Raw genomic sequence first — 569,177 nt, 5'->3', positions numbered from 1 at the left:
TTCAAATACACTCCCACCCCTCTCCACCGCAGAAAACTGATGCGCGCGGCAGAGGCGCACTGATCGGAGAACTGCAGGCAGACAGCTCGGAAATTCGGGCACATCAATGAATACGGTAGTCAGCCATAGGAGGGGACCTCCCTTCGCAGGAGAGAGGGACGAGGGCTCCTAGCAGTTTCACCTCCCCTAGGGGTTTCTAACTGCTCAGTTCAAGTGCATTCAGGTCAGTTAACTGCAGTAATGATCAGCTATGTAAGAATCCCAGTTTGCAGGGTAATATGCTCTACTGCATAGAGCCCTGAACCAACCACGTGTTAATGCAACAAACTTACATTTTGCTATTTTGAAATTTTACGCATCAAATTTTGCAAATCAGGGATGCAGGTGCAAAAGTGAAATAAGAGGAGCTTGCATGCAGTGCTTGCAAAACTTAAAAACATCTGTCTTGTTATAGTTCCTTTTATGGGTTCTGGGAAGGTAAAACAGCTATTTTAAATCATTCCTTAGTGTGTGGCTGGTTTGGAGCTGTTTTGTTTTTCAACCTAATTTGAAAAGTAATGCCATGCGAAGACTTAAAATTTATTCCTGTGTCACACATTATTTCGCTTATTTGTATCCTAAGAGAAAGCAGAGCTTCTGCTATACTGTAGGTTAGAACCAATTTTATACAGAATATCTTTTTAGAGCTTGACGGCTGGTATTTTAGATTTTGGTTGTAAACCCCTTTATATTACTGATAGAGGAAAACGTAATTCCTCAGAGAATACAACATTGCAAATACATTTAAATCATTTATAAAAAGACACAATGGAATTGAAGTGGCTTGAGTCATTTAATACACATACGCATATGTATCATAACCTGAGAGTTGGATTTTTTTGGTCAAACATTAAACAAAATAATATTTATCCAGAGTATATAAAGTACTCTCATAATGAGTAAAAAAAAATTAAAAACTAGACAAAAGATTAGAACAGAATCTTCTCCAAGAAATATACAAATGGCAAATAGGTCTCATGAAAAGATGCTCCACATCATTAATCATTAGAGAAGTGCAAATTAATACCACAATGAAACACTATTAACACGTCTATTAAAATGAGAAAAAAATACTGACTATATAAGTCTTCGTGAAGATGAAGATGCTGACCAAATACAACTTCCAGAAATTGCTGATAGAAATATACATGGTACAGCCATTTTGAAAATAAATGTTAATAGTGCCTTTATTTGTAATTACCAGAAACTGAAGACACTTAAAGGAACATTCTCACACATTTACTTTTCAACTTCCAAGAGTCTGTTTTGAATTGTTTATTAAGCCTTTGCAAGTTTTTCCACTGAAATATAGAGAACTGAATACCAAGACAAAATGGGATTTAGGAATATGTTGAAAATTTATTTTAAAAATATTTTATCTTTAAGAACTCATGCGGGGCCTCCCCCGGTGGCGCAGCGGTTGAGCGCTGGGTTGCAAGGCTTCCCGCAGCCTCTGCAGGCCCAGTTCCATCCCCGGCTGCTCCCAGGCCACCAGAGGAGGGTCCCACATGGCGCGCAGACCTCTCCTGCCGACCGCTGCTCCCCTCAGCAGTGTGCTTCGGTCCTTCTGCCTGCTCTGCTCCCGCTCTGGCTCTGGTGAATTCTCTCACCCTCCCGCGCTTCTGACTGTACCCAGTGCTTGTATAAATAAATAAAAATAAATCTTTAAAAATTTAAAAAAGGAAAAAAAAAACTCATGTAAAGTTTTTTCTACTCCATGGCAGATAGATTTGTATTTTTATTATTAAAATAATAGAAAATTATATACTAATTTACTTTCTTGTTCTAAATGTTTTAATAACTTCATTATTATTAAATAAACAAGCAGGAAGTTGCCCCCTATTCATCCATCATATGGCTGCAACTACTTTTCCTCCTCCTGAAATCAAAGACCAAATACTAAAAAGGTTTGCTTATGTTAGTTAGAAAAGCTTATGCTAATTTACTATTGTACCTAAAAGATTATTCCTTTTTTTTTTAATTGTAGCTTTTTTTGAAATGAAATTTAAAAGTATTTGCCAGTCATTTATAAAACCCCAATTTGGGGAGCACTACTTAATACCTCAATGTGTGCACATGTTCACTTGCCCTCTACGGAACCTTCAGTGCCAATACACTATCCATTCTCCCATCTATATTCTCCCCTCCCCTCTAGTAACCATCATAGTTTTCACAGAGCCTAAGAGTTATTTTTTGTGTGTTTTTTTCAATTTGTTTTCTTCAGTTATTTCTATTTCACAAATGAGTGAAACCATAAGGTAATTGTAAAAAACTGTATTTTTTAAGAGTTGAGTCAACCATTCCCCTAAAGGGATTTTTGTCTATTTCATTTATTGATACCTAGTCTTTAGAATAATGATATCCCCAGATGCTCAGTAAATGAAAAACCATAGATTGAAGGGGAAAAGGCAAATAAATACAATAAATACACTCACAAAGATGCAAAAAGTACCCACTAAAGCAGATTTGGAATACCATTTTATGACTAAGGTAGCAAAATTTTTCTAAATCCTGCCAGTAAGGTTTAAATAATTCCTGGATGTTATTTTTGAAACTGGTATTTCTGTTAAAAGCAATACTGAGCAAAAGCCACAAATATGTGCATAACCGTTGACAAATTTTATCTTAAGAATATATAATTAAATACATGGGAGTGCAAACTGGTCCAACCACTATGGAGAGCTGTGTGGAGATTTCTGGACCTACTAAACATAGAGCTTCCATATGATCCAGCAATTCCACTCCTAGGTATTTACCCAAAGGACACAGAAACATCAATTCCAAAGAACACCTGCACCCCTATGTTTATAGCAGCACTATTTACAATAGCTAAGCTTTGGAAACAGCCCAAATGCCCAAAAATAGATGACTGGATCAAGAAGATGTGGTACATATATACCATGGAATATTACTCAGCATTCAAAAAAAGATAAACACATGCAATTTGCAGCAACATGGATGGCGCTGGAAGGGATCATGCTCAGCGAAATAAGCCAAAAAGAAAAAGAAAAATACCGGATGGTCTCACTCATAGCAGAAATCTAGAAAACTTAAATAAGGGACCAGGAAAATGAATAACTATAAGAAAGTGAAAATCAAAATCAACAAAAAACTATGAACCAGAGACACTTTTTGGGGGGTGGGGGCCGGGAGGGGAGGGATTGGGGTCAGAATGGGGCATTTGCAATTGTATGGGGGAGTATAAAAATAAAATTTATTATTTAAAAAATAAATAAATAAAATATACAGAGAGCCTAAAAAAATATATATATATATAATTAAATACAAGCTAAAAAGATGAGCTTGGATACTTAGAGTAGTATATTTCATGAGAACCCAGTTTGTAAACATTTATATTTTAAGACTATTTTAAAAGGATTCATTAGCAGAAAACAATTATACAGCTTGTATAAATCATAAAATTTTGAGGTAATGCCATTAAATAGTGATTACATTACTTTCTAGGTTCTTTGTATGAGTTCATCATAGGTAATATTCACAACTTCTATAATTCTAATGGCCCTGTTAGGCACGTGCTATTCATTTTGGGCATTTCATAAATGAGAAAAAGCAGGCATCAAAAAATTAACTTGTTCAAGGCTATACAGTGGCAGAACTAAGATTGGAATTATTGATAGAACCCAAGCTCCCATTCACTCTACTCCCTTAATATCTATGGGCATTCAGCAGTAAGCATAGTACAGAAGTAATATAGAGGTAGTAGGGTGTAATGCAAAAGATCTAGTACAGAACTACATGATTAGTAAGATATTAGTATGATTTCCAAAACAGGGTGGTAGACTATTGATGATTGATGATGGGAGAACTATGGTGACCACACCTGAAGGGAGAAATCATGTATTGTCCAAAATTTAACAAAATGTAAGAAAAAAGTACTAAAAATGGAATAAAATGAGCTAACAACTATGCTTTCCAAAAAAAAATTTTTTTTCCAATGGTGAAAAAAACAGGTGTTTGTGTTTGTGGGTGTCTAATATTCTAGAAAATTTATGGAAGACACATCAAACTGTTTAATAGTGTTTTAATATGAAGAAATGAATGAGATGGATGCAGGATAGGCTTTAGCTTTTTATCCTATGTACTTTTCTATTACTTGACTTTTCTTAAAACAAATCATGTTTTTTAATTTTTTTAAAATGTTTTACATCATTGTTCATTTTTAAACAATATTTGCTTCCCCCTACCCCCTCAGATGTAGTCCCCATAGTTTCCTTCATCAGTGCACCCGTGCACCATCACCTCAGTCCCCTGTGCTCCTCCATAAATATTTTTTAATTAAATGAGTTTGTGCTAAACCCTAAAAATTGTTGAAAATCATAGAAGAAAATAGGAAGAGAAAGGTATCTAAAACTTTTCCAACACTGATAATACTAAATAAATGTTTTGGCAGAAATGAAACCATATATTATTTTCTCTGGAAACAAAAATCAGATTTAGAACTATGTCTTAGATGCCTAAATATTTGTTCCAACCACTCTCTCCCACCACCAATATATTATGCTAATCTCTACAATTGAGGATGTTATTTTAAATTTGGTGGAAATTAGAAATCATACCGCCTATCATAAGCAACTATAGAATTCTTAGCTGGCTTTTAAGGGTAAAAATAAGACTGGTTGTACTGCAAGAAAAAAAAGTCTATAACAGAAAATGAAGTTTTAAAGTAATCCTGTTTCGGGCCTCCCCGGTGGCGCAGCAGTTGAGCGCTGGGTTGCGAAGCTGCCCGCGGCCTCTGCGGCGCCGGTTCTATCCCCGGCTGCTCACCGGCCACCTGAGGAGGGTCCCACATGGCGCGCAGACCTCTCCTGCCGCCCGCTGCTCCCCTCAGCAGTGTACTTCGGTCCTTCTGCCTGCTCTGCTCCCCACTCTGGCTCTGGTGAATTCTCTCGCCCTCCCGCGCTTCTGACTGTACCCAGTGCATGTATAAACAAAACGAACAAATAAATAAATAAATAAAACATGCCTCTATTAAAAAATAAATAAAAATAAAAATAAAGTAATCCTGTTTCAACAATATATTCCCTGCTCTACCCTTTCATGGTAGAGAGAATAATGACCTCCCAAAGGTGTCCATAGCTTATTCCTCAGAATTTGTGAGTATATTGTCTTAATGGCAAAAAGGACATCGCAGATGTGATTAAATTAGGGATCTTGATATGGGGAGAATAGTTAGGATATCCAGGTGAACCCAAAGTTATCACAAGGATATTTAAGAGCAGAAAGGGAAGCAGGAAAGAGTCAGAGAGATTAGAGGATGCTATGCTATTTCATTTGAAATGGAGGAAGGGGTCACGAGCCAAGGAATACAGGCCACTTTTAGTAGCAATATAAGTCAAGAAAATGGATGGTCCTCTAGAATCGCCAGAAAGGAACACATCCCTACTGATACCTTGAGTTTAGCCCAGGGAGATCCTTCTTGGACTTCTACCCTCCAGGACCTTAGGATAAATTTGTGGTAATTTGTAATCCACTACATTTGTGGTCATTTGTTCCTGCAGTAATAAGAAATTAATATGCCTTTTCTGAAATGTTTAACATTTTTGGCCTGCAATAATAAAAGTAGAGTACTTTCTCTTCAAAAAGTGATCTTTCAGAGTTTTCAAATTTTAACCCTTATTTATAGCAAATGAGCCCAGTTCAAATGGAAGGCTAGCCCTCCAAGTTAGGAAAGAAGATAGTCAGGGCATTAAAAAAGAGAAATAATTTACCAGCATATACCACAAAATCTTTAAAGCAAGATTGTAACTCATCTGTAGGAAACATGGTATCTGCCGGGATATGAATCTCCAATTATAAGCTTTCTGTCTCTACTTTGAATTTTATCACCTTCACTTTATTAAGGGACAATAATCTTTTTTTTCCAGCCTCCCATCTTTTAGCCTAGTATATTCAGGCACACCCAAAGAGAACACTATTGGAAACTTTTGGGGAGAATTATGGTTATGAAAGCTTATAATGGCATTTTGTGTGGTGGGACTAAGAATGTAAGTGTTGAAATATTTGAGACAGTCTTACACAAAAAAATTATCCAAAGTGCCATTCAACATTTAACCAGACAGTAACATAAGTGAAAAGTCTGATTATGATTATTTAAGCCTAGAACCGACTGCTTTTTACATATAAACACAAGTACACAGTATTGGGAGTTTTTTGCACTGTTGTAAATACACTTAATATTTATAGAAATGCAACTACTATGTAAACCAAAAGAATACTTTGTTCTGTTCAGACTTGGAACCAAGAGCTGTTTTCCCATTTTATTTTTTTAAAAGATTTATTTACTTATGCATACAAGAACTGGGGTATAGGCCAGAGGTGCAGGGGGGCGGGCAGGGTTGAGAAGATTCATCAGAAACAGAGTGGGGGACAGATCAGGCAGATTGACTGAAATACACTGCTGAGGGGAGCAGTGGGTGAGACAGGAGAGGTCTGCTGCGCCATGTGGGTTAGCTCCCTGGTTGGGGATCCAACTCATGCTGAGGTGGCTGTCGATAGCTTCATAGTGCTGCAACTTAACCCCTTGCGCCACAAGGGAGGCCCCCTGCTTTCCCATTTAGAAGATCTCATCACTGTAGCTAACACAGTCAAGATTTTAAGACATTAATATGGCCCACCAATACCTGTCTATTTTTTTTGTAGATATTGAGTCCATAGTAAGTCTTAATGTATCACCTGGATTAATTGTGCTTGTGAGAGATTTTATTATAAAGATCTCTGATTTTCCTTCACATTATTGCTAAGGCATTAAATTGATTTTTTTTACTGCATGTCAGTTATTATGAACTTCATTCTGGTACGATACAAGGAGTAGAATATGTTGGCAAAAGTCACCAAAACTTGCTAAATCCAATGGACACTGAAACCAATCTGTATTTTGCCTGAACTTTCTATATAGCATTTGACTCCATTACTCACTTTTTTCTTTATTTTTTTAAAGATTTATTTATTTATATGAGAACTGGGGTACAGGTCAGAGGCGCAGGAGGGTGAGAGAATTCACCAGAGACAGAGCGGGGAGCAGAACAGGAAGAAGGACCAAAGACACTGCTGAGGGGAGCAGTGTGCAAGGCAGGAGAGGTCTGCCACGCCATGTGGGTTTCTCCCTGGCCAGCCAGGAATCGAACCCATGCTGCAGAGGCTGTGGACAGCTTCACAGTGCAGTGCTCAACTTGCTGCACCACTGGGGAGGCCCTCACTTTTTTCTCTGAAGATTTATTTTATTTATGCATCCAGTAACTGGGGTATAGTCCAGAAGCGTGGGAGTGGCGGGGGGTGAGAGGATTCACCAAAGACAAAGTGGGGAGCAGAACAGGCAGATCCACTGAAATACATTGCTGAGAAGAGCAGTGGGCGAGTCAGTAGAGGTCTGCTGTGCCAAGTGAGTTAGCTCCCTGGCTGGGGATCGAACTCATGCTGCAGTGGCTGCTAATGGCTTCATTGTGCCAAAACAACCCCTTGCGCCACCAGGGAGCCCCCATTACTCACTTTTAATTGAAATTTTCACCCCTTGCTTTCTATGACATCACCTCCAGATTTCCACCTCTCAGCTCCTTTGCAAATCTGTGCTCTGCCTGCTTCTTAAATATTGGCATTCCCTAATTAACTCTCTTCTCACTCTACACTCTCCTCCTAGGCAATTCCTATGATTTCAGTCATACCGTATGATTCACAAATCTTTACTTCCAATCTCAACTGAGCCTCTCCTGAACTCCATCTCTCCTCCATCTGGAAGCACCAAATACCTACATGTCAGTGTACAAAAATGGAACTCACTTTTTACCCATCAACCTATAATTACTTCTGCATCTTTTTAAAGATTTATTTATTTATTTGTACAAGAACTGGGATATAGGTCAGATCCACGGGAGGGTGAGAGGATTCACCAGACAGAGCGGAGAGCAGAACAGGCAGACTAATGAAATATACTGCTGAGGGGAGCAGTGAGGCGAGACAGGAGAGGTCTGCTGCGCCATGTGGGACCCTTGCCGGCTAGCTGGAATCGAACCAGCACTGCAGAGGCTGTGGACAGCTTCACAGCGCTGCGCTCAACCACCTGCACCACAAGGGGAAGCCCTACTTCTGAATTTTATCCCAAATTAGTAGTGCTATTATCCAGCCTATGAAGTAAGCACCTGAGAGTCTGGATTAACTTTTTTTACTGTCTCTCCCTTATCCTCTTCACTGCTCCATCACCACTGCCAGTGGATCAGTTCAAGCTTTCATTTCTCACCCAATTATAGCAAGTCTTTTAGCTAATCTCTCATTCTCTAGTCTTCTCCAATCTGAGTTTTCATAATCGTGTGTTCCTTATACAGTACACACACACACCTACACACCTATCCTTTTGGTTCTTTTTCTCTGCAGAACCCTCACTAATATAGTAATGTCAGCCAGTAATACAATGAAGACAACATGTGTCTAGTATTACAGTTCATAAAAAAATGGCCAACAGGTGTATGAAAAAATGTTCAACATCACTTGTAATCAGGGAAATGCAAGTCAAAACTACATTGAGATACCATCTTACACCAGTGAGAATGGCACATATTAAAAAAAACTAGCAACAACAAATGTTGGCGAGGTTGTGGAGAAAAAGGAACTCTCCTGCACTGCTGGTGGGAGTGCAAACCCATCCAACCACTATGGAAAGCTGGGTGGAAATGCCTCAACCTACTAAAGATAGAGCTTCCATATGATCCAGCAATTCCACCCCTAGGTATTTACCCAAAGGACACAGAAACATTAATTCCAAAGGACACCTGCACCCCTATGTTTATAGCAGCACTATTTACAATAGCTAAGCTATGGAAAAAACCCAAATGCCCAAAAATAGATGACTGGATCAAGAAGATGTGGTACATATACACAATGGAATATTACTCAGCATTCAAAAAAGATAAACACATGCAGTTTGCAGCAACATGGGTGGAGCTAGAAGGGATCACGCTCAGCAAAATAAGTCAGAAAGAAAAAGAAAAATACTGGATGGTCTCACTCATAGCAGGAATTTAGAAAACCTAAATAAGAGACCAGGAAAAAGACTAATCAATACAAAGTAAAAATCAAAATCAACAAGCAACTATAAACCAGAGACACACTATGGGGGCGGGGGAGGACAGGGAGGGGCAGGGAGAAGAAGGACTAGAGTCAAAATAAGGGGGGGTGCAATTGTATGGGGAATATAACCAAAATGAAAATGCATACATTTTGTAAAGATGAAAAATGATGTAAGAATTATATAAAATAAAATATTTTTTAAAATGTTTATTCTGACACTAAAACATTCAAATTTTAATTTTCATAGAGTTTACCTTTTTATCAAATAAGCAAAAAGGAACTATTCACAAAGTCAGAAAGGATCGGCATTAAGTATGAATACTTTCAAAGCCTCTGGAGCTCCATGCCAATAAAATAGCTAAAGCAATGAGAGAAGGGTGCTGATGGCAATCCTCAACCAAAGACATAAATTATTTTTACGATCAAAGTTAGGAATTGAACAAAAATTTACTTCATGGAAATTTAAATTTCATAAGGACAGCTACCCAGGTTATAAAACATCTTGAGTGTCCCAGTATGACATTCTAATTGAGTAGCTGTCAGGTTTGATATTTTATTTCACCCTACTTACAAGCTAAGTTAGTCTGTTACAGGTTCACAAATGTTGGCCAACACACCAGATATTTCACTCAGAGACAAAGTATTATTATTACTATGGAAAAGAAATATGAACATCAGCATATTTGTGTCAATTCCTCTTGCTCCCAAGTTCTATAGGACAATATAATGGGCCGAAGTGGGTGTAATGCCGTGGTTTTGTGCTGCAACTGAGAAAAAGTGAGCTTAGGAAATCCACTGCTTTTAGAGTAAGCAATAGGCAAACCTACTTCTTGAGGCCAGGGAGGTGTTACCGCATCTCAAGGTTACTAGCTACAAAGCAACTCTTAGAAAAGGCCTGCTTAGAAATTCAGAGGATAATTAGAGACTACTATGAACATTTATACACTAACAATTTTAATAATCTAGGAGAGATGGACATATTCTTAGAACTATACAAACATCTGAGACTGAATAGGGAAGAAATAGAACCCTGAACAAACCAATCATATGCAAGGAAATTGAAACAGTAATGAAAACTCCCAAAAAACAAGATACCTGGACTAGATGCCTTTGCAGTGAATTCTATTAAACCTTCAAAAATGTACTAATGCCTGTATTGTTCAAACTCTTCCAAAAAATAGAAAAAGAAGGAATACTCCCAAATACTTTTTATAAGGTCAACATTCAAATACTTTTTATAAGGTTAACATTACTCTATTACCAAAGACACTAAAAGAAAATTACAGACCAATCTCCCTAATGAACACCATTGCAAAAATCCTTAATAAAGTCCTAGCAAACTAATCAAAATATACATCAAAAGTACCATACACCATAAACAAATGGGATTCATATCAGGGATACAAAAATGGTTCAACATGCAAAAATCAACGAACATAATTCACCTCATCAAACAAAAAGAAAGTAAAGCCATATGCTCATATCAATAGATGCTGAGAAAGCATTTAATAAGATCCAACATTCATTTATAATGAAAACCCACAAAAAAATAGGTTTACTTGAATATACCTTAACACAATAAAAACCATTTACAACAAACCCATAGCTAAAATCATTCTGAAAGCTTTTCCACCAAGATCTGGTATAAGACAATAATATCCATTCTAATCACTACTATTCAACATGGTATTGGAAGTTCTAGCTAGCGCAATTAGACAAGAAAGATACAAAAGGAATTCAAATTGGGACAGAAGTAAAGCTATCACTAGTTGCAGATGACATGATAATATACATAGAGAATCCTTAAGACTCCATGGAGAACTAATTTAAACAATAAGTTCAGCAAAGTGGCAAGGTATATATCAACACACATAAATCAGTTGCTTTCTTATATACAAACAAGATAGAAGAGGTTGAAATTAAGAAAATTATCCCATTGACAATTACATCCAAAAAAATTAAGTATCTCTAGGAATAAACCTAACAATGAAGGTAAAATACCTATACAAAGTCAACTATAAGACACTGTTGAAAGGAACAGAAGAAGACAAAAAGAAATGGAAAACTATTCTCTGATCATGGATTGGAAGAATCAACATAGTCAAAATGATAATCCTACCCAAACCAATATACAAATTCAGTGCAATCCCGGTAAAAATATCAATGGTATTTTTCAAAGAACTGGAACAAACACTACTGAATTTCATATGAACCACAAAAGACCACAAATAGCAAAATAAATCCTGACAAAGAAAGAGAATGGAGGTATCACACTTCCAGTCCACAAATTATATTATAAAACCATAATTAAAACAGCCTGATACTGGAAGAAAAACATACACACAGACTAATGGAATAGAATTGAAAGCTCCAAAATAAATCCATATGTATGGACAGTTAATCTATGACAAAGGAGCCAACATATACTGAGAAAAAGATAGCCTCTTCAATAAATGGTGTTGGCAAAACTGGACAGCTGCGTGCAGAAGAATGAAACTAGACCACTAGCTCACAACACACACAAAAATCACTTTAAAATAGATAAAAGACATGGTTGTAAAATCTGAAGCCACAAAAGACACAGAAGAAAACATAGCAAAACATTTCATGACATAAACTTTAGGAATTCATCCCCAACAGCAAGGAAAACAAAAAGAACAAAACAACTGGGAGTACGTCAAATGAAAAAACTACTGCACATCTAAAGAAACCAAAACTAAAATGAATACACCCTAATGAATGGGAGAAAATTTTTGCACACCATACCTCTGACAAAGGACTGATATTAAAGATATACAAAGAACTCATTAAACTTTACAAAAACAAAACAAAATAACCTAGTCCAAAAAAGTGGGTGGAAGAACTAAACAGACACATTTCCAAGGAAGACATTCAGACTGCAAACAGGCGCATGAAAAAATGTTCAGCATCATTTATTATTAGACAAATGCAAATCAAGACCACCATGAAATACTATCTCACACCTGTGAAAATGGTCGATATTGGGAGGGAAAAAAATTAGGAACAAGTACTGATGAGGATGTGAAGAAAAGGAAACTCTCCTACACTGTTAGTGGTGATGCAAATTGTACCAGCTCTTCTGGAAAGCATTATGGTGTCTCAAAACATTAAAAATGGACTTGCCACTTGACTGATAATTCCACTCCTAGGCATTCTACCCAAAAAATTGAAAAACATTAACTTGAAAGGAAACTTGTACTCCTATGTTTACTGCAGCACTATTTACTATAGCTAAATCATGGAAACAACCTAAGTGCCCCCAAACAGATGAGTAGATCAAGATATGGTGTATATATATACACAATGGAATATTCTCAGTGATCAAAAAAGATACCCTCATTCCATCTGCAGCAATATGGATGGAGCGCGAAGGGATAATATTCAGTGAAATGAGTCAGAAGGAGAAAGTTAAATACTGGATGGTGTCACTAATTTCTGGAATATAAAGTAACTAAATTGAGTCAGATAAAGACAAGCTTAAAAACTAACTCTTAAAGCTGACTATAGAACTGAAGTGCCAAGGTAGGGAGGAAAAGAGGGGTAAAAAAGGTTAAGAAAGGGGTCTTCCCGGTGGCACAGTGGTTGAGGGCTGGGTTGCGAGGCTGCCCACAGCCTCAGTAGCACCAGTTCGATCCCAGGCCGCCGGGCAAGGGTCCCACATGGCGCGCAGACCTCTCCTGCCGCCCACTGTTCCCCTCAGCAGTGTACCTCATCAGTCTGCCTGCTCTGCTCTCTGCTCTGTCTCTGGTGAATTCTCTCACCCTCCCACACTTCTGACTGTACCCAGTGCTTGTATAAATAAATAAATCTTTTAAAAAAAAAAAACAGGTTAAGAACAAAGGGAAGAAAGCACAGTGGTCTATGGTGGTGGACTAAAGGTGATTTGGTTGTGGGTGCACTGTGGTAGAAATACCTGATGGAGGTATCCAAATATTACTTCAATTAAAATAAAAAAATAAAATTCCCAATCTAAAAACAAACAAACAAAAAAACCCCACCAAGACATAAGAAATAAACTGCTTAAGGGCCTCCCTGGTGGCACAGCGGATTGAGCGCCATGCTGTGAAGCTGACCGCAGCCTCTGCAGCTCAGGTTCGATTCCCCGCCAGCCAGGGAGAAACCCATATGGCGCTTGGCAGACCTCTCCTGTCTCGCCCGCTGCTCCCCTCAGCAATGTCTTCGGTCTGTCTGCCTGTTTTGCTCCCTACTCTGTCTCTGGTGAATTCTCTCGCCCTCCCGTCCCTCTGACCTGTACCCCAGTTCTTGTATAAATAAATCTTTAAAATAGACAAACAAAAAAAATGAACTGCTTAAGAGTAATCAGGGTCTTGTGAGTTTGGCACACTCAGCAAGATGGGTGTAGGAGTGCAAGAGGCCCAATAAAGGCTCTTTCTCCAAGTAGTAGCCACACCAGCATCTCTAAATAGTCCTGAAGTCATTTCTTTAAATGTCTTCTTCCTTTTTAATTTGCCTTTTGGTTTTACACATTGGAATAAAATGGATGAAAGATAAAGAGTGGTTATTATATCTTTAGCATTACTTTCTTGATAAAAGAGTTAACATGCTCCCTTTGAAGTCAAAATGTCTTCAGTTTACAAATGATGGAATTACCTGAAGAAGACAAAAGCCAACCACTGAAATTATCCTGTGCAATTTAATAACAAGCTCAATAACTTGAGAAAAAACAAAAAATTACTTCATTTAAGACCTGGGCTTTGCTTCAAGTTGGGTAGTTGAATATATGCTATTACCTTTTCTCCATCACAAATTCATTTGCCATTACAATAAACCATAAAGGGGTATTAACCAAAAATACTTGAGTACCAGGAAGAATATATGTGAACACAATTATTAATATATTCCTCAAAGACAGGAAACAGGAACACGCATAAAACTTACTAAAGGCAATCAAACCTCAGAGTCTATAAACAGGACAGCAGAAGTAAGAGTTGAGTTTCCCAGCAGAATCTAGAGTTCAAATAGGAAGCAAAGGTATAGTAAGCAAGAGAACTAGACCTGACATAAAACAAAATGATGATTGAACTGTCTGTGGGACATCTGTGCTAATCAATCTCCTCCATTATCTATTACACTTTCCTCTTGTGTAGTAACTGCCATTGCTTTTATTTTTATTTATTTAATTTATTTATTTATTTGTTTGTTTGTTTATACATGCACTGGGTACAGTCAGAAGTGAGGGAGGGTGAGAGAATTCACCAGAGCAAGAGCGGGGAGCACAGCAGGCAGAAGGACCGAAGTACACTGCTGAGGGGAGCAGCGGGCGGCAGGAGAGGTCTGAGCGCCATGTGGGACCCTCCTCCCGTGGCCGGGGAGCAGCCGGGGAGCAGCCGGGGATCTAATCGGCGCCGCAGAGGCCGCGGGCAGCTTCGCAACCCAGCACTCAACTGCTGCGCCACCGGGGAGGCCCTGCCATTGCTTTTATACCTAAACAAAAAGAAGAAAATCGTTCTCGAAAAACATTGAAGTACGCTATTTACTTTGGGAAAAATTCCAGCTTCTAGTTGGTGTCTCAGGAAAAAAAAAAGTTTCACTTTTGGGAACACCTCAGCTATTAGCTTAGTCAAACTACAGATTTCTTTTAAAGGCTTTAAAGCCATTATGGTTACAGAACATATTTTGAATACCATAAACTTGACATTGTAAAAGCAACAGTATAGATACTAAGAGTTAGGAAATAGGACTTGAAGAGATATTAGAAGTGTAGAAATGCTAATTTCCGCATGTTTATATACTGCAGTTAGGAGATGTCCAAAATTGATAATAAACAGATAAATATATACAATTATGAAGATAACCTAAAAAGGGACAAGGGAATTCATGGAGTAATCAAATACTGTCTAAAGTTAATATACCAAGAGATTAGATACGGTTGTATCTTTTTTAAGTTATGGAGGTTGTAACTACCAAAAAAGAAACAGTTGATTAAGCAACTGAGATACGTATATTTCTAAAGTTTTGCATTCCTGGGTTTTAGAACTAAAATTGCTGGTTTTGAATGTTTTTAAATCATGTTTATACATTGCATAAAAGGAAAACAAGGCCTAGTTGAATGAAAAATTTTATAGATTATTTTATGATTTAATTTTTCTAATCACTTCATTGCACCAAAAAGCTTAGTAACTGTAAAGTTTACTGAAGAAAAATCAAAATCATTTGCATGAAATCACAAATGATATCTTAACTTGAAAAGCAATTTTGTAAGTAGAACTTAAAATATACATTTGGTTTCCAGCTACTTAGGCAGTATTACTGCTTAATGGAAGCAGAATGTGACAGACATTGGATTATGACCATGAGAAGCTGAAAGAAAAAATGAAATTAATCTTCCTTTAATCCTGGTAATATTGAAAAGAGATCAGAATAACTGAGGGCATCTAGCTCCTAGTTTGATTCTTGTCTTACTATTTTGCTTATACTTTTGTTATCTATCTATGCATCTAACTTACATTGACCATACTCAGTAGCATACACCTTTTAGTTTCAATGAATGAGCTCATGTCTGAAGTTGGCTTTATACACTGAATGTTGAATCTCATTCTCTATTACAGTTTGTTTCCCTTTCCCTAGAAAACCTATTTGTGTAAGCTTTCTGGAACTTCTTTATCCTTATTCATTCAACTGGATCACCATCCTCTTACAGATAAGATTCAGGGTCTACCATGTTGCAAACATAAGCATCCCACTTAATTTTGCTTGATGGACTGGCCTAATAAAATATTTTTGGAGGTGCTGAATTTTGCCAGCTTGACTTTTAAACATCCTATTCATTATTTCTATCTCAGTTAATATATCCCCTCTTGGAAAGCCTTATGTAACCCCAATAAATGAGGTAAGTTCCTCCTGTATTGTAATCCAACACTACCTAATAGCTATATTAGAATTATGTATACTAGTAACAGTAATTACCCAGTAATAATCCCTCTAGATCCTCATGTCATTTGAGTGTTTTTAAGATAAAGAACGATGTGGTATAACAAACAGACCAGAAAGGTTTAGCTGCAATGAGGAAAGGGTAGACTTTTGAAGTCTTAAGTTTTTCAACTCGGTATATATCATATTCTCTCTAGAAAATCAATCAAAGACTTACTTCAGCTTTTCTCTATATATTTTTAAAAATTATAAGTAATAAGTGTGCAGTCAGAATTGCAGTTCTAAAGTCTGAAAAAGCCATTCAATAAAAATAAAATCCATACTGAACTGTCATGTTTACATCTTATTCACTGAAGTTTTGAAAACTTAAAACTATATGGTATGTGACTAGTGGCATGCATGTACACAAGACCTTAAGTCCAAGTTTGGGATATGTATAGCCAAATAAAAAGCAAAGCCAATTATGTTTAGTCTAGTTAGGACTCATACCTATGCCACTTGTCCCACCAGCACCATGTTGTCCAAGTGAGACTACAATGACAGGGTCAGCAAAACATGAGAGAATAAATGGCTGTAGAATCAGTTATAAGAAAAATGGAGACTTTGAAAGGGTTTATGACTTGCCTTGACACACTGTCAGTTCAGATAATCAGTATTGCATGTGGCTATAAAATTCTTGCATAAATATTTGAACAGCCATTCAGTTTTTAGCTGATTATACACCACAAATAAAGTTTTAATATAATGAAACATTATTTAAATAAAGCATTCCATATATGAGAATCTATCCCACTTAAATGGTAACAGAACTCTACTGAATTACTTTCATAGATAAAAATGGTAGCAAACATTTGAGTGTCAGGCACTGTTTAAAACCATCTGATATTAATTCATTTAATATTCAAAACCACCCCAGGACAAGATGTTGTTATCATCCTTCCAGAGTGGAAACTGAAGTACAGAGAGGACACAGAGTTGACAGTTTGCCAGGACTCAGATCTAGGAAGTCTAGTGTCTGAAGCTCTGTTTTAACTACTAAGTTAAAAGTCTAATAAAAGTTAATATTAAACATATATACTAAAACTTAAAAGTAAATGCAAGTTATGTTGATTGTTAAACAATACCAATATAATTTAGTACTATTTTCTGTATTTCCCTTCATTTCTTCATTATCCAACTAGCATTTTTCTAGAAACCAGCAAAATCAGTTATTAGAACATACCTGTTTTGTCTTTAAATATTCATAAGCATTACATGACCCAATTATGTAATATGTCTAAAGAAATTTTGCTTATTCTTTTCTAATTGGGCCCACTTCACCTAGCATTGAAATCTACATTTAGGACAGAAATTACTATCCTTATATGAGATATCTTGAAAGATTAAAATAAAAACCCTTTTATTAGAATTTCTTTATAAAACTGCACTGTATTTTCTACACTATAATATTAAGATATAATTACAAGAGCCCAAAGAATAAAAATTATTTTAAAAACCTAAAGTGGATCTTCGGCTCCCTTGCCCCTCCCTGGCCTGGTTCCACTGGTCTGGGAGTCCCACTTTATTTCTATTCCTTTTCTCCACAATAAACTTTTTCTTTCTCAAAAAAAAAAAAAAAAAACACCTAAAGTGGAGAAGAGGAAAATTAGTGTATATTAACTTATAGTTTTACAATTGATATAAAAGGAAACTTCAAATACTGTACAATAAGGTATGTTATAGAACACTATATTGTTATAATACACTATTCCAGTTATTTATTACTCATTAGTAATATATACAGCAATCACAAAATCAGAAAATAATGGGTAACAGTCAGTGCTTCGGGATGACATAATATCTATGTTATTTTAAGCAGTTCAAAGCACTTGGTACTTAGTTTTTTCCTAAATTTTGCACTATTACCACTTACTTTTACATATTCTAAATAGCATTTTCCTCCAAAAAGTAGACTCTTCAGCTCTTGGTACTAATTCTTAAAAGTCAATAAACCTGAAAATATAGATAACCTTTTCAGTTTTTTATTGCTCTACCACAGGCATAAAAGCTCAAGGAACGTGTGCATTCTAAAGAAAATTATGCAATACCTTAAAACTTAAAATATTAAGTAAGTGATACTCACAAGCAGGTAACATCAACTAGAACTTTTTTTTTTACTAGTTTTCCTTTTCTTTTACAAGAGAATAATCATTATATTATACTACAAAAGCATGTAGACTCCATAATTTAAAAAATTAAATGTCAGATATACAATGGCATTTTTCTCCAATAATTCACAATTTTTACAATATCTACTATTTTGGAACACATGTTAAAATTCTCACAATTTAAGTATCATTAAATATGAACTGAAACACTTAGCATCTCAAAGAACTGTTAAGAATGGCAGAACTTAAAATTATAGTATTAACTATAAACCTTACATTGGTGATATAGCTTCCCTGTGTTATATTATTTCTTAGGTAAACATTCTACTATTGTGTTTTCAAGTGAATAGTTGTGGTCTGAAAATTAACTTGTTACATTGTGAAAAGACTTGAGGTTGTACAATTTTGTTACATAGATACCTTGAAATGTAAGCTATGTCTACCCAACTTAGAATGTGTATCTACTGTTATTACAAAAGGCCATTTTAAATTCATATTCACATGAATTTTATAAGTGGAGCTTAATTCAATTTTGCAAAGGTTTTTATGAAAATCTAATTTGGAAATCTTGCCTTAAGACCCATGAAACTTTCAAAATCTGCTCTGCAGTATTAAGTATGAACCAATTAAAAGTAACTGTTGGAAAATCAATACAAAACTATTGATATTTTGAAATAAACATTACATAATACTGTTATTATATTTACTAACACATAATTGATGATAGGAGTTACAAGTTTATTTCATACCTAAAGGCTAGTTATTAGTGAGGTCTAAATTTTTAGTGAAATGTTCACTAGCAGCCAGTATTAGTAGGCAACTACATAGAATAATACTGCTATAAATTTTGCATTTAATAGCCAACATGTGATATCAGCACAATTCTCAAAACCTGTCATTAGTAGTATATGAATTGCTAGCAAGTGATCTTCCCTGAGGTAAGAGACCATATGCAAATATCTGCTCATTTCCAATCAAGTTTAGATACTTAAAAATAATGGCAATATGGAACTATGGCTGGGAGCCACAGATGTACTACAGATTAATATTTTAATTGCAAACAGTAGTCTTGATTGTAAAATCGAACTAAAAATCATCAAAAGATATAAAGCAAATCTCACAGCCAATAGTATTAGCTAAAATTTTCAGGTCTTTATCCTAGCATTTTCCAATAAAATACCTGAAACTAAGTAAAAGGGGGGAAATGGGCTTTAGGTTGCTCTTTTACTAGTTCCCAAGTAACCATTTTCTTACAGTTAATAATTTTCTAGCTCATATTTGGCAATATCTTATTTTCTTCAAATTCAGCATTTCTCATTACCAGTATTCTAGACATAGACCATCTTCAACCCTACCTGAACTTTGAGCCGTCAATTTAAACTTCCTAAGATTAACTATAGAATGGATTACAGAATAATTAATTTATAACTGAAACACTGCAAATAGATTTTAACACAATTATAAAGTGTTACATCTATGGCTAAAAAATATTTTAACTGATTTAAAATTCTCTAGTTTGGATTCTTGCAGTGATTACAAACTGTAGTACTAAAAATTATCAGTCTATATTCATATATTTGATTATGATAACAATATGGAAGGACAAAGAAGGTTATTTAACAACCTAAATTCTGTCCTAAAACTTCTTTGTGAAAATGTTACCTGGCCCATTTCTCAAAAACCATTAATTAACCCAACCAAATTTCAGTTGCTTTAAAATAATTTCAAAAGATTTGAACATTTCTTAAAATCAATCTTTTATTATTCATCAAGGTGAACCCAACTATTATTGTAATATTATAATATTCATACTTAACTGGCTTCTAAGTAGCATTGCTGTGGCAAGGGAAATTAATAGCACTGTCAGGGACTAAGCCCATATTCTAATGTTCACCGATGCATTCTTATTTGACTAAATGCAAGTATTTAATACTATAGGAAAATAAAATGATTGATATTTTTATTTTATGCAGTGAGAATATATCTGTTAATTATTAACTAAACATATCAAGCCACAGGTGATGAAAATATTTGTTTTTAAAAAGGTGATTATATAATTTATCTGGAAGCAGTGCATTTGCTTATTAACATTTTTATTTAAATTAAGGAAAAAAAGGAGGTGAGGGAGTATGTTTCAATGGCTGAAAAAGCCAAAAATAATTATAGTGGTTAGTGACATTTGTAGTTTTTAGACTAATACACGGAAACCACCTATATAAACTATTGGGAAATATCATTTGTAGCTGTATTTCTAAATTTTCCTGCTATTTTGAGATAAAGATACTTGAAAGGAAATTTGGTAGAAAAAAATATGACTTTAAAATGTGGTAATGTGACAAGACTAATTCGAATAGTATTTTGCTCAGATATCACTTGCAAAATGTCTATATTCTCTACTCTTTCCTTATTCAAAATGTAGTTAATTTATAAGTGGATTTTAGAAACACTTTCATAGAAAGAAAACCAAAACCTCCCTCATTTGGAAACACAGTTAAATTACTGTCTATATTCCTTCTGTAGCAAGACACCTGATAATATACTTTCTGGTGTACATTTTCTGAGAATGCAAACACAGTTCTGTATCTTGTTGCATGTGTAATCAGACAACCAGGCTTTGAATGCGCTAAGATAAGAGATTGTATTAACATACATTTTGTCTTTCATCCATTCAAATTCAACTTAATTTCAGTGAACAGAGGAAAAAGATGAATTGAAATATACATTTCAGGTTACAGATTTGCAAAATAGGATATAATAGTGCAATACCAATCTCAGGATAAACATTCTTTGTCTTTAGGGAATAAGCACAAAAGCTGCTTCTTGAAGAAACTGGCACTAAAAATTGGATGAATACACCATTTAAGCAAATACCCAGCTGATCAAGGTATGATGCAGTAAAATTTGCATCCAAATCCAAGTGAAGCCAACAAAGAAAACCTTATGAGTCCATAAGAAAAAAAAGGAAACATTTTTGGTTCAAAGGGGCTCAAAGACACTTAGCATATACAAGCTTAAATACCATTGATCAAAATTGTATAACAATGTAACTCATTCATAAAGATAAATTCTTATTTATAAATTCTCTGTGAATCTGACAAACTGAAAATTAGAGATTAACTACTGCTACCATTATTTTTATAGTTTCTACCACACTTTGCAATCAACTTTTCTGCAAGATTAAAGAAAAAAAAATTCGGTGGTACGTTTAACCAGCCCAGGATTCAAAAATAATGGTAACATATTATCAACAATAGAGCACACAATTGGCTGTGTTGGCTCAGACAGCAACAGTAACTGAATCACCTTGACTTTATCATTCTGGAACACATATTTTCCCCCTAACCTTGCTCAAATCAGAAAATCTTGTATCATTACAAACTATTCTCAAGATATTTTCGCCAAGAGTACGTATCTCTAAGAATGTGTTTACTTTCACAAAAATGTCAGGATCCCAGTGTCTAAGAAGTCATTTTATGAATTCTAAGATACAATTTAGTTCAGATAACCTTCAAATTTACATAAATCTTAGACACTAATAAATACGTGGGATGGTTACCTTGATGACATGAACATTAGCAAAATCTCATTTCTTCCTTATTCCTTGTTCTTTTAGCCTTTTTTTGAAATCAAACCTATTTTTTAAGAGAATTTTCATGTTTGAAACGTGAAAAGACTTTCATAGAATTAAAATTACAAAGAACTTCCAATAAGCCACATATGGAAGAAATTCATCTCAACCGATCTAATAACTAATTTATAGGAATTCAGAGCCAGCCTGGGCAGCAGTATATTAAAAGCTATTTGCCAATCACACACTTGCTATCATGCACTGAATAACAAGATATAATCTTAGAATTACATACGTACAAGATTTTTAATGACTAATCAAGTTATGTGGCCCAGCCAACAAATATTACATATTCACAATAAACATCCTGCCTTTATTAACCTCTAATTAAATCAAGAGTGATCCATTGGCTCGGTTGTGTTTGTCATCTCAGCATCTTGACTATCCATCTCTTCAGGCTCCTCCACTGAATTTCCCTTGTGTGCTTTTGACCTTGTGGCAAATGCTGCTCCCAGTGCCTCTGCCACACAGCTATCAGTTGTTTCTGTATTCAAATTTTCAGTGCCACCAGTTAAAGAAAAAGATTCAGGTAAACCAGTCTGAAGACTTCCAGACTTCACAGAAGAACTCACAACTTCTACTTTTCTTTGAGGAAGATCAGATGGTGACTGCTCTGTACTTTGATCCCGCAAATGCTTGTCCATTGAAGCCTGAATAGAAGAAACCATTTCCTGCAATTTTTTTCTCTGTGCCTCAACCAAATCAGGATCAAGCTGCCTACTGTCTCTCATTGTTACTACTCCAGGAGCTATTCGAATAAGCTCACTGTTACTAGGAGCAGTTGTGAATACAGAAGGCTCTGTTTTAATGGAACTATTACTAAAGTCTGTCCCTGTGTTATGCTTTCTTACAACAGAAGTTTCCCTAGCTCTTGGATCAAGATGTGGGCTACTGGATGCAGTTCCTAAAGAATGCCCCTTTCCCTGAAAGGCAGTTACATTATGAAGCTGCTCAGATTTCTTTTTCACTACTCCACCACTACCTAGTTTTAACAGCCCATGTGAGGGACTTGATTCCCTACTTCTTGTAGTAGCCTCTGCTCGAACCTGACTTACAGCCTCTTTAACTAAATCTTCAACATCAGGACCAATGGGGAAATGTCCTGCAGCATCCACACACAACTCCAGTCTATCTTCAGAAGCATTATAGACAAATGTTTTGCCAGGTAGATGTGGAAAAGTACAATGCTTGCCATCAGCCATACCTAGAGAAAGAAAAGGATATTTAACATTAAAATCTTACTTTACAAGTATGATAAGATAGTTATTGTTGAAATAGTTAATTTTCAATAGCAATTTATAAATAACAGCTTTCAAAACAAAATTAACTAGAAAATTAATTATATTTACTAATAGAATTTGATAATACTACAAAAAAGAAACATCAACATAGTTCTTAAATTAGTTTCCCAGGAAATGTTTTTAGAAATATGTCATTTGCCTATTACAAAATAAGGAAAGGGCTTGAAAAACCCTTCTGAGAACCAGAAGGAAAACACAATGTAAAGCAATAAGAAAATATACTTTAGTTAATAAAACTCTTAAGGATAAACTTAGCAAAAATACCTGTAATGGAAAAGTGTTGCACAGTGTGTTGAATTAAAAGTCATAAGTAATTCTATTGAATTATAGAACACAACAATGAAAGTTGTTTTTTCAGTGTGGTTTGGTGTATCTTTTTTCATAAATATTTAAAAAAAAATCCTTTCAAAATAAAATACTTCATAGTTAATGTAGCACTATGAGGGCACATATAGCAAAGCTAAGATTAATACACTGTGACTTCAGTATAATTGCCAGAATTGACAATTGGTCACAGTAAATTAAAAAGAGCATTATTCCATTCAATTTCTTGAAATAGTTGTGTTTCAAGCCAGCACTCTTCTCCTCTCCAGTAGGTTAAAACCATTTAAAGTAGACCTGAATTATGGATGTTCCTCAAATGGTCCACAGCAAGTTACTGCTCATAATCAACTACCATAGCAGTAGAGTATAAGAACTGAAAAGCAAGCTTCTCTTTATTTTCTAGATAGGGAATTTGATTTCACTGTGTGGTATTCCAAAAGTCTATACTTGTTCCACTCTGGAAATCAAAGTTGAGTGTATGTTTTAAACTATCCAATAATCTTACATTTTAAATTTGTGAATATACTCTAAATACATGTATGTGAATAAAAAGATCTTCAAATTTAAGAAACCATAGATTTCCTATACTAAAAGCACAATGAATTAGAGTACTTTTAATAACTTTAATAGCATAAAGTGCATAATGGATGTTTTCACAAAATATAAAAGCAGAAGCAAACTAGTTAGAAATGAACGATAATGTTAATAAGTACTACAGAAACTCAGGGGTGATGAATGACGAGTGAACTCTGGAATGCTTTGTAGGCATTAGGAAACATACAAAGAGTCATTATAATACAGTGAATAAGTATATGCTATTCATTTCACTCCATTATTTGGGGAGTAAATGAGAAAAGCACACACCAGAGTGACTAAAATAAATCAGGCAGTCAATAGTTTTAATTCCTCTATTAGATAAAAAGAGTTTTGCAACTGTTTCCAAGCTGCTACTGTGATGCTTCCCCTTGGCTATCCCTGGAGAGACTCATAGTCCCACACAAGTTCATCATAGTATTATTTAGAGCAAAATACTGGAAATAATCTAAGCTTCCAACAGGAAGTGAATGGTTAAAAAAATTATGATCTGGGCCTCCCTGGTGGCACAAGGGGTTGAGACGCAACCTATGAAGCTATCCACAGCCACTGCAGCATGAGTTCGATCCGTGGCCAGGTGCAGCACAGCTCTCCTGACTCGCCCGCTGCTCCCCTCAGCAGTGTATTTCAGTCAGTCTGCCTGTTCTGCTCCCCACTCTGTCTCTGGAGAATCCTCTCACCCCCCCACACCTCTGGCCTGTACCCCAGTTTTTGTATGCATACATAAATAAATCTTTAAAAAAATTATGATCTATCTACTTGATAGAAGGATTATGCCACAATTGATACTGATATAAACAAGAAACTTATGCCTTATATGTACAGTAAAATGTGTATGATGATAAAATAGTTGGAAGCAAATCTAACTGCTATAATTATGTCAAAAACTTGTTATATATGACAAATATTTTTAAATTATAGGTGATTTTCAATACTTTTAATACTTCTGAAACTTTTCACATTATTAAATAAAACTTTAAAAATATATTTTAAAAATCAATGCAAATAATTTAAGTGTTGTACTTCCTTTAAGCACAATTACTTAGGTTTTATAAATCCCCAGAATTTTGAGAAGCAAGGTACTTAAAAATTTCTCTATTATCACATGGATGGAGCTAGAAGAGATTATGCTCAGTGAAATAACTCAGAAAGGAAAAAGAAAAATATCGGATGGTTTCACTTATAGGAAGAATATAGAGGGGACTAAATAAGGGGATCAGGGAAAAATAGAAACAAAAAAAACTAGCAGGCAACTATAAATCAGAGACATTTTGCAGGGGAGGGGGATCAAACAGGGAAGGGAAGAGCACAAGGGGCTACACCTGAGAGGAGAAAGCAAACATTGTACAAAAATGAACAATGATGAAAAAAATATATAAATATTTAAAAAAATTCTTTATCACCTATCAACAATTCATTACACATACACACCAAAAGACAAATATACTAATAGAGCTACATTCTTCCTTTGATCAAAAAACCAGAAACTACCCAAAAATTTATCAGGAGAACAAAAGATGAATTGTGTTAATACAATAAAATACTATGCAGCAGTGAAAACAAATGAACTATAGTTGAACCCATCAACATGAATAGATCTAAAAAAGAGTTCCACAAAAGAAGCAAGTCACAAAGTATACAGCAGAATTTCATTTTTATAAAGTTCAAACACAAGCAAAACCTAACACTATAATGTTAAAGGATCTCTAAGTGTTAAAACTAAATTTGTCATTTATGTCTGTAAGCCAATTAACTTTAAAATCTCTCCAAATATTATGAATAGGAATATTAATAGTTTATCAGACAATATTTCTGTTCAAATGTATATATAACCATCTATCTGTTTGGGTAGATTTGAATAAAGAGAAGCATGTTCCTTCTAATTTTTGAAAGGTATCTGTGTAGGGTTGGGGATGAGGAGGACTTGATACACTTTGATTCTCTGACCACATGATACTAACAATAAATTGTCACACAAATCTGTCCTTAAAAGAAATGATAATTTTACAAGTATTCAAAGAAGTTGTATTTTGTTGCTTTTTAAAGCTTTTTAAAAATTCATTTATGCATACAAGAACTGGGGTGTAGACTAAGGGTGCAGGGGTGAGAGGATTCACCAGAGACAGGTGGGAGCAGAACAGGCAAATCTACTGAAATACACTGCTGAAGGGAGCAGTGGGCGAGACAAGAGAGGTCTGCTGCACTCTGTGGGTTAGTTTCCTGGCCTGGGATCAAACTAATGCCATAATGGCTGATGACAGCATGATAGCACTGAGACTTTAACCCCTTTGCCACTAGGGAGGCCCCAAAGAAGTTGTATTTTGAAAGGCAAAGTAACTTTCTGACAATGACCCATCTCAAAAGGCTATTATAGCAAAAGAATTATAAAAACTTCTGCAACAGCTGCAGTTCTAATAATAAGTATCAGCTAAGTATTTTTTATTTTTTTAATTTATTTAAATATTTATTTAATTTATGCATACAAGAACTGGGGGTACAGGCCAGAGGTGCAGGGGGTTGAGAGGATTCACCAGAGACAGAGTGGGGAACAGAACAGGCAGGCTGACTGAAACACACTGCTGAGGGGAGCAGTGGGTGAGATAGGAGAGGTCTGCTTTGCCATGTGGGTTTCTCCCTGGCCGGCCGGGGATCAAATTCATGCTGTAGAGGCTGCAGATTGCTTCATAGTGCTGTTCTTAACCCCTTGCACCCCCAGGGAGGCCTGGAGGCCCTATCAGCTAAGTATTTATTGGGGACCAAATGCCCTTTGCTAACTGCTTTATATGCATGATTTCATTTGATCCTCACAACCCTGGAATTGTCATTGTCAGAAAAATACAACTTCCTGGGGCCTCCCTATTGGCACAGCAGTTAAATAAAGAAACTGAGACTTAGAAGTCATCATCCCAGATATTCTTTCTCCATAACTCTAAATTGCCTCCTAATAATGACGATGTCTTTTTATATATAATTCAAATACAAGTCACCCATTTTAAATAAAGCTGAATTGTTTTTAGTATATTCAAGATTATGAAACCATCACCACAATCGATTTAAGAACATTTTCAACACTCCCAAAAGAAACCCTGATCAATTGGCAGACACTTTCATTTTCTCTCCCCTCACCCAATGATTTACTCTCTGTGTTTCTAGGCAGGCCAATTCTGTGACACGTCATGTTAATGGATTAATCCAAAATATGGCTGTTGTGACTGCCTTCTTTATGGAGCGTCTTTTCAAGGTTTATCCAGGATGGAGCATGTATCAGTACTTCATTTCTTTTTATTGCTAAATAACATTCCATTTTATGAATACACCTCATCTTACTTATCCAGTCATCAGCTGATGGATATTTGTGTTGCTGTTCACTTTTGACTGTTATACTAATGCTGCAGCATTTGTGTACAAGTTGTATGTGTTCATGTTCTCATTTCTCTTGGGTAAATACCTAAGAGTGGAATTGCTGGTTGGTAAAGTAACTCTATGTTAAATCTTTTCACAAACTGCGAGACTGTTTTCCCAATTGGTTGTGCTATTTTACATTCCTACAAGCAGTATATGATAGTTCCAATATTTCTACAGTCTTGCCAACAATCATTCTGTCTTTTTGATTATAGTTAACCTGGTGAGTATGAAGTACTATTTCATTGTGGTTTTGATGTGTAGTTCCCTCATGGTTAATGATGTTGAATATTGGTTCATATGCTTATTGGCCATTTATATATTTTCTTTGAAGAAATACATATCCGATCCTCTGCCTATTTTTAATTAGATTATTTGCCTTTTCATTGCCGAATTCTTTATATTCTACATACAAATCTATTACCAGATATATGTAATTTGTAAAATTTTTCTCCATTTTGTGGTTGTCTTTCACTTTGTTTTGGTATCCTTTGCAGCATAAAAGTTTGCTTTTTAGTCATCTACTTTTTTCTTTTGTTACTTGTACTTTTGGTGTCATATCCAAAAAAGGTTTTGCCTAATCCAAAGTCAAACAGTGTATGCCTTTGTTTTCTTCTAAGAGTTTTCTAGCTTTTAGCCCTTATACTTAGGTTTTTGATATATGTATTGAGTTAATTTTGTATTTAGTGTGAGGCAGAGCTCAAACTTCATTTTTCTGCATGTTGATATCCAGTTTTCCTAGCACCATTTGTTGAAAAATTCTTTCTCCTGTTGAATTAATGTCACAGCTAACATGTGAAAAACAATTCAAAATACAAAACTAACAGAAAATAATCAAGAGAACCACACTTACATTACACACATACTCTGAAGAAGGTTATCTTCAGTTGCATGCAAGTACATACTTCCTAAATGATTGGGATCCTCATAATCGATCCTAATTACACACTAACATTTACAAACCATCAATTAGTATTACTACAGCTCAGAAATAGAATGAAGTGAAAGAAGAAAAGCTAAGAAGAAACAAAAACCAAAGGGGAGGATGCTCAGAAAGAAATTTATAACTTTAAATGCCTTATTAGAAAACAAAAATTTATAATCAATAATCTTAAGTGTCTGTCTACTTGAAGAAACTAGAAGGTACAATTTAAACCCAAGACAAGCATTAGAAAGAAAAAAAAAAGAACAAAAGTGAAAGTGATAATCAGAAAAATAACCAGTAAAAACCTCTGAAACTAAAAGCTGTTAGTTTGAAAGATAAATAAAATTGCTAAACCGTTAGCTTTGGACTGGTTGGCAAAATAAGAGAGGCATAAATTGCCAATATCAGAAAGAGCTCTAGACCTCACAGATATTAAAAGGACAGTAAGGGAGTACTACAACAAATAATTTTATGCCAATAAAATTATAACTTGGACTAAATTGACAGATTTCTTGAAAGACAAACTAATAAGCTTATTCAAGAAAGAGATAAACTTAAGAACACTATTAAAGAAATTAAATTTTTACCTAAAAGCTGTCCAACATAGAAAACCTCAAGCGCAGATGGCTTCTTTGATGAATTCTAGCAAACATTTAAGAATATAAAAACTATCACAAAATCTAACAGAAAACAGAAAATGAGTATTTCCCAACTCTATTTTATAAATCAACATTTCCCTGATTAAAGTCATTCCAAGAAAACTACATATCATTAACCTTCATGAACATGGTCACAAAGACACTTAGCAAAATATTAGCATGCAAGTTGGTTCAAAATTTAAAAATTAATGCAATTCACCCTATCAACAAACTAAACAGAAAAGCCATAAGATCATGTAACTAGATGTATGAAAAGAACTGACAAAATACAACATCCATTCAGAATATAAACTTTCAGTAAACTAAGTTAGGACAGAAGGGAATGTCCTCAACCTGATAAATGGCATTTTTGAAAAATCTACAGAAATGCTCTCTCCCCCTAAGATCAAGAACTAGGCAAAGACGTTCACCCTCGCCACTCCCAATCACCACTGAATGGTGCACTAAGACAAGAGAAAGAAACAAAATACAGATTGAAAGGGAAAAAATAAAAGTCTTTTATTTGCAAAAGACATGATGATCTACATAGAAAATCCCGGAGTATCTGCTAAAAAGGTACTAGAATATAAGAGTTTAGCAAGGCCACAGGACACAAGGTCAACTCATAAAATCTAATCTTGCTTCCAACAATATTCTGAACAACAGAATATTTCAAAATTATCTTTTACAATGGCATCCTCCAAACATGAAATATTTAGTATAAATCTAACAAAGTAGGTGCAAGAATTGTATGCTAATGTTTTTCATTTTGATGAAATTAAATAGAAAGACATTTTCATAAATCAGTAGACTCAACGTTGCCAAGATATTACCTATCCTCAATTATATTTATATGTTCAACACAATCACAATAGAAGTCCCAGACTTTTTTGGTAGACATTGACAAGCTGATTCTAAAATTTATATAAGAAATTTATCTAAAATATTCAAAACAATTTTCAGAAAGAATGGAGATAGGGCCTCCCTGATGTTGCAAGGGGTTAAACACAGCACTGTGAAGCTATCCACAGTCTCTGCAGCATGAGTTCGATCCCCAGCTTGCTAGCGAGCTACCCACACGGCACAGCAGACCTCTCCTGTCTGCCTGCTGCTCCCCTCAGCAGTGTATTTCAATCAGTCTGCCTGTTCTGCTCCCCACTCTGTCTCTGGTGAATCCTCTCAACCCCCTGCACCTCTGGCTGTACTTCAGTTCTTATATGCATAAATAAATAAATCTTAAAAAAAAAAAAAGTATGGAGATAGAGGGCTCATACTAACTGATTTCAAGATTATAAAGGTATTATAATTAAGACTGTGGTACTGGTGAGAGATCTACAGACCAACAAAACAGAAAAGAAATTGTAGAAACAGACCTACATATATATGGTCAATTGATTTTTAAAAAATTACTTGTGTTTATTTTGCATATATTCACCCTTTTCAAATGCACAACTGACAACTGATTTTTGACAGTGCTTATATGTATAGAAAGACAAGTTACAAACTAGAAGAAAATATTTTGTAAACTCTTATTTGATAAATGAAGTGTGCTCAGTATACATAAAGAACTTTCAAAACTCAAAGATAAAAAGATAAAAAAATCTTTTTCAAACCATTTTAAAAATAAGGAAGAATAAAGATAAAGACAGCATATAAAAAAAAGATGCTTAAGGGAAATTACTTATTAGGGAAATTCAAATAAAACCCTTTATAAGGTAGTACTAAAAACCTACCAGGGTGGCTTTAAAAACAAAAATTGATACAACCACTGTGAACACAGGGCAATTAGAACTCAAACAATGCTACAAAGAAAACAAAATGGTAGTGCCACTTCAGAAAATGGTTTGGAAACTTTTTATAAATATATAAGTACTACATGACTCAGCAATCCTATTCCCATATATTAACCAAAGGGAAGTAAGAACATATGTCCATACAAAGACCTGTAAACAAATATTTATAGTGGCCCTATTCATGGCAGATAAAAACTTAAAACAACTCAAATGTTCTTCAGTTGGTATGCGTTTTTTAAAATGTGATGCATCCATATAATTGAATACTACTCAGTAATAAAATGAATGAACTATTAATACAAAGAGACATGAATCTCAAAATCATATGCTAAAACAAAAATAATCAATTTTTTTTTCTGCAAAGGGGAAACATGGTAAATATTTTAGGTTTTGCAGACTCTGTCACAGCTATTCAACTCTGCCATTATAGTGCAAAGGCAGCCACAGACAATATGTAAACAGCAGGCCGGATATGGCTCACAGGCAGTAGTCTGCCAAGCCCTGTGCTAAATCAAAGCCAGACACAAAAGGCTATGATACCATTTATATTTTGATATGAAAAGGGCAAACATAGAGAGACAGAAATCAAATCGGAGGTTGCCAGGACCTAAAAGTAAGGGTCAGGGATTAATTACAAAGGGGCACTAGCTAACTTTTTTGAATGACATTCTATATTTTGACTGTGCTTACACTTGTTTACATGACTGTATGTGTTTGAGAAAATTCATATCCCTGTGTGACTAGAAACAGCAAATTTTACTGTATGCAATTTATGCCCAATAATCTTGGTTTTAAAAAGAAGGAAAGAAAGGAGGGGAGGGAAGGGCAGGACAGAAGAGAAGAGAGGCAGTCATTTTCTGATCCTCAATTCAAATATAACAACCCCTATTTTTGAAACACTCAAATTAAACAAGTCAAAGAAACTTAAACACTTACTGGATATTTGGGGACCCTTAAAAATTACTATATTCATAATTTTTAAATGGGATAATGGTGTTATAGTTATTTCTTAAAAAGAAAGGAGTTCTTATTTTTAAAAATACATATTGAAGTTCTTACCCATGAAATTATATTATGTCTGGAATTTATTTCAAAATAGTTCAGGTGAGAAGGGGGATAGAAATGTATTAATAATTGTTAAAGTTGGGAGGTGGGTAAGTAGGAATTCATGATATTATTCTTGTTACTTTTATATAAGTTTGAATATTTCTATAACAGCCAAGTTGGAGGGTGATTAAGAAGAAATATAAGTGTAAGGAAGAGCTAAAAACCATAAAATAGAGGTGATGCACTTAATGTCTACAGAAGTCAAGTTAAGTGAAGATGCAAGATAAGCCAGAGTGATAAAGACTCAGGCAAAAAGCATTCACCTCAAGTTACTCAAAAAAAATGTGAGGTCCAAACACATATATTAACCACTTCTCTTAAGATCTTAAAACTCTACAAATAATGCACATACAATGTGAACAGAGGTTAAATGTAAAATGGGTTGTCTCCTAAAATCCAGAAAGCATCAAGGTATTTAATAATCATAGCTAAAACATAAGAACAAAAATACTTTATCAGCTGTTTCTGGGATACTCCCAGTATTATAATCAAATTTGCTTTCATATGTTAATAGTCACATACATAATTTAAATGAGCAAACAGGAAAAAGAAAGTGATGAGATTCTCAGTAATATAACAGAAAACATAGTTAGCAATTTCAAGATAATCATGTTATAAATATTCTGCTAACAAAGAATATATCCCTAAAATTAACACTGGAAATACAATCTGAACTTTCTTGATCTTATAATATCGGTAGCTTAAGCAAAGATGTTATTTAAGAAAAAACCCAGAGGCCTCCCTGGTGGCGCAGGGGTTAACACACAACCTATGAAGCTGTCCGCAGTCTCTGCAGCACAAGTTTGATCCCCAGCTTGCCAGGGAGCTACTCACATGGCGCAGCAGACCTCTCCTCACTCGCCCGCTGCTCCCCTAGCAATATACTTCTGTCAATATGCCTGTTCTGTTCCCCACTCTGTCTCTGGTGAGTCCTCTCACCCCCCACACCCCTGGCCTGTACCTCAGCTCTTGTATACATAAATAAACAAATCTTTAAAAAAAAGAAAAAGAAAAAACCCAGAAATTAACTATACCCATGGTTTTCTTCATAATGTTATAGAATACGCCTCCCTGCTGGAACATATGAGGCAGTCCCTTGGCATAAGACCATACATCTTCTCCTGTAAGATAAAAACAGAAACAGTATTAGCAACAAACAAAATAATTCAATCCTGGCTTGCTCGGTTGATTTAATATGAATGAGTCTTGAATATAAATTGCATGGCAGATCTAAGTGAGTGAAGCAGCCCAGTATAATAAATATACAGGGAGATGATAGGGAATGATGGAACTATGGCACACTAGAAAATGCATCAGCCATCAGGAGGTGATAGCTTCTGCCAAATTTACCACAGAAGGGTGCAGGTTCAATTTTTTAAAATCATATGGTTTTTCAAGTGATGGCAGAAATTTGAATTTTCAACGTAAATTCTTCCAATTTTAAAATGTAGGAACTAATTCAAAAAAACTCTTTAAAGCTGCATGAGTCAAAAAAATTAAATTAAAAACCCAACAGAGTATTCCAAGTTAAAGAAAAACAACAACCGCATGAGTCTATACTGGGCATATAAACCAAAATATACCTAAAGACTCAATTCAGCTCAAAGAAAAATAGTTTGCAACCTTGGACTAAACACAAAAGGTTCTATAGAAAGATATTCATTTTTAAAAAGTAGGATATAACATATATTCTGTAAGTTAAAAACAAAAAGAAGTGGAAGGAGCTACTGAGAAAAAAACTTAAGAAAATATATTTTGTTGTTTCAAACTTAACTTTTTAAAATAGAAATTTGGGGGCTGGGGGGCGGGTGGGTGGAGTGGAATGACTTGTTGAAGAGAGCGATTCAGAATAATCTTTTGAAGTCCAAAACTTATCAACAGGCAAATCAATACTTCACAAAAACATTTTTTCAAAAGTATCATTTAACAACCTTATTGATCCCTATTTCAGTAAAAAGCTGAAAAAGATAAAGCTAAGACTGATAAACACTATTTAAGAAGTTAATAAAGAATGGAGGAAACACTGGCTTGTGGAATATGATTGTTTAATTTCTCCAACATTTTTATTTTTTTCTAATATGATACTGCATATGCACTACTTTTTTAATCAGAACACTTATTAGTTGATTTTTTTTAAAGATTTATTTATTTATACAAGCACTGGGTACAGTCAAAAGTGCGGGAGGGTGAGAGGATTCACCAGAGCGAGAGCTGGGAACAGAACAGGCAGACTAACAAAATACACTGCTGAGGGGAGCAGCAGGCATGGCAGGAGAGGTCTGCGAGCCATGTGGGACCCTCTCTGGTGGCCGGGTATCGAACCTGCACTGCAGAGGCTGAGGGCAGCTTTGCAGCCCAGCGCTCAACCGCTGTGCCACCAGGGGAGGCCCTTTAGTTGATTTTTAACAAAGGTTAACTTTCATCTTTCCTATCAGAAGAGCGTAATGTTGGATTTGAACTTTGAATAGAGAATACTGATGTTGTGAATATGCAATCTCTGAGAGCGTTAACCTTTCCCCAGATTCATAAACAAGAATATAAATTTGCAGGGCAATTGGATAAAGCTATGCTCAATGTATCAATTTAAAGTATACACATTTTAAAAGTCTTGGCACTTGTTTCAGTCAACAGAACATTTACTTACACAAAAACACCTCATTCCCTAGTGAGACAACATTACTAGTGTATGGCTAAATTTAAGGTTGAACACACAGAAGCTTGATTTTAATTTCTGAATATTAATAAGAGTCACAAAATAGAATGTTAAATAACCTCCGGTAGAAGTTCTGATTGTTGAACTTTCATTTCATAATACTATGATATTATTTCCACGGTGAAAACCTTTTAATTACTATCAATGTTACTTATTAGTATTTTATAAAATACTGTAGGATCGCACTTATTTGGACAATATATCAAATAATTACATGGTAGTATTTAGATTTTTTTGGTAAAAATTTATAGGTGCCAAAACAATGAACTCCCCTGAACTGACCACATAAATATTAATAAGAAAAATGATATTTCTTAATACTTTACATACCCAAACATTCCTTATTTAAGAAAATCTTTAAGAAGAAAGAACTCTATTGGAGTATTATCAACCTTGTTTTCATTATCTCCCCCTAACAATCCTTTTTAATCATTATTTTCCTAATAGGCCTCTCCCACGACATCTGAAAACAGATATAGTTTCATATGCATCTGAGCTTTGTTGATTAAATACTTTTTCCCTATCTCTCTGTCCCCAAAACCAATTTTTACTCCTTTCAGAGTAATATGGTCCTATTGAGCATGCATGCTCTATTGTTCTAAGAGAAGGAGAAGTACCATCTAAACTTCTACTGTCCACCCAGCTAAGTGGATACTTCACATAGTTTTATTTTAGCAACACAACTAAGCCCTATTTCACAGACAAGGAAACAAGTTTAGAGAACAAAAGCAAACAGGTAAGTGGCAGAGTCAGGGTTTGAATACTGTGTATCATTACAAAGCTTATACCCTCTCTGATAAGGGCTGGGGAGAAAGGAAAGGGCACCAAACCTAGCATAGGGATTTGCCATCTACACAACATAGGCTACATGCAAACACCACGTGATTAAAAATCTGTTTTCTTTGAACTGAAACTCTTGTTTTGGACTGAAAGTTCTGCCCCAGTGATGCCATCAGATAGAGCTGGACATTGATGCCATCAGGAAAACAGGATCCTTTTCCCAAGCCCAAGAAAACAGCATCTACTGGAGTCAAGATGAGGAGGAGGTGACGACAAATTTTGGGGCCATGACAAAGACCAGAGCACCAACTGTGATAGGCTGTTGTGGTGGGGGGTACACTTATGGCTATAATTCTCTTTAGTTCATTAGAAAAACACCAGCTTGGGCCTCCCCTGGTGGCGCAGGCGTTGAGTGCAGCACTGTGAAGCTGTCCGCAGCCTCTGCAGCATTGGTTCCATCCAGGGTGGCAAGGGTCCCACATGGTGCGGCAGACCTCTCCTGTCTCACCTGCTGCTCCCCTCAGCAGTGTATTTCTATCAGTCTGCCTGTTCTGTTCCCCACTCTGTCTCTGGTAAATCCTCTCACCCTCCTATGAATCTGGTCTGTGCCCTGGGTTCTTGTGTAAATAAATAAATAAAAATCTTAAAAAAAAAAAAGAAAGAAAGAAAAGAAAAACACCAGCTTGAGATGAGATGTCAGAATGGGTTTTTGAGGTAAAATACCCCCGCTCTCTCAGATCACTGGTTTTCTGAAAATAAAGTGTATATATAGAAATTCAATTTCTGTGTCTGTTCAGTTGGTTTCTGGCAGCAACAGGTAGGCCCACCCCGGTATTTTCCGGTTACACTTCCACTGATACTAAACCTCTACTAGAGGTCAACCTGTGTTACAACAAATTTGACAGAACTATTCATAGTCTTATAGGAACCCATGGCATCAACAACCAGTTGGGAGAAAAAAACAGGCAAATTATTTCCTTTGCCGGGCCTCCCTGGTGGCACAAGGGGTTAAGCACCACACTATGAAGCAATACACAGCCTCTGCAGCACGAATTCGATCCCTGGCTGGCCAGGGAGCAACACACATGGCTCAGCAGACCTCTCCTGTCTCGCCCGCTGCTCCCCTCAGCAGTGTATTGCAGTCAATCTGCCTGTTCTGTTTCCCACTCTGTCTTGGTGAATCCTCTCACGCCCTGCATCTCTGGCCTGTACCCCAGCTCTTGTATGCATAAATAAATAAATCTTTAAAAAAAAATTATTTCCTTTGCCATATAAGAAATTCCACTGAAGTCATGTTTGTTGGTAAGAAGCAAGAAAGCAGGGACTGACATTTTGCACAAGTCCCACTCAGTCTCCTATAGTCCTCCGGTCATTTCCCGTCATCCCTTCTACTACTGCCATGATTCAGGCCCATCTCTTGCCAGAATTATTGCCAATGCCTTAAAACTGGTTTTCTCTCTGATCTTGTTCTCCACAAATCCCTCTTCCACACAGCCTCCTGAGCTAATAGATCCCCAATAAACCCTAATAGATCCCCCAAATCATAAGTTGAAGTCCAAGCTCCTTTTTCATGGCCTATAAGACACTAAGATTAAGTCCTTGTCCTCTCCTACCTCTCATCATTCCCTGCCTTAATTTTTACAAAGCAACAACATCAAACTGCTCTAGGTCAATAATTGTTATATTCTTTAAAAATCAATTTAGGTGTTACTTCCTCTAGGATTCTTCAGAGTGGTAGTTAGTAGCTTCCACTGCTGATCCTATGCATATGAATACCATAGCTCTCAATACACTGCAGGTTAATTTAGTTTATTTTTGTTTCCCCTTCTAGACTAGAAGCTTCTCAGATTCAGGAAAAGGTCTGCAACCCGACTTTCTATTCCCAGGGCCTGGCACAGTGCTCAATAGAAAGCTGTACTCTTAGCATTCGTTGAATGTACATGAATGAATAATATAAATGAGGTTTTTCCTTTTAAAAGGTGTCTGAAAACAGCCCAGAAACAAACCTGATTGAAGCAGCATAACTGTGTTTCGATGTTATACCTATATAACTATTGGTACTTTCTGTACTCTTTTCATGAAACTAAAAAACCAAAATCACAACAAAACCAAAGGGAAACAATTACTTTTTTACCATTTCATTAGAAAACAAGCTCTTAGAGAAAAGGAGGCATTTGGTAAAGCATCTAGCAAATATTATATTAATCCATAGTTGGTTTTTTTTTTTTTTTTACTTTATAATTCAACTGCTTCTTTAAAAGGGGCCTCCCTGGTGGTACAGGGTGTTAAAGACAGTGCTATCAAGCTGTGGCCAGCCACTTGCTGCATGAGTTCGATCCCTGGCCAGCCAGGGAGCAACCCACATGGTGCTGCAGACCTCTCCCACCTCACGCATTGCTCCCCTCAGCAGTGTATTTCAGTAGATGTGCCTGTTCTGCTCCCCACTCTGTCTCTGGTGAATCCTCTCACCCCCCACACCTCTGGCTTACACCCCAGTTCCTGTATGCATAAATAAATGAATCTTTAAAAATAATACTAAAAAATCTATATTGTATGTATAAACAGTCTATGCCATCATCATAGATAAGCCCTCTTCACACCTTTTCTTCCTCATTCCTCAAATCCTTTCTCCTCAGTCTTCCATTCTATTAAACAATAGTTATGTCAAAGATGGTATCAAAAATGGTTTTCTTTTGGTTTATCTGATTTTTTTTCTCTTTAATAAAAGAGAAATTTTAAAACTATTATTATTTTTATAACTTTTAATAATAATAATAAAAACCTGGCGTTTTTAAAAGTGAGTTTAAAAGGCCCGCACTCTACCTTTGAAATTTATGAAAGTGAGTAAATTTTTAATTTATCTTCTATGTAAAAGGTGTTTTTAAAGTGCCATAAAAATACCTAAAATCAATTCTAAACTCAAAGTATCGATGACCATAAAATAAACTGACAAAAATGTACATTTAAACTAGGAACATGGAACTGTTTCTATTAGAAAGAAACCCAAAGGTATTCAACAAGCTGAAAGAATCCTTCCTGTGGGTCCTCCCATAAAAAATTGTTATCTATCTTATCAATAGCATTTCTAAGAAAGACATGCCCATTTCTCTTCTATACTCAAGTCCCTTAAATGTATCAAGCCCAGATACATTTGTGTCATCAAGGCCATACAGCTTTTAGTCTCACCATAAACATTAAAGAATATATTTATCATATACATACACCTACACAAACCCAACTGTAAATGTGTGCATACACACATGGTCTAAAAGGACAGAGCTCAGTCCATTAATATTCTATCTGTGGAATGCAAATGCCACAGGGAATTACAGTTTATACATACTTAAATTGAGAAAATAAAATATCAAAGTACGTGAGCGTAGAAAGGAATAGAATCAATGTTTAATCTTCTAAGTATCACCATTTACAACCTATGTATTTATTTTAACAAATATCTATATGCACTTTTTTAAATTTAGCTTTATGACTGCTCCCCCATTAGAAATATGCTATACATAAATCAATGAGGGCTATCAGATGGTATGTAAAAACTAAGAATATACAGGGCCACCCTGGTGGCGCAGCTGGTAAGAGTGCCGCTGTGAAGCTGTCTGCAGCCTCTGCAGTGCTGGTTCAATTCCTGGCAACCAGGGAGATGCCCACATGGCGCCGCAGACCTCTCCTATCTCGCCCACTGCTCCCCTCAGCAGTGCTTTCGGTCAGGCTGCCTGTTCTGTTCCCCACTCTGTCTCTGGTGAATCCTCTCACTCCCCATGCCTCTGGCCTGTACCCTAGCTCTTGTATAAATAAATAATTTCTTAAAAAACAGTAAGAATATACAATAAGTACTATTTGATTTGGAACTATTTCAACATTTGAAGAAAAAAAATCAAGATGCAATGATGATATCCAGAACCAATATTACCTAAAACATAAACTGCTTGATTCATAACTGTGTAATTCTGTAACATCCTAAAGCAGTTACAACATCAAATGGTACTATGAAATTACAAAATATTGTGCACTTTTAAAATGTAAATTAAAAATTTATATACTTCTTTCAAGAAGATAAAAGATATATAAATAAAAAAAGTTCCTCGATCCCTGAAAGGTTGCTAACCTTTGTAGTGAAGCAGGTTAAATATCATGAATAGTCTAGCTCTATTAAAGTAACTCCAAATTGACAAATTCTGTTTTTCATTAATCTGCCTTTATCTCTTGAAAAAAGAAAATTGAAAAACTCAGAAAAATACAACACTAAGAAAAGAGAAATGAGCCTAGTATTTATGGGGGATGATGTGCCATCTAGCATATCTATCACAAAAAAAACCCCACAAAAAACTAGTCTACAGGAAACTTTAACAACATATTGTACAGTATAGGGTTAGTTACTCACATACAATGCAGATGATGATACAGGAAAAAAAAATTTCAATAGGCTCTAATTGCTCTAGATAAAGCAGATTAAAATGTGAACTATTACAGGTATAACAATGTCATTTCATTTTAAACTATCATGTGATTCAAACTGACTAGTTTATTTTAAACTGTCATCATGTGGGGCCTCCCTGGTGGCGTAAGGAGTTAAGACGCAACCTATGAAGCTGTCCGCAGCCACTGCAGCATGAGTTCGATCCCCACCCAGGGAGCAATCCAGAGGTGCAGGACACCTCTCCTGACTCACCCGCTGCTCCCCTCAGGAGCGTATTTCAGTCAATCTGCCTGTAATGTTCCCCACTCTGTCTCTAGTGAATCCTCTCACCCCCCACACCTCTGGCCTATACCTCAATTCGTGTATGCATAAATAAATCTTTAAAAAAAAAGAAACTGTCATCATGTGCTTCAAAGTGACCAGCAAAAGACTGATGCAGTTGTCTTATAGATATAAATGAAAAACAAATACAAATTCTATTTAATAAATATTCTAAAAACAAAGGAAAGGAAAAACACTTCCCTGGCTAGCAGTGAGCCCATGTAAGGAAAACAATCATATAGAGATGTGTGTAAAGAAAGGAAAACTGGAGATCTGTTGATGAAAACTGTAAAAGCATGGAATGTCTAAAGTTGAGATCCTGCAGGTTAGGTTTATGAAAGACAGGGACTGTGTCTTGTTCACCTTTGTACCTCTAGCTCAATCTATGTTCATACGAGATGAATATCCATTTTGCTGGAACAGTCTGCATTCATTCATTAAAAAAATATTTACTTGACAGGTACTAAGTGCCACATACTTTACCAGGTGAAAGGGCACTCATCAGTGAATAAAAATGGCTAGCAGCTCTGCCTTCATAGAGCCTATAAAATCGCAGGGGAGGAACATGAATAAGTAAGCCAACAAGTAAGATAATGAAAACCTGCAACAGATGCTATGAGGTAACGAACAGAATGAAGATAGTAGGAAGGCAAAGGGAACATTCTTCGAGTGGTTGGCAAAGGTCTCTCAAGTTCTTAGATAAGGAGAAAGTTACTCTATAAGGTGGTGATATTTAGGGCCTCCCTGGTGGAGCAAGGGTAGTTAAGCATAAGCACCACACTATGAAGCAATCCCCAGCCTCTGCAGCACAAGTTTGATCCCCTGCCGGCCAGGGAGCAATCCACATGGCTCAGCAGACCTCTCCTGTCTGCCCACTGCTCCCCTCAGCAGTGTATTTCAGTCAGTCTGTCTGTTCTGTTCCCCACTCTGTCACTAGTGAATCCTCTCACCCCCTGCACCTCAGGCCTTCACCTCACCTCTTGTATGCATTAATAAATAAATCTTAAAAAAAAAAAAAGGTGCTATTTAAGCATGAACCTAAATGAGAATGAGCCAGTTATATTCAATAGCATAAATCTTGATGAGTTATTTTCTAAGCTAATTTATCAGCCATTTAGTTCGTATGTGGTAATTCACAAAGTAATTTCTGTACTTTGAAATTTGCAATTTTCCAAATAAGCCCTGTCATCTTCCAGCCCTTGGCAATCTAATCAATAGTTCCCCAGCATTCTTTACATAAAGTTGTGTATATATTATTTTTCTGAAATTGACACTTTTGTTAAGAATACCTTTTTTTAAAAAAAGAATTTATCTTTGACATAATTCAAATATAACTACAAGAGAATTAGAGGGAGAAAACTAAATTACAAAGAGAGATCAATACACACCAGTTACTGTCTTAATATTTTACAGCAGAGGATGGGTCTATCAAATGCTACCACTGTAATTACCAAAATACTCTTTTATGCTTAAATTTTGACTTGAGAGTGGAACTAAAATATTTTAAGGAACTTGTGGATTTATAGGGGTAGCAGCACAAATGTAGAAGCTGAAGAAGGAAAACATTATCTTGGTAACTCATTGCAATGCAGTCTAGTATTCAAATATTCATGTCCAGAACCCTTGAACCAAACTCAGAAAGTGACTATAAACCAGAATTATATTTTACTAATTTTTATTATGAAGTAAATTATCATGCTGACCGGATACTGATCAAAATCTTACTCATGCCAATTTATTAATCTGCAATGGAGAACACAGCCTTCTGAGTGAACATACTCCTCATCTGCACTCTCACCTGTATATCAATACTCTTATTAGGAAACCTAAATAAGTGACCAGAATAGATGCTTGATGAATATGAAATCAATAAAGGAATACAGATCTTTTAGCCAGGTGATGATTAAGGGTTGATCAAATATTACTTCCCATCAACAGAAATACTTCTACCTACCAGAATTTTCATGAACTGGCAATGATCTACCTGTTCCCTTTGTACAGCAGTATATAATCACCGCCAAAGTCTGATTTTCACTTCTTTTTCAAGCTTCTATGCTGACCATGAATTTCTGCCCTTTCCATTTAAGCCTTTCTTTAAACAAGTTAACATCACTTATTTAATTCAATCAACAAAAAAACTATTTCACAGTGCCCACTACCCGATGGGCCTATACCAGGTACTGAGCATGAAGGTTAGATATGAGCCACATCCTCAAGAGTTCATTTTCTACTGAGGAAAACATGTTTCCTGGTTTTGACCTGGAAAATTTTGAGTTTTTTAAAGTGTCTTCTGCACATGCCTAATTTTATCCATTCTATGTTGTTTTAATTTTCAGAGTTCTAGGAATGCTTTACTGTTACCCTGTGTACCAACAAGGGCTATTTTGTATTAGAGGAGGCAACTAGAGCACTGGGGAGTTAAGAAGTTTGCTTGAAATCACTGAAGTTAATAAGTAGTGAAGCCAAGATTCAAATTCTAGGCCTTTCTGACTCCAAAGATCACACAATCTTTCCTTTATTTCCTGCAGTCTCTAAGCAACTTAAAAACTCTGATGGAAATACATAAAGTGCCTAGTACATTTTTTTATATAACTCCCAATTCAATGACTATTTCAGTCAAAATAAAATGAGCAATATCAAGTTATAAATTTGTACAGGGCTTTTAGATGTCCTATTAACTACTAGGTCCCCAATCTTAATAAGCCAGGAATAAATAAGCTTCATTTTGGGAGGTCAAGGCTCAATTTACTGATATTTAGTATCTCAGAAAACACAATCAAAACCCACATCACTTTTTTCATCAAAAGCTCTAACCTCAGCAAAAATAAAGTCCTTCTAACATGTAATATGTTAAATTTTACTTCTACTTGAAGTCTTAGAAAGTAATAACAGTTTTAAAAACAAAGATAAAGCAAATAAAAATAATATAAATAGTGCACCACTGCATGATATCCCAAATCATCTAAAACTGTATATATCTGGCCAGCAATGTATTTTCCTTTATTTATGTTGAATTATTAAAAAGAAATACTTCTTAAGAAACCACGTTTATTTCCTAGGTTTCATATATGTTATTTCATTGCAATAGATGGCAAAAAGTCACTGAGCAATTACTTAAACACAAACTCTAATTTACAAATAAGAAGAATGTGATGAACTGGGAAAGGGAGAACAGGAAACAGAGGAGAGAGACTATTAGCTGGGAGTGCAGTGAAAACATAAACACCAGAAACTGCAATTCATCAAACAGGAAGTCCTGAAATCACATGACATGCAGGAAAATAAACTGTAAAAATACATGAAAAGAGGGTGGGGAGGCACAAATGAGCCAATAGGTGTGAGAATAGGGTGAATGAAAAGGCTTAAATGGATACAAGTCTGTTTTGGAGGGGGAGAGGGTGGAGAGTTAGTTATAGCTAATAATCCAGTTAAGAAACTAGTTTCACTTTCCAGTTATGTTTTCCTAATATTTACTCAATACAGAATCACATTAACATCTATCCATTAACTGTCAAGAAACTAAAGAAAATAATTTCTATGTTAACCAGAGATTTTTTTCCCCCAGAGAAAATGTATTATATTCATAATTAAGTTAATAAATGTCATCTGAATTAAATTGATCTTACCCATTAATGTTGCTAAAAGACACAAGGAGTACATTTCTTTGTCAGCTTGCTCCTGAAGTTCCTTAGATGAAAGTTTACCAGTAACAGCAATTTCTTCTTGTTTCACAGTGTGAGCTGAGTGTGCTGCAGCAAACTGACCACCTTCTGCTTTACTTTTCAGAATCTCTATTGTAATTCTGTCACCATGCTGCAAAGGAACTGGCTCCTTTTCCATTCCTGCCTGGGGCGGCATTAACTCTTTAGGTGGAAAGCCATATCGAATACACTGTAAATATGGAGGAATGTTGAATTCTCTGGCTATGCTTTCCTGAAGTTCAAAAAATGTTGTGGAAGACTTAAGTGTAACCATGGACTGTCGCCCATCGTTAGTTGTTATTCTGATCTTCTTCTCCTTAGAAGTTGTTGGTGAATAGGGAGCCTTGGTAGGGGTAACAGGTGCAGAAGATGGACCATCACGAATGGTACTGGGAGAAACAGTCCTAGACTGGCCTTTTTGTTCTTGTTTTAACTTCTCTGTTTTCCGTTTCTGCATTACAGAAGCTTGTTCTGTAATATTCTGTTGAATAGTTCTTTCAGTTTTACTCATGTTTAACTCCTCCTTGTGCAAAGTTTTTGTTTTCTGTCCAGTAATAATAATTTTAGTTGGGAGCTGTGACTCTGGCTCTTGTCCTTGCACATCTCCAACTCTCTGAGCATGAGCACCATCTATATTTACAGGAGTATAATCATCAGGATTCTTTTTGGCAGTTTGATGCAATATAGTGTGGACAACTTTCTGAACTAGGATTTCACTTCCAAATTCACCTGGAAAGTGCTTGGTAACGAGTTTCATGGCAACATCATAAACATTACTATTCAAAGATGAATTACTTTCATACTGGAACCAATAAACTGTTTCTCTGACCACTCTTCCACCCCATTCCAAAGTAATAGGAAAAGCTTCTGGTAGATTGTCATACTCTTTACCATCCCAAAAATGTTTGAATCCACAACCACATTTGCCACCAGTGGATCTAGAATTAGTTCTGTCCCCATCCAAATACACAATAGACCCATCTCCTCTGACCCTTCGCACAGATGTGCCATGGCACCAATTGCAAGCTGTCAGGTTACTCAATCCGTAGTCTGGTACCAGAACATCTTTCACTGAATCATATGAGCAAACCAAATTGTTCAAGGGAAAGCTGTAATTTTTGTCAGGCCTCAGCTGTCCGTGAGTACTTTTTGCCAGGTTATACAGTTTCCCTCCTGGAGCCAACCACTCTGGAGGAACATGAAGTTCAGAAAGGGCACCACAGAGCAAACACTTGTGAAGGCGATTATCCATTACTGCTTTCTTAGCAGCTGCTGTGACTTCTTCAGGCTGAACTCCTATCACTCCAGTCCTCCTGTAGAAATACTGATGGACATCAGCAACCAAACTAGGATGGATACCGTGTTTGTCCATAAAAACTTCTTCCATAGCAGCAACAAGCCTAAGTAAGTATTTATCTTGCAAACTTCTGTCTCCTCCAATAACACAACCACCATCCTCCTCAAGTTTGATGTACTTTTTAATAAGGTCCTGAGGCACACCCCATGCTTTAGGAAGCAAATTCATAGGCAGTTTGGGCAAAGCAGCCCCTTTTATGCCTACCAAGGGGATATAGTGGTTTCTACCAGAGCTACTCCATGCAATACAGATTGGTTTGTTCAAATGACCATCTCTCCCAGTGCACTTCTCTGCAGGAATGAGCCCTGGCAGAAAGGTAGCTGAATAATCACCGGAGCTTCTCATGCCACTGAGAGAATCTAACAGAATAATAGGGCGATGTAACACATTGGCAAGACCAAATATGTGGATGTTCCGCAGGCCCAAAGGAACACCTTCAGGTGGTACGAACAGAGGGTCACACTCATTGATAATGTCCTCCCACTCAGCGGCATCAATGAAGTCATGGAACAGGGCTTGATATCGAGCCAGGTGCTGCTGAAAGTGCTGTTTAAGATTCTCTCTCAAGGCATGCCAGAAGAGCTCCCGGCCTACCAGAGCCCTGGACACAGCATGCACCAGGCAATGTCCATCCCCGTCCACATGTACTGGAATGAGGCATTCCTGACTTTTATTGGCCCGTTTGATGTCTTCAAGAGTGTCATGCAAATACAGAAGGCTTCCGGAGCGGTCCTTGCCATAGCCCACCGTGTTAACATGCTCTGGTTCGATGAGGAAGGCGCGGTCACCCAGTAAAGCACAATCGAACAGCTCGCCCTGGTTCATGTCCCGGAGAAGCTTAGCCCGGCCTGTCTGTTTGTCCATTCCATACCGAGCTAATATGGGCGACAACAATTTGCAGTGGTAGTTGGAAAGGCCCATCACCTTCACCAGTTCCGTGTTCTTCTTGGGTGCCCCCGTCACCCCGAGCAGCGCGTTCCGCAGTAGGTTGTGCAGCACTACGTCCGGGTCGGTCACCTCCTCCACCCCCAGCAGCTGTTGCTGCTCGTGCCGCTGCCCGCACTCCGTACACTCGATGCTGACAGAACCGGAGGCCGGGAAGAACAGACGCGCCTGGCACTTCGGATCCGGGCAGCTCCCGGAGAGGATTCTCCGGTCTCGCCGCTTCGAGAGTCCCCCCGGAGCAGCCCCGGCCGCGGCCGCCAGAGGCGGCGGAGTCTGTGGAGCCTGGGGGGGAGGAGGCGGTGGCGGCAGCGGAGGCGGCGGCGGCGGCTGAGACATAGCTCTCGGCTCTCGCGTCTCGCTCCGCGTCCCAAGCGACCCTCAAAGGCTCATAGCCCAGACCCCCACCGGCCCGTCTCGGTCTAGTCCAGGCCCAGAGCGAATCACTTTCCTTTCGCTACCAGCTCCTCCTCCTCCTTAGCGAAGGCGGAAGCGCCGGACGTTGTTTCTCTTCTTACTTCTTCACAGCCGTAGCCGTTGCCCCGAACGTAACGGCCACCACCCTACCCCGCACTCACACTCACTCACTCTCGCTCTCTCTCCCTCAGACACACAGACACACACGCCCTCGCTGAGAGTGCGCAGGCGCAACTTCCGCTCTGCCCTCTGGGAATTAGAGTCGGTCAGTCGCTCTCCTGGCCGTCCGGTGCTAGGAGCTTGGGGCCACAAGGAACTACAAATACCGGGAGGCCTAGCGGTACAGCGGCCCGGGAGAGGAGGAAGAGGAAGGCAATAGGAAGCGGGGTAGAAAGGCGGGTAGTCGCTCATGTGGCCTGCCGGGAGTTGTAGTTTTAATTGGATCGCCTTTATCAACTTCCCCACTCTGGGGCCCAAGCAAAGCGGTGTGAAAGACCACATTTCCTAGGATTCCCTGCGGTGCGTCCAGATTCACTTCCGCCGGTAGGCGGAGGGAAGGATACAGGAAAGCTTGGTACAGACAGAGCTCAAGGTAATGGGTATCGGAAGCAGAGGGCCTGAAGTTCAGGACTCCTAGAAAGGGAGGGGAATGAAAGGTTTTCTGTGAAGAAGGTACAGTAAATAAATGTCTAGCGATGTAGCGGGCTGGGAAGTTGAACTAAAGGGTCTAATCTAGGCTGAAGATCTTAAAAAAAAAAAAAAAGGTTCACGGAGTGTTCATTAAGGTCTTTTTCTCGGCGACCCATCTCTATTCTCGTTTTTACTGCTCTTCTAAGTCTCTGAGGCTCCGGAGCCCCCCCTTTTTCTGTCTTCTCCCTCTCTCTACTGGTCATCGTTGAGGCGCCATTTGTTTTCTCGTTTCCTATATTGTGTTTGCAGTTTACAGCACAAATAACAGTGCCGTGGGTGTGTTTAGAGTTTATTATCATATACAAGGCCTATTAACTATATTATAGTTTGCTCTTTACAGATCTTCCCCCAGAGAGTAAGCAGTTCTCAATGTCTGTCTATCACAGTATTTTCACACATGATATCATTTAATCTTCGTAGGAAACAGGTCCGGAAACGAAATGACTTGCTCAAGTTCCCACAGCCAGTGACTAGATAACCATTCAGATCTAGATCTAGCTGTACCTGTTCTACAGACAGGGAGACAGGCGGAAAAATTTAAGCCATTATTATATAAAATAGTAACTAACTTCTGGTTACTATTGTTTTCTAGGTTACATAATGGTTCCCACTTCTCATCCTTACACCAGTACTGTAACACCTTCATCGAGAATTGGTGACTCTAATTACAGTTATGGAAATGGAAACTAGAAGAAATTAAGTGGTTTATGAAAGGTCAAATCGTCAGTGTATCTCAGACCCAGAGAATGCTTTTTACACTACTTCCTACAAAAAAAAAGGAAGAGCTGTTATTCTTAAACCTTTTCTTACTGATTGGAGGGGTAGTAAACATGTTTACCCTTAAGGCGGGAGTAGGGCTTTATTACCTGCATGAGGGATAGGAAACTGCTTCTTTGTGCAAAGCACATTCATATGTTCGTTGAAAGTCATTTACTACTTTATTATTGTATGGTCAGACCCTTTCACTTGTCATTCTGGAAGTTACTGCTTTCTGAAGCCTTAGATAATTGAACTGTCTCAAAATTTGTGAAGCATTTGGCACAAAATAGAGACATCAGTGCTGTCCATGAGGTCCTTTGTAGCTGCCAAGGAAATTATTTTAGGGTTTTTTTTGTAAATAGAATGTGATGCTTTTAAATGAACAGTCTGTAACATAGACACTCTAAAAGGTATTCGTACTGATTTTCTGTGAATAATTGTCTACAGTTTTCTTCAAAGGAAATAAATGGTAAGTTTGAAAGAGATCCTTCGTGCTAATATTTTCTCTCTCAAATCTCTCTGGCCCATGCAAATATGTTACCTTCATATTGAGATGAGTAATGATACTTATCTTGAAAGGGTAATTTTCAATAAAATTTTTCTCAAATAATTAATTCATACAGGAAAAATTACTCATTTCTGACAGTAGCTTGCTGGTAACCATGCAAGTGATCTTGGAACTGCATTTTCATCGAGTGCTTATAAGTTGAGAAATTGGATATGCCCTTTAGATGGAAATTATTTTCTACTCTGAGAAGTTACACCTGCAGTGAAATTTTGTTTTTCTCATGCAGAACCCAAATAATTGAAGTATGAAACCTTCAGAGCACTTGAAAAAATGGCAACATCTGCAATTCTAATGCTGTCATGCACGTCTATGTTTCAACATCACAATCCAAATTTTCCTTATTGATGATATATGTGAACAATGAGGGTTTTTTTAATTGCATCTGAATATGGCATTCCGAATCATATCTTCACATGATAACCACTTCCCACCCTACTCAAGAAATGGGCAGCCTTTTTCTGTTTTTCAGCCATCAGTCCATTTGACTGATCCAGTTTATTTCTCCTGTGGAACCTTGATTACTTGGAAATATTTTTCCCATACTAAATTTGATACTTAAACTCCTTTGTTATTATAGTTCTCTTAATTTTAAGGGCTATACTTTTGAAGGGAGTAGTAGAAATACCTTGGTGTACAGCACAGTTAATGAGGGGAGGGTGAAGAGGTTAGTTTTCAGGCAGTTGTAGAATTAGGTTATATAACCTGGAAGTCACTTATTTAATGAGTTTGTAGATGCACTTAAAGTTTAGAAAGCAAGAAAGTTAACATAAATAAGGGTCAATGATATTAACCAAGCCAAGTTCAATATATGAATTAATTCTTTACAGGCACTTAGAAGGCACGGGTACCTACAAAGCAAGGAAAAGAAAATTTTGTTAGGGCAAAATATGACAATATTTCTTTTTAAAAATTATTTACATATATTTTACATCATTGTTCTTTTTTTTTTTTTTAATTACAATGTTTGCTTTCTTTTCTCAAGGGTAGTCCCCACAAAATTTACACCACCAATTCACCCGTGTATCATCACCATAGTCCCTTGTGCTCTTCTTGTCCTCATTTTGATCCCTTTCTTCCCCCTCCCCTGTAGAATGTCTCCGATTTATAGTTGTGTGTTTATTACTGTTTTGTTGTGTTCTTTATTGTTGTTATTTTTTCCTTGATCCCTTATGTGGTTCCCCTAGATTCCTCCTATAAGTGAAACCATCCGATATTTTTCTTTTTCCTTCTGGCTTATTTCACTGAGCATAATCTCGTCTAGCTACATCCATGTTGCTACAAATGGCATTAGCATATCTTTTTTGATTGCTGAATAGTACTAGACAGAATATTTCCTCTAAGGCAGTAGAAATGCAGAAAGCCTCTACTCTGCTTACATAAGATACATAGGCTTCCTTCTTCAAGTTCTATGAGCTTAATTGCGTAATAACTTTCACAAGATATTTGTGGGGTAGACAATAGTTGTTCTTTTTTTTTTTATTATTTATTTATTTGTTTGTTTTATTTATACAAGCACTGGGTATAGTCAGAAGCGCGGGAGGGTGAGAGAATCCACCAGAGCCAGAGCGGGGAGCAGAGCAGGCAGAAGGACTGAAGTACACTGCTGAGGGGAGAAGCGGGCGGCAGGAGAGGTCTGCGCGCCATGTGGGACCCTCCTCCGGTGGCCGGGGAGCAGCCGGGGATCGAACCGGCGCCGCAGAGGCCGCGGGCAGCTTCGCAACCCAGCGCTCAACCGCTGCGCCACAGGGGAGGCCCGACAATAGTTGTTCTTATCTCAGTATTCCAGATGTGAAAAATAAACTGGACACCTAATGTTAGCTGCTCTGGTACATACCTCTTCTAGCACCATCAGCCTGGTAGCACTTGTATCTGAATTGTCAAAATTCAGTTAAAACTGAAATATATTTTTTTCATAATTTCTAATGTGACACTTCTACCTTCCTGTATTGCTTTTAACAAACCTTGTAAATGTAAAAGCAAGAGACATCCACTTAACAGAGTAATCATCATTTTTTTTCTCTCTCTAGTATTGGAAAAGGTAGGGGAACTTTGTGGATTTTGTGTTAGCCACATACTTTCTTATATAGGATGTACATCTGTACTAAAAGTTAACTGTTACTTTAGATACCTATCCCAGATAAACAAACTTTGAATCACAAGCTTTTGTTAAAGCTTAGGATAGCATCAGAGAGACTTAATTACTGAAGTAGGTATTGTAGGAACCTAAAGGGATGCAGAGGCCATCCCTGTCTCAAAGAAATTTAAAATCTAATAGAAGACATATACCAACTAATTGTTCATAAACACAAATAGAATAAAGCATATAATCAGTGTTGGAAAATTGTCCAAATGCTATGAAAAATGTATTGAGGACTTAATGTAAGGCAGATGTTTTAAAGTATATTAATCCTTAAAGCAACCCTAGGAGACTGGAGATATTGTTCTCATGATTTAACACTGAAAGGTTATCATTATTAGTTTGACCACCCAACTAGCAAATAGCAGAGCTATGCTTCAAATCTCTTTCATCCACGTTCAGCACTCACCCTCTCTTCTACATGATAGTTGATTTGAAAAAGAATTAACCAAGAAGTGAATGCAAACAAGTGGACATTGGCTCAACCTGGCTTACATGTGTTTTTGTTTGACCTGTAGCAATTTTAACTTTTTTTTTTTTTTAATGTAAACATCTTTGGGCAATGGTCAGCACTTCACTCTTGAAGGTCGTACACCACGCCCTTTGAGACAGATCATATGCCTGGCTCTTGAAAGCATTTGCTCTTGCTGTATTGAGCAGTAACTCGGAACAGAGTGGAGCTATTCTCAAGAGGCTCACAGAGAAGGTATGTGCAAGTGTGGAGAGGGATTTTGTGAACAAGACTTGCAGAGGGTATTCAAGAACAGTCATTTACAGAGTCATGTGCTGAGTGAAGACATTACTATCATCATCAATAGTGATATGACAGTGGTCTCCATATAGTGTACTAGGCTATCCCATCAAGGTTTGTGTAATTACACGCTGATGTTCACACAAGGTTGAAATTGAATAATGATGCATTTCTCAAGATGTGTCATTGTTAAAGGAATGCATTACTAAATGGTGAGAGTTCAAGTACAGAGCTACAAGTTATGCCTCAGCACAGTAGTTCTAAACTTTAGTGAGCATTAAAATGAAATGGAAAGCTAAAACAGATTACTGGGCTCCAGCCCAGATTGAGTGTATCCGGGGTAGAGCCCAAGAATTTGCACTTCTAGCAAGTTTTCTGGTATTGCTGATGCTGCTGATCCAAGGATCAACCTTTGAAAAATCACTGCTTACCAGATTGGGGACACTTTTGGGAAGGGCTGAAAACTAAGATTTTGTTTCTGTTGTTTTAAGTACAAATGGAATTGCTTGATTTAGAATATTTAGAATATAAGTAAAAAAAGAAGAAAATAAAAAATACCTGTTTCAAGTTAAAGTTACAACTATTAACATATTGATGGGTTATTTAGGGGAGTTGTTTATTTTTTTTAAGAAACCAAACTATATCATCAACATAATAACTATTATTTCTTTTTTTTTTTTTTAAATTTTTTTAAGATTATTTATTTATTTATACAAGCACTGGGTACAGTCAGAAGCGCGGGAGGGTGAGAGAATTCACCAGAGCCAGAGCGGGGAGCAGAGCAGGCAGAAGGACCGAAGTACACTGCTGAGGGGAGCAGCGGGCGGCAGGAGAGGTCTGCGTGCCATGTGGGACCCTCCTCCGGTGGCCAGGGAGCAGCCGGGGATCGAACCGGCGCCGCAGAGGCTGCGGGCAGCTTCGCAACCCAGCGCTCAACTGCTGCGCCACTGGGGAGGCCCAATAACTATTATTTCTTGAGCAGCTACTATGCACCAGGGTTTTAATGTGTGTTTATTTAGTCCTTATAGTATTCTTATTTTACAGATAAGGAAACTGAAACACAGAGACGTTAAGTAACTTGCTCAGTGTCTGAATGCTAGTAGTAATCTGTAATTGTGATTAAAACCCAAGCAGTCTGGCTCTAACCTTTATCCTATACTGATTCTTAGGCTATACTGACTATTATGCTACTGTTTTTAATTTGTATTGTTTAATCATATCATGAACAATAAGTACTCTTTCCAGCATTTTATTTATTTTTTTTTAAAGATTTATTCATTTATTTATACAAGCCCTGGGTACATTCAGAAGTGCGGGAGGGTGAAAGAATTCACCAAAGCTAGAGCGAGGAACAGAAACAGGCAGACAGACGAAGTACACTACTGAGGGGAGCAGCGGGCACAGCAGGAGAGGTCTGCACGCCATGTGGGACCCTCTCCTGGTGGCTGGGGATCGAACCAGCGCTGCAGAGGCTGCGGGCAGCTTCGCAACCCAGTGCTCCACCGCTGAGCCACCAGGGGAGGCCCTTTCCAGCATTTTAAATGAAAGTTTACTTTTTTCTTTAAAAACATTTCAAGCATTCAAAACTATACAAAAAAAAAAATCTGAAAAATACTCATGTACCCACAAGTCAGTTTAATAAATGTTAATATTTCAGTATATATGTTTCATCCAGAAAAATCACTTAATAGATTAGTAAGACTAAGATTTTGAGGTTTGATTTTACATAAAGCAAAATTGCACCTTCTGAGTTAAAAGGGAAACTGCCATCTCCTATAATAAAAATAGGCTATCCTTTCAATTTAGTAATAAGGAAGAATTCCTATGTAATGAACAACTCAATAATTATTGTTAACATTATCATGTAATCCTCCTTCAACACTTTAGCTCAAGCATGGACTTTATTAATTACTGGGTGATAAAGATAACAAACACGATAGTAACATAAACCTAGGTAATGTGACTTGTATAGCTTACTTGTTTTGGCTGCCTGACCTATCTTCATTTAGTGAAGGTCACATTTCACTGGGTTGACATCTCAGTATTGCTCAATACATCTTTTTATGATGATGGGGAAGTTCTATGCCTGTCCTGTCCAATATGGTAGCCACTGTTCACATGTGGCTACTTGACACTTGAGATATAGCTAGTGTGAGTAACTGAGTTGTAAATTTAAGTAGCCACATATTGCTAATACCTCCTGTATTGGCACAGATCTAGGTCCTCAAAGACAACATTAAAAATGAGTTCCGAAATTGCAGTGAGTCGCTGGCTCTGGTGGGGGTCAGAGAATGAAAATAAAGAGGGAGGTTTTGGGGTACAATGGAAATATTTCTTATCTTGATGATAGTGATGGTGATAAGTATATATATATATATATTTGCTAAAAGTCATCCAAATTTGTAGTCTTAATGGGTGCATTTTTGTTGTATGTAAATTATCACTCAATAAAAAAAGTTACAGAGACACGAGTTTCTCTCTAGTCTATCTAAAATATACCTTCCCCAATCCCATTTTTCCCCTGGAACCACTAAAATCATTACTACAACATTACAGGATGTGATGTGGTCCCTGTGTGATGTGGGCTCTGGCCATTTCTATGTCACTATTTTCCTGACTCTTGCTTCAGCCACACTGGCATCCTTGTTAGTTCTCAAACTCTTGAAGTGCATCCTGTATTTCTTTTACCTGGCAAACTCTTTACCCAGGTATGGAAAATAGATATCTGCTCAAGTGTCCCTTGATAAAAGCTACTCCTAACTAACCTCTCTGAAACAGTATCTTCATCTTTTTCATTCTTCATTCTCTTTATCCTGCTCTCTTTATAGCATGATCACTATCTGAAATTGTGTAACTACTCCTACATTAAACTGTAAGGCAGTTCATAAGAGCAGTTATTGATTGTTGGAGTCCCTGTGCCAGGCATACAGTATCCTCAATAAATACTGTTGAATGAGTCAATGGCCATCATCCATGGCAGTGTTTCTCAGCCTGAGATCCAGATAAATGTTCAATGAAAATACACAACTTCTTCAAGAGTTGTCATTTTGATACTAATCTAAAACAAAATATTATTTATGACTTTCCAAATGCGCACCTTAAGACTAAGTTTTGAGTTCATGAGTTCACATTGAGTTATGATTTTGTGTCAAAACCAAAGGATATCATGACAAGTGTATGGATAAAGATTTCAAGGTAATTCTGATAGCAGTGGTAATGTGCCACACAGTAGCCTAGGTATGCCAAAAGGAATCAGCACTTTACCTGTCAGTGCCACATTCCTATTAGAAATGGAAATTACACAGAGCACACATACATATACTTAAATTCACAATTTAGTAGCATAAGTGACATAGTAAATATACAGCAAATACACTGTGAGGAATTGTTTTTTTTGATTCCCAACAATAGTTAAACTTGATATTATTTAATTTGGATTTCTGTACTCAAAAGTACAAAACCCAATTTAAAGTTAATAAGACTGGTCTCACTCATAGCGGGAATTTAGAAAACCTAAATAAGAGGCCAGGAAAAAGACTAATCAATACAAAGTATAAATCAAAATCAACAAGCAACTATAAACACTATGGAGGGGGTGGGGAGAGGGAGCGGTGAGGAAAGGAAGGACTAGAGTCAGAATAAGGGGGGAAGTGCAATTGTATGGGGAACATAACCAAAATGAAAATGCATATATTGTGCATAGATGAAAAAAGATGTAAGAATTATATAAAAAAAATTTAATTAAAAAATTTAAAAATAAAGTTAATAAGACTAACAGTTATCAAGTGATACTCAATTAAAATTGACCTACCAGGATTTTGTAGAACCAAAATTTTATTAAAATATGAGATCTAGGGCCTCCCCGGTGGCGCAGCGGTTGAGCGCCGGATTGCGAAGCTGCCTGCGCCTCTGCAGCGCCGGTTCGATCCCTGGCTGCTCCCCGGCCACCAGAGGAGGGTCCCACATGGCGCGCAGACCTCTCCTGCTGCCCGCTGCTCCCCTCAGCAGTGTACTTCGGTCCTTCTGCCTGTTCTGCTCCCCGCTCTGGCTCTGGTGAATTCTCTCACCCTCCCGGGCTTCTGACTGTACCCAGTGCTTATATAAATAAATAAATAAATCTTAAAAAAAAAAAAAAACTTTAAAAAAAAATTAAAAAAAAAATATGAGATCTAATTTTCTTTTTTTAAAGATTTATTTATTTATGCATACAAGAGCTGGGGTACAGGCCCAGAGTTGTAGGGGGTGAGAGGATTCACCAGAGACAGAATAGGGAACAGAATAGGCAGATGTACTGAAATACACTGTTGAGGGGAGCAACGGGCCAATCAGGAGAGATCTGCTGTACCATGTGGGTAGCTCCCTGGCCAGGGATCGAACTCGTGCTGCGGTGGCTGCCTATAGCTACAGCCATACCACCCTGAAGGCACCCAATCTTGTCTGATCTCAGAGATCTAATTTTCTTGAACTAGGAACAAAAAAACATTTATTGGAAAGTATGTGCAAGTAGGCATCATTCACACTGACATTATTAAAGTAAACATGCAGAGATAAAGAAATTGGTCAGACTTTGACTCTTAATTCTCATACACTTAACAATTTACAATGCAAATTAACACATTATAAATGACTGAACCAAATAACCACTGTCATTGGAACAGGAGAATGCAGTTGTAGTACCATTTCCTCTATTATTTTTTTCCCTTTATTTGTAAGGCAGAGAGTAATTATGGAGCAAAAGAAAAATAAAGGTCAAGGGTTTACTAAGAGAACGGTGTATCATCTTCATTCTTCATTTTTTGTAAAATAATATGATCCTTCTCTCTGATCCTTCCATATCTTTCCCCTAAACATAGTCTAATTCACTACCTTTCATCAGTATGAGATTAAATGTCAGAACAAGAAGTATTTAACACATTTTTCATATGTATAGTTTCATGAGACATTTTAATAGGTTAGGGAAAAAAGCAAAAATTTAGCACATTTTTTTAACCCTGTGAATCATTTACATATATCCTATTATAGTTTTCTAAGTTACAAATGCACCATGATAATGATATCCAAGAATTTGAATCCAAGTCATTGAATACTTGTGTTTTATTTAGGAGGACAGAAATACATCATAGGAAATTGTGTGTGTGTACCAAATTAAAGCATCAGCACTAGGTGTCAGCAGATTACAAAATCAGAGAGCACCTCAAATTAAGCATTGGTAAAAGGGCAATAAATGGACAGTACATCCTTTAGTGGGACACCTCTCACACAGTATTTTCCCATTGAAATACTAATTTTTCCATAAGCTGGTATTTGTGATGATGTACTCCAAGAATTTTATGGTATAATGGTGATGGAAGGGTTCTATAGTCAAATAACTTTAGAAAATGATGAGTAAACTAAGTTAGTGTTTTTTTTCCACTGTAGGTCTTTTCAGAGCCTTTCTATGTTGATAACATCGTGACTCCAGAGAACAGCAGTCATGGCTCCAGAATGTCTACACAGGGAGAAAACAGCCTAGCGTCAAGAGTTTACTTGAAGCATAAGATACTAGGTTATGTGCTTCAGTTACATTTGTTTTGCACATTATTTAGAGTGTGTATTTTGGGAATGCTGATAGAGATAATGGGAGTGTCAGTGCTCTAAGCCATCCCTTGGTGCTGTTACTGGTATGTAGAATTTTCATTGTTTATTTGCTATAAAATCATTTTGAATCTGGGTTAGAGACACATTTAGGAAAAACCAACACAGTCAATTAGTGCCCTTCATTATCATCTCCACTTATATGAGTGTGCTTGAAAAGGAGTTGATGCTTGGCCATATTTCTGGTAGTTTATGGAAATATTTTCCCATTTGCTGTTTTAATTCAGCTGATAATGTATTTTTGTATGTGATATGTGGGAGAGATCCAACTCATTTTATCTGTCCATCTCTATCTATTGCAAAACACCAGTTGTCTCAAAACCTGACAATAAATGTGCTTTTGGTTTTGTTTTCAGGTACAGAACTCTTCAGATGAACTTAGTAATAAAAAGTTCAATATGTAAAACAGATAGATGTGCTTGCTGTAGGAAAGGATGAAAGTTATTCCAACCTGCTAGCAACATTTACCCCATTGTAACTATTCCCACAGGGGAGGCTCCAGGGAGTACTTTGAAAACCATTGAAAAAATTCATCTTTTCATAAATGACTTTAAATCCTATGTCTAAATTATAGATCAGAGACATACTGCAGGGGAAGAGGAAAGGGAGAGATCAGAGGGAGGGAGGAGCACAGGGGACTGAGGTGATGATGCACAGGTGCATTGGTGAAGGAAATTCTATGGAGACTACCCCTGAGGGGGTGAGGGGACGCAAATATTGTTTAAAAATGAACAATGAAGTAAAAAAATTTAAAAATTAAAATTCTAAAAGAAAATAAACCCTATATCTATAATATGCTACATTAAAATGTTTAACTGCTTTAATTCTTGTTCTGTTTTTGTTTTTTTTTTTTTTTTTTTTTTTTAATACAAGCACTGAGTATAGTCAGAAGCGTGGGAGGGTGAGAGAATTCACCAGAGCCAGAGCGGGGAGCAGAGCAGGCAGAAGGACCGAAGTACACTGCTGAGGGGAGCAGGGGGCAGCAGGAGAGGTCTGCACCGCATTGCTGGACCCTCCTCCAGTGGCCGGGGAGCAGCCTGGGATCGAACCGGCGGCACAGAGGCTGCAGGCAGCCTTGCAACCCAGCACTCAACCGCTGCGCCACTGGGGAGGCCCTCTTGTTCTATTTCTTGACCAAACTCATAATTCAAGTTACAGAGTTTAATAGCTTTCTAATATGACAAAAGAAAAAGTTGAAACCTCTTATTAGTAAAATAACAATATGGGGGTTTTGGATGCCTGTAACATTGCCATTTTTTTTTTTTAAGATTTATTTATTTATTTATACAAGCACTGGGTACAGCCAGAAGCACAGGAAGTTGAGAGAATTCACCAGAGCCAGAGCAGGGGACAGAACAGGCAGACCGATGAAATACACTGCTGAGGGGAGCAGCAGGCACAGCAGGAAAGGTCTGCGTGCCATGTGGGACCCTCGCAGGTGGCTGATCAGGGGCTCGAACCGGTGCTGCAGAGGCTGCGGGCAGCTTTTCAGCCCAGCGCTCAACTGCTGCGCCACCAGGGGAGGCCCAACATTGCCATATTTTTAAAGTAATATCTATTATTGGCAAAATAACTTCAATTTAGAGATTTAACTTGTCATTGTTATATTGGTAGATCGTTTGATAGTGTGTGTCATAAATTTACAATTGATATCTTTTGATCCACCAAATCACATCTAGGATGTAATCCTGTTTGGAAATATGGTCCAAATACTTAAATGAATCATAGCTCAGTCATGAAATGGCATGTTCTGCAGTCATTACAGTGATGTAAGAAGAAAATTTTGAATACCATACCAAGCACTTTAATTATTTTCTTACATAAGCCTAACAATATCCCCATATGATAAGTATCATTATTCCCATTTATAGATGAGAAGACATAAAGGCAAAGTTCAAACAACTAGTAAATTAATGTTGCTGAAACTCCACCCATATCTGCTCATAACTCTTGTTCTTAATCATGTCCTAATGACAAGGGAAAATATTAACTATTTACTGTTAAGTTACTATTTTAAAACAGTTTAACTGACACTAAAATAAAGAAACAAAAAACTTGCTCCTATGTGTAATCCCTTCTTCCTTTGCAAAGTTACTTACGCTTAGTAATATTACCAGAAATGAATCTAACTTTATACATGTTCTTAATTGTTTTTTGAACTCTAAGAACTCTAATACTGATAATTATAAAATAGCTGCATCTTTCACTGTAAGTTATATCTCAGTGTATGATCAGAAATGCTTGTAGGCTCTTTGTATGTTCTTTAATTCTATCTCTTTTTGCTGTAGTGTCATCTTAGTAGGCCTTGGTTAGGATTGTAGATGAATCAAAATGCAAACTTAGTGGAGGGATCTGTGTAAGTCTGGTGGTTACAAGTGTTAGTTTTGGAGCCTGGCTGGTTAGATTGAGTCCCAGCTTTTGAATTTGGGCAACTTGTTTCCTCTTGGTGCCTCAATGTCTTCAGTAGCTAAATGAAGATTGTGGTGGATTGAATTGGTGAAACATCTAGAACAGTGCCTAGGATATAGGAAATGCTCAACCATTCGCTATAGTTGTTATTGTTGTCATTATTAGTATTATTAATTACAGGTGCAGGGATGGGAAAAAAGAAGAAAAATAAGTTGTAATTGCTTATTATGTGCCATATTCTTCTATAGTCTCTCTATTTGATCTTATGAGTTAAATGATTTTATTATTCCCTTTTTATATATTGTTGAGTAAACTAAAATTCAAGGAGGTTATACATGAAAGTAGAATTTAGAGGCTTTTCTAAGATTGAAGACAAATAAATACTGATAGCCACCTAGAGAGAGCAATATGTTGAGGAATGAATGGGAAATAAGCCTGCAGAATCATATCACCCTTAGGACTAAAGGCAGTGTTTTGAGATTCAGCACTGGTTGGCTTACCAACCTGATCACCAGAAACTGTACTTTAGAAATTTGACTTTTCATACTGGTTGTATTTTCAGTAAATATTTCATGTTTTCCCTCCGTGTTTACTAAACTTTTTTCTTTTTTAATTATCAATGCGTCATTTGTGCTTCGAGGGAGCAAAATGGAAAAAAGGGATCTTTGGTCATCTTCTGCTGGATATTTTAGGGAGCACATATCACTTAGACACCAGGTATGCTGGGTTTCAAATGCCAGAAGCCCAAAAGGGAAAACAAATGCAGAGAGGAAAGCTTCTTCTCCAGAGGCTTCTGAAGTCTCTGTTCTAACCTTAGAAGGTTTTGAACATTTCCTAGAGGCTGGCCTTTCACTTACTCATCTGCCCAGCATGATTCATCCCCAAGAGTGTTGAGTAAGTGAAATTTTACAGAATTTATGATTTTATGCTTTTTATAAGCATGGTGATGTGGAAAGAGCTTAGACTGGAGTCAGAGAGACCTGAGATAAACTCCTGACTTTGTTACTTAGTAGTTATATGATTTGGTACTAGTTAATAACTTCTCTGGTCTTCTTCATTAATAAAACAGATCTGTGTATTTTTGGATGAATTCTGCCAGTTTTCAATCCCTGACATGGGAGTGAGTTCCTGGTTGGTTATCTGGAACCTATCCCTGATCCGTCCTATTAGCCAGGGTTCTGCTTCACTAGCACAGAACTAGGATGGAAGTCAGGGTGCTAACTGTGCAGAAACAGCATTACAGGGACATGGAAGCTCGTGAAATCCCATACACCAAGAATCCACGGTGGCATCAACCTCTCCCCTTTGTAATGTTTTGCTCTGTAGCCTAGTTGTCACTACACTCTGATATTTCTCCTCTCAAATGTCCCCTGGTCTCTCTACCCTAACTTCAAATTTCTCTGAAGTTTAATCCAACTTTTTAGATAATATTCACCAAAGTCCCTTATTCTAATATTTCAAAGGTAAATTTCAATAAGTCATGATATTTATGGGACTAGAAGCTTGGTAGGAAATGTCTTATAACTGATTCAGTATACACTGAATGAATATTGGCTATACAATGGTAGACAGTATACATGGTGAAGTGAGAAATATAAATGTGAAACAAACTCAAATAACGTGTGAAAAGACAAAAGAACTCTTTCTGTAAGGGAGAAAACAATGTGTAGGGGAGTATTTTGTGAAGTGTTGGGAAAGGATGTTCCATGAAGAGGAACAGTTCTGGGAAAGTGATTGGCCAGGACAGCAGACCTTTGCCACTGGAGGGCTAAAAGAAGCCAAAAAGGCAAGAGCACAGTGAATGCTGATAGTGGCTGAGAAGCAGCAGAAGATATATATAAGGAGTAGTTCACATAGGACTATATAAACACATAGTTTTTTATTTTATCCAGGAATTAGAATCCATTGAAAGTTTTTTTGTGGGGGGGGGTTAATTTTGTATATTTTTTACATCATTTTTCATTTTTGTAAATGTATGCATTTTCATCTTGGTTATAGTTCCCATACAATTCCCACCCCCCTTGTTTTGATCATACTCCCTCCTCCCCCGCCCCCAGTGTGTCTCTGGTTATAGTTGCTTGTTGATTTTGATTTTTACTTTATTATAATTAGTTTTTTTCCTGATCCCTTATTTAGGTTTTCTAAATCCCTGCTATGAGTGAGACCATCCGGTATTTTTCATTGAAGGGTTTTAAGCAGAAAATGAGATGAGTGGATTTATGGTTTTAAATATAACTTGATGTAGTAAGTGGAGAATCACCAGGAAGGTCAAGAGTGGAAGCAGGGATATCCTCAGCAACACTGGGGAATGGGGGGTTTTGGTAGCTCTGGTCAGAGTTCACTAAAACCACAAAGGCAAATAAAACAGACAAACTAACCTAACCTAATCCACAAAGAATTATTCATACAGTTTGTGGTGACCATCATAGACTCTTCACAGGTCCGAAAAGGCCAGAGTTACTGTAGTTACATAACACTCAGTTTAAATTGTGTGGGTATTTTGTAAAACCTTTTTATTTTGAAAATTTTAGGCTTCCATAAAAAGAAAACAATAACTTCCCATTACCCTGAAAATTATTCAGTTTCTCAATGATTATTAACCCTTTGCACTCCGCTGTCCCCTCTCAGGGTACATCGGAATTCTAGCATATCACTCGGATGTCCCCTCTCAGGGGACATTGCAATTTATTAGTGATTACGGGGAACTGAGGTTATTTCAACGCAACTTTTTGAGACATGCATGTTTCCCTGAAGTTTTATCTTGAAATGGCACAAGAAATTAAATAAAAATATCGTAAAATGGTTCGGAGTGCAAAGGGTTAAGTAATGATGTTTACTTAATCTGTCACTTGTTTTTCTTACTTTCCTGAAATATTTAAAAGCAAATCCCAAATCTGTAATTTTGTCTCTTCATAGGATCCAGCTCTAAAATATGAACATTTTCTTATGTATATAGCATAGGCCATATTCCAATTGGGCCAAATCCCCAATTTGTTGCTAACATTTAATCAGCTTTCCACAAGATTATATATAATTATAGCCAATTCCATAACCAAATTTCCTTGCTGCCTCAAAAATATCATTTTATTCTTGGTTTGTTCAGATCAGAATCTAAATAAGATAATACAATGCATTTGTTTGTTCGTTTTTTTTTAGGTCTGCTTTAATCCAGGGCACTGCTTTTTTAATTTTTATTTTTTCAGAATTTATGTCATTGACTTGTTCTAGAAACTGGATTTGTTATCTTGTAAAATGTCTAAATATTTCCTAAATTTAAAAAGCAAGGATATATGTGGTTAGAGCCTTAACTTCCAGTAAGTCAGATCATCTCTCTGGAATGTTCTTTGAAGTGTCTGGCATAGAGTACAGTGGAGTGAACCATAAACACTCACCACATTTGGCACGCATAGGCAAGCTACTAAATAAGAGTGCTCCTGCTTAATGCTTTAATTTTATTATTCAGTCTTCTCAGCTTCTTGACCTGCTTACTCATTTTCATTCCTCTACTGTGTTATTAAATTAACAGAATCTGAAAATAGCACAGTTTCTGAAACATTTCAAAAACAATTAAGATAATGTTTCTATTTGCTAAGCTCAGCTTTCACTTCAGGAATTTGAAAATTGAGAATAGTTGAACTGAAGGTAGCATCAATAAAAGCCAAATTTGATTCTTCTTTAAGTATGCGCAGAAGAAGCAATGACCAAACAATACATGTTTTTTTTCATCTCAATGTCTTCACAAAAGGATGACTGTATTTCTTTGCTCTAATTTGGCTCTGTTTCTAATGAAGTTGTGTCTTATTTCCTATAAGTAACTATAATTAGATCACTAGTTCTTTTGACCTTTTTGTTTCAACAGGTGGTTATGTATATAATTGCAGATTTTAAAATATCTATTAAATGTTGATCATTTTGAATTATTTACTAGTTTGATAATTCAAAACAAGGGCATAGTTACAAATAAGCAAAAACCATACTTGCAAAGAACTGAATATTTAATGTTACTTCATTTCTATAAAACAAAAGACATTACCATTGAACCTGTGCCCATTCATTCTGACTTCATCCTGGTTCTACTATTTACAAACTGTACGGCACTCGAGAAGTCATTTTACTTTTCTGAGCCATAGTTTTCTCATGTGAAATGGACATGGTCTATTTAATTTATAGGGATTTAAGGATAATAAATGAGAGAGTGAATATAAAGGACAGCTTGGGTAATTCTGGATATGTCTGTTGGATCAAGCCTTAAACTAGGAAGCATTTGACAGACGTACACATTAGATACTCACAGATGAAAGAGTTTTGAACCAGGTTTCTCGAATCCTCAACCACCTAATGGGGCACCTGTGACAGATAAGTCTATAGAGGATCAAGCCAGACAGACACTAGCCATTGATAAGGGCTGGAGGCTTAAGGTAACGTCTGGGATGTATTGGGTGGTTATAGATGGTATTTCCCATCCTCCACTGTTTTAAATTAGTCAATCTAGGCTCCCATTGCTCATTGGATTTATCACATCCTGCCTTGTGTTATTTTTATTTGTATGCAAATCTATACGTTTCACTAAGATAAAAGTATCTTAAGAGCAGGGAAAGGGCGTTGCGTGGGGGAGTCGCGCTTGCGCAGTCATCGCGCAGAAGTAGGAAGTAGACCTGGGGTACCGCCGCAGTCGGGGTTCTTGGTCCAGCCACCACCGCCACCGCGGTAGGAGTGCAGGTAGAGACCATTTCCCCTGAGACCGGTCCGCCTTCCAGAGGCGCGTCCAGACCTGCAGGGTTCCCTACACCGGGTTGCTTGAAGATGGAAAGAAATTTGATTTCTTCGGGCACAGATGCAAGACTTTAAGATTATGTATGCTAAGCAAGCAGGAGGTAATCCGAGGCTAGGAAGAAGGGGTTGCCCAGATGAGTGTGGGTCAGACTATATCCACCGCGTCACTGGAAGAACACCCAGGCATCATGTAATCATCAACCAAATAACACTCTTTGACTGGGACCTTCTAAACTGGAATAACAGGAATGGCCTCCTCGTTAGCTCCCTGTTCTCGGATGTGCCTCGGAAAGATCTAACACCTCCAGATTTGTGCACAAGAATCCTTAAGGATTTTCTTTATGTTCCACTATATTCTTTGTATAAACCTCTACCTTTACTGTGTTATAGAACCCAACTTTGCTCTTCCCTTTTCTCCTTGTATGTATGTTGACCAAAACTATATGCTGTAAACCTTGTTTACAGCATTTTATTTTATTTTATTTTTATCTGAGGATGGAGGATGTAGCTTCAGTTTTTTGGATATAGGTGTCAAATTAAATATTAACAGCACAAGTAATGGGTTAACTATAGAATAGGAATTGGTGGGGGAGTGTACAAGAATATTTTATTTTATTTTGGATGAATTTTGATTTATTATATATTAAACATTCTTTTTTTTAAAGATTTATTTATGCATACAAGAGCTGGGGTACAGGCCAGAGGTGTGGGGGGAGGGGTGAGAGGATTCACCAGACAGAGTGGGGAAGAGAACTGGCAGATTGACCAAGGTTCACTGCTGAGGGGAGCAGCGTGCGAGTCAGGGGAGGTCTGCTGCGGCATGTGGGTTGCTCCCTGACTGGCAGCGGGATCGAACTGGTGCTGCAGAGGCTGTGGACCTACAGCTTCCGTCTTAACCCCTTGCGCCATCAAGGAGGTCACTACCTATTAAACATTCTTGCTACTGTGTTGCAAAGCCATACCAGATTGGAGGCAAGATTTAAGGCTGAATTTTGATCTTGAGAGAGTACTCTGGTGGAATTAAAAGCCCTTTAAAAACTGAAGTGGGGAGGGAAGAAAGAACTTTTGTCTCCACTGCTCTGCCCCATCCTCCCCTTAAATCTTCTGCCTTTTGAAAGCAAATCATTTTTCACTGTGATGTTGGACGGATCTGTCCCCAGGCCAGCAGGGACCTCTGAAGCCTTCTTTGTGGCCTGAACTTCCCACCATCTCATCCCATCTGTGGTTTTTCTAATGGATATCCAGCACTTTTATAATCTCATAGTTATCCAAACTTCTTCCTAAATTTTAAGAACTTTAACAAAAATTTAAATTGAAGGTGCTGCTTTTAGACACTTAACACACGATGAAAGCCCAGTCATCTTAACAAATCCTTCAGCATTCTCTTAAGAAAATAATGCTGGTTATCACAGCTTCATCATCTGTTTTTGATGCTAAATTTCCCCTGCTGATCTCAGAGTTTCCTGACTTTTCCTTCCCCTTTCTCACCCCTTTGTTGTCCTGTGTAGTGATTTGATGACAGAAAGTATTGCAGCTTGCCCCTCAACCTCCCATACTACATGTGAGTTTCAAGTTTTATTATTGCAATAAAAGTGTGTTATGCTGGTTTTTCACAAAAGAAAAAAAAAGGGGGATCATATCTTATACATCTTTCTAACTTCTTGTGCATAGCATAGAACTTTTCAATGTTGTAGGAACACAATGTTTATTTATCAAATTGGCACTTAGTAGTCAAAAAAAAAATTGACTACAGTCTTCAGTTAGGAAAGATTTAGTGCTCTAAAGTAGAAAAAGCACATTAAACTAAGCCATGCCAACAACAAGTTTAACACTGGTAGATAATATTTTAGGAGTTGTAATGGAACAAGGAACTGAATCAGGTGTTGGTTGGTCCATTATATGGACCAACCTTTATAAAGATTCCATTCATTTAGCTTTATAAAGATTCTGTTCATTTAGCTATTTTTTTTTTAATTTTTTGTGTGGAGGAACTGAGGTGTAGGCCAGAGGTGCATGGGGGTGGGGGGGTTTAGAGGATTCACCAGAGAGTTAGGAGCAGAAAAGGTAGATTATTGAAATACACTGCTAAGGGTAGCAGCAAGGAAGACAGAAGAGGTCTGCTATGCCATATGTGGATTAGCTCCTTGGCCGGTGGTGATAGTACTGAGACTTAACACCTATGCCACCAGGGAGGTCCCTCATTTAACAAGTCTTTATTGAGCATTTGCAGTATGTCAGACACTGTGCTTGGTGACCAGGAAGCAAAGGTGAAAAGACATTGTCTCTGTACTCATGGAGTTTATAGTTTTAGGTATTTGAACAGTAACTAACAAAATAATTTTTGTCCTACAAGAATTGTTCACTAAAAAAAATTATAAAACTATATAGTTAATAAATGGTGTGGTACCCATCAGGAAAAGACAACTAGATCAATGGAGTGGAACAGACTCCAGAAAATAATCCAGGTTCATATGTGTAGGATTTCACACATGATGAGGGTGGCATTTCACATCAGTGGGAGAAAACTAGATTACTAAGTATAACCAGCACAAATATAACTGACTATCCATAAATTACTTATGGTTTATAAATATACTATATATGAAATACCTTTACAAACTTTGTGTAGGGAAGAACTTCCTTAGCCTGACAGAAAGCCTCCTTTGCAAAAAAAAAAAAAAAGGAAAAAAGCTTTTATTATGCTAAGAAAAATAATGTCCATACCAATTTCTTAAAGTATTTAAATTGGAGGGTTTGTTTTTTTTTTAATCTTAGCAAACATTTTCTTAGCATTTACAAAAAACTTGACATCTTCTTTACTCTGGCTTGTACTTCTTGGGGTCTCTAGGTATTGCCACTTTGGCCTCCAGGGGACACTGTTTCCCTTTAATATTGTGACTCAAGCTTTTGACTCTTAATTCCCAGGAGTCCAGATGAGACCATAAAACTTTAATAAAACTTTACAAAGGACTCTGGATGAATACAGGGAGTAATATACAACTAGATTATTTGGTTTGCTAAATGTAGACTATACAGCATTTGATGTTATAAAAGGATTTCTTCCTATTTTACATTCCACTGCATGCACTTAGCAAAAGTCAGTTTTTTTCTACCCTGCGTTATGTCCTCAAGCAAGCAAAATTCTTCAAAAAATAGCTCCAGCTAAGGGCTTCTTTTCAACTTCTGGTCTCCATTCTCAGTATCTGCCTCTTCCTTAGATACTAAACACTAACATTTTCCCTTCTGGAAAAATGGCGCCTACTCCTCGGTTGTAGCTTAATACCGTGTTGTAGGGAACTAGTTATCTGTGTCTCTCAGGCCCCTGCATGTCTTAGTTGCCAAGAAGCAAGGTCCTGACCACCTGTATAACTTATTTATTGGCACAATAGATACCCCAAAACATAGAGACCAAAAGCAAATATCTATTTTCTGACATTTTCTGGTATAGCTTTCATCTGGGTGTCCCTGGCTTTCAGTACAGTCAAGACGCTGGCTGGGATTGCAATCATCTCCAGGCTTGTATAAGGGAAAGTTGACTTCCAAGCTCACTTACAGGGGTATGGGGTGGGCTTCAGGTTCTTGCTGACTACTAGTCAAAGACATCCTTTCTTGGGCCTCCCTGGTGGCGCAAGGGGTTAAGACACAACCTATGAAGCCACTGCAGCACAAGTTCGATCCCCTGGACAGGGAGCTACCCACATGGCACAGCAGACCTCTCCTGGCTCTCCCACTGCTCCCCTCAGCAGTGTATTTCAGTACATCTGCCTGTTCTCTTCCCCACTCCGTCTCTGGTGAATCCTCTCACCCCCCACAACTCTGGTCTGCCCCAAGTCTTATATGTATAAATAAATAAATAAATAAATCTTTAAAGGGCCTCCCCAGTGGCACAGCGGTTGAGCGCTGGGTTGCAAAGCTGCCCGCAGCCTCTGCAGCACCGGTTCCATCCCCAGCTGCTCCCCGGCCACGAGAGGAGGGTCCCACATGGCGCACAGGCCTCTCCTGCTGCCTGCTGCTCCCCTCAGCAGTGTACTTCGGTCCTTCTGCCTGCTCTGCTCCCGCTCTGGCTCTGGTGAATTCTCTCACCCTCCTGCACTTCTGACTGTACCCAGTGCTTCTATAAATAAATAAATAAATCTTTTTTTAAAAAAAGGACATCCTTTCTTTACCATGTAGGTCTCCCTAATAAAGTGTGTGAAAACATGACATCTAATTTCCTTCAGAGGGAGCCAGTGAGAGAACATGATAAGGAGCCCAAGACAAAAGTCTTTTTTTCAATGATACATTGTAATTTAATATTCTATTTAAATATTAAATGTAAGTTTAACATTTTTTCTTTTTCCCCCACCACCATCCATTATAGCCTTTGATCCTTTCACCCTATTTCCTTCCTCTTTATATCAGAGATGGCACTTCATTTATTATTGTCCACTAGTTTTTAATTAGTATTTTGCAGTGTTGAATTATCTACCATGTAACACCAATATTTGTTTTTGTCATTCTGAATTGTTTAACTCCTTCCATTTTGCTGTAAATAGCAACATTTTCTCTAACCTTGTGGCTGAGTAGTATTCCATTTGTGTGGCTATGCCACATCTTCTTGAGCACTTCTTCTATTGGTGGGCACTTAGGTTGTTTCCATGACCTGGCTATTGTCATGTTTCCATGACCTGGCTATTGTAGTAAACATCTTAGAGCATATAATTTTTTTGGTTTATGATTTCATGTTCTTTGGATAGTTGCTCAAAGATGGGATTGTGGGGTGATACTGTGTTTACATTTTTAGCTTTTTAAGGAAAATCCAGATCACTTTCCAAAATGGCTGTACCAGTTTATATTTCCATAGTAGTGTAATAGGACTCCTCTTTCTCCACATCCTGTCTAGCACTTGTTGAAAGTCTTTAAAATACATGCCATTCTCATGAGGGTTAGATATCTCATTGAGGTTTGGACCTGCATCTCCCTTATTAAAGACGATGATGAACATTTTTCCATGTATCTGTTGGCCTTCTTGAGATCCTCTTTGGTGGATTGTCTGTTCAGATCAGCTGCCCATTTATTAATTGCATTGTTTGTTTTTTTCATTGTCAAGTTGTATGATTTTTTAAATTTATCTTGGATATTAACCCCTTGTCACTTGTGTATTGTGTAAATATCTTCTCCCACTCAATGAGATATCTTTTAATCTACTTATATTTTCTTTCACTGTGGAAAAATTTTTTTTCAAAGATTTATTTATTTATGCATACAAGAACTGGGGTACAGGCCAGTACTGGTTTTGCTGAAGTATACTGCTGAGGGGAGCAGCAGGCAAGTCAGGAGAGGTCTGCTGTGCCATGTGGGTAGCTCCCTGGCCGGGGATTGAACTCCTGCTGCAGTGGCTGTGAATAGCTTCATAGGTTGCATCTTAACCCCTTGTGCCACCAGGGAGGCCCTGGAAAAACTATTTAATTTGAGGTAATCCCAGTTGTTTATTTTTGCTTTTATTTCCTTTGCCATAGTGATCAAGCCTCCAAAAACATCCCTAACACTGATGTCATGGAACATATTGCCAATGTTTACTTCTGTATCTATATCTTTTATGTTGCAGATCTGATCTCTACATCTGTAATCCATTTTGTATTATTTTTTGTGCTGGAGTTAGAGAGTGATCCAACTTCATTCTGTGTGAATCCAACTACATGACAATCTGCAAAGGCAAAACTATGGCAACAGTAAAAATATCAATAGTTGCCAGGGCCTAGAGGTAAGGGAGGGATGAACCAGCAAAACACAAAGAATTTTTAGGACAATGAAGCTATTCTTTATGATTCTATTATGGTGGATACATGTCATTATACATTTGTCCAAACCCATAGAATATACAACACCAAAAGTGAGTCCTAACAAACTATGGACTTTGGGTAATAATGATGCATCAATATAGGTTCATCGATCTTGTATACCTTCTACTCACTTTTGCTGTAAACCGAAAAGCTGCTATAGGGGCCTCCCTGGTGGCCTGGGGTTAAGTCTCAGTGCTATCACCTCTTACGGCCTAAGTTTGATCCCCTGTCAGTGAGCAAACCTACATATGGTGCAGCAGACCTCTCCTGTCTCACCTGCTGCTCTTCTTAGCAGTGTATTTCAGTAAAACTACCTGTTCTGCTTCCAACTCTGTCTCTGGTAAATCCTCTCACCCCCCTGAATCTCTGGCCTACAAAAAAAAAATAGAAAATAAAAAAATAAAAATAAAAGCTTTTATTTTTCTTCTTCTACACAAAAATCTTCTACACAAAAATAAAAAAAAAACTAAAAACTGCTGTAAAATATTTTTTAAAATCCTTTGAAAATGATCATTTAGTGACTTGGTATACTTTAAAATAAAAATAGTATTCATTGTGTAAATGTGTGATAAGTTGTTGTTAACCTCACTCTGTATCTAAGTCCCCCATACCTGTGGCCTTGCTTTTCTGCCTGTCATCTCCTTTAGTTAGCAAATATAAATTCATGGTCCACTGTGGGTCCATTCCCTCTGTTCCATTATCCTTCTCTTGAAATTTTCCAACCCAGGTTCAATCCTGTTGTCTGCCTCCCCCAGAACTATAAAAGGACTGCAGAGAAAAATCACAATCATGAAGATAATGTCTACCACACTAGCAATCTCCTGCATCAGTTTGCCCCTTAGTGTTTCTTGCAGCTACTTCGGTGTTCCTAAAATCACAGCTTTCTACTTCAAATGTGTATCACTAAGTTTTAACTGTTCTCTTTTTTTTTTTTTATATTGTACTATTTTGAATAAATATTTCTAGTCTTATACCACTTCTTTCTGCTCTACAGGTATTATGTCAACATTTGATTGCATATGTATAAAATTGGGTTCATGTTATTAAGCTGTTTGCTATTACAATTATTAATATAATCTGGTTACTAATGTTCACATGTAGAAATATGGTAAATAAGCATAATCTATCAATGAAGATTTGCACAAATTTAGAGTTGCTTTAATTATTGGTTAGACAGATCTTTAAGAAGATTTTGAAGGAAAGTTGAGTCATATTCCCCTCTGATGTGCCTCATTACCCAAGAATAAGTCTCTTGTTAGAGCACTTACTTCACTCAAGCTCATTGAAGACCTAATGCAATCTTTTCCACATCTTTTAAGTTAGCATGACGACAGAGTGCTCCTTAGATCAGTATTGATACCTAGGGTCTATACTAGTGGTCTCAAATTACAGCCCTTGAAGTCAATTTTCTTGATAGATGTGTTTATTTAGCCTGAGCAGTGTCTTCATAAAATCTGGATTATTTCCCAATATTTTTGAAATAATGCCATTTGATATTTGTACATTCACAATGTATTTTGCTAGCTTTTATTGAAAAGTTTATTGATCTGACAATATTGAACCTATGCTCTCACATAGAAACAATCAACTGTCAGCTGTTCCCTTTAAAGGGGGCCATGTCTTTTCATTTTTATACAGTCCCCATCATCCTTGATTGCCACTCTCTGAGACTAGTTGTCAATTGCCATTTATTGTCTCACTTTCACCTCTTCTGACATTTAGCATATGTGGTGCTTCCCATGCAGTTTAGGTGTTTGCACTTGTAAACTCTTCTACACCCAGTCCTTGATGCCTTTCCCTCAGCACTACTCAGTGACATTGGAGGTTCTGAGGTGCTCTAGAAAGATAATGGGTTTTGGGCCTCCCCAGGTGGCATAAGGGGTTAAGACGCAATCTAGGAGACTTGCTGCAGCCACTGCAGCAGGTGTTCGATCCCCAGCCAGGGAGCTATCCACATGGCACAGCAGACCTCTCCTGACTCACCCACTGCTCCCCTCAGCAGTGTATTTCAGTCAACCTGCTATTCTGTTCCCCACTCTGTCTCTGGTGAATCCTATCACCCCCTGCATCTCTGGCCTGTACCCCAGTTCTTGTATATATAAATAAATCTTTAAAAAAAGAGAGAAAGAAAGATAATGGGCTTCTAATCACATGGACTTAGCTCTGCCAACGTTCCTGCTGTGTGACCTGGGAATGGTCTTTTCATCTCTTTAAATTCCTATCTCTTTATCTGTAAAATGGGGTTAATGATGGCATGGTAATGAGGATTACAGGTAATAATGTACTTAGTGTGATTCTGACAGAGCTGAGAACACATCGGATGCATGTGGTGAGTGTGGCCTGTGACCTTTGGCCACGTCTGTCCTTGGCTGTCAGGTTGGCCACAGGGCCACTCCTCTTAGTCACAGATTTTGTCAGTCAGCTGAATTTTATGTTTCTCTCAGGTGTCTAGAGACAAACAAACGCTCATAAGAAACTGAATACTACTTAAGTAAAATTTATTTCCTATAATTGTCAGCTGCCATCATCAAGGAATGTAAAGGTGGGCCTCCCCGGTAGCATAGCGGGTTGAACGCAGCTCTGTGAAGCTGTCTGCAGCCTCTGCAGCACCAGTTCTGATTCCTGGCCGGCCAGGGAGATACCCACATGGCACGGCAGATCTCTCCTGTCTCTCCTGCTGCTCCCCTCAGCAGTGATTTCGGTCCATCAACCTGTTCTGCTGCCCACTCCTCTGGTGAATTCTCTCACCCTCTCGCACCTCTGGCCTGTACCCAAGCTATTGTATAAATAAAATAAATCTTTAAAAAAAAAAGGAATATAAAAGTTAAACTGTTAGCCAATAGCACTTCCATTCCCTTCCTTAGAGGATGTTCTTCTAACATTGTAAATCAAACTCTTGCAAACTTATATAAAGAAAAAAGAAATGAAAAAATTTATGAATTAGCATGGATTTCAAAGCTGGAGAAAAAAGACAACTCTCTATTATCCCACTTGTTCACACACTACACCTCTTATAGGGCTCCTTCTGTCTTTCTGTCTAATTTGTTTTCTATCTGCTGCTATAACAAAGTACCATAGACATAGAAACTAAAAACAACGCAAATCTATTCTAATTCTATAGGCTAGAAGTCTAACATTGGTGTCACTGGGATAAAATTAATGTATTGGAAAGTATTACTCTTTTGGGGGAGATTGGAAGTGAATCCATTTCTTTGCCTTTTCCTATAGAAGCAATCTATAGTCCTTGACCGGTGACTCCTTTTTCCACCTTCAAAGGCAGCAACATTGCATTTCCCTGACCTTTCATCTATAGTCAGTAACATGCTTATCGCTGACTCTCTTCTCTGACACCCTATTCCATTTGTAAGGGGACTTGTGCTTACCTTGGGCCCAGAATATCCAGAAAATTCAGGATGTTCTCCCTCTGTTAAAGTCAACTCAATAGTAATCTTAATTCCATTGCAAACTTTTAAGTCTTTGCCATGTAATATAACATATTTCAAGGTTCCAGAACTAGGATGTAGATGTCTTTGGGAGGCCATCATTATGCATATAATAATGGGACATGTACTCTATAAATGTAATTATATATGTAATTTATTTGTTTATATGTGTCTATATGCTGATATATAATAAAATTTTACCATATATTTTGTTCTTACTTAAATGTGATTATTTCATTTGATCCTCACAACAACTCTATGAAATGGGAACTGCTTTTTGGAATGAAAAAACTGAGACTGGAATTAAGAAATGTTCCTGGATCCAGGGCTGGTAAGCAGCAGAGCGAAATTATAATGCCGAGCTGTTAAGCAGCAGAGCAAAATTATAATGCCAAGCTGTTTTCTTCTAAAGCTATGTTCTGAATCACTGCACTTTACTAAAAATTTGTTCAGATTGTATTTTTCTTTCTATTTTCTGAGGAAATTATTATAGTGAAAACTAGATTTTTTGTAGGAGGGCTAACCCAACCAGTATGCAACAGTTGAAATTCAAGTGAAGATATTGCCAGTTGTTTTAATTTGTTACTTATATTTTTCTAAATTGAATTTTATATTATCACAGATTTCTGTAACTAATTTAAACTCTTCATCCCACTTCTATAGTTTTTGAATTGTTAATACCATTTGCTTTAAAAAAAAGTTAAATGTGTATAGGTTCCTCCAAAGGCTTTGTGCTTTAACTTTGCTTATTTGCAGAATTTGAAAGTGAAAAGAGACCTCAGGAAGTCATGTGATTCAGTTTCTTGCCTTGAATACCACAACCACCACATTTACTTGTTATTTTAGAGAATTGGTATAGGATTCTATCTTAGACATATAGGGAACTTTAATTTCTATGATTTTTCGTAAGTTGGGCACCTTTATTTAATTTAATTTATTTTTTTTTTATGTAGAAGATCTGGGGTGTAGGCCAGATGTTCAAGGGAGGTGGATGGTGAAAGGATTCACCAGAGAGAGATTAGGGAGCAGAACAGGTAGATTATTGAAATATACTTTTTTAAAAAAAAAGATTTATTTATTTATGCATACAAGAACTGGGGTACAGGCCAGAGGTATGGGAGGTGAGAGGATTCACCAGATACAGAGTGGGGAACACAACAGGCAGACTGACTGAAGTACACTGCTAAGGGGAGCAGTGGGCAAGTCAGGAGAGATCTGATGCACCATGTGGCCAACTCCAGGCTGGCAGAGTATGGAATTTGTGCTGCAGAGGCTGTAGACAGCTTTGCAGCGCTGAGGTTAACCCCTTGTGCCATCAGGGAGGCCCCTGAAATACACTCTTAAAGGGAGCAGTGGGCGAGACAGGAGAGGTCTGCTGCACCATATGTGGATTAGCTCCCTGGCAGGGAATCCCTGTCAGGCCATAGAGGTGATAGTGCTGAGACTTAACCCCTAGGTCACCACGGAGACTCCAGGTGTTCTGCTTTAACCTCAAGTCTCTTGAATACTTTGATAGAAAAAGAATTTCCATGATTACCCCCTATCTCAGTATAAGTTTGGCATATAGATTCATTGAAAGGATTTGTTTTCACAAAACCACCATATCAGTCACCTCTTATGCTACACAAAACTGCAATACAGCATGGTGAGTGAGTGAGAGCTTCCTTTTACATGGAAAGCCCACCCTTCTTAGTATACCTCAGAGAGCATACATATAACTAGCTGACAAAGGCCTGTGTGAGCATGTCAATGACAATATGTATGTAAATAATAAAGCTTGATTTCTTTCTTGTCAGATGAAACAAATAGACACTGATATATTTCTTTTCTGAACTGTAGTGGATTGTCTTGAGTGCCCCCAGTATAGGCACCCTCCACTTTGGAGGTCTTTTGCCTTAATAAATATAATGAGAAATAAAATCACCCAGGAAAACTATAATTTTGGTAAAATAGGTACAGAGGAGTTCAACAGAACAATCAAAACAACCTCTTAAAAAATTTGAAAAATAAAAGTAGGTCAAGAAAGTACTTACAGTTCATATATTAAAATGTGATTATGATGAACTGTAATCTAAAATGTAAGAATTGTTGGTTGCATTATAGGAATGTGGCAAGCATATGCTCTCACTATATTAAGGACTTACCCAATCCTTTATAGCTGTCCATTTCTCATCCTGGGCATCTCATCTAAAGAAGAATGTGGAGAATTTGGAAAGAATTTGTATGAGTGTCATAAACATTTAAAAAAAAAAAAGAGGTGTGAGGAAAAAGTTAAAGGAACTAGGGTTGTTTATTCTAGTAAACCTAGGGAGGGAGTTTAAGGGTCTTCCGGTATATGAAGAGTTATAATCCCTTAAGGTCTCTTTAAGTCTTTCACACATCTAGTTGAGCCAGACACAGATTCCTTAGAGAATTAGTTGAGGAAATAACAGCAAGGCACCTCTTTAAGCTGGAGACTATTAAGCCTTTGCATTTGAAATTGGTTCAATCATTAATTGCACATGATTGCAGTAAATAACTGAGTCACCAAATGAACAGTATTTAAGAAAAACTATTATTCCCTACTGATAAGCAACTAAAATAATTATTATCTTCAAGGTCCACCTAGTAGGTATAAGCTCAAAGGCCTAATATGATTCTCTAAGGAACAAAGTAACTGCTGACACAACTTAGGTAAATAAGTTATTGCTAACTATTAACAGACATAGTTTATGTACATAATAGACTACCCAAAGGAGAGACAGGAAAAGAGAGAAAATGAGAGAGGAAAAAACCAGCAATTTGTGTTTTGTTTCTGATACTCATAATAACTAGATTGGAAGATACAAGATTTCCCTCGTAAGCAAGGATAATTGTTTTGTGTCACATAATTAGTGGTCTGAGCAAGATTTTAAAGTAATTTCTGCAACTTTTTATCAAAAAGCTGATGCTAAGAGTTTAAAGACACAATCTCCTAACACTTCCTCATGGGTTTTCTCATGAGTCTAATATAGAAAGTGAGAAAGTTCTCTGATCTGAGTAGCCTTATATTTGCCCCTAATGTAATCTTGCTTTAGAATAGAATTTTCCCTTTATTGCAAAACACGATTGCACTTCAGGCATTTTTGTTTTTGAGTCTGAATATGGCTAATTTGGTTCAAGAAAGATGTTGAACTTTGAGCTACTCGCACCCCCAACACACAAAATGAGCATGCTCTGAACCATTTTCCAGATCAAGGAAATGAGATAGTTCTGTTCTATGCTAAGTCTGTGTAAATTGGTCTCAGTTACAGTTCCTGTATCTAACTTATTCCAACTATGCTTTGGGTTGCTTTGTGTCTTATTAATTTGTTTTGCTCAGAAAATTAAATAAATTGGTCACTTTGTTTCTCATACTCCTATTTACTTTTACAGTAGGCTTTTCCTGTTAATTATTTTTTGAATCACAACATGGCCAGGATTATACCTTAAACTACCTTCCCAATGGAAAAAAAAATTTTTTTAAGTTGTGAGCTGCTGCCCTTGGTGTATTAATGGCTAAACATAGCTGGCTAATATGGCAATTCTCATGTCTGACCCACTTTAGTAGATGAGTTTGTAGAATGAAAGAAAAGACGCTGTAAAAGCAATGCAAATAACATAAATAAAAAAACACCTTTGCTTTTGTAATCATGCAGTTGTTGGCATTATTTTTACCTGTCTAATCTTGGTGATTAGCTGCAATAAGGTAAATATTCTAATGAATACTGACCTTTACTTCCATTACTGGTTGACTTGTGAAAGTAGTCATTCAAATCATTTGATTGCCAGTTTAATTTTTCTCCCAAAGGGAAGTGATATTTCATATATTGTTGTGCTCCTCAACTCTTCCAAAGTTACAATCAAAGAACTATCAATAATAGGGGAATTGAGTATAAGAAGTCATGATGGTTCCACACAAGACAACAGCTTAGAGAAAAGGTTTCCATTTTATTTTTTTTAAAGATTTTTTATTTATTTATACAAGAGCTAGGGTACAAGCCAGAGGCATGGGAGGGTGAGAGGATTCACCAGAGACAGAGCTGGGATCAGAACAGGCAGACATACCAAAAGCATTGCTAAGGGGAACAGCGGGCAAGACAGGAGAGGTCTGCCTTGCTGTGTGGGTATCTCCCTGGCCAGCTGGGAATCAAACCCGCGCTGCAGAGGCTGCAGACAGACTCACAATGCTGTGCTCAACCTGCTGCGCCACCAGGGAGGCCCAGATTTCTATTTTAAAAAGTGGAGGATGAAAACCAAACACTCATCTTACGGGAGTATATTATTGGAAAAAAAAACAACTGTATAACCTGGTTAGGTAGTTTTTTTTTTTTTTTTACGTTTAACTCAACATTTATAGTATTACCAGTCTAAACTTCTAAAATTCTGAACATAACTATCTTAGTATTTTTAATGATTTTTTCTTGTTAATTTTAGCATTTTTTAAAAAAAGTCTAAAGCTCTAAAATTTGACCATCCTACTAGTACAAATGACATCTAAAACATTGACTTTTTAATATCTGCCTTAGAGTTTACTAACAATAATGGTAATAATATCATTTGATGCTATGTTCTAGACATTTTTCTAAGTTCATTTTATTTTCATCACAATTGCATAAGATAAGCACTATTACTATCTCTGTTTTACTGAGGAGGAAAAAGTACTATTATGATCCTTACATTATTGATTAAGCTGTTTTAAAAAGTGAAATAATTTGCCAAAAGTAGAAAATGGTGAACTAGAACTTAAACCTGGGTGTGTCTGCTTCCAATGTTTGTGCTGATGATTTCATAAGACAGATGAACAAAATATTCTACCTATCTGCTTGAGCAGTATCACATCTCCAAACTAACTATTGGGACCCAAGGTCTATCAAAAAAGTTCCTTTATTTTAAAATTTTATTTACATGGAAGCATTTTTTGTTTAGTTTTGTCAGCACATGGCAAGTTTATTAAGAAAAAGAGAAGGGTTAAGGGAGACACCGGCATAGACACAGGTAGGCAATCAGCTGCTTTACATGAACACTTTTATAAAGGTATAAATATCAGTTTGACATTTAGCTGAACACCCAACAACTTTTTTTTTTACAGTATAAACTTAAAAGAAACTGGAAACAATGGAAAATAGGGATACGAACTATGTTTATAGGTGAATGATTAATCTAAGTGATTAAAGTGTGACCTTAGAATTAATTTTAAGTGAAAAGACCCTTTAATAGTTTGTGCATATGTGTAAGTCCTCTAGTATTCTGAGAAATCAAGCTATTACATTGCAGCCCTCAGAATATAAAGGCAAAACATTCTTTTGAGTTGAATGCGTTGAATATGGCTCATCTACCTCATTCAATGTGTGTGGGAGGTGGTCTGTATGTGTGTGTGGTTTACAGCAGGAGGACAAATTTGTCCAGGAAATATAATGGTTCCCAGATGTTTGTTTTTTTTACAAAAGAAAGAAAACATAGTTGAAATGTGGTAATAGGCAGGTATTTATCTCTAAAGTGAGAATGAAGTCATTCCACTTGCAGTTTATTGACATACAACTTCCTTTTGTCTAAGAAATTTTTCAGCACTGTGAATATGGCTTTAATTAAGAGATGCACTGATCACTTGTTGATTTTGTTACCAGGGAGGAACTTCTCCAGCTTCTCTGTGCCTTATTGTGTGAATTGCTTTGTGTGTGGATCACAGAGAAAAATGTATGAAAGAACCATTGGCAATGTGTGGATTTGCATCTACTCTAATTTATATCTATTTCCATATGCCAGTTAAAACCATTTTTTTAGGGCCTCCCTGGTGGCGCAAGGGGTTAAGCACTACATTATGAAGCCATCTGCAGCCTCTGCAGCACAAGTTCCATCCCTAGCTCGCCAGAGAGAAACCCACATGTCGAAGAAGGCCTCTCCTGTTTCGCCCGCTGCTCCCCTCAGCAGTGTATTTCAGTTAGTCTGCCTTTTCTGCTCCCCACTCTGTCTCTGGTGAATCCTCTCACCCCCCCCCCCCCCACATCTCTGGCCTGTACCCCAGCTCTTGTCTACATAAATAAATCAATCTTTAAAAAAAAAAAACCATTTTTTCAATTGATTAAACTTTATTTTCTTACATTGTTACTCATATTTGTACAATATTTGATTTCTCCCCTCAGGGGTTGTCCCTATAAGTCTCCCCCCACCACATCACCTGAGAACCTTCACCACAGTCCCTTATGTTCTTCCCTCCCATTCCCCTGCTGTATGCTTCAGATCTATAGTTTGTCTGCAAGTTTTGCCTTTTTTCCCACCCCTTGCTCTGTTTCACTATATTCCTACTATAAGTGAATGAAAACCATTATTTAGGAAGTTCTGTAAAATAGTATGTAGTTTTAATGTATGAAAGTTTTGACTTTATAATCCATTTTCTTTTAGAAGGAACGGTTATATTGATATTAAAAATGAATATTCTTACCTTTACTTGTGTGACTATTTTTTTTTGCATTTTAAAATATAAGGAAATGACTACTGAATTTAAGGAAGCTACATATAAATCCCAGTTCCTCTAATTACCATTGCAAGTTTATTCATAAATTTGTGCCATTTTTTTCTGTAATCTTAAGTGTAAGTTTTTCATGTGATCTTAAGTGTAGATTATTGCCTCAAAATCTCAAGCATAATAGGCACATGGGAATCTTTAAATAGTTGTTTGAGTTTTATCTTTAAGTGATATCTGATAAAACCTAAATTACTGTAGTGTTGCAGGGGGACAACATATTTCAAAATTTGAACCATTTTACTCCACACTCATTGAATCATAATTCTTATTTCTACATTTACCTTCTGTAGCTCCCTTTATCTTATCTAGAAAGAGATAAAAATGAGTCTAAAATGCAATTTCTATGTTTAAAGAATAAGAAAGAAATACTCTAAAATGTGCACTCGGCTGACTTGGAGACTAATGGGAATGCAAAAATAAATTAGATCTGTAAAGAAAGCGTGTGCAAAGGAAATTTCTCTCTACACAGGATCTGCCATTTGCGATACTCTCTCTCTCCTATCTACAAACCCAGAGGCCAAAACTCGGCTGATGAAAAAAAGTAGAAAACTTCAAATAATGCTGAATGAGGCATCGCTACTTGGATACTTATTTTTACTTCTTTAACTTTCCAATATACAGCAAGCCACAAACCCACTAACTAGTTCATCCCCGGGGTAGCTTATCCCTCTGGCGGTCCAGCTCCTTCCACACAAGACGGTCCTTTGCACCAGCGGTGCCCGGGCGCGCTGCCCACGTGGCTCCTGGGGCCCCAGGCAGCGGTCACGATCATCCGAGCAACGGGAAACACCGCGGAATATTAGCCTCTAGACAGGACGCACCAGTCTCCGTGTCCCCGAACTTTGCGCGCCCGGCGAGGTGGGCGCAGCGGCCGAAGCTCTCTCTGGCATCGTCGGGGGAGAGAGAGGAGGGCTGCTTGCCCGCGGGCGCGCCGGGCCCAGGCCGGGGCCGGTCAGCCCGAGGCTCCAGTCCCGCGCGGGCGGCCCTTCGGCTCCAAGCGGGCGCCGTCCCGGCGCGCAGCCGGCCGCCCGGCTCTACCCCACCGCCCCGCGCGCTCCGCGGGAGGAGCCGCCGGCCGCCGTGACGCGTCAGGGAGGAAACGCCGGCGCCCGGCGGCGCTGCCGGGAAGGAGGAAGCGCGAGTGCGCTCGGCGCCGCGCCCGCGCGCGGGGAGACAGCGCTGCGCCGCGCGGTAGGTGCGGGGCCGCCGGGACCCAGCGCGGGTGGGCGGGAGGCAGGCACCGCGCGTCCGGGCCGCGGTCGGAGACCCGGGGCCGGACGAGGGGTGCGCGGGCCGGGACGGCTGCCTTTCCTCCGAGCAGGAGTCACTTTCCTGGGTTCCCTGGCAGTTCCTTCCACCCTCTGCCCGGAAACTCCCAGTTGGTCGGAAGGGGGAAAGCGGTCTCCCTGCCCAGCCCCAGACTCGGAGAGTTTTTGAGTGGTCTTTGTTTCCCTGAGGGCCTTTCAGATTTTGCTTTTTGATCCCCAAACGCCCCGGTGGTTTTGATGGTCTGACATTGCTGAGCCGTGCGCAGAGAAGCGCAGAGGAGCTGGGAACCGGGCGGGTGGGAGACCCCCCACCTGAGGTCGAAAGTGGGTGCGCGTCACCGGCGAGGATCCGGGATAGAGGAGGCCTCGGAAGGGGAGAACAAGGGAATCATTAACCTGTTGTCAACAGACCAGGAGTCTGAGACTTGAATGCTTTGCCACCCTTTGAGTTCTCTGTGATTAGAACCCGTTCCCTCTTGCAGTGAATATGATTACCCCGGCTTTAGCTTTAGCAGTGATGTGTACCACCTACAAGTGCTTGCAGACTTCTTGCTTTTGTCATTTTTAGTGGTGGTTTTTTGAAAGAGAAAAACGGAAGAATTCATCTCGTGAAATTAAATACTTTCATTATTTAATTTTGCACCATGATTTCTGAATCATGAATGGATTTTTAGTCCTGCACAAGAGACTACCTATGTTACACTTGAGATGCAGGAATGAATACAGAGCACTGGAATTTCTAAATCTTTTTCAAGGTAAAAATTTTATACAGTTGTATATTTTGATATATACACTAGGTTGTCACTAGATTCAGAATTCACCATCCAATCTGGGAAGTGTCTTATTTAACAAACACATGGTGCTTACTATGTGCTGGGCTCTTTCTAAGTGCTTTATAAATATTAACTCAAAATATTAAATTATAGCGGCACTATCAATGAAGAGGCTATGCATACTTTAGTTTCCCTGCTGTCATCGCAAGAGCTAGAAATATTAGAGGAAGTTTCTGGCATATTTTAGGACTGGGTGTGCCCTCTGGGCCGGCTTGGCTACCACTCCAGTAAGAGGAGACCCCACCCCTCCACTCCCTAGGGAAAAGGAGTCTGGAGTTAATGAATGAGCTCTGTTCTTGAAGATCTCAGCCAGATACTTATAACTGGTCTCTTCCATCCACCATAGTGCTGTTTCACCACTATCTTACTCTGAACTAGAACTTCCCCATTTCTTCAACTGCCACAGCACTGAGTCCAATTTTTTTTTATCTTTTTCTTTTATACATTTTTTACATCATTTTTCAGTTTTGCACAATGTATGCATTTTCATCTTGGTTATAGTGAGAACTGGTATGAGGTAGTTTAGATTTGAGGGTCAGATGGAACTTGAAATGCACTGTACAATAAATAGAACACAACAAATAATGCTTGCTGATTTACTGTTATTTGTTCTTGGTGACATAGAGGTGATGGTCAATCTTACAGATGTCTATTTTGTGACTTGCAGATATATAGAGAGAATATTTTTCCAGCATAAAGTTCCTTCTTGGAATGGGTGCCTTGACCTGCCAGATTGGTAGATATGGGAAATGGTGGACAAAATAGACAAGGTTCTAGCGTTTTCTCTCTCCCCATCATTTAAATTTCCAGGGAGATGTTTAAGTGAAACTATAGGCCTTATTTAATGGGATTGTGACATGTCTCCTGGAAGCAGGAGGCTTATTTTCCTTTGATGTCATTTATGGTGCATGTGCATTAGACATTTGTAGCATTCTGAATTCAGTTAGCCAATACAACACCTAACACTTTATTTTTTTTTTTAAAGACTTTATTTATTAATTTATTTACACAAGCAGTGGGTACAGTCAGAAGTGCGGGAGGGTGAGAGAATTCACCAGAGTCAGAGCAGGGAGCAGAACAGGCAGAGGGATGAAGTACACTGCTGAGGGGAGCAGCAGGCAGCAGGGAGGTCTGCGTGGCATGTGGGACCCTCGCCTGGTGGCCAGGGATCAAACCGGTGATGCAGAGGCTGCGGGCAGCTTTGCAACCCAGAGCTCAACCGCTGCACCACCAGGGAGGTCCACACCAAACACTTTAATGCTTCTAGGTAGACTGTACTTATTTGTTCTTCAGACAGACCATGTGAGGTTGATAGCCATTTATTATTCCTGTTTTCACAGATAAGGAAACTGAGACATAGAGATATTAAAGTGCACTAGCTAGCATTGCACAGTTAGTAAGAAGTAGAATGGAGAGTGCAGGTATGTGGACAGTGCCTGGCATGTGCCTGTCTATAATAAACATTTGTGGAATGAATAATTCCAAATGACTTCGGGTTTCTTGCTCTTTCAAAACATTATAAATATCTCAGTAACTCAAATATCATAACTGATTTGTGTGTAAGAGATTTCCGGTCTAATCCAATCTCTCTTCTTTCCAACAGTGTCTGATATAATATATTGTCTACAAAAGAGATGACAATGCCTTGTGAGCTGCTTTCTTAAGATTTATCATATCTGGTTCTTGAAAAAGCAGATAGGTGGTTGTTTTTCTTAAACACCCTAATTTCCCCCTAAGATTTGGGGCACTTTTAGATTAGACAAATGCTTTTAGTGTCTGTATTGACATCTTTCTTGTCTCCTCCTGGTTCTTTAAGGTCCGTCTTCAGTACTGAAAATTGTTGTAGATTTTCAATGTTAGTGAACTCAATTAAACTACTTAGATTTAAGATCAAGGATCTGGGTAATGTAATTTTTTTTGAAATGCCTCACATTAGTACTGTGTGTTTTTCAAATATTGCAATAGTCTTTTTTATTTTTCATTTTATATATCTATATTTTAGATTTATTTATTTATTTATCCAAGCACTGGGTACAGTCAGAAGTGCGGGAGGGTGAGAGGATTCACAAAAGCCAGAGCGGGGAACAGAACAGGCAGACTGACGAAATACACTGCTGAAGGGAGCAGTGGGTGCGGCAGGAGAGGTCTGTGCGCCAGGTTGGACCCTCGCTGGTGGCCGGGAATCAAACTGGCGCTGCAGAGGCTGTGGGCAGCTTCACAGCCCAGCGCTCAACCACTGCACCACCAGGGGAGGCCCGCAATAGTCTTTTTTAAACAAACAAAAAACCCTCAACTATTTATATCTTTCAAGAATAACCCTCTATATTCTAAAGTATGTGACCTCCAGATGGAGAACCTTCAATTAGAGAGTAAAATATGGTCATTTCCTAGTGGGAGGAATTGAGAAGGGCTATAAGGAAAAATGAGAGATGGGGTGGCCTTTCCCATGATATTAGGGATATTAGGTGGTAAGAAACCCTTAATGAAGCCAGACTGAGTCATCTGCCTGTCAACGCTTTTCTGTGTGTGTGTGGGTGGAATAAAATACTTATAAAATACTTTTGAAACCTGCCTTGTTTCAGAAACCAATTCACCTTTTCCATTCCCCATGTTTTCTCTCGTTTTTAAATTCATGTAAATTACTGATTAAACCTCTGATTCATGAAATTCAAATTATGTAACATGTATTCTTGACAGACAGGGCTGCCATATAATCTTAAGGTACTCTTTGTTTCTGTTTTCCTCTTTTTTTTTTAAAGATTTATGTATTCATGCATACAAGAACTGGGGTGCAGGCCAGAGGTGTGGGGGGGTGAGAGGATTCACCAGAGAGAGAGTGGGGAACAAAACAGGCAGACTGACTGAAATACACTGCTGAGGGGAGCAATGGGTGAGATAGGAGAGGTCTGCTGCATCATGTGGGTAGCTCCCTGGTGGGTCGAGGATTGAACTTGTATTGCAAAGGCTGAGGATAGCTTCACAGTACTGTGCTTAACCCCTTGTGCCACCTGGGAGGCACCTGTTTCTGTTTTCCTTTACCTATTCCATTCCTTGTGGTAGCATCTTTGTTCTCATTTTACTTATTTTTTTCTATGTCATGGAGAAAAGTGTTAAATTTAAGAGGTGTTGACGCCACATTGTATGGTTCATGTCAAAACAATTTTATCTCAATACTAACTTTAAGTTAAGCATCCTAGCCAAGGGAGACAGCATGGAAATCAGATAGTGAAGGCCGATTCAGAGCATCAATGAGTAAAATTTTACTGCCTGTCTAAAGCCGAGCCAGGGAGTTTTCAAAGGGAATTATGGCAATATATACTACCTTTGCCCTTGTCCAGTTTCTCAGGGCCTTCACTATTCCCTACATCTATTCCCTACATCTAAAAACCTGTCTTATTTATCTCCTTGTAGCCTTTATTTCTCCTATTATTCAAAACCAGTATTTGTTTTCCTTGGGTTGGGGGCAGAGATGAATGAAAGAGGGTGATTATAGAACTGTGGGGTAAGAAATTGACAATACCCAAGATGAGAAAAAGGAAGATTCATACAGAATGCTGCCTTACCTCTCCCAATGGGGTCATAAATATAGGGGAGACCAACCTGGGACCAAAGAAATTCTGGGGAGGATTGGAAACATGTATTGGCATATGATATTGGTGGGTGTAATTCCTTTGGTTCCCTTGTACCACTAAAGGCAGAAGTATCATCATAGGTAGCTCTTCAGGCTGTGAAATGAGTTTTTTGGTTTTTTTTTTTTTTTTTTTTTTTGCAGATAATTAAAAGGTAGAGAGCTGGTTTAGTGGCTTTTACCTTGAGAGTAGGGGTGATCTGACAGGCTGCTGGTTGAGTACAGGCTTATATTTTGTGCCTTTGTAAAGGCTTACTTGTTTCTGAGAATACCTATAATGTTGAAATAATTATGTCATCACTGTTTTGTGATTTTAATGAAATGACTTTGTATTCCCATAGTACACAGTGATGAAATACAATTCAGGTTAGTTGCTTCCATTCAGGTTCCTGATATATTTGCTAGGTCAGCCAAGACCAAATTTTTTTTTCTAAAGGTAACATTAATTTCACAAATAGTATATTTACAAAATTGGACTCACTGGTGGACTAGCCAGGGTATTGAATGTCCTCCATTACGGTGAACCTTCACTAGGACTTAACTATTTTATTGTTTGAGTTAAAAAATGAGAAGGAGGCCTCCCTAGTGGCGCAAGGGGTTAAGCACAGCACTGTGAAGCTATTGGCAGCCTCTGCAGCACAAGTTCAATCCCTGACCCACCAGGGAGCTACCCACATGGCACAGCAGACTTCTCCTGTCCCTCACTGCTCCCTCAGCAGTGTTTTTCAGTCAGCCTGTCTGTTCTGTTCCCCACTCTGTCTCTGGTGAATCCTCTCACCCCCCGCACCTCTGGCCTGTACCCCAGTTCTTGTATGCATAAATAAATAAATCTTTAACAAAATAAAAAAAATTAGAAGGGACATTATTACTCTTGTTATTTCCTGCCCTGTCTTTAATATTAAAATAAATTAAATTTAACGTAAAATGGTCTTGTTTCCTACTTAGCATTCAGATGTGCAAACATTGAAGGCATGTATATAAGGCTATGTAATGTGATAATTATTGTGTATATGTGTATATAGTATATCTATACATAGCTAAAAGGGAATATAGATATCATATTTTTAGTTTCCCAAGAAAACACTATACATACATCTTTTCCCCCACTTTTTAGTTTTGTCTCATATTTTCTAAACATTTTAAATTGCAAAGGTATGCTTGCCCCTAAATTCAAGCTGTTGAGAAGTGTGTGAAATAAGAAATCTTCTCCGCTTTAATGTTACTTGTGAAGTGGTTACAATTCTAAGTTTTTATATCCTTCTAGACTTTTTCTTATATAAGCTTGTGTGTCTGTATATGTACATAGAGTCTTTAAAAAATGGGAATCATTTTACACAGCTTGTTCTCTTTTCATGTAATCCTTTATCATGGATATCTGTAGAGCTACATCATAGTTTTCATAGTTGCATAGTATTCCAATTTATAATTAATAATGTATTCACTTTCCTTTACTTCTATATTCACTTTTTAACTTTTAAAATATATTTAAATTACCACAGCAATACATTTTAAAGAAAGGAGAAAATAAGAATTATCAGGTAAACCTGCCACTTATTAATAACCCCTATTGACATGGTAGACTATATCTTTCTAGACTTTTATTTGTGTGCATATACATATTTTCAATGCCATTAATTTTTTTTTCTTATACAGGCTTGCTTTGTTGTGTAGGGAATCATGTTTATGTAGCCAACCAGAATCATAGATTCCATGCACTTTTGAATCAGTAATTTTACTGTGTTTCCTGGCCACATGCCATATCCCAAATCTGGCTAACACTCTTGGAAATTTACACTACTGCTCATAGAAGGGATGAGATGAGGGTGTGTAGATGGACTGACAAATCCATCCAAATCAGCATTATGTGTAAATCCATCTAATGGAGTTCAGTCAATATTTGTTTTTTAAGTACATCTAAGATACAAGATATTTGAGAAATGATAGAATATTAACATATTAATGATTGTGATGACTAAAAGGTGAAACGGTAATGTATTTCAACCAAGGAAAATTTGTGGAGTCCAGATAAAAATTAGAACAACTGAACTTTAGATGTTTTGGAGTAGCCTCCTAATGATAAGTAGTTCATTTTAAAAAATTGATTTAACAAAACTCCCACCAATGGTAGGAACAGGTGACTTTGAATTTCTTGTGATCCTGTTATAGTCTGTCTCTGAGTTAGCAACACTTAGTATTGTTTCATGCATACAACCCCCTATTTCCACACTAATGCCACCAGGTGTTCCAGTCTGCATCTGTCTGGGTTTATATCTCTCCATTCCCTTTTCTTCTCCCACTGAGCTTGTGCACAAACTGTGGCCTACACTCTCCTCTTATTGTGTGCTTTCTGTCTTTCTAAAAATTTAATCTCCCTTTTTACATTGTTCTTTTTTACTTCTTTTTCCAACTTTTGCTTCAAGAGTATTTCTTTCTGTCTTTCTCCCCTCCACTCTCATTTTGGTCTTGAGCAAAAAAGATACTAATCATCATAACACAGTTAAGAACAGTTTAAGAAGGAAAAAGCAAGCTTTCAGTCCAGGAGGAAAGGTAGACATTATAAAGGAGTAGTGGTTTACAACCTTCAAAGTGGTTACAACCTTGGGAATACCTAGTAATTCCTTTCAAAATTTCCACGGAGGTTTTCCACCCACCTTTTCTAAATAAGCTGTTTTTTCTTAAGCATTAACGTGTATGATAAAAGTTTAAGTTATTTATCATTTCCGGAGTGGTTCATGTTATTGCAGTAGCATGCTTTTATGCTTTTTTTCCTCTATTGAAGATATTAGCTATGTTGTGGATTAAATAGAGTGTTTTGATCTTGAAAACTGACTCCTAGAAACAACCGAAATGCCCCAAATAGATGACTGGATCAAGAAGATGTGGTATATATACACAATGAACATTACTCAGCAATTAAAAAAGATAAACTCAGGACACTTGCAGCAGCATGAATGGAGCTGGAAGGGATTATGCTCAGTGAAATAAGCCAGAAACAAAAAGAAAAATATCGGATGGTTAGGAATGTAGGGGAACCAAATAAGGGATCAGAAAAAAAAATTATAATAAATTAAAAAACAAAATTAACAGGCAATTATAAATCAGAGATATTGTGCAGGGGAGGGAGGAAGAACACAAGGGACTATGGTGATGGTGCATGGGTGAATTGGTGGTGAGAATTTTTTGGAGACTGCACCTGAGAGGAGAAAGCATACATTGTACAAAAAGGAAGAATGATATAAAATATAAAAAAAAAAAATTAAAAAAAAGAAAGCTGACTCCTAGATCAGACTACTGTTCCCTTCAGAAAATATATCCAAAATTCTAGGTGGCTATTTAAAGATAATCCCTTTGTTTTTAACTAAGTTGAAAACTAAGAATGTTAGACCAAAGGTTCCAGTCTTTGAGAAGTGGTATGTCAAGATTACAGACCCTTTCCTTTCAGATTTATCAGCAGAGATCTACACTGGTGAGAAGTATGGCTCACCTCTTGATCTAGGGAATGAGATGAGACGCAAAAATAGTTGCAGGAATTTTAAGTTGCTGCTGGAGACTCTAATATCAGGTAGATGTAGGGGAATCAGGTCCAGCTCGCTGACTTCATACCAACTTCAGCTCACTTATAAATATGCTCATGCTAGACACTGTAAGGATCTTTACACTACACCAAGACAATAGCTACCTAAAGCAGCAATCAGAGTAAAGATCTGTTTTCCCATAAACATTAATGAAAATGATTTTTTTGAAAAGCCACTTTTATGCAGACTCTAAATAGCATGGTGCTAGAAGTGTCAGTGGCTTAAACGTGAAAGTACCGTGTTGTTTAATGAAATGGCATTATTGTTAAAAATAATTCAGAAGTTAGGACTAACTTTTTGAAATGGCTCTTGTTTTTGTATTTCTATGTGTAGGTAGTTTAGTCAATAGTATAATCTATAGTTTAGTCTTTTCCAACACAAGTACCTTACTCTCTTTTCTAATTGATCTCTTTTTATTCTGTTACTCCCTTCTCATGAATATATGGGTATTTTTTTTTGTCTATAAGAGAATTTCTTTTTATTTATGAAAGATAAGACACTCAAATGTTTTAGAAGAGTTTTTAAGAGTTTCAGTAGTCTCATATGCCTCTTTTCCCCCTTTGGATTTACCTCTGCCTTTGGAGACACTAACATTAACATTTATTTCTGTTCCTTCTTTTAAAAATTCAGTCAGAAATTTTTGAAAGGAATTACTAGTTATTCTCAAGGACTTTGAAGATTAAAACCACAAGTCCTTTATAATGTCTACCTTTCCTTCTAAACTAAAAACTCTCCTTTTCCTTATTATAGGCCTGTTCTTAACTATATCACCATGATTAGTATCTTCTTTGCTCAAGACCAAAATAAAGAGAGTGGGATGGAGAAAAGCAGAGAAAAATTTTCTTTAGGCAAAAACTGTAAGAAGAAAGAAAACAAGCCCTTGTCCCATTGAATTTATGTGTTGCATTTATTGGCCATTTTAGGATTAAAAAATTGCCTTTGGGGCTACCCTCTGTGCAGGAAACAAAAAGGAAAAAGTAATATGTTTTTCTTCCTATGTCTAAGAATAAAGAACCTCTGGAAAGATACATAAGAAATTAACAATGTTTATCTATTTGGGATTGGGTGATAAGAACTGGGTGGATAGGGTCATGGATGGGAAGCAGACTTTACACAGGGTATCATAGTTTCTTGGATTTTGAATCATGTGAACATGTAACTCATTGTAAAAATAATTTAAGAAATCATGTGTGGGTTCCCTGACTTTTAAAAAATATACCTACATATTTCTGTTGTCATTTTCAAATGTTTTTAGTAAAATGTTATTTTAAATTACTTTTGAAGAATGCTTATGGTGTTTAGTCTCAAAGGACCAGCCATGTTTTGCAGGCATCTTCACCTGGCTTTGTTCTTCTTCAGTGCTCTTGAGTGCCTCATGATTCATCATGAAGCCTTCCCTTAGGAAGTTCTGAGACTGCAAATACTTAAGGCCAAACCTTAAGTTATTGTTGGCTTATTTGAAGAACTATTTAACTGAAATTATCTGCAATATTCTGCCAACTGGATACTCTATTGTTTCCCAGTAAAACTAGACAATACAAACATATTAGTGTAAAGTTAATTTCTTTTCTTCTTCCATAATACTGTGCATCATGGTTATAATTTGTCTACTTAAGATTGTTAGTCCTTTCAGAAAGTAAAGCTTGTGTTACTTTTACTATTTAGATAATTCTGTTGTTTTCAGTTACATATGTTAAATCAAATGCTTTCTTTTATCAGGGTTTTGGCAGTTTTTATCATTTGTGACCTGTATTTTATTGTATGATAGGAACTAATATTTATTGATTACCTGGCATTTGCTGGAGCTTTAGTGACATTATTTCATTAAATGCTCGTTATAAGACTGAGGAGGATATGGATAGTTTTATTTTATTTTACAGCTTACTGAGCAGCTGAGGCTCAGTAAGGTTTCACAGCTATGTGGCCTATAATACGGCAGAGCTGATGTGAACCTGGTTTGTCTTTGAGGAAGGTGGTAAAGGCTGACTTCTTACAAAGCCCCTCATCAGAAGGAACAGATGGAATTAGTAACTCAGATTACCATCTGCTGATGAGGCAGTGGTTAGATGTGTTTCAAAACTGATTTTCGCTTTTTCTTTATAATTCTGAGATATTAATATCTTCCTCTAGGAACTGGGGCTGGGCTTCAAGGAGAAGCAGATTGAAAATATTTTCAATATCATATATATCTTACCTAATTGAAAAGGACTTAAAATTCTAAATTTAAATGCTGACTGTGTTAAATGCTGAACCTACAAAATTTGAATGTCTTATGTTGTTATCTGCAGAGCTGTCAGATTCCTAATGTTAGCTACCAGTGTGCAATGAACATTGTCAACTCTCACAAATGCCGTTGTCATAGTCTAAAACCTCTTAACATGATAACCAGCACTATTTATAGTACTCCTTGGAAACAGAATAATCAGCAGGTACAATCTGTTGTTTTGTTGATTTTTGTTGGATGTTAGCTTATGCGGGTATGTCATGTATCTTGATAGGTGTTGGGATGATCTGTTAACCAAGTGAGAATGACAGAACACTTTAGATTTAAATTCGTATGATTCTGCTATCTAGTAAAATGGGCATAGGTGGTAAGAAAAACTGATGAAATTCAGATCATTACCAAAATTTTAAAAGGTCACAGATTATAAAGGCGGAACACAAAGTAATGTTTCCTAGAGTCTCTAAATACTTAAAAAATAGTAACTTTATGGAGATTTAATTTACTGTCATTTAGAAAGCCATTTTGCCTTAGATAAAGTGTATATGGGTCAGACTGTAGAGGAGAAATTCTGCATTCCTTCTGGATTATCTAGATTTCTAGATTATCAGAGGGGATTGCTGTTCATGAGAAAGCATAGACTGGAGAACAAACAGAAGCTACAGAAGAATCAGGAAGTGATAGTAAGAAAAGTATAGAAATGAAAGGAGGAAGAAGTAGCTGCAGAAGTCTTTAGGTGCTTGCCAAAGAAACCAGTTCCCAGAGAAATGCATTTTTTTAAAGATTTATTTATTTATGCATACAAGAACTGGGATACAGGCCAGAGGTGCGGGGGGTGAGAGGATTCACCAGAGACAGAGTGGGGAACAGAACAGGCAGGCTGACTGAAAAACATTGCTGAGGGGAGCAGCAGGAGAGTCAGGAGAGGTCTGCTGCGCCATGTGGGTAGCTCCCTGGCTGGGGCTCTAACTCGTGCTTTAGTGGCTGTGAATAGCTTCATAGGTTGCATCTTAACCCCTTGCACCACAGGGAGGCCCAAGAAATGTATTTTGGGGCATTATAAATCTTTATCTTCGTCTAGGAAGGAAATTTCTGAGTGAAGTATGTTGTTGAAACAAAACCTGTTCGGTAGTATAGTTATTGCAATCATTGTATTATCTCTTCCCATTTAGATCATGTGACAGTATTATCTATCGGCAAAACTGCTTGTCCCAAAGAGTGAATGTAGTTGTTGTATTAAGTATTAAAAAATCTTATAAACTGAATTAGGAAAGATAAGATATGAAAATGCTTGGCATGGTGAAGGGCACAAAGAATGCACTTGATAATTATAGTCTGATATCAGCTTGTCCATAATGTTGTATTACAGTTAATGTCTTGGATTGGGAATTTGAGAGGCTCAGCTCTCAGATTTGCCACTTTTTAAGTGGTTCTTAGCAAGTGACAAAATCAAGAAAGGTAAATTACTCAAAGTTGCTTCCTCCTCTAAAATTCTCTGGTTCTATTCATTTAGAAAAAAGGCTTTAAATACAAAGTATTCTTTTAATATATGTGGAAGTTTTTGTTGTTTTCAACTTCTACAATTTTAACGAGAGTACACTACTTGAATAAGAGTCTTTATTGCATTATCTAAAGCCAACCACTGATTTATTTGAAAACAAAGAGTTTCTTTACAATGTCATTTAGTCTGGCGTTGCCATGAATCCAGGAATTATTCTACATTAATCAGAGAACAGTAATGCAGTTGTACTTAAATTTAGAGTTCCACATAGCCATTCATTAGAGCTGAATTGAGGTGAACAAGTACTTCCAATTAAATTTGCAAAAGTTCTAAAATGTACTGGTGAAGTTCACTGTAGAAATAGCGGAAAGCAGGTTGGAAGTATGACTGAGCTCATGCAAAGTTCCTGGAGAAACCATCACTGCCTTTTGTTGAATTTGTTTTCTGGGTCTATGTGACCTAGTAAAAAGTTAATGATAATGTAAATTTTAGGAGCATTTTTACCATTTTGAAATATTTATGTATGGTGTGACTGTTAGAGAATGACTCAATATTGTAGGTCATCTTTGTTTTTAAAGGACGTCAGTGCCATTTCAAATAACGCTGTGTGGAATCTTAGTCATGTAGTTGTAAAGGAAAAAACTTGTTTTCCTTTATATTACACAGAATGTGTGATAGTTTTTTTCCCACACCAGATAATGCTGGGACATGACAATGGGTGCCCAACAATTTAACTCAATTCTGACACTGTCTACCTGGTGATGTTGTCAGGTTCCACAGGCTCCACAGGTTATGAGCTCAGTTCCAAAAGGCACACATACCACCACCCCCCCCCATTTTTTTAGATACCTCTTCTTTTGAATGACAGGATGGTAATTGCAGATTCCCACAACCCCCTTCTTGAATTTGATTAATATGCTAGAGTGTTTCACAGAACTCAGGAAAATAGTTTACTTGCTAGATTACCAGTTTATTATAGAAGGATATAATTTAGGAACAGTCAAATAAAAAAGATATGTAGAGCAAGGTATGTAGGAAGAAGCCCTGAGCTTCCATACCCTTTCTGGGTATGCTACTCTTCCCATCCTCCATGCCTTCAACAACTGGGAAGACCTTGGAACTTTGTCCTTTTGGATTTTAAGGGAGGTTTCATTACTCAGGCGTGATTGACTTTTTTATTTTCCCCAAAGATTTATTTATTTATACAAGCACTGGGTACAGTCAGAAGCGGGGGAGAATTCACCAGAGCCAGAGTGGAGAGCAGAACAGGCAGACCGACGAAATACACTGCTGAGGGGAGCAGCGGGCGGCAGGAGAGGTCTGCGCACCATGTGGGTCCCTTGCCTGGTGGCCGGGATTCGAACCAGTGCTGCAGAGGCTGCAGGCAGCCTCACAACCCAGCGCTTAACTGCTGCACCACCGGGGAGGCCCTGACTTTTTTTTTTTTAAGATTTATTTATTTATACAAGAACTGGGGTACAGGTCAGAAGCACGGGAGGGTGAGAGAATTCACCAGAGAGAGCAGGGAGCAGAACAGGAAGACGGACCGAAGACACTGCTGAGGGGAGCAGCGGGCGAGGCAGGAGAGGTTGTGCCACGCCATGTGGGTTTCTCCCTGGCCAGCGGGAATCGAACCTGCACTGCAGAGGGTGCGGACAGCTTCACAGCCCAGCGCTCAACCCGCTGTGCCACAAGGGAGGCAATTGACAATTTTTTTTTAAAGATTTATTTATTTATGCATACAAGAGCTGGGGTACAGGCCAGAGGCGTGGGGGCTGAGAGGATTCACCAGAGACAGAGTGGGGAACAGAACAGGCAGACTTACTGAGATACACTGATGAGGGGAGCAGTGGGCAAGTCAGGAGAGGTCTGCTGCGCCTTGTGGGTTGCTGCCTGGCTGGCTGGGAATCGAACTCGTGCTGCAGTGGCTGAGGATAGCTTCACAGATTGTGTCTTAAGCCTGTGCCACCAGGGAGGCCCTGATTCACATTGTTGTTTGTATTTTAGAAGTACAGGGTTTCCCCCTTCAGGTGTTGTTACCATAGCACACCCTCCACCTAAACCACCATAGTCCGCCACCATAGTCCATTGTGCTCCCTCACCACCTTGTTTTCACTGATGACTCATTTTTTGTTTTTATCTCCTGTGAGAGATTATTATTAACAGTGGGAATTCTGAATCAAATATAATTACATTTCCTCATTAAAAAAAGAATGGGGATTCTGGACTTACCCAGTTCAAATAGCAGTTTGTCCATCACTTATCAATTAATTTCTTCACCTGTAGCATAGATGTAATAATGGGCCACGCCTCATAGGGTTGTAATTAAGTTTTTTTTTTTAAAGATTTATTTATTTATTTATACAAACACTGGGTACAGTCAGAAGCGTGGGAGGGTGAGAGAATTCACCAGAGCCAGAGCGGGGAACAGAACAGGCAGACTGACGGAATACACTGCTGAGGGGAGCAGCGGGTGTGGCAGGAGAGTTCTGTCACGCCATGTGGGACCCTCGCCGCCGCCAGCCAGGGATCGAACTGGGGCTGCCGAGGCTACGGGCAGCTTCTCAGCCTAGCATTCAACTGCTGCGCCACCAGGGGAGGCTCTGCAATTAAGTTTAAAATAAAGCGTACTTAAAACACTTAACACATTGTTTGCAATATAGTAGGTGTTCAATAAATGTAAGTAATTAATAAGAGTAAATAAAATTTGTGGTGCTAAGTTTTTCTCTTTTGCTTCAAAGGAGACATAACACACCTTTTCCTTCCTTAAGTCTTAGAAGTTGTAAAGAAGGAAATCTGGAGAATAGCAAAGAAAGGTTTCTTTAGAGGGATTCCTGACCTAAGCATTAAGGTGATAAACCTATTTCTCCTAATATTGTATCCCCAGGTGTCTGACTTTAGCTCATTGCCTTTTTTGTGCTACACTAGTTCTATGGATGATTAAAGCTACCCTTCCTGGTTCACATGCATCTTGTGATGATGACTCCAAATCCATGGTTCCTATCCTAATCTTTGCCGTTGAGACTGATATGTCCAGTTGCCTGCTACCAGATGACTAGCTTCACATGGTGTTACCTTAACAGTAGTTGAAATTCATTATGTATAAAACAAAATAGATCTTCTCTATCTTCCTCCTGATGCCCCCATCCCACTTTCCACCAGTTTCATCTTACATTTATTGTCCCAGTATAATTTATGTTATCATTTTATACCCAGAAACCTGAGAAGCATTTTAGATGTTGTTCTGAGTGTGTTGATGACTATGTAATTGTTGGGTAATTTCATACTACCCTGAACAGTATTTGCTCTTATACCTTTCCAGAACCCACCAGATCTGGCACTATTGTAAAGGACAGTATTAACTTTTAGACTTATTATTTTTTTTTTTTAAGTGTCAGTCTTTTTTTTATTTATTTATTTGTTTGTTTTGTTTATACAAGCACTGGGTACAGTCAGAAGCGCGGGAGGGTGAGAGAATCCACCAGAGCCAGAGCGGGGAGCAAAACAGGCAGAAGGACCGAAGTACACTGCTGAGGGGAGCAGCGGGCGGCAGGAGAGGTCTGCTCGCCATGTGGGACCCTCCTCCGGTGGCCGGGAAGCAGCCAGGGATCGAACTGGCGCCGCAGAGGCCGCGGGCAGCTTCGCAACCCAGCGCTCAACCGCTGCGCCACCGGGGAGGCCCTAGACTTATTTTTATAGATGAAGTGCTTTCCCATTTTACCTGAGGTGGTTAGGTACAGACTTAATATTTTATAGTTGACTCCCGTCCTGCCTGCATCTATTATCTACAAAGACCTCCTGATTTCACCTCTGAATATTTCTCTAGTCTATTCCCTCTGTTCTATGTCTCCTATAGCCTCTTGAGGACCTCAGGATCTTCTTTCATTAGAGGAGAAATCTTTTTTTTGTGTGTGTATGTGGGCCCTCGCCGGTGACCAGGGATCGAACTGGCGCTGCAGAGGCTGCTGGCAGCCCCACAACCCAGCGTTCAACTGCTGCCCTGGAGGAAAAATCTTAAGAGATTTCTTTACTTTTCTCTTTCCTGCCTCTATCCATTTCCATATTCAAAGTGATCCAAAGCAAAGGTCATTTCTATGAACACATACATACCTTTTTCATTTTATGTACTATCAAGTCCAAAGTCCTCAGTATGACTTGTCAGGTACTTGTATTTCCAGGTTCATGCTCTCAGCTCCAATAATAGTAATTACTTTAACACACACTATGTTAATTTACTCTTGTGTTCTTGGAATACTGTCCTTCTGTTGTTCACTAACTTGTTTATTATCAGTACTGATTTCAAGAGTCACCTCCTTTAGGATATTGTCCCTAACCTTCATTTTTATTCCTACATGCCTCCCCAAACCAAACCACTTACCTCTCTCTGTTGTAGAGCAACCCCGATACAAAACGGGGTGCCTGACTGTGGGTCCTCACCCGCGCGCTTAAAAGGACTTATCAATGCTCTACTGCAGGCACACGTGAAAGGTTAATAAAAGGTTTATTTACAAGGGAAGGGGAAAATGAGGAAATGTACAGCTCTGGGAGAAAAGTGGGAGACAAAGTTTTAAATGAGTCCTACCCAATCCGCCGATCAGGAATCCCAAAATGGCGCTCTCAGAGTTGGCCGCCAGCCAGGAGCGGTGAAGCCAGGAGGCGAGCGATCACGAGCCAGCGAGAGAGCCCAAGGCCCACGTGTTTGGTTTTTATATCCAACCTGGCTACCCAACTCCACCCTCAGGTCCCAGCCACCCTCCCTTGGTGGTGATGGGATTTGTCTTTCCCAATGTCTTGATGGCTTTAGTCTGGAGTGGGGGTGGGGTCCACAAAGCCTGTATGGGATTAACTCAGGACATCATTTCCCCCTAACATCTCCAGGACTTCCACTGTAAATTCTGGATATTTCTATCCTAGCATACTATTGTATTAGTATTATCTCTTGCAGCCCATGAGGAAGTCCTGGATGCCCCGGGTCACCTTTAGCAGGGCTTCTGCTTATTTCCAGAGATGGAAGTCATAGTTGTCATTAAAATTACTTATCAATACAGAAGCACTAAATAAGAGAAGAATAAAAAAATGTGATTTGGTTCTGTGAAAATAGTAAGTTCAGTCATTGTATGTTGAAAATTTCCCAGATATTCATAAGCACCATAGACTCCCCCACTGCACAGAAAGCTAATGTTACTGTGACTCAACTCTCAACAGTTTTTATCTGTTTCATTAAATGTCAGGTTATAGTATATGAAGTTTTTTGATTATAATATAACAGCATGGAGAACATAGTCAACCCTGGAAAAATGTTCGTTGAGTTAATGGATACTAACTCTATCTATGCAAACTAAGCTTTAGAGGTTCATTGCTCATGTTAGTAGAGTCATCTGCTCATACTTTTAAAAACAAGCTAAAAAAAATAGAAGGAAAAATTCCCCCCATTCTACCCTGCATACCAGAGGAGACTAATCTTCTTAAAGCCCTATTTTAATTGCATACCTACCTTTCTTAACCTTCAACAGCTCTTTATTAGTTCAAGTCCAAACTCCTCACCACATGTTACTTATTCAACCTAACTTGGGGCAGCATGTCCACAGAATCAGCCTGTACATTTACATCAGGTTATTCAGTAGACAAAGTAGGTGGGATGTTGGTTGTTTTTACTTGGAACAGATTTTAACTTTTCAAATCTAGACTTTAACATCAGAGTATTAACTTTAAAGTATATGTTGCTACAACAAACAAAACACTCATCAAATATTTGTTGACTACTCATAGTGGGCTAGGCAGTGTAACAGTGGATGGATTTTCATGATAAAATCAATGTAACCTCTTCCCTCATGCAGATTATGGTGTAATTGTAAAGACAAATACACAATTATAAATCAGGGTTAAAAGTGTTAGGGTGGGGAAAGTGCCCCAGGAGCCCACAGCAAGGACACAACCCAGAGGTAGAACCAGGGAAGGCTTATCAGGTTTCATCACATCTGGCTGAATGGCAGTTGTGAGACTGTGTATTAGAGTTTGAAGGAACAGCAAGTGCAAAAGTCTAGTGGAAAAAGAGCCTCAAAGTGAGGGAAGTTTCTTAAGTCTGGATCACTGGTACAAGGAGCTATCTGTGTTACTGCATAGATCATGAAAGAAAAGACAAGATCTTGGTTCTACTTTTTTCATGGTCTAAATTGTTTAAATCCATTCCTTCCTTCATGGAAATTTTAAGAGGAAAAAAATCAGAGTGAATAAAATAAGCTGCTGCTGTTTTACTGACTGCTCAGGTTCCAGTCAAATTGTTGTAGAGCAACCCCGATACAAAACGGGGTGCCACATCATTTCCCCCTAACAAAATGTTACGTTGTTTTTAATATGTAATTTTTATGCCTATAAAATTAATAAGTCATACTGAGATGGTATAGACATCACTGCAGTTTAACAACATTCTCCCTTGCCCCTCCCTCTCATCCGCTTGGAGTATTACCTGGGATCCACTCCATGGATCTCCATTGTTGTTAGAATCACAGCATGCTACTTAATAATTGTTAAGCTTTTTGTGGTTAGTCTCCAACCTACCACTTTAGCTCTATTTTCTTTTCTCTTTCATCCAGACTTAGCTTTTTCTCTACCGTACCTTTAGTGTACCTTACGTTTTCTTGCCTTTTTTTTTTTTTAACTTGAAATGGCCGTTTCCTTTCACTGACTGTCAGGCTATGATCCTTTCTTGAATGCTCAGTTCAGACATTTTATCTGGACTCTGATTTTCTTGCTTTCTTCTTGCCTCTTCCAATTTTGTACTCCAGAAGTGCTTTCTTTTTCAATAAAACATACCTTAGTCTTTTGTAGTGTTTTTAAAGGTGTAGGTCGCAACCCATTAGTGACTTGTGAAATCAGTTAATGGATTGTGACTAGCATTTAAAAACCTGGAATAAGATATGCAGAATAGGAAATACTAAAATGTGTTGTACATAAAAAGAGGTAATTATTGTTACATATTTTGTTGCAATTATATATATGTGTGTGTGTATGTGCTCATCATGTAAGAAATATTTCTTACTGCAAGTCTTAATCAAAAAAGTTTGAAGAACACTGGTTTACATAATATCTATGGATTAACTCTCCAATTAAGTTAAATGTTACATCAGGACAGGGACTTCTCACTGAGGATCTAATAAATATTCCACCCATTTCATATAGTACCTAGTGTGTTTTCTTCATCGTGTTGATTTTCTTACTACTTGTCTCTGATTCTTCCTAAACCCTGTAACAACCTCCCCATAAAATTTCCCAAACAGTTTAATCTAGCAGATTGGCATCTCTTAGTTCCATTTCCAGAGGAAAGTGCCTGTATTTCACCTTCACGTGATAGTTTCCCTTGCTATGGAACTCTGGTTTAAGATTGTTTTTTCTTCTTGGGCCTCCCTGGTGGCACAAGGGGTTAAGACGCAGTCTATGGAGCTGTCTGCAGCCAAATCCTGAGTCTTTTCACCAAACTGGCAGAGTAGCTCGACTTGTTTCTCTCTAGTACCCCTCTGTAGACACTTCGGTCTTAGCTTCTACTACTGATCATTTCTTACTCCTCCACAGGCTTGCTATTGCCATATAATATGGAGTTTGTGCTGTTTTTTGTGCTTTCCCTCTTATTCTGAGGGTTAAAACATCGTTATACCAACATTTAAAAGTGAGACTTTTTCCCTGAACTTTTCTCCATATACATCATTAAAAATGGAGGTAAATGCTAATGTTTCTCCATACAGGGCTGCTGAGATATAATAAAATTATGTTAATGCATTTATAAAGATGAAATCTTTATGAATCTTTTTTATTTGCATTAACAGTAGTTTACAAAGTTGTAAACAATTTTGGCATACTGTTTTTTGGCATACTGAGAGAATAGAAATAGAATAGAGAATAGAATAGAAACAGTGCCATGTAGATTTGAACAGTGAGAATAGAAACAGTGCCATATAGATTTAAAATTACCTTTTGTGGTTTCCCAATTCAAAAAAATAAAGTTTTTTTTCCCCCTTGTAACTTTGGATTTTAACAGGTCAGGGTTTATTGGTCTCTCATGGCCAATTCAAATATCTAAAGTATGACATCAGGAGACGATTCATAATATGAAGAATGCTGAATGTGGCTTTGAGAAAGTTGTTAGTTCTCAGGATGTTAAGGTGTGAAGTTATTTTTAAAAAAGGCTATTTTATCCCCTAACCTCATTTTAATGTTCTTTTTCTTTTTGAGCATATGACCATGGCTTTTTCAATTACATTAACGTCAGTAAAATTTCTTACAGACTAGTTGTCTACAAATAAAAGACTATCTTCAAGTTATTTAGAGCCATTCAGTTTTTGGTTTTTTTGTTTGTTTGTTTATTTGTTGTTGAGTAAATAGTAAAGAACGCATGTTTTACAAAATCCAGGTCTAGATTATAAGATAACTGGAGGGGGTTGTGACTGGTCTGGTATCATGTTTTGGAAGAGTGATATTACATGTTATTTTAAAATTCTTAGATGTGAGCAATTTTAATGTAAAGCTAAAACATCTCTTTTAAACCTTTAACCACATAGCAATTCAGTTTTTAAAAATATGTTTGATTTGCTAAGTCTTTATCAAAAATTAATATAATGTGCTTTTATAGCATAGCGTGGCAGGTAGAACGTAAGGTTTAAAACTGGACAGGCCTGGGATTGAATCGCAGCACTGCTAATTGCCATGCAAATTTGAACAACTTACTTAATATTTCATTTTCAATATCTGTAAAATGGAGTTAATAAGCTTTCCTTAAAGGGATTATATGAGCGGATGCATGTGAAGTCTTAGCACAGGGCTCAGCTCCTTAAATGTTAGCTCATTCTATTGAGGTATGTAAAGCATCTAGCACAGTGCCTTTTCCTCCTACTTTCCTCCTACTTCCTCAGGATGTTCTGCTGAGTCAAAGCTACCAGTAGGAAGTTATATAATACAGATCATTTCTTCTAATTCTTAGATTTAATTTGGAGATAGTTTTGGTACATTTTAAAAAATACTGCTACTAAAGTAGTATTTACTTATGCTCAAAGCTTTTTGAAGAGTTGATCCCATCTGCTGAATTAGCAAGCTATATAAAAACAAGTTACTGAAGAAAACCCCAAATTTTAAAAATAATTTATTTGCCAAGCTACTCATGCTTTGGGACCTACCTAGGAGAATTTATAAATATGTCAAGCCTTTATAGAGTCTTCCTTTTCATGTTAATATACTATAAATATGCTGGGCTCATCTTGCCTGTGGGACATGTTTTGTGCAGACTTACTGCCATCACAGCATTGTGATACTCCTGGACCTGACTTAATGCCCACTCACATCAGGGACCCACAGGACGTTGCCCTGACTCAAATTTCCCTCTAACATTACTGATTTTCAGATCAATAAATTCTTCACTCTGACAAGTAGAGAAAGCAGGCTCATCAATTTTAATTTTGAAAATTGCCTGTATACTGTTGTCACCAATTTGTATGGGTTACTTTTACAAAGATGGTGAACTCATCAATTTGAAACCCTTCATGTCAGAGTTTGCCACTAGGGACTTCTGACTTTGCCATGAAATTATTTCCTGTGAAACTTGCACTGGATATTGTAGGGTATGAATGCTTACGTGTGAGAGAATGATGAATAAAATACGGTGTAGAGAATTAATTACTTTTGTATTATTCAGAAAATATTATTATTCTCTAATAAAATTTCTGAAGCTTATCTTTGATTAACCTGGCAAAATATGCAAAACTTGATTTGTTTCATTTGATAGAAATATTATTTTATTATTAGACTGTTTCTTGCATTTGAAAGATTTAATTTAAATCTTGAAAGTTAATATTGTATAGCTCTGTGGATATATTTTTTATTAAACCTAAAGTCTCCACCTACACATTTTTATTTAAAAGGTAAAACGTTTAGCATTACAGGAATATAGTGGACTGAGATTTGAATTATTTTTTAATTTTAATGTTTTGTGGGTTATGCTTTTGCTGTTCCATATATGCACACATTCCTCACTGTCCACCAAACCGTTATGCCAATACTGCCTCCCTCCCTGATTCCTTCCTTTCCTGTTTCCTTTCCTATTATAAGATTTGAAATATTTAAAATATTTAAAATATTTTTTGTGAACTAGCCAGTCTTTTTAAAAACATAATATTAAAATCATAACAGAATGTTAATAGCACCTATGCATAGTATAAAGAATAGCAATAAACACATGCTTACACACAGTTTAAGAAATACATAGAATAGTACATTAGATTCTGGGCCTCCCCAGTGGCGCAGTGGGTTGAGCACAGCACTGTGAAGCTGTCCACAGCCTCTACAGTGTGGGTTGGATTCCCAGCTGGCCAGGGAGATACCCACATGACGCGGCAGACCTCTCCTGTTGCAGCAGACCTCTCCTGTCTTGCCCACTGCTCCCCCACAGCAGTGCTTTCAGTCTGTCTGCCTATTTTGTTCCCCTCTCTGTCTCTGGTGAATCCTCTCACCTTCCTGCAACTCTGGCCTGTACCCCAGCTATTGTATAAATAAAAAATAAATCTTTTTAAAAAAGTACATTAGATTCTCCATGTCTCCTCCTCTTTTCATTTCACCTCCCTCCATCCTTCAAGTAACCATGATAAAGCTTTGTTATTATTCTATTGACTTTATATAAAACTAGTTTTTATAATATTTGTATTTATCCCAAAACAAAAAAAATGTTGAATTTTTTTTGAAACATGCAAATAATAATATCTCCTGATAACTTATTTTAACATAGTGTGGGAAACATTCATCCATGTTAAAGTGGGTTGGTGTTGTCCACTTATTTTTATTTCTGTATAATATTCCATTGTATGACAACCCCACAGTTTAGTTACCTGTTTTTTTCTTAAGTCTTTCAAATGTTAAATGGACATTGGGTCATTGCTGGCTTTTTGGCATATGAGTATAAACATGGACTCTTGTATGTGTCTCTTGTTGCACACGAGTGAAAATGGAATAGCTAGACCAATTACTTAATTTCTAAATTGGATGACAAATGCAATTTGCTTTTCTTTGAATTTAGGGAGGATTTGAGATTGATATAATTTAGGTGAAATCAGTTTGATAATTTTAGCAATTTTTAAATTTTCTAGAAAAAATAGTTCATCTTTGAAATTGTTGGTAACTAAAAAGGAAGTAAGGAATTCCAGAATATTATATAAGTTTATGTATAGGTAGAAAGGTATAGATACAATAGTTATTAGTCAATTTCAAGAATCAGAATATAAAAATAATAATGGCTAACTTTCATTGGCTATGTAAAACAGAATGACATTCCTGCTACATGCCAACTGAGTAATTGATTATCAGCCACTGTCTGGAAGTAGCTTTTAGGCTGTGTGTGTGTGTGTGTGTGTGTATAAATCTCTGAATATGGGAACTTAAAATATGCCTTCAGATTTGGACAAAAAGGAATTTGGGGGCAAAAAATGAATTTTTTGTTCAATCACACTGTTTGATTCCCAGTGCATCTTCTGTTTGGAAGTAAGATGAACTGTAAGATACTGAATTCATTTTTCACTATGATATTAAAAATAGAACAAATTCAAGAAAAGATGTGTCAGTAATGGCTATTGTAATTGCCAAGATTACAATTAGTGTTTATTGGCAATGCTTCACTTTGTATATATCTGGAAATATTTTTACAAATCAAATTTATGTGCATTTCAGACATAATGTCCTCTTTTCTTAAAAATCCTTCATTTGCATCTAAACTTTGCTTGATTTTAGGTTTTCTCCCTTCTTTCCTACTTAAGACATTTATATTTGCTTCTGGCTGGGCCAGTCATCTACTGACCTAACTGCAAGAAGCACAATCCAGCCCTGCCCTCAAAGAACTTTGTGCTCATTGGGACAGAGTGATGGGCAAACAGGCAGTTTCCAGGATTTTTTTTCCCCTTATTTCTGATAAGGGTTAGTTCATATTTAGTTTTAAGAAAGGGTGAGGGAAAGCTCCACTTTTTTTCTTTTTTTTTTGTCTTGGTAAATCACTACATTCCACACAAGGCATTTAATTTGGGGTCAGGCAAACATCTGGACAACTTTCTCAGGGTTTGCGAACCACTCCCATCAGAAGCATAGGAACCCAATGTTTTGTTGTTGTTGTTGTTCCTTTTTATCATGTCACCAACAGGGGCCAAAGTCAGTGAAAAAAGTCTGTAGTTATTCTTGAGGACTCTAGCATACTAAGGCAATAGGTGATAGCCAAGTGTGACTCCAGCCTCCATGAAAGCTCCATTTTAAAGAAACTTTTAAAAACCTGTTCTTTGATTAGAAATACTGAATAAATTTAAGTATATGTTTATATATTCATTGTTACAGGTCATTCGAATGCATCTATTTTTAAAGTTTTTTAAAAAACTGTTTATTATGAGTACCCTACAAACATTTTCTTGTTTGGAATTCATAATAAGGAGAACTGCTTTTCTCATTACTGTGAATATATTTTTTTAATACCATGAGTCATGACTTTTGGAAACTTCCTATTAAGAAAACATTTAGCAGCCATTGATCACATCTTGTGATTATTTTAATGAAATCATAATACTGTATGACATTTAGAACTGTGCAAATAACACTTGGGGTGGTGCCTTGAATCCATGTATATTCATACACTTAATAAATGTGATTATTTTAGTACTGACTTTTTCCACTCTTTAAAAAAAAGGTATAACATATGAATGATCTTTAGCTATTAAATATAATTTATTGAGAAGTGAATCTAAGAGAGACTATAAAGTAGCTACTAGATTTGGCCATGAACAGAGCACTATGTGTCAAAGCATTTTGGGAAGATCGAGGTGGAAGCTAATGACATTGAGTGGAAGAGTGAACAGTAGAGGAGGAAGTGAGGACAGTGAATGTGGACTCTGTTTTTTCAGTGAAACATACCAAGTGTGTGGTAGTGTGATCAATTGCTGAGGACTGCAGGGTTTCCTGGGATGCAAGATTTCAGTGTTAAAATCAGGACCGTCCTAGGCAAACAGAAGTAATTGCTCTTTGTGCTAGGTTCTGAGGTTAAAAAACAGACATGCAAAAATAGAGTTATTTTATAATATGATAATATAAGATTGAAGTAAATTTAAGGGTCCATAGGAATACTAAAGGGGACAATCCCCACTTTGCAGAAGAAAGAAGTTGTCAAGGAGAAGTTGAATTTAATACAGAGAAAGAGCAGGAATTAACCCCAACAAAAACTGAGGGCACAGGGCAATTTAGGCAGAGAAAACATGAAGCATTTGGTTTTCAGAGAAACACAAGCTGTTTTTTACAGAAAGAGAAGGGGAATTTGCTGAAGGAGCTGAGGACCAGGTGCTTGTACCGCAGTGGTTTGGGGATGTGGGAAATGTTGAGAGATCAAATCTGGTGGCCTCTATGTTTTCAGTGAGACTAAACTACTGAGAGAGAAAGAGGAAAGGGATAGGGAGTTTGAGGTCAGTGGGGAAATCTCAAGTTTCTGAGATGATCAAATATGATCATATTAAATGGAGAAGCTCTTTTAATTACAAAATATTAACAGAATTAGGTGCTATGTGGGTATAACAAGATCCCTAGCCAAAGTGCAGGGTCAAAAAAATTTCCCCCAGGAAGTACAATTGAGGCTGAGTCCCAACTGGGCATGAGTAGAGTCAACTAAGTGTTATATGGACTGAATTATGTATCCCCTCAAATTCATATGCTAACATCCTAACTCCAGTACCTAGAAGGTGACTGTAGTGGAAAAGAGGGTGTTTAAAGAGGTAATTAAGGTCTAAATGAGATCACTAGGGTGTATCCTAACCCAATACAATTGGTGTCCTTATAAGAAATTAGGACACAGACCCACATAGAGGACCATGTGAAGACACTGGGAGAAGTTGGTCAGCTTAGAAGCCAAGAAGAGAGAAGAGAGGCCTTAGGAGAAACCAACCGTATAGATATCTTGATCTCAAGTTGTTTAGAGCCTCTAGAATTGTACGAAAATAAACTGTTATTTCAACCACCCAGTCTTTGGTACTTTGTTATGGCAGACTTCCTTGACACCTAAGCCAAAAATGAGGTAAAAGTGTTTCAGGAAGAGTGAATGTATGAAGACTCAGAGTGAGGTTGCGTTCAACTAGATTAATATTTAAAAAGTATTCCATCAATTTGGAGCACAAGGAATAAGGAAAAAACTAGCATGTTATCCACATATACAAAGCCAAAATCCTTTCAAGTTAATGGATTTCCAAAAACTTAAGAGTCCGAATATTGAGTCATGCACCTGCTGTTTCAAAACGATAATAATCTGGAGATATAAAATTATATGTTTTTGTATTTATTGATGATCCAGTCTCCCCTGGTGTTACATTTAGGCTTGCTTCTAAGTACATTATAGGCTCGTGGGGTTCTTTTACCTGGAAGGACCTTTTTCTGTCTTCTTCCCCTGAAAATCCAATGCACAGTTCAAAATAGCTAAAATCTTATGTACTTGATACCTTTCTGACCAAGACCCCAATCTGTCTTTTACTGATTATATATAGCAGTGGTTTTTAAACTTTTTGGTGTCAACTGCTTACACACTTAAAAATTATTGAAGATTCCGAAGAATTTATATTCATGTGGATTATTACTATTTACTGAAGTTAAAACTGAGAAATTTTTAAATATTTAATTAAAAAGATTGCATGTTAACATAAAACATTTTTATTAAAAGCAACTTTTTCCCAAAACAAAAAAAAAGTAAGGATAGCATTATTTTACATATTCCAGATCTCTTTAATATCGGATATAATAGGAGATATCTGGATCCTTACTCCTGAATTCTGCATTCAAATTGTTATCATATGTTGTTTTTATTGATATATATTAAAAAATCAGGCCTCACAAAGATATGTAGTGGGAAAATGGTGGGGTGCTTTAATAGCCTTTTCAGGAAACTGTAGAACTTCTTCTCAATACTATTGTAAGATTTGCTAAGTGGTAGTTTCTTGAAGATTAGATGCAATGCAGACTCCCAATCCATATCAATAATCTTTTGTCCTCAATCATATTAAAATATTTTTGTCATTGTATTAGTTCCTCAGAGCTGCATTAACAAATCAACACAAACTGGTTAACTTAAAATCATAGAAATGTATTCTCTCGTAATTCTGGAGACTAGAGATCTAAAATTAAGACATCAACAGGCCTGCATTCTCTCCAAAGAATTTACGGGACTCACTTTGCTTACCTCTTCCAACTTCTCGTGGGTGTTTCCCTCCATTTTTTCCTCCAAATGCCTCTGTGTCTTCTCCTCCTGACTGTCTCCTATAAGGACACTTGCTACTACATTTAGGGCTCACCTGGATAATCCAGATGATCTTATTTTGTGATCCTTTTACGGGGAGACCATTGAACCACTATAGTCATCTTCCATTTTGATGGCTCTTTGATACAGGCATGGTTTTGTAAGTTTATGCTTTAGTCATTTGGAAAATAAGGGCTCACTGGTTTATGCCGATTTTCCAAATGTTGACACATTTAATTTAATAATGTTTTTAAAAATCACATTTGTTAATATCACCAACTGAGTGCATCAGAAAAATCTTTCAGTGGAGGGAAGCAGCCAAGCTCATGGTGACAGAAACAAATTTTCCAAAACTATAAATTTCACTTGAGAGCTTGAATTTTATCATTGCCAACAAATACATTAAGTTGTTTTCCTTGATGTGACAGGCCTACTTTGTTCATTTTCAAGAAAATGTCTGCCAAGTACCCAAGTTTGGCAGATAGCATCATTTGTCAATCGCCCTTCTGAGTAAAAATGGTGTTTTATGTAAAAGCAGCTAGTTCAGCAGCTTAATCATACAAGGAAAAACTTTCTCCAGACAATCATTGACTTTTATACATCAGAAAATACTTTATGCATACTTCCCATTTTTTCACACAGGTTATTAAAATGAAATGTACTCAAAGGTCGAGGTTTAATAGTTAATGTTTATTGCTTTATGTGGACTTTTTTTATTATTTTTTAAAATATTATTTATTTATTTTTATTTATATCTTTTACATTATTGTGTATTCCCTATAAAATTCCCACCACCAGTTCACCCATAAACCATCACCAGAGTCCCTTCTGCTCTTCTCTCCCTTGTTTTAAATCCCTTTCCTCTCCCTCCCTTGCAGAATGTCTCTTATTTATGGTTGCCTGCTAGTTTTGTAGTTTTATCATTATTATTATTTTTTTCCCTGATCCCTAATTTGGTTCCCCTATATTCTTCCTATAAGTGAAACCATTTGATATTTTTTTTCACTGAGCATGGACATTCTTAAGTAAATTCAACTTTCTTTTCTCTTTTTCAATTGCAAGTGAATGACAGTAGAGTACAGTGAGTACTAGTACAGCATGTGACTGTCTTGATTCATGCTGGGCACCAGTAGTTCTAGCCACTGTTGCTTTTGCATCATCAGAGCATATGTCAACACAGTGAAAAAAACAACATCTTAGTGTTTTTACAGAAATAGTTTGACCTCACAGATCCCCGGAAAGGGAATGGTTTCCAGGGTCCGTGGACTGTGTTTTGAAAAATGCTGGTGTATACTGTTCAGTTTAGAATTATATCATCACAGAGTGATCAAAATTTTTAATATATGTGTATTATCTTATAAATAGCACTGTTTCCTCAGAAGTGTATTTATGTGTCTAAACTTAAAAACCAAGTGTACAGGAGGGTGTCTAATGAAAAGCAACAGTCTCCCACCTTCCCATTCTTCTGAAACACCCTGTTTTAAGAGGAAAAAACCTTTTTAGTATAGAAATTTTCAAATATATAACACAAAAGTCTGAATAATATAATTCACCTCCATAAAGATGTTGCTCAGTTTCAACAGTTATTTATGACTAAATCTTATTTCAGCTAAACACCCCTTGTTCCCACCATACAACACAATTTTAAAGCAAACTTGAGAAATAAGGGCTGGCGGCACAAGGGGGTAAGACAACCTATGAAGCTATCTGCAGCCACTGCAACACAAGTTCGATCCCCAGCTGGCCAGGGAGCAACCCACATGTTGTACCAGACCTCTCCTGTCTCGTCCACTGCTACCCTCAGCAGTGTATTTCAGTCAATCTGCCTGTTCTGTTCCCCACTCTGCCTCTGGTGAATCCTCTCACCACCCCCACCCCCACACACACCTCTGGCCTGTATCCCAGTTCTTGTATGCATAAATAAATAAATTAAAAAAAAAAAGATTCTTTAAAAAAAAAACACAATAATTTCATAACTCCTGAAAGGAAAACAATTTCTTACTGTCATCAAATGCCCAGTCATGTTTTAATTTCCCTAATTACCTCATAATTTTGTCAGTTTGCTTAATCCAATCAAGAGCTGAATAATATCCATATGTTATAATTCCATGTATTATATTTCCATGTATTATAATTCCATATATTGTAATTACATGTAATATCCATGTATTGCAGTTCACATATCTTTTTATGTCTTTCAGTGTTTTCTGCCTTTCTTTTTGTCCTGTTTTTTACCTTTCTTTTCATTTCCCTTATGAAATGAAGAAGCATGGTAAACATTTCTCTTACAGAATTTCCCACTAAATTTTGCTGATCACACCCCTGTAGTATCATCATGTATGATAACCCTACTTTTTCCTATAAATCAAATATTAGAGTTAGAATTTTGATGAGATTTGGGTTTTTTGGTTTTTTTTGGTTAAGAATACTTAATGAGTAATGGCAGCATGAAGTGTTTCATCTGCTCTCCTTATGATATGCGCAACTTTTTTTTTTTAAAGATTTATTTTTTTATTTATTTATACAAGCACTGGGTACAGTCAGAAGCGCAGGAGGGTGAGAGAATTCACCAGAGCCACAGTGGGGAACAGAACAGGCAGACTGACGAAATACACTGCTGAGGGGAGCAGCGGGCGGCAGGAGAGGTCTGCGCACCATGTGGGACCCTCGCTCGGCGGCTGAACTGGTGCTGCCGAGGCTGCGGGCAGCTTCGCAACCCAGAGCTCAACCGCTGCACCACTGGGGAGGCCCCATATTTTTCAGTGTCTTTGTGTACTCTTAGATTTAACATTCAATGTGTTTCAATGCATAATAGTCATTACCGTCTTTTATGTTCATTTTTTATTTCTTTGGTTAACATTTTGAATTAGCTTCTGAGATTTTTGACATGACTTTAGTATCATACAGTAAGGAAAGTTAAAGTATTCCTGGCTCATGTTGAATATGTCCTGTCCCAGAACTGCAATCGACCAAGTTTATAAAGATGCCTGACTTACTTTACTGGGAACTATTTAGAGACCACTAGCTGGATGGGTCGTTGATTTTAGGGCTTTTCTGTGCTAGAGGATACACAGAAAATAGGAAATGCATATACTTTAAAAGTAAAATACAAAGCATATTCAGAATGCTACTTCCAATTGAAAGTCTGTATGACAGATTTATTTTTCTTTTTAAACTTAACCTCATCTATATCTCCTTACTCCCACATCAAAATTCTTTTTTTTTTTTTTGAGATTTATTTATTTATGCATACAAGAGCTGGGGTGCAGGCCAGAGATGCAGGGGGCATGACAGGATTCACCAGAGACAGAGTGGGGAACAGAACAGGCAGACTTACTGAAATACACTGCTGAGGGGAGCAGTGGTCGAGACAGGAGAGGTCCGCTGCGCCATGTAGGTTGCTCCCTGGCCAGCAGGGGATCGACCTTGTGCTGCAGAGGCTGCTGATTGCTTCATAGTGCAGTGCTTAACCCTTTGTGCCACCAGGGAGGCTCAAAATTCTTGGTTCTTAAAGACAAGAATTACTTTATCCTATAACACAAACATGGTCTCAAAATAATACTGTCAACAATATGATTACTTGAATGGAGTTTAAGATTTTTCTACAGTTATTTTTGTCTTTGCAGCTTATTCTGATAGGGATATACTTTGTTTTTGAAACCACTTGAAATAATTCCTAATCAGTTTAGATAGGTTGATTTATTTGATTTTGAGAAGCCATTTTTAATCTTTTCTGCTTTCAATTCCTATATTTCCATTCATATCTCAAATAATAAACTTACATCTTTCTTCTTTGATTTTTTTCATCCGTGTGCATTATCTTTGAATATAGTTATAATGCACGAGACTTAAGCTCACTTAGCTCTCCCTCACTGTAGTAAATAACCATTTTATTTTTTTTAAAGATTTATTTATTTATGCATACAAGAATTGGGGTAAGGGCCAGAGGTACTGGGGGGTGGCGTGGGTTGAGAGGATTCATCAGAGACAGAGTGGAGAACATAACAGGTGGATTGACTGAAATACAGTGCTGAGGGGAGCAGCAGGCAAGACAGGAGAGGTCTGTGGCACCATGTGGGTCACCTCCCTGGCAGGGGATGGAACCCTTGTTGCAGTGGCAGCTGATAGCTTCATATTGCTGCGACTTAACCCCTTGTGCCACTAGGGAGGCCAGCGTCACAATTTTAAACAACTTTATTGGTCACTATGTAATTTCTACACTAACCACTTTATTTCTTGTTCTGTCAAAAATAGATAATGGGATTGAAAACTTTTTATAAATTTTATACAATTAATGTACTGTGCTTAGTAGTGAGTGGTATATATGTATATTAGGTAATTAATAGTTGCTGAATTAAATGGAATTTTTATTTTACTCTTTGCCAAAAAACCAGTAGTATTCAATTAACAGAGCCTTGGCTAAATCAATAATTAGTAATTTACAAATCATAATATTAGATTGAGGGTTTAGAATTAGGAATAGTCATCATTTTCTTTTTTTTTTTTTAAAGTTTTATTTATTTATTTGTTTGTTTGTTTGTTTGTTTTGTTTATACATGCACTGGGTACAGTCAGAAGCGCGGGAGGGTGAGAGAATTCACCAGAGCCAGAGCGGGGAGCAGAGCAAGCAGAAGGACTGAAGTACACTGCTGAGGGGAGCAGCGGGCGGCAGGAGAGGTCTGCAGGCCATGTGGGACCCTCCTCCGGTGGCCGGGGAGCAGCCGGGGATGGAACCAGCACCACAGAGGCCGCGGGCAGCTTCGCAACCCAGCGCTCAACCGCTGCGCCACCGGGGAGGCCCGGAATAGTCATCATTTTCTTCTTCCCTTTCCCCCTCATTCTTTGTGACTTTGGATCTTATAGCATCTTTATATTTCTCTTACTCTATTATTAAAAGATAAGTCATTGAGATGCATGTTTGGCATGAATGGAGGAAAATTACAAAGGAAGAGAGCATGAGAGTGTTTTAATTAAGAAGTGAACCTACAATAAAATCTTAGAAAGTAAATTTATATGAATGAAGCTGAGATAGGGACCCACATGGAAAAAAAATGCTTATTTATAACATATTCTATTAACCATGAAAATATGAGAAAAAATTGTTCCCCTTAGCATATAATAGAATGCATAAAATGTCCTTGTAATCTCTGTCTCCATTAATGGAATCTGAATTAGCTAACATTTTAAAATAAATATGGGTAATTAATCATGGATTAAAAGTTACCATATCAAATAAATCATTTTAAACAAATTTAAACACAAATGCCTATTCCAAATTCCAGTGTCAAAATTACTCAACACATCATTAATAAGATGATTTTCTCTTTGCAAAATCAATAGAAAAGAACTGACTTTTGGGAGTTGAGAAAAATGATTCAATTAGATGTCAAGTTCAAAGATTTTTGTTTCCTCTCTAAGATGAACAACCTTTAATTGTTGTATATTAAATTTTATTTTCTCTGGCCCACTGCTGTATAGGACTTGAATTATATCATAGATCATTAGTTCTCTTTCATAGGGTTAGGTCCCTTCACTGTAACATATTTATGTAAACCAACATACATTTAAGCAAAAGTACATAAGCACTATTTTATGGAAGAGTTATATTAGAATTTGCGATACAGAAAATCACATTAAAATTATTAGAATTTTTTATGAAAGTTTTAAGTTTCTTTCAATAGTAAGCAATACCATTGTGCACTTAATATACTTAATGAATATATTTATTGTGTTCATATGTTATTTAGCCATTACATCTTAAATTGTGCGTAAATTTTGTTGTGTTCTGTGTTCTTGCTTCAATTTTCTTCATCAACATATCTGTCTAGCAATACAAGGAAATCAGTTTCTAAAAGTTAACCATCTCAAAACTTCAGAACATAGTCTAAGAAAACAATGTTTCACATTAATCTGCACTAGAATGTTAGGATTTTTTTTTTTCTTAGAAACTCATTGGCCTTTCAAAGACATGTTACAGAAATGACACAGGTGGTAGTTAACCATATGGATTCTGGAGTCGAAGTACCTGTTTTCTAATCCTAACCCTAACTGAATGACACAAACAGGGGAACATTAGAGGAATAAATAGCAAACTGTGATCAATGTCATGAAGAAAATGAATATATTGTTGTGATAAAGATAACAGAGAGGAACCTGTCTTTGAGTCCTGTCTTAGAACAGAATGAAGATGACTTAACCTTTGAGGGATGGGAGGGTTAAAAGAGGAAAGGTTTCTAGCCTGAGAAAACAAAGTATCTGACAACCTATATTGGAAATGGTGAGAAGGCCTAGAGAGAAGAATCCAAGGTTTGGAACTTGTGTGACTGGGTAAGTGGTGGTGCTATTAACAGAACATGCTTGAAGGAAAAACTGAATTCATTCATTTTCAAGAGGAAAAACATTAATCCGGTAGTTGGAAATTTGGAGCTGGAGCTTGATTGAGACCAGACTTCAGGTATATTGTAGCCAGTTGTTTGGAGATATAAATCAAAGACGTGCGCTTGAATGAGAAAGCCATTTACAGTGAACAGTCAGGGCTTAAAGTTGAGACCTTGGTATGAGTTCTCTGTTATTTGATGGTTATAATACTTGGGACAATTTGTCTGAAGTCAGAAATCTCTACTTTATTATATGTTTTAATTATCTATTTGTCTATCTTTATGACAATACCATTGATCAATATAGCTTTATAATAAGTCTTGAAGGTCATATAGATTACATCTTTCAACATTTTCCTTTTTTAAAAAAATTTATTGTTTAATGATCAACATATATAAGTTTCAGATGTACAGCTTTATATTTTGCCATACTGCTTTTTAATCACCACTGGAAGTCAGGTTTCTATCTCCCACCCATTTTACCCAACTCCTATGCCCCTTCCCCTCTGGTAACCACTATTCTGTTGTCAGAATCTAAGTGTTTGTTTGGTTTCATTTGTTTGGTTTCATTATCTTCCACATATAATTGAACATATGGTGTTTGTCTTTGTCTGAATTATGTCAGTTAGCATAATGCCCTCAAATAGCATGGGTTGTCACAAATAGCAGGGTTTCATCTTTTTTATAGCTGAGTGGTAGTCAACAATGTGTATATACCACATTTTCTTTATACACTCATTTGTCAGTGGGCATTTAGGTTGTTTCCTCATCTTGGCTGGCTATTGTGAATAATGCTGCATTGCACATAGGGGTGCATGTATCTTTTAGAGTGAGTGTTTTCATATTCTTCAGATCAATACTCTGAAGTGGAATAGCTGGATCATATGGCAGCTCTAGTCTTAATTTTTGAAGAAATCTCCATATAGTTTTCCATAGTACTTGTACCAATTTACATGCCCACTAACATTTCTTACTTGTGTTCTGACTATCGTAAGGTGATATCTCATTGGGGTTTTGATTTGCATTTCCACAATGATAAGTGATATTGAATATCTTTTCATGTGTCTGTTGGCAATTTGTATATCTCCTTTGGTGAAATATCTACTTAGATCCTCTGCCTACTTTATAATCATTTTTTTTAATTTATGAGTTTGTATATTTTTTGGTATTAAAATCTTGTCAGATATATAATTTGCATGTATCTTCTCCTATTTGGTAGGTTGCCTTTTCATTTTTTTTTAAGATTTATTTATTTGTTTGTTTGTTTGTTTATTTATTTATTTATACAAGCACTGGGTACAGTCAGAAGCGCAGGAGAGTGAGAGAATTCACCAGAGCCAGAGCAGGGAGCAGAGCAGGCAGAAGGACCTAAGTACACTGCTGAGGGGAGCAGTGGGTGGCAGGAGAGCTCTGCGCGCCATGTGGGACCCTCCTCCGGTGGCCTGGGAGCAGCCGGGGAGCAACCGGGGAGCAGCCGGGGATTAAACCAGTGCTGCAGAGGCTGTGGGCAGCTTTGCAACCCAGCACTCAACCGCTGCGCCACCGGGGAGGCCCTGCCTTTTCATTTTGATGATGGTTTATTTTACTGCGCAGAAGCTGTTTAGTTTGATATAGTCCCATTTGTTTATTGTTGCTTGTGTTTCCCTAGACATGAATGAATCCACAAAGGCAGCAGTTTGATGTTAAAGAATTTACTGCCTTTGTTTCTTCTGTATATGTTATGGTTTGGGGCCTTATATTCTTCTTTATTCATTTTTAAATATTGTTTTGACCATTCAAAGTGCTATGCATTTCCATATGCATTCATTTCTATTGCCGCTAAAACAAATGGCCGCAAACTTAGTGGCTTAAAAAGATAGTTTTATTATCTTATAGTTCTGTCTGTAGAAGTCCAGCATGGCCCCTACAAGAGTTCTCTTGGTTGATTGTTTTTCAGCTTCTAGAGGCTCCCTGCAGTCTTTGCCTTATAATCCCCTTCCTTAGTCTTCAAAACCAGCAATACAATATCTCCTTAACATTACACTTTATTGATCCTTGTGATTACAGTTGGTTTACCCAGATAATCCAAGATAGCTTCTCTATTTTTAAGTTAACTGATTTCCAAACTTAATTACATGTGCAACTTTAATTCTTTTTGTCATGTCTTGTTACAAATTTATAGATTTTGGGGGACTGGGACATCTCTACAAGACTATGGTAAAGCTTACTGAACCATATGAATTTTATTTTATTTTATTTTTTTAAATAATAAATTTTATTTTTATATTCCCCATACAATTGCAATCCCCCCATTCTGACCCCAATCCCTCCCCTCCCGCCCCCCCACCCCCAAAAAGTGTCTCTGGTTCATAGTTTTTTGTTGATTTTGATTTTCACTTTCTTATAGTTATTCATTTTCTTGGTCCCTTATTTAAGTTTTCTAGATTCCTGCTATGAGTGAGACCATCCGGTATTTTTCTTTTTCTTTTTGGCTTATTTCGCTGAGCATGATCCCTTCCAGCGCCATCCATGTTGCTGCAAATTGCATGTGTTTATCTTTTTTGAATGCTGAGTAATATTCCATGGTATATATGTACCACATCTTCTTGATCCAGTCATCTATTTTTGGGCATTTGGGCTGTTTCCAAAGCTTAGCTATTATAAGCTGCTATAAACATTATAAATAGTGCTGCTATAAACATAGGGGTGCAGGTGCTCTTGGGAGTTGATGTTTCTGTGTCCTTTGGGTAAATACCTAGGAGTGGAATTGCTGGATCATATGGAAGCTCTATGTTTAGTAGGTCCAGAAATCTCCACACAGCTCTCCATAGTGGCTGGACCAGTTTGCACTCCCACCAACAGTGCAGGAGAGTTCCTTTTTCTCCACATCCTCGCCAGCATTTGTTGTTGCTAGTTTTTTTAATATGTGCCATTCTCACTGGTGTAAGATGGTATCTCATGGTAGTTTTAATTTGCATTTCCCTGATTACAAGTGATGTTGAACATTTTTTCATATGCCTGTTGGCCATTCGCATTTCCTCTTCAGAGAAGTTTCTTTTTAGCTCTTCTGCCCATTTTTTGACTGGATTATTTTCTTTGTTGTTGTTGAGTCTCATCAGCTCTTTGCAGATTTTTGTGATCAGTCCTTTATCATTAGTGTTGTGTGCAAAAATCGAACCATATGAATTTTAAAATCAGTTTGTCATTTTCTACACAAGAGCCTGATAATATTTTGATTGGAATTATGGTGAATTTTATTTTTTAAAATTATTCTCTTTTATTTTATTTTGCGTAGAAGAACTGGGATGTAGACGAGAGGTGTGTGAGTGAGAGGATTCACCAGAAACAGAGTGGGGAGCAGAACAGGTGGATTTACTGAGATACACTGCTAGGGGGAGCGGCAGGCGTAACAGGTAAGTCTGCTGCGCCATATGTAGATTAGGTCCGTGGCTGGGGATCAAACTCAGGCCATAGCAGTTGATATGGCTGAGATGTAACCTCTGGGCCACCAGGGAGGCCTTATGGTGAATTTTAATTTGGGGAGAATGACAAGTTAACAGTCTGAGTCTTCATCCATGGGAGGTATACATTCTCCTTTTTTTTTTTAACATTTTTTTAAAAAGATTTATTTATTTATATAAGAACTGGGGTACAGGCCAGATGCGCGGAAGGGTGAGAGGCTTCACCAGAGACAGAGTGGGGAGCAGAACAGGCAGACCAACCGAAAGCACTGCTGAGGGGAGCAGCGGCGCAACAGGAGAGGTCTGCTCAGCCATGTGGGTATCTCCCTGGCCAGTCAGGAATCAAACCGGCACTGTAGAGGTTGCGGACAGCTTCACAGTGCTGCGCTCAGCCCGCTGCGCTACTGGGGAGGCCCCATTCTCCATTTTTTAATTTATCTATTAACTAGTACTGTTATAAAAGAGATATCTTTTAGGACACATTGAAAAGACAAAAAAGATGGGGTCTTCTGTGATCCAGGAAACAAATTCTCACTAGACACCTGTTTGGTGGGCATATGTATCTTGGACGGACTTCCTAGCTTCCAGAACTATGAGAAGTAAATTTCTGTTGTTTATAAGCTATTCAGTCTATGACATTTTTATTATGCTGCCCAAACTGACTATGGCACTAGTATATAAAAAAAAGTTGTGTGTTGATGTTGTATCCAAATTCATAAAACTTTTTTTTTAGTTTTGTCAGCTTTTTTTTTGTAGATTCCATCAGATTTTCTTTATAAACAAATATGTAAAATTTGAGTAAAAATAATTTTACTTCTTCCTTTCCACTTTGAATTCTTTTACTTACTTTTCTTGACTGATATTCCTGGTGAGAACCTCCAGAACAATGTTGACTGGAAATAATGAGATATCCTTGTCTTTTTTCCTGATCTTAGAGGAAAACTGTTCAGTCATTCAACATTCGGTATGTTAGTGGTAGGAGTTTCGTAGATGTCCTTTATTAGGTTGAGAAAGTTCCCTTCAGTTTGCCAAGAGTTTTTAATCAAGAGTGGAAGTTGTATTTTGTCAAGTGCTATTTACATGCCGATTGAGATAATGTTATGAATTATATGAACTTTTTAATGTTAAACCAAATTTGCCTCTTTGGGGTAAACTACATTTGGTCATGATATAGTATGTCTTAAATATGTTTTTGGATGCCCCTTGTTAAAATTTTATTTAGAATTTTTGCATCTATGTTTTGGTTATTGGTTAGGTTTGGAATTTTCTTTTCTTTTTTTTTTTAAAGATTTATTTATTTATGCATACAAGAGCTAGGGTACAGGCCAGAGGTGTGGGGAGTGAGAGGATTCACCAGAGACAGAGTGGGAAACAGAACAGACAGATTGACTGAAGTACACTGCTGAGGGGAGCAGCAGGTGAGTTAGGAGAGGTCTGCTGCGCCATGTGGGTAGCTCCCTGGCCAGGGATCGAATTCATGCTGCAGTGGCTGTGGATAGCTTCATAGGTTGCGTCTTAACCCCTTGTGCCACCAGGCAAGGCCCAGGTTTGGAATTTTCTTGTAATAACTTTTTTAAAATTAGAGTAATGCTGACCTCATAGAATGAATTGGGAAGTATTCCTTCCTCCACAGTTTTTTTTGAAAATTTGTATCAAGATCATTGATTTGAAACCTTCCTTCTTGTTTTTCACATGGTAACTACTGCCTAAATACTGCTTTAGTGTCATCCATAAATTTTGGCATGTTGTGTTTTCATTCTCATTTAGTGCACAATATTTTCCAGTTTCCTTTTCATTTCTTCTTTGCCACATGTGTTATTTAAAACTGTATATTTTGATTCTAAATATTTGGAGAGTTTCCAAATGTCTTGCTGTTATTGATTTCTAATTTAATTTCATTGGAGTTGGAGAACATACTTGGATGACTTAAATCCGTATACATTTTTTTAAACTTGTTTTATGGCCCATATAGTTTATCTTGGTAAACATCTTGTGTGCACTTAAGGAATGAATAGTCACCTGCCTTGTAGTGAGCTGTAAATTTCAGTTAGGTTAAGGTGGTTGGTAGTATTGTTTAGATGTCTTCCGTATCTGCCTTGGTCTGAATATTTGTATTACCCTTCCCTCCAAGTCATATATTGAAATCCTAACCCTGAAATATGATGGTATTAGTAGGTGGTGGTCTTTGGAGGGTGATTGAATGATATTAGTACTCTTATAAATGAGGTCCCACTGAACTCCCTTATCCCTCTTACCATATGAGAACATAAGAGTGAAGATGCTGGTTATGAGCCAGGAAGAGGGTGCTTGCTGAATCTTTTCGGCACCCTGATCTCAGACATCCAGTGTCCAGAACTGTGAGAAACAGATTTCTATTGTTCTATAAGCTATCTAATCTCTGGTATTTTATTATAGCGACCTGATGGACTAAGACAGTGTCCTTGATGATTTTTTCCCTACTTGTGCTATTACGAGAGGGTTTTTGAAACCTCTGACAGTAACTGTGGATGTGTCTATTTTTCCTTGAGTTTGTTTCAGTTTCTGCTTGTGTGTTTGAAAGCTCTGTTACTAGATATAAATGTTTAGGATTTTTTAATGTCATATTTGACCCCTTCATAATTATGGAATGATCTTCTCTTTTCCTGGTAATATGATTTGCTCTGAAATTTGCTTTATATGATATTAAGATAGCTGTTCCAATTTTCTTTTGACCAGTATTAGTACAGTATATATTTTTCCTATCCTTTTTCCCCTTGTGTCTTCATTTTTGAAGTGTAGTTTTTTTGTAGGCAACATATAGTTGGGTCTGGTTTTATTTATCAAATACGACACATTTTAATTGGGGTGTTTTTATTGTTACATTTAATATTATTGATATGTGTGAAGTTTGTCATTTGCTATTTGTTTCCTTTTTTTTAAGATATATTTTTATTTATGCATAAAAGAACTGGAGTATAGGCCAGACATTCAGGGGATGAGAGGATTCACCAGAGACAGAGTGGGGCACAGGAGGAACTATTGTAATATACTGCTAAGGGGAGCAGCAGATGAGACCTGAGAGGTCTGCTGTGCCATGTGTGGGTTAGCTCCCAGACCTGGGATCGAACTCAGGTCATTGTGGTGATAGCACTGAAACTTAATCCCTTATTACAATCTGTTGTGAATTGAATTATACCACATCCCTTATAGTATAGTTATACCTAATTATAGGATTATAGGATATAACTTACAATAGAATATTTACATGTCTTTCATTAAGTAGCCCTAATAATATTGTTGTCATACATCTTACTTATAGATAGGGTACAAAACCCACAGTAAATTATTACTGTTATTGCTTAAACACTTATCTTTTAAAGATTTAAATGATAAGGAATACAGCATTTACCTTTGTTGTTACTATTACCAATTTCTTTTTCCTTATGTACATCTATATTTCCAGAAATACGGTGTTATTTTCCTTCCATCTAATACATTAACTTTAACATTTCTTAGGATGTGAATGTCCTCATTATTCTCTCATCTTTTGTACACATGAAGAAAATTGTCTTTAGTTTTGAAAGATATCTTTGCTGTGTATAGACTCCTAGGTTTGCATTTTTTTTTGTTCGGTATTTTAAAGATGTTCTATTCTATCTGCTTGCACTATTTCTGCTATAAAATGTGGTGTCATCTTTACTTTTTACCCTCCATGTTTGTTTTCTTTTCTCTGTTAGCTATGAAGATTTCCTCTTCCTCACTGGTTTAGTAATTTCATTATGAAATGTCTTTATGTAATTTTTTTCATATTCCTAGTGTTTGGGTTCATTGAGCTTGTCATATTTATGAGTTTATATCAAACTTTGAAGACTATCAGCACTATTTTTTTAAATTTTTTTTAGATTTTTATTTATTTATGTATTTTTAAGTATTTCAAAAAAATTTTTATTTTTATATTCCCCATACAATTGCACCCCCCTTATTTTGACCCCAGTCTCTCCTTTCCCCGCCCCCACCCCCATAATGTGTCTCTGGTTTATAGTTGTTTGTTGATTTTGATTTTTTCTTTCTTATAGTTATTCTTTTTCCTGGTCCCTTATTTAGGCTTTCTAGATTCCTGCTATGAGTGAGACCATCCGGTATTTTTCTTTATCTTTCTGGCTTTTTTCACTGAGCATGATCCCTTCCAGCTCCATCCATGTTGCTGCAAATTGCATGAGTTTATCTTTTTTGATTGCTGAGTAATATTCCATTGTGTATATGTACCACATCTTCTTGATCCAGTCATCTATTTTTGGGCATTTGGGTTGTTTCCAAAGCTTAGCAATTGTAAATAGTGCTGCTATAAATATAGGGGTGTAGGTCCTCTTTGGAATGAATGTTTCTGTGTCTTTGATTTTTACTTATTTTTGTGTAGAAGAGTTGGGGTGTAGGCCAAAGGTGTGTGTGGTGGGCAGGATGATATGAGAGGATTCACCAGAGACAGAATGGATCCACCGGATCCACCGGAGCAGAGCAGGCAGATTTACTGAAATACACTGCTAAGGAGAGTGGTGGGCAAGACAGGACAGTCTGCCTGCGCCATATATGGGTTAGCTCCCTGGCCACAGATTGAACTCAGGCCATTGTGGTAGGCCATTGTGTGGCCAGCGGTAATAGCACTGAGACTTAACTCCTAGGCCACCAGGGAGGCCCCAGCACTATTTCTTTAAATGTCTTGTTTTTTAACTCCTTTTTCTCTATATAGTGTTTTGGAAAGCTTATACTGCTATATCTTTAGGTTCACTGATCCTTTTTTTTTTTTTTTTTAAGATTTATTCTAGTTATACAAGAGCCAGGGTTCAGTGCAGATGTGTGGGAGGGTGAGAGGATTCACCAGACACAGAGTGGGGAACAGAACAGGCAGACTGATGATATAGACTGCTGAGGGGAACAGCGGGCGAGACAGGAGAGGTCTGCTAGTCATGTGGGTTGCTCTGAGGCCGGCGGGCATTGAACTGGCACTGCAGAGGCTGCGGACAGCCTCACAGCACTGTGCTCAACTGCCTGCGCCACCAGGGAGGCCCCTGATCCTTTCTTATGTAACCTCTATACTTCAGTCAATATCATTCAATGTAATCCTTCACCTTAGTGATTGTTTTCATCTCTAGAAGTTAGATTTAGAAATATTTTATACTTTCCTTGTCTCTACTTAATTTTTTGAGGATCTTACCTTTATAAACATTTTAATGTCCTTGTCTGTTATAACATCTGCATCAGTTGTGGGTCAGTTTTAGTGATTTATTATTCCCCTCATTTTGGGTCATATTTTTCTACTTTGCTATGTCTTGCAGTATTTAATTGAATGGGAGACATTATGGATTTTATCTTGTTTGGTGCTGAATATTTTTGTATTCCTATAAATATGTTTGCATTTTGAAATGCAGTTAAATAACTTCTACATAGTTTGATCCTTTAGAGTCTTACTTTTTTTTGTAGCACAAAGCAACATTTACTCTAGGGTAATTATTCTGTATTACCATGGCAAGACAATTTTGAGTACTGTACTTCATTGAGTTGAGTCAGCCCGGGGGAAGCACAGTTCTTGGCCCTCACTAAGTGTCCAGTAGTATTCCTTCTAATGCTTTCAGATGGCTTATTCTTTCCTGACCTTGGGTAGTTTGGTAGTTTCCTCACATTCATGCACTGATCCTCACTATTGAATTCTCCATGAGGACCCTGTGCAGATCTGTAGGATTCTCTATATTACCATCTTTTCTCCTGTACTCTATCTTGTGAACTCTAGCCATCTTGTTCTTCCTGAATTTACAGCTCCATTTCAATTCAAGAAATCTGGTGGATTCTTTCACAATCTCCACTTCCTAGGCCGTATCTGTAGGTTCTCTGAAGTTAATAAGCTGAGGTAAGTCTTGTTTAATTACTCTCTTTGAGGCATCCCTCTCCTTCAGTGCCTAACTTCCAGTATCTTAAAAACTGTTTTATATATTTTGTGTGGCTCCTTTTTGGGGGGATGGAGGGGAATATTGGTTTAGGTGGGATGGTAAATATGGTCCTTGTTACTCTATCTTGGCTGGATTCAGAAGTTCCCACAAGGCTCTACTTTTAAAAGTCATCTCACATTTTGAGGAGAGGGAGAAAAAAGTTCCAAGAGTCTATAACCAATTGCTTCTGGTATAACTGCTCTGTAAAATGAAGTGTGACTGTTGTTTAGTCTGCTTATTTAATACTTCTTAAGACTCCAGAATATTATAAAGGTTTGCTGTAAATGGTGGTTTATAGATTTTTTGGGCCAGACTTCAGAGCTGTGGGACTTCTCTTAAATGTGCCAGTAACATTTTCAAAACACAGGAGGCCATTGATAGATTGCAAATCAGTTTTCACTGTTACTTGGTAGTCAGTCTGCAAACGTTTTTCTGCTTCTACTTGTGTCATCTGGGTAAGGTTGCAGTAAAGGAAAATTTACTCTCTAAAGATCTGAGTAGTAAATATACAGAGAGCCCCCTACCATAGGTAGTTTACTGTGATTCAAGAACTTATTTCTGGAACACTAAAACCTCCTTGTCCAACTCCAAGAAGTGTTGTGTGACTTGTTTATCTTATTCTTGAGAATTCATTTGAAATTAGACGGAGAAACTCCTACTATCTTATTTGCATGAAAAAGAAAAGACCAGTATTTTAATTACAGCAAGGGAGAGAGAGGGCTTAAGGAAAGTTGAAAATAATCATAATCATAGACTGATGAATATATTTTTAAGTACTTATCATGGAAAACTGGGTGGACAAAGAATGGGTAGACTGTTTTTTAGTTTTATATCTCAAAGATTTAGTCTTCAAAACAAATTTAATAATTTATTTTCTTGGTTTTTTTTTTTGAATCAGACATATATAACTGTCCAGCAAAGCTTTGATTAGCATTAAATAACTATTATTAATTCAGTGTCATATAATTTCAGACACAAATAGAATCTTGTGGCTATAGGTCACCTGAATAGTCTAATTGTATATAAATGTGCAATATTTTTAGGCTTTTATGGATATTAAAAATAGCCTTTTCTTCCTGGATTGTCTGGGGTCTAGGGACATCCAATAAGTAGCTTACAGTTCCCAAGTATTACAGCATTTCATTGCATTCTCTTAATTGAATTATTATAGTCAGGACATGTCGCTAGGATGGAGAAGAGATACTCTGATTAGGAAGCAGTGGGTGTAAATGTACAGTGACATCCGTGTAGACTATAAGTTGCTAACACTGTATAGTGAGAAGGCCGTCAGACAGATGTGTAAATGGAGAGTAGTTGAAGATTAGGTACAAGTAGGTTAGGTCAAATCGAAAATCCTGCATTCTTTGACTCTGTCCTCTATACAGGGATGTCAGTGAAAATGAGAAGGAACATTGAGAAGACTATAAGGAGAAAGCCCAGAACTTGGCAATTAAATGTCAGGGTTGAGAGGAATTGGAAGATTTTCAGTGAGGAATCAAGTGTTATTATTACTAATAGGAAATTCAGAAAGAAGAGCTTGAATTAAGCAATGCGAGATTCCCTGAAACTTTCTAAAATCTCCCAAATTCTCAGTGTGACTCCTGACTGGGCGGTACTTTCCCTGTAGTCCTCCTTTGATTGTTGGGCCTGGCAGGATGAAATCAAATGTGGAAGGGCATTAGAGATCATGAGGTCAGGGGGCTAAATCTCTTCATTTTACAGATAAGGAAATGGTAACTTCCCTTAAGGCCACATAACTAGGCTGACCTATTGGCACTATTTTCTGAAATTCTTCTAGCAAGGTTACTGTGTTTCAGTCTTGCCTGTAAGCAAAGAGAGCCTTGGGTTCCTCTCCCTGCCCCAACATAATAATTCAATCTATTATAGACTTCATTCCTCAAACTGCTTTACACATCCCAAACTCAAATAACTAAAATGATTCCTTCTAGGTGATCTGTTTTCCTGTCTGCATAGATGTAGTCAAAAATCTTGTAGTAGTACATTATGGGCATTAGTGCCAAACTCGGCCTGGGTGTAATGGATCTGCTCTCTTGAAAATGCCTAAACTGTTTGAGGGGAGAGGAAATGATTAACATTAATTGAAACCTGGGATGAGGATTCTTACTGGGAGTAATTTCCACAATTGTTATCGAGGATGTATAATGGCAGTCAGTAAAGGAACTGCTTCCTTTGCCCCTTTAAACCCAGTTCCCTATGACTTCTCATGCATGGATCCTGAATTCATGTGGGACTCCTACTTTGTCCTAGGAGAATGAGATTGTGCCAATGCCTTTATTAAATTAACTCTGTTCCAAGCTGTTATCCATTTTTTAAAAAAGATTTATCTATTTATGCATACAAGAACTGGAGTATAGGCCAGAGGTGTGTGGGGGGGAGGGGGATGGGGTGAGACGATCCACCAGAGACAGAGTGCAGAGCAGAACAGGCAGACTGACTGAAACACACTGCTGAGGGGAGCAACAGGCAAGTCAGGAGAGGTCTGCTGCACCATGTGGGTAGCTCCCTGGTCGGGGATCGAACTCGTGCTGCAGTGGCTGCGGATAGCTTCATAGGCTGCGCCTTAACCCCCTGCGCCACCAGGGAGGCCTGATGTTACCCATTTCTTTTCTTTTTTTCTTTATTTGATATATTTTTTACATCATTTTTCATTTTTGCACAATGTATGCATTTTCATCTTGGTTATAGTCCCCATACAATTCCAACCCCCCTTATTTTGACCCTAAACCCTTCCCTCCTCCCCTCCGTGGTGTGTCTCTGGTTTATAGTTGCTTGTTGATTTTGATTTTTACTTCATTATAATTAGTCTTTTTCCTGGTCCCTTATTTAGGTTTTCTAAATTCCTGCTATGAGTGAGACCAACGATGTTACCAATGTCTACACCTTAGTTAGAATCCAAGAATCTTAGAGTGCCTTCTTTTTCCTTTCCCAAGCCCTTTTCCTCATTTTATCCCAAAGTGGCCCGGCTCCCTTTCCCTTTACACCCACACTAGCCTCACCTTTACCTATCTTGGGCCTCCGGGGGCCACACCTAGCCCGCTTCAACTCTCCAGTCTCGCGCCCCCTAGCGTGCCGGGGGCGGGGCCGAATGAGCATAAGCCCCACCCTTCTGTTTGGGCGGGGCCCGCGGAGACAGGGCGCCATTGATTGGTTAAGGCGCAGCCTGTTGCGGGGGCAGGGCCCGGAGTTCGGGCCGGGGCTCCGAGCGCGGCGGGCGCCGCTGGGGGCGGGAGGCGTGGCGCGTGGCGCGGGTCCCAGCCGAGTGTGGCGCAGCTGAAGCTGGGTTTCCCGCTCGCCACGCGCCGGGCGTGGGTCGGGGTAGGTAAGTGTGGGAGGGGTCCCGGAGCCGTGCGGGGTCAGGTGAAGGGCTCCCTGGGGTTCACCGCAGGCAGGTGTACATTGGAAAGGCAGGCCCCGGTGCAACTTAGCGAGGAAGGCGCTTGGGGCGCCGAGGGCGGCCCCCTGGCGAGAAACCCCAGCGGGAGGGAGACACCAGGTCGGATTCCAGCTTTGCAGCACTCTTTTACGGCTTTAGCTCGCGGAGAGAAAACATGTACGTTGCTTTACACACCTCCTCCTTAAATCTCAAGAAATCTCAGGTACTGTAGAGATTTTATATTCTTTAACATTTATTTCTAGTTTGTGACTCAGAATTGGAGGAGAAACCGGATAGTGACTTGCGGTAAGGCTTTATTTTGACTTAGTGTTATTACTTTTGCAGGAAGGGTGCGACTAGTAATGGGACTGTTATTTAAACAAGGACACCAGGGTTTACATAGGCAGTGTGTCATGGGGATAAAACCAGCAGAGTGCTTGGTTTTGGCTGTTTTTATTAACTGTGAAAACTTGGTCAATTTGCTTGCTTTCTTTATGCTTTTGTTTCCTCGTATTTAAAATGGGAATAATGATAGTTCAAAGCTTTCAGGATTGTTGCAAGGATTAGATGAGTTAGTATTTAGTGCCCGGCACATTGTCTTTAATAATGTTGGCTATTTTTATTATTATTATTGTGCACTCACGTGAGCATTATTCTTAAGTGTTGTCACTAAGGGAAAACCTTTCTGCAGAGCTGTTGCTTAAATAGTTTTGAAGGACTTGGTCTCACTCGATAAGGTCTCATTACTTTCTGTAGTACTAAAGGTATTATCTATTGTGATCTCGTTCCATATCAAATCCCCTCTAAAATAATAGAGAAACTTAAGTACCTTGAAGGTTGTTCTAAAAAAGAGATTAAAGAGGCATTGCCTTTGGAGTATGTAGCCTCATTGTAAGCACCACGTAGGTTTAAAATAAGTTCATTTGACTTTACACAGAAGTTAGAAGTTGTGCTATTTGGGATGGTGCTTATCTGTACTATTATTGGAAAACTAGATAAGCCTGGTACCCAAATATATAAATAAGCTAGGTCTTATAGGAACCATAACTTGTCACATAAAATCTCAGAATTGAAAGGAATCTGAAAAATTAAACCAGCTGCCCTTCACAGGTAAGGTTGAGGCCCAAAGACTCATAACCGATAAATGGCAAAGCTCCTCTAGAATTCAGCTCTGATGAACAAGTTATAAAATCGAAGGATGATGTTGCTTTTCTGCTTTTTATTATAGTACTATTTTTATTTTTGACAGTTTTATGGTGCGGTGAATGGTTTTTCTCTCAGCAACATCCTGCTTGGTAGCTTAATTGTATGATTCATAATCATTCTCAGCACCTTTGATTTAAATCACAAGTCTTAAAGTTGCTACATCAATGATTGCTTTGAGAAGAAGATGATTGTCTTGGTAAGCTTTGTGCAAACATGTTCTAACAGTGCTTTGGTTTTAAAGTGCAGCCCTTTCTCCCATGTAGGGAATATAAACAGCCAGAATAAACAAAGTGACACACTAGGTAGTTGGTTATCACTTTGTTATTGGTGAAGTGTTCTTAATTGGGAAGAAAACAATCAGGAAGTGTAACACTGAATGCTAGCCCAAGGATATAGGACTGGGTCACTTAAGAGATACGTTGCAATTGCTGCTCACTTCAAAAGCATCATGGAGTGAAATTATTTGTAGATACTGGTATGTTAGTTGCTGACTGTACCCTGGCTCCTTGTATAGCTCACTCCCTTACCTCCAAGTATTTGTTCAGATGTTAGCATCTCAGTCTGGGCCTTCTAATTAAAATTCCATACAACCTCAATTCTTCCTGTAATACATGTTTGTTTATTTAATTGTTCAATATCTGTTGCCTGCCAGTGAAGGGTGAGTTCCATGAAGGCAAATTTGCTTGTTAGTTGTGTTCACTGCTCTATCATAAATGCCTAGGAATAATATACGACACTGTTTGGTTTCAAATTCATAGAGCTGATGTGGACGTTTCCAGTTAGGGTAGTAATTACTAAAGTCAAATCACTGTCTTTTCAGCTTGCTTTTTCCCCCTCACCCCTCTAGTTGTATCTCCTGGTTACCCAGGAATAAAACCTTGAGGCAAAGTTAATTCCTCCTTCTACCTTGTGTTCCACATGCAAATAACTACTAACTTATTTTTCTTGTTAATTTTTTCCAAACCTGTCATTCCTATTGTCAAGCTTCTGTTTCTTTAAACCCTCCTTCATTTTATTCTCTAACACCTACAACCCTGCAAGTTACATTTTCAAATGCCTTCACATCATCATCTGCAAAATGAAATCCGAAATGAGAAGCCTTGCATTCGAATATTTCTACATGATCTCACATTCCCTCTTCCAGCCTCTATTTCCTATTTGTAAGAAGAGTGATTCCTACTTTTGCTTATAAATGCAGAAGCAAAATTAGACATTAATGATAATACCCTATAAAATTCCATGGTAAGTATTGCTTCCTGACAGTTTCTTCTTCAGTTTTTATTATTAATGAGTGGGTCTTTCCCCCATGTGGGCAGGAATTCAGGAAAACTGGACTGGTGGTCATTACCTGTTTGTACTGAGGATTTTGGCTTCTCTTTTTGAGAACCCAGCCTTCAAAACCTCCCTCACATGTCACTACCATCCCAAATACTGAGTTAAGTTCAGTTGAAAGTGTTTTTCTTCTGAATTTTAGTAACTCTTCATACCATTCTTAGAGAATTTGTCATAATCTACTTTTAACTGTAATTCTTTGGGCATTTATCTTTTCTTTGCTGCTGAAGGACAAGAAACACATAGATTCCAGCTACTTTTTAAGGAAAAATAAGATGACTTCTACTTAACTTTTTTAAATAAAAGTGATTTTAACAGATCTTTAAATTATTAACTATTGAGCTTCAACAGTGAAATCTGCCATAGACAGTTTAAGAAGGCGGGGGGAAAGTTGTAAGTGAAGATATTGAGATCTGGATTCATAGAAGGGAGTAGGTGTAGATAGGAGAGCAACATATTCAACACCCCCATTGATGGACAGGCAGAAAGTTAAAACAAAATAACACAGTGAACTCACTCAGGAAACCACTAGGACACAACACACTATGGAGTAACATCTGCAGCTTTGAGTTTTCTTGTGAGGTATTATTCATAAACATTGTTTTGTTTTTACATCTCTAGGCACAAATGTCTCCCTGCTTTGTTTTCTAAGCTGGATAGGACTGAATGTTCTCTTCCTCTTTCTGTTCTGCAGAAAGTAATTTACCTTTTTTCTTTGTTGTTTAAAAAAAAAAGTTCATATTGCTTAAATTATTTTCCTAGCTATACTGAGATACACATCAGAGCTTTTAGTTCTTCAGAGAAGGTGGTGGCTATAAGATAATTGAGTTTATGTTAAAGCTTCCAGTTTTATTAAGTTTGATGTCAGCATTTGATTTACTGTATTGTTTTGATGTTTTATAAACATATCTTTGTATGTATTCCATCCAATTGAGCGAATGTTTTTATTTTTCTTGAAATTTTTTCCTGGTTGATTAACTATTACATGTTTCTAGAACTTGTGTAGACATTTTTTTCCATTTAATTTCATGTTTTCTTCTTTCCTACTGCCTTCCAATTCTCAGCTGAAGTTTTCCCATTCTAGGGCATTCTAACCTAACTTACTTTACTTTGTCCTTGACTTTTAGTACTTACAGGTATAGTCTTAACCATTGCTGGGTAAGAAACTTCAGTGATGAAGCTGTAGTTTCTCTCAATAGGAAAGAGTTGTTGGGGGAAAAAAATACATATATACTGATTTTTGAAATGTTAAAACTTTAAGGTGAAATTGTACAGGTTAACTGTACTAATAATGTAGGTATGGCATAGAGTTAAAGCTTATGTACTATAATTTATTTTTGTACTATGATTTAAATATGTAATTGGTTATAATTTTTGTCCTTTGGGAAATTTCTTTTAATGTGCTTACCAATAAAGTTTCATTCTTAAAAGAAGAATATTGAAAACAAATATTTGCTTTGGAGTAGTTTCCTTTATCACACTGTATACGCAACTGTGTTTACTAAGTTCTTGTTTTTAAAAACCTTAGCTAAGGATGTTTAACAGATAGTATCATTCATACAAATAATAAAAGTTAGGGCACAGACTGATTCCATATCTCTAGCACTGGGTAATCGCTATAGATAAGTATCTGTAAAGTAAATATATATTTTTAGGGGAGATTTTTGTTAATATACTGCAGCATATTAGTTTGTATAATAATGGGATTAATCTAGTAAAGAGGGATAAATTGATGATTCACGGGACTGTTAAAAGAATGAAGAGCCAGGGGTACCTTTGCACACTTTGGCAAATTGAAATTTCTAAGTGTGCGTCTCCTCCTGTTCGTAGAACTAATAAATTAAACAAACACATATGGGGCCTACTAAGTGCATGACAGTGAGTAAAGCACAGTTACTGTGCTGTAGTCAGGGAGTTCTCAGTGAACAAGCAAAATGCACTCCTAGTTGATAATTGTTAAAAGGGAAAATACCAGGATGATGACAGAAGATTAATTTGTGGAAGAAGCACTTTAGTTAAGGTGATTATGAAGACTTGGAAAAAGTGGCATTTGTACAAAGGCCACTGGTGGAATGCAGCTGGAGAGATACAAAGAGATTAGACCATGTAGGTGGTTGTAGAAAGTTAGCAATAATTTAGAATTTGGATTTTGTTCTAGGGGCAGTAGGAAGCCATGGAAAAGGTTGAAGTAAAGGAGTGAAATGATCATATTTACAGTGATTTAAAAAAGTACTCTCGGTCTTAGATTGTAGAGATACTAACCTAGAGGTTCTCTCAAGAGACATGATGTGAAAATGTGTTGGTGATTGTTTTCTCTTGGGGGGTGGGGGTCGGTTGGTTTGATGCTCCTCAATCTGAATTATCCCAGTTTTCCAGTCACTACCAGCTTTTCCTCTGCTTCCTAGGGCCTGCAGTATTTTATCACTGCTAGTTCAGTGTAAATTCCCCCTTCACCCTTCTCTTGCCCATCCACCCATCACTCTGCCAGTGATCACAGTCCTCTAGAAATCATCCTTGGGAGTACGCTGTGGTCATATGTATCTAGAAGATACCTTCAAATGTGCCTCCCAGTGGAAAAGATTGGGAAGCTGGAATTACAACAGGCTTTCTGGTGATAGGGATACCAAGAGTGTGATGTTGGGAGGCTCAGAAGGATAGAACAGAATATGGCTGCTCCAGTGCTCATTCCTACATGATCAGTTTTGGAACCAGCAGAGGGACACGTTATCAGTTGGAGCAAATTGGGACCTTCCTCCTTATCCTGGCAGTTTTGACTCTATTATTGGAAAACAAATAAATGTCAGCATTTCTACCTCATCACTCAGTCCCCTCCTTAATTGTCTATAATTAGGGTGTAGCCAGCCTGTTTTAGGGAACCAACAGACTTACATATAGCTTTTGTGGAGGTTCTTGGGCACTCCTGTGAAGCTATTGGTTGCAAACTCTTCTATACTGTGTCTCATCATTTAACATTGTGCACATTTTATTTTAAATTCTCATAGAACTTTATCAAGAATCAGGATGAATAAAAAGCACCTCAAATAAGAGCTGTGATAAACCTAGGGAAAAGTAGTACTTTCGTGATTACAGAATAATGAAAAATCAGGGAGGGTGGAGTGGGAATTAGAGGAAGGATATATTATTAAGGAAGGAAAACAGGAAAAGTTGTAACTGATTTATGTGATGTGTGTGGGGAGAAGGTTGCTGTGTATCTTCCCTTGGCAGAGCCTGGTAGTTTTTTGGGGGGTGGTTTTTTTTTAATCTCTAAAAAATGCAATGCAGTGAACTTAATTTACAGATGGGACAAAGATGTGCTTTGTTTCTATTGAAACATTTTGGATATTTTTGGAATTAGTGTTCTGAGAGGCGGAAATAGCTACAGATTACATATTATTACAGTAGACTTTCATGAAGTAACCAGTTAGTTTAGGGTAAGAATATCCTGGGAAGGTACTTTTAATGTAGTTTTAAATACAACCAACCCATTGGGTTTGTTCCCTCCTCTGGAATAAGAATAATTCCTGTCCCCACCTTGACTTTTCTACCAGATTCCTTTTCTTATTTTCTGGGTCATTCACCATTTCCCAAACCAGTTCCCATATCAGAGCCCAAGGTCATAGTATCAGTTGTCTTTTGTCTCTCCCTTTACTAGATCTGTCAGTTCCTTCCTTTGGAACCTTTGTTCCCAAACACCCAGCACCCTATCTTTTTGGAATAAACTTGTTCTTAATTTCCCTTTATGATTTGGCTTGTATGACTGACCCCCTCTCTGTAGTAGTAGTTAAGAGTCTACTTATGAATATATCTACCTTATGATTTGGGTAGGGTTCACTAGCCAATAAATACTAAACAATCTTTATGATGTGTGAAGGAAATGAATTCAGAACCTCTCTGCTTATATTTTCGAGATAAAAGCAGAAAAGTCTTTTGGGCTGCTTATAAAATGTTTTGGGCTGTCTAAAAGAAGATGTACAATATCAAGAAAATAATTGCATCCAATGGACAAAAATTTGGGCACCATAAAGACTAAAAGCTTCAAAAATACCTTAGCGTTCATTTACTTAAAGCAGTATTGTAGCGACAGGAACAGGGCACTGAGCAGGATCTCTGATCCAGCAGACTGGGTAAAGGAGGAATCAGAGTCCTCAGTGGTTTTTTGCAGGTCTTTTATTTAGATTTACCAGGCATATGGCAGGCAGGGGTGCTGAGGGGCCGGGAGGCTGGCATTCCTCCCAGCCCCCAGCAAATCTTCACTCTATCTGGGCGCTCTCTGGCATTCTCTCTGCTTCTCTTCTTCTTTTGGTTTCAGTTCGTTCTTGGCTTCTGCTGGCGTCCCCACGACGCCGCCCTTAAAAGCCCAGTGTCAGCCCAGGTGAATCCACTTCAGGTGCCCACCATCAGGCATGCATTCAGGACCACAGGGTTCCCTCATCTATCCTGATGGCGGGAGGGCAGAAAAGCCTGACATTTTTTCCTTACCCTACAAGTATCTATCATCAAAAGTTTAACATCAGTTTCGACAATTTTCTATCATGTAGTTTTACCAAATAAATTTTTACAGCCCCCAAATAAATTTAAATCTATTAATGCTTCTTTAAAAATGATAAACTCTACTCTTCTTTTTAAAGTCCATAGCTGGTGATAGTATTCTTTCATGTGTCCTCTTTATTCCATGATTTAGTCCTTGATTGTCCCTGTCATGGGACCAAAGCTCAGAGCTTTTACCAGGCTTTTGGTTAGATAGTGACTTGTGACATTTCAAGAAGATGTTCCACTCCTGACATAGTGCTACACAAACCTGACCCTCCTGGTAGCAGACTCAGAAGGCTGCTTTTCCTCTTCCTATAACTGGATTGCTGTGGACATTTGGAGCTCTCTCTCTTCAACTCTCTATCTCCATAGTTAAGGGATAGTGTGTATGAGCTGGGTTCTTGGGTTAGAACTGAGTTCATGTCACAGTGCTGGCACCCAAACCTCTGTGACCATATGGAATTACTCCATCATCTGTAAAATGGGAATAATGATACTTCATGGGTGTTGCTATGAGCAAGAGTTAGAGAGTGCTTAATATCTGGCATTAGTGCTAAATAACTGTTAGTTTCTCAGCTGCAACACTATTGACATTTTGAGCCAGATAATTTTCTGTTGTGGGGCTGTCCTTTGCATTGTAGGGTATTTAGCATCATCCTTAACACGTTGCCACTAACAACCCCTCCCCCCAAGTTTTTTTGTTTTTTTTTTTAAGATTTATTTATTTATTTATAGAAGCACTGGGTACAGTCAGAAGTGCAGGAGGGTGAGAGAATTCACCAGAGCCAGAGCGGGGAGCAGAACAGGCAGAAAGACTGAAGTGCACTGCTGAGGGGAGCAGCAGGCAGCAGGAGAGGTCTGCGCGCCATGTGGGACCCTCGCTGGTGGCTGGGGATCGATCAGGCGCTGCAGAGGCTGCAGGCAGCTTCGCAACTCAGCGCTCAACCGCTGCGCCACTGGGGAGGCCCTCCCCCCAAGTTTTTACAACCATCAATGTCTTCAGACATGCCAAATGTCCCCCTGAAAAAAAGCTCTATAAATGTAGTAATTACTAGCTATTTTATCACTCTTGCAAATCACTGTCCTTCTTGTTCTGTTCTGTTCTCTCATCTACTACTGTCTTGTTGAACTTGTCTGTGTTGATTCACTAACTGGATGTTAAGGTTAGTTCTTCCATTCAGGGATAGTATCTGAATTTGGTCTGATTAGAACCATGTGATCTACCCCTCTGCAAGCCAGCTGGCCCTGGGAACCAATATACAAGATTATTCTGTGACTCTCCTTCAGAGTGAAAACAAATTCTTTTCCTGTTCCTCTTTTGAAAAATCCTACATGCCTGTGAACCTTTCTGACAGTCCCAACTTTCGTTCTCATGTGGCCATAGCTTTTTGTTCTTTTCTTTCTTTAGTGATGGGTGTTCTTAGATAAGTACTCTTCTTTGGTTTTATTTGACTGCCTGTCCATAAGATTATTTTGCAGAATTTAAATTGCTTCAGTTTTACAGGATAAACATGCATTACATTTACAGTAATAGCAGGGTTGCTTTTTCACAGTTTACTTCTGTCCACTTAAAAGTATTTGTGAAACTTCTTCATTGCTTCCCAGAGGACTCTTAGAGCATATATTTATAGTAGAGGTAATGTGGTATAATGGGTAAACAGTCTCAAGTCAGGCCACCTGGGTTCGAATCCTAAGTTCACCACTTAGGGCAGATCTCACTTCACATAAACCGAGGTATCTCTTGATTTCCTCTCAGTTGGGTTGTTATGAGGAAAAACCAGATTAACACACATAAAGTACATTCGACTTATACTAACCTTAGCACTAAATGATAAGTACTACTAGGCTGCCAGTTTGATTTAGTTTGAAGAAAAGGAAAATGTTACTAAAGAGAGACAGGGTTGTATAGTAAACAAGTGCATAGATTTCAGAGTCAAATTTGAATTTGAATTCTAGCTCTGTTTCCTATTTGCTAGATATTAACTTGTGCAAGTGATTTAACCTCTTGGTTTTTGTTTTTCATAGCAACATCCTCATTTCCAACATATGATTCCTTCTTTAAAAGGAAATTGAGGCAAACAAGTGTGTGATCACTTTCAAATTTCTCTTTCCATACTGCCAGCCTTTATTTTTAGCTTGGTTGAGAATGTATGACAATCTGCATAAGTGTTTAGAAACACTAATACTATTAAATTATATGAAAGGGGTATATGCAATCCTATATTCATTACTTTACTTAGAATAGCCATGTTGTGGAAACAACTTAAATGCTCATTGACAGAGCAATGAATTACGAAGATGTGGTGTACAGATACCCAGTGGAATGCTCCTCAGCTATGAAAAAGGTGAACACTTACCATTTGCAAAAATATCAGCATCTTTTTGTTTTAATGACAGTTTCTTTCATTGTACAGGAATCTTTTAGTTTTATGTAGTCCCATTCATTTATTTTTGCTTCTGTTTTCCTTGACTCCATGAAGATGTCAGTGAAACCAGTGTTGGGGACTATTTGGCCTCTTTTCTTCAATGTGTTTTTAGTTTCTGGTCTTACATACAAGTCTTTAATCCATTTTGAGTTAATTTTTGTGTATGTTGCTGTCTAGTTTCATTTTTCTGCATGTGGCTGTCCAGTTTTCCTAGCACCATTTGTTGAAGAGATTTTCCTTTCTCCATTATATACTCTTGGTGCCTTTGTTGAAGATTAACTGTCCATATAAATGTGGTTTTTGGTTGTTTGTTTTTTATGGACTCACAGTTCTATTCCTTTATTCTGTGTGTCTGTTTTTATTCCAATACCATACTGTATGGATAACTATAGCTTTCTGGTATAGTTTGAAGTCTGCAGGCATGATACCTCCATTCTTCTTTTTTGTCAAGATTGCTTTGACTATTGGGGTCTTTTGTGGTTTCATATAATTTCAATAATATTTGTTTTATATATCTTAGAGGAAAAACTTTCAGTTTCTCATCATTGAGTATTATGCTAACTGTGGGTTTGGTATATATAGTTTCATTATGTTGAGGTAAGGAGCATTCTACTTTTGAATAGTGGGGAAAACCTGTATTGTTTTGGGTGGCATGATGAGCCACAAATGGCTTGTGGGTGGTCTTAAGCTTCTAATTTAATAGAACTAGACTGTTCCTTAATATAAGCATTCTTTTACCAAATCCAAGGTTGTAGTGGAAAGCAAAAATTCCTTTAGGGATTATTTAGAGATATGGCTTAGATGAACCATTTTTGGCTCCTGGCCCACCTATTCCTGCACTTTGCTTGTGCCTTTTATACCTGCTGAGGCCCAGTCTTGATAGTTACCACATCAACTAGTATGCTTCTTTATTGTCCAGTTTCATGATTCAGTGGATCAAATAATAGTGTGTGAGAGAGTTACTCTATTTTGGCTGTTAGGATAAGCACACACATTATATCTTACATTCCAGTTCTCAGTATTACAAGGTGTTATTGTTATTTCCTAGCAGTTATCAAAGCTGCACTTTCCTTAACAGTTCCACTGTTCTGTCAAGCAGCTGTTTTTAGGTAAATAGATACAGGATGAAGCTAGCAAATTTTGTGGTTATAAGCCACACTTCTTTGCCTTAGTCTAATGTTATGTTTAAGAATTCTGTGACAATGAATGAAATATGCTGTAGCCAATAATGATTGTTCTAGTGGAAGCATTTCAGGCAGGGAAGGCAAATCTCACTTCTGTGAGGACAGATGCTACCCCAGGTGATTGTTTAGTCCTTGCTGTGGCACGCTGCCAATGTGCTGTGCAGTATTGGTCTTTGCTGTTGAGCAAAGCACTCAGCACTAGCAATATCTAAATTTGTCTCAATAAGGCCTGTTTGCCTATATATCCTCTTACGGCTTGGCCACTTTGTCATGGGTCCATTGAGCAAGCAGTGGGTAATTGGAAAAGAGGTTGATTTGCTTCCATAGGACAGATCATCTTCATCACCTGATAATTGAGAACCTTTCTTCAGTGGTTGATCTCTAGTGAGCATTCATGTGGAATACAAATATTTTTGCAATCTGTGCTATATTGACAGGTACCTCCACATTCATCTACAAAACTCTCCCCCACCCAGCTTTGTTTAAATTAATTTTCCAATCTTGTTCTTTCCAAGTTCCTGGCGAGCAGTTCTCCATTGGCCACAACCCATGAATCAGCAGAGATAATACCTTTGCTATGTATTTCTCCTGATGCACAGGCAGACCAGCAGGTATATTGTTTAGAATTCTGCCCATTAGGAATATTTCCCGTTAGTACTCTCTTCAGGACTATCCCTACGTAGGGCTACATTCTCTTAACTTCTGGCCACTGCCAGCACACTATGCATGTCATTCTATTAAACAGGCATGTCTTTTCTCTCCTCCACTAACTGGTCGTAGCAACCTCCTCAGGAGTGTGGCTTTAGAAAGAGCTGACAAGGAAGGAGGGACAAGTACCAGGGAGTCACCTATTCCTGCACTTTGCTTGTGCCTTTTATACCTGCTGAGGCCCAGTCTTGATAGTTACCACATCAACTAGTATGCTTCTTTATTGTCCAGTTTCATGATTCAGTGGATCAAATAATACTCTGTTCATGATAAGCTTTTTCTATTACATATTCTCTTGGTTTCCCATGGGGCAGGTATCTAATCTTTTCCTGTGCTGAGTTGCAAAGACAGGAACCAAATGAACAAGTTATTGGCAGAACCCTAAGAAGATTCCAACACTTACTTTTTCTCTTGGTGCTCATCAGAGTCTCCTTATCCCATGTCTCTGCCTTGTCTTTCCACTGGCGCTGGGTGTGCTGAGGCAGAGGTTCAAGAGTTAGGGCTTTCATTGTTGCAGAAGCATCTCCTTGGATCAGGCCCTTGTCAGTAAAAACTGACAGCCGGGCCTCCCTGGTGGCGCAGTGGGTTAAGATGCAACCTATGAAGCTACCCGCAGCCACCGCAGCACAAGTTCGATCCCCAGCCAGGGAGCAACCCACATGGCATAGCAGACCTCTCCTGTCTTGCCTGCTTCTCCCCTCAGCAGTGTATTTCAGTAGATCTGCCTGTTCTGTTCCCCGCTCTGTCTCTGGTGAATCCTCTCACCCTCCATACCTCTGGCTTATAACCCTGTTGTGGTATGCATAAATAACTAAATATTAAAAAAAAAAAAAACTACTGACAGCCTCATGGGTTACCTGGTAAATGAGCCAGAGCAGCTACCACACAAGTGAAGTTCACCAATTGTTTTGCCTCTTTGTTAGTGTACTATTTTTCTCACTTTAGGTGAAAGAGCCTGCCTCCGACCTCTGGTACCATAAAAACCTTCAGTTGGTGGATCCCTGAACTTCCATGGATTTTATCCCCCACCATCTGTCTTATGTGTATGCATTACAAAGTTTGCCTGGATACAAGCAAATTCTCTTTCACCAGGTCCAGTTAGCATAATGCCATCAATGTGAAGCATCACTGTGGTTTTCTGTGAAATATTGAAATGATCAAGGTCCTTCCAGACCATATTATATACTATTATGACTGTGCAGATATATAGCCCTCAAATGAGACTATAAAGACATATTGCTGTTTCTGCCAGTTGATGGCAAACTGCATCTTTTTCCCCTTACTGCTGACTGTAGAGAAGAAAGCATTTGCCAGGTCAGTGGGAGGTCCCTAGATATCAGGGGTTATGTTAATTTTCTCCAGGAAAAAAAAAATCTAGAATCACAGCTGTGGTTTTCATCACCATCTGATTTAATTTGTGTAATCCATAGTCATGTTCCAAGTTCTTTCTGGCTTTGGTCCCAGTAAACAGACAAGTTAAATGGGAATATAATGGGAATTAACACCCCTGTATCTTTCAGATTTTTAGTGGTAGTACTGATTTGTTCTAGGGATGTGGTATAGGTTCTGGTTTACTTTCTTAGTGGGGAGAGGATGAGAATTTTAGGGGATTCTTTGTGGCCCTTCTGTAATGGCTTTTATGATATGGGTCAGTGAGCCAGTATTGAGTTCTGGCTCCTTACTAAGTATGTCTATTGCCACTAGAATTCTGGACTAGGGAGATAACCACAGGATGGGCTTGTGGTACCATTGGGCCCACCATGAGACACCAGAGCTGATTGCATCTCTCATCTCCTCTTAGAATGAGATGGACACTCTCATATGTGGGTCACTTTTGGATCTCCAGGGATAGTGTCAGTTCAGAGGTAGTGTCCAGTAACCCTTGGAAAGGCTGCATTTTTTGTTCACCAGTGAATTATCACCCTGGTAAGTGGCTTCAGGTTCCCCTTGGAAAAATTGGAGAAAGATTGATGGGATACACTGTGGCCATAAAAAGGGTTATCAATATTAAATTTGGTCCTCCTTGTGCTAATAGCCTTTGGATGTACTCCTCTATGTACTTTCCAAATTCCTCCTGGTAAAAGTTGTCAAGATTCTGAAGATTTTTCAGTATAAAGTCAGTCTCGGAGTAGACTTTGAACTTCCTTCTGGGCTTTTTTGGATCTAACTCCTATTATGAGGTAGTCAGGGGTTGTGGGAGGGAGTAGTGAAGAGAATTGGCACCCTTATGTGAAACAACTGGAAAGGATTTATGGAGGATTAAGAGATTGTCTCTGCCAAGGGGTCTAGGTGCTGCTTTCAGCAGGGACATTCCGTGAATTTGGAGGTCAGCATTCTTAGGCTCATTAGTGTTTACCCAAATGCCTGCATCATTGACTCAGGATTATTATTCTTTTCAACCAATGCCCTTAAGTTAGCTTTAGAGATTTTGCAGGGTTGCATATTTAATTGGTTCTACAATCTTTACCATCAGACTCTAAGCTTGATCCTTAGTCCTGTCAGCTTAGTAGCTTAAGAGGAAAAGAACTCCTTACAGTAAATAGATTTTCCAACCCATCTATTTGGGAATTCACAACTTTTAATTTGTGGTTGGCTTTGTGCTCATTCTCAGAGACAATCAGAAGCAACCCAGCCCACATCAAAAATCTTTGAAATCCTCATTTTCATCATCCTCTAGGACTTAAAGCATTTTGCCCCCTATCTGTACTCCAGCCTGTGGCACTGTGAGAGGGAATTTGAGTGATATATAACATGCCAGGTTATCAGTTTCCTATCAGCTCCCTCCAAGAGTAGTTAACAGGGCATTCATCAAATACGTGTCTCATTTCTGAGAGTCTGTTTCTGGGGGGTCATTCTTGGTGCCAGTTACTGCATCAATCACATGATACATGCAAAAGTAATTGAAGGGAATCTAACGAAGGGACTATTTGCTAAATTGTTATGGGTGGGGTAAAAGAACTAGCAGAGCATGGGAAGCACCTCATATAACAATGTTTGGAAGCTGTTACTACTCTAAGACCTTCAATGTTTCTGTCGAAGAAGAGCCACCTTGCAGGTAGAGAAACCACTGCATGTTAGAAAGGAAGCAGGGAAATAAATAACCTTAGCATTTCACTTTTCCTGCCCTTCTATCTCCTGCTAATGCCTTGCATTAGCTGAGCCCCACCAGATGTCTGTGGGCAAGGACAGGGGGCAGGCTGTGTCATTGTGAGGTCAGTCCATAGAGGTCAGCCTTCCTGGCCTTTGGGAAGGTATTGAAAGAGTGGTGTTAGATCTGGTAGCTGTCTGGTACACCTGCTAAATCGGGATCTTTAACCTAGATTTGAGTGCCTCTGCATGCTTGGCTTCTACACTAACCACCAGCTGTGCCTGAATGCTTAGATGTTCCCTGGGTACATGTGAAACAACATCCTGGGCCTCCCCGGTGGCACAGCAGTTGAGCACTGGGCTGAGAAGCAGCCCGCAGCTTCCGCAGCCCCGGCTCGATCCCCGGCCACCAGCGAGGGTCCCACATGGCGCAACAGACCTCTCTTGCCGCGCCTGCTGCTCCCCTCAGCATTGTATTTCTTCGTCAGTCTGCCTGTTCTGTTCCCTGCTCTGGCTCTGGTGAATTCTCTCACCTTCCCGAGCTTCTGACTGTACCCAGTGCTTGTATAAATAAATCAATCAATCTTAAAAAAACAAACAAACAAACCAAAAAAACACAACATCCTGCCCCCTGCTGCTTTCTTCCTCCTCTAAGCCTGATGCTAGTTAATGTCATACCATCTTGTCCCTTGCAAAAGGTAGACCTCAGGCCTAATATTCTGTAGTTCTGTTGTTGTGGACCATGCATAGTGAGCTACAAACATTCCAGCTCATACATAATATAGTACTGCAGGACCTCCCACCTCCTGGGTTCAACATTGTTAAGGGATAGACCTCCAAAGGGCAACACCATAACCATCATCCTCTCATCATTTCTGTTGCAGTGGGAAAAGGTAGCTAATGTTAAGTCCTGGGGCTCTCAAAGAAGGCTAATCTACCTTAGCAGAGCTATGGGTTCTACCTGTCATAATTCTTCATCAGTAGAGCTCTGATTACAGGGCAAGGCTTTGCTCAGGTGGCTGTTCTGGTCTAAAAGGCAGCCAAATGCTGGAAGGGTCCAGAGTTTAGGAGGGGGCCAGTTACATTTCCATTTTTTTTTAAAGATTTATTTATCTATACAAGAACGGGGGTACAGGCCAGATGTGTGGGAGGGTGAGAGGATTTACCAGAGACAGAGCAGGGAAAAGAACAGGCAGACCAATCGAAATATACTGCTGAGGGGAGCAGCGGGTGAGACAGGAGAAGTCTGCCATGCCATGTGGGTTGTTCCCCAGCTGGCGGGGATTGAACCGGCACTGCAGAGACTGTGGACAGCCTCACAGCGCTGCACTCATTCTCCTGTGCCACCAGGAAGGCCCCACATTTCCATGTTTTTTTTTTTTTTTTTTAAGAAGATAGGTAAATTTTTTTTTTAAGATTTATTCATTTATTTATACAAGCGCTGGGTACAGTCAGAAGTGCGGGAGAGTGAGAAAATTCACCAGAGCCAGAGCGGGGAGCAGAGCAGGCAGATTTACTGACATACACTGCTGAGGGGAGCAGTGGGCGCAGCAGGAGAGGTCTGCTGTGCCATGTGGGAATCTCCCTGGCCGGGATCGAACCCGCATTGCAGAGGCTGCAGACAGCTTCACAGTGCAGCGCTCTGCAACCAGGGAGGCCTGTGCCGCCAGGGAGGCCCGTTTCCATATTTTTAAACAACTAATTCAGATACATATAAATCCTCCCTGACACTATTTCCAGCAGCAAATTCAACAAAGTACATTTTGAATCACCTCAAAGGAAGCACTCCCCCACCCCACCCCCAAATTATGTTTATTGAGGTAGTTTACATCTTTGTATCTGCTCTGGGGGTTATAGGTTCAAAACTCATTATACCTGTATATTCCATGCATACTGATATTTAAAATCACTACTTGGATATATAATTTACTTAGAATTACTAGATCGGTCAGCCAACTTCCTGAAATTAATTATCTAGGGAAACTGGCAAACTGACCTTTCCCTGGATTTCATTTGTTATTTGGTGTTAATTCAAACGCAGAGTTTGGGTTACTGTGTGCAGCAAAATTGTCATCAGTGTCTCATCTGGAGCCCTTGGTTCATGGATTAAGTGATAGTAATAATGTATTACATTTGTTCTATATAGAGATCTAGCCAGGGATCCAGTGCATATAAAATGTTAAAATGCAACATAGCAAAGTGGTTAAGTGGTAGGACTCTGGAGCCAGGTAGTCTGGGTCCAAATCCTAGGTGGGCAAATCATTTAACTTTTCTGTGTCTCATTTGCCTCATTTGTAAAATGCGGGTAAATACCTACTGTGTAGTATCCTAATCTGAAGCAGGTGCCAGCTGGTCATCTTCATACACAAAGTCTGAAAACCACTCTTAGAACACTACCCTGACTCCATTGCACTTGAGCCTTTACTCTCACTTTGTGTCAGCTGTGGTGTATAAGCTTCCGGAATTTCTTAGTAGTAAGAAAGTAGATGGGATGTAAATGTTTGATTGTGGCTTAGCTATTGTAGAGACATAATAGAAGCTAAATTTCTAACCTGGGCTGAGACGTGTAGCCAAAAGTTAATTCCTGCCAGAATAAGCATAAACTGGGTCCTGTGAGCCAGGAATGACAGACAAATCATGGTATTTTTAAATTGTTTTGCTAATTCTTTTTTTTTTTTTTCCTGTTGGTTAAGGTGCATGATGGAATTTGAACATTGCCACAAGACATTTTATGTTTTGGAATAGCTAATCGTATTTGTCCTCTGCTGACCATTTGAACTCATTTTTTGGCATCCTTTTGAGGCAGTTCACCCAAAAAATATAATACCATGGATTACAAGGAAAGCTGCCCCAGTGTAAGCATTCCCAGCTCTGATGAACACAGAGAGAAAAAGAAGAGGTTTACTGTAAGTATGTAACTTATAGCAAATGGGAAAAAATTGAATGCAGAGACTATTTCCATTTCTGTTTCTATTCTTTCATAATTTAGAACATCCCTTTCACACCCCACCCCCGTGTACACATATCCAGATTTTGCTTATCTTTCAAATGATACATCTCCACAGTCTTCCCTATGTACTGGAATGAAGTGAAATTTTCTTCTCAGTGCAGATTTTTATCTAGTCCCTTGAAGAAGTTTATGAAACTAGCTGATAAACCCTCTGACCAGAAAATGTGCATATACATGGATCTATGACACATCATATAATTTTGTGTGTATTGTTGGGGTTAATGACATAGGAAGTCTTGATCCCATGTTAAGTACCACTTCTTGAAATTTCTGCAGTGTCTTTCTTAGGACAGTTATCGTGCATTTTAAAAATATTTTATCAAATATTACTTCTTTATTTTCCACCTTAAAGGCGATACCCATTTCTAATTTTACTTAACACTGCGGTATCTACTATAGGACCTTATAAAGAATATGCACAATGAATATTTGCTGAACCAGTACATGAATGGCTATGATTGGAGAGCAATCACCTCTAATTAGTGTAGTGAAACATATATTTCAAGTAGTCCTGTTAGTATATACAGAGAATTTCTTGCCCTATATTCCCTGGAAAAAAGTCATCTGTTTATAGCTGGTCTGTTTTCTTCTAAGCTCCCATCTACAAGTAGTATGAAGAAAATCATTTAACCCAATTCTGCTCATTGCTTAGTTTGAACTAAAATTGAAGCAGTTCTTTTAAGTAAAAATGACTAAACTGTCATAATTCTGCTCTCCTAATACACATTCTTTCTCCAATTTGGCATCGATGTTTTTAGGAGTGGAAGTGTCCCGTTTCAATGTTTCTGAGTGTATAATCTCATGGCATCCTGGTAAAGGCTCTTGCATTCTTGTGATCCTGCTACATCTTTGCTATTCCATGTAGAATGACTGGTCTGACAGGTCTCAGGCCGTGGTTCACCTGATCCAACCCTGGACATTTTGCTGCCATCCGATATCAGCATTAGTAGTTGAATAAATCACTAATTTGTGATTTATTTTTTGTTGGCTTTACTAAAGCAGTGATGACTCACTGCTGACTCAGTTTCCCCCTGACTCTTAATGGCCAAGAGCCCACTGAGGTTCTCACATGTCCTTCACCTGCTCTAACTTGAGTTATCTATCCTGCCATTGACCAGGGGTCACTTTGCCCCTGGCAGTTGAGCCGATAACTGGTGACTTTCAACTCAGAGTCCATATCACATGGCAGTTGAAGAAAGTGTGAGGAGTTAAACTAAGTGCTTTTCTGACCATCCAGTCTATTAACTTGATGGCGCTCGTCCACAATGGCGGTTTTCCCTCAAAGTCCCAGATACATTGCTGAAAACAGCCCTTCTAGTTTCCCTTCCTAAACACACACCTCCACACCCTGCACAAAGCTCAGAGCAGAGATAATGTATTTTGTGTCTTGCCATTTGCCTCTCCTCAGTCTCTGTGTTGCAGCAATAGCTTAATTAGTTTTTCCACTTATTCCACATTCGTATAAGCACATTTTAGAAACATCACATTGATGGTAAATACACCCACATTGTGGTCAGGAAAATTTTCCTCCCTTCCCTCTCTTTATTTTTACCTTTGGGCTAGCCTCTCCTGCTGGGGCAAAATGTCCTGCTAAGTTTGATGCAGTTCATCCACAGCAAATATAGACAGTAGGTTATGTTGGGTATCCTTTTATTTTTCAGGGTAGAGGTATTTCCATATTGTTTGTGAAAGGGTGAAGGAGGCCTATAGCTTCTCTATTACCCAGATGTTCCCAGAGCTGTCCTGAGTTCACAGAGGCCCTCTGCAAATGGCCGTGTTTATTTCCTTTCTTCAAATTCTCAAACATTACCTTATTAGAGAGACTTTTTTTGACCATCCTATATAAGATAGCATGTTCACATCCTACCCTACCCCTTTGACTCTTTGACCCACTAACCGTACTTAGTATTTTTATGTAGCATAGTTTGTATTTATTTCCTACTAGAATGCATGTCCTTTGAAACAAGAACTTCCCTCATTGCTTCACCAACACCTAGAACACAGGTAGATGTTCAGTAAGTATTTATTGAATTGATGTTGAATGAAAAATTGTACTAAGTTCACTTGTTAGTTGCTGATCATTACATTGCAGTTTTTAGTCCTCAGGAAATTCAGCTATAGTCAGCACAGGTAGACCCCACCACACTCATATTCTGTGTCCAGCTTCAAGAGGCCCAGATGCCTATGTTATATTTAGGAATAAAAAATTAACCTTGTCTTACTGAATAGTCAGTGAAGTTTTTATATCTCATGTCCTTTATGTAGCTCTGCACTCTGACAGAGAAATAATAATGCATCCTAGGATGCTTTGTCTTAAACCAAGCTTAAATTATGCTTTCATTTATCCACTTAAAAATTGGCAGTTTCTGTATTCCAGGCACTCACAAAGGGATGTGGGATCCCTTATACTGGGATCCCTTATACTGTGAGCATATTAATGGGGCCATATCATTCATACTGTATAACACATACAGTATAAGGGAATCTTTACCACAGTATTACCTAACTATGAACTTATGAGTTAAGTTTACCTATTTTTCATGAAAAAGGATAGTTTGTACATTTATCTGCATCCCCTTTTACAATAAAGCTGTTTTATACTAAATTGTCCAACAGACTGTGGGCAAACTGTAAATACCAAACCAACTTGTATTTTTTTTTTTTTAAAGATTTATTATTTTATTTATTTATTTTTTATTTATTTATTCATACAGCACTGGGTACAGTCAGAAGCACGGGAGGGTGAGAGAATTCACTAGAGCCAGAACGGGGAGCAGAGCAGGCAGAAGGACCGAAGTACACTGCTGAGGGGAGCAGGGGGCGGCAGGAGAGGTCTGCGCACCATGTGGGACCCTCCTCTGGTGGCCGGGGAGCGCCGGGAATCGAACCGGCGCTGCAGAGGCTACGGGCAACTTCGCAACCCAGCGCTCAACTGCTGCACCACCGGGGAGGCCCCAAAGCAACTTGTATTCTTACCCCTGATGGGGAAAATGTAAAATAATGAGATTGATCATCAAATTATATATTAGTGGATCTTTCCTCATATTCTTTTCAGAAATGACAAAAGATCCATGGGGTCCCAGTTTTCTCTACAGGGGTATGTTAAATTATGCTCAGAGTAACCGTGGGATGAGTTATGATAGCTAATTCTGTATTATACTAGTTAATGATTTGATTCTGGTTCTGGTGCATGAAGTATTAGAAGATTTAGATTTTAGTCTCACTGTCATGTTTTAAGTCTGAAAATGGGCAAGTTGCTTAATTCTTTTGGGTCATGATTCCCTCATGTTGTTGGGGGGTAACCACAGTTACATGAAATTAGGTATATATGAAAATATTAAACATATGTAAGTTGGTAGTAATAAATCTGAGGAGAAATTCTTAGAAAATTATGATGTAAAGGATAACCTTTTCTCTCTGGAAAGAGGACTAAAAATTGTTTCCTCTGTGCCAGCTATCACTTTCAAAAATACTTTATAATTTCAAGACTAATGGTTACTATGGAGAAAAAGAGAGAATAGCATTGATTGAATCTGTAATGTTTTATTCTAGGGTGGGAAATTCAGAAGTAAGAATGATATATTTCAGAAAAGCTAAATAATGATTATACAGGTGTTTATTCTCTAAAAATTGCAGAAATACTTCATAACATTAAAAAAATTTACTGCCTTTTAACAAGCTAAATGAGTATTTCAGTTGGTATGCTTGTGTCTTAGAATCATACATAAACATTAACATCTAGTATCAGTTTATGAGTAGGTAAATAGATTTTCACATATTTAATTAGCTAGTTTTTTGCAATCAAATTTTGTTATTTTTTATTTTCACAGGTTTATAAAGTTCTGGTCTCAGTGGGCAGAAGTGAGTGGTTTGTCTTCAGGAGATATGCAGAGTTTGACAAGCTTTACAATACTGTAAGTAATAGTCAGTGTACAAGATTATTATTTAAAACAAAACACCTAAGAAAAATTCATAATATAGGTGATTTATTTAAATGATTAAATTAATACTCGTATGTACCAGACAAGCAGAACAGGGTAAGAGATTCTTCAAAAGCACCCTAACTTTGGAAGTCTTCCTCAGAAGAGTAGAAGAAAACTTTTTGACAGTTCCAAATAAACTGTTGAAGATAAAAAAAAAACAAGATGTGCTTAAACTATATTTTAATGTCATAGAACATTGGAAATATCCACCTACATCTCTAATAATGTTAATCCATTATCTTATTTCTGGTTAAATTGCCCAACTATTAGCTTTAGTTCTGAAAAGCTATCATGAATCCTCCTTCCATAGTTTCATTCTTAATTTTAGAGATAAATCTTAGGTTCCAAATTTTAAGTAGCTTGAACCCAAATGAAATGAAATGAATGTAACATAATCTGGGGATGAGAACTAAGAGATCATTATTTATTTATTTATTTATTTATTTTTAAAGATTTATTTGTATATGCATACAAGAGCTGGGGTACAGGCCAAAGATGTGGAGGGTGAGAGGATTCACCAGAGACAGAGTAGGGAACAGAATAGGCAGACTGACTGAAATACACTGCTGAGAGCAGTGGGCGAGACAGGAGAGGTCTGCTGCACCATGTGGGTTGCTCTCTGGCCGGCCAGGGATCAAACTTGTGCTGCAGAGGCTGCGGATTGCTTCATAGTGCATTGCTTAACCCCTTGCACCACCAGGGAGGCCCTCATTATTTATTTAAATAACTAAAACTTGTTTCGAAACTGAACCATCTCCTGAGTTTGTTGTTACAGACTACAGGGTAAGACATTTCTTTGTTCCAAGCTTTGCTTCAGTTAAGGAAAAAAGCAATCATGCCTCAAATCCAAATTTAAATTGCTTTTGTTCTGATAAATAGGACTCTCCTTCGTGTCATTAATGAATTGTTATTAGGTATTCTACCCCCAATTTTTATATCTAAAAATGTAATATTTTTTCAGTTTTTCTTAAACCTGTGTCTTTTTTTTTTTTTTTAAATATTAAATTTTATTTTTATATTCCCCCATACAATTGCAAACGCCCCATTCTGACCCCAATCCTTCCCCTCCCGCCCCCCACCCCCAAAAAAGTGTCTCTGGTTCATAGTTTTTTTGTTGATTTTGATTTTCACTTTCTTATATTCATTTTCCTGGTCCCTTATTTAAGTTTTCTAGATTCCTGCTATGAGTGAGACCATCCGGTATTTTTCTTTTTCTTTTTGGCTTATTTCGCTGAGCATGATCCCTTCCAGTGCCATCCATGTTGCTGCAAATTGCATGTGTTTATCTTTTTTGAATGCTGAGTAATATTCCATGGTATATATGTACCACATCTTCTTGATCCAGTCATCTATTTTTGGGCATTTGGGTTGTTTCCAAAGCTTAGCTATTGTAAACAGTGCTGCTATAAACATAGGAGTGCAGGTGCTCTTTGGAATTGATGTTTCTGTGTCCTTTGGGTAAATACCTAGGAGTGGAATTGCTGGATCATATGGAAGCTCTATGTTTAGTAGGTCCAGAAATCTCCACACAGCTCTCCATAGTGGTTGGACCAGTTTGCACTCCCACCAACAGTGCACAAGAGTTCCTTTTTCTCCACATCCTCGCCAACATTTGTTGTTGCTAGTTTTTTTAATATGTGCCATTCTCACTGGTGTGAGATGGTATCTCATGGTAGTTTTGATTTGCATTTCCCTGATTACAAGTGATGTTGAACATTTTTTCATATGTCTGTTGGCCATTTTCATTTCCTCTTCAGAGAAGTTTCTTTTTAGCTCTTCTGCCCATTTTTTGACTGGATGATTTTCTTTGTTGTTGCTGAGTCTCATCAGCTCTTTGCAGATTTTTGTGATCAGTCCTTTATCATTAGTGTTGGGTGCAAAAATGTTCTCCCAGTTGGTGGGGTTTCTCTTTGTTTTTGTTATTGTCTCTTTTGCTGTGCAGAAGCTCTTTAATTTGATGTAGTCCCAGCTGTTTATCTTTCTCTTCACTATCACTGCTTTGGGTGATGTGTCTGTAAAGATGTCTTTGATGTGCAAATCACGTAGTGTTAAACCTGTGTCTTGAGTTTAAAAAATAGCTAGCTGATATATACATCTGTGATTTATCATTGGTAATATATAAATATGGAAGAAGGTAAGCATGTCAATTAAAGGATAAATTACTTCTTAAGTGGGCCAGAATGAATTAGACATTGTCTAGCTATATAATTTCTTGTGTTTTGTTAAGTCATGAAAGTTAGTTTTCTGATTCATCATAATTTAGCATTTCAGTGTATCTATATTTGTTCCAAATAATATTCAGATACTTTGCTAATTGAAGTTGAACTTTAAAAAAAAATTATAATTTTAAATGCATTTTTTCTACATAAAATTAATGCATTCTAGAAACTGAAAAATAAAAAGAAGTAAAACTATTAATAGATTAAGCTTAAAAATTACCTGTATTAGTTGTTTTTCAGAAATAGTTATTATTTTTACTATTTTCTTCTTTTCCTTAGTTTTTCTTCAGTGCAACACATGCAACTGAATTTACTATATATAGGTTTAAATATAGCCTAATCAAGGAATAGAGGTGATCTTTTTTGTCTGTAAGTGGTCTCATTTTTTAAACAGAATAATGGTCAGTAAAATTTATAGATGATTAAATCTTCTGGTTTTTAAAAAATTCAAAAATGGCAATTATTGGACACTTGAACTGTTAGCTCTATTTGAAATTCTTGGCTATCATTATATACATAATCAACATTTTTTTGAGTATTGTACAAATCTGAGTGTATTGCTTAACCCCTTGGGTTTTACTCAGGTGAAAAACCTGGGTTTTACTCAGTTAAAAATCATGTGATGATATAACACACATATACACAATGAAGTTTTATATGCCATCTCCCTCATTTTTTGTGAATTTTGCTTCCTTTTTCTTATTTCACCCATTTCTGTGTCCCCCTCACTTCATTTAAGTCCTCCCAATTCTGCACTCTATGGTGAGGAGTAAGGAAAACAATGAAAATTGTATCAATTGTATTTTTTGAAACTACAGAAGTAAGGTTAACCCCAACTTGGAATTCTCTAGGTTTGAAAACAAAAATTCTTTCCCTGCTTTCCTGTAAAAGTCAAAAAGTAAAATGTCCAATCAGTATTTATAATTGCCAGTTTAAATATATTTTTATGACCATAGTTTGCATTTTCGAACATCTTATCATGGAAATTGTTGAACACACAGAGGTAGAGAGACTGGTACAAACAGAAAATTATATAACATATCATCCAGCATCAACAATTACTGATACATGTCTGTGCTTGTTTTATTTCTATTCCTAGCTAGCCCACTGGAATTTTGAAACAGATTTCACACATATCATTTCACTGTAAATATTTTAATATACATTTCTTAAAAAGATAAAGAGCCTTAACATACACACACACACACACACACACACACACACGATACCATATATCAAGTAATAAATTAACAAGAATGTCATAATATCACATATTCAGTTAGTATTTACATGACTGATTGATAAACTGATTTAAGTGTCTTTTAATCATTAAGTTTCCCCACCACCTTGCTTTTCTTTCTTTTTACAGTTTTTGTGTAAAAACAGGGTCATTGTCTACAGAGTTTTCAATCTGGAATTTGCTGGCAGCTTGTGCATGATATAGCATGATTAGTACTTTCTCCTAGTCTTTGTATTTCCTGTCATTTGGTAGTTAGATATGTAGTTTGTATGTGGATATTTTTGATACAAACTTATAATAAAAATAACCTGTTGTAATAACTACTGCCCCAAATTTAATTTCTTCAGGCCATGTTTTTGATTGGCTGGGGATAAGCAAATCTGATAAACAAATGTATTTGAATTATTAATGGGGGAAGGCTAGTGTAACAGTTATTGAAAACAAAATTCTTTAGCTTTTTAAGAGAGCTATTGTCAATCTATTCATATAAAAAAATCCAAAGACCACTCTTCTCCCTGGGGTAATAAATGGTGAGTAGCATGAATTCAAAACTTTCACTCCAGGTTCTAGTTGAGTCAGTTAACGTAAGATTTCCTTTATACCTCACAACAGATTTGTAAGATAAGTGCTAAAAGTGTCTTGTATGAACAACTAAGGCACAGAGATATTAAGTAATTTCAGGACACAAAAATACTAAGTGTTTTAGTAGAACAAATGTGGCATTTTATTGGGATCATCAAATACTGTACTTTTGATCATAATAATATTTTAAAGTATTTGTTAAATGTGTTTTAAAATTCAGATTAAACTTCGTTTTATAAATGCATCACTGGAAGATTTATAAAATTAAATTAATACGATTTTTCTTTAATTCTAGCTGAAAAAACAGTTTCCTGCTATGGCTCTTAAGATTCCAGCCAAGAGAATATTTGGTGATAATTTTGATCCAGGTAAGCAATAACTTCATAGACCAACCCTGCAGACTGAAATTTGAACATGTCATTGCACTATATGGTAGTGCAGACTTTAGAAAACTACTTGATCTCCTAAAAATACCTCAGGAACATATATGCTGTGTGTCAGGCATTGTTTTAAGCACTTTACATGTTTCAGTTTACTCAGTCCTCACAGCAACCCTGTAGGATAGCAGCAGCAGCACCATTTTATAGATTAAGAAACTGAGTCACAACTAGGTTAATTAATTTGCCTAGCATCACACATAGCTAGTAAATCACAGATTTAGAAATTAAATTAGGTGTGCCTAATTAGATGAAGTCAATTGTTTAAATTTGTCTCCTATAAGAATCTGATCTTATTGAGGATAGATACCATGTCTTACTTAAACCTTTTTTTGTACTTTCAGTATGAAGTGTATAATAGATAATTAGTGAACTAATAATGAATGTAAACATGTCATTTTCAGCTTAGTCATTTATTTTGCAAAGACTACTTAATATGAAGTTAAAGGTTTTAAATATCATTTACATAACTTAAAAATTTTACAGAGTTGAGGTTTCTGAATTTAATACATTAATTTTGTTAACTGGTCTTACTTTATAGATATCTAATCCTATACCCTACTTGAAAAATGAAAGAAAAGAGTTTATAAAGCCATCCAGTGGTATAGGCGATACTGATAATTACATCTTAGACTCTAACTCCACTGATATTTCACTGTAGCAGCCTGGTATTTTGTTGTATTTTAATATTGCTATTGTTAATATTATAATACCATTGTACTATTATTATTATGTACTATAATTATTGTTACAATAATAATAGCAATTATAGTAACTTTGCTATTTGAGTTCATAATTTGAATGTAGCTTCTTTTTACCTCTATTTTCATACATGTGAAAAGTAGGGACTTAGCAAGGCTAAGTCACTCTCCCAAGTCACACAGCTGTATGTGGCAGGATCTCCAGGTTTGTTTGTCTCTAAAGTTCATTCTCTTAGCTCTTTACCATCTGACTTGTGTGTGGTATCTTAAAAAAATCATCCTTCACGTGCATTTTATTTTAAAATTACTTTTTTGGAACAGTAAAAAAAAAAAACCTTTATCCTATTTCCTAATCTAAAATATGGGTTAAAACTAAAGGATCTCTATAGGCGAAACACTGTGTGATATGCACATCAAAGACATCTTTACAGACACATCACCCAAAGCAGTGATAGTGAAAGCAAAGATAAACAGCTGGGACTACATTAAAGAGCTTCTGCACAGCAAAAGAGACAATAACAAAAACAAAGAGAAACCCCACCAACTGGGAGAACATTTTTGCACACAACACTAATGATAAAGGACTGATCACAAAAATCTGCAAAGAGCTGATGAGACTCAACAAAAACAAAGAAAATAATCCAGTCAAAAAATGGGCAGAAGAGCTAAAAAGAAACTTCTCTGAAGAGGAAATGCAAATGGCCAACAGGCATATGAAAAAATGTTCAACATCGCTTATAATCAGGGAAATGCAAATCAAAACTACAATGAGGTACCATCTTACACCAGTGAGAATGGCACATATTAAAAAAACTAGCAACAAATATTGGTGAGGTTGTAGAAAAAAAGGAACTCTCCTGCACTGCTGGTGGGAGTGCAAATTGGTCCAACCACTATGGAGAGCTGTGTGATTTCTTGACCTACTAAACATAGAGCTTCCATATGATCCAGCAATTCCACTCGTAGGTATTTACCCAAAGGACACAGAAACATCAATTCCAAAGAGCACCTGCACCCCTATGTTTATAGCAGCACTATTTACAATAGCTAAGCTTTGGAAACAGCCCAAATGCCCAAAAATAGATGACTGGATCAAGAAGATGTGGTACATATACACCATGGAATATTACTCAGCATTCAAAAAAGATAAACACACGCAATTTGCAGCAACATGGATGGAGCTAGAAGGGATCATGCTCGGCAAAATAAGCCAGAAAGAAAAAGAAAAATACCGGATGGTCTCACTCATAGCAGGAATCTAGAAAACTTAAATAAGGGACCAGGAAAAAGAATAACTATAAGAAAGAAAATAACAAAATCAACAAACAGCTATGAACTAGAGACACTCTATGGCGGGTGGGGGGTGGCGAAAGGAGGGCTTGGGGTCAAAATAAGGGGGTTGTAATTGTATGGGGAATATAAAAAATAAAATTTAAAAAAGAAATAAAAAAAAAAGACACTAAGGGATCTCTGATCCCTGCAGGCTCTAAATGCCCCTTGATTATTATTATAATTGGGATGTTCTGATTATAGTAACAGTGTAAGGTCTAAAACCCACATCTCCCTAAGTCAGAGTGTGGTGATTTTTTTCTCCTAGCCCACAATATGAAGGTTGTTTCCTTTTGGGATTTTTCTTGAAGCAGTGAAATAGAATAATTTATTTAGGTTAGTTTAATACTTTTACTGGAGACTAGAGCTTTCATTTTGTTACCTAGTAAGCATTCTTTTGAATCTCTAATTGAAATTGCTTTTGAATTACGACAGTTATATTCAGATTAAGTTCTTCATTGAGGAAATTTTAAAAATATGTATCTCCAACTATAGGTCTTAAAGATACTATGTCAACCTTGTATAAGTTCTTAGAACTTTAATAGAGTGATACGCATTTTGGTCTTACCTGGAATTTTTCCCAGATATTTGATGGCTTAATATTTTTCAAAAAATTAAGCTTGGAATTGTTCCAAAATTCCAACTACTTCTTGTTTTATTCTCACCTTTCTTTCTTATATAGGAGTTTCCATTGGACTTTCAAAACTGTTTAAAGTCAGTAATGAAATGGAAAGTCTAGTAGCTTTTAAAGCAGCACAGGCTGTATCTCTCTGGGGAAAGGAAATTATGCTCTTTTCACAGTCGATCTCTCAGTATAAAATGTACCTTCAGTAAGTATCCACAGGACAATTTAAAGCATCCATGTAATTGTTAGATTTTCTTTAAATATCCCAAATGCAACCCTTCATTTTAGTTCCCTCTCCTATATTACTTAATAAATACAGTTCTTAAACTATAACTGCTAAGTATAGTTATTAGTAATGTAAACCCCATGTATGGTTTACTCTCTGGTGACATAGACCAGATATAACTTACATTTGTTCATTTATAGCTATATCTTACACTTAAGAAATAGAAATAAAAAACTCACATTTTGGTTAAAAAAAAAAACAAACCACTATACATTAAAATTGTTACTGAACAGAAATAATTTCACTAACCAAAACTCAAAGTTAGATAAACTACTTAATCTTATTGTTTATAGGTTTCTCTGGAGACAATGACCGTTTTATGAGATGTTTTCTATAATCTTTGATTTCTCCACTTTTGAAAGAATATTGCTTATGAGTTAGGGTTTAGGATAATGGTTTTTTGACCCAACAAGTACAAGTCATATTAATAGCAACAAAAATAGTAACAGCTAAGGGTTGTGCGTTTTCTACCAGGTATTATATAAACTTACATGCATTATTTCATTTATACTACAGTAGCATAATGAGGCATAGGTATTGTTACTATTCCCATTTTGCAAGTAACAATTTAAATCTTGGAAAAATTCAAGATCACTTTTGTAGTAACAGAGATAAGACATTTGTATGAAGTTTTGTAATTCTTAGAAACCTTCGTGCTTAACCTTTTGCTAAACTGCTCTTATTTGAACCTCAAGTATCAACACTCAAAACACGTTGAACATGGGGAAATTGTTAGGGAATGTGTTCCATGACCTTTTTCAAGGGGTTGTTAAACAGAGGGAGTTTTTCAGCAGGAGAGTGTTGGTGATTAGACAGCCAGTTATTCACCATTCTCCAGTTGCAAGAATTTCTAATAATTATTTTTTTTAATTAGTCTGATTTCCAGTGTCATAGTGTAAGTTTTTATTCATTACCTGGCAGTATATGAGGATTGGAAAAAAACAAATACCTCTCCAAGTTTTGTGATTCGTCTATTTAGGACCTAAAATAGGCTTATAGTTTTTTTTTTAAGAATTTTCTTTTGAGTAGTATGTTATCAGCTTTATTCTTTTTTTTTTTATTACTGCATTTATAGATTTTAAAATATATATCTGAGTATTACTTATTGTATGTCAGATATGAATTAGGAAATAACTCCTTCTATTCTTACATAGCTATTGATATTCACATAGTCTGACAAATAAATCTAATAGCTTATGTCTCTCAACAGATTTTATTAAACAAAGAAGAGCAGGACTGAATGAGTTCATTCAGAATTTAGTTAGACATCCAGAGCTTTATAACCAGTAAGTAATTTTCTTTATGTTCTAAAGAGGCACTGAAACCAAACTTAGTGTACTGAATAAGCTGTTGATACAGATCGTTTATCTTCTGTGGAATGTTACTGTTTGTCAAAATTTGTGATGTTTATAAAATTTTCTTCTTTAAATTCTTCTTTAAATTTTCTTCTTTTCTTCTTTAAATTTCTTCTTTAATTTCTTTAAATTCTGCCTTCTAGAGGTATAAGTCTAGTGGGCCTTCCAGAGGTCTCCAGACATTTTAACTAGCAATTGAAAACAGGAAAGTTTTTATAATAGAGATGCTAAGAGAGAACAAAGAAAAATGTGGCCTGCTTTTCTTGGGGAGATCAAGGAAGGCTTCCTGGGACTTAGAGACTGTGTAGTTGTTTGAGAATAAGAAAGGTAGGAAGGGCATTCCAGGCAAAGGGTACAGTACATGTAACAGGCTACAGAAAGCCAGAAATATTCAGGACACTTAACAGCCTTTCATGGTGACTGCAACACAGTAGGCTTTCAGAAGGGAGACAGGGCTGAAGGAGTTGGCAAGGATCTGGCATGTGCACCACTACTTCTGGTTCCACATGGGGCATCAACCCAGACAAGCACTGTCCTTCTCTTCACAGCATTTTTCTAGATAGCCGCTTATAAAGGCACTTTTCAAGTCCTATGTGTGTCTTGTGCTGATGAGTTTAAATGAACATCCTTCTGTAGGCCAACAGCTGCCAGTGAAGGCAGAAAGGTGGGTCATTTTCACAAATATTTAAGAACATACAGGTTGATCCCTGGCTTGGGATGTGTTTTCATTTTTGAGACTGGTATTTGGTACATGAAAAATAATCTTTTTTATTGTGATTTTTGTATATGTTGCTTACATTGTTTTATATGTTTAAGTATTATGTTCTAAGAAGAAATGAAGAAATAAAGTATCTGGGGAGCTTTCCATAGCTCACCTATCTATGTAAATATAAAGGTTGCCTTATGGACAGTGATGCAAACATTTTATTTTATTTTTTTAAAGATTTATTTATTTACATACAAGAACTGGGGTACAGGCAAGAGGTATGGGGGGGGGGTGAGAGGATTCACCAGAAACAGAGTGGGGAACAGAACAGGTAGATTGACTGCTGAGGGGCGCAGCGGGCAAGTCAGGAGCGGTCTGCTGCGCCATGTGGGTTGCTCCCCGGCTGGCCCGGGGATTGAATTCTTGCTACATTGGCTGTGGATAGCTTCATAGGTTGTGTCTTAACCCCTGTGCCACCAGGGAGGCCTGCAAACATGACATTTTAGTAGTCTTTTTCAGATCATAAAACTGAAAAACTATTTTTAGCGTTTGTCCTAAACAAGGATTCCTATTGTGTAAGTTTTTACCAGGTCTTCTACTGTTCTGAGCAGACTTTTTTAAAATTTTCTTGATTTACTAAATCACTAAAATACTGGAATTGGACTTTCTCTGACCTTGTTCTTCTGCTCAGTGCATTGGATTTCCCCTGATGTGCATTGATTATGGCACCGGGAGATCCAGCACCTGGGATCAGCCACTGAGGGAGGGTGGGTGTTGTGATCATTTCACAACAGATACAAATATCAAAACGTTACACACTTAATTTATAATATTATATGTTTATTATGTTTCCGTTTTTAAAAGAAGGGAAAAAGTGATTTGGGTAGGAGGTAGCTTCCTCAGGATTGTCATTCCTCTCTGCAAGACTACTCTTTTGTTTTAACCCATTTTTATCTCCATCTTCAATCACATGTTCATTTCTCCTTACCCATTTCATGAAGATCACTTTAGCATGTTTGTTATATGTTGGTGGATATTGTTTGACGGTTGCTTTGTGTAATGGTACTGTGCTATAATCCCTCTTTCAGGCTGCTAACTGTAATTCTCTGGAGACAGTTACTATAGCTTCCTTGCTCACCTCGCTCGTGATAAATGACTCTTTTGCTTTTGATTAACCTACTCTACAGAACGTTGCAATGAATATCCTAGTTACATGTGCTTCACTGAACCTGTACAGAATTTCCTTATGTGGCTTATTCCTAAAGCTGGAATTTCTGGGCCCAGGGAGAATGCATATACAGTTGTACAAGTATTGTCAGATTGCTTTTCAGAAAAGTTGACTCATTTTACATTCTCATCAACAATATATGAGGATCAATCTCCCTGTGTCTCTACCAATATTTTGTACCAATTTTTGCCAGCTAGTAGACATAAAATGATATCTTATTGTTTTGTGCTTTTCTGATTTATTAGCCATCTTTATATAAATTTCCTTACTATTTGGGTTTTCTTTTCTGTGAACTGCCTGTTTAGAGCATTGCCCATCTGTCTGTTGGATTCCCTATATATAAAAATTAATTTGCATATTCCTGTTATAATCATAAATATTAAGGGTTTGGTTAGACTTTCTTGCTATAAGTGTTACCATAGTTACTTTTATTTTAGTTTTACAAGGGAGAAAAGCTGTAGAAATGCAAAGTCATAATAAAGTTAATTTTTGTTTTTAGTCCAGATGTCAGAGCATTCCTTCAAATGGACAGTCCAAAACATCAGTCAGATCCATCTGAAGATGAGGATGAAAGAAATACTCAGAAGGTAGCAGGATTGTGGTTTTTTAACAGAAAATACCATTCCCCAAAGATGAAATTATAGGACTTTTACTTAAAATGGAGTAATTTCATCCATTGTAAATTTTCTGCCCTGTAGAATATATAAAAACAAATGTGTTCACCTCTTACAGATCACTATTCTTCTAAAGTTTATAGAATGATGCTTTTATAAGTTGCACATGTTGATTAAAATTCTGAAAGTACTATTACCCATAGTTAATCACTAATCAGGCATATTAAATTTTATCATCTTACTGATTTTCTTTCTAATCTTCTCTTAATATACAAGAATATTTTAATTATCTAATTTTAATGTTATAGTGTATACAGTTTTATATTTTGCTTTCTTCACTTTATATCTTATTTTTTGATCCTTATAAATCTTTATCATGACCATACTTGAAACCATGGTTTGAATTTTGGCCAGCTGGGAGGAAGGCCTTTTCAAATTACATACCTCTTCCCTTCTTTGTTAGGTTTTTATGTGTAGTGCAATCCATACACATGCCAGTTGGCATCAGCTAACTTTTATTGCTATAGATACGTGCACATAATTAATTTGGATTCCAAGTAAACTTAGGATTTGCTTATTTTTTTTTATTAATTGTGATAACATTAATATAGTAAGCTTATGTCTTATGAGGCTATTTTCAGCATTTACTTTAGAAAGTTATGTGGAATTGGTAAATTAGAATAATTTAACTCAGGATTATTATGTAACAATTATAACTATAAATGTCATTTAAATATGATAATACCGTTACTATTTAAATTTGATTGTAACTCTTGTTAATGTATGCATAACAATCAAGAATGTTTGTCTGAAGAATATCACATACTCTTTATAATGTCTTTCAATTTTTGTGACTGAAAAGATAATTTTATGAGTTGGAATGCTTATGTCCCGTAGCTAAAATCTTCATGTGGAAAATAGGCATGTTCCTTTTCCCTGACTACTAAAAAGTAGTAGTTTCTTTCTCTGACATTCCAAGAGCATTCTCAGTTAAGAGAACAGATTTATCTTCTGCATCTCTGACATGATTGCTCCTAGGACAATGTAAAAGGATATTTTAATTTTATATCTGTGCAATTGGCCAGTCAACCAAAAAAAATATAACAAATACAGCATAAGAAGGAATAACATCTGTGTAAAAAGCTTATACAGTTTTTGAAAAGAATATTTAGATCTTAATAAATAAATGGAAAGGGGCACAAGAAAATACTCCTATTAAACAGATATATAGGAAAGTGTTCAACCTTGATGCCAATAGAAAATGAAATTTTAAGTGAGTTTTTGCCCTCTACCAAATTAACAAAAGTGTAAAGTAAATAAAATACTGCAGGACTCATAAGGGTAAGGAACAGTGAGAATCCTTTGACATTACTTGTGGTGGTACAATTTAAGTGTGCAACTCTTTTGGAAAGCAATTTGGCAACATGTATCAGACATGAAAATATTTGTGTCCCTTAAGGAGTTGATACAAATGAAATTAATCCTTCAGATGAAAAAAATCCAAAGATATTCATTTTAGTATGATTTTTAATGAAAAATTAGAATCAGATATTCCTCAATCAAATTGTATTTGTCTGCACATATTGTGAATTTCAAAACATTTTAAAGATGATAATATTCTATGTTTTGACATATTACTAGATGAAATCAGGGTATAAAATTTTATATATGTATTTGTACAATGTGGTTAGAGTCCATTTTTAAAAGTTATGCAAAAATCATATCAAGTTAGTGTAATTATTTTTTAAATCATCTGTTGGCAGATGATTTTATGTATTTTACTTAAAATATTTTTTTTTTTTTTTTAAATTTTTTTTTTTTTTTTTTATAGAGGCATGTTTTATTTATTTATTATTTGTTTGTTTGTTTTATTTATACATGCACTGGGTACAGTCAGAAGCGTGGGAGGGTGAGAGAATTCACCAGAGCCAGAGCGGGGAGCAGAGCAGGCAGAAGGACTGAAGTACACTGCTGAGGGGAGCAGCGGGCGGCAGGAGAGGTCTGCGCGCCATGTGGGACCCTCCTCCGGTGGCCGGGGAGCAGCCGGGGATTGAACCGGCGCTGCAGAGGCTGCGGGCAGCTTCGCAACCCAGCGCTCAACCGCTGCGCCACCGGGGAGGCCCCTTAAAATATTTTTAAGTATTCTTTAAGTATTCTTAATCTTTTCATATTTTAGTTGTAAAAGATGAAACTATTAAAATTTTTACTTTTTTCTCAAACTATTGATTTGCCAGTACATTTACATATTCAAAAACAAGTTAGAAGAATAAAATCTACAAACTCATGATTCTACATGTTTTGCTTGCTAATCAAGAGTATGTCGAGAGTATGTAGATTTAGGTCATTTACACACTATCTTGACTTGCTATAGGAAGGAAACAGCTGGTTTTGAAGAGAGAACTAAACTGAGAGGGATTCCTAAATTCTGGCTCCTATTCTACCACTGTTGGCTTTAAATCTGAATTTTATTCCTCTTTCCTTTTTTCATCCATAAAATCTGGAACTTGAATTAGGCTCACTTGTAGTTTTAGAATAATGATGAAAAGATTATCTTCAAAACAAGCAGAGAACACCAATTATTTCATCATATATTGTAACTATTTATTAAGGACTTTTATGTGGATAACTGAGGTTAATAGCCAGAAAATACCGTAGATGGCATCTGGACCTATCCCCATATTTATAGAGAAGAAAAATAAAGGCCATGAGATGTCATGAAACAGACACCCTTGATTAGCATTCATTCTGTTAATAAATTGTAGCTCACCCTCAGTTTAGTGATTAGATGTAATCTTTTTAAAAATAGTAGGTGGAGTAAAAAGTTACCTAATTATATATCCCAGTAATTTTCATTATTTTTTCAGAAATGTGCCCATAGGAAAATCATTGCTGAGTAATAGAAACTTACTATACATTAATTAAAGGCACAAGTTGTCTTTATTGTGTAATCTATGCTTGTTTAATTGTCTTCCCTCATCTATATAAGAAAAGTTCCCTGAAGGGAAAGCTACTCTACTTTTCCACACATTCATTAAAAGAGTATTATAGAAATTATAGCTTAATGATTTACATTATCAGATCCAAAGAGCACTGTAATATTTTAAGAGTATTCCATGTTATGGTTATGCTACAACAGGACACCTCATTTAATAAATCAGCATTTATATGTTTTTAAGTATCAGATAAGTTTAAGGCATATGTCTCTAATAAGAAATGACTTTGATAAAAATTTTTATCCTGTTTAACTGTTGGAGGAGAAAAATCTCAAATTTTATTGCCACAGTGCTGGAATTAGAACAGAAACTCTTTTGTCTGTATGTTTTAGTTTTAGAAATATGTTTACCTACTATCACATTAACACTCTTGGTCTAATATTTGCAGTCTTCCTCATTATGATTAATTTCTTTTCTTAATAAGCTATTTGAAAATAAGAAAAAAATTTAACAAATATTTTAAATTTTAGTTTCAATATCCACCTCTTTCAAGGAGCCTTCCCAATTTGCTTTGTTCATTTGTCAACTTTGAGCTACATTTCTGCATTATTACCATTTTCCTTACAACTGTTCTTGAAACTTGTAAGAATGATTGTCTCATATTTACTATGTATTTTCCCAAGTAAGCATATACATTTAAGAATTTGGATTTTAGGTTTCTTTAACATGGCAAAATATCTACAATAAAATTATGTATTACTTGTTTCAAAAACATTCATTGACTGATAACCTTTGAAGTTCCAATAAGATTACTGCTTTTTTTTTTTTCCCAATCCCAACAGTTACACTCTACCTCACAGAACATCAACCTGGGACCATCTGGAAATCCTCAGTAGGTTTAATTTGTCTCAAACAGTCTCTAACTAAACTTAGAAAGATCCTTTTTTGAAATTTGCAGTTATATATAATTAAACCAATTTAACTGAACAGCTATGAAATATAACCATAGTTACAGTGACTACGGTACTGTCGTATGCTTACCTAAATTACTGCTCTAGCTTCTCTTTAGTGAAGCTCTGAGGATCTTTTAATCCATGGATTATTACCTGGGTTCTATTATTTTGCCATTGTCACTTTTCTAGGATGTGCATGTATGTATGTGTTTGTGATGTAAGTAGACCATGCTTCCCCGAGGACCATAGGTCCTGGGAGATACTCTGACAACAGCATCTGTGCAGGTCTTATTGATAAATTCTCCTGGGTACTCAGTATCACTGTACAACTCTAACCCTTAAGTCAGCTTGTTCCAGAGTAGTCACAGTGTACATTAGCATGTTAGAAGCTTTAAACTTTCTTTATTCAATCTTTCCCATAGTCCCTTATTTATTTGAACACAGGGAAACTTTTTAAGGAACACCTGGAGTAGTAAATACAGACTTTGTGCACACTCTGACTGCAAACTCTGGCAAGTCATTAGAAGTGAATTCCTAGAATACTAACTACAAAGAAAGATTCCAAGTCTACTTCTTGGATTAGTTTAACAATTGCCCTTTACAGATAGTGAAGTTTGCCATGGATTGAAGGAGGAGAAGTATGTTGGTTATCCCTACTTTTAATTATCCTTACAGTCTTTTCCATTTAATTCTAAAATAGTCTATCATTTATCCCAGGACCCTATGCTTCCCTCATCCTTTTAGACCAGTTAGAGAATGATTATAGGTAGCTAAGAGTTGGTCCAAGGATTGTATCTTCAGATACTTCAGCATTATAATAAGTTCAGGGAGGACCAATAATGGAGACATAAGAAGAGTAATTAGTATGAGAAGAGGAAAACTAGAAATATGATGTCATGAAATCAGATGAAGAAAATAGATGGAGAGTAATTAACATTCTTAAGTTGCGAATAGGGCAAGTAAGATGAAGATTGAAATTGACCATAACTTTGAGAAGTGATTGGTGATCTTTACGAACATTTTCAATGATGTGGTGGGAACAAGACCCTGATAGAAAAGGATTCAAGAGAGAATTGTCGATAGAAGAGAAAGCAACAGGCATAGACAGTAAATTTAGATAACTTACTTGAGTTTCACTCCAAAGGAAGGCACAGAATTGGATAGTAGCTGGAAGAGGAAATTGATTTTGAATTCTCTTTTTGGTCTTCTTAGCATTAAGTTGGTCAGGCAGCTCAAAAACTGAAACGTACTTTCAGTTAGAGTTCATCACCAATAGTTCACGGTAAAGCCTTGGGTATGCCTTGGTTAGCCCATTTACTGTGTTTGAGAAATTTGCATCTTTTTTCATGATTATATTTGTTTAAAAAATTATTTCAGTATCTTAACATACCATTAGAGAAAAAAATAATCCAAAGACCAGGGTATTGAAAAAGCAAAACATCTATGCTTAGTTAAGTATTTATCTGCCTAATCTTTAACTGTTACATTTTAACCAGACTTGTGTTACTCTCAAGTTTGAATTGACTGTTTCTTTTGATAATGAATTGAAGGAAATTAAAATCTAACTGGGGTTATTCCCTTTTCCTTGTAAAATTTAGGAATACACACTATATTGAGGAAAATATCTCTTATGACTGCTTAAACAAAGTTTTCTGTTGCTTGTGCTTTTGTATATATACAGCTAATGTTTTTATTGGATAGGTTAATATAAAAAGATAATCTGACTATTCTTTTTGGCTTCTTTACTCCTGCCTTTCCCACATCACCAGCTATTAGAATCAGCAAAGAGGTCTTTTGTCTGTAATTTCCAATAAATGATACGTATGCAAAACTCTGTGATGACTTTTCTCCATCAGGAGTTTCTCTTAGTGACTTTATTACATGTTCCAGCCAGTAACTGTCTCTTCACATGAATAGCCAAAGTAGATAATCCTTGGAATAGATCACTAATTAATATAGTTATGCAGTTCCTCATTAACAACAGTAGTGAGGGTTTGGGTTGATACAGTTGGTTTAGATGGAATCTCCATTGAATTCAAAGAAGTACATACATACACATGTATGTGTGCGTGTGTGCTTGTATATGTATATATACTTTTCTCACAGATGCTTTATTGAAGTCCCTCTGAGCAGAATTTAATGAGGTGTACATAACCATGTATCTCAGCTAATCAGAAAGTAGGTATTATTACTATTCACTATTACCTATTTCATATTAAAGATGAGGTATTGCCAGCTGAAGTCATCATGCTAACGTGTTTTGTACCCAACTTTTATTTATTAAAGAGTGAGATGCTTAGAACTGTTTAGAAGTTAACATCTTTCTAATTTCTAAGAGGTTAATTCTTACCATTGTTAATTTATTTCAGTGCTAAACCAACAGACTTTGATTTCTTAAAAGTTATTGGGAAAGGCAGCTTTGGCAAGGTAAGAGTGTTTATATTTTCTCATTTAGTAAATAAGTAAATATATGTGAGGTTACAGGGCTTGCTGGTATCAGGATATAGAGTTGAGATGGTTTCTGTATGTTTAGAATTCTAACAAAATAAGGAGATAAAGCATCTACTTAAATTCTAATATAAAATTCATTTATTCAGCAAGTATTTGTTGAGCCCCTACAATGTGCCAAGCACTGTTCTAGGCCCTTGTTAGATTAGTAGTGAACAAAACTGAATGGTTACTGTCTTTGAGATGCTTACAACCTAGGGATGAAGTAGTTTATTGAAAATATTCAGTCAGGGGCCTCCCTGGTGGTGCAGGCAGTTGAGCGCAGTGCTGTGAAGCTGTCTGCAGCCTCTGCAGCGCCGGGTCAATCCCCGCTGGCCTCGGAGCAACCCACATGGTGAGCAGACCTCTCCTGTCATGCCCTCTGCTCCCCTCAGCAGTGTGTTTCGTCAGTCTGACAGAGCTCCCCGCTCTGTCTCTGGTGAATCCTCTCACCCTCCCGCGCATCTGGCCTGTGCCCCAGCTCTTGTATAAATAAAATAAATCTTTAAAAAAAATAAAAATAAAATATTCAGTCAGATAAATAATTACAAGTAGTAATGGGGCTGTGAATGAAAAGAACATAGGGTGAATGACAGAGGATAATAGGCAATGGGGGGCACAATCTTTAAATGCATTCATCAAGAGTGGCTTATTTAAAGAGATGCTGTTAAGCTGAGCTAAAAAGACAAAAAATGAGCAGCTGTTGGGGAAGGAAAGAAATGTAATGACTGTGCTTCTCATATGTTGGTTGTCAAGTGATTCACATAACTTTACCCTGTGACTGTACCAAGGAATAATCACTGAAGGCTTCAAGCTTCATAGATAGTATTTTCAGAATCATTAAATATATGTAAGTCCACTTTCATATAATACATCAAAACAACAGTAAAAATATGTGTGTTTAATTGTAATTTGCTATTTCCGTAGCTTTTGATGTCTCTGGTTTTTTTCTGAGTTTCCTAGAGACCCCAAACTGTCCAAATACTTAAATCCATGTGTGTTTATTAATCTAGCAAATACAAATTGACTATCTGTTCCCTGGGGAGCATGGTGTTAATATAAGCAATAGGAAGTTAGAATTGGATCTTGTTCTCAAAATGCTTATAGTTTGTTGGAATATTAGAAATAGCTTATTACTTAAAAAAAAAAGTTATCTTTTGGAAATTTCATGCTTAGAATAGGGTCCACTAGGAATATACAGATCTTCCTAAACTTAGAAAGAGAGGATGCATACCAGTAAATCCATTATAAATTCCAGCTATCCTAAGTTGAAAATGCAGCTAACCTAACAAACATCATATAGCCTGTCATGCCTTTAACATGCTCAGAGTGCTTGCATTAACATACAGAGATGGAATCACCATGTATAGCTTAGCTAACAAAGCCTATTTTATAATAAAATATTGACTGTCTCATGTATTGCATGTGTATTGCTTTCACACCATCATAAAGTCAAAAAATTTTAAGTTCAACTATGATAAATTGGGAACTGCACATAATGTGAGGTATAGATAAGGTGATAGTTCATTTTCCCCCCAGTGATTATGTAACTAGTCTCACACAATTAATGGCAAAGACTACTCTTGCCCCAGAGATCTAAATTTTACATTTTGTTTCAGAAGTCTGTCTCCTTGTACCAAAACAACACAAGTGTATTCAAGAAGGGTTGCTTGTCCACAATACCGCATCACATTTAGTTGTCATGTTTCCTTAAGCTACTTGTGACTGTGACAGTTTCTTAGACTTTGCTTGCTTTTTAGGATCTTGATGGTTTGGGGGAATGCTGGTTAGGTGTACTGTAAGATACCCCTCTGTTGGAATTTGTCTGATATTTTTCTCATCATAAAACTGGTGTTATAGATCTTGCGAGGGAAGCCACACATGTTCTGGAAAGTAAGGCCCAGCAGTGTCACTATTGCTGTGTCATGTTATCTCAAGAAGCTTTATATCATTTTATAGTTATTACAACTTGTGGGGCATCTTGAATCCCTTAAAATTATTTGCAAAACCTTGAGCGTGTATACCTTTTTCTGGAGCAAGATCCTCTAAGTTTCTTCAGATGCTTGAAAATGCCACCCAGTCTGTAATAGAAATTCAGCTAAGCTATACATGGTGCTTCCATCTCTGAACTCTGAAATTGAAACTTGAATAGAAACTTAAATGTTAAAACAGAATACATTTTGATCACCTAGAAACCATTTCTTTTTCTTTTTTTTGTAGCATGAAGTATATAGCCTCAGTATTTTCTAAGGACACTCTTCAGGATTCATGAACACGCATGAACACACCTATACACACACATGTGCACACAATGTTTCTATGCCATGTAGATTTTGGCACTTAAATTGGGTAATTACCTCAGAACATGATCACATTAAGTGACAAAAAACTGCTGCCTGGCTATTCAAATGATCAATATACTTTTTTGTTCTGTAAAAATATCTAAGGAAAAGTGGAGTTACCGAAATAAATTCAATAGTTTAACATTTCAAGACAAATATATATCATCTAGTCCCTTTTGGGCTTTATTTTCACATAACTTAAGTTTTGATTTACTGACAATGATTCTTATCAAAAGAATGAAATTTCTAACAGCATGCACAATCTATATAACAGGTTCTTCTTGCAAAACGGAAACTGGATGGAAAATTTTATGCTGTTAAAGTGTTACAGAAAAAAATAGTTCTCAACAGAAAAGAGGTAAAATAAAATCGCTTCATTTCTCCTAATTCTGCTTTCTTAACAGTGTTGTTGTTTACTATATAATACAAGTTGATCCTTTACCTTTTTTTTAAACAGCAAAAACATATTATGGCTGAACGTAATGTGCTCTTGAAAAATGTGAAACATCCATTTTTGGTTGGATTACATTATTCTTTCCAAACAACTGAAAAACTTTATTTTGTTCTGGATTTTGTTAATGGAGGGGAGGTGAGTTTTATAATTAATTTTCTAATACTGATAATGTTTTTAAAAAGTAAAATAAGGTTAAAATGATTCCTTTCCTTGTAAGTTTTAGAATTACAGCCAGCATCAACAGCTATTGTTGAGTAGCAAGAACCAAGGGCTGGTAAAGCACAATGCAAGATATGGAGAAGTATAATCACACAAAGTTCTCAGGCAGGTTATGATGTAGGTGGGAAGGTTCATACAGACTCCATGGGGAGCTTTGTCATTGAACTATATAGCAAAAATAATACACAGAAACATTTGAAGGAAATGTGATTTGTAATTTAGATAATTACTGTTTCAATAGTTGCATATAAATACTACACTAGCCTGTGATCTTCTAAAGTGTGCAAGCTATTAATCAGATGAGATAATCCTCTAATAAAGGGTTATGTGGTGATGTCAGTTTGGAAAATGTTTCATGTTGTATCCCCTTGGTGATTAACAGTGTTTCTCTGTGAGTTGTGGTATGTTCCGGCATGTTAAAGACTTTGAGAAATTCTGCCCTAAACAAAGCTAAGATTTCTTTTAAAATACATTTTTTAACCACATGGTTTCCTTTTTTGTTTGAACCAAATCTATTAATAATAATCTGAAATCAGGAGGCATATCTTGGAATACTTTTTAGAAAATGTTGCTATTCTAATAATTACAGTAATAACTAACATATATTGAATGATTACCCTTATGTGCCCAGCCTTTTGGCTTTTTGTACTTTATATTTCATTTTTACTTTTTGTATTTACAACAGTCCTATTACATAAAACAAACTGAGGCAGAGAGAAGCTCAGTAACTTGTTCAGGTCATGTTGTTAGTAACTATTGGAGCCAGAAATTGAACTCAAGAATTCTGATTGCATGATCTACACTACTGATCATCCTTATTCATAACTCTGCTTCTCAGTCCTCATACCATTCTAATTTGTTTAATCTCTGATCTGTGAATGTCTTCAAAAATTATTTCAGTTGTTAGATATTGTCATATGTTTACAGAGAACTTTACATCCCCAAATCCAGAGCAAAGATAGAAAAAGAACATTTTAACCTCACTATAGTCGACCTATCTGTAGAATAAGGGAACTAGAAGGGAAAACAAAATCTATTCTGCAAACCTAAAAGATGGTGATGGGAAAGGGCATAAAAAGAATCATTATTCAATACCCTGTATCTGTGACAAAAATGCTTTCAAACTCCTTACTGCAGAAGCAATAGGATGAATCCCCTAGATTTCAGAATGTAGAATACCCCACATTGTACCAACCTTGAAAGTCATCATTTTATTTTGTGTGTGTGTGAATGCTAACATATGAGAGTTTATTAACACTTAGCAGTTTATAACTATTTAACATGCATTATTTCAATTAATCATTACAATTCTCTGAAATAAACACCCATTTTATAAATAAGGAAATTAAGACTCCAAGAGGTCTAGTAATTTTTTCATGTCAGCATTCTAGTGTCAGGCCCTGTGGGTTTAACCTAGACATAGTAGCACTTTTTATCTTTGAAATGTCATGTGAGGGCCTCCCTGGTGGCGCAAGGGGTTAAGACGCAACCTGTGAAGCTATCCACAGCTACTGCAGCACGAGTTTGATCCCCTGTGGGCCAGGGAGCAACCCACATGGCGCAGTAGACCTCTCCTGACTTGCCTGCTGCTCCCCTCAACAGTGTACTTTGGTGAATCTGCCTGTTCTGTTCCCCACTGTGCCTCTGGTGAATCCTCTCACACCTCTGGCCTGTACCCCATTTCTTGTATGCATAAATAAATAAATCTTTAAAAAAAAATGTCATGTGGGGCATCTAACTGCAGATGAGATCCTACTGCAAGTTTCCTGCTTTATCTGTGGTTTCTTCATGCTGTTTTAGGACTTTGCTTCTGAGCCCTTTTTACACAGTGACCGCTCATAAACTGAGTGGAAGGTGAAAAGAGGTAGACTTGTCTTCCCAAAGATACACTTGGCCAAGATAATAGAAAAAAAGGGAATGAAATAAAATGTTGGAGTGGGTGGAGGAGGAGATGAATGGAGCAATAGGTAGAAGAGGAATAATGAGGGGGAAGAGACAGAAAGGGAGAGAAAGGAGGGGTGTAACTTCATTATGCATTGTGTGTTTCCTATTGTGTGTTTCTCATTATTACTATGACTTCCCCCCTTATCCATATTTCTACTTCAACCTCTCTTGTGAGATTTATTTTGGTATACTACAAATTTGTTTTGTAGCCAGGTAGAGTATAAATAATAAGGTTTACGATACTGGGCATATAAATAAGCCTTTCTGAACCTCAGATTCCTCATTAAATTTCCTATCTCCAACTAGTGTGGCTGGGTTAAATAATATAAGCATATAAAGTCCTTAGCATTAGTACCTTTGATTCAATAAACAGTTAATGTTAAGGTTTCAATATTGGGTAGTTTCCATTAATAATACTGGATGTGATTAGGAGATTAAATAGAATTAGAAATGTGATTAGATGTGATTAGAAGATTAAATAGAATATTTCAACAGTACATGTTACATTTAGGAAAAGCAGTGGTAGGACCAAAAAGGAGTGACTATTCCAGAAATAATTAAAAGATAACAACAGAACAATTTGTTCATTGATTGACTATAGGGCCTAAGGGTAAAGGAGCAGTAAAGATGAATCCCCTGTGTCAGCCCCGATTTATTTACTCTCAACAGGATGTATTATAACTGAGCTTCACCATAACTTTTCAGAAGAGGTAAAGGAAAATATTTTTGGACAGTTTTTAAAATCGGAGAAATTAAATTGCACACAAAAAGAGAAGAAACAGAATTTGAATGAAAAGTCTAATCAGCTTTTAATCCTGACACTTTCCACTGTACCTATAAGCCACATGCCTTATAGAACGTGGAACTGAGTGGGCAGAAAGTCAGTCTTATTAAAGGAGAGATACAGGGCCTCCCCCGTGGTGCAGCGGTTGAGCGCTGGGTTGCGAAGCTGCCCGCGGCCTCTGCGGCGCCGGTTCGATCCCTGGCTGCTCCCCGGCCACCTGAGGAGGGTCCCACATGGCGCGCAGACCTCTCCTGCCGCCCACTGCTCCCCTCAGCAGTGTACTTTGGTCCTTCTGCCTGCTCTGCTCCCCGCTCTGGCTCTGGTGAATTCTCTCACCCTCCCGCGCTTCTGACTGTACCCAGTGCATGTATAAACAAAACAAACAAATAAATAAATAAATAAAACATGCCTCTATATTAAAAAAAATAAAGGAGAGATACAGCAGCAGCAGTAAGTGTGTTGGAGAAAATAAGGAGCTCTGTTTTAGATGAATTGAATTTGTTGACTTGTGAAATACTCAAAAAAAGTAGCAGATAAAAGAGCAAGTCTTGCAGTAGAAGCTTCAAGTATTGGTGTGGGCTGGAGATGTTCACTTAAGAGACATCGACATAGAAGTAGTGGTTAAAAATCCCTGGAATAGATTGGGTCACCTGGGCAGGGTATCCAGAGGAAGGATAGCAGTGGAGAAACAAAGGGCAGAAAAACGTGTAACTCCCTGAAGTATAAGGGACCAGAGAGGCCTGGAATTGGAACTCTCCAAAGTAGAAGGAAACTCAAGGAGAGATGGTCCTCTTAAAAGCCATGGGACCGGGCCTCTCCTGTAGCGCAGCAGTTGAACGCTGGGTTGCGAAGCTGCCCGCAGCCTCTGCAGTGCCGGTTCAATCCCCGGCTGCTCCCCGGAGGGTCCCACATGGCGCGCAGACCTCCCCTGCCGCCCGCTGCTCCCCTCAGTAGTGTACTTCCGTACTTCTGCCTGCTCTGCTCCTCTCTCTGGCTCTGGTGAATTCTCTCACCCTCCCGCGCTTCTGACTGTACTCAGTACTTGTATAAATAAATAAATAATCTTTAAAAAAAAAAAAAAAAAGCCATGTGACCTAGAATGAGAACCTAGAGCAAACTTCACCCAGTGAGTAACCTAATGACTAGAGGATTTGTTGTGCAAAGTTAAGAATTAGAAAGTATAAGAAATGAACAGGAGTCTAGCTATTGCTCAGCTCCTGCCAGTTGCTTCCACATTGACATTTAAGCTTCAGGTATATTTAAGCTTTTTTACCTAAGGGAAAAAAAAACAATTTTTGCCCAAAAAAAAATCCAGTTTTTAAGTGTAACTGATTAAGTTTTTATGAAAACATATTTGGCACAAATCATGTCTATAGACTATATTTGGTCTGCCAATCTCTAGTTCCTAATTTCTGAATAGTATTTAGTTTTTCTCAAATGAAAGAACAGCCCAAAAAGTCCAGTAAATAAATTATATAGCAACGTCAAAATCATTGGTCTTTATTGATAATCTTTTCCAGAATGGTTGCCTAGAGTAGTAAGAACTGCCACATTGAGGAGAAGACTTCATGGGAATTGAATAAGTTAGCAAGGATAAAGAAAGGATATGTGATTGAAAAGAGAATGATTTGCTAGGTGGGGAACACAGACAAGAGTCAATCACAGTTCTTTGGTACATTTTTTACCTCACCTTTAAAGTAAGGAAAACAAATCCTATTTTTGTATTTATAGACTATATTTGTTTCATTCTATGTGTGAGTGATCTTAATAATTCCTTTCTCTCCCACCCCCACCCCCCATTATACAGCTATTTTTTCACCTACAAAGAGAACGGTCCTTTCCTGAACACAGAGCTAGATTTTATGCTGCTGAAATTGCCAGTGCATTGGGTTACTTGCACTCCATCAAAATAGTATATAGGTAAAGTTTTAAAATATTACTTGTAAAAATGTCTTTTTATTATTTTTACTTCAACTAATACTCTGTTTTGCTTTTCTTTTAATATGATAGAGACTTGAAACCAGAAAATATTCTTTTGGATTCAGTAGTAAGTATTATCTTTTTAAAAATCTATTAGTTCTCAATTTTGTCATAATTAGTGGTAAGAAGTCAATTTCAAAGATTCCACATCGCATGATTGCATTAATAAAACACTCATGAAATAACAAAACTTTATATGTGGAGAACAGATTGGTAGTTGCCAGCTAAGTAGTGCAAGGGAGTTCCTTTGTTTATTTGCGGCCATGGAGAGTTCTCGATCTTGATTGTGCTCTGAGTTACACAATCTGTACATCTCTGTTGCATAGAACTACACACCACACTCAAATACAAATGCGTGCATGTAAAAATGATGAAGACTAAGATTATACAATATATGGTAAGATTATGCAATAGTTAACAGTATTGTACCAATGTCAGATTCCTGATAATGATATTGTACAGCTATACAGGATACCAGCAATGGAGTGAGATGGGGGGAGAGGAGTTTGGTGAGGGGACTTGTAACTTTGTGTACTATTTTTGCAATTTCCTGTGGGTCTATAATTATTTTAAAATAAAATGCTTTATAAAATTGTGAACGTATGACCATGCTTTGTTTTATCTTACTGACCCTGTATTGTCAGGGACATGTTGTCTTAACAGATTTTGGGCTTTGTAAAGAAGGAATTGCTATTTCTGATACCACAACAACATTTTGTGGGACACCAGAGGTAAGAAATATGTGTCATTGTCATTCATATAAACATATATAAAATGCAGATATGAATCACAAATTACAAATCACAGATCCAAAATTTGAAATAAAAAATGTAAACACTGTCATTTTTATTTCTAGCCAGTTGGAAATATCTGATAATCATCATTTTTGAACATTTAGAGTTTGTTGATAGTTGTTTTTAACTCTGAGATATCACAGATGCTTTTGAATAACCCAACCTGGGTAAATTATGCTTATTTTTTTTTCTGGTAAAGCTTACCTTTGATTTCTTTCAGTATTTGGTTAAATTTCTAATACCTTTTTTTTTTTAAATCACAAACCAGAGATTAAAATGTCCTAAAATTAATTGTGGTGATATTTGCATTACTCTGTGGCTATGCTAATAGCTATAGACATGTATGAATTGCATGGTATATGAATATCCTAATAATGATTGTTTTAAATCCTATAAACTAGCAAAAGCATATCTTTCTATTTGAGACAATAATGATAATCCTGCTCCTTACAATTTCTGTAAAAGCACTATTATTCTCACTTCACACACACAAGTTTAATTTACCCTGTTTTGATTTCAGTGTGTTTATAATGATCTTAAGTGATATTTATAATGATCTTAAGTGATCTTAGGTGATATTTCATCATGCAAATATAATGTAGAAAATATATCATAAAAATGGCTCAGATGATACTTCTTAATTATTTTTTTTTATTTTTTACATCATTGTTCATTTTTAAACAATATTTGCTTGCCCCCACCCCCTCAGGTGTAGTCCCCATAGAATTTCCTTTACCAGTGCACCCATGCACCATCACCTCAGTCCCCTGTGCTCCTCCCTTCCTCCCTCCCTCTGATCCCTCCCCCTCCTCCTCCCCTGCAGTATATCTCTGATTTATAATTGTCCGTTTTTGCTTTGTTGTGTTTTGTATTGTTATTATTTTTTTACACTGATGTCTTATTTGGTTCCCCTATATTCCTGCTATAAGTGAAACCATGAGATATTTTTCTTCTTTCTTCTTATTTCACTGAGCATAATTGCTTCTAGTTCCATCCAGGTTGCTGCGCATGGCATGAGTTTATCTTTTTGATTGCTGAATAATATTCCATCGTGTATATATGCCACATCTTCTTGATTCAGTCATCAGATGATACTTTTAATCAACATCAGAAACTTAATTAAAAGTATAATTTAAGTTATTTACTTTGAAGTGAATTTTTTGCCTTCCTTTGTTTCATCTCACCATAACCCTTGAATATACTTATAACCATTCTATTGTTTGGTTTATGTATGAAGTAACATTTGTTTGTGATAGTGTATTGATTTCATAATTAATAAAGTCTCTAAGTCCTGTAGTTTTTTAGAAAGGAAGCACACAGTTTTTTGGTACTCTAAATCTTATAGGGATAAAATTATTAAACCCCTTTTTTCAATTTACCATTTTTTTGGATCACTTAAAAAAAAGCTTAAAAAGAAATTGTTTCCTGGGTCTCCCTGGTGGCGCAGCGGTTGAGCGCTGGGTTGCGAAGCTGCCCGCAGCCTCTGCGGCGCCGGTTCGATCCCTGGCTGCTCCCCGGCCACCAGAGGAGGGTCCCACATGGCGCGCAGACCTCTCCTGCCGCCCGCTGCTCCCCTCAGCAGTGTACTTCGGTCCTTCTGCCTGCTCTGCTCCCCGCTCTGGCTCTGGTGAATTCTCTCACCCTCCCGTGCTTCTGACTGTACCCAGTGCATGTATAAACAAAACAAACAAACAAATAAATAAATAAATAAAGCATGCCTCTATTAAAAAAAAAAAAGAAATTGTTTCCTAACATATAGTTCATGTATGAAGAGCGAGTATATATTTTGGAACTGGAAGTCCAAATTCACCCACTTTTATATGTGAAATTTTGAAGTTTTTAAAATACCCATTTAATAGCCTACAGCTTTTCTAAATAATATGTTAGAGAACTGCTGTTGTAATTCTCAAGAATGTGATTCATTTTTTTTCCTTTTACTGAAAAGGAAAAAGAATTATTAGTTGCCACATTAACACTTCTTTCTGCAAGAGTTGCAATTACAGGGCCTCCCCTGGTGGTGCAAGCGGTTGAGCACTGCACTGTGAAGCTGTCCACAGCCTCTGCAGCGCTAGTTCGATCCCGGCTGGCGGCAAGGGTCCCACATGGCATGGCAGACCTCTCCTGTCTCGCCCGTTTTCCCCTCAGCAGTGTATTTTGTCAGTCTGCCTGTTCTGTTCCCCACTCTGTCTCTGGTGAATCCCCTCACCCTCCCACACATCTGGCCTGTACCCCGATTTTTGTATAAATAAATAAATAAATAAATCTTTTAAAAAAAAAAGAGTTGTAATTACAAATATGACCAGAGAATTTCTAAAATAAGTTAATCTTGTGTAGGATTTCCCCCGAATACCAGCTTTACCTACTTAGTACTACAGATTTGACATTTGCTATCCTATTTGTCTTAATTGCTTCACAGTTCTGGGAGAAATGTTTAAATGTGTGTGTTTTGAAAAATACCTCAATTTATTCTGAAGAATTCCCCTGCCTCAGGGTATGGGGTGAGAATCCCTAACCAATTAAAAGTCTAGATCATGCTGTTTTTTCTTTTAAAGATTTTATTTTCTTTATACAAGAGCCGGGCTACAGGCCAGATGTGCAGGAGGGTGAGAGGATTCACCAAAGGCAGAGCGGGGAACAGAACAGGCAGACTGATGAAATACACTGCTGAGGGGAGCAGCAGGCGAGACAGGAGAGGTTTGCTGTGCCATATGGGTTGCTCCAAGGCCAGTGGGGATCAAACCGGTGCTGCAGAGGCTGCGGACAGCTTCACAGCGCTGCACTCATCATGCTTTTAGTGTGATAGTGACACTTAAAATTTATTAAGTTTCTTATTACTCCTAAATTTTATCTTGAGCTGCTCTAATATGTAATCTTTTCTGTAGTACCTTGCACCTGAAGTAATCAAAAAACAGCCCTATGACAACACTGTGGATTGGTGGTGCCTTGGTGCTGTTCTATATGAAATGCTTTATGGACTGGTATGTATTTCTACATTTTCATTATTATTCCAATATATTATCATTTATCTGAGTTTTCGCTCTTCCCTCCTTCCTCACCTTTCTTCATTTACTCTCTCTTCCCCACCCTCTACTACTCCCTCCCCTACCCTTTTAATAATCTTGTGGACATTAGATAATGCCAAGAGAGCAGTAGTAACTGGGTTAAATGAATCCAAAACTACAATAGGGATCCACACAAAAAGAAAAGCTTTTCATTTTGTTACCATTTATTAAATATAATTATATCTCTGTCATGCTAATCACTACTTCAGGTATTCTCATCCCACTTGCATTTTCTTAGAAATAGAAACTTAGTTTTAACATTAAAATTATCTACTTAATTGTCTTTACCCCAGTAATCATTCTGCCTAATTTTGAGAAATGGAAAGAAAAAAGATTTTCATTTTTTTTTCTCAAGAGAATGCCTTTTGAATTTTTGCCTTTTATTTTATAGGATTTAATTAATACTCTGCTGCTCCAGTTTTTCATTACTGGGAATCCTCTGTTCCCTTCATCATAAATACCATGTCTTGAAGATTTCATTGAAAAAATAATGTTTAGAATGTGATAGGTTTCCTGCCTTTATTAATTAAAGACACATATGGCTAGTCCGAGCTGATTTAACATAAGTAAAGTTGTTTTACTATATTGAGTTAATAACATTCCAACCAAAAGCAGCAATTATTGAGATTTTAGTTAGTTTACTTATCCTTATAGGAATAATGTATGTTTTTCCTCATGATTTTTTTTAAATATTTGGAATAGTTTCTAGACTCCCTCTGTGGTCCTTGAGTATCCAGCTGCATCTTGGGAGCCATCTGCTCACCTCCCATGTAGCTTACCTGGCTAAGCTAACTACCTTCTTCAACTGAGACCTGAATTGGGGCTTGGTTGTTTTGTGGAATTTGTCCTCCCTGGAAACTGAGGAGCACAGGAGGTACATTATAGAATATTGGTCTCATGTCACTAATTGTGACTGATGGATTCCTATGACAGCTTACCCTCTTTCTCTTGTTTGGCCTTGACTATGATCAGCTTGTTAAAAGACCTAGTTTTCTTATTATCCTAGTAACTTAGAACAGCTGATAGCCATTTTATATCTTACTTCCTTCAAGTGCTATCCTGATATTTCCAAATCCTTTCAGTTTTCTTAGGGACTTTGAAAGTATAAAGTATTATCATTGTATATGAAGTGGATTGATTCAAAAGGAACATTTGAAACTTAGACTTCACTGATGAGACCTTATTTAAAATTTAACGTTAAAGAGCAAAAAATAAAGTTTTACTTTCCTATAAAATGAAAGAAAAAATAACCAGCCTATAACTCCCTTGAGAAATTATTTTTAGTTTAAAACTTAACTAGATGATGCTAATCCTCATGTTGAAGTGGTACCTCAGTTCTTTAAACTGTGACAGTAGAATTTTAATTCTAGAGAAGGTACCATGTGCTGTCACTGTTACCAGTATTTAGGAAGGGACACCATGTTCAGGTCTCCATCTGTACTAGAAATGTCTGTTTTAATTAGTTTATTCCCAAGTCTCAAAAAATTATTTAATGTTTGGACTCACTTGAATTTCTGTTTCTGATAATTCTGTCATTAAACATATTGTGAGGTTGGTGGTTGTTTTCTATAAATCAGATAGTATTACAAGTTTTGTGTAGTTTCCACCTGTCTACTACAAGGTATTAATTGAACATTTAGTGACTGTGTGTTAAACTTTATTAACAGTGAACCTGGATTTAAAAATCTCTTCATGTCAGAGGCTATACTGCGGATATACACAGATCCAAAGAAGTCTGCGAATTTCTGTAACTGTCCAGACCTAGACTGCTGCCTGTTAATTAAAGCTAAATCCAACCGTTTCAATTCCATGTTGTCATAGTTCAATTCATACTAGTTTCATTTTGCTTTTTTTTTCCAGCCTCCTTTTTATTGCCGAGATGTTGCTGAAATGTATGACAATATTCTGCACAAGCCCTTAAGTTTGAGACCCGGAGTGAGCCTTACAGCATGGTCCATTCTGGAAGAACTCCTAGAAAAAGACAGGCAGAATCGACTTGGTGCCAAAGAAGACTTTGTATGTACATCCCCCCAAGTACCCAGTTTATTTAATCTTATTTATCTTATTTGAAGATAAAGCCTCCTTTCTTTCTGGTATTTAATGAGTACAGCCCTTAAACACCAGCACCATGAAAAAGAAGTTACTTTTCCCAGTAATTTTCATCAGTGTGTCAGTGTTTCATAGAACTGTAGTGGTTTCTCTATTTTAATTGGGCCTGCATGGTTTACAACACTGTGTGTGATTCAGAGGCATAGGATCATACCTTCTAAGATTCATGTCAGCATACCGTACCCACTGCTAAAGCACCCGTACTTCTCCACCATAGTCCATTGTGGCTCTTCCCACTTTGCTTTTCTCTACCCTTCTCTGGAAATCTCAATTCTATAGTCAGATTTCTAGGGTTTGCTACTGCTTTGGTTTTGTCTGATTGTTTGTTTTGTCTCTCTATATTCCACATACAAGGAAAATCATCTATTATTTCTCACTCCCCTTCTGATATAGTTCACTTAGCATAATACCCTCCAGTTCCATCCATGTTGTCACAAATGTCAACAATTCATCTATCGTTTTTTTTTTCCTTCTTTTTTCACATTTTTTTTTTTTAAAGACTTATTTATTTATGCAAGAACTGGGGTACAGGCCAGACGTACGAAAGGGTGAGAGGATTCACCAGAGACAGAACAGGGAACAGAACAGGCAGAATGACTGAAATACACTGCTGAGGGGAGCAGTGGGCTAGATAGGAGAGGTCTGCTCGCCATGTGGGTTGCTCCGAGGCCAGTGGGGATCAAACTGGCACTTCAGAGGCTGTGGATAGCTTCACAGCGCTGCGCTCAGCTGCCTGTGCCACCAGGGAGGCCCCAACAATTCACCTATTGTTTCCTTTTGTTTGTTTTTTTGTATCTGCGCAGTATTCCATAGACCACATATTTTGTCTCTATAGTCCACATCTCGATAATCTACTCATCTGTACTTGGGCACTTTGTTGTTTCCACAATTTGGCTATTGTCAGTAGTGCTACAATGAACACAGGAATGCATATATCCCTTCAAAGTGTTGTTTTTACATTCTTCAGGTACCTAGGAGTGGAACTGCTAGATAACCTGTTAGATCCATTTTTAGTATTTTGAAACACCTCCATACTGTTTTCCATTGGGGTGAACCAGCCTATATTCCCACCAATAGTGTACAAAGATTCCTTCTTCTCTACATCCTTGTCACCACTTGTGACCATTGTGAAACCAATGTGGTTTTGATTTGCATTTCCCTGATGATAAACAACAAGCATTTTTTCATGGGCCCGTTGGCCATCTGTATGTCATCTTTGGAGAAATGTCTATTCATCTCTTCTGCCCATTTTTTGATAGGGTTGTTTTCTTTTTGTTGTGTTAGATGAGTTCTTCATAGATACTGGAAATCAGCCCCTTGCAGATGTATTCTCCCTTTCAGTAGGGTATCACTTTTTTAAATGATAGCTTCTTTCACTACAGAAGCTTTTTAGTTTGATTTTGTCCCATTTGTTTATGTTTACTTTTATTTCTCTTCTCAAATGGACACAAATCCACAAAAACATCACTGAAGCTAGTGCCATGGAGTGTTTTGCCTGTTTTCTTCCATGTAGTTCATGGTTTTGGGTTTTACCCATGTCTTTATTCCATTTTGAGTTAATTTTTATGTAAAATATGAAATGATGGTAGTTTTTTTTGCATGTGGCTGTCCAGTTGTCTCAGCACCACTTATTGAAGAGACTTTACTTTCTTCACTGTACATCTTGGATCCTTTGTCCTAGATTAACTGTCCATGTATGTGCAGGTTTATATCTGGACTTTCAGTTGTATTTCATTCATCTGTGCGTCTGTTTTTGGTCCATAAATCATACAGTTTTAAAGCCACTTGCACACCATTTTTTCATGTTATCTTCATAAAAATTTCATCCTCTCCTCTTCATCTCCCACATCATATTATTTATTTGATCTATATTTGTAAGAATGTCTTCTGTCCCTTTTTTAAAAATGTGTGGCATGTTTTTTCACTACCTATAATTTTATTTCCTCTAATTTCCTCCAAGTTGACTTTTATTTTAAATTAATTTTTAAATGAAGTATTTTTTATTATATCTTTATTCATTTTTAGGCAGTGTATGATTTCTCTTCTCAATTTGGTCACTGTAGTTCCTCTACCACCAAAGTACCCATAGTCCATCACCACAGTCCCTTTTGCTCTTCCCCACCTCCTGTTCTACCCCTCCCCCCCATGCCTCTCATCTATGATCAGCTTTCAAGATTTGTCAGGCTTACCCTTTGTTTTGTTTCTCTGTAGTCCACATATAAGTGACACCATCTGATAAAGGAAAAAGATGTTCTTTTTCCTCCTGCCTTATTTCACTTAGCATAATCCTTCCATGTTACCACAAACCACTGAGTAGTATTCCATTGTGTATATATCCTTGATCACATCTTGATCCATTTATCTGTTTTGGGGCATTTAGGTTGTTTCCATATCTTGGCCATTATAAATAGTGTTATCATAAGCATAGGGGTACATGTTTCCTTTCAAATTAGTGTTTTTGTGTTCTTTGGGTAAATTCCTAGGAATGGAATAGCTGCCTCGTGTAGTAGATCTGTTTTTAGTGTTGTAAGGAATCTCTACACAGCTTTCCATAGTGGCTAGACCAGTTTACATTCCACCAGCAGTCTAAGAGGGCTCCTTTCTAGTTTTGTTTTTGTTTTTGTTTTTAAATGTCCCATTCTCACAGATATGAGATGATATCTATTGTGATTTTGATTTGCATTTCCCTGATAATAAGTGATTATGAACATTTTTTCATATACCTGTGGCCATTTGCATTTCTTCTTTGGAGAAGTGTCTATTTAGTTCTTCTGGCCATTTTTTGATTGGGTTGTTAGCTTTGTTTTTGTTGCATTGTGGGAGCTCTATAGATATCTGTATATCAGTCCTTTATCAGGTATATGATATGCAGATACTTTCTCCCATTAACTAGAGTGTTTCTTCATTTTGTCTTTCTAATTTTTTTTTAAAGATTTATTTATTTACGCATACAAGAGCTGGGGTACAAGACAGAGGTGTGGGGGTGAGAGGATTCACCAGAGACAGAGTGGGGAACAGAACAGGCAGATCTACTGAAGTACACTGCTGAGGGGAGCAGTGGGCGAGTCAGGAGAGGTCTGCTGTGCCATGTGTGTTGCTCCCTGGCTGATCGTGGATCTAACTTGTGTTGTAGAGGCTTTGGACAGCTTCATAGGTTGCTTGCGTCTTAACCCCTTGTACCACCAGGGAGGCCCCTCATTTTGTCTCTTTTGCTTTTATAGTCTCCTTTTTCCCTTGCTTCTGGTGATGGATGAATCCTCAAAGCTGTTTCTGAATTTTATGTAATGAAGTTTTGCCTATGTTTTCTTGTATATATTTTATGATTTTTAGGTCTTACATCCAAGTCTTTAATCCATTTTGAGGTAATTTTTGTGTATGGTGTGAGATAGTATTGACTACCTAAAATTTTAAATCATTTTATTAAGAATTTGTTGTCCCTTTGCTTCACTGCTGCCTGCTGATGCTCCTGTATTCCTCTCTTTACCTTACTTTCCTACTGTCTGTATTAAGTATTTCAGACTTCTCTCCAAATTTTCAGATTCTATTCCTTCTTCACTGTTAGCAGATAGTCTTGCCTTTCTATTTTATAGGGTAAATAGAACCACCAGAGTGGAATTGTCAGTTCTTGCTATCAAATTTGCAGGTATGTATGCATCTGCTCTAGTTTCCTTCCTATTATAGTTGGAAAGGACAGTTTCTACTCATGTATTGGATTCTGACCCCTTGCGGGGAGCTCCATACATTCTTTTTTCTGAACAGGTAACTACTCCCTTTTGTTCTGCTTCCTTCCAATTAATCATTAAACATTTTCAAGTCTCCTGTTTAAAAAAACAAAACAAAACACCTAAACCCTACTGCCCTGCACAGTAATAGTCATTCTCCCATCACAGCCAAATATGTTGATGATTTCTATATTCATTCTACCCGTCTCAGTTCCCTCACTTCTCAATCTGTCTCAACTAGAAACACTGAACATTTCTACCCCTCATCTTGCATTGTCAATAGCTTTGGAACTTCCATCAGTCTCTTGTTCCTAGTTTTCTGCAGTTGCACACACTTACCTCATGCTTTCCTTTCTGTACTTCTGGGCCCACCTCCATGATCCCCTACATAGGCTCCCCTTCTTCTACCCGATTTTTATATGTTGCTATGCCTTGTGGTTTTACCAAAACCCTCTTTTCTTCTGCTTTCCTCTCTTTCTGGACAGTTTGAACTGGCTTTATGGCTTTGGTATTTTCAGTCTTCACATTACGCATTTACATCTTCCTCTCTTCTGAACTAGAGACTCAAATAATATCTGTCTACTCAGCAACAGCACTTGGACTTCTTAGAGTTCTTCAGACACAGTATATTCAAAATTGAACTCCTGCAGTCTTCCTTCTGTGCTCACTTTCTTATTAAATAACATCACTGTCTGTGTAGTTGTTAGGTCCTAAGTCTGAACTGTTCTTGACTCCTCTTTTCCTTACTTCCACATTCAATAAAGAGCAGTTGCACTTGCCTTCTCAATATTCCCATATGCAGAAACTCCTTCGACTCCCACTGCTCTTTCCTAACATTGTCAACTTTTGTTTAACTTTATCTGGTCACAACTCTCCTGTCCATTCTCCCTTACAGTCATAGTGCTCTTAAAAGGCAAACCAGAAATCTACCACATTTCTCACATCACCTCCCCAAAACTATTTGATGGTTTTCCAAAACTAGAAAAATAAAAAAAATTTCAATATAGTCCCAGTATAATATGACCCATTTTACCTCTTGAGCTTCACCTGTGTGACAATCTCCATCCTTCCCTTTACTGTATCCATATTCATCTTATTTTCTTAATTAACAATCTCTTTGTCACATCAGGACTTCATGCTCTGTCTGGACTTTTCTGCCCTCATTATTTTGTCTGACTAATTGATCTTTGAGACCTCTGCTCTGACATCACTTTCTGTAAGAAGTTTTCTTTTTTTTTTTTTTTTTAAATTTATTTATGCATACAAGAACTGGGGTACAGGCCAGAGATGTGAGGGTGAGAGAATCCACCAGAGAGAGCGTGGGGAACAGAGCAGTTGGATCTGTGAAATACACTGCTGAGGGGAGTGGTGGGCGAGACAGGAGAGATCTGCTGTGCCTGTAAGAAGTTTTCTTTTAATACATCAAACTAGGCTGGATCCTCCTTTATAAATTTTCATGGCATTCTGCAGTAAAAAAAACAAAAAAAAAAAACCACCTAGAATTGGTACTATGCAAACTTTTAATAATACAAACCTGGAGTAGAATATTTTTTGGTAGTACAGCTCATCATCTTGATCTTATATCTGCCCCACTGTAAAACTGTCTTGACTAATGTATTTCTTCATCTCCCCCATTCATATAATAATTCTTGCTCCTGTAGTGCTTTATTCTTTTCTTATCACTTTTATTTCTATGTATTCCACTGATCCTTAAAACAATCTGTGAAGTAGGATATGTGATCCTAAAAACAATCTAGGATAGAAATGTTAACCCCATTTTATCTATGCTGAAGCTATGACTGAAGCAAATGTAACTTAAGTCTCTCATTCTATGTAACTGTTTTTCATGTCTCTGGTAGTCTCAGTGTGGCAGTGTTTTCACCACTCTAGGTAACCACTCTGGAAAAGATTATCAATAAAGACCAATGATTTTGATGTTTCTATACAATCATGGATTAAATAAACATGTACCCACAAAAAATTATTTAGGGACAAAGTGGTAATGATTTGGCTGTATAAAGTTCTTAAGTGAGTACTTAATAGAGTCTTCATCATAAATAAAAAGTTTTTTCCTTAATTTTCTAGCTTGAAATTCAGAATCATCCTTTTTTTGAATCACTCAGCTGGACTGATCTTGTACAAAAGAAAATTCCACCACCATTTAATCCTAATGTGGTAAGTATATATTCAAACTTTCAAGTAGAAAGTTCATGAGGAACTATAGTGCCCCATAATTTAGCCATAGATCGCAAAATCTAAGCTGAATGAAATTGAATCAGTACCTAAATAATGGTGAAATATGTCACTCATTGTTGTCTAGAACAATAACTTCTGAATGACCATTGAGATTATATTAAATTTATAAAAATATCTTCCATCACAGTAATTGTGGATATTTCTCTTAAGATTGATTTATTTATGCATACAAGAGCTGGGGCACAGGCCAGAGGAACCGGGGGGCGGGGGGGTAAAGAGGATTCACCAGAGACAGAGTGGGGAACAGAACAGGCAGATTGACTGAAATACACTGCTGAGGGGAGCAGGAGAGATCTCCTGCACCATGTGGGTTAGCTCCCTGGCTGGCCAGGAATCAAGCTCATGCTCTGTCATGCTGCAGTGGCTGCGGATAGCTTTATAGTGCTGCAACTTAACGCCTTGCGTCACCAGGGAGGCCCCTAATTGTGGTTATTTCTTTGGAGCAGTGTAGGAAAGGGATGAGTTCAACAGATTTGAAAAGATATGTAAGTTAAAGAAATTAACTAAAAGGTATCATTTTGATACCTACCAAGCCAGCAAACATTTTAACATTAATCTAAGGTTTTTCCTAGATTGATGTAAAACCAGGTATATACAAACATTATTAATGGAAAGGTAAATTGTTATATCCTTCTGGAAAACATTATTTTTAAAATATTTCCTGTTATCATCACTTGTTAAATCTACAGATGGAAACATTTAATCTAAATATAACTTTTTTTTTAAGAAGAAAGCCCCAACAAAGACATGCCTTAAAGTATTAATAAGGTTAAAAATTTGGGAAATACATATATAATAATAGGGAAGTTGATAAAAATCATCAGTAAGCCAATAATGATGTTGTTATTAATAGTGTCTCATATACAGGTATATATATATTTTATGCATTGTAACATATAATTTTTCCCTCAAATAAGTTACCAAGTTGTTAGTATTACCATTGTCATTATTATACATGCTTTACAAATGAAGAAATGTAAACTCAGATGCCACATAACTAGATTAAAAAAGAATGGAAGGAGGATTGAAATCTGCCTAATTCCCAAGTCATTATTCTTTCTTTATGCAATCTTATGCGCTGTTGCATTTTTATACTAAGTAAATTATAATAATAACAATAAATACAAAAGTGAGCAGAGACTTGAAAAATCTTCATAACCTTAAATGGAAATGTAATTAGAATTTTTGTGACTTATGATTATAACAGTAAAAGAAAAGGATAGGACTGAAAACAGAGAAACCACGATTGAGTTTTAGGTTGCAAGATCATAGGTGAATTTATTTTTCTTTTATGTAAAGTTTTTTGCATTGCTATGAAACAAATATTTTTTCAGTAAATTAGAGTAGGATATAGAAATCATCTCAAGAAAATATTTAGTCTACTCAGGTTTTGTTAAAGGTTTCAGTGCATAATTCATAGCTCATTAATAGGTGTGATATTGTACATATATAGCAATATTTGTAGATTGATTTGTTTCCTGTAGCTCATCCATATGTGACTCCACTCGGGACAATGTCTAGCACTGATTTGTAGAGTTTGCATTAGGAAATTAGGACCATTAAGAATTATATTTTAGAGCCTCCCTGGTGGCGCAGTGGTTGAGTGCTGGGTTGCAAAGCTGCTGGCAGCCTCCGCAGCGCGGGTTTGATCCCCGGCTACTCCCGGGCCCCTGGAGGAGGGTCCCACATGGCGCGCAGACCTGTCCTGCCGCCCGCTGCTCCCCTCAGCAGTGTACTTTGGTCCTTCTGCCTGCTCTGCTCCCCTCTCTGGCTCTGGTGAATTCTCTCACCCTCCCGTGCTTCTGACTGTACCCAGTGCTTGTATAAATAAATAAACAAATAAAACTTTAAAAAAAAACAACAAAAAACCTTTAAAAAAAAAGAATTATATTTTATTTTTATATCGAGAGTTGTACTGCATTTGGTTACTTTTAAATAATGGTGTCATCAGGCTCTTAAAGAGGTAGAGACTCCTTCTAAGCAAAGTTGGAAATGGAAACCGTATTGAGATGTCAGAGTCAGATACCTGGAGGTTTGGTTCACTGCTTTTCCTATAACTAGTTAATTAAACTTTTGGAAGCAAAACCCACAATGGAGAAATCTTGAGGAGAAAAGTTGGTAAATTTGGCCACATAAAACTTAGAGATGTATGCATGAAAAAATACTACAAATTACAGAATGTAGAAAATTCCTTAATATCTAAAGCAATAAGAGAAAAGACCAATCAATGACTGGTAGAAACACAAACAAGACATAAAACATGGAATTCCAGAAAGATAAATACAAATGGTTTTCAAATATAAAATTCATTGTTCAAACTCACAGACATGTCAAAAATACAAACTAAAACCCTAACGGGTTACCAGTTTTCACCTAGCAGGTTAACAATGATCAAAAAATTAGCTACGGTAGGTTAGAGGATTTATTCTCAAATACTATTCTCAGTAATTTTATCCTTTTACTTAATGGTGAAAACAAGCCTATGAATTTTTTCACATGTTACAGATGAGTTAACTGAACCACAAAAAATGTTAAATAAGTTGCCAGTTACAAAACTAGAATTTGGGCCACCCTGGTGGCACAAGTGGTTAAAACGCAACCCGTGAAGCTATCCGCAGCCACTGAAGCAGGAGTTCAATCCCTGCTGGCCAGGGAGCTACCAACGTGACAGGAGAGACCTCTCCTGACTTGCCCACTGCTCGCTTTGTCAGTTTATTTCAGTCAATCTGCCTGTTCTGCTTCCCACTCTGTCTCTGGTGAATCCTCTCACCCCCCCTCACCTCTGGCCTGTACCCCAGTTCTTGTATGCATAAATAAATAAATCTTTTTAAAAAAAAAAACTAGAATTTGACCTTGGGCATTTTAAAGCTCTCACTTGCTCTTTTTATGATAATGCAGTATTTTATTTATTCTGTCTATTAATGACTAATATTTGGTTACAATATTAATGGAACCTTATCTAAGAGAGGTTAAACTTCTGTTTTTTTTTCTTTTTGTATTTCAATACTGGGTTATTAATGAACAAGTGTCAAAATAAATCTCATTATTATGTCAAAAACATAAGTGGTTGGTGTTAGTCTACATAAAATTCAATTTTTGGTAAACAGTTCTTTGGCTGCAAGAAAGATCATTTGTTTTGCTTCACTAATAGGAGTATCTCTTAATGCTGGGATGGCCTCTTCTTGGTATTCTGCTTTTGATTTTTAGCATAATTATCTGTTATTATATGATTGGCATGAGTGGGGAAACATTCATCATATTTACTCCAAATAGGAGTATATAACTGATTAAACATTAAGAAGTACATAGGCAGTGCAGTTGCCCAGTATTTTTGAGGCCATTAGGTTAAGCTTAAGGAGTTTAGCCAAGATTCAGGAATAAAAGCCCACATGAGAAAAGAGTATGAAGTGTTCATTTATTGAACACTTTCTACACATATGATTCTTAGACTTTAATGTATTTGCACCTGAAGTTCTCCCAATAACCTGAAGAGGTAGGTGGTAGCATCTTATTTTACAGAAGAGTAAATAAGCTCACAGAGATAGTTTATATAAAGAATTATAGCTAGCAGGTTTCACAACTAGAATTCAAATCTTAGTTTTACTCCAGAACTCATGCTTCTAGGGTTATGTGTAAGAATTTGATGACATTATATGTATACACACACATACACAAAAATATAATTTTCTCATTCTTCCTCAGATAGAAGGCTCTAGCATTCTAGGCTTCCCTGGTCTCTACTGTGCTGTTTGTAGCCCTACCAGGCTAAGTGTATCCTTGGCTTATATATAATGCATGCGCTGAATCCCTGTTTGTTTACCTCTGGTTAAACTTGATGACTTGAACATTTTAAGGATTCCCTTAAATCCTGAGAGCGAAAAATAACCTAGAACTCCAGGAATGAACTTGTATTCCAGTTTTTGTCTATACTTACAATGGAAAGGGAGAGACTACATTAGCTTGTATCAGCCTAGGCTGCCACTATGGTTCAGTTCCCAATTTCCTAGGCTGCTAGAACTAATGGTGTCCTAGTCAAAGGCTTCATAACCAGTGTGCTATTGCACAAGGAGAGTTAACCTTTCACTATTGTACTTGATGACCCCTTCATCCTGTATTCCTTCATTCTTCATCAAGGCTTCAGTGTACCCAGAATTGAGAACTGGATGGGCAAGCATTTTATGGAAACTCAAAAGCAAATGCTATCCTGAAAAGCTGCCTGAGCCCCTTTTCTGAACTTAGAGTAGTGATGTGTAGAGAGAAAGGAATTTCACTTTAGGGTCTCGAAATTAGCATAGTTGAAGAAGGACTCTTATGCTACTCTTCCTCACCTTTCTCTTCTCTCCACCTAACAAGTAGAGGACAAGCAACCTCACCTCAGTAATTAAAATCAAGAAAGGAAAAGTAGAAAATGTTTTAAAGAAATGATGGTGTAGGGAAACATTTAAACTTGCCAAGGATAAATACACAAATTCATAAAGGGGTTTTATGAAGAACTAAATTAATGGGGAAAAAAGCTACGGTGAATAATAGTATGCTTTTGATGTTTTAGGCAGGACCAGATGATATCAGGAACTTTGATGCAGCATTTACAGACGAAACAGTTCCATATTCTGTGTGTGTGTCTTCTGACTATTCTATAGTGAACGCCAGTGTGCTGGAGGCAGATGACGCATTCCTTGGTTTCTCTTACGCGCCTCCTTCAGAAGACTTATTTTTGTGAACAGTTTACCATCCAGAACTCACTGAGCAAATATAAATCCATGGATGAGACTGAAACTCCTGTTTGTGTGAATATATTCAGATATGTTTAACTAGTGCCTCATTTTTACATGTAATGTTGAAGACTATGAAAAATGTATTTTCTGCTGTATGCAAGAAAATAGGGCATTTCAAGAGCTAAGTTTTGAATTAAAATTTGTATTCTTGTTTATTAAGCTTATTTTTAAACAGAAATTTTAAAGCTATTGTTCTTAGCATTAACCTATTTTTAAAGAAAACTTTTTTGCTATTGACTGTTTTTTCCCTCTGAGTTTACACTAATGACTACCCAGGGTAGACTGTTTTCAACAGTCTACTTCAGTTCAGTTAATATATATTAATGCCTTTGTAACTATCTACTTTGAACTTTGTTCTCAGATCAGAACTATGCAATTGGTACAAGATTGTTTAAGAAGAAACCATGTCTTTCCATAATAAATAAATCACTATTTGATATAATCATTTCTTGGTAGAATTAAAATGTACAAGCACCGTAAATACATTAGCTGCTCATTAACACTGAATAACCATTTATTCTGCAGATCAAATTAAGAAATAACAAAAAAATTCTTTGCTTTTGAAATACCAGTTCAAATTTGTGAATTATTTTTCCTCTGTAAGAAGGGAAAAAGCTTAATAGGTAGAAATTTTAATTCCCAAATTTGTGAATTATTTTTCCTCTGGAGGAAGTATAAAGTTTAATAGCTAGAAATTTTAATTCCCAATGATTTGAAGGGTAATAAAATATTGCTGGACTTTTTTTAGGTGGTGCCAAAAATGAATGTGTCTGTGTCATGTATTTATGTTATAAATACAGTCTATTTATGTGCTTGGTTGTTTTTAATGTTTAGTGTACTGTTACATAAGTCTAAATCTTGGTATTTGCTTTTGCAAATAACTATTGTAAGCTGTCTTCCTAATTGGTTGGTAAGTAGCAGATACTGAGCTTTCTAGAGTATATTCCTAATTGAGAATTAAAAAGTAGAATAGCAAATTCTGGGTCAGTATAAATGTATATAGTTTTACTATAATATAACAAGAGCTAAAAATAATTCAAGCAAGATGCATAGTCAGTATCTTATTTATCTTAGAAAAAGTACAGGAAACTGACCTTAAAATTATACTAAGAACCAACTAACTTGTTACTTGTAATTTGTAAAAGAGAACTATAGAAAAATGTAAAATGAATGCCTTTTTTGGAATTCTGATTTTTAGCAACACTTTATATTATGTAGGAAACATTGTGAAAGTTCAATGACCAGTTTAGGTGTTCCAAGAACAAACATTCTTTCCATGTATTTTCTTTTGAGAAAGAAATTATAAACACATTTTACACCAGTACCTTTTGGCTTAAAAATGATCAGTAAAGTCGGGGGAGAGGAGTGTGTTTTCATTGGTTTAATAACATTTGCATCCAGTACACTGAATTTTCATTTACAGGTAAGACTTTAATAACTACACTGTAAATATTTGGTTCATTTGGCACTTCTGTAATTTCTGCTTTTATAGAAGTTTTTTACTTATTGTAAAGCAAAATAAAAATAGTTTCTTGTAATATTTTTTTTTAGTCAGCCACTCCTTAATTGAACTGCCAAAAACTAAAGTGCAATATTTCATAATTTTAAGAACAAATTTAAAATAGAATATCAATGTTTCATGGATCACAAAAAATACAAATCTTATATAGTACAATAAAACTAGCAAAAAGAGTACTAATCATCTAATGTTTGTCATTATTTTAAATCAAAATTGGTCGTGGTTACAATAGTCATTTCTAAATGAGTGATTCATATGTACAAGAGAGGAAAAACAAAATTTTGACAAAATCTTTGAACACATAAGAATTACCAGATTATCATATGCTGACATGTTTATTATTCAGGGAACAAAATCCCTTCCAAGGTTATCTTTTCTTTCATAGCATCCAAGTCTTTGAAAAAATGTATGCCCTTTGAAAGGACGAACCATTTTATGATTATTGCCAAAATGAAAGTTTAAAGGAAAACTTAACATTATTCATATTACCTGTACCTTTCATTTCATTGATTTAGTACAGTGTTGCACTTCCCAACCACTGTCACATTATAGCATACACTGAAAATTACAAATTTTTTTTCATCTGGAGAGAAGTGCTAGGTGAGGTAGATACTAATAATGTGCTCTGTTCAAAATTTTAATATGCCAAGATTTCTGAACTTGAGATATTTACAAAGGGAATCAACAAACGCTATAATTTTTTTAGCAATGGTGGACGTTTGAAGTGTTTGGAGGTACTAAATATTTTACTATAAAATTTTATCACTTATCACTATAAAATTCTATCACTATAAAAATTTATCATTACCACTCTTATTTAGCGTACCTGTCACTAGTATGATTATCCATGGACTTTAGTAATATAAAAAACTTTATATGAAGATTATGAGTCATTCTTTTGTATGTTATATACTATGTGAAAATGGGAATGGGTATGTAAAAACATTTTTAGTAATACTGGAATGACTTTTTCAATGAATCATGTTATTGATAATTCCTTAAATAAGCAGTTTGAAAGTTAGCTGTTTTTGAAGTGAGATATTCTGTCATTTACCTTTAAAGGTAGTTTACAATTTAGTTGGTTTTTACAGATTATTCCATATCCCAAGGTGGTTGGTTATTTATATAAAGTGTACATAAACACATCCCAGGTGACTTGAGCACCTTAAAATGATATGCCAAGTTTTATGTATAAATGAAATTGCCTTAAGGTGGGGAGTGCTACATAACTTTATACAGATGCTCAAAAGTTCACTTGGGTTTCTTCTCTGCCACTTCTCCTTTACTCACCTAGTCTTAAAAGTAATTTATCTCTAACTTTCTGAGATCATAAACATTTGAGGTTGTATATCACTTCTTTAGCATTTTTAGTCTTAATAATACTGTATAATCATTCTTCTGTGATCCTTCAAACATTCCTTAATAGTTAAAAGAACTACACAAGTATCTTTTCATTATGTCTTTATATTAAATCCATACAAGACAGTCTCACTTACAGCAGGAATCTAGAAAACCTAGTAAGGGACCAGGAAAAAGAATAACTATAGGAAAGAAAAAAATCAAAATCAAGAAGTGTGAACCAGAGACACACACTATGGGGGGGGGGGAGGAGGGATTGGGGTCAAAATAAGGGGGTTGCATTTGTATGGGGAATAGAAAAATAAAATTTAAAAAATTTACATAAAAACAAAAAAATCCATACAAGGCATTTTTCCCATTTATATAGAGGTAATTAAATCAGAAAGAAACATAACTGTCTCCAAATGTAACTATAAAAGGCAGAAAAAAGACAAGAAAGATTGAGGCAAGGGAAGTCCACAGATAGTGGTAACGAGTGTAACATTCATCCAACTGTGTCATTCTGAAACATGGTCTATATACATCAGTTAAAAGATAAGATTGTTAGTGGCTTAATAAGCTCCAACTATGTTATTCACAGAAGTCCACTTTATTTTTTTTTAAAGATTTATTGATTGATTGATACATACATACATACAAGCACTGGGTACAGTCAGAAGCGCGGGAGGGTGAGAGAATTCACCAGAGCCAGAGCGGGGAGCAGAGCAGGCAGAAGGACCGAAGTACACTGCTGAGGGGAGCAGCGGGCGGCAGGAGAGGTCTGCGTGCCATGTGGGACCCTCCTCCTGTGGCTGGGGAGCAGCCAGGGATCAAACTGGCGCTGCAGAGGCTGCGGGCAGCTTCGCAACCCAGCACTCTATCGCTGCACCACCGGGGAGGCCCACGCAGAAGTCCACTTTAACTAAATGTCAAGACATTATACATTTGTGCTCTGCATAATTACTTTAAAATTTGTATTGCCTAGTAAAGTATAGCACACCCTACCAGTATGCTACAGGAACAATAAGAAGTCGTGAATGACCCAGCTCCTCTTCCAAGGTAGACTACTTAATTGCTATGCCAAGGAAATGAAGTACTGTTTGGAGAACAACATACATTCTAAAACATACACACAATTATGAAAATGCCTGAACAATGTATTTCTTAAAATACCTGGTAAGCAGTAGATGACTATAGGTCAAAATAAATGACTGGATTGAAAACAGACCATGCTAATACTAATCAAAAGAAAGGAGGAGTAGCAATATTAATTTCAGAGAGGAATGTCAGAGTAAGGAAGTTGTCAAGGATAGAGAAGGACATTACTTAATGCTAAAGGGATCAATTTTCTAAGAAGATATAACCATCCTTAATGCCTGTGCGCCTCACAACAGTGTCATAGGTCTATAGACTTTCATCCATGAAATAGTCACCGACAGACCAAATTCTGGTTTATAAAAGACACCTTAACAAGTTTAGAAGAGAAGAAATAAAATATTCTAAAACAAAAGTGGTTTTAGGATTTAAGTTAATAAAATAAGCAGAAATCAATGAAATTACAAACAGGAAATCAATAGGAAAAAAAAAGTGAAGCCAAATGCTTAAATTATTAGTATCAGAGGGGCCACCCTGGTGGCGCAAGGGGTTAAGACGCAACCTATGACACTCGCTGCAGCCACTGCAGTATGAGTTCGATCCCCGGGCAGGGAGCAACACACATGGTGCAGCATACCTCTCCTGAGTCGCCCACTGCTCTTCTCAGCAGTGTATTTCAGTCCATCTGCCTGTTCTGTACCCTACTCTGCCTGTGGTGAGCCCTCTCATCCTCCCCACAACTCTGGCCTGTACCCCAGTTCTTGTATGTATAAATAAATCTTAAAAAAAAATTACTAGTATCAGAAATGAAATTACTAGTTTCATTTACTAGTAATGATGGAGGAAGAATAGAAAAGCTAAAGAAGGCATCACAAGATGCCTGACTAGAACCTGACTCACACAAGGAGGAAGGGGTAGAAGGGACTAACATGACAGTTAACTCACCTATGGAAATCAAGATCCTTAGGCACCAATGCCTTGTCACAAGGCATAAGACCCAAGCAGGTATCATATTGCTGTAGGGAGTGTCGGGAGCACAGACCTGAGGGTGAAGATAGGGAGGTTGGGCCATTATGGAATCTCGGGTCTCTTTATGATTCTGCATAGCTGTCCAAAATCAGCAACAATCTAACCACTCACAAAGATGAGCCCCTCCCTGCCAAAAGAAGAGGATAAAACCTAACGCTTGCCCCACAAAGGGGCAGCTCTTTCTGCCCACTTGTGTCTATGCAAGTGTCCTTTATTCTCTGTCCCCTTTCCCTAATAAATGTGCACTTTAAATTTAACTAACACCTCTGTCTGGTGGAGAAACTCTCCTGGGAAACTCGCTGCGTGCCACTGAAAGGGGAAGTTCTGGTGAAACCTTTCCCAGAGTGAACCCAAGGACCCTGCTCTCTAAACCCATCAACTCCATAACTACATCAGTATCAGAAATGAAATTTCTAGTTTCAATTACTAGTATCGGAAATGAAAGGAGACATCACTATATATTCCATAAAAAATAAAAGGATGATAAATACTATGAACAATTCTATGTCCATAAGTTTGATAACTTAGATAAAATGGGCTAACTCCTTGAAAGACAATCTGCCAAAACTCACACAAGAAGAGATATATGCTCTGAATAGGCCTATAAATATATTAAAAGGTGAATCAATAATAACCTTCCAAAATAGATGGATTCACTGGTGAATTCTACTAAACATTTAAGGAAAAAAATAAACCAATTCTCTACAAACTCAGAAAACAGAAGCAGAGGGAATATTTCCTGATTGCTTTCTGAGGTCAAGATTACCCTAATAACAAAACCAGACAGGCATTACAAGAAAAAACTGCAGAGCAGTATCCCTCATGAACACATATGCAAAAACCCTCTGAAGAAAAATTAGTAAATTGAATACAACAATGTATGAAGAGTTATACCCTATAGCCAGATGGAATTTACTCCAGGAATCTAAGAACAGCTCAACATTTGAAAACCAGTTAATGTAATTCATCATAGCATATAATCATATCAAGAGATGCAGATGAAAAGCAGCACCCTTCATGATAAAAACTCAGTAAACTGGCAATAGAAGGAAACTTCCTCACTTTGATTTTAAAAAATATCTACAAAAGACCAACAATTGGCAAACTTAATGGTGAGAAACAGAAGTTTTCCCATTAAGATTAGGAATAAAGAAAGAATGGCCCCCCTCATCACTCTTTTTCAACTTTGTACTCAATGTGTTACAGAGCAAGGAGAAGGGCACCTCAGACCCTGCAAACCTGCCTGCTCTAAATATGTTCTGCCATCTGCTGCATCAACACAAAACAAATGAGACTTTAGTGGGGAGGAACTTTAATACAATTAATAAACAATACAGGAAAGGCAAAGAATATAGTTTCTAAATCAAGCACCCAAAGTTACCCATCCCCTCATGGGTAAAAGTCCACCCAAATGGAATTGGCCCAGAGAAAGGCCCGAAAGCCTGCCACAAGTCTAAAGCATCTTTCAGTGGGAACCCACAGAAAAGGATCAGAAACAACCAGATAAGTCTGGGAGGAAAAGAGCAAAATCAAAATCAAGGTGAAAGCTGCCGTGGTTATCCTCCCCATGGGTCTCACCAACATCTGTTTCAACCAGTCCACGACCAAAAGGCAAGCACAGTTTCTTCACATGTCTCTCAGCTCCATGTGTCTCCTCCAGGTCTCCTTCTGGCTCTACATCCTGCTTCCTTCCTTCCTCAGTCTCTTCGGCAGCTTCTTCTCCCTGCTCAGTTCCACCCTCCTTTGGGTGGGGCAGGAAACCTGGAACCTCCCCCCTTCCTGAGGACCACCCTGTTACAAATGTACTACCTATAAGGAAAGATATACAGATTGGAAAAAATAAAGGAAGGAAAAAATAAAATTCTTTGTTTGCAGATGACATCATTTATATGGAAAATCTAATTGTATCAACAAAGTCCTGGAAGAAGTGATTGTAGCAAAATTACAGGCTACTAGGATAAATATATTAAAGTCAATCACTTTCTTATATTGCAACAATGAACAAGTGAATTGAAATTAAAAACTACCATTTACATCAGTATCAAAAAAAAAAACTTAGGTATGAATCTAGCAATATTGTATAAGATCTATATGAGGAAAACTATAACTGATGAAAGAAATCAAGTATGAAAGGATACTACATATTCATGGATAGGAAGAAAGTATTGTCCAATTTTATCTATATATTTAATGCAATTCCAATCAAAAACTCAGCAAATTATTTTGTGGATATCAACAAAATGATTCTAAAGATTATATGTAAAGACTAAAGACCCAGAATAACCAACATAGAAAAAACAAAGTTGTAGGACTGATACTATGTAACTCGACTTACTGTAAAGTTACAGTAGTTAAGATAATGTGGTATTTGCAAAAGAATAGACAAATAGATCAAAGGAACAGAATGGAAATCTCTATGCAATACAGCAGGATTGATAACTGTACTGAGTAATGCTAATGGAGGACGAGCCACCACAGGTTTTAAGTTCAGTGATTTTTTTTCTCCCCAGGGGGGATTTGGGGGAATTATTGGGCTTTATTGAGATTTAATTCGCATATCATACAATTTTTACTCACTTAAAGAGTACAGTTCACTGGCTCTTTTAGTTTATTCAAAGTTGTGCAATTATCATCACAATCAATTTTAGAACACACTCATCATCTCAGAAACAAACCCTGTATAAATGATAAAATGTGGGGTATGCATACAATGGAATATTATTCAGCCTTAAAAGAGAAGAAAATTTTGACACACTAAACACGGATGAAACTTGAAGACTTTTTTTTTTAAGTGAAAAGCGCCAGTCACAAAAGGACTAATAATGTATGATTGCAATTATATAAGGTAATATAAGTTACCTAGAGTAGTCCGATTCCTGGAGACAGAAACTAGAACTATGATTGCTAGGTTCTAATAGTAGGGGAGGAATAGACAGGGGAGAAAGGGTAGTTAAGTTCATGGATGGTGGTGAATTGCACAATTTGAATGTACTTATCCCACTGAACTATACACAAAAATGATTAAAATGCGGTATATTTTATCACAGTTTTTTTTTTTTTTTTAAGCAAAAGAAACTCATACCTGGGCTTCCCCGGTGGCGCAGCGGTTGAGCGCTGGGTTGCGAAGCTGCCCGCGGCCTCTGCCGCGCCGGTTCGATCCCCGGCTGCTCCCCGGTCACCAGAGGAGGGTCCCACATGGCGCGCAGACCTCTCCTGCCGCCCGCCACTCCCCTCAGCAGTGTACTTCGGTCCTTCTGCCTGCTCTGCTCCCCGCTCTGGCTCTGGTGAATTCTCTCACCCTCCCGCGCTTCTGACTGTACCCAGTGCTTGTATAAACAAACAAACAAATAAATAAATAAAACATGCCTCTATTAAAAAAAACATTTAAAAAAAAAAAAAGAAAAGAAACTCATACCTGTTAGTGGTCACTCTCATTTCCCCTAAACCCCTAGGCAACCACGGATGTATTTTCTCTCTATATGGATGGATGTGCCTGTTACAGACATTTCATGTAAATAAAAGCATACACCTTTTGCCTTTCTGAGTCTGTGTGTTCAAGATTAACCCATGTGATAGTATACGTTGGTACTTCATCTTTTTTAGAATCAAGTCATATTCCATTGTATGGAAAAATATAGCACATTTTATTTATCATTTATCAATTTCCACTTTTTGAATATGTTCTAAATTCTCTCAATTAGCGATGTATATTAGATAATGTGGAGCTGGAATTGTTGGGTCATAACTTTATTTTGTCCTTTGAGGTAGTCCCAGAATGATGTACAAAATAGACGACCACGTTTCCATTCCCACTAGAAGAATTTTTAGTAAGTTTTTAACAACCATGGACACCGTTGGCTTATGATAACAATGAAAATCAAAGGTTTCTATCTTCCCATCTCCTCTTTTCCTCGCAGGGCGGGAGGGAGCAATAGTGAATAAATTACAGGGAGTGGAGGACTAGTTGCTATGGCGACTGGGTTGCCCCTGAATCCCAGCAGCCCCCTCGGCAGTGAAGCCAGGGCTGCTGTAGCGCCGCCGAAGGAGCCCTCGTTGGTTCCCCACCTCAAGGTACTTCCATGTGGCTGGCCAAGCTGGTGGGGTCAGGCGTGGGTGTAACGTTCACCTGGGCTGGGGTTCTGGGTGTCTGGAGGTTCCTGCTGGGGTGGGAGAGCCCCTGGGCGCGTGGGTGTGAGGCAGGCTCTACTTTCATCTGCTTCAGTGTGAGGCGTCTTCCTGCCGAGGCCGCAAGGAGGAAGACGACACGCGCCTGTTCAAGTGAACCAACACTTGGGTTCTTTAGATTGTGGAAAGACTTATAGAACTTTATCCCCATTCGCTTATTTATTGCTTATACACAGACTTCCATAACTTTTTATCCTCACTGCCCTCCTTGAAAAAATGCCTCAGCTCCCTCTGCTTTACACAGATGATACCCTGAGCTTTTTCTGTCATTTCTTACTACTGAAACCCGAGCTCTGGTTTACGTCAGCGTAGTGTTTATGTCTGTCAGTGGCCCAAGAGCCCGTCAAACTTAGAATATCACACATGAACTTTTCCTTATAATTTCCTTACTCTTCCCTCTGTGTTCCATATTTCCATTAGTGCAGTATCAGCCGCCCATACCCACACTGAAAACCCACTTTCTTTTTTTTTTTTGCCTTTTTATTTTTTAATTTTTAAAATTTTGTGTATTTTTTGCATCAGTTTTCATTTTTGCACAATGTATGCATTTTCATCTTGGTTATATTCTCCACACAATTCTCACCCCCCTTATTTTGACACTGATCCCTCCTCCCTCCCCTCCCCCCAGTGTGTTTCTGTTTTATAGTTGCTTCTTGATTTTGATTTTTACTTTATTATAATTAGTCTTTTTCCTGGTCAAAAACCAACTCAAATGGATTAAAGAACTAGACATAAGACCTGAAACCATAAAATATATAGAAGGAAATACAGGTGAAACACTACATGACATACACCTCAAAGACATCTTTGTGGACACATCATCCAAAGCAGTAATAGTGAAGGCAAAGATAAACAGCTGGGACAACATCAAATTAAAGAGCTTCTGCACAGCAAAAGAGACAGTAAATAAGAGACCGCTTATCCTTTTGACCACTCTCTTCCCGGTAATAACATGCTTTACATCAAGTCCAGGGGGGAAACCTTGAATTGTCTAGAATCCATCTCATCCATTTCATTCCATCCTAATGCTCTAGACTGGGCTATTCATCTCTTAGCACTATTCCAACAGCTAGAAACTGATTATTGACTGACTATTCCTCTATTCTAACCGGTTTTCCACACTGATGAGAGGTATTGCTTTCCAAAATAAAAATGTGATCATTTTCTTCCCCTGTTAAAAACAACTTTGATCACTTTCCTTTGACTATAAGATCACCATCAACTTCATAATCTGGCTGAATCTCACCCAACCATTTCATTGTTAATAGTTCCTCCCCCCACTATTCTCCCACCTTTCCGCAAACCTTATGTTCTAATGAAATACAGACGTTATTTTCCAAATCCAACACATACTTTAAGATCATTGTGGTTATGGCCACAGAGAAACTCTGAAGCATCCCCCATAAATAATAGAGAAAAGGACAAACTCAATGACTTTTCTTTGGAAAGTTATCTGAACTCTAAGTAGTAGGGTTATGGGTGCATTAGTGTAGGTCTGAAAATTGGGAAATGGAGAATTCCCCTATGTTTGGAAAACTATCTCCTCTTCACCTCTCCTCCTGTTAGTGAAATCTTAACTATTAAATGTAACTTTTAAAGTAGAATTTACCACTTCTCTATCAAAATATCTAAAAAGCAATAGAAAATAATGTCACTTCTACACAAAGATGACCCCAATAGTGAGTTATGTTATATATAGTGTTCCTTCTGTGCTCCTTAGTACATTAGTGTTCTTTACATAGCACCTTAATTTGTATTGTAATTTTTAATATATCTTTCATCCCTCACTATATTCTTTCTGAGCAATAGACACTATATTATCCTGAATATTCAAACCAAAAAAATAGGCCTTCAACCCCTTCAATTTTTACAGATGAAAATGACTAATGTAAAAGGATTATAGGTATATAAATGAATACAGAAGTACTAAGAAAGTACCAAGGAGAGGTCAAGTAATTTCCCTATAGCAATTAGAAAATGGGTATAGAACTAAATTCTCAGATTTTTCAGGTTAGTTAACTTTGTTACTTACACTGAATTTATGAAACAATTTTAAGTTTCAGGTTTTCTTTTTTAAATTTTTTTTTTCACTTTCAGTTTTTAAACACCTCCTGCCTCATCATCCAATATATATTTCAACAAGCCTTTTTTGGAATACTTACTCTTTAGGGAGATACTTGAAGCTCCTCTTCTTAAATTTGCAGTCATATGGAGATTCTCGAAACCTATGTTAATAAAAAATGTTATTTAAAAAGAAAAAGAAAAATTTTGTTTCCCTTTGGGTAGAAAGTTTTAAAAACATTTTGCCTCATTTTGTTTACTCTCAATTTTAAGTTATGAGCTTGTAAAATTTTTTGGAGGTATTCAATTGTAAATTTATTTTATTTCTAGGTTTTCTCATCTTTTCCATGAATTTCACCATCTGTGAAATTTTACCTGCAACTGTGGTTTAATTAATTAGTGATAGAGAAGAAGCTTTAACTCAGAGAAAATGTCAAATCTGAAAATGAAAGAGGCAGCTCTTATCTATCTTGACAGAAGTGGAGGCCTCCAAAAATTTATAGATGATTGCAAGTACTACAATGGTATGTTCAGCAAAGGTGACTTCTAGAAACTTTAAAATAAATCCCTGTATGTAACTATCATCATTTTATATTTGTTTATTTTAACAGATTCAAAACAAAGTTTTGCTGTCTATCGATTCAGTATTTTAATAAGTCCTTCTGATGTTGTTGAATTAGATGCTGAACTTGGAAATCATATTTTACACCAGCCTTTAAAAGCTGCTCAAGTTTTTCAATCAGTAAGTTAAAGAAAGAAATAATTTTATGCCAAATGGACTTTTCTGGTAACTTTTTGGTTCGTTTAAAATTACAGGTCTGTTTTATTGCTGTTAAGACTCTCTCATTAATTGGACAATTACAGACCGAAACTCAAGTAAGTTCTTATTAAATTTAACAAATTTGATGTATAACACTTTAAAGGTCACTTGTAAATAGATATTTTTATATTCATAAGCTTTTTGTTTATTAAAAAATTATTGCATTTTTTCTAAGTTCAGTGAAATTCTTACACATACATCTTTACTTTGTGTATTACTGTAACATTAAATATTTTTATAATAAATCATTTCAAATTGCCACCAAATAAAGAGAATTATATAATGAATCTCCATAGAGCTAGCATAAATTCTTGGAAAGTAATGAGTGAAAAATTAGCAGACTTCAGTGATGATCCATATTTTCTTTTTGGTTTTTATTTTCCTTTTTTTTTTTTTAAGATTTCTTTATTTATGCATACAAGAACTGAGGTGTAAGCCAGAGATGCAGAGGGTGAGAGGATTCACCAAAGGAAGTAGGGAGCAGAACAGGCAGGTCTACTGAAATACACTGCTGAGGGGAGGAGCCAGCAAACCTGGAGTGGTCTGCTGCACCTTGTGGGTTAGCTTCTGCTGCAATGGCTGGCGATAGCTTGGTAATGCTGTCTTTAACCCCTGCACCACCAGGGAGGCCCCTTTCTTTACTTTAATAATGAAGAACTCATGATTTTTTAAATGTTTCTAATATGGATCAATGAATCTGTCATTCTTTTTGATGCTTCTAGTATTGTCCTATTTTTGGTCTTTGGGAGTCCCTTAAATTGTGCTCATTTGTTCTTTTGACATATCTCATTAGTTTTTCATAGCTCCCTTGGTTTAAGGCACATTGAAATGCACCAGGTCCATCTGGTATTTTTTCTGCCCCAGAACTGTAGTCACCTATCTCCCCTAAGCAGTCTTGGATTCTTTTAGTGAGAAATTATATTTCAACATCATAATCTGGATGCTTTAAGTATTCATTGCTATTGTGCTGTCATTGTTCTGTAAGTCTTTCAGTGGTGTAACCAGTAAACGTGTATTTTTAAGGAAAAATAATGAATTCATAAAGATATTTTTAATTGGAAGGTTATAAAAGTTTTGCTTCTTTAATTTTGAACTTAAATCTCTCCTATGTTTAAATTCTTAGTTGCTAATAACTTTAACAAATTGTGTACTTTTTATTTACTGTATTATAATACAACTCCAGTTGGATCTGCAATTTTTCTAATACCATTTTTATGTTCTTATTAGATTAATATAGTACTGAAGTTAACACATTTACCTCCTCTGCCAAGTTATAGTCTTGATCTTTGTGAGTTTCCACTTGATTATACATCTCAAAGATTTTATATGATGCAAGGAATTGTGATTGCAATGACAACTGTAACCAAGTATACACAAGGTGCAAGATTTCTTTGTTCAGATGAAGCATGCCCTCTTTCAAAAGGTAACTACTAAAATGTAAAAATCAAAATATCATGCAATTTACTGCTTAATCCTAAATCATATTTACAATTAGTTATGAAACATTCACCAAATCTAGAAGGAGGAAAATAAAATTTGTACCCCTTAATGTGTCTAAATTTACTTAGCATAATTTTGAAACATATTCTTTCTCCCTATCTTCTCCCCTTCAACATGACAAGTGCTCTTGTTTTGTTGAAGTACTTGCTTCTCACATATTGTTTAATGGCTATTCACCTGTTTTCCTTCCATATAATTTCCTTTCTCAACCCTTTGACTTAATTTTGGTTCAGTCCTTCTCCAGGATATCTTTTTCATTCATCTCCACCTCTCATTCAATTGGATGCCTCTCTCTTCTCTCAAAACATGCTATGAGTGAAACTGCTTATTGAAATCATCTGTTTCTTATTGCTACCTATTGAAATTATGTGTTTAATCATGTATATTACCAGTGCTTTAGTACAGTGCCTGGCAAGAAATAGCCATGCAATAATACTTAATTGAACTAGTCTGAACACACATGCAAAATTGAATTAATTATCCTTTGAATTAAGTTAGTTTAAAGTATTGGAAATGGACAGCTAAATCTGAAAGCGAACATAGCTCACCTCTTTTCTTTCAGGATTTCAGTATATAAGAGTGCATGTGCCTGGTGCTACAGAATCTGCAACAATAAGAAATGACTTTTTGTGTGATCTTTGTGCATCTTCACTTCAGGAAGACAGGAAATTTAGAGTACTTGGTGGTAAAAAATGCATTTACATTTTATAATTATAATTTTTTTCTAAAGATTTATTTATTGGGCCTCCCCGGTGGCACATAGGTTGAGCGCTGGGCTGCGAAGCTGCCCGCAGACTCTGCAGCACCAGTTCGATCCCCAGCCACTGGCGAGGGTCCCACATGGCGCACAGACCTCTCCTGCTGTGCCCGCTGCTCCCCTCAGCAGTGTATTTCGTCAGTCTGCCTGTTCTGTTTCCCACTCTGGCTCTGGTGAATTCTCTCACCTTCCTGCTCTTCTGACTGTACCCAGTGCTTGTATAAATAAAAAATAAATAAATAAATCTTTAAGAAAAAAAAGATTTATTTATTTATGCATACAAGAACTGGGGTACAGGCCAGAGGTGCAGAGGGTGAGAGGATTCACCAGAGACAGAGTGGGGAGCAGAACGGGTGGATCTACTGAAATACACTGCTAAGGAGAGTAGTGGGCGAGACAGGAGAGGTCTGCTGCGCCATGTGGGTCACCTCCCTGGCCTGGGATTGAACTCCTGCTTCAGTAGCTATGGATTACTTCATAGTGCTGACACTTAACCCCTTGCGCCACCAGGGAGACCCCTATAATTGTAATTTTTAAAGTGATATTCAGCATTTTAATGTAGAAATTAAATTGAATATATATTCTAATAACAATTATTTTTCACTCTTTGTTTTAAGATAAACAGATAGTTGAAGTAATTGCCACAAATGCACTTCATGCTTTTCAGGGATATTCTAACAACCAGCCATTTAGGTTTCAATCTCTTACAATTTTCCTAAGAGGTAAGTAAATTTTGTTTAAACTCAAAGCAAATTGCTATAAGCTATGTAATTAATATGTTTGTACTTATATATTATAAATGATACTTTTATAGCTTAAGTATCATAAATCTTATTCTTGAGTATCTTAAGAGTCATATTAGCTAATGTATCAATTATTCATCTGGTCATACAACCTTCTTCTCTTAAAAAGATATTAGAACCTGCTTTGTTCCAAGCACTGCTAATTCCCTGGGTCACAGTTATTTGTAATAATGATCTCCCATTATTCTATGTGTGTATCTTATGTAAAGTTTGGAGTTATCATTTTAGAATATAAGATTTATGAGGGTGGGGACTTCATTTTTGTTGCACTTAGTAATAACTCAATAATATTTGTTACATAAATGAGCGAACATCGACTGTGATTACTGTCGAGAACTGCTGGGTAATGGCCTATCAGTAGGTGCCAGGAAGAAATTATTAGGAAGGAATTTGAGTCTTCCTTCAGAAGGCTCATTATGAAAATGAGAATGTGGCTTAGTGTTTATTCTTGGGCTAAAAATGGAGAAATCAAACTGTTCAGAGAGAGAGATCTTTGGTGTCAATCATATATAGAAAACTCAAGAGTTAGGAAAATAGAGATTCAAACAAGAATACTCTTCATCCTGGCACCACAAAGATGAGGCATGCTGGTAAGCCCAAAGGATAAAAGTTATTTTTATATATCAAAAACTATATACCAGGCATTGTTACATACACTAACTCATTTTGTCACAACAACCCTATAGGTTCTAATATTATATATATTTTACAATGTGGAAAATGAGACAGAGAAGTTAAGTAACTTGTCCAAGGTTATACAGCTAGTAAGTGAAAAAGCCTGAATTCAAACCAAGGTAATCTAGGTTCAGAGTCTATGCTTTTAACTACTTCATTATATAATATACTATATACAAAACATATATTACAATATAGAAATAGAAGTGGCTATCCAACTTATATTTTAGTAGAAAACAATTTATTTTAATAAACTTTTACATAGAACTCAACTAAATTTTTAAAATTTAAATGAATGAAAGTAGATCTTTTGAGGTTGACATCAGAAAAGATACCCAGATTTCCCAGTCTCATTGCCTACCTTTTGGCTGTTCCTTGCCCTCAGGACACATCAGCCAAACTCTGAGATCCCATAAGCAGCTGAAAAACTTTCGTGTGTGTGTGTGTGTGTGTGTGTGTGTGTGTGTTTGTATGTGAAGGAGCTGGGGTGTAGGCCAGAGGTGCGGAGGTGGGGGTGGTGAAAGGATTCACCAGAGACAGAGTCGAGAGCAGAACAGGAGAAATTACTGAAATACACTGCTAAAGGGAGCAGCGGATATTACAGGTGAGGTCTGCTGTGCCACATGTGGGTTAGACCCCTGGCCGGGGGATCAAACTCAGGCCATCGTGATAATAGCGCTGAGACTTAGCCCTAAGGCCACCAGGAAGGCCCACAATTGAAAAACTGTTTAAAGAGATAATAGTTTCTGTTTTTATTTTCCCCTTGTCGTTCATTCTGTATCTTTGAGTTGCTTTTTGTTATTTAGTTGGTTGGTTGTTGTTGTTTTATAATAGTTGAAACAGGCAAGGCTTTTGAGAGAGACGTATGCATGAGAGAACCAGTTCTACAAAGGAGAATTTATCCTGGATTCTTGGCTTTGGGTTTTTATATTTGTTTTTATTTTTTTAATTCTTGAGCTTAATTCTTCCCTTTCAGATGTGTAGGGTCATCAGTATGCTCTCTGGCTTTAAAAAAAAAAAAAAAAAAAAAAGAAAGCCAGTGAGAGAGAGAGACAAAAACAGTGGCAATCACTGTGATCTTCACAGAGAGAAGTTAATCCATGTTCTTGTAAACCTTTCATAGCTTTACAACCACCCAACTTCTGTGTAGTGAAGGATCAAGAATTTCTATGTATGTTTTAAAATAAACTTTGAACTTGAGCAAAAACTTTATCCAGTCTGTGGGTGAGAGGGAACCTAGTTATAGTGTAAGAAGGTAGACTTTTGAGATACGCAGGTCTAGATGTGAATTTGAATTCTGCTCTTTACCATTTAGATTTGTACAAGTCATTTAACTTCTTGATGTCTTCATATATACAAGTGGGGATAGCAATATTTGTCTTAAAATTTATGATTAAATTATGTGTGTAAAAGTACATAGTCTTGGGGGCCTCCCTGGTGGTGCAGTGGGTTGAGCACAGCACTGTGAAGCTGTCCGCCTCTGCAGCACGGTACGATTCGCAGCAGGCCAGGGAGATACCCACATGGTGTGGCAGACCTCTCTTGTCGCTCCCACTGCTCCCTTCAGTAGTGTTTTCGGTCCGTCTGCCTGTTCTGCTCCCTGCTCTGTCTCTGGTGAATTCTCTTACCCTCCCACACCTCTGGCCTGTACCCCAGTTCTTGTATAAATAAATCTTTTTTTAAAAAAAGTACATAGTCTTTATCGTAGACAATGAATAATACCTTTACAAATTGTTTTCTTCCCGACTAAAATTATTACTTTATAAGGTAATTTTTATTATTAACACTTCTTGTCATTTAATGCAAAGGTATTTCAACTTCTATAAAATGGTTTTATTTTTCTTTTAGTTATAGTATGGGAGATTATCTGCTTGTTATGTCACATGCTTCTTGAAGTTAACTTATTACATATAAGTATCAAATTTTAACAGCAATAAAATTGCCTCAATTTATATAATAGTTCCAGTCTATGTGGATCTTATACTAAAAAAAGTAAATATTTTATTACTAACTCAACTACTGTTTCTTCTGTGTGTAATAATTTAGATGAATCAGTGAATAAAATGGATATAGGAAATGAGTATAAAATCATTGGAATTCCAACCTATGTGAAAACCTCACAAACTGCTATCTGTATAGAAGCAAACAGTATCACTTTTTGCAATCCAAAGGGTAAGGAAATATTAGTATCATATATTAGCTAATATTTAAATTTAAATACATGTGTTTAGAAAATAAGTGTTAGTTACCTATGTGCTTAGCACTCTTCTAAGAAGTTGTACGATTGTAATCAGGAGAGCAAAGTTCCTATTCTTAAGTCCCATATTAACTAATCAATTTCAGATAATACTTACCTTGCCCACAGGAGGGATTCCTTTATTTTGACTAAACTCTACTTTGATTTTCTGTAATTAGCAATGAGGAAAATGTTTTAGGATGCTAAGAGTTAGAGATTAGCCAACAGGTCTTTCCATACTACTGTTTATTTTCTAGCTAAAACAATCTGAAAACTGTTGTGACTTGAGAAGGAGAACCCAATAAAATGACATTGTTTTCCTCATCTGAGTTCTGAACCAATGAAGAAATAAGAGAAAAGAGAAAGGTAGATAGTGCCAAAATATTATCTGTTTCGCAATTTCCTTTAACAATTCCAATATGATTAAGCATCAATAAACTAAAGTAAAGAGCAGACTTTTTCTTTTAACTTGGCTCATAAATATCTAAATATCGGAAAGGCTAGTTAAATCTTTAATAGATTTAGATTTGTTGGATTCCCTAGATAACCATCTGCAAAAATAGAAGACCAGGTTGAATTTAATTATTTATCAAGACTTGGGTAAATGGGCCTCCCTGGTGGCACAGGCGGTTGAGCGCAGCGCTGTGAAGCTGTCCACAGCCTCTTCAGTGCCGGTTTGATCCCCGCCAGCCTCGGAGCAACCCACATGACGTGGAGACCTCTCCTGTCTTGCCCGCTGCTCCCCTCAGCAGTGTATTTCAGTCAGTCTGCCTGTTCTGTTTCCCACTCTGTCTCTGGTGAATCCGCTCACCCTCCTGCGCGTCTGGCCTGTACCCCGGTTCTTGTATAAATAAAATAAATCTTTAAAAAAAAAAAGACTTGGGTCAAATACCATACATTCAGATGTAATATTTTATCAAGAAAGACCAAAAAATGTATGGTTATAGAAAAACTTGCAAGCTTTTTTATTACTTGGTTCTAGTTTCACATTGTGGTATGATGGTTTAGCAACAGCAGCTCAGTTAGTGTCAGATAATTCTTGATACCTCAAAACCCTATCCCCGCCACCACCACCAAGATTCTAGATACCTCTGCTTACCTTGAAGAGAAAAAATTCTTGTAAAAATTAAAATGTTGAAGAAAGCACTAATGGACAAAGACATTTTAGTGATCTTTTAAATATTTTCTGCTGTGAAGTATTTCAAGATGTGTTGATTTGGTAACAGAACATGAGTAGATGGATAAGTGTGCTTTCTCATGCTGAATTCCAAAATTAAGCAGATTAAACCACTCAAATGGGGCAAGAACTACACTGCAATTAAAGTGGCCTCCCTTACCATTCCTGGATGAGTGGAAGTCCTTGATCTCTGAGAGCAGCATAAGAGAAAGAAGAACGGGACTAGCTAACACATACATATTTGTTTAAACTGATCAGTTGGATTAAATCAGCCATCACTTGCAGGAATTGAAGAAAGGGTAAGAGTAGAGAAGGGTGGGGAAGATCTAGAATTTTCCAGTATAGAACAGTACAGAGTTTTCAAAGTAGTATATTATTAATATTTTGTTAATAGCAACATTCAAACATTTCCCATTTGGCATTTCAGTCCTCACTAAAGGTGATATTGTTTCAAACACAAAAATATACAAGTAAACACTGAAACACAGGAGTCCCATGATTTGACTTTCTTCGCCTAGGTGTCAAAAGGAGAATAATGAAGGATTTGCCTATAATTCACAACTAATCTATGTGGTTACATGGGGTGACTGTTCCTTTTTATTACATTTGCTGGTATAGAATGATATAACAGAGTAACTTCCAATTATAATTTACTATCATTATAAGAATTTGAATATGGCATCATTGAGAGAACTATAATTTGATAATATTTTAGATAAATGGAATTGAATATAATGTAATTTTCTTGTTGTAATATCTGTGTTAAAATTTCTTTTCAGTTCCTTCAGGAATTAGTGACAATTTCAGATGTCTCCTCTCTTTGACATCCAGCTCTTGCTGGAAATTTACAGCAATACTTGCCAATATCTTTGCATCACAAATTGTTCCTCCTGGGACTTACAATTTGCTCAAGCTCTGTTTGCTGATGAGTCTAGTACAGACAAGTGACCGTAACAAAGAACTGGAAAATTGCCTGGATATTTTGATTATAACAAGTGATACTCTACTTGTGGAAAGGTAAAATATGTGACATGAAATTTTAGAATTATAAATTGGTCACAGATTTGCATAAACTCTCTCTATGATTATTATCACAAGATGAATATTTAGAATTTACCTGAGCATTATAATATATAACAAATAAACTTATCATTTGAGTTTAAAACTTTTTAAGGCATTAATTGAAAAATGGAATATTTTGCTTTCAGTATTTTGAGAATCTGGCTACTTAAAGTTTCATCCTATTTCACCACTCAGATCTTTTCAAATAATTGCATCCTTTTCAGGCTTCCTTTTCCCCATTTCCTGGCTCAGCATTCTGCTTTTGTACTGTTTTCATTTTTAAATAACCCTCCCTCTCCACCCCTATGCAAAAGCCACAAGCCATTTTCTTATTTTTCTTCAAAATTGATCAATTCAATATTGACTCACTGTACCCAAATAAGGCAAAGTTTCAAATTGCATTTTGGGGGGTTGTCACCTTAACCTTGGAATGAACCTCTTTTTAGCATTTTGGAGCTCCCCACTAGCAGGTACCTTTATTTATTTATTTGAAAGTACTTTAGTAGGATTAGTGTATATAGAAAGAGAAGAAGAGAAAGAATGATATTTTCCCAATGAAACAACCAAAATTATCCATCCCCTTGTGGGTAAATGCCCAGCCAAAGAGGGTTGGCCCAAATTAGAGCCACTGAGGTTCAAAAACATGCCACAAATCTAAGGTACCGTTTTGTAGGGAACCATAAGAAGAGGGAAAAGGGGCCGGGCAAGTCTGGGACAAAATTAACAAAATCAAAGTCCAACTCAAGATAATGGCTGCCATTGTCAGCCTCCCCATATGTCTCTCACCCACATCTCTTCTAAATGTCTCTATAGGACTAGACTCCAGAGAACTTCTCCAAGTCTCCTATGTCCAAAGCTGAGAAGCAATTGTGACCTTTTTCTTCACATGTCTCCCTACATTGTCTCTCCCATGTGTACCTTTTTTTAAACAGTTCCTTAAATGTTCACAAAATTAGGTTTAAGATTCTTATGTAAATATCTTGTATGCAATTCTAAAGCCAAAACAAATTTATAGAATGAATTTAAAATTGAAAAATTCAGGGCCTCCCTGGTGGTGCAAGGGGTTAAGACGCAACCTATTAAGCTGTCCACAGCCTCTGCAGCACGAGTTTGATCCCCAGCCTGACAGGGAGCAACCCACATGGCACAGCAGACGTCTCCTGACTCGCCTGCTGCTCCCCGCAGCAGTGTACTTCTGTCAATCTGCCTGTTCTGTTCCCCACTCTGTCTCTGGTGAATCCTCTCACCCCCCGCATCTCTGGCCTGTACCCCAGCTCTTGTATGCATAAATAAATAAATCTTAAAAATAAAATTGAAAAATTCAAATTCAAATTAACTTAATTGGACAGATGTTTTTACCAAAATTAAATTGCAATGTAAAGATGGTGCTAACTGCTCCAGATTGCACAAATTTATTCTTCCACTAATAAGCATAAGAGTATTTATTTCCTCGCAGCCTCACAGACACTAGGTATCATAAAAACTTCGAAATTTTGCCATTTGATGGGTGGAAAATAATATTTTAATTTACATTTCTTTAATTGGAAGTGAGTTTTAGCATAATTTGAGCTTTTTAAGCTCTTGTTATTTTTCTTATGAACCTCCTATTCTTGACTGTTGTCCATTTTTCTGTTGTTCATTTCTTTTTTTAAAAAATTTTATTTTTATAGTCCCCAAACAATTGCAACCCCCTTATTTTGACCCCAAGCCCTCCTTTCCCCATTCCACCCCCACACACACAGTGTGTCTCTGGTTCATAGTTGTTTGTTGATTTTGATTTTTTTCTTTCTTATAGTTATTCTTTTTCCTGGTCCCTTATTTAGGTTTTCTAGATTCCTGCTATGAGTGAGACCATCCATTATTTTTATTTTTCTTCCTGGCTTATTTCGCTGAGCATGATCCCTTCCAGCGCCATCCATGTTGCTGCAAATTGCATGTGTTTATCTTTTTTGAATGCTGAGTAATATTCCATGGTGTATATGTACCACATCTTCTTGATCCAGTCATCTATTTTTGGGCATTTGGGTTGTTTCCAAGGCTTAGCTATTGTAAATAGTGCTGCTATAAACATAGGGATGCAGGTGCTCTTTGGAATTAATGTTTCTGTGTCCTTTGGGTAAATACCTAGGAGTGGAATTGCTGGTTCATATGGAAGCTCCATCTTTAGCAGACTGAGGAATCTCCACACAGCTCTCCATAGTGGTTGGACGGGTTTGCACTCCCACCAGCAGTGCAGGAGAGTTCCTTTTTCTCCACATCCTTGCCAACATTTGTTGTTGCTAGTTTTTTCGTTTTTTTAAATAAAGATTCATTTATTTATTTATACAAGCACTGGGCACAGTCAGAAGCGCGGGAGGGTGAGAGAACTCACCAGAGTCAGAGCGGAGAGCAGAGCAGGCAGACTGACGAAATACACTGCTAAGGGAGCAGTGGGCGGCAGGAGAGGTCTGTGTGCCATGTGGAACCCTCACCTGGTGGCCGGGGATTGAACCGGCTCTGCAGAGGCTGCGGGCAGCTTCGCAACCCAGTGCTCAACCGCTGCGCCACTGGGGAGGCCCTGTTGCTAGTTTTTTAAATATGTGCCATTCTCACTAGTGTGAGATGGTATCTCATTGTAGTTTTGATTTGCATTTCCCTGATTGCAAGTGATGTTGAACATTTTTTCATATGTCTGTTGGCCATTTGTATTTCCTCTTTGGAGAAGTTTCTTTTTAGCTCTTCTGCCCATTTTGTGACTGGATTATTTTCTTTGTTTTTGTTAAGTCTCATCAGCTCTTTGTAGATTTTGTGATCAGTCCTTTATCATTAGTGTTGTGTGCAAAAATTTTCTCCCTCTATTGTTCATTTCTTATTGATTTAAGGACTTTGTCTCTTCTTGTTTTTGAAGAACCTTTGACTTTTCCTATGGTTTATGTATGTATGAAAGATTTAGCTTGTTTTATTTTGTTTTTAAGGTAAAAGTTGCATATGGTGAAATAATCAGATCTTAAGTTATAATTTAATGAGTTTGATAGATACAGAACATTTCCATCATTCCAGAAAGTTATTTCAGTCCTCCTTCCAATCCATTCCTGTCTCCTCCAGGTGATTTCTGTCACTATAGATTAATTTTCATGTTTTTGAACTTCATATAAGTGGAATCATGTACTGTATACAATTTTGTTTTTTGAAATTGGCTTGGTTATGTGCATCAGTAGTTCATTGTTTTTATTGATGAGCAGCATTCCATTATAGGAATAGACCGTAATTTCTTTATCTTCTCTCCTATTCAAATTTTGTATGTTTTGACTATTATGAATCAGGCTACTGTAAATATTCTTGTACAATAGTGGAATTGCTATGTCATAAGGTAAATGTGTATTTAACTTTATAGATAACTACCAGTTTTCCAAGTGGTTGTACCATTTTACATTCCTACCAATGGTGTAAGAGTTCCAATTGTTTCTATACTTATCAACATCTGGTGTGGTCAGTCTTTCCCAATTTATCCATTCTAGTATGTATGAAGTATAATCTCTTTATAGTTCTAATTTGCATCTCCCTGATGACTAAGTGGTTTGGGCTCTTTTTCAAGTGCTTATTGACTACTTATATTTCTTTTATGAAGTATCTATACAAGTCCTCTGCTCACTTTTAAATTGGATTTTTCTGGATCTATGTCCTTCATCACATATATGTATCATGAAAGTTATCTCCCAGCCTAAAGTTTATATTTTTCTTTTCTTATGGGTATCTTTGATGACCAAACTCATTAGCTTTGATGAAATTCAATTTATTATTTTCTTTCTTCTATAGTGTTTTCTGGGTTTGATTTAAAAATCTTTGTAATCCTCAGAGTCACAGATATTACTCTTTTATGTTTTCATTTTAATGCATTTTTTTAACTTTTGTCTTATTGAAGTTAATTTTTGTATGTGGTATGAGTTAAGAGTCAAAGTTAATACTTTTCCTTTGCACTTGTCTGATTTTTCCATATCATTTGTTGAAAGTACTTTTCTTTGTCCATTATATTGCTTGCTACCATTGCTGAAAAATTAATTACCGAGATATAAACTTGTTATAAAATTGAACTGGGTGTAAATATAGTTGAACTCTCTTTTCAGTTATATTGGCTATTTGTTTACAATTATGCCACATGACACTTTCTTGATTATTGTTAAGTTTTGAATCAGGTGGTACAACTTTTTCATTTTCAAGATTTTTTTCACTATTTTAGGCCCTTTGCATTTTCTTAATAAAGCTTACAATCCACATATTTAATGCCACCCTTTCCTACCCCCTCAAAAAAAATAAGAAAAAGCCTTTATTTTTTTTTTTTTTAAGATTTGTTTATTTATTTATACAAGCACTGGGTACAGTCAGAAGCGCGGGAGGGTGAGAGAATTCACCAGAGTCAGAGCAGGGAGCAGAGCAGGCAGAAGGACCGAAGTACACTGCTGAGGGGAGCAGCGGGCGGCAGGAGAGGTCTGCGCACCATGTGGGACCCTCCTCCGGTGGCTGGGGAGCAGCCGGGAATCGAACCAGTGCTGTAGAGGCTGCGGGCAACTTCCCACTTAACCAGCACTCAAACACTGTGCCACTGGGGAGGCCCAAGAAAAAGTCTTTAAGGATTTTGATTTGAAGTGCATTTAACTTCTGTGCATTTAAGTCATTGCATTTAAGTTGCATTTAAGTCAATTTAGGGAATTTGCATTTTACCATATTGAATCTTCCAAACTGTGAATTTGATGTTTATCTCCATTTGTTTAGAAGTTCCTTAGTTTCTCAGCAGTGTTTTGTTAACATTATGCATATATTTTATGTTGATTTTTATTTTCTACTTTTGATGCTATAAAAATGATAGCATTTTATTTCTCACAAATTTGCTGTGAGCGGGGCCTGTGGCACAGGGGTTGTCTCAGCACTATCACCACTGTGGCCTGAATTCAATCCACAGCCAGGGAGCTAACCCACATGTTGCAGCAGACCTCTCCTGTCTCTCCCTGCTCCCGTCAGCTGTGTATTTCAGTGGCTCCACCTGTTCTTCTCCCCACTCTGTCTCTGGTGAATGTCCTCACTCCCCACACCTCTGGCCTATACTCCAGTTCTTGTATGCAGAAATAAATAAAAATAAATCTTAAAAAAAATTAAAAAAAAGAAATTTGCTGTGAATACATAAAAGTAAAATTGATTTTCATATTTTTACCTTGTATTTTATGACCTTGTAATAGTTTTCAAAATTCCTTAGCTGATTTCAATATGAAGCCAAGCTTGAGCACCATTGTTCTGTATAACTAGATTCTTAATCTGACTGCATGCTAGAATCACCTGAAATAATTAAAAAAATATATTTATCACTGTGTCCTACCCCCAAAGATTCTAATTTACATGATTTGACATTGGGCTTGGCATTGGAAGTATTAAAAATTCCTCAGATGATCTTAATTTAGGCTACAATTAAGAGACAATGTACTATAGGCTTACAAACATTTCTCTCAAAATATCACTCCTCCCTTTTATTTATCTTCAAAGCAACATTAAAATCCTTGGAACAGCACATACACTATACATTTTATAGCATCTTCCTATCCACATGGCCTATCTACCTCTGCACTTACTTTTGTACTGCATATCTCCATCTGCTTGTCATAGTTGATTGCACCAGCAAGCCATGATTTCTGTGGCAAGGATTTGAAAGCTAAGCTAAGAAAATCATATTCCCTTTTGAAAATTTAAAGTTGAGAAATGAAGAGTCGGGAGGTAATTGGTGAAGGGATTAGAAAGCAAAAGGATATATTGGGATTTACCATGATACATAGGCAATAAAGGTAGTTATGATGGGCCTCTGGTAAGAATAAATGCAAAATTTCTGAATAAACGAAAGAAAGCATTCCATGAAAAAAAAGGGAACAGCCCAATTCATATGTCATCTCTTTGTAGTTTTCTCTGGCTTCTTTCCAGGAGGAACTAATATCCTTATCAAGGTTTTCAGGACATTATTTTAGTACTTAAGCATTGTGTGTTAGTTTCTTGTCTATGTCTCACTTTCTAGGCTTTGAGCTTTTCATTTTAAGGCAAAATCTCATGTATGTGCTTATCAGCCTAGCGCAGGTGCTCATTAAACATGGAATCAAATTAAGTTGTTTAGCTGTTACAAATTATAGCTTCTGAAAATCAAATATTAGGTAATAGTAATGAATAATTTATTTTCTCCCTAGGCTTTTGAATTTTAGTATAAACCTTATTCCCCGTGGCATACGTCATCCTGTCTCCTCTGAAATTTTTCCTACTTTGTCCAGGAATAAGTATGGAACTGGAACAGGTAGCATTCAAGCTGGCAGTGCTTTGCTCGCTAAAGGTGGTATCTGTTTTATAGGAGATTTGACCTCACACAAAAAAGATAAACTTGATCAGCTCCAATCAGGTAAACAATATTTTTTTGAAATTAATTTTCACCTATTTAACTTACAGTCACATCAGTATAAAGTAGTTATTTAACAGTTAGGATCATACTGCACATATTTTAAGAATTGAGAAATTACATTAAATGACAATTCTCATTTTACCTTTATATATATATAAAGGAATTTAATATATAAATGCATCATCTTAGTCTTTACTTTCAGTTGTGCTAATACATGAGTTTGTATTGGACCAGATTTGTTTCCTTTTCTTATTTTATTGTATTAGCAGGGCCTTCCAAAATGATATTGTGAAACAGTGGTGGGAGGGGATATTTTTGATCTTAGCTGTAAAGCTTTGAGTTTCTCATCATTAAATATAGTGTAGGTTTTTTTTGTAGATGTTCTTTTTCAAGTTGAAAGAGCTCCCCTTTATTTCTAACCTATTGAGAGGTTTTTTTTTTTTTTCAGTCAATGGATGTTAGATTTTATCAAATGTATCTACTAATACGTGATTTTTTCTTTGGTAGTCTGTGTATTATAAATTGCAATAACTGATTTTCAAATGTTGAGTAGGCCTTGTATACCTACAATAAATCCCAGCTAGATGTGCTATATAGCTCTCTTCATACATTGTTGGACTCTATTTGCTAATTTTTTTAATTGAGGATGTTTGTATTTATGTTCACACTAGATACTGAACTGGAGTTTTCTTGTAACATCATTGTTTGGTTTGGTATTTGGGTAATGCTGATTTAGGACCAGATTTAAAACTAACAAGTATATCCACCATATGTATTTGGCAAAGAGCAGTCAGGGCCTTGTATTCTGGGCATGCCAGCAAGAATATGCAGCAATGCTCAGAGATATGGACTATTACCTCTTCTGCAACAGACTGCAGATGTAGGCTCACTGTGATGATTTAAGTTGGTATTGTGCAGTATTAAGATAAATGATAAAATCCATGTCAATAATTATAAATTTTAGTTTTAAAATGGCAAATGCTTCTGTTACATTTTTTGGGTAACAGTTTAATTGAGATATAATTTGCATACTACACAATTCACCCACTTAAAATTATACAGTCTAAAATTGTAACAACTGATTTTTGACAACGGTACCAAAGCAATTAAATGTGGAAAAGAAAGTTTTTTCATCAAATGATGGTGGAATATCTGACTATGTATGTGGAAAGAAGTTAATGTCAGCTTATATCTCACAACTATATACAATAAAAGATGAATTATAAACCTAAATATAAAGACTAGAACTACAAACCTACTAGAAGAAAATGTAGGAGAATGCCTTCATGGTCTTAGGGTAGGCAAAGATTTTTTTAGGCAGAATCCAGAAAACAATAAACACACACAAAAAATTTATAAATTCAACTTCATCAAATCTAAAAAGTTACATACATCAAAACGCCCTGCTTTAAAGTAAATAAGCTAGCAAAGAAAAAGAACATAATTGTACATACATCTGACATAGGACCTATGCTCGCTACAGGTGGTATCTAGAATACAGAAATAATTCCTGTAAGTCAGTAATAAAAAAACAAAGAATCCAGAAAAAAAAAATGGGTGAAAAGACTTGAATAGTGACTTCACAAAGAAATATCTATCAAATAATCAATAAGCAAAGAATGTTACTATCATGTGTCACCAGTAATAAAAGCCACAGCTACCAATACTCACATCCTAGCAAGGCCTGCTTTATAGATCTAGAACAAGAACAATTGCACCAAGCACTGCCCTCCCTCTGGCCACTAGAAGAGCCTGACACTTGATTAAAAACTCTGTTGTCCTCATCTTCAAATTTTTAATAATTTTATCTTTGAATTTGTGTTTAATGAGAAAGTCAAGTAAGACAGTGGAGCTTGAATGTGAGAAAAGGACATATGTGTACAAGTGTCTACTACAGCTTGCTATGTTATTTCTTAGAGCATTTGAAGTCACTCTGGCATCTATAATACAATTTATAATCAATTTTATTCTGCTACACTCCCATGCATCATGAGTACACTACAAATCAGGGTTCATGTTCCATATCAAAACATCTTCAATTGAGTAAGAAAAGAAGCTAATTGCTCCACAAGGCATGCTTTCTATTTGAAACAGACTTGTTTTTAATATAGAAAGAAGGCAGTGGCATTTTAAGGAACACAAATGACCAAGGAAACCCATCATGTCTTTCTTTACTTGGTTTTTTCAAGTGCTTATATTGAAAATGATGATATAGAAGGAAAGGGAAAGATAAGTTAACCCATAGTTCCTTTTCCTTTCAGTCATTCCTTACTCATGATCAGTAAACTGAAATGTGTGCAGAAATGTGTGCAGAAGTAAAATAGACAGTTTACTAGAGATTTCCACAGTAAGAACAAAACATGCGTGTATGTACTAGCTACACATCATTAGCCATTTCACCCCCAAGTTAAATGCTCATATATTTGTATTAAAGACTGGTGACTTTTGTTTGTTTGTGATTGAGGTAACATTAGTTTAAAAACATTGTATAGGTTCCAAGATTACATTTTGTTACCACATCCACCACCTTGTGCTCATTTACCATCCACCACCAACCAATCTGCCCCTTATACCCATTCCATCACCCCTTCCTCCCTTCTGGTTACCACCATTCTTTTGTTAGAATCTAAGGTTACCACCATTCTTTTGTTAGAATCTAAGGTTTTGTTTTTGCTTTTGTTTTCTTTGTATTCCACAAATGAGTGAAATCATAGGTATTTGCCTTTCTCATTCAGACTTATTTCATTTAGCATAATTCCCTCAAGGTCCAGAATTACAAATTATAATTATAAAAAGAGAAAATGAAATAGTGATAAATGCTACAACATGGATAAACTTCAAAATCATTATGTGAAAGAAATCAATAGTGAAAGAAACCATCTTTTTTTATGGATAAGTAGTTTTCTGTTGTGTATATATACCATACCTTCTTCAGCCATCCATACCTCACCAGGCATGTGTTATTTCCATGTCTTGGCTATTGTGAACGGTGCTGTCATATCATAGCAATGAATTAAGGTGTGCATATGTCTTTTTTAGTTAATGTTTTCATATTCTTCAAGGAAATAATAAATATCCTTCAAGTGAGGTTACTAGATTATGGTAATTCTGGTTTTAATTTTTGAGGAACTTCCATTCTATTTTCCATAGTGACTCCATCAGTTTACATTCTCACCAACAAGGATTGAGAGTTCCTTTTTTCTCCACATCCTCATCACCATTTATTAATTTTTGACTTTTTGATAATAGCTGTAGTAACCAATTTGAGGTTAAACCTCATTGTGGTTTTGATTTGCATTTCTCTAATGATAAGCCATGTGGAACATCTTTCCATGTGTCTGTTCGACATCTGTATGTCTTCTTTGTGAAATGTCTGTTTTAGATCCTCTGCCCATTTTTTATTCTGGTTGCATGTTTTTTGTTGTTGAATTGTACAAGTTGTTTATATATTTTGGATATTAACCCCTTATCTGAAATATAGTTTAAAAATAATCTTTTTCCATTCGAGTGTCTGCTTTTCTTTTAATGATGGTTTCTTTCACTGTGCAGAAGCTTTTCAGAATAATATAGTTCCATTTGTTTATATTCTCTTTTGTTTCTCTTGCCAGTGGAGATGAATCAACAAAGATATTGCTAAGACTGATGGTTTAAGATTGGCATTGTGCAATATAAAGAAAAATTATAAAATCCATGCCCATAATTTAAAATTTTAGTTTTAAAAATGGCAATTACTTCCGTTACATTTTTTGGATGACAGTTTTATTGAAATATAATTTGCACACTATACAATTCACCCACTTAAAATTATACAGTTTAGTGGATTTTATAATACTCAGAGTTGTACAACCATCACTAGCTACTTTTGGAACATTTCTGCACCCTGAAAGGAAACCCCCATACACATTAGCAGTCACTTTCCAAACCCCTACCATGCAACAGTCTCTGGCAATATGCCTTCTACTTCATGGATTTACCCATTCTGAACACTTCATATAAATGAAGTCATACAAAATGTAGTCTGGTGACTGGCCGCTTTCACTTTCCATAATGATTTTGAAGTTTGTCCATGTTGTAGCATTTATCACTATTTCATTCTCTTTTTTATAATTATTTATAATTCTGGTAAAATACACATTAAATTTACCCAATTAAACAATTTTTAAATAGAAAATTCAGTGGCATTAAGTACATTCACAATGTTGTGGAACCATCACCACTACCCATTTCCATAACATCTTTTGTAACCCTGTAGGGGCAGGATGGTCACTGAGCAGGTTTTCTAATCCAGCAGACGGATAAAGGAGTATCCTCGAGCCCTCGGTGGGTTTCTCAGGCTTTTATTGAGCTTTACATGTAGTGTGGCAAACAGGTACATGGCAGGCAAGGGTGCTGGGGGGCCAGGAGGCCATGGCCTCCAAGACCCCAGCAAGTCTTCACTCTGGGCTTCTCTGGCCTTCTTTCTCCCCCTTCTCTCTCCTGCTGCTTCTCCTGCTTCAGCTTCTCTTGGTGGCTATCTCAATACTCCTCCCATGGCCCACAGAAGTGAACAAGTCAGCTTACAACACTGTAACAACTGCAGGTGCCCCATCAGGCAGGGCAATCCTAATGGTGGAAGGACAGAAAAGCCTGAAAACCATTTACCCTACGAAACCTTAACTGAAACTGTACCCATCAGCGATAACTTTGATACCACCAATCCCTAGACCTTGGTAACCTCTATTCTGCTTTCTGTCTCTATGAATTTATCTAGAGAAATCTCATTCCTTTTTATGGTTAAATAGTGTTTCATTGCATGCATATACCACATTTAAAATATTTTATTCATCTGTTGATGGACACTTAGGTTGTTTCTAAACTATTGTGAATAGTGCTGCTCTGAACGTTAGTTTACAAATATTTGTTTCATCCTCATTTTCAACTCTTTGGGGGTATATACCTGTAAGTGGAATTGCTGTATTAGATAGCAATTCTATGTTTAGCTTTTTGAGGAACTACTAAACTGTTTTCCACAGTGGATGCACCATTTTATATTCCCACCAGTAATGCACAAGACTTCAAATTTTTGCACATCACCCTCTAACATTTTAAAAGTAAAAAAATATTTTAAAGGAAATGTTTTATATATCAGTGCTCTTAATAACAGGTTATTTTCCCCCTGAATTTTGAATAAGTGACTCAATTTTTAATTTTACACAGTGTTTCACAAATTACATAACTGACTCTGCCAATAGAATGACAACAGTTAACAAGATTGACAACAACAAATGTTGCTGAGAATGTGGAGAAACTGGGATTCTTGTATGTTGACAGGAGTATAAAATGGCACAACCATTTTGCATACTGCTCAGGCAGTTTCTATAGTTACATATATATTTACCTTAGGAACTAAAAAGAAAATAACATGGATACAAAAGATTCTTATCATGGAATCTATGATTAGAAGACTAATTTGAGAGATATTTGGGAGATAGACTGCTAAGAATAAGATTGAATCCTAGATTGAATGGTTATGGGGGATGGGAAGAATTAAAATGAGAATAGGATATTTCCACATGTTTTAGTTTGGTTTTCAAGTGGGTGGACAGCGATGCCTCTAATTGTGACTAGTGCATACAGAGTCTTCTGAGGTGGAGAAATGATGTGTTTGGCTTTGCACACGTTGAATTTGAGATACATTTTGCACTAGTCATTGTAATTTATATTCCCTATCAATATTTTCTTCTTTCACTGCCACATAGATGACCTGCTTTCTGTTATTTTTTTCTACATAATAGAAAATTTCTTAATTTCAGCCTCACTTGTAAATTTGAACTGTTTGACTGGTCTCCTAACCCTCTGCCTATTCTACCCAGATATTGAGTACAGTTCTGCTATGTAGGGGCAGGAGAGGCACAGGGTAGGATATCTAGGATCAGAGCAGACTGGGTAAAGGAGAGTCTTGGAGCGCTGGGTGGGTTTCTCAGGCTTTTATTTAGTTATGGCAGGCAAGGGTGCTGGGGGGCCAGCAGGCCGGGAGGCCGCCAAGCCCCCAGAAAGTCTTCACTCTGGGCTTCTCAGGCCTTCTTTCTCCCCTTCTCTCTCCTGCCTCTCTCTCTTCTGCTTCTCTTGGTTTGCTCCTCTTGGTAACTATCTCAATACACCTCCCATGGCCCACAGAAGCCCCATCAGGCAGGGCAATCCTAATGGTGGGAGGGCAGAAAAGCCTGAAAAACCGTTTACCCTGCATGCTACCTGTTTTATTCTGGTGGTTCTCATCAAGTCATAGACACCTGACCATTCAAATATTTCTCTCGCTTTGTTGTTTTTGTAACAGATTATCTAATTTACTCATATATTACAAAATAATCAAATTTACTTGTGTCTTTACTATCAAAGGTTAGATATAAAATTCTATATAATATTTGTTATTAATTTGTAGATATATAGGCCAAAAATGTTTTTAAATAACAAATGGATATTATCTTCTGATGTAGTTGTGGAAACCAGAAGTATCACAGTGTACATTCCAGGAAAGAAGTTTGGGGATGATATAGATCAACAAATGACTTTTCCAGTTCAGTGCAGCTTTTGGTCTTTTGTTGATATGGATTCACCTTCAAGGAGAAATACACAAAAAGCCAACACTTTAATAGGTCAGATGGTAAGCTATATGTATATTTTATTGTTAGACTGTTCCTCAGCAATTTCAGTCACAGATTTTAGTGTAATGTTTTTATTATTCTTAATGTTTTGTTATTTACCTATTTCTGTACTTAATCAAGTGCTAAAAGTAAATAATGATACAGTTGTTTAGGTTTTTTTCATGTGTATTAGTCATGTAATGCAGACTGCTCACTAGAAATTGGCATTTGAATAGGCTAGTAGGAAAGGCTTTAATAAAAATATGTAGAGAATAGTCAAAGAGAATTTAAAAAACTGTCACCACAAATTCCCATGTTATTCAGGAATAGCTTTAAGTAATTCATAATAGTAAATAACATAATAATATAATGTAATATAATCAAATACTTTAATAATTATATTAATAAGTTAAATAATAGTTATAATTATTACTTATAATTGTTTCCAAAATGTTTGTGAAATGCCACAGTTTAATGTTTGCCTTTTACCTTTTGTTTTGATGTAGGATTGTAGTTTGATTCCAGCTAACCTTGTCGAGGCATTTGGATTATTGATTAACTGCAATGAATCATCTCCTTGCTACTCATTTCTTCCAACTGTGCAGCATACTTTAAAAAAATCCATTGATCCTGAAGGGCTGCTTTACATAGATTCTAAACAGTTTACAAGTGAAGATTTTGAAAAGGTAAAGGTAGATAAAATGATTACCAAGAATACTTAAGCTAATATTTCTCAGTTTAAGTAGAATTTCCTTTGAACATCCAATTTTCTTCATTTAGGATTTTTTTTGTTTCCAGCTTTTAAATACTCAAAGGATAGTGTATGGAAAATATTTAGAATTATAGTGAAATAAACAACTGTATATAGACATAGATATTAAAATGCTGAGTTTGTTCTTTGCACCACCTTTCAAATCACTGTAATTCAAAAAAATCTGAATATTAAAAAAACAAGATATTCTTATAGAAAAAGTTATAATACGCTGTTTTATATGAATGCCTTCAGAATTTTCACTTTTGGGAATATATATCATGACTCACTAACCTATTTTATTAACCTGACATGTAAACTTGTGTGGCATTTTCAGAGTGCCTGACAATAGATGATGTAAATTCAGTAATGGTTCTTATAGCTATTAAATATGCTCAGGTACTTACAAGTGAAATTCTTTTGGTATTAGTTCTTCAGAAATCTGTCCACAGTACAGTTAAAGTGTCTGAGTAGGACAGATAAAAGGCAGGGGATATTGGAAAGTGAGAATTCATGAGTCAATTTTTTTCATACTTGCCTTCCTTATAGACATATTGTATGGGTAGAAGGGTAAAAATGAGGTTGATTTAAAATGAAACATAAACTTTTTTATTCATATGGGTTAGACTAGAAAAAACAACATAATACAGTGAATTTTTTTCCTAATTGAGATTAAAAACAAGATATATGAAACAAGGGAAAATTTATGTACTAACATGGGTGATGTTGATATAAATATTGCAGGAATTCAGAAGAGCAGATATCAAGTAGTATGAAAGTAGTAAGAGTTGAAAGACTTCAAGGACAAGATGAAATTTTAGTTGGGCTTAAAAGAAGTTAACATTAGATGGCAGGAAGAATAGGCATTCAGGATAGATATGATAGTGAGATCAAAGATATAAAAATAGAAATGAGTATACTACATGGAAAACTATGAGAAGACCTGACTGGAGCAAAAATTTTATTATGGATCCATTGCTATTAAAATTTGACAAATTTATAATAAGCCTTGAAACTCAGGCACAAGGTTTATGGTTGATTCATCAGACTGCAGAGAACAGCTGTCTACTTTACTAGGCTTGGTTAGTGAAAAATGATTTCTTCAGAAGATAAATCTGTGCATCATACATAACCAATTAGATGGAATATGTTGCAACCTGGGCTTTCCAAGAGGCAGACTGAAATGGAATTTCATGTGCCAGTGTTTATCAGGGAGTGGTATTATAGCAAAACGAGTGGAAGGGAGAAGGAAGCACTATTGGCCAGAGGAAGGAGTTAAGCTGTAATGCAGACCCAAAAATGACCTCTAATACCCTGTAGTGAGTTCTGGAGCTACAGAAGATCCCTCACAGTTGTCTTGCTTTGAATGGAAATAGATGATTTGAATAGAAATAGAGATCTAAAATACCTTCTTCCCCACCCTTCACTTCAGTCTTTTGATGTGGACTGTCCTAAGGCATTCTCTAAAGAAGAGAAGCACTGGAGGCCATTGCTAACATTTCCAGTAGTTGGACAGCCTACTCCTGAAGAGGCATTTAAGTAGAACATCACTGTGCCTTCATAGGATTAAACTTAGAGAGGGCTACTAATGCTATCGGTAGTAGTATCATTTAGTTCTGAGTATCATTTGGTTCTGATCATTTAGTATCATCACAATTCTGAAGAGAATTGTGGAATATTAAATGAATAAAAAAGACAGGATATATCCAGATCCTTAAAAAAAAAGTTTTACTTAATATATAAACATTGCAGGTTAATAACAAGTCTATAATGTTTAATTTTTCCTTTTAGTTCTGTGAGTTGAAAAAGAAAAGTAGACTGGTGAAATGTCTGGGAATAGTATCATACAGTAAGGATTTAAGGAACTGGGAGTCACTCAGAAAGAAAACACAAGCCTCACAGAAAACTATGATAAACATTACATTAAAGACTTATTCTCGGGCCTCCCCGGTGGCGCAGCGGTTGAGCGCTGGGTTGCAAAGCTGCCCGCAGCCTCTACGGCGCCAGTTCAATCCCCGGCTGCTCCCAGGCCTCTGGAGGAGGGTCCCACCTGGTGCGCAGACCCCTCCTGCCACCCGCTGCTCCCCTCAGCAGTGTACTTCGGTCCTTCTGCCTGCTCTGCTCCCCGCTCTGGCTCTGGTGAATTCTGTCACCCTCCCGCGCTTCTGACTATACCCAGTGCTTGTATAAATAAATAAATAAATCTTTAAAAAAAAAATTGTCTACCAAAAATCTTACTGAATCTCCAATGCCCATTTTCATAATAGTTAACATAGTGCCTCCTACATTGTGATCAGGTGTATTCTTTAAAATGAAGGAAAATAAGGAGGACAAGTAGCTTTAAGACCAATGAGAGAAAGTTCTAAGGAAATAAACTGCCGAAGAATAAAAAGTATTCAAAGAGAAATGAGCGCTTAAAGAAAACTTCTCTCCCATTGAAATGATTCAAGTGAGTCTTTATTCCACTGGAAGCAAAGACTTGATAGTCATTCAAATAAATACATTACACAGAACATTTCTGTGCTAAGAGGGGAGAAGAGATTATTCTGGGTAAACTTTAATTTTCTTAGAAGTATAAATTTCTGATTTAAGTATTCAATGGCTTTGAGATGACTCCAAATATTTAATCAATTTTACGTAAATGAAATATTCTAACTTTTTTAAAAATAAAATGACAATATACTTTGTTTTTTTGTAATATAGATTTGATAATGCTTGTGTCTCAAAATTTTCACTCTTAATATAGCTGCTGGCTTTTGCAAAGAATTTGAATGTAGAATTCAGCATGGAGGCAGAGAGAATGATTCATGGCTATTATCTAGCGAGTCGCAGAATCAGAACAGATTCTATAAGTGGATCAAAACTGACAGCATCTGCATTAAAATATTTGTAGGTATTCGATGCAAAATTTAAAAGTCAGCATTGACCTAAATGAGGTGTTTAACTTACTTATTTCTCTGTTTCACTTGTTTGTATATTTGATTGCTGTTTGGTTAGTTTATAATTTGTTCCAAAATAATTTAAGGAAACTTAATTCCTTTTGTTATATTGTTACATAATTTTAACTTCTAATAATTACTAAAAATTAATTTTTATTGGATCCCTTGTATGAGATATGTCTGAGAACAGTGCATTGTTTGCTAATGCAAATTATTTTTAAAAACATGACTGTTTAATCATTCCAGGTATTTTGTAGTTGAATCTAGAAAAAATTCTTTAAGTTTTAAAAAATAATTGTTCTTGTATTTTGAAATTCTTTGTTTTTTTTTAAAGATATGTTTGTTTATGCATACAAGAACTGGGGTATAGGCCAGAGGTGTGGGGGTGAGAAGATTCACCAGAGACAGAGTGGGGAACAGAAAAGGCAGACCGACTGAAATATACTGCTGAGGGGAGTAGTAGGCGAGACAGGACAGGTCTGCTGTGCCATGTGGGTTAGCTCCCTGGCTGGGGATCAAACTCATGCTGCAGTGGCTGCTGATACCTTGATAGTGCTGAGACTTAACCCCTTGTGCCACCAGGGACACCCTATTTTGAAATTCTGTAATTGACTCACCTATTACTGTTCCTTAGAAACTTTTTTAAACTAACTTTTATTATAAAAGTGAAATATGGACATAGAAAAAGAGCCTTAAATGATGTATAAAGTACACTGCTATCTCGAGCCAATTCCTATTCCACTTCCCAGAATAATCACTATTAACAATTTTGTTTGTATTCTCCTAGACATACTAGCTTATACATATATGTAATTTGTATATGATGCATATTAAATACATGTTTATTTAAATTTTACATATTTTAAATGATTGATATTTAAATATATTACACATAAGTATACATATTCATATGGATACTCTCTTTTTTTCCAAATGGAATCATATGTGTTGTACATATCATACTGTCAGCATTTAAAGAATTACCTGATTGTTTTTAATAGCTGCATCACAATTTTACTGTGTTGTGATTGCTGTTCCATTATTTAAACAGTCCCTTAATGATAGACCATTATTTCATTTGATATACATTAATGTATAATCTCAAACAAATTATAAAGTAGGACCAGGATTAAGATAATCCATTAAATTAATAAGTATCTTGTTATAATTGCAATATAAAGTAAGACAAGTGAAGGACTGGCAGGCAGGAAATGTCAAATACAGTTCTAAAAGAAATATTTAGTTCATTTCTCCAATTGTATATTTATCTTCATAGGGTTGGGAAAAAATGCTGTAGATAAGCCAAAGAGAAATCAGGTGTGATGTCTTAAAATGATAAAATTATATAATGCTGTCCATTTTGTGAAGTCATTTGTAAAATAGTTATATCAATATTCAAATACTTAATACTCAAATCTTAAAAACATTAAGGTTCCTATTTCCTTATAATGTATTTTCTCTGTAATAAAGATATTTTTATTTGAACACATATAGCTTAGGTTTATGTGACTATATTGACCCCAAAATAAGGCAGAGTAAATTTTAATATAACTATTTTTTGCCATTGTGAAAAACAAATACTATGACTGGAGGTGAGGTTTATGAGATAGCAAATTAAATAAACCACTACTCAGGGAGTCATAAACCTTGCATTTTCCCACCTACTACTATACATAGGTACCTAATAATACCATCTTTGCTTTTCTATAAAATGGAGCTGAATAATATGCTATTTTCTTCTGAAAGACTATATATACATAGTCTGTCAATATTATTAGAAGGAATTTAGGTAAGGACATCAGGAAAATTATAATCAAACTGTAAATAAATAACACTGGAACGTCTTCATAGATCTAAATGATAATCTTAGTCTAACAGGAAGAAAATTAGTAGGATAAATGAAGTAAGATAATGTCCTCAATTAGGTCCCAGCCTTCCTATGCAAGCATAAATGAATGAAAAAAGGGTGATATGGCCTAATACGAAAAGGACTTAAGATTTCATTCTTTCTATGTTTAATATGTGCAAACAATATAATCTTCCTGTTAATAATGTGCTTTGGGGTTGTATTAATATAGTATTAAGAGTAAGAATATAATGGTTCTGCCTTACCTCTAATCTGCTGGCTAAAGTACCTGTAAATTCTATACTGAAAAAGAATTTTAACCAAATCTGGCTTAAAAAGGTTAGTTATGGAGCCTCCCCTGGTGGCGTAGCGGTTGCGCGCTGGGCTGCGAGGCTGCCCGCAGCCTCTGCAGGGCCAGTTGGTTCCCTGGCCACCGGCGAGGGTCCCACAAAAAAAAAAAAAAAAAAGAAAGTTAGCTAGGATGGTAAAGGGTCTGAAAATTACCTCTTATGATGTATTAAAGGACCAGGAATATCTTGGAGAAAAAAGAAAACATGGGACAACTATGAAAGTTGCTTTTGAATATTTGAAGAGCTGTCACAAAATTTAGAAGTAGTAGGCTTGTTCTGTAGTCTCTGAATTCAGAACCAGGGACTAGTGGGTGGAAATTACAGTGAAACCAATTTCAATTTACTCTTACATAATCTTGTGGGTGAGTCACAAAACTTTCAAATACCTTATTTGAAACCACAATAACCCTATGAATTATTATTATCCCCATTTTGTAGTCGTGCTTCACAAAAATCTCAGAAATTGAGAGATTGATACAAACTCACCCAGCTAGTAAATTCTAGAAACTTTGCCTATCTTTTCTGTTTCCCTAGTCCAGCAATCATTCAAGTATGTCACATGTGCCTAATAAGAGGTTTTCAGGTAATCAGTGGTAGTTAAAAAATTAAAATAAAGAATGGATTGCCTCATGAGTCCCAGTGAATCCTAGGAAAGTTTCAAGAGACTGAACAATAGTAGCTTGGGAGGGATATTGTAGAGAAAATTCAATTATCTGATGGAAGTTTGGATTTTGAACTCTAAGATCTCTTCTAACACTATTTCAAGATTCTATCAGGACTTCATAGCCATGAAGAATTTGGAAGAAAACACCAAGCAAGAATATGTCTGTAAGAGATATTTAATTAGGTTAATTTTTCCAAGAGTGTATTTATCTGAACAGAATTTGGGTAGAAGAGGTGTAGAATAGAATTGGGCCTCCCCAGTGGCACAGAGGGTTGAGCACAGCTCGGTGAAGCTGTCCCCGGCCAGGCAGGGAGATTCCCACATGGCGAGGCAGACCTCTCTTATCCTGAGTCCACTGCACCCCTCAGCAGTGCTTTCGGTCTGTCTGCCTATTCTGCCCCCCTCCCTGCCTCTGGTGAATCCTCTTACCCTCCTGTGCCTCTGGCCTGCACCCCATCTATTGTATAAATAACAAATAAAAAAAATCTTTAAAAATTAAAAATAGTTAAAAATAAAAAAAAGAAGAGGTGTAGAATAATAAAGATATACCAGGGTGGAAACCAAATCCTTAGATAAGAAGTCAGGATACTCATTTTTTCTGGAATATTCTAATGAAGTTGGGAGGAAAAGAATACTTTGAAAGAAATTAAATTTTGGAGAATAATGTTCATGTGTTGCTATGAGACTGCACTTTACAAATTTCCTTTTTATTATTGTTTTCAAATAAACCCATTTGTTGATGAAAAAAAGTGATTTTTAAAAAAAGAATATGCTGATGTTTAAGGTGTGACTTATATTCACACATCTTTGAACTTGCCAAAATATATATAATCTTTACCATAGAAATATATTTTGATTGGTATCAATTTTATTTCTTAGAGTTTCCCTGTCTGAAGCCCATGCTCGACTGAACTTAAGGAATAAAGTGCTTAAGGAAGATGTACTAATTGCAGCCATATTATTTGAAATATCTCTCACATTGAAATATGGTAATCTATTAAGTCATTAGTAATCACAAGTAATTATATTAAACAAATGTTCTGTCAAAATGTTAGATATATTTTAAAAATTATTTTAGAGAATCATAAATTTCTATCAGGTAAGCCTTGTTTGAATTTGAAGAATTAGTAATTGTTTATAGGTAGTATCATTATCTGATATTGTTATTGTACATAATTGTTTCTGTAATTGAATTTTTGCATTGCTTGAATTCAGGGGGAAAATGTCTAATACAACACAAGAAATGATTTAAAATTTACCTTCTTTTTAAAGTGCAACATTTAATTATCTAATAATCCTCTACCGTGGAGTGAGGCATGTAAACAAACAAAATGTGATTTTTTTTTTATCACCGCCTTTCCTGAATTGCTGCTTGTAATATTAAGACTATAGCATTTAATTATTTGAAGATTTTATTTATTCATTCATTCATTCATTCAAGCACTGGGTACAGTCAGAAGTGCGGGAGGGTGAGAGAATTCACCAGTCAGAGCAGGGAGCAGAGCAGGCAGAGGAACCGAGGTACACTACTGAGGGGAGCGGTGGGCGGCAGGAGGGTCTGCGCGCCATGTGGGACCCTCCTCCGGTGGCCGGGGAGCAGCTGGGGATCGAACCGGTGCTGCAGAGGCTGTGGGCAGCTTGGCAACCCAGCGCTCAACCGCTGCGCCACCGGGGAGGCCCCATTTAATTATTTGAAATGAAAGGAACTTACGGTAATAAAAACATAAGAGCTAAGGTAAGAGTAAAGAGAGTTAGTCTTAAAAAGTTCTTTGTTGAATTAGATGAAACATTAATTTGGTGAGAGGTAACTACTTCAAATCAAACTTTGGCTCTAACCCCGGGACCCAAAGAATGTATCAACACTGACTTTCTATGTTCAGTGCTTAAATTTGTTTTAAATTTAATTTTTACTTGTAGGGGCAGGAAAGGGCACTGAGCAGGTTTTCTATGATGGTATGCAGACGGGGTAAAGGAGGAGAGAGTCCTGGAGCCCTCAGGGGCTTTTGCAGGCTTTTTTTGGATTTACCAGGTACACAGCAGGTAGGGGTGCTGGGGGCCTGGGAGGCTGGAGGCCTACCAGCCTCCCAGGACCCCAGCCAGTCTTCACTCTTTCTGGGCTCTCTGGTGGTCTCTGCTGCTCTCGTGGTTCTGCTTTTCTCGGCTTTTCTGTTCTTGTGGTTCACTCTGCTTCTCCTTCTGCTCTCTTGGCTTACTCCTGGCGTCCCTGTGATGCTGCCCTTAAAAGCCCAGTCTTAGCCCAGGTGAATCTCATCTACATAGGCCCATACCCCACTCCGGGTGCCCGCCATCAGGCATGCATTCAGGACTTCAGGGTTATGTCATCTATCCTAATGGCTGGAGGGCAGAAAAGTCTGATACTTTTTTCTTTACCCTACATACTGTAATAATTTTTCATAAAGATCTGTGTTCTATTATCTAAATTATCTACAAATATCTATCTGTGTTCAATTATCTAAATCAAGCATTCTTAATATGATGCAGGGACCCATAGTCTTTTTTTTTTTTTTAATTTTCTTAATTTGTGGGTCATCTTTCTATAGTTACTGTTCCCTTTAGGTGTGGCTCTCCCACCAATAATCCACCCTCGGTACCACCACCCAGCTCCCCTGTGTCTCTCTGCTCCTATCACTTTCACTCCTCCACTGCTGCCAGATGTAGATTGTTGGTCGGCCCACCAGCCTTGTCTTTTTCCTAGAACTTTGGACTTTTCTTGGGCAAGGACCTAGGCTTCTGAGCCGCAGCACACTATACTGCTCTAATCCCAAGGTGCAACTATGAGGTAGGTAGCCAGCCAGAGTCGTTTAGGAGCCTCTTGTATCTCAGGTGTGTGGTGTGGTTCTCGGACTCCTTGATTTTGGAGCTCCCTGTGGTATTGGAGGCTGTCTTGTTTTGTCCAGTCCAGCGTGGTGTCTGGGCTCCCTGCCTCCTCAGCCACACAGGTTGTACCACCCATTCCGGTGACTGTCATGTGATGCTGCTTCTGAGTCATATAATTCTGGCATTGAGAACCCTGCTCCCCGCCAATGTCAGTGGCTAAGTTCCCCGGTGGGGACAGACTCCAATAGATGGTTAGTCCAGCTCCTCTCATCTCCTTTTGTGGTTTCCAGTCCTGCGTTGGGTCCCCAGTCACAGCTCTGATGTTTTCCTCCCCCAGTTGGAAAAGGAGGAAGCCTCAGTCACCTGGCTTGCATCTCTGGACCAGGGTTTGGTTCTTCAGCTCCCAGAGATGTTGTAGGTGGGTCTCATGTGATAGGTCACCACATCAGTTGTCTCATCTGATTGAGCAGTTTGGGTCAGCCCCAGGCAATGACTGTCTAAGGTTTTGATTTGTCCTTCTGATAAAAGTCTGCAGAAAGGGTGCCTGAATTACAAATGTCTTCACCAACCCAGTTGATGCCGGAGTCAGAAAGGAGAGCTCCCTAAATGTTACTTTGAACATAGTCAGAAAATAATCCCTACTCAGGTCTAGTTTTCTTGAATACAGAAAACAACACAAACTAGAGATGTGGGTGGGTTGTTGAGGGAATAAAAAACAAAAATGCCCAGGTTTGTCTTGAGCAAATGATTGTATCATGGTACCATTTACCAAGATTTGGAAGAAAAGGATTTGGTTAAAAGATCAAATTATAGATATAAGTGAGATATTTTACCAGAGATCAAGCAACAGATGTTAAGAATCTGGATAATTTTAACCAAGACGCAATTTAAAATCACTAATTTCCTAATTAATCATGTCATCTTTTCATGTGCTTATTGACTGTTACCTTCGTTGGAGAAATGTCTATTCAAGTCCTTTGTTCATTTTTTAAATCTGGTTTTCTTGTAGACCCCCTATCAGGTATGATTTGCAAATATTTCCTTCCATCCAATGGGTTGTCTTTCCATTATTAATTGTATCTTTTGATGCAGTTTTAAATTTTGATACGATCTAATGTTTTTCTTCTGTTGCATGTGTGTAGGGTAAGTATCAGACTTTTCTGCCCTCCTGCTATTAGGGTTGATGACGGATCCCTGTGGATCCATCCTGAATGTGTGCCTGATAGTGGGCACCTGGAGTAGGGTGTGGGCATGCTTAAGTGGGTACACTTGGGCTAAGACTGTGCTTAAAAGGGCGGCATTACGGGGACGCCAGCAGAGCAAAAGATCAGACCAAAGCAGAAGAGAGCAGGAGAGCCCAGAAAGAGTGACCCGGCCTCCTGGCCTCCCAGCACCCCTGCCTGCTATGTACCTGGTAAACTCAATAAAAGCCTGAAAAAGCCACTGAGGGCTCTGAGGACTCTCCTTTAACTAGTCTGCTCAGATCAGAGAGAACTTGCTCTGTGCCCTTCCTGCCGCTACAATGTGCTTTTGGTGTTATAGCCAGGAAACCATTGCTAAGTCCAATGTCATGAAACTTTTTTTTTTCCACCAAGTTTAGTTCTTTTGCTTAGATCTCAAATCCATTTTTTGTTTTCCATGTAAGGGACTGTAGTGGCAAGAATGGGCACAGGGCAGGTTCTCTATGATTCGAGCAGATGGGGTAAGGAGGAGTCGTGGAGCCCTCGGTGACTTTTGCAGGCTTTTATTGGGATTTACCAAGTACACGGCAGGCAGGGATGCAATGAGGGTGGGGTGGTGGGGGCTCTCCAGCGTTCTCTCGTGGCCTCTGCTGCTCTCTCACTCTGTTCCGTTCTTTTTGCTCCTTTGATGGCATCCCCGTGACGCCACCCTTATAAGCCCAGTCCCTCAGCCTAGGTGAATCCCATCTATATATGCCCACACCCTACTCCAAGTGCCCGCCATCAAGCATGCATTCATGTGGATCCATCATCAATCCTAATGGCGGGAGGGCAGAAAAGCCTGACACTTTTTTTACCTTACCCTACAGGGACCAAGCATAATTCTTTTGCATGTGGCATTTCCCAGTACCCACATGTTAATACCATCCTTTCCCAATGAATGATCTTGGCATCCTTGTTTATGAGGATTTCCAGGCTATCTCCTGTTTGTTTTTCAGAGAAATGTATCACATCTTTATTCTTGACCACCCACTTAACCTTATCAATGCTATTTCTCCCACCTTATATAACTTTAAAACTATAATGTCTGCTTTAGTAGATAAATGTTTCAAGATCACATTGAACATCACTATTTCTGCTGTTGACCGGATAGCAGTTAGCATTTACTTAATGTTTCTGGGACCTCAAAAAGCCACCTAAATGATTACTGAAATATTATTAAATGTCAAGGTTTAATATGAAATTTCATTATTGAAAATGGAATCCCAAAATTAGCATTTAATTCTTTCACTTTTTCTTTTCTTAGGGGCCGCCGTGTTTTGTGTTGCACCAAATGCACTATTTCCATTTGAACTGTACAGTGAAGAATATTTAGAGCAAAGAGATATTTATCTGACTCAATGCCAACAACAGCTTCAACAGTTCATTGCCACATATGGACCTGGGACAGCTGTTTTCACTAGTGATGAATAGGCAAATCAAGGAAAATGTCCTTTTTTCCTAAGGAGAAAAACCTGGTTCTGAAGTAATGCTTCAGGTAATGCTGTCTTACAGAAGTACACTAGAAAGCCATTTTAAAAATGTTGCAGGGTAAGCAATGGAAAAAGTTTTCATGTAGTTCTTTGTCACAAGACAGCAATAACGCTTTAAATGAAAATACCTGCAATATTTTTAACTATTTCTTTGATTGAAAGCTTAACAAATAGTATCATAATCTGAAACCCCAAATTTAAGAACTCATATTTTACTAGATTGATATTTAATCTATGGTTTGGGAATCCCTTGTCAGAAATGGTCTTTTAAATTTTCCTCTCATGTAAACTAAAACAGTAATTCACATTTTATCAAAGAACATTATAAACTGCCTAGTTACAGAAAGGAACTAAATTGCAAGCCCAGTTATCTTTGGAGGAAAAATCTCTAAATTTTTTTAAACGAAGGATGCCATGTTTCCAGAAATCTTTTTTAAAGCTCTAAAAATTCTCACTGAAAGAAATCAAAGTTGCCACTTTATTAGCCAAGATACCATTAAGGTGGATAGCTCTCCCACTCTTTATAGGCTTCAACAGATCATATCATTACGCTCATTCAACAAATTTTAACTATTCACTGGAACTAAAACTAGCTTTTAAGGATTTATTTATTTATACAAGCACTGGGTACAGTCAGAAGCGCGGGAGGGTGAGAATACACTAGAGCCAGAGCGGGGAGCAGAATAGGCAGACTGACGAAATACACTGCTGAGGGGAGCAGCAGGTGCTGCAGGAGAGGTCTGCGCGCCATGTGGGACCCTTGCCAGTGGCCGGGGATTGAACTGGCACTGCAGAAGCTGAGGGCAGCTTCACAGCCCAGTGCTCAACCACTGAGCCACCGGGGAGGCCCCTAAAACTAGCTTTTAAAAAATGAACCGAGGCCTCCCTGGTGGTGCAGTGGGTTGAGTGCAGTACTGTGAAGCTGTCTGCAGCCCCAGTTCAATTCCCACATGGCAGGGCAGACCTCTCCAGTCTCCACTGCTCCTCCCCTCAGCAGTATACTTGGGACCATCTGCCTGTTCTGCTCCCTGCTGTCTCTGGTGAATCCTCTCACCCCATCCCTGCACCTCTGGCCTGTACCCAAGAGTCTTGTAGAAAAATAAATCTTAAAAAAAAAAAAAAAAAAAAACCTCTATTGTTAGGAACTTATTTTCTGGCTTATGTAATTAATACTTTACTAATGTACAAAACAACCTCCACTTTTGCACTTGGTGGTGTTGATGAAACAAGGGGACTATCAAATGCTGGGTGAAAAGGTTTTCAAATGTTGTCTCCGGTGGGAGGTGAATTAGTGATGTTGCTGTACGTTGCATACTGTTTTGACTCACATATTGAAATTATAACGTTAATAAAAGCAAAGAAACTATGTACTAGGACTAAACAGGAGAAAAGATTTAACTAAGTCTTCTTTTAATTCAAGCCCTGGATATCCAGAATTATTACTATGATGTGTTTTGTCCAAAGAAAATTTTCAAAAAATGATTAATATTTAAATTTTCAACAAAATATGTAGGTCACTAGTGAAATTTAACTACCAAGTTTCAGTTGTTTAGCATTAAATTTGGAATCACTACCCACACAAATAGAACAATGACATTCTATTTCTAAAGAAAGTTAAAAATGAGCGATGGCTAAATATGGGAATGTTGTTTTAAAGATTTAATGTATTTTAAAAGGACTATTACCCAGCAATTAAAAGTACTGAAACATGTATTTTTCTACATAATTTATTGTGAGATGATCAATGTCAATAAAACATTAATTTTGGTCATTTGCTTCATGTCTTCTTGACTGATTCTTCACTTTCCTTCCAAAATGTCAAATGCCACACTTCTAAGGGATTAGAAATCAGAAACCAACAGTGAGAATCAGTCCACATTCAAAATCAAAACTAACATTGAAAAAGGAAATCATACTCCTGATAGAAAACAGGCAATGATCCCAGCCCTTTGGAATTTATAAATACTTTTGAATTATCAAAAGATGTGGTTGTTTGACATATACTTACTTGAGGAGATGAAGAATTTTTAAACACCACAGTTGAAGATTAGAACTTTCATTGGCAGGCAGTTACCTGTATGCAGAAAAGAACATTACATCCATTTTAATAAGAACTGCATTCTATGAGTAATTTACATAATCATTATAGATTACTGGCATCTCAGTCTTAAAATTTTCTTCAAAGAAACCCTCAGCTGGGTAAACGGCAAAATGTAATTTGAGTCATCACTGTGCCAGTCGTTTAATAACTATCATGCTGAAAATGTATCAAACATTAACCTGCTTTTCAGGAACAATACTATGTAACAAAATTAATTTTCTTTGGTACCTCATTACATGCAGTTGTTTTCCCACTGTGTTTCAGTCATCCTCGTTGACAAGATTTATTACAAACATTCATCCTCAAAACTCATGTCTCCGCTGTACCTGTAAATTATTTCATTTGTGAATTCTATTTGTTCCATCTGTTCAGCATCTCATATGTAGAACTGGTTCTTTTTTCCCATTCTTATCCAGAATCATAATTCTATCATACTTGAAATCTTGAGTCCTGACCAAGTTTTTATTAAAAATTTTCAGTATTGTTAACACCAACACTCAAAACATTCTTATGAAACTATAAAGAATGTATTTTAAGCTTAATTCTACTTTTTTGGTAATTAAAATAGATAACCTTAAACGTTAACTGCTAGTCCTTCTAAGCTGATTAGGACTTAAGCCCATAAATGATCTTCCAAGACGGAACTATATTAGCATGGGCAGGAAAAAAGGATAGATCTTTGCTTTGGTCATACTGATTTTAAGACAGGATGGTCCTAATGAGTACCAGTAATTGCTTTTCTGCTTCAGATTTGACAAGGAGGAAGAGAGTCAGGTTAAAGGTTAGCTATATAAAAATAATTGTGCAGATCTCCAACTAAAAGCATTGCAATGGCAAACTTGAAATCTAGTTTTAGAGTAGATACATTATGGTGGCATCGTTATTGGACTATTTTTAATAGAATAAGTCCAAGTTGCCTGAAAGCTTTTAGGTAGTCAAGGGACATGACCAGGGCCACAAATGAGGTTCTACAGCACCCCATGAATATAAATCAATAAACCAGACAGCTATTGCAAATGATTTATGAAGAGGTATCAAATGTTCAATTGCAAAACAATTTATCATTTTCAGATTTAGAAATGGTGAAATATTCCATATAATCAGTATCAGCAAACTATTGGTTATAAATAAATCCAATTTGTAAAATTTCAATTTAACGAGTCTTCACAACAAGTATAATCCCACTTGTGTGTGATGCCTTAAAGTAGTAATTTTTAAGCCTATCTTATATATAATGAAGCCCTTATCCATCCCCCACAAAAATCAAGAGTCTAAACACAAAATTTCAGGTAACTGGATGGTAAACGGGGGATGCCATAGGAAAGCTGTTGCTATGGCACTGGCAATATTCTAGTTCTTAAATGGATTGGTGGGCTCTCTGGCATTTAGCTTCAGGACTTAGTGCATTACTAACATTTTTATGAAACATTGTTTGACAAACAACCCAACATTTAGAAATGAAACAGGATTCAAGCAACTTATACCTTAAAAATGAGTATGACTAAACACTAAATACAAATTAATCCATGACATTTGCACCCTTGTCAGTTAACTCGTTTTTGATAAACGGAAGCATCTGAAGATATACCAATAGCCCAACGACGTAAGAACCTTCTATATCTACATACTGGTTTCCAACTTCAAGGCCTCGTCTGATTTGCAGACAAAGGAGGAGCCAGGAAATGCCAAGCCGGTCTACCGAGTGATAGCCGATTAAACCATGCCGTTTATTTAAAAATCAATCACCTACTACAGTGAAGGGTTGTCTGAAAATCTAAACGCTCACTTCCCATAATAAAACGCTCCCTTACTCGGGATAATCAGTCGCCTATTTACGGGCCCGTGACCCCATTTAGGCCGCAAATCCCCGCGAAGGCCGAGGCGGGGCGCGAAGCCGCCGGCTGATCCTTCGGGCGCTCGGGGTGATCTTAAGTTTCTGGCTCAAAGTCGAAACGGGAGTTTGCTGAGGCAGGGGTCGGCTAGCACCGCAGGTGGCGTCTCATAAAATCCGACTCAACCTAAGACGAGGACAGGTCGCGGCCGCGTCCCTTGGGGCTCGGGGGAGGGAGGGAAGGTGCCGCCCAGGCCGACCGCGCGGGGACCCCGGGAATGGAGGCCCCGGGCTCGGGCCAGGGCGGCGGGGAGCCTCGCGGCGGGCAAAGCCCCGGCACGGGGGGCGGGTTTCGGCCGAGGAGGAAGCACCGGGACTCTCACCTCTAAGAGCTCGGCGACGGGGCCGCCCGCCGCGCCGCCCTCGCCGCATGGCCAGCGACGTCCCGGACTCCTCGCTCGCTCAGCGGCCAGGCGGGAAAGGAAATGCCCCGGGCGCGGGCGGCTCTTGGGCGCGCGGACGCGGCCCCGCCCCTTCCGGGTCTGGCCCCGCCCCTCCCTGCGGGCTTAGCGCGCCCGAGCCCGCGTGGGTAAGCGCCGGGGACCGGGTGTGCCAAGGTAGGACTTAAAAGTTTGTAAAATACGGGCCTCCCTGGTGGCGCAAGGGGTTAGGCACCGCACTATGACGCAACCGGCAGCCTCCGCGACCCCCGGCCGGCCAGGGAGCAGCCCACATGGCGCAGAGACCTTCCTGTCACGCCCGCTGCTCCCCTCAGCTGTGTATTTCGTCAGTCTGCCTGTTCTGTTCCCCACTCTGGTGAATCCCTTCTCCCCCACATCTGGCCTGTATCTCAGCTCTTGTATGCATAAATAAGTAAATCTTAAGGAAAAAAAAAGTTTGTAAAATACCTGAGCAATGCTGTTTAAAAAAAAAAGTCTCCTATACCTAGTTTGTTTTTGTTTGGTCTTACACGCCCTCACATAGGCAAGTGCTTAAAAAACTGGCGGATTGGACAGCCTGATTTAGGGTTAGGCTATGTGGAATCGACCCTTCACACACTCACACACACAAGCACTGCACAAGAAAAAAAATGGGGAACTGTTATATTTTCCCTAGACTGTAACAATAGCTTACCGTTATTATTTTTGTTGATAATAACAGCGGGTTTTTTATTTTTTAAAAGCATTCATAAAGCAGTCGCCTGCCTTGTTTATAAACACGTTATTTGCTATTATTGATCTTAATGATTTTATTACTCTTTTTTTCTTTCAATTGTTATATACTGAGTCCTGACTGCAGAGCACAAGTGTTAGTGCTGGAGGAGACAGAATTATTTTGTTGGCAGAAACAATATGCATGAAAACATTTAACAATTGAGTCAGTAAGATGCATTCTCACTCCTCTAAAAACTGAGTCCAAGAAATTCTTAGAAAATCCAGCGCAAAATTTACTTGCCTCAGAAAAATATGTTATAAGTCACCAGCCACTGTAGCATGAGTTCCATTCCCAGCCTGGGAGCTGACCCATATGGCACAGCAGAACTCACCTATCTCACCACTGCAACCCTCAGCAGTGTATTTCAGTAAAACTGCCTGTTCTGCTCCCCACTCTGTCTCTGGTGAATCCTTTTACCTCCTGAAACTGGCCCGCACCCCAGTTCTTATATGCAGAAATAAAAAAAAAAAATCTTAAAAAAAAAAGAAAAACTAAACAAAGGGTATTTAGTAAATTCACGATTTTGGTTAAATAAAAGCATACATATTTATGATTGTTTTTGCACAGAGTATTTTTGAGAGGCTACAAATGGAACTTTTAATAAATGCCTCTAGAGAATGAAACTTGGGGTTTGTGGGAAGAGTGATGTGTTCATTTTTTATTGTATACCGTTCTCTGTTGTTTAGATTTTTACCATGTGTATACAACTTTACAATCACATTACATTTTTTATTTTTTATTTTAATTTTTTTAAAGATTTATTTATTTATACAAGAACCGGGGTATAGGCCAGATGTGTGGAATGGTGAGAGGCCCCACTAGAGACAGAGTGGGGAATAGAACAGGCAGATTGACGAAATACACTGCCCAGAGGAGCAGTGGGCGAGACAGGAGAGGTCTGTGCACCATGTGGGCTTCCTGCCAGAGGCTGAGGACAGCTTCACAGCGCTGCGCTCAACCGCCTGCACCACCAGGGGAGGCCCACATTACATTTTTTAAAGAATAATTAAAGTAGCACACTTCTCTTCTGACAGCAAAAACAGATCATTTCTAAAATTTGTCCCTTTAGTTCATCATTCTCTCCTTTACCCCTGACTGGCATTATGAAAAGTATTTGATGTTCTTCAGTAATGAGTGTATCACTTGAAGTTTCTCGTCTCCAAGTTTCAAATAGAGTTAAAATCACTTCAAGGAAGTTTCACAGTTTATTTTATTTATTTATTTTAAAGATTTATTTATTTGTTTATTTATACAGGCACTGGGTATAGTCAGAAACATGGGTGGGTGAGAGGATTCACCAGAGCCAGAGCTGGGAACAGAACAGGCAGACTGACGAAATACACTGCTGAGGGGAGCAGCGGGCGCAGTAGGAGAGGTCATGTGGGAGCCCCGCCGGTGGCAGGGGATCAAACCAGTGCTGCAGAGGCTGTGGGCAGCTTTGCAGCCCAGCGCTCAACCACTGCGCCACCAGGGGAGGCCCTAGTGTCACAGTTTAAATCTGATATAGTAGCTTATCAAAAACAACTTTTTAAAAATATTCATTAATAATAATATAGACAGGATTACTTTAAAAAGTTCGCATTTTCTAATAGATATATATGTGAACTCAGGGCACATAGGATATTATTTTCTTATAAGCTATCAGAATCTATTGTCTACACTTACACATGTAAATCTCATTAGTAAATTAATACACTTGGCCTTCAGTCCTTTTTTATTTAGTGAATGGTTTGGAAAACCTCTTACTTCCCTAGATTTTTGCAGCAAAAAAATGAGGTAGAACTGCCAGTTAGCTATAATATCCATATGCTTGTATTTTCCCTTGCTTACTACTAAGTATGTCAAAATAGAGTTAATAGAGGAGAAAAGTAAATGACCCTAGTCATAAATGCATGACTTTCATAAGGTCTCTTCACCTCAGGCAAGATTATTTTAAAACATAATATTGACATTAAGATAATCATAGTGTTTATGCCTCTCATCAAGATTGAAGTTCCAAATCTGTGAAAAATATGTTAAATTGTCAGAAAATAGAGCACTGATCTGAATGAAAGTTGATCCTCAAACACTTGAAGTACATGAACTTTACGGAGATAATTTTGGTGAAAATTACCTAAATAACTTATGATATCTGCCCAGATCTACAATAATGAGCAGCTTTAATGTCCATGTGCAGCATTAGGCTTCTCCTTTTCTGTTTAAAAATGTAACTTTCATATTAAGCAAATGACTGTTTAAGTCCTGTGACAAATTCTAAATGAAATGGAAAGTTATTGAAAAGATTTGAACTGAGCAATGGGACCTAAGAGAAATTATTTGAGCTGACCAATGGGACCTAAAGAGAAGTCAGCTAGGGTATTTCAGCAAATATTTTCCTCTGACAAAAAGATAGAGATAGGAAGAAACAGATATTCTTCACAGAATTGCTGCAGTCTCCTTGCTACCCAAGGAGGGCTTGCACTTAATGTTTCTTCCACAAAGTCAAAAGAAACCAAGTAACTTAAAGTTACCAAATAGGCACTGAATTAACCAATCAGGAGTCAGTCTAGCTTAAGCTTCTTGTTATATGAAATAATACTTTTTTTTTTTTTTGCTGTTCAAAAAGTTATTCAAGAATAAAGATTGAGAATGTGGAGGTAGTTGAAAAATTAAAACTAAGGTTAAATTATGATGTCATTCATACCTCAATTATGTCCTGAAACTAACACCCCATTAAATTTAGAGCATACTCTAAATTTAGAATTTTGAATGGTTTTGAGTGATTCTTCTACAATATCTTCCTGTACACGTGCATGAGAAGTTCTATGTCAAATGGTATTCTGGTAAATAGGCTCTTTAAAAAGATCCCTAATTTGCAATACTTGCAAATTTTTATAATACAAATACTCTCATCATGGCTTATTTCAAGCTACTAGTTATTTAACAACTGACTCACGAAATACCTAAACGCTTGAATACTTAACAGTTGACTCTCATAGCAAGCCATTGTTCCTAGAAGCTAAATTGCGGAATTGAAGTATAACTCCGCCTTCATACTTAATAAAATCCAATTATTGTCCAAGTGGTTGTAGCATAACCTTGTCATAATTTGCTCTTTTCAGAATTTAAACATGTTTGCCAATCTGATAAATATGAAATGGCATTCCTTATTATTTCAGTTTGCATTTGCCATTAAAAAGATAATTTACATATGCTTTGTTTTTTCCTTAAAATTTTTTTCCTTGCCGTTATGGGCATTGACCTCAGGCTAATTATTTCAATTGCCTGCCTCCCCTGCTTCTTGTGGCATCCTGTGATAGTCAGGACAGGCTCACCCAGAGCTATTCCTGCCCCTTTTTGTCTTCATTTCTGCACTTCAGAGGTTGAAAGCTGAAGTATTATATGTTCTAAAACTCATTTGCAGATAGGATTTTGGGTGTGAGGTAGCTCCTGCCAATCAAATGCATTTGGGCAAAACCTAAATTCTAAATTGAGATGTTGGGGAAGAAAAGCAGGTTACCAGGTATCCATTTTGCTGACTTACATGCAAAAAAGCCAGCGTGCTCCTGGAGTCAGTCACTGTGGGGCAGCTTTCCATCTGGCAGAGTCTGGATCTGGGAAGAGCATTCAGCTGCTTTGACAACCCTATTCCATGGAAGGACTTTAGAAATCGTTACTATAAACCCAGCCTGGGTTTGTTTCATCCCAATGATTCTGGTAGTTATTCATACCCTGCAATAACCCTCTTTCTTTTCAAACTATCTGGATCAGCTACCTTAACCAAAAACAGAGTGATGTACCTTCCATACACCTATGGGTGTCCATGTGATCCAGTTCCAATCAGTGAGAAATAAGTAGAAACCTTGGATCCTGATAAATTTATGAAGCTATCTACTAGTTCTAGGCTGCCTACTTGTGGATTTCTTTCACATGAGAAGAAATTTAATTTATTTAAGCCACTGTGATTGAATCTTTTTTTCTGTCAACTGAATGACATTCCTAACTCATAGTAAGCAATGAACAATGAATGCCATCGTGTATCAGTGTGTGTGTGTGAATGTTTTCTACAAATTAAAGAGTAAACTATGTAGTAAAGGATAAAGGCAGTGATAGGCTTTTTAAATTTATATTATTTAAATGAATTTAGGTATCTTTTTGTAAAGATATTGATTATTGGATTTGTTATGAACTGCTTATTCATACCACTTGTGGAACTTTCTGTCAAATTCCTGGTCTTTTTTTTTTTTTTTTTGCTAAGATTTATTCATTTATGCATACAAGAACTGGGGCATAGGCCAGAGGTGCAGGGGGTGAGGATATTCACCAGAGACAGAGTGGGGAGCAGAATAGGCAGATCGACTGAAATACACTGCTGAGGGAAGCAGCTGGAGAGACAGGAGAAGTCTGCTGCGCCATGTGGGTAGCTCCCTGGCAGGGGGATGGAACTCATGCTACAGTGGCTGTGGATAGCTTCAAAGTGCTGCGACTTAATCCCTTGTGCCACCAGGGAGGCCCCCCAACTGGACTTTTAAACTCTGAATACCACAGGCCTGGCTCTCTTGCATTTTCAACTCCGACTTGCACACTGGTACTCCTGGGAAGACAGATGGCATGTAGTTTATGTGCTGGACATTAGTCACTCTCCTTTCTATTTTGACTCCTCTTATAAATAAGCCTTCCTTTTATTTACTTCCTTCAGCCTCTCTGCTTCTGGGTCTTGTTCTGAGTTCTTAAGCACATGGCTGAGGACTCACAAACACCCCCCTTTGTTATTTCTGGGATTCCCCATTAACAACTGCTGAGAATCTGCTTGCTACTTACAACCTCCCATTTCAGGGCGGCCTATTCTCCCTGATACCTGACATCTTTACAGTAGTGCATGACAAAGTTGTACTCAGGGATCCCAAACTGTTAAGTGGGTCTAATGGTTCCTGAGACCCAGTGTGGCTGTCCTGTCAAGCTGGTGTGGTCTAGCCTTAGCAACATTGTTCTGGTCTTGTCCTGAAATCAAGTCTTCTTTCAAGACAAACTCTCCTGTATGTCTCAGAACATTGCACTTATCACTTGACTGGACACTGGTGGAACTGGTTTCCTGTTTCTGAAAGGAGAATCTGGAAATGGCTTCCCATTTCCCACCTAACTTCCTTCTCTTGACTCTGTTTCTGCAACTGCACAGCACTTTTTTCACTTGGTTATAGTTCACGTTCAAGATGACTCCAACATAGGGGAACATATGTGCTACACACAGAATAGAAGCAATAGATAGATTATTTTAAAAGTTTTCACCCCATGATACATCCAATTAAGATGCTATAATAGCACACTTTTAAAATTATTTGAGTGATTTCAGAACTTATTTGAAAATAAGAATGTTTAAAATCAATTCTTATTTAGACCTCACATTGTTTTCAATGGCTTCCAGTTTTCAATGACCATAAAAATGGAGACAAGTGATTTAGTCCATCTGCAGAGCTCCCCACAGACATATTTCTTGGTTCTGAGAGGGCAGGAATGCATGAATTTCTTCAGTAACATTCATGTGCACAGGAAATGACTATTGACATAATCTTTAAGTCCAATAGTTAAAATTATTCTTCAGTTTATAATTTAAAAGCTTTTGACAGCTAAATGCTATGGTATAATTTATAATGAAAGCGTTTGAGTGATTGAGATATATTTTACTGAGCTGGTTTCTCTTATGAGTTGAAACTAAGACTTATGTAAACATAGAAAGGGAAACCCTTCCCGGGTTTGTATAGTTAGGCAAGAATACTTAATGTCCCTCATTCCCAAATGTGCTGCAATACCATCTGTGCCATACTCAAAGTTAATAGGAAGCAAATCTATAGAATTTAAGGGTAATTTTTTCCCCAAGTAAAATAGTTGCATATAAGACCACCAACTATCAGCTTGTAAAGTACATATAATTTTCTTTGAGATATACAATTTTATATTTCCTTAGTACTCTTTTTTAAAAGTTTGGGAATATTAGTATTTGGAATTACAGTAACAACAAATGCAGAATTAAAACAAAATCAGAAGTATGTACCATTGAGAAAGACACTACAAGTTGCAAATTATCAGGGAAACTAGATATTACATCCTGTAGCAATGATTAAATATAGTAATAATCTGTCACCTGATTAAGATGGAATCGCCAATGCTGGAAGATTTGAATTTTATAACTTCATATTTTCAAAGAAAATAAGAGATCGATTTGATTTCCAATAATACATACTTTAGTCATGAAGACCATTTAAATCAAGTCATGTTCTCAAAATACTTAATATATAAATTTGGGTCAGAAGCAATCTTCTTGAGATATTTAGGGGCCCGTCAAGGCCCTACCAGTTGAGTGGTGGGACACACTGGCTTTATTGGAGGCGCCAGCAGTGGAGCCCCTTGGCTCCTGGCTTGGGGCCTCAGGGATGAGCAGTGGGCCCTGTTAAGGCAGCTGCACACTGCAGTTCCCCGGAGCCACAGGCAGTGAGGCCTGCAAGGTGTGCCAGGCCAATATGGCAGGTTCGCAGCAGCAGCACACCCTGCAGTCGCTGGGATCTATGTCCCAGCACTGCTGCAAGGCCCTTGAGATTGTCAAACCTGGCCTTGTGGAGGAGCCCCAGGTGCAGTGTACCTCTGGTCTCACTGAGACCAACTCCAGCTGTGGTTCCTCAGTGCCCTCAGGCACATGAGCTTACTCTGACCTGAGTGTAGGCTTATCTAGGCAAGGGCTGGGCTTTTCCTTTTTGTATCTGGCTCCAAGATCATATATGAAAAAACAGATTCAAACTCTCCAGCTGTCATTCAAACCTTAAGTTAATTATGTGAATTGAAAATGGAAGCAAGATGACTGGTGCTAACAATTACCAATAACACATGCTTAATACTGAATAATGGTCCTATGAGCCTGGAAGGGTGGTGGACCCAGAAGGGCATAAAAGGCAGAGCAAGAGCCAACTCAACTCACTTGGCATCCAGCCTCTAAACAGAGAGGAAGCACTCAGCAGCCAGCCTCTGCAGAATGAAGAAGTGTTCAGCAGATGACCTCTGTGGGATTCAGCAGAATTTTGCATTGTAGACTTCCAGACCTCAGGTCTCTGTAGACCTTCACAGAGATGTGGCTGCTGCACCTGCCTCCAGCCTTGCCTTCTACATTGCTTGAGAGGAGCGCCACTAGCTTTGGCCTGGTGTCTCAAAGAGCTCTTGGCTGTTGGTTCATACTAACAGCTCATAAAAAGCTGTAGCACTAGTGTCTTTGACATCACCTCCCAGTGATTGGTGCTGACCAGCACTATTTTTTTTTTTTTAAGATTTATTTATTTATGTATACAAGCACTGGGTACAGTCAGAAGCGCAGGAGGGTGAGAGAATTCATCAGAGCCAGAGCACGGAACAGAACAGACAGACTGACAAAATACACTGCTGAGGGGAGCAGCGGGCCAGACAGGAGAGGTCTGTTGTGCCATGTGGGACCCTCGCCGGTGGTCAGGGATCGAACCGGTGCTGCAGAGGCCGCGGGCAGCTTCGCAGCCCAGCGCTCAACCGCTGCGCCACCAGGGGAGGCCCCCCAGCACTATTTTTTTTTTAAAGATTTATTTATTTATACAAGAACGGGGGGTACAGGCTAGATATGCGGAAGGGTGAGAGGATTCGCCAGAGACAGCGGGGAACAGAACAGACAGACTGACGAAATACACTGCTGAGGGGAGTAGCGGACGAGACAGGAGAGGTCTGCCACGCCATGTGGGACGCTCGCAGGCTGCCAGCGATCCAACCGGCGCTGCAGAGGCTGTGGACAGCCTCACAGCGCAGTGCTCAACCGCCTGAGCCACCAGGGGAGGCCCAAGCACTATTAAGAGACTGGCACTCTATCTGGCCAACTTTGAGATCTCTCCACCACCTCTCATTCTCTGGCACAGTTTCCTGATGATGTTGGAAGAAAACAACTTTTATAAAATTTTGGCATCAAATTTAGTGTACACCGTTCATTTTCAGGTAATTTTAAAGAGTGTCTATTTCATTCCTTTAGATAAAAGATTGTTCTTAGCATGTTTTATGCCAGTAACTTATAAGTGAATGGCTGAATCATTTCATTTTACTTTTTATTCCTTTCAGTGTTTATATGAGTGGGTAAATATATTCACACATATTTAAATATACAAACATTTTTCTACATATTAATAGTAGAAATCTTTCATTATATGCCTTTTATTTATTTTATTGTAAAACCATGCTTTGGTCACATTACAAGGAATACATTCACATTAAAGTAATAAAAATTACCAATTACCAGACAGGAGCCAAAACATGATCATGTTCAGCTGGATTAACTGAATGATAGTTTTTGCCTTCAAATAGTCTTTTATTTCATTTCACTGCAAAAACTGGAAGAAAACCAAAGCAAGGAGAAAACAAAACGGTAGTTTAATAGCTACATTAATTCAACCAAATCCATTAATATTCCTTTTTTTTTTTTTAAGATTTATTTATTTATACAAGAACTGGGTACAGGCCAGATGTGTGGGAGGGTGAGAGGATTCACCAGAGACAGAGCAGGAAACAGAACAGGCAGACTGAAGAAATACACTGCTGAGGGGAGCAGCGGGCAAGACAGGAGAGGTCTGCCTCACCATGTGGGCATCTCCTTGGCTGGCGGGGATCAAACCAGCACTGCAGAGGCTGCGGACAGCTTCAAAGCGCTGCGCTCAACTGCCTGCGCCACCAGGGAGGCCCTAATATTCATTTTTATTTGCTAATCTTGAATCAAAGTTAGCAACTTTAAACTGGGATATTGAGAAATAAATGAACATTATAGTGGGAAAATGGAATAAAGATTGAGAAGGAAAATGAGAAAAGGATATGTATTATAGAATCTAAATCAGCAACAAAAGAGACTGATGATTTTTAAGGTGTCTCTATTGTATGTTGTTGTTTTGAGAATCAGTGTGTTCCTGATAAATATCTCTATTTCTCAGCTCTTATCGCCAGGCTCCTGTTGAAAATTTGAAGCCATTGGCACAATCAGGCAGACCAGAGACTCCCCAGTATTTGACGTGCAGTGTAGTAGGAAAGGCCCATAGGAGAAAGATTTACCTTCTAGGTCAAAATGGGGTTGCAGGTCCAAATGGAGGCAGATTCAAGGAGGTTGGCTTTTGCCTGATTTATCTCAGGGTAGGTATTCTGCTTCTTCTGACCCCATCATAATGCAGATAGGTATCACAATTCTCAAATCAGAAAGGCTTTCTCCAATTTCATAATTGTCAGGTAGGTATACTGTGAATAGCAACTGAGAAGGGGAGGAGTCATCTAGCCAAGGTTGTAACTGTGAGGGTGAGTAACTAGAGCTTACTCAAGTCCCTCAGAAGGCATGAATATGCCCCTTTCTTTAGGGTGGCAGTAGCTGCACCTGCTTACTTATCCATTAATAAGTTGAGAAAAGGTGTGGGGTAGATGTGAAGAGATCAGGGAGGAAGTGACAAACCCTGTGCCCAGTGAACCCAACTCCTGTGAAAGCAGGCTTTGGGGATATCTAATGCCTTCTACAATTTGGAAATATAAGATATTTACTAAATGTCTACGAAAGTAGTCAAGCCCTGTCCATGAAGGAAGCCACTTTTAATACTCCTTACAAGTTTGTGAAGAGGGACAAATAATTATAGAAGTGACTGCATCTTCATATTACTTTTCCACACATAGTCAGCTAAAATTGAACCAGTGATCTCACCTTCCAACTGAAATGGCTTTTGAGGGCAACACTATGCACAAACTTCTTCACAAAAATGGAATGTTGGTATATTATAAACACAGCTTTTATCTTTACCTGGGAGGGTTATATTGACAGACTTCAGCTCTTCAGTTTGTAAAAGATGCACTACAGAAACTGTTTGTATTCTTTATATAGATACATATACACATACATACACACAATTTGCTTTAGTGTGTCTTCTGCTCTTTTTTGACAGTGTCTGTTGCACTATACAGTAGTGACTATCTCTCACACTTAGTAGATAAGCTATGAATTTTATATAAGAGTGATTATTTTATTCTACATTTATTTAGGTTTGACGGATAAATCTAAACATCCAACTATGGATTAATATGTAATTTTCAGAAATGTTTCTTATGTCTGATGTAATAAATATAGAATTATTTCATACCATTTTAAAACAATAAACACCACTTTCTACCAGTTCCTATCAAAGGAAAGCCTAAGGTTGGGAGTCTGAAGGAGTACTGCCATGATTTGGTTTTTCTCCAGAGACAGAGTGCTTCAGAAATTGACCAGTAGCACCAATATATAATCTTGATCTCATGGGCCATTTCTGAAAAAGAATTATTTAAACAAAAACCCAAAGTTAGTATCTATGATAGATATCACAGTCTATAATAGTAAAATTAAATATTCCAAATACTTCTGCAAATGCAATATAATGAAGCTAGTAACAATTGTGATTATCGATATGAAGTCTAAAGGATAACATGAAAAAATTTTTATTAACAAAATTAATAATCAAAACATTATTACTAAGAAAATTATTATTAATAAAAAATACGCAGACTTTGACTTATAATTGTTTTTGTGCATGTGAACAAGAATGGCAAGAACTATGGAGACTAAATAAAGTGTAAGGAAATATAACTTCTGATAATATTTTAATTTCAAATTAAACTTGAAACAAAATTAAGCATAAAACAAGATCCATGGCTTTAAAAGTATTTAAAAAATTATACATGCTAAATATCATATGTCTACACTTCTTAAAGAATTACAGTGAAAAGTAACTAATTCAAAAGCTCTAAGTATTTTATCTGAATAAAATTAACATCTGGAAGTTGCAATTATTAGAATGTTTGGTGCTACATAGATTGAACATCAGATTAAATGTCTAGATGTAGTGGCATCACACAGCTCCAATTTTTCAGTTAATCATCACATATGTATTACGATTATGACTTTTCTAAACTCACCTTTAAAATGAACAACCTCGGATCTCACTGGTGGTGCAGGGATTAAGTCTCAGAGCTATCAAGCTATAGTCAGGCACTGGATCTGCCTGTTCTGCTTCCCACTCTGTCTCTGGTGAATCCTCTCACTCCCCCACCCTCTCCCACCTCTGGCCTACACTACAGTTCTTGTATGCATAAATAAATAAAATCAATCTTAAAATCTTAAAAACCACAACACCTCAAACAATATAATTGATTGCCATGGTGATGAAAAAACATCACATTGGGTAGATAAAAGAGGTCTATCTCTGAATGGACCTCCTTTTTTTTTTTTTTGGAGCGGGGGTCATAGAATCGGCTTAGTTCTATAGTCTTTGTAATACTAACCAAAGAATTACTACTTCTGCTATACAAAAATAAGTTTTTAGACTAAAAAGTACAACTCCCAAAAGCTTTCATGTGCAGCACACTGTCTTCATAATGGACATTCATGGGCAGACAGTACAACTCCCAAATGCTTTCATGTGCAGGACACTGTCTTCATAATGGACATTCATGGGCAGTGTGTTGGGTACAACCATGTAATGTTCTTAAATGCCTCATAAATAATCCGCAAAGCTCACAGATAGAAGTATTAATAGGCCAAAGACTATAGGATCTGTATTCTTATCCCATGCTGTATTAAAATCCCATGGGGAGTTTTTAAAAAATACTGATGATCAAGTCATAATCCAGACCAGTCCTATCAGAATGGACCTCTTCTGCAGAAGTAAAGAGTAAGGTAGAAAAAAAAAAAAAAAAGAGTAAGGTAGAGTCAGATATTATCTGGAACAATATATAGACCTATATTGTCCTTCTAAATCCGTTTACTGTAACTGAAATGGGATACCAGATGTAAAATATAGCTGTAAAGAATAGTAATGTGGTATTATCTGAAAAGTTTCTTTTCTCAGCAACCAATAAAAATCCCATATTTATGCCTTCAGATGTGCTAGATGAACTTGTTCCCATGTACCCAGGTCACTTAAGAATTCTAAATTTAGATTATTCTAACTGGGAAGCTATACTTTAAACATAGATAAAACAAAGTTTGTGTTACTTAAAATTTAAAATGGTCCACTAATAATCTTCTAATAAACAACCCTGTGGTTTACATATGATAAGTAATAAGACTGATAGTGTGCTACTTATTTATGCAAACCCATTTCATGTTGTTGTTTTTTAATTCACAGATATGCATTCTTATATATTCTGGGTGTATCACTCTCACTGGTGGTGCCCTTGGAAGTCCTGCTACAGGTTTGTTATTTGAAGTATTTTAGATATTGGCCTTGGTGCTCAGAATAATGCAGAATTTAATTTGTGTTCTCTTATTCACATGTTGATGTTTTAAACCTCAATGTCATGGTATGAGCTCCTCATGATATGATTAGAGACTTTAAAAAGGAAAAGAGAGCTCTTTTTTTTTTTTTTGGAGAAAGAGAAGTTGGTAAGAGAGCCCTCACCAGGAATCAAATTGGAAATTGGTCAGCACTTGAACTTTCCAGATCTTGAGAACAGTAAGAAAATAAATTTCTGTTGTTTTAGTCACCCAGTCTTTGTTATTTTGTTATTGAAGCCTGAGTAGACTAATACATGTAGTGTATATGTGGGGAGAGATCGTCTATTTCAAGTGCAGACTTGTTTGTAATATCAAACAAACACAGTGCTTTGCACATAATAAAAGCATAGTAAATGGTTTTAAAACAGACAAGTCACTTGTTTAACCATCATCAATTTCACTGTTAAGAGTTGATGTTTTGGGGCCTCCCCGGTGGCGCAGCAGTTGAGCGCTGGGTTGCGAAGCTGCCCACAGCCTCTGCAGCGCCGGTTCGATCCCTGGCTGCTCCCTGGCCACCAGAGGAGGGTCCCACATGGCGCGACAGACCTCTCCTGCCACACCCGCTCTTCCCCTCAGAAGTGTACTTTGGTCCTTCTGCCTGCTCTGCTCCCCGCTCTGGCTCTGGTGAATTCTCTCACCCTCCCACGCTTCTGACTGTACCCAGTGCTTGTATAAATAAATAAATAAATCTTTAAAAAAAAAAAAAAGAGTTGATGTTTTGGCTTTATTTATTTTAAAACAAAAATAGCTGGTTCTGAAGACAAATGAAATTTATTTTTCTTAAAGGAGTTATATCAAAAATATTTTGCATCTGAAATCAAGTGAAAAAAAAAACACTTGTTAAGGATATTGTTACATGAAAATTGTGGGTTTAACATTACTTATTTAAAAAAAAAACGTAAGAAACAACTTGGTGAAAAACAACTTGATTTCAACATGGTAAAAAACAACTTGATTTCTCATCTGAATTATATAATCCATATAAAGGCATATAACGGATGCTTTTGTATTAAAGTCAACTTGATGTTAAGATAAACTTTCTTAGTGTTTATGAGAAATGTCAAATTGAAATAAATCTAATATTAATGATATATTTGAATAGCAATCAAATGAACACTGTAATACAAGACCCCTTAATTAATAATGAATGACACTTCAGCTGAGATTATATTATATAATTCAGGAATGGGATCAATCATAATTACAAATGAATGATACAGTATTTTATGTTCTTATATTTAGTATCTGAAGGAGTTTGAGTCTACCATGTTGATTATATCTGTAAATTTTGTTAAAATTGACAGAACTTTAAGTTCAGTTAATATTAGAGAGAATGCTTTACCACATTTCAATAATGATTATTCAAAAATTCATGCAACACCAATTTATTGTACTTAAGGCTAAATCTTAATTTTGTATTTGTGTGTGTTTTGGCAAAATGCTTCAGAATGGTGGGACCAAAAAACTGAAAATAGAGAAGATGATGCATTTTGAGCAGAAAGCCGGGTTAAATTACACAAAATAATTGTTAAGCATTCCCAGACCCAAAAAATAATTGCCAAATCATACAGACTTGGCATACTTCAGATATGGGGAAAATCTGTATCACATTAAACAAAATCCCTGACCATTCTATCAATATATAATGTAAAAAAAAAGTATTCAAGATGCATTCTCTAGGCTAATTTTGTACATTACAGAATTTGGATATAGTATTTAATTGGCTCATTCAACATAGATGCCAATCTGTTATGAAAATTACAAAAATACAATATAGTTTTTCTAATATTCTTGGTGTCTAATTTATGATAACTTTTATTAGAAGGGATGGAACAGTTACTTCTTGAAATGCAAAATAGTCTTATTTCCTTCTTACCAATTTCACAAAAAAATTCTCAGCAATGCATTGGTGAAGGAAACTCTATGGGGACTACACCTGAGGGGGGGGGGGAGCAAATATTGTTTAAAAATGAACAATGATGTAAAAAATGAAAAAAAATTAAAAAGGCAAGAATTGGCCAGCGACTTTGAATACACACACACGCACACACACACGCACACACACAGACACACACACACTCTCTCAGCAGTGCTTTCCTGGATTACTTAGGGATGGATAATTCCATGACCCCAATTAATTCTTGCAATTTTTCAAGCATTTGATAAAAACCACGTGAATTAAAAACAATCACAAACTCTCAGAGGCCTATAGATGTTAACTAGACACTAAAAATTACCAGGAAGGGCAACCAAGCATCCCACCAGGCACCTTGAGAAACATCTCACTTAGGAAGGACATCCAGCAGCTTGTACTAGAAAGGGCATGAGGCACCCCTCCCTAAATCGCCTCAAGTTTAAATCCACTACCTGCGAACTGTTAAGGACTAGCTTCTTGCAACGGGTACCTCGCTACCAGCACCCTCTACGGTCAAGGTGTCTCTGTTGATGTTTCATCCTGAGAGTGGGATGAGAGCTTGGTGGCACCCGCCCAGGTGGTGGCGAACCCAGCAGATCAAGGTGCCTCTCCCCCTGGCCATCTCCGTGGCGCTCCCTGTCGGCCTACCTTCACCGGGTGCAGGTACCCATCTCCGCGAAGGGCGCCTAGCCCGGGTTCCGCCGCGGCCTCGGCGTCGTCCTGCAGACTGCGGGTGAGGTGCGCGATGTAGGTGGTGGCCAGCAGCAGCACGTCGAGCTTGGACAGCTTGGTGTCAGGGGGCACGGACGGCAGCGTGCGCTGCAGCTCCAGGAAGGCGTGACGCAGGGTCTGCACGCGGCTGCGCTCCCGCGCCGCGTTGGCGGCGGCAGGTCGCCCCGCGCCGGAGCGCGGACAGGCGCCGGAGCCTGCGAGACCCGGACCGGCCCCCCGGGGCTCGTGTCGCCGGAGGCGGCGGCCGGGGGCACGGACTCGCGGCTGGCGGTCAGAGGGCTGCCGGCAGAGCCGTCGCGGTTCATTGCCGCTGCCCGCGCCGCGCGCGCTGCGAAGGACCGACGCGCGGTGGGGTCCGGGCGCCGCCGGAGCTTAACTCAGCAGAGGCGCAGCCCTCTCGCTCCCTCCGCGCGCGGTGCCCGGCCACCCGACGTGGTTCCCGGGGTTCTCTGATCTGAGTCGATTCTGACTGAGGCGTGTTTGCTCCCGGCGTCTGGGGAGAATGGGGGAGGCTGAGAGTTAGTTCCTGGGCTCCTGGAAGGCTGAGGAGCACGCAGCGCGCGCTTTACTTTGTACTGGCAAATGCAGCGAAAGGGCTGCCCTGCTGGGCAAAGAAGATTAACGAAGCACAACGCCGTTTCTAGTTGGTGCTTCTGGAGCGTTAGGCGGCTATCCCATGGCTGGTGCGGATCATTCTCGCCCAGCGCAGCGGGAAGCCTTGGGTTCCCCAACGCGCGGTGCCAACGCCAGCCTCCCTCACCCTTCGTTCCCAAGGCCCGGGACTTCAGGAGCCACCCCAGGGTAATTTCTGAAGGAGTTTTAGGGGACCGGGCTCTCACCTCCCACTAAGGCACCCGCTACATGAGGACGCGTGGCGCGACAGGGCTCAGACCCGGGTCCTCACCTTTCCTGGGGTGATCGTGCGGGGTTCGCCTCCGCTGCGTGAGCCCGGGTCTGCGTGGCCAGGGCCGCATCGGTCATTCCATGGTCGTCTAGCTGAAATCGACAGCAGCTGCCAGTCCTCGCTAGACGCTCCTTTTATGCGGGCTCCCCAGCTGCCAAGAGTGTGTGCGCACCGTGCGCGGCGTTGGGCCCCGACAGCAGGTCGGTGGAGATGTGCGCCCACCTGAGGGACTCTGCCGTGGGCCGTCCCTTCTGCAGCCGGAGAGTCATCAATCAAACCGTCGGACGGGGCGGGGCGTCCTCCCGCCCCCCTTCCCACTCGCCCCCACGCGCGCCCCTCACACCCTCCCACCCCACCCACCGGTCCAAGGTGGGACTTGGCGCGCGACACCTCGGACTCCCGCGAGGTCGGTGGCCCGAGGCGCCGGAGCCGCGGGCTCAAGGACCCCGGCGCGGCCCGGCTGGTTGCCTCGTCTTTCCTCCTCGGTCCCTGTCTGGGGCCCGGCGCCTTCCAGGCAGGCGCTGAGTGAGTCGGGAATACTGCGGTTTTGTGAAGTGTGACTTTTCATTTCTGTGAGGAAATGTGGCGTGTGCGGCATCGAGGCGCTAACCTTTTAACCTCCCTGCCCCAAGGTAAATGTTTCCTCTGTCCTGACTGCTTAAAGCAGGAGTCCCTCCTCCTCGGTACTCTGCAACTGGATGGAGCCTCTCAAAGATAAACTACACTTACCTCGAACGTTCCCTGCCCGCGATTCTCCAGGAAGTTCACCAAACCAGAGTAAACGGCCCTGGGGTCGCGGTGGCTTCCTCCCAAGGGCGCGGATTCTGGCCGGTCCCTAGGCATCTCCCCCTTTCACTCCCGTCCCTCTTCCTCCTCCCAGCCCTGTTAATTGGACCTGCAATTCGTCTTCTGTCCCGCCTCTGGGAATCGTCTGAGCAATTCTGCGCGGTGGAGGGGCGAGCGGCGAGCGGAGGCGCTTTAGAAAGCGGGCCCTCAGCCCCAGGGCGCGATCAAAACCGCGGAACTAGAGCTGGGCTGGGGGAAGAGCTGGGCTTGGGACACCTCCAACCCCCCCAGGCTTCTGCTCGCCTTCAGAGGTGAAGTCTGAGTCTATATTTTCTAGTCACGCAGTTCGTAGAGCAGGCTGTTTAACAATCTTTGGGGTCAAACGGACTATCAAATATACAATATTATAGAAACTGCGACATAATTTTCAATTTAGAGTTTCAAAATTGGGATTACTACGTAGTAAAGAGTAAAGGTGACGTTTGTTGTATTTGAGTATATCAGTATATCTTTCTACACTTAAATAAGTTAGTGAATCAGAATAAGCCTCAGGCTTTCTCGTCTCAGTTGCCAGTGACAGTAATCAGATTACATTTTAGAAAGAAACACACCAAAATGCGATCGATTCCAAAGAGGATTTTTTTCTTTTGATGAATGAGAAAGCACATCTTTATCTTCCCAGTTAAGTGTATGAAGTAAGGAAAAAGGCATTTAGTGTTTCAGATTTTATAAAGAAGCAAATCAAACAAGAAACTAAGTTTTTCTTATATGATGACATACCATAAAACTATGAACCCTAAAAAATGATGTTGTGTACAACAAAGGTTAAAAAAAAATCAAATGTTTCAGGTCATTTCAGATTGAATTTGCTTGATTTTACAGGCTGTCTTCCACATTTGGGTTTTGGAGAAGGTAAGGTTCATGTACATAATTTTTTTGTCAGCAAGCTTTCAGACTCCTTCAAAGAGAGATTCCTGTATTAATAAAGAAAGAACAGCAGAAATTATTTTAAAAAGTGAAAGTTACCCAAAATGAATAGTAAATATAGAATCTAGGACACAATAACAATAATAAAAGCTAGTGATTAGTCAGTAAATTGTGAATCTTCTTAGGCATTAAAGGAAGCAAATACATAAGCACTTCCTCCTTGGGATTTGGAAAATCTGTGAGTTGTGAAGAGTGTGGAAATAAGATTGGAGGGAAGGTAGGCCAGGACTACTAGGGTGAGGTAAATCAGGTGGTGAGGGCTTCTTGGATTTTGCACCTTGGCATCTCACAAACCTCACCCTACCTAATATAACCTGCTGCAGTCAGTCTAGTATCACTGAAGGGGTTGGGTGAGAGTAAGGACAAAACAGAGGCTCTCTTCAACTGCTAATAATGGCTGACCAATAGCTAGTTGTGTTACCAGGATGTAAAGAAAGGACTGATATAACCCCACTGATGTAGGCCACCCCCTTGTCCTATCTGCTGCCCCTTTAAGTAGCTTCTCTGTTGATTCTAGAACAGTCCTAGTTCCTGCAAGAAACCTGTATTTGTAGTTAAATTCAAAATAGATGAAACTCTTCAAATCTTCAACATTATATAAGTTTGTAGCAGGTACCTTATTTAACTCTTTATATGTGCTAAGTGCTTCACAAAAAGCACTTTATTAATTTAGTCTTTACAAAAACACTTTGAGGATTTTACAGTTGTGAAAATAAAGCTTGGAGGGATTAAGTAACTCACCCAAAGCTCTATGGTAGAGACAGGATTTAAGGAGCCAGACTGACCTAACGCTTGTGTACTTTACCCTGCTGTTCTATTTCGTATTTGTAGAGTTTTTCATATTTTGTAAAATATTTTTGTAACTATTTTCTCAACCACATTGCTTGACTCCCTATTAGCAATATAAATACATCTTCATAGAATAGTATATATTTCTTTGAAATTCTTGTCTAGTCTTCCAGAAAGTATGAGCTTTAGAGTGATATAGATTTTATTTGACTAAGTCATAAAATTATACTTGCCTTTTTTCTAAATACATTAAATAATTTGTCATCAACTCATTATCTTTGTGATGTAATTATACATGTCAGTAAGAAAATATATTGCTTTCACACAAACAATACACGAGATGCCAAGGGTGCAAAATCTACTTTCAACTAGTTCCCTCATTGTTTAGTCAGTTGTAATTTACGTAGTTAAATTCACACGTTTGAGTGCTAGTTCCGCAAGTTTGATAAAGATGATAGTCATGTAACCACTACCACAATAAAGATATGTAACATTTCATCTCTTCCCCAAATTCTCTTGTGCTGACCCTCTGTAGTCAACTCCCTAATCTTTGGCAAATACTGATTCAATTTCTGTCTCTAGTTTTGTCTTTGCTGGAATGTCATAGAATCATATAGGATATGGCCTGTTAAGTCTGGCTTATTTTGCTTAACATGTTTTTGAGATCTGTCCACCTTGTTTTTCATATCAGTAGTTCATATTGTTTTTCATATCAGTAGTTCATCAGTAGTTCTGTAGTTACTGCTGAGTAGTATCCATTGAATGGTTGTACAACAATCTTTGTATCCATTCCCCAAAGGACAGACCTTTGGGTTTCCAGTTTATAAAAACTGGAAGGTTTTCATTTTATCTGAGAAAATAACTAGGAATGGGACTGCTAGATGTGGTATGTTTAACTTTATAAAAATGTGTTCAACTATTTTTCCAAGTGGCTGTACTTTTTTTGCATTCCTGATGTTGCTGATCTGGTGGGTTCTTGTGTTCAAGTGATCGAGGAATAATCACCCACACACTGGACTAGAGATTAGCAAGCTCAGATTTATTGCAAGAGAGACTCCTGACAGTAGGAGGGGATCCAGCCCATGGGAAATACCACCAGTAGGCCATGAGAGTTGGATTTATTTATGCATACAAGAACTGATATGTAGGCCAGAGGTGTGAGGGGTGAGAAGATTCACCAGAGAGAGCAGGGAGCAGAACAGGCAGATCTACTGAAATATACTGCTGAGGGGAGCAGTGGGTGAGACAGGAGAGGTCTGCTGCGCCATGGCTGCAGTAGCTGGTGATAGTGCAGTAGCTGGTGATAGCTTGATAGCACTGTCTCTTTAACCCCTGCAACACCAGAGAGGCCCCAGGCCATGACAGTTCTAATTGTTCCATATTTTCCTTAGCATGACCAGATTGTTTCTTTGTGTTTTTTTATATATATATATATATATATATATATATGAACATATCTATACACACACACATATAGATAATATTTTCTGTTTTCTTTCTTTTTTAAATTAAATTTTTTACATCACTGTCATCCCCATAGTTCTCCTGCTACCATGTCACCCGTGATCCATCATTATATATATAATTTTTTATCCAATACTTTTAAATCCGATGATCTCACAATCTAGCTCTCTTACTTGCTAACTAGTCTTATCTCTCCAGCTCAGCATGCCTGCTTGGCTATCCTGTTTTGGAACTGAGTAGCTGCAGTTGTCTTCAGTTAGGCTTGTGCTGTCCAATTCACCTAAGTCCAATTACCTGCTTCCCTCACTTTACCTTTCTGTACCTGCATTTGAGCATCCCTCTCTCACTCCCCATAGAGTAGTTGAGAGCTTGGCTTTTGGAATCAATGACCTAGATTCAAGTCCTAATTCTGCTTCACACAGCTGTGAACTTTGGGCTCCTCCGATTGTACCTGTCTGTTCCTTATTTTCTCTATCTAAATAAAATGGAACTTACAGTTTTCTAGTCTTAAAAGAGTCTATTGGTTTTTTTCTTTCATTTGGTTAATAAAAATTCAGCTTTCAAAATAGATGTTTTAAATAGAAAAATAAGCAATAATTCTTTTAAATTAGGTCTTTTGTAGCTTTTGTTCACAGAGTAAACAATTGATGGAGTTGTGACTAGAAGTCTCAAAAGCTAGTTTAGATTGCTCTAAAAAATTATGTTGCTGATCATTGATTTCTTTTTGAAGGGGGTGATCTAATTTCATGAGTTCATTGAGAACTGCAAATCAAAATCTTAACATTATACCTATATAACTAAAGCATATAATTTATTTTCATATAAAATTATTTAGTTTGAGGTTAGGTTCAACAACCAAAATGAAAGGCATTTAGAGCTTTGCATGTGAGTTTATTAAGACCTTCCCAGAGCTTTGTGACGAGTATCTAAGTTTTATATTTACAATAGCCAAAATATGGAAACAACCTAAATGCCCCCAAACAGATGAATTGATAAAGAAGATGTATATATACACAACGGAATACTATTCAGGTATCAAAAAAGATAAACTCATGTGGTAACATGGATGGTGTTGGAAGGAATTAAAGTACGCAACGTAAGTCAGAGGAAAAAGATAGATATTGGATGGTTTCATTTATATGTGGAATATAGAGAAACTAGGGCCTCCCCGGTGGCACAATGGGTTGAGTGCAGTGCTGTGAAGCTGTCTGCAGCCTCTGCAGGGCAGGTTTGATTCCCGGCTTGCCAGGGAGATTCCCACATGGCATTGCAGACTTCTCCTGTCATGCCAGTGTATTTCCCCTCAGCAGTGTATTTCAGTAAGTCTGCCTGTTCTGCTCCCTGCTCTGTCTCTGGTGAATTCTCTCACCTTCCCATGCCTCTGACCTGTACCCCAGTTCTTATATAAATAAATAAAATCTTTTAAAAAATTGAATATTTAAAAAACAAACAAAAAATATAGAGAAACCAGGGCCTCCCCGTGGCACAGCGGTTGAGCGCTGGGTTGCGAAGCTGCCCGCAGCCTCTGCAGCGCCGGTTCGATCCCTGGCTGATCCCCGGCTGCTCCCCGGCCACCAGAGGAGGGTCCCACATGGCGCACAGACCTCTCCTGCCGCCCGCTGCTCCCCTCAGCAGTGTACTTCGGTCCTTCTGCCTGCTCTGCTCCCCGCTCTGGCTCTGGTGAATTCTCTCACCCTCCCGTGCTTCTGACTGTACCCAGTGCTTGTATAAATAAATAAATAAATAAATAAATAAATAAATAAATAAATAAATCTTTAAAAAAAAAAAAAAACTTTAAAAAAAAAATATAGAGAAACCAAATAAAGATCAGGACAAAGACAAAACTTGCAAGCTGACCACAGAACTGAGGCTGACAGCAGGGATAAGGTCAAAATAGGGGAGTCAAAAGAGGGGAGGGAAGAGCACAAGAACTAAGATGGTGGGTCACAGGTGTATGGTGGTGGGAGAACTATAGGGACTACACCTGAAGGCAGAAATCCAATACTTTCCAAAAAATTAACAACAGTGTAAGAAAACAAATAAAAAAAATTTTAAAAATCTAAGTTTTAAAAATTCTACTTGAAGCACATAAAAGATCTGTTGTTACAATTGTTCAAACAACTGTAACGGTGGTGAAAGCAAGTTATTTTTACTTTTATTAAAGTTCACTTTATAACTCAAAGAAAACTTATGTTTTTATAGTCTAACTAAAGATACTAGGTGTTTTATAAATAGTTACATGACATACAGTGAATATTCCCTGTGAATTATGGGTCCTGGTATTCACATTCCTTAAAGGTATATGAAACTAAGGGGATTTTAACCCAGCTAGCAAGCTGTAGTTTTTATATTAACAAAAGAGATGGATTGACTCTATTAACATTGCTGAGGCTTAAAAGATAGTCAAATCAAGTAACGAATTTGTTTTATTCATTACACAGTGCATTTAATGTGCATTTATTCATTCTCGGTGCATTTAATGTTTATTTTTAAATTACTAAGGCACAAGCGCCTCCTAGCATGTTTGAAAAGAGAGGAAACATCTGTCAGAAATATTTACTATGACAAACACAGAAAGAAGCAATAATGTGTATATTTGTTGTTTAATACTATATATTATTTTTAATTGGAGTGAAAGCATTTGTTCAGAATCAACTTTTAAATAAAAAAATAGTTTTGAGCTAATCTTTAATTAACATGTACATTGATAGTATCAATTTCAGGATGAGGGTCAAAAACAACTTAAGTGAGTCTGACTTTTTCCTCCCTGTAGGGAAAGCAGCGCTGTGTAAATATACATGAACAAAGACTGCAGGCATTTATAGAGGCAGTGCAAAACATTCCTCTGTCTTTGGACAGATGTTGCTTCACTGTGTTGCACATAGGATAAGCCCAGCTCCCATGTGTAGAACCTTAAAGGAGTGTGGGGCAAAAGCAGTTTGGAAGAAGCATTCTAAGCTCCTTTTCACTTCTAAGCAGTCTTCCAACTTCAAATATTAAATTGTAGACAGTAGGAGACATGTTTTCTGATGCCAGCTCATTCTCCCTCCTTAAAATAATTAAGGGAAGGCTTTGGTTTAATCAGCTATTTAGAAATTAAAAATCTGTCTTGTGTTTGGGTATTTTGATTTAAACATTTTACTGACCTAGCTTTATTTTCATTTACCTTTACCCTAAACTAATAACACATTAGCAATAGGTGCACCCTAAAAATCTATATCAAGAACTTAATGAAATTCCATAATGTATTTGGTTACCTCTTACTAGAGAGAGGTAGAACTGATATTCCCATCTTTTGTGATATCAAAACAATATTTTGGCATGTTGTTAGTAAAAGTGTTACCTGCAAAAATAATAAAAATTCAAAAGAAAATATTGTTGGAATTTTTTTCATAATATAACACTGAAGGCTAAGGGTTGAACATAACTGATTTCACTGAAAGTGGCAGAAGCAGACCATTTTTTATGTTCTTCCAGGAGAACTCTATTCTTCCAGAGTAGCCAGTCTTTGTAGAACATAGTAGTTAAAAGTGCTTTGAGCTTTGTATTCTGTACTTCTACTTAGGAAAATTAGGGAAGAATGATTTATTTGCTCTTTCATCAGTGCAGTTCTGAGTTTTGCTTAGGGCTATAAATATGTGGTATATGCCACCTAGAGTTCACAGCTGAACTAGACAGTATGTGTGACAATATATAGAATTTACCAACATTTTATTCTGAAGCTGTGGACATTTTTAATTTCTTTACTACCTTCATGATATACTAGCAAGAATTTTCAAAATGCTTAGCAAAGAAACAAAACTCAAGGTCACTGTTATGGAATTGATGGAATTGACATTAGTTATGTAAATCTTTAAGAAATGGTTGAAATATTGTGGACAAAGTGGCTAAGGTTTTGATGGTAATGATTATGGATGTAAGCTGTAAAGCAAATTCTCACGCATCTTCCTTTTTTTAAGAAAATTTTTTTGGCAAATGGAGAGGAGGCAAGGCAAAAATTTAACTCCCTGCATATCCCTTTTTCCTCTCTCCAAATAAAGCATTTGTCAGGCACACAGGATCTTCTCTCCTGTAAGCCTCCATCACCACAAGCCTGAGCCACTCTGCTGGGAAGGGACAGAACCGCGCAGCAGTGCTGTTTGTGTTTCCTTTCCTTGGACTTCATTAAGGAATGCTAAGTCACCACCTCTTGATTAGACCCTACAATGAAGATTACATGAGAAATCCATCTGACCTTTTATCAGGCAGCTCTGGAAAAAGTAAAGCTCCATGAAATATGCTATTGCCCTTCTTATAGTGTAATGACGATGATATGATTAGAAAGATCAGTAGATAAATCATTGTATTGATTTGATATGGACAGTTAAACTGAATCAATAAGGATATATTATGATCTAGTTTATAATGCCCATAGCATGTATGACACTGTACAGTAATTATAGCCCATTGACTCTGTAACTACCTTGTTGCAAGATCTTTCAGATTATATTTTGAATTTTTATATTCAGTATTGCCTGGCATATAGTGAGTACCTATTAGTTTTATGAACAATGAAGTTATTTTATTTTTTTAAGTTTTATATATATATGTACACATATAGATATACATATTACACTATTATTCATTTTTGTACAATGTATACTTTCTCCTTTCAGGTGTAATCCTGGTACAATTCCCACCACCAATTCACCAGTGTTCCATAACTATAGTCCCTTGTGTTCTTCCCTCCGTTTTTGATCCCTCTGCCTCCCCCTCCCTTGCAAAATAAAGTTATTGTCTGATGTTTTGTTGTTAGTTCTTTTGAAGCAATGTCATCTATTAAAACCAAAAATTGCCATTTTCTTCTCGTCAAATTTAGACTTAATTTAGTTTTTTGGATAATAAAACCCCATTGAGAGTCTAAGGAAAATAATGTCTCCTCCAGTAACACCAGATTAAGAACCTTTGGTTTGGCGAAGTGGTGAAAGTAGCATACCCTCTGTCATCCTCCGGGATCCTCTTCCTTTCTGCCACCCAATACCCTTGCTGTAGTTGTCCACTCATTAGTGGAATGTCCAGTGTCAACTAACTTCGGATTTCATTGACGCGATCCTGCTCATTCAAACATGTTCACCTATTGCTTCTGAGATGTTCATGAGACACCTGTCTCACTTCTGTGGATGTATGTAATCTGTGACTCCAAACTCTTCCTGAACCAATATTTCTATCAGCTTTATGATTGTTTAGGCAGACCAACAGCGAACTATGTGTACATAAAGACACATAAGTTTGACCAGGAAGGATTAGAACAGATAACTAGGAAACAGATGGAGGGTCTCTCCTCTTGCATTGTTGACAGAAGGATATCCCACCCTTTCCCACATGAGAAACAGCACAAATATTTGAAAGAACATACACCCTATCTTCAATAATTTTAGTACTATCTTCTTGAGAGGTTTCTGGAGATGTATTTCCATTTTCAGGGTATCTCTGTATATCACAGAAAATGACTAATTTTGGTTTACCCTCCTTATTACCTGTGGGTAATAAACAGGAACTATGTGACTCTTGTTTCAAAGTTACCTGTAGCATACAAAGAATTAAAAGTATTCTTCTTTGAAACTAATAACTATACTGTAAAAATGCCATATACTATATCAGGATATTAGAACATTATTTTTATGAATTATAAATTATATTTTATGAAATGAATTAAATAAAGTTAAATAGTTCTGTGGTCAAAGCAATGAAAAATTAATATCCAAGACAATACATCACACTTTCATACATAAAACCTGAGGGGAGCAGTGGGCAAGACAGGAGAGGTCTACTGCACCATGTGGGTAGCTCCCTGGCAGGCCGGGGATCGAACTGGTGCTGCAGAGGCTGCGGATAGCTTCATAGTGCTGTACTTAACACCTTGTGCCACCAGGGAGACCCACAAACACATTATAGTGAAGGGATATATGCATCTTTGTGTTCATTGAAGCACTATTTATAATAGCTAATTTATGGAGACAACGTAAGTGCCCAATGACAGATGAATGGACTAGGAAGATGTGGTATATATACACAATGGAATACTACTTGGATATAAAAAAGATGAACATTTTCAATTTATTAAGTGAAATAAATCAGAAGGAGAAGGACATTACTGGATAGTTTCGTTTATGTGTGGAATATAGAGAAATGAATCAAAGGGTCAGACAGAACCAAACCAATAACTACCCCTAGAAGTCTAACTGTAGAATTGAGGCTACCAGAGGGGTATAGGGGGAAAGTGGAGAACAGTCTGTGATGGGGGTAGAATGGACTATGGTGGAGAACTCTTGGTGCCTTTGTGGTGGGTGTGATATGGCAATATACATCTGAGCAGTGTGATCCTATACCTCTGCATCATAGGCAGTGTTATAAACCAGTATCACCTCAATTTAAAAAAGTTACTTCATTTTCTAAAGCTCAGCTTTCTGTAAAATGGATGAAATAATCAAATGCCCCACAGGTTATCATGATTAAATAAAATAATGTGTATAAATATCTATAAGTTGGCACAGTAAATGTCAGCTCTTGTTTCTTCTCTTGCCCCTATACTGGAATGCTTTGCATTTTAAATTATTACTCATTATCATAATAGCAACAACAACAATCCATCTGTCATCTTCAAGTATGAAGTTATGAGGTAGCTTTGTGTATATGTGTGGTAAGAACACTTAACATAGTATCTGCCCTGTTAACAAATTTCTAAGTGTGCAATACATATTGTAAATTACAGGGACAACTTTGTACAGCAGCTTTCTCAAGCTTATTCAATTTCATTGGGAAATTAATTCCTCCATGTTCAACCAGCAATTCCACTGTTTGATTTTGTTAATTTGTTTTCAGTTTCTCAGGTAAGTTTCTCTTGCTGTATTTGTCTTTCTGGTGAGTGGTCTATCTCATTTACCGTAATGTCTCAGGGTTCATTCACGTCACATTCAGAATTCCCTGAATTTTAAGGTTGAATGGTATTCTGGTACATGTACATGTACATGTATTCATTCAGTGACATTACTCACACCAGTATACATTTAGGTTTCCATATCTTGGCTATTGTGACTAGTACTGCAGTGAGTACAGTAATACTCATATCTCATTGAGATCCTGAATTCAATTTTTGGGTAAATATCTAGAAGTATGTTTACTGCCTGAATCAAATTAAAAATCATATTTAATTTGAGGCACTGTCATACTGTTTTCCATAGTGATTTCACTATTTTGTATCTCTGCCAGTAGTATGCAAGGGTTCCAGTTCCTCTGCATCCTCACCAATATGATAGATGATATGAGGTATCATCTATGTGAAATCATTGCTAACAGCAATGTCTTGAAACTTTTCTTCAGTGTTTTCTTCTAGGAGTTTTGGACTTTTGTTTCTATAATTATGTCTTTAATCCATTTTGAGTTGACTTTTGTAAATTTTAGGTTGTGTTTTATATATGTATACATATTTTGTGTATTATTTTGCATGTGGATATGCAAATTTCCAATAACATTTGCTAAAGACATTTACCCATTATGTATTTTTGTAACTCTTGTTGTAGAACAGCTGGTTGTTTATTCATGGATTTATTTTTAGCTCTCTATTCTGTTCCATTGATCTGTGAGTCTCACTTTGCTAGTACAATACTATTTTGATTACTGTGGCTTTGTGGTATATTTTGAAATCAGGATGTGTGATACCTCCAGCATTGTTCCTCTTCTCAAGGTTGATTATTTGTTGTATTTTGTGGTTCTATATGAATTTTAGAAATTTTTTTTCTATTTTTGTAAAAAAGTACTAATGGGATTGCTTTGTATCTGTAGATTGCTTTAGGCAGCAAGAATATTTTAACTATTACATCTTCTGGTTCATGAACATAGGAGGTCTTTTCTTTCTTTCACATCTTAATTTCTTTGATTAGTGTTTGGTAGTTCTCAGTGTATATTTCTTTTAACTCCTTAGTTAAATTTACTCCTAGGCTTTTTATTCTTTTTAATGCTATTGTTTTCATAATTTGATTTTTGTCATAATTTCCTTTTCAAATAATTTATTGTTTGTTTATCTTTATGGCTTTAAGGATTGTTTTTGTTAATTAGTTGGAGGTCACACTACATCATAAAGAGATTAATAAAGATTTGATTAAAAAAATTAAATAAATAATTGAAAACTTTAAGGCATATTATAATTACTATTTTGTTGAATTTCATTAGAGGATAATAATAATTATACCTAAATTAGGAAGTTTTTTGAAATCTATTATAATGAAGGAAACTATGTTATTTTTAGAATAGGTTTTAGAATAGGGGAGGGCTGGTGGTAAATTCTATGAGTATGTCAATATTTATAAGGTTCTTTGTCATTTTGGGCGTAATACTAATGTAAACCACTGAACTCCTTATGCTAGGTCTGGTTTTAACCAGCCTTTCACAGCCAACCAGGGATAAACAGAGGAGGAGAAATGCTTCCTATCTATTTTATAGATTTCAGATGTTGACTAATTAACATTGCTATCACAGATCACTCTTGCCAACTAAGTAAGTCCCACTCTTTGAAATGATTTTCCAAAGTTCCTATTCAGTGGACATGATATAGCACAATCTCATACTTCAATGGGCCTTTTCACCTCTGCTGCTCCTCACCTCAGCCTCCTAGAGCAACAGTTCTGCAGAGAGCTTCATTACACCATTCCAGTTTCCCTTTCTCTATTCCTTTGGCCTAGCCCCTTAATGTGCCCCCATCCATTAAGCATGCAAACACTGTCATGGAATGGAGGAAGGGCTTTACCCCAGTGTTGCGTACTACAGAATCTGTAAACAGTTAGGATGCTGCCTCATATGCTAAAAGTAATTGTTACACTTTACATTTAGCTATATTTAGTTACAATATATTTAGGTAAGGGAGGTTGTCCTGTTCTTTGGAACACAATGCTATTATAATCAAAATACTCAGGTATGTATGTAAAAAGGCCACAGAGTATAAGCCACAGATGTAATTATGATACATTTTTATTTTCTATCCTGATGAAAAATGTGATTTTTATACTGTTACTAAATTAATATACTAGTAGTTTAAGTTTCTCCATTTTTACATAGCTGATAGTTATTTTACCATTTACATAATTAATATTATGCACTTTTATCAGATATAAAATGGTGCATTTACCCCCCACCTTCATTACCCTATGTTTACATAACTGATGTGGTCATACTCAGTGTAAACCAAACACAGCTTTTGTTGACAGTGTTTGCCGTTTTCATACATAAATAATACAGGTAAAATTTCCTAGGAATTACAATTATATTTTATGTATAAATAAGTAAAAAAAAGTCAAACAAAATAATCTAAACAAAAGCCCTTATTTCTTGTTATCTTTGTTGAGTAGAAGAGGTCAACTAATGAACTTGCTTACTTATGTATGAGCTACTTCCATCTTCATTTTTAATGTTTCTTTTCTTGTTGATTTTTTTGGCAACTTTGGATGCTTTCCAGTTCATAAGGAATTGTCTTTCCATATTTTTTATTTCTTTTCCATCCAGAAATTCTAGAGAAAAATCCATATATTAAAAACATAATATATAAATGTAAACATGCAGATAAAAATATATAATTCTGGTTTAGGGTACACAAACTTAAGTACATGACAGGGTTAATAAAATTATTTAGGGTACACAAACTTAAGTACATGACAGGGTTAATAAAATCTTATTTACACAATTTCTGTATATTTATTTTTTAAATATTTTTTTCTGATTTCAGAAAGAATTTACGCATTAAAAACAACTGAAACATGATAGAAAAAAAACAAAAATATTCTGCAATTACTATCCATAACTGTCCTTCCCATCATTGCCAAAAATAATCACTGTAAAGAGTCTGATATATGGGTCCCCTTTTAGGGTGATATGTAAATTATAGTGTTATTTTAAAAAACAAAATGTTATGTTAAAAAATTCAATGTTATCTATTCATTTAGATATAAACAGATTATGATTATTATAAATTATGATTGTTATTCTTAGGAAAAGGATCTGTGAATATTTTTTCCACGTTCCTTAGCATTATCTACAAGAAAAATATGTATTAATTTTATAATCATAAAATGTTATAAAAATAAGATATATTAAAAAGAAACTTTGAATGAGCCCTCTTAATTTGTATACTTATCTTCATGTCTTATAGTGCTATATCATGAGAAATGTGTTCAGAAACAGTTCTGTGAGCACCCGGAAATTCTTAGTCACCCAACATTTTATCTATTTTACTCTGCTTCCAAAGGAAAATAGACTAATACAATTCAGAGGGCAGGAGATGGAGAGTTGTAGGGTTGGTGCATAGCAGAATCCCCTGTAGAGCTTTTAAAAAATAGACAACATCTCTGTTCTCTGTTTGTATACCCAAGTACAGCATGTCACAGGAGTTCTAATAGGTAATACTGTCAAGAATCTTGATCTCCTTTGTAAAAAGGCAGTGCTTGTCTACTCTTGGCTGTATAACTTTGTCTCTGTTGAAGTGCTTTGGTTCATTTCCCCCAGAACAGAGCATATTTAGGAATAATATTATTTGTAAGGATCTTGTAAAAGGACTCACCACCCATCTCCCCTCTTAAATGAAAGAGGCTCCTAGGAGTATGTTCATAGGGTATCATTTGGCAAGTGTCAAGTCATGAAAACCTTGATCAATTTTATCTATAGAACCAAGAGCTAAAGAGTCTCCTGGGATCTTCAGAGGATTTGTGCCAATGAAAATTTGGCAAAAGGTCAGCGAATTCTACACATTTATGACGAGTCATTTTTGTTGATAACAGCCAACTCTCAAAGCGTGTTTGGTGCCTTTATTATTTCTCAACAGCAGGTATTTTTCATGCTTAAATTCTCAATTTTAACTTTTGCTCTTACTCAAAATACCAAATTTAAAGTTGGCAATAGATCCTGATGTCATATTTAGGTTTCTAAAAGCTTGCAGATAAATTAAGTAAAAAGATAGGTCTCTTTCTCAAAGAAAATTACATTAATATAACACAAATGTATACCTAGTGATTTGGACATCAGTATAAGTCTGTCTCTATATTTTGGTTTGAGACAAACAGGATTTCCATTGAGATCCATTTTCCACAGCTTCAACAACTTTCCCAGTAAAAACTCCAAATCCTGTCATTAGAAGAAAAAACAAGATGCCAGTATTTGATAATTAGCAGTATTTAGTTAACCATTATTATTTTTTTTTTCGTGGAATTCTAGCTCAGTGCCAGGTATTCAGAAAATGCACAGTAAATCTCTTTTGGGATAAAATTGTGTATAGTAATAATAGAGGAGGCTAAAGATGAGGCAAAAAATGAGGTCCTGATTAGGGAGCCACAGAACTATTCTTTGTTATGCTCCCCGCCTAAATAGATCAAACATATAGCTCAGAAAGTACTTTTGTCCCTCTGGCCATTCTTGTCGCAGAAGATTTTTTTCAGTGGAGCTTATGAAAGTTTACAGATTAAGGCACTTTAGTAAGCAGTGAGTAAACAGTCCACTGGCATGGCAAAGAATTTATGTTTTTGCTTTTTATTTTCTAAAGAATGTATTTTCACTAAAAAAAATGATTAAATCAAAGGGGAAAAGGAGAAAAAAATCACTTCTATGTTTATCATCCAAAGATCACTTTAAATATGATGTTCTATAGTCTAGTCTTTTTCTTTTTTTAAAAAAAGATTTAGTTATTTATACAAGAACTGGGGTACAGGTCAGAGGCACGGGAGGATGAGAGAATTCACCAGAGAGAGCGGGGAGCAGAGCAGGCAGATGGACGGAGGACACTGCTGAGGGGAGCAGCGGGCGAGGCAGGAGAGGTCTGCAGCGCCATGTGGGTTTCTCCCTGGCCGGCTAGGAATCGATCCTGCGCTGCGGAGGCTGTGGATAGCTTCACAGCGCAGCGTGCAACTGCTGTACCACGGGGAGGCCCCCTAGCCTAGTCTTTATTTAAGCATAAGGTTTTTTTTTTTTTAATTGTCATCATACTGTAGTCACAATTTTATTTTATATCTATCACAATCATTTGTATTTTTTTATAGCTTATAAGAAAATCAGATAATTGATATTAAAAAGAATAATTAAGTTAGTCCATGGTCTACAGGCCAAATGAATGTGAGCAAAACAGATTTATGACATCAGAGTACCAGCTTTCTCAATTTGCCCTCTATCTCCTCTTTCTCTAATTTGGGTTTCTATTTCCATTAGGCATCACTCTTTCTCCAGTGGCATGTGTTTCTGTCATTCCTTTCGTTGCTTTCTCCCCTTGCTCATTTTTAAAATATGAATTTTTTTTGTCCTTATCCATTTTATTGGGCATTTACTAACCATTTACTTTTTTTAAATAAATTTTATTTTTATATTCCCCATACAATTGCAACCCCCTTATTTTGACCCCAATCCCTCCCATCCCTGCCCCCCCCCCCCACACTCTATAGTGTTTCTGGTTAAAAATATGAATATTTTAAGTACTATTAACTGGAACCAGTATATATTTTGGGCATTTCTTATATATGTGCCAACATTTTGTTCTTTATATTGAAGACCAAATTTAATTTGTAATGAATTAAGACAAGCAATATAAAAAAATGTTGTTCTACTTTGTAAACTTCAAATAATTTTAAAAAATTCAATAGCCATAGGCAAAATGAAAAAAAGAAAAAAGAAAAATGATCTTCAGTAGGGAAAAACCATTATTTTTTAAAATTTTATTTAAAAAGATTCATTTATTCATGCACACAAGAGCTGGGGTACAAGCCAGAGGCGGAGGGGGGGGGTGTGAGAGAGGATTCACCAGAGACAGAGTGGGGAGCTGAACAGGCAGACTGACTGAAATACACTGTTTTTTGTTTTTTTAAGATTTATTTATTTATTTATACAAGCTGGGTAAAGTCAGAAGCGCAGGAGGGTGAGAGAATTCACCAGAGCCAGAGGGAAGAGTAGAGCAGGCAGACTGATGCAGTACACTGCTGAGGGGAGCAGCGGGCGGTAGGAGAGGTCTGCGCGCCATGTGGGACCCTTGCCCGGCGGCCGGGGATAGCACTGGTGCTGCAGAGACTGCGGGCAGCTTCGCAACCCAGCGCTCAACCGCTGCGCCACCGGGGAGGCCCTGAAATACACTGTTGAGGGGAGCAGCGGGCGAGCCAGGAGAGATCTGGTGTGCCATGTGGGTTACTCCCTGGCCAGCTGGGGATCGAACTCACGCTGCAGAGGCTACGGATAGCTGCAGAGGCTGCGGATAGCTTTATAGGTTGCTTCTTAACCCATTGCGCCACCAGGGAGGCCCCAAAACCATGATTTGAAGGCAAATGTTTTCCTCTTAATAGTTCTGTGGAGAACTTTCTGGTTGTCATAAGCTCTGTACGTGAAACTGTACATATCTAGGGGAATTGCTATTCTTTAGACTATGGGGAGAGGGTAGAGAATTTAAAAATTAATGAAAATTCCAGCAGCAGGCAGACACCTACGATTCTTTCATTTGTTTTCCTCGAGCCAAGACCAAAATTGTCATAGGGTGTGAGGGAAAAGGAGGAAATACAAATGGACTAATTTATATATGTTCTTAATTACAAAACTGAAAGCAACTGACAATGTATTATTTGATATTTTTATTCCCCATGTCATTTCTCACCTGAAAAATTTGTTATTGCTCTTATATATCTGCTTAACCTAACTGTGTACCTCCTATCTTACTCTGTTTGAGCCATGTTTACTGTTGCTTGGAGATCTAATTTTTCCATTTGGGGAAAATTTCTTATAATCAGATTGCATTTATTGTTTAGAAAAATAATGAAGATTTTCTCTCACAAAATCTTTTTTTTTTTTTTTTTTTGCTGTGCTGCTTTGACAGTATTCCCTTCTACATATTGAAAATCTTTATAAAACTCTGTCATATCATAAAGGTAACAGATTTGGAACATCTAGATATGTGCCTGCATCTTTATGAAGAAATATATCTTTGGGGAATAATTACAAGAAATGGATGACCTCACTGTAAAGCACCTGGTAGGTCTCTTAATCTTCCTGAGACCACTGTCTTCTTCTAGAAAGTGGCAAAAGTATTTTAAGATCTGCCTACTTCATTGTTCAACAAAATACTTAGTGAATCATGGACTAATTTCTGTACTAGACTAAGGTATCCAAGAAAATAATATTGATGTATGTGAAAAATATAAGGAAAAATACAGGCAACCCAAATCATGGAATCATGGTGTTACTTCTTGTTTGCGCTTAGACAAGTCTGTGACCTCATTTGTAAAGTGAGGATAAACTAGTTCTTGTGCATATAAAGTGCCTATAGTAAGACAGGTAAGTAATAACTATGTTAATTTTCTGCTTCTTTGCTTGCCTTGCCACCCATCTGCTAATTCCCTTTATCTTAATTTTGGTCAGCAGAGAGCAAAAATTGTTGTAAGGAAGAATAACCGTCTGATCCACTGACTTGACTTTTTATAAGAAAGCTTTCTTCAAAAGTTATAACTTCATGCAAATGCAAAAAATTTTTCTACTCTGTAGTCTTTCAATTCATTTTGCCCTCTGCAAAATTTGTTAAGCAGTCCTCACAGCATGTGATAGTCATAATGTGGGAGTTACACTGTATTTCTCTTAGTCTAAAACCTCTAACAGAAAGGAATTGTGCATTGCATTTTGTAATGGTGACTATGATGTCCAGCATCTTAAAGTTAGTAATAAGAGAACTTTAAATTTATGTAAGTAAAAAAGTCCTGCAGTTTTGTTAATTGTTCCTCACTTGATAAATGACCCTCGACATACTCCCTCCAGTGTATGTTTATTTAAGACAAACTGATCCTGTGCTGAAATATGATTACCCTTTGGATACGCTCTAGTTGTTCATTGCCTTCCTGTCTTTAATAAAATGCTTTCACTTTCCTGCCCTTCAATAAGTTACTAAAGGGAGCAGACACTTTTCTGGACAGTCTCTGTTTGATAAATGATCATGTCATGCTATCACTTAGAGGAATGCTGCAAATACCGAGGAGCCAATTCTATTTCCCATGCAGAGCTGGTGTCTAGGCCCCTGCAGCACTGGCAATGCTCTCTACAGTTAATGACGGTCGCTGACGAACCTGTATTTGACCAGCATGCTCCAATCTTTATTGGAAATGTCTGGTCCAACTGTCCTAACTAAATCTAAAGATGGCCATTTGTCATCCCCCTGACTGCCTGTCATCATATGCCTGGGAAAATCTATAATTTTTGGCTTGTTCCTGACTAAACTGAGGAGTGAATAAATTTATCTTTGGGCCACTCTGCTTGTCAGGATCAATATTGAGCAGAGGTTGAATACATTAGAAACCAGAAAAACATGACAGGCCATAGTGGTTTGTTCATTTGTGTCTTATAAATCAAATATTTAGTTTATATAAGAGGCAAGCATGTCAAACTTTTGATTTCTACATTCATTCTGAAGATGCTTTACTTCATGATAAATGGTCATCAAAAAACCAATGAAGTAAATCACTAATATATCTGATTGTGAGATGAACTTTTCAGATCATTTTATTGATTTAGCAAACTTTGCAAACATAAAAACTATAGGTAAAGATTTAAATTTTTTTTTTTGTTCTTTAAAGTTTTTTTTTTTAAAGAAGATGTTTTCAGAGCTCAGGCATTGATAATTATTCTTTTTTTTTTTTTTTTAGATTTATTTATTTATACAAGTACTGGGTACAGTCAGAAGCACGGGAGGGTGAGAGAATTCACCAGAACCAGAGTAGGGAACAGAACAGGCAGACTGACAAAGTACACTGCTGAGGGGAGCAGTGGGCGGCAGGAGAGGGCTGCGCGCCATGTGGGACCCTCACCCGGCGACCAGGGATCGAACCGGCGCTGCAGAGGCTGTGGGCAGCTTCGCAAAACCCAGAGCTCAACCGCTGTGCCACCAGGGGAGGCCCTGTTCTTTAAAGTTTTTACATATTTATCCAACAATGATATTTATTTGACTTAAAGAGTGTGAGGAAGCTACATAATGTTGGCTCTAGGGAAGTTCATGGTTCATTAAGCTACTTACAAAACTGCAAGTAGCCATTTAATAGCCATTACTGTAAATAGTTATTAAAGTATTTAGTATTTTAAGGTGATGCATACCTATTTAAAGGAATTATAGAAAAAAAACTGCAAAGAAATGTTAACAAAAAGTAAATGTCATTCAAACTGGAGCCCGCTGAGTTAAACTCCATAGTTTCTATGGAGTATTTTTTATCTGAAACTGTCTTTCTGCTTTTTCTCAGTGGTTGACTCTGCCACCAGTTTTAATGGGGGAGAAGAGGGTCATCCATTCACAGAGTTTTCTGCCTTTAATCTCACACTTCTTCTTGTACTCCTTTTCCCCAGTTTTCTCAATAAAAGATTTATCAGTTCTCTTGATTCCTTCCTCTCTTCCCAGCCCTCCTCTTCTTGGGATCTTCTTTCTCTTGCATTTCCATTTCCACCTCTCCTTCTCCTCTGGGTTTTATCCTATCTCCACTATCACTACACTTCTTGAAAGAGTAGTACAGACCAGTGCTTCTCAAAGTGTTATGTACCTAAGAGTCACTTAGGGCTCTTTAAATACAGGTTTTGATTTGTTAGGTCTGAGACAGAAGCTGAGATTCTACATTTCTGTTGCTGTTGTTGCTGCTGCTGCTGCTGCTGAAATTCTAGGCATCTAGGCACCATCTCTGCTTCCACAACTTCTAGGTACCCCTGCAGTCCAGTGCTTCTCAACCCCCATTGCTAACCTTGTCTCTGCCAGTCTTGGGCTTTCTCAGTTTCAATTCTTTGGAGCATTTTTCCCTGCTGGGCACTGCCCTAAGGCTTTGTGTGTCAGTCTTGTAGGCTCCTTGGATCCTGCATGAATCTCTGACCCCTCAAGTAACAAACCTCTGACCATAGAAATACCCAGCGTATGAAGTGTGTTTTGTGAATAGCATTCGAGAGCAGAGAACACATCTCAAAAAAAAAAAGAAAACTGCTTTATTTGGCAGACTGTTGCTTAAGTCAGCATATCAAAACAACCCATTTACCTGAGAAAAAGTCAGAAGAATATCTCTGCAGTGACAGTGCATCAGCAGGTTTCCAAGTACTAGAGCTCTCCCTCTGGGAAGCAGGAGCAGGTGGCCCCGGGGCAGGGATCACTTTACTTGCTTCCTTTTCTGTAATCTACATTTATTCCTTTCAGTGTTTGTTTACTCTCTTGGACCACAGCAGAACGTAAAATCATGACTAGAAAAATGTTCCTGTAACCTACCACCTTTTATTCATTTGTATGCAGCTCCTTTACAGAAAAATAATGGCCACATTGTGAAAATAATAAAACATCAGTTATACCAAGAAAGGAAGGGTTATTTGTACATGAAAGGAAGAGCCAAATTTTGTGGAAGTCTTTTTGAGCATTTCATCATACACTCTTTCTTCCATGTCTAGCCCTTTGCACTCCGAACCATTCTGGACATTGGCTACCAATGTCCCCTGAGAGGGGACAGCGGAGTGCAAAGGGCTAGACAATCTCATCATGATGGTAATTTCAGTGAATACTCAACCTATAGCTCAAGACCTTTAATTTTTCTGTCCTCTGAGCTCTGGCCTTACATATCCAATTGGCTGTTTGATAATTTGTGTTGAACACTTCAAAGGCACCTCAAACTCTACTTGACCAAAACTCATAATCTCCTTCTCTCCTATACCTGACTCTTGAGTTCCTTATTTTCTATGGTACAAGGCAGAACTTAGGGATTCATTATTCCACACTCCCTATTTCCAACTAAGCAACAAGTCCTGCCCACTTTACTACCGAAACAGCTTTCCAGTATGTCCATTTATGTTATTTCCAGCCCTACCCTGTTGAAGTTTCCACTATTTCTCACTTCCCTAACTAGGCTATTCTCTGCATTATAGCCATGTTGATTTTTTAAAAATGCTAATTTTCACCCCTAGCTTAAACACCTTCAATGGCTACTCATTGTTTTTAGCATAAAGACAAAAAAACTCTACTGTGACCTATGTCACTTCTGTGACCCATCTACCCACCAGCTTCTATTTGTCATATTCTCACCTGCCTAAGGCCTTTGCACATGCTATTATGTTAACCTGGTAAGCCCTTCTGTTCTTTCGGAGCATATTACTAGCAATCCTTTCCTTAGGGGAGTCTTTGCTGAGTCCAGAAGTAAGGCAAATCCCCTTTAGGGGGTTTCTGAGCCACATACTTCTTTGTAGTATTTTCAGAGGTGTAATTTTACATTTGTTTTAGGATAATTATGTGCTTAATGTTTTTCTTCCTGTCAATGCTGAGTGCTCCTTAAAGCTTCTCTGTTCATATTGTCTCCCCAGTTGTCTAGTAGGTGCTGCCACATGGTAGGTGTTTTGAATGAATGGCTAAGAAGAAATAAATGCATGCATGCATGAATGATTAGATCTGGGGTTAGAAGTAGGACAGGAACTAATAAAGAAAAAAATCATATGGAATGATTTTGGAAAAGTTTCTGATTAGAAGGGCCACAGACATGAAAACAGATAGAAAAGATGGAATTTCTCTTCTCTTTTCTTCTTCTGTTTCTTCCTCTACTTCCCCGCCACCCTTACTATCCAAACCCCAAATAGGAGGAACTGGCCACTTAGATTGATGGCCACCCTTCTACTCCCAGGTCCATATCCTGTGCCTCCACCTTTATAGTTACCACTCTCCTGTGACTCTAGGGCCCTAAATAGGCTAGAACACGGGTATAATTTGGGGAATGTTTGTATTTCCTAGTGTTCCAGTCTCTCTTTTCTTTTTCCTTTCCTTTCCTTACTCTTTCCACTGAACTCCAAGATTTCAGTTGCAGCGATAGTACTTTTTCTTATTCCATGTATTTCTTTTAATTTTTAAAAATATATTTCTGGGCTTCCCCGGTGGCGCAGCGGTTGAGCGCGGGGTTGCGAAGCTGCCAGCAGCCTCTGCAGTGCCGGTTCGATCCCCGGCTGCTCCCCGGCCACCGGAGGAGGGTCCCACATGGCGCGCAGACCTCTCCTGCCGCCCGCTGCTCCCCTCAGCAGTGTACTTCGGTCCTTCTGCCTGTTCTGCATCCTGCTCTGACTCTGGTAAATTCTCTCACCCTCCCGCGCTGCGCTTCTGACTGTACCCAGTGTTTGTATGAATAAATAAATAAATCTTTAAAAAAATATATATATATATTTCTCGGGCTTCCCTGGTGGTGCAGGCGGTTAAGCGTTGCACTGTGAAGCTGTCTGGAGCCTCTGCAGTTCCATCCTGGCCAGCCAGCGAGAATCCCACATGGCAAAGCAGACCTCTCCTGTCTCACCCGCTGCTCCCCTCAGCAGTGTATTTTGTCTGTCTGTTCTGTTCCTGGCTCTGGCCCTGGTGAATTCTCTCACTCTCCCGCGCTTCTGACTGTACCCAGTGCTTGTATAAATAAATTTAAAAAAATCTATAACAGTTAAAAAAAAAAAATATATATATATATTTCTCTAAGGCCTCCCTGGTGGCACAAGAGGTTAAGACGCAACCTATGGAGCCATCCACAGCCACTGCAGCACAAGTTTGATCCCCGGCCAGGAAGCTACCCACATGGCACAGCAGATCTCTCCTGTCTCGCCCACTGCTCCCCTCAGCAGTGTATTTCAATCTGCCTGTTCTGTTCCCCACTCTGTCTCTGGTGAATCCTCTCACCCCCTCCACCTCTGACCTGTACCCCTGTATGCATAAATAAATAAATCTTTAAATATATGTATATATATTTCTCACTGCTCACCAGTATCTTGATGGGAATATTCAAAATTATGTAATCATCCTAAGGTACCATTTTTTTTTTCGTTTTTTTAAATGTCATGCACTTTTTCTAGGTGTATTTGAGGAACTTACAGATGCCCATATAAAAGCAGTTGCTCTACGTGATAAAGGCCTTGGGTAATTACAGTGGTTTTGTTAGGATTCTCTAATGATGTCCACTTCTTTTTCCCCATGGCACAAAGCTGTCTGTTGCTGAAGACTCTTAGGATGCATGTCAATGACCTTATGTATGGCAAGTTGAGCTTTCTTGTGGAAAAGGCTTTGATGTCAGCAGCTTTTGAGTAACTTCAATCAATGAACATAAAGAATGGAAAAATTAAAGCCAAAAATAGAGATGCTAACCCCAGGAATACATGCAGAGAAACAAGTTAATATTCTAATGTTAGACCTCAACATGTCCTTTGACTAAGCCTTCAGATAGTGATTTGAAATGAACCACAAAAGCACACTTCAAACTCCAGGCAAGGCTATATTGAGACTCCCAAGAAGCTGTGTTTAGAAGTTTTTTAATTGCTGTGTCCTATTGTTAGCAGTAAAAGAATTTGAGGTTTCATTTTCATTCCCTGATTTCTTCTCTCTCTGGGAGGGAAAAAACAAATTTTCACATAGCCCACCCTCTGGAACTTGTTGAATGGTTTGTATTCTATCCCCAAGTAGTTTAATTTTTTTTAATTGTTCCTGTATTCATTATTTCTGTAAACATGTAGTAGGTGTTTGTTGTGTGTCAGACACTGGGCTAAGCTCTGTGCAATGCTGAAATCAACAAAAATTCTTTGCTCTGAAAGGTTTTCAGACTAATAGGGGATATGGTGATATATGATTACAAATTGTATTAACCAAGTTTTCTTTCCAACCATTTATTCTTTTTTTTTTTTTTTTTAAGATTTATTTACTCTTATACAAGAATTTGGGTATAGGCCAGAGATGCAGGGGTGGGGGTGAAAGGATTCACCAGAGACAGAGCAAGGAACAGAACAGGCAGATGGACAGACCAAAGTACCCTGTTGAGGGGAGCAGCGGGTGAGACAGGAGAGGTATGCCCCACTATGTGGGTTTATCCCTGGCCGGCTGGAAATCGAACTCGTGCTGCAGTGGCGGCAGATTGCTTCATAGGTTGTGTCTTAACCCCTGCGCCATGAGGGAGGCCCACCAACCATTTACTCTTTTTTTTTTTTTTTTTAAAGATTTATTTTATTTATTTATTCAAGCACTGGGTACAGTCCGAAGTGCGGGAGGGTGAGAGAATTCACCAGAGCCAGAGCGGGGAGCAGAGCAGGCAGAAGGACCGAAGTACACTGCTGAGGGGAGCAGCGGGTGGCAGGAGAGATCTGCGCGCCATGTGGGACCCTCCTCTGGTGGACGGGGAGCAGCCGGGGATCGAACCGGCGCTGCAGAGGCCGCGGGCAGCCCCGCAACCCAGCGCTCAACTGCTGCATCACCGGGGAGGCCCCCAACCGTTTACTCTTTATAAATCATTTTTTTTTTTTTAAATCAAAGCAGGGCCTCCCCGGTGGCGCAGCGGTTGAGCACTGGGTTGCGGGGCTTCCCGCAGCCTCTGCAGCGCCGGTTCGATCCCCGGCTGCTCCCCGGCCACCAGAGGAGGGTCCTACATGGCGCGCAGACCTCTCCTGCCGCCCGCTGCTCCCCTCAGCAGTGTACTTCGGTCCTTCTGCCTGTTCTGCTCCCTGCTCTGGCTCTGGTGAATTCTCTTACCCTCCGCGCTTCGGACTGTACCCACCGCTTGTATAAAAAAAAAAAAAAAAAGTCACGTAAATATTAAAAAAAAAAGAAAAGAAAGAAAAAAAAATCAAAGCAATCCAGTCAATATAGTTAAAAAATGAAATAAGACCATAGATCTTATTAGAAAATTTAAAGAGTACCTTAAGACTTATGACAAAACCACTTACAACTTCTTCAGCTATTTCTATACACACTTAACCTTCATAATGCGAAATAACAACTACTGTGTATTGGTTGTTTAATCTTAAATATTCATCTATTGAATTTCTACAACAGAAGATGATTTAATTCTAATTACTACACTCAACCCCTACACCACTTCATTTCCCTAATCTCATCAACAGCATTATATTAAAATTGTCACTCAGGTTAATATTTATGACTATGTTTTTAAGCTTAACTATTGTTCACAAACCACATAATGCATATAATTGCTTCTTATTTTTACTACAGTTAAAAAGTTGTTTGATTATTAATTTGCTTAGTTTGCTATGTATTGCTTAAATCATCAATTCAATTGCAATCTGGACTAGTGGATTTTGTATATGACTTTCCTTCACCTTCATTCTGGGAATTTCCTTAGACTTTTTCCTATTTCCTAGTTTCCGGTTCTTCCCTGTCCTGATTTTTCTCTCCTGTTTAGGTGGACGTATTTTCCAAGAGTGGCCTGAGAAAGGGCATATGGGATATCAAATTTTTTGAGAGCTTGTATTTTAAAAAAAATCTTATATCTTTAAAATGATTGAAAAAATAACTGAATGTATAATTCTAGATTGAGACTATTTTACCTAAAAAAAAAAAAAAAAAAAAGAAGGTATTCCTGGAAATAACCCAAATGCCCAAAAATAGATGACTGGATCAAGATGTGGTGTATATACACAATGGAATATTATTCAGCAATCAAAAAAGATAAACTCATGCCATTCGCAGTAACGTGGATGGAGCTAGAAAGGAAATATGCTCAGTAAAATAAGCCAGAAGGAAAAAGAAAAATATCAGATGGTTTCACTTATAACAGGAATATAGGGGAACCAAATAAGACATCAGTGTAAAAAATTAATAACGGGGCCTCCCCTGGTGGCGCAGCGGTTGAGCACTGGGCTGTGAAGGTGCCTGCAGCCTCTGCAGCGCCAGTTCAATCCGCAGCTGCGGGGCGAGGGTCCCACATGGCGCGCAGACCTCTCCTGCCGCGCCCGCTGCTCCCCTCAGCAGTGTACTTTGGTCCTTTTGCCTGCTCTGCTCCCCGCTCTGGCTCTGGTGAATTCTCTCACCCTCCCGCACTTCTGACTGTACCCAGTGCTTGTATAAATAAATAAATAAATCTTTAAAAAAAAAAAGAAAAAAAGAAATGTACGTTCCTTAAAAAAAATATTAATAACAGTACAAAGCAAAAACAGACAATTATAAACCAGAGACATACTGCAGGGGAGGAGAAGGAAGAGGGGTGAGAGAGAGGGAGGGAGGGAGGAGCACAGGGGACTGTGGTGATGGTGCACGGGTGCCTTGGGGAAGGAAATTGTATGGGGACTTAACCTGAGGGGGTCGGGGGGAAACAAATAATGTTTAAAAATAAAAAAAAATTAAAAAAAAAGAAAAAGTTTCTTATACAAAAAAAAGAAGATATTATTTAATGTCTTCTAGATTGAAAAAGCCAGATAACTCTGATTCCAGTTTACTTGCTGATTCTTTGCATCTTAATCCTTTTTTTCTGTATACAGGTCTTTAGGGTATGAGCTTTACTTCTGGGTCAGATTTATCTACTGTGCTGATGTTTGAGAGACAATTTTTTTCTGAAAGCTCAAGTCTTTTTCAATGAAAATTTTTCTAATATTATTTTAAAATTAACTTTATTGATTATAATTTACACACAACACTATGCAGCTACTTAAAATGACAACACTATATCCATGCCATAATCAAGACACAGAATATTTTCATCATTCCAAAAGATCCACTCATGACCTTTTCTAGTCAGCCTCTTTCCATTACCATCAGGCAACCATTGTTCTGCTGTTACTGTGTAATTAATTTTTACTCTTCAAGAGTTTCATATAAATGGAGTCATATGTACTTTTTTTTGTATGACTTAATTCATTCAGTATAAAATTTTTAATTTGCTCATATTGTTGCATGATCAGTAGTTCAATTTTTGTTTACTCTTGAGAGATATTTCATTGATGGAACACAATTTGTTTATCTATTCTCCTTTAAAGTTAGTAGAAAGATTTTACACAGGAATTTGTGTGAACACAAGTTTTCATTTCACTTGAGTAAATATTCAGAGTGGGACATACAGTAAGTGTATATTCAATTTTATAGGAAATTATAAATTTTTACAAAGAGATTCCGGGGCTCCCTGTGGCTGAGTTTAGCTCCCTTAGTGTTATCAACACTGAGTTCCATCCCCAGCCAGGTAGTTAACCCACAGATGGCGCAGTGACATTGCCTGTTCTGCTCCCCACTCTGTCTCTGATGAATCCTCTCACCCCCTGCACCTCTTGCCTATACCCCAATTCTATGCAAAAATAAATTTTTTTTAAAGATTTATTTATTTATTTATACAAGCACTGGGTACAGTCAGAAGCACGGGAGAGTGAGAGAATTCACCAGAGCCAGAGCAGGGAGCAGAACAGGCAGAGTGATGAAATACACAGCTGAGGGGAGCAGCGGGCACGGCAGGAGAGGTCTGCCGTGCCATGTGGGACCCACGCTGGCAGCCAGGGATCGAACCGGCACTACAGAGCCTGCGGGCAGCTTCGCAGACCAGCAATCAAACGCTGCGCCACCAGGGGAGGCCCAAAATAAATTAAGTTTTTAAAAATTGTATTAAAAAAACAAAAGGGTTGTACCATTTTACATTTTTCTCAGCAATGAATGAGAGTTCCATCATCATCAAAAATTGGTATTGTCAGTCTCTATAATTTAACAATTTGTTGTGTGTAGGTGTCACATTTTGGTTCTGACTTTCATTTCATTGAAGAATAATGATACTGAGCATCTTTTCTCATGTTTATTGGCCACTCACATGTGTTCTTTTGTAAAGTTTCTGTTGAAATCTTTAACCCATTTCTTAATATGTTGCTTGTGTTTTTACTATAAAGGTATAAGAGTTCTTTATATTTTCTGGAGAAAAATTGTCTGTCAGATACATTTACAACTAATATTTTATTTATTTTTTTTTTCTTTGCATATTTATTTATTTATTTATTTATTTTAAATATTAAATTTTATTTTTATATTCCCCCATACAATTGCAAACGCCCCATTCTGACCCCAATCCTTCCCCTCCCGCCCCCCCCCCCCCAAAAAGTGTCTCTGGTTCATAGTTTTTTGTTGATTTTGATTTTCACTTTCTTATATTCATTTTCCTGGTCCCTTATTTAAGTTTTCTAGATTCCTGCTATGAGTGAGACCATCCGGTATTTTTCTTTTTCTTTTTGGCTTATTTCGCTGAGCATGATCCCTTCCAGTGCCATCCATGTTGCTGCAAATTGCATGTGTTTATCTTTTTTGAATGCTGAGTAATATTCCATGGTATATATGTACCACATCTTCTTGATCCAGTCATCTATTTTTGGGCATTTGGGTTGTTTCCAAAGCTTAGCTATTGTAAACTGTGCTGCTATAAACATAGGAGTGCAGGTGCTCTTTGGAATTGATGTTTCTGTGTCCTTTGGGTAAATACCTAGGAGTGGAATTGCTGGATCATATGGAAGCTCTATGTTTAGTAGGTCCAGAAATCTCCACACAGCTCTCCATAGTGGTTGGACCAGTTTGCACTCCCACCAACAGTGCAGAAGAGTTCCTTTTTCTCCACATCCTCGCCAACATTTGTACAACTAATATTTTATCTCAGCCTATAGTTTACCATTTCCTTAAAGATGTCTTTCATAGAGCAAAAGTTTTAAATTTTTATGAAGCCCAGCTGAAATGATTTTTATATTCTTTTAAAGAACACTTTGTCTAATATATTTTTCTAATAAATTTTATATTTGTCTAATTTTATATTTTAGCAGTTAAATTTAGTTATGATCCATTTTGAGTAAATTTTGTGTATGGCATGAAGGGTAAATGCTCACTTTTTCTATTTGTATAGCCAGTTGTTTCACCAGCATTTGTTGAGGACAGTATATCCTTCTCTCATTGAATTATCTTGGAATCTCTAAAAAAATTTTTTTAAACATATCTTTGGATTTACTTATAAATTCTCTAATCTGTTTCCTTATCTCTATAACCATCTTATGCCCATACCAAATTGTCTTCATTATTGTAATGACAAAATCATGACATCAGTTAGGTTATGTTCTCCAGCATTGTTCTTTTTACCAGTATTGTTTGGGTATTCTGGGCCTTTTTATCATACAAATTTTAGAATTTATCGATTTCTAAAAAATTCAGCTGGGATTTTGATTGGGGATTGTATTAAAATGAAAAGACTTATTTGGAATGAAGTATAACTTTAAGAATATGGTTTTCAATAAAAAATGATATCTCTCCCCATTTATTTAGGTCCTCTTTAATTTCTCCAATAGTGTTCTGTAGCTTTTATTGTATACCTCTTGAATTGACCCCTAAATATTTCATGTTTCTAGCTATGAATTATAAATGTGCTTTTAAAAATTATTTTCCAGTTGTTCATTGCTAATATGTGAGAATTTTACATACATATAGATCTTATATCCCATGGCATTGATTAAATCTACTCTATAAATTCTAATAACTTTTTATAGATTTTTCTTTTTTACTTTATTTAAAAAATATAAATGTAATGAAGAACCGTTATTTTACATCCTTGTTAATTTTTTTCACAACATAGGATTTCTTCTCTCAGGTGTGGTCACCACAGTTCTCCTACCACCAAAGCACCCATAGTCCTCCGCCATTGTGCATTGTACTCTCCCCACCACTTCTCATCTCTTTCCCTCTCCTCCCTTCTCCCTCTCCCCTCTTGGATGCCTCAGATCTATGGTCAGTTTTCAAGAGTTGGTTTTAAACATGTTTATCTTTGTCTGACCCTTTGTTTGGTTTCTCATTATTCCACATATAAGTGACACCATGTGGTATTTATTTTCCCTTTCTGGCTTATTTTGCTTAGTATAATCCCTTCCAGCTTGATCCATGTTGTTGCAGTTGGCAATGAGTTTATATTTTTTGAGTAGTATTCCTTGTGTATACATATTGTATCTTCTTGATCCCCTCATCTGTTCTGGGGCATTTAGATTGTTTCCATAGACTTATACTATAAATTTCCATAGATTATAAGTATCCAATCCTGTAATCTACTGATAAAAAGTTTTACTCTTTCCTTTCAAAACTGAATGTTTCAGTTTCTTGCTAATTACATTGGCTAAAACTTTATTATAAAGTTTAATAAATGTGGTAGAATAAACATACTTGCTCTAGTTTTAATTTTAGGGAAAAAGCATTCAGTCTTTCATCATTAAGTGTGATTATCTATAGGTTTTACATGATGTCAATTATCAAGTTAAGTTTCCTACTATTTAGAGCTTGCTGAGCATTTTTTAAAATAAGAATGAATTTTTTATAAAGCATTTTGTACATCCATTGAGATGATCATATTTCTCATTGATTTTGTTTGGTAAATTATATTGTTAATGTCAAACTAATCTTGCATTCCTGAAATAAATCTCACTTCGTAATGAATTATCTTTTTATATATTGCTGGATTTTATTTGTTAATATTTTGGAAGAAAATTGTGGTTCTATGTTCATGAAAGATATTGTTTTTATTTCTTTAGTTCAATGTAGTTTTCTTATAATTTTGTTGGGGACAGGGTAATGCTAGCCTGAGAACATGAGTTGGAAAATATTCCCTGGTTATCTATTTTCTGCAAGTTTTTGTAGGATTGGTATATTTTCTAAAGTGTGTGAATCATCTGGGCTTGGAGTTTTCACTGTACAAAGAATTTTATTTAAAATATGATTTATTTAATGGATATGGAACTATTTAGATTTTTTATTTCTTCCAAAGTCAGTTTTGATAAGTCTTATCTTTCAAGGAATTCATGTTACATCTAAACTGTCAACTTTATCACAAAATTCTACATAACATAACATTACTATCTTTTTAGTTGTAGTGACTTTTTTTTCATTCCTAATACTGTTAATTTGTGCCTTCTCTGTTTTCTTGTTCAGTCACCCTAGAATTTATTAATTTCATTTGTATTTTCAAAGAATCAACTTTTTTCTTTGATTTTTCATTAGTGGTTTTATCTATAATGCATTAATTTCTGTTGTTATCTTTATTATTTCCTCCCTTCCACTTATTTGGAATTGAATTTTCATATATTTTTTCTTGTTTTTTGAGGCAGAGGCTTAGATCACATTTTTTCATTTCTAATATAAACATCTTTTCTAATATAAACATTCTTTGTTTCTTTTTTTCTCTCTCTCTTTTTAAATTTTAGGGGTTGTTTTCAGATGTGCAGTGATCCTGAGCTACCTGTTTATTTGGGAAAGTGAATGAGAACTCTTTTGTGTAAGGGCTAGCCTTTTAAACTCGTTGGTCTTACTGTAGAACATTTGGACAGACAGCTAGCATTTTCTCTGTGGAACCCTTAATGTCAGAATTACAAGATGTTTTCTCATGGACTGGTCAGTTTCCTTAGAGAGGAATCCCCCAAACTCTTGCCCAAGGTTTTTAAGATATGCAAGGATTTAGAGTAAACCCTAGTTTCCGTGCATAAAAGGGGCAAGTATAGGCCCTCTAACAATTTACCAAGTATGATGTGATGGGAAATCAGAACCTGCTAAGAGGTTTCCAATCTTATTATTCCCCAGTAGACATGAAAATAAAAGTAGATTTTTATACCACACAAACCACCACTCCTATACCTAGCATTCCTTCTTTTCCTTTAACTTTCTTACAGAATTATAAATCCCTACCTGGCATGTTCTCAGTATTTCAGAGATGAGAGTGTGGTGGCAAGCTATTATTTCTACTACTAACATTACTATAATTTATGAGAATTTCAGGGTATAATATAATATATATGCTCTCTCACAAAACATTGTTCCATAAACATAGATTCTCACCCCAGACATAAGCTTTTTAAGTTTTTCATGTTTCAATATTTCATCACTATTTTTCCCTTTATTGCTATTCCTACTACTATTTACTAGGGTTTATTTCATCCCAGGCACTGTGCTAAGAACTCTCCATGTATAATCTTGTATAATTCCACCAACTCTCTGCTGTAGGAGGTCTTTTGACATCCTTTTGATTAATTAGGATTCTAAGATCCAGAGAAGACATGCCCAAGTTGTAACTTGGCTGCTAAGAGGTACAGCAGGACTCCAACCCAGGTCAGCTCCTTTGTAGAGCTTAAACTCTACATTATTTTGTGATCCTCCTCCTTTGGATTATGGTAATTTAGGTAATTTTCCCTCTTTTAATTCTTGAACTCCAAGTTCAATCACTATCTTCCTTTTGATCCCTTTAAGAGAATGTCTGTTAATTAATCATTTAATTTAATACATGTGTTAAACATCAACTGGGTGAGAAGTACTTTGTAAGGAAATGGAGATGCAAAAATTTGTTTCTATTACAGTCTATAAGACATTTGAGATAGCTGATAAAATACATAAAATGATAAAGGGATAAAAAGAAATCTCAGTGGCCTCACTGGTGGTGCAAGGGGTTAAGTCACAGCACTACGAAGCTGTCTGCAGCCACTGCAGCACAAGTTCGATCCCTGGCCAGGGAGGTGACCCATATGGCGCAGTAGACCTCTCCTGTCTTGCCCGCTGTCTGTTCTGCTCCCTACTCTGTCTCTGGTGAATCCTCTCAGCCCCCTCCCCCCATGCCTCTGGCCTGCGCCCCAGCTCTAGTATGCATAAATAAATAAATCTTAAAAAAAAATAAATCTCAAAGACCATGAAGCTTCCCTCAATATAGCTATTTAGAAGAATTGCAGTTGAGGGTCATGCCTCCAATTATCTTTGTCTACCTGGTCTATTCCATAGGACATAGGGAATGCTCCTTTCCATTACAGACTTCCATTGAGAACTCTGCCCTCATTCTGAGTCCTGGATTCAAGTCTTCCTGTTACATAACCATCATGGCCAGCATCTCCTAAAGACTTTTAAAATATGGAAATATTTTACATATATTGTCTCCTTTGTTCCCTATAAGCCTGATTGGTAGCAGTATATAACTAGTACAAATTAGAATAAATTAAAGATCTAGGTGCTTCCCGAACTAGGAGCAGCCAGGAGAGAGTTCAGGGAGTCAGTTACTAGAAACTCAATTATTGGGAGACCAGTGTTTAGGGGCAAGAAATCTAGTCTCTAGAGGGAAACAGAGAGAAATATTTGATGGCAATACAATACAGAAAGGAAAATGCATGTACTTCCTTAGATAAACTTTTTCTGTTGGTGAGGAATGGGGGCATTGGAATGTGAAAGAGAAAACTAAGTCTGAGGGCAGAATTATACAAATAAATATATTAAGAAGCAAAGATTTGTAAGTTAATTTTAAAACAAATTCAAAAGTTTTTGAAGTGAAATATTTTATAACTAATTAAATACATGATTTAATCACACTTTCATGAAAACACCTTTAAATTAATTTTTCTTTCCGTTACCTTGACATGCTGAAGTTGGTTGTCAACTGCTGTGAGCTGATTAAGATTCTCCAGTGTTTCTAAGTCTCTTATGTCATCAATATTATTATTGCTGATATTCAATATAGAGAGGGATTTCTGTAAGAAAAATAACTAAATTAGCATTATTAATCTATTTAAATAATATCAATAGGAAGCAAATCTTTTTTTTTAAGATTTTATTTATTTATTTATACAAGCACTGGGTACAGTCAGAAGTGCGGGAAGGTGAGAGAATGCACCAGAGCCAGAATGGGGAGCAGAGCAGGCAGACTGACGAAGTACACTGCTGAGGGGAGCAGCAGGTGCAGCAGGAGAGGTCTGCGCGCCATGTGGGACCATCACCAGTGGCCAGGGATCGAACCAGAGCTGCGGAGGCTGCGGGCAGCTTTGCAGCCCAGTGCTCAACCGCTGCACCACTGGGGAGGCCCGGAAGCAAATCTTAATTCATGAAAAATTTAAGATGTATGAGTTCAGGCTGCTTTGATTTTTAGGCAAAAAAATAAAAAACCTATGGAGATCTTATTTCTATATCTTATTTTTCAGAAGAAATGTTTAGAACTATAGTAATTGGGATACAACTTTCTATTTCTGTCTATAGTTCTTTCCTAAGTTCCACTTTCTTCTTCCAAGATATTAGAGAAATTTATAGAAAAAAGAATAAAGAAGTCAAGAAAGAAGATGCTCCAACAAACGATAACACAATGTAGGGAAAAAAGCTTATTTCAGCTTTAGCCAATTTTCATTTTTTGTTACTATCACTAAGATTTGTATACTTAGGTTAAAACAAGTAGTTTTTGTCTTTATTTTTCTAAATAGGAAACATGACCAAGAATGAGAGGATATCTATATAGCTTTCCTTTGACAGTTCATATGTTCAGAAACCACTTAAAATAATAATTAGATAATTAAGAAGAAATTTTCCATCAGCTGTTAAAGATAATATAAACATACAATAGAGTAACACTAAATCCAAGCTCTCTTAAAATCTGAGACCCAGGAATCTCTACCATGATGGAATTTATTCACCAAGGTTTCCACACATAGCCAAGCAATAAAGTATTTCCTGAGACTTTTAAAGATTTGAAATGCAGAAATATATTTCATTGCTTGAATCTATGCAAAAAGTAAGCCAGCAAAAATGTTTTTGGTTGCATTTTATAATAACATTAGACCCATCCTCATAATGCGGTCAGTCTACTTAGATCAACTGAGGTTGAACTGAGATGCAGTTGATTCTTTGAGGGAGCATAGAAAAGCTAGGATAAAAATCAGATTACTTCTTTCCAATTTAAAGTCTATCCCTTAGTTGTTGTATATTTAGTTCAAAAACCCATTGAGCTCTGTTTCTGAGTCAATAAAATAAAACCAAGGAAATGTTTAAATCCAACAATGTCTCATTTATGTCCTTTGCACAAGATTTGAAGTAGCATATCAACAAATCCCATTTTGTGGATTAGCAAAAGCTTCTGTAGTGCTCTCTGGCACCTGAATTCATTGAGAAACTTTTATGTGAAGTGTTTGTCAGCTGGTGCATCAAATGTGGTGCTCCCAGAGATACCGCTTCTGATGAAGCCAAGCCATATAATAATGCAACCTACAATAAAATCAGAATCGAGCAAGAACGTGACTTATTGTAATGATTCTCTATGTTTAAAGTTTGCCAAATAATTGTGCACTCCTTTTCCCACAGGCTTTTCCATAAATTTTAAATTTTGAGTCATAATAATCACAAAGGTCCAAATTATGAGTGAATTAACATCCGTATTGGTGCTTCATACTTTACATAACCTTTTCACATCTTTCTTGTGACCCTTCCAGTTACCCTAGAGACTGGCATTATTATCCGCACTTTACAGCTGCTGAGTTTTTGAGAAATTATATGGGAAACAAGAGTTTTGGTTTCAAACTCTCAAGTGGCCATAAAAACCTACAGAGCACATACATTTTCCATATATACGTTTACCATGTTCCTGTTCCATTATAACTATTAATCATTATAGTCTTTATCAGAATACTCAAATATGGCCTTACTGCCAGAGAATGAAGAGTTCTTGGATCAAACAGAAGCTTTTCTCCAAGGGGAAGCCTCTGACTCTCAACATGAAGCTCTCTTAGTTTTTCTAATCCTTCTAAACCTTCTATGACAGCAATGTAATTTCCTCCCAGATACCTGCAAAATGTAAAACACAATTTTAAGTAGTCTGAGAATGTTATGGTCTATAAACATGATAAAAATATAACAACAAATTCATTAAACTGTGTGAAAATTATCCAAGCACAATATTTAATCAATGAGAGGTTATATATGATTTTTATATTTAATTTACTCTAAAAATTAAGTTTTTACATTTTGTTTAAAAGAGAGAATCAGGGCGTCCCCTGGTGGCACAGGCGGTTGAACGCAGCGCTGTGAAGCTGTCCGCAGCCTCTGCAGCGCTGGTTGGATGGCCAGCGAGAATCCCGCGTGGCCCGGCAGACCTCTCCTGTCTCGCCCACTGCTCCTCTCAGCTGTGTATTTTGGTTAGTCTGCCTGTTCTGTTCCCCGCTCTGTCTCTGGTGAATCCTCTCACCCTCCCACGCATCTGGCCTGTACCCCGGTTCTTGTATGCATGAATAAATAAATCTTTAAAAAATAATAATAAAATAAAAGAGAGAATCAGCGTAATCCTTATTAAACTATTTGCCAGTGCTTGTCATATGTTAGGGTACAGAAGAATCACCTGGGCTGTAGGTCTAAGAATAAAGATTTTTGGACCAAGCTCCCAGAGCTTCTGCTCTATCTAGGCTGGAACCCAGCAATCTGCACTTTTAAAAGCGCTCTCTCTCCTACCCCATTGTATCTCCTAATTTGGGGGCTGTTGACCCACTTTTTGAGAAGCCTGATTATTCTTCTAGTCCGAGGAAATTGGGTCCAGTCTTCATTATCTAATGAAAATCATGGTAGGCAGTAAATACCATTTACAATTCATCTACATCAACATTTTCTATGACCCAACCCTTTTGAGATGTGTGATTTGGGAAAGCATAGACTCATTAGGGTCCAATGGAAACTTTTTGCCAGTTGCGCCTACTATTAATACCCAAGGATGTTTTACATATTCCTATAGTCAACCCAGCCTCCTGCAAAAGAAAAGCATTATCAGGCTCAGTAGGGCACAAATTTTGTCAAGCATTACATGTAAAACAATTTATTTTGTGCTTAAAATACTAAAAGAGAATAAAAATTGGGGACTGTTTCATAAAACTGCAGATTACAGAAATGCCTGCTTGCAAAAATATTACTATAATAATGACAATTACATTACTTAAAAAAATTAAAAAACGCCTCCCTGGTGGGGCAGGCGGTTGAGCGCCGTACTGTGAAGCTGTCCGCAGCCTCTGCAACACCGGTTCGATCCCGGCTGGCCAGCGAGAATCCCACATGGCGAGGCAGACCTCTCCTGTCTCGCCCGCTGCTCCCCTCAGCTGTGTATTTCGTCAGTCTGCCTGTTCTGTTCCCTGCTCTGTGGTGAATCATCTCACACTCCCATGCATCTGGCCTGTACCCTGGTTCTTATATAAATAAATAAATCTTTTAAAAAATAAAATTAAATTTAAAAAAACTTACAATTTTTCCAGTTTCTTTAATGATCTGAGGTTCTCTATACATGAAATACAATTGTTTTGTAAGTATAGGTGGGTCAGATTTGAGGCATAGTTCAAGTTAGTGATTTCACTAATGTGGTTATCATACAAATATAAAACACTAAGATTTTTGCAAAGAGAGATGTCTTCCTAAAAGGAAAACAAAGACAGGTTATACTTAATTTCACCCGAAAACTTAGAAGTTTCTTTTTATTTCTTTTGCTTAAATATTCTGCACATTTTCTCAAGGTTAATAGGAGATAACAATATTTCTGCTTTAAGCACAAAAGTATCTAGGCTTTAATATTCTATAGCTATATCAGAACTGTATTTGGTAAGAAAGATTTTCCCAGTGTAAGCAATTTTCCTAGGAAGCAATTGGGCTCTTCTGGAAGTTTAAGTGTTTAACAAATTATTGCTACAACATTATAAATTAAGTCTTAATGTTTCTCTAGGATTGGAAGTAAACTGTTGTGGTTTATAATTCTGAAAATTGGAAGTCATCTAGATACTCAAAAATAGAAACTATGAAAATGCTATTGAAGGGGAATACTGTATAAATCATTAAGTATTCTTTAGCAATATTTTACATGTCATAATAAAATAAAAACTATATATTCAGTATGACGCACTATTGTAAAATTATATGAATACATGTGTGGAAAAAAGACTGGAGAGACACCACCTAAATGTTAACATTCGTTTTCTCTGCATGGTAGGACTAAAGTCAATTTCTTTCCTTTTATACAATTACATTTAAGATAAGAAAATAATTAAAGGTATTTTTTAAAAGGCTGTCATTTTTTGTGTGGTAGTAGCCTAGAGGAAGTAGGAAAGAAGTGAAGTTTTGCTCAAAAATATCTCAGATTTCATTAAGCTGTTTTAAAAATACATCATCTTGGGAAATTTAACTTCACACATTATTTTTATCTCATTGTGAATTACTTTAACCATTTTGCTCTCCTCCTAACAAAGGTCATCTATATTGAAGGGACACATAAGGGAGGGAAAAAAAAAGTTGAATGGAAACTATGTTTCTTATGGGGAACTTTAAAGTCAGCAAAAGATCTATTTAGGCCTGTTGTACTGGTTTACTGTTGTCAACAGTAAAATGATGAAGACTATATAGATGGGAGAAATTTTCTCGGAATCATAACCTACAAGAGCACAAGAATGCTTCTGTGCTCCCTGGTGAGAAGGATCACTAGGAATCTAGGAAGGGATATGGAATGGGAGCTGGGTAATGCCTGGAATGGCTAGGGGGACAATTATCTTAATGACAATTTTGTCTGGGGCTTTGGTGTTTGTGTTTTTCATTCAGTAAATATTTGTTAAATACTTAATATGAGTCCAACACTATATGGATGGGGGATTTAGAGTAATATGAATAAAATTTACATGATCCTTGTGCTCTTACAGGTTATATTTTTGAAAACTTTCTCTCATGTATAGCCGTTAGCATTTTATTATAGTCAGCGGATACCAATACAAAGGGCTTAAATGGGTCTTTTGCTGTCTTTAAAGTTCCTCAAATTAAATGCAAGAATTAACTTAGTACAGAAGAAACGGAGTTTCTGAGTATATCTAAGTTAACATAATCTTATTGATATAGCTGACAGGTTAACATACATTTATGTTACCAGTTAAATTAATTGCAAAAAAGATTTTACACTTAAAGTTTCAAAATATGGTACTCATTAATGCTTAATATTTTGATATGCTAAAAATTCATATTCTAAGGTTCTGATATTATACAAAAGTAATTATCTTTGAAATTATTTTCCACCATATACTTTAAAATTTTGTTTGCTATATGTAGAATATTCTAGAAGAACATATATTTTAACACATATAGCAATCACAATGGTATATTTTATAGACTTAATTTTAATAAGTTTAATATAAAGCAGGAAATTAAAATGAAGACAAATGAAGCTGAATAACCAAAGTTTAGTTAATAAGTATAATCAAAATATAGAGAATAAGAAAATATTCCCTTATAACAATTTCTAAACTTTAAATTGTTAACTACATAAAAATAGGAAATAATTTCAGAGTTCTTACAATTGCATCTATATTTTTGTTCGAAAAGTTTATGTGAGTTATTTTCTTCAGGTATTGTAAAATGGTTTCTTCTTTTCGTAGTTTTAGAATGCTGTTTTTGGCAATTAGGGGCAAGGTCAGTCGAACCATGATTTCTCTTTCAATCAAAATCTCAGCAATAGCTGTGTTCTGATACCATGTCAAGAGACTTAAGTATTGTTTTATGCCCAACTTTCTAAAAAAGAAAAAAAGAGGAATATTATGTACATAGCAATTTAGGAACAATTATTTTAACTTATGCTTTAATTTTCTTATACAATCCTACTTGATAAGCCTAGTTCATAGGCAATTTTAAGGACAGTTAGGTACTTTCTAATTTTAGACTTAATTATATTTTTAAAAAGATTTAAAACAACAAAAATAATTAAACACACAAATGCTCATTTACTTCTACTTTAAAATATTTTCCTCTGCTTGGTGTTGAATTATTATCATGGGAATCTTTCACTTTTTTCCTCTTTGAGCTGAAAAGGACATTAAGGAATAGCTATAGAGTTCACACATGAAGAAATTAAAGCCCAAAGATTTGTCTCAAACTACTCAATGACTGTCAATTAGAATGAGACAAAAGTTTTCTGTCTCCTTTTTCCATAGTACCCAGGATGATCATGTTTAATAACCCCCACATCAGAACAACACAAAGTGTGAAAACCTTGAGTGTATGTAGAGGACAGTGGTGCAAAACACTTGAAATTTTATGTTACTACAACTGTAGTCCACAAAGAGGTAGCATAAATTGTGTTTCTCAATCCGGACTGCCTAGGTTCAATTTTGGCTCCATTGCTCATTGTTAGGTAATCTTGGGCACGTCACCTCAGTTTCTTATAAAATTAGATTAATAGTGGTACCTATGTCCAAGGGCTATTGTGAGGATTTCATCAGATAATCATGCATGATGTATTCATAGTGCCTAGTACATAGATCAATAAATATTTGCTATCATTATTCTACTATTTAGTTCTCAGATAAGGGGAACATTTTTTAATTTACTGTTTCAACTGGAATATATTAGGCATTGTTAAATAAGGGAGAACATGCTGTTAATAAATTATTGCTTTCTGGAAAATATCATTTGTGGTCCATAAGTTTGAGGAAAAATTGAATTCAATAGGAGATGAATTAAACTGTGTCCTGTAACATTGGGATATAATTAATTACCCAGGCTATATTGTATAAAATACCCACAAATTCAAAATTATTTGAAGGTATACAATATGTCCTTATACTCTTCTGAATGCAAAATGTAATCTACCGAATAAAATTATTAAATCTTCATTGATTTTTTAAATTCACACAAATTATTACTTTCATAACAAAAAAATTAAGATTGTTTACAGATGAAATTTCAAATGATGAATAATATTCTCAACAAAGTCTCTAAGTAAAAATAACTTTTTAAAAAATATTTTATTTTATATAATTCTTACATCATTTTTCATTTTTGCACAATGTATGCATTTACATTTTGGTTATATTCCCCATACAATTGCACCCCCCCTTATTTTGACCTTCATCCTTCCTCTCCACATCACCCCAACCCCCCATAGTGTGTCTCTGGTTTATAGTTGCTTGTTGATTTTGATTTTTTTAAGTGAAAATAACTGTAAGGGCCTCCCTGGTGGCACAAGGGGTTAAGCACCGCACTGCAAAAGCAATCTGCAGCCTCTGCAGCACAAGTTTGATCCCCAGCTGGCTAGGGAGCAACCCCCATGGCAAGGCAGAGCTCTCCTGTCTCGCCGGCTGCTGCTCCTTTCTGCAGTGTATTTCAGTGAGTCTGCCTGTTCTGTTCCCCACTCTGTCTCTGGTGAATCCTCTCACCCCCCGCATCTCTGGCCTGTACCCCAGCTCTTGTATGCATAAATAAATAAATCTTTAAAAAAAAAGTTAACACTACATCCATGGACTCACACATCAGGTTAAAATTGAAAACATTAAAAATACATTTGGAACCCCTTTCTACTTTTCTCCCTCTCCATTCTTTTCAGGGTTTATCTTCATTTTAGATATCCCTGTTCATTTCTGTAGTTTTACTACATATATATGTAGTATTTGTTTTTATATTTTTGCATGTCTCAATTAGTACCCCTTAGTGATCTCTCTCCACCTTGGTTATTCATGGTTCTGAACACTTTTTTATTTTCCAATTTTTTTATTGTGGTAAAATATAAAATTCACCATCTTAACTGTTCTTAAGTGTACAGTTCAGTGGTATTAAATACATAGATAATATGTGGAATGTTTCCATTTATCTATGTTTTCTGTAATTTCAGCATGTTTTGTAATTTTCATTGTACAAGTCTTTCACCTTGGTTAATTCCTAAGTATTCTATTATTTTTGCTGTTAATATAAGTGGAATTATTTCTGTAATCTCCAAAGGTTGTATAGAAATACAACTGATTTTTGTATAATGACTTTGTATTTTGCTACTATGCTGAATTCATTTATTCTAGCAGATTTGTGTGCAGATTCATTTATTCTAGCAGATTGTGTGTGCATGCAATCTTCAGATTTTCTCCATATAAAATTTTATCACCTGTAAATACATAATTTTTTTTCCACCCAAATTTTTTTTTTGTTTTTTTCCCCCAAGATTTAAAAAAAAAATATTTATTTATGCATACAAGAGCTGGGGTGCAGGCCAGAGGCATAGGGATTCACCAGAGACAGAGTGGGGAACAGAACAGGCAGAGTGACTGAAATACACTGCTGAGGGGAGAAGCGGACGAGTCAGGAGAGGTCTGCTTTGCCATGTGGGTAGCTCCCTGGCCGGGGATCGAACCCATGTTGCGGTGGCTGCGGACAGCCTCATAGTTGCTTCTTAACCCCTTGAGCCACCAAGGCCCTCCACTCCAATTTGAATGCCTGTCATTTCGTTTTCTTGCCTAATGGCTCTAGCTAGAACTTCCAGTATTTTGTTAAAGAGAAGTGTTTAAAGAGGAACCTTTGCATTATTCCTGATCTTCTTCAAGTAGTCTCTCTGCTCCCTTTTTTCCCCTTTCTCTCCCTTCTCCTTTTGGGACTTGTACAATATGTTTGTTAATCTGTTGGATGCTGAATGTCCCTTAGGCTTCATTCACCTTCCATTAATCTTTTTTCTTTCTGTTCCAAGCCAATACTTTTCACTGTTTTATCTTCAAGTTCACTTATTCATTCTTCTGATGTTAAAATCTTTGAAACCTCCTGGTGAATTTTTCATTTCAATTATTGTATTTTGCACCGGAATTTGTTTTTAGGATTGTATCACTTTATTATTCATACATTGTTTACTGAATTATCCCCACATCTTCCTTCAGTTCTTTGAGCATATTTAAGACAGTTTTTTCAAAGTCTTTGTGTAGTCTATCTGCCATCAGTTTGTTTTTTTTTTCCCCCCAGGAACAGTTTCTGTTTTTTCTTTCCTTTGATTGGGTCATACTTCCTTATTACTTTGTATTCCTTGAATTTTTTGTTGTTGTTGAACATTGGATGTTTGAACCTAATAATGTGGTAATTCTGACAATTAGATTCTAACTTTGCTCTGAGATCAGAAGCAGCCATCTTGGTCAGAGGAGAAATTATTGATAATTGGTAAATAGGGTGCTTTTTCCTACCATAATACAAGGTGCTCTAGAACCACCTGCATGGTTTTCTGCCATGAGGTTGGGGGTGAAGGGTGGGTAGTTCCTATAGCGGTAAGAATTGAATCAAAATTTACTGTCCAAGCCTTCTATTGGGTGTTGTAAGCCTTCAATACACTCCATTGTTCCATAATTGTCACATCAGACAGACTCTGCCCATGCAGTTGTCTTGGTGGAAAGAAGATGCTTTGTACTCTGTCATCTTCCCACAATCTTTTCTTCCTTAACTTTCATGTACATTGTAAAGTGAACTTTTGTTTCATGAAAAATCCTGTCAAAATTTTGTTAAGATTGCACTGAATTTATAAACAATGTGAGACTCATTAACATCTCTCTAATATTCATCATTATGTTATGGTATATTTTTTCATCATTATGGTATATTTCTCTGTTTCAGGAATGCTTCTCCAGTGACTTTCAATCTCTCCATAATTTTCTTCTAATTAAGGCCATACATAAAATTTTTTAGTCATTAGTAGAAATCATGAATTTTTGATGATATGGCAAGTGACATTCTTTTAAGAATTACATTGTCCATTTGTAACTAGTGCATACAAATATAATATTTAAAAAATTTTTGAAACAATGATTTCTTTGGTTCATATTTAAACATTTTATGGAAATGTTAAACATCTTATTTACATTGATAGCTGTGATGAAATGCACATCTTAAAGAGGTTATATACACTAGGGTTTCTTATATCTGAGGCAGGAGACTGTTGTATAGGTGGTCATGCAGGGGAAACGCTGTACTAGGAAATAGCTAATGCCCTGTGGGAGTAATTTTGGCCAATATGGAACAGGAGCCATGAATGATTTATTCTCCCTTCTGTTCCCATGAACTTTTAGGACAGACAGTCATTTCAATGATCCCTCTGAAAACATGTTTAGTATTCTTGATTACATACTCCATTTGCTATTCTTTTATCTCTAACTCATTCCTTTCTTCTCTTTCTCTCCTGCTTCCCTGAGATTAGAATCCCCCAAAACATGAGTTTTTTGTTTCAGGTTCTGCTTTTAAATTTGAGATAAAACAAATTTTGGATCATCTTAATCCTAGAAAGTGACTATGCTGTAAATGGGTTTTGTCTCTTGGTTGCAATGTATAAATTAATGTTGTATAGAAAAGCATCGAATTATTGCAAATAATTAGAAAACAAAAGAGACAAACAGTATATACGTATTTATTAAATTTAGGGTAGGTCAATGGACTTCATCAATAAACTATATGACAGCTTTCTAGGGGCTTGAGTTATCTATATGGAAAGAGAATTGAACCAACCTAAAACAGTTACTAAAAAGAACCTGCATTGCAGCAGATTCCCAAGAGAGAATTTCATTTAATCAAAACATCAACATTCTTGTTAACTTAAACTATATTGGCATGATGGCTTGTTTTAGAGAAATTGTAAGCTTCGGGAGTTTAAACTGAAGCTCCACTGGATTTAGATATATTTTAGAATATTGTAATAAAAAATAAAGTGTCAACACTTAGGATGTGTACCTGATTTTCTTTTTCAGGTTCTTTTTGGTTGTTGATATACTCTTTAAAAAGGTTCAATATTTTTAAAGTTGAGGAACGCGTTTTCATATTTTTTTCCTACTAGTTATAACTTATGTCGGAGCTCCACTTGCTAGGATGTCGCTATCTCCTTAGATCGCCAGTGGAGGGCGCTGCTATTGATCAACTAGTGGAATCAGGGGATCAACTTTAGTGGAAGCTGTGGCTTTCATCTCTTGGGACTCCTGCAGGTTGAATGTTCTAGATGTTTCCGAATTCAGTTTGTGCATTTCCCTTAGCCAGCCCTAGAGTCAGTGGCTTCCAGATGCTTGATACCCGACAATCAGATTGTGAAACTCAGATCCAAGCCCACAGATCCAGCTCTCTCAACTCTGGGAACCCCCTCGTGTCTCCCGCCTCCAGAGCTGTTTCCCAACTTTGCCTGAATCTAGCTATTTGTTAAAAATACAGATTTCCGGGGCCTCCCCTGGTGGCGCAGGCGGTTGAGCGCCGCGCTGTGAAATTGTCCGCAGCCTCTGCCCGGGTTCGATTCCCGGCCGGCGTGCGAGATGCCCACATGGCGCGGCAGACCTCTCCTGCCACGCCCGCTGCTCCCCTCAGCAGTGTGTTTCGTCAGTCTGCCTGCTCTGTTCCCCGCTCTGTCTCTGGTGAATCCTCTCACCCCCCCCCAATCTGGCCTGTACCCCAGTTCTTGTGTAAATAAATAAATCTTAAAAAAAAAAATACAGACTTCCGGACTGTTTTGGTAATTCCAGATGTCTGGAGATAAGGTTCTGGGATCTGCATTTTAACAAACTCTCTAGGAAAATCTTACTGCCAGGCAAGTTTAATAAACAGGATTCTACATCTTTCTCAGCCCCCACGCTTCTTCCCTGAAGGCATCTCACCGCTTCTGGGATTAGCCGGGTCTGTAAATCAGGTTTGATCAATTTCGCCCGTCTCCGCTTCCTCAGCCGTCCAGGTGCGGTTGCCGGGCGACCAAGCGTTTCTGGGCCGACAGCCGCTCACGGGCAGTATCGCGAGATCTCGTGACAACAGCACACCGCCCCTCCTCCCCCCGGCCCCGGCCGTGCCCTGGCGCTCGCGGGCGCTCTGTGAAGGAGCCGCGGGGGGCGGTGACCTCTAGGCGGGGTTAGTGGGACCCAGCCAGTTTGGTGCGGCCCTGAGATGTCAGTTACTTTAGCATTTTAGTGCCCAAACATGGTTTAAAAATGGAGCATTGGATAGGATAACGGAAGAGACGTTTGAAGATGATTCCTGGGTTATTCCCAAATAAACTAGATTACAGGAACAGTATTTGAGAAAGAGGGCAAATAATTTGAGGGAAAGTGGTTGTGTTTGGTTTACACTTGTTAAGTGCAAGGTAACATAGGTTTGATAGTTTCCAGAAAGAACTAATTATTGAGAGATGGAAATAAAAGAAAGAGAAAGTAGGGAAAAGATAAATATATCAATAATTATGCTGCCTAATTTGGATGGAAAAGGGAAGAAAAGCTGGTTAACATGTCAGAGAATGAATGATTAGTCAGAAATGAACTTTTTTTCTGAAAACAGCTAAAAATTAGGTCAATTTAGGTTCAAACACTGGGGAAAGAGTTTACTGAGGGGGACTACCTAACAATAAAAAGCTACGGAACAGAGCCTCCCCGGTGGCGCAGCGGTTGAGCGCTGGGTTGCGAAGCTGCCCTCAGCCTCTGCAGCACTGGTTCGATCCCCGGCTGCTCCCCGGCCACCGGAGGAGGGTCCCACATGGCGCACTGACCTCTCCTGCGGCCCGCTGCTCCCCCCAGCAGTGTACTTCGGTCCTTCTGCCTGCTCTGCTCCCTGCTCTGGCTCTGGTGAATTCTCTCACCCTCCCGCGCTTCTGACTGTACCCAATGCCTGTATAAATAAATAAATAAATAAACCTTAAAAAAAAAAAAGGCTACGGAACAACACAAAGACATAGAAGTAGCAAAACAATACGGCTAAAACACTACAGCACAAATCAAATTCTTATGTTTTATAGGTCGTTTGTTTGGAAATAACAGATTCACAAATGTATAGTGTTATCTCAGTTTGGTAGCACTTGCTTAATTTGCTAGAAACATCTTCAGCAATGTCATTGAAAGTCATTTGTTCCGTAAATCTATAACTTTAATACGTTATAAAAAGTATAAGCTCATTTGTGGTAATAGTATACATTTAAATGTCTAAAAGGATAGACAGTGGACTCTTGAATAATGGGTAGGGGTTAGGAATGCCTGTGTGGTCAAAAAACCCATATATAATAACTTTTGATCCCAACCCACCCCCACCCCCCGGAACTTCAGTCCTCCTACCGCTCATGCCAAAATCTTGGAATGCTCAAGGACAACTGTATTTTTTAAAATAATTCATGTATAAGTCGACACAGGCAGTTCAAATCTATATATAAGTGTATGTAAATTTTAGTATAACTATGGATCTACACCTATATATGTATCTCAAAATATTTAATAGTGATTATTTCTTGGTAGTGGGTTTTTAAAAAATGATAGAATTATGTCTTGAAAGTTCATTTTGGATTCTGTTCATTGTGGAATTGAAAACCTTTTTGTGATTGCTGATATTTAAAATAGTATAAAATAGGGCCTCCCCGGTGGCGCAACGGTTGAGCGCTGGGTTGCGAAGCTGCCCGCACCCTCTGCGGCGCCGGTTCGATCCTCGGCTGCTCCCCAACCACCGGAGGAGGGTCCCACATGGCGCACAGACCTCTCCTGCCGCCCGCTGCTCCCCTCAGCAGTGTACTTAGCTCCCCTCAGCAGTGTACTTCGCTCCTTCTGCCTGCTCTGCTCCCCGCTCTGGCTCTGGTGAATTCTCTCACCCTCCGGCTCTTCTGACTGTACCCAGTGCATGTATAAACAAAAAAACAAACAAATAAATAAAAATAAATAAAACATGCCTCTATTAAAAAATAAAATAAATAAAATAGTATAAAATAGCTGGATTACTAATTGGTTTTTTAAAGCAACAAATTAAATTTAAGAGAAAGTATTTTCTCATTAAGATGCAAAATATAATTACTGTCTAGTGGCACATAGTGTTAAATAATCATCTGTGTACTTTTCAGTGTGGCAGAAATTTGGCAGACTACAAGAAATACTTGTCTTCAGTGCCACATTTGCAAGTTCAGTATAAACTACTCTTAAGATTTTCACTTTGACAGATGTTGGGAATTTGTAGTTGTACCAAAAAAATGTGAGGTCTTGAGAATCATTTTAAAAAGAATTCTTGAAGAATTAGCTTTTTAAAAAGCATATTTTAAAAAGTCCTTATTAAAGTATCCAAGAAATGGTTTCTTATATTGTCCTGTGTATCTTTGTCAGTCAATATATATTTTTCTGATTTTCTAAACACCTTACACAGCAATCACTTTAATGACCAATTACTTTCACAGAGAATCCAACAAATTAAAGGCCCAGATGTATATATCCTCCCATAACTCCATATACAAAAATTAACATTTATTGGCATTACTTCCTCTTTTTGTCTTGAGTTTGTAGGTTGATAAATATCAGTAAATGGTAGCAGACTTCTAACTTTTCAGTGATCTCTCTTCCTGATATTCGTGTGTAATCCCTTTGTCTTGAGTGTGGGATGGGCGTAGTGACTTGTTCTAATGATAGAAAAAAGCAGAGTTGATGAGATTTTACTTCTGAGATGAGGTTACAAAGGATTATGACTACTGTCTGTTAGCAGATGTACTCCATTGCATTGTTAGTTTGCACTCTGAAGGAGCCAGCTGTCCTTGAGAGGAATTCCAGGTAGAACTGAGGATGGCCTATAGCCAACAGGTGGTGTGGAAGTGAGACTCTCAGTTCAATGAGGAACTGAGTGCCAGCAACTACTGTTTAAGCTTGGAAGTTGATCTTTCCCTAGTTGACCTTATTGCAGTCTATGAGGAACCCCGAAGCAGAGGACCCAAATTCCTGAACCATAGAATGTGTGATAAAAATAATTGTGGTGTTTTAACAAAATCCTTAATAAAAACTAGTGGACAGTAATAAATGAGTGAGACTTTGGAAGCTAAGAGGGAGGAGGAAGAAAGGGTCAAAGGGATGGTGGTGGGAAAAAGATTTAAAAAATAGTTAACTGAAGCTCTCTTAGTCAATGATATAGATGCTAAGGATTATGGAAAGAGAATGTTTTTGGGAAAAGAACCTGTGTATTTGTGCAGAATAGAAGGCAAAAAAAAGAAAATAATGGTGTTTTATGCCACAACATTTCAGGGAAATTTTTTACATAGTAAAAAGTAACTAACATGAAGCAATGGAAAATTCCCTTAAGGAGAAAAGATTTACTTAGAAATTTGGGACACAATTCCCATTTTCATAGGACATTCTGCGAGAAAGATCAGAGGAGAGAAATGAAGGTGACTATAGGATGTTGTAGCTTAGCTGAAACAAAGTTTCTCTTTTTTTAATATTTATTTATTTATGCATACAAGAGCTGGGGTACAGGCCAGAGATGTGGGGTTGGGGGGTGAGAGGATTCACCAGAGACAGAGTGGGGAACAGAACAGGCAGACTGACTGAAATACACTGCAGAGGGGAGCAGTGGGCGACACAGGAGGGGTCTGCCTCGCCATGTGGGTTGCTCCCTGGCCAGAGATCGAACTGGGCTGCGAGGCTGCGGATTGCTTTATAGTGTGGTGCTTAACCCTTTGCGCCACCAGGGAGGCCCTGAAACAAAGTTTCTTAACAAATGTCCACTTTGAGAAGCTACAAGTGGAGAATCAATACTAAGGAAGCCCTTTTGTTTATGGATGAGGCAGTTTCCATTAAAAAAAACTTGATGTTTGAAACCTAGGGATGACGATTTGATTGAAAGCTTTATGACCATTAATGTAATGATGTATGCAATATGGACACCAATAATAAATAATTAAAAGAAATGATCAACTTAGCTTTTTCTCCCAGGCAGCTGCTGAAGACGGCAGAGGAGCAGGTCCTTGTGTTTGATGGCTTAGGCCATCTCCCTGGCTGCCAGGTGGCCAAGTAAGTGCTGCTGGACTTGGGTGGTTGTTGTGCACCTTGAAGGCATCAACATTTCTGACAGTTTCTACAGAAGTAAGTTGAAGTACCTGGTTTTCCTCTGCAAGAATATAAACAGCAACCAATTCTGTGGGCAATGTGACTTCCTAGCCCCCAGTTGCCTCTTGTCTAGTGGCATTAGGCACGGTGTTCCACAAGACCAAGCAAAGCCAGGTGTCCTGTATAGCTTCAAGATGTTTGGTGGATCCCATCACCTTATGACAAGAAAAGGTGGATAGTGGTTCCTGCTTCCCGCAAGGCTGTTTCTCTGAAGTCTACAAGAAAGTTTGTCTACCTAGGGCACTTGACTTGTGAGGTTGACTGGAAGTACCAGGCAGTAACAGCTGGAGAGAAGAGAATAAAAGCCAAAATCCATTACCTGAAGAAATGGCCCCTGAGGCTACAAAAGCAGGCTGAGAAGAAAATTAAAAAATTCACAGAGCTCCTCATGACCCCTAGACTCCTGGTGTGAGCTCAATAAAATTGATTTTCTCACACTTGGCCTGGCCTGCCCTGCCTCCATCACTACCCCAGGATGTGGAAGACCCTCATGGCCAGCCTGCTGGTGCTTAGAAGGCTGGAAACACAGAAAGGGCCTTAGTCATTGCTGTTTAAGAAAGCTCTTTGAAAAGTTTACATAGCTCTCAGCTGTGCTGGAATAATTTACCTATATCCTACTTGTTCATGAGAGGTTTAGGAATTCAGCAGCCCTAACAAACCGTTCAGTTTCAATATTTACAAAATGAGCTTGAAAATGACCCACATGGTTGGAATCTATACTCTGCTACTGTTAGAATGAGAATGCTTGGGGCAGATGTGCTCTTGAATTGTACAACAGTTTACAGATGCCTCAATTGGCAACTCCTTCAACCAAGGAATCATAGGTGTCCTTGCACCTTCCCTGTATTTTGTGATTAGAAACAAATATTTTCAAAGAAAAATTAAATTCAAAATTGGACTTGGTAATTGATTTTATCATTTACTATTTAATACATTCTATAAATGTAAATGATAATTACAGAGGTTATATATAAAATAATCCAAGATATTTGTCCTGAGTTCTAAACCTGTGCATCCAGGATGTTCATTCTACCTAGATATGAATAATGTGTTCAAGGGAACAAAAGCTTAAACTGTCAAAAACTGAGCTTACGTCCATTCTACACAAATTCAATCACTAGTTTCTACCCTGGCCACAGTCCATCCTACAAAGTAGAGTTCGAGAGCCATCTCACATACTAGTATCCCAAGTCTAGTCCACTTAATCGCAGAAACTATTTTCAAATCCAACTATCGCTCCACTGCTCCCATTGTAAGGGGGAAATGATGTCCTGAGCTAATCCCATACAGGCTTTGTGGACCCCACACCCACTCCAGACTAAAGCCATCAAGACATTGGGAAAGACAAACCCCATCACCACCAAAGGGAGGGTGGCTGGGACCTAAGGGTGGAGTTGGGCAGCCAGGTTGGATACAAAAACCAAACACATGGGCCTTGGGGTGGCTTGCTGTCGCTCGCCTCCTGGCTTCACGGCTCCTGGCTTGTGGCCAGCTCTCAGAGTGCCATTTGGGATTCCAGATCGGCGGATCGGGTAGGACTCATTTAAAACTTTGTCTCCCACTTTTTTCCCTGAGCTGTACATTTCCTCATTTCCCCTTTCCTTGTAAATAAACCTTTTACTAACCTTTCGCGTGTGCCTGCAGTAGAGCATTGATAAGTCCTTTTAAGCGTGCAGGTGAGGACCCACAGTCAGGCACCCACAGTCAGGTTTTGTATCGGGGTTGCTCTACAACACCATCACTACCTAAGAATGGATCTGAAAGGACTTTGTCATGTGCTATTACTTTTTAAAGTTTTGTTAATTTTAATACACAAAGACTTTCTCAAGTTGTATTTAAAAAAAAAATATTTATTTATATAAGCACTGGGTACAGTCAGAAGCACGGGAGGGTGAGAGAATTAACCAGAGCCAGAGCAGGGAACAGAACAGGCAGACTGACGAAATACACTTCTGAGGGGAGCAGTGGGTGAGGCAGGAGAGATCTGCGCACCACGTGGGATCCTTGCCGGTGGCTGGGGATCGAACTGGTGCTGCAGAAGCTGCGGGCATTTTCGCAGCCCAGCGCTCAATCGCTGCACCACTAGGGGAGGCCCTCAAGTTGTATTTTTAAAGCTCTATTGTGTTTAATGTGTAAAATGTTTACTGCCACCCTTTATTAGCTGGTCAAATTGTAATAAATATAAAATGTGTGAGGGATCTAAAAAATTAAGTCATCTAAGATAAAAGTAAGTTTCATTACCTTAAAGTATAATTTATATCATAGTAAAAATGTTTTCTAAAAGGTATTTTTGTAAGCATTGCCACTGACATTTTAATTTAAGCAGTGTTTTATTTCTGAAACATCTATTGTCAGTGGAGTCTAACACTTTGAGTCGTTCAGGAAGCATTTGCAAAAGGGATTTATTTTAGAAAAAGTTTGGGTTTCAAAAGCAGTTCATTGCATATGTTTTAGAATTAAAAAAAAAATTGTCCTTCAAAGCAAGTGTGGGGGAACCTCTGTCTTCTAAGAGACTTTCCTTAAGTTAATTAGGCCAGTAATAAGTTCAGCAAAAGTTTAATTAGTTGGTAATGGATTGAGGCTAAGAGAAAAACTCAGCAATATAGTCTATCCACATCTTTCAACATAATTTGTTAAAATCAACAAAAACATCTTGTATATCTTTATTTAACTGCTTCATTTTTTTTTTCTTTGATGCTCTCTGCCTTTTCTTGGTCAGGTCATTTGAAAAGAGTTTCATTCCTTCACGCTTGTTTTTGAAAATGGCGCTCTTTAACTAGTGTGTGGCCTTTTGCAAATTTCTACAATAGATAGTGACCCTTCATTGAAATTTAAAAAGAACTTATTTTACTCTTTTTAAAAATCTATTATTTTGTGAAAAGATAATCATTTTTTAAAAAGATTTATTTATTTTTATACAAGAGCTGGGGTATAGGCCAGAGGTGTGGGAGGGTGAGAGGATTCACCAGACAGAGCAGGGAGCAGAACAGGCAGACCACCGAAATACACTGCTGCGGGAAGCAGCAGGCGTGACAGGAGAGGTCTTCCTCGCCATGTGGGAATCCCCCTGGTTGGCCGGGAATCAAATCCGCACTGCAGAGGCTGCAGACAGCTTCACAGCGCTGCCCTCAACCCGCTGCACCACTGGGGGTTTGTACTTATAGAGCAACAAGTGTCCAAGTATTTACCTAGTACCTACCATCTGCCCTTGTCCAAAGTGCCCCCACCCACATGGAGCTTGTGTTCTAGTAAATGGAGACAGTGAAAAATTAAATAAGTCAATGACCATGATAATTTTAGATTTATAGCACATTCCATTAAGGAATTAACTAGGATGAAACAACTGTGTGCAAAAGGGGTGTAGAAATAGGAGGGAGGAATGGAAAGAGTGTTTCTTTGAGATGAAAGAGGCAGGTATGGTCTCCAAGAGGGCAGAATATGAGCTGAGATTTGAAGGATGACAAACCTGATGTATAAGGCCTGTGGAGCTCATGAGGAGGAGTTCCAGGCCTAGGATGAAGATAGCACGAGGGCTTTGAAGGGAGAAAGAGCTGGAGGAGCAGAACCCAGCACAAAATGTGGCTGGGGCACAGTGAGGAGAATGGAATGAGAGGAAAGGCAACCATCTCAGCTCATAGACCAGAGAGAAATCTGAATTTTGATATGTAGCAACATTTAACTCAAAGGGCAGAATAAAAATTATCCTTTGGTTCATGGGAAAAACTAGAGTTTAAAGGAGAAAACAGTTGTCACTTAATTATAAGTTGAAATTCAAAACACTGATTGAAATTTAATGTAATTATAGTTTGATTTTTTTTTTAGATTTATTTATTTATACATACAAGAACCGGGGTACAGGCCAGATGTGCGGAAGGGTGAGGGGATTCACCAGAGACAGAGCAGGGAACAGAACAGGCAGACTGACCCAAATACACTGCCAAGAGGAGCAGCGGTCGAGACAGGAGAGGTCTGCTGCACCATGTGGGTATCTCCGCAGCTGGCTGTGATCAAACCCACGCTGCAGAGGCCGCCGACAGCCTCACAGCACTGTGCTCAACTGCCTGCGCCACCAGGGAGGCCCTTATAGTAAGATATTAATAATACATTATTAGTGTGATATTAATGTAGTGAATAGAGTATTATCAAAGATGATCTTATAAATCTGATACTGAAAGTCAGAGAATTAGAAAATGCAGCTTCTATTTGTGCTTCAAAACCTCACATTTAATGTAGCCTGTTTTATTTTTGCTCTTTACTGAAATAGGGAAAGTACTTATTAATAAATTTAGTTAACTAGAAGGTCATAATTCTGATGTCTGTCTAAAGGAATTACTATTTTAATAGTTCATAGTTCCTTAGTTTTTGGTGGTAGTGTGTTTTACCTTAAATGTTAAGATTAGTTGGAAAGTCTAAAAATAATCTCCCAGTGGACAACAGTGACCACACTGAGGAGAGAAATCCTATACTGTTAAAACAGTAAGAAGGTTGTAAAACAACTTCATTAAATAAAATTTTTAAGAAAGCACCAAAAATAATCTTCCCCAAAAGTGGTGTTCAAGTATAATTTTTGCTTCTCTGAAGTTATAGAACATTTTAGATTGTAATTGTAATAATGTTGTAATTATTCAAGATGGTATGTCCACATATATAAAATTATTACAATTTCTTATTTAGTCTAATTTGTGCTGCTTTATTTAAGCTCAAAATCTTTATACTAGAACTACATGCAAGAAATGATAGGGCCTCCCCGGTGGTGCAGTGGGTTGAGCGCAGCACTGTGAAGCTGTCCACAGCCTCTGCAGCAACAGGTCCTGGCCGGCCAGGGAGATTCCCACATGGCATGGCAGACCTCTCCTGTCTAGCCCACCCCTACCCTCAGCAGTGTATTTCAGTTGTCTGCCTGTTCTGCTCCCTGCTCTGTCTCTGGTGAATCCTCTCACCCTCCCGTGCCTCTGTCCTATACCCCAGCTCGTGTATAAAAATAAATAAATCTTAAAAAAAGAAATGATAGATGGATTACATAGGAATAGAAGGAAAGAATTACAGCTAAACACGTGTTTAAAAGAACTTATTTAATATAATCACAAATAATGAATTGAACTGGATATGTGGAAGGTTTATGAATTAGTGAATTCTAGGAATAAAAATGAATTACTTAAATATTTATTTTGAATCAGTTTATACCAAGTAATTTTTCATAAAGGTAAGGAGTTTAATGTAATGATTACTAATGATAAACATATTCGTGTTATATAATAGCTATTTATAATCCTCTAAAATCTAACAAAAGGTCACAGAACTATTTGAGACAATATACTTCTTTATACATATACCTCTAAAGTTGTAGAAAGTACAACTGTAGTTCATCAAAATTTGCCTCAAGGCACAATACCATTTTCCTCAGTCATTAGAAAGTTTAGCATAATTGCTTAGTATAGTCCAAAGAAAATATGAGTACTGACACCAGGGACTCTCTAATTTGTTATGCAATTGTTCCATAATTTTGGCATCAAGATAATCTACATGTTGAAAAAGCAATTAATCATTGGTGTTAGTTATCAAACTATGACTTTAGCTGTTTCCTCCAAATTTGACCTAAAATGACAGAGTTCCTTTACTTTTGTTATATTCTGATTTCTGAGATCAAAAGTTTAAGTATGTCAATCTGGTTATTGTTGACCTGAGTTTAATATATTAGTTTTCTAGAATAAGTAGATCATAACTTTATACTAAAAAAGATGGATGATACTTTTTCCACTAATATTTGGTTAAAAAGTTTAGAAACTTTTAGAAACTTACTAGACTGACTACCCCAGAATTTACTTGAAATCCTTATAGTAGCATTGTGGTCCCATGAAGGTAAATTTATTTGCTGTCGGAACTTGTATTGAAAATAAGCCAACATAAATATTCACAAGATTATATTTTCAATTTTGAAAGTAATATTTTGCAAACACGATGGCATAGATACACCAATTACTAAACAATGAATAGAAAAATCCCTCATCATAGTTTGAATATAATGATCTTTTATATTGTAAGGATGAGCAAAAATAACTGTTGTTCTGTGTAGTAATTTTCCTATCTTCAAAAAATAAAAAAACACCCACATTGCTTACTGATTTTTATGATATATGTCTTTGGCGTTTATTTAAAACAATCCAGAAATATAAAAAGAAACCTTGGAAACTCAGCAGTCTGTGTTCAGTTTATTCAGCTACATGTGGATACAGTGCAGACTTAGCAGTATAAATGAACTCTTCTCTGCGTGCATGACTTATGCATCTGTACCTCATCACTCACAAAACCATTTTTGGAAACTTTGAATCTCTGCAGTATGCAGCACTCCAACTCACAGTTTCTCCAATTCATTTTAAAGTTACTTATGTTCATTTTCTTCTTTGTTTATTTTCAAGTGGCTGCGCTATTGGGTAGTTTATTATTCTATTGTGCAGTGCAGTGATTTTTTAAAATCCTGGATGCCACACAATCATACTAATTTGTGACAACAATCTTTAGACTTGATTCCTCACACAGACCACATGTTTGCTTTCAAAGCATGTTTTGAAATTCAGAAACAATGGAGCACAAATGGTTTTTCTTCCGCTGTTTGCTCTTTGTTCTTGGCATTATTACTGATTTTAAAATAACTTTTGTCTTATTTTTAATCAGTAAAACATATAGAATAAAATACTCATGTAACTGGGCAATGCCACCTAAACATGATACTAAATGCATAAATTCTCAATAATATAGTTGTGAATATTATTGAACTGACTGCAGGCTTTTATATTAAATCAATCTGGAAAATTTGGAACACCCTTGATTTTGGGTTCTTACTATTTCCTTAACTTGTCCCAATCCTCGTTCCCTATCTACTAAGTCTCCATAGCTGTGTGAGCCTGTGATTCTATTTTTACTCTGGCTTCAGTTTTACTCCTTGAACATTGGGATTAAGTTTTTGATGATGACTGACATTTCCTGTATATTATCACCAGAGAGCTTGAGGAATTATCTGAAAAAATTTGAAATGGAACAAAAAACAGACCACTTAGAAAATGGCCTTTTCAGCTCCTGAACAGCTCAATGCTGTAAAATAATACTTTGCTGGAAAAGACTACTCCAATTCATGACCTAGTTTCTGAACGGTGCTTGCAAAATGAAACCTGATTTCCTAAAAACTCAATATTATAAATTAGAGCACTTACACAAAAAGTGATCATGACAATACATTAAAATGTAAAGATGTACCTTAAAAATATTTGTAAAGATTTTGATTTCTTAATAAAGTCACTATACTTAAAACATAAATAATCCTTTTCAGGACTATTTTTGCCTAAGCTGGACTGCTGAGTAGAGGGGACATTTTCAGTTGACTATGTACCTTCCATTTAGCTTTCAATCTGTAGAAGTCACGCATTTTGGATGTTATTGACCCACTCCCCACTCCATGGGTGGTCCTTAATTGATTGAAATCAGTTGCTAGATATAATCCTAGGATTGGGGTGGTGTACCAATTTAGACCAGAATGAAATCAGAACCTTATTCCAACAATCAATGCAAAACTCTTTCCTCCTAATTGGATGGTATAGGTGTGTAGCCAGTTTGGGGAAATAAGCTTGAGGTTTAGGTCAACATATGGATGGCAGAGCTGAGAACCTAATCTAACTGGAAGCCTAATCTGTCTATGCCTTAGCCAAATCTGATTTTGGCTCCTCTGGAATTAGAGAAGCCAACAAATTGTTTAAGCAGCTTTTTCTTGTTACTTCCAAGCAAGGCATCAAGACTAAAATACTGGGACTTCTCAGCATGAGTCTAATGATGTCAAGACTGAAAAGTTTACTTTTTCTAGTAATTCTGTTGTTCACATAAGCATTTTCTACTTTACCAAGATGTCTTAATTGACCATCACATATGACTAACAGTATTCAATCTGAGAATGAAAACTGCTAGTATGATTTCATGGTGAATTTAATTACTCCTTTATGCCAAAACCTTCAGTCATGTCTTTCAGAGAAATCTCAACCATCATCTTTTTTTTTTTTTTTTTTTCCCAAGATTTATTTTTTATTTATTTATACAAGCATTGGGTACAGTCAGAAGCGCGGGAGGGTGAGAGAATTCACCAGAGCCAGAGCGGGGAGCAGAGCAGGCAGAAGGACCGAAGTACACTGCTGAGGGGAGCAGCGGGCGGCAGGAGAGGTCTGCGCGCCATGCGGGACACTCCTCCAGTGGCAGGGGAGCAGCCGGGGATTGAACCTGCGCTGAGAGGCTGCGGGCAGCTTCGCAACCCAGCGCTCAACCGCTGCACCACCGGGGAGGCCCTCAACCATCGTCTTAAAACCCCTAGTTGAATGACTCAGTATAGTGTTGGTGTTACTGAAGGTTGTGGCAATAAATACCGATTTTAGTTGCTTGATGGGGACAGTCATTATTTTTTCTTTAAAGGGCATAAAAAAACGAAGATCGGGCCTCCCCTGGTGGAGCAGTGGTTGAGTGCTGGGCTGTGAGGCTGCCTGCAGCCTCTGCAGCGCCTGTTCGTTCCCCAGCTGCCGGCGAGGGTCCCACCAAAAAAAAAAAAAAAAAAAAAAAAATCAAGTTGTCAACTGAAATTGGGGGGTGGGGGGGTGCCTGTTTTTATTTTAAAACATGCAAATACATTATCAGCCGTCTCAGAGTATTTGGATATCAATGTTAATTGGCTTTCTCATTTTACAAAAGACTCTTATTGACAAATCTTACTTGAGGAAACTTCTAGGTCTGTTTTCCTTGACCTTGGTAGCATGTGAAATCATTGGTAAATCATTTCTTAAAATTTTCTTACCTGTTTAACTCGTTTCTTCCTCTACCCATTTTAAAATTTGATCAAGATCTGTCTTTTTACTATTATCTATAGATCATTTTATCTGTTTGTATCCAGCTCTCACCCCAAATCTCTTAGACAGTGCTCTGAGAACATTGATCTAATATATTTCTGCTGCTTAATACTCCTTAATACCTCATTGCTGCTAGGATGAAGTCCAAAAGCTCCTATAGGATCTACCCTCATCTTGTTAAAACTCATCTGCCACTCCCTACACCCTTACTCAACCCCTTCAAGTCTAGGCCCTTGCTCTCTACCTGTGTTCTCCCATACTCTGATGTAGCTTCCGCCTGTAAAAGTAATCATCTTCCCAATATGCTTTTTCAGCATAGTATCAGGTTACTGCCTTAAGGAAGCTTACCTGGGTAAGTCCCCTCTGGGTAGGTGCTCCTCCCAAGAGTTCCCCAGCACACTTATTTCTGTCTTCATAGCAGTACACTGAGGTTCTTGTTAACTAGCTTAATTTTCATGATTAAGTGGTCATGTCTAGCTTGTTCAACATAAATAAAATTGGTCCTAGTTCAGTAAAGGTGCTTGGTGAACATTTGAAAGACTAGGTACCTGTACTAGGTGCTCTCCTGTATAAATTATTTGATTCTCAGGAAAACAATTTATGGCATGATTTGATCAATGTTATTCTAAAATTGTTCTGTTACAGTTTTACTAGTGGGTTATCCAAAGAATGTATAATAAAACTGAAAAGTGACCTTGACAATCAGTGTGGCAAGTGAAACGTTAAACTTTTTTTTTTTTAAGATTTATTCATTTATTTATACAAGAACTGTGGTACAGGCCAGATGCACGGGAGGGTGAGACGATTCACCAGAGACAGAGCAGGGAATAGAACAGGCAGATTGATGAAATACACTGCTGAGGGGAGCAGCGGGCGGGGCAGGAGAGGTATGCCACGCCATGAGGGACCCTCGCTGGCCGCCTGGGATCTAAAAGGCGCTGCAGAGGCTGCGGACAGCCTCACAGTGCTGCACTCAACCGCCTGCGCCACTAGGGGAGGCCCGAAATGTTAAACTTTTTTGACTGAATTAGGTAGGAGTCTTGGGGAAAAAAAATAGAAAGGGTCTTTTCCTCCTATTGCAGAACATTAAAGGATACCAGAAAGATAAATAAATCCTTCCCACAAACCAATGAAAGAACAATTTCATTTTAAAGAGTTTTATTACAGGAAGTTAATATTCAGTACACTTCAGAGCACCTTACACTTTTAAACAGACTTGTAACTTGGGTGTTTTTCTCATGCTAGTTTTCAGTATGAAATGATTATTTAAGAGATATTAATTTGATTAAACAGTTTATCCTTAATAACCTGAGACATCAATCCATGGATGGCTTCTATGGTAGTTTTACAGCTGGAAAGGAAAAACATCACATAATGTCACAAGAACTGAAAATTGTTTCAAACATGTAAGTTCTTTTCATTTCCATCCTTGCACCCAAATAATGAATTTTTGGTTCTATTTATACTCCCTAAACTGCACCAACTTATAGTCTTTTGATTCTTAGCCTTTGGCATGTCTTTTGACCATTTTGCTTCTTACTAGCCGCTTTACAAGAAGATGACAATGTAAATTTTGATATAATTCAAACTCATGACAGTTAATTATGTTGCCTGTCAGTAGTTTTTGGAAAAGTTCTTAGTAAGTGACTGAAATGATATATAATTCTTAATTACAGATGGATTCAAAAACATTAACATCTGTTCTCTTGTCATTAATCGGAATAATTAAAACATAATTTAAAAATCCCTCCCCAACCCCTGAAATCACAAAAATCCTTTAAACAGTTAAAAGTCAAAGTTAGGTTAGTGGGTAAAAGACTTAAATTTTAGAATTGAGAAAAAGTAAAAAGCAAAAAACAATAAAAACTCGTCAATATTCAGAGGAATTGTAGTTCTTGTAAAGTTAGCTAAAAAAGGAATATTCTGTTTGTATTACTACTGCTATCCTTCCTACTTTTCTTATTTAATTAGACATTTGTTAGTGAAAATTTTGCATGCTGAGAAATTGAGATGTAAATGTAGATAAAACAAATCAAAACCATACAAAGACAGATGAGCAAAACTACACATTCCAGAGCAAGTATCAAAAATGAGACAAAGATGTAATTTTTATGCAGGCCACTAGCTCTACCTTTTAAAAATCTATGAAGAAGAAAAGAATGAGGTAATTTTAACCGAAGATGGCGTCTGCTCCTAATATACTTTACCTTTCCATCTCCCTTCTCTTTCTTATTGACCAATCCAGTTTTTCTTAAAATGGATAACAAGGTATCACTTTATAGATGTCAATCTAGTTAACCCCTTCCCCTCTGCCCCAATGATTACATTAAAATTCAAATTTTTGTGGAATTATATGTTATTATTCTTCCCAATTCTGTATAAAACTGAGGGTCACTTAGTTATTTCATAAATTATCAGGGAACATATCCAATAAGTTTGTTCCTACCAAATTCTTGATATTAAAACTTTGGAAACTACTGTCTAAAGGATACTTTAAGAAGAATAAGAGAGATACAGTAATTTCTGTGGTATTTAGGAGTTTAAAAAAATAAAAATTTAAAAGAATTTATAAATCTTATTCTAATTTCTCAGAAGATAATTAAAATAGGTTAAGGAGCCTTTTTTTTTTTTAAACAGATACAGTGATGGACTGGTTTTCTTTCTTTGTTTCACTTCTGAGTAAACCTCAAAACAGCAACCAGGAGTGTCTCATAACATTACCTGGACCTTTAAGTCTTTAATACTTTTATCTAACATCTTCTAAATTCTCAACATTAAAATCTGCATCTGAAAACTCTTAAAGTTCCCAAGAAGTTAATATTCAAGTGCCTTTCTAAGCTAGAAGTTAGTTGAACCAAAAGGAACTTGAATCCTACTGTTTATTTGCAAATAATGAAACAAGAAAAGTTAAGAGGCCGAAAAAAAGGTTTGCTCTTACCTGTCTCGTGTAGCTTTGGCAAGTTTGTCTTCTGATTTTCGGTCATGTGTTTCTAAACCCAACATGAAACTTCCTCGCCCCAGCTGTGCTTCTGATTGCTCTAACTTTTCGGACAAATCAAAGACCTGACCAGTGGTATAATCTGCGTTCTTTGGGGAAAATAGTATTATGTCAGTACATAATACAAATCTATCATTAAAAATAATATTAGCAATAGAAATTATATATACATGTAACTGTAATTTATGTAAATTACCTTTCTTCTCTAAATAGAACATTTCATTTACAGAGAATTCCATTATGAAATTTAATTGAAGAGTCAGTGAAGAAGTCAAATTATACTTGTAAAAACTGATTACAAAACAAGCCATTCATTTATAATTTCAAGGTTAAATTTGGAATTTTTCTTTTGGACTGCTCAAATCTAATAATGATTATTCTGAGAGGCTTTGAAGTATACAGCTCTGAGTTCAGATTCTGGCCCTCTTGCAGAATTGTTGGGGGGCATGGGAAAGTTTTTACTTTTCTGTGACTACAGGTCCTCTTCTGAGGTTACTGTGAAGATTAAATTAGTAACATACACAAAATTCTTCTGACTGTCCATTGCACCTAGCAAAAGTTTAATAATTATTAGCTACTCATGTTATTTGTTCTATTTGAACTTCCAAAATCAGTTTTAGGACATTTAAAAATTAACATTTGTTTTAGCTTTTTTGTCTATAAAACTAATAGTTACTGCAAAAAATTTAGAAAATGTTGAGCAATATAAAGAAGGAAAGACTTATATCCTTCCACCTAGCTATAACCAGTTATATTTAAGAATACTGTATTGTGTTATGTTCACATTTGATAAACTGGAATATTATATATACTATTTTGTCCTTTAATATTTCATACTTTTTGAAAAGAAAAATTTTAATATTACGTATGTGCACTTAACAGTAATATTGGTTCACAACAATGTATAAGATTTAGAGGTATAAAACCGCACCCGTCAGGTATATTACCATACTACACCTACCACCAGACACCAGTAGCCCTTCACCATAGCCCGCTGGGCCCCCTTTCTACTTGGCTTGCCTTTCTCTCATTCCTCTGGAGGCCTCAATTCTACAGTCAGATTTCTAGGGTGTGTTACTTCTAAGATATAGTTTTATCTGATCTTTGTTTTGTTTCCTTTTATTTCATATATTTGTCTTTCTTCTTTTGACTTATTAAAACATTTTTTGTGAGGTACCTTTTAAAAATATTTTACTTCTTTGCTACATCTTTAAAAGAGTGAAGATTAAATAAATAACTTGGTAACAACTAGTATGTTATTTTATGTGATCAATTTATAAGACAGTGTGCAGAAAAAACAGTTCAACCAACAAACGTAACAAGTTATTGGAAGTCAAAATTACTAGAGAAGGTCCTTTAAAATGCTACCAGCTCTTCTAATGATTTTAAAATTTTTATTTTTTTAAATAAACTTAACTTAAATAAACTTAACCTAAACTTAGGTTTTTAAAAAATACAATTATATTCACTTTGTCTGGATCTAACTGGTTTAGGATATCAATTGATACTCTTACACTTAGAAAAAAAATCCTAAGATTTACAGACTACTTTACAATTGGAAGATTTGGCTATTCAAAACATAAAAATGTAGAATAACAGAAACAGTTATAGAATTACAATGAAATTAAGCAATATTAATTACAACTAAGCAGTTAGAAGCTAATGCTGCTACATTGCTTTCACATGAAGCCTGAAACTAAAGCCAACATGAAATCAAAGGTTAAGGAGAAAGACCAAGACCTCATAATATTGTTCAAATGCAAACTTAGCTCTGCCTAAAGTAAAGCCTACATCTGGATTTTGCAGTTGACATGATTTCTTTTTCTTGTTTAAGCTAGTTTGGTTGGGTCTCCTGCTACTTGTAATCAGGAGCCTGAGATACCTGACACAACAAAAAAAATTTGTATTTTTTCCACTGAAAGTCTCTTTAAGCACACACAGATCTCACTTTCATCTAGTCATTTCTTTTGCCATCTAGACCTTCTTTTGCCATCTAGTCTCTTAGATTGGCCTAATATTCCAATTTAGCTATGATCAGGCAGACTCTGACTTTAGCCCTGATTTCCTGGCCAAGTTAGGCATAGCCTTTCCATGAAAAAGAGTTGCAGGTATTAAATAACTTATACAGTTTAGAAAAAATTTCAGAAGCATTCCTTACAGTACTTACAGTAAGCAAGCTAGAGGAACTCAGCGTATTCACCCAGTATTTATTCCATAAAAGTTCAAGTAATTTGCGATCCAAGGAAGATTTGAAATATGATACTTCTAAGGCATAGTATCTATGAAACAAAAGCATATATTTAGTAAGCAAAAAAAGAAAAATTTCAACCACATCATATAAGTTATAGCTAAATTTAAGTGAGTTACATTTTATATCCAAATAGTCATGTTTTAGTTTTTTTTTTTAAAATCTTTTTTTGTTAGTTTATTTATTTATACAAGCACTGGGTACAGTCAGAAGCGCAGGAGGGTGAGAGAATTCACCAGAGCCAGAGCAGGGAGCAGAACAGGCAGAAGGACCGAAGTACACTGCTGAGGGGAGCAGCGGGCGGCAGGAGAGGTCTGCGCGCCATGTGGGATCCTTGCCAGTGGCTGGGGATTGAACCGGCGCTGCAGAGGCTGCAGGCAGCCTGGCAACCCAGCGCTCAACCGCTGCGCCACCGGGGAGGCCCCATCTGTTGTATTTTTTAAAAAAAGATTTATTCATGCATATAAGAGCTGGGGTATAGGCCAGAGGTGAAGGGGGTGAGAGGATTCACCAGACACAGAGTGGGGAGCAGAACAGGCAGATTGACAGAAATACACTGCTGAGGTGGGCAGTGGGCAAGACAGGAGAGGTCTGCTGCGCCATGTGGGTTGCTCCCTGGCTGGCCGGGGATCGAACCCATGCTGCAGATAGCTTCATAGATTGCATCATAACCCCTTGCGCCACCAGGGAGGCCCCATGTTTTAGTTTTAAGTCCAACAGAATAATAGGTAACCATGAATCCAACAGAATAATAGGTCTCCTTACTCTTCAAGCCTGTTTATTAAACTTTTTTGTGTTATATTTCTTCTCTCGGTAGAGCCCAGAAATTCCCAAGAAGTTACCAACTAGTCAGAACTTCTGAATATTTATTCATGTTTTTGAGTTCATAATTCCAGCCAATGACACTTATACTTAATGAGCAACATCTCTAAAGTCAACTATAATTTCTGTCAGGCTTTTTGAAATATTGAAAATGACATGTGGATTTCCCATTCCTCCCTTTCTAATTCCTTAATTAGGACCTACTGCTTTTTGGAAAAGCAAACTTTAAAGTAGGTTCTTAAAGTACCAAATAATATCATTACCACCTCCAATGGTACCTAATAATAAGGGATAGCAAATTGGTAAATGTCTGAAAAATATATATTTAAGTAATACATATTAAAAAGTCTCACTAGGTTTTGCACCTCATTGGATACAAAGCAACACAAGAGACTTTTTTACCTACAGTTATGCAAGGAAGGACTGTACACATTCTACAGACAGAAAACAGATTCAGACAGTGAAGACCTTGATCAAAGCCACATAGCTAGCATGTAACAGAGAACGGATATGAACAGTTAATATAAAAAGCCTCAGTCTTTATTTTTACATTCAGAGCACAGATATTTAAGAAGGCATAGTGATAGATGTAAGAAAAAAGGTAAATTTCTTTGGTTACAGAATACATAGCTGGTCGACTTAGTCTTCTTGTTTCAAAAGCTGCTGGTGGTGGTAAAAAAGGTAGAGTAGGTGTTGAAGGTATAATCTTTTCATAGCACTATAACTCAATATAAATGAAAAAAATTGTCTATTACACTGAAAATAAAAGTACCACAGTCTTGTGTTTCCTTGCTTAGGATCAATTCTCTTAAACAGAAATGGTTAGATTCTTTTGAGTAAGGCAAATAAATGATGCCAAGCCTCTAAATGAACAATTAAACAGAATCCTTTTTTCCAGAACTATGTCAGGAATAACTGTAAACTAGATATACTTAAAAACCTAGTATTAGAAAATTTGGAATAAAAAAAGAGCAATAGTAGCACAAGGATAATCAAGATATTTGAAGCTGGAATAGGAGGTATGGAGAAAAAGGACCATGAGATATTGTTATTCGTATTTTTTGAGGTACCCATCCTTTTTTGTTCCATGCATGTTTTACATGTTAGCATACAGCAGCTTATTAATTCTGTTCTCATGAAGTTCAACATTCTAGTTGGACCAAAAACAAGAAGCAAAAATATATCAGATAGTGACAAACACTAAGAAGTAAAATAAAGTGGGGAAAGAAACCAGAATGACATGAAGGTGCTATTTTAGATTTTAGTGGCCACAGAACATTCTCTGTTAAAGTGACCCTTAAATATACACTCAATGTTAGAAGTAGGTAGTGGAAATAAGGAAGAGTGTTTTGGACAGAGGAAAGAGCTAGTGCAAAGGCCCTAAAGCAAGAGCTTACATGGCACACCGACAGACCTTAAGGAGGTTGGTATGCCTGGATTGGCTCTATTAAAGATTCAGTAATAGCAGATGAAATCAAAGAATTGGTAGAAGTCTGATCAGATAGATTTGTGTAGTTCATGATAAGGATTATGTATCTTATTAGTGGTGAGATGGGATGTCGTTCTCTGATGAACAACATGATCTGACTTACATTTTAATAGAATCAATATGGCTATACAAAAGATCTTTAAGAGGGTCCCCTTTCTGTCTTTCCTGCACTGGAAATAGCTTGTCTTACCCCTGAAAATGGATGCCTCCCCTGACTTGGTCAGGAGGACCTCTCAGCTGCTGAGATCACCTCCTGTGGTGCTGAAACCACCAGAGAGCGTGACAAATGAGAGCCTTGGCAACTTGGCAGCCATGAGTCCACTGAACATTGACTTATTCCTAGAAAATCCATGTATTTCGAGGCGAAGCTTCCAAACCAACACCATTTCAAGGGACATCAACACAGCAGCCATATTCATAAGGACTGGGGCTGCCACAGTAGGGGTGGCTGGCTCTGGGGCTGGAATTGGCTCTGTGTTTGTGAGCCTCATCATTGGTTATGCCAGGAACCCTTCTCTGAAGCCACAGCTATTCTCCTACACCACTCTAGGCTTTGCTCTCTCAGAGGCCAAGGGGCTCTCTTGCCTGATAGTAGTTTTTCTCATCCTTTTTGTCATGTGAAGGAGCCATTTCCACTTCCCACAGTCCTTTCTCCATGTCTTGTCTGCCTTGCACCTTTTCCTGTACCCCCTCAGGCAGCCTGGGAAAGGTGCTCAGCTCAGGGGAAAGACAATTAAATACTGTATTAATGAGACCTCTAAGTGGGTAGTGAAAGAGAGAGCAGAAAAACTTGTTAGAAGGCTAGTGTTTTGGTTCAGGCTCCAGATGCTGGTGGCCTGGGTCAAAGTGATAATAAGAGAGATGGCAAGATATATTCAGAAGGTAGAAAAATTATATTCGTTGGTTTCTTAACACTTTAAAAATTAATTAATCATTTAATTTAGTTAAATAATTAATTGATTTATTTTAAAGATTTATTTTATTTATACAAGAGCTGGGGCACAGGCCAGAGTCGTGGGAGGGTGAGAGGATTCACCAGAGACAGAGCTGGGAGCAGAACAGGCAGACGGGCCGAAATACACTGCTGAGGGGAGCAGTGGGCGAGACAGGAGAGCTCTGCCTCACAATGTGGGTTGCTCCCTGGCTGGCCAGGGATCAAACTTGTGCTGCAGAGGCTGTGGATTGCTTCATAGTGCAGTGCTTAATCCCTTGCGTCATCAGGGAGGCCCCAGATTAGAACTTTTAATGAAAAATTTGAACATTATCCTAAATGTGTATATTCTTATTATTATTTAAAAAGGTATTATGGAATGCATTTTGTCAGAGTCTTTTTTCTCATCTGTAAAAGTAGGGGCTTAGATAGACTGTAGATAATCCCTGAGGTTTCTTATGATGATTTCAGTATTAGATACATTTTAAAATTACTTACTGTTTGCAGTGTACACCAAAGTCTTCTATTTTATTAAGTGGAATAGTCTGGTACTCAGAAGGTCCTTCATCAGGAGGTTTATAGCCCTAAACAAAAATGAAGAACACAGAAGATAAACAAAAGAGGGAAAGCATGTTTTCTATGTGGTGTTCTATTGAACATTAATTTTAGGAAGCTAAATATTGAAGACAAATATCTATTGTTGATTCTCGCCCCAGCTAAAAAAAATAGATTTATTTAGCTCATTTCTCTAGTACCATCAGAATGTCATAAGCATACAGAATCTTATTAACAAATGAGGACTGCCTTTCTAGTAAAATTAACAACATCTAACTCAAATATTTTGTCTTTTGCTAAGGATAATTTGAAGTAGTTTGGGGATTTTGTAAATATTACTTGTCTTAGGACAAAATGAGATACCAATGCTAACACATCTTTAAAAATATATCAAATATTTAAAAATTGTAAGAACTTTTATAACTTGAAAAATTACCTTTGGGTATGTCCTAAAGGCTCCAAGATTGACTTTACCTGCAGATATTGTTCTTGTTGGATCAATCTACAAGAAACATGTATTTAATAGGTGCTGATTATAAAATCCTTATATACTGTCATTTAAATATTATAAACTTGTAAATACATATATACATACCACTATACATATACACAATAACCAAATTCTAAGAAATAAAATAACCAAACTAAAAACTATAAAATATCATTAAAATGGGTAAGTATAGAAATAGCTCATAATTTAGAGGTTATATTTACTTATTATACCATTTAAGAATATTATATGTGTGTTCATCTTTCTTCCAAAAGTTTTATTTTTTCATTTTAATATATGAACAATTTCTACCTTCCCCTTAATTAACCTAAATTGCATCTAAAACACTCTGAGCACAACAAGAGCTGCTCTAGTAATTCTTGACTCACTCAATTCAGTCATTGTTGACTAAATGCCTCTATGTACAGGGAACAGAGTTATAGATATTGTGATCACTTCATTTTCCAGACTGAGGGACTAGATGCAGAGAAGTAACTTGTTCAAAGTCCCAGCTTCTAGGAGATGGAATTCAAATTCAGACCTAGGCTGGGGCCTCCCTGGTGGTGCAAGGGGTTAAGTCCCAGCACTATGAAGCTATCTGTAGCCACTGCAGCACGAGTTCGATCCCTAGCCAGAGAGGTGACCCACATGGTGCAGCAGACCTCTCCTGTCTCGCCCACTGCTCCCCTTAGCTGTGTATTTCAATCAATCTGTTCCCCATTCTGTTTCTGGTGAATCCTCTAACCCTCCTCCCACCCTTCAGCCTCTGGCCTGTACCCCAGCTCTTGTATGCATAAATAAATAAATCTTTAAATATGTATATATATTTCAAATTCAGACCTATATTTCAAATTCAGACTAATACCACAGCTATGTTCTTTACCACATTGTTTATCTCTTGTATACTTATTTTAGTAAATCTTCATAAAGAACTTAATTAAAACTGGCTATAATAATACTTACTACCACTGCTACGAATGGTTCCTGGAACTGCTGATTGAGCATCTGAGTACTAACATCAATCCCAGAAAGCCAGCAACCATAGCCAGGATGGCTATGATACCAGCCAATTGCATTTTCAAGGCGGCCAACCTAACACATAAAGAGGACAAAGGAACTTGAGGTTCTTGTTTAATCTTAGAAATATTTGTCATTTTCTATTTATGGTAAAAGAATAGTATGCAGAATAGATTATAGTATATGCTGCTTTCAAGTTAAAACTATATTTTGAATAGTTTTTTACATATAACTAGATAAGATCAGAAATAATGGCATGTCACATGTATCTTACAGTTTGCTTTTCTATACCAGAAAATATTCTGAGTTTTGTTCTATAAAAATATTAATTACTTTTAAAATTTTATTTTAAATTTGGCTAGCTGTTTAGTGTATGGATACAGGTTTCCCCACTACCTAAAAGTAGAATGTTTCCATTTGGTATGATTTAACAGGTTTTTTTGAGGGTCTGGGAACACCATCACCTATAATTTATATTGAAAATTTTTTAAATATTCCCACATTCAATTCTACTTTTGGAATAGTGCATGAAACCTGTATATTATAGTTTATTTAATCACTTTTATATTCAGGAATATTTAGTTCGTTTCCAAGCTTTTGGTTTTAACTACATATCTGATAATGAATGTGATACTTTTTTTGTTAATCTTTTAAATTCAGGTATAATTGACATATAGCATATTAAAGTGTACTAACACAATGATTTGGTATATGTATATATTACAAAATGACTACCAGTTAAAAATTTTTTTCTTGTGATATCACTCTTCAGAGTATTAAAAAAAAAGAGCCTGTGCTGCTATAGAAATCACTGTAATATCTTAAATTATAAACTTTAATGTAAAGAGGATAGCTTTAAGTTTAGAAACCCATAGGTCACAATGAGACTCCTAACCCACTGTTACTAAATTTTAAGGAACATTTTTACCTGTTTGGCGTTTTCTATATATGCAGCCATGTACTCATATGCAGCAGCCTGAGCATTTACTCGGGTTTCAGTGCCCTCTACAGGCAAAGCAAAACTGTCCATAATGATCATGGTTTCACCATCCACCTTTCCCAGCATCAAGCCCATTACTTCCAAGTTGCCTCCAGATCTGGCATGCATCACCATTTTCAGTAGAGCCAATGCTGAGATTTTGCAGTACTTAAAGTAATGGTGACTACAAAACAAAAGTGTAGTATAATTAACATTCTAATATAAAATGCATAACAAAAGATAGTTTTTGTGAAGATAATGGAAAAGAATTGATTTACAGTGATGGGGCAGAGCAAGGTGGGGGGACAGGGGAGAAAGACTATAGAATTTGGGAAAGAAAAAGGAAGTAGAGAGGGGAGTTTTACAGGAGGCTGGAAATACTAAACATGTCATAGTGCTGTCAAGTATTTGCTCTTGGGAGAGAGGAAATAGTATTTTTAATAGCTATTCAAATAGAAAGGAGATAACTACATGACCAGTTCAACAGATTTTTTATCCACTAATTTTGTAATCATCAAATCTCTGATTCAGAGTCTGTTTGGCTGGCTGTGTCTGATGACTCTTAGGCCTAAATGTCTGGCTTAATGGTTAAGAATATGAACTCTGATATCCATTTGCTAGGTTTGAATGCTTGCACTGCCAATCTGTAGTCCTAAAGCAACCAATTAATATTTGCAGCTTAGTTTCCTTATCTGTAAACAGAGACATTTCAGAGTGGTCAGGAGGAAATAATGTAAATAAAATAATGTATGTTAAGTGCTTAGCTTAGTGTCTCACACATTCTAAAACATTAATAAGTGCTAGTTGTTACTAGCATTATTAACCTTTTCTTATTGAACTCTCAAAGGGTTTAGCTTCTCTCTGTAGTATCAGCCTCAAACTTAGAAATGCAACCTTAATTCTACTATGATTGCTATTTCAGAGTTTGTCACCTGTTTATGTGATTAAGCTGCTCTTGGATAATTACATTTTCCATCTCATTGATGTGGCCCTAGACAGCTAGGATGAATACAAAACTAAAACAAACCTTAGAAATATGACTGCAGAATTGAGGCGATTAGGGGAGGTGGTGGAAACAAAGAGGGGATGGTGCCCAATGTTTAGGGTGCGTTGATGTAGGGCTGTGTGATAACACCTATCTGAGGATGTGTGAACCTATTCCCGTAATCATATACAGTGCTGTAAATCAGTGTTGCTTCAATAAAGAAAAACAAACCAGTTGTCTATAATATAAAAGAAATAACTACTAGTTAAGTTTAAAATAGTAAAGATTTTAAAATTTCTTATTTTTAAAAAATAATATAGTATATCTTAATTTGTAAAAAAGATGGATTGTGTAAATTTCCTAAAGTCAATGAACTAATTAGTGACTTGTGAGATGTGGTATATAGTTCTCACTAGTGCTCACTGAAGAGTTCATTGTCTCAGTGTGATTATGAACTAAGTTAATGTATTTGCTTGTTATCTTATTTGCAAAAAAGAAATGAAAATTCATCAGGATGATTAGAAGACAATATAGAAAGTCCTACCTCAGTGCTGAATCAGAATACTGACAGTGTGCCTTATAAAAAGCTGTGAGGCAGATGAAGTATGGTTTTTGCTGTTGATATCACTCTCCTTTTGACCCATTAGAGAGATCATGCTGTTTACACTCTCGCTAACAAAATCTATTCTTAGGAAAGGACCAACACTGTGGGTCAAAGGCACAGGGATTTGGCTAAGGGTCAAAGAGCCTTAGGCTCTCTTGATATAATTTCTAGCTTCCATGAACTGTTATTATAATATTTTGGGTAGAGTCTCGGTGGGCCTCTGAAATAACTACTAGCAATCAAAAAAAGATACAGCTGTCCCAAATGGTTCATAGTTAGACACCTTTGGGCTGACTCAGTTTCTGAAAACGGCTGCAATTTCCAGTCGGGGAGCAGCTGACACCTCCCCACACCAAGTGTAGATCCACACAATTCAAGGCAGTATATGTGGCATACACAATACGGATCCTGAGAAGTGACATTTCAAATCGCCGCTAGTTATGGCCCATCCCCCGGAAGCAAACGGTTCAAAGAGACAAAAAGGGGAGTAAAAGCAAGCCGCAGTCGGGGTTAAGGGTGGATTTAGGCTCTACCTGAGGGGATAAAAGACAGACCAAATCTCTTAGGCTGTTCCTTTTCTTCCCAGCCCAAGAAAAAAGATAAACTCTGCACATCCTTCAATTCCCACTCCCCGGGGTCCCATAAACTCCCTCTACATCCCCCACCCCTCCCCCTGCATCTCGCCAGGGACCTGCTCACTCCTTAGTCCAGGGCTTCGCCGCCAGGATTTCTTGCTGCTGTTTTCTGTCGTATTTGTAGATTTCATCGATACTCTGGGCTTCCTGCATGTTGTTGGCCAATTCCCAGGTTTTCTGAGCCATACCACTCCCGGACGCTGCCATGGCCGAGGAGTCGTTGAAGTTGTCGCCTCCGCAGCCCAGACGCAGCTCTACCCCACTCGGCTTCGGGTGTGAGCGGCTGACCCTCCCCACCACAGGGGCAGACTCGGACTAGGCTCTACAGGCAGCCATGACACCTACCACCGGATGTGAAGTTGGTACAGACCTTTCGGGGGTGGACGGGGCTTTCCGGGAACGCCACGTTTTAAACAGCAGTTTTATTATACAGTGAGAGGAATTTTCCTGTGGCTGACTGAGAACATATTATCCTGGAATATTATGTGTGTAAAGTAGGACAGACACAATGCCTGGGCGTGGGAATGGTACAGCCTTCCGTACAGGAAGAAGGTCAAGTTACTGTTATGCCAGAAACTGGAATTGGCCTTCTTTGTTCGTTCTGCGCAGGCTCGGCCTCTCTGGCTTGAAATTGGGTACATTCTTAATTAAATTGGAATGTGGGAGTTTGCTTTATGTGAAATTTAAACAAAAAGTTTGTCGAAAGCCTAGAAAGTAAGAATGTGTAGAAAAAACAGACACATGAGTTGTTCTGGGTGTTGATTGAGAAAGATAAACAAGGCTTCCTGTTTCACTTCCAGGTGATTTCACTACACAGCTATCAAATCCTGCAGGCTCTCAGTAGTTTGACACTCTGCTTTCCGAGGGCGTGAAGGCTTTGGAAGCTGGTGGAGGGCTATAATCTTCGCTTTAGGCATGTTTATACGAATTAGCATCTATATGATCTATTAGTGTTCTTATAATACAGTTTGCAGTTTAATCTTCAGTATTGCTATGTGAAATCATCTCTATCACCAAGGTGGAATTAATCTTAGCAACCTGCTTGTTTTCTTCAAATAGTTAATACAATGTTTTATGCATTCTTCCTTCTACTCTCCCCTGCTCTGCACTACCTTCTAAGATCCAGTTTTGTGCACCTTGTTTTATCGCTAACACCTAACTTAGATCGTCAACGATTTTTTTTTTTTTTTTGGGTGGAGGGAAAAAGCATGACAGCGTCTCATAACTTGGTCCCAACATACCACCTCAGGTTCATCTTCCTTTAGTCACTCTGAAACTTTTCCTTTGGCTTTGCATATGTGGTTAGCATTGCCTAAATGTTCTCCTCTGACTTTTCTGTCTGAGAGCTCATATTAATCCTTAAAAACACAATTGAGGGCCTCCCCGGTGGCGCAGCAGTTGAGCACTGGGTTGCGAAGCTGCCCGCAGCCTCTGCAGCGCCAGTTCGATCCCCGGTTGCTCCCCGGCCACTGGAGGAGGGTCCCACATGGCGCAGACCCTTCCTGCCGCCCGCTGCCCCCCTCAGCAGTGTGCTTCAGACCTTCTGCCTGCTCTGCTCCCCGCTCTGGCTCTGGTGAATTCTCTCACCCTCCCGCACTTATGACTGTACCCAGTGCTTGTATAAATAAATAAAGTAAGTAAATAAATCTTAAAAAAAAAAAAACACAATTGAGAGATCTCTATCACAAAATTTTTCTTAACTTCCCCTCTCCAGTAATCGTTCCTTCTGTTAGGGGGAAAGGATGTCCTAAAGCTAATTCCATACAGGTTTCGTGGACTCCACTCCCACCCCAGGCCAAAGCCAAAGCCACTGGGAACTCCAAATCCCATCACCACCAAAGGGAAGGTGGCTGGGACCTGAGGGTGGGGTTAAGCAGCCAGGTTAGTATAAAAGCCAGACACTTGGGCTTTGGAGGGGTTCCCCCATTTTGACTCTCCGCCAGCTCACAGCGTCCGGCCAGCTCGGAAAGTGCTTTTTGGGTTTCCAGGTCGGCGGATCTGGTAGGACACATTAAAGACTTTATTTCCCCATTTTCTCCCTGAGTTGTACATTTTCCTTATTTCCTTTTCCCTTGTAAATAAACCTTTTATTAACCTTTTGTGTATGCCGGTAGTGGAGTATTAATAAGTCCCTTGTAAACGTGCAGGTGAGGACGCACAGCCAGGCAACCCGTTCAATATCGGGGCTGCCCTGTAACACTTCCACGATGTCTGTAGGTGCTTTTATAGCTGCTATTGCATTGTAATTGTTGTGCCCAGCGTCGACCAGTGCAGCCCCCAAGGACACACAGACAACCGCTGTAAGAACACAAAGGAGTTTATTGCGGGCTCGAGGCCGGGCCCTCGACACGCACTGATGTAACCGTGGAGGTCGGGAGCCCTGAACAAAGGAGACAGGGATCTTATATAGGGATACAAGTAGATTTCTAAAAATTAAATCATGTTGGCAGTCATTCATTAGTTACATAGGTGCATCATTCATTGATTACACAGGTGCATTTCTTAATAATGGTGGGTACACAGTTATTTTATGGCTAGTTTGACCCCATCAGTGGCCTGCATTGCTCGGTTCTATTTTATGGCCAATTAGACCCATTACTCGGCTCCACTGTGGCTGGCCATCAGAGATAAGACCAGAGTGGGGTGGGGGTCATAAACCCTCTTTGGAATGCAGGCTAATTAGTCTTGAGTAAGCAAAACTTGAAATACTAAGATGGCGGTTACACACAAGATGGAGGAATAGTGGCTAAGTCTCACAGTAATAATGTATTTGTTTACTTAGAAATTCTTCTTTTCACTGTAAGGTTCAGAGTGCAGGGTACACTTCTGAGTCGTATTCTTAAGTCCCTAATACGGAGAATTCTAAAACCATTAGAATTACCGAGATCACACTTCTCCCCAACCCCCCTCCACACCTGTGATTTTGATAGTGCCTTCCAGTTGAAGAAATTTTACCTTAAAAACCCTCATCGACTGTTACTTAGGACGAAGGACTCTTAATTTCACTCTCCTTGGAAGTTATAGAACCCTTCTCTAGTGATTTCATGTGGCCATTCGGTATGCATAACTGAATACGTTAAAACTGGTAAAAGGCCCTGGACAAAAAGTTAATCAGTCTCCTGGGAGAGAAGAAATAGTCCGGAAAGTTGTGTCAACAGTTTTTCTCTCACTGCTACCCTTCCCCTTTTTCTCCTTCCAGGCTCTGACTTCGTTCTCAGGCCAGCGAGGGCTTGGTGGGTTTGGAGTCGACGTAGCCTGCGAAGTGGCTCCCAGGATACACTGACACTAGCCTGGAGGCCGAGCTAGGGCACTACCAGATTGCAGAGTCCGCAGCCTGGATGAGGGCGAGCCTTGGGGACGGCTTGAGCGCCTGTGCGGCCTCCGGGGCAGCAGGGGGCGCCCTGGGGCGCGCGGCCTCCTCCCCGGCCCCGCGGCCGTAGTGGGGGCGGGGCGCGCTTGGCCGTTGGCTTAGGGCGGGCGGAGGGCTCGGCCGGAGAGGCGGGGCTCAAGCCGGCTGACTTGTCACACAGTTCCCGCGCCGAGCGGCCGCCGCGACCTCGTCCCCCCGCGAAGCGCCTCGCTGGGGCGCCGGGTGTCTCCGAGACGCGAGTCGGCCTCCCCGAGTGAGTGCCCGCCAGCGGCGAGCCGGGAGCGGCCTGACGGGTGGAGGGGGCAGGGTGCCCCAGGACTGCGGGCTCGCGGACCCGGGCCGGGGCCGGGGCTCCGGGAAGGGGGTGGCTCGGCTGGCCGGCCTGCGGGGTGCTGGGATTCTGGGGCTTGGAGGCGGGAGTTCCTTGCCAGGTGGGGTCTCGCGGCCGCCGGGCTGGGGCGGTGCCCAGTTACGGGGTCGTGGCCGGGGTCTCGCGGCTGCGGGCTGGGGGCGTTCCTCGGGGTTTGGGCTGGAGTCTCCCCTGCCGGGTTGGGGGCGGTGTCTGGTTTCCGGGGGCTGAGGTGCCTCGGGGTAGGAGTCTTGCCGCGGCTGGGCAGGCCCGGGGACGATGCCCCGGTTACGCGGTTTGGACTCCCTACCTGCAACAGCTGCGGCCGCCTGGGGTGCTGTCGAGACCCGGTTGCTTAACAACCAGTTGACGCTTGGTAACGAGGCTGCCACCCACGGCGCCCGGAGACCTGCTGTGCCTGGTTTCCTGCGCGCCCTCCCCCTACCTCTGCGGGGTCTCAGCTGCTGAGCTAAGCCTCCAGAAGCGCCTTTCCTTTTCCTCGTTGCGGGCTAATGGTTAACGTTTAGTGAGTGCTTGTGTGCCCCGCGCTGTTCCCAGCGCCTTGCTTTGCAAGTGAAACTTATTTAATCATCAGAGCCCTGCGAGGTTACTATTATCGTATTTGTCTTTTGAGTTTGAGCCTCTTTCGACTGCCTCGATTTTAGAGTTTTTCTAGGAGATTTGAATCCTGTTTCAGTAAGTGTTAGCAAAGGAAATTTTATCTTTTGAGGGAGGCTGATTTTCAAGAATGTAGTATTAAGTTTAGATTTCCGGAAAGAATAAATTCTAAGCCACCACCTCGTTTGCAAACATCTCAGAAAAACCAAAATGAGTTTGTGAAAAAGACACTCTTCAAAGAGGTTCTGCTTTTCTAATGAAAGAATGACTTGTCATGTTGACAAGCAAAAAAAAAAAAAAAAGCCATGGAAACCAGTAAGATGCTTTTTTTCTGCATGTAATTCTTTTTTTTTTTTAAACCAGAGGACACTAAATAGCTGCTGAAATAAATGCTCCCCAGATACGAAGTTTTTTTGGGTTTCTTATACCACAAATGACCTTCTGGAAGGGGAGTACCGGTTTTAGATAGGGTACATTTTGAAACATGAAGATACCAGTACAGTTTTCAGACTGTATTTACACACTATTACACACTTTGAGCAGTTTTTAAATTGTCTTTTTAATGTCAGTCTTACATTCTGATTGCTTTTTGCAGAGGGAGAAAGAGTTGTTTGAGCAAGTGTTTTGGCAATTTTGCCTAATAACCCCAAAACTGACTAATATATGCTATTGCCCTTACTCCTCATTACTGATGTGTTATTAACATTTGCTAATACACCTAATAGTGCTTTTTAAATTTTCACTATTCCAGTCTCCTCTTCCAGCAATCTGGTACTTACTTCTTAGCAACATTTAGGGGGCAGGTTTGGAAGTCCACGGAAATAACTTGCTTATGTGGGTGTTGTATGCCAGAAGAAAAAGAGTATCTGTCAATTGTTGAAAAATAATCTTATGAGAAATGAAAAACGTGTTGGTTCACCTCAATCCAGCTGTTCTAGGACACACACACTTCTAGGAACTCTACCCCCATATGTTATCACACCCTGCTATTCTGTCCTCAATCCCAAACAGGATCCTACTCTAGGATTTCTTTTTCCAGGCAGTCTTTTCTCCTTTAGTTTTAGTGATCATTAAAAACAAAAACAAAAAACAACCTTGCTAAACACGTTTCCCCACACCTGAGCTCTATTCTGAATTTCATACACATTAAAGTTGTTTTCTTGGTACTGCCCCTGAATTCTTTATGGATACTTCATGTTCAATCCCTAGCCACTCTGGTGGGAGCCTTATCTTCAGATTTGAGGTCATGAATCATATCTTATGCTTTGCATCCCCCTAACTTCTAGACAGTGTCTTTAGGAGGGGAGTTATTTTTTACTCCTCATGCTTTCATAGTGGGAAGGAAATTTGCACTCCTCTCCAGAGGGGTAAGGATGGGAGCACCATTTTACCTCTCCTTGTGGTTGATGAAATTAGAAGAAGAAATTGGGCAATACTCAGTTCTTTCTTGCTGGTCTGTTTGTTAAATTGGCAAAGGCTTATCAGAATGAGTTCTGGTTTGCTTTATGTTTCGTCTATATGATGAACATAAAAGGCTTGAATTTAAGATTTAGAGACGTTGGTTTGGATTTTGGTAGCCAAATGTCAATTATTGTTTTAAATCTCAGTGTATTTTATTTGGAGGCTTGAGAAAAAAGATGAGTACTGTATTGATGTATATAAAGACTATGAAAATCCAATTAAGAGTTAATAAAACAGCTGTGGTTTATTGACTTCAGATGTGCCATACATTTTTTTAAAGAAAGATTTATTTATGCATACAAGAACTGGGGTGTAGGTCAGAGGTGCAGAGGGTGAGAGGATTCACCAGAGACAGAGTGGGGAGCAGGAACAGGCAGATCTACTGAAATGTACTGCTGAGGGGAGCAGCAGGCAAGATAGGAGAGGTCTGCTGGGCCATATGGGTTAGGTACCTAGCTGGGGAGTGAACTGTGTTATAAACTTAACAACTTAATGTTAACTGTGATATAAACTTAACATAAACATTCTTATTCTATTTTGCGTTTATGTTATATCGGTTCTTTCTCTAAGTAGTTGAATAATTTTGGAGTTGAAATAATTTTTATGCAAGCGTTCATTTGCTGTGACAGTTAGACATTGACTGATAATATGACCAAGGGCTTGGTATTGTTATGAACTGCCCTGGCATGACTGCTGAGGCTTGGTGTTTTATTGTTGCACATAAATAATTATACAGAATGTCAGCATCAGACAAGACTGCTGTGTCTCTGATGGATCAAGAGGAAAACAATATTGTTCCAAAATCATGTCCATATATAAATAAAACATAAATGTTGTCAAAGCCACAAAATTCCAGACATCCCCTCTCCCAGCTAATCTGAGAGGCTGCTGTCTCTTTACTAGTTACAGCTCTGGCATTACTCTATAAATAAGGTTTCCTTATTTACCTTGTAAATAAGCTTTCCAGAGCTCTCCAAGCATAGAATTATCCTCATTTCTTAATAGCATCCAGAGTAAAGCTCTGCTTCCTTAAACCTTCCCCTAAATCACCTAACATAAGTCCAAATCTTCTTCTAAAACTCTTTTACTAAGATAATCCAGAGTTCCCTATGATGAGCACTGAGGTTGTATTCCTCAATGCAGTGTGTAGTAAAACCAATTCATGGTTTTGTTCTGAGGGCATTGACATGAGAAAACTAATTAGTATCATTGATTCATCAATTTACTATTAAAATATTTTAATCTGGGCCTCCCCGGTGGCGCAGTGGTTGAGCGCTGGGTTGCGAAGCTGCCCGCGGCCTCTGCAGCGCCGGTTTGTTCCCTGGCTGCTCCCTGGCCACCGGAGGAGGGTCCCACGTGGTGCGCAGACCTCTCCTGCCGCCCGCTGCTCCCCTCAGCAGTGTACTTCGGTCCTTCTGCCTGCTCTGCTCCCCGCTCTGGCTCTGGTGAATTCTCTCACCCTCCCGCGCTTCTGACTGTACCCAGTGCATGTATAAACAAAACAAACAAACAAACAAATAAATAAATAAAACATGCCTCTATAAAAAAAAAATAAAATATTTTAATCTGATTTGTCAGTAAAACAAAATTAGAAATGGTTAAACATACACTTTGATAAGTCCCTTGTTTTAGCTCTAGCATATATTATACTCACTACCATTGTTTAAAGATAAGTTTTATTACTAGGGGTATTGTCATATAAAATCAATACTAGAATTTGTAGTTGATATTATTGCAGTAAAGGGAAATTTAAGTGTTTATAAATTCCAGAAAGATACCTTTCAAAGTCGTTAAAACAACTAAGTAAACAAGTTAAATTAGTTATTGTTAACAAGATTATGTGGACACTTTAACTCAAAGTAAAAGATTTTTTTTTAAGGTTAATGGCATTTCTGCTTAACTTTTATATAAAATTTGATTGAAAAGTATTATCTATGGCAAGTATGTTATCCTATCATACATTTCTATCAGAAATAAAATATTTAGGAAAATTAGGGGATTTTTTTTTTTTTTTTAGAAGAAGTCATTTTTTTCCCCAAAGATTTATTTATTCATGCATACAAGAACCAGGATACATATGTGCGGGAAGATGAGAGGATTCACCATAGATAGAGTGGGGAGCAGAACAGGCAGACTGACTGAAATACACTGCTGAAGGGAGCAGTGGGTGAGACAGGAGGGGTCTGCTGTGCCATGTGGGTATCTCCCTGGCTGGATGAGATCGAACCCACTCTGCAGAGGCTGTGGACAGCTTCACAGCTTCATGGGGCTGTGAAGCCGCCTGTGCCACAAGGGAGGCCCGAAAATTAGGGAATTTTAAGAAGTGATTTTTTAAACATGAAAACTGGTGTTGTTTTTAATTTTTACTAAGAAAAACCTTTTGTGAGAATTAGCCAATTAAAAATTATTAAAATATATTAACTGTTATTGGTTTGGAATATAATTTGCTAAAATCATACTTTAAATTAGTGTTCTTTTTAGAAGAAGAATATAATGAAGTTCATATTAGGTGCTAATTAAATTTCCAACCTTTTTTTTAAGGCAGAGGTGCTTTTCTGTAATATTTCTTTCACCAATTAATGCTTCCCAAACATTTATTTTAGGGCACACTTTTTCCCTTAATTCTCTTGGATTTGATACAGTTTATTAGTTTTATTTTGTTTCCTTTCCCCCCACAAATTACATTAAACAAAAATTTTTCAATTTTTCCTTCTTTGTATTTTTTTACCCCAGCTTCAGTTCCCTCAAGTAAGCAATGCCCAGCATTTAAATTCTGGCTCTACTCTTGTCGGTGTTCATTTGTCATGGCTTCAACTGTTATCTTTAAAATAGTTAATTTTTAAGTAAATAACTAATGTAATCCTCTTCTTTGAGTCTTTAATTTTTACCATGAAATGTCTGTTAACATGTTTTATTTACTGCAATTTAGATAATCAAACCTTTCCAAATCAGCCAATTTCTTCTGATTTATTTCTCTCCAGAATTCCATGTCCATTTAGAGTCTAGAACTTAAACCTTTGGTTATCATCTCCTTTTTTTTTTTTAATCATAAATCTATTTTCTTTTTCTTTTTTCCCTCCATAAATCTAATTGTGAAGTTTCATGGGTTTTTGAAAAACATTAAAGACAAGTGTAGGTTCAACGAGGATAGTATAATCTTTTCAAAAAATGGTGCTGGATTATTTCATATCCATACCCCAAAAAATTGAACTTTGGCCCTTACCTTAAACCATTTGCAAAAATTAACTCAAAATGGATCATAGACTTAGATGCAAGAGAAACCTGTAAAACCTCTGAAGAAAATACTTGACTTTGGTGGGGAATGCATGAGTGGAGGCAAGGGATATATAGGAAATTTGTACCTTTTGCCCAATTGGGCTGTGAATCAGTCTAAAACTGCTCTAAAAAAATTGTTTATTTAAAAAGGAGAACATTACAAAACTTAAGAATCGATCACAGAGGGCCTCCCCGGCGGCGCAGCGGTTGAGCGCTGGGTTGCGAGGCTGCCTGCAGCCTCTGCAGCGCCGGTTCGATCCCCGGCTGCTCCCCCGCCACCGGAGGAGGGTCCCACATGGCGCGCAGACCTCTCCTGCCGCCCGCTGCTCCCCTCAGCAGTGTGCCTCGGTCCCCGGCTGCTCCCCCGCCACCGGAGGAGGGTCCCACATGGCGCGCAGACCTCTCCTGCCGCCCGCTGCTCCCCTCAGCAGTGTGCCTCGGTCCTTCTGCCTACTCTGCTCCCCGCTCTGGCTCTGGTGAATTCTCTCACCCTCCCGGGCTTCTCACTGTACCCAGTGCTTGTATAAATAAATAAATAAATAAAAATAAATCTTTAAAAAAAAAAAAATAGATCACAGATTGGGAGAAAAAATTTACAGAACTTGTTTGATAAAGGGCTTGTATCAAGTATATTTAAAGAAATCTTATAACTTCAGTGATACAAATTTTTTTTTTAGTAAATGTATCATTGTTTATTTTTGTACAGTGTTTGATTTCTCTGATTTCTGCCTTGAAAAGTGGACAATTTGATTAGATACTTATTTTGCCAGTGGCTATTGATATGAACATGTGAATGGCAAATAAGCACATGAAAAGATAATACCATAGTCATTAGAGAAATACAAATTAAAACCATAATGAAATACTACTGTACAGCCAGTATAATGACTTAAGATTTAAAAAAACCTGAAAATACCAAGCTTTGGTGAGGCTGTGTGGAAGTTGCAGTCCTCATACATGGTTGGTTGGAATGTGTGGTACATTGTGTACATAAATGTGTAGTCAATTTGCACTTAGAGGAGTAGTTCAGCAGTTCCTCAAAATGTTAAACATAATTATATAATACTCAGCACTTGAATTCCTACATATGTATGGAAGAGAATTGAAAACATGTATACATGCAAAAAACCTGTGCATGAATGTTTACAGCAGCATTATTCATAAATAGCTCCAAACTAGAAACAACCTAAGTGTTCATCAGTGTGTTAATAAACAAAAAGTAGTATTTCCATGCAATAAAGAAACCTTTACTTATTGATAGATGAAACTACAAAGATGAGACTCAAAAATATGTTTTGGTTTAGTTCTAAGTCAGATTCAGAAGAATTGATCACATTATGATCAATTTACATCAACTTTCTAGATTAAGCAAGAGTGTATAGACAAAACAGATTGGTGGTTGCCTGAGTTAGGGGTGGGGATGAAGATAGGTTACAAAAGGGCATGAGGGAACTTTTTAAGGTTTAGTGGAAGCATTATAAAGTATATTTGTTGTGATAATTACATAGCTGTATGAAAACTAAGCTTATGAAATTGTTCACTAAAGTGAGTGAATTTTATGGTATATAAATTATTCCCCTATAGAAACAACCGCTTATAAATTTAAAAACAACTCCAGAGTTTATTGGAAAAAAAATACTGATCAATTTAGAATCACCAATTGAGGAAATGATCAGGAACAAGGAAATCAAGGAAATGATCAGGAACAAGATGTTTGCGTGGTCTAAAAGTGTCTCCCTGCATATTGCTTAGTAGTTAGAAGGGAATGATGCAGAAATTTCTTGACACTGTCTTGACAAGGTGTAGAAAAATAGTATACTAATGAAGGACAGATAAAATATCTCTAATTGTTGACATCTTGAGGACACATCACCACTTAGTAGTGTCTTCTGAGGATGCATAGCCTGAATCAGTCATGAAGAAACATGAGCCCAACCCCAAATGAGGAATATTCTATTAAAAAATTGGTAGTAGGTGGGCTGTATTAAAAAAATACCAATGTTGTAAAAGATAAAGGAAGGTTGTGAAAATGTTCCAAATTAAAGAAAGCTAAAGAGACCTAAGAATGAAGTGTAATACCTAATCTAGACTGGATCTTGAACTTCAGAGAGAGAAATATGCATCAAGAACACTGTTATGTCAATTGACAAAATTGAAACATGGATATCAGATTTAAAAAAATCAGTGTTATTGAAGTTGATAATTATATTGAGGTTATTTAAGAGAATAGCTTAGTTCTTAATATACACTGATGTGTTTGGGGGTAAAGGGTCATAATCCATGTAATTCTTTCTCTGAATAATTTTAGAATAAAATTTGTATGTGTGTGTGTGTGTGTGTAAAGAGAGCATGAACTTGTGTGCAGAAAGGATAAAGCAAGTGGTATGAAATCCTAGAGTACCTGGGTGCTCTTGGTACTATTCTTATTGTTGTAGCTTTATTGGGAATTTGAGATTATCTCCAAATAGTTAAAAAAAACAAACAAGAAAAGGTGCTTTACTTAAGAATCAGTTTTCTTTGATTTTTTTTTTTTTTATTTTGGTATGTTATAGAGGTGGTGGGGATGTTTTGTTTTTCTATTTTTTTTTTTTTTAGTATGTTGTAGGTTTTGGGGGGAAATTGGGAGGAAGAAGGAGGCATATTTTGATAGAGCTCATTTGAAGTTCACAATTTGATAAGTGAAATCAAATACTAAATGTGTACTAAGCTGGCATGTTGTTAGTCTGAAAATACTTGATATAGTTGTGCTCACTGAAGTTTTTTTTTTTTTTTAGTACCTGCATAATGACTGATAATCTGGATGAATTTATTGAAGAACGAAAAGCCAAATTGGCCATAGACAAAGCAGAACTGGAACGTGACCCACCTTATATGGAAATGAAAGTAAATATTTTTCTTGTAATGTGTTTTATTAAATTGTCTATGAAGATTAGCCCCCTGTAGATATAAAACATCCTCTTGTATGAGTGAGAACTTTCTGTTTCATATTTTAATTTGAGCTTTATTTCTAACTCTCAGAACCTTACTATGGACAAGAGATCAGTGATTTTTAGTACAGTTTTTCTTTTTCCTTTTTTTAATGATGGCTAACATTTATTGAGTTCTTATTATATGTCAGGCCTAGTTCTTAATACGTTACATAGCTCCATGGGAAGAGTGTGATTATATCTCCCATTATACAGAAAAGGAAACAGAAAGGTTGTTTTACACACACGCATGCACGCATGCGCGCGCGCGCGCTTGATTTGACTCCAGGGCTGATTCTCTTTTAACTACCACACTATAGTACTTCTTAAGTGCCCTACAACTAAGACGTTAGTAACTTCTCTTTGATCATATAGTTGCTTTGTGGCTGAGATAGTATGTGATATCTATTCTCTCATTCCAAACGTACCTTGCTTAACTTCCATGGTGTGTTTTTCGAGGACAGAGGAAAAGTTGTCATTTCACTTAGTAAATCAAAGTAATATGTGCTGTTAAGAATGCAGTTTTTCGGGCCTCCCGGTGGCGCAGCGGTTGAGCGCTGGATTGCGAAGCTGCCCGCGGCCTCTGCGGCGCTGGTTCGATCCCCGGCTGCTCCCCGGCCACCAGAGGAGGGTCCCGCATGGCGTGCAGACCTCTCCTGCTGCCCGCTGCTCCCCTCAGCAGTGTATTTCGGTCCTTCTGCCTGCTCTGCTCCCCGCTCTGGCTCTGGTGAATTCTCTCACCCTCCCGGGCTTCTCACTGTACCCAGTGCTTGTATAAATAAATCTTAAAAAAAAAAAAAAAAAAAGACTTAACTCTAAAAAAAAAAAAAAAAAGCCTGTCTTTAAGAATGCAGTTTTTCTTTTGTGGTGTTGGTGTCTCATGGTTTCTCATCTTTGTTATTAGGATTTTAATAATATATGTGCCTTCTGAAATGTCTAGGAGACTAGTTATAATATAAGGAACTTTCAGAATATAAACAATAGATACGAAAGCAAGTTTTCACATTCTGTGTGAAAAAAGTTCTGTGTGAATGTCTTAAAATTTTTGGAGATCTGTAAAAGTGAATTTATTAGAATAGATTAAAAATTTTGTATATTTGCTTTTTAGAATATAGATTGTTAAAATGTTTCCTACAGTAATTCATCCATTTGGCAAATGTTTTTTGAGACTGTTCTAGGTAGTGAGCTAGGATTTGAGAACATAGCACTAATCTAGACAGATGTGATACCCTCTCTCATTGATACAACCTATATCTGCTATATGGTACATAATAACCATATAGTATTGGTTTGCTCAAGACTGTCTTGGTTTACTTATTCTCCCCATGTCTTGTCTGGCTTAGTATTTATCTTGGACAAAGGTATCTTGGTTGAGATGCACATCCTAATTATAAAGGAATTTTACTGATAACATTATTGTGTGATAACTATGGATGAAGTATAATTTCCAGTGATTACAGTTATATTTTACATGAGTTTATGAGAAAAGGGCTTTTATTATCTACTTTGTTCATGTACATATTACTGCTCAATAAGGCATTTCAGTTGCTGTCTATTTCTGAGCCTCCTTGTTCTGTTTTTTTTTTTTTTTTTTAATTGAGGTAACATACCTCTTCTGTTTTTTTCTTTCCCTGTAGTCTCTACCTGTCACTCTATATATAATACATAACCCAATTATCTATTATGTTTACTTTTATTTCTACAATAGTTTATGAGCTCCATGATAACAAAAATTTGTAATGTTTGCTTTTTTTCACTCATGTATTTCCACATCTGGAATATAGGGCCTGCTAAGTCCTCAGTGAATATTTGTGAATGAACTAAATATGAAAACATTTATTATTGCACTAAATACATTTGGCTAATTCCTTAAATCTTATGCTTAAATTTCTTCTATGATGTATCATGTTATTTTATACAGTTGTTTAATAAAATTGCTGAATTATATATTTTGTAGGTTTCTTTTTTACCCACTTATATAAATAATCTCTTTCAGGGAAAGACATCAGAGAAGCTTTCTGAAAACAGTAAAATATTAATTTCCATGGCCAAGGAAAACATACCACCAAACAGTCAACAGACAAGGGGTTCTTTAGGTATGTCACTAGATGTGCTAAATTTAATATATCTCAGCACAACAGCAGGCTGTTGTGAAAAAACATATGGTACTAAAGTCTACATGTGTAATGTAATTCATACTGAGAATCTTATAATCATTTTAAATGATACTGCCTTGGTTATGATTTACAGAAATCATGGAAGTAAGTACATATAATGTAACTAAAACTTAGCTGAAAAACTTGAATGGCGTGTATGTGAGAGAGTTTGTGTGTATGTGTGTGTGTTAACTGTTGAATAACAATGGTGGACTTTATTTACAAAATCAAAGAAAGTATACTTAAAGAATACAAAATGCTATTTGGGAAAAGACTTAATTATTGATGATTCTTGAAACTAAGAAGTTAATAACTGCAGTTACACTGATTCTTTGATTATGGTTTGATATGCAAATATTTGAAACTTTTTTTTAAAGATTTAATTTTATTTATTTATGCATACAAGAACTGGGGTGTAGGCCAGAGGTTTGGGGGACTGAGAGGATGCACCAGAGACAGAGTGGGGAGCAGAACAGGCAGGTCTACTGAAATGCACTGCTGAGGAGAGCAGCAGGTGAGACAGGAGAGGTCTGCTGTGCCATCTTTGGGTTAGCTCCCTGGCCCGGGATTGAACTCATGATGCAGTGACTGGCGATAGCTTGATAGCGCTGAGACTTTAATCCTTGTACTAGCAGGGAGGCCCATATTTGGGCCTTTATACCACCTTTTTACCACATTTTGGCTTGTTGTAGGTGTACTTTTTTGTTAAAGAAAATGTATGAATAATTTTAAAATTTGTCTTGTGAATTATTGATGATGACTGAAATTTTTTCACATAAAAGTCGCAAAATAGGATACTGAGTTATTTGGTTGTTGTTCTCATATGGGCTGTTTTTCATGATCACAGGTAAATTCAGAAGTGTTAAATGCTTTGTGTGTGTAAACCACTTGGTATACAGGGGGTTGTTGACCAAGAGACTGAATGGGCTCTTTGTCTCTACTGGAAAAAGATCTCAGAATGAGAAGTGCTCAAAATGAAAAGATATTTTGGGATTTGCCACAAACCTTTTTGCCAGAAACCTTTTTTTGCAAAGAGAAATCATGAAGATAATTTAATTGCAGAGACTAATGTTTGAAAGATTAATAAAAATCATTCAAATCTACTGTTCTGTTCTTTCCATTATTGCTGCTGCTGCTGTTGTTGCTACTATCAGCAAGTAACCTATATTAAGTGCTTATGGTGTGCCAGATGCTGTGCTGGTTTTTTATCTCCTTTATCCTGAAGATGGAATAGATGCCTGGCTTATTCCTCTGCAACTTCCATATCATTATGCCTTCCCTTCTCTCTGTCACCTCTCACATCAGACTCTTGTGTGCACCATCATTTTGTTGAATTTATTTAAAGTCTAGTATCATACCCCTAAATCCTTAAAAGATTTTAGCTCTTCTTCAAGTCCTTGACTTCCTCTTATCTCATAATTATCTTCCACCTTTCTTTAGAACACCCACTCCAGTGGTCACATCCTAGACCTATGGTACCACTCAGTTGTAAGAATACTCCTTAATGAGTACTTCCTGTTTTTTCCCAAGCTATTTTTGTTCTTGTATCCCGCCTCAACAGTATTTGATTCCAAATAACTGACCCTATCACGACTATTGATTCTACTCCTCTTTCAATGAAGTACTCCATAACTTCTTTCCTCTGCCACCTGAGTTCCATTGTATAACATATTTACTCCCTTGCACCTCTCTTTTCTCATCATTTTGCCTCTATTTCCTTTAATTATTTGGCAAAATCTCAACTCTTGTTAAATCCAATTCTGTGCCATTGTATGCTGGCACCTATGTACTTAAATTTGGATAGAGAAAATACATAACTCTGTAACACTTCCTACTTTAAAATACTAAATAACAACTCAGAGTGGACCTTAATGATGTTGATGACTTTACTACATTTCTAGTACATTTACTATTCCACTCTGCTATATAATTGTTAAATTTTTCATTTCCTGAAATTTAATTATTCTCCCACTCCCATGGTGTTACTTTTTATTTCACTGAGAATTAGAAATTAGAATTTGCACTCTCCTACTCTTATACCTTGTAACCAGTCCACATTTGTACTAGATATTCTGCCTTGTCTTCTGTTACTTCAGGTGAACTGTCTTTGTGCCTTTTACCACTCCTCCATTTGTCTAACAGTCCCACATCTTTCCACTCAAAATAGACTTCATCAGGATAAGATTTTCCCCTCTCTATTAGATCACTTACATCAGCATACATTGCTGTAATAACTCATACCTTGCAAAAAATAAAAATGCTTTATGTTCTTCTAACTGCTGAAAATCTCTACATGGTTCTTTATAGCAAAACTTGAATTGTCTAGGCCTCCCTGCTGGTGCAAGGGGTTAAGACGCAACCTGTGAAGCTGTCCATAGCCTCTGCAGCACGAGTTCAATCCCGCACCCGGATAGGGAGCAACCCACATGGCGCAGCAGACCTCTCCTGACTCGCTCGCTGCTCCCCTCAGCAGTATACTTCTGTCAATCTGCCTGTTCTGCGCACCCCCCCCCCCACTGTCTCTGGTGAATCCTCTCACTCCCCCACACCTCTGGCCTGTACCGCAGCTCTTGTATGCATAAATCAATAAATCTTTTTTAAAAAAAGAAACAGGTTAAAAAAAAAAACGTTGAATTGTCTATATTTACTATCCCCAGTTACTTTTATATCACTCTCTTAAATACTGAGTTCTTCAGTGTTTAGTTCTCCAGTCAATCTTCCCACAAAGATTGGGGTCATCAGTGAAAGGATTGGCGCAGTAAGGAGAAGGAGAGCCAGGCAAAGTTTCTCACAGGCAGGAAACTTTATTGTGTCCCCGGGTGAGGTTCACAGACCCAAGGTGGGGGTGAGTGAAGTCGCGCCCGTTGCCAGGGGGAGGCAGGCTTTTATAGGGTGAGGAGAGGTCAGGTGGGAAAATGGGTTTGCAGGGTGGGAAACTGGGTTTTTAGGTGGGAACAGGTTTATTGTCTGATTTTTTTCTAGGTGGGCTTCCTCATTCCTGGTGGGATTTTGCATTCCTGTCCCTTGCATCAACCTTTCAATCAGTAATTCATAAAAATAGCTATTTTTATTTTTATTTATTTATTTGAAGATTTATTTATGCATACAAGAACTGGGGTATAGGCCAGAGGTGTGGGGGGTGAAAGCATTCACCAGAGACAGAGCGGGGGACAGAACAGGCAGATCAACCAAAGTACACTGCTGAGGGAGCAGCGGGAGAGTCAGGAAAGGTCTGCTGTGCCATGTGGGTTGCTCCCTATCTGGCCGGGGTTCGAACTCATGCTGCAGAGGCTGTGAACAGCTTCCCAAGCTGCATGTTAACCCTTTGAGCCAACTGGGAGGCCCCCAAAATAGCTATTTTTAATTATCATTTCTCAAATCTCAATTTTTTCAACGAATCTGCTTCACTTAAATATTACTACCTACTTGAAGTATTTCCTTTCTTTACTTGGCTTTTAAGGCTACTCTTTTGGCTTTTTTCTTACCTTTGTAGCGCCTCCTTTTGCAGAACTCTGTTAACAGAACAGACGAAGGCCTACCTGTCCTTAGAAAGCATTTCCTGCAAGGCTGGCACATGTTTAGTGTCTGGAACTTTGTTAGTAAACACTTCCCTATACTGACAGAAAAACTTTATATGGTAAGAGTGGCATTTTGTGCTTGAAGTATACGAAGCACTTGGTGTATACAGAGTATGTATCAACTTTACTTTTGGAGAGTCTGGAATCTTGGCCCTTTGTCACTAACAAGATTCCCAGGTTATAACATTTTGTGTGTGTTGTTGTCATTTGGCATGTGGGGGTCCTTGGGTTCACTCTGAGAAAGGTTTCACCAGAGCTCCTGTTTTAGTGACACGCGGAGGGTTTCCCAGCGAGTTTCTCCATGAGACAGAGACATTAGTTATATTTAAAGGGCAGGTTTATTAGGGAAGGGATAAAACAGTTAAAGAAGACACTTGCATAGACACAAGCCGGCTGGAAGAGCTGCCCTAGAAGGGACAGGTTTGCTAAGAGAGGCCTGCATGGTTTCAGGCTGGCAGCCTTGACAGGTCACGGGCAGGCAGGAAGGCTGCTGCCCTGCAGAGGGAGACAGTGGGTAAAATGAAGCACCTGCATAGTCACAGATGGGCAGTGGGGAGTGCTGCCTGAGCCTGTGCAGAGACTGAATTGATAGTCTTCTGTTTGGGAGGGGTCACTCGTTGTGAGCTGTCAGTTGGTTGCTAATTTTGGATAACTGTAGAATCTGAAGGGGACGGGAGATTCTGCAGTGGGTTCAATCTCCACATCTTTACCTTTGCTGTCTTTTGGGCTCAGTCTCCATCTCTTTACCTTTGGGGTCTGTTGGACTCAATCTCTCTTTTGACAGTTCCTCAGGATACTAGTTTCCACAACTGTGTAGATGTTATGCTAATCTCTTCCGCCCCCACTAGTCTTGTCCTCCATAGTTGTTACAACTTGTTGCTAGAGGAAGTCCTTGTGATTTCTTTGGGGAAGAGCTCTTAGAAGCCTACACTTAATTTTCTCTGGACCTGGCCCACGGGCATATGCCTTTTTCCTTTGTTAATTTTGCTTTGTATCACTCTAATAAACTATAATTATGAGACTTAGTGACTTTTATATCCTGTAAGTTCTAGCAAGTCACCAAACCCTGGGTGGTCTTGAGGATCTCTCATACACTTTTCTTCAGTCTTTTTTTTTTTTTCTTGGTTGCTTTTCAGCTCCTCATCTCTTAATTTTAGGTATTTCTGTAATCCATCTACTATATCTGTAGTTTAAGTATTTTTATCTACCATTTCTAGACAGTATCTCTGACCCTTGTGTTGCAGAAATAAATTCTAGCCTTTTACCCAGGCAGGGGAAGAACAAGCGGTACTACAGGAATGGTCAGGTCAAGAGAAGCTTTATTACTCATGCATGAGGTCCCAGACCTGGGTAGTCCCATAAGGTCTGAGCACCAGTCTAGGGACAAAGGATTTCTTTTATACATAACCGTCTTACATTGATAATATCAGTCAGTAAGCACAGAAGTTTGTGACAAAAGACAGGTATTCAAGAATGCCCTGGGAGATCAATCAGCATGGTAGCTGTCTGGCCTTGTTAAAATGTAACCTTGTTCAGTAATCTCATCTAGATAGGCTTTAGAGAAGCAGAACTTGCTGTTTACATATACTTTGCATTATTTACTGCACCAGACCTATGACTCTTTTAGCAGGAAACAGGAAAGATTTCATTTGCTTAGTGGTTCCCTTTCACTTGTATTCAAATTCTGTTGATCAGCATTTCAAGGCTCCAAAATTCACTAGATATTTTTTCACTAGTTTATTTTTCATGCTCTTCTGAAGCCATTATTTTGGAAGACTACCAAAGTAAAATGAAAAGATTTTACTCTTGTTACTAGAGGTTATTTGCTCTGGTTGTTAATTCGTTTAAAATACTGTTTTCACAAGAAAGTTAGGAATTTCAGTGAAATTCCAAAGAATTACAAGGAAGAAAAAATTATATTATTGTAATTTAAAAACATCAGAGAGAAAGCAACAGAATTTTACATTGCAGAGAAGTTCTAGAATTTAGACTAAGTTAAAAAATTAAATATTTTGGAAAACATAAAAAGAAATCGATGTTTATTAATTTTTAGTTGTATCTTTATCATTCCTTTTAGCATATTTGACTTACATTTCTCTTATTACAAACTAATTCCAGATATTTCACCTCTTTTTTTTTTTTTTGGTTTAGTTTGTACAAGCTGAATGGGTCCTTTGTAATAATACCTTTGTAGCTGAAAGTTTGAGTATAATGTTCTCAATTAAAGTAGTCACTTCTCTTGATAAATCACCTGTTTATAGAGAAATCTATTATTTCCTGTAACTTGTTATTTGCTTATTTTTACATAAAGCTTTGTCATGGTAATAGACAAAAAGAAGAATCTATATATAGGTGTTCCTTGGTAATTTATTTTATGAAGTGTTATTATAAGTGCTGTGTTAGAAGGTAATTTCAAAAAGATTATACTTTAGCTTTAAATATTTCATTTAACCTACAGCTACTATAGAAGCAAATACTTCTGATTGATGTAGTTCTGAAGCATAATGTTAACTATCTTAGTCACTGATGTACTTAGTGAATGACATCACTTCATATGACCCTAAGATGACACTAATGCTTTACTTGCTGCTAGAACACAACTGCTGTGAATATGTAAGTCTCCCCTGAGATGCAACTGTGAATGCATAGTTTAAAAATAGAAAATATTTAAATTATTCCATAGTTTTAAATTTATTTTCTATGACCTGCCTCTAATGCCATAAAATTTTGGTACCGTATGACATAAGTAAAAATTAAAAAATATTTTCTATTGGCTGAACTTTAATGAAATTTTGAATAATTCAGAGTTATGTATACTTATTTTTCTTTTAAGACAATATTATAAACTATTTGAGTCAATAGTGAAAAGCAAATATTCTTAATAAATAAAATTGAGCTTAGCATAAACCATTTATAAATAAAAATGATCACTTTTTTCTTTCCGTTCTTCTACATAAATCTAAACAGAACTGAAAAACAGTAGTAAAAGTCACCTCATTCACATGACTTCAGAAACCTGTAAATTACTTGTTTTGTGAGTAGGAAAGCTGAGCATATTGGGAGACAATCCTTGCAACATTGTTATCTTTTTCTTGACATAATAGAGCCTCTATTGTGACCCTTTGTAACTACAGATATGTAACTTTGGTTACCAGTTGTTTTGCCTAATCTCTCTGTGCAATCAGACTGCTAAAAGCAGATTAAGAAACACTAATGTTTATTTTCTACCATTTTCTTCCTTTGTGTTACTCACATTTGTTCATATGCACATTGACACCATTTACTCCGTGAATGGTGAGGCAATAAAGCATGGACAAGGCAATAAAGCATGGACCTTGCCTTCATGAATTTTATAGTTTAGTTTTATATGTCATTCTCTTTTCTGAATGTGTAAAGCAAAATTATTTTTCTGTGTAGACTTAAATTCTATATCTTTAAAAATTAGTTTTAGATTTCTTTGTAATGAAAGAATGCCTTTCTGGTATGATCTAAAGTTCCAAATGTACGGAATTTTGTAGATTCTTTTGGAAGAGAGTTGAGTGTATGAGTGAGAGGTGTTTCAGAGGAATTCTGTTTTAGCCTCTCTCATCAGGAGTTAAGCTTAGAACAGAAGTGTTTGTCAAGAGAGTTACAAAGATTTTTAGTAGAAAGCAGAGTTTTGTATTTATAAAAAATAGTGGTCATTCATTTATATTTATACTGTTTTGCCTTTTTCTCCCTGAAATATTTCAGTGATGTAATAAAACAGTGATATGAAACATTCACTAATTTCCATTATTTAACTGTATTGTAAGGAATAAAGCACAAAAATGATATTCATTTCTGTTCATAGACTGTACCCAGTTATTTCATTTATATTCTTTATAACTGAATCTCTGAGGAAAATTTTTGTTTACAAATAAGTTTTTTATATTATAGTTTTACACAATACAACTAAAAAAAGGGAGAAAGGCTTCAGAAATTTAAATGCTCATCTGATATCTGTGCTTCTTGACATAGTATTTTTCTTTAAAATATTTGAGAAGTATGACATTTGATTTTGACAGCTTTATTGAGGTATAATTTACATACCATGAAGTTTATCCTTTTTATTTTTTCATTTTTATTTTTTATTTTAAAGATTTATTTTTATTTATACAAGAACAGGGGTACAGGCCAGAGGGGCGGGAGGGTGAGAGGATCCACCAAAGACAGTGGGGAACAGAACAGGCAGACTGATTGAAATACACTGCTGAGGGGAGCAGTGGAAGAGATGGGAAAGGTCTGCTATACCATGTGGGTAGCTCCCTGGCCGACCGGGAATCGAACCCGCACTGCAGATGCTGATGACAGCTTCACAGTGCTTTGCTAAACCTGCTGTACCACCCGGGAGGCCCAGTTTATCCTTTTTAAAGGATAAAAACAAATCAGTGGTTTTGTTACCAGGCGGGGTAAATGGTACCCTAAGACTCCCAAACCTGCTCACTCTGAATAGGTTCTGCCACCCACCACTTCAAGAGAAACATACCCTAGTGTGTAAGACGTAATAGAAAGGAACTTTAATATAATTAGTGTGCAATAAAAAGAAGCGAAGGCAAAGAAAAAATAGTTTTCACATAAAACATCTGGTTACCCATCCTCTCATGGGTAAATGCCCAACCAAACAGGGTTGGCCCACTTGGGACACAGAGGCCAGAAAACCTGCTACAAGTCTAAGGCACCTTCTTGTGGGGACCCACAGGAAAGGGCTAGAGGGGCCCAGAATGTCTGGAGTGAAAGGAGCAAAATCAAAATCAAGATAAAAGTTGCCATTGTTAATCTCCCCATGGATCTCACCCATGTCTGTTTCCCTTGTCTCCTTCCACATTCCCCAAGTCCTTGGTACAAGTCCCAGGCTGAAAAGCAAGCACAACTTCATGTGTCTGTCTGCTCCATGTGCCTCCTCCAGGTCTCTTTCTTGCTCTGTATCTCTTCTCTTTCCTTCTTTCCAGTGTCTAATCCCTGCTTAGCTCCATCCTTCCTTGATTGAGGCAGGGAACCTGGAATCTCCCCTTTCCCTGGGCACGACACACAGTTTCTAGTGTATTTATGAGTTGTGAGGCCATTGCTGTTGTCATCACCTTAAATGAAATTTGATTTTTGAACTCTGTATAGAGAAACTACTCAAAATTGTGTTTTTTTTTCTTTCTTTTTTTTAAAGATGTATTTATTTATGCATACCAGAACTGGGGTACAGGCCAGCGGTGTTGGGGGGTGAGAGGATTCACCAGAGACAGAGTGGGGAACAGAACAGGCAGAGGGGAACAGAACTGCTGAGGGGAACAGGGGCCGAAACAGGAGTGGTCTGCTGTGCCATGTGGGTCACCTCCCTGGCCAGGGATTTAACTGGTACTGCAGTGGCTGTGGATAGCTTCATAGTGCTGAGACTTAACCCCTTGTACCACCAGGGAGGCCCCCCAAATTATGTTTTTCTTAAAAATCTAGCATCCAGTTCCTATTTAGGATGATGAGAAACTTCTGGAAATGGATAGTGGTGATAGTTGTGCAACATTGTGAGCTTTTGTGATGCCACTGAATTGAATGGTAAATAATGGTAAATTTTGTGTTGTATATCTTATCACAGTGAAAATTAGAATTTATTTATATGAAATTTGAATTGGTACTGTACTTGAAAAGTTTTTGGAAATTTTGACCTGAGCCATGCATGGCTCTAATAATATTTTTTCCTTCAAATGTTATTATTAATTTCTACAGACTGAGAAATAGAAATATGAAGACTGTAGGTATTTGTTTTTATTTGTAGAATTTAATTTGTGGAATTAAGTGAAGAGAGAAAATTATTAATTCCTCTTTGTTTTAATTTTGTTGTCCTTGAAAAAGCAAGATGCCAAACATTTTTTGTAAAGAGGGAGTAAATACATATAACATACACACATAATAATAAAGTATCTGTTATAAAAAGTCTGGAAGGAGATTTAATCAGTCATATTGGTGGTTCTGCATAGGAGAACTGGGTGACTGGGGTTCATGGATAGTCCATTATGTGACTGTTAACTAAGAAAACATTTTAAAGAAAAAATTTGTTGTCCTAATTCAGTCTCAGAATCAGCATGGTGGGCCGCCCATGGTGGTGCAGCGGTTGAGCGCTGGGCTGCAAAGCTGCCTGCAGCCTCTGCAGTGTCCGTTCGATCCCCGGCTGCTGGCGAGGGGCCCACATAGTGCACAGACCTTTCCTGCTGTGCCCGCTGCTCCCCTCAGCAGTGTATTTCGTCAGTCTGCCTGTTCTGCTATCTGTTCTGGCTCTGGTGAATTCTCTCACCCTCCCACACTTCTGACTGTACCCAGTGCTTGTATAAATAAATAAATAAATATTAAAAAGGAAAAAAGAGAAAAAAAAACAGCATGGCTGTGTTCCTTCTTACTGTGCTTCATTATCGGAGATTGTATTGAAGTTGAGATTGGTTTGAAAATTAAGAAGTAATTTTGTTTTCTTTCTAGGAATTGATTATGGATTAAGTTTACCACTCGGGGAAGACTATGAACGAAAGAAACATAAATTAAAAGAAGAATTACGGCAAGATTATAGACGCTATCTTACTCAGGTAATGATTTCTATTTATTTTTTATGTCTTATATTTCAGTATTCATCACCTAAATTTGTTTTCCTAGGGTTTTAGTAATATGAGCTGAAGTTTAGGTTTTCATTAATCATTAAATATTTAATCACTAAAGTTTTGCTTTATTATTTTTTTCGCAGAACCTTTTTTAAAGTATATTTTGTTAAATTATATAATAGCTAAATTAAGATTTACTGTATGTTTAAAATGCAGTTTATTTGCATTTATGGTTTATAAAATTACAATTATGCTATTTTTAGTGATCCCACATTATTTTTGGTAATGTTTTATAATATTTGTTCTAAATGTTTAAATAATCTCTATTTATTCTAATTTACACATGGAGAGAGGACTTGAATACATTTCTCAATGATTTGTTTCCCTTGACTTTAGGGTATTACACAAGCAAAACGAAAGGTAGGGTTGCTTGCAAAATATTCTCTTTTAGCTTTATTATTATTATTTTCAGATCAATAGCTTATAATCATTTGCATTGAGATATTGCTGCTCTCAAACCAATAAGAAAAATAGCTTCATTTGTGATTTTGAGATTTTTGAATGGTAGTGTTTTGTATCTCTGCTGTTAGCTAGTTGACAGTCTTTATATTCTGATTTTCCATTAACACAGTCAAGCATCATTTTTGATTCTTGCTTTGCATTTGTTTTTGTTGCTTTTTTATGTATCCTTTATAGATATTCTCCAGCTATTCTAAGTCCTTTTTTTTTTTAGCATGCTGGTTTTTGGTCTTCAAATTTTTGCTAATTACAATTTGATTAATAAAATAATGATATTCTGAACGATGTGTTATCAGAATTTGAGTTACTCACTATATTATATGCACCAAAACCTGTGGATTGCATTTGTAAATTTATGTTGGAAAACAAAGAGCAAGTTTTAAGTTTTACAAAACTGTTTTTAAAAAGAGTCTCACAGATTTCATTCATCATTCAGGCAACACTTTTACAGTCTTAATATGAAGATGAATCAGGTATGAATCCTGTCTTTAAGGAGCTTAGGGTCTAGTTGTATAGTTAGCATTCATACAATTTAGAAAGTGATAACTCTAATAAGAAGGATATAATGATCAGGAAAATGATCAGGCCCTAAGGTGTTATTTTGTAAGGCATTATGGAATAGGTAGAATTTGTATAGTCTGGTGGATTAGCTGAGAAAAGGAAGGTTTTCAGATGGAGATTATAGGATGAAGTGGGACTTGTAGGGTAGGTGAATTTAAGCTTTGTTGTGAATGAGGCATATTAAGTTTATCAGTTTCAGTGGGTTAGAGGAGATTCTTTTTGAGAGTGGTAAGAAAGAATGATATAGATAAAAAGGATAGGATCAGATTAGAAGGCAGTAGATTTTTAAATATATTTTATTGAGTTAATATTGGTTCACATTGTCATTTCCATAATTCCTTTCAGGCACTGTTGTCATAATGCACCCACCACCAAGGAACCTTTAGTCTACCAGGTAGACTATTGTGTGTGTACCTTCCCTTCTTTGAAAACTTGATATGTGCAGTAGGCAGTGGTGAAACATACATCCTTAATCAGACTCTGAGAACTGTGTTTTAGGACACTTCTATATGTCAGACTCTTATCTTACTGTCTTATCTTACTATCTACTGTCAGACTCTTATCTTACTGCTACAGCTTTTTAACTAATCTGCTAATTCTCAGTCCAGTTTGTAACCAGGGCCTCCCTGATGGTCCAAGGGGTTAAGTCACAGCACTATGAAGCTACCCGCAGCCACTGCAGCACCAGTTCAATCCCCAGCTAGGGAGGTGACCCACATGGCAAAGCAGACTTCTCCTGTCTTGCCCACTGCTCCCCTCAGCAGTGTATTTCAGTCAGTCTGCCTGTTCTGCTTCCCACTCTGTCTCTGATGAATCCTTTCATCCCCTGCATCTCTGGCCTGCACCCTGGCTCTTGTATGCATAAATAAATAAATCTTAAAAAAAAAATCATGAACTGTGTATTTCCATCCATGTTGGTAGCAGAATCAAATAGGAACAAGGTTGTGGTTCCTATTGCTGGAATATAAATGTTATAAGAAAACTCCAATTCTAGGGATGTCATATCACTTTTCCTCCACTTTCTCATTACAATCTTCAGGCTTCTTCCAGTTTTTCGTGAATGCTTGCTCCATTTTCAAGGTTAAATACAATTATATAAGGAGTGTTTTCTGAATGTCCCTTATGTGGCAAAGCAGTGTGTTGGGACTAGGGGTGAGCAATGAAAAAGACAGTGATCCATTGCCAGCTAGAATTCATAGCTTTGCACATGTTTCCTCAGTGGTGATTTAAGAGCCTGTGAATTTGGAAGGTGACCAGAAACCTCACCAGAAACCTGACCATAGTGGGCTATTGCTAGTTAAAAATATATTATTTAAAAAAAAATTCTCTTTAAAATTGAACAGTTTGGAAGTGCCCAAGTGCTTATAGTATGTATCTGTTCCACAGTTGGCAGCTCTCAGCATGAGTGCATCACCAGGCAGCTTAATTTTTAGTTACCAGCGTGATTTTCCTGACTATTATGCTTTAGACTTTGCAACTTTTATTTATTTGCAGATTTATTTATTTAATTAATTGCCGTGTCTGTGGCATTTATTTATTTATTTGTATATATATTTTTTCCTTCCACCAAACCACCTGTGCCTATACCCCATCTTTCTCACTCCCCTAACCTCTTCATCCTTTCCCGTCTGGTAACCATTTCTTCTTTTTGCCAGGTTCAAGCTTTATTACTTACATTCTTTGCATGTAAGTGTTTTTTAGGTATTTATATTGTACAGGTGAATGAAACCATCTGATATTTGGCTGATTTCCATCAACATAATCACCTTGAGGTCTATCCATTTTGTCCCAAATGTCACTATTTCTTCTTTCTTCACAGCTGTGTAATATTCCATTGAGTATCTGTTCTATATTCTATCTGTTCATCGGGGTGAAGGGTGCTTGGGTTTGTTCCATGATTTGGTGATAAGAATTTTAATATTATTTGGATAAATACTTCATAGGGTTATTGCTGGATCATATAGATTTTACATTTTCATTTTCTTGAAGAAATCCCCATACTGTTTTCCACAGTGACTGTACCAACTTGTATTCCCATCAACAGTGGATGAGAGTTCTTTTTCACTGTAACCTTCCTAACATTTGTTAATTCCATTCTTTTTTTAATAGCCCATTCTCACGGGGGTGAGGTAGTAATCTTAATATTGTTTTAATTTACATTTCTCTTATAAGTGATGTTGAACATTTTTTTCATGTCTGTAGACCATCTGAATGTTTTCTTCAGAAAAGTGCTTATTAAGGTCCTTTGCCCATTTTTAAATTGGGTCATTAATTTCTTTGTTGTTGAATTGTGTAAGAAATTTGTAAATTTGGTGGATTAATCCCTTGTCAGATTATGGCATGCAAATATTTTTTCCCATTTTGTTGGTTGCCTTTTTGTTTGGTTGTTGGTTTCTTTTGAGGTACAGAAGCTTTTAATTTTGATGTCATTCCATTTGTTTATTTTTGCTTTTGTTTCCCTTGCTCTTGTGGTTGTATTCCCAGATACATCTTTGTGGTAGATGTCTTGTAGTATGTCTCCTATATTTTCTTTCAAGTTCTTTATGGTTTTAGTTCTATGTCCAAATCTTTAATCCATTTTGCATTAGTTTTTGTGTATGGAGTTAAATGTGGGTCTTGCTTAATTTTTTTGCAAGTGATTATCCATGTTTGCCAGCACCATATATTAAAAAGGCTCTCTTTTTCTCCATGGTATGGCCATACCGCCTTTGTCAAAGATGAACTATTCATGTTTATATGGATTTACCTCTGAGATTTCAATTCTGTTCTGTCATTCTGATTTTCTATTGTTCCAGTACCATACTGTGTTATTTTTATAATTTATTTCTTTATTTATATCTTTTACATAATTGTATATTCCCTGTAAAATTCCCACCATCAGTTCACCCATGAACCATCACCATAGTTCCTTGTGCTCTTCTGTCCCCTGTTTTGATCCCTTTTCCAACCTCCTCCCTCACATAATGTCTCCTATTTATGGTTGCCTGCTAGTTTTGTTGTTTTATTATTATTATTATTTTTTCCATGATCAGGAAACATGATTAATTTCTAGTTTGATGCCTTTATGATCAGAGAAGATAGTATGATTTTGATCTTATTTCAGATTATATGACTACCAAGTAGCAGTACCAAAAACTTATGGATCATGTATATTTTCTACTAATCCCTTGTGTTTACTCTATAGTGTTCAAAGAGATTTTATATTTTTAGCCTCCTTGATCTTTTTTTTTTTTTTTTTTTTTAAAGATTTATTTTTATTTATTTATTTATACAAGCACTGGGTACAGTCAGAAGCGCAGGAGGGTGAGAGAATTCACCAGAGCCAGAGCGGGGAGCAGAGCAGGCAGAAGGACGGAAGTACACTGCTGAGGGGAGCAGCGGGCGGCAGGAGAGGTCTGCATGCCATGTGGGGCCCTCCTCCGGTGGCCAGGGAACAGCCGGGGATCGAACTGGCACTGCAGAGGCTGCAGGCAGCTTCGCAACCCAGCGCTCAACCGCTGCACCACCGGGGAGGCCCCTCCTTGATCTTTATACCATTTTTAGTAGATACCATTTTCATTTTACAGAAGTGGAAAATTTGGGTCAAGGAGGGTTAAGTGACTTTCTCAGTGTTACACAGCTGAGAAATTTTGCAACTATTCCTAGAGATTAAGTCTTTGAATCCTAGTCTAATGCTTAGACTACTATACCATATTACCTAAATGTTTAATAAACAGGAATACACATAAAGAAAGGTACACATTTATTTAAGGAACACATTAAAAAGCAGTGTTCATGGTTTACGTCTTCTGGAATTTGAGTAGATATCCACACATATAACTGTAGAAAGCATAGGGAAAAAATTTTTGCAACATACATAAGTATAATTGTGAAGAAATTTAAATTTGCCTTAACAAAAGAAAAGTAGGATACTGAGAAAGAGGAATATGTGCTTAGAAAAAATATAAACTGGAAAGTTTCCCTTTTTTCTTACGCTTTTTATCACATAGTGTAATAGATATAAACATATTGCAAATGAAAATTAAGGAAGATGCTGACTAGATGAAAATTATCTTTATTTTCTAATTGCTTTTGGTGTGGTCTCTATAGATTTGTAGTTTCTGTCATCGTTCATCTCATTCTTTTGCTCTGCATAATAGTTTAGAATGTAGAATGTAAAGACACATTTATGCAACAGTTTATAAAGTCAGTTAGGTAATATATATCTTTTTAATCTGTCTATATACAGAAAAATTTTCTCTCTACGAGTGACATAGATCCATCTACTCTGGGAGTTTCTCTTCCTATTGGTGAGAGGTTATCTGCCAAGGTAGGTGAATAGGAGTAGTTATTGTGGGTAGCGATTTTATGAGTCATCAAAACTATGAAAGAATATATTCTTGATTAAAGGAAAACAGAAGATAGCATTATTTCCTATATTTGAACTTATTTTAAAAATCTATGATCTGTTGTTTAAATTTTTTAACATTAAATTTGTAGCCATGCAATATGATAGACTTCTTTAATAGGTTGATTAATTGAATAGTCAGCATTTTTAATTTTTTCAGCATTGATTTCTGAGGTATAAAGTTTATGCTTTATACCTCTTATCAGTTATCAGTGAAATGAGTGCATGTGAAAGCATACTGGGCTGTGCTGTAGGGTGACAGTTTGGGTCTATCGGAATGTGTTTCTATTACTCTACAAATATATGTGCATACTTTTTAAGAGGTGGTAGTGATAAAGGATTGTGCACCTTTTGTAGAGATTCAGTTCCTAAGCTAGACCAGAGCTGATTACATAGTACATAAGACAAAATGATCAGTCAGTTTCAAAAGGTGATCTAGTTTGTTCAGTACTTTTTAAATTGTGCTGTTTCAATGATATTCGGGGTTAAGGACATTTCCTAATGTAATATATTTCTGTTTCAACAAAACATTTCCATTATAATATTTTAGTTCTATGATAATTTTATGTTTATGTTTAAAATATAGCAAGTATCCTTCTTTAAACTTGGGAAGCAATTGGTTAGCAGCAAGTCATTTGGGTGTGGGATAGGGAATTTTGTTTTCAGTACATGTCCCTGAAAGGAAATAAAGGAAGGTAGTCATCTGATCAAATCTTTGGAAATATGCATATGACAGTCCTCCTGACAAATACTTACATATATTTACTAGAAGTACATATTTATTTATGAATGCTTTCGGTAGAATGCTTCCAGATTTCCATGACTGCAACTGGTAAATAAATCTAGAATCCATGGATTTATGGGGCATAAATGGAAAAACTTTAAAAAACTAAGCTATGCATCTACTGGAGTATATACTGGAGATTTTTGATAACCTAATCAATTTCTTTCTGTTAGAAACCTCATGTGTTAATCTGGACCTGCGCATGTGGTAATGTCTATTCTAATGTCACGAAACAGAATGTGGGGAACTGCATATTCCTGATTTTCCTGTTCTTTGCAACTACTTCTATCCTTGAATTATTAATAAAACTTGATTCTGGGTAAGGCCTCTGATTTGGCATACATTTTCATGAAGTTTATTTAAGTAAACATTCACTTTTGATTTTTTCTTTCAAGGAAAGGTTGAAACTTGAACGCAACCAAGAATACAATCAGTTTCTCAGGGGTAAGGAAGAATCCAATGAAAAACTCAGACAGGTAGAAAAGAGTACTGAGGTAGGTTTTACTGTTAAAGTAAATCTTTAAAATCAGAGGCTAAATATCTTATACTTACAGGAAAACATTTTTGTAGTAGACATTGCACTTGGTTTTTATATAAATATTTTAAAAATTAAGCCAAACACAGGATATTTGATTATTTCATTTTTAAAAACATATTATCTCATATTGAAGAACTTACCCTGCATCCTAACTTTAATTTCATGGGGAGGATTGTATTTTTGGATTTCTTTTGTGTTCTTTTAAATACTGACAAAATGTAGTTATGTATATTATTTTTCAGATTTCAGGATAGTTGATGCTTCTCGACCCCCAATTTTGCCACTTTTTATATTCCTTATGTTGAGAAAGAAGTTCACTTGATATATTTTGAAGCAATATTTAACTGCCAACACATGCCTAATATTTCCTGGGATGGGAATTTGGACTTAGTTTATTCTTCCCTTTTATAGTCACTTTTGCATATTTCTGTTTACTTGTAATTTGATATTTAAGTTTTATTAAAGGATAAAATTTCCTTGAATTTTTTCCTGAAATAAGCTATTCCTTATAGGTGAGTAATCCTCAGAGTTGAGATGACAGACTAAGCATCATTTGATGGTTTAATGACCTTTCAAAAAAGGGTATTTTATTAAGATGTTTTTTCTTTTCTCTTTTTTAATTGAACAGAACAAGTATCAAAGAAATAAGAAACCTATCAGTCAAGTTAAGCCTGATTTATTTCCACAAGAACAAACATCTTTTGAAAATTTAGAGGGCCCTAGGAAAGCTGTCTTGACTCCTTCAGAGGCATATGAAGAGCTTCTAAACCAAAGGCGACTGGAGGAGGAAAGATATCGACAACTAGATGATGAGATTGAATTAAGGAATAGAAGAATCATTAAAAAAACTAATGAAGACGTGGGCATTTCGAATAAAAAACATCAAAGATATGCTAGCAAGGTTGATGTCCCAGATAGAAGATTACACAGGTTTAACGAGGATCGTGTTTTTGATAGACAGTATTATAGACCAGACCAAGATCCTGAAGTAAGTGAAGAGATGGACGAGAGGTTTAGATATGAAAGTGATTTTGATAGAAGACTTTTGAGAGTGTATACAAATGACAGGTATTTACACTTTTATTTTTCTTTTCTTTGTTTGATATTATTGTTCTTACTTTTTATCATTATATTAGGGATAAGCAGTTTTATTTGATTTACATGTTTGATTAATTCTAATATACTGTCAGTTTTAAGATGCTTTATTATTTTTTGTGACCTTAAGGGAACAAAGAAAATATCCAGGATAGGAAGAAAGGGACCCTATCATAAAGCTGAGATACTGAAAGATTACTAACTTTATGTAAAGTTAAATGGAAAATAAAACTTTCTACAGAAAGGAACAGTAAAGAAACTGTCATGTCTCAACTTTGGAATAGAATAGAGGGATTACAACAAAGCAAAGCAAAGCAAAACAAAACAAAACACTTCCCTGATGATTTGAGTTGTAAACTATTACTGGCTCAGGTTTTTAGTCTGATTAATGCTGCCAGTAGTGCCCAAAAAAGATCTTGAGGCAAGAATTCACAGTTGTACCAAACTCATAGTTTGGTACATAGTGACCTAGGGGAAAAATAACTCCTCTCTGCAATAAAATGACTTAAAACCAGACTATTGGCAATTCCAGTTTCAGGTGTCAAATGTGGAAAAAGAAGGATCCCTTAAAATAGATGAAATATTGTTTATTCCTTTCATATTCCTGTGCTTTTATCAATATATTTCTTTGTTTTTAAATTATTTATTGAATATTTAAGTAAAATTGTCCAAAGATTTTTTGGCCAGATACTCAGTTGCTTTTCAGTTCCTTTGTGGGATTATTTTTGTGACACTCTTATTTCTTTTTCTGTTCTTGGTTTGTTTTTATTTATTTGTTTAATTAAGGTAACAGTGGTTTATCACTGTATGTGATGTAGAGGTATAGAATCATATCTCCTAAACTACCAAGGCACCCATAGTCTTCCCCTTTGTCCGCTCAATCCCCTCTGTACTTTGCTCTCTACATTCTCTCATCCTTCTTGTGGCCTCAATTCTGCAGTCATATTTCTAGGGTATGTTTTTGTTTTAATTTTGTCTGATCTTTGCTTTCTTTCTCTATATTCCACATATAAGTAAAACCACCGGGTATTTGTCTTTCTCCTTCTGACAGCATACTTCCCTCCAGTTCCATCCACATTGTCACAAATGACAAGAGTTCATCTTTTTAAATAGCTGCATAGTATTCCATTATGTGTATGTACCACATCTTAGTCCACTCATCTGTCTTTGGACATTAGGTTGCTTCTATTACTTGATTATTTGTAAATATTTTGCAGTGAACACAGGAGTGCATATTTACCTTCAAATTAGTGTTTTTGCATTCTTTTTTTTTTTTTTTAAAGATTTATTTATGCATACAAGAGCTGGGGCACAGGCCAGAGATGTGGGGGTGGTGAGAGGATTCACTAGAGACAGTGGGGAACAAAACAGGCAGACTAACTGAAATACACTGCTGAAGGGAGCAACGGGTGAGACAGGAGAGGTCTGCTTTGCCATGTGGGTTGCTCCCTGGCAGGCCAGGTGTTGAACTCTTGCTGCAGAGGCTTCGGATTGCTTCATCATGCGGTGCTTAACCCTTTGCGCCACCAGGGATGCCCTACATAACCAGGTATTCTTTTAGCCTAATGGATTTTACGTTTAGTTATTTCCCTAGGTTTGAGATGCTTTCTCCTATTATTCCTGGAATAAGTTCTCCATTTCTTTCTCTCTTCCCCGCTGGATACTCCTAACTGTTATATTGCCTTTCTTCATGGAGTTGGATAGTTCTCAAAGTGTTTTTTCATATTTTCCTTTTTTCTGCCTGGGCCCTTTGTACATTATTATCTTCAAGGTCAGTGATTTGATCGTCCATTTGCTCTATTCAGCTTTCATATTTCCCTAGAAAATTTCAATATCCTATATTGATGGTTTTGCATTTTCTTATTTAAGCTTCAATTTCATTTTCTTTTTACTAATTTTATTTCTCATGATATTAATTTGTTTTTCTGAATTTTGTTGTATATCTTTGATTACCTTTTCGGTGTTCTTTTGTATCATTTTGACTTGCCTTTCTGTGTCATCTTCCTTTTCTTTGATTTTCTTTATCATGGAAATTTTGAGCTTTGTATCTGATAGGAATATAAAATCTTCCATGTCTTTTTTTTTTTTTTAAAGATTTATTTATTCATCTATACAAGCACTGGGTACAGTCAGAAGCATGGGAGGGTGAGAGAACTCACCAGAGCCAGAGCGGGAAACAGAACAGGCAGACTGATGAAATACACTGCTGAGGGGAGCAGCAGGCGGCAGGAGAGGTCTGCGCACGTGTGGGACCCTCGCCGGTGGCAGGGGATTGAACTGGCGCCGCAGAGGCTGCAGGCAGCTTTGCAATCCAGCGCCCAACCACTGCGCCACTGGGGAGGCCCTAAAATCTTTCATGTCTTTATGTAGTTGAGTTCTTGAGAGTTATTGTCTTCTGGTGATGACATATCTCTTGAGTTGTGTATTGTGGTTATTTTTGGCAGCACATTTTTCTTTAGATTTTCCTAGTGTTTTTTTTTTTTTTAATCTTCAATAGTTGTTTAGAGATTTGAACTACTTCTAACATTCCAGTTGTATTTTTAAATATAATTCTACAGGTTTGGCTTTTTTGGTCTTCCATGATCTGGAAACCTGCTCTCATATCTGTTGGCTTAGGGAATATTGGAGGTTCCTAGAGGAGTCTAGCTAGTGGTGTGAAATTTCTGGGAGGTGTAGGGGACAGCCTTGTGTTTCTGGTACCACTGATAACCCATCTCTCTGGAGTTCTAGACTTAAGACGGCTGTCAGTGTATGTTTTCAATGCACTTTCAGGTCATTACCATTCTGATGCATTGTAGAGGGGAAGCACATCCCTGATCACTATGTTTTTTCTTTTATTGGGGACCAAGGCTTGCTGGGAGCACCCCAACTCTTCTGCATGCATCTCTCTTGGTAAGGGATGTGTGCCTTTATACCATTCAGCTCTCCTCTCCCCAAGGTTGCTGGCACAATTACTGACCATTTGGGAGTGCTGCAGTTGTACTGCATCCTCCCACCCTGGGCCATAGCTTCAAGGGGTCTCTACCCATCTCTGTTCACTGAACCATGAATCTCCACCATGTTCATTTTAGTGTCATCTGCCTTGTCTCTGATGTTCCAGAAGTGTTCCAGTTTTCCCATCCCAAGGAATTCCTTGGTGTTGTATTCCATGGGTTAACCTAGATGACCTTTTGGAAACAAAGTAAGGAAACTGATCTGACACCATCTTGGATCTGCCTTGTCATTAGGTTAGGTCTTAGGTGCTGTTATGAGTTCTTATTTCATCATTTATTGTAATTACTAAAATGCTGTGTTTTAGCCTCATTTTTAATTTATAGATAGAAATATTGTAGGATTCCATATTTGTCATTGACTTGTTAACTTGGAAGGATTAAATCTAAATATTGTTCAGTTTATGGGATCTGTTTCATTTTTTAGTACAAATAGGATACTTTTTAGTATTTTAGAAACTTTCTGAGATATAATGTTGCACATTCTCAGAACTAATAATTCAGTGCCTTTGTAGTTATTTATCTTCTACTGTATTCTGTAGCTGTTATATTCTGCTAGCCCTATCTTTTCAGTATTCAATCTGGTATAAGGGATTAGAATTTTGCAATGTCAATTATAGTTTGTGATCTGACTCTAGTGGTTTATATTTCTGAAAATGCTCCAAATTCTATAATGTGTTATATTTGAAAATGTTTATTCCTGAAGTTAGTCAAAGGCTGTCTTAACTAAAGGACAATTGTGGAATTGTCTCTCAACTGGGGAATGTAGGATCTTGGACTCTTAGAGCTGCTTCATAATTGAGAAAATTTTTTCTTTATAGTGTGTTGCCTTTAGAATGTAATGTAATGCATACTTTTTAATGGAATTTCAAGAAACATTATGGTTGTTGGTTTTAAAAAGCTTTATTTTAATGTATTATTACATGGATTAACAACTGTATTTCATCCTAATTATATAAGCACTATATTACTTTCATATGTATTCCATAATCAGAATGAACTCATGGTATTTAATCTTCTCCTAAGCATTATTTAACAATAGAGTAAACTTGAAAATGAGTAAGATTAATTTCTCATGTACATTTTAAAGTTTTAAGAATCATTTCTTCAAAATGTGTCATTATATGTTACTTTCATTTTGTTAATGCATAATCTTCTGTAATTTTAAAGTTTTCCACGTATGTCTTTATATTAGTTGAAGTTAAAAGGAATTTTCAGATTTCAGATTTGTGGATTCTTTATTTCCAGCCAAAAAAAAAATATTTTACATTGATTACTCAGTGGTTTTTATTTAATATATTTAATAGGTAGTTTGGTTATAGCAAAAAAGACCACATGTTAGTGAAGTTTTTGAGACTAAAGAAATGTGTAGCTGCATTTGGCCTCTTGCTGCAGCCATTTTTTTCTTAATACTCTATATATAAACTTAACCAGAAGTTCTTGACATAAAATATTTGTAATTGTGAGAAGTGCAAAATTAATTTCATGTTTCCCTTGGTTTCCTTCTTGTAAAAGTTAGTATGTGATCAGTTCTAGTTTTGAATTTTAATACTTCTTGATTTTTATGTTTTTGGTCTCAATTCTTTTGTAATGACTCTCTATAACCTTTACCATATATCATAAAGTATTAATAAAATTCTCTCCTCACTTTATTTTTTTAATGATTAATAGAAGATTTATTTAAGTAATAATATAGTCATCATTATCAGACTTAATATGAGATGCTCTATCCAGTTTTCCTTTTCTGTTTCTGTTGGTTTTGAAAATACAATACCAGAAGCAGGGGGGCCCAATTGCAAACAGGGCTCTTACAGTGAGGTATTGGGAGTGGTTCTGGAAAATGGAGTAGACATTTGCTGATCTTGTATAGGTCCAATGTGTCAAGGCAACATTTTCTTCCTTCCTTCCTCTGTCCCCCACCCTCCCCCTTCCCCCTCCCCCCCACCCCTCCCTCCCCCCACCTCTTATCAGAAGCACATGAGGGTGACAGAATTCACCAGAGCCAGAGCGGAGAGAAGAGCAGGCACACAGACGAAATACACTTCCGAGGGTAGCAGCGGGCGTGGCAGGAGAGGTCTGCGCGCCATGTGGGACCCTTACCCTGTGGCCGGGGATCGAACCTGCACTGCAGAGGCTGCGGGCAGCTTCGCAACCCAGCGCTCAATCGCTGCGCCACCGGGGAGGCCCAAGGCAACATTTTCAATGAACCCTTAGATAGAGTTGTTGTACTCAAGTGTTACTCCTGTTGAAGCTAGGATCTTATGTCTAACCACTTGACTTGTGGATGCTAGGATTCCATAGATATGTTGTATTTGCCAGGGTTCAGGGTAGTGGGTAGGGTGACCAGGCTCGATGGTTTGTAATTGGAGAACAACGTTTTGGCAACTCAGCCCACAGATAACTCTTTTTTTCACTTTAAATATAAGAAAACTAAAGCCTAGAATGATTTTACTTTCTTGAACTTAAAACTCTGAAAGGGTTTTAAAATCGTTAACAAACTGGTTGGTGCTTTTGCTTGACAGATGCATTCTGTATATGTATGTGTGTAAATATAATTGAGTACAATTTCTAATGTTTTTAGAAAACATTTGAAGTTGAATGTAATAGTCTATCTTAATAATGGGAGAAATTTTGACCCTTTTTAAATGTAGTCATCCTAGTCTTTATAATTTTTTAACTTGAGCTGTAAAAGTTAATAAATTACCTTATCTTTTACTTACATCTAATGTTAATGAGTAAAAAAATTTAGCATTAAAATGCTTTTTTTTGGGTTTTGATACCATTAACACAGTTAGCACTTGCATTCCATTTAACTCTTAATATTCACTAGTTTGTAATCTTAATAGTCATTTAATAAAATTCTGAAACAGCTCTCCATTTGAAATTAGAATTCTGGAGCCTCCCCGGTGGCTCAGTGGTTGAGCACTGGGCTGCGAAGCTGCCTGCAGCCTCTGCAGCGCCGATTCCATCCCCGGCCACTGACGAGGGTCCCACATGGTGTGCAGACCTCTCCTGCCACATCCACTGCTCCCCTCAGCAGTGTACTTCGTCAGTCTGCCTGTTCTGCTCCCCGCTGTGGCTCTGGTGAATTCTCTCACCCTCCCGTGCTTCTGACTGTACCCAGTGCTTGTATAAATAAATTAATTAATTAATCTTTTTTTTAAAAAAAGAAGAAATTAAAATTCTGTGTTTTAGTCATATAGATTTAGTTCTTGTTTAATTAGCATAGGATTTTCTAGCATGTTTGCATGTTTAATATGTAAGATGTAAATGAGGAAAAACAGCGTATTACAACATGAGTTATTTATGTTACTTTTTATTTATCTTTAATAAAGCTATTTTTATTTTTACATTATTTTCCTCTAACATTAGAGGAGTCTGACATTAGAAAAACACTGTATTGAATTAAGATAAATTTAAACATTGGTAAAAAACAGATTAAAAAAGAGAAAAATTATAACTTAGAGTTAAAAGCTCAATAGTTTTCTTTTAACGTGTATAAACAGGAATACCCCTAAAAGCAGAATTCATTCACATTTGAGAAATTTTTGGTAATGAAACAAGACTATGTAATAGTTATGAATTAGGTGAATTCTTTTTTTTTTTTTTTTTTAAGATTTATTTATTTATACAAGTACTGGGTACAGTCAGAAGCACGGGAGGGTGAGAGAATTCACCATAGCCAGAGCGGGGAGCAGACCAGGCAGACTGATGAAATACACTGTGAGGGGAGCAGCGGGCCCAGCAGGAGAGGTCTGCCATGCCATGTGGGACCCTTGCTGGTGGATGGGGATCTAACCTGCGCGCAGAGGCTGCAGGAAGCTTCGCAGCCCAGCACAACTGCTGCGCACTAGCAGGGGAGGCCCAATTAGGTGAATTATTTTCACTAAGGAAATACTGAATTCTTCTTCCAGTAACTACACCAATGTAGGACCAATAGTTGTTAAGTGTTTTATTTTTATACTGTTATTCTTGATAGCATAAACATTATAAACTTGATTTCTGACACAGTTTGATTCTTTGGCCTAGTAAGGAAAAATGGTAAGTTATCCATTATCATGTAGGAGTTGTTCTTTTACATTCAAATTAGCTAAAAATAGCTGTGGTCTTGAATGATTTGCTTTTCTTCTGTAAGAGAGTGAATTCTACTTTTTAAAAAATAAACGTAAGTTAATTTTTAAATTAAACTTGACCTGTAGACAGTACCTGAATTCTTTGGGCATTGAGATTTGTACTTAATTAAGTAGAGTTTTTGATTGATTCATGTCTTCAAGAAAATATAAAAACCTTTTTTGTTTGTTGTTAGTGAGATGGTGAAACCATTTCATATTTTTTTTGGTTTATAGTCAATTGAATCGAATCTAATTTGCTATATCAAAGGAAGCAGTTTCTTTTTTTCTTTAATGTGGTCTGACCCTTTTTGACAAATGGAGTGGATTGGGTGTTGGCAAATGAGCTTAGGGATCTGAAGCTACAGATTATTTATGTAGATTAGTTAGTATCACAGGATTGTTTTAATCTGGTACTGGTTCTAAAGTCCTTTTTTTTAAACATAGCTTTTTTTTTTTTTAAAGATTTATTTATTTATGCATACAAGGACTGGGGTATGGACAAAGGTGTGGGGTGTGAGAGGATTCACCAGAGACAGAGTGGGAAGCAGGCAGATTTACTGAAATACACTGCTGAGTGGAGCAGCGGGCGAGACAGGAGAAGTCTGCTGTGCCATGTGGGTCACCTACCTGGCTGGGGATCGAACTCATGCTGCAGTGACTTCATATAGCCTCATATCCCAGCATCTTAACCCCTTGCGCCACCAGGGACGCCCCAAGTCTATTTTTAAAAAATATTTATTTATGCATACGAGAACTGGGGTACAGGCCAGACGTGCAGGGCCCTGGATCCAACTCATGCTGTAGAGCCTGCAGACAGCTTCACAGTGCTGTGCTTAATCCCTTGCGCCACCAGGGAGGCCCCCTGGTTCTAAAGTCTTAACTAAGCAAAAAGGAATTCTCGGACAAATTGGCCATAAACTGAATCCCTGGACTTTGATTAGAATATGACCACCTTAATGTTTAGAGGGAGGGAGTGGGGGAGGGAGGAAAAGAGAAAGAGGAAGAGACAGAGAGACAGAAACACAGAGACAGAGACAAGAGAACACACTTGAATATGCACTTGCAATTCAGAGAGAACTTCATTTGTCTTGATAAAGGGGTCCAAAATGAAAAAAGGTCTCCAAAATAAATTGTAAGACCCCCATTATCACACAAAACAGCTAGAAGTGAAACCACAGGGACAGTTAAGAGTAAAGAAATGTGAACTTTACTAGAAATCTAAATGTTAAATGTAAATAAAAGAAATTCCCTTATAATTTATGGATATTTAGTACAAAAGAAGTGGCTAACTTTGCAAACTATAATTGACTTCACAGCTTGTTTCCCTGCTAGATATTTTTGTTTGTTTGTTTAATAACTTAAAATGTTTTTTTTGGAATCCATATTTGTGATTAGTAAGTTTTCCTTGATTTAACAAAGTAAGCACAGTCATATCACTCATTTCATAAAATTGAGCAGGATAGGATATCTTAAGATTTTCTTTTATCCCGTTTAGTGAAATGCAGGTTTTCCCTACAACCCAAAAGTAGTATATTCCTATTTGCTTTGATTTGGTAAGTTATTTTGTGGGCCTAGGGATGCTGTTTTACCACTAATTTATATGGAGTAATCTTTGAGTGTTCCCAGATAAAAAATAACCTACCAACATAATAGAACCCTCTACTTTTGGATAGTAGGAGAAACCTATGTTTCCCTCTGCTTCCTTTTTCTTTTGGCTTCTTAAACATTTCTTCAGATTTTATTGTAATTATCAGTGACAGGAAAATTTTATAATTTTGTTAATGAATTTTTTTCTTCAGTGAGCAAATATACCTTAAACCATCTTTCATAGGCTATTCATTAGGAAGTCTTCATGATTTTTGCTGTAAAATCACAAAGCAGAGATCTTGACATTAACATACATTAATGAATTATTTTAGAATGATCTTTGGAGAAGACATTTTGTGCTTATGTTTCTTAAAATGTCTTTATATGTGAAGAATCTATAAAATTGCTTTCTTCATGTAGGTGCTTTGGCTGTAGCATACTTTGGATACAGCTGAATTTCAGGTCCTAAGATCTTAGGCAGTTTACCTAAAAATGCAGGAAGCCATACGCTCTTGAGTAAATTAAAAAATTTGGGGGATCCCAATATATGTTTTAAAAAAGTTACATCTTTAAATATGTATTTAAAAGTTTTCATTGCTATAGGTACCACTTTTAACACATCAACAAATTTAATGTTGTGGGTTTCTAAGATCATTCTCAGGTTTTGGTGATTTGACAGGATGATTCACAGGACTTTACATATATAGTTATACTCATGCCTGTGATTTTTTTTTAAAGATTTATTTTATTTTTATGCATACAAGAGCTAGGGTATAGGCCAGAGGTGTGTGGGGCGGGGGGAGGTGAGCGGATTCACCAGAGACAGAGTGGGAAACACAACAGGCAGATTGATTGAAATACACCGCTGAGGGGAGCAGCGGGCAAGTCAGGAGAGGTCTGCTGCGCTATGTGGGTTCCTCCCTGGGCAGGTATCAAACTCTTGCTTCATAGGTTGCGTCTTAACCCCTTGCGCCACCAGGGAGGGCCAATGGCTGTGATTTATTACAGTGAAAGGATATAATCAGCAAAGGAAAAGTCTGAAGCGACAATATCTGAAGGAAATAAGGCATAAGCTTCCAAATGTCTTCTTCCAGTGGAGTCCCATTCAACATGCTTAATTCATCCAGCATTGATTTGTGACAACATGAATGAAATGTTGTCTATCAGGAATGTTCATTAGGGTTACATAATGTTACTCATTAGGTTACTCTCATGTACCAAAATCCTGTACTCTTTGAAGGAAAGCAGATGCTATGCATGCCTTATTGTTTGTATAAACAGTTTGAATGCAGTGAGCTAATCTTAGTTCTGGAAATGGTGGGGACCCATACCAAAATCTGTTCCCAGGTGCCAGCTAATTACCAACCTTGCAAATAGCCTTTCTCAGGATAGGCAATCTCAGGCCTGCTCTGTTAATTCTTTTCTTCATTTATATAGATCCAGTATAACTAATTCTGGTTACTTGGCATTATTCTGCATTTGAATTTGAGTTTACATTTACCTGCTCTTTATAATGGTACAAATAGGGACTGACACTAAACTAATGAATGTGTTGATTCAAAAGAGAGATTTTAGTATGTAGATTTTAGATATAAAACCAGCTGTATGCTACAAATTGAAACATATTTGAGAATTCTATTTTGAAAGGACCGTGGAGAGGGTTCTGTTTTACATATGGTAGAAATTGGAAATCATTTTTGTGTTATGTCAGATATTACATTATTAAGGTTAAAGTTCTGGATAGTCTTTTCTTAACAGATGAGATTGATAATGTGTGATGGTAACAAAGAATTTTATATGCTGGCTCTGTAGAGAGTTCTTTTTCTTCTAAAAATTGCATCTTTTCTTAATATAACAATGAAGTTCACCTTAAATACTGAATAATACTTTAACAGCTATATTTCTTTAAATTAGTCCTTCTAAGACAGAGTACTTAGGTTTTTATACAAATAAAGAAATACAATTTATGAGAAGCTAAATTACACAGATGTTAATAAATGTGTAAAATGTAATGTTGATTTCTCTGGTATGAGATTTTAAGTGAAAGAATCAATGTTTGCCAAATGGAAAAAAATGATTAATTGAAAATTTTTAAATTCTTTTCTTAAAAGTGCGTTTGACAAGAAAATAAACACTATTCTTTCTCTTTTCATATCCTTGTGAGTACAATGAACTAACCATTTCCAATGCATGTATCAGCCTTTTTGTTTATGCTTTCTAGTCATCTCTTGCTGATATTTGTTTCATGTGATTTACAATGGTAGCAAATGTTATGGCTTGCTACGTTTGATTTACTGGCAAGACTGCTGCTGTATTTTTAAATTAAAAGGGTTTGTATATGCAATGAAATAACTCCCCAAATGTATGAATTATGATTTCAAAAATGATTTCATTTTGAAATTTAGTCATATTCATGAAGACAGGGACCGTATCTGTATAGAATGCCTGGAATAGTACTTTGCACAGAGTAGTTACTCAATAAATATTCTTTGAACAAGTGAAGAAAAAAATCTTAGAATATGCATGGCTTTGAAATTAAAATTTTCTAGAAGTTATAGTGAGGTGATTTTAAACCGCGATTTGTTTTAAAGATTATTAAATATAAAGTCTTAATGTCTCAACTTTATCATACTTGACTGCAATCTCAGTTCAATTAATTTTAAAATATATTTACAGTAAAACTTCATTATAACACTTTGTTCCCTTTAATATTTTCAACATTAAATATAAACAACAAAGATACAGGACAGTCCACTGTATGTGGAACAAGTCTATAAGCTAATATGTTTTTAAGGATGTACGGGAACAGACGAGGGACTGTGCCTTTTATGGAGCATGGTGGTGGTATCACAGAACAGTCAAACATACGAATTTCATCTGCTGGAAATAAAAGGTACAGTATGTAATATATTCTGCCCTTCAATCACTACACTGTGAAAGAGTACCTACCTACCTACCTTAAACTGGCTTACTGAAAACTTAGATATAGTATATCAATAGCCATCCTTATCAGTGAGAAAGGAATTGAAATGAGAACAAAAGGGGAGAAAATTGTGTGTTATGAAAATTTATAGTACATACCAACATTCCAGCATTCTTTTGAAGAACGAGTTTTGTTCATAAAGTGTGCCAAGGTATTCTGAATAAATCCCTATCATAAAATATACACTTTTCATTTGTAATAATGACTGACAGAAGGAATGGACATACAATTTAATGGACTAACAGTCAACTTAAGATATCTTGGAGTCATGGTGCTGATGTAATGTGATAGAAAATATACTTGCAGTATGAATTTTCTTTCAAAACTTTGTTTTTTTTAAAAAAAACTTTGTTTTTGAATTTTACCTCAATGAGTAAATAACTTTTGTGATTTTAGAATTACTTCTCATGCTTCTGTCATGTTGAAAAGGAAAGAAAATATATATATGTATGTGTATTTTCTTACATTTAGATTTTTGAAAATCATTTTTGTGGCTTTCTTATAGTAGAGATAGATGAATAGATAATTCTAAACTTATAAAGTGTAAAATTGCGTGAAGATAATGTATCTTATGCCAAGAAAAGTGTCTATTTTCTTTGAAGAAAAGTAATGTATAAAAATGCTTGAGATGAGATAATATGCTGTTGGGGCCAAATTAATTAAGTTTTCTTTGAGGGAGTTTTCTTTTTTTCCTTGGTTCCTGTCTTTCAAGGAGACCGTTTTTGGGATCTTTTCCAAGTGTATGCTAAGGTATGACAGGTATCACCTTTTTCTTTTAGGATTTGTTTCTATGTATGTTAATTTCCCTTGTTGGGGTACCTGTTCACATGAAAAAAAAGGGTTTTATTTTGCGATCTATGAAAGCAGTGAAGTGGGTTGAAGAAAAAGGTTATATTTTTATAGTGAATGAATATGTTGGGATCTTACATTATAAAAAGAGAAAATGCCTTGAATTTACCTAATTTTAAAAATATGAATTATGTTGTCCATAGTACTTTGAAAGACCAAGAACTCATTTACTTTGTACTCTAAATTGTTTGGGCTCTGATTTCTTTCTTTCTTTTCTTTTTAGTGCTCAAGAAAATGAACCATCCAAATCTATTAACCGAGAACTCTGTAGTCCATTTGCAGGGATGCTTTTTGGTATGTATGCAATCCTAGTTGCTTAGATTTTTGCTGAATATTTCTACAATGGTTGCACCAGTTTGTATTGCTACCACAGTGTAAAGGGCTCCTTTCTTTCCACATCTTTTTTTTTTAAAAATATATTTTATTTTATATAATTCTTACATCATTTTTCATTTTTGCACAATGTATGCATTTTCATTTTGGTTACATTCACTATACAATTCCCACCACCCCTTATTTTGACCCTAATCTCTTCTCCCCTCCACACCCCCCACCCTGTAGTGTGTGTCTGGTTTGTAGTTGCTTGTTGATTTTGATTTTTTCTTTATTATAATTAGTCTTTTTCCTGGTCCCTTATTTAGGTTTTCTAAATTCCTGGTATGAGTGAGACCATCCAGTATTTTTCTTTTTTTTCTGGATTATTTCGCTGAGTATGATCCCTTCCAACTCCATCCATGTTGCTGCAAATTGCATGAGTTTATCTTTTTTGATTGCTGAGTAATATTCCATTGTGTATATATACCGCATCTTAATGCTTGCTGTTTCTTATCTTTTGGATGGTAGCCATTCTTACAGGTATGAGGTGATAGATAGCTCATTGTTTTGGTTTGCATTTTCCTGATAATAAGAGATGATGAGCATTTTTTCATGTCCTGTTGTGCATCTGTATCTTCTTTGGAAAAGTATCTGCTTAGATCAAAACATTTCTCATTATCTCAGTTTCTGTGGGTTAGGAATCTGGGCATTACTTAATTGAATCCTTTCCTCAGAATCTCACAAGGCTATAATCAAGGTGTTGGCTGGACTATTTTTGCATCTTGAGGCCTGATCAGACAAGAATCAGTTTCCAAGTTCATTCGAATTGTTGAGATAATTGACTTTATTGTAGCTGTATTACTAGACACTGTCTTACTGAATGTCAGCTGGATACATCTCATAGTTTCTAGAACCCATCTATTGTTTCTTGCCGTATTGGCTCCACAACAGAAATGCTGACTTTATAATACCAGCAAGAAGAATCTCTGAACTCAGGGAAGATTTTACCTGAGTATATCAGGCCCACTCAAGGTAATATCTCTTTTGATTAATTCAGAATTGATTTTGGTTCCTTAGCCTTTCACTTTTGCCATATTCTGTTAGAAGCAAATTTAACACTATGCTCAAGATGAGGCATACAGGAATCAGCACTAGAAGACAGAGAACACAGGATTTATCTTAGAATTTTGCCTACTGCAGTTACCTTTTTCTGTTACTTAAACAGTCTTTTTTGAGGTTTTATTTTAATCTTAGCTCATTACTTAATCTTGAATAACTTACTTTCTAGGGGTTGTTCTGCCCTACTACTTGCATTATGACGTTTCTAGTCTAGATAATCACAGTAACTCCACTCTAACTGGTTGGAGATTGAATTTCTCTCCATTTTGGGGAGGTCTGAGACTTGTTAATTTGATATGTCTTCCATGTTTTCTTGCTCATTGTAATGGAATTTCACTCTGTGCATGCATTGACTAGTGCACAGTAAATTCTGAAGGGACTCCTCTATGGATTTCTGAAGCTTGTTTCATACTTCTCTTCAGATCTTTACCCTAAACTTCCAACTATTATAGTTTTCCTGAATTTTGAACTTTATATTTTTAATTTAGTTCAGTTTTCCTTCTTTGTTTCGGTTCTCCTTTCCTGTACCTGTAGTCTAGAAATTGCTTTCAGGTGATTGAAGGACTCAATCTATTTTCCTTCCTTTAGGTCTTACAGTCTTGCACTGCCTGTTGTACATTGTCCAGTATCTGAAAAATAGTTATTTAATATTATTAGTCTAATTTTATTTATTTATTTATTTATTTTTAAGATTTATTTATTTATACAAGCACTGGGTACAGTCCGAAGCGCGGGAGGGTGAGAGAATTTTACCAGAGCCAGAGCAGGGAGCAGAACAGGCAGAAGGACCGAAGTACACTGCTGAGGGGAGCAACGGGCGGCAGGAGAGGTCTGCGCGCCATGTGGGACCCTCCTCCGGTGGCCGGGGAGCAGCCAGGGATTGAACCGGTGCTGCAGAGGCTGCGGGCAGCTACACAACCCAGCGCTCAACTGCTGCGCCACCGGGGAGGCCCTAGTCTAATTTTATTTTTTATGATAAAATATTAAGTTCTTTGCTTGTTACAGTCTTGCACTGCTTGTTGTACATTGTCCAGTATCTGAAGAACAGTTATTTAATATTTTTTGTCTAATTTTATTTTTTATGATAAAATATTAAGTTCTTTGCTTGTCATTCCATAATGACCAGAAGCAGAATGGATATATCTGCCAATTATGAAGCATTATAAACCTTAATGTAATTGAGGTAATCATTGAAGTTTTTTGAGCTGGACATCAGTGTGATTAGCATTGTGTTTTTAAGACAGTTAATGTGCAAGTATGAGGTATATGTTGGAGCAAGGGAGATATGGGGAGTTAGGTTGTAATCCAGTTGAAATGTAGAGAGGTGCTATCCAAGGTTAATGGCCATGAGAATAGAAAAGAGGGTCCTTTATATGAAATGAATAAGAGAATGAATGCTCACAATTATAGTGAAGTTTTGGGGCTTGATTACCAAGTCAGTAATAGAAAACAAAGGGCAGTTGCTTTAGAGATGTTCATTTTGGACACATTAAATCTAAGTTGTGGGAAACATTAAGGGCCATATCCAGATTACTGGGAAAATGGGGATGGTGATTAATTTTTTCTCTTACATAAGAAGGGTTTTGACTAAATTTAGAGTTTGGGGAAGGATTAATGTATTTCGTGCTTGACATAGCAGTATTCATAAATAGGGAAAATAATTGAGGAAGTAATAACATCTCATTTCATCTTGTACACATGCAGTAATTGCTCTTTGATAATTAAAAAATGGAGATGTAAAAAAGTTCAGGTGTCCAGTTGCATATGTTGCTCAAGCATTAAGATTGCATTTTTTTTCTTACCACTTTCTAGGAGGTGAAGATCGAGAACTTATTCAGAGAAGAAAGGAGAAATACAGACTAGAACTATTGGAACAAATGGCTGAACAACAGAAGAACAAGAGACGGTATGAAAGATTTGCATTTAAAAGAGATGTTTTGAATTTAAAATACATTTGAGAAAAATGACATGGTAGTACCTGTTACATGGTATAAATAAGAGGTTATTTTTTCTTTTTTTAAAGATTTATTTATTTATTTATTTATACAAGCACTGAGTACAGTCAGAAGCGCGGGAGGGTGAGAGAATTCATCAGGACAGAGCGGGGAGCAGAATAGGCAGACAGTAGCGGGCGCAGCAGGAGAGGTCTGTGCGCCATGTGGGACCCTCGCCGGTGGCCGGGGATGGAACCGGCGCTGCAGAGGCTGCGGGCAGCTTTGCAGCCCAGCGCTCAACCACTGCGCCACCAGGGGAGGCCCAAGAGGTTATTTTTTCTAATATGATTTTGTATTTATATATTACTTCTATTTTAATTTCCACATTGTAAGTCAACTAGGCTAATAAATACAAGAATGTTCATTTTTTGGTCACAGGTAACAAATTAGACTATATATGTTACAATGGGCCTTTTCATTAACTTATTCAATTTTTGATTTAGGGTAACATTTAAGTTATCTAACCCACTGTAACTTATTTAACAAATATAAAATGTATTTTAATAAATATGAAGTAAAATAATTTTTTGTTTTAATAATGTGAAATCATGAGCACATACATATGTGCAATATGCTATGTAAAAATAATTACAGAGGGGGGACGAAGCCAAGCCATGACAAATAGCTATCTCTCTATTGACAAACTTTTCTACAAACTAAGAAAGCAACTCTAGCCCACCCCTCTAGCTCATCACTGTGTTGCTGGACTTGCCCATGCTATTTCTCCAAGGTGGGTCTTCTGTTCCTCACGGATGTTTTGGAGCAGGGAGAAGGGGACATCAGTGACAGCAGCCATTCCTGTTGGATGAATAGACTAGCAGAGGTCATTGGCTCTGGTGTGCTCAGCCTGGCACAGGGGAAATTTACAGTTAGTGTGAAGTAATATATTGCTTCCTGACAGAGCCCTGGAACAAATCCATTACCCCATAGCACTGTTTTGGTTATAGTATAAGCAAAGGCAGAGCACTGTTTCCTTATCCTTTTCTCCTGGGTGGTAGGGAAATCTGTGAGAAACTATGGAGTCCCATAATAGTGAGATGGGGATCTGAGAAGCAGGCTCTAGACACAGAGAGGAGTACGGCCTGATTGCAGAGAGAAACAATGGTACAGGGTACATTACACTTGTAATGTGACCTCCCATCCCAAGAATGTGAACACTTACAGGAGACAGCTATGCTCCAACTCCCACCTACTCCACTCTTCCCACCACCTCTAATCAAGGTAGAGCCCAAACCTAAAGCCACAACACCACCTATAGGTAGAAATGGGACATGGGAAAGAAGGCACAATTCAGGCAAAGCAGCTTGGATAAAGACCATAATGCTGAATCCAAGCTTTAAAATTCAGAATTGGAGACATTAACAAACACAGAATTCAGTAGAGCAGTCTGGAAGATGCATAGAAAAATTTAAGCCTCTGAGTTGAATACAGAAAGATTGGTTCAGGTTATTGGAAAAGATAGCTAAGAACAAAAGGAATTATTCATCAAAGAATTTGAAACTATTTAAATACCCAAGTGGGAATATGACTATGAGGAATACAATGAAAGAACTGAAAGCAGCCATAAGAAGTTTATTTATTAGACTTAATCTTGAGAGGAAAGACTTTTGGAAACATGGAAGATTAAAAATATACAAATAACGAGGTTTAAGAAGAAAGATTTAGGAAATATGATTTAGGAAAAATGAAGAAACTATGTGAAATATCAGAATTCTATAGAGGGAGAAACATAAGATTAATGGATATCCCTGAAGGTGAACAAAGACCATACTCAAAGAAGTAATATCTGATAATTTTCCAAATCTAAGGAAAGGACTAGCCATAGATGTAAAAGAAGCAGACAGAACACCCAAATTTCTGAGTATGGAATGACCTACCCTAAGACATATTGTTATCAAAAGTTAGTGATAACAAAAAAAAAATACTATAGGCAGCTGGGGGAATAAAAATGTGGGACCTACAGAGGCAGCTTGATCAGGCTTTCCTCAGATTTTTCAGTAGAAACTCTACAAGCTAGAGAAGAATAGAATGACTTACAACTCTTAAAAAACAAAAACTGCCAGGCAAGAATGCTCATATCCCGTAAAATTATCATTCAAGTATGATAGAGAAATCAAAGCTTTCCCAGACAAACAAAAACTAATGCAATTTATCACCACCAGATGTACCCTATAAGAAATGGTAAAAGAAAAAACAAAAGAACAGACCTTGAGCAAAGTGAGAAATAGAAACAAAGTCAGAAATAACCAAGAATAATGTGGGACAACAAACAACACTAAAGGGGAGGAAGGAAAGAACAGAATCTGCATATTAAATTAATGATATGTTGATGCCAGGAGAAAAAGGACTATTCTACACTTGATCTTAGCCAAAAGGCCAAGAAGTGATTGAAAAAGGACTATTTTAGACATAGAAGTTTAAGACAACTCTCTTGGTAACCACAAAACCAAATTCTAGAGCAAAAAACACTTAGAAAAAGAAATGAAGAAACTAAGAGAACCACCAGGGAAAGAGATACACATGAGACAGAAACACATTGAAAAATAAATGAGAAAAATAAAACAACCAAAACCCAAAAGATAAGAAAATAGTATATAAACATCATTTGTCAGTAATCCTCCTAAACATGACTGGTCTGAACTCACCAATTAAGACGCAGAATGAGAGATTAGATTTTTAAAAGTGAGTCATCTATGTTCTGCATTCAAGAATAACACATTAGCTCTAAAGACAAAGACTTTATTTTTTTTTAAAAGATTTTATTTATTTACATAGGAACTGGGGTACAGGCCAGATTCACGGGAGGGTGAGAGGATTCACCAGAGACAGAGTGGGGAACAGAACAGGCAGACTGACTGAAATACACTGCTGAGGGGAGCAGCAGGCGAGACAGGAAAGGTCCGCCTCGCCCAGACAAAGACTTTAAATGAAAGGCTTCAGCAAAGTCTTTCAAACAAACAACAGAGGAAAAAGCAAGACCTACTATTCTAGTATCTGATAAATTAGCCCTTCAGCCAAAAATGATGATAATAAAGATGGTCCTTATGATCAGGGGAACAAGTCATCAAGAAAATACAACTACCATCAATATTACACACCCATTATATTACTCATATCAATGGATAGATCATCCAGATAGAAAGTAAATGAGGAAAAAAATGGCCTCATATGAAGTATTAAGGTGGATTTAATAGACATACAGACTATTCCATCCCAAAAGAAATGAATACACATTCTTTTCAAGTGCACATGGAACGTTCCCAAGGATAGACCATATGCTAGAACACAAAACATGTTTCAAAGATACATGAAAAGAGATTGTATCAAATACAGACCACAGTGATATAAAACTAGCAGTCAACCATAAAAAGAAAGTCAGATAAAACCTGAACAGGTGAAAACTAAACAAAATGCTTTTGAGAAAATCCAGGGTCAATGAAGAAATCAAAGCAGAAGAAAGAAAATTACCTGGTAAATAACAAACATGGAAAGACAGGCTACCAGATTCAATGGGATGATGCACTAAAAGTGTTATTAAAAGGGAAGTACATAGCAATACAGACCCATATCAATGAACAAGAAAATTCTCAATCTGATATGACAACTGAAGGAACTAGAAAAGGAAGAACAAACAAAACATAGTCAGTGAAACGAAGAAAATAATATAAATTTGAATGGAATTAAATGATATAGAAACCAAAAGATCAATGAAAGCAAGATACGAAACATCAGTGAAAGCAAGAGTTGATTCTTTGAAAGGGTAAACAAAATTGATAAATCCTTAACTGGGTTCATTAAGAAGAGAGAAAATGCAAATAAAATGAATCAAGAATGAAATGTAAAATTATAACAGATACTACAGAAATACAAATAATCACAAGATACTCCTATGAATAACTATATGCAAACAAAAATAACTATATGCAAACTGGATAATCTAGAAAAAATAGACAATTTTTTTAGTCAATCAATCCTTCCAAAAGTGAAAATGAATACACTACTTGATCATGCCAGTCACAAACACATCTGGAAAGAGTAATCAAAAGTCTCCCTAAGAATTAAAGCCCAGTACCAGATGACTTCACTCTCCCAAACCTTTAAAGAGGACCTGACACCTATCATCAAATTATCTAAATTAAAAATTGAAAAGGGGGTAGCTTCTAAACACATTTGACCAGACTAATATTATCTTCATCCTGAAACCCAATAGCATAGTGCAGAAAAACTATAGACTGATTTTTCTGATGAATATCGGTGCTAAAATACTCAACAAAATCTTGGCAAATTGAATCCAGCAATATATTAAGAAAATCATCCACCATAACCAAGTGGTATTTATTTCAGAAATATGAGGGTAGTCAATATATTCAAATCAATGTCATGCACTACATCAACAACAAAAAAGATAAATCACATGATCTTTTTTTTTTTTTTTTTATAGAGGCATGTTTTTTATTTTTTATTTGTTTGTTTTGTTTTTGTTTATACATGCACTGGGTACAGTCAGAAGCGCAGGAGGGTGAGAGAATTCACCAGAGCCAGCGCAGGGAGCAGAGCAGGCAGAAGGACCGAAGTACACTGCTGAGGGGAGCAGCGGGCGGCAGGAGAGGTCTGCGCGCCATGTGGGACCCTCCTCCGGTGGCTGGGGAGCAGCCGGGGATCGAACCGGCGCCGCAGAGGCCGCCGGCAGCTTCGCAACCCAGCGCTCAAACGCTGCGCCACTGGGGAGGCCCAATCACATGATCTTTTCAATAGATGTTAAAAGCATTTGAGTTATTCAATACCATTTTAAATTTAAAAAAAAGCATCAATAAAATGGGAACAAAAGGATTTAACATATGACAAATCTACAGGCAACCTTATACTAGTTGGTGAAAAATTGAAAGCATTTCCTGTCAGATCAGAAGCAAGACAAAGATGTCTACTTTAACCACTATGGTTTAGCATAGTATTGAAAGTCTTAGCTGGAGCAATTAGGCAAGAAAAAGAAATAGAAGGAATCCAAATTAGAAAAGAAATGAAACTATCACTATTTGCAGATGACATGATAGTATACATAGAAAATCCAAAGGCTCTACCAAATAGTTACTAGGAATAATAAATGAATACACTAAAGTGATATAAATTCAGTACACAGCAGTATGTTGCATTTCTTAATGCACACAATTAATTAAAATAAAGAGAAATTAGGAAAACAATCCTATTTATATCACATCAAAATAAGGAAATGCCTGGGAATAAACTTAATAAAGGAGGTGAAGGAGTTATATACTGAAAACTATAAGATACTGTTAAAGGAAATTAAAGAAGACACAAAAAAATGTAAAGATATTCTGTGTGCATGATTGGAAGAATAAACATGGTTAAAATGACCATGAGAACTATATCATGGATTGATAGGCTTATCAAAACCTCAATGAAAATTTCCAAGGAAATAAAACAAAATTATAAAATTTGTATGGAGTCATAAAAAACCACAAGTAACTAAATCAATCCTGAGAGAAAAGAAGAAAAGTGGAAATACCTAATTTTCTGACTTGATTTGTACTACAGTGATAGTAATCAAAATAGTATGGTTTTGGAACAAAAATGTAAACACAGACAAATGGAATATAGTAGAGAGCCCAGAGATAAGTACACACAAATATGGACAGTTAATCTTTGACAGAGGATCTATGACCATGTTGGAGAAAAGAGAGCCTCTTTAATAAATGACATTGTGGAACATGCAAAAAAACCCCCCCAAAAGTATGTCCTTTCCTAATTCCTTACTTAAAAATTACTTCAAAATGGATTAAAGACTTGAATATAAGACATGAAACTATAAAATACATGAAAGAAAACATAGGTGACACACTTATGGACATTAGCCACAGAGATGTACTGGGTGTACAACCTGAAAGGCAAGAGAAACAAATGCAAAAATAAACAAGTGATCTACAGCAAGTTAAAAAGCTTTTGGACCTCAAAGAAAACCACTACAAGACCAAAAAAGGGAACCTGTGTTTTCGGAGAAGATATTTGTCCATTACACATCTAACAGTGGGTTAATTTCCGTAATATATAAACTCATGCACCTTAACAATAAACAACCCAATTAAAAAAAACTGGCGTAATCTAAGTAGACGTTTAGGTAAGTATATGTATGTACTAAGTATCCATTTCTCCAAGTATGATTTATAGGCACAAGAAAAAAATGTTTGGCACCACTAATAAGGGAAAGGCAGATGAAAACCACAATGAGCTGTCACTTCACACCATGAGAAAATAGCTTAAAATCAAAAAGACTGGAAACAACAATCCTGGTGAGGATGTGGAGAAAAAGACACCCACCCACTGTTGGTGGGAATGTAATTTGGTACAGCCTCTATGGAAAACAGTATGGAGATTTACAAAAAAAAAAAAAAAAGGAAATACTTTATTATCCAGTAATACCATTGCTGGGTATCTATCCAAATATATGAATACCAGGAAAATATTTATACATACCAACCAATGTTTATAGCATTGTTATTCACAATGGCCAATTCATGGAACCAAACTGTATAGTCATCAACAGATGACTGGATAAAGAAATTGTGCAGTGTTTTCTGGTCAATGGAATAATACTCAACTACTAAAAAGGTGAAATAGTGCCTTCTGGGACAAAATGGGTAGATTTTATTCATTTTTTCCCTTTGATTATTTATATTTTTACATCATTGTTCATTTTTGTGCAGTGTTTGATTTCTCCTCTCAGTTGTCCCCATAAAATTACCACCACCAAGATACCCCCTGAACCATCACCATAGACTCTCGTACTCTTCCCTTCCCTTTTGATCCCCCTCCTTCCTCCTCCCCTGTTATGAATATCTCCAATTTATAGTTTGACTGCTAGTTTTGTCTGTTTCTCTGTTGTATGGTTTCCCTGTGTTCCTCCAAATAAGTAAAACCATCTAGTATTTTTCTTTTTCCTTCTGACTTATTTTATTGAGCATAATCCATTCCAGCTCCATAAAATGGGTGGATCTTAAGGTGATTATACTAAGTAAAATAAGCCAGAAGGTGAAAAACAAGTTGCCAGATGGGCTCATTCATTTGTGAAATATAAATAACAAAACTAAACTTGTAAAACACAATAAATATAATTCTGAGACTCTGAAAAATATAGTGGTTGCCACAGCGGGGAATGGAGACGGAGACTATAGAGGAGGGAATGCAAGAGTATTAGCACTGGGTGATAGAGACCTGACATTGGAGCTCTGTGAAGAGTGAGTGAAGTATGTGTACGTGTTGGGGGTAAAAATATACTCCCCAAAGTATATAGTTATATAAATGATTGGCAGATCAATAAAGTTTGAAAAAAAATATAAATCCTACATACTTGTATGTAGTTTTAGTCTTTGTAATCTTGTAGAAATGTCTGTAAAAATATTAATTATAGTTCAAATTTGGTTGGTTCGAGAGAATTTGAGAGCTGTTATCCTTTAGCTTTGCCTTGTTTCCTCTAAGGAAACTTATATCCACTCTGATATTGCCTTCTTTAATATTTTAAAAAAGCTCTTAGAAAATGTTTTGAAAATTTTATTCTTTTCTTTTGCTAGCTGAAAAAGCCTCATGAGAGATTTTTAGTTTCACAAAGTAGTAATTTTGTTTTACTTCTGTATTTTATTCTGTGTGAATTGCTTCGGTTTGAAGTACCCTAAGGACTGGTTTAGAAATACTTATGTGAAGACTAGTTTGTTTTGCAGCAAATAAGAAAATTTAATTTTTAGAATTTTTAGAGGTTTTATTGTCAAAGTAATGATTTCTATTTAGTGATGTTATTGCATACACTCTGTGTAAGTTTGTTTCAGTAATTCAATAATTATTTTGTAGTGCTTGCTATAACTTTTTAACACATAAAATGTTTATTTTGCTTAGAGAAAAAGATTTGGAACTCAGGGTTGCAGCTTCTGGAGCACAAGACCCTGAGAAATCGGTAAGGATTACTCGCACCTCTAATGTTCACTCTTTCATTCAAATAAATTTCAAATGTGGTAGCAGGTGGAGATAGAAGATACTGGAGAAAATGTGAGAGTAGACCAATTTGAGTTAAATTTTGTTCTCATGGAACTTACACCTTTTACTTGTTTATTTTCCTAAGGCTATTTTTTTTCAGGTGTGCATCATTTTTTTAGTTTGTTTTAAATTAGCTCTTCTTTGTTCAAATGTATTATTTCATGGGAACATATCTCAGTGTAATTTATAATACATGTTAATATTTTTGTTGACTTTTTTTTATGTTAGAGTGATTTCTGAAGAAACTGAAAATTGTAATTCTATTTAAGCATTCTAATAATTTTTCTTTAATGTATAACTACAGATCCAGTAACCTTATTTTTACTTTAATTTTGCAATTCTCATTAAGTGGAATGAATTACATCATTGCAGTTAAGTAAGAAGGAGGTAATAACTTGATGCTTTTATCAAAATGTACTTTTTGTATTTGAATAATAGGATTTATTTGCTAAAGCTAGTTTTTTTCATCTTTGATTAGGAAACTTTCATTAGAAAGTTCATTCTTAAAAAGAATTCAGCTATTTAGGATTATCTCTAGGCAACTTTTGATTTACTTATGCTAAGTATATATCCTGTGGGTTATCAGTTAAAAAAGTTTAATATGTACCAGCATCTTGTTTTTTTGACTACTCAGAGAATAGAGCTTTTAGGTTAATTTGAAATAATCTTATTGCTAGCAAATATGAACACAGTAGGAAAAAGGATTAAGTATAAAAATAAGTATATTTTCTTCTATCAATAAATACCTTTGAAATAGTTTTTGTAATCAAAACCTTAATTTTATAATTTTGAACTTTTTAATGTAATATGATAACATTATTAAAGCTACATGACTATGGATTTGTGTGGTGGATTTTAATTGTTTGAAGGAAACAACCTTTCATTTATGTATTTGAATAAAACCACCTTTAATTGTCAAGTTGCTTTATGAGACTAAATAAATAAAAATATTAGAAATAATGGAGCACAGTTTTGGTGTTTGCTATTGATGTACAAACCTTAGAAAGGGAGTTATAGATGATGTTCTGGAGGAGAGGTTAGCAAACTGGCCTATTGGCAAATCCAGTTGCTGCCTGTTTTGGTAAATTAAAATTTTTATTGCAGCATACCTCCGTCACATACTATTATAATTACTTTAGCACAATGACTAAGTTTCGTAGATGTGAAGAAACCATATGGCCTGGAACTGACATATTTACTGTTTTTCTTTGCAAAGAATTTTTTGCTGACTCTTTTCTAGAGAATAGTTTGACACCAAATATAGCAATTAGAGAGAGAAGCAGCATAATGTTGTAAAGTAATCGAATTCTATATTTAGTATTAATATAGCACTAGTATTTATTAGTGGTAATATTAAGGGTGACTTATGACTTCTCAGGGAACCTCAGTTACTCCATTTATGAATTAAGAATTAGATCTTCAAAATTTTTTATAGCTGTAAAATTCTATTATTCTGTGACTAAAGTGCCCTCTACCAGTCTTAGATAAAGGGTCTTTTGAGTTCCCTTCCTCCTTTAAATTTATGATTATATGTAACAAACAGATTTTTTTTCTTTATTTTAGCCTAATAGACTAAAGCAGTTTAGTGTGGCACCAAGACACTTTGAAGAGACGATTCCACCTGAAAGACCCAGGGTAGCTTTCCAGACACCTCTCCCTCCTTTATCTGCCCCATCTGTCCCACCTATCCCATCAGTTCACTCCATCCCATCTCAAAATGAAGATTTGCACAATGGACTCAGCAGCACCCTTGGTGAAATGGTGCCTCCCAGGTGCTTGTTTAAAATGTTTTGTGTTTGGGAATTAGGTAAGGTATCATTATATTTTATGTTTAGAAGGATTTGCTGAAACAAATAACATTAACCTTCAGAGATTTTATAGAATTATGACTTTTATAAATAATTGCTCTTAAAATTTATTTTCATTGCTTTTCTGTTCCTTATTATTAAAAATGCAAGGGAAATCCTGACATTCTTTTAGAATTTAAAGATTCTTTAGTATTTTAGAATTAAGAGTTAAATGCATTTTATTATTTAGTTTAGATTATATTTTGGAATATCTGTTTAATATCTTTTAGCATATAAAACCTATATATTATATGTATTTATTCTTCAATTTTGTAATTTCCACTTGGCAAACATTGAATTCTTCAGTTTATGCAGAAAAAAATTTTGAATGTGATTCTTTTATATACACACACATACATATATGACTTTATTTTAGCTTCTTTTTCCTTCAACTTTTTTTTATGATTACTTAGGGGCTGTGACTCTCAAATACCGGGAAATAAAACATGTTGAAATTAATAAAACCTATAATTTAGATACTAGGGTAAAGTTTTGATTTCTGCAGGTGAAAGGCATCGTGCTACACTAGACTATGTACATAAAGAAAATCCTGTTATTAACATTGTTATTTTCTGGGCTATACTTTCTTCTCTTAGTAGAATTTGAGATTATTATAGGAATGTATTTAATCATCTCCTTTTCTTCTTTTAACATTGTTATTTTCTGGACAAGACTTTCTTCTTTCAGTGGGACTTGGTCTTTTATTTACTATTAACAACGATTTTGAACTGTGTTTATTGTATTTATTAGGTGTTTTGTTTGTTTTATCAAATGACTTACTGACCTAAAGGTTGGGAGGGATTAGAATTATAGCGCATCCTGTGATGGTTTCAGCGCTAGTTTAGGAGTCAGTGGTTGACTGCGCTGAATGGATCTTAGGCAAACCACACCTTTATTGTACTTTAGTTTTGTCATTTGAAAGGTGAAATAGTAATTTTTTTTTTCTTATCTACATTACAGGGTGGTTGTGCAGATTAAATCTTATATAAGTCTCTGAAAATATAAGATTTAGTGATGTTGACTGTTCCCTTTCATAGTATTTTTTTTTAACTGCTTTGTTGATCTATCATCTGTCTTTGGAGTAAGGCTAGACACATTGAATGACTAAATGTGAAAAGTAATTCACTACTGAAGAGAATTTTAATACCTTAGCTTTTCAGATTTATTTTTAAATAAATTAGGGAGAGCCTGTTAAGATACATTCAAAGGTAAAAACATTTTAGGATGCCTCCTTTCTCTTTACATTCATCTAAAGAAATATTTGCTTTTCCCATTTTTGCTATCAGAAGATATTGCATTGGTAGAAATACAGATATTTCCTAGTCCATAATGAAATGTGAAGTAGATATTTTATAAAATACAAACTTTATAAAACACTAAAATTTGTGTCTAGATTTCCACTGTTGATATTTAAGTAGATTCTGTTTCACATTATGATTGATAGCCTTTGAAGGAACAGTTCATTTTTAAGATTAAAAAATTAACTGCCCCTTTGAAAGATTTGTACTCTTATTTCGTGACTTGTCTTTTCTTCTTGTACTAACTTCCTCTGTGATTAGATAACTCTAGCATAATGACTCAAGCATTGCCTTTTGAGGGTCTTCCTTATGCTTTTATTTCTCTTTTCTGTGTGATTTGAATACTCCTGTTTCTATAGGGTCCTTCATCTACTTGTATTGTTTGTTTACTATGTTTTCGATAATTGTTTATTTCTGCATTTTACAGTCAGACAAGGACCATGTTTGTTTAAAACTGGCATGTAGTGACTAGTAGATATTGACTGAATATTAATCAAAATTTTTGTCTTAGGTGTTTCTCCTTAAATTCTAAAATTTTATGTTACTTGGTTTCTGAATGATAATTTTAATGAAATTGGAACAAGATGGTGGCTTTTTCTCAGCAACAATTAGACTTTCAGTAATGTTTTTGCAAAAGAATAGTATCTTGATTTTTAAACATTTGCAGTGAAATATGAGGAGAATTTTGCAATTTCTTTTGATATAGGATTGCACCTCTGCCTCCACCTCCACTACTACCACCTTTGTCTACTAACTATCGGACTCCTTATGATGATGCATACTATTTTTATGGGGCCAGGAATACTTTGGATCCTAGTCTTGCTTATTGTAAGTTGTCTATAGAGTAAACATTTCTTTTCTAGTGATTTAGTCAGGAAAATTGTTTTTTTTTTTTTTTTTAAAGATTTATTTATTTATGCATACAAGAGCTGGGGTATAGGCCAGAGGTGTGGGGCGGGGGGAGGGGGGTGAGAGGATTCACCAGAGACAGAGTGGGGAACAGAACAGGCAGATTGACCGAAGTACACTGGTGAGGGGAGCAGTGGGTGAGGCAGGAGAGGTCTGCTGTGCCATGTGGGTTGTTCCCTGTCTGGCTGGGAATCGAACTTGTGCTGCAGTGGCTGCAGATAGCTTCGTAGGTTGCATCTTAACCCTTGCACCACCAGGGAGGCCCAGGAAAATTTTTTTTTGTGCAAGTAAAGATACATAAATTGAAAGGTACAACTTTACTTAATTATTACATATTGGTTAACTTAATAAATACCCCATTTTAAAACTCAGTTATTTCATAGTTATTTCCTTTTTATCTAGATTTAAAAAGTAATTATTTTGTGTTGTATTTTTTTTTGCTAATTATTCTGGAAGCAAATAATTGATGCTTTTGTTTAGGTAGTATTTTCAGTTGTTATTTTTACTTTTACATTTATAGTTGTTGTTAAATGGGGTTTCTGAAATAATTTTTTTTTCCTTTCAAGATGGTTCAGGAATGATGGGAGTACAACCTGCAGCTTTTGTTAGTGCTCCTGTCACTTACCAACCAGCACATCCCATTGTGTAAGTTGTCAACTAAAATAATAATTGCTTTCAAGATTAATTTGTCCCTTGTAGAACTATTACTTAGCTCATTTTTTCTCCTGGAAAACAGATAAACCTTCTTTTAATTTCTAAATTATTGCATGATCAGTGTGTTCAGAGTTTTGCTTTTAAGTCAATGTTTCATAGAAAACACATTTAAAAGAATTAGAATAACCTCACTTTTTCTCATTAGAAAAGTTCATGCATAGATATTATTGATAAATAAGACTACAAACATGAAAAAAATTGAAATCACCTAAAATCTAATTCTTCTAACGATAGATATATCTAGATATACATTCAAAAAGTTTTTCTAAGTACATGCACACACACATAGACACACACTCACAAAAATATATGCACAATACAGAGCAGTGATTTTTAATTATATGTATTAGTCTTTAATCTGCTTTTAAAATAAACATAATGGTATATCATAGTTATTTTTCCATGTCAATAAATGTGCTTTGTTAACCATCATTTTAAAAAATTTAACTTTTTATTTTGAGATAATGTATATTCCCCCAAAATTGTAAGTAATGATACAAAAAAGTGATCTCATGTATCCTTTCCCCAGTTTCTCCTAGTGCAACATGCAGAACTATGGTACAATGTCATGACCCCAGATATATAACATTGGATGCAGTCAAGATACAGCATACTTCCATAATCACAAGGTTCCCTCCTGGTACCTTTTATTGCCATACCTAGTAGAATCCCATCCAAACTCCTTCCTTAGCCACTGGCAACAGCTGATGTGTTCTAAGAATGTTATAAAAATGGAATCATATACTATGTAACATTTTGAGATTGTCTTTTTAAAATCAGCATAATGCTCTGGAGATTCATCTAGGTTGTTGTATGTATAAATAGTTTGTTCATTTTTATTGCTGGGTAGCATTCCATAGTACCATAGTTTTTTAATCATTCACTTGTCAATGGACATCTAGATTATTATGAATATAGCTGCTATAAACATTCATGTACAGGTTTTTGTGTGAATATAGTCCTCATTTCTTTAGGGTAACTTTCCAGGAGTATAATTGTTGGGTTGTATGGTGGTTGCAAGTTTAGTTTTATAAGAAGCTGCCCAATTGTTTTCATCACTACTGTACCATTTTATTTCATATCAGCAATTTATGGACCAATTTATTGCTTTGTTCCTGGTCTTAGGAAAAAAACTTGAAGTCTTTTACCATTGAGTATGATGTTCATATGTGACTTTTATTATGTTGAGGTAGTTTTTTTTTTTAAAGGTTTATTTCTTATTTATGCATACAAGAACTGGGGTGTAAGCCAGAGGTGGGGGGGGTTGAGAGGATTCTACCATAGTGGGTAGCAGAACAGATGGATCTACTGAAATACACTGTTATACAGAGCAATGAGCAAGACAAGAGATCTACTGCACCATATGTGGTTTAGCTTCCTGGCCAGGGATCAAACTCAGGCCGTAGTGGTGATAGTGCTGAGACTTAACCCCTAAGCCACCAGGGAGGCCCCAGTGCTTTACTTTGTTAGGAGATTCTTGATTACTGATTCAATCTCCTTACTCTTTATGGGTCTATTCAGATTTTCTATTTCTTCATGATTTAGTAAAAAATCTCAACAATATTAAGTCCCCAATCCATGAATTTAGGATGTCTTTCAATTTATTTAGATCTTTAAATTCTTTTGCCAGTGTTTTGTAATTTTCAGATTGTTTAGCTTCTGTTAAATTTAGAAGTATTTAATTTTTTTTGGTGTGAATAGAATTAATTTCATTTTCATGTTATTTGCTGATAGTAGATAGATGTATAATTGAACCTCATATATTGATCTTATATCCTGGAATTTTGCCCAACTCTTTATTCTAAACAACTCATAGTGGATTTCTTAGCATTTTTTACATACGTGATTAGGGTATCAGTGAATAGTTTTACTTTTTCCTTTCTGGTCTGATGCCTTTTATTTCTTACTTAGTTGTCCTCAATAGAACCTAAACTACAATGTTGAGTAGATAATATGAGTGGACATCCTTATCTTGTTCTGATCTTAGTTCATTAATATGGTGTTATTTGTGGGTTTTTTGAATTGCCTTTATAAGCCTGAAGAAATTCCCTTAAGTGTTGATTGTTTTTATCAGGAATGGCTATTTTGCAATTTGTGAAATTTGTTAAATTCTTTTTCTGTGTATTGATATGGTGCTGTAGTTTTTGTTCTGTACCCTATTAATATGTTATGTTATACTGATTAATTTCAGATATAAATGTTCCTAAGGCAGTTAATAAAGTAGAAAGTAAAGATGAGAGACTTTAAATACTTTTCTGAGGAAAATATATAGTTCACCTTCAAAAACTCACAAAATATACAAGGAAATAAATCATGAGTTGGAATAGGTTTGTGGAAATATACTAGCAAAGATCCCATATTAGGAATTATTAGGCAAAATACAAAGTGGTATATTTGCATGTTTGTATTAGGACATTAGAAACTATGAAAAATGACCATTCAGATTTGAATCAGAACTATTTTAGAAAAAAATTTTAAATAGTTGAAATAATTAACCAGCTACATCTCTGAAGAGTTTTAGCCTTGCACTGTAAGCTTGTGCTTGTTTTTAAGTTTCAAGTGAGTTTCTTGTAAGCAAAGTGTAGATGGCTGATATTCTTTGAACCAGTTTGTCAATCTATGCCTTTAATTTGTGAGTTTAGACAATTCACATTTAGGGTAATTGATAGAGAAGGCCTATTTACTGTCTTCATATTTTTAAAACTGTTTTATCTTTTTGTTGTATTTTTTCCATTTGTTTCTACCTTTTTATTTGGATGACTTTCCCTGATGGTTCTAGTAGTTTCTTTTTTCTATGTGTCTCTATTTTAGATTTTTGCTTTTTGGCTACCATGAGGGTTATATTGAACTTTATAAGTTTAAAAAGTGCTTTATGAGCTGGTATTGAATGATCTTCATTTAACTAGACAGGTTCTAAACTTTTCTTTCTTCCTTTTAGTGTTATGTTGTTATTTCTTATTATTCTTGATTATTTTTCTGACTATGTATTCCTGTTGTCACAGTGCTTGAGGTTTTATGTTCCCCCACCCCTTTCTTCTTCTTCTTCTTTTTTTTTTTTTCTTTTTATTATTTAATTCTTTTTTTTTTTTTTTAATAAATTTTATTGTTATATTCCCCATACAATTGCAGCCCCCCCATTCTGACCCCAATCCCTCCCCTCCCACCCCCGCCCCCCTAAAAGTGTCTCTGGTTCATAGTTTTTTGTTGATTTTGATTTTCACTTTCTTATAGTTATTCATTTTCCTGGTCCCTTATTTAAGTTTTCTAGATTCCTGCTATGAGTGAGACCATCCGGTATTTTTCTTTTTCTTTTTGGCTTATTTCGCTGAGCATGATCCCTTCCAGCGCCATCCATGTTGCTGCAAATTGCATGTGTTTATCTTTTTTGAATGCTGAGTAATATTCCATGGTATATATGTACCACATCTTCTTGATCCAGTCATCTATTTTTGGGCATTTGGGTTGTTTCCAAAGCTTAGCTATTGTAAACAGTGCTGCTATAAACATAGGGGTGCAGGTGTTCTTTGGAATTGATGTTTCTGTGTCCTTTGGGTAAATACCTAGGAGTGGAATTGCTGGATCCTTTCATCATTTCTTGTAGGGCAAGTTTGTTAGTGGTAATTGTCCTTACAGTACCTCATTTATCATATTAAAATTGTTATTCTAAAAATTTTTTGTCTGTTAGGACTTCTCTTTGTCCTGTATATATGTCTCTGGACTTCTGTTTTTATTCTTCTGCCTTTCCATCTTGTGTTCTGGTTCCCCAACTCCCTGCAACTGAAACCATGGCCACTGAATTTCCAGTGACCATCCCTGTGTGTGCTTCTCTGTCTGTACCACACCCTCTCTGAAAAGTTCCTCTGATAGTATTCACCATGCCTGGTAGGAGTGGTGACTGGCGCCTAGCCTTTTTTTATATTCTAGTGGCTACCTTCTTCATCTCTTCACTCATGATCCCCACAGCAAGCCACCAACTTCAGTACAAAACCTCTAGGAAAGTCCTCTGTTTTCATTGATGAACCTTTAACTCTTCCTTTGAAATAATTCTGTTTTTATTTTCTTTTTAGTTGTGTTTAAGGGAGATAATGTTCCAAACCTCTCTGTTCTGCTTTGTTGGTGGTGGAGTCTCTTTCTCTGTTTTAAAGTTTACTTGTATGCCATGCTATTTCAAATTAGTGTTGCATTTTCTTCTTACTTGGTTATAAATGTTTTCAAATTATTGTGTATTTGATTAGGAATATAGTTGGACAGAGCGAACTAAAAAGTATGAATGATCAAGCAATAAATTCAGGATTATTTTTTGAAGATAAACCAAAGCCTTCAAAACAGACACTTCAGTCTTATCAAGAAGCTTTGCAGCAGCAGGTATTCATTCATTCATTCATTCACTTATTTGCTCATTCATTCATTTAAAGTTGAACATCTTATGTGTTTGTACAGTGGTCCCTTAGAACTCAGAGTATGGCAGTAGAGAACAAAATAGCAATTATTTATAATTCAGTGTGATAACCTTTGAACTGGAATGCTGTTAGATATATAGGGAGTATAATTACTTGAGCAGTTAGGAAGACTTTGCTTGGCTACTATTTGAGTTGCATATTATACACTGGATAAATATGAAATTCCTGATGTATTCAAGGAATGGAATTGGTGTGGGAACAGGGATTGAGTGTTAGAATGTGCTGGATTGTGAAGGATTAGCTAATAAGAGATTTTCACTTTTATCCTGGTATGGATAGCCAAAGGGAGGTAATTTTAAATCAGAAAGTGAAAGGAATAGTTGATGTAAGAAGATCTAGCTTCTAGGAGGATATCCGACTGTAGTGAGAATGATTGGAAAAGAGACATGATAAAGAAACCTTTTTGTAAGTGATCAAAGTAGTCCAGCCAGAAAGCAATGAGTCACTGAACCAGATGAGAAGATGGGAAAAACATCCAAGAGGCAATTCTGGGTTTTCACTGATAGGACTTGATCCAGAAAATGAGACAGACACAGGTCTAAAGATGATTTTGATTATTACAGGAGAATAATGAGTCTATGAATATCAGAGGTGAAATACTTTTAGGGAAAAGCGTAGTGAGTTATGTTGTAGTTTATAATGTATAAACAGAGTTTACTTAATACTAATTGTTCAGATGTAGTTTTGTATTGGAGGTATTAATCCACATCTCTGAGAGAATTCTAGAACTTTTGGTAGGTATATATCTACCTGAAGTACTTTTCTGTAAAGTTCTACTTAGATTTTTTTCTAAAGCTCCTGTTGTTCAGATTTTACCTGGGCAGCCTCCTTGAAAAATGGATTTAAAAAAATTATGGAATAACCAACATTAATTTTTGTATGCTAGAATTTTACAAATAAAAGACTGAATTTATTTATAATTTTTTGAATTAGCATATTAAAAACACTACTGATGCTGACACAACTAGATTTCCTAGCTCCAGAAGTGTATTTTATGTATATGATAACTTCTGTGGCTTTGCTGAAGTGGTACTTAAAAGTAACTTGCCAAAATATAGTCAATTATCCATATATTTTTGGAAGACAGCCCCATGGTTCTGCTTGATAATTATAATGTAATTGTTTTATATCATTTCTTAGGGTAATACTCAAGGTAACCAGCATTTCCTGAAGGATCCTAAACCTTTAATCTCTGAATTCTGGGGATGGAGTTGGTTCAGGTAGAGTAGGTCTGGTGAGGTGTAGGAGCAGTTTGTAACTGGACAGAGCCAATGAAAGGACAGACGATCCTATTGGTGTCTGTGGAACTGATGAGGCTCAGGAGGGAATGGATTAGGTAGAATTGGGAGGGGGTGAGAAGGAAGTTTGGTTAGTTCAAAGGACATGAGTGCCTGGAAAGAACAACAGTGGCATGATTTAAGTGAGCAATAACTATATATTCCATCCACAGATTGTCTTAAAACTGATTCTTCCTCATCTTTGTGTTTCAAAACTTAATAGGAAGGCTTACTGAAAAAAACCTCCAGTTTTTTCTCTCGTAAGAAAAATAAAATCTGATATTAAAACTTTTTATATCAGAATACTAGTCAGCACTTACAGATGTTTCTCATGTTGTCAAGATTCGGGAAAGAGAAGAAAGAAGAAAGAAAGAACGTGAAGAAAAAGAAGAATATGAAGCTAAATTAGAAGCTGAAATGAGAAGTTACAATCCCTGGGGAAAAGGTGGAGGTGGTGCTCCTCTCAGGGATGCAAAAGGAAATCTGATAAGTATGATATTTTCATTGATTGTTTGTTTTTAAATTAAGCTGAATTATTTTTAAACTTTTAGAAGATTGCAGTAGAAGGGAGTAGGAATCATAGCTTGTAAAGAAGTTTGGAAGCTTTTTGTCTTTAAAACATTATCTTTAGTAGGGATTTTCCATTCTTTGATGATAATAATTGCAGAGAAATAAATCATGTTAGCTGACAAGCTAGTCATCAGAAATGTGTTAATTTTTTTAACAACTCTCATTGCTAAAATTGTAGATTTCATGTTGTTCTTTAGGGTATTACACATTCTTGTATGGGTAGTTGAGTCATAGATTTATTTGGGTATTGTAATATACTGGAATTCTTATGCATTATGCCTTTGATTCTTCCTTAAGTGTGACTTTATTTTTTTATTTTTAAGATTTTTATTGAAGTAACATTGGTTTATAACATTATATAAGTTTTAAGTGTGCAGCATTATAGTTCAGCATCTGTATATACTGCATTATGGTCACCACCAAAAGTCTGGTTTCCATCCACCACCTACAGTTCATTGCCCTTACCTATTTCACCCAACCCTAATCTCCCTTCCCATCTGGTAATCACTTTGTTCTCTTTATCTGAGATTTTTTTGTTTTGTCTGTTCATTTGCTTTATTTTTCTTCCACATAAGTGAAATCTACTCATCTTTGTCATCTGACTTATTTCACTTAGCATAATAACCTCAAGATTGTAGAGTGGCAAGAATTTGTTGTTTTTTTTTTATTTTTCATAGTTGAGTAGTATTACGTTATGCTTATGTGCCACATCTTTATCCAGCTTTTCTGCCATAGGGTACTTAGGTCTTTTCCGTATCTTGGCTATAGTAAATAATGCTGCAGTGAACACAGCAGTGCATGTGTCTTTTTGAGTTAGTGTGTTTGTATGATGATTGCTTTTTTAAAAAGACATTTTTGAGGTCCTCTTAAGATTATTCTTTCCAAAGAATTTGTTCCTTTCCTATGTTCACCTCATATTTTCCTTACAGTTTTGTGAGATCACTAGATTGTATTCTGTTAAAGAATGGGGTAATTTTAGGTGATAAAGAGAAGCACATTTCTTATTTTAAAAGTTAAATGTTTATTTGAAAATATATTAGAAAATCATTGGCTTGCAACACCTTATGTTTTACGAGAACAGAGTCACACCTCTTCAATTGCATGTTACCAACACCATGCCTGTCACCAAAGTACCAGAACTCTTCATCACAGTTAATTGAACTCCTCTATCCTTTGCCTCCTTTCCACATTCTAGTAACCTCAGTTTTATAGTCAGATGACAGGGGTTTGTTTTGGTTTGGTTTTGTCTGTTCCTTTACTTGCTAGTTTATATTCTGCTTCTAAAGAAAATCATACCATATTTGTCTTTCTCCTTCTGACATTTCTCTTGGCATAATCCTCTCCAGCTCCATCAATGTTGGCGCAAATGGCAAGATTTCATCTTTCTTTTTTATAGCTGAATAGTATTCCATTATATTTTGTACCACATTTCCTTCTTGAATCATTGTTGGGCACTTAGGTTGATTCCATGTCTTCGTATTGCAGATAGTGCTTCAGTGATCATAGGAGTTCATATATGTTTTTGAATTAGTGTTTTTACATTCCTTGAATAGATGACCTAATGATGGGGTTGCTGGACCATTTGGCAGGTTTATTTTTAATATTTTGAGAAAGCTTCATACTATTTTCTGTATTGGCTGGATCAGTTTACAGTCTCACCAACAGTATATGAGGGTTCCTTTTTCTCTACACCTTCACTTGTTTCTGTTCATTTTGCTATGGGCTGTTCTCATAGATATGAGGGTGATACCTCATTATTGTTTTGATTTGCATTTTCCTGATAAGTGACAATGAGAATTTTTTTTCTTGTTCCTATTGGCCATCTCTGTGTCTTTATTGGAGAAATGTCTGTTTAGACCTGCCCACTTTTTAATTGGGTTACTTGTCTTTTTTGTTGTTGAGTTCTGTGAGTTCTTTTTAAATCTTAGATATTAACCCCCTATCAGATATATTATGTGTACATATTTTCTCCCATCCAGTAGGATGCTATCTTTTCATTTTGATAATAGTGTCTTTCATGGTGCTGAAGCTTTTTCATTTTATACAGTCCCATTTGTTTATTTTTGCTTTTATTTCCTTTTCCATTGTAGTCAAGTCCCCAGAGACATTATTGAGTATATTATTGTGGAGTGTATTGCCTGTATTTATGGTTTCCTCTTCTGTGTATTTATGGTTTCAGGTCTTACACTGAAGTCTTTAACTCATTTTGAATTAAATTTGTGCAGGTACACGGTGTTCAATAGTAGTCTAGCTTTGTTCTTTAGCATGTGACTGGCCAGTTTTCCCAGTGCCAATTGTTGAAGAGACTTTCTGTTCTCCACTTTATGCTCTTGGTTCCTTTATTATAAAATAACTGTCCATAAAAATGTGGGATACTTTTGTGTGCTCTCAATTCTGTTTTATTGGTCTATATTTATTACAGTTCCATACTAATTTGATTATGTTAGCTTTGTAGTATATTTTGAAATTTGGGAACATAAAACCTCTATTCTTTTACTTTTTTCTCAGAATTGCTTTGGCTGTTCAGGATTGGAAATTTTTCAACTGGTATTTTCAAAGCAGTTACTTCAAAACTTAATGAGCATTTTTATTTTTGGGGGTGGCTGTTATATTTTAGAAAGGGAAAGTACATAACTATTATATTGAAATATGTAGTAAAGTGTAGTGCTCTAGTTTACTTCATATGATGACAGAGACCATGTGAACTCTATAGTTGTGTTGGCTGACTTAATTTGGCTGTAGGGTATTCTGATTGCTCGTGTTTTATCTTTGATGTTTTATTACAAACAAATTTAAAAAATTGAATGTTTACCCTTATTTTATGTGATTTATCTTAATTGATTTTGGATGCTGAATAATCTTGCTTCCTCATTTAAACCCTATTTGTTCTTACTGTATTAACTTTTTTTAAGTGTTGTAGAATTTGATTTGCTAATATTTTAGTAGGAATTTTTGCATCTGGGCTTTCAGGGGTAATTTGTCTGTTTTTCTTTCCTTTTAATGTTGTTGTTTGGTAACAGGATAATACTGGTTTGACAACATGAGTTGGGAATTTTCCTCTTTTATTGGTAGAGTTCTCTAGTTGAGCTATCTGGGATGGGAATTATCTTTTGGGGATAGTTTCAAACTATGAATTCAGTTTCCTTAATGTATTAAAAAAAGACAGTTTATATCTTCTTGTGTGAGCTTTGGTGCTTTGAATCACTTCTAATTTATCCATTTCATCTAATTTTTAAATTTACCAACATGAAGTTATTCATAATGTTTATTCTTTTAATGTCTGCAGATTCTTTAGTAATGACTCCTTTCATTCTTGATATTTGTGATTTTTTTCTTTTTTTTCAATCCAGCCTATCTAAAGGTTTATTCATTATTTTTTTTTATTATTTCAGTGCTTTTAAGTTTCAGTGCTTTTAAGATTTAGTTTGTGAAGCTCCAATTAGATTTTTGTGTTAGAGAATGTAATCTTTATAAGTAAGTGAATACTTTTAAATTATTTTAGTGTTGAATATCTGTTTCCAGTAGCACCAGGGTTTCCCAACTCTGTCCTCTTAGAAGTTGACTCATCCTAAGAGTTTGTATGTCAGCCATGAATTGCTGAATAATCCTGGGCCTGTTATAATACTTAACATATCTCAGCCATTTTCTTTAAAACATTTTCTAATTGTCACCAGAGTACAAAGAGCAACTAAAATGTAAAGTAAATTTTGAAATATTTAGCATATATAAAAAATAAAATTCATGATATAAGGAATAAAAAATTAAGTACTATTTATATAGTTTGTACCTGTAGGTGTCAGTTTAGTCCTGTTCTGATAAATTGTTAAGGGTATGGCATTATTTTCTCACTTATAAATCTGTGACATTTTCTCATTATTGTGTCCATTGTAGGAATATTCTTTGTTTTATTTTTTTGTGTGTGACTTTTTTTTTTAATTGAGGTAACATTGGTTTATAGCACTAGATGATTTAGTGAAGGACTATCCTTGTATTGCTAGCAATTTTATATTAAATGACTTGATGATTTATACTTGAAATAAGGCTTCTTTTCAGTGACATTTTTCGCACTTGGACCAATGTGCCTTTTTCTGTTTTCATATTTAGCTGATTTCAAACCAGGTATTTACAACCCCATGGAAAAATAGACTAGGAGTGATCAATTTTTCCCAATAAAAAGCAATATGGATCTGTTTTGATTGCTTAATTTGTCATAAATTGTAAATAATAATTATGTACTCTGTTGAACTTTATTTTCCTTTTATAGAAATATATTTAGTATTCTAATAAGAGCACTACTATAATCATAGCACTAAATTTTAACATGTTGCTGGTTTTGAAGTTTAAGTGGATATTTATTTCAACTGTGTGTTAAGTAGGTGAATAGCAAAAAGATTACATTTTATAATCACTCACTAGTTTGGTAATAAGAGCTCTAGGCCTGATATGGAAGGAGTGAAGTTGATATACTTTTGTAATAGAAAAATTCAGAATAATGTATGTGTTGTTATTTATAGTGGCTTCTTATTTACATAGACTAGCCGTATGCATTTCTACTGAATTGAATGACAAGGAAATACTGATTTCCCATTAGAGTTATTTTGCTTCACTTTTATGATTTTTCAGGGACCATAGCTATTAGTTCATGACGTTCATGACCTCAACATTCCTGTTCTTTGGTTTCATTTACCGCCCATGTTGAGATAGATTCCAAGATTTGGTGGTGATTTCAGGAGCACCTAGCCAGTTCTTGTCTAACTAATCCTTGGCACCTCATAATTATTTTGTAATCATCATTTCTCTCAGTGATTTCACGTAGTCCCTTCTTGCATTTTCTGTTTTCTACTCATTTGTTCCTTGCCACCCCTGAACATACTTAGCTTATGTAGTCTAAACACAAATAAGCAAACAAAAACTCTTTATTGACCTTGCTATATATACTTCCTATAATAATTCATATAAAATACATTGAAAAATCATCTTTGCTTGTTGCTACCACTTCTTACCACCCTTTTATTGCTTTATATTCCACATGACTTCTAGCTCCCACCACTCAACTGATTTCAAAAATAATGGATGTTTTAATGTCTAATGATTTTCACTTAGTTCTATTCTCTTTCAACTGGGTTGACAGTTCCTTTCTTTAAGTCCTTTGCATTCTCAGAGGTGCTATCCTCACTTCAACTGATATTTATTAGATGTGTTTTATGAAACAGGTTAAGTCATCTGTTTCTGTGAACATGATCTTTATTCTAGTACTATCTCTGATATTGTGTGTTCTTAGAATTACATATACTCTTCCCTCCACTTATTTTCTTTCACCTCATCTCTTCTACATTTTTCTTTAGACCCTTGGCAGACTATTTTCAGATCTCTCCCTTTGTCCCTGACAACCTGTAAAACTCTCTACTTCACTTCCAAACCTATTTTCTGTGTCTCTGCACCCAATGTTTGGTGGATTATGTATACCTAAAATACAAAACCAAGCTTCATTTTAAATTCAGCTCATCTTTGTCTTTTTCTGTAAATGTATCGTAATTCTTACCAGCACTTGTTGTTTCTGAGCTTTTTGATGTGGGCCATTCTCACGGGTGTGAGGTGGTATCTCATTCTGTTTTTTTTTTTTAAAGATTTATTTTTATTTATACAAGCACTGGGTACAGTCAGAAGCGCAGGAGGGTGAGAGAATTCACCACAGCCAGAGTGGGGAGCAGAGCAGGCAGAAGGACTGAAGTACACTGCTGAGGAGAGCAGCGGGCGGCAGGAGAGGTCTGCGCACCATGTGGGACCCTCCTCCAGAGGCCGGGGAGCAGCCGGGGATCGAACCGTCGCTGCAGAGGCTGCGGGAAGCTTTGCAACCCAGTGCTCAACTGCTGCGCCACCGGGGAGGCCCTCATTCTGGTTTTGATTAGCATTCTCCTGCTGATTAGTGATGAACATTTTTTCATGTGCTTATTGGCTATTTGTATGTCTTCTTTGGTGAAGTGACTGTTTGGTTTTTCTGCCCATTTTTTGATTGGATTATTTGTTTTTGTTGATTTGTATGAGTTCTTTGTATATCTTGAATGTAGCCCCTTTTTGGATATATGGTGTGCAAATATTTTCTCTCACTTAATAGGTAGGGTGTCTTTTTATTTTAGTAACAATTTCTGTCTTTGCTGCTTATATTATCTTTGTTTTCCTTATACCATATGGTATTTTGCCTCTGTTTTCTTCTTTGTATTTTATGGCTTCTGGTCTTACTACATCCAAGTGTTTTATCCATTTTGACTTGTGTGTGTGGTGTGAGATAGAGGTCTAGTTTCATTTTTCTGCATGTGGTTGTCCAGTCTTCCAAAAATGATTTTTTGAAGAGGTTTTCCTTTCTACAGTGTATGTTCTTGGCTTGTCATCATAGATTAACTATCCATAAGTGTGGGTTTATTTCTGAGCTCTCAGTTGTGTTCCATTGATCTGTGTGTCTGTTTTTCTTCCAGAACCATCCTGTTTCATTATTATAGCTTTGTAGTATATGTTGAAGTCTCAAAGTCTCAGGCCACCATTCTTCCTCTTTTTTGTCAGGATTGCTTTGAATATTTGGAATCTTTTGTGGTTCCATGTGGATTTCAGGAATTTTTCTTTCTTTGAAAAATGCAATTGAAATTTTGATAGAAATTACATTAAGTCTGTATATTGCTTTGGGTAAGATGGCCATTTTAACAATGTTAATTCCTCCAGTCCATGAACAACAAATATATTTCTGTTTCTTTGTGTCATCTTCTATTTCTTTTAACTCCGTCTTATAATTTCCACTGTATAGGTTCTTTTCCTCTTTAACTGTGTTAAGTTTAGCCTTAGATACTTAATTCTTTTTGATTCAATTATAAATGGGATTGTTTTCTCAATTTCTTCCTCTTCTATTCATTGTTCACATGTAGGAAAGGCAACTGATTTTTGGAAATTGATTTATTAACCTGAGTTTTTGTTGAAGTGGTTTATTGTTTAAATTAGCCTTTTAAGTGGAGTATTTAGTGTTCTCTCTCTGTGTGATCATATCACCTGCAAATAGTGATGGTTTCACTTCATCTTTTCCAGTTTTGATTCCTTTTAGTCTTTTTCTTGCCTAATTGCTCCACTAGGACTTCTAATGCTATGTTCAACCATGGTGGTTAAAGTGGGTATCCTTTTCTTGTTTCTTAGAAGAAATGCTTTCAGTTTTTCACAAGTGAGTTTGATGTTCACTTTGGGTCATATATGACTTATTATGTTGAAATAAGTTGTGGTTATTCCCATTTTATTGAGAGTTTTATCATAAATGGATGTTGAATCTTGTCAAATACATTTTATGCATCTATTAAAGTGATCATGTGACATCTTCCTTTTTGGTTCATGTGGTGAATGATATTGATTGATAAGCATATGTTGAATCAGCCTTGCTCCCTGAAATGAAACCTGCTGATCATGATGGCATTTTCTGTTAATATGTTACTATATTCTGTTTGCTAGGATTCTGTCTTCATTAGAAATATTGGCCCATAGTTTTCTTTCTCTGTGCTATTCTTTTTAGGTTTTTTTTTTTTAAAAGATTTATTTATTTATGCATACGAGAACAGGGGTACAGGCCAGAGGTGCAGGTGATGAGAGCATCCACCAGAGACAGAGTGGAGAGCAGAACAGGCAGATTGACTGAAATACTGAGGGGGGCAGTGGGCAAGTCAGGAGAGGTCTGCTGAGCTATGTGGGTAGCTCTCTGGCTGGGGATCAAACTCTTGCTGCGGTAGCTGTGATCAGCTTCATAGATTGCGTCTTAACCCCTTGCGCCACCAGGGAGGCCCTCTAGCATTTTGTATCAGAGTACAGTTAACTCATGAAGTGTGTTAGGAAGGTTTCCACCCTCTTCTTTTTTTTTTTTTTTTTAAGTGTTTGGGTAGGATAGGTCTTTGAAGATTTGGTAGAAATAACTACCAAAGCTGTCTGTTCCTGGAGTTTGTTCTTAGGGAGACTTTTGTTTACTCTTTCAGTTTATGTGCTTGTGATAAGTGTGTTAATCTTTTTTCATTAAGAACATTGATATTTTGAGTGAATTTCACTGTGACTTATTTTGAAATGTTGCTATGTTTTATATTAAAGCGCTTCTAAGTTTTGAAATATGAATATGATTTTTATGGTTTTTCAAAAGTCTTTATATTCTTCTCTGCTAATTTTGAGCTAATTTTATAAGACCTTTTTTATAAGACCTTTTTATAAGACCTAAGCTAATTTTGTAATTTTATAAGACTTAAAAAAGACCTTTTAAATTTGGATTATTTTTGTTTTCAGGAAACCACGAATATCATTGAATTAGTCCTGCTCTGCTGTATTGTTTCTCTGATTCCCTACCTTAAGAAAATGTATTAAGCATGTTAGCTATAGAAATGTATTTATTGAAATATATGGCTTATTTTTCCCCTCAGCTGATTTGAATAGGATGCACAAACAAAATATAGATGCCTACCATAACCCAGATGCAAGAACATATGAAGATAAAAGGGCTGTTGTTTCCCTAGACCAAAATTTAGCCACTTCAAATGCTGAGAACCTAGAAGATTCTACAAATAAAAACTCAGGTTTTTAATCACATTTTTTGTATGTTTTGTTGTTCACTAACATTTCTATTCTCTCACAAAGTTCTTATTTTGATTTTTGAGAATTTGGTTACTTTAAATCAGGAAGCATGCACTGTATTTTGAAAGAAGTGAACAGGGAGATATGGTTTGCTTTTTAATGTCATCTATTTTTTTCTTAGCTTTGTAACTCACGTATATTTTAGCTGCTGCTGTAACTTATTTTGCTGGCAAGAGTACATACCTTAAAATTAAATGGACTTTTCACATATACTAGTTGCCTATGAGTTAGATTTAGTGAAAAGTTATTAGATATGGTGTGATAAATTATACAATGAAGTTAATTTTTTTGCTGGTTTCATGATCATTTGCCCTCCCTTTAAACCCACATTGTACAAAGAAATGAAGTAATTAAAAGTTAATTTGATATCTGGTGGTATCCCAGATATCAGAGTATTTACAAATGTGAAGAAAGGAGAAAAAAATATATGATATCCCCCTTTCGTAAACCTATATATTTTGATTTGCTGCTCAGCATACTCTTTGATTTAAAGTTCTGTAAGTTGAAAATTATTCAATATCTTTATGACTTGCCAGGAAAATAGTCATCATCTTCCTCTATCAAGTACATATGAAAGTGTTATATATTTAAAAAACTTTGCAGTGTTTCAGTGCATGTAAAAGTAACTGTTCACTACAAACTCCGCTTTTGTACTCTACAAAAGTTTTGATTTTTCTTTAGAATAGAACTTTATATTATATCTCTGATGTATTATATAATCTTTTAAAAATTACATTTTTAACCCTATTACTTATAGCCAAACAAGTAGATTTAATGGGGAGCTTTAATTAAAATTACTGCCCTTTGCATCTTTCAATCCTCTGATAGTAGCACTAATCTCTGCAGCCCTTTAGAGAATTTCAGATGCGTGGTTTTCTTTTACCATGGGCAACCTGTTTAAACTCCAATTACAAGAAAATGCTTTCTTATTTTAATCCACAGTAGATTTTTACTCAGTGGATCTGCTTTTTATTTTTGCTATCAGAAGATTTGATTTTGATGTAATTGTTATTTTGACTCTTACTTTGAGTCTGTAATTATTCAGTGTGCAGTGGGAACATCAAAAAACATTTTCGTAGTATAGCTGCTAACAGAGAATTTTTGCTTCTTTCTGATTATCATTTTAATTTTTCATTTGCTTTTTGCCCTAGTGGTTTGTATTGATCTCAGTGCTACAGAATGCTTGTCTACTCTTTTCTCCCACACCCAGTGTTGTTTGTAGTTCTGCCTCAGCCTAGAACTTGCTCTGTCTTACTAATAATTATCTGGCTTTGATTACCAAATAAAAAGACTGGAGAAATCAAAAGTTTTCATAAACCTATCACAAGAAAGCAAAACTTGACAATATATACCAGAATTTGTTGTCTATAGTCTTTCTATACACTGCCAGAGTTGTGGACCTGGTCTTGTGCAAAGGTGTTGTAGTTAAAGACATCATATAAAATCATAAAATGTGAAAATTTCCCTTTAATGTGAATCAAAATTGCATACATGTTGTGAATATGAGAAATTATCCAAATTCACCTAATTTGTTGCTATGTATTATGTATGGATGGATAATATGTGCTTATAATATGTGCTTATAAACACATGTACGTGCACATACTTACATGGCATTTAATATTTTTAAGGACTTAAGGGGCCTCAAATATATTTGTAATTGAATTCTACAATAATGTACTTAAGGTTTATTATCTAATGTTTTATCTTCATTCGACCTATTTTTGAGGCCCTTCCTAATGTTCTGTTTTTTTTTGTTTTACTTTCCATTTTTTATGAAGTTCATACTAATTTGACTTAAAAGTTATTTTTTGCCTTATTATGATGCCTACATAGAGTTCCATTTCCTTTATATAAAGCAAGTGTTCCCACTATTTATTTTAAAAGAACTTACGTCTATCTCTAATAATATATTTTCTCTAATTTCGCCAACATAGCACACGATCGTAATGTTTAAACTTTTTGATTTGACTTTTTGTTGATATACTCAATCATTAATAAATTTAAGTGTGAGGCCAAAATAGACTACAATGGCAGCAACGCTGCAAAACAACCAACCTATATAAACGAACAAAGAAATCCTTTAAATTGATACTGTGAAGAGTCAGTAGCTACATAATGATATAAAAAGTTGTGTGATTTTAATATTTAAATTTTAATTTTTTTCTGCATTCAGAAAGATTTCATTGGTATAGTTATTTTTCAGGTTGCTTTTCTGAAATAATTTTTTCTTTCCTAAAGTATGTAATACTATTTATAGGTAATACATACCATTTTTATTGCTTATGTTTGTATCCCATTAATTTGGTAACCTTTTTATTTTTAATTTTATTAAATTTATTTATTTTCTTACATCATTGTTCATTTTTGTACAGTGTTTGATTTCTGCACTCAGGTATAGTCCCATAGTACTCCCACCACCATAGTATCCATGGTAACCTTTTTAAATAGAAATTATTGCAGTGATTAAAAGACTCATACTAATTTGTAAAATCATAAAAAATGATTTTAGAGTTGACTTTCTATGGTTTGAAGTAACATGAATGAAAGACTTGGAATTACTAATTTTTTAAGACAACCTTAGAAAAATTTTTATATTTGTATATACATAACACATTATATAACTAAGCAGTATTCTTAAGAAAAGAATATGTACATACATAAGAACTTAAACATGTACTTTTTTTCTTCTTCATAAATTTTATTTTAAAGCTTTTGTCACAATGAGAATTGTTTTGGGCTATTAGTTTTAATGTCTTGATATATATGTTATAATTTTTTTAACTATTTTTGTTTCACCATTTTTCTATTGTTACTTTTAATCTGGTCTTCAAATTCTAATCTCAAACTTACTTTTCTGATTTTAACCTTTGAATTTTGTATTTACCATATTTTTTCAAGCTATGAATTTATCAGCCAACTCTTCATTCTTTAATCTTTACATTTTCCTAGCATTTACTAATAGTGTTTTTTATAAAATTTCTCTTTCAAGGTCATATGCAAACACAAAGCTCACCGTTTGCTCGGGGAAATATATTTAGTGAGCCTCCAACTGAACTTCAGATTAAACAGCAAGAATTATACAAAAATTTTCTTCGTTTTCAGGTGAAGTCCTTACTTGATCACAGTTTCAAATTTTTACAGTTGGAAAAATTTACACAGTATAAAGAATAGATTTTAAAATGTCATGCAACTGTATAAAATGTCTAATTTATAAATATGAAGCTTTATGTAGTACTAAAGTCATATTATTTCACTTAAATCTAAAAGGGAATAAGGGGATATAAGTTAGCTTGTTTTTTTTTTTTTAACTTTATGGAATCATTATTAGTATTAAAATGTTGAAGTTGCTAAAATTTGAGAGATTTATTGAAATAATCATCCATTAAGCATAGGATGAATTTTTCTAGACGCTTATATGTTAGTAGAAAATTATTTTTTTTCAAAAGTATTTGATGTCTTGACTCAGTAATATATAGATCGTAAATAAAAATTAGATGTAATTACATCTTGCAATTATTTTCTCTATATATGTAAACAATTAACACTTAAAATAGTAGAGATGCCAGTGTTTATAAAGCATGCCTACTTACCGAACTCCATCCTTGTACTGAATGCTAGAGATGGAACCTGAGATGGAAGAAAGATTGCTCATAAGAGACTCAAAATTTCTTTTCTCCTTACTTCTCCTCCCCTTCACGCTTATATCTGTATTCCTGGGTAGATTAATCCTGTGGTCTGGTTAATCTTCTGTTTATTCTCATGTGTTACTCTTTTTTACTCAAAACCTAGTAATAACTTTTCTACAGAAAAGTTATTTAAAATCATCAGTCTAACCCCTCCCTCTTAAGTTCCTCTTAAAAAGAGAGTCTACTCAAACATGTTATCTTTTTTTTGCTGGGGGGTGGGGGGAGTATAGCTTTATTTTTTTCTCAGATGTAATCTCCATAGAATTTCCTCCACCAATTCACCCGTGTACCATCACCACAGTCCTCTGTGCTCCTCCCTCCTCTCCCTCCCTCTGAACCCTCTCCCTCCCCCTCCCCTGCATGATGTCTCTGGTTTATAATTGTCTGTCTGTTTTTGTTTTGTATTGTTATTATTTTTTCCCCCTGATGTCTTACTTGATTCCCCTATATTCCTCCTATAAGTGAAACCATCTGATATTTTTCTTTTTTCTTCTGACTTATTTTACTGGGCATAATTCCTTCTAGCTCCATCCAAAACATGTCATCTTTTAATACTAATTATTGTGGACTCTTAAATTAGGCAGTGACCTAATGGCTGTATTCTTAAAGGAAGCTTTTTCAGACATTAGTGTTTAGGATGTAATGCTGGAGGACTTAAAAGATTATAAACCAGGGCTATCTTACTACGGTAGTGGCAGTGGGAATGGGTGAAAAGACCTAAGGTCCTACCAAAATAATGGAGATAATAATCTTAGAGAGTGGACTCAAAAGGTGCCAAGAATATTGGCCACTCAAGTCAGGCAGCAGCAGATTGAAGATCATAGTTACTGAACCTGAGAAGGACCCTGTGGTATAGTGCTTATAATAACATGAAAGAAGAAAAGGCATTCTAGAGAAGAGATCCTCACATAAAGAATGATTGAATGTTAAAATACTGGTTTCTAGTAAGGATATTTAGTCAGGATGTTTAGTTAGGCCAAGGAACTTTGGGATATAAAAGTAGCAATCACTATAGAATAATATCATAATTTACTGAGTACCTTCTATATAGGAGGGACTTTTTGTTTACATGGTTTTGCTTCAGTTCTTTGAGTATTCCTTTGGGATATAGACATTAATAACTCCTTTTACCAAATTAGAAAGTGGTAGGAGAAAGTTCCTTAAGGTAATACAGTCTGCAGCTATATGGTGGAATTTTATTCCTAGCTCTTGTCATTACATCATGTAGCCTCCCTGATAAAGTATAGAAAGCTGGAAAATTTAGGAATGTATTTTACTTGCAAAAAATGGTATAAATTTGAACTCATGACAATGGGAAAAATTAAGTGATTTTTCTGACTTTTCAATGGTTTTAGAAAATAATCACTCGTCTTAATTCCTTAGATTGAGGAAAAGAAACAGAGAGAAGAAGCAGAGCGAGAGAGACTAAGAATTGCAGAAGAAAAGGAAGAGAAACGACTTGCAGAACAGAGGGCACGAATTCAACAAGAGTATGAAGAGGAACAGGAAAGAAAAAGGGAGAAGGAGGAGGAGGTGCATTCCCCCCCCCATTCTATTTTCCACTTAGTGAAATAATTTGACTTGAAAAGATATATGTTGCTTACAAAGAAAGTATATTCGGAAAATATGAGGTTACTATCCATTCTTTGGATATTATTTTATTAAAGACAAAGAAAAAAGATAAATGTTTTCTAAACCAAAAAATAATTTACACTGACTAAAGCATATTATAAAAGTTGCCTAATATTTCATTGTTTATCAGCTTGTTTATGTTCAGGAACACTGTATCTTCAATTTTATCTCTTTATATCAGACAAATAAGACAGCAGATTTTTTTTAATGGACTGTAGTCTATATATATGGAGCATACATCTTTCTTTTTATTTTAAAGCAAAGGCTAAAAAATGAAGAACTTATTCGGTTAGCTGAAGAGAGACGAAAAGAAGCAGAAAAAAAGAAGAAAGAAGAAGAAGAAAGACATAACCTACAACTGCAGCATTATTATGAAAGAGAAAATATGATTGGGGAAGAAACCAAAGTAAGTTTGACAGAAATGACAAGCCCATATTTTAACAACACCGTGGGAGTTACTGAGCTGTAGCATAACGGGGAAAGTAAAGGAGGTGCTTTTATTCACTTCCTCCTGTTTTACTGCACCATCAGATTGAAGGGTGCTCAAGTTCCTATATGCTTTTTACCCAGTTAGTGTAATGGGCTTACTTTACCTTAGCTTTATGTGAGTGTCTTCTCCATGGTGTATGAACCAGCCCCATAAACCATTCATGATAAGGACAGAAATTGTGAATTTTTGGAAACTTTTCTAACAGTTTGTTAAAGTAAATTTATGTCTTTTGAATCTACCGATAAGTTGGGCTTGAATTTTTAAATTTATTTTTACTTTCAAACTAATTTATTTCTGATTTCTTTTTATTATTATTTTTATTTTCTAACATCATTGTTCATTTTTGTGCAATGTCTGATTTCTCTCCTCAGGTGTAGTCCCCATAGTTCTCTCCTACCACATAGCACCCGTGAACCATTATCATATTCCCTTGTGCTCTTCCCTCACCTCATTTTTATTTAAAAGATTTATTTATGCATACAAGAACTGGGGTACAGGCCAGATGTGTCGGGAGTGAGAGGATTCACCAGAGACAGTGGGGAACAGAACAGGCAGATTGACTGAAATACACTGCTGAGGGGAGCAGTGGGCGAGTCAGGAGTGGTCTTCTGCGCCATATGGGTAGCTCCCTGGCCAGGGGTCGAACTCATGCTTCAGTGGCTGCTAATAGCTTCATAGGTTGCGTCTTAACCCCTTGCACCACCAGGGAGGGCCCCCTCCCCTCATTTGACCCTTCTTTCTCCCCCAACCGTGCTGTATACCTCAAATCTATGATCAGCTTGCAAAATTAAATAGCTGGTAATAAACCTAACAAAGGAGGTGAAAGACCTATACAAGGGAAGTTACCACAAATACTGTTAAAACAAATAGAGGAGGACACAGAAGATGGGCTTGAATTTTGTAATACTTTAAAAATTCTTTTCATTTATTTACATAATTCATTCCTAACTCTATTTTACACACTTTTCTATGATGGATTGAAAATTAAAAAAGTAACTGGTGGCTCAGTATAGACTGATTTGAAGTCCACATTTCTGAGATAGAGGGGGATGTTCATGGTTAGGTACATGTTTCAAAGATATTAGAGATTTTCTCTCTTGAAAACAAATTGGCCCTTTGCTCATATTTCAAAGGTACATTAAAAAATTTTTCTATGCATAAGTATCATTTGAGACTTATTAAAAGTGCAAGTTACTGGGTTTCATTTACAAAGTGTCTGATTTATTAAGTCTGAGGGCAGTCCAGGAATCTGCATTTTATCCAGGGATTTGGATGCAGTTGACATTTGAACCACATTCATATATGTGTGTGTATGTGTGTGTGCATCTGTATATATTTATACATATGTGTTTTTTTGTACTTTTATCTGTGTGTGTGTGTGTGTATGTGTGTCTATTTTTAATTTTTCTCTTTTTTTTTTTTAGCGTGTGAGACAGCCATCTCCTGTAGTTCCTGCTCTTCAGAACAAAATTGCAAGCAAACTCCAAAGACCTCCTTCAGTTGACAGCATTATAAGTTCCTTTATTCAAGTATATTCTTTTATTCAGTGTATTCCTTTATTCAAATGTCCTTTTTCTTTTGATTTGTTAAACCTTTACTCAGTTATTTTGGTTTGGGGGAATTGAGTAAGATTTTCTTATTCGTCATTCTTAGCTTTATTAAATTATTTCAAATCTGAAACTTAGATAATGTCTAAATTAGTTTGTCGCTTCTGTTGTAACTGATAGTACTTGGTACCCAAAGTTTAAATTTTCTTGACAAAACTTAATTTTGAGATTTTTTGCCAGGCCCCTCAAGGTGGCCTCTTTTAACTGTAGATATGCTAGTGAAGTCCCCTATTCTTTAGACCAATCTACAACCAAAAAAAGAGCCAAGAAAATGGTCCAAAAGCATTGATTCTTGCATTGACTCTGGAAGAATAAGTAAAAATTTGCAATAAAGAGAAGAAAGGTGAAAGAGGAGTTCTTTAACTTACACAGAAATCACAGAGGGAGGTGTAAGCTGCATGGCACACATGGAGAATGCGTTGTGTTTTGGTGTAACCCATTATTGCTTGATGAAGGTGACAGAGGAGATGTAGGTCAGAACTTCAGTACAGTGTTGTATAGGGTGCTAAGAGGTCTGACTTCATTCTATAGGCTAGTGGATACCTAACAAAATATGTTTAAGAGACACAAATAGTGGTATTTATTGATTGTGTATTTGTTGGGTAGGAGTTAGTGACAAGTGTCTGGTGAGAGTTACAAAGACTAGGTGTTTGAAAATGTAGGTTGTGCTTGAAGAAGCACAACCTGTTAATTGATTTATAATTTTGGGAGCCATTAACATTGGTGTTTATCAAAGTAGTACAGTTGTCTAGAATGAGTTTGGGGAAAATAATGAGGGCTGAGATTGGAACACTTGAAGATTACTAAATTTAAGAATCATAAAATAGACATAGAGGCAGAGAAAGTGACAGTACTAATATTATTGATTGCTGGTGGCCAGTGAAATAACTGAAGAATACCCATTGAATGTATTACTTGAGGATCACTTTGTGACAGTGAGAAAAGTGTGAGAGGAAAGATGGGCCACAGAAGCAATGGCAGTAGCTGTGGGGTGAGAAGTGAATGGCAATAAGGAGGTGTAGACACCGAAAGTACCACATTAGCTATTCTTTAAAGAAGCTTGGTTGACTGTGAAGAAAAGGAGAAAGAATGGATGATAGTGTGTGAAAAAAGGATAGGTAGGATTTTTTTTTTTTTTAAAGAAAAGATTTTTAAACAAAGCTGAGAGAAGGGTGCTTGAAGAGAGAAAGCAGTAGAAGAAAAGGAATAAATTGTTGGAATAGGTTGGAATCACTTATGGTACAGCATGCAAGTGAAGGGATTACTTTGGGATAGGACAAGATTCTTCCATTTACAATTGGGTGGAAAAATAGATACAGGTAAGTTTATATATAACATAGTGTGGAGTTTGATTTCTTTCCCATGTAGTTGCTTCAAATATTTACCCTTTTTCAACCTTCTAAGTTGATAGACATACTCATATTTTTGTCATCATTGTTAAACAGGAAAGTTCCCTATCTAGGGCACAGTCTCCTCCAGTACCTGCCAGGAAAAATCAGCTCCGTGCAGAAGGTAGAGTAAACTTACTATCTTTCTTGTAATATTTCTCTTTGTAATATTTTATTTTGAAATAATTAAAGAATCACAAAATGTTGCAAAAACAGTAAAGCGAGTGCCTGCTTAGCCTTCCCTCAGTTTCTCTCATTGGTAACATCTTACAACCAGGAAATTGACGTTGATACAGTCTGTTAACCTTGCTCAGGTTTCACCAGTTTTTGCATGTACTCATTTGTGTGTTTGTGTATATGTGTAGTTCTGTGCATTTTAAATCATATATGATTTTTGTAACCTCTAAATAATCAAGGAACATAATTGTTCCCTCACCACAAAGAATGTGTTGTGCTGCTCTTTTACAGTTGCATTTATTACCTCCTGCCCCCAAGAATATTTCTCAACTTTTGAAATTCCTGTATTATCACAATATGTTTGAGTTTGATGCTCATAAATATGATCTGTAGATAAAACATTAAAAAATAATCTTTCATTAAGTTGATTCTAAGCATTTTAGCTTTATGTTAGGTTATGCTTTAATGTTTATTCATTTGTTCTTATGTCTGTCTTTTTTTACTTATCAATGGATATTTGCAGAAGAGAAAAAAAATGTAATTATGGAATTGTCAGAAATGAGAAAACAACTTCGTAGTGAAGAGCGGCGTCTACAAGGGCGGTTGCTACACATGGACAGTGATGATGAAATTCATATAAGGCAAGTTTTGAATTGCATTTTTTGTTTCTACCTGAATTCTTTTTGGTCAGGATAAAGACTCCTGTGTCAGTCAGACCTGTCCAATAACTCAAAAGTTTTGGAATAGGATTAATTTATATTAGAATAGATAGCTTGTCTGTTAAAAAAGATTTTAGCAGATTGTTGGTGAAATTGTAATGACCAGAATAGTCTTTTCCCCCAAAAGAAATCTAGCTAAATAATTAAATTTTAGTGTAGGGACTCAATGTAGCTAATCCACAATAGTCTATTTGTATTTATAGTATGTGGTAGCTTTTCTTTGAATTTTCTCCCTGATCTCCTACCACCCACCTTTTTTTTTTTTTTTTTTTTTTTGTAAAACAGCCCTTTCTTTAACCAATGTTTTTTGATTCATATTTATTCTTATGTTTATAAAATTGCCTTCATAAGAACTTATCCACAATTGTTGAACATATTCACTGTGAAAATATTGGGTATTTAATGAATATTTAATCTGACATGAAATATTTAAGTTGATCATTTTATTTTCCTTTTGTACTGCCAATAATTTATTTATGGAATTGATGATGAAGGTAGTGGTGACAGAGGGATTAAGAGAGGGAGGTAGGGAGAAAAAGAAAAGGAGTACTTTCTTGAAGAAAAAAGAAAAATACTGTCCCTAGTCATGAAATGTTTAATAGGATTAGACTTAGTGAAAAATAGTAATTGGGAGCAGGACATTCTTCAAGCTGTCTTTTAGGATAGATTGTCTCTCTACAGAAATCAATGGATGGAAAATAATTCACTTATTTGAGACCTTAAATACACAAGAAAAAAGGATAAGAAATTGTTTTTTAAGCTATTTAAGTGATAAAGAAAGCCAAGAAAGGAGATTGTTGAAACAAAACAAAGTGAGAGACTACGCAGTTCTAAAAAAAAATCTCCTTCCTTTCTTTTTTAGTCTTCTGTAAAATCAGGTGTAGAAATTTAGTCCTTAGGGAAAAAAGCTATAGGAATGAAAAAATTCAGAGTTGGAATAATGACATGATCTCATTTTAAGGCAATTTTGCACTTCAATAATGTATTGTTTCTCTAAGTACTTACTTTACAGCAAAATAACTTAAAACTACCAAAAATTTCTGATCCTTCTTTTGCCAGAAGACTTGTAAATTTTCTAAAGCAGTATTCTTCAAAATTTTAGTAGGTTTTAAAATTAATGTAGTGGGTAACTGCTATACTTTCTTTAAAGTGTTCTTTTTTTTTTTTTTTTAAGAAAAAAGTAGTTTTATTTTGTCATAATTTAAATTATAGAAAAGTTATCTAGTACAGTTTCCATAGAGTACATAGTACAGAATTCTCTCACCCTGTTTTCTCTAATGTTACCATCTTTAACAGGGTCAGTCACAAATAAGAGGCTGACATCGGAATGTTAATACTAAATTCCATACTTTTTGATTTCTCCAGGTTTTCCAATAGTTTCTTTTTTCTGTTTCTGGATCTAGTCAATACAAATGATCAGGTTACTGCGTTGCATTTAATTGTCATGACTCCTAGTTTCCTCTGGTCTGGGAAAGTTTCTCAGTCTTTCCTTCTTTTTCTTGATTGTGACAGTCTAGAGGAATATTGGCCAGATATCTTGTAGAATGTTCCCTAACCTGGGTTTTTCTGGTGTTTTCTTAAGATTAGAAAGGGGTTAAGGTTTTGGAAAAACTAGCACAGTTGTGCCCTTCTAATCACATCGTATTATCTCTGAACAAGGGAGTGGGGTCTGAAGCCTTTCAACCTTCAGTAACACAGGTGGATAAGCTGGAGTGAACCAGCCACTGTACACTGATCCACCCTCAGGACGAGGGAGTTCCTGCTCACAAGTTGGAAAAGGGCTCTTGAGATCCTCTGGTCAAGATTAAAAAGAGGACTCTTTTTTTTTACATACTGGTGAGGTCAGGCAAGGAGTTAGTTTTTCTTGATTAGCAAAAGAGCAAGACAGACTCCCCAAAGTGCTGGAGCTACGGACCTATATAGGCTTTTTATTTTATTTTAGTTTTTAAGATTTATCTATTTATGCATACAAGAGCTGGGGGGTACAGGCCGGAGGTGTTGAGGGGTGAGAGGATTCACGTGAGACAGAGTGGGGAACAGAATAGGCAGATCGACTGAGGTACACTGCTGAGGGGAGCAGCGGGTGACTCAGGAGAGGTCTGCTGCAACGTGTGGGTTGCTCCCTGGCCAGCTGGGGATCGAACTTGTGCTGCAGAGGCTGTGGATTGCTTCACTGTGCTGTGCTTAACCCCTTGCGCTACCAGGAAGGCCCTATATTGGCTTTTTAAATGGGGTTTGAAAACAGGGGAAATAAACTTCATTGATTGAGAAAACAGGAAGAGTGGACTTGTGTAAAGTTGATTTGTTGTTGCTATTTGTGGACACCAGTCAGCTACAGCTCCATAGTTATAAAGGGCTTGTTATTGTCATGGAAGCTGTCTGCACATAGCTCCGGTTTGAACAGGGTCTATAATTCCCCTTTACCCATAGCAACCAACTTAATAAGCTATGGAAAGATAGCTCAGGAATGGAAAAAATTAGTTAAAAAAAAAAACCCAATGGGCCAAAAAAGTTTATTGCAGCAGGTAGTCTCATCAGGTTTTTAGCCTCTTGTTTCCATACCCATGGAAAAACAAAATTTTGTCTTTTGTCCTGTCCTGTCCTCTTAATGTCCCAGGATTCTTTCTATCTCAGTATCAGGAGGTATATAATAACAACATTACATCATGGGGATGGGAACCTCTATCATTTGGTTAAAGTAGAATTTTCCAGGTTTCTCCTCTACAGAGTTACTGTTCCTTGGGCAGGAATCATTAAGTCTAGCATACTTGGGCGAGCAAGGAGGTGATGGAATTAGGTCCATCTCTTGGGGAGGGATTATCTACATAAATTATTTAGAATTCTTTTATAAGAGAGATTTGTCCCTTTCAGTGATTTATTCAACAATTTATTACTGTCTCTGTTGTCTCATGTATTTATTTTGTACTTTGGGTTATAATCCTGTAATACATTATTTTACTGCTCAAAGTTTTTGCAACTTTGACCATTGGGAGCTCTTTCATGTTGGCTCCTGTGTCTGACATGTCACTATCCTTTTGTTTTTTTAAGCACTTCCTTTCTTTCTGGTACTACAAGATGCTTCAGGATCATCTTACATTTCCCCTTCCCCAGCCCTAGAATCAGACATTCCACCAAGGAGTCCTGGTTCCTCTTGGGAGTGGTATTTAGAAACCAAACCCTGGGTGCTGGGTATGCCTGTTGCTATTGGGGATCATTGCTTCTAGCCCCTCTTAATGGACAGTTAAAGTATGTACACCATCTATACTTTTCAGTGTTTATGTCAATTTGTATTTATATTAAGTTAGTACTGATGTCTCTGACTCTAATCCAGTTATGTGGTAGAATTTTAATGTAGCATGCCTAATATTCTTTGGATTTTTTTGTTGGTGTTCTCTAAGCATGTTCTGGCTAAGTAAACAAGTGAGGAAAGTTCAGGATATAAACTAGCTAGATAATGAAATGTTAGTGCAAGGTTGTAATTTTTAATGAATAATTTTTCTATAGTAGGTCAGCTATTTCTGAGTAATTGAGAGGTTAGTATAGTTTTTCTGTATTTAATTTTATTATAAATACCTTAACTATTGTGCTTTCTATATTCTAAACATATGTATAAATTCAGCATAGTGGATTATTAACGTTTTATTTATTTTCATTCATAAATTGAAGACTGCTTTTTTTGGCAAGTCATATTAAATTTAAGAAAAAACTCAGGTGTTTCAGTTTTCTAATTTGCAAATGGTATATAATAATTTCTACCCCATGAGAACCTGGTGAATAATAAATTATGTATTTAAAAGTACCTTGCAAATGCTGTATTCTAACTTAAGTTTAAGTAATATACGTTAGAATTACTATCATTTAGGAAGAATTGCTTAGGTATATTTACTTTGTTATGATTTTAAATATGTATCATGATTAGAAACTTCTCAGAGTTGTTTTTTTTTTTTTTTTTAAGATTTATTTATTTGGGCCTCCCCGGTGGCGCAGCGGTTGAGCGCTGGGTTGCGAGGTGCCCACGGCCTCTGCAGCGCCGGTTCGATCCCTGGCTGCTCCCCGGCCACCAGAGGAGGGTCCCACATGGCGCGCAGACCTCTCCTGCCGCCCGCTGCTCCCCTCAGCAGTGTGCCTCGGTAATTCTGCCTGCTCTGCTCCCTGCTCTGGCTCTGGTGGATTCTCTCACCCTCCTGTGCTTCTGACTGTGCCCAGTGCTTGTATAAATAAATAAATAAATCTAAAAAAAAAAGTCTACTTTAAAAAAAAAAAAAAAAGATTTATTTATGCAAGAACTGGGGTACGGGCCAGAGGCACAGGAGGGTGAGAGAATTCACCAGAGACAGAGCGGGGAGCAGAACAGGCAGATGGACCAAAAGCATTGCTGAGGGGAGCAGTGGGCAGGACAGGAGAGGTCTGCCATGCCATGTGGGTATCTCCCCAGCCGGCTAGAAATCGAACTCATGCTGCAGAGGCTGTGGACAGCTTCATGGCACTGCGCTCAACCCGTTGTGCTGCTGGGGAGGCCCAGAGTTGGTTCTTTAATCAACATTATAAATATTTTCACCAAAAAATTTTATTCATTCTCACCACATTCTTTTTTTTTTTTAATTTTTTTAAATAATAAATTTTATTTTTATATTCCCCCATACAATTGCAAATGCCCCATTCTGACCCCAATCCCTCCCCTCCCGGCCCCCACCCCCCAAAAAGTGTCTCTGGTTCATAATTTTTGTTGATTTTGATTTTCACTTTCTTATATTCATTTTCCTGGTCCCTTATTTAAGTTTTCTAGATTCCTGCTATGAGTGAGACCATCTGGTATTTTTCTTTTCTTTTTGGCTTATTTCGCTGAGCATGATCCCTTACAGCGCCATCCATGTTGCTGCAAATTGCATGTGTTTATCTTTTTTGAATGCTGAGTAATATTCCATGGTATATATGTACCACATCTTCTTGATTCAGTCATCTATTTTTGGGATTTGGGCTGTTTCCAAAGCTTAGCTATTGTAAATAGTGCTGCTATAAACATAGGGGTGCAGGTGTTCTTTGGAATTGATGTTTCTGTGTCCTTTGGGTAAATACCTAGGAGTGGAATTGCTGGATCATATGGAAGCTCTATGTTTAGTAGGTCCAGAAATCTCCACACAGCTCTCCATAGTGGTTGGACCAGTTTGCACTCCCACCAACAGTGCAGAAGAGTTCCTTTTTCTCCACAACCTGGCCAACATTTGTTGTTGCTAGTTTTTTTAATATGTGCCATTCTCACTGGTGTAAGATGGTATCTCATGGTAGTTTTGATTTGCATTTCCCTGATTACAAGTGATGTTGAACATTTTTTCATATGTCTGTTGGCCATTTGCATTTCCTCTTCAGAGAAGTTTCTTTTTAGCTCTTCTGCCCATTTTTTGACTGGGTTATTTTCTTTGTTGTTGCTGAGTCTCATCAGCTCTTTGCAGATTTTTGTGATCAGTCCTTTATCATTAGTGTTGTGTGCAAAAATGTTCTCCCAGTTGGTGGGGTTTCTCTTTGTTTTTGTTATTGTCTCTTTTGCTGTGCAGAAGTTCTTTAATTTGATGTAGTCCCAGCTGTTTATCTTTGCCTTCACTATCACTGCTTTGGGTGATGTGTCTGTAAAGATGTCTTTGATGTGCAAATCACGTAGTGTTTCGCCTATATTTCCTTCTATATATTTTATGGTTTCAGGTCTTATGTCTAGTTCTTTAATCCATTTTGAGTTGATTTTTGTCTCACCACATTCTTAAGTTTCTGTTATATACTAGGCACAAAACAAACATGAATCGGTTCACATGCAAAGATCTAATTAATTCATAACTTAGCAACCTATTTAATTACTACTGTTAATGGAGTCCAATTTAATGGCCTCTTAGAAGCCTTTTTAGTGTTTGTTTTGTTATTTTAGTGACTTTATAGTACCTATTGTCCTGAGTGGTTCACAGTTTGAGTTCTATGTCACCCTTGATAAGGTAATTCTGTGGCCCTGGTGAATCCTTTCCCCAGCAATGAAACTCCAAGAGAACAGGGCATAGATCCCATAGTCCTGTTGGGGTCCCAGCTATTCCTGTTTGGATGCTTCCGCAAGATCTAGTGAATAATGAAGAGAGTAGTCTGGACAACTCTTTTATACCTGTGACTTAGGGCTACATTGTCAATAATAGAGGGGAGCAGTGAAAGGTAACTTGGTTTTATTTTCTTTTCAGGGTTAGAGCTACCACTCTTCATCCCTTTTTTCTCTTGTTATTCCTCTAAAACCCTAGCAGAACACTACCTTACTAAGCAATCTGCCTAGTATGTAAATGTCCTAGGTACCCCAGAAATATAGCATTAATTTATTAATTAGCTATCGAGTTTCTTTAAAAGGAACATTGTAAGTTAGTGTTGGGGACTGTAGATAATACCCATTGTATTGGGCAGCATATTAATACTATATATTGCTTTATAATTTCTAATTTAGGCTGAGGGGAAGACAACATTTATTGAGTACCTAATTTCATGTCAGGTACTATGCTTGGTATGTATGTAATCTCACTTAATTTTCATGCTCAAAACAAGACTAAAAGGAATAGACATTTTCTACTTCTTATAGATAATGAAATCCAGGTCAAACTGCTAAATTAGCAAAGCTGATCTTTGAATCTTGGTTTATCTCATCCCAAGGAGTATGATCTTTCTATTACTTGAACAATTTTAAGGTAAAATTCAACCATTCTACTCTTCTAATAAGGCAATTTGAGCATTTTGTATGATTACAATGACCTTATAAGTGTCTTATTTTTTATATATGGAATTAAAATAACAGAATAAATTTTTTAACACTCTTGTGAAAGATACCAAGGAGTTAAATGTAAACTCAAATTTTCTTTTTTAAAAAGATTTATTTATTTGTGCATACAAGAACTAGGGTACAGGCCAGAGGTGCAGGGGGTGAGAGGATTCCCCAGAGACAGAATGAGGAGCAGAACAGGTGGATTTATTGAAATACACTGCTGAGGGGAGCAATGGGCCAGTTAGGAGAGGTCTGCTGCATCATGTGGGTAGCTCCCTGGCAGGGGATTGAACTCGAGTGGCTGCAGATAGCTTCATAGGTTGCCAGCATCTTAACCCCTTGCGCCACCAGGGAGGCCCCTTTTTCTTATAAGACACATTTACCATAATTTGTCATCTATCTATAGGAAAAGAGAAAGGAATCCCATGGATATATTTGACATGGCTAGACATCGGTTACAAGCCCCTGTCAGAAGACAATCACCTAAGGGCTTAGACCCTATTACTTTTCAGAATATTCATGACTTTAATGAGCTGAAGGATAGAGGTAAGTAGAATGCTATTTTAAAGCTACAATAAGAGTGTTTTATCCATATTTAAATATCTTTAAAGACATTTGCTTCCTTTTTCTAATGTAAAAATTTGTATTTATCTTAAGTGATGATGCATGAAACTTTTGTATACTTTAGCTCTTCTATTTACCAATCTGGTAAATGAAGCCTTAGTTTTACTATTTTCTTTTGGGTAGCATGTCATTTTTAAAGAGAGCTAATTAGATTATATAGAATGCTGTGGCATTTAAAGAATGAACAGAGGAAAAAAGTTTAGGACAGAGATTGGGAAGGAAAAATCAGAGTGATTAGAGGAAAAGTAGGAGAATATGGGCTGAGAAGAGTGTACTGAGAAGAAGGGAATCCTGTAAGGGGGTAAGTGTTAGTTGGCGTAGAGGTCCTAGGTGGCCTCAGCTAGGATTTTTTAGGTGGTGACTTCAACTCAGTCAGCATGAGAAGTCAATTAACTTGAAATGAAGATTGAATAGGAGGCAGAATATCAGAGGCAATAAACATAAGATAATCCTTGGAAGACAATCCTTAGCTTGGATAGGAAGGAAAGGAGTTGTGGAGCTCAAGGAACTTGTTAGGATGCTAATGTGGAGAGCTCTCACAGGAGGAAGAGGTTTAAGATATAAGAGAGGGAGGCAGGGAATGACTGTAGAAGAGAGTAGGGTTCCCGAATAGGGAGGAGGAAATAGATCTGAAGCAAAAGAGTAGAGATGATTTGATGTAATCACTTAGGAAGAATAGGAAAGAAGGCTTATGAGGGAAATAGGATTGCCAAGGTACATAGAGTCCTGGGGGACTAAAAATGTGTAGAGGGAATTAAATACGTGTTATATATAATTTTTTTAAAAAGGAGCATTCAGGGCCTCCTCTGGTGACACAGTGGTTGAGCTCTGGGCTGTGAAGCTGCCCGCAGCCTCCGCAGTGCTGGTTTGATCCCCAGCTGCTGGCAAGGGTCCCACATGGCACGACAGACCTCTCCTGCCACGCCCCTGCTCCCCTCAGCAGTGTACTTTGGTTCTTCTGCCTGTTCAGTTCCCCACTCTGGCTCTGGTGAATTCTCTCATCCTCCTGCACTTCTGACTGTACCCGTGCTTGTATAAAAATAAATAAATAAATCTTTTTTTTTAAAAAAAAAAAAGCATTCAGCAGCAGTAGAGGAGGCAGATGTTGGATATGTGGTCATATGACATAACCAGATAAACTAAAATTTGGACTTCTCTCCTTTTTCAAGGTATTATCTATTTTATAAAGTTTTTAAAAATACAGAACAATAGAAAAAAAAGTCACTTTAACCAAACTGCCTAAATATAAATACTGATATTTTGGATGTTTTCTAAGCCTTCTTTCTGAAAAAAGTAAAATAATTATGTTATTTAATTTTCTTTTGTTTTTTTTTTTTTCACTTAGACAAGTGTTATATTACATATACCATAGTTTTTTTTTTTTGTTATTTATGCTATTTTTTATATATATTTAGGATCACTCTGTTAAATTTTATCCCAGCAGCACACTTAGTAAATAGATCAAAGGGAATAATATTTTCAAGGCTTTTCACATGAATGAACTACATTTTTGTTCTCTAGATTTTAAAAATTAGTTTTAACATCTTCATTCTAATCAGTTGATGTTCTTGAATTTGTGGCATGGGTAAATTTTTAGACAGTCATTTACTCTAGTAATTACAGTTTGGCCAGTCTGCATTTATCTTGTTTCTTTGTATGATAACATGCAAGAGTTAAAATAGTAATTGCTGGGCCTCCCTGGTGGCGCAGCGGTTGAGCCCTGGGTTGCGAAGCTGCCCGCAGCCTCTGCAGCGCTGGTTCGATCCCCGGCTGCTCCCCGGCCACTGGAGGAGGGTCCCGCATGGCGCGCAGACCTCTCCTGCCGCCCGCTGCTCCCCTCAGCAGTGTACTTCGGTCCTTCTGCCTGCTCTGCTCCCCGCTCTGGCTCTGGTGAATTCTCTCACCCTCCTGCGCTTCTGACTGTACCCAGTGCATGTATAAATAAATAAATAAATAAAATATAAATAAATAAATCTTTAAAAAAATAAAATAGTAATTGCTGATATCATCATGTTTTCACTTTCATGTGTGTGTGAAGAACTGGGGTGTAGGCCAGATGTAGCGGGAGAGGGTGAGAGGATTCACAGAGACAGAGTAGGGAACAGAACAGGCAGATTTCCTGAAAAACACTGCTAAGGGGAGCAGTGGGAGAGACGAGAGGTGTGCTGTGCCATATGTGGGTTAGCTCTCTGGCTAGGAATCGAACTCAAGTCATAGCAGTGATCCCTGAGACTTGACCCCTAGGTCACCTGGAAGGTCCTGTATTTTCACTTTTCCAGTGTATTTTAGGGATAAGCTGTGATTATAGTATATCATAGCTTCCTGAGTTGTAGACTTGTGATTAACCAACTGGATATAACTGTAGATACTGGTCTTGCTGCATTTTTCTACATATCGTCTCTGGAGAGGAGGACAGGTGGGATCAACAGTGCATTTATCTGCTGCTTGTCTGGGGGCTTCCTTATAATGTTGATTCACTTGTGAAAAGGCATTTATTTAAAAAATATTGATTTTATGTTCTTTAGTTTTTATAGTGACTTTGAAGTCCTTTGGTGGTATTCCATTATTTATATATATGTTCCTTGATTTTGTAATTTGATCATTTGTACTTATATTGAAGTTTTATAAAATCTCACTAAGATGTAGCTTAGTTAAGCGCATGTAACTTTTTTTTGGCATCAGATTCAGAAACACGAATTGATTTAAAATTTATGTACCCTGATCCTCCAAGAGATCATCACACCTTAGAGATTCAGCAGCAAGCTCTCCTAAGAGAGCAGCAGAAGAGACTAAATAGAATAAAAATGCAAGATGGTGCTGAAGGTAAGAAAGTATAATTACTATTTCAGGTAGTATCAATGGTTTGGTTTTTTTGTTACCTTTCTTCAACTTCTGTATTGATTTCAATCTGAGTATTTTTTTTTTAAAGATTTATTTATTTATGCATACAAGAACTGGGGCACAGGCCAGAGGTATGGTGGGTGAGAGGACTCCCCAGAGACAGAGTAGACTCCCCAGATCAGGCCGACTGACTGAAATACACTGCTGAGGGAAACAGCAGGCAAGTCAGGGGAGGTCTGCTGTACCATGTGGGTCACTTCCCTGGCCGGGGATCAAACGTGTGCTGCAGTGGCTGCGAACAGCTTCCTAGTGCTGTGCTTATTAATCCCTTGTGCCACCAGGGAAACCCCTGAAAATATTTTTGTAAAATCAGCAAATACTTAGTTCCTAATATGGGCCTAGGAGACATGGTGATGAATGAAATACACTACTGCTCTCCAGAAGCTTATGTTCTATTGGAGAAGCTAGAGGTTAAATAAGTATAAATATGATGAATACTGCAAAGGAGGAAACCTAGAGTTGTGTGGGAGTGTGTTACTGAGGATGGAGTGGGTGGGGCACCTAGCTAGAGGCCTCAAGGAACATTGGTGGACCCTTATGATTTGAACTGCATGACCTTCACATGTATTTCACCAGCTTTGCCAACCTTTGGGCCACTAAGGGTGGCCATGGAGAATGAGTTATTGAATAGAAGCTATTGTTGCCAACCTATTTATTCCCAAAGGTAGCATTTAAAAGGACAAAATGCACTATATAGAGGAACACTGAGGAAGATGGAGGAAGAATTTAATAGGGACCTTTAGGATACCTGTCTAAAATCTTTACCTCTGGAACCAGATTTTTGTAATTTAGCTTCTTTCAGTTCCATTGAGGGACCCTCTGTAACTCTACTCATCAAACTTTTTATACAGATTGTAGAAATATAAGAGAATATGGTGAAGAATCCTGCATATGTTTTCTTTTTTTGTAGACATCAATTTTAAATTTGCATGGGTTTTACTTTTTATATTAATGTGAATGGGAAAATTTTACACAACTGGAATGGATACTGGGTTATATTTATTAATAAGCAAATAGTATTTTAAAAACATTTTGAAATATGATAGTTGAACAGTAATTTCTAATAGAGATAGCTACAAAAGAGATTCTAACATTTATTTTTAGTTTTTAAACATTTTATAACCTTTTGCTTTTGTTTTTGTTGTCCATTGACTACAGTTGACTTGGATGCTGTACCAAGTGCCAAAGTACGAAATCACAGAATGGTAAGAAACCAGTTATACCTTTTTAAATCAGTTTTGAGGGACATAGAAAGTATTAGGAATATAATAAGTGAGTAATCCAATTTTGAATTCTTCAGGAACACCAAATTAAGAAAGAATTTAAATCTTAACAGTACGGTGTGTAGCTAGAGGTATAGTCATACATTCATATATTAGTAGAGAAATATATTGTAATGGCTCAGAACTCCACTCTGGAGCTAGTCCAAGTTAGTCTGTTTTTATCTGTGTGACTTGAGGCAAATTATTGAATCTGTATCTCAGCTTCCCTTCCTCCTTTGTAAAGTAAGAAAATAGTACATACCTCTGAGGGTGACTGTAAAGATAACTTAATTAGTATTTAAAAGGCATTTAGTTACAAGCCTAGAAAGTAATAATTTTCACCTAAATGTTTGAGCATGGAGGCCTTACCAAATAATTAACCTTAGTGTAAGGATATCAGAGAGGTGGCTATGTGAAATATTGGGGAATACATCTGGAGCAAGAATTCCAGGCAGAGGCTCTGGGCAGGAATAGGCCTGATGCATGGAAGGAGCTTAGAGAAGACCAGGGAAGCTGGAGAGTCATGAGCAAGGGTGAGAAAGGGAGCAAATGAGGTAGAGAGGTGAGTCTAGACTGAAGAACTTCAGAAGCCATGATAGGGTTATGTCTTTGTGAATATGAGAAGCTTCCAGAGTTTCTGAGCAGAGGAGTGACATGAGTTGGTCCATGTCTCAATATGGTCACTAACTGCTATTCATTAGGAATAGACTGGTGAGTCGGCTACTGCTATAATCTAGGTAAGGTGACTTAAACTGATGTGGGAGCAATGGAATTGTTGGGTTTACTTTGAAAGGGGACCTGATAGGATTTTTGGCCTATTGGATGTGGGGTGGAATATGACAGAAGTCAAAGCTGAACTTCAAGGTTTTAGGTTAGAATTTGCAGTTTATGGAGGTACAGAAGCAGAGGTAACAAATTTAGGTGTGAGGGAGATTAGGAATTCAGTTTTAGACATGGCAAGTTTGAGATGCCTATTAGACAATTGGTAAGTAGACAGACAAGAGAGAATTTAGGGGAAAAGATTGAGTTTGGAAATAAATACAATACCCCATTTTCAGGTTATGATAGTACTGCTGAGGTGGATCAGGGTTTCCTCTCAGTAGCTGTTGGTGCTCTAAGATGTCGGTGTTGAACTGGTGATGGTGACAACAGGGCTGTATAATCTGAGGTCATGCTGCTCTCTCACCCATGGGACTGTGATCTACACCAGAGCAGAAACTCTTATTATGTTTCCACTTTCTAATGTGGAGGACGTACTACAGATTTACTGAAAGAATGAATGAACCTCAACAATGCTTTAACAACTTTTAATGTTTAATTGGATTCACTGCTCAGAGTCTGTTATATTTTCATTAGCAATAATGTGACTTTAACTTAGACCACAAGGGGGAAAAAGAGTGGAGTTAGGAAGGTAGAAGTCTTTGCTTGTCAGAATTTTAGGCATGAGAGATTGTCTCACATTGTTGCCTTCTCTAGTCGTGGGAGTTATATATGCTTGTTAGCCTTTCCTGGATTTTCTAGGCATTGGAATGTGGTATAGGAGGGAAGTAGCTCTGTCTCTCTCCATCATTTGCTAATTTGGGGGACAGAGTGGAGAATTGTGTTTCTTAATACAAATTGTTTTTCCACATAGAAATAGGTTTCACTTATAGGAGGAATATAGGGGAACCAAACAAGGGATCAGGAAAAAATATAATAACAATAAAAAACACAACAAAACAAAACAAAAATAAACAACTACAAATCAGAGACATTCTGCAGGGGAGGGGGAGAGAGAGGGCAAAACAAGGGTGGGAAGAGCACAAGGGACTGTGGTGATGGTGCTCTAGTTGAGTTGGTGGTGGAAATTCTATGGGGACTACACCTGAGAAAAGAAAGCAAACATTGTGGGGGGGAAAAAAATGAACAAAGATGTAAAATATAAATAAATAAATAAAATAGTAAAGACAATCATTAATATTTGATGTTTCTTTTAGCCCAGAGATGACACTAATGATTTCTTGAAAAATTCATTATTGGAATCTGATAGTGCTTTTATTGGTGAGTACACAAACAGATAGTAGTATTTTACCAGTTTTCTTTTAAATGCATTTCTCCATACTTCACATATTGATATCTTATTCTTTGTTGTGCAAGGTAATTTTTTAAAAAAGGAGCATTCTGTTTTACTAACCTAATGAATAATCATCAAGTATACTTTGCAGAGTTTTCAAAATCTGCATCACTAAAGTCAGAAATGACTCCCAGAAGTAGACAAGAGAAAGGATTGAAAATCTACTTATGGAAATAATTGATGAGAACCACTTCAATCTGGGGAACAAACCTGATGTCCTGATCCAAGAGGCCCAAGAAGTTCCAAATCAAATAATACCAGATTAATATACTAAAATACACATTATAATCAAACTGTTGAAAGCTAAGAAGAAGAAAAGAAAACCAAGCTGTTTGAGAAAGAAGAGCAACACCGATAAGGGAAGATTTATCAGTCTGACCTCAAACATCTCAGTGAAAACATTACAGGCAAGAAGGGAGAGGGAGGAGATACTTAGAGTGATCAGAAATTGCCTACTTAGAATACTTTATCCAGCCAGACTAGTATTTAAGACAGAAGGAAGGGTAAAGAGCTTCGCTGAAAAACAAAAATTAAAATACGTCGGTACTAAACCAGACTTGAAAGTACTGGAGGGGTTATTTAAAGCAACAATACATCTAGGTAACAGACACATAAATTAAACAATGTGGAGAATAAAAATGTGACCCATCAGAAGGAGTTTGAGATTACACTGTTCTGAGCCACAAATTCAGTTCATATACAAATTCAGTAGTCTTCAAACAAAAATCAATACGAAGTAGCAAATAAGATAATGGAAGTGGAACCTAAACAAAATGTAAAAGGAAGATGTCAAAAAATAAAAAGGCAAAGACTGAAAAAATAAATGACAAAATGGCAATAAACACTCATTCTCAACAATCACCTTAAATGTACACTTGATCTTGGCTAAAGGCCAAGAAGCAATAATTAAATGTAAATGTAAATGGCTTGAATTCACCAATTGAAAGGCATAGAGATGGAGTGGCTGACTGTATTTTAAAACAAGGTTCAACCTTCTGCTCTTTACAGGATACTCACCTTAACCACCATTTAGAATTAAAGGCTGAAAGACATTCCTACATGAAAAGCTATACTTTTATGAGATAAAATTGATTTCCACTTAAAAAGGGTAACAAGAGGCTCTAATCCTCCTGGTTCAACAGACAGCTGCCTCTTCCTAGGCAGGGCCAACCTTATCCCTGAGACACCATGAAGGGCGGAGTGAATGTATTTGACTGGACTGGCTACCTCTTCACTGGGGCTGCTTTTAACTATGGCAAAGTGGATATTTGCCCTCAGTGTTCCCTTCATTGAGCTCAACTGTATGGTCTACATGTTCCAGTGTGATTCTACCCAGGGCAAATTCAATGGCACAGTCAAAACTGAGAATGGGAAGCTTGTCATCAATGGAAAGCCCATCTCTATCTTCTAGGAGCGAGATCTTGCCAACATCAAATGCGATGATGCTGGTGTTGAATATGGTGTAGAGTCTACTGGTATCTTCACTACCTCAAAGAAAGCTGGGGCTCACTTGAAGGGAGTACCAAAAGGGTCATCATTTCTGCCTGTTTTACTGATGCCCCCATGTTTGTGATGGGTGTGAACCATGAAAAGTATGACAGCTCTCTCAAGATTGTCAGCAGTGCCTCCTGCACTGCTTGCCTCCCCCTCCCCTCCTGGAGATTATCCATGACAACTTTGTTTCATAGAGGGACTCATGACTATGGTCCATGCTACCACTGTCACCCGGAAGACACTGTATGGCCCCTCTGGGAAGCTGGCATGATGGCTGAGGGACCACCTGGAACATCATCACTGCTTCTGGTGCCACCAAAAGCAAAGTCATCCCTGAGGTGAATGGAAAGCTCACTGGCATGGACTTCTGTCTCTCCATCTCTAATGTGTCAGTTGTGAATCTGCCCTACCCAGAGAAAACTGCCAAATACAATGATAATAAGAAGATTGGTGAAGCAGGCCTAGCTGAGTCCCCTCAAGGACATCTTGGGCTACACTGTAGACTAGGTTTTGCGTTGTGAATTTTAACAGTGATAACCACTCCGCCACCTTCAGTATTGGGGCTGGTATGCCCTCACCAGCCACTTTCTCAAGCTCTTTTCCTGGTATGACAGGGAATTTGGCTATAGCAACAGGGTGGTCCAGCCGGCCTCCAAGGAATAAGAGCTGCCCAAGGTGAATTACTTGTCAATTATATTAAACCAGGAACAAATCGAACTAGCTAAAACAATTAAAAAAAAAAAAAAAGACTGAATCAGTAATTAACCTTCCACAACAGAAAGTAGTAGGCACAGATGGATTCACTGGTGAATCCTACCAGATGTTTAGGAAAGAATTCTCTTAAGTTTGTCTTCCAGAAGATAAAAAACAGAAGGACTACTCTTAACTTATTCTATATGACCAGCATTACCTTAATACCAAAACCAGATAAAAAATATCACAAGAAAACTACAGATTATAGCTCTCATGAAAATGTATGCAAAACATTTTCAGTACTAGCATATCAAATCCAATAATGTATAGAAAGAATTACACACTAATGGTCCAGTAGATCCACCTATTCTGCTCCCCACTCTCTCTGGTGACTCCTCTCACTCCTCACACCTCTGGCCTACATTGCAGTTCTTGTATGCATAAATAAATAAAAATAAATCTTTAAAGAAAAAAGAACTACACACTAAATGGGATGTATGCCAGGAATATATTCAATTAATGTAATTAACCACATCAACAGACTGAAGAAAAATCTTGTTAACAGATGCAACACATTGAACAAATTGTAGCCCCCATTTATCATAACTGTTAGCAAACTAGAATAGAGGGAAAGTGCCTCAACTTAATAGAGCACATCAAAAATCTATAGCTGAGATTGTATTTAATAATGAGATCAGGAACAAGGCCAAGATGTTGCCTCTACATCATTATGGAAATCCTAGCTAATGCAATAAAGCCAAAAAATCTTGGTTTAGGTCAAGTCAAAATTTTTGAAATGGTGGCTGTTTAAGACTTTATCCTTGTTTCATCCTAGGTGCTTATGGTGAGACATATCCCACCATTGAAGATGATGCTCTCCCTCGTCCACAGCTGCCCTCTGCAAGGGAGCGCAGGAGGAACAAACTGAAAGGACTGGACTTCGTATGTATGAAATGACCTTTTTCCCTTCTCAGCTTATGACCAGAGGTCTTGGTTCTGATCAGTGCTAGACTGGTGCAGTCCAATAAAGAGACTTGCTCTGGAATGAGGTGGCCATGGGCCCTACCCTAGATTATCACCAGTTAGCTGGATGACCTTGGGCATGTTATTCCATTGCTTTGGCTCCTCGATGACTGTACATATAAGCCTAGTGCCTGGCACAAGACTGCTTTATCCTTTTGTGCCCTAAAAAATGTTAATTCCTCACCCCAGCTCCCCAATTTTTCCTGTAGAATATGGATTTTGAAGAAGGGACAAGAAGGAACTGATAAGCACTTACTGGAAAGCCTGTTAAAATAATCTCTGTATGGGTCAGATGACTTGACCAACATCACTTATGAAGGCTGAATATCAAACCCGTGTTCTTGCAGAACATGCATAATTGTTTTTACACTGTAGCCAGTAAAAAGCACAGGCTTTAGAACTCTTAGTACAACTCCCAACAGTATCACTGCTTTGTTGGGTAAGCAGCTTTGGGAATTTCTAAACTGTTTGTTTCCTTATATTTGTACAATTGCATAATATATGTGAAGCATTTAGCACTGAATCAAGTTTGCAGGGAGCGCTTAACAAATTTCAAATGCTGTTACATTGTTAGGTTTGTATATCCACAATTTTACCCAGTGACAGAAACTTGCTTACTTGTCCTAGACAGTCAGGAATCATTCATTTTCTATCACTAGATTTGCCTTTTAGGACACACATAAATGATATGTAATACGATGTGGCCTTTTTTTTTTTTTTTTTAAAGCACATCTGAGTTACAGCGTGTCGGTACTTGAGTTTTACTGCTGAATTCATCCAACATTTGATGGATATTTAGGTGGTTTCTACTTTTTGCTTCTTATAACTTTAAATATTCCTATACAATTTTTTATGTTTTCATCTCCCTTACCTAGGAGTAGAATTGTTGGGTTATTGTGACTGTGTTTTAGCATTTGAGGAACTGCCAGACTGTTTTCAAAAGTGGCTGTAGTATTTTACACTTCCACCAGCAGTGCTGATGAAGGCTCTGGCTTCTCTACCTCTGATTAATGCCTGTTAGTATCTTCATTACTAGTGAATGTGAAATGGTATCTCATTGTGGTTTTAATTTGTATTTTCCTAAATGATGTTGAGTGTATTTTCATGTGATTCTTAGCCCTTTCTATATCTTTCTTGGAGATCTGTAGATTCAGATCCTTTGCTCATTTTCAAATCTGTTGTTGATTGTAAGTTCTTTGTATATTCTCTATACAAGTCCTGTATCAGATGTATGATTTACAAATATTTTTTCTCATTCTGTCGGCTGTCTTTTTATTTTATTGATGGTGTCCACTGATGCACAGAAGCTTCTGATTTTGACGAGGTCTTAGCTTTTTACTGCTTGTACTTTAGTGTCATTTCTAAGAAACTGTTATCTAATCCAAGATCATGAAAGTTAATTCTGCATTTTCTTCTAAGACTACATGATTTATGCTCTTAAATTTAGGTCAGTGATCAACTTTTGAGTTAATTTTTGCATATGGCATGAAGTGTAGAGATCCAAGATTGATTCTTTTGTATAGGGACATCAGTTGTTCCAACATCCTATGTTGAAAAGAATGTTCTTTAACCTTAGTGAATTTTTTTGATTCCGCTGCCATAAATGAATGTCTTTCTCAACCCTGTTTCTATTCTATGACCCTTTGTCCTAATGCCAATATGACCTTGTCTTGACTACTGTAGTTGGACTGATTCTTAGCTCCAGCTGTTTTTTCCTTTTGTGTCTAATTCCCCACCTTTATCCATTCTGGCAGCATTTATGTTATCATAAATGCCATACCTTTATCTGTGCCAGCGTGGATAAACACCAGCAATTCTAAATGCTTCAGATTTTCACTTAGTTTTGTTCGCTATACATATATGCCAAGGGAAAGAACATGTGTTTGATTCACTGATTTTTTCTGAATATTTTATGTTAATGATTCCTGAAGTTCTATGATTTCTAACGACAGGATAACAGTCATCCCAATGTACTGCCAGATGCTCTCTCTTTAAAATCTGTATCCAGTATAAATATTGATCAACTTAGAATGAGAAATGAGGAACGAATACGAAGATTGAATGACCTTCAGAATAAACCTATTAACACAGGTAAACGGCCAGGTTTAATAGCCTGTAGCTAATTCTTTTTTAAATGTGTGTAGATGGAGGTTAGGTAAAAGATGGGAGGATTTTTGAAGTTCTTTGAGTTGTACGGTTTAGAACACAGTAGCTATCCAGCAAAACCCAGGATTAATTCTGCATCTTTGTATTTAGAGAGGGGATCCTAAACAGATCAGGTTTTTTGCTTATTAAATATTAAGACTTTGCTCTCAGCAGAAAAATGCTGATTAGTATCATTTATTTTCCTTACTTAGGTGACAGATTATCAGAAGTTAACCCATCTTTGATAAATTTGTAGTATTACAAAGAAAATATTTTTATTAGTTGTCTGTACCATGGACAAAGCAAAATATCAAGTTAACATTTTTAAAAAATAACTTTAGTCCTTTGATTTGGGCTTAACTGTCTCTCGGGGCTGTGGTGAGCAGCTTGTTAAATAAAGTTTGTCCACCCAGTACGTGTGGGCAGGATATTTCTGCGCACAGCTAATGAGCTCCTCTGCCAGTTCCCTACCACCTTTTTATGCTGATGCTATTAGTCTTTGATGTAATGGGACAATTTTATAGGAGTAAGTCCTATTACTCTTGTTGTATTATTAGTTTAGCAAATGGTAGGATGATCTATTTGGACAAGTCTCTTCAGTACGTTAAGCTACATTACAATAACTTTCAAGGGAAATTTTCTTAAGATGTTTTATACTGTGTTAAATTGAAACTGTACTGATGTTCTCTAGCTGTTAAAGTGCATTCTGGTGGTAAATTCCATACCAAGCACTAGCAAACATGGTAATTTGAAGGTACAGTACTATATACAACCTGGAAAAACATGCAACAACAGGAAAGCAATGCTTTCATTTTAGCTAAAAGGCATTTACTGAGAATTATCTATTCCTCAATTTCTTCTAGAACCAGTAAGTTGAATATTTAACAGGATGTGTTTAAAAGCAGAACATTTTAAGGATCAACTTCTAAACTTTTTTAAACATTGTCCTTTCAAACAGGATCTTTTTGGTACGATGTGGATTCTCACTAAATTGATTGCATATATCCTTTTGCTGGGCTAATCCTTCACAGACCAGGAGATGTAATTAAAAAAAAAAAAAAAAGAAATTGACATCACAGGGTAGGAAGACAGATTTTTCCTATTGTATGTAATAATAAAATACAGATAGAAAGTTGAGTATGATAATTCAGTTAAAGGATAAATCATAATTAAGATCTACTTCTTAATGAAGTAGACACAACCTTAGATTAGGTGTAAGACTGGAAGTAATTTCACCTGTCTGGTGCTTTCCCCAAATGCTAAAATATCCCTCTTTGCTCCCCTCAAAAAGGTGTCTATTCTGTTTCTCCTGAAAATGACACAGAGTAAGATCACCTACACTTCTACAGTCAACATCATGTTTGGCACAGTTGCCTTTGCTATCCTAGGGATGTCCGTGGGTACCAGTATTATGGAGTCACCTTATTCATTTGATCATTTTTTGTTAAATTGACCCCTTTCTGAATTCACTTTCCTTCCTCTAAAATGAGGCATCTGAATAAAATGGTATGCTTTAGAACAGAGGCTGCAGGGCGGAATGAGTTGGACTAGAGGAGACTGTGTTCTTGTCACCTGCCTGCCACCTGAGTGAAGTCTCTCTTGGTTCCTTTAGATGATGAGAGTTCACTGATTGACCCAGATGACATCATGAAGCAAATGGGTGATGATGGATCAAACTCTGTAGCAACGGAGCCCTGGCTCCGCCCTGGCACCTCAGAAACGCTGAAGCAATTCATGGCAGAACAGCTGAACCAGGAGCAGCCGCATGTTCCTGGAAAACCAGGCACTTTCAGTTGGCAGGGGCTGTCTACTGCACATGGTTAAAATAAATCTGTATTGGACATAGCAGTGCCTTTTAAGGTGACTATCAAATCAGAAGCCTTTAATGTGTGTTACTTTCGGCCCCTACCTGGACAATTATTTACATTTGTATATAAAGTGTATTTTTTCCATGATAATGTATATGATGTACATAAATAAAAGGCTATGATTAAGTTATATAATGTAGAATTGCACAGAATTATTTTTGCATAGTTTAGCCATAAAGATAATAAACTTCCTTGGAATCAACTACCATATGTGCATTACTTTAAATTCTGCTTGTCAGTAAGATAAGGTGAATAAAACACAAGTGTCTTAATAGTACTGTAAAATCAGGATACCCTTGTATGTTATTAGCAGTTTTATTTCTCTTTAAAATAAATCATTTAGTAGTATGTTGTAGCTATCACTTTCAGTTGCTATGTTAACAATCAAATGTGCTAGTTACATCATTTCTATATCATTTATAGCTACTGATTCAGTATAAATGATGGGAGTCAGTCATAACTGATTTTATTCCCTGAATCATGCACTAAATGTTACATCTTTCTGCCTCTATTTTTGTGCTAATAAGGCATCATCTTAAGTTCTCTATTTATATAATTTACCTACTTCTTGATTGAAATAAATTATTTTTCTAACCAATGTTGATTTCTTATTTTATCTGGAACTGAGGTTTCAAGACCAGGTGTTCTAGAAATTCAAGAGAGGCAGGAACACACAGGGGATCAAGGATGGAGACTGGAATCCTTGCTCCGCCATCATGGACTCTCAGATAAGTGCGCGGTCTTTCTAATCACTCAGTAAACAGTCCTTTTTTTAAAAAAAGCAAAGACTCAAATTCTGGGAAATGTTTAGTCTTTAGTACCATGACAGTTCAGGACACCCCCTTCCCCTTTTCCACTGACATGACAAGATCTAACATCTTGGCTGCATATAAAATGTATACTAAATATTGTAATCTAACCATCATTTACCATAAATCCACTGTCCATTAACTGGGCACTCATCCAAAAAGAGGTTGTGAGAGCAAACAGTACCCCACTTTCAGTTTTTAATACAGTCTTCGAATTACCTTGATGTGTTCCGTTTTCCTTTTGAATGACACTGTAGATTGCAACTTGAACAAACTCCTAGGAAATACATTGATGTACCGCAAACTGCCCTGAAAGGAACTTAAAATGTCCCTCAGCAAATAATGTAGCCTTATTCTGGGTTAATAAATACACAAAATACTAAGTTATGACTGTCCTATGGTTCAGAACAGAGGGTGTCAGGGAGGATATAATGCCAGAAGCTGGAATGAAAAAACTAAAGAATTTTATAGTTCCCACCGAGAATATTCTTCGCACAGTTATTTGGCTTTAAATGAAAAATAAAAAGGAAAGACTGAAACACGGGGCTGTGGGTTACACAGGTTTTGATTGCTTTGATGAAATAATTCAAAAACTTTATTGAACTATAACCTGATTAGAATATGCCAGATGAGAATCAATATTGTACAGAAAGTTGTACAGAATTTTTTACATAGAAAACTTTACATCTGTACCATATACATTTTATCCATCTGAAAAAATTTTCTACATCCACTGTTAATATGGAATGCTTGACAATCCTTGTCTTTTTGTAACCATCAGAGCACAATTCACAGTATGAATACATTTCCAGTAAATCTAACCTCCCCAAACCATGCCAGATTTGTTATTTTAATATATTCAACATTAAATTCTGTACATAAGAGTAAAATCTACATCAAGCCCCGCCACCCAAAAGAAAACAAAGTGACAGCAACCTAGATTCATTTTGCAGTGATTCAAGTTTCGGTCCATGAAGGATCATTCTATTTTAATGGCTCATCTTTAAAAGCCCTAAGAGAAGTATATTACAGGTAGTTAAGTCAGTAGGAATATTTTCTACCTTTTTTGTTTTTGATCACAAGTGTCAGCCACAACAGCTTTTGGGCATGTTATACTCTCAAACTTACCACCCCACCCCCTAGCCCCCCCTGGACAAAACTAAATTCCCACAAAATAAAAAAGACAGAAATTCAACCCAAATGTTTAGTGCATTTGACAAAATATTATAGGTATTTAGCAAATGAATAAGAAAATAAAGAAATAAAACAGTGCAGGAAGAACTATATGTTTTAAGATTTTTATGTTACAGACCTGCATCTCTGTACATTTTTCACAGAAGGATGATTACCAGTATCTCAGATAGTCTGAGTGTGCAAAAATCTTCAGAATAAGAATACCATAGTTGCTAAATATCTTTTACCATGAACAATAATTTCTTCTCTCCCCAACCCCCAACTATAAACATTTTATCCTTCAAAATACAGCTCTCCTGAGTTGTACTTCTTGCAGAAGTTCAAATCTTTACATCTACAGTTCTTTGGGTAAGTTTCACTTCCACACCTGCCAAAATTACGTGGGGCTTTCCCTGCGGCCAAGCTCAGGGAAGGACACATGAGCATAAACTGACACTGTGGAAACAGGCTTTCCGCTCAACATGAGCCCGACATGACAAACAGAATCCATCAGGCTATTAAAAGGGACTGGAGCATTACAAGTTTGAGATAGAGTTTTAAGCATCGGTTACCAATAACCCTTAGACACTGCAATTCAGAGAAACCATTTTTCAGGTAGGAAACCTCAGCTCCAGGGTCCTTTTAAAGAGCAGAGGGATGTAAACGCCAACAGAAAAATATGAAGTTCCCATCATTGCTTGTTTATTCCAACATCCTGTTGAGGTGGTTGTGATATCTGAAAGACTACTCCGATTCGCAGAAAAAATCTTCTAAGAACAGCACGAAGTTCAGGAATCAAGTCAAATTGCATAATTTCACATAAGAGAGGATAGTAGAATGATGCATGAGCTTTGAACTGGGAGGAGGGAAGGAATGAGTTTTTCCGTTAGTTGTATTTGCATTCCGAGCTGCAGAACCTGAAAATTGCCTGAAAGTCAAACCACTTGGAATATATACAGTGAAGACAGGGAATGCGTCTGTGAAAAGTGAATATATTCATCAAGGAACTGACGGATTAAGAAGTATTCAAGAAACTGGATCTAAACAGTATTCACTTTGTTGTCCTTATGTTGAAAAACATTTGCCTTAACATTATCTTGGCAGACTCTCAGAGCTTATCTTTGCTTTTTTTGGGTAATAAAAGAACTGAAGCAGGAACCACAGCTGAGTTTTCATAGGCTATGGGTTACTGAAACTGTATCTTTTGTTAAATATCTCAAAATAGAGTTGCCAGGCCAAAATTATGCATTCCACACTTAAGGTTCAACTGATATTACTTTATATCTTTGCCAAGTTCTTTAATGTCTGAAACTAGCCAATGCCTCTTTTTCCTTTCCTGCTTTCCACACCCCACAAGCTATCAGGAATCAGTATGACCTCGGTGGCAAGAAAACAAGTCGTAGAGTAAGACAGACTGGAGCTTGGAGTCTCCTGGCAACATTGCTCTTAGTGTCTTAGGTCATTTCTCCATGTCTTACCTGGCCAAGAAGTCAGCAGGACATGCATGTGGAACCAGACATGTGACTTGTCTGTCTGGAATGAAAGTCTGTGCAGAACTGAGGGGCATCAAAGGACCTCTACAGGGTGCCGTGTGCCATGAGGGCTCAAAGTGTCAAATGTCAGGCCACGTGACGAGGCATTTTTAAGCCCCTCCAGAGGTCACAGCAACCCATTTCTACTTACGTGAGCAATAATTTGCTATCTATTTTTAGAGTGAAATCCACTATTTTTGAAGACCTTAAATATACATATTTTTTGTGCTATAAAATTCTTAAATGAATTTTCGGCCCATTCAAGTAGAGTTCTGGGTCATAAGGTACAAATAAGCATTCCAAAGGAATGGCTGAAACCTGGAGCATCATGTCTTGTAGGGAAAAGGGGGGTGAGGGGGCAGGATGTGGCGATGGGAAAGAGTATGCTGGATAGCAATTTCCAAAATGGGGTTGGGGGAAGATTCCAGGGGTCAGGGTGGGGAGTTTGAAGGTGTTTCATCTACTAGATGCCCTACAGAATCACCGAGAAGTGAACAGAGCAGGGTCAGGAAGGAGAAGGCAGGACCAATGAGATGAAGTTGGAACACATGGTTCTGCAGAGTGACAGCATGGCCCCGGCTTTGTCTTATCTTCCTGGATTTTGAAAAATGTTTACATAAAGAATATCAAGTAGCTAAGTATCTTTTGCCATCAACAGGAATGTCTTCTCCTTCTGCCTCTCAGTTACACATTTTTAGCCTCCCTCCCACTTGGACACCATGCTGCCCAGCTAGAAATGCCGGGCAGGACATGATGTCCCATACTTACCCTATTATCACTTATCTTTAGAACTTTAGTTAGAAACAAAAGCAGTAAGTTAGTCCAGGCTTCCCGATGGCTTTCTGATGTTAGAGTAAGGAAGTAGCTTAGTGCTTCACTGCAGACACTGTAACAGAAAAGGTTCACTTTTACATGTGCTTGCACACCTGCTGGTGCCACAACCACAGTCACTGAGAAAGAACAGTGAAGACAAGGAGGGATGAACATTAACTATTAAGAACCTGCTAAATTCTATAAGCCCACATTAACTGGGGTATCAATATAAACATTTATTTATTTTCGTATTAGTAAGAAAACCGAAGGTATTACAATAACTCACTGCAACTTATCTGGAAACTCTTACTTTTCCTAATTTTCTTAGTTTTACTGAATTCATAGCCAGTGGGCAGGAGCACGTGCACAAGCTTGGAATCAAGAGACTTGGGCAGAAAGCCAGGGGCTTCCTTTCACTGACTGGGGTGTAGACTAGTCTGGGCCTTAACAGTCTCACCAATAAAATGGGAACACAGAGAGTAGGTGATCTAAAATGTTACTACTTGGTCCCTAAGAAAGTCTACTCCCAAAGCAGACCCAAAAATACGGTGAAGATAATAGTATTCTTTCTAAATGACGTTTTAGTAGCATGGGTTTTCCTTTTAAAGGCCAGAATTTTAAGTTGACACGAAGTCAAAAGAGAAGGCCAAAAAATTTAACACCAACCAAAATTCCAATTTTTTCCAATTTAAATGCAGGCAGGCAGGGTTTCACTTTCACATTGGATCAGTTTGTAAGAATGGTGCACTCTATGGCATGAAGAAAGCCTACAACGATGGAATAGTTTAAAGTTCACAAATTTTAAGAGAGAAAACTTTTTCCTTTTCCCTGTAACAGCAACAACAAACATGACTGGTGTATGTTACCAATTGTGCACCTTTACCTACCAGATTGTAGTAGTTTTCACAAACTTTTCGGGATCTGGTTGGTCCTACAGCTCCTAATCAGGAGGCTGGAAACTGGCTCTATCCCAAATGCAAACCTAGTGCCCGTTTCCTACTTGTACACCAGGTAGCTCTACATGTAAGGGCAGAAACTTAGCCAAGAGTCTTACTTTAAAAGCCTTTGCTGGACCTCCTCCCAGGCACTGACCCGGCTCTCGTCCATGTACATCCGGAAGAGAATGCGCAGCCCACAGGCCAGGCTGCTTGTCTCCTGCTTCAGAAGGTTGGGTTTGGATTTGCCTTTGAACCCTGCAGAATGGGGAAGTTTCTGGGATTAATTTAGGAAAGCATTTTACACAAAGGCAAAACAACCTGTGCAGAGAGGCCCGTTTTGCATGCATTTTAGTTACTGCATCTGCTGCTCACAAAGCAGTTTCCCTAAGTCACAGCAGCTTGTGCCCTAGGGCCTTGGCACCTGTGAGATGCTCCAAAGGGACAGCCGTCATTCAGGGAAGGCACATTCAGACACATGTTGGGAAATGCCAAGCACAGAAGACTGACAAGGTCTTCTGGGCCTTAACAGTCTCTGACCTTAGAATAATCCGAGTTGAGCAGTGACAACTTAGATGCAAGAGAGTGGAAAAAAGTAAGTACAGCAGTCTTTCCAGAAGGTAGATTGCAAATGTAGAGATTGGACAGGACATGGGCTTAATTAGGAGCCAGAAAGACTTTTGTATTAAGTAAAGTACATAAATGTAAGTATCCCAATTTTGTTTGATGGAACATGAGATAGTTAATAAACATCAGCTTCCCTCCTTCCTTTTCTCCTGCCACATTCTGCTGCTGCTCACTCTACCAGAACTGTTTGGCATCCAATAACATACTGAGTAACATATTTCCTAAGTAAAATATTAACTATGTTAGTATAATTAACTAGTATAAAATTTGCTTTTTATTTAAATTCCCTAGCTTGTTAAAAAATGAATATAATCAATAATTTAATATAGTCACATTCATTCAGAAGTGTGGCCACTCCCAGATAAATAAGTCCTCCTAATACATATGCTAAATGTTGTGTTTGGTACCTTCACATGCACTTCTTATCACAAAAGAGCAACTTTTTGTTTATGTTTTTGTTGCGATAACAATGGTTTACAACACTTCATATGATTTAGAGGTTGAGATCACAACTTTTGGGTATATGTTGCCGCACCACACCCACCAGCAAGGCACTGAAAGTATCAGCAGCTTTTAATACATTGATAGCATCAACAGAGAAGCTTGGGCTGGGTAAATAATATTTAAAAAAAAAAATCAGTCCAATAAATAGTTTGACTAAATATGGGAAAAGCTAATATATCCAGGTAGTTATCTGGTATACTATTGACCTGGCAGACTGTCTCATGATGTTTATTGTTGAAGTTTATGCAGTGAAATGCAGAGGTGGAAGTATGCAACCAGTGAATTCTGATAAAAAGCAAATTATCTGCTGCATATTCATTAACACTGAACAGTACAATGTAAACATGAACAGTAAAACGAGGGGTGCAGCTTACCCGCTTTCCAGAGAGCAGTCCTCTGTTCATTGTTGGAATTAAATGCTTTTGCGAATCGATGTGACTCTAATAAGCAGTCCAGTAACTTAAAAAGTTGTTGTGAGGTTAAAAAGCGATACATTCCTTGGTCTTGAGTATCAACTCGAACATCAAAATCCACAGCATCTCTCTTTGGGGAAAACCACCACCACAGTAAAATCAGAACTTAATGCTCCCAAAGACCAGTTTAAACACAGCAAGCCACAGAACTTGATCTCTTTTATCTCAATAGAAAATAGGTAAATGTCCATGTTTTGTTATTATTTCCACAACCTTCATCCTGTGCATCTACCTCATAATTTCTAACATCAAGAACGCTGCCCCCTACTGGACTGGAAGGCCGCTCTCCAGACTGTCAAGGTGCTCCTCATCCCTCAGGTGTGCTTAGTTTAGAATCCATGATTGTATCCATTTTCTTGTGTAGCAACAGTCACCTCTACTTCTCAATCACTGGCTGGTAAAACTGCCTACTTCCTGTCTGCAACCACACAATAAACGGAAGTGGAGAAAACAGACTGGCTTCTCTCTAAATCCAGAGGGCTACAGGTGCTGCCCAGCAACCCCCCGTGCTCCCGTGGTAGGCTTTCCTGAATGACTACCTCATGTTTTCACTTCTCTTCCCCTGAAGTATCTAACACTTTCTTTGCAACTTCTCTTGGAGGATGGCTTTCCTTCACGTCTCAGTGAGAAACCAGAAGCTATCAGAAGACATGGCCAAACTCCCACCAGCAACCAGACCAATTTTCCGGCATTTATAAGCCACACCCTCTACTTCCTTCCGGGAATTGTCTGTGCTTCTATCCCAGGCAACCTCCATGGACTTTGCATAAGGTGCCATTCCCGTTCACTCAAAAAGACTGCTCTATCAACTGTCTCCCTCTCAGTTTCTCGCTCTCCTGGAGAAAACTCTCAGCAGCAAATCCTTCGTTTGCGATCTTCTCATCCTCTGTCAGCTATTACCCCCTTTTTCTCTTTACTCTTAACAGCAAAACTCCTCGACAGAGTTTATCAATATTTGTGCCCACAATTCTCTCTCTTTTTGCACCCATGGCCTTCTCACGCTTTTTTGATCCTTATTCTCAGCGGTTTTACCAGCTGTCTCATCACCACGGTTCTAAATAATGAAGGAACCTGGGCGGCTCCCTGATCCTTCTTTCACCTGTCCACACTGCTACAGTGATGTCATCTACTTCCATGGTTTGAATGACATCTCTGTGATGAAGACACCGAAAATTAATCCCTAGGCTGCCCTCCTTGGAAGCCCAAACTATTACAGCTGACTTCCTGCTCAACGAAGCAGCAGCTGTCCTCATACCTCCTTACCTGTGCTGCAGCTAAGTTTTCCGCATCTTCCTTCTTACTTGTGGCTGGGAAGAACACAATGTTGTCGATAGTCTGGATGAGTTCCAGCTGCACAACACATTTAATCAACAGGGCAGCAAACAATTTTTGTTCTGGAAATTCTGTGAGGAAACCCACCCAATGCACATGCAAACAAAAATTATTTTGAATCCTTGTAATTTCTTTAACATTACAATGCTAAGGAACATTAGTACATATGAAGGCAACGTGCACAGAGCAGACTGAAAGGATATACTGCATTTGTACACAGCACCACTCTAAAATTCGTTAACTGATATTTAGAAAAACCTCAGCTTTTATTAATGAACAAAATGAGTAAACAAATTTAGTACAATAATGTTTAGAAACATTCTAACTTTTTAAAGGATTTACAAGTTATTCTTTTTTTTTTAAACAACATACAGCTTTTACTTTTTTTTAAAGAAGATTTATTTATTTATTTATTCAAGAACCCGGGATATAGCCAGATGCGCGGGAGGCTAAGAGGATTCATCACCAGAGACAGAGTGGGGAACAGAACAGGTCGACTGACGAAATACACTGCTGAGGGAAGAGTAGGAAATCTAGTAACTCAGCACCCTGGGAGAGCAGCACACGTCGGTCCAGTTAGAGGTATATTCCCAGATTAGTTAAATGAAAACTTGCTAATGTGTGATGACCAAGTCCTTCCTTTACCTTCTTTACATGCACACATATACATGTGTACACGCAAGGCACAGTGAAGCTAGTTTTTTTCAAGTAGGATACAAATGTGACTTCTCTCAAATATAAGCACCTAGGATTAAGAAAAATTCTCTGAAAAATAACTCAAAATAGATCAATAACGTAATGACAAAACCCGAAAGCATGAAACTCTTAGAAGAAAACATTCAAAAAATCTTCATGATCTTAGATTCAGCATTGGATTCTTAGCTATGAAAGCATGAGCAACAAAAGAAAAAACAGATAAACTGAACATCATCAAAATAACTTGTGGACATCATCAAAATAGTTAAAAGATGACCTACAGATTAAAATATTTGCAAATCCTTATCTGATATGGGTCTAGCATCCAGACTCTAACAAATGCTGACAATTCAACACAAAAGACAAACACACACTTACAAACTTAGCAAAAGAGATAAATAGGTATTTCTCCAAAGAAGGCATACAAATGTCAATAGCACCTGAAAAGATGTTCAACATCACTAATTACTAAGGGAATGCAAATTATATCTACAATGAAATACAACTCATCTTCACTAGGATGGTTATTATTAAAAACCAAAAAACTCCAAAAGTGTTATAAAACACTGAAGAACTAGAATAGTGAATGAGAATGTAATGGTGCGCACTCAGCTCCTCAAAAAGTAGAACACATTTTAGTGTTCCTCAAAAAAGTTAAATATATAATTAACATATGACCCCAAATTCATTCTTACATATTCACCCCAAAGAACTGAAACAGGTACTTAAGTGATACTTGTACATGGAAATTCATAGCCAAATTATTCACAATAACCAAAAGGTGGAACAAACCCAAATGCCCATCAAAAGATGAATGGATAAACAAAGTGTGGTACACGCATACAAATGAATACTACTCAGTCATAAAAAGGAATGCCCTATACATCCATTCAACAATGTGGATGGACCTTAAAAACATTATGCTAAAACAAACAAACCATTATGCTAAATGAAATTAAATCACACATATAAGGTTACATATCATATGATTTCATTTATGTGAAATATGCAGGATAGCAAATCCCCTAGACCCCAAAAATAGACAAGTGGTTGCTAAATAAGGGCTGTGGGAGAGGTAAATATGGTGGAAAGGAAAGGCATAATGGCTATGAGACAGGCCTCCCTGGTGGCGCGTGGGGTTAAGCACAGCACTATCAAGCTGTCTGCAGCCTCGGCAGCACAAGTTTGGTCCCCAGCCAGCCAGGGAGCTACCCACATGGCGCAGCAGACCTCTCCTGTCTCGCCCCCTGCTCCCCTCAGCAGTGTCTGCTTGCTTTGTTCCCCATTCTATCTCTGGTGAATCCTGTCACCCCCTGCACCTCTGGCATGTACCCCAGTTCTTGTATGCATAAGTAAATAAATCTTTTTAAAAAAAGGCTATTAGGCTTTCCTCTGGAATTGATAAACATTTTGGAAGAGAGAGAGGAAGTGGCTGCGTAACATTGTGGCTGTACTAAATACTAATATCAGAGTGCAGAATGGATGATAACAGGACGACACTGAGGAAATTCATGTTTCACTAAACGAGAGTTGCAAGATCAGGTATCTTGACCGACATAAACTGGAAAAGGCGAAAAAACAAATAAAATCATAGCACCAGCAGTTTTGAGACAGAATTGTGCAAAACTAAGGCAGCAAAAACGACATCCCCCCAGCAAAAAAGACACATGAACAATTTAAAATTGTCATGATAGCGCCTCCCTGGTGGCACAAGGGGTTAAGACGCAACCTACGAAGCTATCCGCAGCCACTGTAGCATGAATTCAATCCCAGGCCTGGCAGCTACCCACATGGCGCATCAGACCTCTCCTGACTGCTCCCCCCTCAGCAGTGTCTTTCTATCTGCCTGTTCTGTTCCCCATTCTGTCTCTGGTGAATCCTTGCACCTACCACACCTCTGGCCTGTACCCCAGTTCTTGTATGCATAAATAAATGAATCTGTAAAAAAAATAAGTAAAATTGTCATGACAAAAGATTTATTTTTTTGAAGAAAATGTGGAAAAATAAGTCAAAGTAATATGAGAACTAATCAAAGAGATAAAAGAAAATTCAGAAAAACAAATGAAATTATGAGAAATAAAATCAATGAAGTTTAAACAGGAAACTAACGGAGCTGCAGGATATAAAAAGATCAGTAGAGGAGATAAAACAATTCTGCATAAAGCAATGGAAACAGAACAGACCAAGTGAAGGACTGAATCAGTGACCTAGAACATGTTAATATGGGGGGTCGGGGGGTGTGAAGAAAGGGAAATAATGAAAACAGTGAAAAACAAACAAACAAAATACACTTCAATAACTATTTAACCCCATTAGGAAAGGTAACACAAAGAAAATGCGATTTTCAGATGGGGAAGAGAGACAGGAACAGAGAACTTACTCAAATAACAGGAAACTTTCCAAATCTGGACAAGGAACTAAATATACAAGTCCATGAAATTAAACGGCCACCTGATTATCTAAATGTAATGAGACCCACATCAAGACACATAGTCATGAAAACACCAAGAGTTCAAGATACAGAGAGAATAATAAAAGTGATTTGTGAATAAAAGCAGATATTCTATAAAAGAACTCCAATCAGGCTGACATAAAACTATCAAACTCTGGCCAAGGAGAGAATGTAAAGGCATATTCAAAATACTTAAACATAAAAACTGTCAGTCAAGAATATTCTATCCTGCAAGACTCACCTTCAAAAATAAGGGAGAAATAAAGGACTTCACAGACAAGCAGAAGCTGAAGAAATTTGCCAAAATTAGACCTCCCCTAAAGAAATGTTAAAGGAAGCTCTCCTATCTAAATAAAGAAGAAAATCCACCAAAAACAAAAACAAACAAAAAACAACAAGGAAATAGATAAAATAAGAAAACTCAAAGACAAAATAGAAGTAGCAAATCTTCATGTATCAATAATCATGTAACTGGTAAATGGAATGAACTCACCAATCAAAAGGCACAGAGTAGCTGTTGTATCAGAGAACAAAAATCAAACTTTCTGCTGTCTCCAGGAGACCAATCTGAGCGCCAAAGATAAACTGAGGCTCAAACAAATGGTTGCATCAATCCTACAAGCAAATGGAACCCCCTAAAAGGGCAGGGACAATCATACTTACAACAGATAAAATAGACATCCACACAAAAAGGTAACAAGAACAGAAATAGCCGCTATATAATAAATAAGGGGATTAATACATCAGGAAAACATAACATGCATCAGTATATATATACCAATGAAGGTGCATCAAAATATATAAGGGAACTATTATCAAATCTTAAAACAGACATACGATAATATAGTAATACAGGGCACATCTTTCTCAAACTCTTCCGAATAATTGAGGATGATGGAATGCTTCCAAACACAATTTTGTGAGACCAATTACTACTCTGATACCATAAGCAGACAAAGGCATCATAAAAAAGAAAATTACAGACCAATATTCCTGATATACACAGATAAAAAATCCTCAACAAAATCCTAGTAAACTAAATTCAACAATACATTAAAAGACCATACATCAGAACCATGTGGTGTGTATTCCAGGAAAGCAAGGATGGCTCAACATCTGAAAATCAATTAATGTAGTTCATCACATCAACAAAAGAAGAGGTAAAAACTATGATCATATCAAGAAATGCTAAGAAAGCATTTGATAAGATTCAAGGTGTATCAGAGATAAAAATCCCTGGAAAATATGGGGAAGAAAACACCTTAACATAATGAAGGCCATATATACAGGCCCACAGGCAATACATGACAGACCCAAACCAAAGGTGAAAAACTGCAAGCTTTTCCTCTAAGATCAGGTTTGAGGCAAAGAAGTCCACATTTACCACTTCTACTCAGTTGGTATTGGAAATCCAAGCTAGAGCAATTAGGCAAGAGGAAACTATATAAGGAATACAAATTGGGAAAGAGAAAGTGAAACTATCACTATTTACAGATGATGGGATACAATATATTGAAAACCCTAAAGAACTCCACTAAAAAATTACTAGGAAACAATAAATTAGTACATTTAAATGGAAGGTTACAAAATCAATTAACAAAAATCAGTTAAACAACAAACTAGAAAAGAAATCAAGCAATCCTATTTACAATCACATAAAAGAGAAATAAACATCTAGGCGTAAATTTAACAAAGGCTGTGAAGAAACTTACAGTGAAAACTAAGAGACATCATTAACAGAAATAGAAGACACAAAGAAATGGAAAGATATTCCCTGGTCATGGATTGGAAGAATTAGGTTTTTTTTTTTAAAGATTTATTTATTTATACAAGAACTGGGGTACAGGTCAGAGGCACGGGAGGGTGAAAGAATTCACCAGAGACAGAGCAGGGAGCAGGAGAGGCAGATGGACCGAAGACAATGCTGAGGGAAGCAGCGGGTAAGGCAGGAGAGGTCTGCCGTGCCATGTGGGTTTCTCCCTGGCCAGCCGGGAATCGAAACCGCGCTGCAGAGGCTGCAGACAGCTTCATAGCACGGTGCTCAACCCACTGCGCCACTGGGGATGCCCACAATTAGCTTTTTAAAGCAATATACAGATCCAATGTAAACCCTATCAATGTTTCAATGGCATTTTTTTAAACAAAGTAGAACAAATATTACTGAAATTTATATGGAACCACAAAATTCTTAAATAGCCAAAGCAATAGTGATTAAAAAAAAAATACTTCACAAAACAGCAACACTGCACTATCAGACTTCAAAATATTCTGAGTATTCAAATAACAAGGTATTGGATAAAAACAGACACTAAGATAAATGGAATATAATTGACAGACCAGAAATAAATCCATTTATATGAACAGTTAATCTACAACAAAGGAGTAAAAAGTATATAAATGGTACTGGAAAACTGGACACCCACATGCAAAAGAATGAAATAGAGTACCATCTCATACCACGTACTAAGATTAATTCAAAATGGATTTAAGATTTGGTTTGAAGACCTGAACCATAAGATACATAAAAGAAAAAAAGTATTCTAGATCGTTTTCTCAAAAAAAAAAAAAAAGACAGTTCAAAAGCAAAAACACAAGCAATTTAAAAAGTAGCTAAAGGTGTGTCCCTGTTTCTCCCTAGAAAGAGGTAATGCTATAAATTTTTCTTCAGTAAACACAATTCAACCAATTCAGTTAAAAAAAAAGAAAACAGAAGAGTTTATCCTTCTTTATGAAAAGAGCCAAGAAGGTAAGGGAGGAATAACAGAGACAAGTATGGGGAAGGAGGAGATGAATTGCTTCTTAGAAAGCTGGAAGGTCCAATTAGAAAGCACTGGTCCCTCACCATCAAAGAGGGGTAGCGGAAAGTTAAACAGGACCCCACTTTTGCAGAAATGGTATGGGACTGGCATTCAGAAAGGGACAGTGATGACTCCTGTGCTGAAAACAAACATTAGCCAAAAGAATTTTGCAAAAGTTACAGGTATTAGCAGAATTCCTAACCATTTGCAAGAGCATGTTTATTGGGGGATGTCCAAACTGGGGCACAGTAACAAATTGAGCACAAAATCAATTACTGTGTATGTCTGTTAATAACAAAAGTAAAAGCAAATATATCATCCCTTTCTTACATCAAACAAAATACAGTTTATTTTTATTAACAGAAAAAACTCACTTGCTGTAGGTTTAATTTTACTGCCTTCTTCATTCACAGTGGAGGCAGAAGCCAATGTTGCTTGTTGCCTAGTATCTGCAGATCTTGGCTGAATAGAATCATGGATATCTACAGATTTCTGCGATATTGTATCCTAAAAAAAATAAAAATTCACAATAAGTACAGAAAAATAAAGCTTAAGGATGAAAATACTTTCTAATATGATTTTTAAAAATTATATTATGTCCCTATGAAAATGACGGTTTTATATTGTGATTACAGACATGAGAAAAATATTTAAAATTACTGATATGGGGATAAGAATCAATAGCCTTTAAGGGAAAAGCTTTCTTACTAATTCTTACTGGGCTTAGGCTTGATACCACCCAAGAGCAAGAGATAAAAATGCTAAGCTTGGGCCTCCCCGGTGGCGCAGCGGTGGAGCGCTGGGTTGTGAAGCTGCCCGCGGCCTCTGCAGCGCCGGTTCGATCCCCGGCTGCTCCCCGGCCACCGGAGGAGGGTCCCACATGGCGCGCAGACCTCTCCTGCCGCCCGCTGCTCCCCTCAGCAGTGTACTTCGGTCCTTCTGCCTGCTCTGCTCTCCGCTCTGGCTCTGGTGAATTCTCTCACCCTCCCGCGCTTCTGACTGTACCCAGTGCATGTATAAATAAATAAATAAATAAATCTTTAAAAAAAAAAAAAAAAATGCTAAGCTTCATTGTGTGAAAAAACCCATGGACTGCCATGGAATCTAAACACAACACATATGTGGGCAAAAGGGGAGAATTTCTGCAAGTCCAGGGAAACTTTGTAGTGGTGAGTTTAAGGATCTTTGTCATCCAAGGAACCTGGAGCCAGAATAATGAAAAGGTGACCAACTAAGTAGGATTCTGAAGTACGACAGCTATGCTAGAATTCGGTTCCAAGCATTATTAACAGGGTAACCTGGGAAAAGAAAATAAAACTTCCTAAGCTGAGGTTTTTTGATCTGAAAATGGAGACAAAACTTTTTTTGTAGGTTAAGTATTAGATCAAAAAAATGCAAAGCACTAGCACAGTGTCAGCACTATACATGGTAACCAACACTGCTATCATTCTAGCTCTATTTTAGTGGACCTACGTACAGCATACTCAGAAGACAGAACTTGGATTCAAGAGGATATGAAATAGTGATGAGTCTACATTATCTAAACTAGTTGCTGACTAAAATAGGAATAATAATTGATGGGAAATGTTTTCAGACTAAATCATTAAAACTCAGAGATAATATACTTTGCCATTTCTAAGACAAAATTCTGAAATCTATATTTTATCCAAGTTATATAAGCTGACTGGAACGTTGCTATGAAATATTAATGTCATATTTTACATGACTTTTAATAAAACTTAACTATCTAATCCTTAATCAAATCACTTAAAAAACTGTTGAGAAAACAGGATCTTCCTGGGTGGCACAAGGGGTTAAGTCTCAGCACTATCAAGTTATGGCCAGCCACTGCAGCACAAGTTTGATCACTGACCAGGGAGCTAACCCACAAAGCACAGCAGACCTCTCCTGTCTCGCCTGCTGCTTCCCTCAGCAGTGTATTTCAATCAATCTGCCTGTTCTGCTCCCTACTCTGTCTCTGGTGAATTCTTTCACAAATACCCCCCTCTGGACTCCACCCCAGCTCTTGCATGCATAAATAAAACTAAATCTTAAAAAAAAAAAAAATTCTCCTATATGTTAAGAGAAATTGTTTAATGTTTGACATATTGCTTTCTAAATTTTCCTGATTAACCACTGTAAGTAAGGATGATTTTTGGAAATCTTTGCCATTTCTTTAGAACAACTCAGAACCAGAATTAGTATGCCCAGAACTCCCCTTTCAAAAAAGGATTTTTTTTTTTTTTTAATTTAATCCACTGTATTTGAAAGCAGAACGTGACTTGAGCATTACATTCCCATACACAAAACTTGCTTACTGGAAAAGGAAGAGCCCTTATGAAAGAAATTTCTATGTCATTGGGAAATATTTAGATATTTCAAATACAAAAAGTGACTCTTAACTAGACTAGTCTTAATAAGACTTTATTTAAAAAACTACATATAATATTAACTATACACATATATGTAAATGTATAGAAAACAAATGGAAGGATTATACACCATAGTATTAAATACTGGAGTTATGGCTGAACGAGGTAGCTAAAGAAGGACATATATTTTACCCTATATTCTTCTGTACTGTTCAAAAAAATTTTTTTATAGTGACTGGGTACTTTTCTATGTGTAATTTTTAAAAAGCAATCTGTCAGTGCACAGCAAGAAATAATTCAGCTAAGAATGGCAGTGAAGAAAATACCACAATTCATTGGCAAAATCTAAGCAGTATGGAGGAGAAAAGCAAGCAAGCAATGGGAAATAAGCAGCAGTAGGCATCAAAAGTGTTGGCAGCAGCAACAATGGGAAGATAGTAAAGAAACTAGAAGCACATCTAGGGCAGTGGCAGCTCTGGAAGGAGTCTGGGAGGAGACCAATGGCCAGTCTTGCTGGGCACAGCTGGGCTCACCCCATGAAACCAAACATCAGGCACAGTCACTGAGTATTTAACTGTGGCACAGACTGTTTACAACAACTTTATATGCATTGTCTGATCTAATTCTCATCCCAAGACTCACTTTAACCAAAGGTTAAGATCTGACACACACACACAGATTTGACTTTACACAACCTGTAAACATGGAGGGCAGAGACTGGGGTAATGTGTGAACAAGTTAAAGAATGCCAAGAGTTCGAAGAGGCAAAGAAGGTTTTTCCCTTACAGTCTTTGAAGGGAATGTGACCCTGATGACTTCTTGATTTTGAACCTTTCACCTCCAGAAATGTGAGAATAATTACCATTGTTTTAAGCCACTAAGTCTGTGGTAATTTGTTATGGCAAACCTAGGAAACAAACAGACTGGGTGAAGGGTATATTAAAATTCTTTGTATTATTTTTATAACTTTTCTAAAAGGTCAAATTATATCTAAATTTAAGTAAGAAAATATCCAACGATATCTTCAGTCTGGCATGGAAATCTTGACATAATTTGGTACCTCTTAGAACTCTTGAAATCATCTTACTCTGTCTCAGATAATCTATACTATAAGATAAATTAAAATCCTTTTTCATAGCAGTTAAAGAAATTAATTTCAGCCATTTGGGAATTTTACCATCCTGAAAAATATGAGAATTTTAGACAGTAAATTTAATCTCTCCCTCCCCACCCTTTTTTTAAAGCTGGGCTCACATAAAATAAACTGGCCGATCGAAAAATTACCACAAATAAATAATTCAAAACATACTTCATTAATTAAAACTTACCAACTGTTTTTCACTCACTGGAGATGGAGGTGGGGGAACAGTTTCTCCAGAAGTGGGCCGCCAAGTCAAGAGCCTTTAAAATACCAAAATCAGAGCCATCACCGGGAGCATTTTCTTTCTTTGACTACTGCTAAGAGCAATTTGCTGAAAAAAGTCTAGCTGAAATACATATATATTTACTTCCAGAAAGCAATTAACCAGCAATTAGTATAAATAAAAAGGTACTATGGTCATCAGTTTTATAGTAAAAACCCTGTTTGAGAAATTTCAAAAACTTTAAACTCACCTTTTAACTCACTTTTCCAAAGTCAGAATGAAAAAGTTTGAGATTTCAATAAACTAAACTCTCTGGATTCTATTTTTGTTAAATGTATAAATAAACAAAATAAAATTTGAACCAAAAGAAACTAACTTGCTACCCCTGGATTAGGTGCTCAGGGTTGAAATGTGATTAAGGCTCATTTCTTGCTTGTAAAAAGCAAGTGCTCCGGGGAACAGGGCAGACATGGTAAATACATTATTTCAATTCAATGTGGAAAGGAGTCTATACAAATACTTTCTACTAATAATAACTGCAATAACTGCAAATAGGCCAAGAGAATTATTGTGTGTCTCTGTAGTGTAGTTCTAGTTAGAGATGCTTTTTCAGGTGTGTGTTCTTTTTGCTTGACTTTTCTACTGGTTATGATAGTCATAAAGGGATCTGCATGCAAATGTACATAACACATGTGAAGAAAAAATCTGATGCTTAAAAATATGGACTCATAGTTTTCAAATGTAATTTTGTGCCAGGGCACACACAGATGTCTACTTAATATGCTTTTTGTTTTTTTTAAAGATTTATTTATTTATACAAGCATTAGGTACAGTCAGAAGCGCGGGAGGGTGAGAGAATTCACCAGAGCCAGAGCGGGGAGCAGAACAGGCAGAAGGACTGAAGCACACTGCTGAGGGGAGCAGCGGGTGGCAGGAGAGGTCTGCGTGCCATGTGGGACCCTCACCCGGTGGCTGGGGATCGAACTGGCGCTGCAGAGGCTGCGGGCAGCTTCGCAGCCCAGTGCTCAACCGCTGCACCACCAGGGGAGGCCCTCTACTTAATATGTTTTAAAGAAAGAATCTACCTATAGATTTAAAAATTGTGGCTCTGAGGTAAAACTCTGTTGGTCAAAGAGCCCCCATAGTTCCTTTGGGAAGTTCAAGTCTATCTACAAATTAACTCAGATGCTATGAGAGCCACTGAGTGAGATTATGTCTTTGTTTTCCCATTAATGAAAACTCCTTTACAATTAAATTCCAAACTTATCCCTTAGAAAAAGATAACTGTAGATTCACAAATAAATTTTTCTGAGATTGCTAAATCTATAGTAATTGAAATATATGTCGAAATTACTTTTTTAATTTAATTAAGACCACATTATGGCTTGAGCTTCATAAAATCTTACAAAATTAGAATTTTGGGTGATTAAAGGTTTTATGAATTTAATTCAAGGTTATAGTTATGGTTTATAGATGTTTGATTTGCAATAAATACAAATTCATAGAACACTGAGATATTTTTAAAGTTTGGTATGAGCAATCACTGTCAAACGTTACTTTGTTTTCAAAATACAAATATATTCAATATACAAGTATAAAGTTGCATAAAATCTTACGCGTGAGGGATTGTGGTTTTGAAGATATCCAGCGTGCAGTTACAAGTTTTATCCCAGATTTCTAGGGTAAATTTTTCACCATTCAGAATAACAACATTCTCTAAGCAGTTTGTACCAGATCGTGCTAACTGCTCATTGTCTAGAAAAGAAAAGAGCAATTCATTTATGTATCATCATAGTCTCACTTAACACTCTGTGTCACTTATCTGGTATACGCCTACCTTGCTGTACACACCAATATAGCTGGGCAAAAATATCATCCAAAAGTACATCACTGAGTACTTCTAAATACTGGGTGAATACATCACAGATCGCATAAAGTGCATGATTACAAGTCGTTGTCATCCATTCAGCTTTCTAGGGGAAAAAGTCATCATATGAAAATCAGACTATTCATTAACTACTAGAATTGATAAAGAAATGTCTCCATATTTACAGCCTGTCTGTTTTCCTTTCAGAGCGCTAAATTCCCTCTATAGCGCTGCATTCACCTCGACTTAATAGCTATGTCCATTACCCTATAACCATCTCTTTGCAGAGTAAGTTTCCTGCACTATTTAATTATAAAAACTATTACCGGACTACCTTGCTATTTAACATTATGACTTTTCAAAAAATAAGCATACATAACAATAGCTGGCTTTGTTTCAGAATATAACAAGAGAAATAATGAGAAAGAAGAATGTATCCAAGAGTTGTTAGCATAGGTTAAAATAAAACTGACTTTTTCCTGACATATGGTTACTAGAAAACATTGTTAAAAGCAAAAAGGGTCACATAAAGTGTTATTTTCTTTATTTTCTCATAAAGAATAATTGCTGAAGCTTACATTTTAAACTACTATATTTAGGACAAAACGAGAAAGCTTTAAGTATCCTACCCATACTTCCTGAAATGCATACTCCAACTGGTTTAAAGATATTGAAAGATATTGAAAATAAATAAAACTTTTTATTATGTATTCTTTACTCAATTCAGAATAGTCACTGAGAAATATAAAGAAAGCTAGTGATGCTTACAGCTATGGCAATATTAACATGAGGAAAAGAAACTGGAAGTTCAACAGAAATACTTAAAAACAAATTTATGAGCTTAGTTAGCTCTATCTGCAAATTACATTCTTATTTATAAGTACATACTAACTTATTGTAACACCTTAAAATTTTCTTGTAATTTTTTTTCTGTTCAATGTGTTTAATTTGAAATGCTATAATGCAGTGGAGAAAGTAAGAGACAAAAATTTTGACTGGAGACAAAATTAAGACTGGAGACAAAAATTTTGTGATCTCTTACCTCTGTCTGCTGTTCTGGCAATTTCATATTGTCAAAGATTCTGAATACAATTCTAAATAAATCCTGCCACCAGTGTTTTTCATAAGTATGGCCATAAGTTTTCATTATTTCAAACATTACTGTTAAACCCCTAAAATGATAAAACATATTTAGGAAAACTGTAATACAAAAAAACATGCCACACCAGAATTCCCCAAGTGAAAAGTTTTTATAGTTCAAAGCTACTGAAAACAAAGTTTGAGCTGGTTTTAAAGTAACACAGTACTGAGTTTTAAGAAATTTAAATTGTGAGCCTCCCTGGTGGCATAGGGGTTAAGTCTCTAAGTCTCTGTGCTAACAAGCTATCACCAGCAACTGCAGCATTAGTTCAATTACAGCCAGGGATTTAACCCCACATGGCCAGTAGACCTCTCCTGTTTGCCCACTGCTCCCCTCAGCAGTGTATTTCAGCAGATCCACCTGTTCTGCTCCCCTCTCTGTGGTGAATCCTCTCACCCCCTGTACCTTTGGCCTACACCCCAGTTCTTGTATGCATAAATAAAATGAATCTTTAAAAAAGAAAAGAAATTTAAGTTGTGAAACAGGTTTCTTCAAGATGTTGCATTTACGAAATAGCTCCAAAGGCCCGAGTTGTAAGTTTTTTCTTTATTTTACTTTTCTTCCACTCCCACCATATCATTCTAGCAGTTTAAACTATAAGTGGAATTACAGATTGAGGAAGATTGTCATGTGAGTGAACATTCATTTTGTGGCACCATGGTCAAGGAAAAAAAAAAATGAATCAATAGCAGACTAAGAACAAATAAAACTTAGATTCTGGAAAATCTTCTCCAAAGAATTACAGGAAGTTTTAGCTAACACTATAAACCTTGTTCATACCATATTTGCAAACAAAAGAATTTACAAAACTAATACACTAAGCTATAAGTTCCATGTGGACAGGAGTCTGTTTCTTCCTGTATCCCAGACAAAGAGCAATGCTTGTCACCTAGGAGTCACACAATAAGCATCTGTTGAATGAATAAAATGCTTAGTATCATTTTCACTATCATTCAAATAAGTGTTAAAACTTATTTGAATCTTTTAAGACTGCCTTCCTGATGCGTTATTAGCTTTCTTGAAATTATAAAACCTTCATGTAACCATTAAAAAGATTGATCCTCTCTATACTACTTTCTTCTGGTAAAATAAAAGTACACTTCAGTCTAGAAAAGATTTTGTTTTTAACAATCTGATGGTAAGCCAGAACAAATTTTCTTTCAAAGGTTCCATAAAGACTGAGACATGATCTAGCTTTGCTGTTATGCTGCCCCAGACCTAGTACATGCCTGCCTGATACATAGAAGGTTCTAAACAAATAGTGAAATCACTGTTTAAAATGGTTAAGTTCACAATGGTTTATGTGATCCAAGAGATACCTCATGTGTAAAACTGGTAGAAGAAACTCCTATGGAAGAAACACACTCTCTTACTCAGGAGAAAGAACCCTGTCAAAATTCCATGTTTTTCTCTTAATGGAATAAGGCCCCTTCTTTTTCCATTTGCTGAGTTCAAAATCTATTGCCTCAGACTCCAATTAACTGGGTGCTAATTCCCATGTCTCTGGAATAGGGAGGTGTAGGAATTCGGTTTCTTTCAGGTCCCTAACGCAAATACAGACCTACAAAGGTTTCCAAGCATTCTTAACTGTTGAAACCTTTTAAAAAGCAATATATCAGTAACTAGTTTAGAAAAAAAGAATATTTGGGATTCTAGGTTATTTAACCCTAAAATCTACAGATTTTTCAGAGTATCAAATGTGAAGGTGGTCCATAATTACTGTGTTATACAAATTATAGTGTTGTATTGTTAAATATAATCTAAATAAGAGACCATATAAATTCTGGGGTGAGGTAGGAAAAATCAAAGCCACCACTCAACAAAGTTTATTCAATCGGCATGGAATATGATAGGAAGCAAGGCAGTGTGGGCCCTGACAAGCACAGGTTAAGGGGCTAAGAAAAGAGGCAGGTTTTGGTCAAACATTTCTATGAACAAACTGGGGCAGTGGTGGAATGCTGAGTTTACATGTTAGTTGCTCCATTGAAGTAGCTAGACATTTAAAATTTGTATATCTAGATTATTAACAGAGGCTACCTGAAATTTCATCATGTTCCTAAACAAGAATGTTGAAAACAATGCTTAATGCCTAGCTGCTAAATAACGTGGCATAGGGCTTCCTGATGGCGCAAGGGGTTACTTCTCAGCACTATGAAGCTATCCCAGCCACTGCAGCATGAGTTTAATCCCTGGCAAGGAAGGTGACCCACATGGCACACCAGACCTCTTCTGTCTCGCCCACTGCTCCCCTCAGCAGTGTATTTCAGTCAATCCACTTGCTCTGTTCCCCACTCTGTCTCTGGTGAATCCTCTCACCCCCAGCACCTTTAGCCTATACCTAGTTCTTGTATGTATAAATAAATAAATCTTAAATATATGTATATATATAAAATGTAGCATAATATTTTTGTTATTACTAAATTCTATGACAAATTCCAAGGTTGAGTTCTATTTTGTATTATTTATAGATCTCACAAAAATTTGTTACAACAAATCATAATATGAGAGGAAAAATTTCTTTGTATATAAATCAAATGCAATGTTGGTTGGGGGTGGGGTGGTTCTGGTATAGGAGGTGAAAAGGAGAGATTCACTCCTTCATTATATTTCATTATTGAATGATAGAGGCCTTCTGATTAAAAAAATCAATAAAGTTAATTGCCTACATGACTAATGATTATCTCTAAAAAGTAGGGATCTTTAAAAAGGGGATTTTGTTTGGGCCTCCCTGGTGGAGCAAGGGGTTGAGATGCAGCACTGTGGGGCTGTCCACAGCTGCTGCAGCATGAGTTCGATCCCCAGCTAGACAGGGAGCTACTCACACGGTGCAGCAGACCAATCCTGTCTCGCCTGCTGCTCCCCTCAGCAGTGTATTTCAGTCGATCTACCTTTTCTGCTCCCCACTCTTGTCTCTGGTGAATCCTCTCACCCCCCACATTTCTGGCCTACACCCCAGCTCTTGTATATACACAAATTAATAAATCTTTTAAAAAAAGGGGGGGTTGTTTAACATAAAATTGAACCCATGATGCAGCCTAGCACTTGTTGACAGGTATCAGGACACATAAATTAGCTATTTCAATTAGCAGCCAAAAATAGTGTGTGAGGAAAATGAGATGTACTCAGGACATTTCTAGTTACTTAATATTGGTTACAGTTAAAATCTGCCTATCTAGAAATTGCTATATTTGATAAAACACCGATTTACAGCCTTTAACTATCAAACTTGTGTTATATTAGAAAAGTTAACTTGATTATAATTTAAACCTCTCAAAATATTTATAAATACTGATTGTTACCTGGTTCTTACATCTAATTTGCATCTATTGATGATACAGGATAACTCAAATAGAATTGGGAACCATCCTCTCACCCACACCCTGTCTTCAGGTGCTACATTCATATCGTCGCTTGTGTATTCCTTGAAAGCCTTCAAGAAGAAAAGTTCAAAAAGAAAAATGAAGCACATACTTTCTAAAATTTTTCTTTATAAATCAAAAGCGAGCTATTTGAAAAACAATAATGATTTATAAAAAGATGAATATAACTGCCTATAAAGCGAACTGGACTTGAATCAAAAAAGGTGGTCTAAGTTTCAACTCTGACGCTTTCTGCATTATTAGCTAGGTTAAATCAGGTTTCCTTTTTTATCATTTAAATGGTTAGGAGATCATGCAGCCACTAAACCACAGTGGGAAAGTGTGAAAAGTATTAAGCATCCATAAATCTTTGTCAGAATATAGAAAAAAATCTTATTACTAAATCTATAATGCGCTATTTATCTTTATAATAGTTACAAGGATAGATTCAGATAAAGTTACAAGAATAGATTCAGATAAAGTTGGCAGGAAAGCTTGCCAATTCAACCTTTTACTTCAGTGCTTAAGTCTACACATGTCCAAAGACAGTCACTTCAGTATTACAGAACATGACAGGCAAGAAAGAGCATAGGGTAGCAGCTAAAAACACAGGCTAGCTCTGCAACAATGGACACATTTTTATGCCTAAATTTTTTACTATGCCTCAGTTTCTTTATCTGCATGGTGCTATAACACTACCTATTCCATACAGTTAGGATGATTAAAAAAGTTAACAGAAGTGAAACACTCAGAAAAATACCCAATACTCTCAATACATATTAGCTATCATTATTATAACTTGGAATCAAACACAGATAATTTCTGGGTTTACAGAAAAATAAATGCTTCATAGCCCCTCGATTCCCAAAGAAACTTAGACTGAAAGTAAGTACTCAGTAAAATTTTGTTCACTGAATGACATTATACCTGAGGTCTATCGGACACATATTTTGCACAATGGCGAATAAGTCGAATTGCTTCCATACTAGTGTCTGGAAAAGCTGCGTTGCATGCAAATTCAGATAAACATTTCACTGCATCCTGGAACGAATCAATGGTTGCTGGGAAGTGCTTCTCAAACACAAGGGCTAAAATGAAAAAAAGATATCAAAATAATTCTAAGTTTTCAATTATTCTTCATTGTACCCAAATTACATCCATCTCTAGATATAGCGCATACTTTTTAAAGGTTAAGGGTTTTTGATGTCCAATAGATAATGATTGAAGTCTGTCTCAACCATGTACTTGACCACCTTGAGCAGTGAGAACAGGGAAGCAGGTCTGTTTTATTTAAAACTAGCATCTCATACAGTGACTGGTACACAGTAGTGACTAAATCAACAGTTCTGCACCTCAGTTTAAGGTAATAGTTATAAAGCACTAATTAAAACACACAGTAAATGATAGCTACCACGTCATTATTCTTGATGGTGATGACAATGATAGATATCATTATCACCTTCAGACTGGCTTAATTTACATCCTTTGTATTTCATTCCACCGTTATAGTCAAAGCAGGTTGTGTGGTGTAGTGGTCAAAAACACAGGCTTTGCCTTAATAATTCCATGGCTCTAAATCCCAATTCCATTACTCACTAGTTATATACTCTTAGGCAAATTAAACTCACTGGGTTTGAGATTCCTAATCTATAAAAGCAAAATATAAAGATCTTTATCTCACAGAGTTGTTGTGAAGACTGAAAAAATACATAAAACGACCTTATAAAGTTTATCATATAATAAACATTCAGTAAATGTTAACTATAATAATACAATACTATCATTATCTTACACTTGAATTATCTTCTGAACATACTAAAGCTAAACTTGAACTAGTTAAAAGGATACTCACTAACAATGTGCCCTGTTGTTTGGAATGCAAGTTCCACTATGCTTTCATCTTGATCAGATGCAGCTAGGTGAAATACAGAGAAAATATTCTTCCATCCCGACCGAATGTTAGCAGCTTGAGAATTAACCATCTGTGCTATACATCGTACGACCATATCTCGAATTGTCGGAGACCTAAAATATTAATATAATTGCTTGGACATGCGTACAGATAAAATTCCCACTTTTTCCCTTCAGTGGAAAATGTGTTTTTAAAAAATATTTTACAAATCAACAAATATACCTATTTCGTTTCATTATATGTTCAAAAGGTCTTAAGAAATCCTTCTGGAATCTGAAATTAGCAAGCTCCCCTTTCTCTAAGAACTTCATTGACAACTGCCTCAAGGAGTCTACTGCAAAAATAGCTACATCTTCATTCGGATTACAGCCAACCTGTAATGGCAACAAAGATAAAGGGTGCTCAATATCAGCAGTGAAGATCTTAATTTTTTCATCTTTGCTTTAAAAAAAAACTATATAATTAAAGTACAGATAAATTCTAAGATTCTCCAAAAATGTACTAAATCATTTACACTATTTCTCAATAAGAAAGTCTATTTTAACTAAATTCTTAAAACCTAGAACAATCATTTCTAAAAAGAAAAAAAGGACTCAGTGTTTTCTAAATGTAATATAAAGATGTAATAAAAAAACTAAATAGATCATAAGAAAATTTTAAACTAAGAAAAAATATCACAAATATAAGGAAATCATACAATTACTGAAATACCTTATTAAAATGATCTCCAATAACTTCCCAAATTCGAGACCACTGCAATCTTATTCTTCCCATGTTGTAGTATGATATTTCTACTATTTTTTGTAAACTAAACATTCTTGGATGTGTAGTGGAAAGTAATTCATCCATAGACACAGCACAGAGCCAACGGACAAAATCCACTAAAATATAAAGAGATATAAATTTTCTTTAGCTTAATTTTTAAGTCTTTTAGACAAAAAGCCAGTTTGTAAGTAGAATAAAAAAATATACTTACCAATAGCATTTCCATCTAGCCTTGTAGACCCTGTAAATATTCTAAAGAAAAAAAACATAAATCAAAATTTATCAAGTTTTACTTTTATTACATCAATTCAAAAGTAAGTGACCTGGTTATAGCTACTTTCATCTGTTTTAAAGAAACAAGTCAGGTAGCCAAAATGATAATTTTCATCATATGGTTTAGTAACAGGTATCGCTTCAATATTTCTACCCTCCTTTGCAGCTAATATATTAGAGTAAGAAGATACTGTGATTTTATTAGATTTATAGACAATAAATATGAGACTCTAGGGGAGGAAAAATTTGTAAAGCTAATAATTGCCACTCTACAAAACAGATTTTTCAATTTTTTCCAATAACTAGCATTAAAGAAATTCTTAAAACATTCTACAAGCAATGTAGGTTGGACTTGAAAACTCACTTGTTAAATTACAAGTCATTTCATAAAATGTTATGGTCTCAACAATATTTTAATGAAGTCATGGTTAAACCACTTTTCTTAGGGTTTCAAAAGTTTAGAATTAAGCGATGCCATCCATCCTAGCGGAGCCTTTTTCACTGAGCTTGTTTACTGTATTTCAAAGTTTCACCAAAGGTTTCAGCACAAACATATCAATCCTCTTTTTTAAGTCTCCAGTTTTACCCATGTTCTTAGTGCATAACCAAAAGTTTGATGTTACTTCCAGGATGAACCAATACTTGCCAAATTAAAATGTCCCCATATGATGTACATGATAAAAAAGGAAACCTTAAGGGGGAGGTCAAATATTAAACTTAGATATAAAAACAATCAGTTACAGAAAGAGCTAACAACTGTGATAAAGTGGGTATTCATATAAGTGGGTACTCAACTATGATAAAGTGGCCTATGCATATACACTCAGTTAATAACCACAACTATTCTGTGAAGTCTGAACTACTTGTACTCCCAATTCTATAAACATAGAAACTGAGGCACAAAGATATTTAGTAACTTTCTCAGTCACATAACTAGTAAGTTCCAAAATCAAATTTAAATCAGGACAGTCAGACTCCACTGTCCATTCTCTCAACCACTTTTACTACATTGCCTCACACTTACCTAAACAAAACATCATTTCAACATTTAAAATATATTCCATTAAAAGACACATCCCCAAAACAAAGAAGTGAAGGAAAAGATGAACAGCTGGGACCACATCAAACTAAAAAGTTTCTGTGCAGCAAAAGAGACATTAGCCAAAACAAAGAGATACCCTACTAATTGGGAGAAAATTTTTGCACAAGGTATCTACAAAGAGTTGACACGAATCAACAAAAACAAAGTAAACAATGCAGTCAAAAAATGGGCAAAAGAGCTAAAAACATACTTCTCCAAAGAGGAAATGCAAATGGCTGACAGGTTTATGAAAAAATGTTCAACATCACTTGTAATCAGGGAAATGCAAATCAAAACTACAATGAGATACCACCTTACACCAATGAGAATGGCACATATTTTTTTTAATTAAATTTAAATTTATTTTATTTTTTTAATATTCAAAAAATTAATTTTTTTAAATTTTATATATTTTTACATCATTTTTCATTTTTGCGCAATGTATGCATTTTCATCTTGGTTATAGTCCCCATACAATTCCCACCCCCCTTGTTTTGATTCTACTCCCTCCTCCCTCCCTGTGGTGTGTCTCTGGTTTATAGTTGCTTGTTGATTTTGAATTTTTATTATAATTAGCCTTTTTCCTGGTCCCTTATTTAGGTTTTCTAAATTCCTGCTATGAGTGAGACCATCTGGTATTTTTCTTTCTTTCTGGCTTATTTGGCACATATTTAAAAAAAAAACAAACAGGTAACAACAAATGATGGCAAGAATGTGGAGAAAAAGGAACTCTCCTACACTGCTGGTGGGAATGCAAACTGATCCAATCACTGTGGAAAGCTGTGTGGAGGGTCCTCAAGCTACTAAAAATGGAGCTTCCACATGACCCAGCAATTTCATTCCTGGGAATCTACCCAAAGGACACAAAACATTCATTCAAAAGGATACCTAAACTCTTATGTTTATATGCAGCAATATTTAAAATAGGTAAGATATGGAAACAACCCAAATGCCCAAAAACAGATGACTGGATCAAGAGGATGTGTTATATATACACAATGGAATATTACTCAGCAATCAAAATAGAAAAACGCATGTCATTCGCAGCAACATGAATGGAGCTGGAAAGATCACGCTCCTCAGTGAAATAAGCCAGAAAGAAAAAGAAAAATATCGGATGGTTTCACTTACAGTAGGAAAATAGGGACACCAAATAAGGGATCGGGAAAAAAAACAATTACAATAAACTGAAAAACAAAATTAACAGGCAACTATTCTGCAGGGGAGGGGAAGGGAGAGGGATCAAAACAGAGAAGGGAAGAGCACAAGGGACTATGGTTGATGGTGTACGGGTGAATTGGTGGTGGGAATTTTACGGGGACTACACCTGAGAGGAGAAAGCATACATTGTACAAAAATGAAGACTGATGTAAAAAACATATAAAGTAAAAAGTTTATATAATAAAAAAATGCTGGGATTCAAAACTATCAAATTGAAAATAAAATAAAATTCACTCCAGTTTTATCCTACTGCCACAATCAAATATTTATAAGCATAGTCCCTTCAGTGTGTATCTATGGACCCTGACAACAAGTAACAAAACATGGAAAAAATGGAATAAAACCTGATTAACAAGATAACTCAGGATCTGAACTCCTGTTAATGGAACATCTTAAGAGTCCCAATATTAATCTGGTAATAGAGCAAAACAATTCAAAAATCTGGCTGAAAACAATCTGGGAGAAGAAATAAGAACACTAAAGACTCATTTAATTCAGTGGTTAGACTGGATCCAGAAATTAAAAATATAAATACAAAACTCTCACATGAAAACTGTTAATTATGAGTTATAAATGCCATTAGTTGATTTCTCAAATTGGAGTTATTTTCAAGGAAAGCAATGGCAAATAAAATTATACCAACCATAGAGTAAAAACTGATTAATAGTATATTAATAGTATAAGAAGACTACAGGAAAAGGACAAAAGAAACAAGAATTTTTTTGGGGGGAAAAAAAAACTGAGAAGGAAGAAAATGGCAAAGAATAAAGGAGTAACAAACAGAAGCAGAGGGCAGGAACAATAGAGGTCGGGCACACAGAGTGAGCAAGCGCAGCCTCCCTGACCCGTCTCTCAACACTTGACCCTTGATCTCCTCACAAGGAAGCAGCCTTTGATGACATAGTAGAAGGATGTGTGATCAACAAAGTGAACAAAATGTGAAAAAAGAACACCCCTTGTTTTCAGGATTTGGTGATGATCAGATGATAAAATCATGCAAGTGTGGCAAATATCAGACAACATTTACAATGATGAAGGAAGAAGTGTTGATCCAGTAGCACATGGGTCCTAGATATGTCTGTACGTCTTGAAAATTTTAGACTCCCCTTTTCCCTCTCAACCCAGATATTAATATTACTGTGGTTTTAGACAAGACTTTGGCTAACCTTCTACATTAGGTACCTTTAACAATGTTATTAGCTCAAACAAAAGGGGACATGTTTATTTTAATTGAAGTGACATTGGTTTATAACACTGTATGAGAGTCAAAAGAAAAGAGGGTATCTCCTAAATATTAACTGAGGGACTGGATTCAGCAAAGCCACAGACTTGTATTTACATTTTCTTCAGGAATTTTCTAGAAATAAGGATCTAAAGTAGCCAAGAAAGGGGAACACTGTGTGGGGTTATTTTTTTTAATGCTATTTTTCTTTTATGCATTTAAATAAAGGTCACAGTGAGTAAGGAATAGAACCAAGTGAGGTGTCTAAGCCATAAATAAAAATATTGCAAGATGTCCCTTTTATTCAGGACATAGGGGCGATCCGAGTCATACATTCCTACTCTAAAATCTTTTCATCTGATCTCTAGAATGCATTTTTCTATGTAATTATTCTCTACTTAGTTTTTTCAGTTAAGCCAAAGCCATATGTTTCTCTTTTCCTATAAATTTTCACTTGTTAGTGTATTTCCTAAGCTGTTTTATTATTATTCCTTTCCTTTCTGTGAAATGTTATTTAAAAAAACAATCTTGCAATCACAAAGTTGTAAAGATGAATGTGTTTACCTGATAGTTACATAAGGTGATTGTCCATTTAAGTTGAGAAGAGTGAACTCATAGTTAGTAATTGTTTTTAAAACTAAATTAATCCTGGAAAAGAGTTGTTCTTGTTTTAAGGAGTTAATCTAGGACCACTAGTTTGATACCATCTCTATTTTGGGTGAACTGTTTCTACTGCTGGCCTGTTACTTTCCAAGACTTATTGTGTAAGTAGTTATAAAGGATAAATTACTCCTTTATGCTATAAAAAACCAAAACCAAACAGAAGTAGAATGGATATTATATACAACTACAATGGAATAAAGCAACACATTTTCTCTAGACAGTGAAATGACAGAAAACAAAACCCACAGGATAGAGTAGTTTCATCAGCAATTAGATAAGTAGTTTTGCTATAGACTGTGTACTGTTAACCTTTCTATATGTTCATGGTGATGGTGTAATTTAGAGAGCATGAATTCTGGGAAAAGGTATTCAAATTCCTACTTACTTTGGTAGCCTTTGAGGGGTCACTCTATTTCTAGTATTGCTACACCAAAGATAAATCATATGGTAGAGCACCATGGATTGTAGAGGTACTTACAGTTAACTGTTACTGTGCTATGATAGAACAGCGCTACATTTCACAAAATCAGTCTATGAAATGTACTGATTGATACATATATATATTCCCTGTATGAAAAGGAAGGGTCTGAAGAATCATAAGAATCTTGTATGTTAATAGTCAAAGATATGCCTGAACACATGAGTAGGAAAAAAATGTGATGGGATAGCTTTGCTTGATGCACATTATGATAGCAAAGCAGCAATGAGTAAAAAAAAAAAAAAAAAGTTAACAAATGTGTAGATTCTGAATCAAACAAGCTTTAAATTACATGCAACACACATCCAGACTAAATTACTGTAGTCTGCAGTAATAATTTTCACAGTGAAAATATTGGTGTTAACATCTATCTTTTAGACCTAATTTTAAGATATTTATGAGAAAATGCAGTTGGGGCTGAGCTGGGTTATCTGATAGGTGACAGTGTGTTTCAAATGTGAAATGGGGTCAGTATAAAGCTACATCTGCTATCTTCAAAAATCAGTAACAGAATTACCGTGCCAAATACTGTGGGTTTTTTTTTTGTTTTTTTTTAATGTTTAGAGGTAAATCAATTCTGGACATAGTCTATCCCTGCAAAGTTTATTCATATTAATGAAGTTAATCAAGTTTAGTATCCCTACCAAATTCCTAACAATTCTAGTATCCCTACCAAATCCTAAGGAGTGGGATATTCCCAGAAAGGATCCAAATTTCTCCTGCATTCAATAGCACAGGACTCCTAATACGAAAGTAGACATAACAATCAGGAACAAAAAAAGGTTGCCCTTTACCACCACTTGTTTTCCTTAGTGGCAGAGGTTTTAGCCAGACCTATCAGCCAAATAGAGGAAAAAAAAGGCAATCCAACTCAGAAAGAAGAAATGTCTGCAGATGATACAGAATCTTATGCAGATGATATATATCTTATATAGAAGACCCTAAAGACTCTAACAAAAAGTTATTAGAAACTAAGTGAACATAGCAAAGCGTCCAGCTACAAAATCAACATATAAAAATTCATACCTCTTTGGAGAAAGGAGGTATCACACTTTCAAACTTTAAGCTATACTACAAAGCCATAGTAATTAAAGCAGTTTGGTACTGGAACAAAAACAGACACACAGACCAATGGAACTGAATAGAGAGTCCAGACATAAAAACCACACTTATATGGACAACTGCTGTTTGACAAAGGAGCAAAGAATATGCAATAGAACATGGATAGTTTGTTCAATAAATGGTGCTGGGAAAACTGGACCACTATGGGCCTCCCTGGTGGTGCAGTGGTTTAGTGCTGGGCTGCGAAACTGCCCGCAGCCTCTGCAGTACCGGTTCCATCCCCCGCCACCGGCGAGGGTCCCACATGGTGCGCAGACCTCTCCTGCCACACCCACTGCTCCCCTCAGCAGTGTATTTCATTTCATCAGTCTGTTCTGCTCCCTGCTCTGGATCTGGTGAATTCTCTCACCCCCTCCCACTCCACACTTCTGACTGTACCCAGTGCTTGTATAAATAAATAAATAAATCTTAAAAAAACAAAAAACAAAACTGGACCACCACATGCAAAAAAAATGAAACTAGACCACAACCTTTCACTGTGTACAAAAATCAACTCAAAATGGATAAAAGAACTGGACATAAGACCTGAAACCATAAAATATATAGAAGAAAAAACACTATAAGACATACATCGCAATAACATCTTTAAAGACTCATCACCCAAAGCAAAGAAAGTCAAGGAAAAGATAAACACCTAGGATTACATCAAACTGAAAAGCTTCTGCACAGCGAAAGAGACATTAACCAAAACAGAGAGACACCCCACTGATTGGGGAAAAATCTTTGCACTCCAGTCAACTGATAAGGTACTGATCACAAAGAAATACACAGAACTCACACGGACAGCTTGTTCAATAAATGGTGCTGGGAAAAACAAAAACAAAACAATCCAGTCAAGAAATGGGCAGAAGAACTTAAAAAGACATTTCTCCAAAGAGGAAATGCAAATGGCCAACAGGCATATGAAAAATGTTCAAAATCTCTTATAATCAGGGAAATGCAAAATAAAACCAGATTGAGACACCACCTTACACCAGTAAGAATGGCACATATCGAAAAAACAAGCAACAACAAATGTTGGTGAGAATGTGGTGTAAAAGGAACTCTCCTACACTGGTGGTAGGAATGCAAACTGATCCAACCATTATGGAAAGCTGTTTGGAGGTTCCTCGGTCTATTAAAAATGGGGCTACCATATGACCTGGCAATTCCACTTCTAAGGATCTACCCAAAGGACACAGAAACATTGATTCAAAAGACCACCTGTACCCCTATGTTTATTGCAGCACTAATTACAATAGGTAAAACCTGGAAACAACCCAAATGCCCAAAAATAGATGACTGGATCAAGAAGATGTGGTATATATACACAATAGAATATTATTCAGCAATCAAAAAAAGATAAACGCACGCCCTTTGCAGCAACATGGATGGAACTAGAAGGAATTCTGTTCAGTGAAATAAGCCAGAGGAAAAACAAAAATATCGGAGGGTTTCACTTATAGTACGAATATAGGGGAACCAAATAAGTTATCAGTGTTAAAAAATAACAGTACAAAACACAGCAAAGCAAAAACAGACAATTCTAAATCAGAGACATACTGCAGGGGAGGAGGAGGGAGAGGGATCAGAGGGAGGGAGGAAAGAGCACAGGGGACTGAGGTGATGGTGCACGGGTGCGTTGGTGAAGGAAACTCTATGGGGACTACACCTGAGGGGGTGGGGGGAAGCAAATATTGTGTAAAAAAAATTTAAAAATATTAAAAAGAAAAAAATAAAATATACATACTCAATAATAACAGAAAAGTTCATACCTTTTTAATAAACAGCAAACAAGCAGCAAAAGAAATTAAGAAAATAACTGCATAATTATTTCAAAAAGAATACATTGGAATCAACCTAACCAGGGAGTTAAAAGACCTATACAACAAGCACTACGAGATGTTATATAAAGGAGATGAAAAGAAGGCCTGTGCTCATGGATGGGGAAATTCAATATAATCAAAATTACTACCTTGCCTAAAATGATATACAAATTTAGCACTCTCCCCATAAATATTCCAGCAATATTATTAAAAGAAACTGAACAAAAAATACTGACATTTATATGGAACCACAAAAGACTTCAAATTGCAAAAGCAACTTTAAGAAAAAAGGAGACAGAGGTATGTTATTTCATTCAAACTTTACTATAAGGCAGTAATATTAAAAACAACATGGTATTTGCAAAAAAATTAGATACATGAACCAATGGAACAAAATCGAAAACCCAGGAATAAATCCTGCATCTAGTCTATGATAAAGCCTACATTAAACCTATAAAGCAGTTATGACCGTAAAATGAGGAAGACAGTCTCTTTAATAAATAGTGCTAGAAAAACTGGAAATTCACACAATGAGGTTAGATTGCTCACTAAAGCTATACACAAAAATAAACTTCAAATAGATTAAATTTTAGATATAATATCTGCAATATACAGAAGGAAACACTGACAATACATTTCATGATATCAATGATAAAGATATTTTTTGTGACTCATGACAAGACAGTTAAACACAAAAGTAAACAACTGGAATTACCTCAAGTTATAAAGCTTCTATACAGTGAAATAAAATGCAATATGATTAAAAAGACATGCTATTGAATGGGAGAAAATATTTACATAATAATTAATTGATGATGGACTAATACCCAAGGTAGACATATATCTATATAATATATAGATATATAAAATGGGATTATAAAATATATCTATATTTTTATATATATTAAAAAACTCATATAATTCAACAAGTTAAAAAAAACAATAAGCAACAGATGTGAACAAACAATTCACCAAACAGTAATATCCAGAAGGCTAAAAAAAATATGAAACAATGTTCACCACTGCTTCTAGTAAGAGCAATGCAGATTAAAACTACAATGAGACACCATCTCATAACCATGAGAAGGCACACATTTAAGGACTCCCAACAAGTGTTAGAAAGGATACAGGGAAAAATGAACCCCATTACATTGTTGGTGAGAATACGAACTGGTGCAATCATTATGAAATGCAATCTGGATTTATCTTGACAAATTAAAAATGGAAAAAGTGTATGACTCAGCAATTCTACTCTTGGTCATATATCAAAGAATAGGCAACCATCAACTCAAAAACCCGTATGTTTCACAGTGTTCATAGCAGTATTATTTATAATAAGTTGGGCATGGAAACAGTCCAAATGTCCATCAATGGCATAGCCACACTGTGAAGTATGAGACAGCCATAAGAAAGAATGCTATGCAGCCATTTTCAACAAAATGAAAGAAGTCTGAGAAAATTATTGCAGCAAAATCAGAAGCAAAAAAACCAAATACTGGATGGACAATGATAGAACAGACAATTCAATAACATAAAACACTCAAAAACCAGTGGACATTAATACACATACTAAGGGCCCTAAGGACAAGAGGGACAGTGGTGGGGAAAAATCCGAATAAAAACTGGTCATTTACGGTGAATTGTCAATTTCTCAGATATAACGAAAAAAAGAAAAGAGTGGATATAATTGACAATTTTCACCCTTAAAACTTTTAATGAAATCATATTTTCCAATTGATTAAGAAACAAAGCTAAAAAAAATTAAGCAAAAAAAAATTATTTTTATTTTTCATGCTTAGTCCCTATACTTGTCCTAGCAGATTATACAAAGCAATAGGCTTAAGGATAGGAAAATGACTCTTTGCTGGGACAAGTACAGAACTTTACCAAAAACTGCTGGACAATATTGTCATCACTATCTTTACTACCAGGGTTATCTCACTGAGTGAAGTTATGGATGGGAGTGAAAATAGTACATATGAAAATAAACTCAAGACATTCCGAAAAGAAAAAAAGAACAAATCTAGTAAGAACGTGAAATTATACCACTTAAGAACATAATCTTACAATAAGTCAAAGATAGAACCTTAAAAGTCTTCACTCTGAGCCAAAATTTAATTTTGAGATGTTGTAAAAAACTGAATATTAGATTTACAATAGAAGTATCTGATTTTGATGAATTTGAGACAACAAAGTACTAATACAATTTGTGTTAAGACTCCTCTGAAACAGCATAAATTCTTAAAAGAGACATTTTTTTGTTGTTGTTCAAATGAGTGACTTGTCTCCCTGTAATAAAGAGTGGAAAACTGGATATACTGAGTGTGATAAAATAACATATTTTGAAAACAAATAATATATAAAATGTTGACTCTTGCCTGAGTAATTCTCATTGTGACAGTGAAGATGATTTTCTGAAAAGCAAGAAAATCATTTGGGAAAAAGGTACCCTGGTAGCAGAAGGGTTGACATCTCTTTGCTCTGAATTGTACATGCAAGCAGACAGGCAGAGACTTAAGAGAGGACACTTGGAGATATGCTCCCTGAGTAGACGTCCTGGCACCTCTCCTCAAAATTATCTATGAATGAAACGGTATAAAAATAATAAAGACAAACTTAGCCTGGTTGTGGGAATGAGCAAGTTATTTAATAGCTCTATGTCTCAGTTTCCTCACTTGCAAACTGAGGAGAATACTAATATTCATCTCATGGGCTACTCTTAGCGGATAAGATGAAGGAATATGAAAGTACTTCGAAAGGTGTCCAGCATATGGTTATATAGTAGACATGACACATAATCTTCAATTTCACAAGAAAAAGCAATTTCCTGCCCCTTAAGGAAAAAAAGGACAGTAGGTAGACATTAAGAATTCTTTTTTTTTTTTTTAAGATTTATTTATTTTATATAAGAACTGGGGTACAGGCCAGATGCACAGGAAGAGGATTCACCAGAGACAGAGAGGGGAAAAGAACAGAGTGACAAAATACACTGCTGAGGCGAGCAGCAGGTGAGACAGGAGAGGTCTGCCGTGCCATGTGGGACCCTCGCCGGCCGGTTGGCCGGGATCGAACCAGCACTGCAGAGGTTGCGGATAGCTTCAGAGCGCGGCGCTCAACTGCCTGCCCCACCAGGGGAGGCCAGACATTAAGAATTCTTTAGAAGAGGTTCCAGGGGGTTATTTCCAAGGTCAATAGCCAGTGAACACTTAGTTCTGCCTATAGTTAGAGCGAAATGGTTTATCTAAAACTAGTAAAATAATAGAACAGCATGAGTCTCTAAACACCAAGAAAAGATTGTGGTTTTTAGTATATTTTTGAGTTTTCATAAGTGGTCTTAAAAAAATTTTAACTTCAGTGTTGTAAAATGTTAAGTTTCAGTTATTTGGGCATTCACCTGGAAAAAGGTAATCTTCAAAAGAACATTAGCTATTATTCTACATACAGATAATTTAAAAAATCTGAAATATACAGAAAAATATACCATAGTATTAGTTTTCTTTTAACAAGCTAAAAAAAGTAATTATCTGATGATGTACATATACACAAATTTCAAAGTCTTTTTCAAAGAAACTTATTGAAGGAGAACTGCCAGAATTTCATTGTACCCGTTTTAACGCAGTCCTATATCATGGGCTCAGAGACAAATTATACTCCATTTTCAAGTAGGGATAATAATGGGAATTTTTTTTTAAAGGAAAAAAAAAATTTCGTGCTTTTTTTTCAAATCAAGGTTATAGTTTCCCTAATGCCCACTAATATTTACTGTAACTTAAATTTTCATTTATCACCTTCCAAATATTCTATGACCTAAAAAGCAAAATTATACATAATTCACCATCTAAACAAAACAAACAATATAATCTTATATTAAGGGAAGTTATTTTGGCAATATATTTTTTTTTTTGTTTTTACTATTGAGAAAATTGTATCTAAATACTACAGAATCAAAATAGAATAGTATTAATCTGAAAAGGGAATAAAATGATTTCCTTACCTATCTACAGCAACAACAACACTTTGAGAACTGGTTTCTCCAATGGATTCCTGAATACTTGCTATCTGCTTCCAGTCCACATTTCCTCCAACTACCACACATAAAAGAAAGTAATTTCAGTTTGAAAGCAATTCAGTGGAAGAATACACTTATAGTTTTTAAAACACATTTCTGAAATCAAGTATTTTCCTAATGAAAGAAATAAAGCTTTGGGTGAATGATTCTTTTGGCCTTGGTGATATTTACCAAAGCCAAATGTGCTTAGTGACATATACTAAATAATATACATACATGTTAAAAAGATACAAACTGTGCTTGCAAAGATCACACAAACTAGGGGCATTGAAAATTTAGATCATGAAATTAATGACATTAAGCATAATTTCACTTAGTGTTTAAGAAATAGGGCACTAACCCCAGTTCCAACAATAACTTCTTGGAATATGCCCAATTCCATATAACTAATCTCCCCTGTCATTTAGTGGGCCAGTTCTCTGTTTACAATGTTTACTGGAAATTATGTGTGTTCTAACAGTCTCTAATTTAAATGAATCGTTTTTCTTTTTCCCTAAAACTAGCTCCATATGTTGGATAACAAAATAGTAATTTCCCCAGTTTTCAAACTCTCAACCTTACAATGATCTTTGATCTTTCCTCTTCTCCATCAGTTACTTCATCTTTTTTTTTAACCTGTTTTTCATGTTATTTTTTATTACTACTCACTTTAGGCCCTAATAATTTTACACCCAAATTACTGAAAGTTTCCTGACTACTTTCTATGCCACTTATTTTCCCCCTCTTCAATCTGTTCCTTTTTCCCCTGCCAGACTAATCATCCTAAATCATCCCTATATTATCCACTTCATTTTTTTACTATTACTAAAAGGATGGAGGATTAAACTTTCCAGCCTCATGTGAAGGCAGTTCCCTTCAACATTCTAGCCAATGTATTTCTATTGAAATCATTCCTCACCTATCTACTTACCGAGACCCAATTCGAGTTCTCAATGAAGGAGATTGCTCTTCATTGTTCCCACTTTCCTCTGAACTGACCATTCCCATAAGAACTACTCAATCAGAATCTCTTCTATGTAGTTTCATATATATTACTAAGGGTGTGTTAATGTTGACTTTTAAACCAGATAAAAGGGTTGCCTAAGTTTGGGAACTAAGTCATATATGTGGTTTTTTTTTTTGTATTTTCCTACCTTACTCAATATTAAGTGTAAAGCACATGCTCAACAAATTGAGACAATAAGTGCCCTTATAAATGCAAACGTAGGTGATGTAATTTAAACCAGCTGAACTCAAATTCTATTCCAGAACTGAACAATGTGAAAAAGATGTGATCCCTGTTCTCACAGTTAATAATTATTTACTAGGTAAATAATATTTAGCAGTTAGTAATTTACATAATTACAACCAACTTTAATACAATGTAATGATTATATAATGATGGAAATGAACTAATTACACATGATACAATTTTTCTTAATTAGAAATAATTCTGATAGGGAAAAAGAAAAAGGAGAATGGGGGCATCAGCTCATGAAGAGTCCTCACATGCTGAAATGTTATTTCAAGGCAAATGTAGAAAGATGATCATGTGGGAAAGGACACAAAGGAAAAAGCAATTCAGTAGAAAACAAGCATACATAAACAATGGAAGCATGCAAGTGCATGTCATGTTTTAACAGACTTGAGTGTGGCCATAATGGAAGATGGGCGGGAACACAAAGGAGAGAAAACAGTAGAAGGAGCTGTAGCTTGAAAAGACTGACTATATAGAATGTAAAGAAACTTAACTGTTACACTTTGTGGGCTACCTTTGAAAACATGTAACCACTAGATCTTTTACAAGACTTGGTAATAACTGGAGAACATATAATAAGAAGGGATATTAAGAGTCAGAGAGGATGAAAGACTGAAATAAATGACAGAGAATTTGGGGTGGCAGGGAAATAGTGTCAAATAGCACCTGAACCATGTTACAGTAATTTAATGAAGAAAAGCCTATGCGAAAGAATAAATGCTGATCACCATATAATTCCTTTTTTGTATCAACTTAAATGTCCTTCTATGGCACTTTCTATACCTTTTATATACAAACAATTTGTAATCACTAATACCATATTTAGCGAAGTCAAAAAATATATAAAATGTTGAGCAATCCAAAGAACCTATTTCACAAAACAAAGATGAGGTGTTGTGAATATTTACATAACATTCATGTGATCAACCTACTGAATTTTTGCGTTTGCAATTGTATGGGGGAATATAAAAATAAAATTTAATATTAAAAAAAAAAATAAATGTTAGAACTTGAACATGAAGTTCCTAACTAGTAGAAAAACAAAAAAAAAAAAAAAAAAGAAAGAAAGCACGGTCAATCGAATAATGCACTAAATGGCCAAATATAAGGGGGGAAAGAACATGTAAAAGTGGAGCAATAAAAATTTAAAAATTAAAAAAAAAAAAATTTTAATATATACCTTAAAAGTATGTGCATGTAACTCAAATTCAGTAACCATATACTATGTATTCTCAATAACATTTTATGTTTCCAAAAAGTGAAAGTACAGATTATATATATCAATCAGAAAGAGTTAAATATTTATACTCAATCCTGTTAACTTGGTTACATGGACTACTCACTGTATGGATACATTTAATATCCACTGTATGGATACAGTAATGAAATTACTTTAATTTAAAACCCAAACAGAGAGACTAAACTACCACATCCTCTTCTAGTTTGAATTTTGACTGCAGCACTGTGCTCAAGAACATGTCTTTTGTCACTGAGTGAGCTAGAGGGCATGCATGGGTAAGGATAGACATCTACCACATTGGGCCAGCTGATAACCAGAGATGTCAGAAGGGAAGGCTCCTGCCAGTAGGGACTAAATCAACAGACTGGCTTCTGATCAATCAGGAGTGAATAAAGAATGGAGCAAGCCAAAAAGAGAGGTTAGATGACATAGGAATAAGTCTAAATAAAGATTGAAAGTGACGTAGAAGAATATGGCTGGCCACCTGAAGTGGCTTAGAAACATGAATTTTATATTTCTGGATGTAAAATGTGTGTATTTTAATGTAAATCCCCTTTTCCTGAGGGAGAAGATCATCTCATATCTTTGCAAACTAAGTAGCAAAGACACTACTTAGCACAGTGATCAAATTAATTTTAAATCACATTCAAGTACAGTAGTAAACATTGTCACCAAGTATTAACATTTCTCCTTTGATTACAAATTTTATTTTCTTTTTGAAGTACCACAGGTTTACAACACTGTATATGATTTAGGGGATTAGGTTCCCAGCTCCTCAGATGTATGTTACCACACCCACCCACCAAAGCACCCAAAGTGCTTTAACCTAGGCCATTAGGTACCCTGCCCTCCACCTTTGTTCCCATCCCCAACTTCATTCCCCCTCCAGCAGGCTCAATTCTGCTGACAATTTTTGAAAGATAAGAAATGCCATTTGTGTTTTATTTTCATTATAAACTACTTCTATTACTTGTCAAAAGTGAGCTCTGGCAATTTGTACCCGATACTATTTTTGCTTTCCTATACTCCCTAGATCTTTATTTAAAAAGAAAAGAAAGGTAATTGAATCAATCAATGTACATTCATTTCACTTGCCAATAAACCTATTTCATCTGTATCTCATTCTGTACCTTTTGGGGTAATTATAGCTCTAACTTTCTCAGTCAAACTTTCACATTATATAAGTTGCCATGCAGGTGCTCAGGTAGTTATAAATCCTATAACTGGGTCACCATGTTACTAGGTCTATACCTGTACTTCCCAGACCACAGCATCTAAGATACAACTGAGGAACAGACTATGCAGCTGGCTGCCATGGTTGATTTACCATTGGTAACTATTAATAATTGTCTCCAGTTCAACTTGCAGGCACAACATGGTCTTGATCTTATTTTCTTTGCTATGCATCATTTTACAAGCCTGAAATTCTTTTTTGGAGAACTTCCTAAAAATTTTTACTGCAGGCAACATCTGAGATGTCACAAAAAGATTAAAAAAAAGTTACAGTACAGAGTCTTAAAAGGTAAATATTCCTAGCTTTTAGGTTTATTACTTCCTGTCTTCTGAAATCATGTCTCTAGATTTTTTGGCTGGAAGTGGGATGGGTAGGACAAACAGAAACTAGTTCAGAAACTATTATCATACCACCCACTGTACTAAATCCATTTAGATATATATTCTTATTTACTGTCTAAACTCTTTGTAAACAGATACTATCATTAGTTTGCAAAAGAGGAAACTGAGGCTCAAGAATTAAAAGTAAATTGCACAGTAAGGAAGAAATACAAAATTCAAACTGAGAAGTACAGTATTTTAAACTTTGCTTCTTCCCTGGTGGAATCCTTATCATTTATGACTAAAAATGTATTTATTGTCTTTGATTTTTCTGTATTCATTTTTGTTAATATTTCCCATTTATCTACTGGGTTAAATATAGAAGTTCCTGGCCATAGTAAGCCTATGGGGAATGCCACAGGAAAATTTCCATATTGGCAGAAGGGTCTGGTTAGGCCTGAACAGTGCCTTAAAAAATTCTAATGTGAATAATTTCTCCAGTTGACCAACTATTTACTGTCTTATACAAGTCTTCACTCGTTTAGGTTACCTGCTTAGTTTTAAAAGCAAGTAATTTAAAACTACATACTTCTGCCACCCCCAACCAGGAGATTAAGTTTATTTAATATTGCAAAAAACCATCAGTTTCCTAGTCAGCCATCTTGCCTTTTTCTCATAAGGTTAGTCAAAGGGCATTTTATTGTAATTCTCTAAACAAAATTCAATGCTACAATAAATCATTACATTGAGCAAATTAATTACAATTTTTCATTCTGTATAAAAAATGAAAATTCTCACCTAGCCCCAGACCTACAAATTCATCAGGAGCCTGATCCTTTGTTCCTGTAAGAGATCCTTCTCTGCCTCGTACTGTGCCAGAAATGTATCGAGGTTTCACTCCAGTTCCTATAAGTTGTGCAAGCTCCAACTGACTAATGCACTTCAGAATCTTAATTACAAAAAGGAAAAAAAAAAATTAGATATCACATTAGAGGTGTTTGTAAAAAATATTTAGCCAGCCAAAATTTAAACACAAGCTGCAATATAAATCATTATAAAATGCCAAATGTATTGTGAATGTACTAAATTAATTTTGTCACCAAACCCATAAACATGTCAGTGATAAACTATTCAGCATTAGTTCCTTTTGTAAACCAAAGCTTCAACTGCAAAGTTGAAAATAAAGAAAGTGCTTATACCTCATGCCATGAATTTCCTAAATAATTTCCATCTGTATGAGCCACTGTGATAAGTGTTTTTATTGTGTCAATGTTCTTCTGTTTCATTTCAGTAATACCAGAACTCACTGTAAGTAAGGTAAATCTTGCTAGTGCCTGGACATATGCATCTCTTTCCAGCTATTAAAAAAAAAGAGAGGAAAACATACTCACATGGTTAAAAGTTCAACAGAATGATCTCTAATTCCCTACTGATAAGCTATTCACTTAAATCCAAAGGTGACAGAGATATCAAATCAAGATGAGATTTTAGTAGTTACAAATGAATTCATGTAGTAATAAAACATTCATTTAGTATTTATGTTTTCAAGTACTGTGTGGACTAGCACAGACCTTATTTATAAATTCACTTACTTTTTTCTCTACAGCTAAACTATACTAGTTGTGGCTATTAACATTATAATTAAATGTGAAATGAGATTTTAAAAAGATAGTAAAGCTTGTTTGCTGAAATTCATGATCAGGCAAAGCATACAAATTCCAGAAAGGACTCTTCATGAAAATTAAGTACTAGACACTTGGTACTCTTAAAAGTAACTTAAGTTTAGGTAGTGTTACAAGGTTGTATATATAGAGATACATAAAATGTTAAAAAATAGGATTCAACAAATATGAACATGCAACATTTTTAAAGAAGATAATCAAATTAACATACAGGTATTCAAAGAAACTGGAAATCTTATAGATAATTAGTATTTTATAGAGAAAAAAAATCTAAAAACCAAAATTATTGTAACTTTTAGATATACCAGTACAGAACTACCCCTTTTTTTTGGAACTTCTCAGAAACTTAGACAATGAGATTCATATAAAGTCCATCATAAACTTGAAATTAGTTTTTAACAAGTCAGACATAAAACACAATTCAAACAACAGTAATTTCTAAGTCATTTATGTTTTGGAGACTGACTGCAAAGACAAAATTCTTTTTTACCTGAATGCTGAAAATGCATGCAATTCTGATTGCACATCTTATACCTTCCAGGCAAAGAGAGGCTACTTCGGTATCATCACAATCTTGTAGACCAACACTGAATGCTGCCAGAAAAGGTGTCCAAGCCAACTAGAAAAATTGAAAATTTAAAATATATCAAGGGCACCAAGTGATAACTAAACTTTGGGGTAACACAACAGTATATTTTTCAAAGCTTTCAGATAATAAATGATTTGATGAAATTCTTAAAACAACAACGAGGTTCTTGACATAGTTACTTGGAAAGCTTTCTGAGACAAAGGAAGAAAACTATATAATGTGTCCTGGTCTTTAACGAGAAAGCAAAAATAAAAAATTCAGTGATGACACTAGGTCTATTTGAAGCACAACAACTTATAGCTATTCATGTCAATAAAAAAAGGAAAAAGTCTATATTCATAATTAGTTTTACCCCTGTCTTTAAAACTCATTTCTCTGTCAGCTTTGTCTTTTGCAAAATTTCCATGGAAATCCTTTTAGTCATTTTCCTACACTTTTAACAAATGACATAATTCTCTAATCCTACTCCCTAGACATGAGTTATCTTTATTTTTTTTTTATAGTCAGGGTATTTTACACTGAGATATAAGTGATCTCTCTGGTTCCCAGTGGGACAACACTTTAAAAACATAATTCAATAAAAACTCTTACTTACAGACTACGAAACACAACAAACACTACATCTTACTATCAGAACTGAAGTTGTAACATGAAACAAAAAAGTCATCTTTTGACCACTGACAATCCTATTATCAAAACGTGTACAACTTTGAAATGTCTGATGCAAGTGTATTCATTTTTAGTAAGATATTAGGCAAAACCAAAATGAAATAGACAAGAAATAACAAGTGCTGGCAAAAAGGTGGCAGGAATATAAATTGATGCTGTCACTATGGAAAAGTGATGGTGTCACAACTAATAAAAAATAGAATGACCATATAATCTGGCCAATACCACTTCTGGGCATTTATCTAAAGAAAATGGAAACATTAATTTAAAAAGATATATGAACCCCCCATGTTCATTTACAATAGCAAAGATAGGAAAACAACGTAAGTGTCCACTGATGGATAAATGAATAAAGAATATATGGTGGGTGTGTGTGTATACAACATACATATAATGGAATATTATTCACTCATAAAAGTATGAAGTCTTGCCACTTGCGACAACTTTGATGGAACTTGAGGGTACTGTACTAAGGGAAATAAATCAGGCAGAAAAATAGACAATGTGACCTCACTTACATATCAACCCTTAAAATTAAAAAACACAAGCTCACAGACTGGTGGTTGCCAGAGGCAGGGGGTAGGGTGGGCAAGTGGTGACTTGTAAGTTATGAGAATGTAATATACAGCATGCATTACAGATAATAATGTATTGCATTTTTGAAATTTCCCAAGAATAAATCTTAAAAGTTTTAATTATTGGGGGAAAAAAAATGGGGGCCTCCTGGTGGCGCAAGGGGTTAAGCACTGCACTATGAAGCAATCCGCAGCCTCTGCAGTGCAAGTTCAATTCCCAGTCGGACAGAAAGCAACCCACATGGTGCAGCAGACCTCTCCTGACTTGCCCGCTATTCCCCTCAGCAGTGCACTTCAGTCAATTTGCCTGTTCTGCTCCCTACTCTGTCTCCAGTGAATCCCCTTACCCCTGCACATCTCTGGTCTGTACCTCAGCTCTTCTATGCATAAATAATCTTTAAAAAAAAATTGTAGTTATATATAGTGATGGCTGTTAACTAGGTTTATTGTGGTGATCATTTTACAATGTATACAAATATTAAATCATCGTTGCTCACCTGAAAGTATTATAATATTCTATGCCAATTATATATTAGTTAAAAAAGTTTTTAATTCATTATGAAGCAAAACTATATTATCCATGCCCTCACTGGGGTAAAGACACAACCTATGAAGCTGTCTGCATCCACTGCAGCATGAGTTCCATCCCTGGCCAGCCAGGGAGCTCCCACATGGCGCAGCAGACCTCTCCTGACTCGCCTGCTGCTCCCCTCAGCAGTGCATTTCAGTCAATCTGCCTGCTATGTTCCCTGCTCTGTATCTGGGGAACAATAATTAAGGACATTCTATAAACTGAAAGAATGCCAATATGTGGCCTTCCTGGTGGTGCAAGGGGTTAAGCACTGCACTATGAAGCGATCCAAAGCCTCCGCAGCATGAATTCAATCCCCAACCGGCCAGGGAGCAACCCACATGGCATAGAAGACCTCTCCTGTCTCGCCCGCTGCTCCCCTCAGCAGTGTATTTCAGTCAGTCTGTCTGTTCTGCTCCCCACGCTGTCTCTGGTGGATCCTCTGACCTCCCGCATCTCTGGCCTGTACCCCAGCTCTTGTATACATAAATAAATGAATCTTAAAAAAAAAAAAAAAAAAAAGAATGCCAATATGACTGCTGTACAGTAATGGGCAGAAGAAATCTAGCAATGATGTTGAAGAGGCAGGAGGAGCCAGATGACACAAGGTCTTTTGCTCACTGAAAGAGAGCAAAAGGCTCAGATCACTCTGATGTTTTAGGTACCTCCAAAGAATGCATTTAAAGAAAACCAGGCCAAGGATTAGTGATCACTCTTCAAAATCTTTCTACTCTAAAGGTCAAATATAGATTTTTTTAAAACACCTTTTGAAATCTATGACAAATAAGGATGAAAACATCATTTGGTATAAAAGGAAATCTATTCTGTAAAAATATATATACTTTTTAATTTTACAATGAAAATCAATTTTTTAAAAAATAAGTTTTTATTGAGTTAACACTGCACTAGATTATATAAGTTTCAGGTGTGAATCATAAATTAACATGTGTACATACTACAGTAAGTTAATTACCAAAAGTCCTATTCTATCCTTTACCATACTTTTACTCCTTTTATCCCTCCCTTTCCTTTTTGGTTATCACTAATTTTATCGAATAGTCTAAAAAGTTTTTATTTAGTTCTTTTATTTTAGTTCCTTTCTCATCCTCTTTAACAAAAAATTTTATTTGTTATGTCATAAATAACACGGCTTTTGCTTCCATGTCTACATAATTTTGCTGTCACTGTATTTCCTTAAAACATACTGAAAAAATTTACATGCAAATATATACTGCAACCAAAAGTTATTAATGACTCCTACCTTAAACATGGGTCTCACGTGTTCCAAATGTGTTGCACTTGTAAAAGGTGCCTGAACATGGCTCACGGCTTCCATGAGTGCCTTAGCTGTCTTGGCCATCTGTTCCATTTCTAAATTATACAGAAGTCTTCTTTGTTTTTCACTGGCTACATCTGAAACAACAAATACTATTAGGATTTAAAATAATACAAAGCACTTTTAAATGCTGTTTTGATATCTTACAAAAAAATAAGCACCACCAATACTAACTAAAAATAATCTTAAGTGCAAAAAAAGGTCACATAATGCAGAATTCTACTTATATGAAATATCCAGAGTAGGTAAATCCATACAAATAGAAAGCAGATTGGTGGCTGCAAGAAGTTTAGGGGCATGGAGAGGAGAAGATAGAGAAGTAGGCAAGGGATGGGTGAAGGACAAAGGGAAGGCATATGTAGTAAATATGATACAGGGTTTTATTTTGGGGTGATGAAAATATCTTGGAACTAGATAGTGAAGTGCTTGCATAATGCTGAATATAGTAAATGCCATGGTTCACTTTAAAATGGCTACTTTTATATGAATTTCACCTCAAAAATGAAAAATAAAAATCCTCAACTAGGAGTTGGGGATAAATGAAAAACCTATGAAAAGAGAAGCATTTTTACCATTCTGTCACAATGAAAACATTAGGGAAACAACTCAGTTATGGGGTAGTTAAGATAAATTAATGGGCAATGGCATCCTTGTGTGAAACATGCCTGAACAAAAAATACAAACAGATCATCAAGTACATAATAACTATCATTAGAATAAATAATGATTTATTCCAAAAGAAATGAGAATTTCTTTTAAGAACCTATGGTTTTTCTCCTAAAGAATCAGGATTCAATTAATCTATATACTTACTTTGTTTACTTGATTTTGTAGGGATTGTTAGTTCTTTTGTTTCTTTCATTGATATCTTTTTTCCAGCTATTTCATTATAAATGGCTGATAGATACTCTTCAGGGAGATCTTTACTATCATTGATACCTCTGTTCATCTTAATGTATTGTTCCTTTGTCATTTTATTTTTAACCTAGAAATAAAAAATGGCTCTAATTATGAAAATTTAACATAAAACACTTGTTGCACAAATTTATCTTACTCTGATGTGCATGAGCAATTTATAACAAGAAAATAGGCATACTAATGATTTTTTAAATCTAATAAAATCTTACTGATTTACCACTGGCATACAATACTATATAAATTAAGGGGGCAAATCTTTACCTCTATATGTGTATAAATCTCACCTCATCAACCACAAAAGTTCTAGTGCCCTTCCCACTACCAGGTTGCCACCTACTACCCATGCCTCCCAGTCCCTTCCTTTATGAGCCCATACCTCTGCTAACCACTACATATTTCACAGAATCTAAGTTATTTTTGCCAACATTTGTTAGTTTGTTTGCTTTGACTATTTATAGTCCATATGTGAGAGAAACCATCCAATAATTATCTTACACTTTATGATTTACAGAACTATTTATTTTTGTCAAAGGTTTAAGCATTCCAGCCAAGTTTTTAAAAAGGAACAATTATTAGAAACAAAAAGATTTAAATCATCTTAGTTCAGAAGAACATTAACATATCCTAAATGATTTAATAGTTGTTTTTTTATGAATTCTTGAATGCAAGAATAACAGTAACTGATATTTATTTAAAACCATGTAATAACATCTCTACTGACTCATCAAGGCAGCTGAATTTAGGAAACCTGGGTGATAGCCTTTCAATGCTTTGTTCGGCTTAAGAGTACCCTGAACAGGAATTTCTTACTGTATATCTTGTGAGTCTGTGGAGTACAGTTTTGTATTCTGTAAGATGGCAGTCCTGTTATCAAATTTAGGAACTCACAGAGCTGAAATGTTTATATTTTATATTTCCCTAAACCCAGATGGCCAAAACCCAAAAGTACTATGATGTCTCTGAGAATACATTTATTTAATTAAATATAGTCATACCACCTTCCATAAAGAATTTGAGAACTCTAAAGAGAAGATCCTGTAAATTTACAATCAAGTACATAGAATAATAACCAAGTATTCAGAAGTTTATAAAAAAAAAAAACTACAAAGAAACCAGAATTCCCAGCGGATATAACTGGGATACTTACTTAGTTCAGATTACTATGCAAACAGATCATTCTAGAATGTGAGAAAAGGTAGAAGGAATGCTTTTTCTAAATGTAAAATTTAAAATGTAAATGTAAAATTTTATTACCATAAAAGTTTCCAAATGTAATTTATTATTATTCAAAGGAATGAAGCACTATCATGCTACAACCTTAAATACAACCTCAAAAACTCAGCTTGAGTCACAGCACTAAAAAATATACAAAAAAATGGAAACTATTTCACTTGAAAGTTCTGATGAATGTTAAAAAATATTGACCAAAATAATAAGCAACACAAGTTCTGTCCATTAAGAGGCTAAAAGAAAAAACACCTAGAAATTTTTGCATGGCCATATGGCAGAGAAATTTTAGCATCATGCCATCAGATACAGAGAGAAGTCTTCATAGAAAATCTGAAGTAGCAGTAAAGTATGTTTGCAGACCTTGGTTGGAGGGTTGGGGTGAAAGCTGCCAGGAAGTGGGAGTAGGGAATACATTAATCTCAGGTACCCAAAATAAAAATACACTGCTAGACCACTTCTGCCATAGTGAGATTCTAGAAGTAAAGCATTACCCTACTTTTCTTCTCCTCATTATCTTTCTTTTTTTTTTTTAAAGATTTATTTATTTTTTTATACAAGCACTGGGTACAGTCAGAAGCGCAGGAGGGTGAGAGAATTCACCAGAGCCAGAGCAGGGAGCAGAACAGGCAGACTGACGAAATACACTGCTGAGGGGAGCAGCGGGCGGCAGGAGAAGTCTGCGTGCAATGTGGGACCCTCGCTCGGCAGCTGGGGATCGAACCGGCGCTGCAGAGGCTGCAGGCAGCTTCGCAGCCCAGTGCTCAACCATTGTGCCACCAGGGGAGGCCCGCCTCATTATCTTTTATGGACATCCATTGTCTTTAATGGACTGTATATGGAGATATAAAATATAAACATTTCAGCTGTAAGTTCCTAACTTAATTTAGGCTTTTAAAAAAAGCCTAGTTTTAATGCTTAAACCTTTTAAAGCCAATTGTTACTACTGATGAGGATAATGCACATTAAGAAAAAAATGTATTCTATCCCTAGAGGAGGGGTCAAAACAGAAGGAAGAGCATAAGAGACTGTGGTGAGGGATCACAGGGACACTGGTCATAGGAGAACTACAGGGACTTCACCTGAGGGGAGAAATCAAATACTGTCCCAAAATTAATAATGATGTAAGAAAAATAATTTTTTTTTAAAAGTAATATATTCTAAATAAACCTCAAATTAAAATAATTCACTGACACACTCTATATAAAAGTCAGTCTATAGTATTCTAGGTGAGAAAGGCAGACGAATGACTTATTAAATTTCACTATTACTTAACTTTGAAAACAACTAAGGATAAAAAGAGCTAATTTTAAGAGAATTCTTTTTAAAGTTACAGGTATTGTTTAAAGCTTATGTCATTTGTAACAGTTCGTATTGTCCTGAACCATGAATCATATGGGGATAAAATTATGGGTTTAATTTTCTAACAGGCCACTTCCCCTTCACAGGAACTCATAAGCTGTTCTACTTTTACAGGCTGCATATAAGCACAGCATGCAAGCAGCAGTTTGACCAGTAACAGTATGACTAAAAGCAGTAACCATTGCTAGGATTGACTCCAAGCACATGTTCTACAGACAAGAATTAGTACAATGAAAACAGAACACTTCTCAAAACAAAGTTCCCTAACTAGAATGTGTTTGGAAACTTGTTACAACCTGGGTACTATGAAAGGACATTTAAAGAAAAAAAACTTCAATATTTCTTCAAAATAACTTGGATGAGAATTTCCATATATATGAAGAAATATGACACAGATATAACACTGACAATTTATAAAACCAAAATCTTTCAGCCTTGAAATTGGGTTGCTTATACTATACACTGCATTAGTATCTCAAAGGTAAATATTAAATAATTAAAATCATGAGTGATTTTAAAAAGCTGTCTATGTAAAATCAAGTAAATTCTTTGTAAATATGAAGCTGATGAATTCTGGTGTTTGGTATATACTTTTCATATCAACCCTGCCCTTAGTATTTCAATATACACAGAAAGAAATCCCTATATTGCAAAGTTTAATCCCAAACTTTAAATAAATTTTAATCTTTTTCAATATATCCCAGATCAGTAATAAGGACTTAGTTTATTTCACATTCTTTTTTTTAAATTTTTTTATTTTTTTATTTCACATTCTAAGAATATAGTTAGTTGTTTATCCCTAATATGTACTAAGAAATTCCTACAAGTAGTTTATTTTTTTTTTAAGATTTTTAATTTATTCATGCATACAAGAACCCGGGTACAGGCCAGATGAACCAGAGGGTGAGAGGATTCACCAGAGACAGAGCAGGGAGCAAAACAGGCAGACCGATGAAATACACTGCTGAGGGGAGCAAGCGGGCGAGACAGGAGAGGTCTGCTGCGACGGCCGGCTGTGATCTAACCCGCGCTGCAGAGGCTCGGACAGCTTCCCAGCACTGCGCTCAACTGCCTGCGCCACCACGGGCGGCCCACAAATAGTTTAACTTATAAAGATAATTTTCCACCAAGGATTCCTTCCTAGCATGTTTTTGGCTACAAAGCATAAAATACCTAAACCTTTAAAAATAACTTTTTGCTAGTGGATAGCAGAAATCTACCTCCTTAATAATTTAAGAAGGAATTATGAATTTTATGAGGCAAATGAAATCTAAATAATTCCCATATCTGCTGTTTTAAAATGTTAAAATTTTTAGGTGTAATGATAGTATTTATTTTTAAATAGATCATTTACCTTTCAGAGATATGTGCTGAAATACTTATAAAATGACTTGATAGTTTGGATTTGCTTCAAAATGATTTGGGAGAGTGAGGCAATACAAATGGAATAAGCCTGGTCATAAGTCGGTACCTGTGGAAGCTGGGTGATGAGCACATGAAGGATCACTATACTAATCACTCAACTGTTTAAGTTTGAAGGATAGAAATACAAGACAGTTTATACAGTGTTTTTCTATGTTGTGGTAGGTATAGGAAAACCCTGACCATCATCTTAGTTTAAAATGTATCTTATGCTTTCTATAGCTATCAATCTAATGGATGAATACACATTTATTTTATAGCTATCTAAAAGTCTAAATAGAATTGCTGCAGAAACTGAATTTTAAAATGTACAATACCCCAAATTACTCATTGAATTCAAAAGAACAACATAATTTAATAATTTATACTGTTTATTCTAAAACTGGCCTAAAAGAAAACATACCTGTGGACTGTGTAGATCTGTGGTCAGCATGATAATTGAGTAAGCCAAAACATAAGCAGTATCTGCACTAGCAAAAAGGGTTTGTCTGGAAAAGTAAATGTTATCATGTCAAAACTTATTGTTTTAAAGTTTCATTTAAATTAGTAACTTCAGACCCCACAGCACTTTTAATTTATTCTCTCAAGATTAATGTATCATTTTAATTATAACCTCTTATGGAACTGTCTTACCATTTCCAGATGGTAGCCGCTCTTAGTTTTCTGAAGGCAGGGATTATTAATCTTTTAGAGCTCACTAGCATAGTCTCTTTGATATAGCTGGTAACCAGTAATTACTTTTAATGTGAAACTTACCCTTGATTGCATTCTAGGTATCTTGCAGCAAATTTTTCCATTAATCGATCAATTTTCTGAGCTTCCCCTGGAAGGCGGAATCCTTCCAGAAACATGCGAAGGGCTGAAACAAAGTCCTTTCCTGAAAAGTCATGTTGGTCCACATATGCATACATGACTTCTTTGTTAAATTTATCATTATCTCCAAGGAACTCACCCACCTGAGTCTAAAGAATAGAAAATAGAAATTGGTATTCTAATGGAATGTTGTATTTGCCACATAGCCATTTAAAAAGCAGAAAAGTTTATAAGAGCCATAGGTTTCAACTAGAGGGTATAATTATTTCAAACATGAAATTAAAAGTTAAATGTGTTTATAAAAACAAAGAAATCAAGATACTGTTTTGAATTTATAAAATTCAAGAGCAAAATTAATAATCTAGGTTATTCTGTCAAGTTTATTTATCTACTTAAGAATGTATTTTAAATGGGTAACAATATATATCTTTAACTTAAAAAAGGAATTTTATAGACAAAGTTAGAATGAAATAAAATAATATTCTTACAGAGTCTAATCTTTCCTCTTGGTGTAAAAATTGGGCAATATCTTCAGGTGTAGTGCCAAGCATTCCTTGTTCCTGGAGGTATTGTATTCCTCTCTTTGGTTTCTTATTAAATCTAGGTAGCATTAAAGTTCATAGGAACATTAGAAATAGAAAACCATTTGTAGCCCCCCAAAAGATGTTAACTACAGTAAATTTTCTAACACTATCCAGAAAATAGAAACTTTAAACACAATTAATTCATGAATAAACAAAAATTTACATTATGTGATGTTTATTTTGTCTTAGAAAAAAAGTGTCAAATGGAAAGCCATCTTTAACACTGTTATGGCTCATTTCAGACTACTTGAGACAACACCATATAGTACATACACTTGAATAAGGACATAAATACCAAACAACTCATACTTTTAATATATATTAATCTTAACTAAGGCATAATGTTGGAGTAATTTTGGATCATTCTATGTATATGCATTTTTTTAATTCTTAATTTTCCTGCTTTTTAAGTATAGAACTTAATAACAGTGACTGTTTTAACTACAATCTGGTAGCATTATTTCCTTTATCAAAAAATGTCTCAATATCCAACGTTTTCAGAATAAAATTCAACTGAGTACAATGATACACCAACCTTCCTCACCTTGGGATAGCTCCAGTTTATCTCTCATCCCTCCTCCGATCTACTCCCATTTATCCCATCTCATTCCCAAAACATAATGCATCTGCAGAATATTTTCTCTACATGCTTTAGCAATACTCCCTTAAAATGCAGCCCTTTACCTGCTCCATTCACTGGGTATATCTTTCCAAAAATAATAATAATAATAATAATAATAATAATAATAATACAGCTCCTTTGCTTAAAATCCTTCAATAACACATCAAAAAACTCCTTTCTAAGGAGAATAAGACCATCAGTAATCTGGAAGCAACTCAAAGCTCTTATCTTACCTCCTGCTATTAGCTCTCCTCCTCCCCCACCACTATGTTGAACAGCAGTCCTCAAATGTTCTCCTTTTCCTCTGTGCTGCTGCATATACCATTCTTTGCCCTAAATGTTCTTCCCTGTTCTGGTCTAATGATTCTCCTAATTCAATCATCATCACATACATAAATTAAAACCACTTTTTCGCTAAAATAGCCCATGCTCTCTAAGCAGCTCTCATTCTAATAGAAGAGACACAGTTTTCAAAAATTATAAAAATGCAAAAAAAATTTATTCACAAGGTAAGAAAATAACATAGCAAAAGGAAATGACTAACTCAGAAATGGTAAGATCTATTTCCTAGGGATGTAGGTCTCTATGGGACTAAGTTTTGAAAATAAGATTACATTTTTATAAACAAAGAAGATTACATAATATACATAAAAGCATAAAACAGGATATTATAATAAGTACAAGTATGCTCTGCATTGTTGGAATAATGATGCGAAACGGAAATGGTAGGTGGTAAAACACAGTCCAGCAGATCAAAACCATGGAGGGGATCACATGCTATTACATGAAGGTTGGCTTTATCTAAGAGCAAGAGAGGGGAGAAAGAGAAGTAGACTTTTATTCAAGAAAGACTACTGTACCTTTGAGTGAAAAAAGAACAGAGAACAAATAAGACCAAAGAAAGTTAAGACAATAAAAGATTATAGTAGTCAAGACACAAAGTGGTGATAGTTTGACTTGAAAGAACAGATGAGGGAGATGAAGAGAACAGAATAAATACAGAAATATTTAGGAATATAATAAAGAGAATTTAAGTGACTTATTAGAAACACAGGGAAAATCTAAGGTAACTCCAGATTCTTGATTATACATATAGTAACATACTGGGGTTACTCACCTAAGTAAGAAATACAGTAACAACAGGGATTTCAGTTTGTCTTTTGTTTTGGAAGGACTATTGGGGAGTTGATTACAGAGACTGATAAATGTGGTTATGGACATGATGAGTCTGAGAAGTTATGCAATATTCCATTGGAGATATCTAACAGGCAATTACAGATGAGAGTCTGGATTTCAGTAGAGGTATTTGTGTTAAAAATAATACTTCAGAATTGTCAGACTTTCAGCACGTAGCATGAAAAGAACATGATCTTATAAAGATCTCACTGCTCCAACATACTAGATCTTGAGCCTAGTAGAATTTGGGTTTTTTAAGAACCAAGAGCTATTTCATTCATAAAGTTTCCCCATGACCTCACATATGTCTGGAATGAATGGTACACTCTGAAAAATACTGGCTGAAAAATCAGAATGAGTGAAGTACTGGTGGCTATTTCCATAGGCAATTTTGCAAGACTATGTTAAAAAAGGGACACTTGAACGTTCACATATCTGACTTAATATGAAATACTTTACAGTGACAGTAGAAAACCAAGTAAACATCCAGTTTACAGTAACTAGATTCATGGAAAAAGGTCAACAAATGCAAGTTTCCCTGTAACATCTCTTGGAAAAAACAAACTGGCAGTAAGAGGAAGGAAAGTAGAATGACAGCGAATACAGACAGGAGCAGGCTAACAAGCAGTTTAGTGAAAAAACTGACTTCAAAGATCAGAGTCTGGCAGAATTATTAGGTTGGAAAGAGGGTCTCACATTTATTAACACAGAAAAACGAAATCAGTAACAACAGGAATAGTATAATTGTACTCCAATTGGAGAAAATATAAAACTTATAAAGAAGTTGCATAATTTTTTTGAATCATCACTTGCTTAGGAAATATAATGAGGGGTTTCATAACTGAGCTAATGGCAAAACTGCAACAACAATGTTCATCAACAGCATATGAAATATGATGCACAATTAACTTAAAGTGTATTGCAAGAGTCTGTTTGGGCTAGGCTGCAAAGAGCAAGAGAAACTGAAAAAAGAGCCACTAGAAGTCTTGGATACAGGAGACCTACACCCCATTTTACTCACTGAAAGGTGGTTTTAAGAAGGGAGTAAAAAAAGAATCTGAAGATTTAGAGAAACCCTGGGCAAGGGTGTCATTGTACTAGTGGAGGGATGGATAGTAACATTTCTCCTTAAAATAGACACTCACAAATCTATCCCTTGTTCTATTATTTCTTTTTGTTGTTTTAGGACCTCAAATTGCTCTGGATTATCAGTGCCAGACATCTGTGTACTGTAGCTGCCTATTCCTGATGATGACGTTGACTCCAGAGAATTTAAACTTCCATATCTGTTTATTGTCTCAGGGTGTTTGATTTCACTTGTCTCTTGCTCTGAGGGTTTTTCCTGACCTGTAAATAGAAAAACTGATGCAGTATTCTATTAAAGAAAAAAATAAAAGATAAAAAAATTCTGAATAAAGCAAGAGGTTTTCAATGTTGATTTGATATGTAGTTAACATAAAATATTAGGTGCCATAATAGACAATACACTGTGATATAAAAACACAGAGTCATAGACATACAATTTGCACAACGAGAAGTTCTTTTTGCAGTTGCAATACTAACTATCCAACTGATTTCTCATCTCAGCTTATGGCTCTTGAGGAATAGTTTTCCCTCTAAGTACTCTTGACTAAGTCATACTAGGTTAGCTCTGTAGTTATGAGATTTTCTCTAAAAGTAATCATCAAACACAAATGAACAATTCAATCTTCTTAAAACACAATAGCTTTTATGATGTTTCTTCTATAATTATTCTTTAACAAGTTGTATAAATAGGCTTCAATCTAATATTCAAAATAGTTTAGGAAAACTTAGAAAAAAGTTTGTATAACTAAAATCAGGAAATTCATAATTTAAAGCCAGTTATTTACTCATAGAGACTAGTTCTTCAACAGTTAAATGATTAAAAACATCATAAAACTGGTTTATTGTCATCTGCAACTATCTTCCTTTTTCTTAAAATGATAAATTAACTCAAAATATCACCTTACCGAGAGTTGTTTGGGAATTGGGATTCACATACTGATCCTTGCTCCATTCAACCATGCACTTCAAAATCGACACTAAGCATTCTAAACCTTTTTTCCTCAGGCTCAATTCCTAGAAAATAATTCATAAAAATAAAAACAAACATCCCTTTTAAGAAAAACAGCTCTTCCTTAAAGTTTAAATTTGAAATACGTTCATAAAAGTTCTTACCTGCATATTACTCATACCAAGTTCTTGACTGCCACGTCCTTGAGCAATTTTTGATAGATCATTCACTAGTCTTTCAAAAATATTTGCTGCATTTAAGTCACAGTCGTAATTTACATAAATATCCACTACACTCTGAGCATCTGCAACAATACATGATACTGACTCTAACAAAAGGCATCTGGTATAAATTTATATTTGGTGTTTTAAATATTTCATAATGAAAGAGAAAATGAAGAAGATAATTTCAAATACCTGCACAAATCCTTGTAAGTGTCTGAATAACCATCCATTTGTGGTCAAATGAGCTGGTAGAGGTTTCCAAAATATATAAGAAAATTTCTTTAAAGAATACCTGTGATTAGAGGAAAACCTATTTAAAATATGTGATAATTTTTAAATATTCCCAAAATGTAGAGCAGAACTTAGGACCCTAAGCTCTTCTGGAATTCAACTCCTCTAGAGTTCCATCTCTGAAACATTATCAATCAAATAACAAGGGTGTGTGACTTCAACTAGCTCTTGCTGTAAGAGCCCTGAACTTCACAAGTGACTGTGACTTAAGAGGGAATGACTGAAAAAAATACACCAAAACCAGCAAATTAACATTTAAACATCTGTATTAGAAATTCAGAAAACTGTTAATAAGATAAATATTTTCTCCTAATTTAGGCGAGATACACTTGTAATGTGCTTTTCTTTCATGTAACTCAACACTTTTCTATTACTTTCATGTTAGTATTTCCTATAGCACTGTAAGGTGTCATAAAGTAGGAACCAAGTCTTTCTTGCTAGGCACTGGGTCCACACTGCATGATACATAGTAGGCATTCAATGACTATTTATGGTAATATGGCTACAGTTCCTAAGCACTGCATAAAGAATGCTGTAACAAGCTCAGAAGAGTGCCATTAGAATTTTTGAGAAAATTCAGAGGGTTACACATCTCTTAGACACCTCACAAGACTGTTCTATTTTAATTATATCATACTACGTTACTTTTAATGATATTATTTTTGGTTTTAGTGGCTGCTATTATAAAAAGTAACACAATAATCAATAAAGAATGGGAAATGAAGGTGGCAAGTGTCCAATTTGATTCCGAAGTATGAAAGGTTGTGCATCTAATAAACACATACATTCCAGTAGTAAATAAGTGTGACTATTCAAGAATGAAAAATGTTTCTATTTATATGTATTTTTTAATGCATACAACATTAAGACAAACCGATATTAAGTTGTTTAATAATTAGAACTGTTAGGTATATCTTTAGGTATAACATGTGCACCATGAAAAGATTAGAAACTCTAACGGTACTATGAATTGAGACAGTTTGGGATGCTCTGATTTATAAAATAAATAAAAAACACAGATTTGGAGAAAGGAAAATAATTTTAGATACTGCCTTTATGGATCATCAAATTATAAGCAAAAACTTATGTTTGTAATTTAAGACACTATACCTATCAACAAGGGCTCTAAAAAAACCCAACACTTTGGAAACTAAGCTCTTTAAATGTAATATATATAGAATAGAACCAACATAAGCATTTTGTCTTCACATAACAGATATTCCCTGGAAAAGTTGTGTATAAACTATATTCTCTGGAACATTTAATTAATTAATTTTTAAAAAGATTTACTTATTTATTTATACAAGAACCAGGGTACAGACCAGATGCGTGGGAGGGTGAGAGGATTCACCAGAGACAAAGCGGGGAACAGAACAGGCAGACTGACGAAATACACTGCTGAGGGGAGCAGCGGGCGTGACAGGAGAGGTCTGCTGTGCCATGTGGGACCCTCGCCGGCTGGCCAGGATCGAACCAGAACTGCAGAGGCTGCGGACAGCTTCAAAGCACTGCGCTCAACCGCCTGCGCCACCAGGGGAGGCCCCAGACATTTAATTTTATGACCATGGTAAAACGACATTACAGGAACTCTGAAGTGAATATTCTTACAGAAATAAACCTTCACATTAACAATGACAATTTTATTCTGCAAATTCAAGTTTTCATACGTCGTGTTTTCTCCAACTAGAACAGAGGTCATTGTGCACTGAAGTATGTTTAACATTTTCAAAAGGATACCTTAAATTGTTTTATTATCTTAATCTCTCCAAGAGATAAAGGAAAGTGAAATAAACTTAACCTTTTTAGAAAATAGAACATTATAACAGTTTTATAATGAGAATTTATCAGTTATGTGCAGACAGGAAATTTCTTACAAGTATTTTCTTTTAAAGTAATGCTTACAAAAATTATGCACTTCAAATTTACACAAAAATAGTAAATCTCAACTTAAATGATGCTGTGATATCTGATTCCCTAAAAATTTTTTTCAAACAATATGCTAAATAATACTTAAAGTGAAGTCTCAGTGTCCAAATATAGGAAAGTAATTGGATACACAAAGTCTTCCAAAATCACTTATGCCAATTTAAATATTTCAGCATCAAATGAAAGCTGCAAAAATTTCAAGTTTTTTTAAAAGCCTCTTTTCCTTATAGTTCCTGAAGATAATGGGGTAAAAAAATCTAAAAATACTAACCATTTCTAGTTTAAATGCCTTGCATTAGTTTAACAGATACTTGGCAAACTTCTAAAATGGGACAACATATAAATACCAGAAATTGTTTCCTATCTGAAAATTTGGGACTCAAATTTTAAAACTTTCCACTTAAAATACAATGGCCATATTCTGTCTCTTTCACATAATGATGTTCAACATGCATTTTAATAATATTGTAGAAGATTAATTATAAAGTATAATGTGCTTATTTTAATCATCTCAAAACTCTGGGAAAATAATTATTTTTTCTATGAGCTAGTGAGCTATTAGCCGTGAGTTATATAGTTAAATATAAAATTAATATAAAAATTAAACTACAACCTGTATACCATTTCAAAGAACATGAAGATGAAAATGTACTAGCATAAAAATGAATGTTTCTAGGGCCTCCCTGGTGGCGCAGAGGGTTGAGCAAAACGCTGTGAAGCTGTCTGCCAGCCTCTGCACTCGGGTTCAATTCCCGGACAGCCAGGGAGAAACCCAGATGGCACGGCAGACCCCTCCTGCCTCGCCTGCTGCTCTCCTCAGCAGCGTCTTCGGTCCGTGTGCCTGTTCTGCTCCCCGTTCTGTCTCCGGTGAATTCTCGCACCCTCCCGTGCCTCTGACTGTACCCCAGTTCTTGTTTAAATAAATAAATCTTTAAAAATCAATGTTTCTGACAAACGTTGCTAAAGGAAACATCTTAACAAATGACAAGCTCGAAAAAGCATTCTTTAAATAAGTAAAACATAAAATACTATTTTAAAATACTGAATTATTTGAAGGTGGAAAAAAAAAAGACCAGGAATTGGTACACCTATACACTATATGCAAAATATTTGGAAGATTTTCTAACATAGTTTTGCTCAATCTTTAGAAATACTCCGCAAAGTTTCCAAATATCTTGGGAGAAAACTCTAGGAATATAACACACAATTAAATTTTTAGAAGTTGTAAATCATGAATTTCCATTTTCAATGTAGTAATATACAACCCCAAAATATAATCCTCAATCATCTCACCTCTTTAAAGTGCCAAAGCTTAAAAGAGCTTAAAACCAAGTAGATACAGTATGTATTTAAAACTTTTTATGATAATCAATTCACTATTATATGCCATATTGATAAAGGCAACAGTATTGGGAGGACCAAATTAATTTAAGATAGCTAAAGCATTATTCATTCAACTAATGTAAATTCTTTTGAAGGAAGGGGATGTGTCATAATTTGATTTCACATTCTAAAGAATGACCTGATACTTAATAGGCATATGTTAATTTAATGGATGAATGGAAAAAAAGGGAGTATGTAATAATATACAACTAAAACTTTACATTCTGAAAAACTTTCCAGTGTTAAAAATCTGATTTAATATGAAACAAACAAAGTATCTAACAATGCCTAAATGCAAAACATACCTCAATCTGCATCTTCAGATGGGTCTTGAAATTTGACAACAAAGTAAGAAATATGGAAAGAGAAAGTTCAAAAACCTCTGGAACAGATGAGACTCCATTTTTTGAGAGTGCAACACACAGATACTGTTTAATAGCATTAATAAACATTTCATTTGTTCTGAAAACAGGTCCTGCATTCTGCAGAATAGACAGAAGTAACTGCAATGAAAGAATCTTCGATCGTAACTCATGAGACCTGAAATGGGAAAAAAGAAGGCAGAGTACGTGGACAAATTTAAATTAACATCGTGATAATAATAGATTTGTCAAAAGATATTTCCTGGTAAATAACTTGAAAAACTTTCAAATGGAAAAGAACACAAACTACACAAATCCAGCACAAAAACAAGCCATTAAAATTGGGTAGTTCCATTGAGATTTCTATATATCACGTAATTTCACAAATTCTTTAAATGGGAAAGCAATAATTCACATATTGAACATCAACCCATATATTTAACATGTACCTCCTCTGGACAAGAAAAAAAATAATATAAAGATGTATGCCTCGCTCCTTTCTTTCACAAGCATATTTTACTTTTTAGAAATCACGAATTTCTTAGAAATGTTGTATTTCATATATTCTGGTTTCAATATATTTTATTCTTACTCATGTTACTCAAAAATACTAAACACTACAGAAAAGCTTTGGGGACATTAACAAGTTATAGCACTACTTCAAGCTTGCTTTTTCAGTAACCTTTTAAAGTTGTTTTCCTTTATTGAAATATTAAAGAGTAGGCTTTAGGGAATTTATTTCTTAGTAGCTTACTCCTCTGTGCTAAGTATCTTTATAATGAAAAGCTCAAAATTTTCTGGTATAAATTTAAAATTTTCCTTAATATACTATACCATATTTGTGATCAACATTTAGCATTTTAATTAACAGATTTCAAAATTTTTCTTCTGTTGAAATAAGCCTCTTAAGCACAACCAAAGAGACTGATCCCAGACAACTTCTCATATGCAGTACACACTTAAATGCTCCAGCAGCTGGTTCTTTTCTTTATTTATCCCAAATGCTGTATTTAGTTACATTTACACAGCATATTAACTGCTTAACTGCTCCTGATTTCCACCTTAAAAATGTTATGGTTATAATTTCAAGCTAATTCAAGAACCTGATTAACAAGGGATATTTAATTTTATATAAATGAGTATCACAAAAGATATTATTGTCTTTGAAATAAAACTGGAACTAGTAATATCATGGATCATTATGAGAATGTTTCCAAGATAGCTAGCTATTCCTATGAATTTAAAAATAAATGCAGCAAATATAGTATTACAAAAAACGAACAGATAAATCAAGTTAGAAACAGCACGAAGTTAGAATGAATATGTCCAGGAAAATATGAAGTAGGCCATCAATCTCCTGTTTATGCTAAGTGTTTCAAGGCTATCCTCTACTACTACTACTACTTCCTCCTCTAACCTACATTTATGTCTCTTTTTTGATCAATTTCAATATTAATTATAGCCTGCAGTTTACCATTCTCTGTGAAACAAAAGGCCTTGTATATGTGCTCAAAACAATTAATGGATTTATTCATCCACAAATTTATTACGTACCAGCAATGTAAAGGCATTGATTAATTAATGAAGAAATGATCAAAGGGTTGTCTTATGACATAAGAAAGTGTATTTCTGAGAGGATGGAAATTTCAGGTCAGCAGTTTTTCATGGGATAGTTTTAAATTATGATTAAACTTCAAAAACATTTCCTGGATCATCATCTTAGGAAGGCCACAATATATAAAGGGAAGCAAGGGCAAAATATATAAATATAAAAGCTCACTGATTTGGGGAGAATATCACTGATGATAAAAAAACAAATTCTCTTATGGAAGAAGAAAAGTTTCTAGGGATGGAATATTTGATCTCACCCAATATTTGATTCTTATGCTTTATGAACCTGAAGGCCTTTTTTTAAGTTAAAAAATTTCCTGGGCCTCCCTGGTGGTGCATGGGGTTAAGACGCAACCTGTGAAGCTATCCGCAGCCACTGCAGTGCGAGTTTGATCCCCAGCCAGGAGCTACCCACATGACGCAGCAGACCTCTCCTGACTCGCCCACTGCTTCCCTCAGCAGTGTATTTCAGTAGATCTGCATGTTCTGTTCCCCGCTCTTTCTCTAGTGAGTCCTCTCACCAGCCTTCTGGCCTGTCCCCCAGTTCTTGTATGAATGAATAGATAGATCTTTGAAAAGAAAAAAAAAATTTCCTAACGCTTGCTTTAAGTCTACTAAACATTAGGGGTAATAGCAAGTTTACATTATTTCTCATAAAAACACCTTTTGTAATATTCAAGATTTTATCTCCATTAAACTGTTATTTTATCAGGACTACATGAACTTCTCTCCCACACTAAGTACTGCTCAAAAGTCCTATTTCCTTTTGTGTTCCTTTTATACTTGGCATTTTAAGGAATTCCCTCATTTCTATTTCCAGCATCTTTTCAAATTATGTTTTTTACATTTGATTTGGGAAAACTAAGTATCTGAGGCTTTTAAGGTCATTTTTTAAGTCATGGCAAAAGTGGCCTTTAAGCAGTTAACACCAAAATCTTAAAGTTATCTCCTTTTTAAAATAGGTCTTCATCAATTCAGAATGAGATGTTAAAATTGTTAATTTTTGATTGAAAGTTACTTCTCTCCTCAAAATGACAATAAGAAGTTGAAAATATTTTAAATATATTCTTATAAAATATAGAGGGTATAATCAAGTTTGTATTGTAATCTGAACCTTGAACCCTTTTCTGTAGAGTTTATATTTTCGACTACAGAAGAATTAATAAAATAATATTTGTACATCTAAGGTTTTGAGTCTAAAAAATTTTAGAATTTTAGGATTCTGAATCTAAAAAGACGTTTCACACTGAATCATCTAATAGGTGAGGGAATTATAAAAAATATAACATGGTTTCCCAAAACTAATAAAGTTGTTACTGTACCTTTCTCTAGTTTTCCTTAGTTGACGATTAGAAATTTAAATGCTATAAATAGAGTTTTTTAATGAAGTAGGGTTGCTTACATTTCCCCATCAAAGTCATTAAGGCCTTCTCTAAGGTTCTTTTCTCTTGAAAGTTCTCCTAAAATTACCATGCTGTACTACCTCATTTTGCAACATTACAGAGGTAGCCATCTCTTATTAATTCCCAAATTCAATCTCAAGCAGGTATTAGTTGCATTTGAATTATATGAAATGAAAGATATTTGATGATTTAAGAATTATAAAAATAGCACTTTCCTAGGGTTTAAGCTAATATATTTGATGGGAATCTGACAAGGGACTCCTATCTCAAAGTACTTACTGCTCCCTTTGGAGAAAGATATCATCTTAGGAATTTTTCAGATCTTAATGAATGTATGTTATCTATCTTTCTTTTTAAAAAATATCCAAAAGGAAAGTAAAGGACGCTTACACAGACACAAGCCAGCAAAAAGAGCTGCCAATGTATGTCATCTTTCACTATGAATTTTAGGATTATTTCCTTAGATTTTATCACTTTTGGACTAGTAGCTTTCAGAAGCTTAGCATGAGAGCAGAAGGCAGGAAGGATTTCACCAGCTACAAAGTTACTTACAATACTGAAATAAGATTTCCCTCATTCAATATTTGTCAAGCACCTATTATGTGGTCAGTATGCTTTTGGAAATTGTGTAAGATACTGCTCTCTAGCAGTTTTGAAACTCAATGATTTTCTATGTCTTTTATAAAGAAAAATAACATTAAAATACATTTTTGAGTGTCCTATAAGAATGAAAGAAAATCCAAAGACTATCTTACAGTTGGTTTTAAGCTTAAAAGATTGTATTTGTCAGACAGAACAGTTAATTACTTACTTTGGATCTGGTGGTCCATCTGATAGTGGTTTCATTGACAGTTTACACAATGACCTGAATACTAGAAAGGCATCCTTTTGTAAAATGTGGGAAAACTTAGCACCAGGTGAAGGTCCTGAAGAATTTCCAGATTCCTGAACAAGTTAATGTATCATGTAAATAAAGACATTTACCTGGGTAAAATCATTTCAGCCTTCTATATATTTTATTCAATTCAGTTATATGTGGGGTACCCTCACCTACTGGAAAGGGAAGCAAATGAGGGCAAATGAGGAACTGGCCACATGGTTTTTCTTTAATTTGACATGCAACCCCCATCACCTTAAAAAATGCATTCTTTTAAAATAATCCCCATTGCCACCAATTAAAGTCTTAAAATATATGCAGTCCATACTACTACTAACAAAAACTAGCATATCAAGCCCTGACTTCATCCAATGGCCAAAATTATGCTTTCCACTATTTGCCACTTGATATTTTATGTTTTTGTCCCATTTCATTTATATCTATTCTGCATGAATAGAGAGTGGAGAATGTCATAGCAATGTTTTATAGTTATTAACTAATAAAGGTCAAAAAGGGCATGAAAATTTACCCCTGTGTTAGGGGCCCTGACATTGGGTAGGAAGTCGTCATCTACAAAAGATGAAAACACAAAATACTCTCTCATAGTATTGATTTCATTACAGCCCTGGACAAAGATAAATTTCCCTAGAATTCTGAAAGTTTCTCCCCATGATATGAGAATTATTCTATGAATATGTGATAAAAACATTCAAAGTGGTAATTTAGCTATCAATATATTAAGGGATTAAAAAGTTTTGATTGATAACAATGAGAAAAAAAAACCCAAGATTTTATTTTCCCAAATTAAAATCAGACATAAACTGAAAATATTCTATCCCCACCATATTTATACCTGAGTATCATTGGAAGAAACAGACAATCTGTCATCAGGTAAAGATGGTGTATATGCAACAGAAATCGGTGTTCCTGGAATTCCATTTGCTTGAATATTTTCACTGTCACTACCATCCTCTATAGTTCCAATGTTGCCTTCTGCACTTGCATTTATAGTAGTCCTCTCTCCCATATCTAAAATAGAATTAAAAACATATAAATATATCTGGAGTTAACGCATGAGTATTTAAAAAGCGTAGAGCATTTAAAATGAAACAGTGGGGAAAAAAGCAATGTAAAATAATATGTATTGGCAATATTTAACGGTTAGCACACTTACTAGTAAGTATGCTTTTGGAATACATTCAAATATAATCCTTAAGTAGCTCTTAAATGAAACACACTTGATGAAAGGCTAACAGGGATGTGCCAAAGCAGAAGCTTACGCTTGGTCTATGTTAGCATTTACTAAACTGGGTTCTAATGAATGTTAATGCCTTGAGATGTTCAGAGATATTCCTCCTTCACCCCCCTCCCAAAACAATCCCATTATCAAATAAATTACGGAAATACTGGAAAAAAAGTTTTTACCCTCTCGGATCAGGTTTTTATTCAAAATTAGCTGTCCAAAACAATGGGCACTTTAAAGAAACAAATTTTTTATACAGCAGGTTTCTTTTCTTCTGTTGTTTTTATTTTATGCAGGCTGCTTTTCAGCTGCCATATTCTTGGGAGTTGTATTGTAGCTTTTTCTCCCCAACCAAAAGCTTCTTTGGGTTCTTCACACGAAGCGTTTTCTTTCCTTTCTTCCTTTCCACAGGCTTCTTACCTAGAACCCTCTGCTCAACTAGTTTGACTTTTAGCAATGTAGCTACTCATCCATTCAGTTTGTGATTCTTGGTCTGGCAAATGGTGTTTCCACACATGTTCTTTGCATATGGGTTTATCTTCAACATAATTCTCAAGTTCTTCAGTAGATTCTTCCTCAGGATTCTGCAATAAATCTAGTCTGGTGCTCAGATGGCTCTCTGGATCTGAGCTTTTCAAAATCCTGCTTATGTTTGTCTGTAATAAGCACTTTGCTCATGAGTAGGTTACAGTTAACCTTGAGAGAGGGAGCTTTATGCCAAGTACCATACAGGTTATCTAACTTGCAGAAAGTATTTTCAGTACAAATGCAGAAATGTCCCACATGCTCACCAGGAGCAAGTTTCGGAATGTTCAATTTGCTTACATTAAGCAAAGTAACTACAGGGACATTTCTGAAGACCTTGATGATACCACTGTCCTCATTATAGATGACACAGGGTCTCATCTGTGTTGGCTATGACAATGGTTTCTCACTTTGTCCTTGCTAGCTCTAATCGGCTAAGAAGTTTCATATTTTATATCATTCCAGGCTTAAGTTTCTTAAGAAGCAAACAGTCTCCCTGGGCTTCTTGCAATTTTCAAATCTGCCTTCAACCAACAAAGGATCATCCTCAAAATGATGACCTTTAGACAAGACCAGTAGTAGTGCTACCACGGTAGCCAGGGCAGAACAAACAATATAGCATGTTGGCTTTCGTTTATGCTGACAGCACGGTGAGACTGGCCTACACAGTGTAAGGACTGCTAGAGTCACACTTTACTCAAGGGGAGCAGCTGCTCCTTAGTCATTTCTCACCATGGACATGAGGTCTGCTTTTAGGCTGCAGTAACCTCAAGGACCTTTTTACAAGGAAGTCCTTGTAAGAAACAGAAAAGTGGACACAAGTGCTGAGAGATTTCTTCATATATTGAAAAATCTAGTCATCCTACTCTGTTAAGTCTATGCTCAAAAGTAAAGACAAAAGTTCAGCAATCTGAACAGTTAGCTTATGAAATAGATTTTACAATTGGAACAATTTTAATTAGTGCTCTCAAAGACAAGTGAAAGAATAATGCCATCAATAAACAGGAGCAAAGTACTGTGAAAAAAGCAGCTATGAGGGGCCTCCCCGGTGGCGCAGCGGTTGAGCGCTGGGTTGCGAAGCTGCCTGCAGCCTCTGCAGCGCCGGTTCGATCCCTGGCTGCTCCCTGGCCACCGGAGGAGGGTCCCACATGGCGCGCAGATCTCTCCTGCCGCCCGCTGCTCCCCTCAGCAGTGTACTTCGGTCCTTCTGCCTGCTCTGCTCCCCGCTCTGGCTCTGGTGAATTCTCTCACCCTCTCGCGCTTCTGACTATACCCAGTGCATGTATAAAACAAACAAACAAACAAACAAATAAATAAATAAATACATGCCTCTTAAAAAAAAAAAAAAGCAGCTATGAGAAAACAAGGTTCTTCACGAAAAATAGTAATGACTGAAATAAAAAAAACACTGGGAAAAGCAGAATGGATATTAATGAAAAGTTTTCACATATTGGTACAGAAGGGAAGAATGGAGAAAATTAATAATAGTAGAAAAATAACTAGAATGATGATTAATAAAAGTTAATAAAAAATTTCAACAGCTGTCCTAATTTTAAAAACAAAGTAAAACTACACCCAGGCAAACACATACTCTCATATATGTACAATAAAAGTATCTTTTAGTAAACTAGAACTAAAGAGACTTGCCTAACTTGATAGCATACCCTCAAAATAAAAATAGTAATCTTCAAACTTAATGGTAAAATATAGCAATAATGGCAAAAACAAAAAGAAGACCTAGCCATTGTTACCACTATTCAACATTTTCTACAAGTTTCTAACCAATGTTAATATAACAAAAATGCAATATAAATAATGTAAAGAAAGAAAAAACAAAATATCATTATTCACCTAGAAAAATGCAAGATAACCAAGTGAAAAGCTTTTAGAAACAATCTAAGGTGAAGAAATGAGATAATTATGAAAAACCAAGGATTTTTCTATATTCAATTAAATCAGAAAGTGGAAAAAATAAAAACATTGTCAAAAATAAAACAGTAAGTACAGAAATAATTGAACAGGAAATGTTCAAGAGTGAGAGGAAAACAACAAAACTTTAGTAAATGACATAAAAGATTTGACTAAATGAACTTATGTTTCTGGATAAGAAGATTCAATATTACAATAAAGATTTATTTCCCCAAGTTATGAAGACAACAAACTCAATGACTAAGTAAACTTATTTTTTTAATTTAATGAATTGATTCTAAAGTCATGTAGAAAATATTTAATTGATGTCTAAAAAACTAATGAGGAGGGAATTGTATTATAAAGATCAAAATAAACTTTAATATCAAGTTAAATATTTTAAACACAATATTGTTGTAACACAATATTATTGTATAGAAGATATAACCATTCATGATAAAATTGGCATTTCAAATTAATTAGGAAGGAATGATTACAATATAGGTGATAGTCATTCAATCTCCTATCATACAGAAAAATTAATTCCAGATGAAGTAAAGATCTAAATTAAAAAACAAAAGCACTGAAAAATATGTATTAGAAAATTTTTACCATGGTAGGGTAGTAAAATCATCCTAAACAAAACAAAAACAAAATTCACAAAGGAAAAGACACCATTTTTTATGCGTGGCCGAAGTATCTGCTCAAAAAAAATAACATAAGCAAAGAGTTTAAAAAAAAAGAATGACGGGGGGAAAAATTACATTAAACAGGTTAATTTCTGAATATGAAGATTTTTTTAAGAACAATAACAACAACAACAAAAAACATAACAGGAAAGCTAGGCAAAAATCATGAACAGGCAATTCAGAATAGTATAAATAGACCAGACATATGCTCAGAATCCTAATAAATTATTTAAAAAGGAGAGGGAGAAAAAAGAATAAAAACCTGGCAGAAAGAAGACATCAATAAATGACTCACTAAAAAGCGATACACTATGGCCCTTATACATATGAAAAGATATTTAATTTTACTCAGAGAAATGCAAATTAAAATTAAACTAAAATACATTTCTCATCTATCACATTGGCAAAAATTCAAAATGTTAAAACTATGTTGGCAGCCATCGAAAATGGCAGTCTCAAACAGTACTGGTGAGAATGCAAAATGGTACAACTCCTTAATGAGTTATAACTTATCTTTATATTCATTTACCAGTAAACTTCTACAGATTTACCCTAAAGCAAAACTTCAAAACATGCAACAGCACAGATGCACAAGGTTATTCATTACAGCTTTATTTGTAATAGAAAAAGAAAGGAATGACCAGAATGGTGAATATATTACAATAAATAAACAAAGTAGAGCCAAAAATGAGAGAGCCAAGAAAAAAAATAAGGAAAATAAAATTCTATCAACTGAAATGGTGATTTCTAATATGTATTAGGTTAAAGAAAACCAAAACAAAAGCTACCATTATTCAACCAAAAAGAAATGGAAATAAGAATATAAGTATCTGTGTACTTCTGTGAGACATACATACACAAAAGGATAAACTAAAAGCTAATTACCTATAGTAGTGGATCAGAAAGGGGAGTTGTGGATATGAGAGTTCTTTGAGCAAATTTTTTATATGAATTTTATATATGACCTTGAATTACATATAAGCTCCTCAATTAAAAAATTATATCAATAAAATAGTTAATACAAGTAACTTAAGCACAGTACTCACATTCTTCTTCCTTAATAGGATATATTTTAAGGAAAAATATAATTACAAAGAAATTTTGAACTTTTAAACAGATGTCAGTAATGGAGCATTGTTGCTGAAAATGCGAGTTTTCACTATGGGAAGAGAGATACAAATATGAAATGCAGAAAGAGGAAAAAAAACAACTGTGGTGTTAGATGTGAAATAGAACTATCAATGCTAATCTGTGATTGTATCTCTTCCTTTTTCTGTCCAGTGGAAAGGACCAGAAGTAATGGCAAACTCAGCAACACTGATCAACCTAGTGCCTAGATTTTGGTCTTTAAATACAACCGCAAGCTAAAAATGAAGGACTCTTTAAACTAGCGGATTCTGGGGCTGGGGCAAGGGAAAATTAAAGGTAAACCTAAAATATCTTACTGCTACAGACAAGAAAATATTCTAAAACTAAGAGGAGTACATCAAAGGAAGGACACAGGAGTGGGCTTGAAGGGATTCCTAATTCTTTGGTCCTGATAATAATGATAACAAAGAATAATGAAAGGATTATATGACAATGAATAATAAACAAATTAATGAGCTCATAGTATTTTTTTAAAAGGGAATAACTCATCTTCCTAGAAAAATGACCATTAATGTTAAAATTATGAAATCACTACATAGCAACCCAATGCATTATCTAAGTAAGGCAAGGATCATCACTGGATGGCAAAACTACTGAGTAAATGATCTTCACATATCTCAAAGCATCAACCTCAGATTATTTATTAACTACAAAGGGAAAAATGTTCTGTTACAATGAAGAGAGCTGATAGTCACTACCTAAGTCACCAGAGTATCAAATATTATTAACAGGGGGGCAATATGTTATCATGTACCAATTTACATGATGTAATAACTACCAACATTTCCTATGGAGCATTCTTGCCAAATCTTTAAATTGATTCTTAAGGAAACTATCAAATCAATCCAAAATGTGGAATATTCTACAAGACAACAATTTTATACTCTTTAAATGAGAGAAAATATTACAGAAGACTGGGCCTCCCCTGGTGGCGCAGGCGGTTGAGCACCGCACTGTCAAGCTTTCCGCAGCCTCTGCAGTTTCAGCTGGAATCCCGGCCCACCAGCGAGGATCCCACATGGCGCAGCAGACCTCTCCTGTCGAGCCCGCTGCTCCCCTCAGCAGTGTATTTCATCAGGCTGTCTGTTCTGCTCCCCACTCTGTCTTTGGTGAATCCTCTCACCCTCCCACGCATCTGGCCTGTTCCCCGGTTCTTGTATAAATAAATAAATAAATCTTTAAAAAAAAATTACAGAAGACTGGGTAAAGGCAAGAGGGACTTGGTCTAAAATAAAGAAACCAAAGAGACATAGTGAACTGCGGTGAGTGTACCTAGACTGGGTCCTGACTTAGAAAAGGGAAAACAAAAAGAAAAAAAGATGTTGCTGAGAATGTGAGTTGGCTGAGACAAACTTTGGACACATTTTGGAACAACTGGAAAAATATTTACATGGATATGTATTAGAAAATTGTTAATTTTCTTGGGCCTCCCCTGGTGGCGCAGCAATTGAACGCTGGGCTGCAAAGCTGCCTGCAGCCTCTGTAGCGCTGGTTCGATCCCCAGCCACAGGCGAGGGTCCCACATGGTGCGACAAACCTCTCCTGCCGCCCGCTGCTCCCCTCAGCAGTGTATTTCGTCAGTCTGCCTGTTCTGCTCCCCGCTCTGGCTCTGATGAATTCTCTCACCCTCCCGTGCTTCTGACTGTACCCAGTGCTTGTATAAATAAATAAATCTTAAAAAAAAAAGAGAATTTCCTCTTAAAAAAAAATTGTTAATTTTCTTAACATGTAAAAATGGAATTGTAGCTTATGTGAGAATTCACTTATTCTCAGAAGATAGATGCTGAGATATTTAGGAACAAAATATCATGATGTATATACAACCAAATGTTAAATGGTTCAGCAAATACAAGGAACACACACGTACATATTCATACATACATGTCTGCCTGTCTATTTAAACACACACATAAAGCAAAGGCAGCAAAATTATTAGCAATGAGTGAATCTGGAGAAAGAACATACAGATGTTCATTTATTATTCTCTGAAATTTTATCTAGGTTGGAATTTTATCTAAGTAAAAAGCTGCAGAAAAATGGAAGACCTTTCACTTCACCCTTTGTATTCATATATATTCAAGACTAGCAAATTTGTTTAGTAAAAGGTCAGAGAGTAAATATTTTAACTTTGCAGTCAATGTGGTCTCTGGTACAAATACTCAACTCTACTTTTTGAGTGCAAAGATAGCCCAGAGCAATACAAAAGCAAATGAACAAGCAAATGAACATGGCTATGTTCCAATCACACTTTATAGAAACAAGCAGTGAGCCAAATTTGACCCATGGACCAATAATTCTCAATTCCTAATTATGTAAGAAAGCATGAACACATATTGTGTTTTCTTTCATCCTGGAATATATGTTTATGGTTTTTCAAAAAATTCATACTCCAGAAGATCATACTCTCTTCTTAAGTCTCCTTATTTTCCCATTTGTAATCTGATCCTTTCAACTATTAATTTTAACAGAGCTGTGATAGCTCTTATGTCAGAGTTCTGTATTTTCATTATATATTTCATAAACATTTCAACATGGATGGCACATCTGAAGGTCAAACTCAATGTATCAAAATGAGAATTAGAGCCTTTTTTTCCCAAGCCACTCCAATATGACTCAGTTCTACCAATAGTCCCACCTTCCATCCACCCATTTAGGATTGAAAACTGAAAGGTCACCCATGCAGAAAAGAGTTAACATGGCAAGCCTGAGATTGCCCACCGTTAGGGAAAAAGATCTGCTTGCAAGGACTGTCATTGGCTGCACCTGGGAATTTACATTTTGGGAGGGTTCTCACTAGTCTCAGAACTAATAAGAGAGGCTCACTGTACATAAACTGTACAAATAATATGGTTCATGCTGACTGCCAGCTTTCCTTCTGGGAATCCATAGTTTTAGTACATACCAGGTAGAGAGTGCCTACATGACCAGCCCCCAATAAAAATCTTATAGAATGAGTTTCTAATGCTTTTCCTGGTAGACAATGCACAATTTGATGCTGGAAGAATTAACAGTTACTGTACTAGGAGATGACTTTTGGAGGTATGCACATGATTTCCTCCAGACTGCCCCATTCATCTTTTCCCTTAAATGATTTTTGTCTGCAATCACAGTAATAAATCAGTGATGAGAATAACCATATGGTAAGTTCCGTGAATTATTCTAGTGAAACACCAAATCTTGAACATATCTTCTATCTACTCTTTCACCTAGGTATTAAGTTGCAAAGTCTTCCTGATTCAACATCCATTTTCTCACTTCTCAGTCACTTTTTCTTTTCCATTTCTACTGTTATTGTACTATTCAGGATTAGATTGTATTAGTCTACTGAACTTTTTATTACCCTGCTTAGCTTCTTACAACATAGTTCTGGTCATTTAATTTTTAGTTCTAAAAATGGTGATCCATTTTGACAAAATGAAGCTCAAAATCCTAAACCTAGAATTTTTAAACATTCACTGCATGGCTTCAAACTGCCTCTTTAATTTTACTTTCTACTGCATGACACCATATACTCTACACTTCAAGAAAGCTGTGTAGCACAGCAGAAGCATGCTGGGCCCATATACTCTACACCTCAAACTACCACCTGACAATAACCAAATCATTCCTCTGGACTGTAACAATTTTCAACGCATCAAATGTCACTCCCCTATACCTGCACGACTCTGTACTAAGTTCAAGTGTCACCTCCTATATGAAGCTAGTAATGATCATTTTTTTTTTCTTTTCAAAATTTAAAAAAAACTTCAGTTGTTTCTATCTAGTAGCACTTATCACATTATACCTTGTGTTAGTCTTATATACGTACAATACAGAAAACCTTTCCTCTAAAGCAAGGGCTATCTTGGATTAATTTTTGATCTCCCATAATGCTGTACAATTGTACATACTGATATTTCATAAGTATTTGTTGAATGAAGGAGAATGAATAACAAATTGAGAAAGCAGTCAGATGAATGCCTGCTTCTAGTTATACCAGGGAAAGAAACATTCTTAGAAATGTTATAAGTGAGACTTAGATATAGCAGAAAAACAACTATGCTTATTCAAGAGCCACAACGTGTATTTAATCATACTTACAGAAGTGTATATGGAAAGATACCATGAATTAAATAAGCTTCATGGATTGGTGTCATCTAATCCTAGATATAGTTCTGTTTATGAAATATGAAATTCCTAACTTAAAAACATTTTTGTAATACTGACCCTGTATCAACCATAACTTAGTCTATGATAATAAAGGTATAAGAAATTAATGTTTTTTTTGACAAGGACATGAAGTACTCAAAACCAAACCAATTTAAACAATTTTTAGTTTATAAAGTTTAGTACATATAAGAGGATTAAAAATATACCCATGAAATTCTTGGTCTATGGTCTTGAATTTAGAGTCAGTGATTTAGTCTTTTTTTTTTTTAAGATATTGCAAATATAAATGCTATATGTAACATGCCTATTTTCTAACAATTTCTCCCAAATGGATTTCTCCCATTTTTTTTCCTATAAAATCATGCTCATTACTCCTTGAAGTACTGTGCTAAGAGAATTTTACTCTGATTCATCCTGTTTTGTGTTTTACCTTATTTAATAAAAATTAGTTACATAATAAGGATTAGCACTGGTGTCAAAATGTCCATAAGAAACATATGAATCTTGTTCTGAATAAAAAACTTAATATGGTGTTTTGCACAGGCGCACTTGCTTTCTATTAACAGGATTCTACTTTTACTTTTAAAAAGTACATATACTTAGCAAATAATTGCTGATTGACTTCATAAATCTAATTTACCTCATGTGTGCCATTCCTCATATGTCCTGGGAAGTATATGCAAAGAAGTAAATCTATTCAATCATGATTTATGTTCAACTTCAAACTTTCCCAAGACATCTGTCTACCAATTTTGTATGCTTGGAACAGGCTGTAATATTAAAAATTCAATATGCCGGTTTAAAAAAAAAAATATACCCATGCCCATCTCCCACCATACACAAAAAAAGAAACAACATCAATCTTTCTATAATGGGGTGGGGAATAGTGGGTTTTAATGAAAGTATTAATTGAAACTAAAGAAAGAATGGCACACTCTATAATCAAAGCTATTTAAATAACTTTTCTATACATATACACACTCTCATTTGAGAGGAGTTTGTATTTTTGTCTTAATGTTTCATATAAAAAGTCTCCAAATGCAGATGAAATATCATTAAGACAAAATAAATGAACTTCAAGTGAAATATATTACCTCCAACAACGATGTTCACCATTTCTTGTACAATACTCTGCACAATGTCCTGTGGCTTTTCCTCACAGTCATGGTTTTCTCCGTCATATAACATATCATTTTTAGATAATGCTTTAAAAAAGAAAAATTTAAAAAAAATATTATTTTAATTTAGGATAAATTTTTCCCAACAGAATCTACATTTCCAATGGAAAACTTATTAACTAAAAAAAAATTCATTCCCCAATATAATATTAATCAAAAACATGTAACTGCCAAGCAGAACTTATGAAGAGAAGAGAAACTGATAAAATCTGACATTCCAGTTACTTTGTATAGATGACTGCAGAAAAACAGGACCTCCATTATACTTTGTTTCAAATTCTGAAGGTATCTGGAAAGGCTCAAATAGCAGTTGAGGTTGCCTTGGGATCTGGGACCCTGTCCTGGGAACCACTACTCCGTATCAAATTGCCCAGCACTGCATACTAGCTGATAGGCTATTGTCTACACCCCAGGTGCAACTCATTCTATTATAAATGACCACTAGGTAGAATTCTGGCTCTTAACCCATTGCTTGCTGCATTCTACAAAAAATACCAAATGATAGAAGGTAAAATCAGATAACTATGTCAAATCAGGAACAATGTATTTTTTAAATTCCAAATAAAATAGTATTTACATTCTTTGGAGTCAAAACATGTAAATGTTTTAACAAATAATTTTTTCATCATTCTTAAGCTTTGAATTTCTCTAGTCTATTGCCTAAAATTATCTAATGTCTAAAATTCAGTTTCAACATATTAAATAAGCATTTAATGATTAAATGTACACAAAATGACTAGTGAATCAATAGTCAATTCTTATGTGCATTATCTGACAAATATAGATTAAAATAACACTGAGTAATATTTACTACACAAGGAAAATGATTAGAGAACATTATGCACAGTCACATAGCTAATGACAGATGTAATTTAAAGCAGAAACTCTAATTCCAGAACATGTGCTTGTAACCAACGGCTGTTAGGCAGAATTTTCATTTATATTGGCTATTGGGAGAAAAACATCTTTAAAGTCAAACTAATCATGACTACGTCAAGGGAATTACATCTTACTTATAATTCTGCATCCTTTAGAGTATCTACCTCATACATACTACTACATGCATACAATACTTGGGTCTCAACCATTTTCTGTTGGAAAGTGTACTAGTCAATTCCAATAGCTATCTACCAAGACTGCTAAAATATCACACTTTCTCTACAAAAATACTTCCTCTCCCCTCAGGAGAATTACTTTGTGCATGCCACTTCCAGGATACTTGTCACATTATACCTTTTATATTCTTCATTTATACACATTTGACCTTCCAAGTAGACCATGAGCACCCTAAAAGCAACAGCTGTAACTCCAACAGGTTTTTAATCCCAAATTCTAGCGCAGTGCCTAAGACATAGCATGCTAAACAAATGCTTGCTGAATTCATGAAAAAACGAAGAAATAAAGTTAAGCCTTACTAGAGATTAGCCCACAGTGAAAGCAGAGTATATTTTGGCATGGTTATGTCAGAAAAATGTAAATCATGTAAGTAGTATAGATCCACCTTTAGCTTGAGCACAGTGGATAGTTTATTAAAGTTACACTTTTAAATAAAATAGTAAAAACACAGCTACTCATGCCATTTGTGATCTTCATGTCACTTAGGGTTAGGGAAAAAGAGGTGAAGAGTTGAAAATTTATTAGAGAAGTCTTCACAAAGTAGAAGTAAAAACACAGAACTCAGATGACCTGTAGCTATGTCCTTACCAACCTCTTCTACAGAACCACACTGAACACACAATAGAAAATTCCAATATTTTTTCACAACAAGCTAGGGAGGAACATAGGGAACAAATAAAACTTTTCTGGCAACTTTATGGAACAGCTAAATCTGAGAAGAATGCTTGCAGAAAAATGATGTCATGCGACTGTTTTTACAGAGAAAAATCTATAAAAGATAATTTAACTTTCACAATCATATAAACTTTATCTTATAAATTTATTTAGAAAAAATACTATCAGAATTTTTCAATTTTAGTGATTATTACACATCAGGATATAAAAATAAGTGAATTATTTTTAGTTGACACTCAAAGATTTCTTTTATATTTAATTTCTGTATGTTTCTGATCATTATATTTTCTGAATTAACATAGTTATTTCTCAGAATTTTTAGTTACATTCTAGAGACTAAATAGGTCTCTTGCTTGCTATAAAATTTAAAAACTGAGGTTCCTATATAACATGCTAACAAACATTTATGACCCTCTTTAGTAACACATTATCTCCTCTAAAGTCTATAAATTATAACACTCATGAGATGCTAATGAATGCACAGTAACATTAACAAATGTCTTGTGCACTAAAGTAAATTAACTTTACCACCTAAGATGAAGAAAGTCCACAATTACCACAATGTGTCTGATATTTATAATATAAAGTTAATACTTTATATTATGAATATATGTATTTCATCACTAGAAAACATTCCTATATTCTTAATACACACATCTAACCCTCCCCCCGCCCCCCACTACAACTACTTCTCAAGATTACTTTCAGCTGCAGTTGCCTGATCAGCTTCAGTCTGTTCATTTTCTGCACTGGAAATATCAGATCCATTTTCAGGTTCTATGTCATCCTGAAGGCTTTTATCCACATCATTAGAATTAGGGTCAAGTTCCCCTTCATGTTCTTGGGATATATGATCAACAGTCTGAGGTGGCAAATATCTAAGTTGAGGTGATTCAGGCTCATGATGGCTTACTGGAGACTGCAACAAATGATGCTGTTGCCGATGTCGTTCTTTTTCCATTTGTTTGGCTTCCTGCAACTGGAAAGAAATAATTTCCAATCATAGTAAAATACAGTGTTTAAAACTTGGAAAGTAATGTTAAATTCAACCATAAATCCTTTATACAAGTAGCTACTTTATCTCTAGGCTGTGAAATTATAGTTCATCAGAAACACAGAACATAAAATATGCTCTTATACACAAAATAAGTTAAGAGTGGTTACTTCTTAGGGGAACAGAAGAACAGAGAAGGAAGACTTTCATTATTGTAGTGGTAGGAAGGGCCAGTGCTGGTTCTCTCTGATCTAAGCAGATTGAGTAAAGGAGAGTCCTGGAGCCCTCAATAGGTTTTTCAGGCTTTTTTGAGTTTACCAGGAACATGTCAGACAAGGGTGCGGGGGTGCCAGGAGGCTGGCAGGCCTCCTAGCCCCTGGCGAGTCCTCACTCTTTCTGGGCTCTCTGGCATTCTCTCGCGGCCTCTGCTTTGCTGCTCCTTTCGCTCTCTTATCGCTCTCTGCTGTTCCGCTGGTGTCCTCATAAGGCGGCCCTTATAAGCCCAGTCTCTCAACCTAGGTGTACCCACCTACACATGCCCACACCCCACTCCAGGTGCCCGCCATCAGGCATGCATTCAGGACCACAGGGTTCCATCATCAATCCTAATGGTGGGAGGGCAGAAAAGCCTTGATAACCATTTACCCTACAATTATTTATTCCTCTTTTCATTATTTGCAGTGTATCAGTGAGGCTAAGTTATCACCTAAAAAAACAAAAAATTAGGATAATTTTAATAGCCTCTGTAGTGCCTGCAAAGCACGGAGCAGGTTTTCTATGATCCGGGCAGATGGGAAGAGTCTTGGAGCCCTCGGTGGCTTTTTCAGGCTTTTAATGATCTTTCTACACCATTTTTAGTGAGGCAACCAGGTGAAGGGCAGGCAGGGAGGCCCCCAGAGAATCTTTACTCTTTCTGGGCTCTCTGGCATTCTCGTTCTCTCCTGGTCTCTACCCGCATTCTGCCTCATGGACCTCTGCGCCCCCTCCCATCCTCTGCTGCCACCCTTATATGCTCCATCTCTTGACTCAGGTGTGCCACTCATGCACGCCCTACCACACTCCAGGTGCCACCACCAGGCAAGCGTGTAAGACGAGAGGTGTCAATCATTGAAGGCAGAAAAAACCTGATCACTTCCATTTACCTACAGCCTCATAATGGGGTTGTTATCAATAGTGGATTTACCTAAAATCAAATGAAAGTTTCACTGAGGGGAAACAAAGTGAATGCGGGAATGTAAGGCCAGGAATGGACCACAATGCAGGCTTTCTGATCCAGCAGACTGGGTAAAGGAGGAATCAGAGTCCTTAGTGGCTTTTTGCAGGTCTTTTTATTGGGATTTACCCGGTACACAGCAGGTAAGGGTGCTGGGGGGCCAGGAGGCTGGCAGGCCCCAGCCCCCAGCAAGTCTTCATTCTATCTGGGCTCTCCGGCCTTCTCTCAGCTTCTGCTTCTCTTGCTTCTCTTTTGGCTTCTTCTGGCGTCGCCGTGATGCCGCCCTTAAAAAGCACAGTCTCAGCCCAGGTGAATCCCATCTACCTATGCCCACACCCTATTCCAGGTGCCCACCATCAGGCATGCAGTCAGGACCTCAAGGATCCATCATCTATCCTGATGGCGGGAGGGCAGAAAAGCCTAACATTTTCTTTACCCTATAGTCCACCCCCTCAGGGTTTTCTGCCATACAGTCTTCATACATACAATTTTCTTAGCAAACATAAATAATGCAGCCATGGCCCACAAAAGCAAATACATCACAATATAACAACAAAATACAACAGAACACAAATAAGTCCAGGCAAGGCCCCAGCGTAGTGCAAAAGACAATTATTGGTACCAGCAGATGAGCCACCAAATCTGCTGCCGAAGGCACTGCTCATACGAGGGAGGGGAACCACACACGGCATCTATTGTAACACGCCAGGAGCCGTCAGGCTTCCTGACCTTCTCTGGCTGTAGTCTCAGCTACAAGCCACACACCGCATCTACCCCCAGGATGCACTCATTCTGGGATTGGCGATTCTATTCTGTTGGGGGTAATTGCCAACCCTCAGGGTTTCTGTCTGCAGTTGCTCCAACATTCGGCCTTCATAGCCACCAATGCGACTCGCAGACCCCTGCACTCAGGCAACCCACTGCACAAGCACATGGGTCCGGGATCCAAACTCTACATTCGGCTTGGGCTCCACCCCAAGCCACGTTCCCCACCCGTCCCCCAAGGACGGGTTCCTCAGCTCCTCACCCTCACTCGACAACGAACAGGGCATCACCCACAGGTGATTTTACGAGACTCACAGGTCTTCAGCATACCCAGGCTGCTTAACAGCCGCTCAAGGCTTCCCAAACTTAGCATCAGCACCAGCTTTTGCCTTCTCAGTTGGCTTTTCTCCTCCACCTAGCTGCTGGGCATACACAGGCTGCTTTTGGCTATCAAGGCCCACTGGCCACCCCCAAATTCTCAAAAAAAAACATAACCTTCCAAGGTCCTCCACCTTCTGGCGGGATTGTCAGTCCAAGTTCATCAGTCTGAGTCCATCAGTCCAAGTCCATTAGGCCAAGTTCGTTGGCCTCTCCCTGAATCGGCACTGGCGAGCTCGGAATTGTGGTCCTCTCTTCGCCAATGATTCTTGCTGCCACAGGGGTCGTTGGCTGGTCCTCTTGGGCAACTCCTCCACACGAGGTCTCATCCTGCGGCTCCTGGACCTTGTCCATCTCCTGTGCCGCCATGATGCCTCCAGCTTCGTCACAGGGAAACAGTCTGTTACTCCTTAGTCCCTCCAGTTCTTCAGAGGGCTCCATACCCGTCTGCATGGATCATCCTGCCCACTACGCCAATTTTAAGGCCAGGAATGGACCACAGTGCAGGTTTTCTGATCCAGCAGACCAGGTAAAGGAGGAATCAAGAGTCTTTAGTGGCCTTTTGCAGGTCTTTTTATTGGGATTTACCTGGTACACAGCAGGTAAGGGTGCTGGGGGGCCAGGAGGTTGGCAAGATTCACGGCTCCCAGCAAGTCTTCATTCTATCTGGGCTCTCCGGCCTTCTCTCAGCTTCTGCTTCTCTTGCTTCTCTCTCGGTTTCTCTTTTGGCTTCTTCTGGCGTCCCCATGACACCGCCCTTAAAAGCATAGTCTTAGCCCAGGTGAATCCCATCTACCTATGCCCACACCCTATTCCAGGTGCCCACCATCAGGCATGCATTCAGGACCTCAAGGAGCCATCATCTATCCTGATGTCGGGAGGGCAGAAAAGCCTGACATTTTCTTTACCCTACAGGGAATAAAGTACACATCTATGCAAATTCATCTTTTCATATACATACAAAAACAAAGTCTAGAAAAATACACAAGAAACTAGTAATAATGGTTACCTATAAAAGGTCAGGTAGGACCAAACTGGAACAAAAGCAGGAAGAAATTTATTAGTATAACCACTTCTATAGCATATTCTTATGTCACCCTGACAAGGACAAGGAAACTGGCAGGTGCAACTTGTTGCACAGTTATCAGAACATGATTCTCTTTTAATTAAAAAACAATAAAATTGTATTTAATAAAAATGAGTACTTCAGTGCTTCTGCCCAGTCATCTACTGAGAATGAAAAAATTTGTACCTACAAATATTTAAATTTTATTTTAGGGGAACTGTCATTATTATGTATATAAATCACCTATAAAACTATCTTACTTGTAAGATGCTAAAAACAGTAACAAAAGGAATCACAGGGTTTCATCTTTTAGCACTTTAATGCCTTTAGACACATTTCTTTTGGTCCTCATGACTTAATGTTTCTCAACTAATTTTCACAAATGTAAATATTTTACAGTGTCAAGTGTGAACATTTCTTATTCCCCAATGATCTTACAGATTATGTAGAACTAGTTGTAAAAACTTATAAAATAGATTTGAATTAAAATATTTTAATGCCTAAAAGGTAAGAAGAGTCTTATCGACATGGCTCAAATCCCTTATTTTACGGATAAGGAAACTGACAGGCACAATAGTTGCACAGTTGGAATCAGAACACAGTTCTCATACCAATACTTTAGTTTATTTCTAACAAATTAAATCTCCAAATAAAGAGTGAAAAACATGGACTTCCAATGTAATCCCAGTCTCAGCATAACTTAAACAAATCTGTATCTTGGTTTAGAGGGGCAAGCACATGCTTTGGAATCACAGACAGGCATGATACCTAATTCTAGCCTTTTCTATTTATTCCAGAGTTGTAGAAACTCTAGAAATATCCTTTAAAAAGAGGAAATGTTATTGGATATTTATTAACTGTAAAAAAAATAACTAGTTACTTAACAGAAAACCCTGACAGATACCACCTTAACCAAGTAATCAAGGTTAACATCACTAATAGCAAGACATTAACATCATGAATTCCTGACAGGGTACATCAAAAGGACAGAACATTGCTTTAGAGGTATTTTAGCTAAGAAAAAAAAAGAAGGGGAAGGGGAAGGGAAGGAAAGGAAAGGAAAGAAAAGGAAAGGAAAGAAAAGAAAAGAAAAAAAAGTAATTTTATTCACAAGAAAACATCAGTTAAAGGAAAAGTAAAGGAAGTTCAATAAAATAATCAGTTATTAATGTTTAAAAGCATTAAGAAAATGAAAAATAAGGGGAAGGAATTGTCACAAACAGGAGATGACTGAGATATAACAACTGAATTTCTATTAATTGCAATGTGGGATTCTGGTTCAAATTTTGAAACAGAAAATTTCAAGTAAGATCTGAGGGTTATGTAACAGCATTGTGCCAGTGTTAATTCCTGCTTCTAATCATTGTAACACAGTCAGGTGAGATGCTGACATTAGGGAATCTCTATTACTTGACAACTTTTAGGTAAGTTGAAATCAGTTCAAAATAAAAATTTTAAGTTAGTTTTTAGTAAGAGCTAGATAATTATTAAAAACTGCTAAGTAACTCTCTAGTTGCTGATTTCTTAAAGAAAAAAAAATTTCATCAACACGTGGAGGCATTTTTTTTGTTTGTTTTTTACAAAGGCTCCATGAATATTTTGTACCAAAATAGATCAAATTAAGTAGTTTTATATGTACATTACATTCATCTACTAAGCGTGATTGTAATAAAACTATTAATTTATAAACACTTTCATGTGGAAGGTGGCAATCAGTATTTTTCACATTCTATTTGTGAACTAAAAACAAGTTAAAGAAGTCAGCAAACCTCAAAGTGAAATAAAATACAGTATCACAGGTCTCTAGAAAGCAAAACTATAAATGAAAAGCAGTATTCTCTATAGGGATGAAAGATTTCACTCAAATTTCTCTAAAACTCTATTATTTTGATGCCTGTAGTGTTCTACACAATCTTTAACTTCTTTAACTTTTTTTTTTTTTTTTTAAAATACTTACTGCTTGGTTTTCCATGCGTGCAAAGATAACATTTAGCATCTGAGTAAGAGTAGCTTTGGCTGTTGTCTGATTGATGAGATTTTTGCTTGCTAGATAGATATTGTAACATGTTCTCACAGCTTGCAGTACAGTTCCTTCATGGATTTCTATGTGTTGAGATGTTACTGCAGTAAGTAAAGCCTTAAAAAAAAAGACAAAGTTAAAGCACTTTTCTATATATAGAACTTCAGCTCTGGGTGCAAAAATATAAACATTTTTATATTAGAATTAAAACTTTCAGAGACCATTACCATTTTCAGGTAGAGTACAGGCGCACCTCAGAAATATCATGGGTTTGGTTCCAGACCACCATAATAAAACAGATATTGCAATAAAGTGAGCCACACAATTTTTTTTCCCAGTACATATAAAAGTTACCTACACTATGCTATATAGTCTATTAAGTATTCAATGGCATTCTGCCTAAAAATGCAACCTACATATCCTAACTTAACAAGTTGTTGCCCCCTCCCCACCCCAAAAAAAAGCTAACCATCATCTGAGCCTTCAGCAGATCTTAATCTTTTTGCCAGCAGAGAGTCTTGCTCCCATGCAGATGGCTGTTGACTGATTAGGATGATGATTTTTTAAAATAAAACAATGAAGTCTGCCACATCAACTGACTCTTCCTTTCGCGAAATATTTCTCTGTAGGCATGCCATTCATGCCATGAGTATTTGATAACAGCAGAACTTCTTTTAAAATTGGCTTAAGGAATACTGTGGGTGGTTTGTTCCTAGATCCAGATGACTAGAACTTTTTCCATATCAGCAATAAGGCTACTTTATTTTCTATATTTCTATGTTCAATGAAGTAGCCCTTTTCATGTTCTTCAAGAACTTTTCCCTCTGCATTCACTCCTTGGTGCAAGAGACATAGCATTCAGTCTATTTCAACCTTTGCCATGCCTTCCTCACAATGTTTAATCATTTTTTGCTTTTGGTTTAAAATGAGAGAACTGCAATTCTCCTTTTACTTAAAACACTTAGAGGCCATGTGGGATTATTATTTGATCTATAATATTATTGTGTCTCAGGGAATAGGGAGGGGGTAAGAGACAGAGGAATGATCAGTTGATGGTGAGGTCAGAACACACTAAACATTATTTTATATGGTGCAGTTTGTGGTGCTCCAAAACAACAGCAGCATCAAGGATCACAAATCACCACAACAGGGCCTCCCTGGTGGTGCAGTGGGTTGAGCGCCATACTGCGAAGCTGTCCACAGCCTCTGCAGCACAGGTTTGATTCCCCATCGGCCAGGGCAAAAACCACATGGCACGGCAGACCTCTCCTGTCTCTGACCTGTACCCCAGTTCTTGTATAAATAAATAATCTTTTAAAAAAAATCACAACAAATTTAACAAAAAAGTTTGAAACACTGTCAAGAATCACTAAAATGTGACAGAGTACATACTGTTGCAAAAATTACACCAATACACTTGCTCTACACAAGCTGCTGCAAACCTTTAATTTGTTAAACATAGTATCTGTGAAGCAATAAAGCAAACTGCAAAAAAACAAGAGAGGTCTATATACAGACTCTAATTGCCTTGAGTATATCAACTATTGAAATATCTTGTTTTCTTCATTCTGACTGTATTCTCCATGTAATTCTCCCAAACCCAAAATAGTAGAAAATCATTCCATTAATTTGTTTCAACTCATATTTCATTTTAACAATAATATGCATTTAGTTTATTAAAATGCATAGCATTGGGGCCTCCCTGGTGGCGCAAGGAGTTAAGACGCAACCGATGAAGCTATTTGCAGCCACTGAAGCACGAGTTCGATCCCCGGCCAGGGAGGTGACCCACAAGGCGCAGCAGACCTCTCCTGACTCCCCACCAATCCCCTCAGCAGTGTATTTCAGTGGATCTGCCTGTTCTGTTCCACACTCTGTCTCTGGTGAATCCTCCCACCCCCGACACTTCTGCTTATACCCCAGTTCACATATGTATAAATAAATAAAATTCTGTCACAATATAACACAGATATATCTCGCTCAATATATCTGAACTAGATTGCTAATTTTGGAAAATACACATTGTATTTGTTCATTTCAATTGAGAACATCTTTATGGATTGGGCTCAATGCATGAGTTTTGTTGTCACCGTTGAAGATCTTTATAAATATTTTAGAAAAAAGAATTTAAAATAACCTTAAAGTGAATCCTCCAATAAAGTGAACAACTTTAATTTATTCAAATGTTCATATATTACCTACAAATTCTCAAAAACAAGGCCTTGTATCTTTTGTACTTTTATGTTGTACAATGCTAAGAAGAGTTAGCACTGAGTATATGCTAAATAAATCATGAATGCATGAAATGGCAAATAGGTCAGACTGACTGACAGTAAAGACATTAGATGACTTGTAAATATAGCAACTGAAACTGAAAGGTTCAGAAGGGGCTTACATACACACATGAACAAACACTTTATACAAGTAAACAATTTCAAAAGTGCAAACAATACCAGAAAATTTTAATTTATACATACATATATACAAATAGTACCAGTACAATTATCAGTAATATTAAGAACTCATTATTTATAAAAAACTGAAAATACGGCTTTCCTTTAAAGTGATTTTCCTTTAAAGAAGCTTAATCATCCAGGTGTATCATAGCACAAACCCAGAACAGGGCTTAACTGAGCAGGTTCCTCTAAACAAGGAACAAGGGAATAGGTACAAGAGAATTAGGAAAGCTAGTGTACAACTATTCCACATGATGAAAAATGGGTAAGAAGACTCCAATAATACAGAAGAAACTGTATACATTATAGGATCTTCATGTGGTACCCTGAAGCTCAAAAGATGGAATGTAGACACTAGGGGCCACAGTTTAAATTGTGACATTCAGAATAAGAGATTTGGAAATTCTTTTTCTAATGAACTCTTGATATTAAACAGCAAAAGCCCCTGTTTAGGGGTACACAGCACTCAATGACATTTATTATAGTTGGAAGACACATGAAATGATAGTTCCAATATTTTCAAGGTAAAAGGCTTTTGATTTTAAAAATAATAGATTATGGATAACAAATTCACTTATTATATTACCTTTATTATTTGCAACTGAACTCCTTCATCTGTTTGAGGACCTTGGAAACAGCCACAAATTGTTTCAATAATTCTATCTATTAATTTTTTGCCTGGTGTTGTACTATCTGGAGCATTGCCAGTCAAATGCCCATAAGCAATAAGTTTCTGAAATGGAGAAAGAAAATAAAGGTCCAAGTTAAGTTAACCAATATACATGCTAACTAAATATACATCAAAATTACAATGTACAACTAAATAGACATTAAACTTTTTACATAAAAAATTGAGGTATAATCAAAGTCAAGACTCTACCAACTTTTCCTGAAGATTTATTAGCTATTAACCGAAAAATAACAATACTAATAAAAAGCACAAAAATAACAGCAATATTTCAGAACGTCTCTGAGTTTGAATGGATTACTGTTTTTTTTTTTAACTAAACAAGTTTAAATGACCCAAAATTGCTTCACAAACTAAATCTGTGACTAGACCAAAAACCCAGTTTCCATATACAGTTTGCAATATATCAAGAATTTGTTCATTGATTTATTACCATGATAGTCCTAGAAGGAAAAACTCAAATGTTATAATTTATTTATATCAAATGTATTTAATTTTAACCTCTCTTAAGAAAAAATCCTATGGATATGATCTTTTCCTACCTGCTGAATTGTCAATTGAATAGACATAACCCCAAACAGTGAGGTTGCCTGAAGAGAAGGAGCCCTCCACCTAAAGATTTGCCTTACAGAATTAGATTTATGGAATTTTTCTGACATAAATGAAGCCAAAGCTAAAGTCCAGCAGTGAATTTAAGTATTAACCTGCTGCTTTATACAAAAAAACAGGCATTTAGTAACACCATTTGCAAATGACAATATACATGAAGTTAGAAGCAGGTTAAAAATCAATCTTTCATTTCACTGATGGAAAGAAAGACCAAATGTACATTTTCATTATTGATAACCTTAAGAATTTGTTTCTCACTAACTAATGATTTTTGTTACTATTAAACTACAGATAACTTTTTGTAGCTATTATTGTCTATCTTGAATAAAAGCACCACCAGTGGTTTTTTATCACAAAAAGAATATTCAAGACTTTTATGAGATATCTGAATCATCAATTATGAATAATGTTTTAGAAATGGGTTTTGTGTAATGTCATTTCACACATACCTGTAAACAATCTCGAGATGTACTAACTATGCACATACCTGTAAACAATCTAGAGATGTACTAACTATGCGGGGACATTTGGACTGACATGCCAATTCAAATGGTAAAAAGTACTTGTCTGCTTCAATAAAATTTGTCTTTGATTTCACTGGTGGAAGGGTGCTTGATCCAGCTTTTGCTTCTCCATGAGGAGGACTATATGAAAAAGAGGAGGCTAATTAGAATATCACATTTAACATATTCATGATAAACTCATAAACAGAATTTCAGTACTACAAGAGCTATGATTAAACACAACACATTCTTTACAAAGATCTCAAGGTATTTTCAATTATAAAAATATTCCAATGTCATCTAATTAATTTGATATCATAACACATTAAAGAAGCAACAAAAATTCTACTTTAAGTTACACTGTACTTCTGAGTTACTCAATACTGTCCGAAAAGATTAACAATATCAAAGAAACCTAGTAATCTTTCTAAATGTGAACTAAAGTATTTAATAATGATTTTAAAGCATATTCTATGGTATTTTAGAAATACCTTTATATATTTATGAAATCTTTCTGTATTTGTAAGTATACTTATTAGTTCTTAAAAATGATTAATTTTATTATAAAGATCACATACAAAAAATTTACCACACTAAAATATACATGATTATACTATTATAATCAAAATTCTACAAATTATTTTTAACAAAATTTACAAATTATTTTTACTAGAGAAAGAAGATCCACAAACCTCTGTTTTTCAGTTTCAGCTTTTATTTCCTCTGGTTTGGGGGCGGGGAGGAAACAAAAATACATTAGAAACTTGACAAGAGAAAGATCATTAATTCAATTATAAGTTCTATAAACTAATTTGTAACTTCTACAAGATGTTGGGAAGAATGCAAAGTCAAAAGAAAATTAGGTACTAAGACTGTTTCAGTAAAATTTACCCAATGAATAAAATTTTATGAAACTATTCGAATACACTAACAATGATAATGTTAGATATAACTGCAGATTTCCTTTTCTCAGTGCACCACTTTGGGGACTATCTCAAGATGATTATCAGGCCAGGACCATAACTCTTTGATTATGTACATATATATTGATATTTAACAAATTTTCTACTTAAAACTACATGAGGCATTGTAAATTATATATGCCTAATAAATGGGACATTTTTTCCTTTTGCTGCTTGTACCTATATATGAGGTAAATATCAATAAATTCTACCTGAAAAAGGAAAGCTTTAAATTTAATTGATAGATTGGGGAATCTGATTAATTAAGCCTATTTGAAATTTAGAAGAAAAGCATTCAAACATAACAATTACTATTTCTACAGACAATAGTTGTTGCGAACCTATGTGCCAAGCACTATTACATTTTACACCTACCACTCTATTAGATAAATATATCTACGAATGTTGAATAAAGTATGTTAAATCTAAGTATTATAAATAAGTATTGGCCTACAAATTTAATGGTAATTATTAAAAACCATCTACTGGGCCTCCCTGGTGGAGCAAGGGGTTGGGTCACAGCACTATGAAGCTATCCGCAGCCACTGAAGGACGAGTTCGATCCCTGGTCAGGGAACTGACCCACATGATGCAGCATACCTATCTTGACTCGCCCGCCGCTCCCCTCAGCAGTGTATTTCAGTAGATTTGCCTGTTCTGTTCCCCACTCCGTCTCTGGTGTATCCTCTTATCCCCTGCACCTTTGGCCTATACCCCAGTTCTGTATGCATAAGTAAATAAATCTTAAAAAAAAACCCATCTACTAAATACCTTCATGTATTAAGCCCTTTAGAAAATGAAAATCTATCATAATACCAATTATTCACTATCCACTCTGTGACAGACATTTAATGTTCTGTGTTTCAGTTTAATTGTCTGTGAACCACGCTCCAGTGGTGGAAGTTGAAAGGTGATAGTGTAAAAATATTAGCTTCAGCTATTTAAGAAACTAACTTAATAAATGTTCACGATATGAACATTTAAATTGCACAGTTGACCAATACAAATAATTAAAAATAATTTAAATAACTTTTAAAAATACAGTACAGATGAGGCAAAAATGATGTAGTAACTGCTCCAAGCTATCATTACAGTATTTTTCATTTTAAAATATTATTATTAAAGAAGCTGAGGTATTATTGAAAAATCAGGTAAGGAAGAAAAAACGTAAGCTAGGGAAGGAAGATGTTAGCTTTTGTATAAGGTGGATTTATACTTATAAAATGGTTAGGGAATAGGGTATTCTGGCAAGGTAAGTAATAGATCAATGAAGAATACCAGACATTGTATGACATTTTAAAGAACACTGTTTTGATACCACTTATCACCAAACAACTGTGTAATCTGAAGAAACAACCCAATTAGATGACTGCAATGGTCCTTTATTTTCTAAAATATGAATCTACATTTATAGGTCCACACGTCAAAGCTAGCTGTTTCTGTATAGCCCGTAAGTATAAGAATGGTTTCTACAGCTGAAGAAGTACAATCTATATGATAATGAACAATAACTTTGAAGCCCAATGAAGCATAATGTAATTCCCCTAAAAATGTTCCATAGCAGAACAAGATTACAATAAGTACTATTTTGAATTTCACCAATAAAAAACTATATAAATTTGTTTTCTCTTGATATGTAAGAATTTATGTAATATCCCTGATTTTTCTCCTTGATGTGCATAGTCCTTTGGCTTGCTGACTGCTATGTAACATATGGTTCAAAGGATCCTAAAAACCCTATGAGCCATTTCAGTCTACAATTCTATTATTTTTAAATGTCCATATGTAAGAAGTCTAATAAACATACCCAACACAAGCCAAACTTAATAGTTGTGATAATTCATGTGGCACTATGATACTAATATTTATCTTACCCGTGTGGTGTAAGTTATATAAGGCAAGTATTGTTTAAAGTGATCTGGGTAAGTTTTTTTTAGAAAGAAATAAACACTTTCTCAATGTTTCTGTCTTAAATTACTTTGTACCAAATAAGAATTTTACTGTTTTTTTTTTCCATTTCCTTATGTATTTATGACCCACAATAAAAATTTTTAATGTTTGACAAAATCTTTAAAGGTCACAAAACAATCACTGATTGTCAACACACAGCTTGCACATTTTCAGCTTGATGGATATCTTTATGGTCCTGTTATTTTTATAGATCCATGAAGACTGCTTGTGTTCATTTAAAAGTATTTCCCTTCGAAGCTACTCAAGTCCACTTAAATTCAAAGACACTATCATTAAAAAGTAATCAAGACTAAAACCAAGGAAATCATACATCTGACAAAAATATCCAAAATATATAAACTCATACAGCTTAACAACAAAAACCCCAATTTAAAAGCAATTTAAAAAACGGATCTAACTAGACATTTAACGAAAGAAGATACACAGATGGCCAACAGGCACAGGAAAAGATGTTCATCATCACTTATCATTTGGGAAATTTAAGTCAATACAATGAGATGTCACCTTATACCTGTGAGGATTGCTATTATCACAAAGAAACAAGTTTTGGCAAGGATATGGAGAAAAGAGAGCCCTCATACATTGTTGATGGCAATGTAAACAGGTGCAGCAACTACAGAACGTAGTTTGGAGATTTTTCAAAAAATTAATAAAATTACCACATAATCCAGATATTCCACTTCCGAGTATTTATCTGGAGGATATAAAAACACTAATACAAAAAGATATATGCACCCCTGCGTCTACTGAAGCATTATTTATCAGTCAAAATACAGAAAAAACCTAAGTGCCCACACAGATGACTAGATAAAGGTGCTGTAGCCATTCCCAATGGAATACTACTCAGTTATAAATAAAGATGAAATCTTGCAATTTGCGAAAGCCAGGAAGACCCTTGAGGAGAACATAGGAAGAGAAATAAGTCAAACAGAAAGACAAAAGTTGTATGATTTCACTACTGTGAAAGATTATAAAAAAAAAAAAATACAAAACAAAAACCTCTTAGATTCTGACAACAGAATGGAGATTACCAGAGCAAAAGGGGGTATGAGTATGGAGGCGGAATAAAAGTGGTAAGGGAGTCAATATATGGTAGTAAATGGAAACTAAATTTTTAGTGGTCATCTAAGTGTAGTATAGGGCCTCCCTTGGTGGCGTATGGGTTAAGTATTACTTTTCCCCTGCCAGGGCGCTAACCCACATATGGTGCAGCAGACCTTTCCTGTCTTGCCCACTGGTTCCCCTTAGCAGTTTATTTTAGTAGATCCTCCTGTTCTGCTCCCCACTCTGTCTCTGCTGAATCCTCTCACTCCTGGCACCTCTGGCCTGCACCCCAGTTCTTCCATGTAAAAATAAAAATAAAATTTTTTAAAAATGTAGTATATACAGAAGTTTAAAACTATACACATGAAACTTACACAATGTTATAAAAGAGTGACACCTGGATTTTTTTTTAAAAAAGCTTAATCTAGTTTTCACATCTCAGCCTTTTGAAAAAAAATTAAAAGACAAAGGGCATTAAAGGGAAGTAGAATAAGTATTAATCAAAATATTGAAAGTAACAATATTATAAAGCACAGCCTTTTTAAACAAGCTAAGCATTTTAAAACATATGTAATACTACTTTAAATTTGATCAGAAATATAGTGTATAAGACACTTTTCAACACACTACCTAATTTTATCCTCAAATAATCATTCCTCATTTTACAAATGAGGAAACTAAGGATCAGATTAGTTAATGACTAAGATCAGAAAGCTGGCAAGTAGTGATCCAGAAACTAGTTTCCTTCATTTTAAAATAGTGTTTTACCCAGTACATACTATGCTATGTTTAAGCAACCTTCTATTAAGTGAACCAACTGAACTGAAAATTCCATTCTACAATGAACAGGGTAAACTTATTCTAAAGCACTGGTTCTCACAGTGTGGTCCCAGAACAGCAGCATCAGCTCACACCAGATCCTTCTTTGAGGGTAGAGTCCTACAATCTGTGTTTAACAAGGTTTGAAGGGGATTCAAATACACCAACTTAAGAAAAAAAAAGGTGGAAGACAGGCATTTCATCCACTATGTCTTATCTATTTATTGTGCCTACAAAATTTATGTTTGCACTTATGCTGAAAAGGAATTCCTCTTCAGTTTTCTTAACTTCTAGTGAATATCCAGCAACACAACCTAAGGAAAGTGCACGTCTATTTTAACGAGATAGGGTTTGAAACAGTTTTGGACTGGCCTTCAATAGAAGAATTAAGAAATAAATTCCCCACTATTAAAGAAGAAATGGTGGGTGGGGTGGGGAAATAAACAAGAAGGAATACATACATACATACATACATACATACATTCAAATTAAGAAATAACTTATTCAAACTAAAACCACATAGCGTTTAATTGTGAAAGACTTGCTTGTTAAAGTCAGAACCAAAACAAGGATGACCACAGTCAAATATTTTTGACACAGCTCTGAAATGCAGATAATGCAAATAGTACTGGATTAGATAAGAAAAGTCATCACTCTAGCTAAAATAAGATTAAAAACTGGGTGCTAGATTTGTTTAGTGACATTTAGGTTTGTTTAATACATAGGCACAGTCCTTAAATATTATTTAAATTGTCAGGAATTATTTTCTCTCTAGCTATAAACTCACCTATCCCTTCAGAACTGTTTTTATAACTTTTTACTATGTCTTACAAACACAACCACTACATTATGAAAAGTAGGATATACTAAACTTGGAGGAAAAGGGTCCCTATAATTGGCATAAAAAGTATAGATTTTAAAGAATTTTGAAAGAAATACAACCTTTATCCCTTTCAGGTACCTTCAACAACTGAATACAAGTTGACAGAGTTGATAAGACACAGAGAACTGTTTTAATGAACAGGAAAAAATGCTTTATTAAAAAATAACATTATATGCAAATACTATACCTGATTTCCTAAGTATATTAAATATTCCCTCTTACTATTACTTTCACTATCAAGTTGGCCTAGCAATTTTCCTTTCCTCCACTGACTGTACAAACAAACTTCAAATTAGTACTTACATGGACTCAACAAATTGTATTTGTATATTCTGAATGATTTATATCTACCTTTCATGACATTTTTGTCTTATATGCAGTGTAATTTACAGAGTAATACCATCTACTCGAAGCAAACTAAACTTGTATGTAAGGAAACACCTTAAAGTCAAATGAATAGTTTTTAATAAATACATTAGAACTTATACATCTTAAAAGTGTTGTCTCCTCCAAAGAGTAACTGTGGGTGGCTACGCACCAATTACCACAATGCTGCCAGTATTCAAAAATATTTGTGGAATTTACTGTTTGCAGTTTTAACCAGCAATTAATTGTAAGTAGCTTAGAACCAAGTCTGAAGAATGGCATGTGACTACAAAACAAAAGTTCTTAACTACAGTGCTTCTGTGGAGCATCTCAAATTGTGTGTGTTCAAGCACTGTTCTAGAAAGAGCATGTAACTCTCATTAGATGACAAAGTAGTCTGTAACAAACTATAAAGATGATACAGCTCAATAAAGAATGGTGATTTAGATAAACTATACATATATGTTAATGAAAGTCAATTTTAAATAAAACATTGCATAAATGTAAGGGATTACTTTGAAAAATATCATGCCTTTGGATATATATGTTGTGTTAGATTTACTTTTTCAAGACATTCACATCTTCCCCAGACTCTCCAATATGAGACTTCTTCCCAGGTACAGTTCCAGATACTGTAGAGCAGCAATATGCTCCATCTGAGTTCCTGACACACAGAGAATCTGTGAGCATGATGAAATGGAAAATAGGGTTACACCACTAAGTTTTGGGGTGGTTTATCACACAGCAATAATTAAAAAGTATTAAGTAAAAGTATTAATTAAAAAATATTAAGGAGGACTGAGGAGATTGGGTTTAGGAATAATTCCCTGGCAAATGGCAGAGTGAGCTAACTGACAGGTACAAAAAGACTGCTAGGAACACAGAAAGTTCTAATGTGTTCTGAGGATTTGGATAAGGAATCCAAATGATCTTAAGAGGTATACTGCTTAATAAAATGCAGCTAGGACTTGTCTCCTACACTAACCTTGTAACATACCTATTGGACTTCTCAGAATCCCAAGGTCCTCTGCAAAGTTAGTGTGTGAAATTATGACGAACTCACATATAACAGTTGATTTCTATTGAAGTACAAAGCAATTTAAAACAAAATACCAGTTGAAATTACATTTTAGTGTCCAGAAAAAAGCACTCAAAAAAGAAATAACATTTCCTTATGCTGCTGCTCTGCCTTCAGCTCCCTTCTCTTATTTTTCTGGAAGCAAAAAGATGCAATGGAGACAAATATTTCCCTGGGATCAACAAGAAACTGCTTAGCCAATGAGTGTTCACTAACATGAATTAAAAGATGTCTCCAGGTATGAAAGTTTCGATAGTTAAAAATTCCAAAGATTTGGAAAAAGAAGATGCACTAAATAATAACATGTACTTTCACTCTAAGGTAGAGGTTAAATGAGTATTTATTTGTATTATATATGCATTATTTTATATGTATATATAAATTATGTTATATGTGTCAACGTATAGTCACTTATATAGGTTTTTAATTATCCTCATGGTTTAGAGTAAAAACTGTCAGCTACTAACACAATACTTGGTATTAATTTGCACCTTACAAAGTTTTTAAATTATATATTTATAACCATTAAGCTAAGCTAAGCTTTATTAAAAGAAAGTAGGCACCATAAACCAAACTATGGAAATTTTCCCTCAGGTGAATCTATTCTACATACAGTAATAAAACCCATTTTTCTGTAGTTATTAGCAAACATAACGCTACTTAATTTTTACTAAGCTAAAACACTGACACACACAAATATGTATGATGCAAGATGTTGAGCAGTGTGAGCAGTGCTTTGGATTACCAAAATTTTCTGCTGGATTTCAAAATAAATATTTTCTTGTCAAAGAACTAAATTAAGTTGGTGGGACTACCTTCTGAAATATGAAAAGGACAATAATTGTCATCCAAAAACATATATTCCCAGGCTCCTTCTGAAGCCAGCAGATCCCCAATCTTATTATCTTAAAGGATGTGTCAAAGAAAAGTGCAAAATTCTGATTTCTAGCACTCTTTATTACTGCTCTCAAGCATTTAAATATCACTGGAAATTTCATAATAACAGTGAAAAGAAAAGCTCCCTCCATAAAACAACAGGAGATAATTAAGGGGGAGTGACTGGATTCAAATGAAAACTATGAAACACAGATAATTTACAAATAACACAAATCTAGAATGTCCAATTTTAATTTCACCCTTCAAAATTTTAATTAACAGAAAGGCACTGTATAATTTTTTAAACTTAGATCACAATCTCTGACCAATGATAATGTATTAATATAAGTTATCTAATGCATTTAAAGTACTTTTTCCATGATAAGTAACTTAAAGTTAGGAAAAACAATCTAATGGACTCAAAATTTCTTGTCTGCTTGGTACAACAATACTGAAGTCCTAGCAGGATATTAACCCCCTTGCGTGTGCTTAACCCTGGTGTGCTTAAACCCTTGCACCACCAGGGAGGCCCAAAAGAATGTTAATTTTAGAATGATGTTACACTAAAGTGGTTTTCCAATTTGCTCATAAAAGTTCTGACAAAAAAGAAGACAAATGTACTGTGTATTAATTCAAAATAAAAGGAATTCTGTTGTTTTGGAAACTGAAGCTAGAAATGTGATCTGAATAAAAAATATTTTCAAGTCAATAATTTTATTTTCCATTACAAACTTAAAAAAAATCTTAAATAAAATACAAAATAAAAACCTCACTAAAACTGAGATCAAATGCCTGCCTAGTGACACTAAAATATTAATATAGGTAAACCAAATTTCAAGAAAACTCACTAAATGAAAATAAGCATTCAGAGAAATCATGAATTACGAAAATGATCCTTTACTAGAACTTAATAGGTAGAAAAGAAATCAATGGCTACTCACTATTGCCAGTTCGCAGAAATACAGTGAAAATCAGCAGTTACTGTTCTAAACGTTAACACCCTTATTAGTAAATATATAGTCAAACATTTTATAGATTCTGCTCATGAAAATATGGAGCAGCAGCAATATGGGTCATGGAAAGAAAATTGCATTGTAAGTCAGAGCCCCAGGTTCTATTTCAGGCTTGGCTACACAGATGGAATACAGTAAAAAGAAATCGACCCAAAGACTAAGAGTCAAACCCAGGATCTGCCCCTCTCTTACTTTTCTCTGCCTCTTGTTTACAGACTTTTGAAATAGGAAAGACAAATCTCATCATCTATCTCATAAGAGTATTAAGAGCATCAAAGTAAGTGCTTCATTTGAGGCTTTGCTTAATTTCTTTCTTTGAAAGAAATATTAAATATGGAAAAGTACAAACAATATGGTGAATATACACTAAGCAACCTCCCAAGCTTGATTTTATGAAAGCACTTCAGGAATGTACAATTCTTTCCAACTACAAGTGACAGTATTTGGAACAAGAACAAAAAGTTTGGGATATTCAAAGAACTTGAATTTGAGATGAAAGTACAAAGCTTCAGGTCTCCCTGGTGGCGCAAGGGGTTAAGACGCAGTACTATGAAGCTATCTGCAGTCTCTGCAGCACAAGTTCCATCCCCAGGCCAGCCAGGGAGCTACCCACATGGCACAGCAGACCTCTCCTGTCTCGCCTGCTGCTCCCCTCAGCAGTGTATTTCAGCAGATCTGCCTGCTCTATTCCCCACTGTGTCTCTGGTGGATCCTCTCACCCCCTGTACCTCTGGCCGGTACCCCAGTTCTTGTAGTGCATAATAAATAAATCTTTAAAAAAAAAAAGGTACAAAGCTTCCACTTAAACACAAAAGGAAATTTTTTTAAAGTAATATATATGTCTGTGAGTGTGTGTGTGAACCCCCTCTCTGAAAGGATTTGCTAGAAATAGCAATAGTGTTTTGCCTAAGGGGAAGGAAAGATAACATGTAACTAAGTAACAGGGGAAAACTTATTTTTCATCCTTTATATATCTCTTTATACCTTTTCAATTTTACTCTATGTGTACATTTAAACTATTTGGAGAAATTAAATTAAAAAATTTAAAAAGCAAGGCAATAAAGTGAATATTTTTATATCTCCTCTAATAAAAAAGGCAAGAATCTTCAACAACAGAAAAAAACCCAATTAATAAATGGGCAGTAGACATGAACAAACAATTCACCACACAGATACCCAGAAGGTCAACAGAAGTATAAAAAGATGTTCATCATTGCTTCTAATAACAAAAATACAGATTAGCAAGCTATTTATCTATTGCATTTAAACCTACAAATATGTTTCTTCAAATTTTAATGTTCTTAAAAATATTACTTCTTAGAAGTTTCTGCAATTTTTACTTAGAGCTTTGTATCTGAGAGACAATTCCCATAAAAGCAGCTCTAAATTCATAGGAAAATTATTTAACTTCTAAATCTCTATAATACAGGCAATTTTCCAATAATTTACCTAGTCTATAAAAGTTATGCTCATAGTAATCACAAACACAAATGCATTTTAAGTAAAAATAATGTATAATTTATCAAGGTGCTAACAGAAGCACCTGCATACAAATGAAAACAAGATTATCCTTCTGAAGATTCTCAAAAGTATCTTACCATAAAACAACACTATTTCACACATATCTACATATTTTATTCATTAAAAGTACACAGTATAACTGAAGCAGCATTGAATGTTCTGAGTTAAATACTAAATTTTCTTATAATCTATCAAACACTGAATTTTCTTATACAAGCATTAAACTACAGATCTTGAAGTTTCATTACCAAATCAAGTTGCACCAACACAAACACATATGAAAATACTAAATATACATTTCTTAAAATTATTTGTCAAAACTTATTAACCTCTCTCTCTCTCTCTCTCTCTCACACACACACACACACACACACACTCACACACACACACACAGACACACACACTATTTTAATCTCCAGAAGCACCATCATCAAGTCCACCTCTTGGTGTGTCTTACTTAGGTAAAAAATACTTAGGTAAAAAATCAAATCCTTTTTCCTGCCCCTCCAAAATACATTTAGTAGTTTGAAAATTTATGTTTGCATATCTTAACTGAACTAACTTGCACACTGAAACCATGCTTCTTATTACACAATTTATAGCACAAAAGGATGATAAAAGTAAAAAAGTTATATACATGAATACTGCTTTTAATTCAGCTGTACTCTTCAAATTACAATTTCAGATTGTAGGAATCTGATTTGATATTTTCCTTAAGAGGCTGGTCCATAGTTCCTCAATCTCTATCCCCTCAAATTACCCAGTATTTAACAGAAATACAAACATGTAATGGAGAATCCCTGGCATCCATGACACTCCCCTCCTTCCATACAAACATACAGGTTAATTTTTCTCCTTAATAGCACTCTTCACTTATATACAACAGCATCTAATGCCAATTGAGAGTGCCAGTTGGGCCAACGGCTACTGCAGGTGCTTTAAAATATCTTATTAAATACCCTATCAACTTTGAATAGATGCTATTATTGCTCTGATAGATTATATGAGTAAAATGATATAGATACCTAAAGGAATACACCTGTCATACACTTCGGCATAATTTATTAAAACTGCTTAACCATATTGAGACTGGGTACCAACAAATGACTGCTGGATTATAAATGAATGATGTATAACTATGTTATACATAGGACAAAAAAAATCAAGATAATTTCAGATCACTGATATTGATAGTCAATAGGCCTTTTCAAAAAATCCTAAAATTCATAAATATGTCTATGGTGAATAATATGTCTCACAAAAAGAAAAGGCTGTCACATTCCCAGGCAGTAGCTAACCTCAGTCAGTAACTAAGTGACTCACTTCCTCAAACCAGCATTGAAGAAGTAATGCAGACCTGATCCAATCATGCCTCTGAAAAATTAAATTCCTACAGCTGTATCAGGAAACTCAATAGTACAAATTACAAATTTTCAGTCTACAAACACCAAGCTCTCACTACATTTTAAAATAACTAAGCACTAAATTAAAAAAAAATAAAATATAATTAGATCAAGAAATAAAATATAAAAAGACCACGAGAGTGGGAAGTAGTATTAGATAATCAGAAGATTCTCAAAAGAATATGCTATTTGAGCTAAACCCTGAAGGACAAAACACTTTAGGCAGGTATAACAAACTGATAAATAACAAAGAGCAAGAAAAAGTAGAGGCTGAATGAGCACAAGATGCCTTTGAGTAAATAGATACATACCTCTCAATAAATGAAAAGACAACAACCCAATCAATATATGTAGCAAAAGATTTGAATAGACATTACACCAAACAAGATATGAATGGTTAATAGATATATGAAAAGAGGCACACCAATTAATCTAGAGAAATGTAAATCAAAACTATCAATACAATGTTATACTATTTCACAGCACAGTAACAAATGCTGGTGAGGACAGGAAGAAGTGGGAACGCTCATATAATGCTGTAGTGGAGTAAAATGCTGCAACCATATTGAAAAACAGTTGGCAATTTATTAAAAAGTTGAACAAATATGCCATTTAACTCAGCAACTGCACTCTTAGGTATCCATCCAAAAGAAAACATGTCCACACAAAGACTTGGATCTGAATGTTAAAGCAGCATTATTCATAATCACCAAGAATTGGAAACAACCTACGTATCCATCAATGGATGGATTATACACAATGAATAGATATAACATAGCGATTCCAGAAAATAGAATACTATTCAATAATAAAAAGGGATTACATACTGATATGTGACAGAAAATGGATAAAACACAAAAACATTAACACTATGAAAAAGGTAATACACACAGATTATATACTATATGATTCAATTTACAGGAAATGTCCTGAAAAGACAAATCTATAGACAGCAAATAGATAAAATGGTTGCTTGGGGTGAACATGGGGAGTAACAGTAAACTGAAGAATTTTATAAAGTGATGAAAATATTCTAATATTGATTTATGGTAATGGTTACACAACTTAGTAAATTTAATAAAAAAAAAACTTGAAATAGGTGAAGTATGCCTCAAAGTTATATTAAAACAATGACAAGAAAATACATATGAGTGGAATAAGGAATCTGTAGTGGCAATTTAAAAACATGACATTTTATGTATGAACTTTAAGTAGCTCAGCTAAAGTGACTCAACTAAAATGTAGGAGACTGTAAACAGAAACAGAAAAAAAAAAGCTCTCATAACTGTAAAATGCATGCTACAGTATTAGGACACAGATTTTTGTTTTCCAAAAAGCATTCCCCTTATAAAAGGAGGATGTTTTATTATTGAGTCTTTGTTAAGTCACCCATTTCACAGTGTATACTTTCATTTTAAACAGCTTTTAAAAAATGTTTTATTATGGGAAATTCCAAACACATTCAAAAATAGAGAATAAATAATAGGATGAATGCCATGTCTCACTATCCATTTCAACAATAATCTTGTTTCATCTATACTCTTTTGTACTCCATGCTTCTCTTTCAAGTGAATTCAATTAAAGCAAACTGCAGGCATACTATTTAACCCATATACCTTTCATTATTACATTAACTTTTAAATTTCTTCCAGATGGGGATGATGTGGTAACAACACATCTGAAGAGGTATGAACCTATACTTTTAATATACAGTGTTGTAAACCAATGTCACAGCAATAAAAAAATTAAGAAAGAAAAGTAATTATAAAAGTAATCTATGACTACTTTAGAAAATTTGGGAAATACAGAAATTTATTAATGAGAGAAAAAAAAACCCACACTACCCATAATACTACCATTTGTAATTTCCAGTAAAGTAAAAATCATGGTTTTATTTTGAAAAAACAAGTGATTTAAGCAATTGTTCTAGTATTATGTAGGCACTTATTGTTTTATATATAAATTTTCTATATGGTTTTATATATAAATTGCATGTACATCTTTCCAACCACAACAGAGAATAAAAATTAACATTTATTGACCATATATATATATACCATCTCATTTAATCTTATAATAACCCTATGAAATAGGCATTTTTAGGTGAGGAGACTCAAAGATACTCATTAACTTCCTTGTCTTCTATCTAATAAATGGGAGAATCATGATTAAAATAAAAACATAACTGCCTGTCATGGCTTTATCCCACATTATCCCACAACGAAAGCAATCTAAACACTATGAAGAAAACAAAGAGAAAGCTCATTCTTCTAAGACTATTTGCTCTTCGTGCTTTTTATACAACACTCATGGCCACCACAGACAACTTAAACAGTAACGTAACTTCTATTAAAAGAGTAGCTTAAATTTGTGCAATGCTCCATAAAGCCTCAGGAGGTCATCAAAGTAAAGTGAGTGTGTGTGTGTGTAAAAGTCTAATAAACAACTCAAATATGTTTAAAATTATTTTTACTAGTAACTTCTAATACTAAGTTTTACCTTTAAAAAGCTAAGGTTTGTGATAAAAGGCCCCCTGAAGCTATTGTCTTGAGCACAAACCAGCACCCGGGTTCCTAAGCCCTGGCACTGCATTGAATAAGGGGGGCACATAAGCAGACACCAGGACAGAGTGTACACTGAGGAAGAGCTCCAAAGGTGAGGGCACATAGTGAGAACTACTTGCTTGAGTCTAAGGCTTATAATATAGAATAGCTGTAGCCTCAATCTGGTCAGAGGACCTGGACTTCCTTGTAGGATAGACTACTACTGAAGTTCAGGCTGAGATATCTGAAACATCTGCCACAACCCACCCCAAGCTGAGACATCCCACACACCTGCCAACCCCTATCCCAGACTGAGATGCCGAAAAACACTTACCACCCCTACAAAAAAATGCTTTACAACAGGAATTCCAAACCACTGAGTCTACTGCAGGTGATCCTTTGATGTATATTGTCCCAGTCTTACTACCCCTCGCTGGTACAAGGCCCCCAACTACTCCAAAAACTTTAAAGACAAATGAAAATCTACCCTTAATAAACACATACAAACCTGAAAATGAGAGACAGAGGAACACAATATAAATGCCAGAATATTAAAAAAAAAACACACACACAAAAAAAAAACAAACACCACCAAAGCCCCAAAGAATGAGTTGTGGAGCCTGACAGAAAGGAAATTCAGGGCAACAGTACTGGCAACAATAATGGAACTTCAAAACAAAATGAAACAAAACAAAAGAGGCCATTAAAAAAAACCAGAAAAAATATAATTAAAATATGAGATAGCTACATTCAGAAATATGGAGCCATGGAACACTACAGCTGACTTAAAAAATACAACTGAGAACTTTAGTAACAAACAAACAGAAGGAAAGAAGAGAATTATGGATCTTGAAAACATGATATTGGAGAAAATAAGAAAAGAACTAGATAGAGAAAAAAGAATGAAAATAGTATAAGAATTCTCTGGGATGACTAAAAGAGAAATAATATCCGTAATGGGGACCACAAAGGAGAAGAGGAGAAAGGCATAGAAAATCTATTTAAAGAAATAATCACTGAAAATCATCATATTTTGGGAAATAAACTAGAAGTTATAACCTATGAGGCTCAAAGAGTTCCAAAAAAAATAACAGGGGACAGATACACATCAACTCACATAATAATAATAAAGCTGTTTAGAACCAATGGTAAGTAAAGAAAACTAAAAACATCAAGAGAGGAAAAAGGGTAACCTGCAAGGGAACATCAACCAGACTATTAGCAGATATTTCAACAGAAAGAGTATAAACATTAAGGAGGTAGGAAGAGATAGTCAATGTACTTAAAGACTTAAAGTCTAGAATCCTCCACCTCACAAGATTATAACAATGGTATAAAACTGGAAATCAATGGTGAAGGAAAAAACAGGAAAAGCCACGAATACATGGAAAGTAAACAATATGCTGCTTAACTGCAATTGTATAAAAGAAATCAAAGCAGAAATTAAAAAATACCTGAGGTGAATGAAAATGATGATAAAAGTTACCAGGATTTATGGGATGCATGCAGCAAGAGGGGCCTTAAGGAAGAAGACAATTGTAGTACATGTCCACATTAAAAAGCAAGAAAAATCCCAAATAAAAAACCTTATTAACAACACCTAAAGCAACTTGAAAAAGAGGAATAAATAAGATGACAGGATAAATAGAATTCTCAATTAGTCATGGATAAGATTTTCAAAAATTGAAAAAATTCTTAAGTGTTTAAAATAAAAAAAAAAAAAAAACACCAAAAACCTAAATGTAAGAGCTGAAACAATAAAGCTTTTAGAATACAGATGAAAATCTTCATGGCACTAAATTTAGTAATGATTTGTTTTATGACACCAACAGCACAGGAAACAATAGCAGAAATAGACTAAATGAACATTAAAAACTGCTTAATATTATTTAACATGGTGTCCAAAGTCCTAGACAAACTAATTAAACTAGAAAAAGAAACAAGAGGTATCAAAATTGGGAAAGAAGAATTAAAACTATCAATATTTACAAATGACATAATAAACACAGAAAATCCCAAAGATTCTACTAAAAAATTATTAGAATAAGTGAAATAGTAAAGTGGCAGTCTTCAAAATTAACAATCTGTGCTCATGAACTGGAAGTATTAGTGACATTAAAATGGCTATATGGGGCCTCCCTGGTGGCACAGGAGTTAAGTTCAGTGTTATCAAGCTATTGCCAGCCACTGCAGCATGAGTTCAATCCCTGGACTGGGAGCTAACCCACATGGCACAGACCTCTCCTGTCTTGCCCACTGCTCCCCTCAGCAGTGTATTTCAGTAGATCTACTCTGTCTCTGGTGAATCTGTTATAGGACAGGGAGAGGGGCAGCCCAAACCCCGCAAACCTGCCTATTTTAAATGGGTTCTGCCATTCGCCGCATCAACACAAAACATATGACACTTTAATGGGAAGGAACTTTAATAAAAACTAGGAAACAATACAGGTAAGGCAAAGAGTCTAGTTTCTAAATGAAGCACCCAAAGTTACCCGTCCCCTCGTGGGTAAAACTCCATCCATATGGGATCGGCCCAGAGCAAGGCCCCAAAGCCTGCCACAAGTCTAAAGCATCTTCCAGTGGGGACCCACAGAAAAGAGTCAGAAACAACCAAACAAGCCCGGAAAATCAACATCAAGATAAAAGCTGCCATTGTCACCTCCCCATGGGTCTCACCCACATCTGTGTCACCCCGTCCACGACCAAAAGACAAGCGCAGCTTCTTCACGTGTCTTTAGGCTCCATGTGCCTCCTCCAGGTCTCCTGGCTCCTTCCTGCTTCCTTCCTCAGTTTCTTTTTCTGCTTCTCCTCTTCCTGCTCAGCTCCACCCTCCCTTGGGTGGGGCAGGGAACCTCCCCCTTTCCTGGGGACCACCCTGTTACAAATCCTCTCACCCCCCATAACTCTGGCCAATACCTCAGTTCTTTTATTCATAAATAAATAAATCTTTAAAAAAAAAAAAAAACTCTGTCATTTAAAAAGAAAATGGCTATATTACCTACAGTAATAAGATTCAATACAATCCCCCAAAAATCCTAATGACATTCTTCCCAGAAAGAGGCATTAAAAAATCACAAAATTTACTTAGAATTACAAAAGACCCCCAAATAGCAAAAACAAGTCTGAAAAACAGGAATAAAAATGGAGATATCATATTCCTTGAGTTCAAATTATACTTCGAAACAATAGTAATCAAAACAGAAGGGTGTTGAAATAAAAGCTGATACACAGATAAATGTATAAGACTGAACTCAGAAATAAACCCACACATACATGGAGAACTAATTTACAACAAAGGAGTCAAAAGTATACAATGGACAAGGAAAGTCTCTTCGATAAATGTTGTTGGCAAAACTGGACAGCCATATGCAAAAGCATGAAAACAGACCACTATCTCATACCATATACAAAAAATAATTCAAAATGGATCAAAGACCTGAAACCATAAAATACATAGAAGAAAACATAGGTGATACTACTCTATGCTATCAGCTTTAGGGATGTCTTTGGGGAATTAACTTCAATGGGAAGGAAAACAAAACAAAAATAAATGGGATACATCAAATTCAAAAGCTCCTGCACACCTCAAGAAACTATCAGCAACAGAAAAGATATCCTATTGATGGGAAAAGATATTTAAAATCATACATCCCAGGGCCTCCCCGGTGGTGCAGCGGTTGAGCACTGGGTTGCAAAGCTGCCCGCAGCCTCTGCAGCGCTGGTTCAATCCCCGGCTGCTCCCCGGCCACTGGAGGAGGGTCCCACATAGCGTAAAGATCTCTCCTGCCACCCGCTGCTCCCCTCAGCAGTGTACTTCGGTCCTTCTGCCTGCTCTGCTCCCCGCTCTGGCTCTGGTGAATTCCGTTACCCTCCTGCGCTTCTGACTGTACCCAGTGCTTGTATAAATAAATAAAAAATAATAAATCTTAAAATCATACATCCCAGAAGGGATTAATATTCAATATATATAAAGAACTTATTAAAAAAATCAACAACAAACCAGCCCAGTTAAAAACATGAGTACAGCAAGTAGACAAGGACTTCTCCAAATAAGACATACAGATGGTCAAGAGGAACATGAAAAGATAGCTGCTCATCATCTTATCATTAGGGAAATATATATATCTCACTCTTAGGAGAATGGTTATTATCCAAAAGACATAAAACAAGTGTTAAAAAAAAGAATTTGGAAAGAAGGGAACCCCCCATACACTGTTGGTGATAATGTAAATTGGTGCAGACATACAGAAAAAGGTAAGGGTTTCCTCAAAAAATTAAAAATAGAAATTTCACACAATCCAGTAACCTACTTCCAGATATTTATTTACCTGAAACTACAAAAACGCTCATTTGAAGAGATCCCCCATGTTGATTGTTACATTATATACAAAAGAGCTGGATACAACGTTAGTGCTCAAGGACAGGTGATTAGATAAAGATGTGACTTTATATTTAGCTTAACTATTAGGGAAAAAAACCCAAAGCAGATGAACTCCTGCCACTTGCAAAAGCATGGATGGACTTAGATGATAGTATGCTTAATGAAATAAGCACACACTGCTTCTAACAAACACCATGAGATTTCATTCACATGTTGGTACAAAGAGAAACAAGAGAAAAAACTAAATAAAAGAAATAAAATTTGCAATTGTAAGATCAAATTAGTGGTTACCAGAAAGGAAGGAAGATGGGCAAATTGGGCAAAGGGTTTAAGTGTGTGGTGAAGGATAGAAGTGGACTTTCAGTGGTGAATTTAATGTTGTAATTACAGCGATTTATAGTGATGCACAGCTGAAATGAGTTATATTGCAATATTATTTCTATTTAAAAAATTACTTTTAAAAAAGCAATTGTTGGCCTCCCCAGTGGCACAGCGGGTTGAGCGCAGCTCTGTGAAGCTCTCCGCAGCCTCTGCAGCACGGATTCAATTCCCGGCCAGCCAGGGAGATTCCCACTTGGCTTGGCAGACCTCTCCTGTCTCGCCCGCTGCTGTTCCCCTCAGCAGTGTCTTCAGTCCGTCTGTCTGCTCTGCTCCCCACTCTGTCTCTGGTGAATCCTCTTATCCTCCCGTGCCTCTGGCCTGTACCCTAGCTCTTGCATAAAAATAAATAAATCTTTAAAAACAACAACAACAAGCAATTGTTACTTGCATCCAAGTAATAATCAACTACAATCAACTAAGGAATTGGGGAAAACGTGCATATAATAGATCTGCTCAGGAGGTAATATACAGAATATACAAGGAATTCCTACAACACAACAACAAGCACACAAACTGATTTAAAAATGGTCAAAGGACTTGAATAGGTATTTCTCCAAAGATAAACAAATCGCCAACAAGCACATGAGATGTCCAACAATAGTAATCATTAGTGAAATACAAATTGAGATGAGATGCCACTTGCAGTCATTAGGATGTCAAATAAACAAAAACAAGTGCTGGAAACAACACCAACAAATGGAACCCTGGATGGAAAACAGTGCAGCTGCTTTGACAATACAGCAATCCCTCAAAAAATTAAAATATATTATGATATAGTAATTCTACTACTACTACCAAAGAATTGAAAGCAGGATCTTAAGATATTTGTAACCCATGTTCATAGCTGCATTTTTCACAGTAGTCAAACAACAGAAGCAACCTAAGTTTTCAAACAGATGGATAAACAAAATGTAGTACAAATGTACAAAAACTAAAGGAAAAAGCCAAAGACTAAAGGAAAATCTAATACTTGCAGTGTTGGTAGGGCTAAGGGAAGAGCTGGACATATGGTTCCATCTGGAGATAGGACAGAAGACCCTTATCTTTTCCCCCTAAGGTGCTATTAGTAGGGCTGAATAGGCAGTTAAACTTCTAAGCAGAGAGCAGCAAAGTGGAAGAATGAAGTGATGCAAATCACCATTCCATTCTCCATACAGGGTTACTATAAGCAGGACCCAGTGAGGAGCTGATCTTGAACCCACCTGCAACCCTGCCCCTGCAACTGGAAGGCTCAAGCTCTACTTTTATCTGCCCTGGTGGGACTGTGGTTCAGGAAGGAGCTGAACATTCATCCCCCTTCCCCACCTGCATCTGTGCACTGAAACCTCAAAAGTGTGACTACAAAATGAATATTAAATGGGATTCTGAATCTTACAACATGACACCCAAAACACACAGATATAAGTGAAAATCATTCATCACACAAAGAAACAGAAAAAAAATTTCAACTGAGCAAAGAAGACAGATGCAAGCTTCAAGTTGACACAGATATAAAAATTATCTAACAAGGGTTTCAAAGCAGCTATCCCCAAAAAACTTCAATGAGCAATTATAAACATACTTGAAACAAATGGGAGGGGAAAAAGTCAGTAAATATACAGACGATACACAGAGAACCAAATGGAAATATTAAAACTAAATACAAAATTAAAAATTCATTGATGGACTCAAAAGCAAAATAAATATAATGGAAGAATGCAATCAGTGAGTTCCAAGATAGAAAAATAAAAAGTAACCACTCTGAATAACAGCTAGAAAATACGCTGAAACAAAAAAATGGACAGAGTTGAGGGAGCCTGATAAAAATAACTAAAGATGGAATCTTTCCTATCATCTGAGTCTCAGAAGGAAAGGAGAAAGAATAGGGGGCTGAAAAGAGCATATGAAGAAATAATACCAAAAAACTTCCTAAATTTGACAAAAATACAGAAATCTACAGATTCAAGAAGCTAAACAAACCAAAACAATAAAAATCTAAACACACATCAAGACACATCATTATCAAAATTCAGAAAACTAAGAAAAAATCTTGAAAGCAGGTAGAAAAAAAATGACATATTACCTAGAGAAGAACAATGATTCAAAAGACAGTAAAGTTCTCATTAGAAACTATGGAAACCAACATTTGGGGTCTGTGGCACATTTTCAAGAACTGAAATAAAGAACTGTCACCCAGAGTTCCATATCCAATGAAAATACCCTAAAGAATTAAAGTAAAATCAAGAACTTCTCAGGTAAAGGAAAACCAAAAGAGTTTATCACCACTAGACCTACACTAAACACTATTCAAACAGAAAGGAAATGGTAAAGAAGAAATTGTGTAACAGAAAGAACAAGAAATATAAAAATATGGAAAAATGTTAATACTCGTCTTTCTCCTTGTTTTGCAAAATATTTAAACATTTGAAGTAAAAAATAAAACTGTCTTATATGGTTCCCAATGTATGTAGATGAAATATTTAAGGCAATACTATGGAGATGTACAGTAAAGGGACTTAAATAGAGCTATGATTTTCTACAGCTTACTCAAATCAGTAAAATTTTGACATTGGTATACTCTGATAGTAGGGATAATGTAATAGTAGTGATAACAACCTACTACAAAATTCAAATAGATATGTACTCAAAAACTCTACAGAAAAAAATGGAATTCTAAAAATTATTCAATTAGTACACACAAAAGCAGCAAAAGTGACATACGAAAAAGAAAAATAGAACAGAACACAAAAATAAAATGCCAGAATAAGCTCTAACACATTAAATGTAAAAGGTATAAATATAACAATTAAAAGACAAGGTATGGCATACTAGATGTTCAAAATATGAACCAACTATATACTCTCTACATGAAACTTCAAATATAATAATACAGGTAGGTAGGAAGTAAACAGATGGAAAATGATATACCACAAAAACATTAATCAAAAGAAAGCAGAAATGGCTCTGTTAATAGCAGATAAGCAGAACTTCAACACCTTTCTCTCACAACATGAAACAGAACTATTAGACAAAAAAAAAATCACCAAAAATACAGAGCTGAACAATACCATCAATTGACCAGAAGAAAACATAGGGATAAGGCTCTTGACAGTAGTCATCAATAACTTTGTGGATTTGAAATCAAACACAAAGGGAATAAAATCAAGAATAAACCAGTCGGACTACATCAAAATATACAGCTTCTGCACAGCAAAGAAAAAAAACCAATGCAATAAAAAGGTAACCTATGGAATGGGAAAAAATATTTCCAAAACACTTTACCAATAAGGGATTAATATCCAAAATATACAAAAACTCATACAACGCAATTACAAAAAAAAAAAAATTAAAAAATAGGTAAAATGAGCCTTCCTGGCAGCGCAAGGGTTAAAGACAAAGAGATACCTCTTTTAGAGGGTACTGATTTACATGTTTCTAAAAAAATGCAATCCTAAGTATCACACTTGAGTTTTTGGAGTGAACCTAAAAGGGCAATGAGAACCCTCAAAAATGTAGCCAGTTAGTTAGAAATGACGGTGGCCTGGAAACGCAGCTGCTTGAGAGTAGTGTCTGAGGTGACGACAATTTTGTGAGGTGTTATGCACTTAACCCGACAAACTTGACCCGACCCAGGGCAGTTACACATAACTGCATTGTATGGACAAAGACAGTACAGAGAAGAATATACAGACCAATATAACTTATAAATATAGATGCAAAATTCTCAACAAAATATTAACAAATAGAATCTATCAAGATATACTGAAAACAATTGGGATTTATTTCAAGCATACAAAATAAACTCAATATGCAAAAAAATCAACCGATGTAATCTACCTTGCAAACAGGTTTTAGAAGAAAAACCATATGACTGTATCAAGTGATGCAGAAAGGGCAGTTAACAAAATTATAAATCCATTAATGATAAAAACTCTCAGCAACATAGCAAAAAAAATTAACGTCCTCAATATTTAAGACCAGTTACAAAAAGAAAAAAATGTACAGCTAACACCAGATTTCAAGATGAAACACTGAATGCTTACCCCCAAGAACAGGAACAAGGCAAGAATGTCTAGTCTCACCATTTCAATGTAATTTTTTCTAAATATCCCAATCAGTGCAAGAAGCAAGAAAAAGAAACAGCATGCAGATTGGAAAGGAAGAAATGAAACTGTTCTCATTCACAGTTCACATGTTTGTCTAAGTAAAATAAATCCCAAGAAATTCAGAAGAAAGACTCTCAGAATATATAAATGCATTTAACAAGGTTTTTATTTTAAAAAATATCTAATTTCTACATACTAGCAATGAACAAATTAGAAACCAAAACTTAAAAAAGAAAAAACACTGCTTGGAAGAGCCTCCCCAAACATGAAATTCTAAAGTATAAGCCCAATGAAAACATGTACAGGATATACACTGAAATAAATCAAAGTCAACCTAAATAGGAGAAACATATCATATTCATGAACTGGAAAAACTCAAAACAGTAAAGATGTCAATTCCCCCCCAAATAGATCTACAGATTTAACCCAGTGCAAACTAAAAATTCTGGCAGAATTTTCTGTATATAAAGTGATTCTAAAATTCACAAAGACAATGTAACTAAAATATATGAAATAATTCTGATAAAGAGGGCAGAATCACAATATTTGGTCTTAAGACTTTAAAATTAAAACAATAAAAACAAAGAGATAGTGGAGAAGGGACATGTTAGAGGAACAACCTTTGAACCAATGGGTGATGCCCATAGCCAATGAGGAGCTTTCTTGACTGCACCACCTGACACTCTAAATGGAGGCTATTGGAACTAGGGACAGAGGTGAACTGTCATGATGACCTTAAAAGATGGAGCATAGGCAGGACATGCTTTTTTGCTGGCTTCTGTTAACACTAGTCACTACCTGTGGGACATAGGGCATAAGGCCATGTGCCAGCCAATAAATTTTCTTAGCCTTTTTCTCTTGGCTCTCCTTTTCTCGCACTCTGTATGAACAAATCCTTTCATTTTCAGTTCTCTCTGTATGTCCTGCATTAAGTGTGAGGTGAGGACTCACCGATCAGGTCATCCTTCATCCTCCAGGTTTGCCCCATTACCAGCAGACACAGATAGTAATAAAGGTAGTGGAGTCCAGATACAGACCCCCAGGAATAAGCCAATTGATTTTTTCAAAGGTACCAAGATAATTCAAGAGAGAAAGGTAATTCTTAAATGGACTTTAGCAGGTTAGCCTGTTTTTCCTGGGAAGGACACAATTCAAATAAAAAGATAAGCTACAGAAAATATTTGTAAATCACATATCTGACAAAGGACTTGTGTGTGTATAAACTTTATACATAGACTATATATACTGAAAATAATAAATTATATACTTTTAAAAACTCAACAGTAAAAAGTAACCAAATTAAAAAATGAGCAGGTATAATGATCAATAAGATTATATTTTCAATATTTCCTTTTATTTACAATGCTCTCTATGTATATGCACATTTTTCCTAAGAAAAAAATCACTATTATATAACCTTTTCCCACTCACTCATCTCCTATCAATAAACATATTTCCAGCACATCACTCCTCAGAGCTTTGCAGGGTTCCACCGTATGAACATACATACCATTATTTATTTAACCAATTCCATATTGTTGATGAAGTTACTTTCAACTTTTGGCAATTAGAATGAGAGCACAGACACCTTCACATGTCTGATAACTTTTTCTAAAAGTACAATTTGACATAAAGAGAATGAGAAAATGAAATGCCTAGGTGAAGAGAGAGGAAAAAGGAACAAAGGAAAACAGAAAACAAGGCAAGACATAAGATAAAAAATTTATAGAACAGAATGAATTTATTAGCAGAGTTGCCATTTTATCATTTTCAGCAAATTCCTATCAGGTTTACCTAGGCTAAAACTTCTTTCCATCTTAAACTGAACTATCACAATTCCTTCTTTGGAAATTTATTTTATTTGCCTAGGTACTTCATGAGACCTTTTTTTTAATCCTCGATTTTAAATAATATTGCTAGACTGGGTTTTATAAGAATCTATTATTGTTTTCTTTCTGAAAAATGCTGTTTGTATACACAGGTGTTTGTAACTTCAGAAGTCTTCTTCAATGTCTTTGATTACTGCTTTCTTTGCTATTTCAAATTTTAAAATTTTTTGTTTTGTGTTTAAGAAAAGGAACTTCCAGGGCTGCCCTGGTGGTGCAAGTGGCTAAATCTCAGCACTATGAAGCTATGGCCAGCCTGGACAGAGAGCTAAATCACATGGTACAAGAGACCTCTCCTGTCTCAACCGCTGCTCCCCTTAGCAGTGTGTATTTCAGTAGATTCACCTGTTCTATTCCCCTGTATGTCTGGTGAATCCTGTCACCCCCACCCTAGCAACTCTGTCCTACACTCCAGTTCTTGTATGCATAAAAGGAACTTCTATATGTTATATAGCTTTGTTTTTTATCTTTCATACCCAACTCTTTTCTCTCATCTTTTTAGCTTCTTATTACTCTAATAATAGACTGTCATCAATCTGGTTTCCCACACTATAATGAATTTTCTCCACCTCTACAATGTAGTGGTAATTCAGGAAGTCATATCAACGATATTAACCAGATGCCAGGGTACTCTGGTTATTTTTAAATTATTTCAATTCTTTAAACTGTGTTTATGAATCAAGAATGTTTTTATATATCAATGCTGACAGTCTGAACAAGAGAGATACATAAAGAGAATCATAAAGAGAATCAAGTAGAACAGGAGTGGCCCAAAAAAGACAACTAAAGACAACTATTGATAATTTTTAATAAAATTCAGGATTAAAAACAAATTTTTTTTAAATGGAAAAACTGAGGAAAAGAAAACATTCAAACTTATGAAGCCAAAGCTATTTTTATATTCTTATATACTTCTTGGAGAGACAAATTATTAACAGCAACTCTCTCAGACAAAATATTTGGGGACATTAGTTTACTGAGTCAACAAAAACTTTACATTAATAAGTTTTAATCAAGAAAACTAGTGAGAGAAATTACACTGAAAGCAGCATTAATTACACAGAAAAACAACATTAGGCATGTATGAGTGGCAAAATCAAACAAAAATCTCTTATGTGCTATTAAGATATATAATAGTATAATTTATAAGGTTAATAAATGCTAAAGATAAAAAACTTCAATGAGACCGAATTAGTAGCAACCATTTGGGCAACCTTAAAAAAAAAAAAAAATCACAGGATATTCACTTTATTAATATAAAATGTTAAAATACTTCTTAAACATTCAAAATCATAATTTTCATTATTACTAAATAATAATTAAAAGAGAAAGACTAATCTTTCCTAAAGAGATTTTTATTCAAACCAAGAAAAACCAACTAAACAAATAAAATTTAGACTTTAAAAAAAGTCTAAATTTTCTTAGGAAAACCACTTTTGCATATTAATTGCCTAATCAAGGATACCTTTTAAAATGAAAATTTAAGATCCAGAAAAAGTATTTATTTCAAAAGGAAAATAACTCAGTGAAGATTATAACCCCATAGAAAAGCTTAAGACAGCATACTATGGTACATTCATGACTTTTTAAAGAAAGCATGAGCTATATTACTAACAAAAGTACCTTTTCTTCTAATTCGTTATTCAAGAGCCCTCTCCAATAACCACAGAAATGGAGGTTGGGGAATGGTCATAAGTAGATAAAATACCTAACCTTCATCAACACAAACACAGAAATTCATCATTACAATTAGAGAAAGATACATTCTAAAAATGTTAAATTTCTGTCCATGTATCTTCCAGCAAAACAGCTGAAAACACAAAGTTATTCATTATAAAACTTCCACTCTTTAATCATTATAAAGTATCGGACAATGACATATATTTTGAAAGTTTAATTATTAACTATTAATTATTAACTTATTTATTAACTGGCATTGAACATGCTAGACCTACTACTCTTCACTATTACTAACAGATGCATTTTCATTCCTAAACATTTAAGAACATTAGACATTACATCAGCTTTTTCTTGTCACTGCATTAAACACATTCTCAATTATCAAGTAAAAATGAATACTTAGAGAACAGATGCATAATGACCCAACAAAATAAATGAAGCAAAATAAGCAACTTCTTTCCAACTATAACAGCTTTTATCTGATATATAAGTATGAAAGGTAAGAAATGCTGATTAAATGCTAAAAGTAATAAGATGCTAAGAGTAAGCACTAGAGAATAATAAAAGAAAACCCTCAAGTTATTCAGAAAAAAGTATCAAACAACATTATAAAAAAATAAGTAAGGGGCAATGAAGACTAAACATGTCAGACACTATGCTAATATAAATTGAGAATGACTGATGGAATAAGATGTGATAAAAAAATTTTTTCTGGTTATTCAGAAACTGCTTTTTAACACCTATAAATTCAAAGGCAGGAAATGAGCTAACATCATATTACACCTTAATAAATATCAAGAAAAAAATATGAAAAATATCAAATAATAAAATGTATACAAGAAGTATACCCAAGCAAACTATAAAGGAAAGGTTTTATATTTTGTTCACTACTTTTAGAACAGAAAAAAAAGTTGCAAAGGAAAGATGAAAGGAAATCGGGTACATAGAAATGCATCAAAACCAATAAATCTAAGACATAAATGACCATACTCTAACCCAGAGAGCTCAATCTTTAGAGTTTATTTTAAATAATTCTATATACATTAACACTTGAATAAGTCTGCATGGATTAATCAAAAATAAAAGAAAATGTATGCAGCAAAATTTAAATATTAATGTCTCCAAATTGTAAAACATTTAAAAAAATGGCGCATTATTAAAATGCTAGGAAGTCAAGTATATTAAAAGTGCACATGAAATGAAACTATAAACTGAAAATTATGACAATTACACAGTAATTACTTATGTTCTTATTTTTTAAAGCCATTGATATATACAGCTAGCTATTTTTAAGTAACAAAGTCTTATTTGTAATTTCCCAAAAAAGAACATTTCAGTAACAGTGTTTATATTTCAATTCTTAATAAAGATTTGAAAATGCTAAAGAATATTAAGGTAAAAAGCAAATGAAAATGTTTTTAAAAGATTAGGAATACACATACAACTGAATCTTATTATTAAAACCTTACTTTAAATTTTTGTTAAAAAGCTTGGAAAGATACAGAGAAATACACATGAATCTGACTTCTTAAACAAAACACAGAATAAAATGATCTTTTACATGATGGACGCAGGGCTGCCATTATGAACACTCATTTCATAACACCCTCAAAATACACTAAAATGTACAGAACAAGAGTTTCCTACAGTGCTGCAGGTTGGTTATTTGTTATGTAGCCTGCCCCTTCTCTTAACAATGCCTCCCTTCCTACAGAGGCCCCTCTTAACTCTTTTTGTAATGTTACTTGTAATCCCTGCTGTAGTTTAAAGGTACAGGTCAGGAAGGTCACATTAAAGTAAAAGACATTCATATTCCAACTCAATCAAATAGAAGCAGCAAACCTCAGTTCTTCATATGCAAAATTCAGATAACAACAGCAACCTCAGCGTGGGATTGTTTTGAAGACTGATATAAAACCAAGAAAATACTGAGGTGGCACAGAGCTTGGCTTAAACACTCAAACTGTAGCTATTTCTTTGCCTACAACTGCTCTAGGAATTAAATAGATTAATTTTTAGAGAAAGAGAGAAAGTTGGGGGAAAAAAACACTTCAAAAGGTTAACTGTTTCAATAAGAAAACCTTCCAGACCATAGAATGGCTAACATTTAACAGACAGACAATAACAAATGTTGGCTGGCAAAGATGTATGAGAAAGCATCATACATTACTGATGGGAATGTAAAAACTTTGGAAAACAACATAATGACCAATTTCTTAAGAAGTTAAACATAAATTTATGATTCAACAATTTCACTCTGGGGTATCTACCCAAAAGCGATAAAATTTAGGGGCCTCCCTGGTGGCACAACGGGTTAAGACACTACCTATGAAGCTATCTGCAGCCACTGCAGCAGGAGTTCAATTCCTGGCTAGGGATCCCCAACGCAGCAGACCTCTCCTGTCTCCCCTGCTGCTTCCCTCAGCAGTGTATTTCAGTCGATCCGCCTGTTCTGTTCCCCACTCCGGTCTCTGGTGAATCCTCTCACCCCCCACACTTCTGGCCTGTACCCCCAGTTCTTGTATGCATCAATAAATAAATCTTAAAAAAAGTAAAACTTAAAAACAAAATTAGGCCCACATACAGACTTACACACAAATATTTACAGCAACATTATTCAGTCAACTCATATGGCCATTAATTAGTAAACAGGCAAATGATGTATCCACATTCTAGAAATATCATGCAGGTGAAAAAAGCCACACATAAAAGACCACAATGCAATGTATGATTGCATTTATATGAAATGTCCAGAAAAGAGAGAGAAACAATATTAGTGGATGCCTGGAAGTGGGGGTAGTAGCAACAAGGATTACTTATACATAAGCACTAGAGATCTAACAGAGATGACAGAAAGGTTCTAAAACTGGATTATGGTGATAGTTGCACAACTCAAATAAATTTACCAAAAAATTACATTTGAAATGGGCAGATTTGATAGAATAAAAATTATACCTCAGTGAAGCTGTTCCTTTAATACAATCAACAATGATTATCACCAACTAAGATTGTCATGGTAAAAAGCAAATGAAAATGTTTTTAAAAGATTGGGAATACAAGTACAACTGAATCTTATTATTAAAACCTTACTTTAAAGTTTTGTTAAAAAGCTTGAAAAGAGGGCCTCCCTTGGTGGCGCAGCGGTTGAAGCTGGCTGCAGCCTCTGCAGCGCCGGTTCGCTCCCCGGCTGCGGGTAAGGGTCCCACAAAAAAAAAAAAAAAAAAAGCTTGAAAAGATATAGAGAAATACACATGAATCTGTCTGACTTCTTAAAACATGGAATAAAATGATCTTTTACATTATGGACGCAGGGATGCCATTATAAACACCCATTACATAAATACCCCCCATCCCAGTTTTACTTCTGAAAACAGTTTTTGAAGTATTTATCAAAAAAAATTACTGACCTTATGTGTAATTAGAAGTAAACAGACTAATAAAGGCACAAGGACTCTGAATAAGTGCTCATGATAGCTACTTTATCTGCTTATAATAATTTCTGATTATTTATCTGATTATTTAATTTATTAGCAAGGTTCTGGATACATGAGGGTTGTTAAACAGCTAATTAAGTGCATTATCATTGTTTACTTTTCCAATTCAAATTTGAGAGGAAAAACTAACTGCCCCACATGGAGTTTTTTAAAAACATTGCCAGTCTACCCAAAGGACACAAAAACATTGATTCAAAAGACCACATCTACCCCTATGTTTACTGTAGCACTATTTACAATAGGTAAAATCTGGAAACAACCCAAATGCCCAAAAATAGATGACTGGATCAAGAAGATATGGCATATATACACAATGGAATATTATTCAGCAATCAAAAAAGGTAAACTCATGCCATTCCCAGCAACGTGGATGGAACTAAAAGGAATTATGCTCAGTGAAAGACAGCAGGAAAAAGAAAAATATTGGATGGTTTCACTTACTGCAGGAATACAGGGGAACCAAATAAGATGCCAGTGTAAAAAAATCGTAACAGTACAAAACACAACAAAGCAAAAATGGACAATTATAAATCAGAGACATACTGCAGGGGAGGAGGCGGAAGAGGGATCAGAGGGAGGGAGGGAGGAGCACAGGGGACTGAGGTGATGGTGCACGGGTGCATTGGTGAAGGAATCTATGGGGACTACACCTGAGGGAGTGGGGGGAAACAAATATTGTTTAAAAATGAACAATGATGTAAAAACTAAAAAAAATTCAATATTAAAAAAAGACATTGCCAGTGTTAACATCCTAAAATATTTTAAATATTCCTTTTCACCACCTTTCCTGAATAATATAAGCTATATAATTTAGTCATGTCACATCTCAATCAAAAATATCAAAAACAGAACACAAAATTTTTTAATACTTGGACCAAGACTCTAAGTTTTAAGAGACTCATACGCTGAAGCCTCACAATAACTGCTTTCTACATTTCTTGTACATGAAACAGAGACCAAAGAAAATACTTGATTAGTAAAACATACATGATATACTCTATAAATAGAAACTCAAATAAATCAAACTGGATCTGAAAAATTAGAGTAAAGGGAACATTTATTAGTTTCCTATGGCTGCTTAATAAATTACCATAAACTTGATGGCTTAAAAAAAATACAAAACAAAACCATAAACGGTTCCCCTCACAGTTCTGGAAAACATATAAAGTATGGACTCCTGTTCAGCAGAGCCATACTACTTAGTCCGAAGGCTCCGAGGAAGAATCCTTCCTTGAGTTTTAATAACTTCTGGTAACTCCTGGTGTTCTTTAGCTTGTGGTAGCATAACTTCAATCTCTCATATCCATTTTTACATGCCTTCTTCCTTTGAAAGTCCATAACTCCTTTCTCTACTACTTTTTTTTTAATTCCTTTTTTTTTTTAAAGATTGATTTATTTATACACAAGCATTAGGTACAGTCAGAAGTGCGGGAGGGTGAGAGAATTCACCAGAGCCAGAGCTGAGAGAGAGAACGATGAAGTACACTGCTGAGGGGAGCAGCGGGCGGCAGGAGAGGTCTGCGTGCCAATGTGGGACCCTCGCCCAGGGGCTGGTGATCGAACCAGCGCTGCAGAGGTTGTGGGCAGCTTCGCAACCCAGCGCTCAACCGCTGCGCCACCGGGGAGGCCCCCCCCTTTTTAAAAGATTTATTTATTTATGTATACAAGAACTGGGGTACAGGCCAGAAGTGTGGGGGGGAGGTGAGAGGATTCACCAGAGGCAGAGTGGAGAACAGAACAGGCAGACTGATTAAAATACACTGCTGAGGGAGCAGCAGGCGAGTCAGGAGAGGTCTGCTGGCGCCACGTGGGACGTTCCCTAGCTGGGGATTGAACTTGTGCTGCAGTAGCTGCAGAGAGCTTCATAGGTTGCATCTCAACCCCTTGCGCCACCAGGGAGGCCCACCTTTCTCTATTTCTAAGGACACCAACCATTCTTTGGATTTAGGACCTACCACTCTACCTCCAAGATGATTTCATCTGGGGCCTCCTAGTGGTGCAGGGGTTAAAGTCTCAGTACTGTCAGGCTATCTTCAGCCACTGCAGCATGAGTTCGATCCCCAGCCAAAGGAGCTATCCCACAAGGCAGAGCAGACCTCTCCTGTCTCACCCTCTGTGGCAAATGGATGAACATGTTTACTATATAAACTGATTTCCCAAAGGCTGTTCCGTCCTGGTGATCTCCATCATGGTGAAGGCAACCTCAAACCACCCTGTAGTTCTGGCTACAAATGGTTTTCACAACCAACACTTAAGCAAATCCTGTGAACTCCTTCAAAATAGATTCCAAATGCAACCAATTCTCCCTTCCTCCACTACCATAAGTCCAGTCTAAATAGCAATCATCTGGCCAAGTGAGCCTATTAAAACATAAATCTGCCCTGTACAAAACTCTCCAGGGGCATCCATGATAGAAGGAATAAAATCCAAAGTGACCCTCCTCTCTGCCCACCCCTTCTCAATCTCCCCTAGGCACACAAGTCTCCTTCCTTCCAATAATGTGCCACACACCCCTCTTGCTATTTTCTCTTTTTCTTTTTCATCCTTGTATCTGAAAGGCTGAATGTCTCTCTTCTGTCACTTCTCTACTGAAATGTCACCTCACAGAGAAGTCTTTCCTGACAACCCTATATCTAAAGTTGCACTCCCATTCTCCCTTTACCCTTCTGAACTATATATTCAGATAGTAACAATCTGAGAATATGTGCATTTGTTATTTACTGTCTACCATGACTGACTAGAATTTAAGTTCTAAGAAAGCATGTTTGGCTTAACACTGGAAACAGTATCTAGTACATTCTAATTCAACAAATATTTGAATGAAAAAATACCTAATTTTGAATGGCAACAAAAATTTATTCCTGTATTTTCCCTTTTCATATATGTCCGCTCCCACTCTGTGAGGAATACTATGACAAATATTTTCCCATATTATTTCCCAATCACAATACATTTTATGCTGCTTTGGAAAATAATTATCAACAGAAGTTTCTCTACAAGTTAAACATAATCAGGAGAGACAATCAGTTGCCTGCCATTAGATGAATTGGAAAAGAGCTAGTCAGTAAGCAGTCCTCTGATCTTGATACCTGATCTTGATATTTGTCTTCTCCTTCCCACACTGCCAACTGGACTCCTGCTTTCACAAACACCATTACTCTTCTGGAGAATGGCCTCTTCAGTAATTAGGGTTATCACATCTATTTTATCATTCTTTCCCTTAACCCTGTTTAAAACAAATTCCAAGGAACAGAGTTTCGTAGGGATGTTAACACTGTTAATGGGCACGTAAATGGTTAAATAAATTGAGGAAAAACTTCACTAAACAAAATCAAGCAGGCTTCCTTTTTTAGAGGACTTTTCAGAATCTTAACTATGTTAATGCACATTGTAAATCTCCAGTGGTAAGTGTGTACACTGTAAACCAAACTTATTTTTTTCATTCAAATTTAACAGAATTTTTCTTTCAGTTAATTTCACATATTATACACTTCTTTTTTATCTATCTCAAAAATTCTGGCAATCTGGCTTATCAAAAAGACCTTTTACGGTAAACATCAAGGAAGGCTTAAAAGCAGACTTGGTAATGGACTTAAATTATAATTAAAATATCCACTGTCTGCAATGTATTACTTGGAAGTCATTTTTTCATAAATAGTAAAGTGTGACAAAAATAAAATTACCAAGAGTAGCATAAAATTAGGGTCAATAACACTGACATAATTTCCCATCCACCTATGTATTCCTTTCTTTCATAACACCACTAACTATAAAATAGTGTGATTAGAGGGGAAGAAGGAAGCCAGTTCTGTGAAAGTTTTACCTATTTATTATTTTTACATTTCTGGTGGAAACCATTAACTATAGGTAACAGACTAAATCAGGAGTATCAATTTAGAATATGAAGAACACAAATTCACATCCTGACACAAAAATTACTTTCTAGACAATTCCTCTTTTTTCCCATCATTCTTCTATGTCTCTACAGCAAAATCACCCTACCCCTGCCTCTGTATGTTTCCCCTGCTTCTAAAACCTTTTCTGGTCACTCCGTTGACTCCTATTCCACATCAGAGTCAGCTTCCAACCTAGAACTCAATTCATCGTAGTATTTACAGAGTATCTTTAGAGATATCTGATGTCAGAAGCAGAAGTTGAACTAGTCATAGTCCTAACATCAAAGAAAACTCCTGAAACTTTAAGGCTTGACAGGAATATGGCCCACTGCTTGAGACAAACAATGCTACCTTCAAGTCCAATCCCTCAACAATCCTAAATTCTTAGAAACTAAAAATAGCTCAGCTGTTGTCTCATCTGCCAGCAGATGGCCAGGCCTATTTATAATTCAGGATTCTAGAGAGCAGGAATGGATCAAGCTAAGCTAGGGCAGCCTAGAAGACCTCATGGGCAGAGTTCAACGTTCACTGCAGAGAGCTGTAGTGGGACAGGTACCAAGAGAGGGCAACCTGGAGCCGTTCTTGTGTCTATGAGTTTCACACTTTTTCTTTTTGTAAACCATTCTCTTCTTCAAAATAGAGTCTGAAAAGAAAATTTGATCAAAGTTTTAAATAATCTGCATACTCTTGAAAGACTGCATTATTTATTTTTCTTTCTTTTTGTGAAAAAAAAAGTTCCTTTATGTAGTATCTCTGAGAATGTATTTTGTTTAATGAAGTAAAATATCTTCAATCTAGGTTTAAGGATATAAGGTTTCCTTTTTAAAAAAACAACTGTTTTTTAAAGAATGTGCAAAGAGCTGCAATTTCATGAGTAGTATTTACAGAAAACCTACATGTCCATCATATTTAAAGAGACTGAACTTTGAATACCAGTACTCTGAAATCTGCTCACATGGCAATAAAATGGTTTTAGTCAAACAAGCATGAAAAGTCTGACATACTACATATGTCAGACATACTACATATACATATGTCTTGTTTACTGTCACCTCCCTTCAGCTCCATGGTAGATGTTCAACAAATATTGTGTATGGAGAAGGTGGAGATGAATTCACACAGATATATTTAAAAGAATTTTGACAAAACCTACCTCTGTACCTCCACCATCCAACTCCTACCCACTCACAACCTATAGATCAGGGATGACATAGCCAGACCATTCATTTACTTTCTCATCTTGTTTGATGGCCAGAGATTATCCGCGACCAAAGGAGGTGTGGATCAGATCTCAAAGTGAAGAGGAGGTCCATAATAGTTTTCCAGGACAACATAAACTTGGGGATACTATCTTACTCCAAGGTATTATGCTTTCTGCAAAGATGAAATGGATTTTCCTTATCAATTTATGCTTGGGAGATAATATAAATAGATGGGTGGTGAGGAGCAAACAAAACTCACCAGCTAAGATTAACTACTATGAGATTGCTCAATGAGATTTTATTGGAAAGTAAACATTACTTTTATGAAATGTGAGAAAAAGCCTTATACAGTTCAAGGAAAGAAAGTACTCTGGTGCTTGGCCCCTGCCTGGGTAGTTACATTCCTCATAATAACCTGGTCTGATAACTATGTGGAAGGAGTAAAAACAAAAAAGTAAAAATTGGCAAAATCTGTAAGACAATCCTAGTTTAGCTGTCACACACACCACTAAGTTCCCACATCTAGAAATGGCAAGGATCAAGCGATACGCCCTCTAAAGATGGCAATCAAGAGTGGCAGGAATACTCAATGCACAAACTAACAGAACAGTGTGTTCATATTCACAGAACATTAAAGGGTATGTTACCTTACAATCACCCTAATTTTCTAAGAAGTAAACTAAAGACCAGGGGCTTGACTACACTACAATGTGACAGAACTGGGATTTAAACCCAATCTCCATGAGTCTGCTTCCAGTGAGTTCTCCGTTAAAAAACACACTTACTTATATGAATACTCCGGATAGGAAAAAAAATTGGATACACACACACTTACACCTCTTCTTCAATCTGTACCTGCAACTTAAACCTGTATATTAAAACTATATCCTAACATGAAAAATTAGATATCAAAAACTGAAACTTTGGTTTGAATCATTTAAATATCTTAAATTCTTTAACCTTCAAGTTATTCTTAAAACCTATACATAACAATTCTTTAAAAAATTCTAAAACTCACTGCCCCTCCTTCATTCCACCCCAATTTGATGATTCCTTTCAGGACCCAAATATAAACTCATTACCCTGTGCAATGTCTTCTCATACACCTGCAAGTCTTTTGTCTTAAGTCTTTTTGTCCACTATACCACAGATTCAAACTTTTAAGATGAAACTTCTTTCGTTTTTCATATCACCACTTCTAAGGATCAAATAAATAAATAAATAGGATGGATTACTATAGCAAGTTAAAAAGCTACCTATTTATTTTAATTTAAAGGTAAAGTTGCCTTTAAGCCTTCCTGACCTTTCACTTTAACATACATTTAAGTTATTCGATTGTTCTCCCCTTCAAGAACGCTTTTTTCCAAAGCCCATTTCACAAGCTTCATTTTCTCGTCAATTTCATCTAGTCTATTTCCAGTGCTATAAAATAAGCGCAAGCATTAGGCATTCATCTTTGTGTTATATGTTTCGGTTTCTCTTTAAACGATTTCATCTTTGAGAGATACAACAGATCTATCAATGTTCCTCTTTAACAATCCTCATCTGCCTGTCCTTGCCATAGGTATTGTTAGGATTTATCCTCCTTTGGGCTTCATTACACTAGATCTCGTTCGTCTGAACTATAAATCACAATTCAAGCTTGAGAGCAGCTGCCTCTGTCCAGACATGTGGCTGGTGGGTGTCATTGTCTTCTTCTTCCCCCATTTCAAACCCTCCCTTCCATGTCACTAAAGCCAGATAATCTAAAGGCCCTTTTCTTCCCGTCTTCTAGAACGCACCCCCACCCCTTAACCTCTGGTCTTGTTCTTCCAGGTCAGCCCAGTCAGATACAACATTACTCTCTTGTTTTTCCTGTGGCGGAGGCGGAGAGATGTCAGAACGGACCGCACCTCTCGCAAACCTCTTCTCCAGACCGTCAACAAGGGAACAACTTCAGCCTATCTTCCCAAAGTACCACGCCAAACGAGAAAGTTATTGAAATTACGATACGGAACCCTTCCCACGCCCAATCTTGACAAATCAGCTCCACCTCGGTCTCCAAGCTAATAAACAACATCCCACATTCGGCTTCACCACAAAGGGTGGTATCCGGTCCACCCCGCACGGTCCACCAACAAAATCGCTCTCTCAAGTAACGATTCCAAGCCCCGTCGCGTCCCCCAAGGCTGTCCACTGCCCCTCCCCATCCACCCTGCCTCCCCCCCGACAGCCAGCTCAGTTACTGTCAACTCCCGACGGCGAGTCGAGAGCCCCCCGAGGGCTCCCAGCGGCCGGCAGCGCCCGTCTAGGGCCAGCCCCCGCCCCCGGGCGACCCCACCTCCTGAAGTGGCCGCCGCGCGAGCCTCCCTCCCCCACCCCCTTGCCCCCCCACCCCCCACCCCGCGCGTCCTCCCGGCTCACCTAACGCCACCTCGCAAGCTTTGCGCAGCTGGGAGTGATGCGCCTTCTTCACTTCCTTGTCGGCCAAAATCTTCTCCAGGGCCCGGGTCAGGAACATGTTCTTCGTCTTCTTCCCCTCATACATGGACGCAGAGAAGGAGGCGGCGGCTCGTCCGACCCGCGGCTCCCAGCGGCTGGAGGGGGGGAGGAGGAAGGGGAGGAAGAGAGAAGAGAAGGGAGCGGGCTGGAGGTGGGGGAGAGGCGGCGTGGAGGGCAGCGGCAGGATCAGGAAGGAGCGGCGCGGCGGCGCCAGCCGGGGTGCGAGCGAGGGGCACCGAGGCGTTCGCCGCCTCCCGCGAGGCCGCCTCCCCCCACGAGGGCTGCCCCCGTGGGGTCCTCCGCTTCTCCCGGTCCGGGGGTCGCTTCCCGGCCACCCCTCCCACTCGCCCCTCCGGCCCGGGGGCGGCGAGGGAGTCCAGCCCGGGCGGCCGACTGCCGGGGGCCGAGGCGGCGGCTCAGAGGCCCGGCGCGGGCAGGGCTGCTCTGGCTACTGTGGGGATTAGCACCCGCCGCGGCCACGGACTGGCCTCCATCACCGCCGACCTGTCCCGGCCGCCATGTTGGGAGGAAACGACGCGTCACGCAGCGGCCGAACGGCTGCAGAGGAGGAAGCGGCGGCGGCTCTGCCTGCCCAGAGCAGCCGCGGCGCCGGGAGGCAAGGGGCGGAGGGCGGCGCGGGAGGAGCGGCCCGAGCCGCAGCGCTACGGCGGCCCGGCGGGGCCTCGCCGCCTCCTGCGTTCGCCTGCAGGGCGGCGTGGGGCGTGGCGGGTGTCCTGCGGCGCGGCGCTGGGCGTCTCGGGCTGCCGGCGGAGCCGCGGCTGCGGGATCAAAGACCCCCCGAAAACCCCTGCTGCGGCCGGGGGAGGCGGACCCCGGGCGCGCTGCCTCAGCTTCTCTGGCTGTCTGGAGCCCTCGTGGGGGGGAACGTAGTCCCTCCTGCTCCAGGGGTCACAGAAACACCCGCATCGCCCATTTCTAGCCGCGCTGTTTGCACCTGCTGCCCTGGGTTAGGAATTTCCATCCCAGGTGCACGAAGCTGCCGTCCAGGACGGCGCCCTCGAACTGCCTCAGAGAGGCTGCTTCTCTTGGGAAGAGAAAACGAAAAGCGGTGTGATAAGGATTCATAAACGCTTCACTTCTTCATCTGTGTAAGATACAGTGGGTAAATTTTAGATTTTTAGATACCTTTGGAATTAAGACTAAAGTTAAGCGAATAGTTGAATATTTCTGATTGATGAGAACCCTTTGAACTTTGCTTTCTCTGTCCCTTTAGTGCTAAGATTCGGTCCCGCACCTGAGAACCAGTTTCAGAATGGAAGAGCTTTAAGTGTAGATTACCACACACGCACATGTGACCATGCGTATGCTTTGGTACTTTGAATTCAGATTTCTACAGTGTTTCCTTCAGAACAGAAAATTATAAAGCATCATCTAAAAATAGATGCAGAGATTTTATTTGTGTGCCCCGGAGGTAAATCTTCAAGTTCAAAGCTACTGTGTGGCTCTATCAACATGGTCCCGAATTGTAGAATGTATCTCACTGTTCTGATCCACTCTATTGCATTGACTATGGACTGCTGTAATACAGCCTTACAAACTGAGGAATAGAGAGACTGAACAGGGGAAAAACACAATGGGAAATAAAAATGGAAGCCATGAAGATGGACAAATAGATTAATTTTTAAAACTTTGTTGTCCTGAGAAAGCCATAAGTTCATTAGTTTCATTTTAAAGACTAGATTCCTGAAAACTAGAAATTAAACATGCTCCTAGATCAGACATAATAATTGATTTGTATGTTCTGTCTGATAGATTACAAACTTTTTGAGAACAAGCTTCATTTCTAATTTGTCTTTGTTTCTTTGTAATACCAATGTTGAGTGTGCTAGCTCATAACTAAGTTCATTTATTATTTCTTTACAATCAGATGTGCATTGTATTCCCCAGCTTCCATTGCTGTAGGTGTAGCCCTCCAGGTTCAGTTCATTTTAAAAACGGCAACAGCAAAAGAAAAACTTAAACAACATCCATGCTTTTTCCTCTTCTGTAGCCGTGTGCTGAAAATGACAGAGCCACAAGTTAGAATAAATCTGGCTTCCTGAATTGCTACTTGGAGGAGAGTTCATCTACCTGTTAGGGATTATTGTTTTGGGTTGTGCATGAGCAAAGAAAATTCTTCAGTTGTGTTTAGTAGCTAGCTTTATCCTCATCAATACCCTTGACATTCGCTAATGAATTATGCAAATAGAGAACTCTGCTTGAGCTCAGAACCTACTTCAGAGCACATGTCACAATCTGTAATCATCTTGTCTACTTACTTGTTTATTGATTGGTTTTCTGTTTCCCTCGTAAGAACAAGAACCTCCTCTATCCACTTCTATATAGCTATCGTCTAAAATAATCACTAAAATAGAGAAAGCCTTTGGTATAAATATGATGAATAGAAACTTGGATTAATGAAAGATACTTAGCTAAGTTAGACATGATCCTTGCCCCTATGAAGCTTACAGTATATAATCGGGAAAAGGATATTAAACAAGTAAATCTCTAGTGAATATATAATTACAAATGTTAAGTATAATTAAAGAAAACAATAGAGTGTTACAAAATCTACTAAGATTTTGAATTCAGGCATGACTTTCTTGAAGAAGTAACATTTAAACTGAGACTAGAAGAAATCAGGCCAAACTAAGGGGAAAACTTTCCAGTCAATTTCTTGGAGTAAAGGAGAGGCTTTCCAAGTTTCAGGAGCCAAAACAAGGCTGTGTAACTGAGAGTTATCAAGGGGAAAAGGTGCCAGTTAGTATAAAGAGGAAACAGGAAAGAGACCGTACAGAACTCTGTAGACCATGTTAAGGACTTAGGGTTTCATTTCAGTAGCAATAGAAGGGTTGAGTAGAGAGTGATCAAATTGGAGATTTGAAAGTTATTGCTCTGTTGTGGAGAATAGATCAGAAAGAAACGAGAGTGGATATGGGCAAAACAGTAAGTGATTACAATTGTGCAGCATAGCTTGATCTGGGGTCCAGGACTACCATTCAAGATTTTAGAGATCTTTGTGCAGGGTACAAAAATGATAAATGGGGCTGAAGTTCAGCCCTAGCATCTGTCAGGGGAAGGAGCTCACTCTTCTAATTTGCACTGATGTTTGATAGACTAGTGGTATCTAAAATGTTGGTATTGGAGTTGGAATGAAGTGGGTAAATTTGAGACACAGATTTGTGACATAATGGATAGAACTTAATGAATAGGCATGAAGGTAAGAAAAAGAAAGAGTTCATAAATGAATGTCATGTATCTTATGAGAGCCAGTGAATAAGTACAAAGGTTATGGAAATGGGAGGAGCAGAATTAAGGATCAGGGTGCAGTTTTCAGTTTGAGAAGCATCAACTCCTCTGAGATATGACCTAACCCTCTAAGATAGAATGACTTCGTTCCTCCTTTCTGTCAGAAAACTATTCATTTTCTTCCTTTGTTGAGTCTAAGACGCCCCTCAAAAGGCGATGATTATGGAAAGGGAAGGTATGTGCAGCCTGGGAGGTGACTACTATCACCCTATAGGAAACTCAAACTCTGACCTTCCTAGAGCAAAAATTGGGTTAGACTCTAAAATAAAGCTGATGTCTGTGGAGAGGAAGGGAAAGATTATACTTTAGTCTTTGACAAGGATGGAGAGCGGGAAAAGGGGGAGAAGTTAGGAGGTATGGATCTCAGGGAATTTTTACATGAAATGACAAGTATATTTTCCTGTAGATGTGTTTCCTTTTACTTTTTATTACTGTGGGATTACTTGGTTGTTATCCAGCCTATTTAAATAAGAAATCCAGTTTCAATACTCACTTGTATTTGACTCTTTGCTATTTTCAAAACATTCAAATTCTCTATTTCTGAAATATCTACCATCCTCCAAATTTAAAATGATGCTTTTCTTATAGATGATTGCTTCCCTGAGTCCATTTTTTGCCTCTGCAATCTCATCTTCCTATCAGCTAATTACCCTTCATCGTTTTTCCTTTCATAATTTTGTATATATTATCTGCCCTGACTTTTTCTCTTTGGATAATATTCCCATTTCAGTTCCAAGGAATCAAATAATAGAAAACAATAAAAGACTTTGATCTAGGTTTTAGAATCTTAGTTGCTGTGTCTTATCATTATCCTTCTAAGTAATATATGTTGAGTGTAACATGAAAAAAAACATAAATAAAACCTGCATGGTGAGAATCTCTGATTAATGTTTAAGTAATTAACATCAAAAATAGCATCATGTTCACTTAACCAGAAAAAAAAATGTCTTAAATAGACTTTCACATGATCTCTAAATTCTGTTAGCTTTTAAAATACCCATAGTCTGTCCCTTCTCTGACTTCCCAGTGAATTTCTCAACAGTAAGAGTAATAACAATAAGCATTTATATAACACTTGTTATGAGCCAGGTGTTACAACCCATATGGAAAAGTTTCCATTATTACCCCTAATTTATAGATGAAGAAAGGGA

The 569,177-nt window shown here is 36.6% G+C and overlaps 10 protein-coding genes, 1 long non-coding RNA gene, 1 other non-coding gene and 2 pseudogenes across 34 annotated transcripts; 5 read left to right on the top strand and 9 right to left on the bottom strand.

Annotated features, from left to right (window-relative positions):
• Positions 1-22,096: 22,096 nt before the first annotated feature.
• On the bottom strand, positions 22,097-46,789 carry VCPIP1 (valosin containing protein interacting protein 1). Its single transcript, XM_037505880.2, has 3 exons — positions 43,761-46,789; positions 32,923-33,009; positions 22,097-23,008 (listed from the first exon to the last, which is right to left on the bottom strand). The coding sequence occupies exons 1-3, from the start codon at positions 46,471-46,473 to the stop codon at positions 22,137-22,139; spliced, it is 3,672 nt and encodes a 1,223-aa protein (XP_037361777.1). The 5' UTR covers positions 46,474-46,789; the 3' UTR covers positions 22,097-22,136.
• A 34,423-nt stretch (positions 46,790-81,212) lies between these two features.
• SGK3 (serum/glucocorticoid regulated kinase family member 3) lies at positions 81,213-191,291 on the top strand. Of its 7 annotated transcripts, none has more exons than XM_037505781.2 (17): positions 81,213-81,251; positions 144,701-144,913; positions 148,848-148,931; positions 153,337-153,409; positions 157,630-157,705; positions 160,208-160,295; positions 164,098-164,147; positions 166,578-166,635; positions 169,312-169,395; positions 169,495-169,626; positions 174,246-174,358; positions 174,449-174,485; positions 175,063-175,149; positions 178,095-178,190; positions 180,135-180,290; positions 186,191-186,280; positions 190,911-191,291. In XM_037505781.2, exons 2-17 carry the CDS (start codon positions 144,836-144,838, stop codon positions 191,079-191,081), a joined length of 1,473 nt encoding a protein of 490 aa, XP_037361678.1. In that variant the 5' UTR covers positions 81,213-81,251; positions 144,701-144,835; the 3' UTR covers positions 191,082-191,291. The 7 variants fall into 7 exon arrangements, with proteins under 7 accessions (XP_037361678.1, XP_054548190.1, XP_037361688.1 ...); XM_054692215.1 differs by lacking the exon at positions 81,213-81,251 and adding an exon at positions 118,035-118,132; XM_037505791.2 differs by lacking the exon at positions 81,213-81,251 and adding an exon at positions 127,413-127,476.
• On the bottom strand, positions 189,451-189,776 carry LOC119256858 (phosphatidylinositol N-acetylglucosaminyltransferase subunit P-like; annotated as a pseudogene).
• Positions 191,292-200,079: 8,788 nt separating the features above from the next.
• Positions 200,080-238,331, top strand: MCMDC2 (minichromosome maintenance domain containing 2). Of its 5 annotated transcripts, none has more exons than XM_054692213.1 (15): positions 200,080-200,188; positions 202,694-202,887; positions 202,975-203,105; positions 203,180-203,239; positions 204,411-204,606; positions 205,246-205,368; positions 206,058-206,162; positions 208,965-209,090; positions 211,111-211,348; positions 217,672-217,796; positions 224,270-224,436; positions 224,923-225,102; positions 227,914-228,056; positions 231,846-231,955; positions 236,292-238,331. In XM_054692213.1, the coding sequence occupies exons 2-15, from the start codon at positions 202,794-202,796 to the stop codon at positions 236,456-236,458; spliced, it is 1,965 nt and encodes a 654-aa protein (XP_054548188.1). In that variant the 5' UTR covers positions 200,080-200,188; positions 202,694-202,793; the 3' UTR covers positions 236,459-238,331. The 5 variants fall into 5 exon arrangements, with proteins under 5 accessions (XP_054548188.1, XP_037361640.1, XP_037361648.1 ...); XM_037505743.2 differs by having other exon boundaries at positions 217,591-217,796; XM_037505751.2 differs by lacking the exon at positions 208,965-209,090 and having other exon boundaries at positions 217,591-217,796.
• Positions 238,145-240,940, bottom strand: LOC119241280 (uncharacterized). Of its 2 annotated transcripts, none has more exons than XR_008550642.1 (4): positions 240,833-240,940; positions 238,847-238,944; positions 238,526-238,591; positions 238,145-238,350 (listed from the first exon to the last, which is right to left on the bottom strand). It is a non-coding gene; the product is annotated as an uncharacterized LOC119241280 (long non-coding RNA). The 2 variants fall into 2 exon arrangements; XR_008550643.1 differs by lacking the exon at positions 240,833-240,940 and adding an exon at positions 240,430-240,650.
• Positions 238,670-238,756, bottom strand: LOC119251912 (small nucleolar RNA SNORD87). The gene has a single exon (XR_005126647.1). It is a non-coding gene; the product is annotated as a small nucleolar RNA SNORD87 (small nucleolar RNA).
• Positions 240,941-249,852: 8,912 nt separating the features above from the next.
• TCF24 (transcription factor 24) lies at positions 249,853-256,923 on the bottom strand. The gene is given in 3 exon segments (XM_037506390.2): positions 249,853-251,965; positions 256,535-256,833; positions 256,836-256,923. Coding segments are annotated over 3 exon segments (501 nt in total). The 3' UTR covers positions 249,853-251,851.
• Positions 256,924-258,927: 2,004 nt separating this feature from the next.
• Positions 258,928-303,569, bottom strand: PPP1R42 (protein phosphatase 1 regulatory subunit 42). Of its 2 annotated transcripts, XM_037505731.2 has the most exons (8): positions 303,468-303,569; positions 297,402-297,615; positions 295,321-295,487; positions 293,745-293,883; positions 291,693-291,809; positions 272,576-272,693; positions 270,956-271,087; positions 258,928-259,282 (listed from the first exon to the last, which is right to left on the bottom strand). In XM_037505731.2, the coding sequence occupies exons 2-8, from the start codon at positions 297,528-297,530 to the stop codon at positions 259,269-259,271; spliced, it is 816 nt and encodes a 271-aa protein (XP_037361628.1). In that variant the 5' UTR covers positions 297,531-297,615; positions 303,468-303,569; the 3' UTR covers positions 258,928-259,268. The 2 variants fall into 2 exon arrangements, with proteins under 2 accessions (XP_037361628.1, XP_037361619.1); XM_037505722.2 differs by lacking the exon at positions 258,928-259,282 and having other exon boundaries at positions 270,560-271,087.
• Positions 303,570-317,711: 14,142 nt separating this feature from the next.
• COPS5 (COP9 signalosome subunit 5) lies at positions 317,712-330,891 on the bottom strand. Its single transcript, XM_037505690.2, has 8 exons — positions 330,388-330,891; positions 328,049-328,283; positions 327,067-327,195; positions 326,050-326,115; positions 325,557-325,642; positions 321,736-321,847; positions 319,509-319,657; positions 317,712-317,921 (listed from the first exon to the last, which is right to left on the bottom strand). The coding sequence occupies exons 1-8, from the start codon at positions 330,528-330,530 to the stop codon at positions 317,837-317,839; spliced, it is 1,005 nt and encodes a 334-aa protein (XP_037361587.1). The 5' UTR covers positions 330,531-330,891; the 3' UTR covers positions 317,712-317,836.
• On the top strand, positions 324,314-324,748 carry LOC119240900 (ATP synthase F(0) complex subunit C2, mitochondrial-like). Its single transcript, XM_037505702.1, has one exon. The coding sequence runs from the start codon at positions 324,326-324,328 to the stop codon at positions 324,746-324,748; it is 423 nt and encodes a 140-aa protein (XP_037361599.1). The 5' UTR covers positions 324,314-324,325.
• Positions 330,892-333,828: 2,937 nt separating the features above from the next.
• LOC119249743 (translation initiation factor IF-2-like) lies at positions 333,829-334,855 on the bottom strand. Its single transcript, XM_054691911.1, has 2 exons — positions 334,841-334,855; positions 333,829-334,551 (listed from the first exon to the last, which is right to left on the bottom strand). Exons 1-2 carry the CDS (start codon positions 334,853-334,855, stop codon positions 333,829-333,831), a joined length of 738 nt encoding a protein of 245 aa, XP_054547886.1.
• Positions 333,843-436,856, top strand: CSPP1 (centrosome and spindle pole associated protein 1). 9 transcript variants are annotated; one of them, XR_008550641.1, is made up of 32 exons: positions 334,957-334,975; positions 342,172-342,280; positions 344,360-344,459; positions 354,575-354,678; positions 355,087-355,110; positions 359,999-360,079; positions 361,337-361,435; positions 362,108-362,547; positions 374,058-374,156; positions 375,319-375,389; positions 378,342-378,435; positions 386,426-386,483; positions 388,127-388,335; positions 390,415-390,536; positions 391,184-391,262; positions 395,567-395,696; positions 397,411-397,558; positions 406,068-406,220; positions 409,271-409,383; positions 411,351-411,500; positions 411,859-412,005; positions 413,514-413,618; positions 415,142-415,208; positions 415,785-415,902; positions 423,165-423,304; positions 426,065-426,205; positions 427,442-427,488; positions 429,522-429,585; positions 432,681-432,787; positions 434,821-434,959; positions 435,972-436,093; positions 436,626-436,664. XR_008550641.1 is itself a non-coding variant. In XM_037505711.2 (31 exons), exons 2-31 carry the CDS (start codon positions 342,182-342,184, stop codon positions 436,835-436,837), a joined length of 3,660 nt encoding a protein of 1,219 aa, XP_037361608.1. In that variant the 5' UTR covers positions 333,843-333,946; positions 342,172-342,181; the 3' UTR covers positions 436,838-436,856. The 9 variants fall into 9 exon arrangements, 8 of the variants coding, with proteins under 8 accessions (XP_037361608.1, XP_054548186.1, XP_054548182.1 ...); XM_037505711.2 differs by lacking the exons at positions 334,957-334,975; positions 435,972-436,093 and adding an exon at positions 333,843-333,946 and having other exon boundaries at positions 436,626-436,856; XM_054692205.1 differs by lacking the exon at positions 435,972-436,093 and having other exon boundaries at positions 436,626-436,856.
• Positions 429,735-432,674, top strand: LOC129145299 (glyceraldehyde-3-phosphate dehydrogenase-like; annotated as a pseudogene).
• A 1,330-nt stretch (positions 436,857-438,186) lies between the features above and the next one.
• Positions 438,187-565,294, bottom strand: ARFGEF1 (ADP ribosylation factor guanine nucleotide exchange factor 1). 3 transcript variants are annotated; one of them, XM_054692203.1, is made up of 40 exons: positions 563,319-564,387; positions 560,228-560,364; positions 527,445-527,475; positions 526,737-526,893; positions 525,539-525,685; positions 522,434-522,613; positions 516,763-517,039; positions 514,186-514,296; positions 504,282-504,457; positions 503,363-503,496; positions 499,481-499,715; positions 495,768-495,867; positions 495,516-495,655; positions 495,308-495,416; positions 494,462-494,663; positions 491,423-491,534; positions 490,878-491,083; positions 490,525-490,609; positions 486,006-486,177; positions 485,118-485,269; positions 481,943-482,071; positions 480,970-481,128; positions 480,569-480,719; positions 475,665-475,755; positions 464,017-464,057; positions 463,752-463,921; positions 463,263-463,414; positions 462,981-463,153; positions 462,056-462,216; positions 461,069-461,199; positions 457,671-457,800; positions 456,599-456,734; positions 456,378-456,516; positions 454,726-454,798; positions 451,400-451,532; positions 445,011-445,150; positions 443,649-443,817; positions 442,263-442,401; positions 441,164-441,281; positions 438,187-439,719 (listed from the first exon to the last, which is right to left on the bottom strand). In XM_054692203.1, the coding sequence occupies exons 1-40, from the start codon at positions 563,336-563,338 to the stop codon at positions 439,555-439,557; spliced, it is 5,583 nt and encodes a 1,860-aa protein (XP_054548178.1). In that variant the 5' UTR covers positions 563,339-564,387; the 3' UTR covers positions 438,187-439,554. The 3 variants fall into 3 exon arrangements, with proteins under 3 accessions (XP_054548178.1, XP_054548179.1, XP_037361568.1); XM_037505671.2 differs by lacking the exons at positions 560,228-560,364; positions 563,319-564,387 and adding an exon at positions 564,640-565,294 and having other exon boundaries at positions 438,188-439,719; XM_054692204.1 differs by lacking the exons at positions 526,737-526,893; positions 527,445-527,475; positions 560,228-560,364; positions 563,319-564,387 and adding an exon at positions 526,699-526,724.
• Between the last annotated feature and the right edge of the window lie 3,883 nt (positions 565,295-569,177).

This window comes from Talpa occidentalis, unplaced genomic scaffold (genome assembly GCF_014898055.3).
Source record: "Talpa occidentalis isolate TD23 unplaced genomic scaffold, MPIMG_talOcc4v2.1, whole genome shotgun sequence".
Lineage (NCBI taxonomy): Eukaryota > Metazoa > Chordata > Mammalia > Eulipotyphla > Talpidae > Talpa > Talpa occidentalis.
The sequence above is the reverse complement of the archived record's forward strand: the minus strand, read 5'-3'. Positions and strand labels throughout refer to the sequence as shown.

What these genes read in the sequence shown, in the direction of transcription:
- VCPIP1 (XM_037505880.2), bottom strand. Translation starts at nt 46,473, where the DNA reads ATGTCTCAGCCGCCGCCGCCGCCTCCGCTGCCGCCACCGCCTCCTCCC. An exon ending in TCTTTTAGCAACATTAATGG is followed by an intron (nt 33,010 to 43,760) that starts GTAAGATCAATT and finishes TTTATCTTACAG; the next exon opens with GAGAAGATGTATGGTCTTAT. An exon ending in CATTATGAAGAAAACCATGG is followed by an intron (nt 23,009 to 32,922) that starts GTATAGTTAATT and finishes TTCTTTCTCTAG; the next exon opens with GTATGGCTGATGGCAAGCAT.
- SGK3 (XM_037505781.2), top strand. Translation starts at nt 144,836, where the DNA reads ATGGATTACAAGGAAAGCTGCCCCAGTGTAAGCATTCCCAGCTCTGAT. An exon ending in GGACCATCTGGAAATCCTCA is followed by an intron (nt 164,148 to 166,577) that starts GTAGGTTTAATT and finishes AATTTATTTCAG; the next exon opens with TGCTAAACCAACAGACTTTG. An exon ending in CACCATTTAATCCTAATGTG is followed by an intron (nt 186,281 to 190,910) that starts GTAAGTATATAT and finishes TTGATGTTTTAG; the next exon opens with GCAGGACCAGATGATATCAG.
- MCMDC2 (XM_037505743.2), top strand. Translation starts at nt 202,794, where the DNA reads ATGTCAAATCTGAAAATGAAAGAGGCAGCTCTTATCTATCTTGACAGA. An exon ending in TGATTGCAAGTACTACAATG is followed by an intron (nt 202,888 to 202,974) that starts GTATGTTCAGCA and finishes TTATTTTAACAG; the next exon opens with ATTCAAAACAAAGTTTTGCT. An exon ending in CTGCTCAAGTTTTTCAATCA is followed by an intron (nt 203,106 to 203,179) that starts GTAAGTTAAAGA and finishes TTAAAATTACAG; the next exon opens with GTCTGTTTTATTGCTGTTAA.
- PPP1R42 (XM_037505722.2), bottom strand. Translation starts at nt 297,530, where the DNA reads ATGGTTCGACTGACCTTGCCCCTAATTGCCAAAAACAGCATTCTAAAA. An exon ending in ACAAAAATATAGATGCAATT is followed by an intron (nt 295,488 to 297,401) that starts GTAAGAACTCTG and finishes TTTTCCTTTTAG; the next exon opens with GAAGACATCTCTCTTTGCAA. An exon ending in TTAAAGAAACTGGAAAAATT is followed by an intron (nt 293,884 to 295,320) that starts GTAAGTTTTTTT and finishes TACATTTTGCAG; the next exon opens with GTATCTGGGAGGAAATTACA.
- LOC119240900 (XM_037505702.1), top strand. Translation starts at nt 324,326, where the DNA reads ATGGATGCCTCCCCTGACTTGGTCAGGAGGACCTCTCAGCTGCTGAGA.
- COPS5 (XM_037505690.2), bottom strand. Translation starts at nt 330,530, where the DNA reads ATGGCAGCGTCCGGGAGTGGTATGGCTCAGAAAACCTGGGAATTGGCC. An exon ending in GCGAAGCCCTGGACTAAGGA is followed by an intron (nt 328,284 to 330,387) that starts GTGAGCAGGTCC and finishes TTTGTTTTGTAG; the next exon opens with TCACCATTACTTTAAGTACT. An exon ending in TTTGGTGTACACTGCAAACA is followed by an intron (nt 321,848 to 325,556) that starts GTAAGTAATTTT and finishes TTTGTTTCATAG; the next exon opens with ATACTATGCCTTAGAAGTAT.
- CSPP1 (XM_037505711.2), top strand. Translation starts at nt 342,182, where the DNA reads ATGACTGATAATCTGGATGAATTTATTGAAGAACGAAAAGCCAAATTG. An exon ending in CACCTTATATGGAAATGAAA is followed by an intron (nt 342,281 to 344,359) that starts GTAAATATTTTT and finishes AATCTCTTTCAG; the next exon opens with GGAAAGACATCAGAGAAGCT. An exon ending in AAATCAGCTCCGTGCAGAAG is followed by an intron (nt 415,209 to 415,784) that starts GTAGAGTAAACT and finishes GGATATTTGCAG; the next exon opens with AAGAGAAAAAAAATGTAATT.
- ARFGEF1 (XM_054692203.1), bottom strand. Translation starts at nt 563,338, where the DNA reads ATGAGAAGACATTGCACAGG. An exon ending in AAGACAAATATCAAGATCAG is followed by an intron (nt 527,476 to 560,227) that starts GTATCAAGATCA and finishes CCCCCAAACCAG; the next exon opens with AGGAAATAAAAGCTGAAACT. An exon ending in TTCAGTTGCAAATAATAAAG is followed by an intron (nt 522,614 to 525,538) that starts GTAATATAATAA and finishes TTTTTTTTTAAG; the next exon opens with GCTTTACTTACTGCAGTAAC.